The sequence below is a fragment of the Amphiprion ocellaris genome, chromosome 9 (genome assembly GCF_022539595.1).
Source record: "Amphiprion ocellaris isolate individual 3 ecotype Okinawa chromosome 9, ASM2253959v1, whole genome shotgun sequence".
In the NCBI taxonomy this organism is placed as follows: domain Eukaryota; kingdom Metazoa; phylum Chordata; class Actinopteri; family Pomacentridae; genus Amphiprion; species Amphiprion ocellaris.
Window position 1 is genome coordinate 25456047 of NC_072774.1, and position 576716 is coordinate 26032762.

The 576716-nt window shown below is 39.5% G+C and overlaps 12 protein-coding genes and 1 non-coding gene across 34 annotated transcripts in view; 8 read left to right on the forward strand and 5 right to left on the reverse strand.

The window, feature by feature from the left end:
- The first annotated feature begins 14538 nt into the window (after positions 1–14538).
- On the forward strand, positions 14539–68355 carry LOC111573421 (A disintegrin and metalloproteinase with thrombospondin motifs 16). Its single transcript, XM_023277567.3, has 24 exons — positions 14539–15071; positions 15237–15327; positions 18108–18460; positions 29631–30054; positions 32396–32598; positions 35286–35369; positions 36377–36536; positions 38164–38269; positions 39017–39154; positions 42595–42748; positions 45893–45988; positions 48869–49017; positions 50015–50187; positions 50292–50422; positions 50738–50861; positions 51069–51313; positions 51439–51580; positions 52994–53120; positions 63896–64100; positions 65253–65441; positions 65576–65632; positions 65814–66029; positions 66182–66329; positions 66429–68355. Exons 1-24 carry the CDS (start codon positions 14979–14981, stop codon positions 66542–66544), a joined length of 3924 nt encoding a protein of 1307 aa, XP_023133335.2. The 5' UTR covers positions 14539–14978; the 3' UTR covers positions 66545–68355.
- Positions 68356–70768: 2413 nt separating this feature from the next.
- On the reverse strand, positions 70769–70840 carry trnae-cuc (transfer RNA glutamic acid (anticodon CUC)). The gene has a single exon. It is a non-coding gene; the product is annotated as a tRNA-Glu (tRNA).
- A 1121-nt stretch (positions 70841–71961) lies between these two features.
- Positions 71962–82332, forward strand: ice1 (KIAA0947-like (H. sapiens)). Its single transcript, XM_023277591.3, has 20 exons — positions 71962–72177; positions 72349–72407; positions 73110–73221; positions 73408–73484; positions 73575–73612; positions 73739–73821; positions 73944–74020; positions 74261–74298; positions 74422–74504; positions 74604–74640; positions 74894–74950; positions 75072–75155; positions 75297–75649; positions 76014–78404; positions 79133–79301; positions 79603–79763; positions 80111–80301; positions 80422–80522; positions 80609–80707; positions 81570–82332. The coding sequence occupies exons 1-20, from the start codon at positions 72088–72090 to the stop codon at positions 81806–81808; spliced, it is 4539 nt and encodes a 1512-aa protein (XP_023133359.2). The 5' UTR covers positions 71962–72087; the 3' UTR covers positions 81809–82332.
- Positions 82333–83481: 1149 nt separating this feature from the next.
- On the forward strand, positions 83482–94317 carry LOC111573426 (terminal nucleotidyltransferase 4A-like). Its single transcript, XM_023277581.3, has 12 exons — positions 83482–84400; positions 84596–84719; positions 87521–87567; positions 88852–88972; positions 89111–89218; positions 89306–89434; positions 89976–90189; positions 90536–90662; positions 90855–90958; positions 91114–91292; positions 91507–91644; positions 91788–94317. The coding sequence occupies exons 1-12, from the start codon at positions 83706–83708 to the stop codon at positions 92220–92222; spliced, it is 2421 nt and encodes an 806-aa protein (XP_023133349.2). The 5' UTR covers positions 83482–83705; the 3' UTR covers positions 92223–94317.
- A 16703-nt stretch (positions 94318–111020) lies between these two features.
- adcy2a (adenylate cyclase 2a) lies at positions 111021–179049 on the forward strand. The gene is made up of 26 exons (XM_023277568.2): positions 111021–111117; positions 115156–115796; positions 119600–119797; positions 137510–137671; positions 149643–149792; positions 151880–152028; positions 152153–152264; positions 154406–154533; positions 154785–154943; positions 155819–155951; positions 156034–156210; positions 156290–156333; positions 156525–156605; positions 156902–156971; positions 157225–157322; positions 157507–157591; positions 160411–160548; positions 161693–161803; positions 161907–162094; positions 167466–167550; positions 169989–170147; positions 171177–171323; positions 171679–171789; positions 171938–172052; positions 174649–174773; positions 177250–179049. Exons 2-26 carry the CDS (start codon positions 115281–115283, stop codon positions 177400–177402), a joined length of 3594 nt encoding a protein of 1197 aa, XP_023133336.1. The 5' UTR covers positions 111021–111117; positions 115156–115280; the 3' UTR covers positions 177403–179049.
- dnah5 (dynein, axonemal, heavy chain 5) lies at positions 178104–282935 on the reverse strand. The gene is made up of 88 exons (XM_055013727.1): positions 282628–282935; positions 275057–275191; positions 274738–274822; positions 274350–274522; positions 273497–273709; positions 272800–272937; positions 272158–272334; positions 271851–271964; positions 271625–271732; positions 271106–271228; positions 270567–270782; positions 269873–269899; positions 268244–268351; positions 267382–267467; positions 266845–267052; positions 266614–266727; positions 266159–266365; positions 265833–265913; positions 265001–265091; positions 264593–264738; positions 264185–264362; positions 263669–263923; positions 263241–263437; positions 262969–263062; positions 262300–262442; positions 262072–262148; positions 261857–261981; positions 261537–261772; positions 260966–261184; positions 260705–260767; positions 260278–260516; positions 258763–258910; positions 258533–258625; positions 257578–257777; positions 257313–257466; positions 256702–256865; positions 256351–256507; positions 255959–256171; positions 255548–255772; positions 254426–254598; positions 253103–253173; positions 252499–252606; positions 252165–252352; positions 251177–251371; positions 250712–250846; positions 250435–250542; positions 249410–249563; positions 248269–248415; positions 244598–244839; positions 244066–244242; positions 243225–243429; positions 242902–243044; positions 240382–240516; positions 239926–240048; positions 239450–239663; positions 238845–239068; positions 235237–235435; positions 234966–235138; positions 234408–234538; positions 230506–230659; positions 227833–228100; positions 226908–227031; positions 226626–226733; positions 225800–225914; positions 225046–225222; positions 221471–221674; positions 220671–220850; positions 218164–218301; positions 216144–216279; positions 215693–215874; positions 215330–215464; positions 214236–214391; positions 210566–210748; positions 209039–209143; positions 208679–208817; positions 208332–208446; positions 206812–207002; positions 205479–205600; positions 193556–193705; positions 191305–191550; positions 190912–191131; positions 189723–189928; positions 188704–188907; positions 186249–186464; positions 184822–185034; positions 183844–183996; positions 181774–182005; positions 178104–180814 (listed from the first exon to the last, which is right to left on the reverse strand). Exons 1-88 carry the CDS (start codon positions 282715–282717, stop codon positions 180663–180665), a joined length of 13989 nt encoding a protein of 4662 aa, XP_054869702.1. The 5' UTR covers positions 282718–282935; the 3' UTR covers positions 178104–180662.
- A 7234-nt stretch (positions 282936–290169) lies between these two features.
- triob (trio Rho guanine nucleotide exchange factor b) lies at positions 290170–396318 on the forward strand. 9 transcript variants are annotated; one of them, XM_023277584.3, is made up of 61 exons: positions 290179–290471; positions 300705–300758; positions 327314–327388; positions 329278–329392; positions 332182–332374; positions 333582–333686; positions 333889–334353; positions 335448–335570; positions 340390–340581; positions 342159–342290; positions 342675–342905; positions 344429–344551; positions 344879–345070; positions 347715–347884; positions 348244–348418; positions 353403–353598; positions 354856–355022; positions 358405–358524; positions 359578–359676; positions 359780–359872; positions 360153–360302; positions 360407–360521; positions 360634–360749; positions 362070–362192; positions 362563–362757; positions 363212–363327; positions 364578–364644; positions 365424–365533; positions 365663–365732; positions 365990–366079; positions 366414–366506; positions 366658–366769; positions 367022–367212; positions 368144–368245; positions 369414–369553; positions 369764–369863; positions 372600–372852; positions 382359–382645; positions 382735–382905; positions 384138–384233; positions 384575–384723; positions 384886–384952; positions 385077–385180; positions 386035–386104; positions 386255–386344; positions 386452–386544; positions 386672–386722; positions 386892–386969; positions 387247–387438; positions 387618–387795; positions 388000–388868; positions 389865–390115; positions 390278–390407; positions 390524–390551; positions 390796–390958; positions 391274–391395; positions 391497–391575; positions 391768–391968; positions 392059–392197; positions 392634–392820; positions 393457–396318. In XM_023277584.3, the coding sequence occupies exons 1-61, from the start codon at positions 290402–290404 to the stop codon at positions 393882–393884; spliced, it is 9456 nt and encodes a 3151-aa protein (XP_023133352.2). In that variant the 5' UTR covers positions 290179–290401; the 3' UTR covers positions 393885–396318. The 9 variants fall into 9 exon arrangements, 8 of the variants coding, with proteins under 8 accessions (XP_035807442.2, XP_054869525.1, XP_023133357.2 ...); XM_023277585.3 differs by lacking the exon at positions 300705–300758; XM_023277587.3 differs by lacking the exons at positions 290179–290471; positions 300705–300758 and adding an exon at positions 307717–308383.
- A 3587-nt stretch (positions 396319–399905) lies between these two features.
- Positions 399906–405900, reverse strand: cabz01093075.1. Of its 2 annotated transcripts, none has more exons than XM_023277582.3 (2): positions 405743–405900; positions 399906–402835 (listed from the first exon to the last, which is right to left on the reverse strand). In XM_023277582.3, the coding sequence occupies exons 1-2, from the start codon at positions 405775–405777 to the stop codon at positions 401764–401766; spliced, it is 1107 nt and encodes a 368-aa protein (XP_023133350.1). In that variant the 5' UTR covers positions 405778–405900; the 3' UTR covers positions 399906–401763. The 2 variants fall into 2 exon arrangements, with proteins under 2 accessions (XP_023133350.1, XP_035807439.1); XM_035951546.2 differs by lacking the exon at positions 405743–405900 and adding an exon at positions 403415–404565.
- An 878-nt stretch (positions 405901–406778) lies between these two features.
- Positions 406779–412080, reverse strand: si:cabz01093077.1 (C-C chemokine receptor type 4). The gene is made up of 4 exons (XM_023277590.3): positions 411936–412080; positions 410152–410303; positions 409140–409312; positions 406779–408837 (listed from the first exon to the last, which is right to left on the reverse strand). Exons 2-4 carry the CDS (start codon positions 410297–410299, stop codon positions 408130–408132), a joined length of 1029 nt encoding a protein of 342 aa, XP_023133358.1. The 5' UTR covers positions 410300–410303; positions 411936–412080; the 3' UTR covers positions 406779–408129.
- Positions 412081–412666: 586 nt separating this feature from the next.
- LOC111573428 (C-C chemokine receptor type 5-like) lies at positions 412667–417275 on the reverse strand. The gene is made up of 3 exons (XM_023277583.2): positions 417140–417275; positions 415248–415406; positions 412667–415125 (listed from the first exon to the last, which is right to left on the reverse strand). The coding sequence occupies exons 1-3, from the start codon at positions 417144–417146 to the stop codon at positions 414230–414232; spliced, it is 1062 nt and encodes a 353-aa protein (XP_023133351.1). The 5' UTR covers positions 417147–417275; the 3' UTR covers positions 412667–414229.
- A 9028-nt stretch (positions 417276–426303) lies between these two features.
- On the forward strand, positions 426304–483884 carry cobl (cordon-bleu WH2 repeat protein). Of its 8 annotated transcripts, XM_023277571.3 has the most exons (19): positions 426304–426422; positions 426640–426763; positions 439824–440018; positions 442437–442647; positions 445187–445415; positions 447129–447173; positions 447995–448086; positions 448428–448499; positions 453969–454151; positions 465658–466267; positions 470078–470227; positions 473558–473879; positions 475237–475355; positions 475737–475928; positions 476039–477624; positions 477725–477958; positions 478177–478281; positions 480727–481023; positions 481968–483884. In XM_023277571.3, the coding sequence occupies exons 2-19, from the start codon at positions 426735–426737 to the stop codon at positions 482049–482051; spliced, it is 4755 nt and encodes a 1584-aa protein (XP_023133339.2). In that variant the 5' UTR covers positions 426304–426422; positions 426640–426734; the 3' UTR covers positions 482052–483884. The 8 variants fall into 8 exon arrangements, with proteins under 8 accessions (XP_023133339.2, XP_054869628.1, XP_054869625.1 ...); XM_035951553.2 differs by lacking the exons at positions 426304–426422; positions 426640–426763 and adding an exon at positions 431873–431985; XM_035951554.2 differs by lacking the exons at positions 426304–426422; positions 426640–426763 and adding an exon at positions 438704–438879.
- A 4043-nt stretch (positions 483885–487927) lies between these two features.
- Positions 487928–555105, forward strand: grb10b (growth factor receptor-bound protein 10b). 6 transcript variants are annotated; one of them, XM_055013551.1, is made up of 18 exons: positions 487928–488163; positions 489508–489571; positions 501852–501972; positions 510930–511026; positions 518433–518733; positions 520275–520419; positions 538875–539031; positions 543616–543731; positions 544123–544197; positions 545894–546031; positions 546212–546322; positions 546662–546760; positions 547700–547777; positions 548031–548147; positions 548463–548529; positions 548637–548724; positions 548849–548942; positions 549416–555105. In XM_055013551.1, exons 3-18 carry the CDS (start codon positions 501922–501924, stop codon positions 549560–549562), a joined length of 1881 nt encoding a protein of 626 aa, XP_054869526.1. In that variant the 5' UTR covers positions 487928–488163; positions 489508–489571; positions 501852–501921; the 3' UTR covers positions 549563–555105. The 6 variants fall into 6 exon arrangements, with proteins under 6 accessions (XP_054869526.1, XP_054869527.1, XP_023133330.2 ...); XM_055013552.1 differs by having other exon boundaries at positions 510933–511026; XM_023277562.3 differs by lacking the exon at positions 489508–489571.
- A 4167-nt stretch (positions 555106–559272) lies between these two features.
- Positions 559273–576716, forward strand: part of ddc (dopa decarboxylase) — a 19536-nt gene continuing 2092 nt past the window's right edge. Inside the window, exons 1-13 of the mRNA XM_023277579.3 lie at positions 559273–559533; positions 561882–562089; positions 562803–562916; positions 563028–563147; positions 567228–567362; positions 568294–568437; positions 568885–568951; positions 569295–569389; positions 570873–570940; positions 572925–573001; positions 574394–574413; positions 574511–574609; positions 576125–576226. Of these exons, the coding sequence (XP_023133347.2) occupies positions 561889–562089; positions 562803–562916; positions 563028–563147; positions 567228–567362; positions 568294–568437; positions 568885–568951; positions 569295–569389; positions 570873–570940; positions 572925–573001; positions 574394–574413; positions 574511–574609; positions 576125–576226 (1242 nt within the window). The 5' untranslated portion in view covers positions 559273–559533; positions 561882–561888. The remainder of the gene's footprint in view (positions 559534–561881; positions 562090–562802; positions 562917–563027; positions 563148–567227; positions 567363–568293; positions 568438–568884; positions 568952–569294; positions 569390–570872; positions 570941–572924; positions 573002–574393; positions 574414–574510; positions 574610–576124; positions 576227–576716) is intronic.

Sequence of the window (576716 nt, forward strand, 5' to 3'; positions counted from 1 at the left end):
AACAAGTCACTGTATGTTGACTGACAGACCACAGTTTAACTAGTGCCAGAAAAAAATGGAAAAAGTGTTGACATTTTAAAAGTTTAGTATGTTTGAGACCTGGAAGGTTACACACTGCTTCCAGAATACAACCATAGCCTGCAACTCTGACATAAATCTTACTGTCATCCACTTTCTCTACATTTCTAACCAAGTAAAATGCCAATGGATAAAACACAACTATGCCAGTTTACAGAACCACAGAGTTTGCACTGACTTTTTCGAGCAAGTTTAACTTTAAAAATTTCAACAATCATTTGCAGAAATGGATAGACAACGATGGCACGGCGGCCATTGTGGCTCGATGAACAGCTGGACAGACAGGCATATAGCTGCCGAGACAAAGCACATACATGGCACGGCGACCAAACAAGAACAATACCAAGACTTAAAAAGACAAACAGTGATGGCACAGTGGTCATTGTGGCTCAATGACCAGATATCAGCCAACGTACAGACATGGCACAGCGGCCAAGCAAAAACACGACAGGCTTAGATAGATGGAAGGCACGGCGGCCAAGACAAAGATCAAACGTGAAGGTGTATCAAAAATTACCTGTTACTGTAGTTGATCTACTTGAAAAACCCAAGGCAAGCAGGGCTGTTTTCAGGATAGCCAAGATATGCGGATGCCACAGGTGCCATCAGCTGGTTAGAAAAACAAAAGGGGTAAATAATCTCTGAAAATTACATTCATCAATATTTACTTTTGTCACAGTGACATCCAATACATTCCTTGCTTTAAAAAAAAAGTCTCACTGGATAAACAGCTGATGATGTGTAGGGGTTGAAGAACATGGTCTTTCAGTGTCAGAGCAAGAATTTTTGAAGTTATCCCTCTGCCCTGATGTAAATAATATCTTCTGGTTTGTAGATTTGCTATTTATTCAGCTTTATCCTCTCTGTGCTCTGTTTTTTTTTTCTTTTCTGTTTAACAGAATTACAAACTACTTTGATTTTATACAACCTGGTGTTACTTTCAAACATTATATCATGTTAAATAACAATAAAACTCACTCTGTTCAGTCAGGGTGTTGCAGATGACATGAAGACATGCAGTTTATGACTAAAGCGACTAATGGATGGGTTTAGTTTGGGGAAAAGGGAAATACACCCTGACTGGGAAGCAAAGGCCACTATGCAAAAGACACACAACTATTATGTGGGCCTTGCTGTAATTGCATTTTGAACACAAAATCTGAAAATATAGAAGCTTCATAAAAGTAGAAACTATGGCAGAGCTGTTGTACTGGAGTGCATTCAATTTTATACTTGTATATAATAAAGAGGCCATATATTTCCACAATAAAGGCCCAATCCTGACATGGCAACAACGGCAAAGTGGTCAGAAAGCACAAACATCACTCAAAAGAAAAATAGATATATACTGTGTATAGGTTGTGGGCTTATGACCAAACACCTTGGTAGTTTCACAGGTTTTCTCATCAAGCACAAACACCAACAAGACACAATTCACACTACAAATAGGAATAACTTGTACTTACTCATGATAGTTGCTTGAGAGAATCCTGTGGGTCTTCTCAACCTTCTCGTCCTCCAGCTTTGTCAAACACTTGATGTCCAACTCAATCTGTGTATTTTTACCATCTTAGCAATTTAACTTTGCAGCTGTGTTTTATCCACACATGTTGCCTGCAAACATGGAATCATTGGCTTCCCTTATTTGATGGAGATGTAACAAACATTTGACTTCCCTCCTTCTTCCATTTTCTTTAACATTCACTACAGCAGTTTTTCAGCACCTGGGAGCCTGCAAACTACTCTAAAATCACTATAGAGGCAGTGAACTGAATCTAGACACTCATTGTTTTGGATTTTGAATGAAAGACTGCATCTCTGGAGTTTTGTAAGTTCCCAGAAAAAATTACTTCCTGAAATATTGTCAGGTAAAATGGTGCACAAGTGGGCGGGGCTAAAAAATCTGACCAATGAGACCACCACAGAGGTTTTGAATGGAATCCCACAGCTTTCATTGGTTAACTAAGGTGCCACACCTCAACTGCTGTTTCAACAGAGACTTTTGTAAGAAGGAAGTGAGCACAGAATCTTCAGGTTCTTGAAGTATGGTCTTATGGGTGTTCTGGTTGCTTTAGGTGTTAAAAGAAATGATTAAAAATGAGGTTTCTGCAATAAATGTACTAAGTACACTGCAATAAGACTGACTGAGAAACAAACCAAGCAGCTACAGCAGACTGAGTTGTGTTCGTTGAGATTCAGCCATTAACCCCATGTGTTATATGGAATCATGAAGCATCATCTAGGAATCTAAAGGCATCATCTAAAGGTAAGCTACTTAATGAAAATATGAAATAATAATATAGAAAGCCAGATAGACAAATGTAAGATCTTTTGTTTAGTGTCTGACTCAGAAACACAGTAGATTTATGTTTAGAGATATGCAGATATTTGAGATATAGATGCCAATAAACATAGCACCATAACAATAGAGTACTAAGCTGACTGATAGCAACTAACCTGCAAACCGAGACAATATAAATCCAAAACAATTCAAGTTCAGTCATGAATGCAATGAGAGCACGTGCAGTGCAATCCAATATTGCTGCTGAAACAACTAAGATGTGTTTCTACCAGAATAAGCAATGTTTTCATTTTTATCCCAAGCCACTCATTTCAGACTTCCAGGTCTGTGTATTTTTCCACAGTAGGTTAAATTACCTGATGGGTCTGTTTACTGTCTCGGTCTGATGTACAACTTTCACATGACATTTCCAAGGAAAAATACTTCTGTCAGTTTGCCTATTGCCTATTAAATTAGTTTAAACACTGGTGGATATATTTGTAAAAGGTAATGTAATTATACCTGATTGATTAGGAGTATTATGTTTAATTGTGAACTGGAAATACAACCAACATTGTCATTTCTGTAGAGAAATAAATCTTTTTGCTATGTTAAATCAACAGTAAAATTTGAGGAAATGTTGTATATTCTACATTGTTAATAGTCAGTGGATTATTATCATTGCTATTGTAAAAACTGAGTGTACTGACTGAAAATGAATGGGGAGTTTTTTCTGACATTCAACAACTTCACTTCTTATGAGAGTTTGATGATGTTGCTGCTGTTGAATGCATACAATTGCATTCAAAACATAATATTCTTACATTTTGCAGGCAGCTACATTGACAGTTGCACTTTAGTTAGCACTTTTGTTCATGCAAGCTTTCCCAAATAAAGGCAGAGCTGTGCATTTTCTATTTCATGGCGTTGTAGACGGCAACAATCAGCTTTATCAATACGTTCAAGTATTGCAAATGGAACTGTAGTTCAACAGAAGGCTATGCAGTGATGGTTGGAAGCTAACAAGAGGCTCCATTATTAAGGGAAGACTAGTTCTAGGAAGCACAGATGAAGAGTCAGTGCAATAACTTACTTGACATCTGTATGTCATAATGTGTGGCTATATTTTATTATACAGGTTTTTTGTGTCAGTCTTCCACAAAAAACTTTGTCTCTGAATGTCAGATCTGTCTCGCTTGCCAACATCAGATCTCTGACATCTTTTATCTTTGACCCAGATCGAAGGTAGGAATGTGGTTTTTACTAGTGGAGACATGGATATGTAAACTCCCTGCACTATGGGGTCAGAGGCCACAGTACATTCCAAAGGAGGTTCTTTTTTTAAAGTCATAATAGTGACAGCAGAAATATATTCATAGAGAATTTATGGGTGATGGTTTTATTGCTCATTGTCATACTGTACAAATTAAATACTGATACATTCCAACAACAGACGTTTCCATCATATAATGCATTGTGCTAATGCAAAACAAACTTTTTTTTTTGTTTTCATTTATGTGGGTTTGCAGTTTGATACTCATCATGTATGAGAGGGAGAAAGACATGCAGCATCATGATGTGCAACAAAATGATTTAGGAAGGGATAGAAAATCAAGTTATGATCTCCAAATAAACCAATTCAGTGCAGCCAAATTTAGTATTTACCCCCAAAATAACAATTTTCTGAAGGGAGCAAGTAGTGTGAGCCAATCCATGTTTTCAGTTGCTTTCATTCTACAGCCATAGTTTACCAACTCTGGGTCTCTGTCAGTGTTTGATGCTTCCAAATGGATATTTTCAGGTTCACTGGCATTACCACTGAGGCAGCCATGACAGCGTCTGTCAACTTGTGTCTCAGGACCTTTGAACATCTCAACCAAAATAAAGCTTAGCACTTTAAAACGGACAGTCACCTATTCTATCACTGATGGGGACATGTGCTGACAGAGGTGGTGACCTGTGATGATTGTCCGTTGCACAGAGTCTTGTTGTTGTCTCTCTATGTGAGTGTGTGTGTGTTTCCCAGAGGAGGGTGTTGTTAGAATTGAGATAAACCACTGGGGAATAAAATGAGTGAAACCTAGTGCTGTAAACTTATCATTTCACATTTTTACTGTTAGTATAGGAAAAAGCAGGATAGTCTTTCATTTTGTGCAGATCCAAATCTGGAAATTGTCCAGTTGAACTTGTAGAATTTGCTCAAAGGAATCAATTTAGACAATCCTAATGATTTCTAAGCAGGTAGAATCTCAGTTGTGACATATTTTGATATTGGATGAGTCTAAATTTAAGGCTATTAAATGCATTTATTACACTACTGCAGCATTGACCAATGTGTAATGTTCTCTTTTTATGACAGGTTCTGTCAGTGATGCTGAGCTACATTTTTCACCTTACCTCTACAATTTTAGTTAACTGTTGTGCACTACAGTATTTAAAATCACAACTGAATTCTTACATATAAGTTGTTCGGACTATTCAGTCGTGATACCTTGACAAACACTTCACGTACTGTACTTTAAACTATAAAAGTGTGTACCCTAAAGTATACAATATAAACTAAATTGAATTATTTTATGAACTAATTTGCTCTGTTTCTGTCACACTATAGCACAGTAGTGGAGGAAAACATCTTTCTTGTTTTATCTATTTTGAGTTCTCTAAAATCTTCCCAGTTCCTCCTCCATGGCCTGATACTCCACCTCTCACAGGTTCACTCATGGACACTAATTCATTGCTGTGAGTAAACCTTGAATGCCCATTAGTATAATGCTTTTCAGCTTGTCTGCACTTTGAAGAAATTAAGCATTACTAAAAGAACAAAGCAGGCCCTCCATAGTGGAAGGTGGAGGGTTCCTGCAACCACACGAGGCATTCTCTTCAGCCCTGACTGAAAATTTGTTGTGGATGGAGAGCCATGTCAGGAGAGTTCAAAGATACAGAGTCTTCAGTCTTCCAAGAGTAATTTCTTTGTCAGTTATGCTACTGTGCCACCTAGCAAGACTTCTATGCATGTACAGTGTGTGTGCATGTGTTAAAAGTGCGATGAAACTAACACAACCGCCAGCATTACTGTGATATTTCAATAGTAAGCTTCTGCTAATTTCACAGGACTTTGTGGAAAAATCCAACTTCACTTTCAGTGGGGCAATGATTTCTGAGCTGTGTGTGTGTGTGTGTGTGTGTGTGTGTGTGTGTGTGTGTGTGTGTGTGTGTGTGTGTGTGTGTGTGTGTGTGTGTGTGTGTGTGTGTGTGTGTGTGTGTGTGTGTGTGTGTGTGTGTGTGTGTGTATTCCTGGGTGGTCTGTGAACTTTCAATACTTTGACTATTCTGGAGGGAGTTGGGTTGTTGGTTCGGTGACTGGTGGCGAATTTAAATTAGAATTATGTGCCACTGAAGGACCTTTTAATCCATATGGGCAACATAACAAAGTGCAACTTTGGTGTGACTCATTTGTTTGAATTTATGGTGCGCAAGTACTGAAATCAGGTGAGGAACAGGTGTGGCACAAAGCAGTTAGCATCTCAAATGTGATTTTCTGCAAGAGTTGAGCAGCTGCACTGAACTAGTGAGAATCATCTGTCTCTTACATGAAAGACCATCATTCACTGACTTATCCTCACTCTGCTATTTCGTTCGCTGATGTTGAAAGTTAGTCATTAGTTCTTTTCATAGTTTGGCTGACCCACATGGGCACCTGGAAACTTCTGAGGTTCAGTGGAAGTTACTGTGGAAGCTACTGTATGAGGCCACACACTCTGCATGAATGCTGTATTACAGTAGTAGAATGTGCAGCACAGTGTCTGGATGAACTATAAATAATGTAAAAATAGTTACCAGTTTTAATATTTAATTGATCCCAACATGGAGATCCAAGTCAAGGTAAGTTAATCATTAAAGCCCCAAATAATAAATCTCTATATGTAAGCTAGAATGTAAAAACCTGGCATGCTTTACCTTATTTTATGACAAGTATCTTATGTGGTCTTACACTGTATCATAAAGAAATTATTCTAGATTATGTTGTGGTGTTCAAATAATGAAGCTACATAAGTAAAAGTAATCCCTTCAAGCAGGCATAAATGGTCCAGTACAGGAAGTATAACTCTAAAACACTGGTGCTTCAGGTGGACCAGTCAGAAGAAAGTGGACTTACAGGTAGAGGGACTTGACGAGACAGAAACCAAAGTTGTTTGTTTCAGATAAATGTTGAATATTGCCCAATATAAGATAAATTAGGAACATTTTGAAATGCCAATCATGCAACACTTCTTAATGGATTCCAAGAATAAAGATATAGAGCTGGAAATGAATACAATAGGTCCCCTTTAAACCTCTTATAAAACAATTCATTGCATTATCTACATTATATGAAGTGGTACATTGGCTGGTTTTGTGAGTTCTACTCCACTCAGCAAGATTTTTGCATGCATGGAGTTTGAGCTAAATGAGGAGGTTTGTTCTCTCCCTCATCTTCCTGCCAGCAGGTTCAGTTCCACACTTACAGCATGGACACTGGTGGGTTGTGTGGCCCAGAGACTAATTCCCAGACCTCAGTTTCCACGGAGTGAAACTCAGCCACTACTCTGCAGACATGCAAATGTTTGAGAGCAGAGAGAGAGACCCAGACTTTCCTTTGGGTCTGGCACTGTAATATAGAGCTACTGTACAGTGCAGAAGGTGAGACCAGCAGGGCCCAAAACTGGCTTCACAGTTCATTGTCGTTTGTGTAAAACTTGAGCAAAGATTCTGGAGATAAAGGTTTTCAAGGCAGGAATATTTTAATACTCATCAAATTAAGATTTGCTGCAAATAGGCTAGTTTTCATCTGACATCTCTGATAAAAGTTTTACAGGCTCTCTCCAGCCCAAGATGAAGGCAGTTTCATATAACAGGGCTGCTTACACAATACAGAGGTGGTGAACTTTAGCAGGCTCTCACCCCTGCAGAGTGTCATAAGACTGGCTACTTTGTTTTTAGGTTTCACCCCTCCAGAGATGCTCTTTCTGCCCCAGTGATCACATACAGCTGACTACCAATAATTAGCGCAATTCTTCAGCCCTTCATTTTCATCTTGGGCTCTCAAACCCACAGAGAGAGAAGTGTTGTGTTAACAAGTTAATGGTGCTCCTTTATAGCATGAGGGGAATATAGAGATGTAGGTTAGCAACAAGAAAGGTCAGTTACAGTAAAACCCAGCTGTGTTTTGTTGAAAACACTGAACTTTACTGTTAAAAATAAACTGAACTTCATCAGTGAGTTGGTAATATTGCTTTAAAACAGTAGAAATGAAAACAAATTAATCAATGTACAGTTGCTATTGTGGGCTACTGATGTTTATCTCTTAAAATAAATGTAAATACATCTTGATTACTTACATCCTCACGTAGGAATCTGTGACTCAAACCATTAACTCTGCTAAAGTCGTAATTACAGTATTTTGCATGCTCAAAGCGTAACCATTGTTTGCATAGGACACTGGCTCCTGATTGGATTATTAGCCTAAACCACTGCTTGGATAGCTATAGATCAACATGATGATTGCTCCTATAAATCAGATTAATCAAGAATATGTCAGCTCAACGCAGCATTGTGTCCCAGTGTGAACTACAACTGCTCACATGATCAAACAGGGTCAGAACAAGACCTCCCATGCTGCAACATTTCCCCGGCCAACTGATGTGGAGCACTTGACATCAGCACAACAACTGCACTAATCAGCGGTCATTATGAAGACTAATACTTGAGTCACTCAGCCATGTCCAATGCATTATCTAGTACAGTGGACAGTTTTGAAAAGGAGGGGTGAAGCAGTGCAGTAAGAAAGTGCAGCTTTCCACTGTAGTGCTGGTTAGATCTAACAATCAGTTATAGTGTCTCAGAAGACTTAAAATCAGCTTATTTATTACTTAAGCGAGACAGATGGTGTGGTAGCCATGTTTTTCTACACCAATTACATGCAAAACAATGTACTGGGTGTAGACTGATGTGCACTGACTTAGTGTGGTCATTGTCCATCCTTTACAGACTCACAAATCTGCTGCAGTTCCTGCTGAAGAGAAAGCAGCAAGAAGTCACTGCTTTGCTTGGATAGTGCATCTGGTAGCAAACGCTGCGTATCTTTGCTGTTGGTTGATAGTAGCTGATGTTGCTCGTGTGAAGATTTTAAAATTGTAACTGGTGGGAAGTAAATTAAATATTAGCCAGGTGAACTGATGATAATTCATGACTTTTTATTCTTAAACTGACTCAGATTTGAAATAAGGTAATGCAGGACAATCACAAACATTGACCTTCACTTAGAATCTTAGAATATGTTTAACCATTACAAATGCATTTAAACACCATAAAAGTGCTACACAACACAGCCAAACTGGCATCACTCCAGCTTCTCTTTCCTCTAATTTATATGTGTCTACTTTCCTCCTCACTAGCTTTTATCTGTGTCTCAAAGTGTGACTTAACATAAAATAAAATAACAATTTATCTTCTAAAATATAAAATGATCCATGAATTACTGGGAACAGGTCCAGCAGTGAACCTGTGGCTAAAGCTCAACTTCAGCACCATCTGCAAATATTTAGGGTGAAACAGTGTTTCACTCTGAGCTGATGCATCCAAGGTGTATGGCTTACACCAGATAAGGTCAGGACAAAAGCAGTAAAGGCATCAGTATTCTTCGACAGCGGTGCAAAATCTTTGCAAAGCCTGACTAAACCTTCAATCATGGAGCTAGCTGGCAACCATCTCCCTGTGCTCCACTCTCACCTTCATCTTCCTTCCCCACCTCCCTTCACTCTTGCTCCATGTCAGCTCCCATCAGCCTCCCCTCTGTGATGCTCAGAGAGGAATTTTACAGCTGCTGTCAGCTTACTGTGTACGCACACACACACACACACGCACGCGCGCACGCACGCACGCGCGCACGCACACACACACACACACACACACACACACACACGCACGCACACACACACAAAGACCAAAACACAGTACATGCATACGTGTGTGAACGCACCAACAGAGACACACATGCACATAAATCACAGCATGTACACACACTCACATATGCTTACCACAAGCATGGACTCTCATGTTCACTCACACATGTTGCCACGATGACAGTTTTCGACAGCTAATTAAATGAGTCCATGAACTACCTGCTGAAACCAAAGCAGAAAAGCATTGTTACTGTCTCAATAGAAATTACATTCATACTCAAGTCTTTCGCACCAGCGCACACAGTGGGAACAAGAGTATGTTTTTTATTACCATAATGAGGAAATGTTGTTAGTTAACATACTTTCTGCATGGCAAAAACGCTGACACTGAGCTTATCACTGAAATTTACATATTCTGTTTGTTTGATTTTGAATATATCTGCTTGGAGTGAATAGAACATTATTATTTTTTATGTTTATGTTTTCCTACCATTCAGCATCTCATGAGATGAGAGTCAGCACCTCCATGTCTAAAGCCATGGTTCTCTGTTGGAGACTGGCGCTTCATCTGGGTTGGAGGTGAGATGCTTCCTCAAGCGAAGGAGTTTGAGTATTTCAGAATTTTGGGCATGAGATGGACAGATGGATTTGAGCAGCACTGGCAGTAATGCAGGTACTGTTCCAGACCGGCTTGATAAATAGGGAGCTGAATGAGAAGGTGAAATTCTTGCTTCAGTCTTTGTATCAACCTTCATCTATGGTCATGAGCTCTGGTTTGTGATCTGAAAGAATGAGGTTGCAGATACAAATGGTCAAAACGGGTGTCCTCTGTAGAGTGGCTGGGCTCAGCTTTATAGATCCTGTGAGGAGCTCCCACATCAGGAGAGAGCTTAGAGTGGAGTCGCTGCTCCTTCGTGTTGAATGATCCAGCTAAGGTGGTTTGGGTACCTGATTAGGATGGCTCCTGGGTGTCTTTAGATGTTTCCCGGGTATGCCCGACTGGGAGGAGACCCTAGGGTAGACTCAGAACTCACTGGAAGGATTGCATATCTCATCTGGTCTGGGATCACCTTGAGATCCTCCACAAGGACCTCAGGGGAGAGGGAGAAACTGTTGTTCAGTACAAAAGTTTACAGTAACTCAAGACACAGTGTGCCTCACCTAATCACAGATGGGAGTCACATTGCAACACTAAGTTCTGATATCAAGAACTAGAGCCGCTGAACATAATCTAGCTAGTGGTGTAGTACCAACTGGCAGTGAGGTTGGAGACTTTAGCCAGCTTTTTCAGAAGAGATCATAAAATAGATAAAGTAGACCTAGTGCCATCAGCCTGCTAACCTGAAGACTGGAAGCACAGGAATATTTCTAACCCGGCTCTGTCCAAAGGTAACAAAATCTACAACACAGAATAATACAGTCCTGAATGAACACATTCTGTTAACAGATGGCTGATGTAACTCAAGACAGCGAGTATACATGCTTCTCAAAATGCCAGCCTTTTCCTTAAAATGTCCTTCTCTTCACAGCTGTAGTCATGCATTTCTTTCTTTCTTTTATTTCAGACCAGTGTATTGATCAGATTATTCCTGTACAACAAACCAGTAAGAATGTCTGGGAGGTCTGGGCTTTTACTACGCCTTTCAATAATCCTTTACATCTTCCCTTTGAGCGATTTTCAGTTCAGTTTCAGCTTCTAGACAGATGGCCTCACATTATGTGAAGCCCTCCTTGATTTGATACAGAATCCATAGTTGAATCAATGACTGCAAGCTGTCCCAGTCCCTGAGACAGCAAAACAACCCCAAACCACGACACTTCCAACACCAGGCTTCATTGTTGCTATGAGGTTCTTTGCTTGAAAACATGTCTTTGGTGGGCACCAAACATGTTACTGTGGGCCAGCAACTCTATCCATGATCTGTTTGTCCCAAGCACAATATTCCGGAAGTCTTTGCCTGTACATTCATTGGCAAATTGTACCTTTGTATGAATGTTTTTGTAGAGTCAAAGTTGTTTTCTGGCATTCCTCCCATGCAGCTCAGATTTATGCAATCTCTTTCTGGTTGCGTACACAAGCACTTTGAAACCAACATTTGCAATGGCTGCCTGTCGATTAAATTTTGGAGTTGTTGGACACTTCTTTTTGCATCAAACACTCTGTTGTTGGGCAGAATTCACTGGGGCAGCCAGTCTGTTTAAATCTGCACCATTTCTACATGATTTTACTCACCGTGGAATGACATATTTCCAAAAATTTGGAGATCTTTTCAAATCCCTTGCCAGACACACAGAGCCACAACCTTTTTTTCTGAAGGCATTAAAGAGCTCTTGAGATCTTGGCATGATGATCCTACAGACATTAAAAGAGAAGAGAAAAGCAAGTTCTACATGTCAGAGGTTTAAATAGGAAAAGTTCCACCTGTCAGTGCCTAGGGAGATTCCAAAGTATGGAACCTAATCTAGAACTCCTGATTTTACTCACTGGAAAAAATGCCCCTCTCAAAACAAGTAAAAAAAAAAATACTTCAAGGAACTTTTACCTTGAAATAAGTGAAAAAAATCTGCCAATAGAACAAGTGAAAAATGGCTTGGTAAGATTTATTGAAATAAGATATGATATTTAGAATATTGAGATCTTAAAATTAGCTGGGAAAACTTATTTTAAGTTATATTTTACCAGGATTGTCAAGCTTAGGTGTCTTAAAATAAGCCAAACATGCTTTAAAAATAGCAGTTTTCACTCAAAAATAGATTTTTGCTTTCATGTAACCTCCTAATTTGACATGGTTTAAAATTATTTTGAGTTTTTTTTGTAAAATGCAACTCAAAATAAGATCATTTCAAGATTGTTTGACTTAACAAGATATTTAAGATGTATTGTCTTAAAACAAGTCCCTCCATCTCACTGAAATGTCACTTGTTAAGTGAATTTATCTTAAATCAAGTGGGATGAGACATTTTGACTAAAAATAAGACAAATACACTTGGTACGATTTTGAGTTTTTGCAGTGCTTCTGTGGATTTGAGGGACTGTTTAAAAGATGAACAAGAGTTTGCTTGCTAAAATATGTTGTAAAAATTCAACCATTTGGGTGGGATGAACTTATTTTTTGACACGACTCTTTGTGTCAGATGACATTCATTAATGTGACTGAAAATACACATGGTGGGATGAGTTCCCTTTATGTTTCAGCTCTCTGCTTTTGTACATCCCCAGATGATATTGAAGACAGACAGTCAGGCAAGCAGCCAAGATCACAGAGAGACAGACAGCCACAGGAACAAGCAGTCAGACAGTCGGGCAGACTGAGAGACATACAGGAGCTCAGAGGTTCAGAGGTCAAAACACTCACGGCAACCAGCTTAGTTCAGTCTGCAGGAGGTTTCTTTATGTTCAGGCCCTTCAAACAATACAGCATCTTCTTTTTATTTCTCAGTCTGCTGGTTTGATCTGCCCACACACCTCCCACAGTGAGGCATCCTGTTGTACATCCCTGCACAATGATTCAGTGTTCAAAGGTTTGGCAACTTTCCTATCAGCTGTAAACATTTGCATTCACTGAACAAACATAAAGAAACATGTCACACAGAAATATGTGATGCCGGATATTCTCCGTATATGCACGTGATAGCAGCCATGTCAATGCAGAGCCAGTATTGTATTGCAAAGAGTGCACATATGTGTCTGAGAAGGGGGAATGTGTATTAATGTAGGAGGAGGAGGAGGGGGCTTTAGTGTCAGCTGCTGCTGACACTGTAAAGCACAAATTTCCAGAGCCTCCAGACATATGGTAAGCATTGTATCCATGATGGCATTTTATCACTGATTAAATCCAGGATCAGCAAACTTAGGCAGAAATCTGGAAACCAGCTTCATAGATGTATACATTTTATAGACTTACAACATATTACTCTCAGGATGACAATGCCCTTGCATTAACTTAGCCCACTTTTTTAATCAGAAGGAAGTTTCATTCAGGGGAAAAGTTAGTCATTTGGCTCTGATGCGACCATATTGTCTCATTTATTCTCTTACTGTCTTTCAAAACAAATAAATCCTCCATGTGTGATACTGTCACTAATCTAACATGACACAGACCATCTGGAAGATGCATCCAACACCTTGCATTCCAGTGGGAAACAAACCCGAGTGTCACTGAGAGCTCAAGTCCTGTCCCACTTTTGGGTTAGCTTCTGTTCCTGCAGCTTTCATTTCTGACTATAATTTTTCACAGAGGTCTTCTCTTGTCACTCTTTCTGAAATGTTGAAACACTAAACTGAGGTTTTGTTTCCAGATCGCAGGCTGAATAGTTTTGTGTTTCCTGTTCTGGGTAAGTAAACATATGCATTTTTAGCTGTCAGTCTTTCTGTTACTATAAGAATACATACATGTTGCTGAATTTAATGCTGACATTTCTTTTGCCTAAATGCTCACTTTTAATCCCATTGATCTTAAAAAACCTTGAAGATCTGCATGTTTTTGGCTATGTAGAAATTAAAGAACCCATATGTAAATAGACAGTTGAGTACTGTTGTTGTACAGACTATAGGTAGAAAGAAAAGTGAGGTGGAATTTCATCTCGCCTGTGATCACCTCTGACTTAGTGCTAGAAAGATCACGCTGTAAACCTTCACACATTTATTTCTTCTGCCGCACAGCAAAAATCTCATCTGGTTTTCTTTTGGGAGGATGAAATGCTCCAGAATATGAAACAAGCACTCCTGATCCTTTGGCTCCCACACTCCTAAGCACTTCTATGAATGATTGTTAGGAGATGAGAAATGTTGGCACGTTGCCTATCAGTACAGCTGCGGAATACGGGAGAGATGGGAGCGAGACAAGGGGATTAAACAGGGTCACAGGTTAAATTTTAGGCTGTAAACCATTACAAACTACTGATTACCTGCTGCAGGGTGTAGTCTCTGGATCACGTTTGGGTTGCAAAATCCAAAATAGCATTCCAGCTATCCTTTGAAAACATAACAAATATGTTACAGCAGGAATAACTGCATAACCTCCCTGCAAGAAATAAAAGATTTTCCTTTTTTTAAAATCCCACGCTGACACTGTTCCTCTGACATTCATCTGCTGCAAGTTGAGAAATGGATACAAACCCCATCTCTCAGCACAGGTGTCAAATGTGATTGGCTACAGGCTGAAACCTACTTTCCACCACCCCCCTACAACACCCACTCCTCAAAACACTCACACCCGCAGCCCTGTGCTCAGTGCTCCCTCGGCCTGCTCCCTGGAGGAACGTATTCGGACTCAGTGCGACTTTCATAGAAGTCTGCCGTTGCCAAGACGAGACGCAACCTATTTAAGACAATCACATGATTTCATTGGGAGTCAAAATGGTCCGCGGGGGTCACTGGGTAAAGAGAGAGAGAGAGGCAGAGTGAGAGAGAGAGAGGGAGAGGGGGAACTTGGATTCTAGTCGGGCTGTCTGAGTGGGGAAAAAAAGGAAAATGACTTGCCGGGAGAGAGGACTTAAGTTGAAGCAATTTAACGCCTCTGGATACTGGAGATGAATGGAGACCAAAGTGGTTTACCTGAAGAAGGCTGCATGTGAAACTTGTTGATGCTTCATTCATCACGAGCAGAAACGCTGCTGTTGGCTGGTTTATTTATTTATACGGCGGCTGTGTCATTTAGACTCTGTGATCCACGGACATGGCTTTCCTGCGCCTTTCTCCTGCAGAGTGGAAGAACTGGACGCGGTGGTTGCTCTTTTTGCACCTCTTTTGTTTTTTCACGATGACCAAAGTAAGTCTGTTGCATTGTCTCCGATGCGCTTTTACGCACATATTTTTACGCGCACGCATGCAGAGCTCATGCAGTTGTCAACACTTCAGGTGGCAAAGTGAGATCATTTTCCGTGATTTTGCAGGATGCGCAAACCAAATCACATGTGCACTTCCTTCCCTACAGAGCGTACTTTTGAATGATGGTGCTGACAGTCTGGGATATCACCCACGAGCATCGGATCTGCTCCGATCTCTCAACTTGCCTCAATACACGGGTATGTTGAGTGTTGCACAAAAATGTCATCAGAGGGGGTTGAATTGTTTTGTGTGTGTGTGTGTGTGTGTGTGTGTGTGTGTGTGTGTGTGTGTGTGTGTGTGTGTGTGTGTGTGTGTGTGTGTGTGTGTGTGTGTGTGTGGTGGAGTGCAGGCATGGTTTCCAGGGTTATTCTGTGCTTTTCGACACAAGAAGCTGAAACGTGTAGCTACGGTCTGCATCCTTCAGACTACCAGCAGCATCAAACAGCGCTCACCTGCGCGGTGTGTTTCCTCTCTTCACCGCTAGGGGGCGACCTGCACCCTGACACAGTCACCACTGTGCTGTAGCTGTGGAGCCCAAGCAAAAATTAGAACACTTTAATTTTGCAAAACTCATTGTCCTTGTTTGAGGCACCCATATTAAATTATCGATTTGTAAAGCCTTTCAACAAGATGCAAAGAATATTTGATTATTCATCCAACTGCTTAAGAGTACAATGAAAATGCCACCAAAAACATAAGTGCACTGAGTGACAAACTTCTTGAATGAGGATGCAATGATCCAATTATTATTGCAAGCATTTAAATGCAAGGCCTGCATCTGTTCTTTGTTTTGTGGAACTAACAACCCCATGGGGTGTGCTGAGTCAGAAACTTCTTTGGCTGTGCATTGTAGTCCAGATCTCTTTTTTCCCCTTGTAGTTGTTGTTGTTGTTACCATGAAAAGCATCCATAAATGACACAAAAAAAAAGTCTTTTCCCTGGGAACATGTGGTGATGATGTGAAACAGAAGTGAAGGGGAAACCCTGTCATCTCACAGCCAGGCCTTCAACAATGACTGTCCAGTTTTAATTTGTCCAACATTCATATAGTTGAATTAGAACTGGTGAGGGCGGAATTCTTATGTGCAATCTTTTGTTAATTTTAAGCTGAGGTACCACTGCCTAAAGCCCCTATCAGTACTAATGGCACTCAGGAGCCACTAAACCAACAAACTAACAACTGCAGGATCTTGTCTCAGTCCAGCAGACAAGATGTGTGTGAGTGTGCTCTGTTCCCGCAGACTCTTTGTTTATTCACTGTCAGACATGGGTCATTGCAGCTGTTTTTTGACTTAGGGTGGGACAGTTAACTAGATGTAAGTGTGTGTGTGGGGGTTGGGGGAAGGTGGACAAAGTGGCAAGGATAGAGAGGACCATTTTCTGCTCTGGTGTCTGCACAGAAAATGCTTGAGACTTGAGGTATGTGTTTGCTCTTTGCAGTGCTGCAGCTTTCAAATAGATCACACCAGTAGCTTCCCACTGTCGCCACCCATTACTGTGACTGCGTGATAAAAAGCAATCATAGTAAAGCAAGCTGCATTAAATAAGTGCATCTGGTAATGAGCATGTTGTGTTGTGTGTGGGGGCTGGAAGTCAGCCCTAAGATGCACCAAATAACCAGGCTGAAACCTCAGGCATTCACACTGCCAGTGATGACACACTGTCTGCCACCCTGCATGTTTTTCCCACTGCCACAACATGTCTGTCTCTGTGCTATATTTACTCATTATTAAGGCTTGCCAAAGCAGGTCATACTGTACAGTAACTGACACTGTCTTGTTGACTGTACGTCCAAGGTTACTGTTATTTCTGTGCACTTTAACCTGAAAAAGTGACAGTGTATAACTTTCCCCATGATAGATTTAGCATATATGTCGTGGTCATTACAGCAGTTTAGCAGTTCAACAGTACTGCTGCTTTGTTTGTTTGCTTCCTGGTTACTCATAGACCCAAATGTATCAAGAGTTAATGGTTTAAAGGTGCGTGATGGCTCACAATAGCAGGCATCCTATCGTTCTAAAATCCCACCACAGTACCAGTTATTGCAAAACACAGAGGAAATAATGCACATTTTGACACATTTTATACATGCTGTGGCCATGCAAAAAGCCTGATCTCTAAAATACTGCAATTTATCAAACATTTTAAAGACTTGATATGCTTCATTCGTCACACATGATGGTCTCCTTTACTAGGTCAGGCCATTCTTACTCAGGATGAACATGAGTGGTGTTTTCTGTCACGATGTCCCTGGAAAAGCAATTTTGGTACAACTCTAGGAGTCAGCAAGGAGTCAGCTACTTTGGATTTGACCTTTTGAGGAAGAACCCATTAGTTTCTGCAGCCACAGACATTTAACTGGACTTAAAGGCCAGGCCTGTGACCTGCCCCCATCACCCCTTTATTACCTGCAGTTATCCAGGTCGAGCTGTAGTAAAAACTGTAGTAAAACACCAGGTCAAACATGATCCACTCTCCACTGAAAAGCCTGGCGTGGATTTGTCTAGAACCCTTCCTTTTCTTGTAACTCTTGCTTGACCCTGCAAGCAAAAGTATATGAGGCAGGTCAAGGAGGACTTACAAAGGACAGGAAAAGGTTGTAGTTTTACTCCGTGCATGATGCAACCAGGGAAGCAGCTGACATGAGGTGTAACATATTGCAGTAGATGATGCTGACACATCAGATTCCTACAGAGTGACCTCAAAGACAATGTGTTCTGTTGTTGTGAAGTTGCATCTGCAAAATGTAATCTCCCACATTTAGTATTACAGCTTTCTCTTAACCAGCTCTCATTTCTGTAGTTTGAGCCCATGAGATCTATTTATGGTTAACGCTTCATATCAGTATAATAGATTTCTGCGTGTGTTCTGATTGCATTTCAACGCCGTGTTTCACTTTTTTTAAAATTTTGCAAACACACAATAATAATTTTTTTCCCATTTTGTTCCATTCTTGTTGTCTTTTATGTCTTACCAGAATATGAGATTGTGTCTCCATATGAGGTCAACCACCAAGGTCTCTACATCTCTCATGAAGTTGCCCACCATCAGCGCAGAAGGCGACGCAGATCTCTGACTCCAGATGCAGGATCATCAATCAATGGCAGTGAAACCGTCCACTTCCGGCTCAGTGGCTTGGGGCAGGACTTCCACATGGAGCTGAGGGAGGCCTCGGAGAGCCTGATTGCACCTGGCTTCACCATCCAGGTCCTGGGAAAGAACGGCACCAAGAGCCTGAGGGCCTACTACCAGAACGACCTCTGCTTTTACCAGGGGTCGCTGAGGTCAGGGGTCAACTCCTCGGTGGCACTGTCCACATGCATGGGGATGGTGAGTCTGAACATGCACAGAGTCAGGTTGCAGGAGGGTTTGGATGAGAAGGATTGAGCAGATAAGCCAAATCTGGGTTGGTGTGTGTGTTTGTAATAGCCAAAAAAGACTCCAGGCTCAGTTTATTTGAAAGTTTGTCTCCTGGACGCTTTTATTTCGGTTTTAGATTTGGCTGTATTTGGATTGATCTGTAATTGTACTCACTGATTTTGAAGACATAGCGAGTCTGAGAGCCAAAGAAAGTTGGCTGATCCTGGAAACCCTGATAATATAAACAAAGAGTGTCAGAGTCCAGGGAGAGTGAGAGAGATAGGGCTGTGACCCTTTCTGGATTTCAACTTAACATTTATAAAACAAAAACAAATTAACACTCACACTGACAAAATGACTGAAAGCTTTAAAACACAGCACACTATAATTTTGGGTTACAAGCTCTTACAGCCCAGATGCCAATCAGACGCTGAGCGAAAGGAAAAATTGAGAAGAAAAAGAAGAATGGAAGGAGAAAAAAATGCAGATTAAAGCCGGCCAGTAAATCTAGATAAAACTACAATTCTTTCATTGTGAGAAACTGTCCTTCTCTTTGACACATCAGAACTGTAATCAGTTACTTCTTTCAGTCTGCTACACTGAGGCTGCCTTTCACACAGCACTTGAATCAATGCATTGTCTGTCTACTGTGGGCAGAAAATTGACTTATATTTGACTTGAGTTGACTTAAAAACCCACTGACAAAGTTGGCCAGTCATGCACCGGAGTTTCTTCCTCCAGCCTGCCGTGCATCAGTAGTTCTAACTCATTCCATGCATGTTGCTCTTTTGTCCGAGTCAGCTAATGAATAACTAATGAATGGAAAAGTCGGGCCTGTGAACATCGCATCATGTTTGCTCTATAAGCCAGGAAAATCCAAATGGAAGCCAAATATGCCAAAATAATGTTTTGGTGGTACTTCATCTTTTCGTTTAGCACCAAAAATACTGTTTGCACAACTTTCACGGCTGACACAAGAAGTTCAGCACGCAGATATAAAAATGTGCTTAATATTCCATGACACTGACTGGCATTTTTTGCTCGAGTTCAACCAGCGAGTAATAACGTCTGCAAATTAGCTACTGGAACAGCAAAAAAGTGAAATGACTGAATGCAAATTGCAAAAATACTGCTAAATTAATTCAAGTGAATTGTCTCATTAGGAAGGGCCAGGCGCTAGCATGCGAATGGATGGTAACTGTGCAGCAAGCTGCTTTGGCACTAGATGTGATGTTAATATTAGCCTAATATATACAACACACTAAAAGCCGCACAGTTAGTAAGCTGATATCTACATCCAAAACTGAGCAGATTTATTGGTGTTGACATGATCAGCAGTGCAGGTTGTGTTTGTGTTAGATCAGACTCAAGCGTCTGGGCCAAAGACTTGCTCTGAGTTTGTTCTGGAAGTGTTCGAGGGAAGTTTTGTTTTTCTTTCTACTTCTTCTTGTGTGATACATCCATCTTGTCCTGGATAAAAGTCATCATTACTTTTACCCTTCATATTTTTTTATTACTTAAGCTAATATTGCTGAGTGGGCAATTTCTAATTATGTCCCCCAGACTTTATTGTTGTCTGTGAAAAATGCTGGCTGACTTTCAGCAGCTCTTGCCTTGGTGGTCTTTCTCTGCTGCATGAACATAAAGGAAACATGACTGTAAGAATGACATTAAGTAAGCTGGAGTGAGGCAGCTCCACCATAAGACCCCAAGTGTTATACTGGCCCTCTTAGTAGTCTGGATTGGAGAACAAAGGGTTTTATGAATGCACATGTAATCCTCTCAGCCTTAAACTCACATACACATACACCCATTTAGAACCACTGGAGTTGGAATGAAACAATTTGCTAGTAAGCAGAGAAAAAAGTGCAGTGTTCCTTATTTGTTCTTAAATAATATACTAGGTTCATTTAGACCAATAGTCATATATCTGAATAAAAAACATTCTTTCAGATTTCCTGTCTTTTCATAGTTTTAACAAAACAACCACTTTAAAAACTAGCATGACCGCATTTCATTTTAGCTTTTTAGTGTGTTTAATTCTAATAAATTCCAGGCCCATTTTTGCGGGTTTCCTATTTATACTTTCAGAGGACCACTGCTGTGTCTGAGAATTGCCCTCTAAAACTACACACGGAGAATGGCACATCTCCGGGGATGCTTCTTCTCCTTCTTCTTCTGTCTTTGTGTGCTTGTGTGTGTGTGTGTGCCTGCATTTCAGACCAGATTCCAATAAAAGATTCAGCCAAAAGGTCCAGGGCTGCAGAGACTGTAAATGTGGTTCTCACGGCTAAGGCTGGCTAGGACGGTCTAGGTCAGTGCATCAATGGGAATTTGACTTTTTCTGATGTGAATTGGGGAACTGCAAAGCAAAGTCAGCAGACAAAGGTATTTAGACTCCTGGGGAAAGATAAAGATAGCTACCATTTTTCAGAAATCCACAATGACTTCATAGACAGCCAACAACTGGATAGAAGAGAGTTTTTTGCTTTTGTTTAAACATTTAGTTAAAATCTTATTTAAACTAACATAGGATAGTAATATTGCAAATCATTTATATACTGTGCCAACCTGGTTTTGTATTTGGAGAGGCTTTCTGGGATCATTGTCAGTAACTATGGGTCAGTGAATCAGTTTCCACAGTGACATTATGTGAACAGAAACGCAAATCCCCCTAGTACACATCATTAAACGTTTTAAATTAGAAAAAATTTAGGTTTTTGTTTGAAAATATGGCAAGTGGTGGTTAGGAGTAAATTTCTATGAAAATGTAAGTCACTGTGATGTCCTCTGAAGTGAAGGATGACTGTGGTGTTATACGACTGGTCAAAATTTGGTAACTAGGCCATCGGAAAGCTTACAGGAGACCTTGCACTTTGACCAGTTTCCTATTTGACTGGCAACAGGTAAATATTGACCAGAGAAACACAACACCTGGCCTCCAAACTGCAGCATGGTACAACTTAGATGAGAGCATTTCATCACCTTTGTTTGCTCTGTCATTGTTTTGAGAAATTGGCATTATCCATCTGCATTCAGAGTGATTTCCAGAGCCTGTATGATATGGTTTCTCATGACTGACAGACACAAAGAGAAGATAAAGTAAGATCAGAGAGAAAGAGAAAGATGTAGAGATAAAGTTTGTAAGGGTCATTGTTCCTTTGCTGGCATTTTGAAGTGCCAGAAAACCCCTTGTAGGAAGTGTGATGTTGTAAAGACTGCCTTTTCAACTCTCCTCTTCTGGCAGCCCATATAGTGGTTTGCCCTGCTTTGATGACAGTAGGGAGATCAACCATAAAAATCTCTTACTTACAAGCAAGGAATTGGGGGAATAAAAGTAGCAGGCCAGCCCCACTGACTGCACTGTTCACCTGCCAAGTGCTTTCATTCTCTGCATAGTCACACACATGTGCAAGGGGAGACCATAAAACAGTTCCTCTTCTGTGTCGACTTTATGCTGCAGCATAATACGCTTTAGTCTGGCTTTTATGGGGGTAAGGGCGGTGAGCAGAGTGCTGTGCAGACATTGTTTCAGTGTGGTACCATGAATAATTATATTTTCTCCCCCATATATGGCATCTTGTATGATTTTCAGCCATAGCATGGCGCAGGATATGGGCCAACTGATTTTAATGATCCCTTTAATTCTCAGTGCAATCGTCAGGTCAAAATTTCAGATTTTGCAGAGATTCTCATAATTCTCAGCTATTTGTTCATCCATCCATCCATCCATCCATCCATCTGTCTGTCCATCAGTCCTTCCATCCATCCATCCATCCATCCATCCATCCATCCATCCATCCATCCATCCATCAATCATCCATCTGTCTGTTCATCCATTTTTTGCTGGTTATCGGGGGTCAGGTCACAATGGCAACAGGCCAAGTGGGGCATTCCAGACGTCCCCCTCCTCAAGAAAGCTTTCCAGTTCCTCCTGGGGGATCCCAAGATGTTCTCAGGCCAAATATGTGACCCCTCCAGTGAGTTCTGGGTCTATCCCGAGGTCTTGTCCCAGTTTCATGTGTCTGGAGAAGTTCCAAAGGAAGGCACCCTGGAGGGATTCTAATCAGATGCCCAAAACACTTCAGCGGGCTCCCTTGAATGCAAAGGAGCAGCAGCAGTACTTCGACCTCTCTCCAAAAGACCGAGCCCCTCACTTTATCTTAAATGGATAAAACTCAGTTCAGCTGCTTGGATCCACTGGTAAATTGAGAGCTTTGCCGTCTGACACAGCTCCCTCTGCAAGTTGAAAAGTTTTGTACGGACTATAGATTAATGCTGACATTGCACCATCTGATGCTCCATTTTCACGCCACTTCTGAATAAGATCCTGAGATACCTAAATTCTTTACTTTGCGGTGCAACCTATTACCAACCCAGAGGTAGCAAACCATTGGTTTTATGGCAAATAGCCATGGTTTGGAGGTATTGACTCTCATCGTGTTATGTTCAGCTGCAAACCGTCCCAGTGCGCGATGAAAATCACAACCTGATGGATCCAACAGAACCACATCATCTGCAAAAAACAAATGCCGAGGTTCCTAAACTGCATACCCTCCTTTCACAAACAGAATTATCTGTTTGTGTGCAGTTAGGATGCTAAGATGGAGAACACATCACTCATTAACTTGAGTATGTTAGCATTGTGAAATTTAGCTCAAAATACCACTGATCCTATAAGGAAGGCCTCAAAAAGCTGCTAGCATGAAAGTAGATTCTTAGTTCTGCAAGTGGAGAGACTTGGAGGAGTCTATCTATAAACCACAAACCTACTTCAATGACATGTTTCACAAAGCATTTTTACGTACACATAAATATGATAGATTGTGCCCATGATAATAATGATTTGGTTTTATGAAGGTTTTTCCCAAAGGAATTAGTGTCAGACACATCTTGAACCTTTAATGTCTCATAAATTTGCCTCTGTAAATATTAGCAGACACTTGTCAAGCTCTCTAACTGTCTATTTTTGGTCCTGGATCTACCTCATTATCCTTGGGCTTCATATACATCTGTTGGTCTCATCCAATTTCACTCAAACTTGTGAAGAACACCTTCCTTTTGTATCAAAGGGAAATACTAAATGTCCTGCCACTACAAATCACTTGGAGGGCATGTGTTTTCCTCTTGTAAAAGGACGGGTGTGTTTCTTGCCTCTAGGCTAGTAGTAGTGGTAATAATAGAATGCTGCACACTCGTCCCACCTCTGGGATTTCCAAGGATATAAGAGGGATGGTCTACTTATGTGATGAAGCTTTGAAAAGCATACAGTGTGGTCTTGGCATCAGTTTTCAATATTAGATACATAAAATGATCTGAAAGGACTGTTACCAGTTTCATCATCTGCTCACATCACGTCGTAGAAAGTAGATTAGGTTTGAGCCATGCACAGATGAGATGGACTTGAGTCCCTTTAGAATAGTTTCCCAAATTAATCGACCTCCAGTTCGTGTAATGTGCTCTGGATAATATGGAAATCCCTAATTGATTCAGAAATGGTGACTTGATGGTGTGATGTCAGGGTATCATTCCCAATTTTTCAATAAACTCTGTCAACGCAAAGTCAGAGTTTGAATCGCTGCCATCGGCTGCTTGAAATGTAATTTTTATGAGATCAGTTTTCATGCAACAAACACAGTAAATCATCAGAGCATAAATCATTGCTGCACTTTGGTCTGTCAAAAGCGGGATAGTTGGGAAATTTTAAGCTATTTGTTGGAATGCTGTTCAAGAATAAATCTGAGATGGAAAATATCCACTTGTTCTTTTTTTTTTTTAGCTTAAATTCATGGATTGCTGTTGCTGTTTATCTGATTATTATTTTTAGATGCTGAATTAAAGCTCACGCATACGGTACTTCTTATAGACTGGAGTTTAATTGAAAAACATGCTTAGATTGAAATCATTAGTACTAAATATGAAGTATAATTATAGTTCTTTTGTCTCCATCCCAGAGGTAGTGAGAAAAGAAAAAAAAAAGTCGAGAGAACCATATACTGCTCACAGTCAGGTGCACCTTGTAATGCACTGAATGCTTCCCCCCTCATTTCCGTTTTCCTACCGTTTCTTACCTGCCAACCCCCATTCCTGTCGCTGCTTGTCTGGATGAGTCTGACTCCAGAGAGTCCAGCTGTTTGCGCCCTCCCAAGAAGTGTTTCAGCATTTTATGACTGCTATTTGCACCTCGTAGAGCGCAGTGTGTAATCTGATGACTTTGGCTATTTACGAAAGGCACTAGTGTGACCTAATCTCCTAAAATAGTGGCCTGCATACATACACTCACACCTAAAGAAAGTGCAGATGTATGTTGTTTTTTTTGTAAGGCAACGCTCAAACTGAAAGGCTGAGCAGCATTTACGGACTGAGGACATTATGAAAAGATTTACTGTAGGGGTTTGTTGGAAGACAAAGGGGATGCATGCTGCTTTGTTTACGACAAACATTTTGAATTCATTGGACATGTAGTACACTGCTATTACATCTGGTCTTTTATACAATTTCTAAGTCTGGTTTCTGTCCACAAATAAAAACTTAGTATATATATATATATATATACTACATATATTTTAAAAACTTGTTTTATATATATATATATATATATATATATATATATATATATATATATATATATATATATATATATATATATATATATATATATATATATATATATATATACATATATATACATATATATATTAAATTACCTTATTTTAAAAGATCATAGAATCTGCCAGTGCAATTTAAATTATGCAACATCAGCATCTGGATTGAACGAATTCAACGCAGGACACCATCCATAAAGACAGCATTCATTAAACAATTAGAGGCATTGATGTGTCTCGAGGAGAAACAGTCCATTCATTCAGACGTAGATGAGAGGAAACAGGAGGATGTGTGGAAAGTGACTCATGGTTCTTGTTATGATGGAGCTGCAGACACAAGCATACCAGTGGCTCATCATTAACTCGGCTTTGCAACAAATCACTTCTGAAAGGATTTTTATGCGAAGACCTTGCAAAAAAAGCACAGATGAAGTTATGAAAATGCTCAATTTGACAACAACTTGTGCAGATAGAAATAGAAGGTCTACTAGATTTCACCACAGTATACATCTCTACAGTGTGTAGAGAGAGTTGGCAATGTATAGTTGACAATAAGTTCACATAGTTATCTCCATGAGGGACTTTTTTTTGCTAGAAGACCATCAAATTGGAGCCTCATCAAGGATCCTTGGAGACCCACATTTATTCCCACTATCTGGGAATAATTGTGTCTCCTGTAACAAACTTCAGTGCTGAAAAGACAGATGAGTCTTTACACAGACAATAGATTATAAGACATAGATGTGGTGCTGAAAGGGAAGAGACAGACGTGGCAGTCAAACAGGGAACTCTGTCAATTTGAAGCTTTGGGTTGTTTGTGCTTGTTCACATGTCTCAAATGGAATTGTTGAATTGGTTTTGACTCATGTTGCAGCTTTGAAATTAAAAGCTTTGCTTCCCCTTTTGAATTGTTTGCTGCATACATATCTGCATGCTGTTCTAAAGTGGTGTCTTATGCAGATATGAGCAACAATGAAAGTAAAGCCATGTTTTGAAATTTCTAACCGTATGAGTTAGAGAGAGCTGGCAGTTCATGCAGCTGAAAACAAGCTTACTGCAAGTAGTTCAGCTCTGCAGATATGCTCAGTGAGTTCTGTTTAAGACTGAATGTCAGCCAGATGCACTGTGCACTCCAGACTGCTCTTTAATATGTATCAGAACATGACAGTTTCTATAACAACTTCCAACTAAACAGTGCGGTCCATGGTGCTGCAGGTGTGAGCCCAGTGATTGTCTCTTTCCATCATGGATTTCCTCTTTTTTTATCTGTCCCATCTCATTTGACTGCCATTGGAATAAGCGGACCAAAAATAACCACTCACAACAAAAACAAAGTATGAAGAAAGATTTTTGTCTTATTTCCTTCCACCAAAAGCATCCACCCATGGCACCGGTTTTCCCCGGAGAGCCGCTTTCCTGCATCTCCACACTAATGCCTCAGCCCTGTAGCCGCCCACCCAGACAGAATAAATACTTATCGTGTGAAGTTCTGGAGGTTGACAGCAGCGCAGTTCAGGTCAGAGGCCTCACCGTGACTTGGAACCAAATGTTGACAATTGTCTGTGATTACACATTGCTGGGGCGGGTGCCATGTGGAATCACGCACCGGCTGTCACATGTGATTGTGAGCAACGATCCTGGCCGCGGTATTTCTTGACCGTTGGCAAGCGAGCAACAGTTGAAGGTGGTAATGCATCTTAAGCCTCTTTCCAGTTCCTCTCTGTTCTCTTTTTGTCAAGAACCGGCCCCCCCCTTTGCCATCTTTCTTTTTTCCCGAAGCTAACTGGAGTCAATCACCCATAGTCACTGCCGTCTCTTTGTAGTAGGTACAGCATTGTCTTGGATTGTGGTGGAAAACTGCAGCTGTAGTATTTCATAGGATTTTAACACAGACAATAGACATGACAGTGCTGGTAAGCTGCTGATGTAGCAAAACATGCACACTGTCTGAGGACTATAGTATGAACCATCATTGGTTTCTTGTGTTTTTTAAAGGGCCTAAAAGATTGTAATCATGTCAGTAAGTAGTGAGTACGAGTGTGTTTCCGGCTGTAAATATGTCTCCAAATATGTTTCTGTGTCGTTGTTTGTGGTTTTCTTTTGTCTGTGAAACACCAGTTACGATACGGTGGGAAATGATCATTATCCAGCACAGAAACACCTGCAAACAACAACTGCTGTCCGCTGACTTGTGGTGAGGGCATGAAACCAGTATTACCAGTATTCATGTGACCATGAACTTTACACTTCAGGGGTCATGTAAAGTCGAGCAATGTGCGTATGGTTTTTATATCAAGATAACTGAATGTGTAAAAAGTATATTTTTATATAATTTCAGAGAAAAAATCTCAATAATGCAACATAAATGCATTATTCTGTACTTTTTTTTCTCACAGTGCACGATGAAAGCTGTAAACTGTGCGGTCATTGCGGTCATGGATGACACATCTGTATTGGCTCATATTCATCTGTACTGAGTTCATCCTTTTTACATTTGCTGCTTAATGCGGCCACACTATTTTCCGAGGACTTTGCTCCACTAGTTTTCTGTTCTGTGACAGAGGTACAGACTTAGGTTAGTGTTGTTAGAAGTTTGAATCTGCAAGACTGACTTATTGCAACTAGAGATTCTTTTACTTTAATGCAAAAACATACATGTGCAAATCTGTGCAAATTCATATGCAGGCATTCAGTTGTACATTTATATTCTCTGTTTTTCCAGCTGTCTTTCATCCATTTTTTTGTCTCAAACGTCCACATTGTATTGTGATAAGACACACACATATACATTCTGCCACTGTGTCAGTCTGTTTCTGTCAGCCAGCGAACTGGCTGCAGTGACGAAGGACCTCACACTCCACTCGCAGTGAGAAAAAAAAAAAAAAAACGGAGACTGTAGTCAATTAAATGTATTTTAGGGAAATCACTGTTACTGCCAAGTGCAGTTAAAGTCCAAGCAGTTCGTGCCAGCTGACTGTCAGCGCAGATGTGGTGCGTGTTTCGAGAGACCGAGAGAGACAAAGAGAGAGGCAGAGAGCAGAAGAAAGTATCTCCAAGTGTCTGAACCTGCCGTGTTGATGGAAGTTTATTGAAAATGGAATATGAAAGCTGAAAATGTCTCAGTCTCCAAAGAGAGTGAAAAAGACGGAGAGAGAAAAAGGTCAACTGAAGAAATATTTTGCTAAACATTTACAGATTTAAAATGGGCTTTCCCATAGTGTAGCCCCTAACATTAAAAGCCTTTTTAGCAAGTCACTCATAATAAAACTGTCTCCATAACAACGGCTTCAACGAGAAAGAAATATTGATAACGTCAAAGATTGAGTTTTAAAAACAATTTGTTACGTACTGTAGTCAAAGTATTTTTGTTTGTTAGATTTATAAAACATATACACTGTAAAATATCTTTGACTTGAATGTTTTTAGCTGAAATTATTTGTGCAATTTACTGAATTTTCACTCTTTTGTTAGATTATAGATCCTAAAATTGCATTAAAAAACATTAATTAGTATGTTTAAAAAAAAAAAAAAAAAAAACAGGCCAAAGCTGTTAATAATGTGTACATCAAAGATCGGTATTTTTACAAATGGCAAGCAGTTTTTTTTTTGTTTGTTTGTTTTTAACAAAGTTTGTCTGTAAAAAAATTTTTTAAAAAAGGTATCTGGTTAAATCACAGGGGAAAAAAATACATGCTGATTGTTAAAAAATATGGTCAAAACTGCAGTTGAAAAAGTATAGTAACTTTGACAAGTAGTAACCCTTTATTTTACATTCTTGTGACCATAAAATTGCACAGTTTTACAGTATTTAAATCAGTAAATTATTATCAATAATTTTACAGATGTTTGCTGTTATTAATTTATTTATTTTTACCATTTATACAGTTTTGTGAACATTGAAATTCAAACTGTTTTTGTTTTGTTTTTTTGTTGCTCTTTTGCTGTCAAGTTTTCACAATTTTATAAACAGTTAATTTTTTGTAATTTATCTTGTACTTTTTAAACTTTTTTTTACAGTGTAGCATATAAAGTGTTTACAGGAGAGCTGCCCTCTGCCTTTCTGTTTGAAAATCACTCTATCTGAAACAAGTCTTATTCAGATTTTGCTGAGATAACAGTTGACCTCGAACAGCAAAACAGATGTTGAACACGAAGAAACATGGCTGGTAATTGAGCTGCACTTAGGTTTGGAGGGTCAGGTTGCAGTGAACAAGAGTCATATCTTGACTAATTGCTGACAGATATAGATCGGGCAGCTGAATGAATACCTGGAGAAAGTAATTGTTCTAAAGTTATTTTTGTAATATCCGACCCCTGCCCTTTAGGCTACTTTCAGTGGAAGAGAATATATTAACTTTTAAGGTGTTGGACATCAAGAATAATAACTCCAGGGGTCATTTTTTGAGTCCAGCTTTCTTTCTTTAAAGTGTGATATATAACTTGAATGTTGACAAGTGAACATGATGGAAACAGAAGATTAGCCTAAATAAATCTAAATGCTGTGAAGCTAATAAGATCTTCTGTTTTGCCTCTAGTCAGGTTTGATCCGAACACAAGATGCAGACTATTTCCTGAGACCGGTGCCAAGAAGCCTTGCCCAGAGAGAAAACTTCTCAGCACCCTTCAGTCACCAACCTCACATCCTCTACAAGAGACAAAGGGAGTCTGGAACGGAGCAGAAAGGCCGTCGGGTGCTTCAGAAAAGATCCACAGATTCATCTCCTCGCAGTCACTTCGTAACAAACACAGAAACCACCTTCAACACTCTTTCTGAGGATCAACACAGGGGTCTGCAGAAACAGCAAAGTGGCATCAGTCCTCATCATCGCGACAACAACAGCAGCGACAGTCACGGCGAGCATACGATGCATCACCATCACCACGGTAGCCATCGCCATGACAACGACTACAGACATGGGGAGAAGCAGAGGCAACACTTCTGTGGGAGAAGGAAGAAATGTATGTAAGGGCAATTTCTCCTTCTAGTCCCCATGTAACCTGCACACTCATATTTCACTACATGTTTAGATGTATTCAATATTTTTGCAGCTGCTTCTTATGCAGACATTAATTAAATAAGGAAACAGAGGACACAGAGAGAAGAAAAAGGGAAAAGCACTGCATGAACCTTTTCCGCACTGGTGATGTTGCAAATCGTTTTAAATACTCACCATAAGATTTAATTATGAGATTAACCTCAGACATCTATGTTCTCCCACTAAGGGGACATTTGCCATTGGTCCTTTTTTGGTGCTTTAATTAAATCAGATTATGTAACTGTATATTCTATCCTGAAAAGTGCTGTGCACTAATTTTTGCCCAACATGTGAAAATGGATAACATTTGACATGTATATGAAAATGTTCCCACGGAGACATATGACTCACATTGTATAGTTTCGGCTCTGTTATATTACTCTTAAATTTCTACACATAACTAAATTATTGGTTTGAACTTAAGTTAAAGTTAAGCCACATTTGATAGGGATTATTGCACCACTTACAGTCTCAGAAAGAAAAGAAAAACACATGTAATATGGTAATAAATCTATTTGTTGACATTTTTGGTTAACTCTGTTAGCAGTTAACCTCACACAGTTGTGGTTGGTTGGTGTAATGGGAACATCCACTGGTAGAATATGTTCCCATATTCATTTTGTTCCTATTAAATAATGCTGATATCACCATATGCATTCACCAAACATTCAAAAACACTACAGATTTCATCATCCTCTTTGGTGTTAAATAGAAAGAAAAGCTGTTCCAATGCAGGTTTTTAGATTGGCGAGAGATCGTTTCTTTATTATAGATTTTATTTAAGACAAAATGCCACTCAGACCACAATAACACAGCTCATATTTGGATGAATTTTCCTTATAAAACAACCCCAGCCATGGAAGATTGGAAGGTAGATTTTTTTATAAACCATGTATTTGTTATGATATCAAAGCTTTCCTCAATTCACATAGACATTTCTGCTTGACGTAATTAGTGATTTAACCTATGAAAGGTCAAAAGGCATGTTTAAATTCACTTTGCAGTGTGACAAATGTTTGTTCTCAAGAAATTACCACAAGATCAGTTAACATTGCTGGTGTCACAGGGGTCACTGGAACAGCGAGCAGGCAGGGATTGAAGCGGTACCACCAGCACCACCCTGCAGAACTCCAGCTGTCTGTCCCCTGTGAAAACACACCATGTTTACATTTTCATACCATGACTTCACTGAACACCTGTGCTGTGTTTTAGTCAGAAAGGCACTTTGGTCATTCACCTGCCTTCCGCCTATATAAGCAAACTTTCTAGCCTTTGTAGTTTATCTGAGGCAGGCAGTGATAGGTGAAAGCTGTGATAACCTGAAAACATGGAAGTGAAGATCGGAGGCGATAATGTCAAATGCCACAGTGGTGTTAGGCTGAGCTTTTTCACTGACAGGTATACAATTAATCTTATGTCACAGTAAAAATATGAATGTGATGTGAACGTGAGAAAGTGTGTGTGTGTTTCTGAGTCACAAATAATAACTGATAATACAGCGCTTTCCTATAAATAAGCATCTTATCTATGTCAGACTGACATCATTTTGGGCACTATTCAAAATCATCTTTATTACCTTTAGCTTGCAGAGGTGATTAAAACAGATACACGAATTGGTTTGACTTCTCTGTGCTGGTTATTGTCTAACATTGTCTGCAGAATAAGAAACTGCTCAGGCATCTCTTTGATAACTACACTGACAGGAAAATGGACGCTTTAGCTTGTAAAATCTTACATACACATTTTGGTGCATATATTGTGACTTTCTGTAGCTGCAGCTAAAGCACAGCCACATCCTGTGGTTTCACACTTTACTTAATGGTAGCATAACACTGGGACTGCCAGAGTCAACAAGAGAAACAATCTCAGCCTGCACTTTATCCATGACATCAGGTCACAAATGTAAGAGTACAGTTAATCATCTAGAGTGGTTGTCAGCTGCTTGCCAGCATCACCGTTTAAAGGTAGCCATTTGGCTAGTGAAGGTAATTTCAAAACTTTTCAAAACATACAGTCTAATCAGCTGTGGGAAATAAAGCTTGCACCTATTTGTAATGGCCATTATAACTGCATTTAAATTGCTATAATATACATACTTTTTTTTCATCAATCACTTAAGTCTCTCTACAGTGGTTTATTCCTTCCTGATTATGTTGACTCTGCAGCCTAAGTGCACTGCAGGTTGTTTCCACTTGTTTTACTTAAAACACTGAATTGCTTAATGAATTCTAACTCCTTTTATGTTCCACCATCTGTTGTTACAGATATGCCCAAACCTCCAGAAGAAGATGTTTTTATCCTCCCAGACGAGTACAAGTTTGTCCCAAGGAACAAAAGGGCAGCGCTGATGAAGAATCAGGCCAATCAGAAGCTCAATGTGGAGACTCTGGTGGTGGTGGACAGAAAGATGATGGACAACCACGGCCATGAGAACATAACCACATATGTTCTTACTGTGCTGAACATGGTGAGAGATTTTCAATTCTGCAGTGTTGGACAGAATAAAACAGTATGCCACTATATAGATATATCAGCATGCTGATGTGGACTCATCTGTAGATGTCTGCATTTAGCTCAAAAACAGTGGTTGTGCAGACTGCAACCATTGCGATTGCATCAGGAAAACAGTTACTTGTTTTATGCGCTGATGCTGAATGAGGAAACTCTCCATCATCAGCAGCAATGGTTATAATTGAAGTAGCTACCAGACTTTCAGGGTGTTTTGATTTGTGCATGCTTTCCATCAACAGTACCCAAACTCAGCAAGAAGTCCTAATTTCTCCAGTAATCCTGTGTTAAGTCCATCCACTGCAGCTGGCATTGCTTGGGAATAATCACATCGACACAGTGCTACAGGCCAATCTCTTACCAGCTGCTATATCCAGCAAAAGGTGCAAAGTTATCAGCAACATCTCAGAAACGTTCACAGGAGACTTCTCAGTATTTCTGTGTTCAGTGTCGGAAGCAATGTGAGCAAAGTCTACTGAAGTATGAATGGAACAGCCTGTATATCTACTGTCCAATTTCAAATTCTGCATCCAAAATCAAATTTTTCATGATCCATGAATTGGCCTTTATGCTTTTATACATTTTTACATCTCCTGAAATGTGCAAGAGTTTACGTTGACCCCGACATGAATGTCTGCGTGCTGTCCAAAATTCACATCTAATCTGCAAAGACAGTAGTGTGCATGCACAGAATGCATACATGTTCGAACCATTGAGCATGTAGGAAAAATAGAATTTATAATCTATAATAGCAACAACTGTCTGTGTGTATGTACACAAGGGAGTATAGTCAAGGCTTTACACTGGCTTACTAGCCAGTCTGCTTAGTTTTTATAAATAGCCAATATGATACAGGATGTCTACTTCCTTTATCACTTCTTCCATTTTTCTGGGCAGTCCTGCACACTCTCAGCATATATAAAATCTTTACAAGAGACTTAACAATAGTACAGCATCTAATGTGACTGACAGCGACATGTAGCAGTGGCTTATTTCCACGCATCAAACAAAGTTTTGGCATCAACAATAAGACTTCTTATGATCTGCCATCATACAGCATGTAGCATCAGCTGACACTGGTTGGAAGCCATACCGTTTATTTGAGGTTTGCAAATACTAAGGGCTTGGTGACTTGACACACCTGTCTTCCAGACTAACTTATCAGACAGAAGACATCTAAAAACATGAAACTGATATTTGGGTGAGATCATCGCCGCGACGCTCACAGTGTCCCCCCTCATTCGTCTCAGTTGATCTGCAAGCAAATTCCGTCACGTTCGTTTTGCTACTTAATGACTGACTGACAAATCCAAAGATAATCCGTCTATTTTGAAAACATGGTTCCTTCGAGTAGAATCCGACTTGGAGCAGTCGCAGACTGCCTCAGAGGAGTCACCTAAATAGAGTATGGAGTTTCACAGAAAACACCCAACCCTCCACCCCAGCTGCACCACTCCCAGGGGTTTTAAAAAGGTTCTTTAAATGTTTGGTGAAAATTAAATCTCGTCAGCCTTTCCAGCATTCACTCAGATTTATGTTTTCTCTGTGCTACAGTTAAAAGACTTCAAAAGCATTTTTATTTACCAATTTAAAAAAAGCATGCTGTCCATTATGTACCACAAAAAACTGAAGCTCTATGGGAACTGGTGTGACTGTTTCTTCTATCTGGCCGTGAAAACATAGCGATTCACAATCATCTGATCTGATCAGATCAGGCTGTGCAAATCTGACATTCTGTCAAACACCAGTGTTTCGGGACATCTCACTTTATGTAAGTGGCTTTGATTGCCTCTTTGACTTTGGCATTTTCTCGTGAGTTTGGTAACAAACTGCTGCCATGTGTCTTCTCATGAGTCAGTGCAAAGGAAGACCAAACATGAGGAACATAAGGAGTGAATGAAAGTCTTCCCGGGGAAACAAAAAGACTTTATGAGTGGCACCTTATGGATTCACAGGGAGAAAGACAGATAGCGAACATGAACAAAAGATTAAGAGTCTCCTTTTAAAGCCCGAACTGTTATGACTGATCGTATGTCTGTACAAGAAACTGAATTGGAAACAGCAGTTGTGGTTGTCAGACGTCAGCAATGTCGATTGTGCTTTGTGTGTTATTTCCACAAGAATGTCAAGGTGTGTTGTCTCACATTTGAAACAGGCCTCTTCGTTGCATTTGCAACGGTATTATTATCAAGGCCTAATAAGCTTGACTAAATGATTAAAATATCCAGAATAGTCACATGATTCACATTGAACTTTTGATTTATAGCAGAGACAGAGATATGCATGTGGTGCTTAGTTTTCAGGATGAAGTCAGGGAAGTTTTTGAGACAGTAAGCAACATGTTCTTTGAGTTGTGTGAGTCAGATTGTTTTTTTAAGATAAGATGCTAAAATTTCAGCAGCTAGATAAAGATCAGCACTTAACCCCACCACCTTTATCAAGCCATTTGCAAATGTCAATTATGCTCCAAACTACATTAGATTTAACTAGACCACAGTGTCCGTATTGATTAAAGTTATTTTTGGTAGTGTTTTACGTAAATAACAATCTGCAAACTGAATTTCATGAGGAAGTTTTAGACAAATGAAGGTGTAAATTGCAGTAATAATATTGATGGATAATAATGTTTGCTTGTGCATCCTTCAGGTCTCCAGTCTGTTCAAAGATGGTACGATAGGAGGGAATATCAACATCGTGATAGTGGGCCTCGTCCTCCTGGATGAAGAGCAGGTGAGCATCTCCAAAACAGTGTTAGGGGAAATCTTCAAATGTCCCCACAAGTCAGTGTTGTACACTAATAACTTTGTGTGTTATTTTGTGTTAGCTGCACACATTATGCAGCTTCAAACAAAGAGAGAATTCAGAAAGACAGATCATTTGCTTGTTTATTTGTTGTCATGCCTGAAGGTCCAGGGCTCTGAGGTGTCTCAGAAGATTTTCCCGGGGTTGTCCTAACTACTAAGGACATTTACGGTGGTTAATTATAGGGTTTATGTTTCCTTGAATCTTTGCCAGATTTAGGGGGGAAATTCTCGTGGAATGAAGGAGTTGGAAACAGAGCAGGAGCTAAAAAGAAAGAGAAAAGCAGGAAAAACAGAAAAACTGTCAGGCAATTTGAGGACAATAGCTTCTGCTTTCCATCCACCTATGATGTTCATAGATTTCAATCTTCCTTAAGAGGAACTAATTATCAGCAGGAGGAATGCCAAAAATGCAGAAATCTCTGAGACATTTGATGTCCCAGCAGCAACACTGATTTTCTCTCAGATCTTCATGTTGCCTTTAAAATCTGAAAGATATTGAAAGATCTTGAAGATTAGGCAAAGAACCAAAGATTACTGTATTCGAGATTCAAGAAGTTTATTGTCATATCCACAGAAAACTAGACTGTTACACTGTGCAATGAAATTCTTACTTTGCTGATCCTCTTTAACTAAATTATTAATTATTACTTCTAAATCAATAAGCTTACTTAAACTGACAGCAGCAGTGGTGATAAAATGCAATGTGCATTTGTAAACTTTGGTTTGAATAAAGTGACTTAAAATGACAGTATTAAAGTGATTACAGTAATGATTATAAAGTGCATACTGCATCAAGGTAAACCATTTGTGTGTGCATTGAGTTCAGTGAGATAGTCCAGTCCGCTTACTAATAAATATAAAAGCAATGCCTGTTCTTACACAAACACAACACTGTCTGTCTTTGTGCCTCTTTTGATCTGTTTTATCTCACAGGACGGTTTAGTGATCAACCACCATGCAGACCACACACTGAACAGCTTCTGCCACTGGCAGTCCACTCTGGGAGGCAGAGAAGGCCGACACCACGACCACGCCATCCTCCTCACAGGACTCGACATCTGCTCCTGGAAGAATGAACCCTGTGATACTCTTGGTACATATTTATTGCTTTGTTTATCGGTATAAAAATCACAGAGAAGCAGCAACCAAATGCAGAAATATGTGATCTGACAGTAAATAAAGGATTCCTGCGAATGCACTGATCCACTGCCATGCAAAGACAATGAAATAATGAGAAGTCAGACAGTAAGAGTGTTTTTCCTCATTAAACAAAGTCACATAAATAGCATCTGTTCCTATTTATGGTTTATTTGTTGCTCTTGCTGGAAATATGTCATTTTGTCTCTCTGACATTCTCTGGGAAGATGTTCCTGTCCTCTGTCACACTGTGTGACCCACGATCACAGCAGCCAAACCAGATGTTCACAAGATGGGCAGTTTTTCTGTGTAACACTGTCACATGCTGTATTTTGTGTAGTAATATGGAAAAATGTTAAACAGCAGATAGAAAGCAAGAGTGAAACTGAAGCATACTGTGCATTAAATACAGACCTCCAGAATATAATACACAATCTCGCAAAAGCAGTAGTTCAAAAAATAGTCACACTAATCATGTTTTCACATCACAGAACATTCAAAACAGTGCTCTTTTAACTGTTATCTGTAGAAAGCAAACTCGTTTGCTTCAAACCCACAGTTAGCCTTTGTGAACGCACAACATCTAACAAACTAACAACAGCCTGTTTGTGGTAATGACAATGCCAACACATTGTTGTCGTCCACACTGTGAGAAAAAACGTCCATTTTGTGTCCCAGAGAAACACAAAGTGATGCACACTCCAAACACACACACGCACACATACATGAGCAAACCCACACTACCTTCGAACCCCAGACCTTAGGTTTAACTTCAAAGTGTTGAGGCTCTAATCATTGCTATGAAGGCCTAGTTCAAAGGTGTGTGTGTGTCTGTGTGTATGTGTGTGTGTTTGTGTGTGTGTGCGCAGTCAAAATAAGAGTTAGCACTGACTAATTCCCAAAGGTGTGAGCTAAAATGGCCATTAGTGCTCACTGTATAACAGTTTATTTGCATTACAGTTACAGCCCTATTCCTCAGTGTTTTCACCCATATTTCAAAACCAGTATATAATATCAACGTCCTACCTCTGTCCTGACATAAAAAGGAACTAAATGGTAGTTCTCACAATCAATCTGCCTCGTTATGTTTAATTTCATTACTCACATTAGTTATGTACATGAGAACATTGCTTTAGGGGTTTTGCTCTCTATGGCAAATGACTTGGAGCCATAATTAAACAAAACATGAGGCTAAATTCTCCATGAGATGCTGAGACAGAAACGTAAAAGGAGCCCCCCCCCCATGTGTATTATCCTTCTGATTCAGCGCCAGGGGTGCCGTGAGTACGTTTTTCAGAAGGAAAGTGGACAGAGGGAGGAATATAGGGAGCCGCATAGTAAAAGGGAGTTTAGTAGAAAATCGGAGATATGAAAAAGAAGTGAAGACAGAGGAAGAATCTTTAAAGCAAGGTGAAAGGTAGCACGGGGATCCGGGAATGTTCCCACAGAGTCCTATATTCTAACATATGGAGGGGTTTTAACTCAGATATGACGTGTTTGATATTTCTTACACATGCAGCCAGTTCAGACTGAAAATCATACTCATGAAATAACTTTGTAAAATTCTCTCACTGGTTTTCCAGGGTTTGCTCCTATTAGCGGGATGTGCAGCAAATACCGGAGCTGCACCGTTAATGAGGACACCGGTCTGGGTCTGGCTTTCACCATCGCACATGAATCTGGACACAAGTAAGACTTTCTATTCACTCTCATGTTCACAAGTTGGAAAGAAATGCAAAAATGTGCCCACATTAACAACTGTGGTAAATTTGCACATCAAATGCACCAACCTGATGACAAATAAGTTGAAAAATGAAGCTGAATGTGTTGTAATTAGTAAATAAATGAACCAGTAGAATTACAGCTGTGCATGTAGGAAGTACACTACCGTTCAAAAGTTTGTAGTCAACCAGACAATTTCATGTTTTCCATGAAAACTCACACTTTTGTTCACATGCTAACATAATTGCACAAGGGTTTTCTAATCATCAATTAGCCTTCAACACCATTAGCTAACACAATGTAGCATTAGAACACAGGAGTGATGGTTGCTGGAAATGTTCCTCTGTACCTCTATGGAGATATTCCATTAAAAATCAGCCGTTTCCAGATAGAATAGTCATTTACCACATTAACAATGTCTAGACTGGATTTCTGATTCATTTAATGTTATTTTCATTGGGAAAAAAATGCTTTTCTTTCAAAAATAAGGACATTTCTAAATGACCCCAAACTTTTGAACGGTAGTATATATCAACATCAAAATGTTATAAAACATATTTCATCTCTGTGTGTAAAAGTTCACAAACTGATATTCAAGTTGCTAAACTAAAGCAGCGCTGTGCTCATTCACCCATTCTAATAACACACTTCCATGATACAGCCCCTTGTCTTCTACTGTTAGATCACTGTAACTTCTATTTTTTCATTCTCCAGTTTTGGAATGGTCCATGACGGTGAAGGGAACATTTGTAAAAAGTCAGAGGGCAACATAATGTCTCCCACATTAGCCGGCCACAATGGAATCTTCTCCTGGTCTGCCTGCAGTCGCCAGTACCTCAGCCGCTTCCTCAAGTAAGCAGCCATATATCCCTTCACTGTTATGGTTTTGTTCTGGTGAACAAAGCAAACAAAATGATTTAACAAGCACTTTCTCATTAATACTGACATTTATGGCTAACTTTCCCTCTAGAGTCTTATTAAGTTTTCAGAACATTAGAGCTGCATCACATGTTTATGGCAGACTGATGAGTAAGGCCTCATGCAAGTCCCTTGTTAAGTGCTCATGCAACAAAGACATAAAGCACAGTGATGGTTTATAAAGCAAAATTATTCTGACTGGAAATAGCCACTTTTAAAGTGCATTGTGTTTATATATTTCAACATGTGTTACTGATAGATGAACATGTGTTGCAGAAAAACGTGTCAGCAGCAGATATATCAGTTACTGATGTTGCTGTGATCCAAAGTGCCACATGAAAAACTGTACTTGTGTTGGAACTGTTGCACACTTTATTTTGCTTTCAAAAAATAAAAGCAAGCAACAAAAAGGGCTGTTGTGAGAGAGAGAGTTGACTTTGTAACTATGATATGTGGTGTTGCTTTTTTCTGTAAATGGTGTTTTACATATTGCAAATTTATTGTGTGTTAAGCTGCGTGTTAGCAACAGTTTTGGGAGTATTGTTTGGGTGTGCAATAGTTGAATTTTCATGCATACAGGCTGCTCATCCAAACGAGAAAACAACCATCACTGACGCAGCGTCCATATGTCTGGCTGTGCTTTTGTGTGTCTCTGTGTGTGCTTGAAACTAGATAGCCCAGAGTCAGTGCCCTCCACTAAATTTACCAGTGTGTTAACTGAACTGTCAGGCCTCCCCTCTCAGAGTGGTGGAGACAGACAGTGTATTTCCTCGCTGAGTTATTAGAGCTGGGATGACCTCAACCTTGTTAGGCCTGTCAGCCTTATATTAAACTCCCATCACCCCCTGGGGCCACGTGGAGGGGATCTCTGCACCACCGAACCAACCAGGGCTCGTCTTCCTGTACAATTACTGAATGATAAAATTGCTGTATGTTTTCCTAATTGCAATCAGCAGAATGTTGTGATATATAAATGTTCTGTGCTAAATGTGTCTCACTGAGTTAAATGAGACTCCTAAGTGTCGCCTTCGTCTGCTGTGGGGAGCCAGCAGAGTTTACATCACGCTCACTCTAAATATGCCTCGCCTCAGTCTGCTGCAGAGCTCTGTGCCAATGCTGTATGTATGTTCAGATGCTTATTTGAAATCTTTGTTGTGCCTAAAATGGATGGACAACTTTCATGGCAAGTGAAGCAATGTCCCTAAAAGCAACTTAGATTTGTTTTTGTTTGTATGAACTCTCGTGAAATCAATCAAATCGTCAGTGGCACATGTGGTCTCATTTCTTTCCTCAAAATCTTCTTTTTCTGAAACTTTTGTCTTGACATATTTTGGGAAATCTGATCATTTGTTTCCAGAGGTCTCTATGATGAGATATTAGCCAGATTTTATACCTTCATAATGTACCAGGCTACCAGCTGTTTCCCCTGGTCTCCAAGCTAACTAATTTTGGTTTCCTGCAATTAAACTGACTGACTACAATATAGATTTTTAAAATTATTGTTTCACTAAAAGCAGCACAATGTAGTTAAAATCACTTGGTTTCATCATTCAATATGGTACAGTAACTTCATGAGGAGACTAGAAGCTTCTCAGTGCATAGTCGCTTAGCTAGCCTCTGCTGCAGTTTGCATGTGATGTGTTTAGGCAACACTGATAGATTGTAATGTATTTTTGATTAGCAAATTTGGAGTAGAAAATTATTACATTTTTCCTCTAGAACATGCACTGAATTCAGGTGAAGAAGAACCTTCTTTAAGTCTCATTTTGATTGAAAGACTAGCAGGAATGTTGCAGAGAATATTTTATCAATAAAATCAATGATAATCATGATAAAAAAAAACATTATCTCAGTAAGAATGACATAAAATGTGAAATATTGCTTTAAATGCCATTTTGGTGAAGCTCAGAATGTTTGGTTTTCATTGACACAGAAGTGTTGATTGACTGCATCAAGCTTGAAGCTGTAGATTTAGTGTTCAGTCAGTGACACATCTTGTAAAGTAGAAGTGTTTTTTTTCTTCTCAGTCAAACATAAATTATCAGGATGTTTGAGATTTTTTTTACTCGCAACATAACAAGCTTAGCTTTTAGCTGTGACGTACCAACAAACCATGGTGAATATAAAAAGCCTGGAAGTTTGTCTGGAAGAGATGAGTCAGGAGATCTGCAGCAGAATGGGTGCTTTTCTCTCATTTTTTTTTTTTGTCTCCAGCTGATGATAATCTCGTGTACAGTGCCTACAGCAAACATTTAGGGGAAAAACATTTTGTCCTAACCCTCTTGCACTTCCTACTATAAAAAGCTGCTCTGAAGAGAATTTGTCAAGCGATGCTGCAAATAAACTACATAGGATTTGTAATTGTCTGTTAGCCAGTTGCATGAGTGACTTCCACAGGCCTTACCTATGCGTCTGCTGATGTGTGTGATCCCGCTATAAATGTAATGTATTTTTCAGGAACCTTATTAAGTGAATAATGTAGAATATCAGAATGTTGCACTTGCACCACAGCCATTGTTCTCTGTGGACACACAGGACCCATAAAGCAAGCGAAGATCTTATATACACACACATACACTCTGCTAAAGCAATCAGGACCACTCACTAACACGATGAACCATTCCAACATATTCTGCCTCTTCATGCTCTTTCCACCATATTTCTGCATTATATTCCCCCGACTGCAGTGTTTAAGCTGTAAAACATCTCAGTGTAGTAACCAGTGATATCAGCTAACACTGGAAACCCCCCGTCGGTGTTAGGATATGAGCGATATGGGCAAGGACTCTTTATGTCTGTCATAATTGAGTGTCTGATGCATTAAAAGCATTGCTGTCAGGTCTGGAGTTTTGGCAATGTGTTATGTTACTATGGCGACACTTTATGGGTGTCCCAGCGTTGGGAAGAAGGAACATGTGGAGTGATGCTCGCTGTTGTGGAATCTCTTTGTGCATTGCAGGGAGTCTTTTATACCAGCTACTTTAGTTAGTTTAATATCTGTTTGGATAGATAGATAGATAGATAGATAGATAGATAGATAGATAGATAGATAGATAGATAGATAGATAGATAGATAGATAGATAGATAGATAGATAGATAGATAGATAGATAGATAGATAGATAGATAGATAGATAGATAGATAGATAGATAGATAGACTGTATAACAGAGTAAATATTTAAAGATCAATGATTAATACCAATGTCCTCCACTGATTTATTTACTTCCACTCCTCTCTCCTCGTTACTATCTTCATTCCCACTCTGCATCTTGTCTTCCTCCTTATTCTTCTTTGTCTTGCATCCTCTCTTTTCCCCTCATCTCTCCTTTTCCTGACTTACTTTCTTCTCCTATCCCACTCTCCCATCCCCCAGTTCTGCCCAGGCTTTGTGCCTATCAGATGAACCCAGAGCAGTCAAGGAGTATCGCTACCCTGAGAAGCTGCCTGGCGAGCTGTACGATGCCGACACACAGTGCAAATGGCAGTTTGGGGAGAAGGCCAAACTCTGTACCCTCGACTTCAAGAAGGTAAAATTGATTTTGACTCCATTATGCGAACTCATGCAAATTAAAAAATGAATTTAAAAATCCCCACTCCGTGTCATGACTCTCTCAGGGGTTTCATCAGCACAGCCGCTGGAACCTGAAGTTAGCTTTTAAAAATCTGATGCATTGCTTCCCAGGAAAAACAGAGAAATAACTTGAGAGTGAGATGGGATGAATGAGGTAGAGGAAAAAAGGAAGAAAAAAGGAAAGAGGAAGGAAAAGAGAAGCTGATTCGGGTTACATGCCCTCATGTGCATGTATCTCTAACACACACATGCAAAGCAAACAGTGAGTTAAAATGCAGCCCATGAAATACTCACTGGGACTGATGACTAAATATACACTGGAGCGTTGCCAATGGGAATCTCTCCTTGTCACTCTCCCATTGTCTCATTACTGCTGAAGTTGCTGTTTGAAATACCCTGCCAGATTGTCCAGATAGGATTTAGATCATTTTGGTGTTAAATGATACTAAGATGTTTTAGATTTTTGGTGTTCTTGCTGCTGAATTAGAAATCTCCATGCATTCAAAAACAGAGCCAAAGTGTCCTTCCCCCCCAAAAAGACTCAGTGGATATTTACTTATTTTTCTTCAGATACTGGCAATTGAATTTATGTTGAGGCAATTCCTGCAAAGAGTTCATGTACTGTATAAAAGAATATAAGGACTCTATTAAGTGGACATCTACCCTAAGAACCCAGACTCTTCAACCGGTTACTAAACAAAACAAGTACAAAACACAGTGTTTCACAAAAGACATTCCCAGTAAAGTACACAATTTGAATTCATTATTAAAATTCAACAATATCCCACATAAGCATTTACATTACTCTCGATTGTGGACAAGTGTATCTGTCTGCATGCGAGTAATTTAATCTGTACACCACTTTATTGCTTATTATTTCAACAATGGTTTGACCAGTTTTCTTCCTGTAGTTTTATTTGCTGTTATGTCTTCAAGTGGGGCTGCACAGTGGCGTAGTGGTTAGCACTTTCGCCTTGCAGCGAGAAGATCCCTGGTTCGCGTCCCGGCTTTCCCGGGATCTTTCTGCATGGAGTTTGCATGTTCTCCCTGTGCATGCGTGGGTTCTCTCCGGGTACTCCGGCTTCCTCCCACAGTCCAAAAATATGCTGAGGTTAATTGATTACTCTAAATTGCCCGTAGGTGTGAATGTGTGAGTGATTGTTTGTCTATATATGTAGCCCTGCGACAGACTGGCGACCTGTCCAGGGTGTCCCCTGCCTTCGCCCGAGTCAGCTGGGATAGGCTCCAGCACCCCCCGCGACCCTAGTGAGGAATAAGCGGTGTATAGATAATGGATGGATGGATGGATGTCTTCAAGTGTAAGACATCATTGCAAAAAATGTCACAACTTAAACAGGATGTAGGTTTAATGTTTTCTAATACAGTAAATGCATTATTTGTTAAGTCTCCCTTTGCAGAAACTGGTTATATGAGATTTTAAGCAAGCATTTCTGGATTTTATTGTTCTTCAAGATAACCTTTGAGGGCTTTATTGAAGAGGATGGTGTAGTATGAAAACATACCTAATAAAGGGTCTGCACTTATACGGATACATAGCACCTTTTAACCCTAACAACAGGTTCTACCAAGCATTTCTCATTCACACACATACACACACACACACACACACACACACACACACACACACACACACACACACACACACACACACACACACACACACACACACACACACACCAATGGCAGCAGAGCTCTCATGCAAGGTGCTCACTTGCCATGGAAGACACAAGAAATAAACCACCAACCTTCCAGTTAGTTAACAATCTGCTCTACATCCTGGTAGCCATGGGTGAGGAACTGAGGTTCTATTTGGGTAATAAAATTTCACATTCCAGTGCCACAATTAGCTGGATTTGAACCTTTAATATCAGTACATGGTCTCCTCCTTTGCTCGGTTATCCAAACAGCTAAACTTACATGTATTGTTCAAACTTCAACACATGCTCATGCATCTGGTAGCAGCAAGGTGCACAGGACCCAGAACTCCCCAAGCAATCGTCATACTCACCGTCTGTCCAGGCACTTGTTGCTCATAAAAAGCACCAAAAGAATCAGTCTCAGCGGTGCAGCTCGTTGTGTAATGAATTCATATTTCATGTAACTTTTGGCAGGCGCTGTCAAGATAAGGTACCACTGGAGGAGACAGATGATACTCTCCGTGGTGTGTGGGGTTACAGAGAGATGGGTTACACTAAGAACAAGCTATGTTTTTCTTTCTACCTCAGATTCTATGGCACTCTGTCCATCATTTATCCATGTCTCTCTCTATATATATATACATATATATCTACTCCTGCTCTCTCTCTTCCATGTTAACTGCTACAAAAGGCCTGAGTTAGCAAAACAGCTGGACAAATAGGACTTGGGATAAAGTCCATGGTGGCTCTTGGCAGCAACAAGCTGATGCTGAGGAGTCTGTCAGCAACTGCGCTGAGTTGTCAAAATCTGATATAGTCATTTAGATAGTAACAGAGCAGACATGTTAAAAAGTAGCAGACCATGTTTCTCAGGCGATGTGTGCAGAGAAACCACCCGGTGTTCCCATCTGAGAAACAAAGCCATGACATCATGTAAGTTTAGTGAGGCAATTGTGCGCTGTTAGTGCTTTGTCTTTATGTTCTGTGGGTTTTTCACTTTTTCTAACCTGAAGAAGTGTTAGGTGAAGAAAATGCATAAAAAAGTACCCGTTCTTTTGTCATTCTGCAGCAGAGACAGTGCAGCAGCTGGACCAGATTCATGGATTTTTCCTCTTCTTTTTCTAAAAGTTGTTATCATAGCTACTGAAGCATGAATGTTTTGGAGATACGCGATTGCTGTGCAGTGATAGCCTGCCAGGAGATCATTATTCAGACTATCTCTATTCCAGCAAGTTTCCATCAGTACGTTTTTATAGCTCTCAAGAGACAAAATAACAATAAAATAACAATGCTATCATAATTTATTGTTCCTCCCACTGCTTGTTTTGTTTACAGCTGTTGTGAGCAGGATCCTGATCATCTCATTTTTGAAATGTGGAGCAAGAAAGCATATTCAGAGTATCATTTAAAATACCCTTTGCCGTCTTCTGATGTTGTTCCAGGATATCTGCAAGGCTCTGTGGTGCCACCGTGTTGGGAGGAAATGTGAGACCAAATTCATGCCAGCTGCTGAAGGTTCAGCCTGTGGTCCTGACATGGTGACTTAACATGTGTTTTATGTTTGTGTGTGTGTGTGCATGTGCGTATGCGTGTGTTTCTCTTTGCCACCTTAAGAATGGCATCACATGAGTGACATGGGAACCACTAACATCTATTGGACTGATTTATCCATCGCCTTTGAGGCAATTCAAGTGGTCATACCAAAGAGCAGCCAGCAGGAACATGTAGCAAGATACCTCCTTCTGCAGAATGTCATTAATCATGTTTTTGGGAAAAAAAACTAAACAAAACTTGCACATCTATTCAGGGGGTAGAGTTACCCTTTAATCATGCCATGAATGAGATAACCTTTGTTCCAATTTAGCTGAAGGAGCTAAAATGATGTTGTTGATACGCCTTGTTTTGTCGATTCAGGAGGGTTTTTTGTTTTGTTGGACTTTTGCCAGCACACTGTTCCATGGCAACATCACACCAAATAAATCCACAAATAAAAGGCAACAAACAAAACCCTCGAACAAAAACTTCTTTGCAGTTTAGTTGGAAAAAAAGACCTCCAAAATAGTAACACACCTCAAACAGGAACATTAAAAAGTGTCAGTTCTCAGATTCTGCTGTGCGAAGCCAATGAAATAATTGGATGTATTCTCAGTAATGTAAAGTTGGCCCAGCATTTTTTTGCTGTGTAACATTATCAACTGTGTATGTTATAAGAGGACAAGAGTTTGGAAAAAGAGACACACACCATACATTCCTCCTCCAAGGGATACTACAAACCTCTGAGCCAAGAAGCTGCAGCAGACAAAGAGCAATAGTAATTTATACAGGCCAGATTGATGTGGATACCATTATAAAAGTAGCATTTATTAAGTGTTATATAGTGCAAATACTTCAAGACAAAAGACTTGAACTGAGTGACACTGTACTTCCTTTAACTGTGTCTTTTTACACAACACTGTCCTTGTGTCCCAGCGTGCACTATTAAATTCACTTAGAAGCTAAGTGAAGAATCTGGAGCAGCTTTACCGTGTTTTAGATTTGAGTTCAGTTGAGTATAGTGTGAATAAAATCCCTCTTTTTGACAGAGGTACCACACTCCCCTTCCATTATTTTACCTCAAGGAACAGCTGCAACGGGTTTGTTGCTGATGTGGCAGAAATATACCATTGGGGATGTGGCCAAAAAGCAATCTTTGCTCTTTATTTATTCTTTGTTTCTTTCGAGATGACTCCCCCACAAAGGCTCTCGCTCTCTCTCTCTTACCCGGACTCCCCTGACAGCCCCTCATCGACATTTGCTTCTCAATATATTGAACTTGATGGTTTAATCTCGCCCTCTCTCCCTCCACGGGACAATTAGCTGAACACAAACAATGACAGGCTCACATAGGAATCTGTGGCACTCAGCCGCAGGGGGAAAACTGAGGGGAAATCAGCTGTTCTAGTTCTTAGTCAAGGACCATGAGATTATTTGGAGAGGTGTGTGCGTGTGTGCGTGTGTGCGTGTGTGTGTGTGTGTGAGTGCAGGCACAGTGAGAGCAATAACAGCTGAACATATGTCCCCTCTATCAGCACTCATGAATGCATGAATGATTGGATTGTTTGCATACTGTGTGTGTTTATGCGTCTACTCCAAGGTGTTCAGTTGCGCGTATTTTGACTGATGTCTTTTTGACATGTACAAATCCTGCTGAACACTGTACCAGGAAGCAGCTTGTGACATAATGTTGCTATAAGTAAGTCTAGATCACAGAACATTTAGAGATGATGAGTGAAGCACGTCTCATTTTGGAACTTGCAATTGGTTTGTTGGATAATGGTGCAGTCTTTTTGAGGTACATACAGCAAATTTACTTGATTCAGGAGCATGAGACACGCTTGCCCTGTAGGATGTTCCATGATCTCATGCAGCACAGTCTAAAAAAAACAGTATTTACATGATTTAGTTTAATATTCCTCCTCTGTTTTTCCCGGTTGCCTCATGGAACACGTTTGACAGTGTTCATCATCAGAAAGCTGCTTTGTTAGTGTGGCTCTGATGCAGAGGGGTGTGGATTCTGTGGAGGTAATTGTGCACCACAGTGAAGTCCCTCTCTGCAGGGTGAAAAGAAGCAACTGGTGGCATTGTGTGCACACGGCTCTCTGCACACTAATCAGCCCAAAAGAATGAGAGGGAAATTCTCAATTTGGAAGAACATGGGAAGAACTTTGAAACACGGGTAGTAAAAACCCGGCTCCAGGTTTAGGTTTAATCCAAACATTAATACAAATAAATAAGTCACAAAAGGAAAATGCTCCACCCTTACAGTTAATTTGCACTGGAAAGGAATCAAATTATCTCAGTCCTTTGGCAGATATTTATTCTTTTGTCTCATGTTATTTTGTTTTGATCAGGAAAAAATTACTACTTTATCAGTTTGTTGATTTTTGGCAACAGTATTTCAGTCTGTTTAGTGCTTTTTTGTTCCTTTTAAAAATGTTTTTGCTGCTTTTATGAACAAAATATGGTAATGGGGGAAAGCAATGGTGTATATAGTACATGGCAAGATGAAATGCAGAGGTGACAGTACAGCACAATGTTACATATACAGTATTATTTCACTGCAGGAGAGGAGACAGACATGAGACATTTTTTCCACATTTCAGCCATGTTTGGCATAGTGCTGTTAATTGTAGCTGATGACAGTTAAAGGTAGAAAACGTCCAAAACGCACCACAACCGGAGTTTCACTGATAGACTGAAAGCATGTAACAAGGAATGGACCACAGCCTATTGGCTCCTCTGTGATCAGTCAAGAAGATAAAAGGCTGAGTTCATTGGAAAGTCTGTATGATGTATGACACTTTTATGTGTGTTTGGGCCTCCAGTCTTCTCTGCATCCTTTTCTTTCCCTCTTATTGTTCCTCTTTCTTTCTGTTCAGTGGTGTCGTAGGGGCCAATGTGTGAAGCAGGGCGACGAGGGTCCGAGGCCTCAGCATGGACACTGGTCCGACTGGTCATCCTGGTCCAGCTGCTCTCGAAGCTGCGAAAGTGGAGTTACCTATCGGGAGAGGCAGTGCAACAACCCCAGGTGCAGAAACACACAATCACACAACTGATTACCAAAACAGAACTATTGAGATCACATCAAATATATCATCGTTTGACACTTCTGACTACAATTTAGAGAGATTTATTAAGTGATGATGTTTGGTGCAGAGTTGGTCTGTAGTGTCTGTGATGGCTGGAAGAGAGGCCAAGAGTATATTAAGACGTGATTAAAATAGTGACGATCACTCACATGAGTCTGTCGCTTCATCGCTTATCTGCTCACTTAGTCCACTACTCATCAGTCACTCAGGATTATTTGCACTGTCAGTCAGTCAAGGGGCCTCCATCCCAAAAGACCTCCTCTTTATCATGTCATGCCAAGATCCTGACAAGTGGTGGGCTAAATTAGACAGAGAGTGATGAGGAGAGAGAGGGGGGAGAGGAAAAATCGTGGTGGACAAAGACAGCAAAGGGGAATGAAGCAGGAAAGAGAGAGAGGAGGGGGGAGTGAGGAGAGATGAGAGAAGAGGGATTAAAAAAACGAAAAGATGAAATGCAGAGATATGAAAGGAGAGAACCTGAGAGCGAGAGAGAGATAAGTGACAATGTGATTGGAGGGCTTATAGAAGGTCTAATTGTCCCGTGGAAGGGATTTTTAGGAACTTAGCCTGAGGATATACACCTGCGATTGGAGAAGCGTTCACAAAGGCACACTCAGACTCACATATAGAGGGAAGCATATTCATGCATTAGTCATGAGCGGACAATGACATACAGTGTTCTTTGTAATGGAGAACTTTTGCTCACTATGCAGATCAAAAGCAACTTAAGTGTTTTCCTCCTCATGAAATGAATTATGTCAGTACTTTGCACTTCATTAATGTGTTTGCTGTGTGTCAACACATCTGAGCGCACATTGAAAAAGAAACCAGGATTTTAACATCAAGGAAAGTCAAGGAAGTACTGAAGATTATCATGAGTATGATGCAACAAATGGAAAACTGTTACATGACTTGTGTTTCCATCCATCTTTGCAGGCCTATGTATGGAGGGAAGTTCTGTGAAGGCTCCTCCAGGTCGTACAAACTTTGTAATACTGTGGATTGTCCCTCCGACACCGTTGACTACAGAGCGCAGCAGTGTGCTGAATATAACAGTAAACAATTCAGAGGGTGGTTCTACACCTGGAGACCATACACTCGTGTGGACGGTGAGACACATGTTGATTTTATAAATTGTCAAAAGAGAAATTTAGGGTTGCTTTTTCCAGATAACAATGCAATGGCCTCTGCCGTTATTTTTCTTTTATTCCAGATCAAGATGTGTGTAAGCTGTACTGCTTCGCTGAAGGTTATGATTTTTTCTTTGCCTTGGCCAGCAAAGTTAAGGATGGGACACTTTGCTCACAGGACAGCTCCAATGTCTGCATTGATGGACTGTGTGAGGTAATGTTGAGTACTGATTGAACATTTATTTTATAGTGTATGTACTTAGTTCTACATTTTTTGTGTAATGATTTTGAGTGTGAAGTCTTTGAAGTTGAGAATGGATTTAAGAGTAGGAACACCAACCTTTGTTGCCCTGCTGTGTCAATACTTCTTAAACTGTCATGAAAAATAAAATGCCAGCCTGTCACCACTTACAGAATAAATGTTGGTAGTTTTCAGCTGCTGTCATCTGTTCCGTAGTGTGATGTAATCTTGCATGTTATGCATATAATCTACCTTGTCGTCAAAAGCAATGATGCTTTTCCTCCACAGAGAGTGGGCTGTGACCGTGTTTTAGGCTCCACAGCTGTGCCTGATGCTTGTGGGGTGTGTAAAGGAGATAATTCCACCTGCAAGATCTACAAAGGGCAGTACACAAAGCAGCATTTTACAAACCGTGAGTCATACTGTCTAAACTATTAATGTCACTGGTTGTGGTGAAACATTTTTAAAAAGAAGGAATTTGTTCCTTTGTCCCAAATATTGATTGCATTTTCCTGCTCATGCACATAACCCTAACATTGCTATTAATATGCTTTCCTTTAGCATTATTAGAATTTTTCCAGCATTTAATGCTTGTTTAAAGTTTGTCTCTCTTTGTCAGAGTACTATGGGGTGGTAACCATCCCACCTGGAGCTCAGAGTATCCGTGTGGTGGAACTAAATACATCCAGCTCCTACTTGGCAATCAGGGACACCCAGAGACACTATTACCTTAACGGCCACTGGACAGTTGATTGGCCGGGACGACACGCCATTGCTGGAACTATCTTTGAGTACAAGAGACCTTATAACAGACCAGAGAGCCTGATATCAGCCGGACCCACCAATGAGACACTGATCATAGAGGTGAGCAATTGATATCTTTGCCCAATTTGGTTCTTTTTAAATATATTGCATAAGATCTCCCTCTCCTTTGTTGTTCCTTTATGATCTACTTCATTCATAGTTGCCTACTGAGATTTTTCTTTTAGATATTGTTACAGGGCTGGAATCCAGGCGTGCGTTGGGAATATACTCTCAAGAGAACTGATGACAAAGTGATGAAGAATTACATCAAACACAGTTATACATGGGCCATCATACGCTCCCAGTGCTCAGCGACGTGTGCCGGAGGTACGAGCAAACATGCAGACAATGAAATTCAAATATATGCATCTCTTTGTTAAGAAAAACTTGAGTTTACTGCCAAAGATAAGATCCAGTTCTGAAATTAAGATATTTCACAGTTGGGTGGACTGATGAAAAAGGACCTTAATCTGGGCCAGACTGTAGATTAAGAGGGCAGTTTGTAGATCAATAGACAAGCATCTGAAGCTCAGTCTGGCCTCTCTGACCTATAATAAGGCTTTTAGCTGCAGGTTAAATGGAGAGAAGAGCATTCCCATCATTACTGAGAGGACATTAGAGGCTCTTGTTTGGAACTGGTGGGTCCTCTTCTTGTTCTACTGGACACCTGCTATTACACTCACACTTGCACAGCAAGAATACACATGCATGTCTGCAACCGACAGCCTTTGCCCCAGCAGAGGCCTGGTATTAAACCAGTACACACACACACACACACACACACACACACACACGTACTCACACACACACTCACACACATGCACACACACTCACACACATGCACACGCACACAAAGGCAGGTAATTTGTGGCCAGAAGTTACGGCACAAAGGTGTGTATGTGTGCATGTCTATTCACGTGTATTCACTCGTGCACATTTCTCTTTGTGAGTGTACACATGGGTGGACTTGTGCATGTGCGCTTGCTTTGCCTCATGAGTGTGAACAAAGCCCCCAGTGTAGAATTCCTATTGATTGACCCTGCAGGTTAAAGTTCCCCACCCTGGTCTGCTGTGGCCCACCCTATCCACCTCCACCTTTCTTGTGTCCTGATTGTAGGTCATGATGGGTTGGGGGGGGGGGGTTGTTTGCTTTATTAAAGAGTGTGACCGACTGACTGACCTGCATGAGCTGAGATGTGCAGGTTGGCCATGCTTAAGGCCAAATAACAGCCAAAGGATCTGTTAACCTGGCATTCAAGTTTCACATAAATCAAACAACACAGATCAGCATTTGTGCAAGATGTTTGTTTTTGTTTTTTTAATTCAACAAACAAATGAATTCAACCATCTGTTAAAGTGTGACTGAGTCAAAATCATTTCTTTGCACGTGCAGATGGAGGTGTGGCAAAAAAAAGCACGTTTAAACACCCATCAACCTTCCTTTCCACTCTCCTCAAGGGTGTTTTAGTGTCAGCGTGGAACATATTGCCTTCACGTTATTAAAAAAAGTGTCACATAATCACATACATCCACATGCATGTTAAGTGCAAACATTTCACTCAGCATTCTGACTTAAATTCCAGATTGTTTTCGTCAAAGTGCTGCTTCCAAGATATGCAGAAGGAAGAACTGCATGAACCTGCAGTTTTGTTTTACTGTTATTTTAGTCAACTCAGAATGAAGAGTGTGTTCTTCTTTATAGATGATATACCTGAATTTGTTTACTTATAACCCTCGCAGGCCAAATGAACACAAAGACAGCGTGTTACAGAGACTTGAGAGTTCAGGTGAACATGTCATTCTGCAACCCCAGATCAAGACCAGCTACTGGACTGATACCCTGCAACACCCAACCATGTCCTGCCAGGTCAGACCCTCCTCACTTTTACATGTCAGTGGTGTGTTTGCTTGTCATCAAGTCGAGTTATCTAGAAATGTTAGTGCAGTTACTCGATTGTTTTGAGACAGATTTTTACCACCACATTCCTTTTTAGCCAGACTAGTGGCGTAGCTCTACCTAAACCAATATCTGGTGGTCAATCAGCCTATGATTTTGATCTAGAGTGAAAAATCTCAACAACTGATGGATGGATTGCTGATAAATTTTGTACAGACAATCATGGTGTCCAGACAGTGAATCCTATTGACTTTGGCCCATGAAGTTGACATTTAGTTGTAGTTCTGATCTGTAGTTTTCAGCTAGTAGAAAAACAGCTTTGGACCATTAAAACCAGCTCAGATATTCACATTCCCCTCAGAATGAATTGTAAATACGTTGGTTATTCCTTGACTTTTCATCTAGCGCCACTATCAGATTAAATTCTATGTTGAAAAATGGTCTTTTCTTGGGGTTTATGATTAAATACCTGCAAAAGTTGTTGACATACACCGTCTCGACTGTGCTTTGTGTATGGTGGTACTTTATTAGATACTTTATTAGCCTGCTAACACACTAAACTTAGATGGCCAGTGTGGTAAATATTACACCTGCTTAATGTTAGAATTTTCAGGATAAGCATACTAACAGTTCTATAGCCTGACCTCATACTGGATTTTTGGGGCAAATCCCAATTTTAGGGAGTCAGGAATTCTGATATTGATATATTGGTCGATGCTGCTTTTATATATGCATTTCCTATCTTAAAGTTATGATGGGGTCATTGTTTAGTAACTATCTATTTTGCAAAGTAGTTAGCAATGTACTGTGTTCACAAAACTTGATTCTGTACCACCATCTGCTCAACTGTGATGCTACACGTGCTGCAGACAGTGCTGAGGGTATTATATTGTTTCTAAATGACCCCAAACATCTTTTTTCTGTATTATGCTCTGTAAAAGAAAGTTTTCATATTTGCATGTTTTGACAGCATATATGCCAATATTGATTTATTTACGAAGGGTCATTATCAGCCAATAATGTGGGCTGACCTCAAGACATTTAGCTCAAAGTCTATACAGTCTCACAGAGCAGCTAGCACGGCTGTGGATTCTTGCTAAGATGAGTTTATGTGCTTAAACCTCACAGCTCATGAACTGAAACCTCAGCGCAGTCAGTAATAGTTTGTGAATGACCCCATCAATATATCTCCACTCTGCTTTTAACAGGCTCTCAGTATGGACATCATTAAAAATGGTATTTGAACTGTGCAGACATTTCCTCATAATTTCCTAATACATACTTTGGATGGAAAACGACACAATGTTTGGCCCTTTTAGGCTGCCAGACTTCAGGGTATGTCTGTTATTCAATTGTTCAATCGACATATCTTGGAAGGGCTATACAGCGCACTGAAGGCTATGCAACAGCCAAAAATGTTGTTGGCTCTCACAGCTCAACATTTTGTACATGTATGGTAACGTATTGAACTTAGGGAGGCAGATGATCAGTTTCAGAACCACCAGGCAAATAGATTTATATCTGTTCAGGCTCAGTATGTGAGTGAAGAGATTATCTTGTGGACAGCGTTCTTCTCTGCTCTGTTTTCCCGTGTGTCTCCCATTAACACTTCTCAGGTGAAGTCTTTTGTCTTTCTGCCTTCTGTCCTTTTCACCTTCTTCCTTTTTCACTCCTCCTGACTGCCATGTGTTTTTGGTCTGCAGCACCTACACATCTGTTCTGTAATTTCTTGACATGCAGTGTCAAAAGAGCTGTTTATTGGTTGAGTCAACTCTGTCGAACTTCCCACACTATCTCCTCATAATAAGGCGAATGAAGGGTGTCAGGCAGCGCTGGCTCTAGTCTCCACCCAGCCCACTAAAGCACCTGTTCTGTGATGATGACATTTTTCTATCATGAAAAATAACTTACATTTTAGCTAAAAAATGTGTGAGACACGGGGAAGTAAGGGAAGTTCCACTGGACATTCTGTTCATGTCTTCGTCCAGTTCAGCAGGATACCTCACCGACTGTCAGGAATGGTTAGTTGCTGTGTTTGCTAAATACAGCAGGCCAAGGGCTTATAAAGTTCTTCACATGGAGCATCACTGTGGGACCCCAGCTCATGAGAAAGCACTCTGGTCCGCTCCGGTCATATCAGGACCCACCTATAACATTTTTGTTTGTACATGTGTACTGCACTGGTGTATGCAAAATACACAGCCAGTTTATTTGGTTGGACATGTTGTTTCACATCAAAGCTCTGATGATCAAAACATATTTTCCCACAAGGTTGCACTAGATACAGGCCCAAGACTAATTTGTATTTGAGAAGTAGGAAACGTTATCATATGTTGAAGATCACTTCCAGATTGCTGTGTGCAAGCCGGCGTTTCCAGATGTTGTAAAATGTCACCCGTGTCACCTTGAGTGGCAAGAACATTTTGCTATGATGTATGACAATAACATGCAGCGAGAGTAGAAGCAAGATCCAGTAATGATTGCGTGGTTTCAGGGTGTGGCTCTGTGGGACCTTCACTGAGCTCAATTGGTTTGGTCACTGTCTGTTGCCCTGGCACTCAGGAGCAAGGCAGAGGATCAAAGATCAGTCAGTGTGGTCTGATGCTGGACATCATTGGGAGTGGTTTGCCTGTTGACAAGCAGAACATGTATGAACACACACAAGGGAAATGTCCCTCCCTTGTCTTGTGCTGCTCTGGACACTGTCATGTAGGGTGAAGCCCAGGCCAGAAAACATATCAGTAAAAGACACTCCAGGGATAACAGTGGTTTTTATGGAGAGGGAGTCTGAGGTTTAGTTGATAAGGATAAGGTTTTGTTAAAAAAAAAAAAAAAAAAAAGCATTTTGTCTTTAAAGCTAGGAATTTGCATCTAATACTCTAAAAATATGTACACAACGGGGTAATGGAGACAAATCATTACAACAGGTTAGAGGCTACAGGATTTCTAAGTACCAGTCAAAGCTGTGCAGTAACTAAATGAGATCCAGTTTGTCATTCCTACGACAGCTGCTGCTGAGGTATTACTTCCCCTGAGCACATTAGTAGTTGGAGTATTAATTTCTGGGATATCATACAGACGTGATCTCTTGGGCCTTCAGTACTCCGGTAACTGAAGAAGATTACCAGAGCAGCATATAGCGAAGATAAATGATGGTTTCCTCTCTAATATCTACCAATTCTGAACCAAAACAGAGGCTAGGTCTGGTTGTCAGTGGTGAGGAACCTTCTCCCATTCAGTATAGTCCACAATTACTATAGAATGCATGAGTAAGATTCACAGAAAATGAAAGGTTGAGTTGCCTTTTCTGCCTAAACTGTGTTTAAACAATAGAATTTATCACCTCTTCTAAGTGCTATTCACTTCCTCTGTGCTTTTGTTGTTCATTCAGTTATTACCCAAGAACAAAACAGTCCAATCTGTAGTATCAATTCAATGCCACATTTACCGTTGACATTTTTTTTATAGACACTATGGACAGCCTCAAACCAAATGGAGGATCTTTCTTGCACATGAAAACCGCTGCTAAACACTTCTTTGCAGACAAGAACATTTACAACTGGGAGCTTCTGCCACTACACAGATAATGCAGGACAGTTACAGAGTTGAGTAGATGCTTGTCTTTCTAGGAACAACAAGAGACTTTGTTTAGAGGCTTTTGACAGCTGCTGTTGAGGCATCAGTTCCTCTGTGCCTCTATTCTAAGTATTCCCATGTACACTCTTAGCAATGGTCTGAAATATCAGCCAAATACTTGCAAATGAATGGGACACTGCTGACAAGTTGGACTTTGATTTATGAGCAGAGAGTGGGTTTAGCTGAGATACTGACCTCATCTCGGTAAGTGTTGCATGTACATGTTCAACGTTTTTGGGCATTAGAAATACTTTGATCACTCTTATTCAGACAGACTACAGCCTAGTTGCATCGTTGTTTCTGGAGATTAGTGTTCAGACATTTTAAATGTTTAGGAATAAATGAAATACAACAGTGTCGGAGACCACCAAGTGATGTATCAGGAACACTACGAAAAATCTGCGGTTCATGTAGTGATGTACAGGTTTTTCTGTGCTTGTTTGCATAAAATATAATGTAGCATATACACTGAGTCATGGTGTATGATGGTTGTGTTGATGCCAAGAGCAAAATGAATAGCCATCAGCTGCTGTCTGGCAAACACACACATTCACACTCAGGGAGAAGACAGGGCAGGGCAGCAGAGAAAGAGTCGCAGTGTCAAGTTACTCTGAAGCTCACTTCCATCCAAACTTTCTCACCCTCTCATTAGGACAATTTCAAGTGTCCCTACTGGACCCCACCCCAAAATCAGTGCAGGCTAAAACCACAATAATCTACAAGCGCTAATGCATGTAGAATTATCCATTATTCTGTGTCTGTCACTCTTCTGCTCAGTGCTTTTCTTTGGAATCCCCCCTTTTGCTTATGAGACAATCTCTCAATCTTTATTGCATTGGTGGTGTCCCAACACCAGCAAAGAAACCCCACATTTCAAAAAGATTTTCTCAGGGATACAGTATTATACAGGGCACCAACATTATGTAATCTGCTCTGAAATCATGGAATCCTGATTACATTACCATCTATCTCATGTTTTATAGTGACCAACAGCTGTTCAAAAGGGGATTTTTCCTCTGCATAGTCGTGTCACTGCCTGAATATTTCCTTCTTGCTCAGTTTGTCTCCATTTTGGAACAGGTATCATTGGAAAATGCTGCATGATGACCACAGAGCTGTCTCATATTCACTGACATAAAGTAGTGATCGCGTTGACAGGAAATATATAAATAAAGGTCCTCAGAAGAGGGGGCCATATCCTCCAGAGCTTTGTTAGGTCAGACGTTTTAAGTAATCATGTCATGTTTGTGGTTCATTGTGTCATCATGTGTGGCAATATGTTGTATATTATGCAGTCATACCCACTTTGTTTTCACTATTATATTCAAGAGAAACTGGGGCTGTGAGCTCAGACACCACTGCCAACTGTACAGATGATTCCCACCCAGGCAAAAAAAAAACCACTGTGAGCAGTTTGGATAAAAAGGTTCACCAAATGTTATGTTAGGAACGCTACCACTGCACTCCACCTGCTGTCTACATTATTAACTGTAGGACACTATTTGTGTAATTACTGTTACCAAGGATTTTTAAAAATACAACACAAAGTTTTAGTTACTTTATGATGTTGAATTAAAGCTCACATTTTAACAAAGAAGCTTCCACACTAGCTGTCAAATGACACGATGACGTAAGGGTAGTGAAAAGCTCTCAACAGAGTCCAACTTACTTGTTTTTTCCAAAGCTTTCAAGCACATCTTGTGGCTTTCCTCAACAGATGGAGATGCTTACTTTTGTGTGGATGGTTTAATTGCTATTGCATGGTTGGAATGTCAAATTATCACCATCTGACAACAGACAACAAAATAAGAGAAACAGTAGAAAAAATGCTTTACAACTTACAATGTGCCACAAATGCTGGTAAAAAAAATAAATGTTTTCTTGTTCTTGTTTTTTTTCCCCAAGCTAATCTGCAGCTTCCACTATGTGTTGAGGTGACAAATGTGACAAATCACAAATAAGTTTCAAATCGATGCATATTTGCCATTATTTTTTACTATTAGTCAATCCATCATATATTACATGGGGCAGGACTTGTAACCTTAGCAACTTAGAAAATGGAGAAGCTTCAGACATGTTGTGAAAAGATCATATTTTAACCACAGACTTTCTATAAAAGACAGAAGGAGCCACCATGATGTCAGCCATTGGTGTGGTGACTGGTGTGCAGCCTCTAATTTTGTACTTGGCTGTCTACACATTGGTCTTTTGACAACAGATGCAACAAGTAATTGGTGGATCTGAATAGCAAACCTGAGGACGCAGTAGTGACCTGTCAATCACAAGGTAGCCCTGCCCAAAAACATACCCTGTTTTATCATCTATTTTACTCAAAATGAGATGAAAATCATGCCATATCCAAAAAGTCTCGAGACCAAGGCCATTGACTCATTTGGAAAAAAATTAGTAAGGTAGCAGATCAAGGGAGAAATATAAGGTAATTTTCTTATAGACTTCTATACAATCCATATTATTTTTTATAACCAGAGGAGTTGCCCCCTGCTGGTCATTAGAAAGAATGCAGGCACTTCCTCTTATCAGACAAAGAGATTCTATCTATCTTCGATATACAGTCATATACAGAAGTCATGCTATTTTCCAACTATAACCATATAATTTTGGTCCTTAAACTTAGCCAAATTTCTAGAATGTAGTTATCATTCTGAAAATGTCAACCAAAGCACAACATTTCCATAACCCTAATCACAGTTTTGGTGCTGATACCTAACCAAACAATGAGCCAATGAAACTGAAAGTCAATGAGTATCACGGATGTCTCAATCTTTCCTTTCTTTCTTTCAAAACCAACTTAAATTTACTGTGAACTGTACATGAGAATGTAGTTTAGATGTAGAAGAATGTGATTTTTGAGAGATAGGGTTGTCTAATTACTATGCATTGAATAGACTTTTCTAGCAACAGGCATGTTGACCTGTCAGGTAGAATTAATAACATTTTTAATGCTGCATTGAATTGCAGCATTAGCTGTGTACACATGAGAAACCAACGAGAAACATGCATGGAAAGAAGTATGTATGTTATTGATACTGTAAGTTCAATGGAATTTAACTTGGCTCTATGTGTTACTAGTTTCCCCAGCTAATGAAAATGCATTTACTTGCCAAGGGGGAGCATGAAGTTTCTTTGGGTATCCAAACAAGACATGGTAGAAAATGGCAGAATAAGCTTAATAAAAGTTTTGTGACTTATTTTAGGACTGAGATTTAATAACAAATTTAATGCACTTATTAAATGTCCGTTGTCTATCAAAACAAGATTTAATAAATGGCCTAAACAAATCTGTTTTTGTCAGTTACGTTCTTTTAAAAATCAGATAACACAAATTGACATTACTACATATGAATACTGTATGTTATGAACCATAATGTAGTGTATTATGTTTCTATGCCACGCTTACAGTGGAAAATTCAATTGTGCTTCTATTGGTAAATGGATCATTGTGGAGTCAGGAAACTAAACATTTCAGGAGAAATAAGGGCATTTATCCAGGTTCTACCCTCAGTTTCTGTCTGTCTGTCAGTCTGTCACACACAGAGTCATCAGGTGAAACCTTAGAGGTCATCGCTGAGACCTTTCTGTCCAACCTCTCACCCGTCCACGTACACTCAGTGCTGTAAGACCCCCAGCTGCAGTGTCCATTACCTGGGTGGCTTCAGGCTCGGCTGTAAACATACATCTAATGGCCTCCACACTTTGATGTGGTGTTTTTTTCTCCTTCTTCTGTGTGACCTGTCCAACCATGTCTAACCCTGCACACACACTCACACAGAGACACACACACTGGTACCACCAAGAAGCCAGCCAAGGATAGCTGTCAGTCAGTCTAAGTTGTGCGCTTCCAATCTCTCAACAGAGATTTGTGAGGCTGTGGCTGTATGACAAACACTCTCTGCACGCTCTGTCTGCATCTCTGTCTGTCTCACTGTCTGCATCTTTAAAAAGTCATTTATAAATGTGTTCACATTCACAGTCTGCCTCTCTCTGATAAACACCAGCACAGCTACTCCTCTGCTCACTCGTGGTTATCTCAGGAAGTGGATGTTCCTCTCTGATATTTCTTTCCACTTTCTTTCCACACCATTGTCCTATCAGCATTTTAGTCACTAATGGATTTGTGTGTTTATACTGAGCTGAAGAAGCGGTGTTAGTAGTGGCTGTAAAGTAATCTCACAACAGTTTACACTCTTGTCTGGGCCCTATCTCCTTCATTATCTACAGCTGGACTGGCTTAGATGTGCATGTTCAGGCGTGTGTCTTTATATATGTGCATTAGAGGAACCCTGTATTTTCAAGAGTGTTTTGATAGATAATTTAGATTATGTAAGAATTTGGACAAAGCAACACTTGCATAAATCACCAGTGTTCAGAGTCAAAAGTAAACACTAGAAGCGATAGTTCTAGTTTGACAGCAGAATATCTGAAATCATACTAATAATATTTTAATCAATATTTTCCCCATTGTATTCAGTGTAAACCTCCAGGCTGCTTTCCTTTCTCCACTACAATGCACAGTGTTGTGAGTTCCCATGTTCACAAAGCGCCTCTGTTCATAACATGCATGTAATAAGTGCAACATATTGGTCATTATGTGTGGCTTCATGCATAACCTGTGAGCTGAGACAAAACACGTGTTGCATCGACCAAAACATTCACACTGGACTAGACTTGCTGGCTGTGGTCATCAGTCCATCTCTGCATGTCATACTATTCTGAGGCCACGTAGTTATTTCATTTTGCTGCGTCTGCACCTAGCGAGTTGGACCAAACATGCATTACATCATGGAAAAAGGTTTCCGATGCCCACTACATTTAGAGCATGATATCATTCTGTCTTGGAGTGAGCGTACACTGATATAGGCAAAAAAAAAACAACTCACACACACTGACATATACATGTGAAAGTTCAAGCACACACATGCAGTGGCAAAGCCGTAAACACTGGTCAGAGGTTATTTAATGCTCCCAGTGTGCATCCAGACAGCGTCATTTAAACCACAAAGGCCATCTGACATACTGTCCACTGGATACCTGATCCTTGTGCTTCTGTCCAGACAGAGCAATGCTGACTCATCTGTCAACCAAACGTACTGATAGATCTCAAGATGGTCTAAACTTGATACGACATTAATCAGCATATTAAGTCAATGGTCATTCCTGTGAAGTCATTACTTTGCACGTAAATACGCTTCGGTATTATTTAAGCCCTAATGCATCATCTTTTTAATCCACCATATTAAATTCAATAAATCATTTGCCCACTGTAGGTCATGTGGCTATATTTTACTTTTCTGTGCAGAAATTGATATCTGAGCTGTAACTAAATGGTGTAAGAGAGCCAAAACAATATGTCATTAGGTATACTAATATGAACGTAGACATACTTCCATTTCAGTTAACCTAGACAAAATCATATATATCACTTCATAGAAATCTTGCACAGTATATTAGGTGGAATATTTATGGATATACATATAATAAAAATACATAATATATTGAATTTCCTGCCTCTTGAAACCTACAATGTGAACGTAGTGCACTCAAATATATCTCACAATGTTTCTCTGAATATTTCTGTGATTTGAGTCGGTCGTCTGCTTGCATTTATCTCTGTATTTAATGACACCATGAAGGTGCAGCTCCTATTTCTTTGCCAAATGCTAATAAATATCATGTCGGCATGTTAAATACGTTGCATGTATATGTTGGTTAGCAGTTTGAACTAAACAGCCGAATAGAAACTTTCATCTCTACATTTCCCTTATCCAAATCATCCTCTGATGACACTAGAGTGTGTATCTTCCCTCTGACAAGTCATGACATATATCAGACCAGATGGATTTTCTCCCTCTATATTTATTTAGATTCAACAGTGCATGTATAATGCCCTTTAGAGCTTCACTCTCCTCATTCACCTTATACAACATTCCAAGCAAGTGATGCACCCAAATTACTGCAAATAAAGTTTAGACTGCTAATATACACAACTCAGTGTGCTGACAGCAACATTTTTGGGTGTTTGGGGTAGATCTTAGGAGGCTGGGTGGGTACACTGGGGTGAAGTTAGGGAGAAGAAGACAAAGTGTGTGATGAGAGATTGAGCTGCCTGCACCGAGAGATTGGGGTCACTTGGAATAGATGCAACAAGGTTTTTAGGAAGAGAGAAAACTTAGGGATTAGGCAACTTAAGACATCAGGGTGAGGTGTTTAAAAAAAAAACACTATAAAGTAATATCAACTAACAGTCCTGAAATGTGGCGCAATATCATAAAGGTTGCTTGATATATATCTCAAACAATACAAGTTTTTTGTTTTTTGTTTTTTGTTTTTTTGCAATTTCCAACATATTTCTTTGGAATGTTCAGTGCAAATGGAGGTAATTATTTAAAGAAATATGTGGTGATGTTTAGTTTTAGTAGTGATGAGGGTTGAGTTTGGGCAAGCAGAGGGTTTTAAGTTCTTGCAGTGGGGTTTAAGTTACAGTTTAAAAGCCTGGTGTTTCGGGATTTGCTCTGAAGTCAGTCATCCATGAACCAAAGTTGAACAGTTTTGCAATGCTTCAATGTGCCTGATGTCAACAATTTACGCAGACTTTATTTAGAGTGTATGACAAATCTACAGGATTCAATGGTGCCTTTTTCACTTTCTGGTTTGCAAAGCACTGCAATATTTGCCTATTTTACCAATTTACTCTGATACTTACACACCAATGGTGGATTCGCTGTTGTGCTTAAGGACACAAGGGGACAGGAAGACACTGGGATTGAATCACCAGCCTTGCAACTAGTGGACAAGCTGCTCTACCAGCTATTGGCCATCAGTTGATAGAGCAACCACTCTCATGCAGCCTAAAAGCACATTGTGTCAGCTATGTAAACCACAACAATAAATAGCAATACCTAAAGGATAAAAAGCTACATTTATTAAGTTTACAGTCACTTTCATTTTGAAATGTCTGCAGAGGCCACTGCACATCTGTTATCATACACTTATAATGTTATCATCCATGAATTCCTGCACACTTCTTGTCGGAATAAGTGATTAAGTTGCCATGCATGTTGACTCAGCAGGCTTGTGTTGTGTTGTCCCAGCTGGTCTGTAGGAGAGTGGGGGGTTTGCAGCCGGAGCTGTGGAGGAGGGGAGCAGACACGGCAGGTCCTGTGTGTCCGGAGAAGCAGCCAGACCGACGTAGACGCTCTGGCTGACTCTCGGTGTGCCCAGGCCGCCCCAGCCAGGAGACAGGCCTGCAACCCTCACAGCTGTCCTCCAGTCTGGAGCACTGGGCCGTGGTCTCAGGTAAGCATGTAACAGAGCAGCTGGTATTTCAGTGTGTTGACACCGATGTAAGCAAGTGAGGGCATATTGCACTTTTCTTACAAAGCCTTAATCCACAGCTGGAAAAAAAACACTCGCCATTCAGCCTGAAGAGCCGTGCACATTGCGTTGTTAAGTGGAACCTGGCTTCGATGGCTTCACCATGTTTTATGACGGTGATCTCAGTGGCTTTAAACTATGAATGTGCCTACCGAGACTGGTGTTTTTGTTCTCACTCCAATTCCTGTACATTGTGTGTGGTGACTTGTCTCGCTGTTAAACCTTTTTAACAGCCATTTTACCCCAAATATCCTGAGCTACATGGCACAAATGGTGTCCAGTTTACTTCCTCCCTGGTTCTCTGTGGCACGGTGCAGTGCGTCACACCTCCATGTTTATTGGATGTAGTGAAACACATTCAGGATTACGATTTAGGCTGCGCCATTAGATGTGTGCCTAGAATCAAAATGAATATTGAGGGAACTGTTGGACTGTCTCAAAGGAATTATGAAAGAAGTAAAGCACAGTAAGTCATTGTGTGGAGTATTGGATATGCTGTATTTTAGATATTCTAAAATATTTTGTGTGCATAGTTGGCTTGTTAAAATCTTTGGCTTGTGACTTTTTTCTACTTTTACATCATGCAGTAATTTTATTTTATGTCAAATCTTGAGTTAATTTTCATAAATACTTCCTTGGCTACCTCTAAAATGGTTAAAACAGTAGTACAAATGTGCTTGAAGAATTGAAAATAATCAGCCAAAATGTTCCTAACAATGTGAACTTGATGTTGGAAAATGTTGAAGCATTTAAATTCATAATGGCCCAGTACACTGTAAAAAAAAGTTTGTTTTTTTTTTTTTTTAACAGTTTTAACTGTAATTTTTAAAAAATCATTTACTCCAATGATTTTTTAAAAATTCTAAAGCATTGTAAAGCATTTTACATAACACATTTTGCCTCCATGTCACCTGACAAAACCCAAACAGGTCCCTGGTCATTTTTGCAGATATTGGAAATAATATTGTAACTCAGCAGTATTTGAACCAGCTAATCCCCCACTGGCAAGGAGAGTTTAGCTTAAAGCATTAAACATCATCAAATGTCAGGATATTGTTTCCTTTTATTTGGCAGTGCTCTCGTAAGTGTGGCAACGGTTTGAAGAAGAGGACAGTGCTGTGTACAAGCACCAACCCAGGTGCCCAGACACTTCCTGACAATGTGTGTGCAGGCCTGCCGAAACCTGCCAGTCAAGAATCCTGCTTCATCAAACGCTGCCAGAAGCAACGCAAGGTCCAGTGGTTCGTCTCCACATGGCAAGAGGTGATTCAACAGCAGCTACTGGCAAAAAATAGGAAAACTTAAATGAAGAAAGCAGTAGTTGTGCACTGCACAAATAGATTTTCAGCTAATGTAAATAACTTCTCTTGCTTTCTTTCCCTTTTTTCCATGTTCAGTGTTCGGTAACGTGTGGTCGGGGCTATCAAACGCGCTTCATCAAGTGTGCAGAGAAAGTATGTTTCCTCGAATACAATAAAATGTCAACTCCTAATTATTATAGGTTCCATATGTTGAAAATCCATTTTCAATCACTGACTTTAATTATGTTTGCATGAAATACATACACTGCTATAGCTTGTGTTAGGTGCTGTGTCATAGTTTTTATGCATTTTTAAAATGTTTTTTATGATAAAGGACACTGCAGGAAAATACAGAGAACTTGCTGCCAAGAAGTGCCACCATGTTCCCAAACCCACCGTGGAGCTCCAGAAGCCCTGCATCCTGGCCGAATGTCCCGTCCGCACAACCCCACCGGTCCACCGATGGAGGACGCATCAACGCACACATCCAACTCAGCCCCAACCTCATCCTCCGCCTCGACCAGGGTGGCACTCGTCTCCGTGGTCTCAGGTATGTTCACAAACACAAGATTACACAGCTGACCTGTTCAAGAAGTGCCGCATCACATTTTGCAGAGGCACTTTGTAAATTGTGATATACAGTATGTGTTGTATGAGAGTTATGGTGTCCATCATTAGTCTTTGTTTCTGCATACTCCACAGTGCACAGTGACATGTGGAGGAGGAGTTCAGGCCAGGACGGTCCAGTGTCTCCTCCAGGGGAAACCATCTCCTGGCTGTTCCCTCAATCTTAAACCTCCCATGTCTCAGGCCTGCAACACCAACTTTTGTCCACAACCTGAGAAGAAAGGTACCGACGCTCTACACAATGTAGTCTGAACACAACTCTCATAAAATCATTTGTCAGAATTTAAACAAGCTTTCATTTATTGCCTATTTTCTTCCACAGACCTTGCATGTAGGGATTATTTCAACTGGTGCTACCTGGTGCCTCAGCACGGAGTCTGCAACCACAAGTTCTACGGCAAGCAGTGCTGCCAGTCTTGCTCAAATTCAAACCTATAATTTTATGAAGTGACTAAGTCTGGAATACAGACAGATAGGTGGCTAGATAGTCAACAGACTGTATTTGATGTCCATGCTTGAAAAGACGTGTTTTTGTTTGAAGCGTGTGGCAAGCACTGAAAAACAAAGTACGTTTCAATGGAAGTGCAAGAGAGTTGCCGTGCCCTTTGTTCTCCCTGCGATGCCGGACATCTGGATACAAGAACTTGATGCTGACGGCATCACACAGGAATGTGATCAGGACAGAATAAATAAAGAAGAGAATAATGAGGAGGAACTAGCAAAATTGGAATCTTGATTAAAGCCAATAGGACTGACATGTCTGAAAGAAACTGAAAGCCTGAAAAAGCCCAGCTTTGTTTATATACTGTAAGTGAACAGATCTATACCCAGGACACCAGCATCTCCAGCCAGCCAAAGGCCACTGATGGCAAACCAACAGAGAGAAACTGTTGATGAGGTTTCAAGCACAACATGTGATACACCCTGGTCTGTGTTGCAGCTCTTCATGAATTGCTAATCTGGGGACTGGTTATGAAAAGGGATGTTTCAAAGAAGTAATTACGTAGATATAATTTTACCCAGAGCTCGATTAAAAACGGGTCACTCAGAATGGATTTCCTCAATAGCTGGACAAGAGCAGCTGGCTCTGTCCTGTCATTTAAGAGACAAAAAGGAAAGAAATTATTCATACACGAGAGAACTATTCAGAGATGAAGCTGTCTGTGTGAACCGGCCTTCATACTCACTGGTGCTACAACTTTGTCACACTGATTTCACCAAATCAATGTGAAGTCCTCAAGTTTCAGGAATGAACAAATTAATTATGTGACCCATGTACAGTATTGTTTGTTTTATTTATTGGCTTTAGAATACAGCGTTGCTGGAAGACTGTATTAATAAGCATTACAAATATGTCCTTTTATTACTCCACCCTAAACCCATTACTTTGATATTTTGTATTATGTTTCATTACATCCTGACAAACTGCACCTTTTAATGCAAAAGAGTTATTTGACTTTGAAAAACAGAAGTCTGAAAAAAACTTGTCAAGTTGAAATCTTTATCAGTAACAATCCATATGAGCATGTTGTTTAAAAAAGTCACTGGTCCACATTTTATTACTTTACATTATCATAAAAGACAGTCATGCATTGCATTCATCGATGTGGCACAAAAATGCATTACATATCAATTATGGTTTGAAAGCACTGATGGATAATGGCTAATACTATTACAATGTTTTTTATATATATATGTCGTGACAGCAACTCAGTTGTAGCATGAGTCTGGTTTGAGTCCTTTTAGCTGTAAGTCTGACTTAATTTCATCTTCCAGGTGGTAGAAACTTTTAAACTCTCTATGGATTCTTGTGAAGTGGAAAAAGGCTCGGGAAGGAAACTTGATCACCTCCGTCATATTTTTTGGCTGAAGTCTACAACCGGGCATGTTGCTGTCATCGTGCCCTGACAAAAGATTTGCCTTTCAGCATATTATTAACATCACTATTGTCATTGTTGCCCGTTTTCACCTCCACAACAGCAGGGACTCGACTGTTCTTTTGTATTTCTGTGGCTTTGTAACTTTCACATGTAACAGCTGTAATGTATGTTTGTAAATTTAAACATACCTCCATAAGTACAGTGTTTCCTTCTATTTATTGTCTTTCTTTCCAGTATATGCACAATTATACAGTTTATCTCTATTTAACGTACATTAACCCCCACCCCCCTATATTCCTTTGTTTGCTTTAAGATCTCACCAAGCCAGGTTACTAATTACCCTATGAATTAAAACAAAATTCTCAAGCAGTGCTATTGTTTCGTTTGGAATAAACTCCGAAATACTCTGAAGGAATCCACTGATGAGACAGAATCAAAACAGTTAAGTCATGAGCCATAAAACTAAATATTGAGCTAAAAAGACTAAAACATTGAGGGGAGAGTGTGCAGTTCCACCACCTTTCACCTAATATGAAAAGCATTTAGCAGTCACAGTCATCTGATATGATTTTCCTGCTAATGGTGTTTTGTTTTTTTTTATGTGTCTGAACCCAGCTCAAATGCACCAGGGTTCAAGATAGATACATAGATAGATAGATAGACAGATAGACAGAACCTTTATTGATCCCACAGTTCTTTCACTGTGCACATTATATGTCGTATCACAACATAATTCATAAGACAGCAGGCCTATTGCTAAGATCTGGGTTTCTGCATGCAACGGAGAGGAGCACATATGCCATGTAGGATCCTGGCTAACGGTAATGCCAATGTGGTATTAGCCATTTCAACACCTATGACATATGGTGTCTGGGCTTTCCTCTTTAGTCATTTCTCAACAAGTCAAGGAGACACAGATTCCCAAAACAAAATAACCATTGTCATATTCTGGGGCACAGCCCTACGGACTACAGATGAAGAGCGAGGGAGGAAAGAAGAAGAGTGTGAGAAGAAATATGGGAGACTATTGGTGGTGTCACAGAAAAATGCTGTGAGAAAGAGGGCGAATAAGCCAGAGGGAGAGGTGGGTATAAAGAGAAAAAAGGGGTTTTCATCCTTGTCAGCCACCTCTCTGTAGTCGATTTATAGCTTTACTAGAGAGCCAGCTCTGGGCACTGCTCTACTCTGTCTGTGTAGACACTGAGCTACTGAGTAAATGTAGGCCACAGCTACGGCGGGGTTTTTTCACAAGCAAATGTCTGCAAGATTTTCAAAGATTTAAAAACTGTTTTATTAATCAATGACAGTTTGCTGACAAAAGCAACACCACACACAATCAGACACATACGCTCCCTCTAAGTCTGTGGAATGCACTGTCATCAGCCACTTTGCACCCCAGTGAAGTCTCAGAGGAGGAGAGAAAAGTCGCATTTCTGTGATCAAAATGTTGAAATCATGTAACCACATCCTCAAAAATGACTGGTAATATTAAATACCAGCAGTGGTTTAGCAAGACACTTCTAGAGGACCTTCAAAACAATCATTTACTGGTTTAGTGGGATGTAGTTTGACTTACATTAAGCAGTAAATTAATTTCTCGGCTTAACAGAAAAAAAATAGGAGAAAATCCAACCATTCAAGAAGAAAGGGATAAAGAGGATGAAGCATTTTGTTTACATAATGATAGTGATCCGACAAAGGCTTCTTGTAGATAACAAAAGGTGATGGAGACAATTGGAAATGTAACCTCACTCATGTCAGGTAACAGAGGAGATTATCTGTCAATGACAGGCAGGAAGAGAGGGAGCTTGCACAATGTTGCCCTTTCCACTTTAAAAAAACTATGCTATCTCTGACTGCATCTGTTTGCAGAGAGTTGGCTCTTTAGCCTCAAGGCTATGCTCCGAAGGTTCATCTGAAGTTACAGGGTTATTATCTTTCCATCAGGATGCACCTACAGCAATCCCAGCACCTTTAGTTATTTCCTTTCAGCCACTGGAATTAAAACTGATACAGTATTGAGAAGAATTGTTTAGCACAACCTTTTATTTGAAAATATTTAAAATAAGGAATGGCAAATGAATTACTGAGTCTATCCAGTTGTTTTTATGAGCACTGAAGTGCAATAAACCAAGTCTAGTGCAGTTATACAGCTGGTTAGAGGCAAAACCACCTCAGTTTGTCCTTGATCTCAAACACAATGTCAAGAATCTGCATGGATATTCCATGCAACAAGGGCTCAGTGTGAAAGCACAAAAACACAGCTCAGCTCATGACAGTGTTACTAAGACAGGTTACACCATACAAGTGGAAAATGGACATTCTACACACACGCACATATATATATGTATACTACTATTAGGTGACTGTGTATTTTGTTTTTGTTGTGTTTGCATATCTAACTTAATGGTTTTAGTCATTCATTACTGTACTCAACAGAAGTAGTTGTACAGAAATGTGTGTGTGCATATGCGTGTGTGCGGAGACTGTGTAAGAGCAAAAAGGACATTGAAACTGTTACTAGTACAACAGCACCCTCTTCTGACAAAACACAGATGTTTAAAAATGTAAAAAGTAATTGTACACGTTGGGCCAAAAAACAAAAGCAGGCCACAGATTACTTTCTACATTTTTCTACATTTTTACAAGAATCATTTTGGAGTTTGCTGCTCATGCAAAGCGCATGATTACGAGCTATAATTAGTAACTGGATGAAGGCAAACAGCAACGTCAGCTTCGTTTAAATAAAAGTACAATTGTTGTAAAGATAACGCAAAAGGAGTTCCCTGACCGGGAATCGAACCCGGGCCGCGGCGGTGAGAGCGCCGAATCCTAACCACTAGACCACCAGGGAGTCGTATGGGTTACAGCATCACATCTACACCTAAAGGAATCACAACGACACAGGAAGAGCACAATTAGTCATGTCATCTCTTAACTATCCCAAACCAAACTTTGTTACGTTCATTCCTCAACAAGTTTAAGCACCAATTGTTCTAGTCAGTTTGTCTAATTAAAGACAGATATTTAAAGACGGGCTGCACAGTGGAGTAGTGGTTAGCACTTTGGCCTTGCAGCGAGAAGATCCCTGGTTCGCGTCCCGGCTTTCCCGGGATCTTTCTGCATGGAGTTTGCATGTTCTCCCTGTGCATGCGTGGGTTTTCTCCGGGTTCTCCGGCTTCCTCCCACAGTCCAAAAATATGCTGAGGTTAATTGATTATTCTAAATTGCCTGTAGGTGTGAATGTGAGAGTGCTTGTTTGTCTGTATATGTAGCCCTGCGACAGACTGGTGACCTGTCTAGGGTGTCCCCTGCCTTCGCCCGAGTCAGCTGGGATAGGCTCCAGCTCCCCCCCGCGACCCTAGTGAGGATTAAGCGGTGTATAGATAATGGATGGATGGATGGATGGATATTTAAAAACTGTCTAAAATCGCTCTATTTCTTCATAATGCATGCACTACTGAACACTATAATGGAGAAAAGCAGAAAGAATACTTCTGTTTCATTCGTTCCACCGTGCTGACGCGTTTAGCCCATTTGTCCAGCAGGTGTCGCCATTTTTGACTCAAAACGTCTCGATACTAAGGACGATTTCTACTACATCGCAATAATTCCTCCAGAAATCTTCGTTACCACTGTTAGCAAACTATCAGCAAAGTTTAGTGGATTATCTCTAAACGAAACGGTTGTAAGGGCCTGGTTGGACACACGCTGGAGCGCATGCGCATTAGCAGTGCACCACAATGAAATGCCTGAAGGAAAATCCGACTGCGTGCGAAAATTATATCCAGGCCTAAAAGAAAATTATTGTTTGTTTGAACGGATGGGTCATTCATATCCAATTACATACATATACGAATCTGAATATATTCGAATAATAAATATTGTATTAATAATTGTTTGATTTCAGATTTACCGGCATTTCGCAGACCTCCCTATGGGGGGAGGCGGGTCCTGACTGGGGTCCTTGATCAACGTGGGAGACGCGAAAATGTGAAGTTGTTTTGAACTTGCCTGGAATTTGTGACACTGAGACACGGTTGTTTCTGTACAAGATAAATAACGGCTGTGTGGGTTTATTTCGGTGGAATTGGTCTTACCATGATGCCAGGAGACAGTCAGGCCAAAACGGTTGCAATCGCCGCAGACGCGACGGTTGGAAACTGTCAAAACTGTTCTGTTTTGCACCAGGTCAGACGATATTTATGGCAATGAAAACATTAGGTTTCATATTTAAAGACTGGGTATAAATAGTGTGCAGTGATTGCGACACTATGGCTTGTTGTGTTATTATCTTATTGGTTCAAGTTAACGACTTGGTCATTATGTGTTAATGTTTGTTTTGTTTTTGTCTGAACGCAGAGCCTGACAGAATATGTGTCGTCATTTCTGGCACTGAAACAGAAGATAACGGTTTCGGAGTGAGTATAAACGAATAATAATTTCCATGGTAACGCGTCTCAACATAGAGAAACTGCTGTTATCCAGTTGTGAAAATAGTCGGATACTATTAACGCTTTACTTTGAAACATTCAAGACGCTAACAGAGCTACAGCATTTGGATTTGCACTGAGATTGGTACAGATATCAACTGTAAGCGAACTTGATAAATGTATAATTTATAATCATTGTGCATCCGAATTAGGAATTTATTCCCAAACGTGTCTTAATGTGCTTTCTGTGTCCTAGCCAAACACTTCCGGCTAATGGGTAAACATTAGTTTTATTCTTTTTCACTGTGTAATTTAGATTTAGTTTTTCACTAAATATAGTAATAAATTGAATACAGTGACTGATTAAATGTTACATTATGTGAAAGATTCTGTAGCTGTTTCCCCATTTAGATGCCATGATAAACGGTTGGAGTATTAATGTACCTGAATATGTTAAAACATAATCTAAACTGGTTCACATTTCTGAAAACTGTCAACTGACAGCATGTGTGCATCGTACTTGTCTAGACCTTGTTTACTTACGAGAATTAGCTGTGCACAGACTAAACAGCTATAATATGTCTATGATCTGTAAACCTAGGTAATAATAATAATAATACATATAATACAATTTTTAATTTTGCATGCAGCCGGATTAACTCATTCACGTTCTCAACATCTTTCATGCAGTGACACAATCAGGCTTCAACAACAGCTGGAAGAGCTGCAGATCCGGTTGGTTACTTTGGAGAAAAAGACTGCCGATTATGAATCTGTGCAAGCAGAACTGGAGGAAAAGAGGGTAGGTTGTTTCTCTGTGGAATCCAGTTTGAATAATATTATTATGACAAATTATAATAGGGATCTGCATCTTAATATAATTCCCATACATAAACCCCACTTATCTCTTTATTCCTTTGCCTAAACTTTGCTATTTTTTGTGATGCTATGCTGATATTCTGAGTGTGTTTGTGTTTATGTTTATTAGGGTGCTCTTAAGGCCTATGGGCAGCTGTCTGAAGAGATGGAGAAACTGAAACAGGAAAACAACAAGACAATAGCAGAGTAAGTGATGGTTCCAATCATAATCCTGACAGTGCAGATAATTGTGGGGTTTGTGGTTAAATGTTAAATAACATTTTCTGTGTCTTTCAGGAATAAGAAGCTTGAAGAGCAGCTGAAAAATGTGAAAGGTACTTTGCATTCTCACGCTCTACATTTTAATTGGGAAGACTTGGATATTTGTGAATCATAATGTGTTGAAAGGTGTTAGAAGCTTATCTCATTTTGTTTTGTAATTATCTGTAAAACAATCTTAGATGTGACAGAAACACAGTCACTTGAAAATGCACAGCTGAAGAGGGAAAAGACTGATGTGGAGAATGATCTGCTAAAAACACAGGTAAGCAACTTAATGTACAATACTCTCACAATTGACCAAAAAAGAAGATTATTCTGAAGAGCTTGTCTAACCTGCTAACATTCAGGTTAGTAAATTGTACGTTATTATTTTCACCTCTTCAGGCGTCTTTGAAGAAGTCCCAGGCACAAGCAGATCAAGTTGAAAAGTTGTTGGAGGAGAATGCCAACCTAACAAGCATGTAAGAATTTGCACTTGCTTTAAAAATATGTATTTATGCATATTAACATATATATTATAGTTTTTTCGTGTTGCTTTTTTAATTGGGTAGTAAAGGTTGGAATGTGCTTCTATCTTGTTGTAGCTTTGTTTCATGCAATGTTATTGCTGTTTCATGATTACTCATAGTTTGTTCTCTCTTTTAAGAAAGTCTTCTAAGCAAATTGTGCTAAAAGGTTCCATGTTGTTTTCTCATCAACAGAAAAGACAACCTTGAAAATAAAGTGAGAGTGCTTGAAGGTTAGTGTTAAAAACAGATTTTACTCAATATGAAGCTTGATATGTTCATATGGATGTGTTCAATCTGTGTTATGTCAATGCTTGTTTGATGGCTTAATTGTGTTTTCTTTGATCTCATTACAGAATCAGTTTGCAAACAGAATTATCAAATATCTCAACTGGCCAAAGAGAAGACCCTGCTAGAGAGAAATATTAATGATCTCCAGGTGCAGTAATGTTCTACATGAACAGCAAATTGACCAATGTTTTTTTTAACACCATTGAACTGACTTTCCCCTGTGTGTAATGTCAATTCTTGTTTTTAGGTGCGACTGATGAGACTGGAAAGAGAAAGGAGTAAAGGTAAAAATTAAAAAAAAGTTTATTTCCTGTTAAAGTTTATCTTGTTTCTCGAAGAAGCCTGAAATAGCTAAAATTCTTCAAAATTATCATTTTAAAATCCATTTGATTACATAATTTTAAGAGTATAAGTGGAAAAACATTTACCCATATAATCCAGTTAATTTGACCTATTCAATGTCTTTCTCAACAACAGATTCTGCTCCTGACTTAAAATATAATTTGCATTTTAACAATGTCTATATTATTTCTCAAGAATGTAGGAGCACAACAACTCAAACAAGTGCACCCGCAGAGCCTAAAGTTGACAAAGGTATGCAGCTCATTTCACCTCTTATTTACATTAATTTGACAAGCTAAACACATGCATTAAAAGTAAAAGCAGATCGATTTTTACTTTTTCATTGTACGAATGCTTTGTTTGTGTTTTTCAGAAAAGGTGCGGATGCTGCTAGAAAATTTATGGGCATGTGTGGAACCAGAGCAGGAACAGTCGGCAAACCTGTTGCACATTCCAGGTAAGGCCACATTAGCCCTCGTGTGTATTTGTGGATTGCTGTCGACATAACACCAGCGAATTTTGATCTTTCAGTTTGTATTTTTTGTCAGTTTTACATATTTTACATGTATGAAATTGTCTTTTATTCTTTTAATTTCAGAGTCCAGTTGCAAGCAAGTTCTTCCTTCCTCTCCACAAAACAGACTGAAATCTCATATTAGTAAAACGTCCCCATCTGCTTCTCACAAGCTCAGTGGTTACCATAGTGACCACATACAGCCGAAACCCACTTACACACAGGTAAAACCAATTCCTGCCATCAGAAACCAAGAATCTCCTCAGTGCTCAAGTGACAAGAAGCAAAAAGCCAGTTTGAAAAAGGGCAAGCAGTCGTCCAAAGAACACATAACAGATGATTCATCTTCTGACATGAGCAGCCCTGAAATATCTATTGAAGAGATAATGGAATTCTTTAAACCCCCGCTTCCCTGCATATCACCACTACCAGATTCGGTGAGAATTATATATATTTGATAATGTGTTTTTGTTGTTGACTACGTGCAGCTTTACTTGTGTATATTTGTAATGTTAAGCCAGTGCTTTGCATTTATGCAGCATATCTATGCTGCCAGAATTGTAACAAATAGTTGAATGAAAAGTCATTGAAGATATAATGAGAAAATCACTTTCCAAAAAGTGTGTTCGTGTCGCCCACTAATCAAATCCAAAGTCCAAATGTTCCATGTATCATTCGCTATTTTATTGTGTTTTTGAAGAATATTTTTATTAAGGCAGGAGTTTGGTTAACCTAGTCATTCTCACACCATAGTGCAGTGATTTTTCAGAACTTTGATTCTTGCTTTCTCATTTCTTTCAGGACACCGACATGGAGATGGAATCTTTTGAGGTGGGTGATGGAAAAACGGAAAATCATCCTAAACTCTCTGAGGATTCTCCTGTTAAACAAGAGGAGTCCGTACACATCATGTCAGTGTTGAGCCAAGACAGTCCAAAATCTTCTGTTCTTGAGACGGAGAAGAATTTGGACTTGCCAGTGGTCATAACACAGGAAAGGGGACTTGGGTCTAAAGAAATAGACTCCAATGGATTAAGTGACAGTGCTAAAATTCAGGACAAATCCAATGCGGATAATGCAAAAATAGATCATCAAGAAGATCAGCTAACTCAGCCGCAGTCAGCATTTATGCATTTAGCATCTGCATCAGCATCATTGTCTTCATGTTCTTCTCCATCAGTTATAGCAGTTTCGGTTGAAATTGCTTCATTAACTACTGAAAGTCCGGAAAAGGTAAACAAAGATCAGGAGACTACAATAATGATGGATGTTGACACAAACCCCAGTGATGTTCCTGATGCCAAAACAGTCGCTCCTAATGGTGCAGAGTCACCCAGAGGAGAGGATGCTACTGTCACATTAGAAGAAGGAGGAGATATGCAGCCTGTTCCTTCCTCAACATTTGTTGAACCTGTGAAAGAAGCTACGTTTGCAAATCCTGAAAACAGCTCAGAAGCTGAAAACAGTACTCAGGTTTCATGTTGTTTAGGACAAGGCAGTCAGGATGCAATTGCATTTAAACTCCAGGAGAACACAGAGTCTCCCTGCAAGGACTCAGAAATGCAAGAAAGTACCCAAAGTAGCAGTGACAACAACACTAGTGTTTCCAATAAAACCCATAAAGAGAGGCTTGAAATTGATGCGCCCATTGAGCTTCTTAAGAAGGAAGATGGGAACGCAGCACAAGTTAAAGGAGGAATTGATGAAGCGACTTCACCACTGAAGACAAATGGTGACAGTAAACCTCTGCCTCCTGAGAAGTCTCCAGTGTTAAAGAACCAACATGACGAGTTACAAGACGACCAGAATTATGGTCAGCCATGTGTTGACATAGAGACAATAAACAGCGAAATACTGGATGATAGCAGGCATTCCCTTTCAGACTCTGAAGTAACAAATACTGTCAACTGTCAGGCTTTTGAAGAAAACGTACATTCTCTTTGCAGGCAGTTGAGTCCTGCATGTCTGCTACCTACTGTAAAACTGCGGTCTATGGAAAGTTCCCGAAACCCAGGAAAACTGAGTCCTAATGTAAACACAGAACAGATTTCAACGAACAAAAAAGCTCCTGTTTCCAATTTATTGGAAGAAGAAAAGGCTGTCGTCAGCGACTTCCCTCAAGACAGAATAGACACAGGTAACACTACCTCATTCATTCAGAATGCTGCTGCCACAAAAGATACTGTGCCTTGTACAGAAGTGTCTGAAGAACTAAGTCCAGATATGATCAGAGAGGCAAAATCTAGATCCGCACCTAGTTCAGCTGCAAGTCAAAACCCAGAGTGTTTAGGCCATGTTCTCTCTGAAATGGGTCCTCCCCTTCCTCCTGTCCTCACCCCTCTGAACACACCTCCAAAGACAGGAAAATCGATCAGCCCAAGGCAGGCTATTGGGAAAATCTTGTTTCCCTCACCCATGGACAGACTGGCTTCCCCTGCCACTCCTGTTGAGTCCCACAGCAGTCAGAAGTTGAGTTCATTATCCCTCAACAGCCCAGTTCCTCCAAATGGAGTCCCATCATCTCCACTTCAGTTCGGCTCTGCTACTCCAAAACATGCTGTCCCAGTCCCCGGTCGTCTGCCTGTGACAGCAATGAATTCTTCACCGTCATCATCTACCAGTCCATCTCAGGAGAACTCCATGAGGATTCTTGACACCATGTACCCAGAACTCTCTGCCCGTGCCCGGACTCTGAGCATTCTCAGAGGCAACGTCAGTCTCAGCATTTGTTCATCAGAGACTGGAGCATTACCCACAACGACAGACAGTCAGAAGTCAAGCTTTAAAACTATCAACTCCACCTCAACAGCCTTCACAAAGACCGATACAAGGGGAGAAAAAAGACCAGCTGCAGGTTTGTCGCAGCCAAAGAGCAGCAAATGTCTCAGGCTTGATAGCAGCTCTCCCGCTGTTACTCGCAAGCAGGTTTTATCCTTTTCCTCAAGCAGTGGAGACGAGACCACTCCACTGCAGACTGTGAGGCTTGAAAATACGACACCATCTCCATCCATGAGAGCTGAAGAACCTGCAGAGCAAAATCTCATCGTTAACGCTTTAAAGAAAATTGAAAAACAATGCTTTGATCTGCTGCCGGTGGTCCAGAGCCACCTGTATGTCGGAAACATGCCCAAAAAGCCTGTCCTGAGAGATGAGGAGAAGGAGGTCATCTCTGAGATTTGCCACAGCAGCTTGGTTAGTATAATTTTATAATGAATTTTATTGTGTGTGTATATATGGGAGAGAAACTGACATTTCTAGGTGATGTTGGTTGAGTTATTTGCTACAAGTTGAAAAGACATTAGTCTCACATGCATTATTAAACCAAACTAAAGGAGTAAACATGCCTAATCATGTTGTATTAATGACAAGGTTGAACTTCAAGACTTAAGGCACTAACTTGCAAAACTACTTGCCTTTAATATAATATGAATTTCCAGAATATTATTTAACATCTCATAGTGCTGTTCATTTTCTATTCATCTGTGAAAATTACTGGAAATTCTCTGTCTCCATGTCTTTTCATGACCAGATAAATTGTCCACGGAAACCAATGAGTGAGAGAATCTATTTAGTACATTTCATTAGGCCTGCACTGTTCTGCTGCAACCAAAAAAGTGTGTTCACATAGACAGAATTGGCTTATTTCCATTTGTGCATTGTACCAAACTGAGTATCTTTCATCTTTGTTAACTTTCTGCTCTGGTATAGCTAAAAATAATAGAAGTATGTCAGGAGGAAAAGTCTTTGTATTGAGACAGTAGTGTGTGAATGAAACAGCACTGGTTCAGTTCAGGTAAAGAAGTGATTCTCATGTATATTATCATTATTATAAGTACAAATCACTGTCAATGGTTGGTTGTTTTTTAGTGTGAAAATGGTTTTATGCACATGTGTTCATGTTTTCTCTCTTTTCTCTTCAGTACAATGCAGATGACATGATTTCAGCCATCCAGCACAAACTGAAAGTTGAAAGAAAGGAGCTGAGCAGAAACTACATGCAGGCCCTCTGCAGAGTCTACACAGGGATCTGCAGACAGAAGAGGGACCGGGACAAGGTTCACATTCTGGCCTACAGCATTCTCACAGAAGGTTAGCACATTATCTCATACTGTCTTCCTCAAAAGACTTTGCATACCTTTGTTACCCCGACTTGACAGTTATTTTTTTGGTTTTCTCTTTCACCTGAAAGTAGAAAAACAGTGCAAGTTTTACTGAGATGGACCAAGACCCATAATATTGCATAGTTAGTAGTTATTGAACAATCAAATTGAAATTAGCGAAATTATCAAAGCACCTTCTCCCATGTTACCACCTCACACCTTGTCATTATCACTAGAGCTTAGTCATATTAATCTCTGTTGTTGTTTTATCTCTGCCTTCCTGTCTGCAGATTTTCCAGATGCTGCTAAACTAGTTTTGTTCATGGTGACAACATGGCCGACAGTTCTGTCACACAGCAGCTCTCTGTGTCGGGCCATTCACACCGTCACCAAACTGAAAGCAGAGGAAGGGATTCTCAGCTGCCTTTCCATGTTCCTGGACTGGGAAAAGGTATTTTTATAAGTTCTACAGTTGTCACAGTATTTAACTGCATAATAATAATCTTGGGCTCAAACTGCAATATCCTCGATTCATTTCCTTTTATCTCTCCACAGTGTGCTATCTAAGCACATAAAGGCATGAATATCAATTGATAATGTACTTAAAAATGTGTTTTATAAATGTTTATGGGCCTTTTCGCTTTGAGCACCAGTTAATTTCTAACCTGTGTGACCATAGGCCTGAGTCAGTTAAATGTTTTTATCCCATCATCTCCTCCTGCCCATCTTTCCTATCAATGTTTGCTCAGATTAAGCAGAGTGCACCCTCTAATACCTCATCTTCCTGTATCGCTGCAGAGTCCTCCCCATGACATTGACCAGCTGATCTCCAGAACTCTGTCTGAGATCCGCTCAGGGTCAAATCTCTCCTTCACAAAACACAGTCGGTATGGCGACGACTTGGGAGGTGCATCCTGGGAACACGTCTTCACGCTGCAATTACTTTGTTCACACAAGAAGTGGAAATGGACCTATGAAAATGTGATGGGGTATGTTATTTTGTAAGACATGAATCTGCAGTGATTAATGCTGTAATTTAACTCGTTGTCTTCCAAATATATAAATATCAATGTGAAACGTGTAACCAAGAGGTCTGTGTGTCTTTGCAGCAAGGAGTTGTGGCCTTTAATGAATTCTTGGGTAGCACAGCCAAGAAGTCAACAAGAACCCATCTCTGATGTGACAGTCGCCACTGTGCTCCGACTCATCGGTCAGTTGTTTTGTTATTTTATTCAGATTTTTAAAAAGCCTGACGTGTAAGTTGTGGAGAATTAATAGTCTTTTTGTTTTAAATAGGACGCCTCGGTCAAGTGGGGTTTAAAGAGAGATGTGTCTCCTCTGTGTTGACTGTTGCCAACGTCATCAACACGTTTGGTCAACAGGGACACACTGAAGGTATGAGATGTGATTGATTCGGTTTGGCTGTAACTAGTAACCAGCATCTGTTTTGTGCTGAGAGGGCTGCCAGTTTTCAACACACATGCCTTTCACTGAACACAGCTGTTTAAACATATGTTATCTTTTTAATGTATATGCACGCTTTTATTTACCTGTGTGCATTCAGACCAGATCCATATCTCACACAAGCCACATTTGTGTTTATTCATAATCAGAATTGTCTTTATTGACAGTAAGAAGAAGTAAGATACCAAATACAGGAAATTTGTTGGTATTTTGCTGCACAACAATGACATCGCAAGAGAAAGCTAAACCAAGTACTGCAATTCAGCAAATATATATTTATACCATACCATGCATGCATACAAATTATAGGGTCTAAGAATGCTCTAGAACATGGTGAAATCACTGGGACCATTTGAAATGTAAAGATTTGTGAAAATTTCAAGGGGTATGAACTATTTTCATTGTGGCTTTTTTATTGAAAATGTTAAAGAAATGTGGAAAAATATTTGTTATAATTATTATTATCATCGCTTGCACAGTGTCTTACCATATTTGATCACGTGTGTGTAATTTTCAGCCTGAAAGAACTTTTTGATCAAATAGAAACTGATTGTAAATCCAAATTTGGCGTGGCTGTGAAGAATCTGGGCTTCATTGTAAGGAAAATATATAATATACCCAAGGAATATGTAAAATGTCTGGTTGTTTTTTGGTTTTTTTTTTGTTTTTTAAAGGAGTTGTACATTAAAGAAAAGCACATTTAATGTTTTGACTCCAGACGTCAAAGAGAGGTGGCCCACCTGCAGATGGATTTGCATTAAGAATATTGATCATATTGTGTCTCTGACTGCAGGTCTGCCATGGGAGGTCCAGTTAGCAGCCATCTACTGCATCCACGATCTCTCTCCCTGCGACCCCAAGCAAGCCCTGGCTGCCCTGGCAGCTTGGAGAGGAGACATGTCTCACAGCGTCCCTCCTGCTGTCACCAGCTGCATTAACCAGTTAGCCTCCGTCTGCAGGCAGGTCAAAGCTGAAAATGTGCAAACTGACACAAAACAGGTACATACACCATCAGGTACCTATTTTAAATGAAATACAAGTACCTTAATGTTGATTTTAACTTGCAGACTTACAGCCTATGATCAAGTAGTTCAACATTTAAGCTCTTAAACAAACGCAAATAAGCTCCTGCTTAGTATTATGGGGTGTTTGGAGGTTCATTTTAACTGAATTAACTGAATTATTGAAGTCTACATCAGGGTTAATAAATGTCTGATTTTTGTCTTCTTATGTGCACTTCTGAATCTGAAATGTTCTCCAATTTTGCAGCAAACAATACCTCAATTTTTAATGAAGAAAAATAAAATTTGGTTTCTTAGTATTTGAGTCCACAGCACCCTGTAATAAACTAAACCTGTTGCCTCTCTGCTGGGCTCATGAAATGCTGTAAATACTGTAAAATGTGTACATGTGCTGCTGTAAATATGTGGTATCAATGTTTGCATTCATGAAAAATAAGCTGCCAAATGTTTGGTTGTAAATGTTTTGTACAGTTCAAAACTTAAGAGGTTCTAGTTTTTTTTCTAATTAAAATATCCACATGTTGAGTGAAATCATGTGTGTTGTGTTGTAGTTTCTGTCTCCTTTTACAAAACCATGAATTGCCTTAGGGAATGTTGTGTTTTGATATAATATTAGTATGTTTTGTTTTTAATTAAAACTGAAAGACTTCTGACAGAAACAGACGCTGCTTGTACCCACAGACTGAATGTTTGCTTGTTCGGTGAACATTAAGGCTCATTTAGCTCTACATCAAAAGTCACTAATAATCCTGCTAATTTACTATAACCATCACGTTTCAATCCTGCCTGGGTTTCATTTGTCAAGTGAGGAAATAACTATGAGCTGCCATTTCCGGGTCTACCTGCCAAAATAAAAGCATTGCCCATTTTTACATGCCAATGAGTAAATGTAAAATTACACAATTTAGACATAGCTTTGACACCATAAACCAAGATTTTTTTTAAAGAAATCCTACATAAGATAACAATGTATGGGTACGTATGTCTATATTTATGTAGAAATTGTAAAACACTACAAGTCATTTTGGCAAAGTGGATATTTTCTACATATAACAATAATGTTATTAGTTTCAAGGGTGTATTAGTCCCTTCACAAATAAATGTGGTATCTCCACTAGAGCTTTTGTTTTTTAAATGAATGCTTGAAAACTTGTTTTAAATTAATAATCAAGCCAAAAAAAATATCTTGTTTTAAATGACCTTAATTATTAATAAAGAAAATAAACTTTTGTTGCCACCTATTCATAATGTGAAGCTTGGAAATACTTTCTAGCGACACATTTTTCAAATATTTTTACTTAATTATGATTATGCAAGAGAAGTTGACATGGATGTTTGCATTAAATGATACAGTATTCAATCATAGACTGTACAGTCTATGTATTCAATTGAAATTTGTATTTTTTGTTATCAATAGTGGGAACATGTAAGCAAGTGTGTTTACTACTTTAAAAAATATGCAATAATTAACACACAATGACAGAAAATATCCAACTAAGTTTAAACATTTGTGTATTTTCTTATTTGTATACTCGTTCATAAAATTGGAATTGGTGTGTTCATGATTTTTTTAACTAAATAGCTCAACTGCCGCTTTGTCCGCTCTGTATGTATCCAGCTTGATGCGTGTCTCGGCGTCGAGGGGCGTGTTCAAAGATTTAAATCCCTCGGACATGCGCAGACGCTGATCCGTGCTGCTGGGTGCGCCATATTGGCTGGCTTACATGGGGAGTGGAGTTGGCCAAGCCGCTTGAAAAACCGAACCAGTTTCCTGACATGAAGCGCTTCGAGGATAACAAGTAAATCAGCGCGGTAGGATTTATCGGTTTGCTTCGGTGCAAAGTGTCTAATTTGTCAGATTTGCTTGCATTTTGCCCGTGAAGAGGTTCTCGGCCAACTCGAGTCCAATGGATCCCCGGACCGCTTGGATCCAGCCGGAGCAGAAGGGACCTGCCAATTCCCAGTGGATGCACATTTGGGAAACGTCTCAGGGATTTGGAGCGAACTCCGGCGTCGACAACCACCTTCACCACCGGCTCAACTTTGTGGTGCAAAATGCAAACTCCACGGACTCACAGGGCGAGTATTGCAGAAATGTAGCACCGCCGCCGGGGGTTGTGTTCAGGAAACTGCCGAAGCGAGACGGAGGCGGCGGCGGCGGCGGCGGAGGAGAGAGGGGGAGCGTCCGGAGGAAAGGCTCGCTGTCTCCGTCCTCCTCCTCCCTGGACTCGGAGGCCGAGAGCTCGTCGCCATCCGGCTCCTGTCTGCAGATCGACAACCTGAACGTCGCAGAAGAGGCCAAGCAGTTTCTACACTACGGCGAGCTGAACGAGAACCGACAGCCTCCTGCGCCGGTTCACACCGTTCACTGTCGCAGCATGCAACAGTCCGGCGGCCACACCCCCAACGGGACGAAGAGCCAGCACGGCAGCAAGCACCACCACCACCACCAGTCACATCCGTCCGGCCGCAGGAGGCAGCTGAACAGAGCCAACACTTTCCCCGGAGTCGACCCGCTGCTGCCCTACGAGTACAACGGACAGTACGTGGATTCATCCTGCAGCCTGTGGAAGACCAGGAGGTACAGCCCGGGCATCAATGGGTAAGAACGCTATTTTATTCAGAGTCATGATATGCATCTGAAAGTGAAGAATTTTAGCCGGTTAATGCATACATTGCGATGCAAATGCAAGGACATGTGTGCAATATTGGTGCAAAACATGCAGAATTTTTGCTTTTTCTCTTCCTGCATGTGCATCTACCAGTATTTCAGTTCATTTCCCTTTGTTTTTTGCAGCCTCCACGAAGAGATAGTGGACTTTTTTAGCTTCATGTCACCACGACCTGAAGAGGAGGCCATGAGGAGGGACGTCGTGAACAGAATAGAGAGTGTCATCAAGGACTTGTGGCCCACAGCAAGGGTGAGTTCTAGTAGCATAGATACTTACCGGTGTACTCCACTCTGGCCTACACTGTATGTAAATCTGACCTGTGCTCAGGTTTCAATGCTTGATTACTTGTGGTTCAAGTTCTTGAGGCCGTGCTGTTCGTCACATTTTCTCTCCTGCTGCTAATCATCCTCATGGGTCTCAGTAAGTGGACGCTTCCTACTGCATCCAGTGTTGGATTCTTTTGCTAAAGTTGCAGAAATTTGTGTCTTTAAACAAAGTTGACTCTGTCACAGTACTTCAAAATGCAACTTGCAGGTTTGCGACCCCACTGGATGAAGTGGTAGGAAAATGAAGCTGGATTTTGGTTAGATATAATCACTACAATAACATTTAGAGAAGTTTTGTGCTCCCTTGAAAGAACACAACCTGTTCATGGTGTCATGAACTGAATCTACCTTGACTGCTCTCTTCTTAACAATGTCAAATATGCATCCTTGCTATAGATTTGACACTAAATAGGTTGAAAATGTATATTCATGAGCATATGGCGGCTGCAGATTTATACCTTGGAGTCTTATGGGTTTCAGAGACCAGGAACAAACAAGGATTAAGAGAAAAACTAATGTGTGAGGAGAACCAGAGACAGACTTCGGTTAATGCTGGCTAAGTTTCTGTCACATCTCAATTCAGTAAAGTTTGTGTCATACATCAGGACTCAATACAATTAGTATTGGCGATTTAAAACTGGGATGTTGATACTGATCCATAACAGGAAGTGATGCGTGAGGATCATAGCTAGTGTCAGTCATATCTGGCTTGTCAAACATAAATCAACACATGAAGTTTACAAAAGTAAAGCTGTCAGTGCAAAGTTCTGTTTCCTTTGTGTTGAATCTCTGACTAATCCATAGCCAGTGCAGCATCTGGGGCCGCTAATGATGGACCTGAAACCGCTGTGTGGACCAAAAGAGCCGAACAAGCTACCTGTCTCACACAGGCCATGCAAAACTCTGTCATATATCCATGGACACAATCCTCTTGTCTAAAATGAGCTCTACATATGACCTTGACAGCTTTCCGAATCATAAACTGCTTCTTTATGCTTTAACTGTTTCATGCACACATCTTGGTCACAATAATGCACCTCAGACTTGCACAAGACACCATGAGCTGTATGAGCTATGTGATGCAACTGTGCAGAGGATAGTGGGTCAGAATGGCCAGAAAAGCATGCCGACTCGCGTACTTTGCAGTCTAACCGGGCGTATTAGGACATGCAGGTATTTTTGGAACACTACATTTGACATTCTGTGCATAGGGACATACCAAATCTTTTTCTGGCTCACTATATAGTATAGTGTATAGTATGTAGTATGGATGTTGGAACACACCCAGTGTTTTTCTTCACAGATGCAGCTGTGAAGTCTTGACTCTTTACCATCCCACCCAGGCACGCCAAAGTTAGCTCTATAGTGGGGAAAAGTATAAGTCGCCTTGATGGAAATGTAGTGAAATGCTTTTTAAAATTTCTAAAAATCGACCAACAATTGTACAGTTTGCAGAGGTAGGAAGACTCCCTGGAACTGTTTTAAGATGGCTAATCAAAATGCCTACTTTGTCATCAGAATTTTTGCCTTTATGTCTCATAAAATGGTTAAAATAATGCACTTTTTCAGTCATTTCAGAGAAATACTAGTTGTAAATTTAGAGTGCAACTTGCTCTTTAAATTCTTGATGATTTAGTGCAACCGCAGCTGTCTGAGTAAAGCTACAATATATGATTTAGATATTTTTGACAGCACAACTTTGCAGATGATGGCAGACTTTGAATTACTTCCTGTTCATGAAGCTAGTAACGTTATAACCTAATCAGTTTCAAGATGCAGTCAGAGAGGTAAGAATTTAACCGCAGCCACTTTTAAAGCCAAGATTATACCAAGACAATACACAGCTGAGCAGTTTCTACTTCCTCTGACTTCACCAGGACTCTTTTTTTTTTTCCTCCCCACACTTCAGCAGGATTTTTAATCGAATTTTATTTGCTATTGAAATATTCAATGTGCTGGTTTTATCATTGTGTAACCCTGGTTTTTAATACGATGTTTTATTTCTTGCGTTGACTTTTGTTTATTGCTTTGCAAATGACATTGCACAGCTGTAATGTACCATGTAAATCAGCGTTATTGTGTTATATGCTCGGCTTTACTGCGCTTACGTGTCCTGTTTTGCGACATGGCAACCAGTCAACAGCCCAGTTTACACTATATGTCCAAACAGAGTGGAGCAGATGTAATCATTTATTCATGTCACATTCCTGAAGTAACATTAGTGAATTATTTTCCACTGGATGCTGCCAACAGAGTGTACTTTGTAACAACCAGCTTTTTTTTCTGGGTTAATATTGTAAACATTTTGGACTAATCCTGGCCCACAGAAATCCCATTGGGCCTCACTGTGAATTACATTCTTCCTTTTTTCTCTCTAAATATCATTTTGTGCAACTTTTCCAAGCTGTCCTGCTGTTTTCACTGAGCTCCACATAAATGAGGACTAATAGACATACTTTAATAGCTTAAAAATTAGCTTTTACTTGTCAGTTATATTTATTTGTACAGCTCAAAGTCACGGCTTCACTTGTAGTTTTTTTTTTTAACACCTTTTAATATTTCCTGACCTGATGTTTTTGCGATGGTATGAGTAAGCCCAGACACAGTACACTGGAGGTAACACTTTATTAAGTTGGAGTATGATGTCTTTCTATTTTAGGGGGAAAGGATGGAGCAGTGAAACTTGTAACCAGACTTGTATTAATTTGTTCTTGTTCTCTGCAGGTGGAGATATTTGGCAGCTTCAGTACAGGACTTTATCTTCCAACAAGGTAACATTTGCTTTGCTACCGTTCCTGTACAGTCTGACCTTACATAGGCTTCTGTTAAAATGTCTCAGTGTGCTAGTTTTTAGGTAGTAGAAGCACTTTGTGAAAGGTATGCTTGTCAGAATTTTATTGTCAGCGCCGCTGTCCACGCTGCTGGAAACACAGATTTTGCCTCTGGTTTTCAGTCATATGCTTTCCACTTTGTTGTCACATTTTAAGTTAAATAAATCCAGCAGCCTCATTTGCAGCCAGTGTGTCACAATATTAATTGGGGTGATTTTTGGAGTGGAAACAAGTCGACTGTTCAGTGTAATGCTCAGCAACATCACACTGCTGTATTCACAACTCCAGTAACAACAACATATTAGTTATGAAATGGGACTGAGGCTCTAACATGACCATATCTTGAACTAATTTCTTGAAATATTTGCTGCTTTTTTTAAAATATTATTTCATCTTTGTATAATTAGGCAATCTTTTGGAAGGGATTGTGCTTTGAGAGGTGGTTAACAGCATTTTGTTCAGTTGAAGTTACCATTTGTTCTTTGATTTCTTGCTGTACTTCCAATAGTCTTCATTTCTCAAACTGTCATGTTGTTCTTTCACCCTGATGGTATGATTTTTTTGTAACTTGTACATCAGTATGGACTGCACAGAGATGCACTATGAAGCAAGGTGCATGGGTTAGTGAGGTACGTTGGGATTAAAGCCAGTTTGGTTGCTCTGGAGGAGATTCTGTTCAGAGTTTTGGATTTAGATCAACTTTAAGAAGCGACACACTTTCACCAATTAATTTCCTGACTATTGTCTGAGTTATACAGAGTCTCAGCTAAGGGAATATCTGCAAACCTGTTGAGGTGTTTTATAGTAATTCCGCTAAACAAAGCTGTGCAGTTACAGTATCGCACACCCTAAGTGTTGCCATGTATTCAGTTGGTGATGCAGACAACACATGATTTTATACTTGTACATAAATAGCATAATTTTTACTTATGTGATAATGTCAGGCCTAAGTAATCTAATGTGGAACTGTCACCTTAGAAATAAGCGTCTGCATTGAGAGTGCATTGCTGGTAAAATACATACACAGTTAATAGTTTTCTTCTAGCATTCCTCTGCTTTTTCCATAATAAATGTTTATATTTTCCTGAGGTTTTAGGTTTTGTCGAGCCAGCTTACACAAAGAAAGTCTGGCTTTGTCTAACTTGCTTCATGATACAACTCTCTGGTGTGGACTTGAGGGAACAAGTTTGTGAGATACAGAATATTTTTTGGCTTTGTTCTCAGTGACATCGACCTGGTGGTGTTTGGAAAATGGGATCATCCCCCACTGCAGGAACTAGAGCAAGCCCTGAAAAAACAGAACATAGCTGGTCCTTGTCCCATCAAAGTCCTGGACAAAGCTACAGTAAGTCACCGAAACATGTCGGTTTACTTTTCACAGCTGAGCTTACAACCTAAAAGTAAAAAAGAAATGTTTTCGCCATTATGAAACCTTGGGAACCCTTTGAAATTAATCCCATTGAAATTTCTGACCTGTCCTCAGGTGCCAATCATCAAGCTCACTGATCACGAAACACAGGTGAAAGTGGACATCAGCTTTAATGTGGAGACGGCAGTCAAAGCAGCACAGTTCATCAAGAGCTACCTGAAGGTGAGCCCTGTAGCCTTTTTAAATGAAGCTAACATGAATGTATTTATTTGGCTGTAGTCAACAGTGTTTTTCCCCGTTGTTTTGTAGAAGTACACCGTCCTGCCACCTTTGATCTTTGTCCTGAAGCAGTTCCTCCTGCAGAGGGATCTGAATGAAGTCTTCACTGGAGGCATCAGCTCATACAGCCTCATACTCATGGCCATCAGCTTCCTGCAGGTAAACAAACATTCATGGTCCTCATCACAGCCCTCAGCTCCAGATTATACAAATACATCTACAGTACATACTCTGCAGTCTTCTCAAAACACTACAGATTTTGTAATATAAAATAAAATGGATAAGTCTCTCGTATAGTAACTGAGTTGTGATTTCAAATAAGGTGATGATGGCTTTTGTGTTTGCTGTATTATCGAACCGTAGCACATAATTAAGTTTGTGTTGTACTTCTATAAAGCAATACAAGTTTTCAAATAAGAGTTTAAATCTAAATTGTTAAATTTAGAATCACTATGAGCTCAACCAAAGTTTTGAAATGTATTTCTATATGGAAGCGTTCACAGAATTAGATCTTAGTGGTACTCTGTATAATTTGTTGCAGTTTATTTAATGTTTTTGTGTTTGTATTTATTTGAAATACTGGGGGAAAAAAGGTGTAAAATATCACAACAAGAAAACAGATTTTTTTTTAAAGTGGATTTGGTTACAAAATTGGTGACAAAGTGAAGATAATGAGTTCTTCCTGCGCCGTTAATATCAGTTACACCCTCGGATCGACACGAGACGCTCCAACATTAACCTGGGCATCCTGCTGATTGAGTTCTTTGAGCTTTACGGCCGAGATTTCAACTACATGAAGATGGGCATCCGGGTGAAGAACGGAGGAGCCTACCTGTCCAAGGAGGAGATGGCCAAAGCCATGGAGAACGGGAACAGGCCATCCATGCTCTGCATCGAGGACCCGCTCCAGCCAGGTGAGCCTGGAATTTAAAATGATGATCAGATATGACGTATTTAAGTTCAGCTGTGTAATACACTCAGATTTATAATTGTTTTTGTATATCAGCAAGATAGTTGATTTATGGTTGCTGAAAAGAAATATGTAGTTACATTGTGACATTTTTGGCCTTTCAGTCACTAGATCTTCATTTCCTTTTAATTGTCCTCTGAAGTACATGCGATTTAGATTTTTGCGCACAGATCCTCCTTTTAGATTAGATCAGAAGTGTTACATGGCATTTTTTTCTTGGCAGTTTTGTATTGTGGTTGCATTTTCCACAACTTATCAAGTGTCTGATGTAGATATTATATTTTTCACAGGGAACGATGTGGGCAGGAGTTCATATGGAGTCCTGCAGGTAAAGCAGGTGTTTGACTTTGCCTACATGGTGCTGAGTCATGGTGTCTCTCCTCTAGCTCGAGCATATCCCAACAAAGATTACGACAGGTTGGTTTGTTTAACTCTGCAGCTGTCCTCCAAGAGGTTCTTTATTGTCCTTGTTAACAAATTAAAGCATGCCTGAAGGGTTAATTTTTAATTTTTTTTTTTTTTTTTTTATGGAAGCAATTTAGCTTTTCTTATCACTTTTGTATTGTTTTCCTCAGCACTGGTGTTTGACTGTAATGTTTTGTGCTGCAGTACTTTAGGACGGATCATCAAAGTCAGTCCAGAGGTCCTGTCCTACAGAGATTGGACAATCAAGAAGTGGGGAGCCAAGCAGTATGCCAAGCTGGAGAACCATGGTAACTTTATGTTCATCTCTGGGTTGGCATTTTCTCTCTGGAACTTTTATCCTGCTGCTCGACACAGCGACACTCAAAGAGACGATTATGTCATCACTTGATGCTGTCAGATCATCTCAGACTTCTTTCAAGTGTAGTTTTCTGTTTGCTTCCAGATGTAGAGGCCTGCGAACAGGATTTTGGCAGGCTGATGCTGGTGGAGGATCAAAGAGACTCTTCCTCCCCCCTCAGTGCCGACTCCCCCTCACCCTCTCCCGTCTTCCTCCCCAGCCCTCTGCACCATTCATCATCTTCATCTGCCTGCTCACTCTCCTCCTCCTCTGGAAGTGACATAGTAAGGTTTTTTTTTTTGTTGAAACATTTACTAAATAATTAGCTTGCAACCACTTTGGCAACACATGCAATAAACCCCTAAATATGTATTGAATTTGTAGTCATAATTGTATACAGATCACAGCAGCTGGGATGCCACAATTTGACTGTAATCCAGCTGCTAAAGCTTTGAACCTTCAGTGCAACGTTGTTACCTTGTGGATGCATTTTTCCAGGAGTCTGATTCTCCTCAAAGCAGTCATGGTGCTGTCCAGCTCCACTCCCTCACCCTGGCCCCGATCCACTCAGTGATCCAGATGACTCCTGACCTGAGGGCCACACATCCAGCAAACTTTATCCACCCTACTTGTCAGGTTGGTCACCTCAGATTTATCTTTGGAACAAAAAATAAATTGACATGGTGAATATTTTTTATTGGTATAGTCTACTGTATTATAGCAATGCAAAGCTCACTTTATTACCAGACTTTTCATTGCATTTTCTTCCCTCTCTCTAGGTCCGGATGCCCCTCCCAGAAAGTGTCACCATGCCCTCCCTCTCTGATTGCCAGTTCTACCATGAGAACCCTCCTCCCATCAGTGTTGTGCACCATCACACGTCACAAGCTGCACAAGTCTCCCAGCACACCAACTCCACCAGCCCCCTCCACCAGCTCCACCACCCCCACCACCCCCATGTCGGAGGCCAGCAGAGCCACAGTTACAGCATGAGAGCCAACTCCCATGGCTCAGTCGAGCCACACAAGTTCGTCTTCAAGCACAACCAAGGTGGGAACCTCCACGGCCACGGTCACCCTCAAGCTAGCTTCAGTCCTCAGCGCAGGTTTGTTGTCCAGACGGCACCGGGTGTGAGGTACCAGCAGCAGTACAGCCGAAACACCTGGCGACGCAGAAAGAGGGACAATGTTCCTGCTCTCAACCAGAGCAGATGAAAGAAGGAAACTGCAGAATAACTTGTACTGATTGTTGAAGACCTCTCTGCCCGTCATGAGGGGATTATGATGGTGATTTTTTTTTTTTTCTTTTTGAGGCTCTCAGATGCACCCGTGTTGTGCTACAATTCACAAGTCAATTCAAGTTGTCTCCCATTTTCTTGGAGATTTGTGAACGTCTGAAGTCTTTGTGCATATTTAATTCCATCAGTCAGAAGTCAGAAGCTTTTCCTCAGAGTTTGATGCACACCAGCACAGACTTGACTTGACTGAGGAATCACTGATTCCCAGACTAGGTCTCCTCAGCAGTGCTACTTCCTGGTTTGTTGGCAGTCAAGTGTTTCCATGCAACTCGAACATCATGTGCCATAGTACTGAACTGGTTCATCAACCTGACATCGCTTGAAGTTTTGACTCGTACTGGGCCTTATCAGGATTTGGGCTCATCGGTCTTTTGAATGCAACTCACTATTAGCTCGACTCTTGATCCGGAGCTCTAAGCCTGAATTATCATCTACAAATTGTAGTCTGGACTGAAGCGAAGCACTACCTTTCTACCTATGCAGCGCAACGCTGACAATGTTTTTGGTGTGACGGCACAAATGGACCTTGTCTCAAGAGCATAAACTGTGATGACTTGTGTGAATGTATCAGTCGTTCCGTATTTGTTGGTCATTGTCTTTTGTTCTGTTGTTTTCGTCACAGAGGGATTTTTTTCACATTGGCACTACTATGTTTTGTTCTGTACTGTAAACATTGCCACCTTATTTTATGTTTGTTGCATTCATGTGCAATAATGACTTGCTTTTATTTAATTTATTTCACATTTTAGTTTAATTTTAGGGGTTCTCCCGACTATAGGTTTGCTTTTTTGTTTTATTTCTAGACTATATTGATCTGTGCAATAGATGGATTTAAGGGCCTAGAAGGAATGTGTGTGTGTGTGTGTGTGTGTGTGTGTGTGTAAAGCTTTCCAACAGAAGGGGGAGCTGTGGTATAACATGAGAAATGTGCCAAAAATTCCATGATGCCAACATTTTACTCATGTTTAGTTTACCATTGTTTTGTGGTCACTTGAAATTTTGCCAACTGATTGTCCAAGTACTTCTCCACCACTAGTTCTCATTTGAAACATATCATCCGGTATTTAGTTGTTTTATTTAGGTGTATTTCCAAGAACCTGTACGCTATATTTGAGGAAATGCACCTTCAGCTGTGGTTGCTTTTGTCTTTTCAAAAATAGTTGGTGCTACTTATTACCAGCAAAGTGCTTGTTTTCTGCCTTATATCTCCTTTGATTCTGTTGAAGCAACAGGTTGACTGCCTTCTTAAATGACCAAATCTTCCCTTTTTCCTGTAGCCAGAGCTTTCCGTATTTGTTTCAGTAAGCACTGCCAGGGTCACTTGGCTTTTATTTTTACATACAGCTTCTGAGTGTCTGCTCCAGGAGCAGATGCCAAATGATGATTGTTAGCATCATGTCACAGCTTTTCTTTTTTTTTTTTTTTTTTTTTTAAAGAAAAAAAAACATTTTTTGGACGTTGTTTTCTCTTGAATTTTTTTTCTCTTGAATTTTTTTTCTTTTGAATTTTTTTTTAAAATTTTTCTTGTTTTGAATTTTTTTTTCATTCAATGAGAATAATTAGAGATCAGTTGAGAGGTCCTTATATTCCACAGAGGTTTTTCTTCTGCCATATTTAAAGTCAGTATTTGTATGACAAGGTTTCAAAGCTACAGAGTTTACACAGCAATCCACGAGAGGACTTGAGCTTGGGACCCCATAGATGCACCGTCACAGGAGTTATGGTTGAGCCAAAAGCAGTCTGGTGAACTGTCAACTGTAACACCTTGTGAATCAGACTGATGGACTGAACATCATGCCGTTGGCATTACCCTTTCGTTTTAAGTGCAGCTTTTCAGCAAGTTGTCTTGAGGATAATCAGCAGGTCGTTATCCTATTGCCATGAACCAAATCCCCAGCTCATTTCCCTGTAGTTAAGGATGGGTTGTAATGTGTAAACGACTGACAAATAGATGCATACCTTGTTTTTTATGTAAGTTTTCTATTTTTTTTAATAAACATTTTAAAACTCCATTTCCAGTTGAGTGCGCACAGTTTTATTTTTGTTCTTGTGCCTGCAAGTTAATGTGACTTTACAACAGAGGTAAGTAATTCCTTATTCGGCTACCTGTCTTTCAGCATCTGCATGAGGTTTGCATATTGCCTGATCTTGGCTGAAGTGTGTAAAGGTTTCATTCATGTGGTTTCCAGTTGGTTGTCTTTGTTATTGCACTGCCATGAGTTGTGGAGTTGCAGCACATGGATGCCCACATTTTGAGCAAAAAAACCCACACTTTTCTGAGTCTGTACTTTTAGTTGAACAAATTCAGAGATACTGAGGAGCATCTTCACTGTACTGTAATCCCTCCTGGTCTCTGATGGGGGCACTGCTGGATCACTGCTTGGCTCAGTTGCATCACATCCGTTAGCTTTCAGATTGTCAGCAGGGTGCAGGGAGGCAGAATATGACAAGGGAAGGGCTTCACTAAAAATCACTCCTGAAAGTTTAGTCGCTGGAGGGTTAGTAGCTTAAAAACTGTGGCCGTTTTATTTCAATTGAGAGAAATGGAAAAGAGCATCTGCCCTGAGGCCCTTTTTTTACCCCCTTTTTCTTTCATTCAGATTAGCTTACTCAGGCTCTCAGAAATTAGACCCTAAATCCATGTCATCCACTTTCTCAGAACTGATTTCATTGATTACACAGCGGTGATACTCTGGCACAGCTATAGTCCATGATATAGTTAAAAGCTGGCTCTTTGTTCCTTATGGATTTATTAACCAGATTAGATGATGGCATCGATCATGTGTTGGTAATCTGCACACACCGACATGGGGGTCAATCTTATTGGTGTGCTGATGTGAAATTGAGTCGCCGTTACACATAGTAGTTGTATGCACAATTAGTGTCGCAACATGGTTTGTGTGTGTATTTAAATGCATGTTCGCCTCTAAAGGATGAAGCACACACAGTCCTCAGGGGAGAAAGAAGCAGCATCCAGTACGCATACTCCTGCTTAGATCTGCACTTCCTCAAGAGGACACTTGTCCGCACAAAACGCTTACAAGAGGGCAGAGTTGGCACTTCACAAGAGCACATCACTGTGAAAGACTTGCTGTTTAAGAAGAGAGTGAAACCAAGTGTTAAAAATCAGAACTTTACTGTGTGGTGAAGTACGTCCTCCTGAACAAGTCAAGAAAGTTCTCCGCAGCTCACTTTTCTGCTGACCTTGCTTCACAGGGACCAGATACAAGCTTTTACAGACTTCCTTCCCATGCAAATCAATACAGTATGAAGCCAGATGTACAGAAATAAACTGTGAAATTTGTTTAAAAGACTCGCCTTCCAATTCCCTCTGGCATTAAAAATGAAGTTCCTCTAAGGAAAGGTCAGCAGTTATACCTTCAGGCTGTTTGTGGCTTTCAGTGTCTTGACAGTAGAAAATCTGCATCTCTCTGGATTCAAGTCCCACGCAGAGGCCCTCGACAATGTGATGGGAATCGGTATGTGGATGTAATTAGTGTTTGCAAACAACATTGTTCAGATGACAGTCAGCGAATGCAGGACAAAGGAGATGTCAGTTAAATCTGAAATGTTATGTTGTCAAGAAATTCCACTAGTGTATTCAAGCTGACAGAAACTCTTAAAAATAATAATAAATGCCACTTCTTAGAGTCCTCGGTTTCTTCCTCGGGGCACGACAGGATGGAATATTTTATCCTGCAGTAATTTATATCCAAGTATTTCTGGACGTATATGTAGTCCAGGGAAATATCAGAACTTTTAACTTGGGTGATCAGATCAAAGTCAGATGTCCCAAATGTGCATGACAATCATCATTTCATGACAGTTAAAAATGTTTTTGAAATGTTGATTTACATCACAAGACTGTACGAAATTACCAGCTGCTCAGTAAATCTCAGAAGTGGAGTTTAGTTTTTCCCACTTTAGAGCTACCCAACAAGCTGTCGATTGATTTATCAACCAAAGTAATGTTTATATATATATATACTAGTATGTAAGCTATATTGTATTAAGTTTCAATATATTGTATTATATGTATGAGTTAAAAGGGAAAATGATGAAATCATTGCTTATGGACTTAACAAACTCATTAGCAGTTTACCATGAAGACACTGTTTCACTCCGCACTGCCGACTGCTCAGCTTCAATGTGTCTCTGCTACATGTGCTGCAGGCAGGATTAAGAGGATATAAACTATGGACTCAGGGCTGCTCTGCTGGATAAACTATGTCATGATACAATTTCTAAATTATCCAAGCACTTTATTTCTCTATTATGTTCTGTTAAAGCAAATTCATACTGTATCATTTACACAGTACACGTCACAGACATGTTTATTCTCTCTAATGTTAGCTCTGTTTAAGTCTTTTCTAACTCCTGAGTGAAAAATGAAACATTATAGCAGGTAGACCCACTTATGTTCACAACTGCTAGTGCCGATTGCTTTTTTTGCAACTAAAGAAAGTCACCTCAAAATGTAAAATTAGCTTAAACAGTAAGATGACAGACAAAAAAAACAAAACAAGGGGCTGAAAGATGCTAAAACGTAAAAAAAAAACAAAAAACAACAAAATATCAAGAGAACTGCTGAATGGAGTGATACGTCACTGCAGGTTTGTCATTACTAATCACCTCATTCACATCGTATAATCATGACTCAGCAAATATCACCTCTCAAGGGAGGAAGGTTGTGCTGCCATGACAACAGCGAGGAATTATACGAGCAGCTTAATGAGCCTGGACAACATGTTTGACATTCTGCTGGAGGATCAAACTAAAATCCTGAAAGACTCTATTGATCATGAGCCATTAAAAATGAAGTCCAAGCCAAGCTAAGTGTAGATAAAAATGAGTTAAAGGTGAGGCTACTTATATGGATGCCAAATCAGGTAGTTTCAAGTGCACCTCCCATTCTATATGTACAGTATGCAGACAAACTTTCCTGCATTTAAAGATTAGGCTATCAAACATATGTTAGTTTGTGTTTTTCCCCATTTTTTTCCATGAAGCACATTTGCTATATAGGTTTTGGCATACGTGGAATGTATTTCCCCTTTAAGTCGCCAACTTAGGAAGTTTTTGGAAAGTATCATTGGCAGGCTTTTCCTCTGTGTTTCTGCCAATTATTCTTCAGGTCTGCCCATCTCTCAGGCTCCTTTGGCTGTTTCTGGAAGACAGAGAGAAATGCGATCAAAGCCTCAGCCTTTAAATGCTGACAGGCTGTTTGCTGAGCTCTCAGGATACACATTATGTATGTATAATGTGCATCCTGAGACACATTATGCTATCTACAGGATGAAACCACCTAGATGATGAGACCACAAAGTGTACAAAATAGTGATGATAAAAGGCCTACTGCTATTTCAAAGGAAGAAGGAGGGGGTAAAAAATCAATGATATAAAAGGAATCAGTGCTGCAGAAGAACACACCTGGCACACATGCTACTTGTCATGTCAGTGTTATCTCTGATTTCCTGCATGTCCATCAATCTATCAATAATGTTTAAGACACTCCTCTTCATGCATATTATGCAGCACCACTTGTACATTAGTAACAAGAATTATTTTAATCTGTCCTCTGATTGGTACAATTTTTGACATGTTCATATGTCATTGTATGTAGATAAGGTTGATTTTGCACCATTTTAATAAATCCATTCTGCCTTAACATATTGCCACTGCATTATCACCATAAGCCTTTAATCTTGGTCAGTGTACCGTAGACCATCAGAGACATGCCAGCAATCCTGCTTGGTTCTAAAAGTAAAGATACAGATCTACATAACAAGAGATAGCTATCAGAATTCGTCTGAAATTAGAGTCTGTTAATTATGGACCTATGTGCCGCCCAAAGCACCATCCATTTATGCTTCATTTACGCTGAAATTACTGAACATCGTCTCTCCATTATTCATTTCTAAAGACAGAGTATGTCCAAATCCATATCCTCTTGGTCTAAATATGTTCGCTAACCTTGATTTCGTGCCCGTTTACAGTCCAGTCCGGTGTGCACACTTGAGATATCCTTTTTTCTCTGGCTCAAAGAGGCCTGATGGATTCTGCATTCTTGCTGGTAAAATATCTCCATTCAGCCTCTCTCTGGTATAAAGATCAGTAATGACCCATAGACACCAGCATTCAGGTACTTCACAAAAAACCCATTATCTATGAATAGCGGACCTTTTTTCTGCTGCTTTAAGATACATACTTTTCATCTAAAGCACCTCATAGCAGGAAGAAAGAGAGCCTGGCTGCATATGTAGTTGCAGATCATTGCTTCCATGTTTGGACCCTTTTCTGATAGCTTGTCTTCAGTTTTCATGTTTTACGGTGAAGTTTCGATAAATATTGAATGAACATTAACAGTCGTGATCTTTATCAACCAACCAGAACATTTCTAAAGGTGTTTGTGGCATTAAAAGGTGACATTTATTCAGTTTAAAGCATCAGTTGGGGGTCACGTATTTTATTTTCCAGTAAGATATTTGTAATTGCTCAGTTGCACAAAAAAAATTTTCTATCTTATACTGCACACAATAAATTAGTCACAGAGAGAGAAACCTTGAATACTTGTTCAAGTCTCTGAATGTTCCACAGTCTTCGTGAGCTGGTCGCTTACTTAGTTGCTTCATTCTGGACAGGTTTGGCACAGTGGATTTATCAGAGATGTTTTGCTGAGAAATGGATTGAAGGGAGACAGAATGCAAACTGTCTCTGGTTGGAAAAGCAAAACAATGAGGTGAAAGATGCTTGCAGTGTGGGCTGATCACTACAAGATGATCTTCTCATGTCACACATGCTAATTTGATATGCTGTTTTTGAAAGAAAGGCTTCTTCACACAAGCTTCTGATTCTTCTGTTTGGTGCTTATGTCGGCTTTTGAACATCAGATGTGTAGCTATTTTCCATTTGTGCATCCCAGCTGTCTTTCTTTTCCTCACTTCATGCGATGTTTTTGTCATCAATATGCATCACACGAACTGCTGCTAAGGCCAACTTGTGGCGTGCAGGTATTTCATATGCAGTGTCTCTCTCCATTCATTTCAGAATGTCTCACACCCAAACAGCCTGCAGGGCTTGACAAAACTGCAGGGGATCTGTTTGTGCGAATGAACCTTTATTGATTTTTCTTTTCTCATTCACTCAGAAAGATGTGTTTTCTCAAAGTGGGGTTCTTTTAAAGTGAACACTGAAAAAATTAGAAAGTGCATGTTTCAGAAAAGATGAACTCCTAAGTGCATCCTTGTTATCAATGTATTTCATTTAAAGACTGCGACTAAACAGCAGCACAGACTTACAAAACCTTCAAACACTGTCTACACTCAACACTCTGGATTAGTGCTGTTCGTTTTCCAAAATCATTATCAGATCATCTGGATGACTCAGCCGGTGACTGCATGTGTTTCTTCACACAGAGATACTTCGCCTGTTCAGCTTTATACAGCAGAGCAGAGTAGAAAGTGATTCTATTCACTTCGGTTTCATCTTTGCCTTTTTAGTGCTCATATGAAATCAAACAGAAAATAGGTCAAAGAAAAATGCAGCACTGTGAAATGTATTACTTTTTCCTTTGGGTCAGACATTAGAGGGGACTGAAAATGAAATTGGCAACTCTGGTAGTTATTGCCAAAAGTAAGATTATTGCATGAATTTTAGATTTGTTCTGGTCTTTGTAGTAGGCACGCCCTACAGTTGAACCTATGCAATTGGCACTTCTATGTATATGTGCACTTCTGTATAAATAATCCCTTAGAATATAAATACCTAATATTAATATTAATATTAATAGCTAATAATAGCTAATAATACTTTTTTATCAATTGATTTCAAATTAAGAAATGTGTTATTTAATATAATTTTTATTTAAAACATTTAAATCTACTCTCTAAAGTTAAATATAAATGGAAAATGTGAAAAGCCGATTTGTATTTTTCTGTTCATACAATGTTATGTGATGATAAATGAATAAGCAAAGCACAGCTGCACTTCTGGAATTGAAGTAGATGCATGAAACAAACCAAAGTTTACATCTTACACTAACACTGTAGTTGGTTGGATGCAGTCAGATTTGAAGTGATCAGCGTAGTCCTTCAACTGTTACTGCAACCGTTTTCAACAACAGCCACACTTAAAAATAAGTGTAATAAAAGGACCAAAGATCTAACTACAACACATTGATGTCCATTTCATGTACGTCTCTACCAACGTGGCTCGTTGTTTGCAACAACATTGTCAAACAAGACAAGCTTGAAAATGTGGATTTGCAAGGAGCAACATAGGAGATTTAAAAGCGAAGATCACACCTCAACAACTGCAGTATTTATGCAGCTACATTAAACCGGATGCAGTGTTAGTGGGTTGGGGGTTGGAGACTCCTGTAATAGGCTTTAGTGAAAGTTAATCAGTTTTATAGTGATGGGCTAGTTGTTTGGATTGGGGATTATTCTGTCTTGTTCTGGTGCCAGAACATGCGATAATTTAGCATTTCAAGTGTATTTCACCTCATACCAAAAACTGCAAATGCATCAGACAAAATGTGAAATGCACCATACACAGTATTAAGCTGTATGTTTGTGTTTGGGCATATAATGTATAAATGATGATAATTTGATGATGAATACAGTTTTTAAAATTAAATTCAACTTTCCAATTCTCTGTTATTCATTTTCTGTATAGAAAATTGAATCTTTCAATTGACCTTTTGCAAACAGAAGCAATAAATTTAATTGCCTCAATGACGGCAGCATCCATGAACACTGAGTAAACAATTGCCCCTTCTGCAATCCTGCCGTCTGTTTCTCTCAGATCTCTTCACAGCTCTCAACAGGGTCTGAAGTGCTGCTTGACAAAAGTGCAGCAGAAAGGGCCTTGTTTAAAAGCCCTGTTGCATCCCCTCCATGTAAACATGTATGTGTGTTTGTGTTTGTGCATCTGCTTACATGACACTTTACTCTTCTCTGAAACACGTATTTTTGGTGGAATGAAATGTGCTACACAAACAAAGCTTTCATAAGCCAGAAGTGATAAAAAGCAAACCATATAACCACAAAAATGTGATTGTAGCAGATTAGCAAGTGCACAGATACGCAAATGCGCAAAACTGAGCACAGTATTTCGAATTGGCAGACATACGTCAACTGGCATCAGCCGAGTGACAGCTCACACTGACAACACATGGCAGATACTCTGTTCTGGAGTGACTTAAAATGCTGCTCAGCGTTCATGATTAAAACATTGGAGCCATCAGATCCGCTAAAGTCAGACATCTGACATCAATCAAGTGATGCAGAGACGTGCTTCTTGTGGCAGTCGTCAGTGTTTTTTAAGAAACAAAGCTTTAACTGTGGCTCTGGAACAGACTTCCACTGACACTCACCTTGTCTGTCTACTTTCATACATATTAGTGACACTGAAGCATCAGCATATTAGATCAGAATTACACAAAAGTAAAACAATTTACAACTGATATCAAACAAGTTTGTATACAAGAATGAACAACCCAATCAATATCTCTTTTTACTACATCTCTACAAAAACTGTCCCTGATAACTGTCATGCCACTCATGCTTAAATGGCATTAGTGTGCTATGTTTGCAAGGCAGCTAGCGGTCAATAGTTTGTCAATAAAGTCAGTATCTAGCAGATTGAAAGGCTAAAGATAAAATTTAAAATTTAGATGTTTATCGCAGATGCGCTATTGATGCCTTAATCCGCAGTAGTCAATATGTGAATATAGCAATACAAATATATATATAATCCTGCCTTCATTACATATTTTTGTCACAAATTTTTGATCACCAAATTTGATGTATCATTACAAAAAAATATGTGTGTATATTCATTTGGAGACTTATTGGGGGGACCCAGATAATATATATATTTTTACTGCCAGAGCCAATTGGCATTGGCACCAAATTGCAGTATTGGTCAAGATGGTCTGTCATGTATATATGAATGGGATCACCTGTGGAAACATCACTCATTATGGCAACTCTGCAGTACATTCCAGCATCTCTTAACTTATTGTTCTAGTTAAGGCTTCCAACAATATTGTTTTGATCCATTTTTATTCTACTCTTGTCTTTCATTTGCAGCACCGACCAGCTGAGAATTCACAGCCAAACAGCCAAACATTTTCTTTAGGAGTTAGGACAGACTGAAAATATTTATTCATGCGGCCCGAAACGAGACACCAAATGTTAATGATGATCTGTTCAGCTTATAAGTGCCAGTGCTGTGTTTACAGCTTTTTGAATTGCCCGCAAGTGATCAGAAATCAATTAGCATTGGTTTAGATTATGTCACAATAAATAGGATTTACTTGAACATTACCATACAATGCAATGAAATGATGCCATGTGTTGGCACCAAATGAACAAATTCAGGTTCCACGAGCAGTGAGGATTCCTATACTGAGGAGAGGATATAATAAACACTTCATATGCAGTGTATTCCAGTGATATACTGGAACATTTATGATCTTATATACCAACACAAGCATTGTATACAACAGCAGCAAATACGTATATACAGTAGACGATGATTTGTTAACTGCATTTATCTCTAACTTGATCTAAACACAAGGTCTTGGAAATGGTCTTGAAATTAAAGGTATCACAGTGTGAAATAGAATTTCTGAGACAATATTTCAGTTTGACAACTGGGTTGAAAATAGCCTGCAGTGTTGGGATAGTGGAGGAGAGTGACAGGTAAATTGTCTGTGGGATGATTAATTTTTCCTGGCAAAGATCCAGATCTTCCTCAAGTGTCACTGCAAAAAAAAAAAAAAAAAATCTTTATGGCAGCAGTTAATGTCTTTTAATTACTTAATTTTCATCTCTGCCCATCTCACCACGAGGCAGAAGATTAAGAGATAAAGCTAATATATGGAAATGCTCATCAAACTTCTGACTGTGGATGATAAGAGAGGGCAGCTGTTAATATCTGGCAGATATCGCGAGCAAAGTTAATAATCCTTTCTGCATGTGTAGCCACAAAGCTCCACTTTTTTTGTTTTTGTTATTCATTTTTACTTTTTTTCAGTTAACGGTGTGCAGAGCAACAGAGTCGTCATTCACTGCAATTTTGACACATAAGATGAAACATTTTATTAACAAAATCATAAAATAAATTGGTAACTGCTTATTTCTGTGACTGGGCATGGATGTAAAGTTAAAATGGAAGTGTCACGCTGCTGTCAGTTATTTAAAATGTATCAAAACTTCCTCCACACTTCTATCACCTTTTGCAAAACTTCACTTTTAAGTTTTCCGGTACAATAGTTGCAATTTAGTAGGAGGATTGACTGTGTCACCAAGGTTATTGCAACTGCAAAATCAGATGTATTTTCCATTACTAGCGGTTCTTTGAATGAGTTGTAGACACATAGTGATTGCAATGAATGTGACTGATTAAAAAAAAAAAAGAATTCTCAGAGTATTTTTGAACTGCGAGATTAGATGGAAGCATGAAAAGTTAGATGACTTCAGCTTCACCTAAACTCAACTTTTCTCCCACTTCACTCTGCTTACAAGCTGTCATGAAGGTTGCAGGCTTTTTTTTTACCTGAACGCTGTCTGACATCTCAGCCTGGTTGTCACATGTCTCACCAGCAGCTGGGCTCCTTTAATGGTGACAAGGCTTTAATTGCTAACTCTGTTCATTAACGCATCCGGCTTCACATGCTAGCCAGTCAGCTGTGCACGGTATTTTAGGATACGTCAAGTTGTGTGTGTGTGTGTGTGTGTGTGTGTGTGTGTGTGTGTGTGTGTGTGTGTGTGTGTGTGCCCTTTCACACTCTTTATCCGATGCGATCCAGGTGTGACAGGTGTGTGTAACTAATTTCTAAAATTTTTTGATCGACTTTTATGTGTTATGCTGAGAATATTTAGTTTAAAAGCTGCTCTACAAATTAATTTGCTTTGTTCTCCTGCTAAAGTAAGCTTATGTCTCCAAACAATTCAATGACAGAAAGACATCAAGAGCCAAATTCAAAATACTCACTATATGGCTTGCTATATAGTCTATATTATGGCTCAAAGAGATTTATTCCAAGAATCTACAGTTTCTCTTCAAAGCCTTCTATAATGCGACTCCCGCATACCTTTCAGATCTTCTCCATCCTTACAGTCACGTGGTTTAAGAAGATCATAAAACTGCTATGCTGTCCATAGGTTTTAGGCTCAGTGCTGAAGGTGCCAGAGACTTTAGCTTCATCTGCACCATCAATCTGCACCTTTCTGCCTCTTTACGGCCATCCGTTTGACAGCTCAAACCACATTTGTTTAGTTTAGCATATCTATTAAAACTCAGTGGTAATGCAGCCATGTCAAGTCCAATTTGATTTTAACTTACTGTTAATTACTGGTGTTATTCTGTTTGATGTATTATATCCGAACTCAGAGTGGCAGAAAAATGGCTTGTGTTACAATTTTTTTTAGATAGTTTTTGTCTGAGTGGTGTGCTTCTACAGGACACTGATAAGAATGAACACACAAGGACATGTGATCTGCTCTCATCCGCTAATTTATTATCTCTCAAGTTTATTCTCAGTGCAGAGGATATCTGGACAATAGCGCAAGATAACTGCACCCAATATCAACTCTTCTGTGTGTTTGTATTTGTTTAATACATCATTTAGAGGTCATTCTTTCTATATGCTTTACTAATTTAGGAATGACTTAAAAGGTGTTCCGTAAATACCCTTAATCAATGCTGTTTTTCTTTTCATTCACTTACTGCCAAACTGCCATTGACAGAAAAGGTGGGTTGAGGTGATTGTAGGAAAACTATCCTGCTATTGTGCTACACCTGTGTGTAGTTATCTGTTATTTTCTTTTGTCTTATACAATACAATATTGTAAAAGTCTATTGTTGCATTCTTGGGAAATATTAATAGATCATAGTCTTTCCTGGCTGCGGAATTTTATACGCAGCTAATGCAGGTGACTCATAAATTGAGATCTTCTAATCATATTATAATGTTTTAATATGTTATGCCTTTAAAGCTGCTCTAATCAAAATCTTTCTAATGGATCAAATCAGTCTGTGCAATGGGAAAAAAGGGGGTCATGGGTAGCTAGGAACCCACTGAAAATCACCCGTCTCTGCAGTTCTTCTTAGATCTTAGTGTTTTCAGTCATAACAACCTGGTGTTTTTTGTTTCGTTTTTGTTTTTTTTTTTTGCAAAAAAAAAAGCCTTCATAACCCCCACATGTGCTATCTCCACCAAAATCAGATGGACAAAGTAAGTGAAAAGCTAGCAGGTGAGCATAGGGGAACCTTTGGGCTACATCCACACTAACACATTTTAATTTTAATAATAAGTACAGAAAGCGTTTAAGGGCCACTAAACATTGTGAAATCCTGCTGTTTTAGCTTCAAAATAAATGATTATGGTTCGGAATTATTTGAAAGCTTTATTTTAAAATGAAAACATATTTATGTGGCAGACAGATAAATCTATGAGGCGCTGGTGGAGGCCAGAAGAGAGCTTAAAGGAGAGTGAATGTTGCAGCAACTAATAAATGTATGCTAATGTTGCTAATGTTGCTTCCCACCTGTCAAGTGTGTTAATGGTCAGCTGTCTGGAAACAGGTCCGTCACATCAACTTTAGGAGGTTATGATAGTCAGTGATGCATTCAGACTTTTTGTTCAAAAACAAAGGTTAAACATGTATCAATTTCCATGTCATTAATTTAGTAAAATACATTAATACTTTGTTTAACCTTCAGTGTGGAAAATATTACTGATGGAAGCCTGTTTATGCACCATAACGGTTTTTAAGTTGAGACTGATTTTCAATTCAAACATGGGTGTAAGTCAGTGAGGGAGCTTTGCATGCCCTCAGGTTCACTGCAGAATATTGTAGAGAATATACGGTGAAGTTTAGTCACATATTTCAAAAGACTAAAAAATCCAACATGCATTCCTTGATAGAAAATAGCTGAAAAAACAACAACAAAATTCTTCTAATTGTTGTAAAACAGTGATAAAGTGTCCACTTTGTGTTCGCGGGTGAGGTTAGCATCTAAATTATGTCAAATAGTGCAGTTAATGTACAAATGCAGGTGTTTGTAATTGAGCTGCTAATTTTTGCACAGCTTAATGGTCCATTGTTTTTTCAGTCTATAAACTTTAAATGCAAATATTATCACTCTAATTAGGTGCTCAATTAAATACACTTGTGCCTGCAGCCTTCCTGCTCGCTGGGGGAAGCTTTGTTTTCACATTTGTATTTAGTTTTTTGTCCGTATTCCAAATAAATCATAATCATAAAATAAATCAACGTTTTTCAAGTACGTTGGGAAGTAGATTCCCCCAAGCCTTTATGGATGTAGACAATTTCAATAATATCCATTTCTGTAATCCCATGTTTTGAAAAATCTGTACATGAAACAACAACATACTGGTTTTCTACCATATATTCTGTCTGAGCAGAATATCATAAGATATGTGCAGAATCACAAGTAAATATACTCAAGAAAACACATTCATTGGAAAAGAAGAGCACTTGAGAGGAGCATCCCTTATAAAAGACAACTACAATTAAACCTAGAATTAATTATACCCACTGCCAAATTTCAATTAATTGTGAATTTTACCATTTAGAGGAGGGTCAGTAGGTGTCCTCTGGCTGGAAATGGGATTAACAAGTCACAAAGAACAGTGAGGTGAATTGTAACCATTTTACAGTATTGATATTGCAATATAAATTCAGAACAGCTGATGCTGTAGTTGTCTAATCATTCACCAATTCATTCCAAATCATGGTTAAAGCCACATAACTCACTGAGCTTGCTAATAATAAATAAATTGATTACTAATTATGCTAATAGGGTGATTCACCTAGAGAGAAAGAAGCATGTCGTGAGTGCTCACAAGATAGAGAGAAGGTTAAAACCAGGGGCCACAGTGCAAAGTACAAAGAGTTCCATGCTGTGAATATTTCAAAGGTCATAGATGTCAAAAGTGACTCCTGCACCGGCAATAATAGAGTCAGAGGCCAAGAACAATCCAAGGATCACTGGCAAGGGCATCCTGATGAATATGAGGCTGGACTACTTTTTCAAGAGAAGTACACAAAAGCTCAGCTAGTATTTGTAAAAGCTCCCCTTGACAGAGCTTTTGGTCAGTTCTGATGTTGGATGAGATGGAGTTGTTTAGACTCAAGGACGTAACTTTTGCTTGGAGAGAGAAAAGAGAAGAATTTAACCAGAAGAAAACCATCCCCACAGTCAAGTACACAGTAAAAGTCAAGGGCCCCAAAAGAAAACTTGATTTGGGCCACAGCCGAGCCTCCAACATGACAATGATGATCTGAAACATACAGCCAAAGTGTTCAAAATGTACTTTAAGCAAAAATAATATCAGTATTTTTGAGTGACTCAACTTATATGTACTTCAAAAATGTATAGTATTTAAACAGTCTGGTTCTCTTTAAATAGGCAGTCTTGTCTAAAAATGCCCTAACACCAATACCAATTGAGGTGTGTCATGTGGTCTTTTTTTATTTCCAGGCAACACACCTGCATCAGCCATCAGGATGTGACCAAAGGAGGCCACTTAAGTGAAAATTAGAAAAAGAGAAGAGCAGGAGAATGATTAAACTGAAAGGCAGTGAGAAAAAAAGGTGAGAAGAGGGATGAAGAGGCAGAACGAGGATGGATACTACAAATTAAATAACTGTTGACACTAAAGGAAGAAGACGGCTACTACAAAATAGTGGTTGAGCTGGTAAATTCTGTAAAGTGTTGAAGTGTCATTGGTTCCTCTCTCTTTGTGCAAACAGGAGATGATGTGAGTGACAGAGAAAGTCTCACGATCACACTCCAGCTGTTGTCACGCTCAAACGTAGTCTGTCATGTCAGCTTCATCTCAAAGAGTGACAGCGACTACAAAGGACTCCCATCCATCACATGTCACATATTTATGCTTTGTTTTCATTTAAATTTCACCATTTTGCAATTAATGTCAGTGGTAACTCGGCCAAAGGCAATGAACTGGACGGACTGGAAGAAAATAGAGCCTGTGATCAGTGTTAAGGGTAAATTTGAGAATAAAAAGTGGATCGGAATATATCACACGTTATGAACATGGAATGAAGGATGTTTTCACTGCTGATGCTATGAAAAACTGAGAATATTTGAAGTCTTTTTCAAACAGAAGTTGTGTTAAAATTATGGCAGCAGGGAAAAAAAATTAAAAACCTTCACCCTTCATGTGAGCTTTTTCTTTGCGTCTTTCTTCCTCTTGGTCTGAATTGAAATGCTTGCACCTTGCATATCTTTTTCAGAGTGAAGCTCTTCTCCTGTCTTCGAGACAAAACAAGAAACTGGTTTGATTCTATCAGGAAACCAATAACTCGGTGGTCTGTGGTTTATGAAGGTCAACAGGTAAATGATTTAAAATCTAATCAAATTATAATGAAAGACTGAGCAACTTTATTGGCTGTTTGCTTCACAGATTTAGTAGATAAGGCAGGCCAGTTAGTGTTGTGATTGTTGTTGCATGATGGTGTTCTGTGCTCTCCTTTAGGTAAATACATTTAGACTTGGAATTAGGATGTTTTTTTTGTTTGTTTGTTTTTTTTTAAAACGGGGACATTTAAGACTGCACATAAGAGGAATTTCTCTCAAACAGAAATCTACAAATTTGTGAATCTGCTCTGCAATATAAGCAGAGTTGGCTCTGTGCACAAAACTAAAACTCCCTTGCTTTGACACTGCTTTTCAAAGGTGCTGCATTAAAGAGACCAGCAGGTGGGTATGTGTGTGCATACATGAATTTGTACTTTGTGTTTGTGCATGTGCAAGTATATACAGCACCAGTCAAAAGTTTGGACACACTTTCTCATTTAGTGGCTTTTCTTTATTTTCATGACTATTTACATTGTAGATTCTCACTGAAGGCATCAAAGCTATGAATGAACACATATGGAATTATGTAGTAAACAAAAAAGTGTGACATAAGTCAAAACATGTTTTATATTTTAGATTCTTCAAAATAGCCACCCTTTGCATTGATTACTGCTTTGCACACTCTTGGCATTCTCTCCATGAGCTTCATGAGGTAGTCACCTGACATGGTTTTCCAACAGTCTTGAAGGAGTTCCCAGAGATGCTGAGCACTTGTTGGCCCTTTTGTCTTCACTCTGTGGTCCATCTCATCCAAACCATCTCAATTGGGTTTAGGTCAGGTGGCTGTGGAGGCCAGGTCATCTGAAGCAGCACTCCATCACTCTCCTTCTTGGTCAGATAGTCCTTACACAGCCTGGAGGTGTGTTTGGGGTCATTGTCTTGTTGAAAAATAAATGATGGTCCAACTAAACACAAATCGGATGGGATGGCATGTCGCTGCAGGATGCTGTGGTAGCCATGCTGGTTCAGTGTGCCTTCAGTTTTGGATAAATCCCCAACAGTGTCAACAGCAAAGCACCTGCACACCATCACACCTCCTCCTCCATGCTTCACGATTGGAAAAAAACTCACTGTGCAGTTCCCAGTGAGACACACTGATAGGTCAGACAGCACATTGCTTTACATCAATAATGAAAGTTAGAATTATATACTGTCTGAAAACATCCAATTCTGCTTTAAGACAGATAAGAACTGGAGGCAGCCAGAAGGAGAGACAGAAGGTGAAAATTATTATTAGTTTTTCTCTTCAAAATGCCTTTTTTTTATTACATTTATGCTTAGGATTCTGAGGATAAGGCAGAAATGCGATGCAGATGGAATAACAATAGCACACGTATAGGAGTTTGCCTAACCAATAAAAGTTGGTAAATCCCACTTTTAATAAAACCTGTGTGAGGTGTAGTTCTTCCACCGTTTTCTCGCTTGTTAATGGTATATTCAATGGATATCTTTTGAGATACACTGGTTCACAGATGGTATGCTGTATACTTCAAATTATGACTACAGAAATAAAATCTATTCTGTGATGTGTGTACATGTGCATGGCTACCTGTTACACATATACACATAAATACCTTATGTGCATTCAATATTTATAAAATAAAAGCTAAAGTCAGTCTTTACTTTTTTCACACTTATGTTTTGATCTTAAATGTTTAAATTAGCAAAAACATCAGTTTCACTCTGATGTCAACACATTTTTGGAGGGCACTGCTGTATAAAAAGCTATTAAGATGCTGGAATAAATTAGAATTGCATTTAAAAGTGCATTATAAAGAAAGCTCATGCTTATGAAAAACGTTCAAATAAAACAATGATGCTGCTTGGGTTTCTAGTCAACAGTGTTCTCAAAATGATCAATAAAAGATTAAGATCCCCACTGGGCATGCTCCAAGGTGTATTAAAAAAGTCTGCTTTGAATAATAATGTGTGTGCTGGATATGTTTTGTTTTTTTAAAAAATTTTTTGCAAGAAAAATCTGAAATAACCAGACTTTATGGGAAGTATTAATAACACTCTGGCATCATAATATGTTGTTCTTTCGGGCCTTTAAAATGTATATTGAAACTGTAATCTCCATTGTTTGGAAATATATCAGTAAATTATGTTTATTTTATATCTTTAAAGGAATACAGTTACCTTTTTTGTGTCCTCATTAATTAATGCTCCCTAAACCTGGAGTCCAATCTATGTCCATTTAATTTAATTTAATCTTTTTTATTTATTATTTTTTTTTTATTTAACTTAATCATCTGGTGGCGCTTTAGTTCAGAGGCCAACCAATCGCTGGCTTTGTTCAGAGCATGTGCCCTCTGTTGGACCGTTGTGGAAAAAGAGGAAGCGGTCAGAAAGAGGAGGAAACCACACGCGGTAGAGTTTGGCGTCTTCATCAGGTAAGACTGTGAACAAATAATACTTAAAATAAACAAGACACGGTTTAAAGGTTACGCGCTCCTTGACTGAACAGTCCGAGGTGTGAGGTTTGGTTTTAACGTGAAAGAAATATTTTTATTGTAAACTCTGCCCAGACTGACTCAACAGCTACGACACCTAATTATTGGAATTGTTTCCACCTGCGAGTGATGAAATTGATTTAGAGCTTGAAGCATTCTTCTAAATTTGGGTCCTGAAAATCTTTAAAGTTCCCAAAACATTTCTTGCTCGTATATAACAGCTTAAATGTATTTTAGTCTTAGTCAGTTAACTACTACAAATCAAAATTGCTCTATCTGAGCCTCATTTATAAGCATGGGATTTCTTTATAATACACTTTAACATGCGATTTAATTAATTCCAGCATTTAATATATACGCAGTGCCCTCCAAAGGGGTGTTAACACTGGGCTGAAATTGATGCTTTAGCTACGTCAGGCATTTGGATTTGAGATCAGAATAGTACATAAACACACACATGCATTATATATATGCATATATCATTCTCAGCGGATGCAGCTGTCATAATAGAGATGTACTGTATGAAGAGAAGGGACACACCAGTGAAAGTGGTGCGGAACAGCATAACTAAGGTCCTTCGGGACTTTAAGTTCCAGACTGACGAGCAGCTGCTGGTTCACCCATCAGACATAGTGGTGGTCCACAAGGAGCAGGGGAGGGCAGTTCTGATAGATGTGGCAATCCCAGATGACAGTAACACCAGGAAGAAGGAGCATGAGAAGATCGAAAAGTACCAGTGGCTGAAGAAACAACAGGAACAGATGCGGAGGGTCAAGTGGTCCCAGTGGTAATAGGAATATCAGAGAATGTAGCCCTCAAACTGAAAGAAAGATTCTAGCAGATTACAGGTACAACTTCTGAGGTCTCTGTCCAAGTTTTGTCCAGTTCTGTAACATCTTTAAACACATCAGGGTAATTAGAAACAGTGCAATACGTGTATTTATGTCTAGACTGCAGCATGCATGTTGTATATTTAATAATGCAAGTCCCTGCAACCCGCAGTAACAAAAGGATAAACTGCCAGACACCACAGGACACCAAAAGATTTGCAAGGTGATACTGTTGCAGCAGATTGCTGTCTGGCAATTTGGCTGAACTTTGGAGCTAGCTTTATAAAATTTTTGATTCTGCTTCACCATTGATCCATTCGAACATCATTTATTTAGGTGCAGAATTAAACTTGGACTGAAAGTCAGGATTCTTAAAATGTTTTTGCAAGCCTGCACAGGCTTCAAAGATATTTTCTGGAAAATAAGAAAATATTCAAAACAAACAGCTCATATATTTAGTTTGTCATTAATTGCATTTTAAAGGACATAGTAACATCAACAAAAAAAAAAGCCCTAAGTTGAAGGTCTGAGTGAAGGACAGGAATTTAGAAGAGAGAAAGTGTCGTATGAGGGGTTTTGGGGAAGATGGGAACAGAATTAGGAGAAAGGATCAGACAGGAACTGGTGGAAAATCACAGGAAAGTAAGTGAGGATGAAATAAGAGTAGAAGAAAAAGATCAAAGATAGGAGAGAGGAAGTGAATGAAAAGGTGCGATGATGTCCAGGAAGTGATGAGGATGAGAAAAGTAGAAGCTGCGTGGTGCAGGAAAGAATAGATGCATGTTTTTAACTGATGCCTACAAATGTAGATAAATGAAACCATCATTGCTGCCATTATCAACATCAACTGCACTTGGAAGGAATTAATATCATCATGCTTTGACTTTTTGCTCTATTGAATGGATGATGCAGAGCTTTAATTTTAGAAAACATTTGGCTGCAGTTCCAAATTGGTAATAAAATCCACAAAATAGATAAGCATACTAATTAAATCGATTCGATAAAGCTGTAATGATCCCCATGGGGAAATTAGGTCTTTGTAGTAGCAAAGAGAAAGGATATAGATAAGACCAAAGTCAATGGAGAGTATAAAAGATAACAATAATTACAAGAGAATGCACCGAGACAACAATTGATTGAAAATGTGTTTATTACAGGCTAGATTTATTTTCAAGTTTTTTTTTTTTCTTCATTTTCTGAGAACAGAACATTTTTTCTACTCATGCCAAATGTTTCATTAGGACAACAATACAGGAGACATTTCACTCGTGTTTTTCTGAGAACTGTCTTACACATCTGACGGTCACATAACGGCTTTTGTTTTACTTACTGAAAACTCTTAATTGTATTTTACTTCAGGTTGATTGTCCTCGTTTATGTTGTGTTTGACCTACAAGTCACTGTGATGAGACACGGTGTTCTTCTTGCTGGTGGGGAGTCGCAGTATTTGTTCTGTTGGATTGGTTTAGCTTGTGTCTCTGCTTGTGTTTCAGTTTGGGTCTGTTTTATGTCCTGAGGTTTACAGTAGTGCTGAACAGTTATTCAAAATATCAAAATCGCAATATGGCAACTGACATTAGTTATCAGTCGATATATCAAATTGATTTTTAGTAACTGATATTTTGAGCTGCAGTAAAATTGGAAATCTTTGTGTTGAACTTGAGAAAGACATCAACTCCAACATTTGTTTTACATATTTTGTAAGAGGACTTTTCAACATCTTTTCTTGAATCTTGCAAGCAGGTGAATACTTGACGTGTAACCAATTGACACTACAGAATGTGGAGTACAGTGTCATCAGGTATCTGTTCACTCAACCAGTAATTTACATGCATTCTGAATGCTATGTGTAGTAATTTTAACACAAGCCAAAATATTTAAAGCACATCACTAAAATCTTCTCCTTGTCCAGATGTGTTCATTGTGATATAGGTTGCAATAGAAAAACAGTGCAGTCACATGCTTTAAAGATTAATTTTATTTGTTTTGACAAATAATATTACTGACAATAATTGTTTTGTACTGAAGTAATTCTCCAGTTGAAGTTCAGCACACAAATGAGATATTTTATGTTGTGTGGGGCATTAGACAAATCTGGAAGTCATCATTTATTCATTGTTATAAAAGCTGCACTTTGGTCAGCAGCACTTTCATCAGGTTTTGGCTATTTCCTGTTTGTGCAGACTGTGTGTATTTGTTTGCAAATGCGTGAAAAAGCTAAACTAAATGCAAGCAAAGAGTCATCTTTCAGAAGTTACGCCTGAGATAATTTAATTTAGTTCTTGATATAGTTCTTGAAGCTCATGATATGTTGTAGTATACCTTCATGTCAACTTCACTGCTTCTGGTAATTAATTCATTTTTAGTCTATATTTTTGTTCATCTGCTGCCACTTCACAATTGACTAGTAAGAGCTGTTTTGACAAATGTGGCATTTAAACAAATTGCTGTCTGGCTGTAGAGGAGTAGAGACAGAAATGGGGTTAATCCGACTCTTCCCTGGGCCAAATCTGCTCAACCTTTCCTTTATCACAGCGCTCAATTTGAAAGAGCTACAGAACCTGACAAAACTGCTTTTGACACATACAGGCAAGGCAATATATATATATATATATATATATATTTAGAATTGTGTTTTGGAAGCGGTTGCAGGCGATAAAAATGTGGTTTAAAGCAATCAGAAACCTTTCATGCTGAAATTGTAGCTCTACTTGCTAATGTGAATTTGTATGTGTAGCCAAAGTATGTGTTTTCAAACTTAAGAAAATATGCAAAAAGCATGTAAAAATTTCAGTAGGAGGGGACAGTCAGGTGTTACATATGTTGGAAAAGCAAGCCGTACAATCACATCTAGCCAAATTGCTGTTTATGTGTTAGGGTCAGAGTGCAGAAGAGAGAGAAGGCGATGGCTGAATGAAATAAGATGAAAGTCGTCATCGCCTGTGGGGCTGAGCTGTTAAACAGAGCTCCGGTGTCGAGTTCAAACCTCTTCCCTGCCCTCTTAGGTCACATTATTGTGCAATATTACTCATAATGCATTCTCCATAAATGTTAACATAAGAATTTCTCCTGTCTTTTTCCTCTCTCCCTTTCACTCGGACTTCTCCCTGCTGCTGCACCTTCTTTTTCTTCCTCCCCTCCCCCTTAGCCCTCTCTCCCTCCCCTCTCCCTTCACTTCCCTCCCACTTTCCTCTCTCACTCTAAAGAGGACTCAGTGTCTGCGCTTCCCTTCATTTTCCACCCCAACATGTTGGCAGGGGGAGAAAGAGGAGGATGCTGCGCTCTACCCTTGGTGCGTTCTTGCCACCTCTCCAGCCGGCGCTCGCTGCCTCTGAGTCAGACTCGGCTCTCAGTTGTCTCCGCCTGAAGGACTTAAGGGAGGAGGTGGAGGAGGATCCGAAGAATAAGCTGGAGCTCAGGAGCTCTCACTCCAGGGTCCTCAACAGAAACAACAACAGCAGGAGAACAGAATCTGTGGTGGAAACTACTAATACCTCAGCAGTGACCACCTCCTCCGGCTTCCCTCCCTCCTTTTCCTCCCTTTCGGCTCCAAGATCCATGTGGCAAGAGGCAATAAGGAGGAAGCGCTATCTCCTTGGGGCAGGAGAGTCTGGTAAAGTGGATAAAGGAGGAGGAGGAGGTGGTCAGGAGAAGAGGAACAGGTCCCCGGACTGGTTATATGAATCCTACTACTGTATGAGCCAGCAGCATCCCCTGATTGTGTTTTTGCTCCTCATAGTGATGGGAGCCTGCCTGGCGCTGCTGACTGTGTTCTTTGCTTCGGGACTGGTAAGATGCTCATTCACAACAAAGATAAACTCACACAAATGCATAAATTATGCAATTACAAAATGTACAAATAAGCAAAAATCCAGGATTATACAAGCATATAGAAGAGATTATACAGATGCGTAGAAAATTCCCATCGAGCTTAAGCTCTTTAAATGCTGTAGACAATCATGTCTGGATTGGCCATACTGTTTATTCTATAAGCATGCATAGAAATAGCGTCGCACAAACTTGCATATGTACACAGACGCACACACACACTTGTGCAATACATATATGCATGCACATGTAGACTCTCCCAGCATGTGGTCTTCATTGTAGCACTAATGTGAAGAGAAGGGTGAGATAAAAGTGAGGGGGGAATAAGGGGCTTAGTTATTGTCTGTGCTCATGGTTGACTGAACTACAGAAAGGAGATCTGTTTCCCTCTGCCACTATTTTGACAGTGTTATCTTTTCTCTGAAAACCTGAAAAATTCAAAGCACGGAAGGCGAGGCAAAGAAAAACAGTGTTTTTAGGTGTGCAGTTTGATTGGCTCTGCTTTAACTTTGCTTTTTCTTTTAAAAAACCGATTGTATAGATTTTTAGAACAATCTGATATATCGCCACAATTGAATGATACATTTTTAGTGCATTTACTAATAATACTAGCTCACATTTTTGCATTAGAGGTAGTTATTTTCCCATTCTTACCTCTGCTGTTAATGATGTATAGCAACAACTTTACCATACAAGGAAAGTTTCTATTCTGTTTTCATTCGGTTTTGTATGTGTAGCCACATTACATAAGAGTTCCCATTGATCAGTTGTGCTCTGGTGATTTTACTGTCTCCTTCAATATATGCAATCAGGACAAGCAGTGAAGTCAAAACAGCATCATTCATCCATTCTTATTAAAAATGACTAGAAGAGTCTTTTGATAAAGTCATTTTCAATTTGGGATCTTTCCTGATTGTTGATTACGTTTCTATCCCCGACACTGCCACACTTGTGCAATAATTGTTATATTCAGGTTTGCATAGCAATTATTTTTGTAATAATGTTTGGTACTCAACTAAGAAGGCAGAATAAAAAACCTTGATGGTGTGCAGGGCTCACATACTGGAATTAGTGTGTTGATGATTTTCCAAAAATATGTTTGGACAGTTTTCATTTTGGATTGAATGATTTTGAGATGAAGGTGAAGTACTCTGTGAATATCCGAGACCTTTTACCAGGCAGAACGTTAACAGATCACCAAGCTTCATTAGCTGAGACACTTCATAAAACTTCAACCTGCTCTGGAGGGGAAAAGATGTTAACTCTGCTTGTAATGTATTTCATTTGAAAAGACTTGTGTCCATACAGAGTTCTGGTTTTTCCTGTGTGAGTTGCAACAGAGAGGCTATTATTCACTGCTGGCAATAGAACATTAACAACAACAAAGAAGCACTCTGTTTATTTTTTTCCCATTTGCTCCAGTGCAAACACTATTCTTTTTACAATTAAAAAAGAAAAAAAAATTAAAATAAAAAAAAAATACTATTTTTTTTTTACACAGGATAAGGACAGAAGTCAGAGCTTTGACATCTGCTGTTCTTTTTATTCAGTCAATAATTATTTTTGAATTTCTAATCAATTCTGTAGCAAATTATGCGAAGTGTGGTAGTGCAGACAGGGATATGCTTAAGTGGTTAATCATTATCCATCATTACTCCAATTACAACATAATGAATTTGATCTAGCTGACAGAATTTGAGTTAAAAGCTGAGATAAAGTTAAGAATCAGCACAAGCAATGAGAATGAATCTAGAGATATATACACGGGTGATCCAGAATTAAGCAGATGGCCTTTAAAATGTTTTGTTATGAGGATAATATTTTCCTACAATCAGCCAGGAAAAACTCTAATTTTCCCTGTTCTGCTTACAGTGTTTTTATGGGCACACGGTGAACCAGAATGTCAGATCATCTTTCTCTGTTGGGCCACTGCTCAGACTCTCTGTCTCAACATCCTTCTTCTTTTCGTTGGCTCTCTGTGCTGGATAGACATGAATTGAGCTGCTCCCTTGATTTTTATTTATTTATTTTTTTGTCTCCATCATTCTCTATTTCCTCCCGTTCTCATGCCATCGCTCACCTCTTCACATTTCTGTCTCTCTTTCATTTGTATCCCATCATCCCTCCATCCTGCTGGCTGGCTGGCTGACCTAAATCCTGAGCTGTTTTGGAGCTCTGCTCTGGGCGAGACAAACTCTATGTGGCTCTCTGCAGGCACACACATCCTCCCCTGTCCCAGTGCATCGGCTGTGCATGAGGAAAAGACAGAGGATAGGTGGGGGTGGGGGGATAAAGGCGGAGAATGAGAGCTAGAAAGATGTCAAGTGCATAAAGAGACGTTGAACGTTGGGTTGGCATAAAAACATGGATACATAAAAGCATAATGGAAAGACCAAATATGTGTTGAGATTTTAGGAAAAAAAAACAAAAAAAAAACAAGCACATTATCAAGATGCATCACTCTATTTTGACCCTAGTTCAAAACAGAACTGAAATGCGTCCGTCCATTAATTTAGATTATGTGGTATAATTTACAGTTGTTTTTTTTTAGAAGATCAGAAATGACCAAGTAGTCCGCATGGATGGGGAAGCTGTGCTGCAGAGCACTGAGGTCTTTTTAATGAGCAAGAGTCATTAAATTACTCACCCTGATGTTGAACTAAATTAGCTTTTGGAGCCAGTGTGGACCCAGCAGAAGTGGTTGATTTGTAGATGTCGGTGTTTTTACAGATTTGCTTGCCTGCACAGCCGAATGTGGCGGTGAAGATGTGACACATCTGTCTCCGTGGCCCTGTCTTCACTACTTCTCCATCCCCCATCACACCACTGTGAAAAGCAGTGATGGGATGAAATCTGGCAAAGGCAGGCAGCACAAACATCTCATTTCCCTTCGCCAGCCTCCTATGTGCACCTTAAAGAAACTCTTGAAATTTTTATCAGAACTTTCATATCTAAGTGTGTTTCAGTACGGCAGCAGCAGCAAATCAATTATGGATGTGACTTCAACTTACTGCTGGTTCAGACTGAGGTCTTTTTAGGTTTTTTTTTCCTCTCACTTCATCAGTTCACTCAGTATGAAGATTTTTATTTATTTTTTACAGCTGTATTTTTCAAAGAGGGAATACACAGGTTACAGAATAGAGACTTCATGAATTTGGTATCTGATTAGTCTAAAATAGAAAAAAATGATGCAGGTCATTTAAATATAGTTGTTCTTTTTTATCCTTTTACCTTTTTATTGTTTAGTTTGTCTGTTTCCTCGATCCTACGCCTGCCAAAACATAATTTTATGGAAATGATTAGTTTAATATGTACAATTCATAACTGGCAGCTTCATTTTTAAAAAGTATACTAAATACATTTTTTTTAAAGAAGACAACACAGAACAGCAAGCAGAGTAATTGCAGATTAGAACACATAATCAACTGGAATAGTGCATTTACTGTTTAGATTTAGTGTCATGTTTGGATTACATTTTCATCCACTACTTTCTCCATTTTACGTCTCGTTTAATTTCGTCGTAGTGATATTTTTACATTTTATAAATGTAAAGAGGACAGAGCTGGAGGAGCTTTTTCTGTGCCTTCTCACAAAGTCTGACCTCTAAATTTGTTTCTTAACTTTAATTAGCTCTCGTAGGCTAAAACCTAGTTTTCTCTAATTAATTCTCATTTCTATGATGAATCATGTCTGTCTTCAATTCTCTCCACATGTCTTCCTGTCTGTCTCTTATGCTTCTATCTTTTATCCTGTCTGTTTTTCAGAACGTTGCAGACCATGTGGCCTTTGTAATCACTGTACCCACGGCGTTGGCTATATTCCTGGCTGTGTTTGTACTAGTCTGCATTGAGTCCATCTTCAAGAAGCTTTTACGTGTTTTCTCCCTTGTCATCTGGGCTTGCTTGGTTGCCATGGGCTACCTTTTTATGTTTTCTGGCGGGATCGTCTGCCCATGGGATCAGGTAAGACATTGAGATGAATTCTGTGGTGAATTTATTTGTTGAAGAAGAATATGAGATGCACTGTGAGTGATTTATTTGATGTGTACCTCCTGTTTTATTGGCAGTTTCATTGGAGATTTATGGGCTTGGGGAAAAGATAATAGACTGGCATGAAAAAGGTGTTTTAACCCTTTGGAATCTCTTTGAAACCTGGCCTCTTGCTATAGCTGGTCATAAAGTGTGTTTTGATCTCTAGTATAAACAACACAAAGAGTTTGCTTAAGCTATGAACACATTATAAATTGTAATATTTTGTGTCTTTGTTGAACACAACCATCCAAACATTCAGCTTGTGAAATAGTGAACACTTGCAACAGGTTGAACCAAGTTTTGCAACAAGAAAAAAGTGCAACAGCTCTGATCAAACTTTCAGAACATTCAGGTGAAATCTTGGTCCATTATTTCCCACAGAACTGCTACAGCTCAGCCTGGGGTTTTCTGCTGTGAATGAGTTTTTAAAGATTATTCTAAAGCATCTCTGATGGGTTTGTTTTTTGCACTGTGATTCACTTTTGAGCCAAAGTTTTTATGTTGTTGTCCCTTTTTGACATACACACATTGTGCGTTCTTCCCTGAAAATCTCTGATCATTCTTCATTGTACTTTGGTCTTATCTCAGTGGGACGCTTACTCCTAGTAAGAATTGGTGCAGTTCTAAATTGTCTCTATTTATAGACAATTTATCTGTGCATTGATCAATATCTCCTTCATATTACTTTGTGCAGCTTCATGCACAGCACTAATTTGTGATTGTAGATCTGTGCATAAAGAAATCATTTCAGCTACATAGTACGTTTCACAGTTAAGCTCCTGTTGTGATCAATCGAGCCATCTACACGAGTGATGTAAGGATGTAGCACATTTTCGTCACGGTAAATGTCCATAAATACAACCTGTCTATTTGTAAGTCTGTTCTCTGGTCTTTTGCTGCAGTAATTGTTCTCTGATTGAGCTCTGAGTGCTTCCAAAATGCATGTGACCTGCAGTTCAGTGCTGTGCCTGAATGCATCTTGAGGAGAGACAGACGCAGCTGCAGCTGCTTCTCCAACAACGTGCTGCTCATGCTGCTTTTTCTGTGCAAGTCTTCTGAGATCTCTTTTTTTTGTGAGGTTCACATCAGCAGATGCTTCTTGAGAATAGTCAACTCAAAATAATTGATTTATATTGCACTGATTGGATGCCAGGTGCGCCAATTCCAGACTCCAATTAGCTGTTGTTGATGTCACTAGCCTTGGGCTTCACACGCTGTTTCCAACTCACTCTGTGAATGTGTGAATGAAATATTCAATATGGACCAGAAAAATAGAAAAATGTGTGCATTTTTTATTTGAAGTAGATTGTTTTTGACCGTATTTTATAATGTAGACCTGTCCCTGTTAAAGGAAAATTTATACATAAAAGCAGATAATTCTGAAGGGTTAAAGTTTTTTTTCTCTTGCTACTTTGAAAGACAGTTGCTATTTGATTGTAAAAAACAAACCTTGAATGTAAAGTATAGTGCATGGTTGTTGCCAAAGACAGAAATCTGGAACAGTTGTTTCTTGATGTTGCCGAATCCTGTTTTTTCCATGGTTCCCTTAAAAGCAGTGTTCTCCTGTGGTAAATGATGATGTTTGTGGTGATTTTGTGCAGTTCAGTGTGTATAGTTACCAGCTAACATAGAGCTTCACTTGATTATTTTTGCCTGTCAGACATTTTCCCTGATTGCCAGAAAACAATGCAGAATCTTGTAAATGAAATCACTAGAGATTTGACTTGGCTTTTATTTACTTACTTCTGCTGTGCTTCACATGGCCTCAGCCTGATACCTAAACATTTACAGCTGCTCTCCAGTCTAAATACGATGTTTAAGTCTATGATATGAGAGTGTGGTGTGTAGACTATCTTGTCTACTTAATTAGAATGAACATGAATAATTGTGGGGCTTCGGTTGGCCTGGATACAAAAAAAAAAAATCTTCTTAAGCTTTTATGTCATCTCTTGTGATTTCTGACCTACATTCTTCAACAGGCTGCCTTTAGTCCTTGATTGCTAAATGACATGTTGCCACTATTTTTACTTTGTGTCTCATTGAAGCCTAATTAATGGCGGAAAAAAATATTAAATTTGTCTGCCTGAAAAACCCTGGAAATTACATCAGATAAATTATAATAAAATGTGTATTCTTGAGGTCTGGCCATCTGTTACTCAAAACGCAATAAAATCCGAATTACAGTTGACTCTGATCCTCCCCCACTAACAACACTGATTGACATGGGCCTTGTTTAATCATTTATTTATCAAATTAAAAAGAATAATTAATTGTTGTTGTAAGCGTTACTTACACAGTCACCAGAATTGCTTTATTTGCAGCTACCAGGAATATTACCTAGTGTTTGACTGGAACTAGACACAGCAGATCGTGTGTCAGTGTCACATTGCAGTTAAAAAAAACTAAACAACACAGCAGAGTCAGCTGGCATAAAGAAAACCTGGAGGATATATGATCCTGCAGTAAATTAACTTGTCTAAATCAATACATCATTTTTGTTATTTTGTTTATCAGGCACAAGTCTGCAGGCATGCTGACTGTATCTAATGGAGTCCTCTGAATATCATAGGCTATATAATATTCAGAGACTGTATGATATTCAGAGGACTCCATTAGATACAGTCAGCATCCTCTGAATATCGTGCAGTCTCATAGCAGTCAGAATGCATTCAAACAGTGTTTATCTGAGAGCAATTCCTATTGTGTGGACTGTTTTTGTGTGATGCAGCAGTAGCACAGGTGAAATGATAAATAAATGAATGAATAAATAAACTTTTAGTCTTTTGAGTAGATTAAAACTCATTTCCAGGAGCTGTGTACTATATACAGGTGGATGACTGATTAAAGGAAAAACCTACATACGATACCAATTTCCCAGACACAGTCCTGAGCTAAACTGACTTTTATATGAACATTTTTCATTTTAAAAAATCTGTTTAATCCAGATCTAGACCTAATCTCTGTCTAAGAAGAGGTCCTGAAGTGTCTCGGTGTTTGGCTCTGTTGGGACAAATGGATCTAAACCATCTCAGCAACAGCATAATGGAGCCACTGTATGGACCAAAGGTTCCATCTCTGTTTAATTTGTACTCTGTACATATCCACTGTCTACACTGTGTAGCCGCATATGCAGTTAAATGTGTGAAGACGGACAAGCAGCAGTTTTCATTTCTTCATTGCTACCAGCATGTGCATACTGTAAGAGAGCTCTATAAAAACAGCCCAGTACATTAGGTTTTCATCATTGAAAGCTGTACTCATTTAACATTGCACAGCTAGACATATGTCTAGTGTGGATCTGTCTGTCACAAAAAGGAAGCTGAAGATGCTCTGATTCACACACACCTCTCCATTCATCCCTTTCTTGTGCTCACTGAAAATGTCAGGCCATTATGCCATTACTGCTCTCTGACTGCTGCATCTAACCATGTTAATTAACACTTATTTGTAGAGACATTGTTGTTGGCAGCCACTGAAGTCTGCAATTTTAGGGGCTTGCTGCCATTTTATAGATTAAGGAAATGACTCATTAGCATTCTTACAGTGCTCCATCTCAGGAGACGGTCCTCAGGGTACTCATTTACCACCAGGAGAAAGGAAAACTTACTTCATACGTCATTGAAATCAGAGCGAGTCACATCTCTTCATGCAGTCAGTCATGTGAAGCTTTAAATAGTAAATATGCACTGTTTGCCAATAACCCAGACTCATTTTTAGGTTTCCTCTGCAACATACTAGTCCGCATAATGAAAGCAGCATTCTTTATATCCCTCTAAGAGCACAGGGCCGATCAACATACCTGATAACTGAATTTCCTTGATGAAATTCCATTGCCATTTAGCTTTTTTTCATTTATAACCCAATTATACAGACTCACATAATCATTTCTTTATTTTTTTGCCATTAGGCCGAGTAAATCTGTTCCCTTATTTCACCTAAGGAACAAGTTAATGTTATGAATTAAAACAATGCATTTCTAAGAGTCTCAGTCATATAGTATAATAGCTGACCATCCTACTCAAACAAGAGGTCAGTATAGTGAAAAGTAGCCACCCCTTTAAGCACATCTTGTATTGTGAAGATTTGTACCTTTAAAAAACAGGCTGTTATGGAAAAAAGTATGGATGCGATGAAAAGCTGGTACATGCCAATAATCCCTGAGAGTGGACAGAGTTGACAATTACACGTCGGATATTTGAGTGTTGGATAATGTGACATCACGATAATCTTCATGATTATTGCAGTAAAAGATCACACTGGATTATAATTGTGAATTGGCAGAGAGAAAAACAAAGGACAGTTTTGTCTATGGTAAATTTGCAAAAATTAGTCCCTTACTGCCATCTTTACTGATACTGTCAGTGTTAACAACAGTTTGTGCATGTCAGCTGCATTTGATGCTACAATGAAGCTAGAGAGGCAAGAAGTGTGCAGGTATTAGAGCCTGCATTGAGGTGCCTTCTAAATAATCCCCTAATAAGAAACAGCAACAAGTCCTTGTATTTTCTATATGTTAGCAAGACCAAAATCAGATTCTGTTTGTTGTGAACTGTACTGTATTTAATATATTCTACATTATCACTGAACATTTCATAAGGAACTAATGCTGGATAAGGTCTCCCTTTGCTTGTACAGTAGCCTCAGTTCATCATAATATGGGCTCCATAAGATAATGGAAAGATTCCTTTGAGATTCTGGCCCATGTTGACATTACATAGTTAATACAGATTTAGCATTTGCTTTACCAGTGCTGTGATCTGCCATTTCACCACATCCACACATATGTATGGATTCAGATTCAGTCACAACACTTTGAATATCAATGCACTTATAGTCCTGTTTTTTAAACCAGTTTTAGATTATTTTGTGACACAGTGCATAATCATACTAAAACTGGCCAGTAGAAGATTGTAGGGAGATAATTGAGATTCTGAATCAGATAGACTGTGACATTCAAACAATGATTAATTGGTATTAAGGGGCTCAAAGTGTGCCAAGAAAACACTCCCCACACAATTACCCCAACACCAGTCTGAACTGTTGGCACGAGGCAGGTTGGGCTCATGGATTCATGTTGCCGAAGCCAAATTTAGTCTTCAACTGTCTGGTTTTTGTGAGTCTGTGCTCATTGATTTCTGTTCTTGGCTGACGGTACTGGAACTTAACGTGGGCTTTTGCAGCTGAAGCCCATCTGCCCTTAAGGTTCAACATGTGCATTCAGAGAAGCTTTTCTGTTCATAGCGGTTGTAAGGAGTGGTTATCTATGTATCTTTTCTCTGACCATTCGTCTGTCAGGCATTTCCATTTGCAGATCTGCGGCTCACTGGGTACTTTTTTAAATAGGTTTTTGCACCTTTCTAAGTAAAGTCTAGAAACTGTTGCGTGAAAATCCCAGGAGATCAGTCGCCAGTCTGTCTGGTACCAGCAGAGTCTCTGAGATCACATTTTTCCCTATTCAGATGTTTAATGTGAACATAAACTGGAGCTTCTGACCTCTACCTGTGTGATTTTACACATTGCAGTGCTTTGGTGAGCCTAATAAAGTGTACAGTGAGTATATCTTCAAAAATATCTAGAGGTGATCATTAAGATGGAGGTTATTGCTGCATATGTGTTACTCTCCTTTCTTGCTGTTTAAGTTCTTCTTTAAACCCTGGATTTTCAGCCTGCTGTGCAATTGTTCCTCAGCCAATTATATTAATAACCCATTTTTGAATCTGTGGTCACCCTGGTGTGCTGTTGCTAAGAGGATATCTGCTGCAGAAAAAAAACTAAGTGATTCAAAGTAAAAGTCGGAGTTAATTAAATGCATTCTGTTGTGTAGCGAGGAGATAGGCATGAGGAGCAGGGGAATGTAGCTGTGATTAGAGAGAACGCTCTTCGCCTCACCTGTCATATATAGTCCTAAGCTCATTAGCAGTGATGGCTTTTTCACTTGTCTTTCATGCAATGTTTGCTGTTGCTAGTCAGCAGATGAAAGTGTTGCTATCCATAGTCACATTTTGTAAATCAATATGTAGAAAGAGCAAAAAAAAAATAAGGAAAATAAGTTAAATGTGAATACAATTTTTACAGGTTTCTAAGATGCCAGTGTGTGCAGTGATGTGCTTTAATTGATCAACTTAATTTCGCAATATTCAATTGCACCATTGTTGGTTTTCTATAATTTTCCTTTTGTCAATGAATCTCATGAAAAACCTAAAACCAACAATGAGTTTGTCCAACTAACAAGTATTGATTGTGTCTAAAGCACAAGTCGGCTTATTCCTCTGTGCCAAAGAGCTCCATTGTTGTCCAAGAACTATTAAAGGGGATCTATTAGTCTAATTTCTGGCTCTATTTTTTATTATGGGACTTCACTAGAATAGATTTTCATGATTCACAGTTAAAAATAAACCCGTATTTGTCGTTCTCATTAGGAATATGAGAGCTGACAGCAGCAACATCTGTACCAACAAAGGTTACAGCAGGATGACTTTGGTTTATTGTGACTTTACAGGGGATTTAGTCTTCCAGTTTCCGGCCATATATAGCATTTTTTGAATATATGCCACTGCTAATAGGTGTATATGTAGGAAATGTGTAAAAATGCAGAAGTTTTACGTCTGCTGTCAAAAAATACCAAAGTTAACAGCCAGTAAAATGTTATTCTGCTAGTGTCTCCTTGCATTACAATATAGTTAATTAAAATATATTAAACGTCTATAATTCTACTCAAGTAGACTGTTTTGCAAAAACAGTCTACTTGAGTAGTCAACATACATTTAAAAAGAAGACAGTAGTTTGACTTCATGGTAATACTGTGCCTGGGGCAGATGACCTTAAAAAGAAATCTGTGATGAGCTGACCTCAATTTGGCATGAAAGTAGATGAATCCATTGGAAACCCAATGCCAGTGAAGCCTGAACTGTTTTCTCACAGGGATTATTTTAGCATACTTTTAGCTTATTATTTGAAAACACATCACTGAGGCACACCTTTGCAGCGGTGGGTACTAGAGTTTATCTAGAAACAGCTCCACAGCCCAAAAAGGGCAATCATTTTGAAAATCTTCGGAGAGTAATTCCAGCAGAAATCCATAAATGAAGATCCCTTTGACATTTTCTGTCTTTGTGCTTCCAAAACTTCATCCAAATCTGTTATTACGTTTTTGAGTAATGTTGCACACAGAAAGATGAACAGATGGACAAATGTATGCCAATCATCACATAACTCCACCGTGTTCCTTGGCGGAGTAATAAGATGGAACTCTTGTTAATTCCGAAGGAAATTCTGGATTCGCGGAGAGTCCCACTATCGGAAACTTTGTAGAGGATATTTGTGCTGCTGCCCAGTCATACAAGTAAACTGTCTTGAAATGGGAACTTCAAAATGGAGCATGCATTGATATCAAATCTGTCATAATGGCTAATTTTATTTCACGATTCAAAGAAATGATGTTTAGTTTATAGTGTGTTGTGAACAGAACTAGGTGCTAAGTTTTGGTATCCGGACCATTAATATCTGGACATGTTTTGTTCTTCAGTCTCCGAGTTTCATTATATTTAATTTGGAATGAAGTAATGGACTCTTCATTTAAGTGCCAAGTCTCAGCTTGAATTTGAGTAGGTTTACTTCAAAACTAAAAGTGCTGTGTGCTAGACTTAGTGCTTTTAACACTAAGTGCCCTAACTGCAATGGTTCAAAACTAATTGAACACTCGGATATTAAATGTTTCCTGTACAGCTGCTCCTGTCATTGCAACATTATTCATGCAGTAAAATGGTGACAACTAAATCAGCACACTGGAAGCTAGTGATGATTCGAAGCCACAGGATGAATTCAGAGAATTAAACAAGATTTGGGTTTGTCTGTAGTCTGCCAAATCCATCAAAACTCAATGGATGACATTTAATGAGACTTTACAGTAGGACAACAGCCTTAAACACAAAGCAACCAAACACTTTTTCATGGTAAAGAGGTGGAATACCTCTGACTGGTTGAGTAAATCGCCTGATTTCAGTCTGCAAAAGCTGTATAAAGGGGTAGCTGTATCTCCCTGAAATGTTGTAACAGATTGAAGTAAACCTACTCTAATTAAAGTTGAGACTAAACGCTTCAATGCAGTATCCTTTATTTTATTTCACATTTAAACCTTAATTGTCCAATTATTGATGGTGTAGTTATGAAAATCCTGTAAATTCTTTGTTTAGATGTCCTTCAGGGGCTCTTCAGATGAACCATTTCTGCCAAACTAGAAGGAGTGTAATGTAACATTTCTGTGTGAAGTTTGTGAAGAAATGCATTGAGATTGCTAAAACTTGTTGTCAGATGCTGTGAGATTAACAGAATATGTTCAAGGATGTTACATTGCTGGATGTCCGTGAATCCTATATGCTGGTCCTTCAGTGTTTTGCTTTTGATTTCGTTTGGGTGCCAATATTTATTTTTTGAATACAGAATGAAATGGCATATCACACAGTTGTGTGTAATATTTGATATCATTCTTTCATCCTGCCTTTACTTGCATTTATAAATCAATGCTTTCAATACCAGAAAAAACAAGAAATTATGCTATAAATAAATCAAAACTTAACTAAAACTAGTCAATTCCTCAAAACTGACATACTCATAGACTTAAAACTACATAAAACTAAACTGAAATCAAGAACAAAATAAATTGAAACTAAAATAAATAACTAGTAAAATTTTAGAAACTATAACAACTCAGGTTATTTAAAATCTTCTGAAGGTGAATCTAATGTTATGGGACTTTAATGGCTTTGAGGAAAAGGTAAGCTGAGATCTGTAATGTGGAGGCTCTGTATTGTCATAAACTCTACTGCCCTTTTCTTTCCTCCATAACAAACCGCTGAAGTTGATCATGTTTGACAGGCTAATGTCCATTCTTTATGGATGTGCTTGAATATATTTTATGTTGTTGGTTGCCATTGCAATAGCACCGGAGTGGTTTTTGCATAAAAGCTATTATTGTACTCTGTAGAAGGCATGGAAACTGTGGCTGAAAACAAGTAGTGGACAACAATCGGCTTTTACTTTTGAAAAAATCTAGTTATACTGCAGCACCATTCTATTGGAAGTATACCTTTAGCCCATTTGTTCTATTTATGTCAGTAGACATCAGTTTCTACAAATACCCTAGATAAATGAACTTGTTCAGTGTAGGAAATAACAGGATTTTGGTACAGGTGTCCCTCACATGGTAATATCTTTCTGCTGTATTTCTGCTCGAGCACCAGTTGATTTTCCAATTATATTGCCATTTTTTACTCCTGTAGCACGAGGAAACACTTCCACCCAAGGAACACAGTTAGCTGTTGGAAAATAACTATACTTTTTGTGTTGACATTCTCAGAGAGACACAGCAGGAAAATAAGAGGTAGTTAGATTACAAACTCAACAGTCCGTTCTGTCAGGTAAAGAAACACTGAGGTGTGGATGGGCCAAATATCCCCTCAATGCTGCTGTGCTCACCCTCCCTACTCCTTCAGGGTCAGTTTGTATAGAGTACACTTTCCATTTCCAAACCTATAATCAATTGGATGCTTATCCTCTCTCCACAAAGCCCTTTCTGTTTGCTGATGGGGTGAAGGGCTTATCTGTGTGGTCCAGCCTCTGGCCCTCACTGAGAGATGTCTGGACCATCTCCTCTATTCCTTCTCTCTGTCTCTCACACATATGCCTGATCCAAATTCACTCAGTACAGAGCCAGCGTCATTAGGTTTTAAGGCCGAGGAGTTGGGGAAAGGGCAGTTTGGATGAAGAAAAACCCCTATCAGGTTTGAAAAGTAAAGAAGAGGGTAGATGGCGATGGGAGAGGAGCAACTGATGGAAAAGACAGGCAAATAAAGAGGGTTATATAATGGAGGGAGGGAAAGAAACATTTTAGTGTAAAGAGGAGGAGTATAATCTTTTTTTAATTTGTCGTAGTGATCCAGGTTGACATGCCCAGGCTGACTGCGGAAATTACAAACCAAGCACTTTAGCTGATTGTTTCTCATCCATTCCCTGTAATTCTGCATCTTCACCATAACTCAATAAATCTGTCTTTTTGCTCAGATTTAGTGAGAGCAGCTTCAAATGAAATGAGCATCTGTCTTTTTTTTTTTTTCTTTTTTTGGCGTTAAATGGCAGGCGGACACACACAGCTCATGCTCACATGGACGACCACATACACATTCCACACAGTAAATGTAACCCGTAAGCTAATCTCAGCCACAGACAGTAGACTAAAAGCCTGATGTAATCTGACACTCCATCTCTATAATTTGCTTTACAAACCCTCCTTAGTGTCATTATCGAGAAATTGATTCGTGGGTCAGAAGCAGAGTTGACCATACCATGATAGACCACAAAAAAGCCTGTCTTCTTTATTGTCAGAGTCCTTATATGCTTCTCATCACCAGACTGAAGGAAGCGCTTCACTGTTTTATTACTGCATCATGCATTAACTATGCAGGAGAACTCAGCAGGTGTCTTTCCCCCTGCAGCCTCTCCATTATCTTGGGTACAGTTTCGTGATTGAGTTAGCAGCATTGGATTTCAGAGCATTAATTTAGGAATTGGCTTTCTGGACTCTAAGCAAATTATGCTGCTGTGCTAGATGATAGTTGGCAGCAATTAGCAGCTCTCTCCTGTATTAGAAAGTAAGTTAATACTGTCTCATTGCGCTTCTGACATAGTGAATGAATACCACTTTTCTGGGCATCTGGTGGCCTAATATTTAAAGACTCCCTCTGGTGAAAATCCATTTTTTTGCCTTGTTACCATGTCCATATGGTGCTTCGTTCAGTATTAAGGAAGATATATTATGAGAGAAATGTGCAGTGAATGCCATAGCCGAACATTTCCACCTTGGAAAAGCAGTGTTGCATTTGCTGACTCAAAAACACAGATTCAGCCTTCCAGTGCTTTGAATCTAAGGAACCAGTTCCATCAGTTTGCGAGGTGCATGATTCTGTTTCATTCTCCTTCTTTAGAATGAATTTCCAGTCTGAACATGTATGGCTTAATAACTCATTATTAGAACATGCCTTTGTATGGCATAGACCAGTTTTACAGTGTTTTGAGCAGAGTTGTAGTGAGCTGTTCTGCTTAAGCTGCAGTTAGTGGTTCATGGAAAAAGAGGTGGAGGCTTCATGCATCCACACATTCTAAAGGGAACATTGATGTAGAGTTACATCTAAGCCAATTCAAGGCATCTAGGTGTCCACACTATATAACTCTGATACTAATGATAGAATGATTATTGGTCTGGATGGTTACTGTGGCTGATATTTGGCATTTTCTGGGTATTGTAAATTATTGACTGATTATTGATTAATTAAATGCTTTACTTCAGGTCCGATGCAGCCTCCTCTCTGTCTGTCATCACTCTGTGTTCTGAGATATGTCAGCAAAAACTGAACAAGAAACACAAATCAGTAAATTATCTTCTCACACAGTGGCTAAGACTTAGACTGAGACTGACTTTATTAATCCTCAGAGGGAAACTCAGTTGTTACAGCAACGTGGGGTAAACAATAAGACAACACAGAATATTAGGGTAGGGTATAAAGTGAAGGTAAAATAATATAAAAAATATAGGAAAAAAAATCTAAATATACAAGAATATATGAGTGATACAGAAATGTGCAATTGAGAATGTGCTTAGATGTGCAAATGACATAAGTAGGTGCAGAAAAGTTTACAGATATAATGAATGACGTTAGAATGTAAAGTGGTTTCACGAGGAGGAAAAGTGATATAGTCCTTTTAGTGATCTGCCAGACGCAGATGTATTGAAAAGTCTTATTGTTGTGGGGAGAAATGGCCTCCTGTACCGTTCTTTGGAGCAGTGGGGTTGTATCAGTTTGTTGCTGCAGCTGCTTCTCAGATTGTCCACAGTTTTATGGAGGGGGTGGGAGGTGTTGTCCATGATGGCCAGCAATTTGGTCAGCATCCTCTGCTCCACCACCTCCTCCAGGATGACCAACTGAAGGACCTGAGCCTTGTGAAGAAGTCGAGCCAGCTCAGACCACTCTTGTACACAGACTCTGTGTTTGTAGACCACTCCAGCTTATTGTCCAGACTCACTCCCTGGTACTTGTAAGTCTGGACAATCTCCACATCAGTCCCGTTGATGCATACAGGAGAAAATGGCAACTTGTGCCCCCTGAAGTCCACCACCATCTCCTTGGTCTTTGTCACCTTCCGCTGCAGGTGGTTCTCGCTGCATCATCGCACTAATCGGCCCACCAGGTTCCTGTTCTACACAGCCTATTATGCCCATGTCATCTGAGGATTTCTGCTGGTGACACGACTTGGTGCTGTACTGGAAGTCCGAAGTGTAGGTGGTGAAGAGGAAGGGGGACAGCACAGTTCCCTGGGGGGCCCTGGTGTTGGAGGTCAGACGTTGAGACACACAGCTTTGTAACTTCACAAACTGCCATCTGCCCATCAGACAGTCTGTAGTTCATGCAATAAGGGAGCATCCATCTGCATGTCCTCCAAGTTCTCCTTCAGCAGTCTGGGCTGGATGATATTGAAGGCGCTGGAGAAGTCAAAGGATGTGATGCGGACAGTGGTGTTGGGTCTGTCCAGCAGCAGACAGATGAACTTGACTTGTGAAGTTCTCCAAGTGAAGTTGCCTCTTATTTTGGAAATTTATTGTTTTGGGAATTTATACTTCCTGTTTTGTTTAGGTGTTTTTGCTTGACTCCAAGACAGCCCAGCACAAGAATTACAATGTGCCTAGACTGTCTGTTTGCGCACAAATGGCAAATAAAAATCTTGAATAATGAATCTTGATTACCAGTTATCAACATCAGTATCTGCCCTAAAAAAAACAAAAAAAAAACCAACAAAAAACATTCTGGTTGATCTTTATCTGATACGCATAGATTAGGTTTTATGGGTTTAATTGATGATTCTACTATGTAGCTACTTTGAGCTGCATGCTTTAAACTCTAGCATCCGCTTGCAGTTATTGAAATTATTATTCCATAGATACAAATTTGATTCCCACCTGGTGGACCTATTTATGAATGTTATACTGCTTCCTCTTCACAAATCCCCCCATTGAGATGTCTCACCTTTGCTCTTCAACTGGCATGCTTCTCCACTTCATCATTTCCTCCACAGTATAAAGGTCACCGTTCGCCTGCCTCTTTTGACAGTTAATGATGGTACATGACAATTGCATTCCTGCCATTGCAGCCGACTTTCCTGTTTCTGCACCACTTTCCAATAAATGGCCTCCAAAAGTTTTCAGCTCTGCCTTTATGTTTGCATTTGGGTCCCAGCTATTATTGCCAGCATTACTGAACCATGACATTGTAAGAATAAAATAAAACTGCACCCAATTAAAGCTCAGTCAGGCAGTGGTACAGAGATTAGAAACAGTTCTCTCCTAGGTTGCTGGAATGCAACTGCAAATCTGAAGAAATCCAAAACACAGAAAAAACAAAGCGTTCAAATTAACAAAACGTTATTAACTTTTTCTTTCAGAGACCTCATCCATTAAAGACGCTTATGTTATTTTGCAGTGTTCTTCTAGTTTCTCCTAAAGTATTAGCACAGTTGGTTGCCTTTAGCCTCCCAGCATTGTCATTTTTTTGGTCTTCTGCACTTCCTGTCTTAAAAGCTTCAACACACCAGGTTCTTTCAATATACTATGCAGTTATATAAACGGCTTAAATAGAATAGAAAATGGAAATGCCACTGCATATCGATAAGGATAAGCTCAACTGATTGTGGAAAAGGAAATGGTTATTGCAAATTTTAAACAACTGTGTTTGTTGGTAATAGTTCTATCATGACCAGTAAAAGAAATTGCAGCACAGGATTTTCTTCTTTCTTTTTGAGTTCTGGGTGCTGGCAGTGATTTGAAAATAAACCGTATCAAATAACATGTTGCAACTGTTTTGTGCATGTCTTTTGAAATGGATGAAACATTTTTATGTGTATTGGCGTGATGTATTTCCTAGTAGGAGACTGAGTAGTTTCATGCTGAGTGTTAATCATGTATTATACTGGAACATTAGGTTGAACAGTATTTCATGGTCTTCTAGTGGTTTATATGTGCACTTTTCCATTTAAGTGACTTGTTTATATACACTCCCCTCCAAAAGTATTGGAACAGTGAGGCCAATTCCTTTACTTTTGCTGACTGAAAACATTTGGGTTTGACATCAAATAATGAATATGAGATAGGAGATCAGCACTTCAGCTTTTATTCCCAGGTATTTACATCTGGATCCGATACATAACGTAGAAGATAGCACCTTTTGTTTGAACCCACCCATTTTTCGTGTGAGCAAAGGTACTGGAACATGTGACTGACAGGTGTGTTTTGTTGCCCCGATGTGTCCTATTAGATGGATTATTCAAACAATGAATTGTCTACATTCAGTTTCAGATTTAGGTTTTTCCTGTGCGGACTGCATCTATATTTAGAGGTGTAACTAACATGAAAACCAGAGAGCTGTCTATGGGTGATAAACAAGCTATTATGAAGCTGAGGGAAGATGGAAAATCAATCAGAGCCATTGCACAAACATTGGCCATAGTCAGTACAACCATTTGGAAGAAAGAAACCACTGATGTACTCAGTAACAGACGTCAAACAGGTAGACCAAGGACAACAACAGCAGCTGACGACAGAAACATTGTGAGAGCTGTAAAGACCCTGACACAATTGTTAGTGACATCAGCAACAACCTCCAGAGGGCAGGAGTGAAGGTATCACAATCTACTGTTCACAGAAGACTTCATGAACAAAAGTACAGAGGCTACACCAGAAGATGCAAACCACTCACGAGCAAGAAGAATATGAAGGCCAGGATGGAATTTCCCAAAAGTAGAGATGAGCCTCAAAAATTCCAGGACAAAGTTTTATGGACAGATGAGACAAAGATGAACCTTTACCAAAATGATGGAAAGGCTAAAGTTTGGAGAAAGAAAGGATCTGCCCATGTTTCCAGACATACAAGCCCATTTGTGAAACACAGTGGAGATACTGTCATGGCTTGGGCTCGCATGGCTTCTTCTGGGACGGGCTCATTAATCTTCACTGAAGAAGTAAAACATGATGGCAGCAGCTAAATAAACTCAGAAGTCTACAGAAACATTTTATCTGCCAATTTAAAGAAAGATGTAACCAAACTGATTGGAAGATCAAGATAGGTACCCAAAACACACTGCCAAAACAACAAAGGAGTTCATCAGAGGCAAGAAGTGGAAGGTTTTAGACTGGCCAAGTCAATCTCCAGACTTAAACCCTGTAGATCTGCATTTTACCTGCTAAAGAGGAGACTGAAAGGAGTAACCCCTCAAAACAAACAACAACTGAAAGAGGCTGGGGTGAAAGCCTGGAAAAGCATCACAAAAGAAGAGTGCAAAAGTTTGGTAACGTCAGTGGGTAACAGGCTTGATGCAGTTATTGCAAGGAAAGGATTTGCAACTAAATCTTATTCACTTTATTCTGTTTTAAGTCTATCTGTTCCAATGCTTTTGCTCACCTAAAAATTTGGTGTTCTGATACAGATAATGCTATCTTCTAAGTTGTGCATCAGACCCAGATATAAATGCCTGAAAATGAAAACTGAAATGTTGATCTTTTGTCTCATATTCATCATTTGGTGTCAAACAAAATATTTTTAGTCTACAGCAGAAATAAAGGAATTGGCTTCACTGTTCCAATACTTTTGGAGGGAAGTGTATTTAAACATTTGCACTGTAATTGGTGTCCCTGTCTCATACCTGTATGTGAGTTTCTTAGTGCACTAAGATCGAACATGTTTTTCCTTCCAATTTAAGACGTTCAGCATGATTTATTGGATCCAGGTTACAGTCTGGCTCTATATTGACTAAGCTCTGTTGTCTCTGAGTCCTAATTAGTAGCTTGCTGGGGCTTTAAGACTTTGTAAAGTTAAAGCTCTCACATCTTCGGTGCGGACTGCTGCAAACACTTAGTTCAGTTAATGAAGCATGTATAGAAGTTGTAGTTATATGGTCTGCATTAGAGAACGGCGCACCTGTATAGACGTGCATCTTTCCTAATTATATCCATCGCATTGTGCAATAATAGTACATACATTTGTTTTGCCATTTTGTATAGAATTATTATTATTATTATTATTATTATTATTATTATTATTATTATTATTATTATTATTATTATTATTATTATTATTATTATTATTATTATTTTATTATTATTTTATTATTATTATTTTATTATTATTATTATTATTATTATTGTTATTATTATTATTATTATTATTATTATTATTATTATTATTATTATTATTATTAGTAGTAGTAGTAGTAGTAGTAGTAGTAGTAGTAGTAGTATTATTATTGTTGTTGTTATTATTATTTATTCTGGTATTCCACATTATTGTGTTGAAGCACAATGACCCCAAATATGTTAAAAATTGGCAGTTGAAAAATTCAGGGCAAAACACCTCCATGCTTGACTAATCACGTTTAGCACTACAAGGTGGGTAAAATAGTCTTCCTGAAACTTCATTTAGATCCTGGTTCCTCTGTTGGAAATGCAGGTGGAGTTCCTCAAAAGGCTCTTAGTCTCCAGGGAAAGTTCCTGCGGTGGAAATGTGACAAGAAAAGAGCCATTCATGAATCAAAAACTAGTCTTGCACTTAAGCTGCAGTATGCTCACTCTGTTAGTGGTGTGTTGCTTTGTCAGATGTAGAAAAAAGAAACTGCAGAATGTCATGGTGTTGGTTTTAAGTTTTGAATTTTGTTTGTTTTGTTTGCTTCACAGTTTGAGAAAATGAGTCTTCAACAAGGCAGTTTTGATTCCATAAAGAATTTATATATTCTCATGAATGCATTGTCTTTAAGGAAACAGACAATCTTTGAGTTTTGATAGTCTTTTTTACATTTACAGCCACAGATATCTATTAACAGAAGTAGCAGTTATGTTCACCTAAGCTTAAACAGAGGAGGTACTGTTCTCACTCTCTATTCCATCTCACTGCCTCCTATCCCCCAACCTAGCTTTCCCACTCGCCCTGCAAATAAACCAAGAAAGGTTAACTGGCACCTGGCTGCAGCCTATGAGAACACTGGCCTCTTTCTATCAATGCACGGCGACAGATGAGTAACTCTGCCGCAGAAGGTGTATTAATGAAGTATTTGTGTGTGCAGAGCTGGGATATAAAGGGAAGCTTGCCACATGCTGCATTAGAGTCTGAAGTGTAGGAGCTGATTGTTCTGCAATCAATGGAGCTTAGGTAAACTTCAGACACTAAGGATGCTGAAATGTGTTGGCTGTTTATTTCAGAACATTAAAACATGCTTAATGGCACAACAGTGTGTTCTTTTTTTTTTTTTTTTTTTTACTGCTGTCATTGAGAGTGTTGGTATTAAATACTTCCCAGAATGAACTGTATCCTTTTAGTATTTTTATTTTTTGTCACCGATGTAGCTGTGCATAAATAAACCTTTAGCATGCAGCGTTGGTGGTGTTTAGACCTCCAAGGTCATGCTCTTTCTTTCCCCACAGGACTGTCAACACTAATATTTTATTTGCATCTGTATTTTCTCCTCTGCCAGCATCTCTTTTGCATGCGCTCTCATTTTCTCCTTTCAGCTACCCTCTGCAGGCGTGTTATAAATCTTTCTCTTTCTCCACAGGTTTCCTTTTTCCTCTTCATTGTGTTTGTGGTATACACAATGCTGCCGTTCTGTATGCGGGACGCCATCATCGCCAGCGTTCTGACGTCTGCCTCACACACCATTGTGTTGAGTGTCTGCTTGTCCACCACAGCTGATCGCATGGGGCCAGTAGTGTGGCAGGTAAGGTCATCAAACATAAGATTGTGTTCATGGTAGTGAATCCATCCTTACACAAACCCCCAAATGAGTCAGTGCACTTAAATGCAATTCAATTATCACATGTAATTAGTGATTTGACTAGTATATTTTTGCACTGCAAAAAAACAACAGCAGTTGAGCAGCGGTCCAAAATTTTTGGAGACATTCACTTTTCACTTATGTCTATGTAAAGCTATTGATAGCACCCATGCAACTTTGGTTTGTGTCAAGACTGGAGGCAGGGAAACTTCCTGTTTGGCTGTTTGATAAAGAAACTAATTCCAGCAACCAGCATTTTCTGAAGATCAGTTGTTGACATTTATTTATCTTGTTTGTTTAAGTTGTCCAAAAGCCAATGGAAAAAATGACAAACCACAATTTTATGGAGATTTCGGCTGGAACCAATTGCCAACTCTAGGAATTTACTAATCCCAGCCAAAAAAGGGGAGTTGCTGTCTTTGTTTCACTCAGGAACATTCATTGCCCTAGCTATTAACTTTTAATAAACCAACAAATTAATAATGTTTAATTAGTCATTTTAAATGTTTTATCAGTTTTGCAAAGCTAGGTTTACAGTCAGTGTTTTGCAAAGCTGCTGGGCAGAAATTGATTCCCACTAGCTCACAGTTACTCATAGATACTTCCAGTTTGTGTCGGTCTTTTCAGACGACTGAATACTGAAGGTGATGGTGATATAAAGAAACTGCTTCACTGAGTCAGCACCTTCAACCCTGTATCAGACCAACAAAAGCACAGAGACTATAAGATTCTAGCTCTGTTGCTGGCCCATATTGTCCCTTTTTAAATGAAACACTTGTCAAACCCCACACCTCTAATATGCACAGTTGATGTTACCTCAAGCCAATATTCACACTTATGAAGCTGTTTTATTCTGCAAAATGACATACTGCTGCCAGCAATGATTATTGTCAGGCATTACTATTCTATATCCTACCCTTATCATATTTTCATGGGGAACATTATCTAGATGGAATTGTTATAGAATTATTTCCTTTTCCAGACATTCAGTGCTTCCCCATCTTGCTGACAATATTAGCGTTTCTGGTCATTTTAACCACACAGTCTGTATTTTTAGCAAACAAGCAAATGTGACCTTTAAACTAAAACTAATTTAGCATAGCAGGTAAGATCGAAATTCTCATGCGATTTTTTTTTTAAAAAATTATTATTATTCATTAAAAGGTCACCCTCTTCCCAGCAGTATTGCTGTTTGTGTACAAAATATTCAGTCAGTTGGCATATGCTGATAGAGACGAAGAAAAAACAGTATTAAGAAACAAATTGTCTAGTTAATGCATTCTTCAGTTAAATTAAGCTTGTTCAAACCTGAGGTCAGTGGGTTGCCAATACACTGAAGACTGATGTTAAAGAAGTCCTAAAGTAAACAGCATGAATTTAACATGTATGTTAGAGAAGCCACGCCTCACTGATAATCATAGATTGTACTTGTACCATACAAAAAGACCTTCTTAATTTCAACATCTTTGTGTTATAGACTTTTTAAAATGAATTTTAAAATGATAAAAGCTATAATTTTCCCACTATATAATCAATAAACAATAGTGACAATGTGCAAAAGAAAACAAGTTCTCAGTATTCAGGCCCTTTGCTTTGGCACAAATTGTGTTCAGGGCTCTTTCTCAGTGACATGGTCAGCAGTCAGAATTGATTGAAGGATGAATGCACTCAAATATAGAAATCCCTATTTAAAAGTGAACCTGTTTACAATGCATGCAACTTTAGACTGGGCAAGACAACTTGGCCTCACCGATTGGCACAACAGTGACCCAAAGCTTACAGTCAGGACAGCACTGCAGTGCTTCAGGGCACTTATCTGTCTGTTGTTGAATGATCCAGTCAAAACTCAGACTTAAACCCCACAAACACATGTGGAAGAACTTAAAGACGGCAGTTTGGACTCTTCCAGTCTGTTGTTGTTTCAAAGAACCTGACAGGCAGAAAATGGATGAACTTGTTAAATCTATAAACTTGTAGAAACTTGCCCTAGAAGAACTGAAGCAGTAGTTACTGCTGCCGTGCTGAAGCAACTGTCTGAATCCTTTTTTTTAAATGAGAGATTTCAGTTTTGCAAAAAATTAAAAACATGTTATCATTTTATCGCCACTATCTGAAGCAACTGTGAATTGCTTTTCTCTTATTTTTTATTTATTTTTTGCTGTTTGACCACTATATTGCACTGTCACAGTCTGATTGAGTTAAAGCTGTACAATACATAAATGATCATTGGTGGTTATTAATCGTACAGTTTTGTTTCCGAAAGTATAATCACTTAGATTGTTTGTAGGCATCGGTAAAGGATGAAGAGAAACTTATGAATTACCGGTAAATAGTTTTTAAAGCGTCTCTCGGCATGATGACAGCAAGAACTTAAGTCTCAGAAAAAAAAGAAAGCATTTCATGTGCACATTTTAAAATATCTGACCATAAATCCTCAAAGGAATACAAATAATTGCAATAAAAAAAGACTTGTCTGGCTAGGCCTCTATCCTGCTATTGGATACTAATTCTTTCTTTAATCACTAATCTTAAGCCTTCCAAATGTAAAGATCTTTAAATTTTAGAATGCCTGCTTGTTCCTTTATATGGCCTCCAATTATTTATACTAGAATGCATTCCTCAAAAAATGTACTTTAATTTTTAATGCAGTCTTCATAGAATGTGCAACATTTTAAGATCACAAAAAGCCAAAACAACACCAAATTGAGCAAACCAACTGGTATTACAAAAATAATCTGTTTGCTCAGCATGTTTCTTCTTTATTTATAAACAACAAACTCTATTTTCCTTTCGGAGCTCCACGGACTAATAACAGCAATCACAGCAGAAATTGTCAGAGACAGTAAATCCCGAGAACTGTACTTGTACGACTTCAAGAATAGAACATGTAATTATGCCAACCAAGGTAAAGTGTAGATACTGGAATGAGTAGGGTGTCGACATCAAGCTTGCGACAAGTAGCCCAACAAGCTAGCCAAGCAGTATAAACAGCACCGAGATGTCCACAATGGACGATGACATTAGGAGGAAAGAAAAAGGCAGACTGAGACACCAGTTAAACTTAAATGTTAAGTCATCAAAGGGGAAAAAGCTTCATTTGTATTCAAATAAAGTCCTCTGTCCCGTTCAAACAGGTAATACATGTAATATTCAACAGCTGCTATCCTGTCAGATAAAGCTTAAATAGAGTGAGAGTGCAGTGATGAATTATTGATGATTTTAGCACTCAACAATGATTAGCAAAGTATGCGACTGAAGGTTTTTTCTGATTTGAGAGGAGAGGTTGCGATACAAAAACATGGAGGGCAGCTGACATGAATAATTCTTTGTATTGCTGTGAAGCTCATTACATCACTACTGCCAGTTTCGATAAAAAGTATATCCTAAAGTTCTACAAGTACATTCATTAAAAACAGTTTCTAACTTGGAAATAAGAGAGCTTTGTTGCATACTTCATGTTTTATCATTTATTACCTTTGAAAAGATCTAGTGCCCGATTCAGATGAAGCAGTATATTTGTCCAATAAAACAGAGTATTGAGGTATTACGCTATGTAAAATATTACAAAAAAATGTAAATTTTTACACTGAGTTGCCATTTCATTCTTTGCTCCTTCTAGAAACATATGGTAAACGAAAAAACAGTTTAGAAAAATACAATAATGTTGTCGTATGTACTGCATGCATGAAAAAGTAGAATTTAATACCTCTAAATGTCACATGCTCATAAATCTGGACCCAACGGGTTTTTCATGTCTTCAGTAAATAAGCTGCTTCATTAAAACTCCAATGAACCTGCACTGTAAAGTTTAATGGACTTGACAAAGTGGAGATGTCAGCATGGTTCCCTCTCACTTAATACCCCCCACACAGTTTGTGTGCATACTTGAACAATGCATGAGATTGTAGACATTTAATGGTTGACATTTACAAGTTTCTGGACAGATGGACTGTTTTTTTTTTCAATAAAATTGAGTGAATCAAAAACATTCCCATTATCTGAAAATACAATAAATAAAAAACACCCAATGAACTGCTAATGCATGCATGTTGAATGTGAACATCATTAGTTTGTGTATGGTTGTAAGTTTGCAAGTGTGCAGGATTAATTTTGTGTTGTGCAAGTGCCTATTCACTTCCTGTCAGAGAATTACATGAGAATATTAATAATACTCATGTTTACGCAGAACCACAGCCAGTTAGCTTAGCTTAACATAAAGACTGGGAACAGTTTGCTTCCGGTTTCCAGGTCGATTCGTCTAGTTCTGTCCTAAGATAACAAAATTCACATACCAGCAACTCTGCAGATTCCTAATTAACGCCAACGAAAGTGTACATGCGGTGTGTTGTGGATTTTTTGCCAGACATGGTCATTTCCTGGAGTCTTGTTGTCATTGAGAGGTTGCCAGGATACTAGTGACACCCCGACTGTTAGCAGTATCTTTATTTTTATAGTACAGACGTGGGAGTGGAGCACATTTTTTTCAACAATTTCTGAATGAAATTTTAAAAAAGCTTTTAATGAAAAGTTAGTGATAAAGATGCCAATTTGTAAACAGAAAAAAAAAACCTAAAACTGATAAGAAATTGACATACTTTATACCAGGGAACTTGCGATATTGTTTATAAACTGTGTGTTTAGATCCACATTTTTATTCCAGGCCTTGTAGGAATAGGTTTACTGAAAACCTACCCAGAACCTTTGCATGCCTTTAGTTTGATCTTCATTTTAGATCCAGCTACTGTGGGCAAATGTCATTCTATAATAAGAACCAGCACCCGACTACTGAAAGTGTTGAAATCAGTTAGAATCAGGTTATTGGATGCACTATCTCCCTGAAGGAAGAGCAAGCCACTTAGAATGCTGTTTCCATGCCACGCTAAATGTGCTTCCATGTCACAGCAAACACAGTGATGAGAGTTACATTGCACATTGCATCATTTCATAATTGTACCTTTAAATATCCTGTATCAAAGGAAGATCAGCAATCACAGCTGTCAAATGCAGAAAAAGCAACTTGTTGAGCTTCAAATATTTGACAGACATCTGAAACTGGTGTTTAAATCTCTTGGTAGCTGTATTTATGCTATATGCTGGGAGTTCAACTTAAACCTACATCTCATTTTCCATAAAATGCATTGGACTGGGTACCAGGGACTAGGAACTTTTTCATGATAGTGTTTGTTTTTTTTTTTTTGTGATATATTTTTTGAACATACGATAAGATAAATGAGTACTGTTCCACTTTTCTTTACATGCTGAGACAGACTTGGCATTCAACACAGTCAACATACATTCCTTGGCTATGTCACATCCAGCCCAGTGTGCCATCATGACTTCCAGTTGAGCAGCAATCTGTCTCCTTCCAGCGATGCCTTTGCAACTTGATTTAGCCCCTCTTCTCTGAAAACATGAGTGTGGGGTTTCACTATGGGGAATGCTCTATCAGCTTTATCCTCATAAGCCACAGTATCATTATTCCAGCCAGCACTGCATGGTGGTTAAGATACTCGCGTCAAACTGGCGCCACCCTGCTTCCCCATCAGAGGAGTAGATGCACTGTTACTTGTCATTCGAATAATATTTCCTTTTTCCTCACTATGAGCAGGGCGAGTATTCTGCTGAGGCATCCTACTCTTGTTATCAGAAAACCGGGGTTACGGGACAAGTAACTTCATGTTCTCTCTCAAAATTCATCTTCGATTCTCACTGAGTATACACAGACTCCTGTATTGCCAGATAAGCTTATCTTTATGACTGACTGCCAGGCTAGGAGCTCTGAGTTGTTGGAATGTATGTTTCAATAAGTGAGTCTTCAGAGATTCTGCAGTTCCGGTTGGCTGGAGGCAGTAACCTGGGAATCTGGATGCCAAGAGTTTCTTAACATTGGCACACTGTTGTCGCATGGTGCCCAGGACCATTAAAAAGATGAAATATGTATCTTTTTTAAAGCATTTTTTTCCTTCTCTTTTTGAGACGCCTGACACATTCTGCCTTTTTTGCCTTCTTCTTCGGAATAGTTATGGTTACTAGCACAGAAGTGCTCCTATCCCTCAGTAGTGTACAAGGGTAATGAGGTTTTTAAGGTAATCAATTTGTATGTCTTGTCAGTCTGAGAAGACTAGGAATATATTGAAGCTGAATATATTGCTCAGTTATTTATTTGTCATACATACTCAGCAGTGGAGTCATATGCCCTAGAAACCGCATTTTCTGTTTGTTTCTCATAATCGCTTCTCAGATATTGGGTATATTTGTATAATTTTAAGTTACTGGTGCTCATTTGTGTTTGTGGTCATTTCTAATGGGGAGATCATGAAACCACATCTTTTTGTCTGTCATTACTGTTCGTAAAAAATGGGTTTGGATGCTCACTGATGTTGGTTGTCTTCCTCTACACATAGTAGTAACATAGCAGCAACAATAGCCATCACAGGGCAAAGCTCTCTGATTTAAATTATGCCCGAATCCATCAGCAGAACTCAAAGCCCTTGAGAGGTCACTGACACCTAACCCTGCTGTTATCTGTAATTGGGAATCAGCGAGGTACGAATGATGCACCACCAGCCTGTTCACACATCTGACCTTTGGGATTATCTGGAGGCTGTCAGTGTCTTGTCCAACAGATGTCCGCTAATAGAGTAGCACCCATGTTTAACTGAATGGAAGCTGTTGAACACTTGGTAAAATATCAAACTGCAGATTTGCGGTCTAAAAAAAGAATGAGTCCATCATTGTATTTTGGTGTGATGTGTGGTTGAAGAAGGAAACAGCAAATTAAACTTTACTGACGTTGCTGTGAAAAACAATGTGAGTTTAGATTCCTTTTGACTTCTTCCACTCTAACTATCCACAAGATGTAGTAATTTGCATCTTGTGTCACACAAAGGTTTCCAGAACATCTGCTGTTTTGGGTAATCTAGGCATATAAAAGTATTTTTTATTGACAGCGACATAAAGAGAGAATGAATGGGTGGCTCAGTATATTCTCAAAAAATATGATGATGGCTTGAAATTATTTAACATGAAATTGTAAAATATTGTATGCTATATACAGACTGTTGAAAACCTTGACAAAGCTCTTCACAAAAGGCCCGAGTCCATCTTTTTGGTGCTGCTTTCAGTCACTCCATGTACATCTCTGAACCTTGTGCTCTGAACACTGTTGTGCAGCTCAAAGTTTCAATTTTTTGTCAGTCTTTTTATGGGAAATAGATGACCATGAACAAAACCAGGCTTGTTACACCTTTTAGAAAAAAACATCCAGTTTTGTGTCTTCTTTCAGTGTTAGGAAATGTGCAGGGGAGAGATAATACATTCATTGGACATCAAGAGGGACGTCTGTCCCAGATACACTGAATAGATGTGAACATAAACCCAGCCAGCAGACCACACTCATGTACTTGGTCTCTGCCCCTGATGTTTGCTTTTGTCAAATATAAAGGAGAGTTGGGCAGATTGTTGCTGTAGTGTTTGATATTTTATTCTCAGTTATAAAATAGGCTTATCAGTGAAGATCTGTATGGGTGCATTATATATTGTGACTTGTTTTATAGGTACTGCATGTTCTAGGTCCTGGTTATGAAAGAAGTGTCATTGTGTTTTTATTGAATATATAAAAGTAGAAAGTATTTATGAGTAGTATAGTTACATACAGGGTTTACAAGCAAAATATTCACCCTCATTGAAAGTTTTCCCCTTTTTTGGTTTATCTACATTTAATTATGATAAATATAATTTGGCTTTTTTGACAAAAATGTATATAGAAAAAGGCAAAATAATCTCAAAGTGAAAAAAAAAAACATTTCTATAAAATAATGCCATTAAAAATATCAAACCTAAAATAAGTGATTGCACAAGTATTGATCCCCTGTCAGTATTTAGTAGATGCAACTTTCACCTAAATTACAACACTGGGAATTTACAAAAAAGACTTTAAATCAAGACAACAGAACACTCCAAGCAACTCTATGAAAAGACTGTTAAATGGAAGGAATATGGCAATGCATAAAGCTGTCTAGAACAAGAAATCCTCAAAAACTGAGCGACTGTGCAAAAGACGCTAACGAGGGAGGCCACCAAGACACTTATGACTCCTCTGAAGGAGCTAAAAGCTTTAGCAGCAAAAATGAGAGAGAATGTGCATACAACAGCTGTTACCCAGGTTCTTATATATAGATAAATCCTGGACTGTAACCTGATGCTGTCAGCAAGAAAACTGTGACTTGGGAGAAGATGTGTTTTTTAGCAAGACAATTGCCCAAAGCGACCAGTCAAAGCCACACAGAAATGGTTTAAAGACAGCAAGTGAATGTTCTGGAGCGGCTGAGTCAGAGCCCAGACCTCAATCAAATAGAAAATTTGTGACCTGAAAAAAAAAAAGCTGCTCATTCATGATCCCTGTGCAGCCTGATAGTTCAATCAATCAAACTTTATTTATAGAGCACTTTACAACACTCAAGGTGACCAAAGTGCTTTCCAGTTAAAATCAAACAGTAAAATTTGAATAAAAGGAAATTAAAAGAAGGCAACAATAGAACACATGTCAAGAAAATAAAATCAAATAAAATAAGTTAAAATGTCACCACGTTACAGAGTATTAAAAGCCAGTCTGACAAAATAAGTTTTGAGTGGGGCTTTGAAAAGGCCAAAGTCAGTGATGGTGCGCATGTCGGGGGCAGTTTGTTCCAAAGTCTGGGCCCAGCAACTGAAAAGGCTCGATCACCCCAGTGTTTGTACCTGGCCCTAGGGACTTCCAGAAACACCTGATCTGTGGACCTTAATGCCCTGTTAGGGTTTCAGACAGAAAGAAGTTCAGTCAAATAAATACGCGCAAGGCCGTTGAGGGCTTTAAAAACAAAAAAGCAAAATTTTAAAATCAATCCTAAAAGAAACTGGAAGCCAGTGGAGGGAAAAGGGGACTGGGGTGATGTGCTGATGCCATGAAGTGATAGTCAGGAAACGGACTGCCGCATTTTGCACCAACTGGAGGCGGCTCAGGGCCGACTGAGAAACACCAACATAATAGTTTTGCAAAGAAGAATGAAACTGCAGTTGCTAGATGTGCAAGGCTGATTGAGACCAACACAGGCTCAATGCTGCAGTTGTGGCCAAAGGTGCATCTACTAAATACTGACAGGAGCTGAATACTTGTGCAATCAGTGTTTTGGGTTTTATTTTTTTAAGGACATTATTTTGTAGAAATCTGTTTTCACTAATGCGTGAAATACATTTTTTTTTGTGTAAATTCTTGTCAAAACCATGGTATGTCTATGATTTAATGTTGAAAATAATATAAGGGTAAACTTACTATACACTGCCTATAAAGTGTGTGTTTGTGTCTGCAGTTTCTCTGGTTTACTGTTCCAGGATAAAACAAAATAGTTGTCCAATATAAAACAGAGATCCAATGAGCTTTTTTGTTTGTTTGCTTAAAAAAAAAAAAAAAAGTATGTCAGTGCCGTTTACAACTACCCTTGTTAAAGGGCAGTAGATGCCGTAAATATCCGTGAGCTGACACAAACGTGACGCAGGCAGTTTTGTACTTCAGTGTTTAGCTTTGTCTAAGTATTGTTGCTGAAATAAAATGTTTGCTCTTTCTGCAAAGGTCACTGAATTGTGTTGGTGTTGTGATGTAAATCTATTGGGCACATTTTTGTCAGGAAAGAGAGAGCAATGGTTAGTGTGACAATAAGGTCACCATTATGCTGGAGAGAAAGGGCAGAAAGACAAAGACTGGAAGTGAATGGAAAATTGGTGAGAATAAGATAAGGCCTGCAACTGGAATAGGACTGTATATAAAGAGCGAGAGGGAGTGGCTGAAAATCATTTTAAACTGCAATGGGAGAGAACCGTTAAATTGTCCATTTGCTTTAAAGTTGCAAAATATCGAAGTCAAGGTTATCAGGGCTCCAGGGTCTTTATGCATTCATCTGTCATCACTGGGCCACATCCAAGCATAATTGTTCCCCTAATGGAGCTTCCTGGATGGCGCTGCCATGAGTTATGAATGAGATGTCTGAGAAATAAAGGGCACTTTTGAAATGAAAATAAACAAAATAGCCTGAACTCCCCACAGATTGGAATTTGCACTCTGTTGGTACAGCAGAGAGCCTTGCCTGGTATTAGCATTTATCCTTATGTGTCATATTTGTTAACATGATACTTTGCTGTTTTGTATTGTCTGCTTTTATAGTGGGATATTAACTGGAAAAAAAAAAGAGTACAATACAATTGGAGTTTTTGTTGTAATTGTCTTTGGATATCTTTTTTTTAATCTCTCTATTTATAGTATCTGTTTGTTGTGGTAATTTCCCTGAATACAATCCAACATGACTTGTTTGTAAGGATTACTTACACCAGCGGTTCCCAACCTGTTTGGCTTGGAGCCCCCCTATAATCCCCCCCCCCCCCCCCCCCCCCCAAAAAAAAAAAAAACACCCCATAAGTACACTACACAGCATAAGAGGGAAGTTATTGAATTGTATTACTAATAGAAAATTCCCTAAAATTATGAAAAAATAAAATTATATCAAACCAAGAGTTGCACTATGACGAGAAGGAGAGAGTTTATGGCTGCAGTAAATTTGGTGACACTACAGAGCATAAGAGTTAAGTTATTGATTTTTTTTTTTTTTACTATAAAAAAATCCTTAAAATTATGAAAAAACAGTCACTGTTCACTCGTAGCACAGCCGGCTGCTCATAGACACCAATGTTATTTCTGCAGCTCGAAAGACAGCTACTTTTGATTAAACTGGGCTTGTAGTACATTGTCTACCTTACAACGATGGGAAAGAGGGATCGTTTATGTTTTGACAACGTATATTTAATGAGTTATTGATGCCGGAAGTCCGAATTTGTGAATATCTTTCTGACTTTACCAAACTATGCTTTGTTTCCTGACGTCGCCATAATTCGCTGGCTTCATGCTGTCATTTGCGAGCATTTCACTACAAATAACATAATTCTGTCTTGTCCTTTAATAAAACCAAATTTAAGGTAACTCTGGAGGTATAGCCGGAGTTTTTAGGTACTGATGAATCTTCACCCGTTTTGCGTTTTTCAGACACCGTTTCCATCAGTAATTTTGTAACTGCACACAAACTAATGAATCAGGATGAACTAGGAGCCAACCTGAAGAAAGCTTGGAGAGAAGTTGAAAGGTCAAGGAGGTGTGGCCATCGAAGTAGCATAGGATACTGAGCACTGCAGACCAGGAACACACCACAAAAGCTGCAGTCATGAAGATGCTCTGATCCAGTCGTCTAGCCATCACAATCTGGCCTATGTCAAAGTTAATCCAATCTTTACGCTTGCCCATTTTTCCTGCTTCTAACATCAACTTTGAGAACAAAATGTTCATTTTCTGTGTAATATATCTAACCCACTAACAGGTGCCATGATGAAGAGATAATCATTGTTATTCACTTCCCCTGTCAGTGGTCATAATGTTAAGCCTGATCGGTGTATATGCCTCATTATACTCAAATACAGCGTGTTGCTGCATGTTGTTCCAGATATCGGTATCTTTGAGAAAAAGATTCTGTAATATTTTTGACTCAAGTAGTTTCTCTTAAGCCTTGGATCCACTTCAGATAAAGCCAATTCCTCTGCAGGGCTAGGTGACAAAAGCATATCACTGGTTTCTTATTGAGCATGAGAGAACAGTTGTTTGATGGTGTGATAATTGGTTTGAAGTGCATAATTCACTTAAATTGTAACCAGTGTGTATAAAATGCCTTTTTCTGATTCTGCCTCTTTACTTCATATCGATGACTTACTAACAAATAGCTTTGATTGTGGTCTTTCAAATATTCACATTCAGCCTTAAATATTTTTTGATTACTTAACTTTTATCTATTATGTATTTATCTTTAGCTATAGCTTTGTTTTTTTCTTTCTTTCTCTACAGATTTTGGCCAATATCATCATTTTTATGTGTGGCAACATGGCTGGGGCATACCACAAGCATCTGATGGAGCTGGCACTTAAACAAACTTACCAGGACACTTGCAATTGCATCAAGTCCCCAATTAAACTGGAGTTTGAGAAGAGACAGCAGGTAAAGTGGTCAATAAGTGCTTGTTTCCAGAGTGTCTGTGGTAATGCTGGTGGGATGATGGTGATGTTAAATACAGTAATAGGTGTCCAGTTTCAAACATTAGCTCTGATATTATTTGCCAATTGGATTTGCTCATACAGTTTAGTACACTGAGTTGTGAAATGTTAGGCCCTTATTAGAGTTTTTTTTTTTTGCACATTCCAGTTTCTGTCTGAGTATTTTTCTGTTAATGCTTCACTGGTGCATTTGCAGAATTCACCCTTAAACTTGAGGTACAACACTCATCAGCTCTGCATATACGGATTTTGGAAAGGACAGAAATCCAAAAGACGTGTCAGGTTTGCATTTTAGAGAATGTGATGATTGTTAATGTCATCAGTTATTGTGTTCCTGAGCCTACATGTGTTAAATTATCTGTATTAAAAACTTTTCTCTGACTACTGACTGTTTTCAGTTGAATAACAAGATTAGATACAAGAATATCTGCTACTTTATTTTCCTCTACAGCTAATTAGTGCTTTTACACTCTGTGGACTGTCTGTTATGCTCAACACCATCTGCATATAGTACAGTTTGTATTTTTGTATGTGTGATTTCTACATCCACTACAGCAATAAGTTCTTCTTTTCATGACCTTTGTATGCATGTGTGCACCTTTGGGTTTTCTCTACATGCTTTACATAAACAGATTACTTCAATTTTGGTGGTCCCACTTTCAACCAATGAGATCTTAGCAAGGTGTTGATAAAGGCTTAATGATGTGAGAGTCTTGGCTGTAGTTGTTGTTTCACTCCAGCTGTTGTAGTTGTAGCTTTTAGGGAGCTGTTGAGTCAGATGAGGGGGAATCCAGCTGCTGTTGTGAAAGCTCCAGCTTTGGGGTGGAGCTGGTTTTCCCCATGGTGAATTCAGCTAGTGTTGTTAGAAGTGCCACGAGTGAAGATGAAAATGTCTTGGGTGGAGTGTTTCGCAGTAGCCCTGGAGTGCTGCTGCTGCCTGTGACAGATGGTAGTAACTGTGCAGAGACACATTTCTCTCGGGCGCTCAGTGCTCTCATAATATATGCTGTTTGCTGCATGCTTTTATTCAAAGTGCTCTGCAGTACAGCGAGTGCATACATTTTTGGTTTGAGTGGTCCAAACGGGATTATGCGAATTCATCATAAACCCAAATCTCTGGCAGCGCTTTTTTAGCGCCACAATGAATGTCTCTTTCACAAAGAACCTCTGAGCTCCAGCAGCGGTGCAGTGAGATGATCAGTGGTTATTAAGCTGGAGGTGACATTGGCTTAATTTAAGCATTTCTTCTATTTAAAACTTCTCCTCAGCCAAAGAGGGGATAGTTGCTAAGTTCTGAGCAGGTTGATGTTAGAGTAAAACCCACAGTAGTGTTGGGAAAAACATAGAGAAGTGGTTAAGCTACCTGTGACTACGAAAGGAAATAACACAAATGAGGACTGTATTTCACTTCTGCTGGGTGGCAATAAAATGATGTAACAGCAATTGTTTCTTGGTATTGCTAGTATTGAATTGACCTTCACTCAGCACTTGAAGCTTCAATGGTGGCTGATGACATGATGGTGACAGCTTTTTGTATTTGTTGTCTCTATAGATCTGTACTCCTAAATAACATTGACTGAATGCAGTTACACACTCGTGCTGAAAATTTGAAAGATTTTAATTAGCAAGTCACGGTTCCTGGTGATTATAATTTGATAATATAAATAAATCTGTATCTTAAAGATATTTTGTTGCTAAAATCTAAACTGTGGGAAAATTGCATAAGTTCCTATGAGAGCTCTGTATACTCCAAAGCAATTCATCTAATTGTTGTGCATGCTTTTACCTATGTTGTGCGGTATGTGTAATGTTGTAATTAAACCAGCTAATTGAGCCAGAACTTTATCACACATAATTAAGTGGTTGTTAATTAAACATTGCAAACATTACGTGGTGTCCTAAATTAACCCTTGGAGTAGTTATTTCAGATGCGGATTGTTTTGAAGTGTAATTATGGATCTGTTTTTTTCCTTGACTTTCCTGACCATCCCTGTACTAGTACTACTGATTTCTTTGTGTTTCTGCCATTAGGAGCGTCTGCTGTTGTCTCTGCTGCCAGCTCATATCGCCCGTGTGATGAAAGCTGAAATCATCCAGAGACTTAAGGGTCCCAACTTTGGTCAGATTGAGAACACAAATAATTTTCACAACCTCTATGTCCAGAGACACACTAATGTCAGGCATGTAATCTTTATTCAGATTTACTACTTATATGTATAAGTAGCCCTTATCTGTTTCTTATCTTGTAAGTTTTTTCCTGGAAAGTGTATAAAACTCTTAAACTTATGTTTTTTCCATCTCTAGTATACTTTATGCTGATATCGTAGGATTCACGCGACTGGCCAGTGACTGCTCACCTGGAGAGCTTGTTCACATGCTGAACGAGCTGTTTGGCAAATTTGACCAAATTGCCAAGGTAAACATTTTATTATTGGATTATTTTCACTAATTAATACATCCTAACAAGTAACAATTTTGCTTCTTCACTGGAGAATACATAATAGAACTCACATGTGATACCTAGCTAAGCTGTAAGTTACAGCACAACATTTTCAGACCCTTTCAGGTTTTCCACATTTTGTTTTCTTTCAGATGCATCCTGAAATTAATTCAGTTAATTTTTTCTATGATCAATCTACTCACTGTACTCCACATTGACAAAATAAAAAGAGGTTTTTGGAGTTTTTAAAAAAAATAAAAGACTGGACTATCTCGGTCAAAGCACCTTGGGGAATCATCCTACATGCTTCGCACACCATTATTTTGGAAGTTCCCATTCTTCTTGGTAGAATCAATGACGCTCAACAAGGATGGATAGGGAGCACTGGTGCACAGGTTTAGATTGGACTCTGAGAGATCCTCTCCAGGATATCCACAGATAATTACTTAAGCTTTGGGTCATTGTCTTGTTAAAACATTAAACTTTGCCCCATCCTGTGATCCTGAACACTCTGGAAAAGGTTTTTCACAGGTTTTTGTAGATTTTTTTTGCATCCATCTTTCTTTCTACCCTGACCAGTGTCCCATTCCTTGTTTCAAAAAAAGCATGATGCTGCCACCACCATGTTTGACTGTAGGGATGGTATTAATGAGGGGATGCTCCGTGCCTGATTTTCTTCACATATTCCATTGTGACAGTCTGACAGTCGCTCTTTGGCAAGTACAAGCGGCCGTCACGTACCTTTTAGTTAAGCATGGCTTCCATTTTACTTAAAACATTAATGCCTGATTGGTGGAGTGCTACACTGATGGCTGTTGTTCTGGTTGGTCTGTCAAGAAACACTGGATTTTATTCATAGTGATCACTGGATTCTTGATTACCTATTTCATCCCTGATTGCTCAGTTTGGTTGGGTGACCACATCATCCCCACATCTGTGCCTTGATACAGTCCTGTCTCACAGGTCTATGGATAATTCTCTTCGCATCATTGGTTGCTTTTTCCCTGTGACATATACCATCAGCTGTGAGACCTTATGTAGACAGATCTGTGCCTTTTCTAATTATGTTTAATAAATTCAATTAGGAAAAGGTTAACATCAATCAAGTTGTACAAGCATCTCGAGGGCCATTAATTGAAGAGAGATGTTCCAGAGTTCAATTGCAAGTGTCAAACAAAGGTTCTTAATACTTGTGTGTAGATTCATAAGAAAACAATAAAATAAATCCATTTAAGATGAGTCAGAATTAAAGCAAAATGTGGGAAACTTAAGAGTGTCTGAAAACTTTGTGAATGTAATGTATGGTATGTCTCACTCACTGTTACATCTTTAAAGGGTAAAAACTTCCTTACATGCTTAAACATCCTCTCCAGACATGTTGAAAAATAAAAACCAATATTCTGCTTTGAATGATAATGTGTGTCTGAAATGCTGGTTTTACCAAAAGTAACTAAAAAAGATAAAATTTTTTAAAAATGTTTATGCACTTGATTATACATTTTAGAAATGGCATCTGTGCCTCTAGCACATCTTCTCCATTCATGCACAAACACAAACACTGAGAGTTCATTCTCAGTGTAATGCAGACTTCAGGTTTTCTCATCACACCTAATCATTGGACCTTGATTGGCTCCCAAACTAGTTTTAATGTCACACATCCTGCTCACATTTAAACTCCCTAAAGTCAGGTTTTATGTGAGTTGAGGTAAAACTTTCAGGACACGAATGAAAACAGCGTTCCAGTATCATTCATTAAATTTATAATACAGTTTATGTAGCAGATGTCTTAACAAAAAGCTACTTTTCTCCCAGCAGTATTTTTTTTTCTATCAGGTTTTGATATTAACCTTTCAAAATCAAAGAGCACAAGCTTATTTCTAAGCTAAGATGTCCGCTGATGTTCATCATACATGGAAAGACCAATGATAGAAAATACAAATTACAATTTTTCCACTTGCCAAAGTTGATATATCAATAGAGGATACGACAGCAAAGCTCACATGGCGTGTTGAATATGGAGAGGTGATTAAAGTAAATGACATGCCTGTAGTTTCTGTTAATGGGACTTTTACCTAGCCCTGTGTATCAGAGCTAATGTTCCACCTTTTTGTTTGCAGGAAAATGAATGTATGCGAATCAAGATCCTGGGTGACTGTTACTACTGTGTGTCCGGCCTGCCAGAGTCACTGCCAAACCACGCTAAAAACTGCGTGAAAATGGGTCTGGATATGTGTGAGGCCATCAAGTAAGCATCAGTTATCAGATCCAATCCAATAATTAGAAGTTGAAAGTAAGCATTAGCATATATGCATACACACACTTGGTTTACTCTGACAAGGAACAGACTTGAAGTGTTATTGCTGTGGCAGGTTTCCATTTTATTTAGGTAGTTTGGAAAGTGAAGCATTTGTTCTTGTTTTCTTACAAGATAGATGTTATGAGTGATGGTTTTTCAACTTTCAGTTTTAACAACGGCTCATTTTTAATTCATGACAGGAAGGTGCGAGATGCCACAGGGGTCGACATCAACATGCGTGTTGGCGTGCATTCTGGGAATGTGCTGTGTGGAGTTATTGGACTTCAGAAATGGCAATATGATGTCTGGTCACATGATGTCACGCTGGCCAATCATATGGAGGCAGGAGGGGTACCAGGGTGAGTTGAGAGGAAATAAAACAGAAATACAGAGAATCTATGTAATACCCTTCATATCAAATTATATCTACAGCAGTTTTCTCTGGTTGGTTACCCCCTAACCTCAATAAAGGATCCCAGAAGAATATCTAAAAGCTAGTAATAGAACAAAAAATTCATAGTTTCATTAATCTTTTATACAGCAGAGAAAATAAGACATAAACATACATTTTCCTTTTAATTGAAGTGTCTAATTGGCCACATTTCTTACTGTAGCACGTAAATCAAATAAAGGCTACATACTGTCAACAAGAAAATATTGCAAAATAAGTTTATAAAAGTCCACTAAGACAAGTGCACCTATTCAGGAAGAAATAAAATAACCAATTAAGCCAGCTGTGCAATTCAGCTTTAGAACTGCATAAAGTAACACAACTTCTTTCTCTTTTTGTCAGCACTGAGTTTGCAGCTATTTAGTTTGACAAAACTTTATTGGGATTATGGAACGTAATTTTGATCCTTGGTATGTCATGTACATATAGAAGAATTGACAATAAAGCTGACTTTGACAGACAAAACTGACCAATGTTTGCTCAGATTTTGAGGCTATCCAACTAGTATGCTCAGAGTAGTGGACAACAAACTGGTGCACTACCAAAATACTCCAGTTTGTTCTCAGACATTTTCAATTCAAGAGCAAAAATATATTGATGTCTACAAACGTTTGATAGTAATTGTTTGACTCTGAGGGATGTGCCAATGAAATCTCAGCCTGCAAAGTTATTACTCATGCTATTACTATGAAAGCCGTGTCCCAAACATTACCAAGGCGTTCCAACAAGATCTACTGTTTATAATAAATAATATTAATACAGTAAATAACTGTTCATTACCAGGAGAGTCCACATCACCTCAGTGACACTGGAGCACTTGAATGGTGCCTATAAGGTGGAAGAAGGAGAAGGACAAGAAAGAGATCCCTATCTGAAGGAACATGGAGTCATCACCTATTTGGTCATCAACCCAAAGGTACAACTGTTACATTCAGTAAACAAAATACTGGACGTTGAAGGAAATATGAGAAAATGACAGTACTTCCATGTTTGTCCAGGTGGAGCGTCGGAGCCCACAGCATCATTACCGACCCAGACACACTCTGGATGGAGCGAAGATGAGAGCCTCAGTGAGGATGACCCGCTACCTGGAGTCGTGGGGAGCAGCCAAGCCCTTTGCCAACCTGCACCACAGAGACAGCATGACTAATGAGAACGGCAAGATCAACACTGCTGTGAGTAATTGTTTTCCACACATATGTTATCATTTACGTGATGGGAAGTTCGTCTGCTAAGCGTCTCGTCTGTCTGTAGGATGTGCCAATGGGCCAGTATCACTTCCGGAGGAGATCAGAAAGGCAAGCAGCTCATTTTACAGCTTCAGCACAATTTTCTTTGACAGGATTATCCTCTTCTCTTTCCATTACAGAGTCAGCGATAAGATGTTTAATACAACCAGATTTTAGCTGGAGGCTTTGATATGTGTGACTAATACTGTGTGAACTTAAAAGATTTTTGGCCTCCTTTACTTTTTTGTTACTTATTAAAGGACAAAGTCTCAGAAGAAACGATTTGAAGAGGAACTCAACGAGAGGATGATCAGGACCATTGATGGAATAAACGCACAAAAGTAAGAAGAGGTCATATTTCTATTTTTGATATGTTTGGCAAAGAAGAAGAATATGTAGAAAACTCATCCCAGTACCGATAAGATGCTGATTTCTAATATTGCACCTAATTAAACATGGCAATGTTCAAACTAAGTATGGCAAATATTATTTTATTATCATGGATTTTATATTGAATGCTTGCCTCTTCATATACTAGTTGAACCTTCTGCTTAAACTTTAATCAAAACCTTATATTTAAATAGTGCTGGTATTCTCCTTTTTTTTCTGGTCTAAAACAATGTCTTTACTCTTCCAGACAGTGGCTCAAGTCCGAGGACATCCAGAGAATATCGTTATTCTTTCACAACAAATCCTTAGAAAAGGAGGTATGAGGCTGCACAAAGAAACTGTCTCTATTCAGTCCTCTGTGGATATATTTTTGTAGGTCTTTCAACGAGAATAACAGAACATATTTCCACAGAACATATTTTTTACTGCGTACACTTCTGCCTACACTTATCTTGTAAATAGCAGAGACTTGTGATGTCTGAGTGTGCAGTTAAGAAGCTTTTGAAGTAGCTTTAATATCAGTTTTAAAAGCCTTTTGTTGCCTCCTAACCTCCTTCTTTTTCTTTTTAGTACAGAGCAACAACCTTGCCGGCCTTCAAATACTACGTCACCTGCGCCTGTCTGATCTTTTTCTGCATTTTTATTGTGCAGATTCTCGTCCTGCCAAAGTATGTGATTTCTTTCAATTGATCTAGTCCAGGAATAAAACTGTTACCTTTTTTTTTTTTTGCGTGAAACAACAGCATGTGAATTTATACCTTTGCATTATGCAGTGCATTACTAAACTAAACTTGTCTCAAATCACGGTGGCTCTGTTGCACATGTCTTAATCATACGTGGATTTTTCTGTAGGACAACTGTTTTGGGAATATCCTTTGGAATGGCTTTTCTTGTTCTCTCCTTGACCCTCTTCATATGTTTCATTGGACACTTCCTGGTGAGTCGTGTTAAATTACAGCAAACATTGTGTTATATTTAAACCTGTATTTAAAAGGTCCACTCTAATGGAGCTCTTGTGTCCTTAATGTTAATCCTAACGTGATACCAACAGCACATGAGTGATCTAAGTGTCCCTCTGGTCAGCTTACCGGTCCATTAAGTGACCCTCAGGTTAACACTAGTGCCTCTCTGGTGTGACCTCCGGACTAAAATTGGTCCTTAAACTGTAACTTGGGGGTCCTGTACACACCAGTGCTGTGAATCTTAATCTCTGTAGTGGCATAATTTATTTCTACACCATACAAACAGATAATTATGCAGCAGGACTTGGTGATGATTGGGTTTACATATCATATTGGCATCTCTGAAACATTTAATTAGGGTTAGTGTCCTTAAAATAGCCTGAACAGTCATATTGCTAGTAGTGCTTTTACATGTCCTTTGGAAAGAGCATTCAGTCATTTTAGTAGCTACTATCAGTGCAGTCACATCCAAACTCTGGAAAATGGTGTAAGATTACAAACACAACTCCAGCTGTCTTCTGTGATTCCCTCTGTCGCAAAAATAATACAAGACCCAAAAAGGAAAAGAGAATGAAAAGAAAAGAAATGACTATTAAAACATTAAAGGTACTATAAAATTCCATAAGCCGGAGGCGTATACAACCCATTCTACTGATCTTTCATTCTTTGCAAGTGAGAATCTGCTGCTTGGCTCTTTATTCTGCTCCCTGTGGGTGATTCCTAAAACTCAAAAACAAAATACAATACTCAATAGCTGAAGCTGAGAAGCCTCCTGCTGACTTTTGTCAATGCTGTTTGGCATTGCTGGGTCTTTGCTTTCGTGCATGTTGTGTTATGTATTATTTTCTCTTTGTGGAATTTGTAGACTCACATAAAAGCATATTCTCTGGGCTTGTGTGTAGTAATTCTGAATGAACTTGGAGTTATTCTTTCCTTTTTAAAGAGAAACATTTGGCTCCATAATTTTGCACATTCAGACTCTTTGTCTCAGTCTCATGTCACAAGTGGAGCTCATCAATAAAATGATTCCCTTATCTCCAATGTAGCATTTGAAGATGAGCTATCTATTCAAATGATATATCAACTATCCAGTTTGACTCAAAGCTTTGATTTTTTTTTGTTTTTAAATAAGGGCTGTATCTTTAATATTAATCATATGGCACCTGTTTGAATAGGACACTGCTGGCTGAAAATGGTACGATTTGAAATTCAATTAATAGTCTTTCACACACATTTTTTTTCCTCCTCATTTGGAAGTGTTTGAAATTTTGACAGCTGTAAGCAGCCAAGCAGTTGTGCTGCATGTTTTCCAGCCCCAGTCACATAATACCGGCATGGATCTACACAGAAAATGTAACACTTTTCAGAAGAAGGAATGCTAGCAGTACCTTGGAACGATCACATATAGTTGTTAAGAAAAGAACTCGCTTCTTCAGAATAAGATAAGAACAGGAAACCAAAAAGTTACACAAGGTTGCTTCAGATGTTGCTGATTCTATCCAGACGTGTGAAGAGAAAGAAAGAGCTTTGGAACTCTCTTCTGACATTGTTTCTTCTTTATTAAAGTTAAAAACAAATCAGGTCGTCTGCTCTGTGTTCAACTTGGACACTCAGTTGTTGAAATGTGAATTAAGAGCTTTATAAAGATTAGTTACTTGAACTGATTTGTATCTTCTATTGTTACCTTGAATGTTCAACCTCACATCTTTCACCCAAATCAGTGGTGGCAGTTTCTGTTTGCATTTTGATTCACATTTCAATGTTTAATGTAAGTCCTATACATTATTTTTTAACTGATGCTCTAGAGAAAAATATGAAAAGTTTCATGCAAATGCTTTGTTTTCAGAACAAAATAAGATGTTTACTAGTAGCTCTACAATTTCCAGTGTTCCTTCTGGTACACAATACAGCCTGCTAGCTGTTGTATGTTGTGTTATAATGAACATCCCTGAGCTACTCAAATGTCACATCCACTCAGCCATAGCGATGCTTAGATACTGCTCTGAGATGATCAAGAAAATGGTTTTCACTCTCATTGTTTCCTATGAAACACATTGAGCTGAAGGCAGTGCTGCAAACAGGAAAACCAGCTGATGGCAGCTGACCTTGCTATGATTTTCCGAGGTGCTACAAGATGTGATACTTGCATCAATAGACACCCAGTAATATTATAGAGCATATAAAAATATTAAAATGATATTGGCTATATTGTGCAGTAATTGAGCAATATTATTTATCTCGTTGAAACAGGAGGCGGAAACTCACTGACAACCTCTTTGCAGTTTGCCTTGATTCTAATGAAAGCGCAAATGGAAATAATTTTTGCATTCAAATCAAAGAGTTTCTTAATAACTATGTTTACTGAATTCTTGCATACATATATAAATGATAGTCACTTGTCATGGTGGTTTTGTTGTCGTTATTGCAAGCATTTTGAAATATAATGCAGCATACCGTAAATTTATATAACTGTTTGGCTCTTGAACTTGTTGATTGTCACTGTTGAGGCAATTAGAGGTTATCAGTAACATATGTTTCATTGTGCCAACTTGTTATGTAGCGTTTAATTAATTCCACAGTTATTTTTTCTTACCAAAAAGAATGAATGTAGTAGTGTGCATCTGTCTGCTTATATGCATATATGTCAATTTTACTTATTTTACATCGCTCACATGCGTTTCCTCTGCTTTTTCAGAGCGTGATGTTTTCAACCTTCTTTCTCAGCTCTCAAGTCCTCCTGCAGATTCATACATTCTTATTTGTGTGTTGTTGTTGTGTGTATTTGTGCCTGCAGCACTGCAGTAAAAGCGCCTCCTCTTCTTGGACGTGGCTGCTGAGGTCATCAGTCATTATTGCCAACAAACCATGGCCCCGCATCACTCTCACCATGACAACCACAGCTCTAATACTAATAATGGCAGTCTTCAACATGGTAAGCTTTTATGTGCAGGTAGTGCACTAAGAAAGGGGTAGCATCTGTTAGGTTCACAAGGAATATAATCCTTTAGAGACCACTCCTGTAATTTGTAAGTGCAGTGTAATTCGAGTGTAGTGGAATGCAACATAATGTCATGTAACCAAATAAATACATCTGCTTCTAGTGATATAAATGAATAGGAATCAGGGATATTCATATTTTTTGCAAAAGCATAATCATATTCTTGAAACAATCTTAGAATATGTCTCAGAGAGTTTTCTTAATATAAAATAATCTCTTTTTTCTTACTGCAAAAGATGATGCTTTGCCCCAGTAGTAAATATGACTCATTCATCATAGTCAGAAGCTGCAAAAGCACAAACATGTTAATGTTGTATTTATTAGTCTGCTTTCCATTGAAGCATATTGGCTATTTCAGCACACAATCAGCCACAGAGCATTTTAGTCCCGGTATTATTCTCTTTTGTCATGCACCCGGCAGTTGACTCTTTGAAACATAAAGATTGTCGTTTCCCTGCATTGCCAAAAAATGGCAATGCGGTGTACATGTTTGATAAAAAAATATTGTATATAACATTTTTGTTGTTATTTTGCTTCTCTCTATTAATATTCAGATTTATCTGGTTGAGGTTTATTCCTGTAGAGAAAAAAGAAAAAATACACAAAGGCTCAGATAAAGGTGGAATAGTAGCCTGAGGCTTGAGAGGAAGCTGCGTGATAAAGCACGGTGTAAAGACCCTGGTTTAGATCTTCACACAAATCGATTCCAGAGATTATAATCGTGTTTTGCGACTGACGTGGGTCAGTCGCTCAGGGCGGATGAACCAAATTAGCTTGGCTTTGCTCAGTGGGGCAGCCAATCCTCATCTTATCCTGCAGGTTCACTTTAAAGGACATTATTGAATGGTTGTCACTATTGCCCTCTTATCTAACAAGATTCTATTTTCCTGCTGCAAGTCGAATGCAGACTAGTCCATCTTTTCACATGCTGACGTGGAAAGCAAGAAAACGCAGAGACAGTGTCTTTATAATATTCATGAGAATTCTGTGGTTTGTTTTCTGTGGATAAATGGATTTTTTTTTCACACTTCTCATGACGCAAACCTTAAATTTCTTTAAACTTTGTTTTTCCTTCCAGTTCTTTTTGGAAGACAATGTGTTGCCTTTAGTTCCTGTTTACAATTCCTCCAATGAAACACTGTTTTACACAAATGGGCCCTTCACTGGCAAAAACTATTTCTACCTTCCTGTAAGTGAAGACAAACATCATTATAATCATGATTCCTTATAAACTAATTACTGTCTGTGTTTTTTAACTTTAAAATGAATCAATCTGTCTATTTTCTGTCTAGTATTTAATCTACAGCTGCATCCTGGGCCTGATTTCTTGCTCAGTTTTCCTGAGGATAAACTACGAACTGAAGATGATCATCATGTTAACAGCGGTGGTCGTCTACAATGTCATTATTCTACAAACGCATGCCTCTCTGCTGGATGAATACAGCAGAGAGGTTCTGTACAAGACGGAAAGCTTAGATAGGTAAGTGCACAGTGAGAAGGGAGAATGGGAGGGGTATAAAGTGAGTCGGTCCTTACTGAATTTGCCCTACTGTGGAAACTAATGCGGGGTTCTAGTGAATGAAGATTTGAAGAGACTCAAACAGTGGCCAAGAACTTCCACTGCTTGTTACAAAACCAACTCCTTGCTGGCCTGACTGTAAGGTGTAATCTAGTCATTGTAGTTCAAGACAGTTCTTTGAAATGCAAGATTTGTTCTAGAGGCTTGTAATATAAAAGGCTGCAATGGTAGCTCTGCAAAAACTTATTTCTGCCTACTTAGCTGGATTAAACACGTCATCTCTACTTTCACAATGCACAAATTGAAACTGTACTATGGAAAATTTATACTTCACTCCTTGGAAAAAAATACATGAAGGTTTGATTGTGATGCTTTGATTACTTAATTACAACCAATGTACTAGATGAAAATTAGAGGTCATATAGGTTATTTAATCTTAGAGGTAAAACACACAGACTGAAACGTGCATTACTTACCTAATCAGTGCTTTGTGACTATAGCCACTATTTAACAACCTGATACATCAAAGATAAGTTAAATGTTATACTGACTAATAATGATAATACTTGTGGGGTAAATATGCAATAAATGTAAGCCATTGAGTACTGCTTGGTTTGGGGGATTTTGTGTGACTAAACATAACTAGTTTGTACAGTTAATACAGAAATTAATAGACTTTGCCTGATCCTCCTAACATGGTGCTTCATCATATAATTTTTCAGGGCTCTCATTTGTACCTTAAATAGAAAGAGGTCATTATACTCTTAGTTTTTATCAAATACTAGAAAACCACAATAAAATCTGAATACATACTAAGCAAACACTTGAGTCTTCATCAGTAAATAGGCAGCATAAATACAGCATTTGGTCAGTAATCAAGTACAATTTGCCAACTCTCACCTATAATTTAAATAAGAAATAGTTCCTATATGTACCTCACACTTTGTCATTCACCCACATTTATCAAACTGTTCTCTCCTTCTTAATGAATTCCCTTCATTTTATAGTCCACATTCTCACAGCCTTTTCTGTTCCCAACAGGTCGGGAAATTGGCTGCTTAATAAGGATGAATAGTATAATGAGCAAATAGGGAATGAAACCAGCTATTTTGAGTAAGTGTAAGAGAGAAGCCGTGAACATGGACTTGTTATACATTATAAGCCATGTGGAGGAAAGTAAGGCCAAACAGTGACACATGCTTGATAGGAAGCTGTCGTCGGGGCCTTTTTTAGCTAACACGGTTCATGGTTTCATCAAGTGATTTGACAGTGATGTACCATGGACAGGCGGTCTGCAAGAAAGCTACTGTGGGGAGGTTTTATGAACCAAGATGTGGGTGTAAAGCTGGAATTTTGATGTCATATAAAGTTGCCTTACATTTCTTCATATTAGCCTTAGTTATTACCACAACCACTCGTTTTTCCTTTATTACAAAATGGACTACTCTGTGTCAGTGTATGGTTGATGCTCACAGATACCAAAGTGGATTACATTGTCTCAAATTTCTACACTTTAGTACAATGTACTATAAATGAAGTGTATAGCTTATCTGTGATATTTACTGGAAAGGAAATTATTAGTCTTGGTACTTTATTGCAAGTAAATCCTGTGGTCAAATTAATTTATCATATTATGTAGCACACTTGGAGGTAGTCCTACATTTTGGAAAATATGTATGTTTTTTTTGTTTGGTTTTTTTGTGCATACAAAAAAGCCATGGACATTTTTGTTTGTTTTCTTTCATCATAAACACTACAAATAAGTGAACCTTTGTCCTGAATCATCTAAAAACAAAATAAGCTGCTTTCCAGTAGCAGCCTCTTAAATCCCTTTTGCATCCTCTTAGCTAGCAATCTAATCACTGCTATGTCCAGAACCACCACAGTTTTTGTGACTGTGGAATTCCATCATCACTGTGCAAACCTGGCATCCCTGTTATCAGGATGAAACCGAATGAGATGCTGCATGCTGTTATTGCACTCAGAACAAACAGCTCCTGAACCAAAGTCCTCTTTAAGCTAAATGTCTCATTTTTCCATCTCGGTGTCTGCACATTTGTGTGAGTGCGTGTAGCTTGTAGGATGATGTGATGTTACTACTACAATGGTTAGAGGGAAAACGCATGCTTGTTTCCCGCCTGGTTTCCATTCTCTTGCTTCAAGCTGCTCACTGCTCACTAACCTCGGCGGTGAGGAGACAAGCAGCCCTGTGGCAGGCCTCCCCATGGGTGCAGAATAATTTTGGTCATTGATTTTGAAGCTGCAGTAGTCCCCAGAGTTTGTTTATGGTCCACCTTCCCTGCTGCCTTGTGAGTGATAGGGACTGTGCACTTGTTGAAGCACTCTTAAAACCCCTCTACATGCATATTCACTCTTACCTACAGTCTACAATATCTGGCCTTACATTCAGTGGAGGTCTGGTGATGATGTGGTGTCTGGTGACAGGAGGAAGGAAGAATAAACCAGCAGCTCCTACTTAGAGCCCTGGATGTGACTAGCACAGGTTATATAGTCGCCTGCTGCTCAAGTTGAGTGGTAGTTGCTTTTGGAAGACTCCCATGCGACTGGGAGGAACCTATTCAGGATTGCATTGTTTACCTTGAAAGGGGAAGAACTTGATAAAGGTTGCCTAAAATTTTCCTGCTCTACCATCTCCTGGATAGGTTACTGCATTCCATCCTGTTAACACAAAGAGAAAATGATGCTTTTCAATCTGGCAATATGAAATGTCAGGAGTCTCCTGGATGGCAAAGGCAATAGACTTACTGAAGGACTGCTCTGATTATTGAGGAACATCACTGGTCTTAGAGAGACAGACCTCCAAAGTTAAGGCTCTCGGAAGAAAGAGGAAGGATTGTACACCTTCCGGAAAGGCTGCCATCCAGGTAACATCAGTGTGGCATGTGACCGGATGTCAAGAACAGCCTTCTACCCAGTCTCACTGCAATGCCCATTGGACTAAGAGGCTGATGACCCTCAATAATCCGCTAGCAAAGGCAAGCTATGCTACTAAGTGCATATTCACCAGTACTGCCATCAGACAAGTGTGAAAGAGAGTTTCTAACAGTCACCACATGACACTATTCATTTTATCCCTCGGAATTACAGGATTTGGGGTTGGAAGACACAGTGATATATGAGTAATGGGTAGGCCTCGCATTGGGCAGATTAGCGCGAATTTAGTAATGGCTACTAAATTTTTGCAAAAAGTTACCCATGAGAGGTGCAGAATGCTCAAGAGATTACTACTTAAATATGACTGAGCTCCACATTCACGTCCCCCATAGCATCTCTGGAAATCTACTGAAAAGTAGATGAATTGTGCTAAGTTCAAATTAGTCCCAACAAGGAGCTAGTTCCATCAGTCTGTAGGTACAAAGGTCCCAGAGTTTAGGATCATTCTGTGCTCAGATACCACCATGGCCCTCCTCCATTAGCTTGATGCTACACAAAGCTGTTGTCAACTTCACAGGCCTTGGTTCCATGAGAAAACCATCTGGGACCATGCACAGAGCACACAGGGTGACTCTCAACTGTCCTGCACCTACAACATTTCAGCAGCAGTAGCAAACAGCAATATGAACACACAAAACACTTGGAGGATGAACAAAGCTCTTGAAATCCAATCATGTGCTGACAGAAGAGGTTTGCACAAAGTACCTACAGTAGATCTGGGTAAGGTGGACTGAATGTTGTGAATTCCTCGTCAGCCGACACTTAGTGACTGATCGCTTGATCCTTGAAGAGCTCGCAGGATGCTATGATTTTAGATTATGTATTATACTAGTAGGACACTCTCCATGGCATCATTTCATCAAGACTGCCACTGCGGCTCTGATTAATGACAATATGGTTTTTGGAATAAACCGGAATACAATTTGTTTTCACCTTTTAAAGAGTGAGGTGGCTAAATAGGGTGTCCAACAGTATCTAAATAAGGCAGGGCAACCAACCAAAATACCAACATACTGAAGATAATTTTGCTCTGCACTGCATCCTGGAACTGAGAAGCAAAGTGAAACCATAGAGAAGATACCATGAACAAAGAAATGCAGAAGCTCCTATGGGGATGGTGAATAATGGAATAAGGCTTTGAAAATCCTGACAGCATCCATAGTGGTTTTACTGGAAAATGTGGGTTTTTTTTGTGATTTATAGCTGGAAGCTCTACTTGCCAATAAAACCCTCTCAAAAAAATTCTTGGTGCCCTCAGGATCCATCACTAATTCACTGTGAGAAGGCAAATGCCAAACAATGTTACTAGATGACATTGAAATAGCATAATGTGATCCCTACTGCGAAGTCAAGAAATGTCACATGGCTTTGGCCACCTGTCATACAAAATGGGGAATTGCGAGGTATTAAACTGACAAACTGAAAAGCTTTGGCCATTTCTGTAGTTGCTACACTCGTAGCTATTACCTTTTACGTTAGGGGGAAAAAATACAGTTTCTGTGTGTTTCCATCTCTGATTTGTCTTCAAATCAACCCACAGTCTGTTTTCAAACATTGGCATTGCTTCTGTGTAGAGAATTGATTAGATGAACCAAGCGAGTGCAGAACTTGCATGCTGTTTTCTGAGTTGTCGGCTGAGCTCTGCCCTAGATAAGAGTAAAAGTCCATTAATATGCAAAATATGCTTGCTTAAATTAGGATGCAAGAGTCCTGCATGAGTCTTATCACACAACCAGAACTTGATTAGGGAAGGCCACACTTCGCTGCTATACAGAAAAATCAGTTTCATTGTTGATTTTAATTACTTAATTAGAAGATTTTTAATCTTTTTGTCAACATCAGCTCTTGCATAGTATGTTTTGGGCTTTGAGTGTGTAAGTCTGTGTGAGCATTCACAGTACAATACATAGACACACAATGACTGTAGTCTGAATTGTTGCCCAATTCTGGCCTCAGCGGGAGTCCTATTTTAGGGTTCTGGTTGTGGAAACACTGGCGCTTTAGGTATGTTTACAGTGCGGAGTCTTTTTCAGATCATGAATACTTGCTTATTACTTCTTGAAAGATGTTCCTAGTGAACGCATCCTGCCAGCAAAGCTCAGCCACACAAATTGTAAACAAGCTCTTGTCACAGCAAAGCAGAAGTGACAGTCTGAGCTGAGTGACAGCTTGGAATAAAATGGTCTGCTAACCAATCATGTGACACATGTCCGTACTGATTGCAATCTGAATTTTAATTAAATGTTCTTACTCTCATGTCAGTCTTTTACTTTTTCTCCCCTTTATTGCTTTTAACTTTTTAGTTTTCTCACTATTTATCTGTCTTTATCTTTTTCTTATCTTACACATTCTTGTCTTTTCTACTCTGCCCTTCAAGACCAGGAGTTCTCAAAGACCTGAAGACTATGGGCTCTATCTCCCTCTTTATCTTCTTCATCACTCTGCTTGTGCTTGCCAGACAGGTAAGTCTACGCTGTAATAGTTTGAATGACGTTATCGTCTGTCTTCTGCTCCACATTTCACCTCCACAGCTCTGAAGGGAAAGTAATTGTTTGCCTTGTTTATCATCATTGAATTTTCTTTTCACCATGTATTTACTGCTGTACCTTTTTGATTCAAAGTTGTTTATTGTTTCACATTTTCTCCCATTTCCTCTCAATTTAGACTGGCAATTATCCTATGTGATCTGGTGTTTGCCGCTGCTAACTTAGTCCGTTAGCCTGTAGAGCCTTTCAACATAATAGTATGAAGCTAAAGCTATTTTTTTTTACATGTCTCTTCTTGAATCTTGTGGTCTCTTTAACCCTGAATGGGCTCACAGTCTGAATTACATGTAGTGCCTGGCTGTGCTAGAAATAGTGCTACTGAAATTTCACTGGGTCAGTGGAGTAATGTGCTTTCTTCTGTGCTGCCATAGTGAGCTTTAGATGTAAAAGTAGATATAAATTATACCTCTGACACTCTGGTTCTCTGTATATTCATGTATTGTCTCAGAGCTTGTTGGAAAATAGCAGTTCTCAGTTGTTTTCTATATGAAAATCAATGACTGAACTCAGTCGAGGTTGTAAAGCCTTTTAGCTCCTGTGCCATAATACCAGAGGGGCATCTTGAGACCGCTTTATCTGACCTCCCTGAAGTCACTCAGAGCTGCGGATTTCCCTCCACAAGTCTGCAGCTACTTAGATCTATTTTAAGAGTCACTGGTCAGGACATACAGAGCAGAGACTGGCCATATTTTTGGCTTATGCTACATTGCAGAGTACTTAATGTACTTGAAATCTCCAGAATTGGATCATCACTGTACTCTGGAGTTGCGGTACAGTCTTGACATCAACATTAAATTTATGTATTTAAAGAGCAATCAACCAAATCTAAGATTCTTTACATTTGGATCACCCTGGTATTTATATTTTACTCTTAGCTAATAGTAACATGCACACCATAAGCACAATTTATTATTTTATTTCTAGAATAGACTTGAATACAGTCACAGAACTCTGTCAGTAAGAGAAGAGTCAGGCTAAGTAATATTGCTGTTTTATATCAATTTATGATAAAATGGGACGTATCTGATCCCCTGGGCTCTGCTGTGTACCAACAGCATGGCAGCTGCACACTGGCTTTTCACTGGGACAAGAACCAAAAAGCATATTGACTGCTTGAGTGAATACAGAGCTGTAATCAGAAGCACCACCTTTTATTACATGTGTCCTCTAAACCACTAAACTACACCCACCCATTGTTTAACTTGACATTTCAAGTGGGATGACATTGTGAGGACATTTGTTTAGCATGACACTACACTGAAAATGTGTGCTCTTCCAATTAGTTAATGTGACATAAATATATAAAGCATCATTTGTTTAGCACCTAATGTTGACGTGCATGTTAAACAGACTGAGTTTGGGTGGATAGTAAATGTATTTGCAGAAAACAAATTACTTAAGTTCCCAGATCAGTGAACACACACCAGGTGCAACTATCTATACACTGAAAAGAACAGATGTGATTTATTAATATCTGCTCAGTTTCACTGCTCTCATGTGTGTTCATACACAGTTTGTCTTTGCACCAACCCCCTCGCTTTGTCTCTAGCTGTAACAAGTAATTATCTTTCCAATATCCAATCATATCACTTACTCTGCTTGATAATTTTTCTGTCATCCTACAAACACGTTTCTCCTTGGTTCGGTGCATCGTCTTTATCGAATCAGTTCACCGTGTGCAGCTGAGGAACAGTAATAAATAGAGTTGTTGTCAGAGAACACCTAAGCTGTGAGCGTTTCAAATGTGGGAAAAAAATGATGAATTGTCACTTTATTAATTGTATCCTTCATTCCCACCAGAGAATTTCATTTCTCCCCTGTCCTTTAACATTTTACTGTACTTGTTTTTGTGTTTTTCAAAATGTCTTGTTAATGTTGTCATTCAAAGACATCTTTAGGTAACTATTACATTTTTTTACCTCATTAAAGTCTCCATATGTTTTTTTTGTTTGTTTTTATTGCTTGAAGACATAATTTCTAGCAAAATAAGCAGTCAACACCATGGCTAAGCATTTTCAGCTTGAAAATGCAGTGTACTAATGTCATTGTCACAAACATTATTTGAGACAGCCAATAGTTTCGTACATTGCAAACATAAGGAATCAGTCACGTCAACATGTAGGATAGAGCCATTTCTTATTGGAGAAAAAAGTAATGGACTGCCGTTTCAGTATTCACATTTTGTAAATGTGACAAAATTTTGTCTCATTGTTTTTGATGTTGCATTATCTTTTGTCTTTAGCCTTCATGGTGCTCATATTTGTGGCGCTCTCTGTTTTTCTCTGTGACTTGATGGAAGCAACGCTGTACAGGTGTACCTTCAGTCTCTTCACCTCTGTGTCCTCTTGTAACAGAATGAATATTACTGTAGGTTAGACTTTCTCTGGAAGAACAAGTTCAAGAAGGAGTGCGAGGAGATTGAAACCATGGAGAACCTCAACCGGGTTCTCCTTGAGAATGTCCTGCCTGCACATGTTGCAGAACACTTCTTGGCACGCAACTGGAAGAATGAGGTTGGCACTGATTATGTTTTCCTGTCATTACAGCATGTAATTTGTGTGTAAAATTATGCGCATTCTGTTTTGAGAAATGGCTGAAAAAAACGATGTACAGTAGTTACATAGAGGTCTTTTAGTACCTGTGGCTATGCCAAGGTCTGTTCCATTCATTATCTTGAATAACGCATAGTAAAAAGAGCATACCTCGAGCATGTATAATTCAGAAATGTATGCAGAGAAATGCACAGTATGCAAATGCACAATGTAAAGGTACATAAAGCACTTCATGGTACGAGTAACCAGAGACATTTTTGGCTGTTTTTAATGTATCTGGGACTAAAATTAATGTTGTAATTTCCTGGAAATTACACTTTTTAAATGCAACTGACACTGGGAGTATTTAAGTGATTAATTTTGATGAGAAAACAGTGGGAGAGTTTGCTAACTCGCTTGTGTGACTCATTTATCAATTATGCCGTTCATAACTCTCAATCCTGTTATATTACTTTTCACCATGCCAGCTGTGAAAAGTAAAGTTTCACATCTGTGGAAGTTTAGATGATGTTGTTTCCTGGGGATCATGTGAGTTTAAATGGGGATGCAGAAAATAGGGATGCTTCAAAAATTCTCAACGACGAGTCAGCAAATGACTCTATTACTGCTGTTGAACAGAATCCAAGAACAAGTTGCTGGTCTAATGGATTTTAGAGCAACCGTTATTTGGATGGTGGTTTGGATGATTTGCCTCCTTCCATTTTCTGTCATGTTTATCACTCCTGTTATGTCTGCCTGTGCAGTGTGAAGCTGTTTTCACTGAACAGTAGTGTCAAGTATACATAAGGCTGTCTATATGCAGAAAACTTGCATTTAATCTAGATCTAACGTTTGTCTATCAGAATTATATTGTCTGTTTCCTCGGTGTAAAAATCTGTGGTTTCTCAAATTTTTTTTGTCAATTTTTAAACGGCAGTTTAAAACTTTTTTTTTTCGCAGCTGTCCAAGCTAACATTTGTATTTTGTCTACTGCTGTCTTTTGTCATGCAGGATCTTTACCACCAGTCCTATGACCTGGTTTGTGTCATGTTTGCCTCCATCCCAGACTTTAAAGAGTTCTACACTGAGTCTGACGTCAACAAAGAAGGATTAGAGTGCCTCAGGCTCCTCAATGAAATCATTGCTGACTTTGATGAGGTGAATAATCCTCTGTCTTGGAACTGTCAAAACATCCTACATGTGCAACACAAATATTAGACACAAACTGTGAGATTTTATCAGTAGGCTGCAGCTTTCCTCATAGCTTATGATTGAACACTGTGCTTTATGCAAGCCACAACCTCTTGTAATGATAATGGGAAATTCGGAGAGGCTTTTACTGGCAGACAAATGGCAGAGGAAAATAGTAATGCTTTTACAGATAAATACAATTAGGTAGAAGAAAATGGATGTATATGCATCTTCTAAAAATGAAAGCATGAAGTTTTACATTTTGCCTTAAATTCTGTATTATTTGTTTTAGCTGTTGTGTGGATTGTGTTTCTGTGTGTAGTTGCTTTCAAAACCTAAATTCAGTGGTGTGGAAAAGATCAAGACCATTGGCAGCACTTACATGGCTGCTACTGGGCTAAACGTATCTCCTGGGCCTGAATACACATCTCAGGTGGGTTCATTGCACACAAAGACGGATCTTTATTTTAATTTTTTTTTAAGACATTGAAGCACTTAAATTTATATTCATTATGTATGCGTAACATCAACAACATTTTCTGGAAATGAATGTGCTACTTGTTGTGTTCTTATTCTTTCAGGAGCATGACAGGCAGTACATGCACATAGGGACCATGGTAGAGTTTGCATTTGCCTTAGTGGGGAAGCTGGATGTCATCAACAAACACTCCTTCAATGACTTCAAACTCCGAGTTGGTAAGTTGCGTAGAAAAGTATGTATCCCTGAGCATTCACCCCCATTTTTACTAAAAAGAAAAATAGTGTGCAGCACATAGTAAGTCAACAATTATGTGCCTGCACAGAAGACAGAACAGGCAAGAAGCTACCATTTATTTTTGTAGCTGTGGTATTTTTATCTGAAAATCATTTACATGGTTTGAACTCTAAGGCTTTAAGCTTTCAAAAGATGCATCATTGAAACAATGCTCCCAAGATACAGTAGAAGAATTTTCACTCTTTTTTACTTCTTTAACCCCTAAACACTGATGAGTGTTTAGGGGTTAAAGGAAAAACCTGAATATATGTGTGGAGAAACAAATAACAAATGCAGATTCTATCACACAGGTGCACTGCATGGTGCAATCAAGCAGTTAACAGTTAAAGCAGTTAATTAATAATTTAGCAGTTAAATTATGCTCTGGTATGCTTAGAAGTGCTGGACAATCTTAAGCCATAAAAAGTGAAAAATTCACTCCAGGGCCTCCTGTCAAGAAGCATCACCACATTATGATGCTGCCACCACCATGCTTCACTGGGGGGGTGGTGTGTTTGTGATGATGTGCAGTATTTGATGTTGGCAAAACATAGCATCTAGTCTGATTACCAAAGAGCTCAATTTTGGTCGCCTTAGGCCAAAGAACCTTCTTCCAGTTGACTTTAGTTGCCCACAAGCCTTCTGGTGAACTCTAGTGTAGATTTAATATGAGCTTTCTGTTTACCACTCTCCTATAAAGAACATGCAGCAATTGTTGTATGCACACTCTGTCCAAGCTCAGCTGCTAAAGCTTGTAACTTCTTTCAGAGGAGTCGTAGGTGTCTTGGTCGCTTCCCTCACTTTCTTGTCTCTTTCTTGTACAGTCATTATTTGGCGGTGTGCTTGAGGCAGATTTAACATGCACCGCATCCCTTCTTAATAATGGATTTATCTGTATTCTAAGGGATATTTTGTGACTTGGGAAATTTTCTTGTATCTATCCTCAGACCCGTGTTTTTTTTAAAGACCTGTTTATGGAGTTGCATGGAGTGTCTTCTTAGTGTAGTTATATCCAGGATTAGTGATCCACCAGTGACTGGAACACCAGATGCAGGTGTCTTTAAGCCCACATGTGTGCACATTTTATTTTTGTATTTGAATGCAATTTTTAAAAGTTATGCACTTTGAATTCATCATTCACCTGTCTGCCTTTACCGATCACATGTGAGAATGGAAATTAAGTGCTCTAAATAAACCACTCAGCAGAGGGGAATTAACTTCGTTCTTATCTGTCTGACATTAAAATGCAGTAGACAACAATATTCCTACTTTTGGATGAGAGTTTTCAGCCCCTCTTGATTTGTTCTGTTTTGCCAGAAATAATATATTGTTCTGTTTACAATCACATAACCTGAATTTTTGCACATACCAGGATTTATTTGAAAGAAGTATTTGAATATAAATGTTATCCTTCATTGTACAAACATAGACTGGTGGCCTTTTATGCATCTATTCTTTTTTCTTTTTTGGGTGCGCCAGTGTAGTATTTTTGTTTTGTTTTGTTTTGACGATGACATTAGCATAGAGAAATGCACAGAAGTCTAAATAACAAGAAAATAACATTCATGTATGCAGAAAGACATACGTAGGAAAGCAGGCATGCAGGTCCCAGCTCCCTGCGTGAAGTAAGAGCCAGAGTTCGTTACCTTCAACCTGTCTATGAAGATCTCAGCATGGGATGCTCCATTAACTCAGCAGTGTGCATGTGTGCAACTGTACATCCCTGCTGTTTACAGACGGGGCCTAAAATGCTCCATCAGACAGGGATACGAGTTCCCCCCCACTGGGACTGGACAGAAGCAGTGGCTGTGTGCCTGTGTGTGCTTCCCGTGCACTTGTGCAGATTGCAATTTCCAACAATCTGGAGATTGGCTCAGAAGCTCGAGCGAAGAGCAGCCCAGTGTCATTTCAGTGCTGTGAAAAGCTCCAGAGCCTGCTTAGCAGAGGTGCTGAGAGTATTGGGGATTAAGAGTTCAGCCGCATTTAGCTTCCACTTCATCTCATGTTCTGATGAAATCTTGTGAAAAGCTCTGTTTATTTTGAAAGCAGCAGGTTTCCTGCTGAAGGTTTTTCTGAGCTGCACTCAATAATTAATCAGTAACATCAAAAATTGATTTGAATACATCACTAACAAGTGTGACATCAGAAATGGTAACAAAATAACAGTTTTATTATATGCTTGTTGTCTGGTGTGGTTTTGCCTTATTTAGAATTGTGATATAGGTTATTACATATACATTTGACCATACTTGTGCATCACTTATAACTAAGATATAGAATTCTTGTTCTTTAAATTCTGGTAAATTTATTTATATACTTATTTATTCTATTTTAGATTTCTTTTTATACTTGAGTCCGGCAAAACCTCCATAATTTCATTTTAATGCTGGCAACAGTCATACAATGACAATAAAACCTCTCATGTCATTTGTCTAACAAACTGCAATTTTGTCAGAAAATGTCTCCATGTTCATATTGAAGAAATAATGCAGTAACAGATTCTGGAACATTTACTAATGATTTGTTTTCCTTTGTCAGGTATTAACCACGGTCCAGTCATAGCTGGAGTCATTGGGGCCCAGAAACCACAGTATGATATCTGGGGAAACACAGTGAATGTAGCCAGCAGGATGGACAGCACTGGGGTCCTGGGGAAAATACAGGTAAACAAAGGGTGATTTATGGGGATTGTTTACTTAGTTTTTACCAAATCCCATGAAAAGACATTGTCTGGGGAGCTTTTTTCCTTGTTTTACACACAAGCACTCACTAGAACACCAGATGTATTAAACAGCCGACACAAATTCAACAAATGCCTGACTAATCACCATTTCCAAAAAAACAAAACTAACAAAAAAATTCTAGCTATTTTCAGAAAGGCCCTTTTTTAAACCAGACACTTGGACTTGTAACAGGTAAAGCACAGGTTAAACTAATCTTGTCCTTTAAGTAACACTGCACATGACTCTTGTCGATTACGCAGACATTCAAGAAAAAAAAATGTTTGCACAGTTTTAAAGAATTATATCTTCCGAAAAAATGAATGGGGTTTGAGTGAGGAGACGGAGAAGGAACATGAGACAAGGATGAAACATTGTTGGTTCTGTTTGGATTTTTTTGTTGACAGTAACCTAAATGAAGAGCAACTCTAACACTGATTATTTCCAGTGATGAATTAAAAAACAAGCCCGTTGAATTCTGTGCATGGCTAAAACATCACATCACATTTCTTTCCGCGGACCAGCACGGCTCCTTCGTCATTGGTAGATATTTTAAATGCCAGTGCAGATCCAGAACTCTTATTCTTTCTGCATGTGCCTTTCATGGCAGTAAGGACATCTTATCATGTCAATATGATATGACATCTTCAGATCTTACATTGGCATCCTGTCTGAGCGCTGATAAGGTATAATGGCTTTTCACCTGCCTGGCGTGTCGCCGTGGCAATCATTGGGTCTTCAGAGGCCTGTATTACACTTCACAGCCTGGACACATTTGATGCAGCCATCTGCTATGCGGTGCGGCACAACTGCAGTGCTCTCAATTGCATTCCAAGATTGCTTGTTGATATTTTAAGATATATAGAAGGCAACATAAGAAATACAGAGTTCTTCCAAGGTAGCACAGATATTTCCCACCCTCTATTATTTTCACTCATATTTATTTCAGTGTTGTTTATATGTACGGCTTGTTTTTTTTTTTTAACTAGTCATCATATGCTTCTGTGTTCTCTGGAAGCTGCAGTGCTCTTTTGGTTTACAGCTCTCAGTTTACACATTGAAGTTTATGCATGAGCTGTGATGACTCACGGCCTTTTATTCTTACAATCCTTTAAGAAAAGATAAAGCAGAGGCATTGTTCGTTGCAGCTCCAGCTGACACACATATTTTGCTGTCATGTTGATAAAGGTTTGTTTTTTGTTGTGTTTTTAAAAATGTACATGCGTTTATAAAATAGTTCAAATTTGAAGAACTAAATTGAACATTTGTGCATGAGATACCTCCTCTGCATGATCAGCCACAATATTAAAACAAGTGAAGTGAATAACACTGAAATTCTCGTTCCAGTGCTGCCTGTCAAGGCAGAAAATGAACAGTCATTTCTTGAAGTTGATGCGTTGGAAGCAGGAAAAATAGGCGAGCATTAGAATCTGAAAGTCTATGCCATGGACCAAACTGTGGTGTCTAGATGAATGGTTTGTGGATTGTTCCCAGTATGCAGTGGCTCGTATCCAGCTAAAGCTGCTCCAGCGAAGGACGACCAGTGGCCTCATCAGCAGGATAATGAACCAGCTACACTGCTAATATTATTCAGGAATGGTTTGAGAAACATGACAAAGAGTTCAAGGTGTCGACTCAGCCTCCAGATTTCCCAAATCTCAGTCCTTTCAAAGAACTGTGGCGATGTGCTGGGAAAAACAAATCCAATCCATTACAGTACTTACAGGGCATCTTGATGCCTGATTAGCCTCTCAGATCAGGTCAGAGCTATTTTGGCAGCATTATGGTGGGAGAGCTGCACTATATTAGGCAGGCGGTTTTAGTGTTGTGGCTTAGACTACATATTTAATTAAAGTTTAGTCCAAGCAGTAATACAACACTAAAATCTCAAAAGTGCTGTAAATCTTTACTCTTCAGATGTTTTTAGAATAAAGCTAACACATTTTTAAATGAGGCCAATGCCAAGAGCTTGATTTAGAGAAGTCTGACAATACAGATGATGACCTAAAATGCATCTTGTTGAATATGAGTGAATGTCTGAGGAAAACATTCTGAAAAGCATCAGGCAAGTCACAGGTTAAGTGTACATATTTCTATTTATAGTTGAATAAACAAGTCTAGTATATGTTCCCATTAGAAATTAATACAAGTTTATATTTTCTGTAAAGAGAAGGAGAGTTGGGTGCTTTAGCAGAGCTTATTATTCTCAAAAATTAATTTCAAATTTGGAAATTGTTATCCAGTTTAAATCCTGATTTTTTTTTTTTTTTTTTTGCAAATATACAACAAAAGACTGCAGCAACATAGCAGGAAGTCTGTTCTCCCCCCCACGGATGGCTCAATATCTATGCCTGCAAGGACTTACTCCAGTCATGTAAGATAAGCAAAATGGGCATTACCTGTCTTGTTCTCCCTGCAGGTGACGGAGGAGACGAGTCGCATCCTTCTGACTCTGGGCTACATGTGCTCCTGTAGAGGAATCATCAATGTCAAGGGCAAAGGAGAGCTCAAGACCTTCTTTGTGCACACAGAGATGACTCGCTCGCTGTCCCAAGGGAATGTAATGCCGTAAGAGTCTTTGGGAATCTTCTGAATTTACACAGGCATGAAGAACAGACTTTCATTTCAGATGGAGGAGGTTTGATCTTCTCAGTTTTGATGTAACAGAAATGATGTGAGACAAGAAAGAATCTGGGCTGCAAGGAGGAGAAAATCTGAGTTTAGTGTTTCATTGCAAATTACCTATGCCACAGCTGTAGTATACATTTTGTCACTTATGTAATTGTAAGTGTAGCATGTACAGCAAGTAGGCAGTAACCCCTGAAAATATATTGTAATTTGAATGTTAGAGCTGGAAAATCCATAGTGGCACAAGTCAGCCAGATGTAATAACGAACAAGTTCAGTCAGAGAGAATCTCAAATGATCCAGATCGGTTTTCTGACTCTGCTTCGGGCGGTTTCTGGCAGTCACCTTAACATAGAAACACCGGCTTCAGCCAGGTGCACCCAAACAAATTTGACTCACTTTACAGGACACGGTACATTTTGGATTGCAAATAATGTGCAGCAAGAAGTAGAAAAACAGATTGCATGGCAACAGTTTTCATCAGAGCGTCCAAAAGATAATTTCAGCTGGTGCTATGAATAAAATGAAGTTTGCGTCCCTCCAACTCAACCAAATGTTTAGAGAAATACAAAAGACCACAGATTAAAGATCTGATATGAAAATTAAAGCAGGGGATGGTACAATAGAGAGGAAAACATGACCACTGTTGCAAAGGTGAGATGTGTCTTTATTAGAATAACACACAACTGGTGTACATAACTCCATCAACCTTGTTAGAAGCACGAAGTCTTGGATGTATTTTACAGGTGGTCTAGGACTATAAAAGGAAAAACACTAAAGAATCTATGAATATATTCTGATATTCATGCAGGGCCAGGTTTTCCAAAACTGTCTTTACACTTTTATCATCTTTCCTATTGTTTATGACGAAGATAAAGATTAGTCAGAAGTCAGCGGTCAGATGCATAGATAATCTATGTTTGTCATTTTCTGATATCTATCAAATGATTTGTGGTGAAAATGTGCACACTTTAGACACTTTACACTGGGCATACAGAGTTTCTAGAGCTGCAGGGTAAATAAGGAGATGAAATTTAGGACAATGCACCAAATCTTTTTCAAAACATTTGTTCTTTTTTCTGTGATTGAGGTATTTTTTACATCTACATAGTTATCTGCAAAAGCTAATTTAGTTTAATCTGGAATTGATGTTTGAATGATTAACATTATCCTCAACTGTGGAATATGTGCAAAGTGCCACGATCATCTCTCTTTTGTAAAGATGAGTGAGTGATCACTGTACCTAAGCCTAGCTCCACAGTGACTGAGATTTATAAAACAAAACCAGGCATATATATGGATATATAAATCTGAAAAAGTGGGCATACACTGTTTTCTGCATCTGATCCCTGGTGTACAGATTTAGAAAACATGTTTTAGTAAAACAACTGGATACAAAGGAATGAAAGATGATGTGAGTGTCAAGATTTTGGGAAATCCAGACCTGATCAGTGTACAGGGTAGCTTTAGAGTGCATATGGTACTGTGGTTTTGTAAAAAAGAAAATACTACCAAAAAAGTGTTTTGATGTTTTGATGATGCCATTGTTTTTTGTAAAAACTCAATTAAAATTTATATGTATTTAAATTCTACAGACTTTTATTTACTTGCATCATTCTTTAAAAAAATGATAAAGTCAGGGCGTATTAACATGACGGGATGGCAGGACAATGAAAATATACTGATACACTGTACAAGGTGTGAGGAAAAAGCTCTGGGACTGTTCATGGAACACATGCATAAAACAGGTAACTCACAATTAAGCAAGATGCAATAAGTCTCATGTGTTAGGAGTTACAATGTAACTGTGTTATATGTTTTTTGACAATTGATAGGTTGACATTTATGAATTCTCCATGGTCTGCAAACTGGAGCAGAGAAGAAAACAGCAAGTTGTATGCCAGTCTGTGGTCCAGGATGAGGAAACCACCAAGTTGAGCATCATCACTGGTATTGAGAGGTGGGTCTGCGGTTACCATGGATGGAAGAAATATCAAGCATGAGGTCAGGAGTGCAGGAGGAGCTTGTTGTTTTCTATCAGGAATCATCTGCCAATACAGAGTTCTACTTTAACATCCTGACATGAGGGACAACAGTCAATGCATACAACTTCAGCTCCACAATCATGGCTCCGTATCCACTCAACTCGCTACGTTTTGGTCCTTGAAACTACTGCTTCCCCAAAATAAAATTAATTTTGATGGCTCATTCTGACAAAGTTTGGGAGATTCGGCGGTGTTCACAGATGGTGTTTGACATGTTCACACAGAGATCTCTCCAAGGATCAAACAAGTATTACAGATGGACAGGAAATTATATAGGCACAGTCTCAAAACGTTTCCAACACACCTTGTATTTATACTGTTCGGTCAACTTTAACGGAGCTGTGTGGAGCTTGTAAATTATACCAATCAAATAGGCTGATGATCAACATAATACAAACCCCACAACTACAATCTAGATCATAGTAAACATTTTCATTGCTCATTGCCCCCCTGGTGAGCAGATGCAATATGTCTGGACTTATCAAGGTCAGAGTTGAATCAGTCAGTGAAGCAGCACAAAATGGAGTTCAATTAAATCTCAATTTTAAATTTAAAGTACAAATGAATAAAATATGAGGATAGGCTCATTCAGGATGGTGATTAAATGACTGATGAACCCACTACTTTGATGTAAAATGAGAAATTCTGAAATAAACTGAGGGATTCTTTAATAATTTCAGAAATACTGTAGCTACTGCACAGTATTTCTGAAATTATTTCTGAGTCTGAGGACATTTACATGTGACCTTTAGCTGTCACAGTGCAGCTGTCTCTGCTTCGTCTGACCTCAAGCCAAACAAAAAACAGAGATGTTGTTTTCAAATGTGTTAAGTCCAGTTTAGACCTTGAGCTGACTGCACTAAATGCATTACTTGGCCTCAGCTCCTGACATTTACTGCACAGAAGTGTGTTATTCAGTCACTTGAACTGCTAAAGTGTGTCTCCTCTACACAGTTCTGTCAACAATTTATGAAATAAGACGTAACACCTTATCATTGTATGGAGCTGGATGTTTGACTTTCACTCTTTCTCTCCATGTAGAAATGCATGTTTAAAATACATACAGCCAGGGTGGCAGCTGTTTATCCTGCATGTGTCAGAACACTGCATGTGAGTGATAATAATCACTATATGTATCAGTGTTTGTCCACCTAAAGCAATCATTTGACATCACAGAGGAGTGCGACGCCTCGTAGGATCCAGTATTCTGGAGGAAGGGAGGTCTTCAGGTCTACAGCCGCAATACAATTCACATCTGTTCTGACGGGCTTCTTGTAGATTGGACAGGAATAGAGGCGGGAATCCTTCACACCTGCAGTGTAGAAAAGCGAAAAAATTCACTAAGCAGAGGGAGAAAATCTACACCAGAAACTGAACATTTTGGACGAAAACTGCTAGAAAACAGAGCAGCAGCTGGCAGAACTGTGTCTTAATTAAACATCCTTGTTAACTACACTATTTCAAATCACTGAAATATTTACGAGTGCCACTGGGACGCCCAGCTGTGTTCAACAAAACATCTGTTTTTATGAAGTCAAACTGCTCTAATCAGGCAAATAGCATGGGCTAGGTCCTTGTACTCTCTCTGTATCATTTTATTGCACTTTGATTTTTAGGCAGCCTGGTTAGCTATTAACCTGTCAGTCAGTTTCTTGAATGGTCCACATCAGCACAAAAAATCTTTTTCTCAGGCAAGCAAACACACCTCTTCACAGATGATACACAGAGGGTTGAAACTAATAGTTTGATGAGTGACAGTTAAGTAGAGCAGTTTCCTGAGGACTTGTGTCCCTCATTTGTATCTACATGCATTCACACACTCACAGATGCTCCTGCAACTACAGCACTTGTCTAGAGAAACATCCCTCCTCTGCACTCACACACAATCAAACCCAGCAGGATGCCTACTTGTGGGAAAAGCTGGGAGGGGAAATGGTTTAAATAAACCACATTAAGCGTATCAGTGGATCATTAATTCATTTCCCATGCAGCCTCGCTCGCAGGCGTCCATCCGAGCCTGTCTGTCTGCTGCCTGCCTGAATGTACTCTGGCCTCATCAAGTACAAACACTGTGCCACATACTGCTGCTCATCTATTCCCAGACAAAATAAATAGCACTTAGTCTGCTTGACATTTAAATGTTACATCCATCCAGGGATTGCGTGGGATGCGAATGTTGAGGAGGAGGAGCGAAGAGAGACTGACAGATCCTCTTAAGACAGAGATTGGAGATTTGAATCTTCTTGATTGTTCTTGAAGAATAAAGCTCACCATTATTCTCGGCGTACATCCTGATCACAGGCATCATTTCGAAGAGGACTTTGGGTTTGGAATCAATGAGTTTGCAGTTGCGGCGCTCCCATCCAGCTCCCTCCAGGTAGAGGCCATAGACGTACACTCCCTCTGTGGGCGGCTGGTTGATGTCATCCTTCATCCACTTGGTCACCTCGTTGCAGAGCACCATGCGGTCCAGAGCCCAGCCTTTGTTGGCCCGAGTGCTCTCCTACATTTACAATTCCACAGATTAAAGCAGCGATGAGAGCACGATGACACAGCAGCACTCATGGCCGACAGAGCCGAGATTTAGCAACTGTTTTATCAATACAATACAAAATCAATTTCGATAAAAGGGCCGTAATAACGGAACAGCAAAAGCAGTGTTGGCCAGATAAGTGCACTCCATCTAAGGTATTGTTTTGTGAGATGCTGTGACAACAGAAAGAAAATAAATCCAATTAAAAAAAAGCGAGGAGTGGGAGCAGAAAACATAATAAATAAGTGAAATGCTAGCTCTGTTTTGAAAGAGACAAAAACAACAGACAAAACCTTATTGGGCGAAATTGGACAGATAGGGATTAATAACAAATGACAAAGGCAGACACACAACAGATCCGCTAAAACAAGCCAGCTATACAGAATCAAAGAGCTGTGCACATAGTTTGTGATGTTGGTGGGCTGATAAAAGAGGTGGAGTGTTTCCTGAGAAGCAGCTTAGTGGTAGGTATGAAAGCTGTATTTGAGAACAGCAGGCAAACAAATCCCAGTAAAATACAGACATGTGCATCCTCAATGTTTTGTCTGCCTCTGAGGAACTGGGAATACAATAAAAATAATTATTAATCTGTCAGACACCTGATATCAATGCTAAACTATTCCCTCTTTCTATTACAACTTAAAGTGATTTGTTGGACCTGGAAAAATAATTCAGCCCTCAGGTCTCCATTTCAGTTCTTTTGAATAGGTATTGTATATTCGAATTGCCACAAAATTTGGTTAAATGACATTATTCAAAGCCATGGAAGTACTGTTTTGTTTGAGCAGAATATTTCTTTTAGGTGAATCATCATGACATATAACAGAAATATACATATGTATCGTCTTCACTACAGGAGTGATAATACAAACTTACAGCACATATGAATGCCTGCCATGTATGAAACAGCTCTGAATTCTCTTTACTCAAGTTCATGTTATTGAGTTTATCAGACATCTGTCATGCTTAGTGTAACAATCAGTTTGCACTTAGCTTAGACAACAACTAAAATATCGGAGGCATGTAAACTCTTTGTTTAGCCAAATGGAGGGATTTTATTTAGTTATTTTGCTGTTATTCATCCACCTTCCATCTGCAATGTCTTGGGTTGAGTCTGTTGACCAGTCAGGTGTTTTTGTGACATGTTTGTGTCGCAGCTCTAAATTTTAAATTCACTGAGTGAAATGAACAAGAGACTGTCTTGTTTTTTCCTAAAAATGTTCCCCTAACCACCTTTAATTGGCAGAGTTTCAGGCTATGTTTGTTTATCTCAAATTTCTTTCAAGGGTCAGAGATTGTTCAGTTTGGCCATACAGTTGTAGATATATACAGTTGTAGAGATTGAAGTTGGGGATGTTTTCACCTGATATTGAAATGTTGTCACATTTCCTGCTGCAAAAACATGCTTTTATTGAAAGAGAGAAAAAAGCCTGTTAAATACAAGACAATCTAGAAACCTTTTCTGGATTTTATATTACATGATGTAGAATAATAATATGAATGCACAGTTATAATGAATAATGTAGAGCTGTAATAACAGGAACTGGGACTTAGATCTCGATAAAGCAGGGTTAAAAGTAAAGATTGTATTTCTATTTACTCCTTCCACATTAATATAAATGGGAATTCATTAGAAAACAAAGGGAAATGTGTGTCTCCTTGTTGTCACCATGTCTGTGTGTGTGTGCATGCATGCATGTGTGTTTGCGTGCATGCATGTGGCTGTGTGCCTGCTTCTCCCTCTGCGTGCCATCTGCTCTCGTCCCCGGCGGTGGGTAAATAGCTAGGTAGCCTGATGCCGTGTGTACCTGTCTCATGGCTGTCAGGAAGCCCTGCGGGTTGAAGAAGCCTGTCATCCAGAAGCAGTTGGGCCGCCCTTCAAAGATCCAAGCCTGGAACTGCCGGTTCCGCTCAAGCAACTCTGTGAACCAGAACCCCAGGGTACTGGATGCCCATGATGCCTGAAAAACAAAAACAAAGACAAGCAACAACATGAACAAAACATTAGGATGACACTGAAAACTGTCATCCAGGGGGATCAGAGGAGGAGACAAAAGGAGGCAAACAAAATGGACTGTGAGTCATCGAGTGGCAAGAAAAAACATTTACAAAAGTATGAAAGAAAAAAAATTAGAATACAACTGAACACTACAAAGGGGAGGCAAAAAGAAGAAGACGCAGGTAGAAAAACTCTGAATCCCAGCCAGGAAGCTATTTGAATTATTCTAATGATGTAATGTTTGTTAGAGCACTACCTGAATGCCAACACAATGACTCGAGTGTTAGATGCATGAAAAGTCATGTCTGTTGTTTGTTCCCTCTGTGTCATTATTAATATTTGAGTAATTTCTTCAGCTAAGTTTGTTATGAGTAATTCTCTTCATTTTTATTCATTATGGAAATGGGTTTGCGCACTGTGCATAAAATTCTAAAATAAAGTACATAAATAAAAAGGTGAGGAGATCAGTGTCAGCAAAACAAGACGCTAGACTGTTAATGATGACGTGCCTCCTTGTAGTGAACAAATTATCTGTTGTTCTCAGAACCAAAACAAAGTAGAGAAATTATACCGGCATAGCAGGAAAAAGATCTAAAATGTTAATGTGTGTCTGGGGGCTCCCTACAAATGGCTTGTCAGTTTTCTTTATTTTTTGTAATGTGCAACTGAAATTGAATTATAAATATTTTAAGTACACAAATTATTTGCAATCATTAACTACTGTGAGCAATGCTGCATGAAGCATAGTTTAATGTTTTTAATTCAAGTCGGTATTTTCTTGACTGACCTTCTTCCAGCGTGCAGGAATGCGTGCGTCATACATGCAGTCGAGAGCATCTCGAAGGTTCTCGCTCATGATGATGGTTCCATCGATGGCCAACTTGAGATCCGTCAGAGTGTTTCGGACCAGAACTATGACTCTCTGCATCCGATCGATCTCCTGACGCAGGAAGATGTTCATGGGTTTGAAAGGACCCATCTTCTGCAGATGCTCTTTTACCTAGTTTTATGAAATTAAAAAAAGACGAAAATGTATTTGTGATCAGGCTTTGAGAATAATAGGACACGTTGAACAGCATTATGTTATTAGGATACCAAAAAGGGGGGAATGTATTTGGTTAAAGTAAGTAACAAAAAGACATAATTACAGAATAAACTTAAGTAAAAGTCAGCACATTCATGTTTTTTCTTTTGTCTTTACTTGGCAATCAAAAAGTAACAGAAAATAATCAAGTTACATTGCCATAATATTGTGATGCTTGGATTAGGTTATGGATTACATTTTTTAAATTAGTTATTAATTCAATTCAATTTTATTCATATAGCCCCAATTACAGATCAAATTGTCTCAAGATGCTTTACAGAACCCATATGCCTGATGTTAGTAGTAACAGTATTAGACTACATTTTTAAAGTAACCTTCTCAACCCTGTTTAGAATACATAGAATGAATATAAACCTACTCAAGTAAAGATTTGTTTGAGTCATTCTAAACTTCTGCAGTGGTGTTTCTCTTTATCATCTGGATGATACCAGTTTTTCAGGGACAAACTGAACAAAATGTCAGATTTCTGTAGCTACTGTTTGTAAGGAAGGAAGACAAAAGAACAGAAACAATGGAGTCAACAACATCCATGGTTGTTTCATTGAAAATTCATACCAGGACGGAGATCTCATCAGAAATGCACACATTCTTGTTAACACTTCTGCATTTCTGCTTATTCTCTGGGGTCTCTTGCTCTACATGTAATTGCCTCTAATTTTAAAACATCATTTGGAGCTCGCCAACATGTGACATCAGCTCTCTATTTTTTGGTGCTTTTATACACTGTGTAAACAAACAGACAAGCAGACAGAGGGAAGTGAAAGTGGCAGACACTGGGTGTGTAGTGCACTGACAGTTTTCCATGATGAGCTTTGCACCTCGCCTCAGAAAAAGCCACATTCTCACCTCCCTTTTTTCTTTAGTGACAAAACAGATGAAGAACCCTGAAATAAAACGCAGCTTCGCAGGATTCAGCTGCATTCACACCCTCCGTCTATTTCTGGTCTTCTTTACACTCCATCTCTGTCTCAAACACACACACCTCTCTGCTCGTACCACAGCAGCACCTCTGCGCAGCTCACATTGAGCAGCATTGCACATGTTGCTTCAAACAGACGCCTCGGGCTGTTTATGGAGCTCCCATACATTGAATCTACACACAGGCTTACTTCAAAAGGTACGTAGTCGGGAGGCAGTTTCTCCAACATGTCGTCAGCCAGCCTGGACACTGCAGCTTCTCTGGTTTCGCCTCCACCTGATGAGCTATCTTTGGGTTGAATACTGAGGATGGTGTCCAGTACATCTTTAGCCAGTTTGCTCTGGAAGGTGATGTCTGCATTTGGGTGGAGACCAAACACCTCTGGAGTGTCATAGGCTGGAAGACCCTGTGAAAGAGGAACAGCTACTGAAACAGAGATCACTTATTCAGATCGCAGAATATCTATCTACTCTCACAATGAGTGCAGTGAAATGATGGGTTCCAGTGTCCCAGTGGAGCAGCTCATTGCCTGAACTTGAGTCAGCAGATCTCCAACAATGTGGACTATATTGTCATGGGGGTTAGCAGTTCGCAGTACCGCCCCAGTTTCAAACACTTATTTCCCTGCGCTGCGGGTTTTGTCACTGCTAAGCCTGCTGTCGGCTGGGGGGGAAGTGCAGACAGAGAGCGTCTCCTTTGATGCACATGGTGTCACCAGCTGCTTCTTTTCACCGTCCAGTGAGAGGAATCATTGTGGGGGTGTAACACATGGGAGATTCACGCTATCCCTCCCAGCGAAATGGTGCACATCTCGGACCAACTAGTCTGAAGTGCTGGTGCAGTGACAACATCAAGTTTCCTACAAGCACAGCCAAATGTGTTGAATGGCCATCCAGCTGAGCCAGACGTTTTACTGCTGAGAGCTCCACAGCTGTAGTTATGGGGAGCTGTGCTGTCTGTGCAGCTGAATATGGACTAAGTGAAGCCATCAGTCCTTTGTTGTGCTTTTATCTGAAGCTGTGTCTTGGCTGCACCAACTACCAGGGACCTTTGTTGCATCCATTGCCTCATTTTCTCTCAACCATCTATTAAAAGCATTAAATGTTTATGATATGTTAATGCTTTTCAGTTCTGAGCCCAACAGTTGAAGTAACTGTGCTCTCTGATTGGAACTCTGTAGCAGTCAATACCAATTTGCTGTCTGGCCTTAAAGGTTAAATAACTCAGCAGTGTGGAAGTAAGATGCTCCTGCTGATAAGATGATTAGTCAGGTGGCTTAAAGAAATCTTATTTTACTGCACAACTGCTGACCTAAAGTGGGTTTCATGACTTTTGCTGGTGACATTTAAACTGGGGTAAGATCTAGGTTTTTGGGACAAAGTTGTTCTAATAAAAATCTAGCCCAAAGCACAAAGTTGGAGCTGTGATGTTTTAATTGGTCTGGAGATATCGAGCAGCGAGAGTCTTTCTAAGCGATGACAGGAAGATGGACCATCTGTTACTGCAGTGAGACTAATGAGGTGGAAATTTCTGAACAAATGTACTTTGTGGCGACAGCACAAAGCTTTATTATGGTGAATAATGTCACGTTAACAACACCAATTAAAAGCAATGATACACTTAATAATTTGTGTTTTAAGCAGAGCCCTAATCTATTTCAGAGTTTGATCTTTGCTTTGGTTCAAACTTCCCGAGTAGGCAGTGAGATGACCATGTGTCTGTAAATGTGTTTCCCACAGATGTAAATGGCTCATGCATTCTCCATTACGAGAACATTTTGTTGCATCCAACACACATGCATCACACTGTGCATTCAAACAGGAGAGAGCCTGGCTAATACGCCAAGAAAAATAGGAAGTGATGGGGGACAAAAAAAGAGTCGCACTTGATTCTAAGCAGAATAGCCTCTGTCCCTCGCTGTGGTCATTTATTTCCTCTTAGGGAATTTTACCTTTATTCCTGTCTGTCTGCATTTCATTTAAACACACACACATAGACACATTCACAGCGACACGTTGTGCTCCGTTATGCATTTTGTCTCTTTGGATAAAGTGTGAACACGTGTGTATTTGTGTCCGTGACAGAAAGGGAAAGAAGGGTTGTTAGCAAATTTGAGTGTACATAGCATGTGTGTGAGTGTGTGTGTTTACATCTGTATGTGTGTGTCCTCCAAGGCTGTGTTTGTCATTCTCTGTTTGAGAGGTAGAGCAGAGGAATAAGCTTGCTGAGTCTGGCAGCCCTAAGCATCCATCATAATGAAAGTAGCTTTAATGAAACAAGCTCAGAAACTGCCCCCAGACATAGAGACACTCACAGAGGCGCAAACACACCAGTTAAGCACACAAGCGCACTAATAAATCATATATAATCTGTAATAAAATGAGCAGGCTTGCATTTTTATCTGGAATCACACATAGCAGCCTGCATTCAAATGTGACAAGAACCCAGTGCATGAGCATCCTTTAAAAAACTCCCATCTCGTGTCACTTTTTTCATCGATGTCACTGAAAGCTGATAGGTGAAATCTTTTAGACATCAGCCCTCATCAGAGACTGAACATTTTTGCATTTTTGCCTAGACATAGACATTCACTTGCATCCTTCCAGATAAAAGTGTGTAAAATCCAACAGTGTTGGATGACTGACCTGGACGTATGTCAGATACTGATCAACACTAGAGCATTTGGGGATGCTGTAGCCTCTGTAGAAGGTGAAGGCAGCTCCAAACATGTCCTCACTAAACCACACCTTGGCAAAGGTGTTCAGGAGCCGCTTGTCGTAGTCATCAGTCACACGGCCGCCGTACTGAATCTCTCCGATCATATATCTCACGGTGTTCCATGACACACCCTGAGGAGATATGAAATAATGATGGAGAACGACAGCAAATAAATATGTGAAACTGTTGTTCACAAAAATTTGGGCAGAAGACATTGACGAATGTGTAGTTTTGTTGTAAAAGTTGACTCAGAACAGCATAAAAAAGTTAGACCGTACTTTTTCATTCTACACACATCAGTAATAGTGTGGTTGTTATTTCTGTTTGACATTTTCATCAACATAAATCATTTTCAGAAACATAGATCAAGTCCTTAGGAAAGAATTTACATATTTGTGTGATAGAACTTTGAAGATAAGGCGAGCTTATTTGTTGATTGTAGTTCTTTTCTCTGGTCTTTTTAGCAACTTGAAACATACAATTACATTACAAGCTTACATTGCAATATTTTTTAAATATATAAGTGGAATTCCTATGTGGGTAAAGAGATGAAAAACACATTACATTGCATTTATAATGATGTATTTATTAAACTTTCTTAAGATGCTGCATGTACAAGATTCCTGCATCTGTAAAGTACACTGCATCAGACGAATTACTTATTTTTTAGTTTTTCTAATGTATAATTTATGCTATTGCACGCATATTTTTTTCTGCTTAATAAAAACTTTGTTGAAGAGACAATAATCACACTCTGCTGCAGTAAAAGGCTATCAAACAGTATTTTAAACGACTGTAACATAGAAACTCCACACTTTGAATTATTTAAACTGAATCGCAGCGTTGTTGGCAGCGGTGCTTGTTCATCTTAACCCACCTTCTGGACCAACAAACATTTATCTGCAGTATAATTTGTTCTGCATACAACATGTATCACTTCACGCACCTTTTTAATGTCCATATCATCAAGATGGTTCTGAACAAACTGGACGGTAGCATTGAAGTCGGCCTGGTTGAACTCGTAGGGGATGTTCCATCCCAGAGGGCCGTATTTCCTCCTTTCCTGCACTGTGCTGTGGAGAAACGCTACTCCATAGAGCATTGGCTTCCACTGCAACATGTTACTGACATCCAAAAGGTCCTGGTTTATACCTGGATAGGGACATGTAGTTGAACACATCAGCAGTCTGTCCAATAGGAGACAAGTAAAACAGTAAAACCTGCAGAATATCATTGTGGTTTTGTGAGCTTTTGAGGTCAACATTTGGAGCTATAATTCAAAGCCTTCCAGCCAAAGAAAGTTAGGTAATTTTCAAAAAGCAGTGGTAAAAAGCTTCATAAACATTAATACAATAGGAACAAATATTCAGCATATTCCTTTTTTAGCGTCCGTTTATGATTTGTGACATTAAGGTGTAAAGATGTACTTGACATAATGAATGCACTGCTCAAAACAAGTGTGATTCCTTCTAATCTGATTATGAAATGCAACTTTTAATTGCAGCCAGGATTGAAAACCAGAAGATAGGATTATATGCAGACTCTCGAGACTCTCAGTTGCCCTTCAGGAACAAAACATATTCCTTTTTCCAGAGGAGCCAGGGAAAGACAGCTGGTTTATACATAATAAATATTCTTCTCCTTCATCCTCAAGTTTTGAATAAAAACAGAAAGTACGCATTTCAGCTTATTTAAAAATTCACAAACCTTCCCTAAGGCTTTTGATACTTGGGTGTAAAATGCAGTAAATTGAGCAGGAAGCAGGCGTTTCTCCTGCATCTCCATCTTTTCACCTGCGCACTTTTCCCCAGGACAAGACAGGATGATCAAGGTCTAACTGTAAGTCTGCATCCACAAATGAGCTGTTTACACACATACACATTGAGAATAACAACACACCTTATCCTGCAGGCTCATCATTTGCTATATCCTCTTTCTCACTCACATAGACACATATCTGATCCCCTTTTAGCAATACGACACACATTTTACCTCATTTCCAGCAACATTGTCAGGATAGAATGTGTGCATCTTTATTCCTAAAGCGGCCTCACCAAGCTAACCTAGCTCAGTAAAATGGCATTTTAAGAATTGTGGACTTGATTATGCTCTTCAGTACTTTAACCAAACCTCACCTCCATAGGTCCTCTTCAGCCCCGCCTTGAGACCTTGTGGCGGTTCATTGGTGAACTTGATGGACATCTGCAGAAGTGTGATGGGGAAGTGTCTGTGGACTTCTGTAGTCATCCAGAGGCGGAAGCTGTCATTAACAAAGTCCGTCTCTGTGACTGTGTCCATCAGCTCGTCCATGAAGTCCAGACCGAGGTGGCAGTTCTGGAGTAAAGCCCAGCCACCCTGAGGATAATGACAGTAGTAATGAAGTAATCAAGGTTTGAGGTGATGAGACTAAAAAAAAAAAGTTAAATAATACATTAATACAGACAGAGCGTCTTGGTCACCATATTGCATGAAACTAATGTTTCTGCTGCTGTATTAAATGACGTGGTGACCTCACACATGTGACTCACGTTAGCCATCAACTGCTGCAGAAGCTTCCGAGCATGAACCTCCTGTCCTTGTCCCATTGAGACGTATCGGGTCTCAATCTTCAGCTTTTTTCCCAGTGCAATAATGGAGTCGGTTGGGTCTGAGCCCATCGAGAGGAAGCAGATGAGAGGCGTCCGTGGATCGGATTCCTCCCACATCTTCTCCAAGTCCAGAATCACCCCTTCAGTGTATTTCTCCCCCATTGCATCCGTTATGTATTTACGGGCCTGGAGGAGAAACAGAAGAAAACGAGGTTAAGAAGCTGTGTTTGTTTACTGCTTCATGATGCAAAAATGCTATCACAATAGGGGACATATTTGTTCAGCACTTCAGGCCATGTTCAAGTTAATACTGGAATAAATTTATTTTCTGGAAGGTTGAGATCTGAGGGAACAGTTCAAAGTATTTTTACAGACTGAGTCTTTTCAGGCAACAGTAAAAACTGGTTGAATGTCCATTAGAAAAATTCAGGCTGTTTTACTAAAAGTATATCCATTCTTTATTGAAGTAGAGCTTTGACCAAGGGAGATATCATTGTAGATTCAGACTATAAGACACTCTTGTTTTATGGTCCCTGTCTCAATAATATAGTCTGACTTTTTAAGTCAACATCTCATTCCCAGCTGAAACCCATCAAATAATTAAGGATATGCAGCCTAAAGCTTCTCTGATGTCTTTTTTCGTAGTAATTTATTTATTTTAAGTTTACTGTATACTGTTGAAAATGCATTATGATTCAAGTAAAGAAAATGTACCTATACCATTTACTATCAATAAGGGAACAAATGTACTGTAGTAAAAGCTAGTAAGACAAGCAGTGGTTGGTTTAAAGTTACTGAATCCTTGTACAATACACAACAAAAGTGTGTACACCTCATGTGCAATACCACCTAAATGTTGAATGAATCAAAACTGTATCAGCTCTAAATAACTACATTATTTGTTATTTAAATTAAACAAGAAGAAAGGAAAGACTGTGTTGCTAATATGGGCTTAAGTCAATGCAACAAAAGCGAATATGCCTGTAACCACTGACAAAAATGTTAGAAAACCTTTTATAGTTTAAACTAAATTGAGTACATCTGTGACTTCCAATCAGCTAAACTAACACAATGTGGCTAAACTGACTGTGACTATCTACATTATGGCTCCAAGTGGAAACGAAGGCAATTAAAAATCTGACTGGCTTCACATAGATATAAAAGAATACCGGATGATTGCTGACTGACTTCAAATCAGTCCTACCACAGTTGCAGCAGTAATCAGGAGGTACAGGTTAAACCATTTAACCTATAATCAGAGCTGCAGTGACCTTCCTCCTGAAATGATGCCACAGGAACAATCTTGCGGTGAAAAACTGACAGACAAGTGCTTCAGATTTCACACACATCAGTGGAAATCAGGATTTCTATGACAACTTAGACCAGGCAAAAGACATTGCATAATGCCAACATCTATGAGCAATGTCTAAGAAAAAACAAGCCAGGCTTGCTGTTCAGCACAAAAATTAAAGATTCAAGTTTTCCGAAGTACATGACAGCACACCTAATGAATCTTGGGAGCACATTTATTGGTCAGACGAGAACTAAATAAAGTTATTTTGCCCAGATTGTGTTCCAATGGTCGGCATGAATCTGATTGTGACTACTGCAGTGACTGCATAGTCCCAACCAGTGAAGCACGGAGGTGGCAGTATCATGACATGAGGCTGTATGAGTGCAAAAGTTGTTAGTGGAGACGACATTTATGGATAGAAATATTAATGCTTGAGGATATACAAAATACTGGCTGACAAGATGATTCTGGGTGTGCAGAGGCTTGATAGAAGAGGAATATTTCAGCATAAAAACAATCCAAAGCATACAGCCAAAATTACTTAAATTATGTCACCTGATTTAAATCTAATAGAACACCTCTGGGCACAACATAACATCTTCAGCAAAGAGCAGCTGACAAAAAAAACTGTCACCACAAAATGGCAGAGATGTACTGACTTTTGTTGAGTTCCTACTGTGGAGCCTGTATAGTTAATAAAGTAAAATACAACAGCTGGTATTTAATTTTATATCAGAGCAAATATTCTACTGTTCAACACTGACGTAGTGCAATTACTGTAAGGTGATACAAGTTTGAACCATTTGACATCTCAGTGATATTGCACAGGGGTGTATTTATATATGCTATACACTTTATCTGGATATCATAACAATACAGAGGGGAGTCTTTGTTAACCTGTGCAATGGTTCTGTCAGGACACCAGCATCGTATGAGGAGCAGCCGTCTGAAACAGTCGAGAGCCTGATCGTAGGAGTTTGGAACCACCTCCTCCTCTGGAGCCTCCTTATCGAACCAGGATTTCCACTGCTTCTCATTACGACTTATCTGGAAAAAAATTATAAATAGGTAAAAATGATCTAACCTGTCATTGCATCACATAACATAACATCTGGACAAACGAAGAGGAAAGTAGAAAACATTCAATACATTCTGGAAGCAAATGAACTGAGAAACACACACTGATGGTCAAAGTGGCCCTAGAATTAAATCTAACATGAGCAAAGCAGACAAAAACAAGGATTAAATGTACCCTATGTTTCTGTTAAACATCACAATGTATTCACTCTGTTCCCTCCTGGATGCACCACAAATTGTCCAAATTGTCTTAATGTGCCTAAGGACCACGATGAACATGTGCCTCTCTGTACCTGCACAACATGTTTGGGTCCTAATCATTACCAGTATTTCTGTCCCATCTTTTCTTATTTGCAAAAACATAGCCAATAACCATCACAATTAAACAAACACACAAACAAACAACAAAAAACAACAACACAACAAGAATATTTTTATTCAGACATTGTCCTCTATGTCAAATAACTGACATACTGTAAAGTTCAGGTCATAAATATAGAAGATTATCTAATCGTGTCAAAACAGGCACAGACAAAACATGTCATGTAACACAAGACGTAAGAGACGATTATACAATAAAATGACTTCCTGAATTGACATTCACGGGGCTGTATTAAGCGCTAACTGTCAGAAAAGCAGTTTCTATTGAATTTTTGTAAACACAATGTGCTTCCAAGATGTGATGTGAATGTATAAAAGCACACAATTTCCTGAGACGTCACATAGACTGTTAAACACTCTGTTTACATGGGCACAGGAAACCAGGTTAGTGGGAGAAATCAGCATGTTTTCAGTACAATAATGTTCGTACATGCTGCTGGACCACGTTTCTTAAACTCTTCACCAATGTTCCCTCTAATTTTTCCTGAGTCTGAGCAAACACACAAACTCCCTGAGCGTCCCTTGGACCACTGTGAGCAACATCAGACGTGTGCACTGTGGTCACACCAGCATCACATCCATTCAAGTTACATGGTTCATTAAAAGAATCAAATTACAGCATTTACATTTCTGTTAAAACACTTTGTCAACAGGAGCCAGTTGAAGGCTGCAGTGATTTTAGTGACATTACAATGTATAAGAGTGAAGTTATTGAATATTTGTCTCTCTTTACTGTTGCAGCGGTTTTGCAAATTGCAGACGGACCCTGTTCACTCCATAGACACCAATGTTATTCCTGTAGCTTGAAAGACAGCTACTTTTGATCAAACTGGGCTTGTAGCACATTGTCTGCCTTGCAACAATGGGAAAGAGGCACCGTTTATGTTTTGACAACCTATATCTAACGAGTTATTGATACTGGAAGTCCGAATCTGTGAATATCTTTCCAACTTTACTGAACTTGGGGCCACTACCACCTAAGGAGTGATATATTTAATTTTTGAAAAAAGCATTTAGCCATACTTAAAGCTTTAAGTGCTTTATTAACACGGAGCTAAAAAATTTGTATTGTTTTATTATCACAGGTTCTGTCTGAAAAGAGGTGACATCATTTTAAACAGTGAAATCAAACTAATAAAATGTAATGACCAACCAGTGAGCAATACTGGATTCTGCAAAAACATAAACAACTTTTTTTTAAAATCTAAATCTTATCTTAACACAGTTAATGTATTAACTTTTTTATGTGTGTATGCATGTATTTATTGATTTATTTAGTACTGTTAACATATCAGAGTTCTGAGTGAATTTTTCTTAAGATAGGCAAAGGCCATTTATTGATTACATATAGGCTCTTAAATGTTTATTAAAAACTAAAAAGCATTTAAAAAAAAAAAACTTAGGCATTTATTGAGTCACTAAAATACTGTAGAGTACAGACCACATCAGCATGATTCTAAGCATCCTCTTGTAAATTAACAACCAGATACTGATGTCTCTCACCATATGGACTTCAGGAGATGATTAGATGATGATAAACTGTGACCTACTGGTTGGGTTCTCTCTGTTCTCATGTTTCTTACATGTTTGTCCCCTGACAGCCGGGTCCTAATGTTTTTTGAGCAACACACCATACTATGACGTTTTTACAATGATGGTTCTACTATGGAACCAGTTTGACATGTTCAGGTGTTCTTTGTGTGAAAACTCAGAGATTTCAGGGATCAGAAGGTGGTTTTCAACTTTCTTTGTTAACTTTCTGCTTCAACTTTAAATTAAATTTCCTTCACTAACCCAGCCCTCTGGACTCCCAGTAAGCTGTGTTCCTATTGGCTGTCCAGGTGGCTGATTGGTGTTATCAGGAACACCTGAGCAGCTTGGTGTTACCAGGAACACCTGAGCAGCTCAGTGTCTTCCTGCTTCATGTGGCTGCAGCCAAACATTTCCTCTGCTTCTCTTCACCACTGAGGCGGGTTTGGCTCTGTTGCTTTAGTTTCTTCTTTAGGCTTTGGCTTGCAGCTTCCAGCAGTAAAATCGTCTTTAATGTGTTCTTGGTGTGTTTTAGGGCTTTGGACTGGATAGTTGTCTTGGTAAAGGTGGTTGTTTAGCCACAGTTAGCACATGGTGCTAATGTGTGCAGTGATTAGTGGATTTGGTGCAGCTGAGTTGTGTCTTTATCTTGGCTGTAGTGAGTCTTTAGAGGTTTTTGGTCAGACACATTCTGTATTCTTGTTTGAGAACCAGCATTGGTTGTCCAGAAGGTAAGAGTTCCTGTCCTGATTCTCTGTTCTCAGAGGTTCTCTGGTAGGCTGCAGCAGACTTTAGTGTTTGGGTTGTGCTAGTTTGGTTTTTGTACGGTTTCATTTGGACGACTATCTTGAGGCCCTTCCATGTGGTTTAGTGAGGTTTTCTGCAACAGTTCTACAAAGCAACCTGCAGCACAAGAGACTTTGAGAGTTTTTAGGAAGTTCTGGAGACCAGACTTTAGAGCAGCAGAAACATTTATCAGCAGTTTGAGCAGGAGAAGGTGAGCTTCAGAGTAGAAATGAGACGGAAACCTTCTTGACCCGTGTGGTGAGGTCCTATACCAAGAGTTTGAGCAGGTTGTGAAGAGTCTGTAGTTCTTTGGTCTGAAAGCACAAGAAGCGTCGACTCATTAAAGGAGAAAACAGGAGATATTGTTGGTTCTTCTGTCACTCTGCAGTTTCCTTAGACTGAATATCAAGTTTATATTTTAAATGATTTACCATGTGAGCCCAAGAAGACTTCAATAAACTCCCTCCATCCCCTGGACATAACATATTTTATTACGATGTTGGATCTTTTTTTTTGTTTGTTTTAGAGTTTTAATCATAGTTTTAGCATAGTTTTTTCTCTTTGCTTGTTTAGTTTTGTCATCTGTGTAAAAGGTGCTAAACAAATAAAGCTGAATTGATAAACTGAATAATTGACTAACTCATGATTGTGACAACAGAAGTATTTTCATTGTGATTTAAGGGTTTATTTCATTTTTAAGGTTGGGGTTAAAATCTTGACAGAAAAAGAAGATTAAAGAAATAAACTGCATAACAAAAAGCAATTAACTCAAAGGAACAAAAATGCAATAAAACTTATAAAAAGTTTTATTATTAAAAAGATTTAAGAAATTTAAGATGTAATTTTCTAATTAAACATTTAATTTTTTAATTAAATGTTTTGTCTTTTTAAAGGTTTAATAATTTAATTAAATGTTTTGCATTTTTAAATATGTTTAATATTCTTCTTGTTTAATTGTATTTTTTAAATGTTTAATTATGGAAAATATTTTATCTGTAATTTTTAATATTTGTACTTTAAAAATTTTGTTTAATTTCATAATGACATGTATTGTATCTTGTTGAATTATCTAATTCAATATTTTGTCTATTTAATAGAGTTAAACATTAAATACAATTAAATTATATTAAATAGACAAAATATTGAATTAGATAATTCAACAAGATACAATACATGTCATTATGAAATTAAACAAAATTTTTAAAATACAAATATTAAAAATTACAGATAAAATATTTTCCATAATTAAACATTTAAAAAATACAATTAAACAAGAAGAATATTAAACATTTTAAAAAATGCAAAACATTTAATTAAATTATTAAACCTTTAAAAAGACAAAACATTTAATTAAAAAAATTAAATGTTTAATTAGAAAATTACATCTTAAAGACAATAAAACTTCAAATAGGAATTAAACAGAAAATACAATGAAGCATTTAAAAAGAAAATTAAACATTAAAAGGTGGTAAAACATTTAAAAAGAAAAACCTTAAAGATTTAATCGAAAAATTAAATATTGGGAAAGAAAAAAAACTCAAACAAGCCGATAAAACATTTGAAAAAACAATTAAACATTAAAAAGACAAAACATTTCGAAATCAAATCAGACATTAGAAAAGAATAAAAGGTGAGAAAAGAGCAAAACTAAACATTTAAGAAGAATCAAACTAAAGACAAAACATTTGAAAAGACACCAGTTAGACTTTAGAAGATCAAATTAAACAGAAGAAACAAAACGATCAAAAGAGCAAAAACGGATAAAGGTCTGAAAGAGTTTTCTAGTCTGAAATGAAAACATCAAGTTGTTTCTTCAAACATTTCCTCTTTCTATGTTCTTGGTTTGATTGTGGACAGATTTACTAAGAACTCATTTCAGAAAACTGCTTTCCAGATAAAGTCTACTAGTAGTTGAAGGCATTTATCAAACTAATGTTACCTTCTGATCTCCACAAACTTTACTGTTCAGTGAAGAGAATCAAAGTTTGTTGAGGATTTCTAAAAAACCCACAGGTGAAGGTCTGAGAAGAACTCAGATGGATGATCTAAATGTGAAATCAAGACTCATGGTCACAAGTTTTAAGGCTTCTGTTAACCAGAAAGTGCAAACTAACAGAGAAGTACTGAGAAACTTTTAAGATTTCAGTCCTCAGAATGTCTGAAGGTTCAAACTAACAGAGAACTACTCAAGAACTTCTAAGATTTCAGTCCTCAGACTGTCTGAAGGTTCAAACTAACAGAGAAGTACTGTGGGACTTAGACGATATCAGTCCTTGGACTGTCTGAAAGTTCAATCTAACAGAGAACTACTGTGGGACTTAGACAATTTCAGCCCTCACACTGTCTGAAAGCTCAGGTCCTGAGGACTCGGGAGGTGTGGAGGCTTTGGAAAGTCTTGGAACTGAGGGTTCCACCCTCCAGCACAAAGGCTGAAGTCCAACCTCCTGAGAAAAACGGTCGACTCGAGACTCGAGTTAAAAAAAAAACTCGAAAACGAAAAAAAATAGATGATAAATGCGCAAAAAAAAGAAGAATTAGTATCTGAGCGAGTAGCTCAGGAGGATAAGAAGAGGACTACCAAGCGGATGGTCGCAGGTTCAAGACCCACCACTGGCAATTTTCTTTCTTTGTCTTTGTCAGGATTTTGATGAAAATTTAAGAAGTGTCTGGTCTTGAACCAGCGACCTGCAGCTCCATAGGCAAATCCTTAACTCACTGAGCTACAGATCAGATAAAAAGAAATAAATTCGTCGTCCCTTTGTCATCGTAGTTCGTGAAGTGACCACATGGGCAGAGCCAAGGCGGAGTCTGGGTGGAGTCAGGGCGGAGAGTAGGCGGGGAGGTGGGTGGCGGCCTCCCCCCTCTACTCCCCCACCTCCCCCCACCACCCACCACACCTTCCCCCGCCCGACGAGTTCTTCGAGTCTCCACGAGTTTTTCGAGTCTCCACGGGTTTTCCCGAGTTTCTGGAGTTTCCACCAGGTCGGAGGCAGAACAAGCTGTCATGAAGAGGTGTTGAAGTCTGTCAGGATGGACTGACTTTTTACAGCGACGAGAAGGAAGACGACTAGAAGAGCAGGTCTTAAACCACCATCCATAAAATCCATGGAGTCGCTCCAGAGAAATTAAAGAAGGTCAACTTTTATCAACCTCCATCCAGATGTTCAACTTGATATCTTTACTTTGACATTTTTAGCACCACAAACCTTTAGTATCACACTTTATTATCATTTATTAGGACTTTAATGGAATCCACCAGCAGATTTAGTTTTTGTTGACAAACTTTATTCTTGTCATCATGGGACTGCAGTATTTAAAACTGTTCCTTCTATTTGACCTCATGTTTATTAGTTTTAGTGGAGAAAGTTATTTTAGTTGTCGATTAGTCTCTTAAAAACCAAGTAATAAATTGGATTAGTCAAGAGGTTTAAATTTCTTACTTTGTCATATTTTAAATATGACAAAAAATATAAAAATAAGCGTCTTGAGACAATTTGACCTGTATTTGGCGTTATATAAATAAAATTGAATTCAAATTGTATGTATCTTGTAATGTTGGAGTAATTCAGCCATATATGTTGGAAAACACATTTTCTTTGTCCATTAATCTGTTGATTGTTTTCTCCAGTAATTCATTTCTTGTTTTGGTTTATAAAATGTCAAACCCAAATATATTCAGTTTACTGTCATAAAAACCAAAAAGATTTACATTCATGATGCAGGAATCAGGCAGTTTTTCACTTTTTATCTTAGTTTAGTCAGAAAGATAGTTGATAATGTGCGAATTATTGCAGCTTGTGAGCCGTAGAAGGTTTTAATCTTTGGGGCTGAGTGTCAGAAAACATTTAGAAACCAACATCAACAAAACACTCAACAAAGATTTGAACATCATTAAAGGGAAATCCAACTTTTGCATGACAATGTCTAATTAAAGGACATTTATTTCCAACGTAAATGTGTGATATTCATCCTCTGGAGCTTTCTCTTCACATCGTCTTCCACCTGGACTGGTTTGGTCGGGAGCATGTGCAACAAACATTTGAAAAACTGCACTTTAACATCAATGAATGACACTGAAGTTTAATCTCTACATAAACGAGACTGAGTCTGGATGTGCTGCTCTGTCATTAACTCCTAAGTTTAGGGAAAGTTCAAACAAAAGAGGACAGTTCAGATCAGACTTGAGAATGAGCTTATTTTGAACAAACATCTCAGACTTTCTGAGCTTCAGCACCTCTAGCAAGATATTTTAACAAGCAACTCAAGAGATCCAGAAGTTGGAGAGAGTTAGCTTTAGCTGAGCCAAAGAACATGTGGGACGCTAACCTAGCAAACATTTCAGACTTTTCTCTGTGAATTCAGAGAAATAATTTACTATTTAATGACAGCAACACATCTTAACTCAGTCTCATGAAAACAGACTCTAATTCAGTGTCATCCATCCATATTAAAGTGCAGTTACCCAAAATGTTTGCTGCATGAACTCCAACAAAACCTGTCCAGGTAGAAGGCCACTTTGACAAACAGGAAGTGGACGATTCCAATCAGATTTATAGAAGGGGGAACCGGACTGTACTAAGTGTGGTCGAGTATAGAGGGGTGTTTTGTGGGTTTTTAAGGCTGATAATGATTATTAGTGAGACATTTGGAGTAGATATTCATTTGCAGTAAATGAAAGTATTTAAAATCTTGGAGTTAAACTTAGAAGAACACAAACTCTAACAGAAAACTTTGTTGATACGTTTTTGTTTTGTTTACAGATGTTAAGTTAAAGGAGTTGTATTCGTGACATATAACCAATCAAATCACTCCAGAAGACAGAGCGACCACAGGTAGATAAAGGTTCAGAGCCAAAGTAGCACCATTTTCAAATGTATTTATTACCATAAATCAGTAAAAAATAAAATACTGATAATCAGTAAATCAGTCAGCCCACAATTACTATAATTCTACAATGTATGTCTCTTTCCTTTGACTTGTTATTTGTACAATATACGATGTATATGATGGTGTTTTTTCATACCAGAGGCTATACTATGATGTTTTCTAAGAGACATATGATGCTACTCTGGTTGTTCTGGCTCTGGGCCACTGCACTCCTCCTCTGTTGTTTTCTGGATTGTACTCAGCTGCATGCCTTCGTCCACCCGGCCTCCGTTGACTCGTAACCGGCTGCCGTCTCTGGAGCTGAAGCTGGATTGGAACAGACCAAAGTACAGTCCAATCACGATGCCAGCTGCCTCTCAAAAGGCTTCTTCATCTGGCAGGTGGCAGCACTTCTTCTGAGGGGAAGCTGAGCTGGCCCGGCAGAACTTTGGAGATGTGTTCCAGTGGCTGGTGGATGTGTAGGGAGATAGAGAGGGACCTTTGAATTGTTCAGAAAGGAAAACAGGGAACCCATTGGTAGTTTTAGTTTAGGGTGCTACTGCGGTGTGTTTTTGGGTTTTAAGAGGTGAACAGGAAGAGTTTTTTTTCGCATTGATTATCTTTTACTTTGTTCCTGGTTGGAATGCCCATCAATGTCAACATTAAGTTCACTTTTAGTTCTGTTTATTTATTTTTATTTTACTAACACCCATTTGCTTTTAACCCCCTCACATGTTGTATTGTTGTAAACTTACTCTTTCAAATAAATTCTCATCTAACCCTCTGCAAACCAGCGTTTGGACTGTTTTTGTGTTGCTCCTCACCTACTGACAGCTGTGGACTAAAGGCTATACTGTGACGTTTTTAGAGCGACATTCTATACTATGATGTTTGTTGGGTGACACGCTATACTATAGGCTTTTTAAATTGACATATTACTGTGACGTTTTTTTTTGTTTTAGTTTTTTTTGTCTTTTTTAGCAACATATAAGAATTCGAACAGTTTTAAAAGTTACTATACTTTTACTTGTGCAATGAAATTATTATTCTATGGCATTTTTTAGATGACATATTATACTCTGATGTTTTCTTGAATTACATACTATTTTGACAATATACTGCACTATGACATTTTTTGAACCACATATCATACATGACAATTTTAGGCAACATCCTATCATTTTGCGCTTTTTGAACCACATAATAATATAGGTTTTGGTTTTTTTTTTCTTGCCAACATGCTGTACTATGAACTACAGGCCATACTATGTTTTTTTGAAGGGATTACCACAGACCTGACCGTGAACACCGCTGACACCCACCTCAGGGAGACGCTGTCTAAGATCTCAAGGCTGCTTGGTTGTGGTCTTTCTGGCACGTACTCTTCCAAGATGAGCCGGGAAGTTTAACACTGATGGAATGACAACAGGTCTAAGCCGACAAACTTCCAATTCCTCCTCAACCCATAGTCTCTGGGAAACCTACATGGAGTAAGAAAAGTAGACAGAGAAGTAATTAAGTCTGTATACAACATATTAAAAAGAAATCATGCTAATAAATTAAGTACAAATAACCAAATTCGCCAATATACTGGAGACCAGAGCTATTTAATTTGATAAGTATAACCTTGTTTAGTAACATTTCAATTATTTGAGAGCAGTCCTAAAGAACTGCCTGTAATCCCAATCATAAAATGGGTTTGGAGGAAGAACATAGATGGTAATCTGGATATACATGAGTTAGGCTTTATAACTACTATTGGTAGTATTGGTGGTAGTAATAGCAATGTGACTACTACTAGTAGTAGTGGTAGTACAGTAACTACTGCTGCTGATACTGGCACTGCTACTACAACTTGTAATACTATTACAAATGCTGATACTACTTCTACGACTCTAACAGCTGTTTATACTACTACTACTGCTTGTACAACTATACTACAGCTACTATTAATCGTCTGGTATTTGCTTGTCAAGCTGCTAGCTCGCCTTAGCGTTTTGCTAGTGGCTAACTAGTTAGCTCTCATAGACTGGAAGCCCTCAACAAGATTTCATAATGAAAAAAGAGTCAAAAACTATTCTTACCTGTGAAAAGTCATTCCAAGTTTCCTTGTCTCAATCTTACGACATAGTGTGTAACGGTATGCAGCACAGTGAGACGGCATACTTGTTGTTTCCGTTTTCACGCTGTCTACATCAACGGAATGCACTGAAACTTTGCCCCCACTAGCTTAGCCTCGCCGTAGCCCGCAGCTCAAAGGGGCGTGTCCTATCTACTCATTCATATCTATGAGAACAACAGTGGCTGCACATAAGGACGCCTGACGTTGATTAGCTGCGTAAATACCATTATATACAGTCTATGATAAATACGTATGTGAATCGCATCATTGGCTGCAGCAACCAGTCACCGGTCATTCACTGACTCACATTGAAAAATAGCACAGAATGAATTGTTACGTGTTTATTTTATTTACAATTTCGGTTGGATTTTTTTTTTTGTGCGCAGCGCAGATTTTCTGTGCGTGGAGAGCGTGTCAGCAGTGCGCAATTGCGCACGCGTGCATCTTAGAGGGAACAGTGCTCTTCACCCTGCAATATTTTAAGCATTTTACATTTGGACCTTAGACAGGCTTTGTGGGGAAGTTAGTAGGTTTTTGGGTCTCATTCCTCACATTTAATATCCCTCTTCAGTTTTTTTTTTCCATCTAAAAGGCAAAATTTGAAAGAAAAAAAAACTTTCCAACTTCGCCAGTGGAAATAAAGCTGTATTAACCAGGTTTATCCTAATCCTTTGCTAAATAAACTAGGCTTCCTATTTACATGGTGTTTAGGAAATCGAATTACTACAGAAAACTGACGGTTTCTCAAGTAATTCCTTCTTTTAAGGGGTATGAGATCCACTTTAGCTCACAGTGGGTTGACTGGCAATATGAAGCATTTTGAAACAGACCGTGTTCCTTAACGAGCGTTTCTATGGAAAGTGAAACAGCTGCTTGCTTTTTATGTTCATATAGTTGAACACATTTGAACCACAGCTGTTTGTTTTCAAGAGGTTTAATGGTTTGCTGAGGAAACCACTAACTGTAGTTGTTGATAGAGAGAGTTACATATCTGAAAAACCACAATCCTGTCCTCGCCTTGTTCTATATGGAATTCTAATTTGATTAAACAAAGAGCTGTTCCTCCACCTGTCCCTGTTAATCTTGCACACCAAAATACACGTGTATGTGCAAGTACACACATATTGTGCATGTCTGTATATACGCACAAGCTCATTCATAAATAAGTGATTGGAAGTTTCTCCAAACTAAACTCATTTCACAGAGCACTGAGTTTTTCTCTCCACGGGAACCACCAGACTGTCAGTCACCCACAAGGGTGTGTGTGTTTGTGTGTGTGAGTGACAGTCCATATGATGAGCGTCTATGTATAAATGAGAGAAATGAAGTGAGCCATGCTGAAACTGATACTGACATGCTTACTAGAGCAAAGAAGAGCAGTGAAAAATATTTAATAAGCACCTCGAGACCACTGCAGTGTCTGCATGTGTGTGTGTGTAACAGATGAGAACTGCTATCTGCAGACTTAATAGATGAAAGTCCTTGTGGGTAAAATCTCTCTCAGCAGAAGAAAGGTTTCATACACCTGTCAAGGCTTGTCTGAATTGATCAAGCTGTGCATGTTTTGGTGTTTTTTTTTATTCATATTTATTATTCCAGGTGGGTACCTAGCAGTACACTAACCCAGGAGGGACCCGTGTCATTGTGACGACAAAAACAAAGTTTAATATAGCTGACTTTTATTTATATAGGGCCAATTCATAAACTAACTAGCAATATCAAAAGTTACCTCTGGATTCCCTTTAAGCAAACACCTGACAACAGCAGGAAGAAAAAAAAACTTTTACCAAATGAGGTTCCCATAAGTAGAGAATGCTTTTTTAGTGTTAAGATTTAGTTTAAAGACAAAGGTTAGAATTAAATTTAGGTTAGAATTGAGGTTAGGTACTTAGTTGTGATGATTGAGGGAAAGGTAAGAGGCTAGGGAAGGAATGAATATGTTGGCATACACGTGTGTGTGTGTGTGTGTGTGTGTGTGTGTGTGTGTGTGTGTGTGTGCGTGCGCGCGCGCGCGTGCGTGCGTGCGTGCGTGCGTGTGTGTGCGCGCGCGTGTTGTACCTGATCCAATATATCAGAGAATTGCCACAGTTTGCTGAGCTCTACCAGGTTGAGCCAGGTCATGTCGAGGATCCATTTAGCTGGTTTCTGGGGGCAAGCCTTCAGGTCCAGAGATGCACCTCCTGGATGATACAAACACCAACATCAATACCCAGCTGCATGTACACATGCACATAAAAACCCACGGTGCTTACAATAATTATGTAAAAATGCAGAAATGTGCAACGGCAAATGCTTTTCACATTCATGCAAACATGTAAACAGAATCTTCAAAAATATACACATAAGCAGTGAGTATTATGATTCCGTGGTCAGCAGGCCGGAGCTGACAGATGGCGAAGCTGCATGAAGGCAGCAGACTGTCTCTGTTCTGGTTTTGCCAGTTGCCATTGCTGGCTTTTATCCCTGCAGTGAAGAGCACTTTATATCTCTGATTCAATGAACTGCTACAGTAGCAATATGTGTGTCTGACGAGCTTAAAAGAATCTGCTCTGCAAAGTAAATAACAAATGCAGCAAAGAAAAATACACAAACCGGAAAAAGATGTCAAACTTTCTCAACAGATCTGTTCTGAGGGAAATGAATAATTCTTAACAACCAAACTTGTAGCTTCTCTTCTTTTATGTTTAGTTATGAATAAAGACTGTGTGAAACAAGGTTTCTCTGCCACTGTAGAACAGCCTTTGTTTGACTGCAAGGTCACATCATAATTTATATATATTCTAAGTACTAACACAACAAAGCAGTCTCTAACAGACTGGAACACAGAAACACTGTAGTCCTGGAAACTTCTGCTTTAACTTAACATTAGCTCCACTAGTAAACACTAAAATCTGAAATATAAAGTCTTCAGTTATGTCATAGCACCTAATGATTCCCTAAAAATCAGAAATTTCTTCATTGTAGATGTTTTGAAGCTTCAGAGAAACTTTAAGGCATTTTGGGGTTTGATCAAAAAAAAAAAACAGTTTAACTTAAAAAAAACAATATAATGCATTGCACTGACTTCTTAAATAAAAATGTTCCTTTCTTTGTAGACAGTCAATAGGCTCTGTTAAGTTTATTTGAAAAAAATGAAAATTAACCTCCAGCGTTTGCCAACTAATTCCTCACAAAGAACATCATACTTGGTTTAACTAAATAAAATGTGGTGTTATTCTATTTATTGATGCAAGAAGCTGTTAAATTGATCATATTTCCAGATATTCACATGCCGTTTTCTAGGTTAGACTTTCTGTTAGCATAAGTCACAACCACATCTAACCCAGGCTTTCATGTGAGAAACAAGGACATTTCACATAAAACTTGCACAGTATCCACATTTGCATCTTACCTTTAATGAGCGTGAGAAACTCCTCGTGTTTGACTCTGTTGCTTTGCATGTCGATCTTCAGCGTCAGCAGCAAAGTGAAGAGGAACTTGTGCTCCTCGTACAGGCCTCTTGCTGCATATTTATACACCACGAAGGTCATGAACTCGATGATGCTGGCGATCCGTTTGCTGGTGATGGGGCTTTTGGATGACCTGTTAATTAAGCAGTAAATCATGGTACAAATCTTAGTTAAAGTTTGGTCATTTTGCGGCTCCTTCAATAATACTGCAAAATTCTGCTCAGGACACTTGTATTTGGTAACAATGATGACATCAATACTATTCGGGATTATGGAAATCACATTTTGTAGGTTTTGACAAGAAATTGTTATATAATTTTGTATAAATAAAACAAAACAAAAAAATGCAAACACAAAACATCACAATTTAGGTTTCAGTGGTCAACCTCTAATTTCTGTAGTTTAATACAACATCTAAATCTCTGCAGTAAAAAATTCTCAGCTCAGTCCAAATGAACACATAATTCATCTTATACACATATTCTTGATATTTGCAAAAGACATAAGAATGGAGCAACACTGTATTGTGATATAAAATGACAGAGAAAAACTTTTTGAGATGAAAAAAAAACTGTCATTTATGATGGAGAGTAAACTATTATTGCTGAATTTTGTACCTTTATTGATATAGTTACATTGACATTGTGATGTTCCAGGAATTCCAATTGACTATTTGCTCTTTCAGAATTATAAAATAAATAATAATTAACAAAGTTTGTATTTACCTCATTATCTCCCACTTTTTCTTTACAGTGCTCTATGTATGCTACAGAGATCGAGTACAAAAGCCACCTGAACGTTCCAAATTATAAATGCTACAAGTGTCACATATTTAAACAACATAAAAAAACTAAATAAAGCCAGCAACAACAGCAGTTTTCTTTTTCTAACTCCGGAGGTAAATTGCACGAAGCTTCTATTTATTCAAAGGGATAATGAAGAGAATTACATTATATTGTAATTGAAAACAAACAAACAAACAAAAAAAGAATGTCCTGACATTTTGGCAATTATGTGCAATACCTTTTTGTGTTATCAACCCTAAGATTTAATTCTTTCTGCAGTTACTATGTGGAAATGTGGACCAAGTACAAAGATACAGAGTGACAATAAGGGTGGTTTGGGGGCACAGATAGGACCTGTCTCTGTAAATATAATATCAGCTTGCCCTTTTTGAAAATCAGTGTTTTGGGAAAGGCTAATATTGCAGCATGGCAGTCTGCAGCTCGGCAACTGGCAGGCCAATAACTAAAAGAAATCTCCCACTGAGGCTGTGAAAAACACCATGAGAAGAGCAATATTTGCCGGTTTTGCATTACAAAGGCTGACATGGAGCTGCCAAGGACCACTTGCTAAAAGGCATAAAAGTGTCACAATAAAAATGAATTTATTTTTTGCTAGAAAGGGCAAACTAATCCAGTCACAAAAAGCAGAAAATACTGACTGCTAGAGTGTTTCTTACCTGGCCAGGGAAAGGTCAAACAGTCCCAGGAACTGTCTGAGGGACGTCTGATACATGACGTTCACCATACTCATCTCTGTGATCAGGAAGTACAGGATGCTGCCCCTGGTGGCCACTGAAAACAACAACACATCTGTGAATAAGTTCCTGCTTTCTGTGGACTGTGGCTTCTTTTTATGAATTATTATGAATCATGAAGAGCCCTTTTCTACACTTGAGAGAGAAAGTATAAGACTCAAAATGTCCTGAAAGCTTGGCAGGAACACTTTACCTATCAGAGTAAATTACCAAAATAATTAAAAAAAAAAAAAAAAAAAACAACCTCTAAGCCATTTGCGATGACATACCTGGTCGGTACTCTTCTCTGGCAGCATTGATCTGGATCTCTGTCTCAGCAGCAATCTGCAGTTTCTGAGTAACCTCTTCAGCTGTTCGCTTTGTGCTGCTAAGCACCAGAATCAGACTCTCATCATCCACCAGTGAACCCTGAAAAACACATATGTATAGGAGAAAGTCAAAAAAAAAAAGAAAATCGTAACACTACTGTGGTGATTGAATTGCAGAATCACACATATGACTGGAAAAGCTGAGGCAAGAAAGTACAAGGAATGGGATTAACTGGTTTTAGAATAACAAAAGAAGGTCCAAAAATTAGTCCCAACGCTGCTTCAGTGGCATTTCTAAATGTTTGAGATGTCTTCCCTCACCTGAGTGCTGGTCAGCCGGTAGAGGAGGTTGTCTTCTAGCTCCTTCATCTTTCTCTTGTTAGACGTCACATCTTCTAAGAGGTCCGTCCTCTCCTTCTCCAGTTCCTAGAGTCGTAAAAATACAAACACACATACAGGTGATGAAGCTGCAGGATGGTGTTGGGGGAAAGGTTTTAATGCCTGGTAGAGCAGAAATTTGACCACCAAGTTAAACTCTTTTTTAAAATCTTGTTACCCAAACCAAATTTCATGGCTTCGGTCATACGTAGCCATTAACACGGTGAAAACAGTCACCAGTTACCACTGTCACCAGACCAACAGGAGTGTTTTAAATGAATTATTTTGCTGCTGTGCCAGTGGATTATAAGCATATTTTTGTTAAAAACTACACTGCCAGATTTTGTGAGCCTGAGGACAAACTCTTCATAATAATGTTGTGAAAAAAAAACTTCATGTCCTGACAAAACCCACCAAGAGTGAATAAATACTAAGAGTGATCAAAGAAGATATTCTATCTTGCTTCAGCACTCAGACGGCAAAGTAAAACATCACAGTGCTAAGTGCCACACCCTGAATGTGAATCTGACACTCCATGAATTAAACTGTAAATGTAAGCCATGAAACACTGCTGAATTTAAACCTTCTAGGACATTTTTACTGTTCTGGTTAATATGGTCAAGGAAACAGATTTGGTTTGAAACTAGAGATACTGACAGGACTCTATACGTACTCCTTCTATACATAACAAGAAAGGAATTATTTTGAAAGCTTAAAAGGAAAGATCTAAAAGTGATATTTGTAGCTGAAAGTTGTGAGCTCACAGGAGCTGGGGCAAAACGTAAAAGCAAATGACTCAATGATTCTGGGTTTGTAAAAGCTGCATGAGCAGCAAAGAGAAGGAGCAGATTTTATAGTAGCTTCACCTCCCATTACGACTAAATCCATATTTAGTACACAGATAACAAGCTACTCTTCTCATCTGGCATAAATCTTTCATTTGATGATCAGCCATTATTGGAGAGAAAATTACTTTTCTGCAGCAGGACCAGTCTTTTCAGAACGACAATCAATGAGTCCTCTGCATTGGTGCATTTACAATCCACTATTCTGTTCCTGAGTATGAATGACTCAACACTTCAGACGTGTGTGTCTCTGTGAGTATATGTGGTATTGATGCATGTGAACATGATTTTTGGGTGACTGGTTGTTTTTTCACCACCGTCTGTATCCAAGGACACAAAGATCGTCACGTTCAACACACAGAAGCTAATAACAACTTCAGAGTAATATTGTTACAGAGTTCATGCTTGCTAGAGAGAGAAAATTAGGTGCAAAGTAGGGAGAGGTGTTGAAAGCCTGCATTTAAATGGTCTCCAGGAGCTGTCTGAGGAACTACAAGGATGTATGCAAATACTGTTAGGTCAAAGGTACATCTTTTCTGTGGAGATGTAGTTAAACTTTCATTCTAAGGATGTAATAATACATTATTACTTAATTTAAAAGTCACTAAATTATGTATAACTCCACCTGTTTTTCAGTCAGGATGACTCTTCCCAGCAGCTGGTCCTCCAGTCCTCTCATGGTGACAGTGAAGTCAATGATGGAGGAGCGAGCACTGATTTCAGGAGTGTAAGCCGGGTTGGGCAGTTTGGTGGTCATATACAGCCTGAAGCCCTTCATCACATCCACCTCTTTGTCTCCAACTTTCACCTGCAAAAGGAAGACGTTCATTTTTTATCAGTTAGAACATTATCTATACACACAATACCAACGCAAAGAGCTCAAAGATGGTGTTTGATGCACATGCATATGCAGGAAAAGTACATGTACAGTAGACAGCGATGAGTGGAGGGAGGTTTGTTTTCTGGTTGACTCATTTTTCTTGATCATCAATCCAAATCCTCCCTGAACCAGTTCAAGTAAACAATATTACATACAACAATGGTGACTTAATTGTAAAGAAAGTCATGAATGTAAGTACATACGAAAGGGTTTTGAAAATGTCAGGATGATCAGGTTATCGTGGCATTTTGCAGATGCACGTTTCCTGTGTGTGCATTTGTGTGGATGTGTGCTTACGTTTGCTCTGATCAGCCTTTAATTACTCATGGCAGTATAACTTCTAATTATCTATCTGCTGGTTCTTCCCCGGAGCTGTCGACCCCAGGCACCTTCACTTCTTCTTTGCACCAGATTATTAATAGAAATTAAAGCTTTTCAGGGGAGGGAGAATCACAGGAGAGAGTACGCACACCTCTATCCAGGTTGCTCATTAGTTAGCCGAGAAACCATGGTTGAATGTGTTGTCTGTGTGACACATGCTTACTTGCAATAACCAGAAGAAGCGTGCATGTTGTCCCGTAGTGGTATTTAGTGTTTCATGAGTGTGTGAATGTTTGCATGGTAGTTTGTTTGATGCATGTGTGAAACACAGAGGGGGCAGCTTCAATGTCAGCTGCTGAAAATCCAGCAGCAGCCAGAATCAGAAGTTTAGAGACCGTAATGAGAGACACAGATGCCTGCAAAAAGACCTGCAATGGCAAAGTTGCAAAAGAAAAAAAAAAAAAAAACAACTTCTTGTGACATATAGGATGTGTTCACAAACTGAATGCATTTCCACTGACCTCTCAATTGCGTTTTATTCAAATCTTCATCAGCAACATAGAAAAACACTTTCATGTGTGCAATAAAAATGCTTTTTCAAAAGTTCACACCAATGTACCTGCAAAGAGATACCAATTTCAAAGTGTTTCTTCATCATGCACAATTCTACATTTTCTGTAATACCCAAAATCCACTTCCAAAGCTTGATTCAGGCCTATTTTGGTTAATCGATTGCAGACAAAACAAGAACTATTTAAACCCTGACCTGCAATTTTCCAAATTAAAAACATCTTACTTGAACATTTCACAAAATTAGGATGCCGAGATAGAAGGCAATCTATATTTCACAGTCTAGCCACAAATGACAGGAGAAAAGAAAATGACATTCAGCAGAGAAGAGGCACAAAACTAGATTTCCCTCAACGCAAAATCTCTTTTCAAAGCCAGTAAGAATAATTCTGCAATTTCAGCCTTCACTCTTTATGAAGTCATTCATTAAATATGTCATGGTAGAAATTCTTTTGAGTGTGGTTAGATATTAAATGCAAAAACATCTTGTTTGTGAATCAGATTTCATTGGAAATTCCTTTCAATACTAATCAATTTACCTGACTGATGGGGACAATTAAGTTTTGACATTTTTACAGGGAAATTAAAATGTTCTCCTCATTTCACACTTGGAACACAGCTACAAAGCACAAAAATAAACTGTGTTCTTCTATTACATGACATGAAAAACTACCTTTAACACTTCATTAGTAATTTAATTTGTGTAATGCACGTAACATGTTTAATATTAGCAAAAAGGACACATGGAAATGAAAAGCAAGTTCTCATTTTTTAAATACACTACAGCAGTATTTCTGAACCCTGGGGGGGCACAGAGGCATGTCTGGGGGGAACAGGTCCGTCTACACGGAACTAATTAGCTGAACTATTGTTTTAACATCGGCCTGTTTTTCGCAGTGTACAACTACTGAAATTGTGCTGGCCCATAGACTGTAAGTGCACTGGCCGTTCGGATTCGGAAGTACAGACTCCTGAGAACGGACGCATTGTTAATATGCAGTCGGAACACCAGCGTACTTGATCACATCACGTACTCGGCTCATCTACTCCGATTATTTTTACCAGCGATGTCAAACATACGGCCCGAGGGCTAAAACTGGCCCGCCAAACGGTCCCTTTCGGCCCGCCGGACGACTTTACAAAGGACAAAAATTACAACGACATTAACTGTAAATTGTAAATTTGCAAAACTGTAAATTTAAAATAATTTCTAGACAATGACAAGTTGTTTTGATCATAAAATAAAATACTAGATTGTTCAGTTGCAGATACCTGTAACTGAATGTTTTGTGTTTTTGTCAATAAACTGTGACCTGGCAGTTACAATGCATGTGTAAATGATGAACTGAGGCATAATAGGCTACTGTTGAAATTGAACTTGTTTTCCATAAGAAATTTCAGGTTCATAATGTTTTGTAAAAAGATATTTCATTAAATGTGAACATTTTCAGAATGTACTTTTGTTGAACTAAAACAAAGGGGAAAAGTTGGAGTTCTGGTTATTTATTGGTTATTATGCTGTGATTTTGCTGGTGGGGCCCACTGGAGATCAGATTGGGCTTTGTGTGGTTTGACACCCCTGATCTTTACTGTGAAAAACAACAAAATGGAATCAGATAAAATAACACAGCCCTGCATATTCATGTTTTCACAGTTTATATGTATCTCTCTCTCTCTCTCTCTCTCTCTCTCTCTCTCTCTCTCTCTCTATATATATATATATATATATATATATATATATATATACACACACACATATATATATATATATATATACACATATATATATATATATATATATATATATATATATATATATATATATATATATATATATATATATATATGTATATATACATACATACATACATACATATATATATATATGTATATATGTATACATATTAGCAATCACTAAGAAGTATCTAAACTTGGTCCAAGTTTTGATTTATGTTTGTTGGCTAATGGGGGGTATTCAAAACGACTTAAGTAGTACATATTTGTTAATGCAGCTCTGATAAATGGACACATACTGAAGGAGTCAAAAGAGGCCACAATTTGCAAAAGCATTTTTCAGAAGAGATGGTGATGCTGAACATCGATCCCAAAGAATAAAATAAATGTGTAAAAAGTAGAAATCAGATGCGATACAGACCCAAACAGGAATTAATCTCCTGCACACAACCAGTAAAATATTTTCTGTGAGTGACCATGCTCAACGAGTGCATTTTAATCCGTCCCAAAACAATTAATATGATTTATGTGCTCCAGCTGGCAAAGCACAATCTGGACAGTCTCCTCCTGCAGCCAGCGCTGCTCATGAGAAGCTTGTTTTCTCCTGTCTGAGCTGATCAACCTGTGTCAATACAGGTGTGATGCTTGGCTTAGCCAGAAGGACCTGGCAGACTCCCATCAAGCCTCACAGCAGCGCTCCAAACACACCTGCCCATTCACACTCCTTTAACTGAGGAAATAGGAAATCTGGTGCATCAGAGTCACAGCAGGGTTATTTCTGCCTTTTTACCTTGTAAGTGGAGCCAGTTTTGATGAAGTTTTTCTCCAGGATGTTGTCGAGTGCAGGGTCCAGCTCCTCCCCAACATCCTCAATCAGAAGGGGACGGCCGAGAGACAAACTGTCCTCCAGGTGGTTCCTGAAGTACTTATGGTTCAGTGAGGTGATCTGAGAGCACAAAAGCCAATGTAATCAAAAGATAGTGATTGAATTATTTCATTTTATAATGCAATTGGAATCTGGAACCTCCACCTTTTGATCTAATCAATGCTATATAACCATACTGGAGTTTAGATAATCTTTTATTAATAATAATGATAATATTAATGGTAAAAGGATAAAAAAAAATTATTGATTTTCTCATACAATCATCTCGTTACCTAACCTCAGCAACAACAGCATTTGTGTACTTCAGGCTGATGCTAAATTGGTGCGCAAATCATTCATCTATAAACCATAAAGGCGAGACTAAATTTGATTTTTCTCTGATTCCTCCAATGCTAACCTCTGTCAGGGCATGTGACTTGCCAAACTAATAACACATCACATTTTAAGCGAGCCATTTTTAGAAAACTTTATTAAAATAAATACAGTTTGTCTGAAGACATCACTTGCAGAAAGAATTGAAACCTGCTGCTTGTGGAAATGTGTCTCCAGGACACTCCTAATAGGATTGCAGAATGCATTCACTCAGCTCAGAGATTGGCCCTTAACAGGGCCACTGACCTTGGCTGAGCTCATTATGCCTGCAGAATTTTGCAGTATTTTTTCCCAGTGTGCTGTGCATGTTGGACAATAGAAAGGAACAAGGGCAAACAGAACACTGCAGAAACTAAGAATGTGGGACTGTTATTGCTATCAAGCAATATGAAGATTTTAGAGGTCACTAATAATGTGATCTGACACAGAAGGTTAAGGAGAGCAAAGGAAACGCTGAGACAAGGATTTTAGAAAATGAAGCATATAAAAGCAATGACACACAGCTCTGCAGTAATACAGATGAAAGGTGGGTATGGTTCTTGTATTATGTTAATTAATATACGGTATGCATTCATCCAGCCAACACAGGTCACATATTTTGTGTGCAGATGGAAAAAATCCCAAACCTGCAACTCATTCCTGGCCTCTTTGTTTTTGATCCATATTTTTCCTTGAGTCTGAGGGTCAATGAGAAGAGGGAAGCGAGCGGCTTTGGTCACAATGATACCATTGTGAATGGAGAGGTCATCATTAGGGAGCCCCTGTAAGACAGCAGGAATGACTGGTGAGGCTCAGTCCTGATGTTTATGCAAATACAAGCTAATTAATATTCATATACAGGCAACTACAGTGTGTATAAGTAATACAAATAAACAAAATGTGAAGGGACACTATGTCTCACAGAGAAAAGATCAGCATTCTTAAACTGCAGACTTCCAGAGAGACCAACAACCTACTGTTTAGTTACCAGTTAGCAACCAATCACTGACCTGTAGGTTCCACTCACTAACAGTCGGAGCGTCGATGAGCAGCTCGGTCAGGTTGAGGTTGTTGCCAAATGGGATGCAACGCTGCTTCAGCTCTCGTTGCCAATCGCTCAGGAGGAGACTCCGAAACTCCTGATTGAAGGGTCCAGAGTATGAGAGGAAAGCTGTGGCCAGAAGAACATCACCTGGTTCAGGAAGACAAAGGTGTTGTTACGAGGTCACATTTAGACACTGCCTAATGTAAGAGAACAAAAGAAAAGAAAGCATGACACGTTGCAGGATATGTTGATATACTGAAAAGTAAAAATGCTTAAAACTAAGTGACTGATTTTGACAATGTGAGCAAATCAAACGATAACATCTTGACAACACTGGTACATACAATACAGAGACATCCCTCTGATACAACAGGTTTTATGAACAGCTGCTTTTTGAAACTTGCAGTGAAACCCACCAACAAGGCGTTTGGTTTGAGCAGCGAACTCTTTGCTCTGCTCCGTCCATCTCTCCTTCTCGCCAGCGAGGCCGCTGATGAGGCTGGACGCCGTCTGCATCTTGTGTCTGCAGCGCTCAGCGTCCTCCAGCAGTGTCTGATGGGAAAGAGGCCATCCAAGTCTTATTTAATCATTTATTCTCTGTACATCTGTGCATGTTTAAACCAGCCTTGTGAGTATGGAGAGAGTATTGATTAAATGTGCACAGAGAGTGGATGTTCGATCAGTTCCTTCACGACTTTAAGGCGGTCTCTAATCCCAGGATAACAGGACATACATGGAACTGCTGGCATGAAGCTAACAGCAAACCTACTTTCATGTTCTCTTTATCACAGTGCCTTCATCCAAACACATTGAGCATGGGTTAATTTAAACTCTGAACTGCTCTTAGTTGTGAATCTTGTCTGTATTCATTGCCCCACTGACAGGCATCTGCTATCCAATCAGTGTATGCTGGGTGTTTCTTGCATTTACTCTGGACAGAGATTATTATTTTGCTTTGTGAATCCCCAAATTACCATTCCTTTTCAGAAATATAACGAACAGCTGCTCATATTGAGGTTGTATTCCTGATAACAATAATGACTGTTTCATCAATAGGCCTGGTTTAGACTTTCTCTTTAATAAAAGATAAATATTACTGATCCAACACTAGGGAAATTCACATTTATTACGAAGCATATGAAGATCAACCATCACTGCAGTGAGCCCGTTGAAGACGCCTCTGGGTCTTAATCACAAATCACAAAATTCGACGGGTTCAAGTCAACTTGAACTGTTCAGGTTTCCTAATCAGGGAGTCTTGATGCACATACTGCTCTGTTCTCATGCTGTTATTTGTCATGGAACAGAGAGTACTGATAATGGAAACCACACACGGTAAAGACTCAGTTTATAAGCTTGTCGCCTTTAATGTTAATTTTATTGAGGTTATTGATTTTTGCGATATTTTCTTAAGAAAAACAAATGCAGCTTGATGTCAAAACATCAATAGCAAGCTAAAACTCTGAGAAACCTTTCTATCCCGCTTTCAATACGCAAAATACGGTCAGAAATAGAATCTGTGGCAACTGTTGTGGTGACAACATAGCTGAGAAAATTACCTTTTTATAGCAAAAACATTGCTGTGCAAATGTTTTAGGCACTTTAGATATTTATAAGCTATATAAATTCATTCTTTTTCAACCTCAAATATACAGCCAGAGTCAAAAAGACACATTTTAAGCTACAAGGGGGAAAAATCTTCAACAAATATATGGCTACCACTACAAACTGGACTTAGTTTACTCAGAGAAAGCCATTTAATGCCCTTTCTTTTTAACATCTCCTCACTACTGGACATGAACAAACCTGCTGTTATGAAAGAACAAGAGTGAGCAGCGACTGAGAAATCTCATTGTTCGAGGAATTTGAACTTATCATACAGCACAGCAGGTGAATTATGAAGGAAATGGGATTAGACATTTGCATCCAGGGTTAAAAGGTCAAATTATGTGCTATTAAAGGAACAAAATTAATATTGCAGTTCCATATTACATTATGATGTAGTTATAGACTCCAACAGGGCAGACAAACACGTATAATAATAATATTATAATGTTGCCTGTGCTGTTTTTATTGGTGTTGTTGATCCTCTGACTACTTTTCCTGAAAAGCCCAACCAGGTATGGGAGTTGAAAATTAGCTTAATGCTATACACTCTATATGTAATACATCGGATGTGTTCTATGTTAATTGCATGGTCCCTGATCAAATAAATGAATGAATGAATAAATGAATAAATAACTAAATAAATAAATGAATGAATGAATAAGTAAATAAATGAAGAAATAAAGAAATAAATAAGAAATGTCACCATTTTATGCACGGCAGCTCTTGCCTTTAGAATTTTGCTGTGCAGTTGTAAAAGCAGCAGTTTTTAGTATTAATGTCACAAGTGTATGCACATTTGTTTTTAAAGTGTTCAGTAAAGCTGTAGACCTGTTTCTCCATCATGGCCTTCTCATATTCCCCCTGTACCACATCCAGCTCTGCCTGTTTGGCATCCAGTTCAGCCTGGGCTTTCTGGAGGTCCACATTAGCTATGGCCAGACGATTCTGCTGCACTGCCAAGTTAGCCTGAGAAAGAAAGGGAGGAAGACAATGCGAGACAGATCTGTGATGCCTTCATTGCACATAAAAAGCCTGCCGGGGTCATGGTCAGTTCTCTGGGGAGGGGGCTGAGAAAAAGATGAAAGACCACAGGGTGATGTGGTGAAAATGGGAAGGATTTCACAGAAAAGAGATGAGTGGTGGGAGTGAATGTTTTATTGGGAAGAAGAACATGAACAATCCTCCCTATGCGGAGAGCAGAACTGATGAAATAATTAAATAAGAGTGTGTTTTATCTCAGGTCTAGATGGCTATGCCCTGCGGGCAACATGGTTGAGGGCTCTTGCTGCACTTTGTTTATCCCTTTCTCAATCAAACTCATTAATAAGCAGTTAAGTGTAGCTACCTAAAGGAGGTAGTTAAATGATGGGTACATAGAGATGCATGTATGAATGTATGGGAGTATGTGTGTATTTTTGTTTTTTTTATATATTATTGTAAATTATTTATATGCTTAAGATTACATGTTATGTATTTTATGTGTTTTTAGTAGTATGTGTTCTGCTTTATGTGTTGCAGTGCAGCTGCTTTTTGCCTGTGTCCAAGACAAATGTCTCCCACGGGAGAGAATACATCTGAATTTGAACTTGAGGTCATGACATGAAATAAGGGAAAGGTAGAAAGTATATCTTTTAAAAAAGATTTTAGAAGTGTAAGACATATCACAAGTGCAGAGATGTGCAGCTCCAAGAGTCAAACTGGAGATGCAAGAATAAATTTGCAAGAGGAATGGAGGGCGGTAGAAAGAAACTGGAAATAAACACTGACAAAGAAGTGAGAGAAAGGGCAGGAGAGGAAGAAAGAGTGGAGATGATATTTTCTGGGTAGAGCTCAGGCTTTGGAAAAAGCATTGCAAGAGGTTTAAAGGCAGAGATTTAGAGGAAACTTGAGAGGTTGTCTAAGTGTGGCTGCATGTGAGTGTTTGGGTGGCTTGGGGAAAAGGGAGTCTGGTGCTTTCATTTAATATTAATTGACATCTGAGAGGACCATCCCTGCTTGTCTTTCTGCTGGTCTGTCTGTCCAACTGTATCGCTGTCTGGCAGTCTAGCTGGCCAGTTTAAAGAGAAGCCACCACTGAGCTGGAAACTAGAAAATCAATTTGCCAGGCTGTGTTCCCTGCTTAAGCAAAAGGTCAAGATCAAAGAAGAGAGGCAAGGGGTTCTCATGGAGGTTGTAGAGAATATGAGAAAAACAGCATCTGTGTGTTTGTGTGTGGAAGAGAGAATGTGAAAGAAGCAGAAGGGAGGCTGAGGAAGCCAGTGGGAGATGGGATAAAGGAAATGAAACATGGACAGGGACAGATAGATGTGTGGGGTTAGCAGACACATGGAGGTCCAGAGAAAATGGAGAAAATGAGACCTACAACCGAGGAGGAGGAGTGAAAATGTGAAATTAGAGGTCTACATCAGGCAACGGTTTCAGTCAACACAATCCAAAAGTATAATTGCACCTTGTCAAAGCTTTTAAATACTTCAGCCATCCACAGACTGCAAGTCCAAGGAGACAAACTAAAGTATTTTTTTTTTTATTGAGTGGGGGATTCTACCTTCTTCAATCACATTTGAGCTTTTATAGAAACCTCTGTGATATAAAGAACAATCATAAGAGTTTTACTGACCTTGACAGTTGTAACTCCTCTTTTCCTGCTTTCACTTTATGTTAAGCATTTTATTTTATCTGTCCATTCTGTTTCTGTCAGAATATGAGAAAATGCAGGGCTGAAAAGGATTTGGGGCATTTGCATGACATCACAAGGTTAAGTTGGAAGGTGAAGTTGTGGTTTGGCTGGTTGCAGGACTGACTGTTCAATCTGTCTCCTCTTGTCCACTTGCTAAAACCTCCTTGGGCAAAACAAGAAGGCCCAAGTTGCTTGCAATGGCCAGTGAGCACATTGGTGTGTGGGTGAGGCAAAAATTGTAAAGCTCCTTTGTAAACCACTAAGGTAAAAGCCGCTACATCAGTGCAGTCCATTTACCATATGAATAAATCCTTTTCATATCAGACACAGTCTGTGCTGTTTCTGTAGCCTGGAGCTTTTTTCTGCAGAAAAACAACCACTCTCCTCCAACATAAGTGTTTCGTATTCATCAGAGTGGAAAAGTGGGAGGCCGTGGACTTTGCTGAGGGAGTGTGCGCACAAGTGTGTGTGTTTGTGTGCACGACCAATTGTTAAATGTTTACTGAGGTGATGATGGGTGTAACACAATGCCTGTGGTTGTAAAAGGGAATTTAGCTGGTTGATATATGGAAAGGTTCATCATATTATAAATGTACTCAGCCAGAGAGAATTCATTAATTTTTTGTGTGTGTCACATGCTGTCTACTATATCTGTTACCTTCAAGGGCAAGACCTCTTTGTTGATGGAGAAGAAGGAAGCCATAGCTTTGGTCCAGGATGCGAGGCCGGCCACGTTGCCACACACCCTCTTGGCCGTTTCGATGTTGTAGTCAGGCATTTCAAAATAAGGCTGCAGTAGCTCCACCATTTCCTCGTTAATGGAGTCTTTGGGGAATTGCTTCAAGAGAAAGAAAGAGAAAGAAGGGCTGTGGGGTGGTCTAAATTGATACAACTGGGACTTACTTCAGTGTGTACACAAAGAATTTACACATTAGTCACTCATGTAACTACTGAAAACAGAATGTAAAGCCATGTGAAATTAGAGTAAAACAGTAAAAAGCAGAAAATTGACAATGGCGTGCACTGAGAGAGACAAAGGCAGAAAATAGACCAGATATTAAAAGGTGCAGAGGGAGATAGGAAAGGAACTTTACATTATGGTATTACTGAATAGTCGTTAATTTTGATTTTTCTGTAATAATTTAATTTTGCTGAATATCCTTTGATATAATATTATGGTACAACATTTTCTAACTTAATTTTTCAATTTAAAAAAACCAAAAGAAACAAAAAAACGGTAACTTACTATGATGGAAAAGCATTTCACTAATGCATGCACAATGCATTTTTACATGTTCAATGTGGTAAAAAAAAAAAAAAAAAAAAAAAAATTTACATCCCAATATACCAATGATACCTCCTAAGTCATGCATTTTACAGTGCGTGTGAGCAAGTTTTCTGCAGAAATTATACCTTACTTCAATTTCAACTGGATTAATATCATACTGGCAAATTCACCTGCAGGCTGCCCAGGAAGTTTCCAGCCGTCATGAGTTTTAGCGACTCCTGCCAGGACGGAGTGTTGCAGTTCTTCTCCGGGTCGATCTTCACACTGTTGACTCGCCTCTGGAAGAGCAGCAGCACGCAATCCATGATCCGCATGATGAGATGAGGAGGCCGACCAAGTGTTCGGACTGTGGCAATATCTGACGGCTTGATGGTCTGTGTGGGCAAACACGGGAAACAGAATAATTTCCAGGATATCAGAATTTTTAATGATGTCTGAGTGGTTATTGTGAATTGGGCAATGTGGGCTAATAATAGTCATGTTTTGAACGCATTCAGCAGCAAACAAGGAACACTATTATCAGTACAACACAAAATGCAATCACACTGGCCTTTCACTAAAAATCAAATGTTATGGGGCTATTTAAGATACGGCATTTGTCACTTTGTCTTATCTTTCCTTCTACACAAAGGTGCACATGGGAGAACAGGAAATAAAGTACAGAAGTAAACAGAAATAGCGGATATTGGTATGCCAACAAATTGAATATACACAGGGAACATTACAGGAAGATTACAGAGAAAATGACTGAGATGAGAATCTATAGGCCTCTTAAATGAAGTAGCATCAACAGCTCTCCTTCCATAAAGGGATATATATGGTAAAGAATTCTGCGGTTTGAGATAATAGAAAAAGTCTACAGAGGAAATACAACCAGAGGCATTGACAAGAAGAGACAAAGGGAAGTAAACATAAAGATTTTCAGTATAAGTTCCAACAGAATGGGAATAGTTCTGCAGGGGGGGACATAGAATTACCTCAAGAGACTGATTAAAATGAGAGACAGCAGAAGAGTAAAGAAAATGTCCCAGTGAGATTTGTGTGGCTGCTTCATCAGCCTCCCTGCCTGTCCATCTCATCTTTCCTCCTCTTTGCACTTCTCATTTCTTCTCCCTGCTCCATTTCCACTCAGTTCACATCGAGTGTGGAGCTCCTCCTAGAGAGTCAGCCAGCAGAGTCTGCTTTATCATTTCCTTCCACTTTCACCAGCCCCATCTCCTGAGCTTTTTATAAAAGTCTCTCAACACGGTCGCCATTCTAATTTTGCAACATTCTAGAGAAACAGTGTGTTTCATTGTGGGTATTCCTCCTTTCTAACTATGAACCAATCAGCCGTGGATCCTGTGCATGACAGCTACTACTAAAATGTTACAGAATGAGAGTGCTACCCTGAATTTACATATTGCACGCATCAATCTACTGGTCACAGTGTTTAACCATGGAAGCAAAGCATCTAATAGGCCTCTGCGACCAATATGGTAATTATATTACTTCCATTTGTGCATCAGTGGTAATGGCTGCTGCCGCAAAGCAAGATCTCCATTGTGCAACACATTTTCCTTCGTCTTGTTAACAGAAAGTTTGTGCAAATGTCCACATTAAATCAAATACTGGAAACAGATTTGACAGTGTAAATCTCATTAATTTTTGCACAGTCAAGAAATGCAGAATCCATTTACATTTTCTAGCCATGAACAAAGACATGCAAGCACTTGACTGATTAGAAAAATGAGCGCTGCATAGTAAATGCCTTACACTAAAACTGAAGAAATGTCATGAATGAATGACATCTTCAATTTACTTGTGCTCCTGTTCATCAGAGCGCATTAGTTGATAACTTCTTTTTTTGTTTAATTATCTCTTGCACTTAACAATACATAATTAAAATACATAGTCATCAATCAGAACACTTTGCCAGGGTTGTCTGTTTGGAAATCCAAGGTTTCACTGTGCAGCAGCAAGACAAAAATTCTAATGAGGGACCTGCCATAGGAGATCTGTATGCAACCATCTACTGAGGAGGACAGCTTTAATTACAGAGCAACTCCAGGCCCCAAACCACCAGACTAACTTTAAACATACTGGGATGGGAAATGGCTGTAGGCAAAACCTTCATGCAGCTTCACACAGCAAGTCTCAGAGGGCTCTAAGTGGCACCCTGAAGCAACAAAATGTAAGAGAGCATAGAAAACTATCAGCAGGGTAAGAATGGAGATACACACCGGAGGACAACAAACTGCTGCATCACACAGTTTACTGACAACCCTCGAGCTATCTCGTAGGGCAAAATTATACAGGCAACAAAACCATGCAAAAATAGATGAGAATGAAGGAGTGGCACTGCATCATAGGCTTGAATGAAGTGTAAACATATAATGAACATATAAGCACAAATATAGAAACATTATCTGTCAATCACTGTCATAATGGTGATGATGATGATGATCATGATTTGGCTTATATCAATTAGACAGCCCTGATTACTGTGGAAAAACATGGATAGGAAAAGAAAATTGAATATAATTCAAATCCAGTGACTTAAAGAGTGTTTAAAAGTTGCCTCTTAAAGGTATCAATAGGATGAGATAATAATGATGATGATGATGATGATGAGAAGCAGAACAAACAGCTGAACCTTAAAATGTGTGTGAGGGTTATATCTGTCTTTTATATACTCAAATTAAAGCTATGAATTGGCACTTTAATATCACATGAGCCTGAAGAACAAGATGTGTAACTGCCTCTCAAAAACTAGACTGAGATGGATTGAAATGAATTGTACAAAAATGACAAAAACATTATTGGTCCCCAGAGCGTACATCCCACTGGACTGATCTTGGGACTTTGCTCTAGCGCCAAAAGCAGACTGACATTTTCAGCTTTTACTGAAAGTTAAATGCATCACCAAGAAATTAGGTACAGATATCCAAAGTGCCAAGACAATGAATTATACTTTTGTGTATTTTGGTGATCGTCTGACACCTTTGTCTAGCATCACCAACAGATCAGTGACTTCATCTAGTGAAATATCTCAACACCTGTGAGATGGACTGGAACACATTCTGTACAATCAGTCATGATTCTCAGAGGATGAATCTGCTGGTAATCCCCTGACTTTTCTCTAGCACCACAATGAGGCTGACATTTGCGGTCATTAATAAAAAATCTCAGCAACGACGAGATGTTGTACCATGTAATTTGGCGCAGTCCTTCATATCCTCCTCAATATGAATTTTAACACTTTGCTGATGCTGTCACTCTACATCTAATATAATTACATCATTTTAAGGTATATAATTATCTGTTTTATGACCAAACAACTACAAAACTAATGACATCCTCAGCTGTAGTTTGAGTTCGGTGCTAATTAGCTCATGTTAGCATGCTCACTGGAAATTGCAATGGTCTCAGGGAAATCTCCCAAAGGAATAATTTAATAAATGCAGAAAGAAGTGTGCCTGTGGCCCCCTTTCTGAATTGGGTACAGCTGAAACAATCTGTTTTAACAGAGCTAAAACTAGGGGGGATTAAAGACATGGTAGAATTAATGATCGGTACAGTATTTCATGCTAAAATTTAAAATACACACTCTGGAAAATAGCAAGACTTTAATGAATTGCAGCAATTGTAACTCTTTTTCCATTCAGAGCAAGTTTTGAGTCAAATCTCTCCACCTGAGGTAAGATAAAGATGAGGGGAATCCTGGAAGCTACAGGTTTCAGTCTGCTGTCTGTAAATCTCATACCTGCAGTGCAGCCTCTGCCTCCTCCAGAGCTGGTCGGGCAGCTTCAAGTTTCTCCTCAGCGATGGCCTTGTCAGCTGAAATGCTGTCTACAATAGCCTGAGCCTTGTCCTTCACTTTCTGCACTTCTACCTTCACTTTCTCTGCTGCCTGGGCTTTTACCGTCACCTCCTTCAACACCTGAAAACAAGAAATAAACACAGCATGAATGAATGCAATCTACAAGTTTACCTTCAACAGAAACAACAACAAGATGTAGTCTGGTATCACTGGTGTATAAAATGTTGGAGTTGCTCATTGTACAAAGCAACCATATATTCAGTTAAGACATACTGTATGTCCAACATAGACATGGACGACAATAGTAGTTGAGATTAAAATTTATTTTTTCACATACTTTAGGAGCTTTATTTAGTGCACTGCAATATAATAGATGCCAAAGCAGTCACTTGAAAGCCAACAAATTCAAGCAGTAGACATAATGAAACCTTTCCTCTCTTTATTCTTTCACTGATTTATTTCAATCGCATGAAACACTACAGGACTACCTGACTAATACAGATTTCTTCTTATTTATTCATTCATAGTGAGAACATCAATCTAAATTTTCCTTGGACTGATTTTTTATTTTTTTTTTTTATTATTATTATTATTTAAAATGCCTAGAAATAAAAGTCAACTTTTGGAAAGTATAGTGTCTGTATATCCACAGACATCACACAAAGGAAACTGAATCCTTCCCTATCTCCAAACCCACCATATCAGCCTTGTCATTGGCCACCTGCAGCTCCTTTTCCTTCACCTCCAGCTCCTTACTCAGAGCTGCTACAGACTCAGATGCCTCCTTCAGCTTTTTGAGACCAGTATTCATCCTAAGCAGGAGAAACATTTAGCAAATTCAGTCAGCCCACAAATAATTACAGCATTACATACACCTTAATAGTACTAGTCATATTAGACCATCTGGGACGCCGCTGCAAGTATGCACCTGAGGTCCTGTTTGTTGTAAATGTAAGTAGAGCAACACAACATTCTGTTTGAGTGTTTAGTCTGCTGGGCACCAGGTGGTGAAAATACTTGAGCATTATTGGAGAGGCTTTTCATCTTTGGCTGGCTTGTGGCATCTGTCTGGTCAAAATGGTTAATTTCACGACTGATATCCCATCAACAACTAAAAATAAACGTCAGGAGGATTCAGGAGAGTAAACATGAATTTAACAATTATGAAAAAAAAGAAGCACAGCAAATTTATGTTTTTCTCAGATCTGGGATGTTATTTCATGATAAAATATAACTTGTGAGTGATGGTTCTGGATTTATCTTTATTACAACACGCAACATCTAATTTCATCAGGCTGCATCCTGATCATTTGTCACAGCCGACATCATTTTCAAGTTGATAACTATTCCTGATTTTTATTTTAATTGCTACCTTGTAAAAACGTTTTGCCAAAACTACATCACTAATAAAAAGGAAATGGAAAATTTAATGCTAAGCTAGAATAAAAGCCACCTTAAATTCTTAAAATAATAACAAAAGTGCCATATGTTATCAGCGTAACAAATGTTTGACATATTTCTACCTGTTGGCCAGAGTCTGGACTTCAGACCTCTTCTCCTGATAGATGGACTTGTAGCCCTGAATGAAGGACAGGTAGGACTTGGGTGTGACGTGGGTGGAGCGTCGGTACCTACATTTAAATGACATTGAATCAGGTTCATTTCATGGCATGGGGTTAAGAAACAGGACAGCCATCTTCACAGCATCTTGATATTCCTCTGATTTGCCTGCAGGCCTACAATTACTACTTAAACATTTACAATATTCAGACAAACACTCTTTAATCTTAAATACAATACTGTACCTCTGGAAGTAGTCCACACACTTTTCAGCCACACCGTCCTGGAAGGAGCCCATACACTGCACCACCTCACTCTTCACCTGGGTTGAGCAGTCGATGTCATAGACTGACAAGAAGTGCTCCGAAACTGAAGGACAGGAAATCAGGAAATGAAAAAGAAGATAATTAACTGGAGAAACACACAAAGAGTGAAGAGGGGAAATTTTTTCTGATAACCAAACTGTCAACTTTAAACACAAATATATCTGAGATACTCTCTTACATTGGTCAAAAATTCTGACCTGTTTTCCCAGCAGGAAGGACTAACTGCTTAGAACATCAGGGATTATTTTCTGCATCTGTTGTTATAACATCTGAGTTATACTCATAATTGAGTCAACGAAACACAGAACAGACAATCACAAATGAAAGGACATGATTGGAAAATATTGAGATTGTCACAATTCATTTTCTCAAATAAAGGTAACAGGCTAAAAGACAAGAGGTGTGCAGAAAGAGTTAGTTTTTTCATCCAGGATAAAGACACAACTTTGCAATAACTGAAAAGAAATAAAGACTTGTCGTAGTCTTTTGTGTATGTAATGTACAAGTATATATCAGTGTAGTGAAAGGAAAGCATTTTAAACAACACCCTGAAGCAGGCCCTGTAGGAAAAGAAACAAAAATGACAGACAACAATAGTCTTGCTACTGGGATTTACTGAAACAAAGACAACTTGGAAAGTCCTAAATTTAAAGTGACATTCAGTAATAAGAAGTCACTACAGAAACATTCTTAATGAGCTCACTGTGTAATAACTAAATGTTTAATCCCATATCCCTGAGCTCTGAGAAAAATAACACCTGCCAATCTAAATGGAATCTTCTCAATGAAACAGCATAAGACAGAATCAGACCAAAAATGAATGAGCAATGTCTGTTAAATGTACCTGCAACAAGCGCGTCTTTGGGCCAGCGACTGAACCAGTCCATGGTGCATCCAGAAATCAGTGCTGGAAACTTCAGCGCTCGGTTGCGGAACTTTTCCCCAACAGGCGAAAAGCACAGAACAACGTGGAGGTTATGTCGGACTCGTGACATGAAGTACTCGTACAGGTTCTCATTGGTCGGTGGTCGTCTGGGAAACTCCCGCTTCATGGTGGGGATGAGATCGCTGAGAATCTCGTCAATCTCATCACGAGCAAACAAGTTAGACACCTGAAGACAGAAACACACACCCACTAATGTCAACAATATTATAACAATAGTAGAAAGTAATATCTATTTGTATTAGCATGCGTGAATATGTGTATTTTAAAGCTTGAATGCTAATAAAGTGTAAAATTTGGGTTGATCCAGAGAATTATGGTTGAACACCCTTTAACCTTTTTGGAAAATGTACACTAAATCATTGTACGTTTACTACTGGCTGATTTATATCAACTTTTGGCCATGGTTCAACACTTTTGAGCATCTTATTGTGCAGTATTATATCTGCAGTAGGCTTACCCAATGGCATTCTTTCACATTGCTTTTGCGCCATTTTGTTAAATCTCTAGTTAGCAAGAAAGAGCTCATGTAACTGAAATGGGACTGACCGTGTGACTTGGGGGAATATGTGGTGAAGTAATCAGCAGCAGCATGCCTCCAAACCATCTGCTGGGTTTCTTTCACATAAACAACAACGTCATACTAACAGCTCGCTCTTCCTCTTTGTTTCTTATCTTTGTCACCTCTGTGACTGTCATTCTAACACTACTGCACCAAAACATCTCTCTCCAACACACACAAACACGACACACAAGTCTCTCACCTGCAGACTAATAACACCCAAACATCAACACCACTCTTCCCTGGTCCCTGCTTCAATTTACCTCCCCTGGTAAAGCAGCTGCTGCTTAAATTGTCATCTTGCAATCGAGGTAGAGGAAAGGTGAAAGAGGAGCAGACAGACATAAGGATGACTAGGAGGATAGTAATGCCACCATGATGGGGAGACGGAGCAATGGGACACAAAAAGTTTAGAAAAGAGGAGCTGAGCATAGGAACGACAGATGAGGAAAAAGGACAGTGGAAAGACAGGAAAAGCGGTTACAGGTGTAAAGAAAAAAGGCTTTAAAAAGCAAATTAATTGTTAACATCAGCTGCTCATAGTGTTAAAATGTTAACTGTGATTGTTCTGTTTGAGGGCTGTGCTTATACTTAAAAAAAAAGTAAGCATAATGAAACAACCAAGGAAAAAAGAGTGAGAGGACAATAAAATGTCAAAAAACATGAGTCCAGGTGTGTTCTATTGAAGTACATACTGCATAGTTTTACTACAGCTAGAAGTACAATACAGTAATAATATGAAATTTGTGTGGTAAATTTGCAAATTAGTGCTTCAGTATATGTGCTTCTTCAATAACAGAAGGATTAACAACTCATGCAGGTGTTATCACTCTTACTATTAACTTCACATCAGCAATAAGGAATAAAAAAAGAAATAACTACATACCCAAACCAGAAAAGCAGAAAAAAAACAAAGGAAAAACCTCGGCATCAGATTGAATTTATGTAATACTGGATAAAGCAGAAACAAAGGACATCCTGAAAAACAAGAGAAAATGTATTACATTCGAAGTCCATGTTACATACTATGCTATTCTCTGGTTCGTTTATTTTTTACTATAATGGCATTTGTGATGATAAGGTAATTAATATGAACTAAAGCAGTAGGAATGAGAAGAAAAGCACAAGCAGAAGAAGAGAAAACACGAGATAGGAGGATAAGAAGAAGCAGGAAGGTGGAACCAGATTATCTAAAGATGAGATGTAAAGGAAAAATGAATAAGGATGATAAATAACCAAGGGAAAAACAAAGTGTGGATGGTCACAGGAACAGACACTGAAAATGAGAATGGAACCACTATAGTAATAGCACTCACAGAAGAAGACAAATGGGGAAAATGAGGAAAAATGGAGAACGAACAACACAGGGGAGAAAACAGGAAAAGATGAGTGGTAATGGTAAGAGACAGCACAAAAAAAGGAAGGAGAGAGTAGGAAAATATGTGAGAGTAGGAGGAGAAGAGGTAGAAGACAAGGGCAGAGAGCTTGGTAAATAAAAGAGCAAAGAAAATTGCTGAAGAAATGACTTTTTGCCTTGGTAACACCACAGCCACCAGATCCAGTACAGTGGATTATTCTGGGTCTGCAGCAGAGAAATGTGCAAACAGTGGCACTTGACCTTGAAGCTGCCGAGTGTTATGGAATAAAACAGGAAAAAGGGACTCTGCAGCTGTAATGCAGAGAGTTACAGTTCAGAGACTCTATCTGATCATGACAGTTTCTTTTAATTACATCTAAATCGACGAGAAAATAATTATGCAAGCAACCGTATTGGCAAGTAAAATGCAATTAGCTTTTTAATTTGACTGAATGGATATAAACTGAACTGTTTATAACTGAGGTAGAAGACCTGATGGTTTTCTCTTCTCGGGATTCTTTGCTGTCAATGTTTTGATATGACAGCCATGAAATGTTTGTTTCACTCAAAGACTGTGAGAGCTTTTGGTAATTTCAGTTTAATTCCTTCATGCATGTGTGTTTTAGGGTTTCTTTTCCATGTGTGAGCTTCTGACCTCTCCAGACGACAGCACGTTGTTCATGTACTCCAGGAATGACTCATCTTTGATTTCATTATCAGTAAAGATGAAACTAACGCCTTTTCCCTGCTGACCGGCTGTTCTGTACAAACCCTTCAGGTCATCCATCAGGTTGGCTGTGTTGTATGAGCTGGAAAAAAACAAAAAAATATGAAGTGAAGTAAATATGGACACAGATTCTCTCCTCTAAACACAATTCTCTGAGAGATAAATGGCTTCTACAATATTTCTAAGATTAAACTATTTTGAAGAGTAATCTAAAAACTTTTAATATGAATATACAGTCTGGTGTAACACAATAAAATCCTCAAACAGCAAAACCTGTATTACTTAAATAGAGCTGTGTGTGTATACATTTAAAAGTATCACATTTTCAAGTTAAAAGTGCTGATTCATTTCTGGCCTTAACAGCTGACAGAGAAAAATTTCCTACATTTTGTGTCCATCTGGGTCTTTGTGTGTGAACTAGAATGAATTATAGAAAAGGAGATGAAAAATAAATTACAGTGAAAGTGGAAGAATAATTGGTGAGATTAGTTGCATGAAAACATGAGAGAAACCTCGGGTTACTTTCATCATCTTGTTTCTCTGATGAACATCAGTCGGATGTCTCACGATGATATATGATCTTTGCGTATTCGAATAAAAACGTGTAACATGACATGAACCCTGAGTGTCTGACAGCTATGAGATCTGTGTGAGATGAGATACAGCGGCGCTCGTTATTCAAAACAAACTCACATTTTCTCACCCAGCAACTAGAAAGTCTGTCTGGGGACATATTTCACTTCTGCTTCTCAGAAACGGGGTTAAGCAAGGAGGCTGGAGCTCAGAGCACTGAATGTGATGTCTCGCAATGGTACATGTATTGCCAGACAGAACATCCAACTTTGAAAATCTTACAAACATGAGGGAGGATGACAGACATCCTGGCCAGAGATCCCTCTAAACTTCCTGGTAAAAAAAATACCAACGATCCAGATGGAAGCTGAAGGAATGAGATGTAGAAGGCTAATGTAATAGCAATGTCTGTTTGGTTTGTGCCTGTAAGAACAAAAAACAAATACCCCACTTCACTGAAACAAATTGTTCTCTCCAAATAACTGTGCAAAGCATGAATTGGGTTCATATTCAGCCACTGCTTTTATAGTGCCAAAGAATGGGATTTCCCACTGAGCTAATTTCTTCCTCCTAGCAGGAACAAGAAGCCTCCACTGGGACAGTACATGACAGTATTTTAGCCTCTCTGCTGTCCTTTCGCACATGTTGTGCATGTATTGGCTGGATCGATGTGGTGGAGCCTCCTACCAGCACAAAGACAATTAGAAATCTGGGCAAGGAAAAGATCATCTTCATCATGCCCACCTGACAAAGACAAGTAATCATCAACTTACTCCTATTTCTCATCATAACACAAAATGAAAGCATCTCGGCCAGCCTATTTAGCTTTGAGCCCTGGTACTGAACCTCCCATTGGGGATTATTCTCAAGGTTGCTGGTCTGAGATGCTGGTCTGCTTAGTGTTTGAAGGAGGCTCTGCACAGTAAACTGAGCACAGTGACTGTATGAGCCAGGCTTTTTATTGCAGCTTAATTGGGTCCTAGCCTCAGACACATACGGCAACCTTTGCATGTATATTTTTATTGAAAGTTTTGTTCCCACAGGAGGACGATGGGAGGCCGCTTGGGATCCATTTAGTGCTAAAAGTAGGGAAAGTATTATATAGAGAGCTCTGATGGAGGGTATGCAGGGAGGAGACACCAGGCTGGTGGTGTCATGAACTTATCTGGATTAGCCAAAATAATGAGTTAACTAGCTTGTAAAAGTCAGCTGTGAGACAGCATTCATCAGGATATTTTGCTGATACAAATACCACTATACCCAAATCTCTTGTTATTGGACATGTGCCCAACTAACTTTAACATTGGAAAAAGACAATTGTTTTCAGAGTTAAGCTTGTTATTGACTAAAAGAGTCAAAGTTCTATTGTGGAAAAAGGGTGGAAGGCTAAGCCTTGAAAGATGGATTTCACAGTAAACCAGGACTTTGCCATTACAAAAAAATATTACATATTTCATCACTCTTTCAAAATATCTGGGGCCCCTCCATAGCCTATATAAAGAGAATAGACGTGGCACAGATGGTGGAAACATCTGGGAAAATAAAAGTGGCCCTCTGCAGGGTACTAATTTAAGAGCCACCCAGCTGTACTCTGACCTGGAATATACCTGTATCCCAACTAATATGTCCATTAATTTAATAAAATGTCCTCATTTATCTTTTCCTGTCCTTTAAAAAAAAAAAGTGTATTATTTAATTTTGGGAGGGTAGGAGGTAGCCTTGTTAACTTTTCAGACCTGGGTTTTAAGTGTAATCTACTTCTAAGTGCTCCTTTCTAGATGTTCATGGAAACAAATGATTATTTGTTCTGGGTAAAATCAGTAAAGATAATGGGGAAAAGGTCCCCATTAGGTGGACAGGTCAGAGTACAGAGAAACCTGCCAATGGTGAAGGAAGACTGACTGGTAGCATCTGCAAACCATGTCAGCCTGAAGACAGTTACGATGGTTTCCACACTTGATGCAAGAAAAAGGCAGCTTGGTCTGTCATGTGAGAAAAGCTGACAGAACGACAAGTGATGTGTTAGACAAGCCTTTACACAGACATTATGACTGCTAACCACTCAGGGCTGCTGCAACGGTGAGTGCTTCTGTGAATACACAAAAGAGTGTATCGCATAGGAAAACATTTAAATGAAAAATAACTCAATGCATGAAAAAGATAAATATCTAGTAAGAGCATAGCAGTGTTAAGATGGCAAAGTTTCAAGCAGACTGTTTGCATGAAAACAATGAGAAGGTTTACGATGCAGAGAATGAGAACAGAACTGAGTCTGCATGAAAAGAAGACGTGAGTGGAAAAGTCAGCTGTTTGTGTTTGTGTGTTGGAGAGAAGACAAGATGAAAAAGATGGAAGGAGACGCACAATGGAAGTGCAGTTTTCTCCAGAGATCTCTGTGAAACCAAGAAGAGAAACACGAGGTTCATTCATATTAATAGCAAACACGTAAACCTGCCGATGGGAAATACGATGGTGAGAAAAGCACTGGGGGATTGAGGGAAAAAAAAAAACATTTGCCATATTGGGAGAGTGAGATAGAGGCCACAATGAGGCAGAACAATGAAGAAGACAAAGTGCAGGACAGAGCAGGCAGAGAAAAATGACACAGTTAACGCAAAGCAGAGCTTTTTTTTTTTTTTTTTTTTTTTTTTTACAATTTCACTGCAAAGAGTCTCCCAGGAAGCAGAGATATTGTTTCACAGAGAAGAATCAGATGAAGAGGGGGCAGAGCTGCCAAGATATCACACAATTAATATCAATCTGATTCAATTTCTTTTACAATGTATCATGGAACAGCAATTAATTCATGCTGCCTGCTGCTCCAGAATGATGAATAATGAATCTCTCTCAAATGGCAGCGATACCATACAATATTCATACTCAATATTCATACTGTACAAAAAAAGCATGTTGGCTTAAATTTTAAATTTACAGGGTGGACCTGCTTATTTTTAGTTATTCTATGGGGATTCATATTTGCATTAATAAATGTAACAATTAACAGCCTCTGATTTGTCATTATTCATGGACCATAAAAAAATTACATCCTGAAGATATAGTTGGGGTGGATAGTTAATGATAAATGAGACTTTTCCAAAGGACCTAGGAAATTGTTTTTTAGGTCCAAAATGACAGTACTCACTGTCCACAATCTGTGTGTTTCACAGCTTACAACACTGATCATAATAGATATTTGGTATCATCATGAGGTTATAATTAAGCATGTAAACATTGTAATTATCGTGTGTGAACGTTACCGTGTGAGAGTGATCTGGAAGATCTTGTGTCCAGCTATGAATGAGGCCAGTCTGGTCAGACTCTGTTTGCCAGAACCTCCAACACCCACCAACAAGGCGTTACCTCCAGGAGTTCGTATTATCCTTGAGACCTACACACATAAAGCCGAACACAGACGCAAAACTTGGATAAAATAAGCAAAATCCTCTATTAGTTTAAAAGCTACACAAGTTACATGTTATGTAATCTAAAATTTAAACATTTTTGGGGACTTGAAGGTTGTCTGAGCATATCTGAAATCTTTGAAGAAAGGGAAAAAAGCTCAGTTATTTAACAAAAAAAAGGACCACATCATTTTTGCAAGTGGCCAGAAGCATGACTGAAATGTTTGTGCTTGTTGAATGTGAGGCCATTTTATTGGTAACACCTGAGCCATGATGCCTTGAGTACATGCTTACCCTTTAATAATATTTTATGTTCTACTCTGTAAAACATAAAACTTTCTAAATCTATTCTTCCTATTTTTGCCATTTCTTTGATCACACTTGTATAAAAATGATAAAACATCTGCACAGTACCTTGACCAGATGTATCATAGCATCCTGAAAGAAGACCATGTCCATGGCAGTACCCCTGATGCTCTCATTGTAGTGGCTCAGGAACATGTTCAGACGCTCTTTTAAACTCTCAAATGACTCAATAGGCTCGTACACTTTTGGCAAATCAAAGTCGGAATCTTCTGGCTCTTCCCCTGTGAAGGAAGAAGATTTTACATTAAAATTTTCCCATTACAAATCAAAGAGAAAACTACAACACTGAAGATTTTTCTTATTTTTGATTCCCTGCTACCTGTAGCCTCAGGAGCATCTCGTAAGAAGTCAACAAAGTATCTTTCTACTCCATAGTCCACTATATTCTTGTGCTCCTCGCCAAATTCTTCTCCCACCAGCTTTGCCATAGCTTGGTTGAACCATTCCACGTCATCAGGGATGGTGAATCGATCTGCTATCACACGTTGGCACTCGTGCTTCCAAAGTGCCAGCAACACCTGGAAAATGGTGTTTTTGGGTCAATGTTTTAATACAAGAATATTTTTTTTGTAGAAGGGTATGTAACAAATAGTATTGAAGGGAAGAAACTGTTTTGTTATTTAATGGAATTACGGTGCAATATTGATGAGGATGTTTAAAGAAACAGATTGATACAAATAAAAAAAACTCATTGAGCAGCAACACAATGGATTATTTTCTTAGGCTGTAATTCCTCTTCATAAATGTATGTTGTTTATCCTTGTATTCCGGTTGAGCGGTTTAATCGATTGATTCTGGTTTTGCCTTACATAGTCTAAAGTCGTCTGAGTTGTGTTGGCAGCCTCGGCAGGGATGTTCAGCATGCTTGCCTACATTCTGGACAGCCTGAGGTAGAAGATGCATTTCACTGTATTGAATTATTCAGTGCAAACCAGTGGGGAATTGGTCACCTCAGCAAGAAATGAGCTTACAATGCCAGATTTTCAAATGTTGACCTGTTTCTCTTTTATTCTTCCCTCATTTGAATCTCTCTCCAATACTGCATATACACTGCACCATAATATATAATGGAGTCATACAATAACATAACCAATACAATAACGGTCTTTGTTATCAGTATACTTGTTTTTTTGTTTTTGTAACCTTTTATCTTCTACTGAGTCTAAACTGCCCAAGAACAAGGGACAAACTAACTCTGTACCCAGCCAAATGGAGTCAGCACATTCTATTTGCTAAAGTACTAGACGATGGCAATGCCAAGCCGCCCGCAGGTAAACATGAACAGTCTGTCATAACCAGACCATACTTGGGAACTCTTAATCTCCTACTGATCAGCAGTGTGTCACTGACAACTGTAGTGCATTTATGACTGTAATTCAAAAAACAGTGTCTAAGTTTATTAAAAAAACTAAAGTAAAACCATCAAAAAAGAATCACCTACCCTGGTTAAATGATAGCATACGATTGTTGATGAAACATAGAGATCTTGCTCTAAAAAAATGGCTCAAGACAAAACTATGTAATGACAGACAGATCTTTACCTCTCTTAGAAACAAAGTTGTGAAGGAAATTAGAGCCGCAAAGGCAAATTTTTTTATTGCTATAATAGATACTGCAAGAGGAAATGCAAAAGAAATCTGGACAAATATTAAAAAATTGACAGGACATCATGCAGAAAGCAGAGAAATTAGGGAGTTACAGCTGGGGGACATAGTAATACAGGACCCGTGAGATATTGCGACAGTTCTGAACAATTACTTTATCGACTCTGTTCAAGACTTGGTGCATAACCCTGGGCCACTATCACACCACAGTGGATCTGGATGTACAGCCCTTCAGGTTGATGGTGTCCTACATCCGGACATAGTTAGCACAAGAACGGCTCACCCAGCGGGACCTTGCCAAGGGTTTATAGCCCAGCAGCGGCAAGTTAACAACTTGTTACTTCTGGTTATGGGTAGTGCAGCTACGGAGCATCCAACACTGCCACACCAACTCTGGCCAGTTCCTCTGAACACGGCCGCACCAATTTTTAATCTTTGCACAGTAACACAGTCTCAGATCAATAAGATAATTAGAGGACTCAGAAGCTCTATGGCCAAAGACGCATTTGGTTTGGACACAATGTTTATTAAAAACCTAAGCAATCTCTTACAGCACCATTAGCAATTATCTGTAATAACTCTATACTTGAAGGGGTTTTTCCAGAGCCATGGAAGAGCTCTGTTGTCACACCGGTCCTCAAATCTGGTGACCCAGCAACAATCGCGAACTACAGACCTATAACTATACTTCCTGCAGTTTCCAAGATAATGGAAAAAATAGTGGCTGACCAGATTGTAAAACACCTAAATAACAGTCCATACAACTTGCACCAAATGCAATTTGGTTTTAGAAAACATCATTCCCCTGAGACGGCTGTTTGTTATTTTCTGGAAAATTTAAAATCCAGGTTGGACACAGGGGGCATTATTGAGGCTGTTTTTATTGATCTTAGGAAAGCATTTGATACTGTGAACCATCAGATATTGTTGACCAAACTATCCTATTTTAACTTTTCAGTGAATGCCCTGAACTGGATTAACTCCTATATTTCTTCAAGGACTCAGTGTGTTAGAGTACAGATTATAAAATCATTACACTGTGATAACTATCTTGGAGTTGTAAAGTGCTCTATAAATAAATCTTGATTGATTGATTGATTGATTGATTGATTGATTGATTGATTGATTGATTGATTGATTGATTGATTGATTGATTGATTGATTGATTGATTGATTGATTGATTGATTGATTGATTGATTGATTGATTGATCATAATACTGTGTAAATTTGTTTGCCATTGATTGGGCTCGTCCCTGAAGACTCTGTGTAATTTGTTTTAAATGTGTAGACGTGGGCTTCGGCAATATAGCCATATGTAATAGTGTTTAAGGATTATGAGCGATGGTGATAATGGGATATGTGCAATAATGTTAGATGGGATATGTATAGGGTAATTATATGTTATGTAGACGGGGATATGTGCAATAGTGATTAAGAGAAATGTGCAATATCATTATGTGCAATAGTGACAATGGGATATGTGCAATACAATTAAATGTAATCGTGTCAGAGGGATACATGTAGTGGACCCTTATGTTATAGTGACAGAGGGATAAGTGTAGTATGACAATGTGCAATAATGTAGAGGGATATGTGCAATAGCAACAAAGAGATATTTGCAATATAATCATGTGCAAATGTAAATTAATTATTGCTCGGTAGCTGCCTTGATATCTCAGCTTTTGTCTGTTATGTCCACTGTTATCGTTTGTTGTTGTACATTAATACGAATTGTCCCATTTTAAACATAAATGAATGAATGAATGAATGAATGAATATGAGCAGGGTTTTTATCACCTTGCCAAGCTTTCTGCACCAGCCCAACACACAGTTCTGCACCACACTTTGCTGTGTTACTCTGTGCCACTTTGCTGTGCTTCTCGCTATGCTCTATTTACATGCACAAAACCTAATTACTGATAGAAATCAGATTAAAGCACTGGAGTAACTTGGTTACTGTAAAAGTATGGTTGGCATATTTGGAGTGTATAATTAAATAAGACTGGGGTTTTTTTTGCATTTTGATTGATGAAGCAGTTCGAAACATGGTTCAAGACTTACGTAGGCTGATTTAATATAGACTCCTTGTCAGCTGAATGTTTGATTAAATTATTTTAGATTCAAGGAAGCACCTTGCTATAGTTTTGTCATCCTGTTTCACTGCTGCCACTTCCACTGTCTGAATTCTTTGACATGTACAATCTACCTTGTTAAAGCCCTTCAGCCCTGTTGTTTCTTCAGCAGAAAACTTGACATATTCTCCATTTTTCCTAATAACATATCATTTCAGAAATCAGGTTAATATAAAACATTAAAACTCACCTGGACAGAGTCGACCACCTCAGCACTGGTGCTGAGCATGCCCTGCCAGACCCTGGACAGATCCCTCAGGTTGAAGATGTAGTGGAATTTTGCAGGAGTTGGAAGCATCTTGACCTTTGTCAGCTGCCAGAGGTGGCGGGTCAGAGACACCAAGCGAGCTACGGTGATCTGAACCTCCTCAGTAAAACCACGACGTGCACAGAAGTGGCCCTCACCGATCACACCTGATAAGGTCGATACAGGATTAGTTATAAATTTTGATCGAATGTATAATATTTTATATTGGGTGATTTATCAGTTTGTCACTGCAGCAGAAACATATAAGGGAGTAGTAGTTTTCATTATTATTGTCCTTGTCTCACTTCAGCATTCATGGTGTTTTACCAAATTGGCACTGAATAATCATGAATATTGGAAAACACACATTTACCATCTACTTTTTGACACAGCATTTAACATACACCCATGAAGTGCACACATTTTTTTTGTTTGTTTTTTTAAACACATTAATTCACTTAAGCCTTTGGGTTCATTATGTAAATGTTCCAGATTTAGCTGTACAGGCTCAGGTTCCTGACACATGATATTGACTCTGTATTACTCACCAAATATCTTGTCTATGGAAGCATTGGAGGGCAGAGTGCAGTTAAAGATGGAGAACTGCCTCTTCAGCCTCTGAGGAATGTCATTACGGCCTCCTCCTGGATGAATCATAGCTGCCAGGAACTGAACATCCACAATATTGGTGAACTCTCCTGGTTTCTCCAGATTGAAGAACCCATTCTGTTCCATCAGCTGTCTGACTATCTCATTAGTCACCTATGAGGAAGACAAAAAAGTGAATCAAGAAGAGGTTTGTTTGTGGATGGATTTCTCTGTTGCTATCATCATATTATTTAACTGCATGATTTAATTAACCCTTTGATGCACAACATGGATCAAGAGATACCCATTTTCCATTTTGTGCATCAAATGGTTAAGGTTGTTAATCGAACAGATAAATTAAAAATATCCAAAATAAATATTTCTGAAATGATCTTTTTGTGGATATTTGGACAAAAGACAACTAGAGACATCAAACCTGGTCTCCCCACTCATTGATTACAGGCATGTTGATATCATCTATAAAAATGGACATTTTCTTCCCAGCAGGAGGTCCATAAGTGGTTCCCATCCTCTTGTCCACGTAGCTCTCGACCGACCTCTAAAAGAAAATAACAGCGAGAAATTACATATGGTGCTGCAAAAGACAACAGACACGAGGGAGAAAGAACACACGTGTTATGTTTCACCAAGATGTAATCACGTGTGACAGCCTGATCAATGTGGAGCTTAGCCGTGTACAGGCAGAAGGCAGCGGCCCTCCCTCTGACCTGAACATGTTTAATCAATCATCAGTATTACACGAGGTCATGAAAAGGTAACACACACACAATCTGTAGAGGATCCAACATCAGACAAAAATGCAGAAAGTGAGCACCGAGGTGTAACATCTGAATTGATTAAGAGAAAAAAAAAGCTGGTTTTCTTGCTCTACCTGGAACATGAGTGGTGTGGTAGCAGAGGAGAAGTTGAGACTCTTTCCTACGTGGGTCTCAGGGTCGTACTTTGACATGTAGCCTTTGATGATGACTGTTTTTGCTGTTCCTTGTTCTCCGATGAGCAAAACCGCCTTTAACAAAATATATAGATTTCTCATTAGCTGAGTACACTTAAAGAGAAAAATCTGTATGCAAAGATAATACTGTATAGCTTCCTGTTATATGTTAGCATGACGAATAAAGTGACATCAACCTGAGATGGACATTAGTTATTCTGCTGAGCTTGACTGTTAACCTAAAATGTGTTTGTTGTGTCCTTATCCTCAGTTTTAATAAGCATTGTATAATTTTTAGGACACAGACAAAAGAGAGGGAGATAGGATAAGAAAGAGACATTTGTGAGTAGCCTTGAGACTTTTGTCTTATATATAAATGCTAAAATATGATAGCAATGAGTAATTACTTCAAATTATTTATTATCCTAACCAGTTAAAGATCAATTTATTAAATCATAACCTCAACTTATGGCATAGGCTTGTACTTGCAACAGCAAAATCTTCACAAAAAAGTTTGGTAAGAAGTGACATATGAGTCCATAATGTGCAGCGCTTTAATCTAACAACATAGTCTTTTAATGGGAGCATCACATGGCATCACCTGCACAAATAATAAAGCCTGTGGGAGGTAATTAATAATATTGCCGCTTGGGTTTAATACAACTATTTGAGTACAGAATAGGTTTGTCCAAAGAGCATTGATTCTCAGTTTAGTATGGTACAGTTTGCAGCATGGCGGCCCCGCCTCTTCAGGTCAACTGCAATAAAAACTCAAATTCCTCCCAAAATATCTTTAAAATATTAATACTGCTTGGGCTGCCTGGCTTGTCTGTCCACCATAATTAAGTCAGGACATTTTAGTTTAGAATTTATATCCATCAGCTTGTAGAAAAAGCTAATCAAATTGAGCCACTAACAGTAAATGGAATTAAAGCAGCTACTACAATAAATGGAACTAACCAGAATCTCACCCCGCCTGTGTACAGACACACCTACTTCCTCTTATTGTGGGATTATGATCCAAACAGACAGCAAAACATACACACAGAAATACACTCAAACACACTGTGATGAATACTAGATGGTGGAGCATTAGATGGACTTCTAAAGAGAAAACTGAGCACTGCATCTTAATCTAATTTCTAAATAGAGTCATGCTGTGTCCACCCCTGCTGCTGTGTTATTGAACTGAAGTGTTTGCATGTGTGTCTACTCAGCTGTATTCAGGAAGCATCATACATTGAGTTTAGAAGTGATTAAATGGCTGCAAGCTCTTTAAACCTTTAAAATAAGTCTTAAAAAAGCTATGAAGAGGGAAGTGTATATACTGAATGATCCTGTTTACAGCTTAATTTTGGTTAAGTGTTACTTGAAGCATGAGGTAGTCTGTCATCAAATAAAAACATCCCGTATATCAAAACTACAGCCAGAGACATGAAACTATGGCATTTCTTTTCTGAATGTAGCATCTATATACAGACAGGTGACAAATTAAGGGGCAAACCTGAATAAATGAGAAACACAACGGATGCAGAAGTCTCCTGACAGGTGCTTTGCTTAAGGAATTCACACTGAGTAATGCTCTGTGGCATGGATAAACACCCAGTTGATTCTAATATTTCATCTAAATGACATAAAGAAAAGATGGACGTGACTCAGAGAGAGGGTTCATTGTTGGGGCACAGGTGGCAGGAGCTTCAGTCACAAAGACTTAAAAAAAAAAAGACTTAGAATGTCTTTTGCATTTAGATCTATGGGAAAGGTATGAGTAAATAGGGTTATGGCCGGCATTTGATGGCTGTGATGTTTGTGCATTAGTGTGATATTTGAGAAATAAACAGAAGAGCAACTCTTCCTAAGGTGACTGTAAATGTTACAGCAAGAACAGCTCTCTGAATATAAAAAAAAGACAGTTATTATAGTAGGGCTGCAGTACGCAAACCCTTCATTATAAAGACTAACATGCATTTAAGCATATGCATTCTCTACAGAGACATGGAAAAACACAGCCTGTTCAAATGATTCATCCTTCATCCCATTTCTCAACAAGTGGACAAGTGCAAATGTGGCCTTAATCGGGAGAAGGTTGCAGGCCTGAATGTTTGACCCCTACAGTGAAGCGATCCGGTGCTGTGGGGGGTTTAATGAGTATGAAAAAGATTGCAATCATAGGCTATGGTCTTAGCAATCAAGAAATCTCAAACCAGCTGAACACCTAAGGGACAATTTCTTCACTATAATCATCCAATCCAACATCAAATAAGGGAAGGTCTGTCAGAAGCAAAGTGTTCCAACCTCCCAGTACAGATTCAGAGACTTTGAAAATCACTAACAAAGTGTCCAACAGATTTGTAGTGGATTTTTCCATTCCATTTTCCATACATATACTTTATACAATATGATATATATTGTATACAAAGGCATCACACAAACATACACCACTAATGCTGGTAACTTCACCTTGCCCTGCTTGGCGATGGTTTGAATTAAGAAGTCTGTTCTAACATTGTCCACATTAGGGACCAGGATGGAGCTATATTCTGGGGTGATTTCAGACGGGTAAACGTATTCCTCCACTCTGGTGCTCCAGTGGACCCAATGACCTGGAAGATAATGTGCATACATTAAAAAAGAAAAAGCACAAAAACATGACAGCGATGCTTCCATGTAATCTTTCAATGCGAGAGACGTTTCTGCATATCACTGCGTGATTTGATCAGAGTACATATGATTCTAAAACAAAGTGCACCTTGTCCTGTATCTGTTTATAATTGCACATTTACCATCTGATGTGACATGGTAATCAAACATAGTGTCCTCGCTGTGAGGTGCGATGTCTGGCAGGTTTAGACAGATACTGTCGTTTCCTCTGACCCAGATCTCCATCTTCCTCCGGTCTTCAAGTTCTAGTAAAGCTCCAGTGCTCCACATGAGGGCGAAGACGTAGAGCCGCTCCAGGTGCTCTCTGGACAATTCACCACAATGCTCCTGTAGAGGGAAAAATATTTTACATGAAGAAGTGATCCAAAACCAAACTTGAAAGCGAAGATGAACACATCAAGAGTTAGAAAAATGTAGGAAAATAAACACGTTAGAGTTATCACTTTTTAATCAAGGCAAAAGACTGGCTTAAACACAAAAATAACATAGATGGCTTCCAGTTTATGCAGCACAAATAAACACAAATAACATCTCATAAGGTTTTAGAAAAAGATGTCTACAAGGGAACCTCCATAAGTGCGGGTATAGTTTCATGGGCCCTGCATCAAATAAGCTGGGTTTCTTCTAAAATAGAGATATTCAATTATTGAGTTCTGCTTTAACTAAATACTACTAATTAGAATAACTGCTGTTATAATGACGGATTCACCTATAATGACCTTAGAAAGGAGCAACACTTCCTGTTCTTACTGTTCCTGCCAGAAGAATGTTTTCTCAAGTCGCTTGCAGCCGTTTGGAACAGAAGAAAAATTTAAATGCTTTCAATCAATATAGATTTCTCCTTTCACCTCCGCAGCTACTCTTTCTTGGCAGTATGATTGTACAACTTTATCAATAAAATATACAACATATTCTGTGGAGTCAGTAAATGTGGATAGAAATCCAGACCAGCTGTACTCTCACCTTGGGTGGTATGAGTCCCTGCAGCATGTTTATGCACTGCATGATAACAAAGGCCTCCAGCATGTCCATCTTGAACTCCAATGACTGCACACTGAAGCGGTAGAGGTCAGAGAAGGAGGAGGAGAAGAGCTCCCTCAGAATTTCTGCCTCCTGGGGAGAGCATTTCTTCAACCAGCCCTGAGAGCAGCATGTCACCGCCGTTAGTTGTGATTACATGAATTGCATTAGTGTCAGATAACATGGTGTGTATGTGCTCTTAACAAGGCCACAGCCCAGTTATGTGATGTTTATTTTTAGCTTCTTCCAGGATCTTGTAGGAATGACTAGCTTCACCCGAATCTTAAGCGTGAATTATTTGTCCTTTTCCAGCATTTTTAATGTAGATAGAATAAAGTGTCCGTGTTTATTGCCATTGCTAAGCAGCTCCATGTATTGTTATCTGTGTTATTTTCAGGTGCATACTGTCAAACTATACCATGAACACTGCAAATTTAAATATCAGTATAGGGAATAAGATATGTAGCTCATTCACCTCCAGTATGGGGCTCCAGTTGAGCACAGAGGAGCTCATGAACACCATGCCGTTGCGAGAGACGGTGGCTGGAGAGGCGTTGTCAATGTTATGTGGCTCAAAAACCACCTTGCAGTTGGGAGCCATTGGTATCCGGTCTCCATTAGCCAGCGTAAGAGTTCTGTTGTCATCCAAAACCGAGTTCAGATTTTCAATCCAGATGGCATCAACAGGTCCATCCAGGACTATCCAGATGTGCTCTCCTGAGGGAAAAAAAACAGTAACAGTTTATTACAAGCAGTGGGTGATTTGAGTGGACATGCTACCCCTTGTTAGCAAAATAACAAAACAGAATCCACCTTGTTAGCCTGTCATCCAACCCGTCCATATCCTAATAAAAGAGAGCGTGCAGGGCAGAGGGGTGGTTTAGTTCAACACGCTAGTCTTGTCTGCCTGAATCACTGAGCCTTCACTTGACTGAGGTCTGTGCAAGATAAATTCTCATCTATAAGTCTGAAACATTAGTAACTGTGGTGTGTATTAATAAATCCATGGTACTGTCCATGGTGCTGAAGCAGCAGACAGATTTGTAATTGCGTCTTCTTTCTCTCAGTCCTGCCTTCTGTCAGACTCTGTCTGACTGATGCATGAAACAAGCTATTCAGCAGTTGTGTGTCCCAAAGATAAAGAGCTCTGTAGCTGATTATTCAAAAAACTAAAGGAGGAGAAAGAGGAGAAGGCTGGTGTAGAGAAAGAGGTCAGACTTCCTATAATAAGGAGTGCAAGAGCAGGCAGGGAGACACCAACTGACCCAGTGAAGAAGAAAAAGCAACACATTTAATTGCAATAGCTAACACAGTATTGGGGCTGCAAAAATAAATGAAAACTGGTCACAATCATGACTTTGGTTTCCAAAACTCTGTAAACAGGATCGACTATGGTACTGATATGTAAATTGTGCTCCGATCATAGAAAACTCCCCTAAGTGAAAAAGAGTCCATCTACCTTATCTGACCTTAGAAGTCCTTATTTCATTCTTTTCAATTCAATTTTTGGTCACACGTCTGAGTACACTGCAGCAGTCTACAATATGAGGCATTTAAGAACCAATGGTAAATAGATGCGTATTGATTCACAGACGTTCAGCAACTGAAGTGGTCTGCCTGTGCCTAGGTTATAGGAGAGATATTAGATAACCTAAAAGAAAGGATTGGTGTCAAAATTATTATACTTTCTGATTAAAATATTTTGTACATATCAAGTCAATCAATGCAACACTGTGATTAGCAAATTATTATTCATCAGCATGCCATGGTAATTAACACCATTCTGGACCAAATAAAGGGGTGGGGAGGTGCAACTACATCATGTCTTTATGTGTGTGCAGACTGAAATACATTCTCATTTTTTTCTTTCCTCTTTCCTTTTCCTCTCCTCCTCCTCCCTTTGACATTTTAAAGGCACAGCCCTATCTAAAGTTAGATTCCAGTTGCATTGTTTGATGGTTACTCTGTGATGAGATGATGGACATATTTTCAAAGCAGGCTGAATAAGTTTCAGATACATTTCTTTAATGTTGTTCTCTCAAATAACTTACTACAGAAGCAAAAAAAACAAGCCTCATCAAATATTTCCAGGGACACACATGAGGGGATTCCCAGTATATTTTCTGCCTCATACAGATCCGTAGTGAAAAACAGTGTCACCTTCATGATTAAAGCAACATGTAGCAATGAGTAGTTGCTGAAAAGCAAACATTTTCAGTTTTTAATTATTACTCTAATACACAGTCACAAAACAACAACTGCAGTAGGTAGAGCTACTGTCTTCCAATGCAAATTAGGCAATATTACTGGAAAACACTGCATACATTTCCATTGCTATGGAGATAACACCCACCTATGTTTATCTATGAAGATGGAACTTGCTTTCTACTTCTAAATTCAGGCAAAGCATCTCAGAAATACATTACTGAACCATATAGTCACTGTAGATGCCACTGCGTTTGCATCGAGCCCTCCTGTGATGAACCTTTATGTTATTTTTGACCAGTATATATCCTTCAACTCACTTATAAAACAAGTCTATTCACATGTGCAATGTTGTCAAAATGAGAACATCTTGTCTCAGAGTGATGCTGAGAAAACAGTCTATGTATTTCATATTACTAGGCTGGACTATTGTAACCCCTTATTATCAGGATATCCCAGTAACTCCCAGGAAAGCCTCCTTAATCCAAAATGCTGCAGAGAGAATCCTAACAGGAACTGGCAAGAGAGATCACATTCCTCCCATAGCCCCTTCACTGGATTGGCTCGCTCTAAAGAATTCGAAATCTTCCTCCTTACACACAAATCCAGTAACGACTGACCTCCATCACATCTTAACGGCCTCATAGCACCATATTATCCCAACAGAGCACTTCAGTCTCAGACTGAAGACTCACTTGTGGTTCTGAGAGTTTCTAAAAGTAGCATGAGAGCCAGAGCCAGCAGCTATCAGGTTCCTCTCTTATGGAACCAGCTCCTAGTTTGGGATCAGGAGACAGACACCCTCTTTACCTTTGAGATTAGACTAAAAACGTTCCTACTTTGTAAAGCCTTTAGTTCAACCCTGACCTTGAACCATCCCTTAGTTATGCTGCATTAGGCCTCATCTGCTGGGGGACCTCCCAAGATGCTCTAAGCACCTCTCCTTTACTCCCATGTATTTATATGCCACTATTGCATGGTTTCCTCCTCTTAAAGGGAGTTTTCCATTCCCACTGTGTCCATGTGCTTCGCTCAATGGAAAATTGATGGGTATCTCTCTTTAAGTCTTGACCCTACTAGTGCTTTGAGTTCACATATGTTGTGATTTGGCACCATACAATTTAAAAATGTAATTAGCGTTTTACTAAAATGAATAAGTCACATATAATGCTGGTTCTGCATCAGTTGAATCACAGCATATGTTTCTGTAGAGCATTTAATTCAAAAGCAACTATTTAAAGCAACAAGCTGCAAAGATAAACAGAAAGCAAAAGCACAAACGCAAACATACGGAGCTCATCCGTCTCAAAGATATGCACAGCAGTATTAGAACATATACCTAATACATCTGATGCATATTTTGACACATAAAAGCAAACACTTGTAATGTATATTCATATAATTGCACCCATGCATTTTTAATGAGCATCAGCTTAGGACTGAGTAGAAAGATAAAGCAGCTATTGGTTCGGCTTTGAACTAAGGATGTTCCAAGACATTTGTATTTCTCTGTAACATAATGACATACTTGAACTGGTATTCTTAATGTTCTCAATGTTCCCAAAGAAAAATGGAACATGAGAAATCTCAGATTACCAGCACAACTCATTTGAGAAGTCGTTTTTGTCTGAACAAGGATCATCCCTCTCAGATTTCCCTCTTCATTTGATGTTGAGAGGGTGCCGTTGTGAAACCAAGAATCCTCAGTTGCTACTTAATCAGCCATTATATCTTTTGTTTATTTTCCTGTGGACCAGTATTGTTTTATAATGTAGAAACTAATAAAAATAAGGATTGAAAATTACTGTTTTATCATGTTTAAGTGGCGTAATTTTCTGGATAACTGGGTGATTACAGAGTGAACTGCACTTATCCATTACGGACTTTAAGCATAATTGTGTCCAAGTACAAAACTAACGCTGAGTATGAAACTTCTCTGACCTTTCTTTGCTCTCAGGGTTTTTCTCCAAAGCGTGGAAAAGATGCCATCAGTCCAGTCGTTTGTTGCCACATCCAGCCGACCAAACATCTGAGGTGCTGTGATGGCTTTAGGGTTCATGCGTAACTCTCTGTGAGGTTGACCACACTCTGCGAGAAGAAGACACCGACAGGCATTTTATGCATTTGCAAAGTAAGTATATCTTATATCACGTCAATATATCCATACAAAAATATGCACGCAACAAGAGGCACTTGGATTGCCTCATGTTCTGCCAGGATTTTCATGACAAAGATCATGAACGCTGAGAGAGCCAGCAGATTGTCACCAAGGATGCTAACAGAAGTATAAAAAATTATCTATTATACCTCAGTAATATACAGATTTATGCAGCAAAGCACACAAAAAATCGAATCAGATATCTATTTAGTAGGATACCTATGGTTGAAGTATAAAGTTTCTGTTGTTTTGATCTCGAGTTTTCATACCAACCATCCTTTTTACACCAACATGTCTTGTCTTTGTATATTGCATATATTCTACCAATTTGAACTCATCTTAAAGTGACAAGAAGCTTTAGAAATCATTGTTCCTGACTCCCACGTCCACCTCTCCTGTTTCCAATCAGCTTGCTGCTTCATTCTCGCTCCTGATGTTGTTCTGCTCCTCTGTCTGCTAACCTGTTTGTTCCTGATATTGATCATCTGTATTTGCTGGCCTGCTTTCCACACTGTATTTTCGGTTTAAGAAAAGTATTGAACAAGTTTCTGTCTTCACTGGAGTCATGTGAAGGCAGAATCAATGTGGCAATTTCTGGGAAACCAGTCTTTCCTTATTATCCAGTATGCAAATTTATGCAAAGATCTATTCCACTTATCTACATAATATGATTTAAGCATGGTGGTAAGAAATTTTTATCATGTATTGTTCTGGAGTTTTGTTCACAAATTTGCATCTACTGAGTAACAGATGAAAGCATTATGACATCAAACACTACTTTCTTGATTTGTGAAGTGTCACATTTAATTCCCATTTTCATCTCTTTGTGAACACGGACACCCAACATTCAACATTGGTCAAATTATTGGAAATTTTATCTCTCTTTTTCAGAGCTTACATCTTAAAACATGTAACAAATCCCACCTGTCATCGCTTTCATCAGAGTGTGTATACAGGTTGTCTTTCCAGCCCCACTGGGTCCCAGTGCCATCATACCGTGTCGAACCCTCTGGGTCTCAAACAGCTGGATGACCTTTAGCTTCCAGGGAGGGTGAATGATCAGACCGGCGTCCTCAACCTGAGGGAGCAGGAGTAGGAACAGGTATTTGGAGTTCCAACTAAAAGAAATTCATCATATTGGTTTTTAACTAAAACTGCTGTACCGATATTTGCAACTCTTTTAGGTAGACTGCAGATGTCGATATATTAACTCGATTATTATCCCTACTCTTACTGTGAAAACCCACTGTCAGATGTAGACATAACAAACAGAAAATGTTTTTCAATTATATACATATAAAAAAATAGAAACTGTCAGATTACAGCGATATTTCACCATAAAGCCTTGACAAACCCACACTAATGACATCCAGATATCACTGAGAATCCCTACCAGCTATATTTACTGTAACTACTATTTTTATACTATACTGAGTACAATGTTGTGTTCTTGATAATACCATTAGCACAGTATGACATACTATACTGACAGAATCACACACAGGTTCATACATATTTAACGAAGGTGCATGCAGAGACACAAAGACAGGCATACTGCAGGAGTATAGCCATATAATGCTATACAGGCACAAAAAGCTGTAATTTACAGATCTAACATTTTAGTGCATGTCTTACTTTCTATATCCATTGTTCTGTGTTTTCCACAGACTCTTAAGTTCGGTCCTTCACAAATGTTAAATGACACCATCTGTATCCCTTTGGGTGTTATATCTTGAGGCTCTTAAGAGTGACACAATAGATACAGCGGTCTCACAGTCCATTAGGCTTTTGGCTGATTTTACTCAGCCTCTTTCACCCTCTGTTTATTGTTTCCTCTGTCCTTGTTCACGCTCTCTCTCCTTCTAATCATCCATCACTGAATTCTACTGGATTTCTCAGAAATTTCACTCTTCCTTGCAAACACAAAATCATCCTTCACTCCCTCCCACCTGTTTGTCGATGGCAGCCTCTAGTTCAGGGTAGCCAGCTTTATCAAGCTGGATGCCTGGGAAGAGGTCTTCAATCAAGCTCAGGAAGAGAGGCTCGTCCTCATCGATCTAACCAACACACATGCACACACATTTGAAAAAATCCAGCAAACTTTATTATTTGTCTGAAATCTACCACTGATATTCTGCTCTATGTGTAATGATTTATTCTTTCCTCATGGCAACATCTTAAAAAATCTCGTCTATTTGATGCTCTACTGTTTCCTACTAGACCAACCAGTTTGGAGAGGTTCATATCTCTCAGAACCCTCATGACGATGGTGGACTCTGTGTCGCTGGGGTTTGCTCGCTTGGCTGCTCCCAGTGTTCTCAGAACCGACAGAATGTTCCTCAGGCCAAAATCATAGTGAACCTGGACAATCACAGGTAACATTTTAGATTAATTAAAATTTACAGAGAGCCGTGTAAAACCTGGTGATGTAAACCAAAGACTTAAAAATCTTTAAGTAATTTCCACAACACACATGTTGATAAATCTACAGCACTGGAGATTAGAGTGTTTATTGTCATTAAATCATGTTGAAATGACAGACAAACTTACTCAGTACAGTTCTACATGCAACACACTGATCTGTTATGACTCAGTATCTTATCCACATTTCATGCACCCAAGTTCTACCACTTTGCACTTGTCACTGCATTTGCAAGGTTAAAATTGGGCCCTTAGAATTCTCTTTTTTACCTGCTTGGAGAGTTGCTCTTCGCACAGCTTGTAAAGAGTGAAGAACTTGCGAGCCAGCTCCATGTTGTCTATAAACCCACAGCTAGCCAGTTTCACTCTAATAATGATTTGACGGTCAGGAACCATCATGGCCACAGAGCGGAAGTTGATCTTCAAGTTCTCAGGAAGCTCCTGACGACCTGCATAACCTGGGTTCTAATTATACATAAAAACAAAAGCAGGATCTGTAAATTTATAGTAAACCTGAAAAACATTTTAAAATGTGTAGAATTTGCAACATTCACACTCGCAGCAGAGTCTCTTTGTTTTTATATAAGATGATTGTGGATGAAGTTAATACTGGAGTGTTATTAAAGCTAAAAGCAAACTCTATCCTTCAGTAAGTTAGATCCCTGTGGACTAAGACCCTCTGTTCCACAGAGCCTGCCTTTGATTATTGTGTTTACATGCATACGTGTACACACACACACACATTGTAAAAAAAAAAAAAAAAAAGTTTTCACCTCTCAGCGAATTATTCAGCTGTTCTCTGTTTAATTACTTGCCTTGGGACATCAACTGAGCCAAGGAGATAAAGTGATCTAACTATGCTGAACGCAGGCTAATACTATTAATAAGAAGCAGACCCTTGTGTTTAATATTGTGAAAACTGACTTGTAAAATAAGATGTGGTTCAGGTCAATTCCTTTTATGTGCACTCATTAAATATTAAAAAATTTTGAGATGTATGGCATGTTCTTTATATAAAAAGAACAATGTTTTTGCTTGTAATAAATAAATAAAAAAAACTAAGTAAAGGTTCTTGTTATGTTTATGCACATGGATGTATATATGCAGGTGTACCACCCAGAAACTTTATACAACAGATTTAGCAGTTGACACATATTTCATTCTCCCCTGCATCCCCTTTGATCGATCAAATAAATAATTAAGTGATGGCACTTTCTACACATGAATCTTTAGATATTAGTCTTGTTGTGTCACTGACCATGGTAAGAAAGATGCCAAACTCTGGGTTCATATCCACATTGTCTCCATCGGTGAAGATAAAGTTTTTACGACGTTCCTTCTTGCAGGTGAGAACAATTGCAATCTGTTGGGCTGCCACGGACAGAACTGGGAGGTCGATGCGATTGAACTCGTCGAAACAGCCCCAAGAACCAGATTGAGCCAGACCTGAAATCACACATGCAGCTTTATGGTCATTGTGTTTCAATTTACCTTTTCAATCAAAAAATTTCATAAAAATTGAACATATGTTTTTGTTTGTGCCACTTTTTTGGCAAGAATGTCACAGCATCATTTTTCTTTGCGATCCTTACCTTTGAATATTCTTCCCAGCCCTCTGAAGTCCATCTGGTCAGAACAGTTGAAGACCACAACATACTTTCCCAAACAGCGACCCATGTCCTTTGTGGTCTCAGTCTTTCCTAACAACAAAAGGTATATTTCTCACATCCTAAACGGAGATGCAGCAACTTTTATGCCAACAGAAAACGTGATAACATTTTGGCCTTTAAGCTTGGAGAGCTGCCTGAGCTGTCAAATACTATGACATCTGGAAGGTAAAACTATATATATATATATATATATATATATATATATATATATATATATATATATATATTTTTTTTTTTTTTTTTTTTTTTTTTTTTTTTTTTTTTAAAAACCAGATTTATGAAAATTAAAAAATAAATAAAATGATGTACCAGGATTTTTTTTCTTGTTCCACTTCAACCCATTAATTATTTGGCAACCATTGACTTTAATCTTGGAACAGCTTGATAATTTCATGATGCCATGCTGCTGCCACGTTGGTGACATGTTGTTCAGGCACGATCCAGGTGTTTAGTTCCTTTATTTATAAAACGCTACGGTGTGATTACCATAGTGCCAAAAAATAAAGGAGAGATTTTTCAGTCTTACCCGTTCCTGCTGGACCAGCGGGAGCTCCACCCATACTCATACCGAGAGCCTGGGCTAAGGTGATGTAGCACCTGAGCAAATGTGGACACACACAAATATATAAATGTAATTTCGTAGGCATAAATAAGGTTTCCATTCATATTCGATTTATCACACTATAAAACAAATGTGAGAGGATTCTGCACATGAAGGTTAGAAATCAGGAATTTGCTTTTTCAGAGCATTTCAGCAGGGAGGAGGACTAACACTTGGACCTGACCCTCTTGCTGAACACTGGTTTCCCTTTTCATTGCATGGCTGACCTCAATTAAAAAAATCATGGTGTAGCTGTGCATCAGACCACTATTATAGAGAAAAATTTCCAGAACAGGTCGGTTTTTTATCAGCATCCTCTTGCTGCCATGTGGTAAAAAACACACCTTTACATATTTTTAAACCTGATGAAGCAGCAGAGACAATGAAGGACAGAAAAAAACGGCAAATCCACACTAACTGAAGGGAAAGAATCAGATCGTGTTTCAGACAGGCAGTGATGGCAGAGAGAAAGTCAGGCCTGTCTCTGCACCTACGGCCATAAAGCCATCCTGCCATGTCTTTGGAGAGCTGCCGTCTGATGTCTGCTGTAACTCCCTCCCTGCTGCTGTCCCTTCACATTCCCCTCTGTCTGTCTGTTCTCATATTTCCATCTCTGTATCTGTTAGTCTGACAGTGGTTGCTGGTGAACTTCTTCCTCCCTCTGCCTGTCTGATTCTCTTTCCGTCTGTCTGTCAGTCATATCTTCTGTCAGCGACAGAGGTGATGATAACTGTGAACTCTGAGTGCCTCCTCCCCCTCTCTGATTTATTCTCTTCCCAATCCCACTGCTCTCTCTGGAACTCTGCTACTCAAATCCACTCATTAGTCAGTCTTAGGAACTGTAATGCAATTGATGTTATAGTGAACATTTACCTGGTACACAGTTAACAGTATGTATCTGGTGTATCCGTTTCATGAAACAGCTTTTTGCTGTTGCATTTTCTTCTGATGTATGAAAATCTCTAATGACTAGTGTGCACAAAGAATATGCCACGAAATTCTTGTCACTCACTCTGAATGGTTGCTATGATGAGGTACAAAATCAAGGCATTATAAAATTGCTGGTTACTTACAAACGGTAACATCTTATTTTCTGTGAAATTGCTCTCAGGTTGTGCTGTTCTCATATAAACCTTGCAACATAAATGATCTTGTGTTGTGCTTCCTAAAAATTTTTTGGTCTTACCATTTGAATTCTGCCTTTATGAGAATGTGCATGAGTGTTTGCTTTAATAGAGGGTTCTTTACCTGTCAGTCAAAGGTGTAATGACAAGCCTTTCAGTGCAGCCCAGAAATTCATTCTGGTACACGAAACCCACATCTGTGATGTTGATGATCATCTTGTCTGAGTCCTCGTTGAAGTAGAAGCGACACTGTTTCAGCCACTCGAAGTCATTTGGGCTTTTGACGTGCAACCGACACTAGAGGAGTAAAGAAGAGGCATAAAGAGAAGACGGGAGGAAGATGAGAAGATGGAGAGAAGTGGGAGACAAGAGACAGCAAGGGACAAAAAAGGAATTGAAGGGCAGCGTTTATGAGATGATGCAAGATGTGAGATAAAAGAAGGGAAAAAAAATAGGGGGCAGTGGGAGGCAGGAAGGTTACATTAAAAAGGCAGGATGAAAGAAAAGAGGTGAGAGGCCATGAAATAAAAATGGGATGGAGACAAGTTAAAGGACAGCAGAGAAAGACATCAGGAGAGATATGAGACGAGGAGGAGGTGATAAAATAGGTATATGATGTATCGCAAGAACAGGCATGAGAAGCAGAAGGGTGATGAGAACAGATGTATTGAATAGTAATTTATAAGGAAGGGAAGGAAAAAATCGAATAGAAGAGGAGCAATATGTAGGGAATATTAAAACAGAGGAAATGAGGTGAATGTTACAACAAAAGATATTTAGAAAAATTGGAGGGGACAATGGCAAGAGAGTGAAGTCAGGAGGAGAATATATTAATATATGTATGATAATAAGAAATAAAAATAATCTAAATAAAGCTGCTTTACACCCGTTCTAGTCACCGTGGAGACAAGCAACAATTTCCTGTGCATACAGAGGAGATTCAAAAACAGCCCTTTCTCTGAGTCTAAATATTACTCGGATGCCATTAAGAAAAGCATTAAAAGTACTAGACAGAATTTACTCCTTGCAGTAACAACTATTTATTCTGCTGGCATCACAGCCCAAACACACTTAATAAGTGGCAGTTAATTAGGAGATTACGATTAGCTCTAAATGTGAGAAGAAAAAATCTAAAAAGCCTGGGTGTGTGATTCAACATACTTAAGTCCACCGTATTGTTATGTCTAGTGTTAATTTTTTCTGACTGTTCCGATGCACTGTCTCTTTGCTTTTTTTATTGACTCACCAGGTCATCAAATATGTCCCTCTGATGGACGTGGATGGTGATGAGTGTCTCGTATTTTGTCCTCTCGACAGCCTCCAGGTCTCTTGTTGTCATGTCAATCAGAGTGTTCAGTAGGTCCAGGAAGAGCTGGTTGGTTTTAGACATAATGCGGCGATCATATCGAGCATTAGTCAGTGCCTCCTCAGAGTCCCTCGTCCAGATCATCTGGATACCAAGCAAGCCCACCTGCATCGAGGAAATTTGGAAATTACATTATGGCATGATGGTTAAATATACTGAGACCTTCAAAATGCTTTTGCTGAAGTAAAACTACAGCAATTTAGTGTTGCACTTCCAATCCAATTTAGGGTTGGATAATAAAGTTTTCTACATCTGTTCCTGTACTACTCTTTGAATACATCTGTGATGTACCTGAGCAGGGAAGGAGTTGAGGAAGTCGATGAGCTGGAAGCCAGAGTCCTGGATGGTGAGAGCAGCCTGTCGGATCACGTTATGCAAAGACCTCTGGGACTCTTTCAGCAGAGCGTTGAGCCAAACCTCCACATTCCCTTCTGCTGTGACGGAACGTTCCAGCTCCACTGTTTCCCCTTCACGGGATGACACCGCGAGAATACGGTCATACACCTGAGAAACAGCAAATATTTCATTTGTTAGAATCGCAGATCGCTTATTTTTTTTATCTTATGGTGAATTATTTGTGTGTAGGCCTCTTCTGAAGGTCTGAATGATTCCAATGTTCTTTGACAATGACCTACCAGAAGGTCAACACTCAAGGCAGTTCCTTTAAATCTTTAAATACTCACTTTGTCATGGAATCGGACACATTTGATGTTGTCGAAGACATTGAGAAGATGGGCCTGGATGGTGTGGGAGTCTGAGGCCTGGCCCAGGATCTCCAGCAGGGCAGGGTCTGACACGAAGAAGAAACGAGGAAACAGCAGACGCTTCTTCTCCAAATAGCTGTTTGACCACATGACCAAAAATAAAATAATATTCTTCAGCAGTCCTAGAGCAGCTCACAAGCAATACAACCAACCAGATAGCTAGCATGAAAAAAATTAACAGTCTCCTCATTTTTAATAACTGGAATATTCATTGTTAAACTTTCACTATGTTTCGAGGTGTGATTACGATTGTGGTCCTTGTGTCCTCACCCTGTCAGTGACTTCTGGCAGATCTCCAGCTGTTCCAGCAGGTGAGGAAGCAGCTGTCCCATAGTTTCATCTCCAACACACGACTGGACCACGTTAGGCATTTCATGGGCTCGCATCATGATCTTCACCCAGGACTTATCAATGTTGGAGAAACGCTTCGCTTCCTAGATAAATTGAGTTAGTTAGTCAACAAATTATCAGAGGTTAATTATCTACATATATAACATCTATTTTCTGTGCAGAAAAATCCATTTGGTGTTCTGTTTTAAATGCTAAATGAACTTTCAGGTATTTGTTTTGTACAAAAAGGACATGACATTGTATGTGAAAAAGGAAACTATCTCTGGCACTAATGCCATAAACATTGACAGTAATTTCTAATTCTGGCAGTTATATTCTACATGTAAAAATGTTGCTTATGTACATGATATTACGAATTACAAAAAAGGAAATTCAGATAAGATGTCTGCCTTTATAAAAGTAAGAAGTAAAGAGAGCAAACATGAGTTTGAAGTTATGTTGAAGCCTGATAATGATATGATTTCAGTTGTCCCACAAAATGAAATGCTTTGTAGATTAAAAATGCAATATTTCACTGTGATATCATTTACTTTAGGCAGCTGTTTGGCAATGTCACCAGCCACGAACACGGCCTCCAGATAGATCCAGAGGTTCTGCACGGTCATCCAGTGTTCGATGATATCAGTGGTGTTGGAAAGATTCTGTACCCACTTCTGAATCTGGGCTTTAAACGGGGTGTTGTACCTGAGAGACAAGATATATCAGTACTTAAGCTTTACAGCAGTGTGTCTACATAGCAATCCAGCTACAATTAGCAGAACATTTGAATTTCATGGCCCTCATCTAATTACATACCTGTTGCTCATGAGAGAGCCCAGAATCATGAGGCTGTCCTCCATGCTGGCGATGATCTCCGATGTGCTGTCTCCTCTCAGCAGCAGCTCTCCACGGGTCTTAAAGCTGGCGAATGTAAAAGTCTTGTTGTCCCACTCAGCAATCACCTGCTTCAGCTTTTGCTCAATGTCCCGTTCTTTCACCGCACTGATACAGATGTCCTGTGGAAGTACCCCCAAATTTGGTAGAACATGACAAAAATAAGATTTTTATTGGTGAACAAATGTATAAAGAACCCTGGCTAAATTGTTACAAAAATGCATCCAGCGCCATTTTTCATAAAGCTGCCACATTCACTTACAGGCTTTCTGTTACTACTGTGACAAAAATGCATGTAGAATTTGTGTTGCTTCATTTATGTTGAATTAAATTTGTTAGAGCTGCAGTTGAGAATGTTTTTAATGGATACAACAACATCAGTGTTCACTAATGCATTGTTGTACACCTGTAAATTATTCTCTAATTTAGTCTTGATTAGGCACAAGTAAAAATGTAAACTTGTGCTGAAGTTTTTAAAATCTGACTCACTGATAATGATGACGAGATTTTTATATTTCACTATTTTCATGCGTAGAGTCATAGCTTATTCATTTTGGCCTTAACATCTGAAACGTTGAAAGTCAACTTCATATATTGCACATAATCCATAAAAAACAACAGAAAATAACATTTGAATGAATAACTGTACATACATATAATTTGTACTGAATGGAATCTGTGCACATTACTGATCGCAAACTGATAAGTTATAAAGCTTCTCTACTTCCTCCAAACAATGTTGAGTCATTGAGAGGCCATAAATTATTTCAATGTGACAGTAAGATCTTTGTTTTGTGTTGTTTTGTCATTTACTACATGGAATAAAAAAATACACTTTTGCATTTTTCTTGGCAGACATATGAGTCTAGCATCTTACCTCAATGTCCTCTTTATTCTTGAGCAGAGGAGCCTCCATAATGTTCCGCAGTTTAAACGTATCAGTTTCCACCTCGAAAGTATGACCAGTCACCTGGGAGCAAAATCAGGTAAATTACACCTATTATTGTCTCAGTGTAAAGGTTCAACAGCAGGGGTTCATGATGACTCTATTTTAATTGACTGTAACATGCAGCTGCAGTGATCTGCTGGTGATCATCATTCACTGACCTCCGTGATTCTCTTCCAGTGGCGAGTCATCATTGCTTTGTTAGTCATTAGTTCCAGCAGGGGGCAGCACTCACTGAACTCATCAATGGTTTTCTTCAAGTCCAGGTAGGCCTGCCACTCCTTCAGAGCATGAGGCAGCTTTCGACACCTTGTAGTTCAGAGGATGCAATAGTTTAAGTCAAAGCTAGCACCTGTCTTACTAACTAGAGATTTGCGGGTGGTTTTAATTTTGTGCTTAATGTAAATTAACCTCTGCTAATCATACAGTTTAGTGGCACTATACTAAAGATTGCATCAACATTCTCAGTTCTTCACATTGACTTTCACATCACAATCAGTGAATCTGTTTTTTTTTCCTTTGGTTTATTTTAGCATTGTTAGGATGAATAAAGCCAGACTTTTACAAATAAGTTAACATCCTGCATTAATTCAATGTCTGTGGCAACACTCCTGCACTACTGGCCCAGTAGCAACGTTTTACATCTACCAACAATGGTTGGGTTTCCAGGCACGAAGAAGGAAGCAACTTTAGCGACAGAGATAAAATTGGCTGTAGTTTTTGCTATATTTTGACAACAATAGGAGCAAAAACCCAGAAAGCATCATCAGTGTTTGTGTGATTATTTTGTGTGCCGTGCAAACAGCTTCCCTTTTGGCCACATTGCCTAGCAACACAAACAACTGAAATTCGAATGCTCAAGAGTTATATTTTACAATATTAAAAATAGAAAAGTAGAATCCAAATAACTGTGTGCGTAAATTACAAATGGATATTTCTATTTTGATCAAGATGACATTTTGTTTGCTCACATGTCATAAAGGACAATCACAGAGTGTGCAACTTGTCTGACACTATCCCTTTAATAAAACACTGTTCTCAAGTCCATGCACCACAACTGCTGCATAGTTGAACAGTCTATATAATATAAAGCAGCAGCCTTAAAACTGATTCCTGCCTGATGAAATATTTGTTCCTTCTTTTCAACTCTTGCATCAACACATTATCTCCTGGTCACTACTAACTGCTTCCAGCTTTTAACTAGTGTAGGTCACGAAGACAAGATAAAACATTAATTAATTTTGTCCTCAAGATTATTATTTTGTATGCTCTCCTTTGTAGAGGACTGAGTGTAAAGATGAGCATGGACTGGAATTCTAAAGCTGAAATCCTCATGCAATACTTATTTTTTGTGCAAATACAAGGGACAAGGACAGACTTATGAAAACAGGACAAATTAGATTTTTCTTCTTTTCCTCTTGGTTTTGATGTTATATTTTACTTGCTATAGTCAGACTTTCTGTAGCAACCCAACAGCTCGATCAATGTGTGAAAAGTCACTTTCCTAGTTTGTTTTGAATGACACCTTTTTTGTGTATTTCTGGTTCAGTGGGGGTTATATAATCTTTCCTGGAAGTCTCTTGCTGTCCATTGCACTTAGAGTTTAAATTCAGGTCAACTTTGGTTAGGACAGCTCAATACTGAACAGTTTAAAGAGAAATAACAATCAATCTAACCTGGTCTGAAAGTCTAGAAGTTCATTATTGATCTTCTCGATATGGATGTCAGCCCAGAGGATATCGTAGTAACCATTGACTGTTTCGATAACGTTGTTGTAAAGGCCATACAACTTCTGCAACAGAGTCAGCTGCTTCTTAATCTCCAAAAGCTGAGGATGCTGGGTAACAGGAAGTCCAAACAGCTCCTCTCCACTTGTGTAAGTGATGTACTTCCTGAACAGGTTGTCAAATCGATTCTGAAGGACAGAGCGAAAACAAAAATCAGTTCAGGAACTCCGTGGTTGCACAAATTAATAATGTTTGGAATATATCTAATTTAGCTGCTATGACTTTCAGCCATTGTATTGGAGAAACATCTATACAATTCTGCAAGTATAAATATTATACACAGAAAACAGAGACGCTCACGTAACCAATAACAAACCTGGAACATGATCAGTCTGTCACTGGCATCCTGAGGTGCTAATCCCACCACCATGGGACCATCCTGAAGCAGAGAAGAAAAAGTGAGTTTTTGTCAGCTGTTGTCAAATTTAATCAATTACTTCCATTACATGTTATAATTTAAACAAATAGCTTGACTAGAAGTTGACACTATGGCTACAAGGGCTGTCTGAGACAGTTTGTGCAGAATTTTGAACATGAATCTTGCAATGTCTCTCTGTTTTTTTGTTTGTTTTTTTACCTTCTCATACTCCTGGTAAAAGTGTTGGCAGTCCTCCAGGAAGATCTCCACATTGATGACCAGCTCTCCTCTGAAGTTTGGCTGCAAGGACACCAGCTCATTCTGTACCTCTGTGCTCCTGGACAGGAGCTTTTCCCAGGTGTATCGCAGAGTATCGACCTTATCGGCCTCCTCTTTGGCCACTGACAGTTCATATTTATGAAGCATGGCATAGGACTCCTGTAAGGGGAGAAAAACATCTGCTGCCAGGCCTGCACAGTGCAAATATTAACACGTACATAATAATTTTTGCAATTATTAAAGAAATGTAAAAAGTAAGAAATACCCCTCTGCTGCACTGGCATTGAACTTCTCATACAGGATTTGATGTAAACACTCCAAAACACTAATTTAGTGCTTTTGCTCAGTACTACATCCTTGTATGTTCTATTGCTGCCATTCTCACTATTCACACTGCAGAAACATTCAAGCACTGCTGAGATTCTTTCATGCACACTACTTACAACACTTTCCTGCTGAGTGCATTATGTCGTTCATTACATGGCATAAAAGACGTAATGCTGTGATTCACCTCTATGGGTCCAACTTGAAAATCAATAGATATTTGGCGCTCCCTGATCTCCTTGAGTGCAGCCATGCCAATGCGAATGTCATCCAGGTCTTTTATCTGTCGATTCAATTTCTTTCCTGCTTCATCTACAAAAGCAAAGATCTGTTCCATTTCTGAGCGATATTTCCTGTTACAGTAGAGTCCGTAGTCCACCATCCAGTTCTTGGTTTCAGCAGTAAGAGACATCTTTAAGGATGCTGGTACACAGAAAAAGAGATCAGCAACTGATGGGCTGTTGAAGTCAATTTCATGTTAGTGTCAAATTTACAACTTAATCTAACCTGTGAATAAAGCCAACGCGCCAACAATGATGTACTCTGGTTCAGAGTTTATTTCCAGCTCCAGATCTCGATAGAAAATAATGTGACTTTCAAACTCCGACAGCAAGGGACTCCCCTGGATGAATCTGTAAAAAAAAAAAACAGAAACTATTGTATGATTGCTTTTTTGGTTTATAAGAGTCAGACCTAAATATCAGTCATTTAGCTAAACATACTTCTGCATGGTGTCTTCACGGTCCTTTCTCCAGATGTGGTGGTAACGGCTGAAACGATCCAAAGCAGTCACGACCTCCTGCAAAATAATATAAAAGAGGAGTTGTGCAGGAAATGGAAGGCACCAGAAATGAAAAATGTAGATTCTGGATTCTTTTTATTACAAGAAAAAATTGTATCGTTTGGATTCATTCTGTGCATATTCTATACTTTAATTAATCATCATGTACCTTTTTGGTGGAGGTGATGGAGGTGCTAAGAACAGACACCAGCTTGACTATCTCCTTGTTCTCAGAAACACTCTTGTAGTAGTTTCTGGCCTGGAATGGGATTGCCTGGATCACAGACGCTGAAATGTCTGAGGTGCTGCCGTCTGGAACATACATAGTTTGGAGAACAGAAGAGTGTTTGTTGTGATAGAATACACAAAGAGTGGGTGGACAAGATGCTTCTAAATGCTAAAATCTGTGGGGTTTTGTTTGGAATCCTTCATTTCTGATCATACATCAATACAAGACTGTTCAAGGGGATCTTGTAAAAAGCTTATGATGAGGCTTGATTCTTATCCAAATGTAAAAAAAAAGCAATTTATTATCCATGAAAGTGCAGTTCTCAAGTAAGTGGATGCAACATACACACATCTAAGTAAAGGTCTTCTTGTCTGAAACTTTATAATTCATTAAATATGCAGTTTCACTTGATTACTTCCATGTTAGCCTCTGTAGAATGTGACCAAAACTGCTGTTCTAAAATGTCTTCCTTCCAAAATCAAGTTATGTCATTTTGGTCTACTAATAGTAAAATGTGGCTTTGATTTGCTGAGTTGTGACATAATGAGATCGGATTGGATTTTCGAAATGATATGGATGATTCGCAGAAAGTCTCATGTCCTTTCATACCAGCCAGACTCCTGTACGTTGTTGCTCCATCCTCCGATTCACTCTCAGAGCTGTCTTGTTTCAGCGCCGCCATCCGTCTTTCATTCATTTTTCTCTGCAAAAATGGAAGTCAAATGTGAGAAAAGTCCTCAGGGGTTGTTTGGTAGGCTACAAAATGAAAATACAATCAGTCCAGATAAATAATCAGTCACAGTTCTTGGAGGTTGCTTTGTCAGTAGTATAACTTCATTGCTTGTCACAAATGACTGCTTCCTTCAAGCCATCAAACCCACCTTAGAGATCCTCTCTTTGCTCCACTGGCCGACACCTTTGCTGACACTGACCACACACTCTATGACTCGGTTCAGAGCCTGCTGGACCTCCTCCAGAGTCGGGATCATGGCAAGGTTAGGGATGGAGAGGGTCACACTGACTCTAAAGATCGCCTGCTGACCACTGCTTTTACCATGGCTGGTTGAGTCGCTGTCAGCTGCAGGGAGAGAGAAGAGCGGCTCTGATACAACATGATGGGATTCAAAGATGGGTATTTTATAGCCTAAAGAGAACATGCAAAAACAAAGTCAGAATTGATGGTAGCTGACATAGCTGATATGGTGTTTGTGGTCAAAATACTCACTTTAAGTACAGTTTTATGGCTTTAATTTGAGATGTTTGAATGGTTTTACATTTTAAGAGCAACAAATATTTACACATGACCAACCTGAGAAATGTATGAGTGAGGAAGTATGTATGCATTTGCGTAGCGTCTCCAGAGTGTTGCGTGTTACTCTGAGCAAGGCATCCACGTTACGGTGGTTGAAGTAGGACAGCAGCTCATGGGCTTCCTCCTCCATCACCTCCATCAGATCCCTCTTCTTCTTCTTCCTCATCAAGGGAGAGGACGGACCGACGCTGGAAGGGGGGACCAACGTGTTTCGACTGAAGAGACGACCCTCTGAGCGGCGCTCATCTTCAGCTACGTGAACATGAACAATCTTAACGGTTCCCCTCAAATAGTCTGATATTTCATAAACTGTAGGTATAAACTCATCAATATTCATTTTATTAATCAAAGTAAAAAAACTAAAAAGGTTATAAGAAACTGTGTCCTTTTTAGTCCTGTCCTGTATTTTCTGTTATTTGATGCATCTGGACTTATGCTCTATTTTACATTAACCTTGTCTCTGCACCTTATTATATCCTATTATGTGGCCTTAATAGGAACATATTAATATACCTTCACTGTCAATGTGGTCCATAGTTTTGCTCTCAGTGCAGCTTTCTTCCTCAACCTTCTCCACCTCCTCTCTCTGATAGTGGTCAAAATCCAGCAGCATGTTGATCAGTTCATTAGCAGCCTCCTCCACCAGGGAGCTCTTGATGTGGAGATTCTGGGCTTGTCTTATGCACAGGTCCTAAACACAAATGTAAATACAGTAGAATATATTGTGCAAGAGTAACTATTCAGATAAATAATGTTGAGTAGTGGGGAAAAGAGGCCAAATGTACTTTAAAAGTGTCGGAAAAGACAAGAAATATCAAAGGCTCTGCAGATATCTAATATGTAATCACAGCATCTTTCAAATTATGACAAAGGGTTGGGGTCTATATTTAAAGAGGTGAAACAAGTGATATTTGTTTTTACCCTGGTGGTTTGAACAAACTCCTCACAGGTGACTGGTTCGTCCTCTGGCAGAACACACAGCGTAGAAACACTCATCTCCTGCAGTACTGCATCTATTCTGAACTCCACCAAGTCATTCACTCTGTCCATCAACAGCTCCAGGTCGACTGGACGCACAAAAGCATAAGACAGAGAGTTAAAGAGACTGACAGAAATGGACTAAAAGAAGGCAAGAACAAGAGGAAGATGGTAAGCATTAAAAAGGTTGGTGTAAATAAAGTGTGGAGTTTAGAGATGGAGACTTGTGAGAACAGAGAGTGTACAATAAATCCATTAATGTAAATTTGATGACATGCTGCCAGTGCTGAGTTGCAGGATGTTTGATGTGTCAGCATGTGAGACATTGATGCTGTGGGATTTTTTGCTTACCCAAAGCCTTGTCAATGCGGCTGAGATACTTGTCTATGTTCAGAGACGTCCAGTTGAGGGAGGTCAAACCTGGCTGTATAGCCTCATCCACCTGTCAAGAAAGTGATGTATGGCACGATGATGCACTTTGTACAGTACAGTAGTAGTTGCACAGTCAGGATTATTCTGTCAGAGATTCATGTGTTACAAGAATAACACTGGAAAAACAATTGTATTCCTTTACAATGAGTATTGCATCACATGAAAATTCCATTGCTACTGATACAAGTCTAAAGTCATATGCAATTAATAAATAAGTTAAAATCATATCACTCTTTATTTGGATCACAAATATTCTGGCATTACTTTATATGGTTTATACCGATGTGGCATGTAGAGAAGTGGGCAATAAGTGGTATTTCTTTTTTTTTTCAGTTGAGACATTACAAATCATTCTAATGACTACCGTTACTTCTACTTTGGGGCGTTGGAGGCTTTATTAACAGTGGGGGAAGGCTAAATATACACACCTGTGCTTCAGAGAGAAAAAAAGTAGAATAAAACATGTCAGGAAAGAAAAACTATAAACCTTTGTTGCATCGTAAATATAAAAACACACTAGCTACAATTAAATGGAGCCTAAAATATTTTATATTTAGTAAATTATTTGAATTCTAAGACATTATTAAATATTTGCTAACATATTATTAATATAGAAATTTACCAATTCACTGTAAAATAAATTTCTTTCTGATGTTATATACTATATTATTAGATCCCAAATGTATTAATATCACTACAAAATAAATAAAAAACATGTAAGATATGAATTAAACCTTGAATTAAATCTTACCTGAGCTACATGCGGCATGGCCAGCTGTTCAAAAGCGCTCTGAATCTTTGCCCGCACTCTGATGTTCTCACTCAGCATTAACTGAAATGAGACAGATGTTATTACATTTGATATATTCATTCTCAAAAGGGAAATTACCTTCTTTGCATGACAATACTTTTCACAATATTCTGATGTTCTGCTCTTAATTTCAGCCTTACATTTTATAGCCTATAACTTTGAGTGGATTTCTAACACAACACGACTATATAAATAATTTTTCTTTTCTTATCTTGCATCTTGAAGTTATATGCATTTCCAGGTGTTTGAAACTGTGCAATATTCACCTGTAATTTATTGTAGTTCTTTGTGAAGATGTCCTGTTTCTGCTGCAGCAGAGCAGCAAAGGGAGGGATCTCCAGATTCATCCTGATCATGCAGTTTACCTCCCTAATCTGGGTCAGAACCTCTGGGTCGAGGTTCACAAACAGCTCCCCTGTTTCTGGAGACCGGACCAACAGAGAGGCCTGCAAGCCAACCCTCGCATCCTCCATCTGGGCATCAAGGAGGATCAGAGGGTTACGTGGGGGTTGTGAGAAAGATGGGAATGGAGAGGTGGAAGGAAGACAGGAAATAATGGATAAAGAAACAGTAAAATTATAAGAAAAAAATGAAAGAAAGCAACAGGTGGGAAAAAGAAGATAGAAAACACACCATACATGTGGTAAATCCATAAATATCCATTGTTTCTATGCATGCTCCTAATGCAAATGTGCTATTTTCTTTTCGTTTCTCCCTTTACCTTTGTCATCCAGTTGTTATGGTAGAGTATCTCAAACTCCAACAGAACTCTTGCTACTCTGTTAAAGTTCCTGATGATCCTCTTCGCCTCAGGTGTGGAAAGAACTCCTGGATGCTGCACGGGGATAGAATGAAACTGAATAAGGAATAAGAGAAATGCATTGACTATAGTATTCTAGATCAAATCTAAACCAGCCAAATTAAATGGGGAGAGTTAGAAATTCAAAATTACCTGTTGAAAGAGATCCATGGGAACCTGGATCCGGTTGTATAGCTGCCGAGCCCACATGATCCGACCAGCTACAGGGGGCAAGTCCTTGCCGATGGGGGGGTCCAGCTTCTGCTTCATGTACATCTTGGAAATCATTTCAATGTCCCGACCATAATTCAGCAGGATACGTTGATACTTCTCATCAATGCCAAGATCTGGGATGCCCAGTCTGTTTTGAGTGAGTCCAAAAATACAGTCAGATTTGGTGAGAGTTCTAAAATAGACAAACTAATATTACATTCCTAAATAGTCGTAACAATGGCTTCATTTTGTTTTAGACATACTAGTACATAAGGTGAGCTGAAATGTGCAAAAAGAAAACTAGAATTAATGTATTAGAATGCACCTGTGTTTGATTGGTTTAGAAGAGAATGCAAGGTAAAGGTACCTACAGCTGAGTAATCTGGCGGGACAGTGAAGCCAATGACTCAGGATTGACATATTTTGCAAAGTTAGTTCAATAATTTATATGTTAAGAAGGTGGTAGTGTTGCACTACCTTTCAAATTTCTTCAGCACATCTAGTGCCCTTTCTGTGTTTTGAATTTTTTCAAAGGTGATATCCATGAACCTCTTCAGCTGGTTCTGGAAACACAAACAACAGCATTTTTTAAAAGGGCCAGAGGAGGTGAAACTGTTTATATGAATAAATCCAAACCTCCCTACACCCCCTTACCTCCCAGCATGGTATAATGAGGGGTTGGCCACAGATGTTTTCATGTTTTTACAGCACATCAAGTGCAAATTCAGCTTCATTAACATGTCGGAATTCTGTTGTACTTGTAAGGCACAACTTACGCCTTGGACTTTAGTGACCTCATGTTGGGATTAGTAGCATTTACTGAAGATATTAAGCCATTAAAGGCAATGCAGGCAGTATTTTCTGGCCTTATTGTGACAGAATTATTTAATAAAGTTTCATGATATTGCAATTCAAGCGCTCTGAGAGAGAGGCAACTAGACTTCTACAGCTCCATTGACTCCATTTTCAGGTTTTAGAACATCTAGTCTGTGACAGGAAACTTTCATCAATCGCAGGTCTTTTTACCCAGAGCAGAAAGTATAGCATAAAGAGCCACATTTAGAGTGGAATGTAGGGTTGCACTGGGTCAGATGGAGGACTTCCACTCAGAAGAGCATGATTTGAATCTTGCTGTGAAGTCACAAGTGAATGTTGATTTTTAGCTTGAGTATTGTTGAAGCCTGTATATATTCCAGCGTTCATCTGGAATGAGGCTTAGAATAGAGAGGGGAGAGCTGCAGGGTTCAGGCTGTATTTCTGTCTTTTTTCTTCTTCTTTTTCTTCAACTGTATTGTGTGTGCAATGTAGAGGAAAATGAGTTGTGTTTGCAGTGACTTACATGGAGCTCCGAGGTGCTTTTGCAGAATTCCTCATAGTCCACATCGAAGTCAGTTCTTCTCTGATCGAGAAAACTGTAGTGTTTTTTCTTCATGTTAAGCACAATAGCCTATAATGCACACAGACATTTAGACATACAAACACACATGCATGCATACGTTAGTTTTTAATAGCCTTACTATTAGGTTCTCACACGATCTGCTGTTAAAGCCCAACAATGCAAACTTGAGTCACTCTTTTGTTCTATTTTCAACAATTTCTTTCCATGTGTCAGAACTAAAGGATGGAGACATCATCTGGGAGATAATCAGGGTTCTGAAACAAGACTGAATGTAGAATAACAACTGAAATGTAACACCACATCCTGAAGCTTAACAGTAATTTTGGATGTACTGCAAACCTAACTTTCAATTTCTACAAGCGCAGAAGTCTGCAATCTTGTTTAATCCGGCTCTGATTGGGCACTCTTATCATGAAAGGACTGGGCAGCATGTAACTAAACATTTAGTCAGTTTATTGAGCTTTAATCTGTTCAGGGAGTCTCAATGAGATCAAGATCCGAGAACAAATTACGTATGCGCAGGACCACAGCATTGAATCATTCATTTAAAACTGCCATCACACACACACACACACACACGTAACCACACTAATTAAAACAGCTCTGAATAGTGTTAGAAATATATGCATGTGAAGTTAAAGTCCCTCAGAGGAACGAGCGTCTATAACTTCAAGCTGTGTTGTAGCTCATTACTGTAGTAAGGTGCATTCTTGTGGAAACCAAGAAGTTTCAAAGCCAGTCTCTCCTGTGATCTGTGGTTATGGTTATTAACTCTGAACTCTAGTGAAGATGTTAAATAGGTCGGACGTTCAGATAGCAAGGCTTTACGAATGAAGACACAGAGCTGCTGAAGCCTTCCAGGTGCCACTGATGACCATCCAATCTTTTCACATATCCAGCAGTGGTGAGTGACGATGATGTCTGTCTGCAGCATAAAAGGCAGAGGAAGAATGTAGAAGATACCTCCATAATCTAATGTAGTTTATATGGAGGACTGCAAATTTTTGTATTATAAAAAATTATAAAATGAGAATGAATAGCTCTGTTATTGTATAAGAATCCAGTTAGATTCTCAGCAAGATGTTTAACAAGTTCTATAGGACACCATGCAAGCAATTAAAATCCCGAAATAATTAGAATGCTGGACTGTATAGGTTGGGACTTTCAAGCACAATAGTATTGGGAACATCAGTGGCACAAATCTTTATGAAAGGCTTCTAGTTTGTATTTTTTAGTGTTTAGAGCAAGTTTTAAATTGAAACAGGGAAGTGTGTAGGCCTGTAACTCTGCAGAATCAAGGCCTGGTTTGCACTGACATACAAGATGGTGTCAGAAATGTAATGAAAAACAGTTATTATACAGGTAAATAGCACTTAGGCTACCAATAACAACATGAATGCTGCATGAATCTGAAACAAACAGAGGTTAAACTGCTGCTTCTCTGTTCATGTCCCATGCAGTTAGTATTGTCATAATGGTATTTGTAAAGTCATTCTTCATGCTTCAACAATAAAAATAGGCCATGCACTGCTAAAAACTGAAGACCTGTGAGACCAGTGGATACATTACCTTCCATTTCTCCTGCATTTCTATAGTCTGTGCATCCAAGGAAGCAGAAACACACAGATAGAACACATCAATATACTCTCAAGGGCAAATGCCTGCACACCAATTACAGACAGTGTACTGCCTATTGAAGAAGCTCTTTTTTCTATAACCCAAGGCGGTACAATGTGAAATAACTATCCTACACTGCAGGAAACCAGGAAAAAATATAATAATCTTCCACCATCATCTCTTATTATCAAGCCTGCACTGACATTGTTACTGTCAATGCATTCAATATCTCATAAAGTGTCTTTTTCTTCTGATTTCCTGATTACATCACAGACTTTTAGGAAATTCAGTAATTGTAATTAATAAACGTCATTTTAGCACATCAGTACAGGTCTATTTGAAATAAACTTTTTTTCATTTTCTATTTAGAGAAATATTTCAAATATTTTCATACTGAAGTCATTTTCAAAGGACCACTACAATACATTATTATTTTTCATATTTCATGTATGCATTAGTTATAAAGGAGATGTGTAACTTGATGTCTTCATTGTAGCCTGCTGCAGAAGCTTGTATTTGCAGATAACACATTTGAGATCAATAGATGGCGTGGGAAACACTGGCTCAGCTGGCTAATATCAGCATTTTATCCGTTAATGCAATGTCTCACTGTTTTGACAACAATCTGATTTAACCGTATACCCACCTGATATCTGGTTGCCATGGTCTCCAGTCCCTCGATCTTGGAGTCCTGGAGGGCAGAGTAGGTGGAAATGGTGCTGAACATCTCCAGGATCTTGTTGAGTCGTCGCTGAAGTGTGTCAAACTTCCCAAAGATGTACATTTCACTGAAGTCAAACTGTCTCTCTGAGGGAGTCTCTTCCAGTTTCTTTTTGGTTTTATGGAAACACCTTTGATACTCCTGGACAACACAGTTCAACACAAACCAAAACTTTCATTATTACACATCTATCATGTTGAGGTGGTAACGATTTCTGGTTGAAGAGTAATTTTACATCCTGGGTGACATCATGGAAATAGCAAAGTCTATATTCAATAAGAGCAACAAATATCTTAGAATACGCACATAAAGTTTTAAAAAACTATATATGCATACAGTTGTTTGGTTGGCATATGTTTATTGATTAACTAAATTAATACAGCTACACTGCTGCAAAGAAAGCACATTTATTAACAAGGTAAACACATAAACAGCATATTATTCCAATAAGCAGTAAATATTACCTGGTTTAGGTGGATTGCAGCTTTGATTTTCTCAGCAACACCTTCCTGAGGTTGGTCCCATATTGAATTAGAGCCATTATTGGTGATGTAGGCTTTGCAAGCTGTGATCATCTGGTTTGTCACCTGGAGAAATAGATGGTGAAATGAAGATATGCATTTGAATTTTTGAGACGATACATGCAGCCAAAAAATATCAGTGCACGCATTTTCATCGGCACTTGTGTGATAAAGTCAAAGGAGCAATTTGTCTGAGTGCTGACATTCATTTTCTGTTCCCATTTGTTAATAAATAAACAAATAAATAAATAAATAAATAAATAAATAAACTCTTTAATTTGTACCAATTAAATGGAAATGTTTGTGCTTAAAAGTGGGCAATAATTTACTGTTCCAATGCTTCTTTTTATTCATCCACAAAAAGCCTGAAAATGACAGATCTCAAAAACACCTTATCTGAATCTCTTTGCTGATTAAAAGACAATCCACTTTATCTTTGGTTCATTTTTCATCCGTCCCTACCTTGACAAAAAGTGATGTAATCTTTTCTGATGTGTTGTAGTGACGAGAAATGCTGTGAATCATCCTGATGGCGTGAATCAGACCTGGGATTGCGTCCACCATTGACACCTGGAGTGAAACAGAAATCACACAAAGTTACAGATCTCTCTTACATGTGCAGTTAGATGTACTTGCATACTGAGTTTGTGACCACTCAGCTTTGAAAAACATAGAAGCGTTTTCTCACAGGGTCGCTGTTATAGAGAGGGTCACAGAACTTCTCCAGGCTGTAGAGGTACTTGACATTGTCTTTGGCCTCATTGGCTGCATCTGTGATCCTAATGTCCAACTCCCGCCACGACTGGATCAAACACACCCTTATATTTAATGTAGGACTACACTCTAAACATTATCATCTTGAACACTTTACACGGAATATTTTTGTAAAAACATCAGCTTAAAGGAAAACAAGAATGAAACACTGAAATGAAGGATAGAGAACATTTTGTCAGAATCAAAACTAGCAAAGTAAAGAAGAAGAAATGTGCACAGACCTTTATTAGTTTAGATTTGGCCATCAACAGCACACCCAGCACAGCCTTGACATCGGGGCTCTTCAGCTGGTCCAGGAGGTAGTTGAAACGAGACATTCGTTTCTTCCAGTGGTCCAGTTCAGCCCGAGGGCCCAGATCATCAGCCTCCTTCCTCAGCTGGTCGCTCTCAGCTAGAACCTGGAGAATAAAGTTGCTTTACTTGATATTTACTCAGTGTTTAAGCATCTTTTCTACAGTTCATCCTTTGCTTTTTCTGGATTTCACATATTCCATTTATTTAATTTATTGTGGCAGATTTGCACCCCTCCCTAATGATACTTGAATAAATTACCTATATGGCAAAAAATACATACTTTGCATCTGCACTGTTTGATAGTGCTGCTTCCTTTCAAGATGAACATGCATTTTAAGCATTTGTTCTTCCAGCTTTATGAAATATTTAGCACATATCCCATCACATTTTTGTCTCACACTGGAGCTGTAGAGTTTCACCTGCTGCACATTCAAAGCACATTCAAAGAGAATCAAGCAAACCTGGATCTGGGAATAAATTCTCTTTTAAAATCGGGCCATAAGCTGCAGAAGAACACAACATCACAGCAAGTCTCAAGATAAATGGAATGCTTGGAACTAACTTCTTACCTGCTCTATTTGTTTGATCCATACTTTCATGCAGGCTTCTATCTTCTCGATGGTCTCTGTGCTGTTGGCTGCTGCCACGTAGTCTGATGGGCCTTTCAACACCCGCAAATCAAATGTGTCGCATTCTTTCAAGGTAACCTGGAGGCAAGACATGACAAGATTCATGTTTTTTTCTTCAGTCTGTGATGTCTATAATTTATTTGTCTCTGAAAGTGGCTGTTTGCTCCCAAACAAATTTTGGCACAAATGTTGTATTATAGGGAATACACTATTGGAACTGAAAGTGATTCAAAGATGATCAAACAGCTTTAATTGGCCATACAAGTAGCTCAACTGGTTGAGCGGATGACCCATAAACAGGGGCTATAATCCCCAAAGCATTGGCCTGGGTTCGAGTCCAGCTCTCGGCCCTTTGCTGCAGGTCTTCCCCCCATTCTTCTCCCTACTTTCCTGTCTGACACTCAACTTACCTGTCAAATAAAGCCAAAAATGGCCAAAAAAATTAACTTAAAAAAAAGACAGCTTCAATTAATCCATATTATTATTTGTAAAGCAGCTTATAGATTCCTAGGCACTGGCACAGGTGTCATATCTGCACAAATACTGAAAGTAGCTTGTGGTGATGTCCTGCTTTGGTCATGTGGTCAGTTTGGTTACATACTGCTTTGGTTGGTTTATGTCAGAGTGCGTTTCTTACCTTTTCTTGCAGACTCTCCTCTGCTCCAGCCAGAACAGACACAAAGCTTTCTAGTGAGGATATGAAGTCCTGTTTGACAGCCTGGGCCTGGGCCAGCTCTCCCCAGCCGTGGTTCATCTTCCTCAGCGTAGGGATGAAAATCTCAGAGAGCAACTGCTCCACGCTTTTTAACAGACCCACATCTGTTGTGTCCAACATGTTGAAATTCACATCCTGAAAAGAGACAATAATCTAATATAATAATGTATATAAACATCCCTGAAAAAAAATCCATGAAACATTACACAAGTGTAACAGTAAAATACTCCTCATTTAATTAAGTCAACATGATTATTATTATTTGTTTTAATATCAAATCTTATATAAATTATTTGCTAGTACAGTAAGTCTTGCACAGTAGCAGTCATGGACACAAGCTCCATCTCTTTCTCTGTTACAGACACAAACACTACCACACTGTCCTCTCTGCCCTTTCTGCTGTGAGCGTCTTGTAGCAGACATGACCTGTTATCAGTGGTGGTGATTAGCTTTGCTGCTGACAGCAGGTGATCAGAAAGAATCAATAGCCAGAACTGCCTGTACTGCTGCAGAAGCCCCCCAGTAGCTCAGTATCTCTGGATGAAAGAGGCTTTCTTAGTTAATGCTCATCATTTATCAGACAAACAGGAAATGACTGTAAAATAGATGGCAGATGTCCCTGTAGAAATTAATGTTTTTCTTAATTTATTCTGATTTTTTTGATTGTGTAATGTTGGTGGGCAATCAGGCAAAGTGAGCAATCAACCTTCACTTAGCTTGAGCAGACATAATGATTTTCCACTTAGAATTTCCACAACAGTACAAAGTGACCCACTCTATGTATGTTCTCAGAGGTGATTGTCTTCAAAGTGTTGGCTCTGGTGAAGAAGACACACACTCCGGTCAGAGCCACATCCCTCCCGTCTGTTACAAACACTTTGGACTTCTTGCTGTGACCAGGCTGCTGGGAAACAAGCTGTGAAGCTGCAGATGCTGCAGACGTGGCTGCTGAAAGAAAGACGTGGACACAGAAACAACCAAACGTAACACAGCAACCATGCATCTTTGACTTCCTAATGTGATCTTAGTACTATGGAATTTAGCATCACTGACAAAGATAAATTGATACAGGACAAAACCTAAAACTGATGCATTGCAATCAATTAGACATAATGAACTCTTTTCATGCATTTTTGACGCAATAAGTGCTATTTTCAAGTTACCTGCTTCGTTTTGCTCAGTGGCTTGGTAGTAGAACATGAGGTGTGGAAGACCATTAGCTACAAAGAACTGCTCCATACGGTCAATCTGAGAACAATGAAAAGACAACATTGACATCATTTAGGCATTTAGCACTAGATGAACAGCGCAGTTATGGTTAAAGTCTTAATCCAGAATAAACTGCAGTAGTTTTTTGTCAATAAAAACACAAATTCAAAATGTCTTGCAAAGACTACCACAATTGTGTGTTTTAGCGTTTCAGGCTACTGTGGTTTTCCTTTTTCTAAAAAATTAAATAAATAGGAATTGGGTGTAAAGTACCTGATTTCCCTCCAGTATGGCATCTTCCACATCAGCCTTTTCCAGTCCTAGACATGAGGCCACAATACTAAGGATGTAGTCATGTCTTCCATCCAGCTGAGCCCGCTTAGCTTCACGCTCCTCTTTCAACTTTTGCTAAACAGAAGGTACAGACAATTTGAATTAATATTAGCATAGCCTGTCATACTGTAAGTCAACTTGGTGTTGAAGTGAATGGCTTTCTGAACTTCATTCTAAACTGTATGATATTAAGCCTTCACGGAACAGCATACAGTCTTTAAGTTATACTTCACATACTTGGAATGATTGCAGCTCTCCTGAGGCCCTACATTTTAACTCAGACATCACCTAAATCACAGTTCATTCAAAGAATCGCAGTATCCTTCTATACTTTTGATCATAGCTCCACAAAATATCAAAAACAGGTGTTAGGATCCCCCAGGAATTTCAATACACAGCTCAATTTTCATCCTTTTACATCCTTCCATGTCTCCCTTGTGACTCTCTTTGCATTCACTCAGACAGAAAAACAACCTGAGGATTTTGTTAGAATGGGTTAAAACCAGTTTACAACAGGCAATGGCTTAAATTTAGGATGGTGGAACAGCAAAATCAACCACAAAGGGTTGCCAGGTTCTGCTGCTTAGTAACACAGGAACAAGGTCAGCCAATAAATTACATGAAGCCTGGTGGTACATGGTGTGTTGGCTGCGGGGTGCATTTAAATTCTCTCATTTACTCTTCATTTTGTCTGTCTGGAATTTAAACAGGAGATGACAGCAATAGTCCTTTGTGGCTTAAAATACTTTTTTGCATTGACGTCACATGGCCAGACTATCTTTTAACAGGCCCTCTTTCATTCTACTCTGACTGGCTGCCAAAAACACTTACAAGCCAGCTCTTTTATGCACCAGTTCTTTTTAGACAATTGTTAACAACTGGGTTAAACTTTAACACCAAGAATCACACAATACATTTCTTGTCATGTTTTCTCTTCTCTTCTCCTTGTGTGGTGACTACACACCCATGTGGTTGTAGGCTACATTATAAAGCATTGATTTTACCATCATGCAGCCTTATCCTAAAATGTTTTTTTCACACCAACTGAAGCAGATTGATAAAATCTGTATGTGCACTGCTGCACAGGACAGACTGTACATGTAAGAATCATATTGAAAAGAACAGATGTGACAGGTTTTGAAGGACAGACCGGATAGAACCTTGCAAGACATGATAATGAACAAAAAAGCGAATAAAAGACGTCACCTCTAACAGATGGCAAAGGATGATTAGACAGACATGAGGCAATGGAAGTAGAAAGAAGTGGAAAAACAGATAAAAGACATGTAGATGAGAAAGCAAGAGCTGAGAAAAAGGATTGATCTTACTGAATATCAAAAGGATAAAGGGACACAGTTTGGATTATATGGTGAGTAGATATGCACAATAAGAGGAAAAAGTAAGAGGAGGAAGACAAGAGAGCAATAAAAATGGAAAAAGGTGGAAAATGAAAGGAAGAAGAAATAAAGGGAGAAAAAAGTGAGCCATAACTAAAAAGGGAGAGTTCTATATACATTGTGAGTTAGAGTGGTGAAGAGTCAAGGAATTAGTTCTTGTTAGAGCCTGGGGGTTTGGCCATGTGAAGCCGAGGTGAGGAGGAACAATCTCACAAGCTCTGGGTGTCAACATAGTTAGTGAGAGCAGCGACACATTAGCCCATTATCAGCTTTAAAAAAAGACCAGGCAATGCCCAGAGTGACATGCAATGTTATGTTGCAAAACAAGACAGACAACACAACTTCTAAGGAGTCCCAATAGTGTCGACCTGCAATAAACTTGCATCACCCACAAAATCTTTTGAAATATTGACTTTTCTTAAAATATCATTATGGATCAGGTTGAAAATGACAGGTGACTTCAAGAGATAGCAGGGTTATTGCAAAGCACAACTTATAAGTTTATGTTGATATCAAGGCTCTGCTACAGAAAGAATAATAGCGAAGAATATGCTGCATAGCCATGGGAACAGAAAAGATCTTTTGTAACCACCATGTTAAACACAACAACCCAGAGTTCATATGTGTATGACCACTGCTGCTTCTTCATTTATAGACTGGCGGTCTTATTTCAAGGCTAGTAAATATTCATATGTGACTCTTGAAAGGAAAAATATTCTGCAAGAGGGGAAAAGGTACTAAACAGATATATTTTTTAGTTCACCTAATCTGACATCACAAAATATATAAGTACAAATTTATTCAAGTATTTAAAAAAAAAAATTAAACAAATCACCACAGAACTGTGCAAGTGAACCACACCAGCCTTGTTAAAGTCTCTGGAGACACACACAAGCACTTGCATCATAAGTCGAGCATAAAAGAAGCATGGCAAGCCAACAGTTGCTGGGCGATCAACCATTTCACACCTTTTCTGACTTTTTTCCAAATTGTATGTACATCCAACTCAGTCTTCAGGGCAGACATAAACAATACGGACACAATGTAGTGTGGTGCAGATTATTCAGACACTAAATCAGCACTGAATGCAATACACAAACACACAAAATGCCCCAGCCAACAATAGCACCCTCCAACAATGACAGACACTCACATCCACATTTTGTTATTCCCATAACACAGACGCAGAAGTCAGCACTAGCAGGCCCATGTAATGCCAGCTACAACATTAATAGCTTTCCGAAGCAAACAAAGCTCCATCCTGAGATAAGCTACGGCGAGACTGACAATCCCTGTAATAAACAAACTGTGGCTATTGGAATTAAAGAGAAAACAGTTGTGATAAAAAATGTACAAAGGGACAATTTGGCATCGATGATGAATTTAGTCATTTTTAATCCAAATCTTGTGGGGAACAGATAAAGCACACACTGTCCAAGTCAACACAGTAGCTGTGCATAAAATTTTACAGCTGGTCTTATCCATGTTTTTTCAAATCACACGTTAGCAAATTAAAAATGCCAGCAGAGCCAGCGCTTTGCATAATACATGAGAATTATGTGGATGGATACACTGAAATGGGAGAGAAACCTCAAAGGGCACAGTAAAATACGAAACAGTAACAGTGCTGCAGGATGATTCTTACCTGAAGGACCTTGAACACTATTTGTTTCCAGAGCTGCTTTCTAAACACCTGCGACATGACAGCTCCTCGCCTCCCCAACTCGAGCCGTCTATATCTTCTCTACAGCCTGCTATCACATCCCCATGTACATGTACACGGGGGAGCCGTATACTCTCACCCTTGAAGGGTTCGCCCTATCAGGTTGTCAGTGCTGACCACTCAGCCAGCTGAGCTGAAGCTATGCCTGCTTTATGTTTAATGGCCTGTGAGTTCTTGCAGCACAGCTGTGGCCTGGACAGACATGATCCCCTATGAACAGGGTAAATAAATGGGAAAAACTCAGGCAATGTGTGAGCCATACATGGTGTTACTCCATGTGATCACCTTTAAAATAAACCACCATAGAAGTAGGTGTAGAAAGGAAGATTCACTGCTCTGTTGGCATGTTTGCTGTATAGTGTAGTCTCAGGAATTAACACACAGACACACAAGAGGCAAACAATTCAGGTTTCACTGTCGTTTAAATGTGTGTAAGTGGCAATCATGCAAACGAGTGCTTAAGAGCGGGTTCTGCATTAAGCTCACAGGAACCCAGTTCGTCGCTTATATAGATGATTAATTGCTCATTAAAGATCCTGAGCTGTGTTTCACATTTTGCAATTATAGTAGTCATAATACAGGAACCACTCATCAAGTAAATGTTTCCATTAACAAAAATAGCAGCAAAAAGTCTAAATTCCACATTTAGATCCTTCCCACCAATTTTTTCTTTTTTTTGTAAATTATTGAAAACCTTCTGGAACTTTTACTTATAAACATTTGCCCCAGCAGCTGTCTCACAGTTCTTTGCTATAACTTTTTTCCTTTTTGATGACAATCTAACAAGTGCAAAACCCCAAAAAGTCAGAAAAGCAGTAAATGATGTGCTGTCGTCTCTACTTACTATTTAGTGCACAAATTATCTTATCGGTGTTTATTCACTCACTTGTTTTGTGTGTTAAAATTTGCTTTGGATACTAAAAGAGATGTTAAAATTCTGATTTACACCAGCAGTATCAACACTCGCATTCTGAATACACTAAATGTGTCAGATTTATAATTCATGGACGTGGGCTTGTTCAGAGATGCATTAACTACAAAATGCAAAAACAGCTCTGATGATGTAAAATAAACCAGACTGAGGCTACTGGGAGATAAAGTGCTCCATATGGGAGGTCTGCACAACCTGCAGCACATTAAAACATTTTAAAATAAGCTTCCACGCATGAATTAAACATTTTTTCCTGCGTTGTTTAGCTTTCCACATGACACAAACACATCAGCTGTTTACTGAATCCTGACACATTAAAGATGAATTACATCTGGCCGAAGGAGATCGCCAAGTAGCCAAGTCATCTGTAACTTCAGAACTCTTGGGTCACCTTACCTTGTTTTGATAGTCGGGTTTAAAATGCAGCATCGTCGACGGCAGCCCTTTACACTGACACTTCTTTTCAAGTCATTCCACCCTCTTAATTGGCTTTGCTTTTCGTGACATCAGAGAATTACAGCTTCTAACAATGCAGACAAGGCAGAGAACAAGCGGCTTTGCTACAGCATGTGAGCAATCAGCCTTCTTATTTGCCATGTGAGAAAGGTTACTGCCCTGAAATTATGAGAGTGTTGCTCCTAAAAAGGGGGCTGCTAACTAGATAATGTGGTGTTGGGTGACCTCCTGTCGGCAAGGTAATTATCAAACTCCTGCTCTCAACTTACAAGTCTATCACAACAAAAGAACTGAGCGACAGCACGAAGGCTGGGGGTGGAGAGGAGGTTGAATGCAGCAGAGGAAGGAAACATTCTTGGATACAACTTCTTAGAATGTACGGATACAGCAAATAAAAGCAGATGAAATATAGAATGCGAAGATGTAGTTTAAATTGAAATGATCCAAAACAAGAAATGTGTCACCCTGTTAAAAGACAGAAGGTTTCACGCACTAAACACATCTTTTATGCATTACCATTGTATGCTTACTGAAAGTAGCAATAGTCGCTATTGTAAGAGCTTCTTCAGAAAGCTATAGAGAAAGAATATAACTGGCTTTTTAATTTATCCTCCATTTTTAGCCTTAAGAAAAACTTACTAATGGGGACAAAAAACTACTTTAAGCAAGAATAAACCTTTATGCTTATTGCAAAAACAGCTGAGAAAAGCATGTAACACTTGTGCAGCATATAGGCTGTTAGGAGCAGAGTTCAAACAACTGTTCAATTATACAGCTAGCCAGTGAATGTACCATTTGCAGAAATACGAATGCTACTTATGTAATATGATTCTGTTTTGGATGAAGGAAGCAATTTGTAAATGCCACCTTGGGCAGTAATTTTTGTGGCATTGTATCGATTTAATGAATAACCAGGGGGGAAAAGATCAGTAGATTAGATTGTAATGAATTGAAGCATTAGCTGCAACTCTCATGGGGTAACCCTTATCATTTACCAGAACACACACACACACAGACCTCCCACCAATTAATATTAAATTCCATTAGCGCTCACTGTGGCATCAAGCAGAGAAGCACAGCTCTCTCCACAAGCATCTGATCGGCTGTTTGATATTGAAGATATGATTGTGAAGCTTTGCATTAAAAAGTGGCTCAGTCATCAATTTTTCACTATGCCATGACTGATTTTCGGAGTTGAACTGTCTGCTTGTGAGCTGCCATGAAACAGGCTGTCTGTAAATAATAAATGAGGGGGAGGAGAGATCTGAAAGAGAATACACAGACAGAAAGAGAGGTCCACTGTTTTCCAAGAGAATACACCGATACAGACACAGACAGCTTAAACAAATATGTTAAAAGGTCACAAGGATGCTGTTTCAACTTAGATGATTTCCCTTTTCATGGACTTTGATGTCTAAGTTCTCTAAAATTGGTTTTAAAATCTCTTGAGTGCAATTCCAAAATGAAATCCAATAAACTGCCTGTGCTTTATAATGCGTAGTGACTTCATTTTTAGCTAAAGTGTCATACGAGACTAACATAGATGGAGACAAACAGATATTGTAGAAACTGTCCAATGCTCTGTTGACCCACGCAGGGTGAGAAGAGCTTTTCAAATCTTTTCCATTTTCAACACTGCACAAAAACAAGCATGAAACTGAATCAATTTGTCTGTAGTCTGAGGAGCAGATCCACAGTCAGAGTCTCATTTACTGCAGTGTTAGATGCTTTCTCAGCCATAATTGAACATGTATCAGCCTACATACATGCCCTTAAGTGGTAATTAAGCAATGCAGTTTAACGAAGGAATGCTTCTTACATAACCTGTGTGCAAGGTTGTGCTTTCCGGAAATGCAGAAAATGCCATAAGCACCAAAAAGAGAAACGCACAAATTAAATTGATTAAAGATTAAAAGACAGCATAACTAACAAAACCATAACCATGATTAATCAGAAGTGATCAGAGAAACACCTAAACGTCAAAGGTTCATAAGTCTGGACTATTCATTTTGATTATGATAAATTTAGATGAAAAACCTTAGCTGATTCAGAGTTGACTGTCCAGCATCTTCTTAGTATTTGTGCAACATCATCCAGCTTGCCCACGCTGATCTGACAGCGCAGCATCTACACTGAGAACATCCCACCATCTAGTGGACTGAAGCTCATAATACAACCAACACGCATTACAGGAGGCTGTTCCACAGCTATTTTTAACTACAGCTGAGAGGCCAGGGAGTCCACTCCAGCAGTGTAGTTATTCTCAGAGCAATTATCAGAACAGCTGAGGGAGTTTCTGAGTTAAAAATGAAGAGCAGATTAATTCCAGCATTGTCTTTTTATCACATAATAGTAAAGGGAATTCTGATGTAAGGTTTTCACCTCATACCATACTACTGTTAACTGCATTTACTGCACCTCTGCTAAATAGATAACTGTGGTAATTAATTTGAGGCTGAAGTCAAATTATTAAATGATTTAATTGAAAATATGTTTTGAAAAGCTTCTGAACTGAGTTTTGATCACCTGCCTGGTATGTTAATATGAATACAATGCATTAATTCTATCTAAAATGTTGACAAAGATAAAATGCAAAAAAGTGAAAATTGGTTGCAGTCAGTATTTTTGCAAGCTGCATTATTACAGTTGGAGAAAATGCACAGAAAAATATATATTTTTAGATGTACATGTGCATAATCAATGACAAAACAAAATTACAGCTGAGTTTAAATTAACTTCGAAAGATTTTTGCATGATACCCAACTGCAAACTGGCTGACTGAATAAATGCAAAATGTGCACATCTAAATAAATGGAAATTATAGACACCAGAAAAATCGCAGTAATATTTGCATTGATTTTACAAAGTAAGACATTAAAGTTTTGGGGACTTTTTTCCCAATTTCATCAGCAACTGAGCTTCGCGGTTGATGTTGACATTTCCATCACATTCTAAATAAAAGTAACACATGAGTATGATTGTTTTTCATCTTTTCGGTTCAAACCTGCATCTCCTTGAGTGTCTCCGCGGGCACCGAGGGCTGGCTGGGTCTGTTCCTGTAGCTCACTTTAGCGATCCGGGAGCTGAGGGACATGATTCCAACATTCCTTCACAGAAAATCCTCCTCGACAGCCAGATTTTGCTGATTTTTATTTACAGCTTCATCCGCCTCCAGCAACAGTGTTCTTCTCCGATATTCGGTGTCCAGTTTGCCGAGATTTGGCGGAAGCTCTGACTTTCCTCGAAACACTTTGTTGTTGTGGGTAGTTTCCAAGGTAACGAGGCATTTGTGAGGGGACACAGGGCAGAGGGCTGGTCCTGAAAGAAAGAAAGAAGTTAACCATTTGGTTATTTCCTTAAAGGTGTTATAGAATACAGAGAAACACTACGGTTGCATGCGAGTAAAACGGACAAGCAAATCAAATGTTTTTGTTTTTCCAAGTCAATGTTTGCTGGTTCATATTTCAAGAACTCTGCAATCACGCTGTAAATGCTACACAAAATATTTATAGAAGTCGTTTACAAAATTAATAGCATTTGCTGGAGATATTTGAAGTTGTGCGCAACGTTGGATGAACATGCAAACGGGTCACTAAAATAAACAAAGCACCTTAGTAATATGTTTGCTTCAGTGCGCCTTGTAGGCTAATTCAGAATTTTGCAAGAATATGAATACATCTACTTAAATCATGTTTTTATCCATGACTGTTTTCCCGTGACTTATAAATACCTGCAGCCTCCCACAGCAGCAAAAACGTTAAGCTTGTTTCTTTAAAATTGAGAGCGACGTGCGCATTTACGCACGTGGCACTGCAGCGGTAACTTTATTAACACAGGCTCTGATGGTAAATTACAGTCGTGTCCCGCTTAAAGTGGACAGGTGAGCTGGTCTATACATACAGACCCTTTCAAAAAAATTAGAATGCTATGGAAAAGTTTATTCATTTCCATAATTCTATTCAAAAAGTTAAACTGTCATAGATTATAGATTCAGGGCCCACAATTCAAACGAGTTCAAGTATTTATTTGTTTATTTTTACATAATTTGGGCTTCCAGTTCATAAAACCCACGAAAACAGGAATGCAAAAAAAATAGAATACTGTGAAGAAATCAGCCCAAATTTTGCAGGGCATGAATGTTTTAAACTGAGTGTCACACACTAATCATCTACTAAACTCAGAGCACCTGCACAGGTTTCCCCAGGTGTCATTACATTGCTTCAGTTTGGTTCAATTGTCTCAGTACAGTTCAATATATGGAAGACTGCAGACTTGACAACTGGCCAGAAGACCATCATTGATACCCTCCATAGGATGGGGAAGCCACAAAAGTTCATAGCTAAAGAGGCTGGCTGTTCACAGAGTGCTGTGTCCAAAGCATATCAATGTAAAGTCTAGTGGAAGGGCAAAATGTGGCAGGAGAAGATGCACCAGCAAAAGAGATGACTGTGGGCTTCAGCGGATTATCAAACAGAGAAGATTCAAGAATCTGGCAGAGATCCAGAGAGAGTGGAATGAGGCAGGAGTCACAGCTTCAAAAACCACCACATTCAGACGCATCCGGGAGATGGGCTACTACTGTCGGGTTCCTCGGGTCAAGCCACTTCTGAGCCTGAGCCAACGTAGGCAGCGTCTCAACTGGGCCAAGTAGAAGAAGGACTGGACTGTTGGCCAGTGCTCCAAGGTCCTCTTTTCCGATGAAAGTAAAGTGTGCCTTTCATTCGGGATATCAAGGTCCAAGGGCTTGGAGGAAGACGGATGAGGAACAGAACCCAAGCTGCTTGAGGTCAAGTGTGAAATATCCAGTCAGTCATGATTTGGGGTGCAATGTCCGGTGCAGGTGTTGGTAAACTCTGCTTTCTTCAATCCAAGGTCACCGCAACAGTCTGCCAGAATGTTTTAGAGGACTTCATGATTCCTTCTGCTGAGGATCTGTATGGAGATGCAGATTTCATCTTCCAGCAGGACCTGGCCCCTGCCCATACTGCCAGAAGCACCAAAACCTGTTTTGATGCCCATGCCATCACAGTGCTTGACTGGCCAGCCAACTCGCCACACCTAAACCCCATTGAGAATCTATGGGGTATTATCAAGAGGAAAATGAGGGGCACCAGACCCAAAAACAAAGAAGAGCTGACAGCAAGCATCAAGGAAATCTGGGCATCCACAACTCCCAGGCAATGCCACGGTGCATCAAGGCAGTGATTAAGGCAAAGGGATTCCCAACCAAGTATTGAAGATTGACATATCGTTTTGAAAGTACCATATTTTGATTTGAGGTGATCCTAATTTCTTTTTTTTCTGGAAAAACTGAGAAGTAAATGGTGATTTCTTCAGAGTATTCTAATTTTTTGAATTCCTGTTTTCATGGATTTTATGAACTGGAAGCCCAAATTATGTAAAAATAAACAAATAAATACTTGAAACCATTTAAATTGTGGGCCCTGAATCTATAATTTATGAAAGTTTAACTTTTTGAATGGAATTATGGAAACAAAAAAACTTTTCCATGATATTCTAATTTTTTGGAAAGAGTCTGTGTATGGTGGAACTACTTATATTAAAGCTGAACTTTAGAGCTGTTGGGACCTTTATATTAAGTGCCAGGGAACTTGTTGGTAGCTGCGAGCCATTCCCATATGCAAATTGCCCACGTTTTCTTAACGGGTCACTTGTGTGCCCCTTAAGTCTGAGTTGTCCACACTCCATTCACGTGAATGCAGCTTTGCACAGCTAACTTCTAGAAGAAGGAGCGTGAGGGAGTCTGACTGGAGAGGAGCCACATTTACCGCTTTATCAGGGAGGAGGAGATATTAGCAACGAAAAATAAACATAAAATGAACCAGAGCCAAAGGAAACTTAGCAGCATTTGTATGCACTTTTCTGGGGAGGACACGCAAGGTAGAATAGAATGTAATATTTGTCAAAAAAACATCTCTTTCAAGTCCAGGTCAACAAACAACTTATGCATGTATATATATATATATATATATATAGAGAGAGAGAGAGAGAGAAAATTTTGTCTTTGTCACAAATACGTTACAGTGCTGTGAAATGTTGCTTTTCACATATCCCAATCAGGATCAGAGCACAGGGTCAGCCATAGTACAGCACCCCTGGAGCAGGAAGGGTTCAGGGCCTTGCTCAAGGCTCGACAGTGGCCGCATTAGGGTTTGAACTGCTAACTTTTTGACCAGTATTCCAGAGACTGAACCGTTGCACCACCACCACCCCATCTATCCATCTATCTATCTATCTATCTATCTATCCACACACACATACATATATGCATATACATATATACACATACACACACACACACACACACACACAATAACAAAAACAATGTAAACCACACAAGAACATTTTAACAATACAGAAAATTCAAAAAATAATAAGAATAAAATGTATAGAAAAATAGAAATTAAACTCGATAGAGTATGTATTGGTGGGATGTGTAAATTTTAATTATTCTGATCCATAGCTTCTCTTATAACTGCTACCAGTGATTGTTTCCTTGATAAAAACGAGTTACCTCTTGTTGACTTCTAAAATAAATGAATATAACGAGTCTTTTGAACGGCTCTTTGAAAGAAATGGCTCCTCAAAATCCGGCTCCCTTCAAAGAACCATAAAGCTCATCTCTATAACGTAACTGAAGAAAATTTACTCAAAACTTTAAGGCTAACAAAGGCAGGAGAGCAGCCAAAAGGAGATTGAAAACACTGGAACAAGCTAATCCAGGAAAACTGAGTTCAGAAAACAGAAGAACAAATCAAACGCTCATTAGGCGTGGAACACGAGGTAAACAAAACTGCAGGTGAACTGGTTAAGGATTCAGAACACTAAAACACAAACCGGAATCAGATGAGAACGAGATAAGAACCAAGCATATAGATAGAACGAACTGAAAGAAGACACAGGACAAAGAGAGCTGATTAGGGAGACGCGACAGGTGACTCACAGTACGCAGGTGAAATTAATGACTGCAATCAAACAGGGAGGGAAAAACAGATGAATGAGGAACTAGCTATATAAACAACACACAAGGGAAGGCGATTTCAAAATAAAACAGGATGTAACAGAAAATGGACAAGAAATAGGAAAATACAGAGGAAGGAATCTAACAAAACGCAATGGCCTTGACAAGTCTATAATGAAATGTATTTATAAAACACATTTAAAATCAACAGGAGCAGAACCAAAGTGTTGTACAGTTAAAATAATAAAACACATGGAAAAAAGAGAAATAAAATTAATAAAATAAGAATAGTAAAGAACACAACCCAATAATAGATTAAGTCTGGGTGTCAGGTTCTCCCTGAATTAAAGGAAAGAGGTGGGTCTTAAGCAGCAATTTTAAAGTTTGTAATCCTGAGCCGTTCTCACAGGGAAAGATACACTGTTTCAGAAATTAGGAGCAACTATTGGCTTGGTTGCTTCTGTTTGAGCCTGGATCTTGGACTATCCAGGGACATCTGGGTCAGTGCTCCAACTGGGGTGTGTTGGTGCAGGAGTTCTGCTGAGTAAGTTGGTGCCCAGCCATTTAAATCTGTAAAACAACAACAACAACACAATTAAATCTTAGAATCAACCTTGAAGCAAGCAGGAGGCCAGTGGAATGAGGCCAGGACTGGAGTTATGTGATCAGGAAGGGGCAACTAATTGTGAACAATTTGCAGACGCTGAAAGGACAACTTCTCTATAGAGAATTCAGAATAGAAAGTTTCATGAGAGGACAACAGAACAACTTTGTAGTGATTTGCAATGGACAAAAAAAAACGTCTCCACCATTACAGAGATCCACTAAGTCTCCTCATTAGAGAGGACATAGGTTCATGTTTTTCCTTTAATTCAGACCTGGGCATCCTACGGCCCGCGGGCCACATCCTGCCCGCCGGATGGCCCTGACTGGCCCGTATGAGGTCACTGGAAAATATTAAAAGTCAATGCAAATATATATCATCGCAATACATGCAAGCAATACACCTGCACTGCTTTTACTTTGAAAGATCAGCTAAGTTAACGTTTTTTCGCGCGTGCTTTCCGTACTTCGCATAAGGTTTATGCGCTGATTGGTTTGTTTGTTAGGTTCAGCTCGGGAAGATGTCAGCTAACTGCAAAAAAAGAAAGATTGATTCCCAATGCAGAGTTTTTAACAAAGCATGGACTTCCAAGTATTTCTTCACTGAAGTCAGAGGTAAAGTTGTGGGCTAGTTTGTGGAGAACAGATCGCGGTGCTCAAGGATTATAATCTGAATGGACATTAAGAGACCAAACATGCGGAGAAGTACAAACATTTGACTGATGCAGAGCAGCGAAGATATCTGAAGGTTTGCTAGCTAAACTGCTAAAGCAGCAATGACTTTGTTTTACCAAAGCTCACATCAAGGGATGCAGCAGTCAAGACGAGTTTTCTAATATCCTACAAAATCGCCAAAAACAGTAAGCCATTCTCTGATGGAGAGTTTATAAAAGAATGTCTGGTGGACTCTGCAGTTTATATGCCCGGAGAAGAAAGGAGCGTTCGTTAATGTGGCCCTTTGGAGGCGAACCGTAACGAGGCGGGCGGAGAGCATCGCCGAGAATCTGGAGCTTCAGCTGCACAACAAAGTGGACGATTTTGACGTTTTGTCCTTGGCTCTGGGCGAGAGCTGTGATGTCCGTGACACAGCCCAGTTACTCATCTTTGTACGTGGACTAACAAAAAACCTTTGAGATGACGGAGGAGCTGGCAGCTGTGCAGCCAATGAAGGAACCACGACGGTTCACTGAGGTAAATACATTCATGAACAAACTGGGACTAAAATGGGAGAATTTGGTTGGTGTTACAACTGATGGCTGTCCAAATTAGACAGGGAAAAATGTTGGACTTTTGAAACGGATGCAAGATAAAGTGACTGAAATAAACCCAGAACAGAAACTGATATTTTTGCATTGTATTATACATCAGGAGGTGCTGTGTAAGTCAGTGCTAAAAATCAACCACGTGACTGATGTTGTAGCTAAAGTAGTTAACTTCATCAGGGCAGGAGCATTGAATTACAGACAGTTTGTTGTCTTTTTGGAGGAGATGATAGTGAACATGGTGACCTTGGTTACCAGACAGCTGTCAGATGGATCAGCCTGGACAAGGTGCTTAAACGAGTTTGGGATCTGAGAGCAGAGATTCAAGAGTTGGACATTGTACATCATTGTGTTGTGTAATTTACTGTTTTTATTGAGATATATTGAACATTGCTCTAAGTGTAGTGGGGAGCTGTTGTCTTTCTTTATGCTTCACAGTCATCTTAATGTAGATTTAGAAAAACTGACAACACCTCATAGCGTTCATGATGAGCAAAAACTGACATGATAAGGCAAGTTTCAAATCTCTGCCAGCTGATGGTCATATTGTTTTAGAATAAATTCTGAGTGATGGCTTACTTACTTTGTTTGTAAAAACAGTGACTGCTGAAAAGTAATTAAAGCACTTGGAAAATCAGTTTCACATTTTAAGTATGTCTTTATGATAGTAAATATCTACAACTCAATAGGCAGCAATCATAGTTTGAATCAAAAAACAAAATCTTTCATTAAATAGTTTTCTGTGTTCCACATTTTCATTATATCATTGTATTGTTTCATTTACTGTTTTTGTTGAGATATATATTGAGCAGAGCTTTTAGGTGTACTGGTCCGGCCCTTATCAACCGTCAAAGTTTCTCATGTGGCCCCGTATGAAAATTAATTGCCCACCCCTGCTTTAATTTGTCACTCGTCGTCAGAGACTACGCCTGCTGACTTTCTCGGAGCATTTAGTGAAGAGGACCGCTAGATGGCAGCAGCGTAGTGTTCCCCCTCTTTTTCTTTAAACGCTGAGCTGCAGCTGTTAGAGAGAACTGGGTTACATTTGTGGGGCAAATGACCTCATACCGTAGCATCATCATCATCATCACCACTAGGAGATGAAGAGAGAATGAAATCATCCTCCTCTCGTCGTCATTTCTCTCCCTCTAAAACATGATTTGGCATTCCTGATTAAAGCTGCGCCACCCTGGTGCGCAGCTGGCAAAACATGCAGGTCAGGACTGTTAGGAAACCAAATGATGCAGAGGCAGAACTCATTGACCCCGTGGGAATATTAAAACGTGCTTCTGCAGGAGTTTCGCTGTAAGAGCCTCTATTGATGAGGTTTAAATATGAGAAATACAACTCTGGGCTGCTGCTACTATGAGGGGGAAAAAACGCAGGGATCTCCGTCGTTGTGGCATCTCCTGTAACATCTGTGGCAGCGTAATTAAGGCATAAAATGCTTAAGAATGACACCCACGCAGCCCGCATCAGCACCGCAGCGAGTGGCGCTGGGGGACTGCTGATGTGCTGTGGCGCACACTGAATTCGGGTGGCGCACAATGCACCAAAAAACCCCCCGAAAACGGAATCCCAGGATATCCCACCCCCCACCCACCCCTCGAATCGGAATAGCCCTCCTCCCTCCGTCCTCCTACACCCCTCCCTCTTTTACCTCCGCCTTCTGTCATTATCACCCCTTTCCTCCTCCTCCACCTCCTCCTCACGTCCCAACTCGGGAGCGCCGCCGATCGGTCGCCAGGATTTTCCCTTCTCGGCCAAAATGGAGGAGAAGGTCTCTCGCTTGATGAAGGGAGGGCAGATTATATGACCGGATCTGCTTCAATGAAAGGCGTCAGGACCCGCTTTTGTTGAGAAAGAGTTAACGGCAGCAGCAAAGCCCTTTGAGGATATCTATCGCTATTTCCGCACAAGCGACCGCAACCATGAGCGCAGGAGAGGGACTAGATGAGGCTGCGAAGGACGCGGCAGACATAGCGGCGTTTTTCAAATCCGGTAAGTCGGGAAGGGGCGAGTCTCTCTACCGTGGAGCTGTCGGTGTGATCACCGGCGGTCTGACACCAAATAGGACACACGCTAAAAAATATCACTGATGGGTTTCATGGGCGAGATGCGTAATCTAGCGTGCGTCGGACGTGCAGGAGAGATGCTCCCGGTTGGTAGTTATTGCCAACATTTCAGCTGATTTCCTCTGAGCTGTCACACCTTTAATGACAACAATAAAAGCTGCTGAAATATGCGCCCTGATCACCGGCCGCTGACCCCATTTTTGGGTTGGACCACGTCGGCTCCAAGGTGTGGATGGTTCCAGCTCGACCACGGGCTGTTCAGACTATAGGAGTGTTTTCACGGTATCCATCACGAACCCTCCCACTGGATGTCGGTCGTGCAATTTTTTTTTTTTTTGAATCATGAATTTCAGATAGATTGAATAATCTTGTGCACGGACGTGGGCTCATGCACGACCAAGGTGCTCTCAGATGTTCTGCACGCACAGGATAGGCCGTGGGCGCATGTATGGCCAATAGGTTGCACTTACGTATTGGGCCTGTCTAATGTGGTGGCATCATCATAACAAATAAAGAGGTCTGCCTTGCTTATCACTGAGCATCCACAGCATGATTTTAGAAGTCTTGGAGGGCTGCACTGGTGCCCGATATCAGCCATGAATCAACACAAGGGGGCTTCAGCTGCAGGCTTTGTTGTGGTGCTTGTGACAAACAAGATTTATTATAAACCCAGTAGTTGTTGATGCAGTTTAGATTAAAGGAGCATTCTCGCTTTAATGATTAGTTACCAGGTATATTCAGATACTGTCTTTGTCATATTATGGTGTGTATCCCGGAAGGTTTTTCTGTACTGTGACATTTCACAGAATGTTTCCTTGACAACACATGCCTTATTTTGGCCTTTTAAATTGTGCAAAACGGTCATTTCTATGAGTGTGACAACATTGTGTGGCAAGTTTTAGAGCTTAAGAGTTCATCGTAGACATTGTGTACTTGTTCTAGTGAAAACCCTCTTAGAAATAAGACTTGCAATCAAGCTCAAACTCTAGAAACTGCCTCTAACGCAGGCATTCTGAGGACAGGAGACGGCTTTTGGAAGTTGCATTCGTTTAAAGTCCGAGACCACCTCTGATATACAGCAGAAGAAGCAGCTGTCGCTCTCTCAGCTGTTTCCTTCTGTGACACCTGGTGCCTTTGGGTCTGCTGTTCACCGTCTCCACTGACTGCACACATGCAGGAACACACAACATTTGCACACGTCCACATAGAAGTTAATATAAATCCCTTAATGCAGCAGAAAAGCACACACTTTTTAAAAAATGTATTTTGTGCTTCTTATACAGTCCATAAACCGCATACTTTCTGCTATGGTAAAAATTGCCTCTGCCAGTCAGACAGTTAGGAATGTTGTCAAAATGGATTGTATTCAAATGCTTTCTTACGGTTGGTTGGACGCCTGCCAATGTATTTTCCTATAGCCGTTTTGTATCAGGCTGGAAAGTTGGCTCACAGCGAAGTTGGGCTGCTTGAATGTTTATATAGCAGCAAATGCAGTTCATACAGTATTCATGATGGAGACAGAAATAGGTTATGCCCTCAGGAAACTTTTATAAGAGACTATTATGAAGTGAAAGTATGGAAAAAGAAGTTTCTGTGAGAATAGCACAGAATGCTCAGTGAATATTGTCAAATAGTTGTGTGAGATTAAAACTGGTAGGCCTGAAAGTTCAGGTTGTTCAACCTTGGCACACATTTTGTGAAAGATAAGTGTAACACCAAATACAGATGTCTTGTACTATCACTTCATTTGAATCATTTAAACAGATGATCGATCCCTTTTAGTAACGTTGCAAACTATCCATCAATGGCATTTAGAAAGAGCTTTATACTTGTAACCTACAGGTTTCATTTATTTCTAGTCGTTGCTCCTTTGTGGACAGTTTAGAGTTGATTCGTCCATTTCATTGGCCTTTTAGCTGTTTAGTTCTATCCTTCATTTTATGCTTTTGCTCTGTATTATCATTCATCTATATGTGCAATTTTTTCAAACATGATGGATCAATTTTTTTGTTTGTTTATACATGCCTACTATGTATCTCAACCACCATACCTTTTCCAGCATGCTCTCTAACAGCTGTCAGCTTGTTGGATGTTGAAGTTTTTGGCACACAGCTGCTCATCAAAGTCGATTCCTAGCTTTTTTTTTTTTTTTTTTTATTTCTGGGGCTCTGTGCATGTGAGTGTGTTTTGTTTTTCTGGGGCCCTGGATGCACTTTGATGCCCTATAGTGAGGCAGTGAACTCTAAAATGTGGTGAACACTTCTACTAAAATGATTGACTGGCCGTCTGAACAGCTGGATCACTGGCTAAGAGTCTTGACTTGGTGAGGAAGGAACTTCTTCACTGGCTTGAAAACCAAATAGAAGCTTGCATATTAGCTGCATAGCTGATTGTTTGGATGATTAAACTGAGATTTCCCTCAAAACCTAAAGTGTCTCAAAGTCCAAGCTTTTGATCCTTCCCTGGTGTTGAATTTGTTCCACCTGAATGGATGATATTATCGCCGGCCCTTGAACACACTTGATGTTCCTTTCTGCTTGATTATTTTCAGTGAGCAGATGGTGCTCCATCTCTGAGTCCCACACTGTTGCTGTGGATCACAGCTCAGCCACTGAGTCACCCTCCTAGGTTGCTCATGCCATGACTTGAAGTGCAATCCCAAAATTCCTGCAACTGGTCAATGATGAGAAATATTCAGCTTCTCATATTCAGCTGCTCAGTGATCCAGGCATCACTCCAGCTTTGCAACTATTTTCAGATAAACCCTGTTAAGGCATGGGAAATGCAATTACGCTCTTCATAACCATATCTAGCTGTTCACTACCCTTCTATGAATAGCATAATCAGTTGACTATTATGCCAAAAATAAGTATCCATGTTTGTTTTCAGCGCAGATGATAATGGAGCCCCTTTGTGTCCCGGTTGTTGATTACTGATAGCGTAGTCTGACTCACCAAATGCAGACTGAGGGTATAAGCCTGACATTGACTGCACAGTAATTTCGCTGTGTGGAAACAATGACAATAAAGATTCTTGATTCTTGATTTCACGTGGTTTTCTCCTCCACTTCCACTATTAATATGTTTCTGTTTTCAAAATCCACTTCACTATGGGAGACAACAACAACAACCTCCGGGAAGGAACTTGCCGCACTGAATATTTTAAGCTCTACCAAAGATGTGGATCATGAAGTTCACTTTTTTTTTCAGTGACTTCAGCCATTTTAGTGATAATGCTTGCCTCCTTGCATATAAATTTTTCACCAAAACAATTCTCCTGTTGCTATTTTAAGGTGACACAGTTGGCTGAGCTTCATCTGATATGATTGTGATTGGTTTTAAGAAGTACAAACAAGCTTGTTAATTTTTTAGTTAATAATAATGAAATGCGAGGCAACTGAGAGAGGCACCCTGTGAACCTTATATACTGTGTAATTTGTAATCAGAATGAGTCTGGAACTCTGTTGCTGTCAAGTAGCACCACCTTGAGCTAGGGCTGAACGCTATGCAGAAAAAAATCGATATTGTTTTTGCAACATGAGTCACAATTTTTATGGGAATGGTAATTTTTGCATTTATTTTTCACTGAAAGGAATATAAAAATAATGACGGCATTTTGAAGCAGCTATGCTCCCTAAAGTCTGGAGAATGAAAAAAAAAAATGCATGCATGACCAAGAAATATTCTGTTATCCTGATCTGGGTCTGTCCCATGTAGGAACTTAATACACAGCACCCAGTGCTGTCAATTCCCAATGTCATCGAAAGCATGAAAACCTGAACAACACTGTTCTGTGTTTATTATGGCCATTTATGTTACGCTTGCTGTATGAATTAATAAGTTTAAATCAAATGGACTAAAATTTGATTATATTCTAATGCATTACCTCTTAAGATTAAGCTCTGCCAAATAAATGGTAGCACTATGGGATGAGCTTTCCTGGCAAACTCAAAAATAACATTTGCACTGTAGTATATTTTAAAAGGTATTAATTCATATATAGTCTCCTGAGTGGCATTTAATGAAGTTACGGGCTCAGTGTAATGCTATTATGGTACACAACTGCACTGTGAAACTCAATTGACATAAAAGCAACCAGATGTATGTTGGAATTAGATTAAATAACAGCTTGCGAGAGAACCATATTCCCAGTCATAACTGCAGCAGTCATAAGACAGGGGTCATCACTCACAACGCCCCTGTGGTGTATTGCTTAGAGTCGAAGCAAAGATCTACTGTTTACTGCGTGAAACTGGCTTCTGTTCATTAACCAATGCAGACAGGCTTTCAGCTGTACATGTGTGAGAGTCTTGGTGTCTTGTCTGTGCTGTTAAATAATAGATTTTCTTTTATAGCAGGAGAATAATTGATGGGGAGGTGCAGAAGTTCTAACCTCTACTTTGTTACAGCACTTGCAATGAGAATAATAATGAAAGACTCGTATGCACAGAAAGACTGGAAAACCCCTTCTGCAAAAAAAACCCCAACAACTACATAAACACCAATAATGTTTGCTGTGACTCTTTGGTCATGCTGTAGTCAGTCAATAGCTTGTCTTTCAGTGGCTGTCGCATTGAGGCTAGAATCAAGATATCAGCATCATTAATGGCTGTGCCAGTATTGACATCGCAGCGAGCCATTTCCCTCAGTGGCCAAAGTGAACTCAGTGACCTGTGCCAGTGCAGGCAGCAATGAGAGCCAAACCACTGACCGGTGATTCTTCATTTTCCTCTTGCACAGTCAAAATCGATGGACGCATAATGACCTAACGTTATCCTGCATACTTAAGCATACATTTCATTTAATCATGTAGATAAAGAAGAGGAGCTCAAAAGGCCGTGCAGGTTGCAGTGAGAGGGCCGGTGAATGTCTGAATATGCTAAATATCAACAGTATTTCTCCAGAAGCACAAACTCCACCTTTAAAACTTAGAATATATTGAAAAGCGTAAGATAGATAAAGATAAATACAGGAGTTGAAGGCAAAGATGAATGTTTACTGAAAATAGAGGCAGTCCTAGTAAAGGCACAGAGGAGCAGAGTCAAGAAAGCAAATGAAATATAAGAGGAATGAGAGTGAAATCCTGAAAGAGAGGACATGACATACTTAGAGGGACAAACAAGCCTTCACTCATCAAATTATAGATCTGAGGCTTGGGTGGAGTACACCCTGCAAAATGTAGGCTAGTCTGCTCTCCATGAGGCTGAAACCTTACGGTTACATCCAGGGGCAGCCTAATTGGCAGTTGGTCAGAGTTAAAGACTATAAGCTTAGATTGGCATTGCCTGCTCTGCTAAATCGCCTGGGCCCGCTTGAATAGTCAACTGTCGCACTTTTTTAACCCCAGGAGAAAGCGAGGACTAGATATTTGTGTAGAAAGGCCACGATATCTGTGTAGTTTTTGTAAAATGAGTAAACAACAGTAGCTTCTGAGCTAAAAACTTTGTGCTGTTTTTTGAGTAATACAAATTTTTTTTGCAATAAATGTGAGTGCTTGTTCTACAATCCGTTATACCAGTGGATTTCAATATCACAAAATCACGAGAATAAGCAGTGACATTGTTTATGTGTGGAAAAAATATTCTAAAGCAAACAGCTCAAAATCTTTGCAAAGAAATACCCAGATGTCATCATATTCTCAGTGGCCACAACTTAGAGCCAGGAAGTGGTTTCAGTGCGCTTGCTGCAAAAATACACTGATACAAAATAAGCAAAAATGACTCTTACGTACTGCAGGTCTTTGTAGCTGCAGACTGTGCTACTGTGCTATTAATTTTTGTTCGGTGAATTATGGAAACATGCATTCAAGCTCAGGCCCTGTTTATGTTTTCGCTCACTTATGCTTGTTAATCAGCAGCTGAACTTCATGAACGCTGCAAAATGGTTAAATTCAATCTAATCTGACCTTCCGCTATTAACAACCACATCAAATGCAATTACAGACTTAATCACGTTTCTCAATTAATGTAAGCAGTAACACATTCTGTGTATACAAGCCAATTAACTGGGCCAATAAACAGTGCTGAACTTACCAATTAAAGAAAGAAAGAACCCAGCGTTTTCCTACTGTTAATAAGCAGCTGACAGCCCGACAAAAACAGCTAGTGTACTGTATGTGAGGAATAAGGGGCAGTTTTTTATGTCCCTATATAAAAAGCCAACTGTATCCCCCCAACATTTGGTTGCTTGCTGTTTCCCATTCATCTCTTAGTGTTCATTGGAGAGTTTTATGGCAAAGGCGAATCAGGAAGGTAGCATGGCGAGGCAATTACCTGTTTTACAGCCCGACCGTGCTGATCGATCTCATCAAAGACTCTCGACCTTTTTGAAAGAGTCGTAATACACTTTATAGACATGTAACCACCCCCCATCTCACCAGCTTATTGATTGCTGTAAAATGTCATGTACATCTATGGGGTCACTTTGAAGACACAAAGACAAGGGCCGGGTCATTCGTTTAGTCCTGCAAATATATTTATTTCAGTTCCAGTGAAGCTGATCAATCATTTCAGTTTGCCATTCATTTTCTGCTAAATGTCAGTGAGATTCAAAGTAATGTCTTAAGTGGAAAACACTACTGCCATCCTCCGAAGAGATCATTCCTCATCCATTAATGTAGAGTGATAAAATCGCTGCATGCTGGGAATCGGTTGAGTTCTCTCCTCCATATACATGACTGATAAAGGTTGGTAGCTTCATGTCAATATTGAGGAATTCCAATAGGTTGGTAATGTGTTGGTTGGATGCTAAGTGTAGCCTGTGGGACAACTTCATTACCTCACACACACACACACGACGCACACACATGCACAAAGGTATAAATCACTACATCCCACCCACGTCGCCCGGGGCCCTGGAAGCAAGCAAGAGGGGAGGGGGATGGAGGGATGAAGAAGCGATGGAGGCATCGGAGGATTGCGGGTCATAAAAATAGGCTGTGGGTTGGTCTGAGTGTCTCCTGCAAGTCGCCCATCTGATAAGAGAGAAACCTCTATCAGTCAACTGCAGACTCCCACTCATTCTATCCTTTTTTCATTCCTTTCATCGCCTCCTCCACTTGTCTCCCACACAGCCCCCCATCATTACCTCATACCTTGCCTCTGCTCAGCGTTGTCATATATCCAAATAATGATCTTGTTTTGTAATATCTGCTCGCCTGTTTGTGGTCACAACACCACACATGCCTTCCTTTTCTTATAACTTCACTAAATTTGACATCTGAGCAAAGGTTATTAAATTTGAGTGACAGATTGACAAACAGATTTGGGTCATATTAAGGGGGCGGGGGGGTGTCTTTATACACAAGCCACCACAACACTTTGTCATTAGTTCTAAAAAAAGAGTTCCCCATAAATAAGCAAGGTCTTTTTCAGATTTTGGAGCCAAACGATATTTTATTCTTTCAATAAATGAAGCTCGGAGCAGCGAAGGCAGATTATGATTCATTCATAAAATGTAATTCCTCCTTCCTCATCCTTTCTGTTTAGTACTCAGCTGACATCCAGCCCATCTCCTCTGTTTCCCCACAGCTTTAACCAAGGAAGCATCTGGATGTGGTATCTGCAGTCACAAGCCTCCCGCAATGCTTTGTGCCTTTTTTTTTTCCCTTTGTTCAAGAATAGCACTTTGAAAAAGCAGCCGAGGAGTCATGAGGCTGCGCTCCCCTTGAGCTCTGAGACACAGTTGTTTAAAGAACTTCCTCTTGAGAGAGAGGTGCTGTGTTACTATGTCAGGTGTCAAGTGCTGTGCCATTTTTCCATTCATAAAGTTGGTTGGTGAGTGAGCCAGTTACTGTTCCTGTGTAGAGTGAGGAAGATAACTGGCCTTCTTTCTCAGCTGTGCAATGCTTTATTCTTTTTCAGTTTTCTGTAGGGTGATTTGCTCTTAAATGTTGTATGAGGCTGATAGTGTAGCAATAACTTTAAATTATTCATGTTCTGTCACACACAGAAGCACACTTGCACACGTCCAGCTGCATATTTGCAATTTCACATACCGAATCCTTATGCATTACTGCTTTTCTCTGCAGCGGGGGACATGCTTTACTTCTGTTAGCAGGTAAGCCAAGGTCTTACTTCAGTTAGTATGAAAACAAAACAAAAAAAATGTGAATAAAGCAGAACATGGAGTCAACTTTGGTAAGAATCAAAGCACAGCTTGCAGTATGTGTTTGCATACATGTGTGAGCTTGTGTGCTGCCTGAGACTGCTTGTCTTCTGTCAACAGCTGTGCTCAGTCTGTCCAACAGGAACTGTGGAGTCTCTCTTTCGCTCACAAACAGACTCACAGTGCATCATGCCGTCTTGCTTTGAAGACAGCAGCAGGCTCTGATCTGTGTTGCGTGAACGGTGCCAACCCAGTGCTCCTCCGACTTAGGAGGGCTAAACTGTCGCTTGGCCTCGCTGGCTTCGGATAAAATAGGTTGAGGATCAAACCTAACATCCCATTCTACTGTACAGGCTTGCCGAGCCACTTACTGTTGGTAAATTGCTATTGTTCTACAAGAAATGCTGCCAGATTTTTTGTTGCTGCTCGCTGTTGTGAGCCAAGCTAAAAATTGTTGCCAGAAAATCTAATATATTCTAATTTCACATTAAACTAATGTAAGATGAATCTATGAAACAAAGTGCTCAGTTTCACTTTATTTTCAGGAAGTAGTAGTCCCTATTTCTTTTATTCAAACTGGCCCATAGTTTCAAAGTTTTCCTCTTACGAACATTAAATTCATCATGTCAATCCTGTTTTGAAGCTGCAGCTTAGATGGAGTTCAGATGAGGAGATTTTGCAAAAAGCCTAATTTCCTATAATGGCTAGATCTTCATGGCAGCTACAGTGTGAACGTTCCCTCACTTGTCCTTAACCCCTGTGGTCGGTAGACTGTTGCCTTCTGTCTTTCACTGACTCACCTTGTGAACAAAAAATCAATGCCAAGCATATATATATAAGCTGTCGAAAATTCTGCACTTTTCACCGGACCAAACACTTTATCCACACTGTATGAAATGTAACATAGAGTGTGTGAACAGGTGCTTACTGTAATCCTCGCTAGGCAGCAGCATATGCCAGGCTGTTCTCCTCAGAAAGGCAGCCAGGGGAAGTCAGAGTGAGGAACTAAGCTGCCCCGTCCCTCATCCCCCACCTCTCCTCTCTGTTATCTGCTGCCACTACAGTGTCCTACTGCTGACTGACCCAGAAAAAGTTGCTCAGTCTTCTGCTAGAAACAAGGTGCATGCTGACCCAAGTAAGAATTAAAAATAATAATAATTGACAACATTTGGTCTGACATTTGGGAAATTTTAATTTAAAGTTCAGAGTTCAGGAGTAATTATTATTTATTTAATGTCATCCACACAGATCTGTCATCAGTAGTCTCTTTCAAGTCATTTTGTCCCTTTTTATTTATGTATGATTTTTTTTTTTAGCTGAGATGAGATTTGAGTTGTGGATATGTGGATTAGGACTGCATCCATAATGAATCAGTCGTTATTGATTAATCCATTCCGAATTGATTTTGGTGCCAAAACTGACGTCACGGACTTGAGATCAGCAGACCAAATTTGTCTCCACTCTAATGCTACAAGCTCAGAATACCAAACACCAGACACACGGCTCTGCTTCTCCACAAATCTGGTGGAATAATTTTTAACATTTCATCTCCCTAAAGACGATCCCTCAAGCATTAGAGATACTGATATCGGCCATGCTTTTTAAACGATTCCTTCTTTTATCAGCTCTGTGCCGAGAGTCATGCATTTGTCTGTGTGTGACAAACTGTAAGAGCACATGGTAAAGCAGAGATAAGGAGCAGAAGGACCTATATTCTAAATCTATATACATGCTGCAGCCTGTACTGTTTGTGTATGAGAGTTCACATGTAGATTGTGCGTGTGTGCGCTTGTGAATCTGCGTGCAAAATGTTTAATGTGTTTAATCTCAGGAAGGGACTATCCAGATATCCAGATCAAAGAGCTGCTTCACAATTGCTCACTCGCTCTCTCATTTGAACCCTGTAATCGCACAGCTTTAATTTTTGACACTAAAATGTGGTAATGGTTTTGCTGGCATGTTACTGGGTCACAGGAAGATCATTTGCATCTTTATTTCTTTCATTTAACTTTCTTTCTCTCATTTTTTTGTTATCTCTCTCTGTCTCTTTTTAGATTGCTCTCTTCCAAAATGTGAATCCAAACTGGATGGCCCTGGTCAAACCTCAGGTAGGTCTGAGTGTTTGTTACACAGCCATGGGGAACTAATCAGGAATTTCCTCTCGGAGCAAGACCTATGCACATGATCTGTTTATTTCCTGTGAATGTCCCTGTCTTGTCAGTCATGGTGGTGATTAGGAAATGAGTTGCATTTGATCTTGTTTGTCCAGCATCAAAAAGAGCTCCTATTTTAAGTGGAAATTATTGATTTGCATGTTCAGGGAGGCTTCGGGGCTCTCTGAAATGCATATTTGTGTTTAGCAAGAAGAGAACTTCTGTAACAGATAAAGCAGATGTTTAATATGCTCTCCAATTCATTATGGATGGGACAGCTTGGCTTATATGCTACATATATTTAGATGTACATAAGTAAGAAGGAGACATTATTGAAACATCAAGAACACAATGTACTTTGCCCATTTCAAGTAAAATACTGTGTTCCATCAAAGCCCTGCGTCGAATCCCCTTAGACTCAAGCTCCTCTGTGGCATCAGCTAGCAACCATGACCTTGTGGGTTCTCATCCCTAATACCCCTTGGACCTGCATACTAAAAATGCACCAAGTCATTCTCTCCAGGGTGGCTTGTTTTTAGGGTCTAAACAGGGCAGCCAAGTGGCCCATATTAGGATGTGCACACAGATTATCCCACATAAACGTGAGCCTGATTCCCTGACCATAGTGTGTTCAGCTTAATCTCTCTTGGACTAAAACGCATTGTAAGTGTTTGGAGCTTTTCCATAGAAAGTCTGATTTAAATGGAAAGGGTTGGTGTAATCCGTAGCAGGAAAGCTGACACACAGTGGCAGAAAGTGCATTTGAGTTTTCCTGCTAAGACCGAACATAAAAACTGTTTTTAAGATTGTTTGTGCATGTCATGTGGGATTTACAGTATTAGATTGTGGCTAGAGGAGTGTCATCATAAGTAGATTGTGTTCAGTGTAGCTCAGAGTCTGTGTTAGACACAGTTTTTACCTGTTTTTTTCCAATTGGGTCATCCAGGGATGAAAAGACAGTTTGTTTTTTTTAATCGACAGCTTGGCCTGATATTCCCAGTTGCCAGAATCTGAATGGGCATTAATGTGAAATGATTGGGACTTGCCAGCCAAATCCTGTGCACAGGCCTTTTGCTCAGAAACCCTTCAACTTCATTCCCAGGGCTGAGTCACAAAAACTGAGAGCTGCATCAGTGTCTTTGTATGCTTTCTTTTTTTTTTTTTTAAATCGGGCAGAAATTCATGAGCTGCTCACTGCGAATCAGAGGTAATCAGGTTGTATTGACCATTTATGGCTGATTGTTCATTGTTCATTTTCAATTACTGTGAACAAAATTAACTTGCTGTAGAATTAAGTATCAAATTAGCAAATTGCCTGAAGCATTCTGTTGCAATGAAATTGCAGGTGTCCTCTCAGTAAACTCAAATCTAAAAAATACAGTGTCCTTCAGTTACTTCTGAGCTGATGTGACACATGCTAAATATGGAGTGAACATTCTTTGACTGTCCTCATGTGTGAGTTTTGCCTGAGTGTGTGTCTGTGATGGGTGAATGTAATCCCTCAGCAAAATCTGACCAAACAGTAAAATATAGAGACACATTTTCTGGCTATTTTCTCCCTGGTTAAGTGGGAGTATTTGTTTTCTTATTCCCAACCATTATACAGTCAATTGCCTTTTTAAGAGTTTTCCTGTTTCTGCAGTAGCTGCATATGCTCATCCATATTGTTTGGAAATTTGGTCTTGCTTTCATGAGATGTGCCAGTTTTAGATTCTTTGTTACTTCCTTCCAAAAGGACTTGACATAACCTCAACTGGGTGTTTCCACTTGTTTAATCTAAACTTGGCTTCGTTGGCCAACGTGCTTTGTGAAACATTGGCCTTTTCAGAGAATTGTGTGGTTCTGAACTCCATGATCTCTGTTATATGTGCTGTGTATAGGAGGACAAGACAATGCCAGAGTTGACAGAGTAGCATTCCCTTGTCAATCAATTAGTTCAAGCCTTAACATAGTATAAAGCATCGTTATTACTTCTGCAGATCCTTGCAGCCTCATACAAGCCGAGCAATGGTTTAAACCAGTGATTATACTGTCAGATTAAAATTTTTAGCCAAAACCGAAGCAGTAGGCAGTATTAGATAACATGCACAGAGATGACACAATACATCAATTCTTGTTGCTGATATAATGGCAACAAAGCTGTATGTTCAGCCTTTTTTCTTTCATTAGAGAAACGCTGTCTATAACTCAAAGAAAGGAAGATGGATTAATCATTAGTCCCAAATTAATGGTGCAGGTTTCCTATGAATAGGTTTCATGCAGGGAACTGGTAGCCTGTAGGCCTTCTTTTAGTGCTTAGTGATGTCTGTGGGTCCCCAGACTCATGCCAAGTTCAACCTTTCTACCAACATCAACCCGCCTCTTCTGTCTGATCTGTCAGCATTCATCTGTTCTGCTCATATCACATAGTGCCACACAGGGGCCTGGACTCATCCTGCATCCAAACATTGATGCTTTCATTCCACTCTGGAGGTTCACTTACTGCCTCACATGTTCACTGCTCACTGTTTGGTTTGAATTATTATCATATTGATGCAGCGATGCTTCTCGGGTCATCAAAGCTCTGCATTATTTACAAACTGTTTAAAGTGTGATAATTATGAATTAATTTGAAGTTGCCCTAGTTCACATCACCACAACTATAACTGCTCAAACACACTTTAAACAGTACATGCTGGTGATAGGGAGAAGAGGGGTTGTAAGAAACTAACTACCTAAAATCTGGAAGTGCTTTGTAGAAGACAGAAGTGTCCCAAAACCACTGTTGGCCTGCATATGGATTTATAGGCTAAGCATGCTTAGAGTAAATAGTTGGACTGCTCTCCAGATATGCTCCGACTCTCAGTCCAAGATAATCTGCTACAGTAGCCAACTGCCTGTTTAGTCGGGATGATTCTGATCTCTTGCTGGACTAATAATATCCAGAACACAGTGAATTAGATGATTTGCAGTCCTTGTCTTGCTGGATGAAAAAAAGAGATAAATATCTGAACATGAAGAGAAAGATGAGAAGCTTCTCCTCTCCTCTCCTCTCCTCTCCTCTCCTCTCCTCTCCTCTCCTCTCCTCTCCTCTCCTCTCCTCTCCTCTCCTCTCCTCTCCTCTCCTCTCCTCCCCTCCCCTCCCCTCTCCTCCCCTCTTTTGTCCATATGTTTCAGTTCAGTTTAATTCAGCTGTGAACTCCAGCTCTCATCCCTGCCCATACTGAGCTCACTGTGTGGTTCCTATTGAACTGGGCTTTGAATGCTAACCATGTGCACCGCGGGTAGACTGGCAGACACACACACACACACACGCACGCACACACGCACACACGCACACAAGCGTGCACACGTGCTTCTAAGCAGTGGAGGAAGTGGTTTTCTCTGGAGTTCATTGGATTTTTTTTTTTTTTAATTCTCCCCTGCAGAGGCCAGGATGGGGAAGACTAAACTCCAAAGAGTGTGTTTGTCGATGTGGTCGTGTGTGTGTTTGAGTGAATTTTGTTTACTCACTCTCAGATTACCCACTTTCCTTGTGTGTCTCTTTCTCTTATCTGTTTTTTTTTTCTCCTGCTTTGTTGCTCTTCTTTTGTCTGGTGATATCTCTCAAAATAGTAGCAGTTACACATCCATTTTTTGTTAGTGCTGCATTTGTTGTTAACATCAATCCTAATGTACAGGCAAAGTAAAATGAGTCAGATCAGTGCAACCAGAGGTCAGAGGCACACTAACAAACAGGCAGTAGATTGAGGGAACAAATAGGTTGACTGCTATATATATTTACTGTATGCAGGACTGCAGACTAACTTAGTAAATTAGTTGCACTGGTGCACTTAACTTTTTCATTTAGGTGCACCCAAAATTTTTCACTGCATCTTTTGATTCCAAGGACATACTTTATGCATTGACTTTTTTTGTAAATTCCCATACATAGTGAATTTCCTGACACACTGTAAATGGAAATACAGGTGCAAATGAGATAATCTGGGACTTAAAGTTAGTAAAACGTAGTTCATCTTTGGTTGTTTTATGAGCAGTGTTCGATTTTATGACCATTTCTGACTCCTCACTGCTTCACTTTCCCTCTGCCTGGTGCTGAATCGCTGCATGGAGGCTGGCTGTGCTCCGAGTTTCTTGGGGACATTGTGCTTTTTACCATTTAAATTTGGAATGCTGATGCCTTGGCAGCAGAAGCCCTCTTCCCAGCCGTGCCTTCTCTGCCCTCTTTTCAATTTCAATAAATGCAATGCATAATGTTGGTCATTTTATCATATCTCAATGTTTCCCACCAGTTGAGAATTTGCTACTGGTCGTGGGGGGCGCAAGTGTGACCGAAGTACTTGCGGAGACTCATGCAGTTTAGAGGGGGAAAGTGTTAGCCAGGTGGTTTCTAACGGCTACAATTGACAGGTGTTCCCTAAATGCCTCACATGCAGGTAAAGACTATAGACAGCTCTGCACAGAGAAGCTTTATGGCCCCGATAATTTACTCCAGTGAATGCAAGTAGGACAGGCTAGTAGATTTCACAGTTATGAGGCAAACACATACAGACTTCTAAATTCTAGGTGCACTGATGCAAACAATGAAACTTTGTAGTTGCACGCGACAGAATTTTGCTTGTATGTACAACAAAAATTATCATGCACAGATTTAGATTCCAGTTCCTGAGCTTGATATCACGATTTAACAAAGGAGTCGACTGACTTCATTTCATCTTGGCTTGCATAAAAGCACACACGCAGACAAGGAGCTCAACCTAATTTGCATTTCGACATGCACAATGTCCATACATCTAGTGTCTACAGAAGTGTGTCATCACGGTTGACAGCTGATAGCTCTCATGAAGCTCTGTGTGAAAAATGAGAGTTTGCATAGCAGTCTATAGTTGGCATCAGATCTTATATCAGGGCAAGTCACAGCACGGTTCAAGTTTAGGATAGTAGCTAAACCTGCAGACTTCACTGTGTGTTTACGGCTATGGAGCATGGATGAGTGTCCACTGGAATGTATGATTAAATGACAGACTCTCAGTCAAAATATTTTTGATGTTTCATTTATAATTGATTGCTTTCAATCTGGGAAACTATTAGTGTTTAAAAAAGACCAAATTCGTCATGACAACTTAATTTATTTTTGTTCTTTGTGTACAGCTGCTGGGAGACTCTTCATCTTTCCTTCTAATGCTGTAATTCTCAGGAGACGGGATGAAAGAGAGGAAAGCCAGTTAGACTCCCTGTGGTGTTGAATGCAGAGACAGCTGGACTCTGCACCGACTGTTTGTGTCATTTCTGTGTGCACCTTTGTGTGTGCAGCTCATTCCGATGTGCATGTGGATGTGTGCCTCCTGACCATGTGCCTTGTTTGTTTTTGTGTGTGTGTGTGTGTGTGTGTGTATGTGTGTTTGTGCAGACGACCCTAATTGGATCATGCTGTAGAACACTGGCTGTGTTGGTTTTAAAAAGAGCACAGCTTGCATCCTCTTGTCAAAGGATATCAACATAATCATATCTGTTTGGCCGTAGCAGCAAATATAAGACAATCAACTCCAGAAAGTATTGCTGGAAAAGAATTTTCTGTTTCCACACTGCGCATTAGTTAACTTATTAATAAAATTTATTCACATACTTATTTAAAACATGCACGTTACGGAAAGAGTGTTTTACGTCACAGAATAATGATCGTTAAGCACAGCTTTAAATTTCTATTTTACTGCATATGAAAAGATTAGGACTGCTTTATTAGAGTTGGTAATTACTGAATAAAATGCTGTGTAATTGAAATATTCTGATTGAAATTAAACAGATGATGTGAAATGGGTTTTCTTACAATTTCAATAGGTTGGGGACGAAGTTCAATCTCCACCATATTACTGATAATGACTGCAAAAAGGAAGCACTCTCATCCACTCTTATCAACTCTCATGAAAGAAATATTTTAATTTTATACCATCATTCAAAGGCATCAAGTAGCTAAAGGTTGTTATATGAAAACAAACTAATAAAACAAATATGGAATTGCAGCATCTTGCCATTTATTTTTTATGTAGCCAGTTACCTCATAGACTTGGATTGGTTGCTGTAAGGGATTTCATATGACTCTTCTCTGTTTATGACATGCTGCTCTTTCATGATCAGCGCTTGTAATGTTGTGCTGCTCATCAAAAACGCTTATGCAATGTGTGTGTTTTTCTGTGTGAGAGAAATGTTTGAGACACGTGAACTAGAATAATGCTTGAGGCGCAAAGTAATACACACATTACACACAGACACGCACCTTCAGCTGCAATATCAGCACAAACATTAAGTCATTGATAAGATTCAACGATAATGACTTTCCTTATTATCATGCATAGCGACTCCCCGCATGCTCCACACACACATTAAATACATAAATACACCACCATGCTGCCTGCTAATAGGCTCCATCTGTTATAAGCTGCATGTTCCCTGAAGTCAAGGCACTGAGTTCCTCTGCACTGTTCACATCACAGTCACTCTCTTCATCCGAGTCTTCTCTCTCACTTAGATGTTGTAGTCATAATCTCGTACAGATGTTATACAGACAGCATTTTGATCAAATATAGGTAAGCGGCGTGATGGAGCTCATTGCCAGCCGCCCAGCCCCCCACCGCCTCAGATCAGTCCCATTTCCCACATCGCCATCATCATCATCTTTGTCCTCTGTCTCTCAGACCCTGGTCTTTTCCTGGAGAGCACTGATGCATAGGAAAGCAAGGTTCCGCTCTCTCACCCCTCCAATCGCCGTCAGCCTCTCCCCCGTATGCCGGCCAATCGCCTGCTGCAGATGGCCAGCGAGGGAGGGGCTGAATGCGAAGGGTGGGCCGGGGGATGTGGTGTGTGCGTGTGCTCGCTGGTCGCTCCTTGACTCGAGGGATATAAAGGATGCTTGGCTGCTCTGGGGACGGGGGGGAATATCACCATAACGCCGCTCCATCCTCCACAGCGGATGTATTTGCGGTTTTTGATGGCTGTGCTGCTGCAGGAGCAGTGCTAATTTATGCCAAACATCTAAATGCTCCTCATTCTTTCATTCAAATGAGCAATAGGGCCTGATGTTGGACTTCTTGATAGGAGTGTCGTATCCGTGCAGATATCGATTTAGATCGTTTTCGTGCTTAAATATTAGGTTTGATTCATAGCAGCAATGTGGCATTTGGACGTTTGCAGTGATGCCACAGGCCAGTTTAGAAATTTATGCACGTGGAGTGGAACTAACAGTTTTACCTTTTGTTTCTCAAGATTTTGATTGATTTCTACCCGGAGGGGATTATGTTGCAGTGCAGATAGTGTCAGAGAATGACTGCTGTTGATAAAAGTGATGTCCAATGAAGGCGCTTATTTGAGGCGGTGGCGATAATGGAGAGAAACGCGAGGAGCAAAAGCTGTGATTCTTGAAAGCTGCAAGCATTTTTCTTAAAAGGGAAGTTTACACCAGCTTTCATCCCGTGGAAGCTCTTCTGGATGGATCCCCTCCTGTGCTGTCATGCTGCTAGCTTTATTGGTCAGTTGACTGGTTTGAGTACAGAAGGACCAGAGACAAGCTGAAGACATGTCCATCCAGATCCTGTCTGCAGGACCCTGTAAGTATGATGTGATTGTACAAGGTTTGACTGAATTATTTAGAATTAGTAGGAGAGCAAAGAGCCACAACTCAGCAGCCTGGATTTTTTGATGTAGATTATGTTTTGTGTCTGTTTTAAAGGCTTATAGTTGGTGCCCGGTTAAAAGTGCATTCATCACTTCGATATCAGCATTTGGCGTCCTCTAAACTCTGCTCTATACTTAGAACTACTTCTCCACAGCATCACAACGATCTATTTTTGGTCTGCTAGCTAACTAATGAATGCATGTGAGTCATGTGGTCTCACTTCTCCTGCAAAGGTTTGTGTTTACATGGAAGGGGATGTAACCACCAGAGAACTATACGGAGGATCTGTGGACGGGTTGGGTTGCACCATATTGCCAGCAGTTCTCAACATAAAAGACAAATAATTGACATATGTTGCTGTGTTCCTGACCCCCGCCAGAGCCACAGATCACAGAGGGAAGCTCTATACCTTTGATGATCCAGATGGAGTCTTGAGTTGTGCTGCAGAGAATTTATTGGGTACCACTGCAGTGAAGCTAGCCTATGTCCAAACACAGAACAGTCCTGAAGTCTGTTAAATGACTCACTTACACTAAAGTAGCTGGGTGAAGTTGAAGTGCAATTGCCACCAAAGCCTGCACAGTATGTAACCAAATTACTTTGTCCTTCCCGCTGACAACCCTGAATGGACAATGAGACATGAGCCTGTTGGCCATGAGAAAAAGCTCAGTGACCTGTAAGCATTTAATATTTAAGCAGCTCGTCAATATGGATTCATCTGCAGCTGGATGATGGAAGTATGAGGGTCAAGAATGATGGTGATGTTCCATTCCTTTTAGATGCTTTTCATCTTTACCATTTAGAATGAAGACTTGTGTTGTGGTAACTGTACAGTCAACTGTCTGATTCTTAAAGCAAAAAGCCACATAACATAATGATGTATCCCTTTTTATTTTCCCTCTCAACTGACATGGCTGCTGATACAAATAAAATGTGACAGAATAATAAGATGTCAGTGTTCTCAACCTGATTTGCTGAGCCTGATGGGATTTAATTTATGAATGAAAAACCCATTTTTCAGTTTTAAATAAAAATGTGTTTTTTGAGTGATGTCCAAGAAGCAGCCCCTACAGCTGAATGCTAAAGCTAATCCAGAAACATCAGAAATTGCTGCTCCTCGCTGTTTATTCCTGCGATACTTTTTTTCTCTAAATTGCTAGTTTTATGTACCATAAGGTGGTGATTTGAAAAACTTTAAAACATAGACTTCTGTGACCAACGTTTTATGAGTTTGCTTATATTGAGGCATTTGGATACAAAAGGCATCGAGTTTAGAAAAGGAGAAGAAAACACCATAAAAGAGACCCAGAATATAGAAAAGTAAACATGGAAATAAAGAATGACCAACTTGACCACCAAAACTTTTAGCTTTAGGTGGCCCTATTCTAAGTTCTGCCTCATCAGTTCAACTATTGATATTTTCCATTTGGACAACTTTGAAAAGATGTCGGCTTAGAGTCTGATATATTTGGATGTTTTTGCTGGAATCTCAGTCTATCAAATATAGTTTATATATGGTGCATATGTTGTTTTGTACAGAGAATGGTTTTATCCGGCCTTGAATGACTGTTTTACTGATGAATGTATGTAGTGACCCCTACTGTGTGAGACAAAGAGTGCAATGAATGTAGTATTGGAGGTTCTTCTCTTACTATCTCTTTGTTTGTTTTTCCTCGCAATAGAGGAGTATTGTAATTCTATGCATTATCTGTATGCAATTTTGTTATTTGCGTTTTTAGATATTTGTATCACATGTAATATCTTTTCAAAGAGAAATCCTGCAGATAAAAGCAAATTATATAGCATGTATGGCATCCTATCTATATGCAGTCAGGGTGGAGCCCGGATTCAGATGTGGGTCCTTAGTTGTTTGCATAGATTTGAGGCCCCAGAGTCATAAAAGGCCCACAATTAAATTACTTAAATTGACAGCAGACACAAACTACTCTGAAGCAGTGTTTGTTTCTCGCTTTTTCTCTGTGTCTGCCCCTGCTTTTCTCACCTCTATCTGCTTTCCTGTGTCTCTCAGCTCCCCTTTTGCTCTTGGAGGATGGTTAGAAACTGAGACACTCAGGAGCCTGAAGAAAATATGAAAACAACTAGATGAGATTAGACTTGGAACTGCTCGACTGTCTAAATTGGTGTGAAAAATTTCCCTCTGCAGAAACACTGTTGTAAATCAACTGGCAAGCTCCAAACAGACTCCCACCAGCACACGCAGCTTATTTGTTTCTTTATGTTGTTATTTTGGCACAGCAAATGATCATTTTTGGGTTCATGCACATGAGTGTTTTACATTAGCCGTTTCCCCCCAAGCTACACAGCAAACGCGTAACCTTCCTGCTCCTCTTAGACCGCTCTGTTGGGGTGTTTGTGCACAGATGCATGAGGGTATCCATGCATGTAAGTCAGATATTCCATCAGATAGTCCTGTGGCTCCCTGTTTTTTTAAGGCAGTTGTTTTCAGGGCTGTAATAACAGTGGATAGCCATGGGAGCCACTTGCCGCCTCCTGGCATGGAGACAGGCTATGGAGCTACAGCCTGTAGTTCCCTGTCTGCTGTGTAATCAACAGGACATTGGTCTTTGTTGAGGACAAGTCTAGTGAAAATCTATTCACAAAGCAGCAGAGTGACAGGGAGGCAGGCAGAGAGGCGAGATGAGGAGAGGAGGGCAGGACTGGAAAAGGCTAGAGAGGAGCATTTAGGAGTAGAGAAGGCAGGGAAGGGAAATAAATAAATGCACATGGATGAGGATGTGATGGACGGTGGACGATAACAGGAGAAAGTCATGCATATGTACACAAGCAGACCAGAAACAATCCACACAAACTCTCTCTGGACACATACGGAGACATACGTTACAAAACAATAATGTCAGCTCCAGAACTAGCTAAGGTTTGTGCACGTGTCTTGGTGTGTCTTCCTCTGGGAATACACTCTGACTGCTGAGCTGGTAAACAGGAACTATTCTGCTCTCAGCAAGCTGGCAGCCCTGCAGGTGCACACAAATACACACTGTCACACTAAAAGAGCTGGATTCACTTATGATAGTTCTGGTCTGTTTGTTGGATTTGTTGAGACAGAAACCACAGAACTTGATTCTCTGTTTATCATTCAACACTGCGTTCGAGGGATACATTACAGGTACTGTTTATAAAAAAGGAATCACCATTTGGCGAGGTTCCTCAGCAGCATTTTTGCAGCACTGAATGAGTTTATTTTTTTTCTTTTCCTCACACTGTTTATTTTAGGTTTTGTTGGGTTTTTCTTTATTTTATTCCAAACAGAAGCTGGCTAAGGAAAGGCAGACACTAAATCACTGCTGGATTATTTTAAGCGTCTCTTATATTCTTCTGTTTATTTACCGCTGAATGTTTCTCAAAGCTTCTTGTTTGCTACCAAATCTCACTTAAGTGTTTCAGGTGCAGACTCCGGCTTCATCACATCGCGTGTGTTAATGACAGCTTTTTAAGGTAATCACGTGCTGCTTGTTAGTTCTGTCCCTGACGTTTGTGGGAGTAATTAAGCGGGTTATCACAGCTCAGCTGTCGCTCTGCTCGTGCTGCCGTCAACTGGGGTCATGGTTGGGCTGAACTGATAGCTCTAGTGTGAAACGGGGGGGAACTTCCTTTGTGTTGTGTCCTGTGAAAGAATGCACTCATTGGATGCCGTGTGTATGTAGTGTTTCTTACTCTTTTGATGTGCAATGTTTAGCAAAAAACAAGCAGGATGCATTCGTTTCAATAAGTTTCTAGTAGTACCTTCAAATGTTGCTCAGCTTTTAATTGGAATAATCACTATATGTTTCAAAAGCTGTGTTTGTGTGGACAAAAACAGTTTCTGTGACAGGATTGCTGTTTAATTGAGCACCAATAACAATTAAAAGATCATTGGATTTCGTTCCTGCTTGCCACTTATACAGGCATGTGTCACATGTATATGCTGTATTTATATCAGCCACCGGTTTGACAGCCAGGATATGACATGATGCCAAGGTTTATTTGAAAAACTGGTTTCCATTAGCATGTAGAACATCTTCTTTTTTCATCTCAGACACATAAAGACTTTCAAAGATTATGTTAGTCGTCACTTTGCTGTCTTTATGTGCAAAATGGAATCCGCTTCTCAAACTAAGTGGATGGGATTACAGCTGTCCGTCATGAATGAAGGACAGCTGACATGGTCTCAGCATTATTTCCTTTCTCTCCTTCCTCTTTCTGTCCTCCTTTTCTTCAGAGGTATTTAGTAACACAGTGGACCACCGAGGCTCACAGTCTCCTCTCTCTCTGCACCCTTGTCAAGTGTTATTTGGTCTGCTGTGGTTTATTGGCTTGGTTTTGTTGTACAGCAGGACAATCGGGTGGTTTGGTTAGAGGAAGCTGATGAATGGCGTTCCCTGAGCCGTACAAAGCGTCCTCCTCTCTACTTCATTGATGTGTTGATGCAGCTCAGCTGGCTGCCCAGTGAGTTTGTACTGTATACTGTTGCGGGCTTGTAAGCAGACAGATGCACATGGGCGCTCAGCACTGAAAAGGACTTTTCTTCCTCTTTTATAGTCGCAGTCCTCCTCACAGTCACTGCTTCTCTTGTGGTCTTTCTGCTCTCTTTCTCCCCCAGTCTGTCTCTGCTGCAGCAGCACAGTAACATGGAAGATGGAGACAGTGTTTGGAGGTCACAGAAATGCAGTCAGAAGGCTGCAGAAAGACAAACTGTCAAAGTGAAAGTCACAGTTCTTTTGGTGAATACATTTCCATTAATCCTCTAAACATTGAGCAGTTCCTGGATGTTTTTTGCCCCTGTAACATGTACAACTGTCGAAGTGTCTATAGATGTTACCAGTACTGAAAAAAAAATTGTGACTCCATATAATATTGATAATTTTCTACTAACATTTTGAATGTGTTCCCTGAAAGTTGCAGAATTTTTGTTGCATGACTATTGGTCACTCCTGAGTCAGTTATGGCTTCATGATTATACTGAGAAGTGCAGAATTTATTTATTTATTTTTTCACTGGATCTACTTAGCTCAAATTATTTATTTTGGATTTTTTTTTTTTTATGAGATATGTTGAATGAAGTGATTTTGTTGAAAATCACAGTTTTAAGTTTAGTTTTGGTCAAGTTTTCCAGCAGAAAAGCATGACACAAAATCCTGCTGGCAGATTTTGGGCTTCAGAGGGTTAATGAATTTCAGTGCGGAAGGTAATTTGTGTACAGATTTACCCATGCACATTTTGGCTCATTTTTTTCATCACATTTCTGGAGCATAGTGACGCTGTCCGTGTCTATGGAATTTATTATACCACAGATATTATGCTGCACATCTGCATCTACTCCAAAGTCCTGACCTCTGATTCACTCATCATCAGCTGACTCCCTCGCTGCCCGTCGTTCTTTCTGAGAGGTGACAATCCCTCTCAGTTATTTATTCCAACAGGATCAGTCAGATATGTGCCCTCTTGCATAAACATGCAGCCGGACTGACTTCACTTTCAGCTCACAGAGACAAGAGGTTGTCAACTCTCACGCACTGAGAGTCCATGAAGACCACCACTGAAGCACAGTTCGCTGTCATCTTCTGCGCACTTGAATATATTACTTAATAATTTGATTCACTTTGTAAAACCCAGAGAACATACTCCAAACCTCAGGGGATTTAATTTCTTTTTGAAGCTCCTGCGAGCCGCCGTGACACTGAACATGGCTGGTTTGACCATTTTTTTCCACTACATGGGCTTTCTCAGGGACAGGAAAGCTCGACTGACTGCTGAACCAAACCAGACAGCTAACAGAGTTGGTAGGTGGTCCCAGAGAGTGCTATAGAGGAATACTAATAATATAAACATTTAGGTATTTTTTTGGGATTTGTATCAGAAAAAAAAAATGTCTGCACGTGCTGCATTACAGTCTATCTGTTGCATCAAAAATAACGTTCTCTCTGCAGCTTGCATGCTGACACATGCTCATCACAGTTTTATTTGCTTGATCATGACTTGTTTTTGAGCTGTATGTCATGTAAACCAATTAAAGAGCTCATCAGAGTTTTCTTCATAATAAGTAAAAAATAATGGTAATCCCCTTGACTTCTTTTTCCTTCAGAGACAAGAAAGGAGCTTAATTTTTCTCTTAGTGTAAACAGTGAATGAGCTCTTTATTTGGTTTCCTCACTGAAAAGATGTTGGCTCCCAGTCAAGCTTCTCTCTGGATGGATGTGCACGAGTATCTGAATCCAATTTGGGCTCAAAGTGGGGAAATGTTGAGATAATTTAGTCAAAGTGAATTTATGCACAGATAAAGATGCTGTTTTGGCATTTAATGACGTCAAGAAAGCTTTTCACATGATTGTAAATGAAAGGAGTGATTATTCGTGTATTCCTGCTTTAGTAAATGGGTTGTTTGATATTATGTTTGCAGCAGACCCACCACTTTTAGATGGCTTTAAAAATGCTCTTCCAGATGACATTCAGACATTCAGTCTCATAATGTGTGTAAATGCACTTAAAAGATGGTAAGAAAGGCATTATTTACATTAAGGGTCCGTAGTTGGCCCAGTGTGGAAGCTCACAGTGACCAACAGAGTATTAGTCAGAGAGAAGATTACAACCAATCATTATTAAAGCCTATTTCACCCGCAAATCCACCAGCGACAACTGTTTGGCTGGCTTAACTTTTTTTCCCTGTGAGTAGCTAACCGGGCGCACGGGGAGGGAGAAACTGTTTAATGCAAAGCAGCACTTGTTCCTAAATCTTGTTTTGGGGAGGGGTTGGTGACATGGGGGGACACGGCGAAGAAAAGCCAGTTGGTGAAGGCAACAAGGAGCTGGCAGTGCCTTTGGCTTTCTGCTGCTCGGTGGGTGGCGGGGCGTTGACCAGTATGGCACGGCTGCTGTTCAGTCGCCTCGTCGCCACAAACAATGGTCCAGTTAAAAAGCTAGAGCTGGTAGAGCGATAACCGCTGTAAGGTGTAGTTTAGGCCCAGATTGATCGGAATGGCTCGTTGCTGATTTTTGGTTCACAATGGCGGTGCTGGATAACCACAGCTGGCAGTACGCCCAGGCTGGGAAAACTCTGATCAGACTGTCAGGTACAGTATTTTCTACTGTAAATGTGCTCTGTGCTGTTTCTCCAAAACCCTGTTGTCATTTTTAGCAGTAGAAGTAAAGAGGCCAGATCCCATCAAGTGTGATGCTGAAATTAATTTATGTTTTAACAACTTTGGTTGAGGAATATTTAAGAAAACTCCTTTAAATCTGCATTATTATTTTTTTCATAATGTTTTCTCTGTTGTGATATTTAAGATATGTCCATGTTGCTTTTTTTTTTTAACACTTTTGCAATACTATACAGTGCTATCTTCATCACCTTGCATTGTACAGCTGGCTATTGCGATTTTGTTTTTGCCTTCTTGATGTTTAATAATTGCCTTTAATGTGTTTGCTCAAAAAAATTGAACAGTGAAGGAGAAACCTTGTTTTTGCATAATAGTATGTTATTGCTTGTTATCCATTTGTAGAAAACAGTCTTTTGGATTCTTACTTGTTTTAAGGGGAATGATTATACTGCTGCTGTTTTCTTTTGAGATTGTTTCGTCGATTTTATTAGCGGTCCGTGTCGGGAAACCGACGCTACAGCTGTAGATCATAAGTCTAGTAGAGAAGAACTAGCAGAGTGAATCATTAGTAGACTAATAACAAACTGCACACAGACCTGCATATACTTGTTATTTCCTGAACAATATGTACTATTCAGAACTTGTACATACTATTACAAAAAGTTCTGCAGTGCTGCTACATTATAGCAGCTCTCGAGAGGACAAAATAACAGTACAGAGCAAACTCATCCAGAAGCCTTTCACTGAATATTGCTGATGTGAGGAATATAATGTTGAGTTTTAATTGAAGCTGAGTTAGTGAGATTGATGTTTTTGACTTTTGTCAGTCAGTGTTACTGAGGCTGAGCGGAGCCAGTGTGGTTTGTCTGAATAATTCTGCCACATAATTAAGTTTTTTCCAGTGTTTGCAGCATATTTTCTTCAGACATTTACTACGCATTTGCTTTTATTTATGTGTTGTTTTGTTTTATGGTGGAATAAAAGATTACTGTAATGTTTAGATCTCTATAGGAGCTGACACTTTGTGCTCTGTCTGTGTTTATGGGAAGTAAAGGGGACACTGATAGCTACTGTCTGTGCACACTGATGTCTTTTTATATACTTTACTGCCACTGCTTAAGGTGTCCTCTTTTCAGTTTACTATGTGGGTCATTCTGCTCAGTTTGTGCTATGCTGCAACGCCTTTAGTTACCGTGGCGTATAAATAGAAGGAAAAGTTAGTCAGGGGATACTGTACATCCTTTGTTTACTGCATGTTAAGGGCAGCTACTGTTGTAATTCAACATCATGCTTTGACAGTTTGTCAGTCTGCTAGCCACAGCAGATCAGTGCCAGGTGCCAAGACAGAGTGAGCAGGACAGCTGGCCTGAATCTTAAGCACAGGTGGGACTAAAAGTGGCTGTAACGAAGGTAAACTACAAGGCAAGTATTGTCCATAACATCACGCTGGGTTTAACTTCCTGAAATACTCTTATCAGGTAGCTGGGAGATTCAATAGCCCTCACTTTCAGTCTTCCTTTCTGTGCCCTCTTTCTCAGTTTTAAGACTTGGAGCCTGCAGTGATAATGAATGCAGGTGTCTGAGGAGATGACTGCTCCATGGCGATTAGGAGAAGTGCTGCTATTTGTCACGAGAGCTCTGCAGAATGAGATCACAACAAGGCCAGCTGAGGGGGGACTTATCAGGCCTCTGGCGTAGTTTCATTTAAGATACATATGCCAAGACCAGGGATGAAACCTGAAGTCATAGGTCCAAGTCATTGCTTGACTGTGCAATCATTCAATCAGTCTTTTCACCTGGGACATTGTTCTGATACACTACAGCACATTAGCGTGACTTCTTCGCTTTCATCGTAAGATCAATAGAAACGTTCTTTGTCAGATCCAGTAAAGGCTGAAGTATCAGTTCACTATGCTGTCATTGTGTCCTAAGAGATGCTGTTCAGGGGAACCATCAAACTTTGCTGCAGACTTTCAAACTTCTAAGACTCGTCTGATGTACTGGAACTGTAGGTGACTCATTTTTACGCCACCCTGGGGGAATTATCATGGAGCTCCTGCTATATAAAAGCTGAGTATAAACAGAATGAAGTTGATGATGGCAAGACAAGTGCAAAAAAGGGATGCTGCCATCTTTCTTGACACGGTGACAATACCAAAAGACGTTTCTTGATTGTTGGTGTAGAATTTATTCACATTTTTTTCTCCCCTTTTTTGGCTTCTAAAAAGGGGCATGAGGAAACAAATCTGAGAACACTGTTGTAGTGTGTGGAAAACTATAAAAAAGACAACATTAAGTACTGGGAAATGATACAGTGGGTTGCCAATAGTGAAGCCTAGGGGAACACTAAGTATGTCAGAAGCCAATAGAGTCAGCGGAGGGAGGGGAGAGTGGAGATAGAGGAACAGACGAAGTGGTGGGACATCACACCAGAGATGAGAAACAAAGTGTGAAAAGGAAAAAAATAAGGAGATTTGTAAATCAGACACGGAGGTAAGGTTGTTGTTCAGGCTCAGTGAGGTGTGAAAGGAACGGAGAAACAGCTGTAGCATCATAATAACAGCACATAGAGTCCTTCTAATCTCTCAAGGTGTGTTCTAACCTCAACCAGATTACAAGTCAAACAAGTACACGCACAAAACAGGCCGTCACACACATTTTCTTATTTGTGCATTATTATTCCCTCCCTGGGCTTCAGGTTTGGGTGTACGTTTGGATGTGTGTATTTGTCATCTTTTTGTTAGTGGATCTCCTTTTACAAAACTTGCAAGATATTTTCACGAGTGTGTGCGTTTTGTTCAGCAGTGCATTAACATGAGAGCACATATGTGACCGTTGTAGTTCATTATACAGCACTGAAACTTCGTTTGTGTCTGTCACTGGTCTCGCAGTGAAACAGCTCACTCACATGCACGATTATCAGGCTTGTATAAGGCTGCTGACCTTCACTTATCTTTGTACTGCTTTGCACACTCCTAAACAAGAGATATATTTAGACTATGAGGTAGATTTGTCATACTGTATGTTGTGGTTACAAATGGCAGAGATATGCTTATGTTGCTCTTTCATTGCAAAGGTTTTATTGTGTTGCACACCTTTATGAATTATATATACGTGTTCCATTGTGGACCTCCATCCCCATGACCTACATGCATAGATGGATGTCAGATTGCGGTCAAGGGGTTAGATAGGTAGGGTTATTTGTTTTGAGTATGGCACTATTTCTCAAAACATTCAGAAACATTACTTCAAGTTTGTGCTATGATAATGGCTAGTACTGAAATGACTGGATGATAAAATGATGTAAATAGACAAAAAAAGTATCAAATTTTAAGTCAAATGACAACAAACCCATACAATCATCAAAAGTAAAGATTTGTTTGTACATTGTATAGAAAAATGATCAATAAAAGAATTGACAAATTATTTAGCTAAAAAGAGGCTAAATAACCGTCAATAGGGCCACCAGAAGAAATATGTGCTGTAAAAACAGGTGAAATCAACATCAGATATCTGTAAAATAAAGACATTTTTCATGGAAAACAGGGCAATTTCATAGTCACACATTGTAGAAGGGTTTAAAGTCTAATTACTATTTGTAGACGTTTAACTTTAATGTGGACATAATTTACAGTTTTCTTTTTTTGTGTGTTTTTGTATTTTATGATGGTTTTACTAAATACTATCAGTAATTTACCAAAACAGGGAAATGTATAAAATACCAGTTTAAATTTTTATTTTCTGGTTTGACCTGAATTTATGGCTTTTATACATTTTTTTTTTTTTTTTTTTTACTGAACAGAAAGTTAAAGTAAAAACAATAAAGCAGAAACTGTCCTGATACAGGTTTTTTTCTTCAGATATCGACAAATATCTGCAGAGTAATGATGTTTTTTTGCTGACAGAAGTAGTCTAACTTTATGGTCAATAAAGGAAGTAATTGTCATTAATAGAAATACAGATTTTTGATATGGACGTTAAAAGCTTTTTTTGCCTGTTTTTTGTGGTTAAGTAATAATTAACATGTTTTTCTGTGGTTTTATTTGTTATTTAATAAAATGATAATAATAATGATAATAATGATAAATCATTTAGAATTACAGCTGCAAGATTTTAAAAAAAATTCATTATTTCCAGTGTCAGCAGTGTTTTTATCTGAAGGTTTCATGCTACAGATTACAGTTTAAGCAATGCGTGCCATGATATTACTGTTTTGTCCCAGTCTTCCCATTTGTTATTACTTATTCATCAACGTTTTGCTGTGCTCAGAGGTTAGATCCAGGTCGAGGGGTTGTGGTGGGAGCAAAGTGTTATTTTTGCTGTAAGCCACACTGTAACAACAGTATGAGAAACCCTGATGAAAGCTGAGCTCACCACAGTCCCCAGGTCCCCTGCCAGCTCTAGATGAAGGTCACAGAATGGGAGCAGAGGTTTCTAGAAGTGGCTTTTCGTGTGTTTGTGTGAGAGAGGAAGAGAAAGACCCAGAGTTAAAGAGAGGAATATAAATAAATTAAAGGGATATGCAGGAGAGTTTGGTAGAGAGGCAGAGCCAGCGAGGGTTCGAGCTCTCAGCTGTTTATCTTATCGCCCTGTTGCACCGCGGCAACACACTTTCCGTTGTTCTAGTCGAGGTTGTCACACGAGGGACGCAGCAACTGCCCTGCCAGATTCAGTATTTGCACTGGTCACAACAACATCTAGGGAAAAGGCAGATTGATGTCCACACACTAGGGAGATTTAAGCAGAAATAATACACAAGGTATTTTCATATTGCAGATGAATGCAGAATAGCACTAAAAGTAGATTTTGTCAAAGCCACAGCAGTAGATCAACATTACATTGTGTAAATCAGCACTTGATTGAGTTTAGGTTGAATCTTCTATACAATTGTGGTGTTTCTTTGTTTAACCCTTAGATGCTCGAGTGATTGAACCCTACACTCTTCCATAGGTGCGTAAGAAATCACCTGTATAAGAATACAGGTGATTAAATGTGTTTTTCTATAATTTTTTTTTGTCATTTTGGTTAAAAAAATAATCATTTGTATTATTGTTTGTATTAAATCTTTGTAGACACAAGACTGATTTCATGCTTAATATATGTTTATTTTTCACTTCAGAACAGATTTTAAACATTTTGATAATTGAAAAAGAAGAATTTGACATAGAACAGCAAAAGAAGAATGTCAATGTCCATTTTGTAGTAATTTTTTTTAACTCTTCTCTTCCAGCTCTTGCTACTCTCTGTCCCTCCAAGTTTGTGTACTTCATCACCTCTTGTATGATATTATCAGTGATAGAGAGCTTGGGGTAGTAATACTATTATTACAGTTTCCTTAAAAGTATAAAAGGCAGCTTAAAATTTTAAATGGAATGATATTAAACACAATTTTTTGAGGAATACCTGGAATATGCAATAATTAAAAACTTTTTGTTCCAAAGATATTCCAAGAAAACAACCTCACCGAGTCATTTATGATCTACTTATGCATCTAAGAGTTAAATATCTTGTTTCTGAATATTTGTAAGAGAACTAACTTGATTCCGCTCAACCTCTAAGGGCAGGACCTAGAATGTCTTACTACATCTGTGCAACAAAACTGAAAGATCCAAACACAAATCTGAACGAAATACCACCAACAGAATACTGGCTGGTTTCACTCTGAACACTACAACTGCAGTGCTGCCTAAAAAAACCTGGCGGTAGACAGTCGGGGATAGAAGATTCCAGGGGGACTCTGATGTTTCCTTTCTCAGTGTGAAATATCGATTTTGTGTTGTGCCGAAGTGAATTCCCTCGAGGATCGGCTGTGGCTCGTGCCCTGCTTTTTGTCTGGGGGTCTGTAGGTTTTACTCAAAAAGCTCACACAGTGGCACATCCCTCTCTCGAAGGGATTCTGAGAGGTTGTTGGTCACACTGCTGCACACTGAAGCACAGGTCAGAATGGCAGCACGTATACACAAACAAGTTTGCGTACACATATAAAGTAAGATAAGTTTCTAGTAATCCCACAGTGGGGAATTTTGCATTGTTACAACAGCAGAGGGGAAGCATGTAAGGAATATCAGTTGAAAAAATAAATCAAAATATATGTATATTTTGAAGTAATAGTTCTGATTGTCCAAGTTCAATGGTTTTGCACAAATTCTTTCAGAGAGAAGTATTAATACTGCACAGATTTGTCCATAAATAGAAAAGTAAAGATATTGTACAGATTCTAGTATATGTAGAAAAACTGAGGTTGCATTGGGTTTTTAAGTGAACAAAATATTCAGAATTCACAGCTATGAATGTGTTGATTTTGCTCCAAAAAGAAGTCTGCAAATTTTTCGGTGAGCGGTCTACTGGGAGCAGGGCTGGTTGGAAAGCCTGACAGAAATTCTAAGTTACAAATTTATACCTGCAAAGACACATGCATAGACTCACAGGGGTAGAAATACAGACATGCATGTACGGTAAGGCCCGGGTAAGACATGGAAGTTGCAGAAGCGGTTGACACAGACGTCTGGCGTTTGGAGGTTCTGGTGAGAGGGGGTTTCCAGAAGCTATCAGACGGTTCTGTCGGGAGTATGCTGACCCCATAAACAGATCTGCTCCCACACTTCCTCTATTTCTGCACCGTTCACCAAAAGCTCCCCACATCCTAAGCTCATCCAAGTCAGGACAAAGTGAGCCAAACCATGCTGAGCGGTGTGACAAATGCCTCCCAGTTCTCCCGTTTCACACAAACTCCTAGTAAGGTTCACTTACTGGGCTCAGGCCCAGAGCTGAAGTAAGAAAGAGCCATCTGAAATCCGTCACTGTAAATCTGCTTATATCGCAGACACTAAATTCGAAAAAGACTTTCATTTATACAAAGGATGAGCGCGCATTTGTTGCATTTGGACTCTGAAATGTTGATGAATGGTGAAGTGCTGGGTGCACATTATCGACATTAAACGCTTCTCCATAGTGGCTGAATCTCTGGATCTCGCCACAGCTGTCCTCGCTGGCAGCTGGAATGTGTGTTATCAAGACGGTCCGGACAACAGCCAGGAGAATTGTCCTGTCGTATTTCTGCAGTATTATCCAGCAAGCCTGCTCTGTCACACTGCACTACACACACACTGCCTCCCTTATAATTGGTCTGCGTTTGAGGTTACGAGGTTATGAGCCAGAGGATTGGCATCATGTGGCGTGCCAGGCTGCCCAGATGCACCATGCACAGTCTAGCCTGTGGTCTAAAAGATTGGAATCAAAAGGATTGGCTCTGTGCACTGAGGCTTTGTGTTCCACTGCCCCGTGGAAAGACGACATAGCTTATTTTGGATTATGAGTTGGGGCTGCAGTGCTTGTAAGTGAAGGAATTGGTTGTATTTATCCCTGCATGTGTTCCGGTTTTGGTTGGTGCATTATCTCAATTCTTACCTAAACTCAGCGCATTCATTCCCCATTACATCTCATTAAAATAAGTTAAGAGAGTAATTAAACAAGCCTGCAACCCAGTTTGGATCCTAAGGGTTGATGTTTTCAGTTTGTGGTGTGTAGAATAGGTATAGCACCAAAAAGAAAGCGTTCTGTAGTAGTGCATTCTGATCAGTATGTGAATGTTTCCACGCTAAAGTTGGGAGCGCAAAAAGGAAATGGATTGGCACGCCTCTGTTATGTGAATTGACGGATTTAGGGCGCAATCTTCGTAGCGTTATAAAGATAAAAAGAAGGGCTGAGCATAGGGAATCTGTGCCGCTACCTCTCGCTTTCTAAAATCACACAGAGCAACAGGAGTGAAATGTACTCGTACCTGCATGGGAAATATTTGTTTTTCACAGTGATTTTAGAATCGAGCTTTGCAAAAACACACACAAATAAATGACTTTAAAACCAAGCATCAAACTGCTCGCTCCCACGTTAAGGCACAGTCATTCTGGGCCTTTCAAAGTTAAATGTAAGCTACAATTTTGCATCTTCACCTCTGTATTCTGTGGTTCTGAGTTGTTTTACTACAATATGACTGCTCAACTGAAAGGGCTGGCTGACCTTTCAGCTGCATGAAAACACACTGACAATTTGCTGCCAGCACTGTGCACAGAAAACGGTTTGCGTTAGTGCATCATTGGGCAAACCGTCATCTTAATGAATGATAGCACATAGTGGGCAATTTACAGAATTACAGCAAAACATAGTGCCATTTGTGTCAATGTTTTAGCAAGACAAGAAAAAAAACGTACTTTTGACCTTTTCCGTTATTTTTATCTGTTATTGCATGTCTACTAGATGAAAATAACATTACAAATGGGAAACATCAATGCAAATTGTCACAAAGAAAAATAGCACCACACATGCATTTTAAGGTACAAACCTGACAAGCAGGAACATTATCATACATCATGTTATATGTCCCAATGATGGATGTCTGCACAAGATGTCTCTATCACTACATGTGCACAGAGAGAGTGTAAGTGCACATATGAATTCCCATATGTGTGTGTGTGTGTGTGTGTGTGTGTGTGTGTTTGTACCTGCTTGCATGTGTGTCCTGATTGACAGACCAGCATGCATTACTGATGTCTAAATGATTCACTACCTGTCATGTGTGCAGCTGATCTTCTCATCTCGCAGTCATCACCTTGTATTTCTAACATGCTACATATATGAAATATGATGTAAGGACACATATGTCGCTATGGGCTCTGCCTCTTGCCCTCATTTACTGCTATGAATTAATAATTGCAACAGAGCTCCCTGTAAAAACCTTATTTAGTGGACGAACACTTTGCCTTTCACCTCATTTTACAGGACACTGAGTGCACACTGCCAGTAAAATGGATTGCTCTCATTATGAGCGCGTTATGAACAAGCAGTTTGTGATTGAAAAGCTTTATTTCATGCTCAGCAGACTTGTAAATGGAGGGTTGTGTGTAGTGAAGAGAGGAGAAGTGTGCTAGTGTGTGTAGCAAGAGGTGATCACTGTATGTAAGGTGATACTTTATTTCTTTGGGATATTGTGTAGGTTATTTCTGCATGTAAACAGGATTAAAATTACTTGCAGAACTGTGTCTGTTGTACTGTTTCGACATCACAAGTAACGGGCCTTGATGCTGCAGAAGCAAGTTGCTCTTCACCAACTGTTTGGTTGGTTTTTTTTCTAGTCATGCAACACTGATATGGAATTTCCAAACCTCATTTTCAAAAGCAGTGTTCCGGCATTAAGATGCACGACAGCCACGCCTGTTTCAAACTCACCGCAGTCCTCCGTATAAACCCAGAGTGCACGTATGTCCAGCTTTGTGCCAGACGTGGTGTTCAGAAGAGGTGCAGAGCTCCACTTTTAGCAGGGCTGCGGCAGTATAACGGAGGTCAGTGCTGGCTGTGTGCCAGGGCCAGTATCTTACATAAACCGCCACAGTGAGGAATGTGTCAGGGCACACTTCACAGGAAACACACACATGTGCCAGCACACACCGAGTGTTGCTGCCCTGGAGCGCTGATTTTCAGTACCTTGAAGCACTGTTTTTGAAGACACGCAAAGAAGTCTGTGTTTGGACCCTAACTGTTAGCATGCTCGTGTTCTTTATGTGTGTGTGTGTGTGTGTGTGTGTGTGTGTGTGTGTGTGTGTGTGTGTGTGTGTGTGTGAGGTAGAGGGGAAGGGAACTGGATGAAAAACAGGTGCAGCAGGTTAAAAAGAGACAGACGGTAACAGAGAGGCAGATTATAAAAACCACGAGTGTGAGCGGTGAGAGAGGCACTCAGCTCTTTGGCTCTTTCTCTCCTCTCACCAGCCGTGGAAAGAGAATGAAACCATTACTGCTACGTCAGTCCCATCTTATCTGTGTTGGTATCGACATTATTCGTGAGTCAGGTAATGTCCAGTCTTCCTACAGCGAGCTGATGTGCTGTCACCCAGGCCTGACTGCTGCTGCTAACTCCCTCAGACCGTGGCCGAAATCGATACTACATGAGCCATTAAAACCCGGAGGAGTTATTTAGCCGTCTCTCTGTCTTTTCTGCAGTCTCCTCTGTCTGCATTATTATATTCGCTGTGCTCTGCTGATCGTTCCGTCCCCATATTGTTCCTCGCTTGTGTCATTATTGGCCTGTGCTTCTCTGTTCCCATCTTTTCATAGCGCACACTTCAAAAGACTGTCCCCTCCAATTCCATCTGCCATTTGTGTCTATCAATCTGTCTCTTTCTCTTTTTTTCCCTTCAATTCCTCAGGTTGTACCTCATTTGCAACCAGAAAGAAGCAGTCATAGGTTTACTGATACCTTCTCAGTTTATTTCACTGCTTGCATCAAGCTGCAAATACTACTCCAGCTGGAGATAATGGCTCATACTGTAGTTTAAAGTGAAATTAGAATCATGACTGACTTTTATCGGAGGGCATTTGGTTTGTGTGTGAGTGCATGATTCAGCACTCAGCAGTCTAGCCGCTATCTAATTAGCTAATTTCTATTCGTAGTCCGTGTGATTAAATATTTATATTATAACTGTCAGAGCAGCGCTGTGTTTGTGTAAAGTTGTTAGCTCTTAACTCTGAAAGTATTTGTCTCCCTTTATGACCCCTCAGCTCTGTTTACCAACACAGAGGCTCCAAACAGCAGCTTATTGGAGCTTTTTATGAGATACTGTGTGTTATTTTTAAGCGGCGTTCTCAGCGTGCAAGTCTGTGCCACCAGTCAGAAATAAGATTTCTGCTCTGATAGGATGTAAGATGATTAACCAGATACCTTACATTGCCTGTGTGTTTATGCATGGAAGTGTATCTTGTGTCTATGTGTGTAAATGTGAGAGCGATGACTCACAGCTAGATGAGGAATATGTGATGACATCAACTGCATCTGCAGAGAGCTCAGCCACCTCCTCACTCACATGCATATATCCACCGGTCAGTATCTTCATGGATGATGTGCTTTTACTATTTTACTGATTATTGCATTATAGCTCGGAGCTGTACATGATTGTGAAATTGTTCTGAATAATAGATACGCTTGTCACGAACCATCGGATCCATTTAACTGTGGCAAGTAAGAAAATCTGGATTGATATTTAACCATATCAGTAACTGTACATTATTCTGTTCAGTGGACTGTGTGAATCAGTTGTCTTCATGACTGATGACTGTTCTGACAAATCCAATAGATAAAAGTCAGCTAGTGTGCATATATGTGTGTGTATGTGTGTGTGGCATTACCCAGCATGCCATCTGTTGAGGAGGCGAGGCAAAGGGGATGACATCTGAGGAACATATCATACAGACTAGGCAAGACCATGGTGGAAAATACTAAAATACCAAAAAAAACACAGGTTTTTTTATATTCTGTAACTTTATGGAAGCTACTAAATGTTTAGTAATTAATCTGACATACAGACGGTCTAATTACTTCTGAGCTACCAGTAATAACAACCCAGTCGCTTGACTTGCTGTAAGTTAATCATGTTGTTCAACTGTAACCAACTCATTTAATTCATATGCGCTTTGGTCCCCTGATATCAGCATTCTAGTGGAGCATTTTTATGTCACGAACTGTACTGTCCAAGTGTTTGACAATGCTTATTGCACCGTTCCTTTGATTTTTATTCAGTATGTCTAAGAAAGTGAAATGTTTTGCCTCTCACAGGCTGTAGACAATGTGTCATAGACTTGGTTGAGGTGTGTGTTGGGTCAGTTAAGCTCCACACCAGTGTGAAAGTTAAAACAACTGTAACTTTTGTCAAAAGATTGATTATGAGTCTCCTGTCTTAACTGTTCTATGTTTTCCTGTGTTTCAGGGTTTCATCGGAATGAGGACATGAAAGCCATCGATGTGCTTCCCATCCTCAAGGAGAAGGTCGCCTTTCTCTCAGGTCAGACACAATCCCAGCTTATTGTTATTATGACACTGATACTGTTTTTATTAAAACTACCAATCAGCATCCTTTATATGAAGTTTATAATCAAATCTAGTTGTCCTTCAGCTAGTCATTTTAAATTCTACTCCTTGTTTGACAAAGCCGCTCTTTGTTTGTATTGCTGTAGAGTACTTGGGTACCGAACCATTTGTCAAAATTAAAATTTGTAAAAAGAAAAAAGCTTCTGATTTTCGAATTCCGAGAGGTCCTTGAACTAATCATGTGTAATGTGCAATTCCATAGGAGAAGTTATTTAAATCTAAGTTGCAGTTGTGATATGTTAACAAAGTTAGCGTAGTCTACATATCTCAATTAAACATCTGGCAAAAGTGGCACCCAAATAACCAAATGATCAGCTGACTGAGCAGGCAACACATAAACAAAGGCTATAATCTCCAACGCAGCAGTTATGGGTTCAAATCCAGCCCATGGCCATTTACTGCATGTCATTCCTCTACTCTTCTACCCGTGTTTCATATGTCACTATGCTTTCCTACACATATTAAAGGCAAAAAGGAACAAAAAAAAAAAAGAAAAAATCTGGCCGAAGTAAACCACTTGCATGCACCAGATTCTGTTAAAAACTGAAAATACTGCACTCTCCAGTGCAGCTTAAAAACTATGAATTACTCAGCTGCAGCGAACAATCTTGAAACAAAAACTGAGTTTTCAGGGGAACTCTGAGCTCTGCTTTAGAGAGATAAAGAAAAAATGGAAGCAAATTAGAGAGAGTGAGAGCAAAGTTATGCAGACCTGAGCAATGAAATGAAAACATTGTGGATTGAAGACTTTACAAAGAGGAGCAAGTTGTTGAAAGATACATGCAGCATGGTGAAATATCTCTCTAGTGGTAATGTGCAGGGTAGCATGGAAAAAAACTTTAACAAAGTGAAAACTGGCATATCCATTTTTTTCAGTTTTTGTAAAATAAATAATCACAATAATTGTACTTTGATTTTTTTTTTTTTCAATGATTTGATATGACTTTTTGAGTTCTCTCTACTTCTACCTATCACTGTGCTATTTCCTGTTATAATATACTTATATTTGCACTGGAAAATGAGCCCACAGTGAATAAAAAGGTGACAGGAGCCCAAAATACCCAGAATTGGCTTCAGGCTCAGAGGGTAAAAAGAAGATAGTAGCTATAGTACCTAAATGTCACAACATGTCAGCTTTGGTAAAATGTTGTTGAGAATTCCAGTGTCTTTCATCATAATTGATCCTTGGAGGGTGTTGTATCTGCATTACTTATTTCTCTGAACTCTATCTGACTCATCGTGGTTCGACCTGACCTTTTCCTCACTGTTGTTAACTGCAGAGGAACTGACATAATTGTGAGGTATTTTGAGAGTATTTTTCTCTGTTCATTAGCAGTCAGGGCTGTTTGCTACTGCAGTGTGACTGAAAGGCTATTACCAGTCTTGTCATCGTGAGACTAATTTGACCCCTTCAGTTTGACCCACTATAGTCATGACTAACTGCAGATGGTATCCATACAAATTAGCTGCTGTCATCTCAGAACGCTGCTGTGCTCAGATCTTTTGCATGTCTGCTTCAACTCAGTAGCAAGAAATAAACTGCTTTTGAAGTTTTAGTTGGTTAATCTATCTTAATGCGTTGGGGGAAAGTCTTTGTTAAATTAAAATCCCCCCCTTTGCTCCAGATGTCTTCAATAATCCAAATAAATGCAGTTTAACTGAACCTAAAACAGAGGATTACCATGAATTTCAGGCTGGTTGCTGGTCAGAGAATGCTGCAAAGAAAGAAAAATAGTTGAATTCACTTTAGAACAGCTGTCCTGCTGCATAAAAGTCTTATTGTCATCTAATTTCTATCCACAGGTGGCAGAGACAGACGTGGAGGTCCTGTTCTCACCTTTCCAGCTCGGAGCAACCATGACAGAATACGACCCGAAGACCTGCGCAGGCTAATAGCGTACCTGGCTACTATTCCCAGGTAGGGAGTGAACCCACGAACACACACACACACACACACACACACACACACACACACACACACACACACACACACACACACACACACACACACACACACACACACACACACAGAGTATAGACATCCCAGCAAACTTTGAAGATGCATCAACAGTCGTGCACATGAGCTGATTTTCCGTTGTTATTCTTAACCTGGGTTAATTTGAAACAGACTCCTCCACTAGATTTCTATACAGACGCTCTGCACACATCTCATCTCTTGATTTGTGTCAAACTTTCTCACCTTGCTGGGATGTTAAAAAAAAAATTTAAAAAGCACTGAAACAAAACCTCAGGCTAATGAACTGGGGTGGTTTTATTTTGGATTCTCTTTGGAGATTCAACCCCACCCTCACACCCCTTCATCTTTTTTCTCCTTCTCATTTCCTCTTTGCTTTCTATAAAAAGCCACAGCTCCTTTAGGTAACCGCTCACACTCTTTAGCAACTCGCAGTCTGGTATTGATAATGTCTGTTGCTAATTCAACAAAGTGTCACGTACACTGTCATTTCTTTTTTTCTCTCACTCTTTTAAAATCTGTCAGCTTGTCGCTCCTGCTTTGCTGGGTTGTACTGTGTTGCACCGTGTCGCTCTGTGCAGGCTGAGCTTCAAATCTAAAAGCACCTTTAATACACAGCTGCAGGGTGTTCTGTTTGGAGTCGGTTGTGATTAGCTTAGAGGGAAGCTTGCACTCCTCTGTTCTGCTGCTTCTCATCTCCCCTGTGCTGTACTTTCTTGTCCTTCGCAGGTCTAGTGCTTTAAAGTCTTTTTCACAGCAGAGGTTGGAGATTTGTCTTGAGGCCAGAGGTGGCTCAGATCAGTTACTGCAAAGAATTGGGTCCAGATTTGCTGCTCTTTTAGGTGATTCTGGGATGTCAGAGGCAAAATCAGCAACGCTCACTTTCTGTAGCTATGGTCGGGAATGACTGTTGGATTCACAAATTTTCTCATATAATGTTGGTAGTTTTCAGTCATCTATTAACCGAAAAGAGCCAATTATGAAGTTTGATCTTTCATACCTTTTCAGAGGCGCACAAAAACTCAAAAAGGACCCAGATTAAGTCTGAAATATGTACTTGAAAAGGTTGCTATAATGTTCATTCTTACATGTCATATTTATGCTACAGTTTATGTTATCCTATTGCTTGGTTTTAAGTTTGGTGTAGAGCTGCACAATATTGGAAAAAAAATGCAATATGATATTTATATTTTCTCTAATACATATTACTATGAAAAAAAAATACATTTTCCACAGATGGCTTGAATAATTCTATTTGGAAAGAATTGCTCATTCAAGAGGGAATGGTGTGATGTTATGCATCTGCATAGAAAACAAAAAGATTTTTCAAATAAAAGCCATTTGGAACTGCTCTCCTACACTATATCACTTCCAGCGGCACCCGAAATAATGTTTAATAATGGAATTCATATCTAATTTGAACTCATCATGCAGAGCTTTGTGATGATGATGTAAATGGTCAAACTAATGGATTTTTCATGGTGTGGTTGCAACAACTGCAAGACACTGCCGACAGAATACCTGTTTTTTGTCACCCTTTCTGTAGCTCTAAAATTTCCATGCAACTGACAGATCTTCAATTTTATTGTTTCTCTCCTGTCCTTTGCGCGTTTTGCTGTTCACATGCAAAGTCTGCATGTCAACAAAATCTGTCTTAAACCCTTAAATCAGAGTAAATTATGTTATATGACGCAGACTTAACTTGTGGATTAGTCATGAAAAATAAGAACTGTGCAAGTTTTTCTTTTTATCAAGCAGAAATAAAATGATATAGCGTGATGTGTTTGAGTTGATTCACTTTACTTTACATCTCACTTTGTGCAGTGGGACTATTGTGCCTGTCACGATTTAGTTGTTTTTTTTCTCTGCAGACATGAGTAGCTAGCTCTGAATCAGAACATAGAAGTTGATGCAGTGAGTGTACAAAGACATCCAGGCTTCCTAAAGGCGCAGCTCTTTTGGAAGAGGTAAAACTAGAGAGGATGAAAGATTCGTCAGAGGTGACCAGTCATCCAGTTTGACACCGGAAAGTGTCATAGCTCAGAGGGAGGCCAGTTTCTTCTCCACATCTTTTCCTTCTGTCTAAATATTTCTGCTGTCCTATGTCTTTTCTACCCCCTTTTTTTCTTTCTCTCTCTGCCTCCCTCTCTTCTGCTCACTTGCTCTCCTCTCTCTCTCTCTACTCGCTCTGTTTCCACCCATTTGGCTGCCGGTCTGTTTTCAGAGTGAGGTCAGAGTGAGATAGAGCAGGAGGGCCTGCGTCTGTTTCTGTGTCCTGAGCTAGACACGTTCAGATTAAAGACTTTAATACTGAGAAACAACCTTTTATGGACTTGTACAGCAGCAGGACTCCTGGTAAGTAGCAGTGGAAATGTCAGCAGTTGAATGTTTTAACTGCTTTTTCCTCTCTAGATGCTATGGAGCACAGGATCTTTTGATTTAAATCTTTTTTTCTTCTTTAAAATGTTGGCATATTTACAGTTCTAACACAGCCTTTAGAAAACGGCTTTTTCTGCAGCTTTGTGGTGTCTCTGTTTCTGTTATGAGGGCAGTGAGAGTCTCAAAATAACCACATCTGATTGATTTTGTCCTTCTGTTGTCATGCGTCGCTTTAAGCTGGCCCTAATGCTTTCATGTTAGCATTGTAAAATCATTTAAAAGCAACATGCTTTTTCCTGTGTTAATTCGCTCTTTTTCCTGGGATCTGACCTCTTTATTTATGTGTTCTGCAGCGAGGAGGTGGCCAGACATGGCTTCACAGTCATCGTGGACATGCGCGGTTCAAAGTGGGACAGCATTAAACCTCTCCTGAAGATCCTTCAGGAATCTTTCCCTTCTTGCATCCACGTTGCGCTCATCATCAAGCCAGACAACTTCTGGCAGAAGCAGAGGACCAACTTCGGCAGCTCCAAGTTTGAATTTGAGGTGAGTAAAGCTCTGTATGATTTTGTAGGCTGAGTTTTGTTGTTATTGTTGTGATGTTGCACAATGAGCTATTATTATAATATAATTATAATCTATTTTGAGCTTTGTGATGACTGTATTTTGTTGTTTTACACAACAAACGGAGGTACTTGTACTGCTTATTACATCTGTGTACTATATTTTCAGATAAATTATCTGTTTGCTGTTCGATTTGTGGTTGGTTTAGCATCGCCACTGGCCTCACATTATCAGCTCTAATTGGACTGCTGCTCTGTGACAGTGGCACTATTCTGTCCCGTGTGGGCAAGTGGAGCCGGTATATTTAGTTCTGACCCAGTTACTATGGAAACAGGATATATAGGACATGGCAAAGATTTTCTTCCTAATTGAATTGAGTTGAGTTTTGGACAAGACACCTGTTGTGTTTTTACAGTGTTGAACATGTACTTTCTATGAGTAGCACACAGTGATAATCAGAATATCACTTGCTGCAAAGTTCTAGATAGAAGGAGGTGATCGAGATGTTTTGTCTTCTTCTGTTGAGTTTTCACAACTGCTAATGATTATCCACAAGTAAAAGATAATGTTTACACTGCGCAGGTCCCTGCTGATAATGCAAATCTTCACAGCTTCACCAGTTTACTCAGCATTAATAAGAAGCTTAAGCAAACTCTGTTTTTTTGCCACAATCAGTGGGATTATTCATATTTTACATAATGTTATTTCCATTTTTAAAGAAATTTTCATCTATATTTACCTCCACTCTTAAAATGTCCATTTATATTGTGTTTCTACTGCGTTCTCTTCCCTCTGGCGACCCTAAGCCCTTTCTGTTTTTACTCCCTAAGAGTTTATATTCCTGTATTTCCATCTTATTAATGATAACATGAATCCTGTTGGGTTTTTCATTCACCACACCTATATAAACAGCAGACATGCAGAGCTGCTGACTGGCCACATCCTTTTAATAATCTAGACTTAGTGATGGGAAATATTTTGAAAAATTCTTTATGATTAGGTTGGAACATGATGATGATAATGGCTGTGTGAATTCTGGTGTTATTTTCTTCCTTTCCTTTCTTTCCCTCTTAACCTGCTTTTGTTTATTCTCAACCTTTCTTTTCTCTGCTCATGTCTCTTTCACTCTTTCTGTCTCTCTCTTGTCTCCTCCTATTTCGGGTGTCCCACATTCACCTCCTGGCACCAGACGGTAATGGTCTCCTTAGAGGGTTTAACCAAGATTGTGGACCCGTCCCAGCTGACAGCTGACTTCGAGGGCAGCTTAGAGTACAACCATGATGACTGGATTGAGGTTGGGATGCGTTCTTTTTTTTCCCCTTTTTATTTCCGTCTGGTTTTTAGAAGTCACGCAGAAGGTCTTTGGCTTTAGGCTTTTGTGTGTTTACATAAGAAAACAGACTTCATGAACAGCTCTAATGTGTTAATAGTGCTTAATTTAATTCAATAGAATTCCTACTTTTGAAAATTCATGTCACTTTTAACTGTCCCTACAGGTGCGGCTCTCATTTGAGACCTTCGCCAGCGACGCTGCGCGATCTCTGGCACGCCTCGAGGAACTCCAGGAGACCTTGTCCCAGCGTGATCTTCCACGAGACCTGGAGGGGGCTCGCCGGTTAATGGAAGAACATGCTGCACTAAAGAAAAGAGCCACCAAGGCGTCGGTGGAGGAGCTGGACACGCAGGGACGAAGGCTCCTCCAAAGGCTACAGTCACAGACTGCAGGGGGTGGGAGCAGCGGTGAGGGCGGGTATGGAAACCGTGGAGCTAGTGGAGATTCCAACGACCATCATCACGGGTTCCATGCACATGCAGACGCACACAACCTCGTGGCTAAAGTGACAGGTTTGTTGGATAAGCTGCACGGGACGCGCCAGAATCTGCAGCAGCTGTGGCACATGAGGAAGCTGAAGCTGGACCAGTGTTTCCAGCTGCGGCTGTTTGAACAGGATGCTGAGAAGGTCAGAGTGCTTTTCTGTTCTATTCTGTTTCAACATGATTCATGTCTGCTTTACATCACGTGTTACTGGATCCTGACAGTCTCTTCCTCTGTTTTCCACTTGGCACCTCTATGTTAATATGTTTTGATGCTTTTGCTTAGCTCGAGATACATGAAGTTATTTCAGGTTGCACATGAGTTAATCTGGTGCATTTATGCTAATTTTAGCCCACTTCATGAAAAGATTACAATAATCCAGACATGCAAGTCTTCTGATCAACTTTTAACCCCGGATCAGCAAGGCTGTGTGAATATGTTGTGGTAAAAGCTTAACAAACAAGAACTCCTCACCAAGGCATTAGTCTGCTTTTGGATGATTTGTGATTTTCCAACACAAACCAGGTCTGCACTAAACCTTAACAGGTTCTTGTTGTGAACATGCTCCCCCTCCTTACCAAGTATTATGAAAATCAGCTCAGTAGTTTTTGCATGATCCTGCTGGCAAACTAACCAACAAACAAATGTAGATGAAAATAATCTTCTTGATGAAAGTAATGAGGTGCATTAGTTGCCAGTGTTGACAGAGTGTTGGGTCCAGTAGCCTCTGTCTGTGTGTTCATGTGTGCTCAAACCTTTTATTTTTTTTAATCTTTGTCAATTTTTATTTGAGTTCCTGGAAACAAAGGAAATTTATGTGTGTATACAAATGGAAAATGTAGCTGTATGGACTGTTTAGAGCTACTGACGTATACAGAAGTGTGTTCATTGTCATTGTTATAACCTAATACACCTTTTGCATACACCAAGCAAATAGAGCACACATGGACACATAAAAAAGGGTTACAATGTACATGATACACACACACACACACACACACACTTACAGAACTTGTCCTTTTGTTTGTTCTCATAACAAAGTGGGCTTGAAGACGTCTTGCCTCCAGCAATCAGCACAGTGATGAGTGATGAAAGGTTTTGGTTAATTACAAACACAGAGCAGCAGGCCCTCTTATTGTCACTGCTGTTGCAATGAGTAAACACAAGATGGAGAGGCTTTTCATTTGAAGAGCATTCTATATGACTAACCATATTTTCTCCTCCCCTTTCACTGTGTAGATGTTCGACTGGATCATGCACAACAAGGGGCTTTTCCTGACCAGTTACACAGAGATTGGAGGGAACCACCAGCATGCCGTGGAGCTGCAGACGCAGCACAACCACTTTGCCATGAACTGCATGGTAAGACGGCGTCTTTGTCTCAGTCGTGCACAGAAACACGCACAGAGGCGAAGCAGTCTCTCACTATCATCATTACTGTCACTCACAGTAACAGGCTCAGCCCTCCCATCCCTTTAACACCACACTAGCTTGTACCTTTTCTTTTTTTTTTAGCCTTTTTCACTTGTTCTTTGTTGGACAGTAGACTGATATTTTCTGTCCTGCTTCTGCTTTCTAATATTATTCAGTTGTTTTTCTCCTCTGCCCCGCTCTGTCACATCTTGTCACGGTGCTGAGCCCATAATTGACCCATATTGCCTTTGTGCCCTCTGCTGCTCTGCTCCACACCACTCCCTGCCCTCTTCTACCTTCCTGTGGTCTGCAGAGCTCAGCTGCTGACTAATGTATGTTGCTGAGGACGTTATATTGTATTGACTGTATTGACTGTGCAGCCTTACTGTGTTCTTCTCTGCCAGTTCCTATCAAAACCCTTCATGATGTTAGTTATTTCAAACACAGTACATCTGCCTCCGATCCTTTTCTTCATCTTCGTTGTCAATCTTCCACAAACTTTCTTATGTTGTCACAGCTTTGTTGCATAGATGCTGCAAGGCCTTTATATCATCTAATGTTCAGTGTCTTTACTTTTCACCTCCTCCTAACATGTAACGGTATATTAACCCTGTCTGGCATTTACTGTATAATTAAGCCGTTAAGCCAAGCTTGAACGAGGCTGTACATAATGGATTTGTGTCAGCAGATTTGTTTTGAAATCTAAACTGGGAAAATAAACAACCCGTTACCTCTGAATTGAGCAAAAGCAGTCCAACCATAACAGGCAAAGGTGTTGAACCATTGAATCATTGTCACTGCCTAACAGTAACTATTGTTAGTGTGGGGAAACTGTAGCCAAGGGAGAGCAGGGCCTGTGGCCTAAATTCCCTCAAAGTATCAGTGGTGTTATAAGCTATTTGCAGCAAGCAGTGTCACTGTTAGCGCCCAGAGGCAGCCTCAGTGACGACCCACAGCCGGTTGTATCAAAAGCACCAGTGGAGAAGAACCAATAACACCTGAGACATCAGCAGTAGAACTGACAGATGGAACTGAACCATTCTCACTTGTATATTCACACACAGATTCGTGTCAACTCTGACTGACCACCGCCCCCTCCACCCATTCTTCCACAGGAAGCTGCGTTTCCCCTTCCTGTTTGAATGGAAATACACGGTGTGATCGTTTGTTCATGTAGAGTCACTGACTGTGTGCTCTTATTTCTGTGCCTGTTCCCAAACATTTTAATGAGACTGAAAACAAGGTGAAACAACACAATTACATATTTACCAGTTTCCACTGACTAAATATTGGCACCACAGATATAAAACAAAAGCGTATCAGCATTGCCCTTCCAGTATTAAATCAGCATCGTTGATAGACATTGAAATACATACATCATCTGTTAGTGAAGGTTTAGACCAAATGCTAATGGTGGCTGTGTGTTGTTATGTAAGAGATAATGTGTAATTAGTTGTGTATGTTGCTGTTATGCCCTCTATGGGAGGAACTTGATGATCAGCAGTTTAATTATACACAATTTATTTTAACCAACTTTAAAAACTAATCAGTTATAGAGTACTTTTCTTAGCCTTTATTATTACTTTTTCCTCTGGTATTCTTTTGCTTACTTTTTGCACTTTTGCACTACATTTCCAGCTGTTAGCACAAATCATATTTTCATGGACTATGTACCTAATTTGTCCATTAGGTTTTGCTCTCCTCATGTAGTTTTATTTTTTTCAGCCACTTCATATAAATCCCAGCTAATCTGCCATCCTTTATAAAGGAAATGGTAAATAAATGTTCCTCAGTTTCTAACGGAGGTCAAGATTTTATTGTCACATACACAAGACATTCCTGACATAAATTGTTTAACAGTTTACCAAACAATCACTCAGTAGAACCATCACAGACTGATTGTACTTGGAAACGTCACAGGAATATGATCATTTGACCACATGACCTTTATATTTTGGATATATATGCAAATGCATGCACATTAATTGAGACAGAGCCCAATTTGTATATTCAGATATTAAGATTTCTTAAAACATGTCATACAAAAAATGATTTTAATGTAATAAATCAACTGACGAAGTTCCTTGGTGTTATCTATTAGTTGTCTATTGGCCATTTTAACCATTAATAGCAGTTTTTTAAAAAAAATAGTAATAATAATATTTTACAATAATAAATTTCATCACCCCACTTTCTTTGTGTGGAATAAAAATGAAAAACACTGGGACATTCCTGAAGACATGGAGATTATTTGGCTTTAATTTGTAAACAAGGATATGTTTTATAGAGATTAGGAATTGTTCCACTGAAAATGAAGAACTGTGAGTTGTGAAATTGATATGTGAGATGGAGGTCTACTGTGACAAATATTCAGAGCTGCAGTTTTCATTGTTTGTCTGACTTCTCCTTGCTAAGGACAAAAATGGAAGAAAATATCTTCAACAAAAGACTGAGCTGGAAAAAAAACATGTTGAAAACTTAAACATTAATTAGTTCAGTGCTGTTTCGTTAATGTCAGAGCACATGGTAAGTTAGGCTCGTGTTTTGTTGTTTTTTTGGGGGGGTTCGCTTTTTAATGTTGTGTCTCTGCATTTTGCAGTTTATTCAAAAGTATGTGCAGTTAAGCGCACTCTGTTCATCAGACGTTTTTGTGGGAAAATCCAGCTTGTGTCTCAGCAACAGCATGTTTTCTCAGTAGTCAAATCTCTGAGTTCAGTTTAGTTTAATCTGTGCACTGAAATACCTTTTGCTGCTCCAAAGAACTCTAGAAACTGCTTGTTTTAATGGTGTTGAAAAAATCTGACCATTTTTGGAAAATAAGTCTGAATAAGTTCATATCAAAACACAGAAGTGAGCAAAGGAAACTCCCTGTTATGGCATGTTATTTAGCTATTCATTCATATACTGCATGCACTCTTTAAGCAGTACTCTTCTAACTGGCTTGTTCATTCATTCATAAGTGGAACACTACACAGAGTTAGTTAACACAGAGCAGTAAATTCTAAATTCAGAAATCACCAACATGTTGGCCCCCTGCTTATGTGTGCAGCACAGTAGGTAAAAATGGACAAAAACTGTGAGAAGAGTGATTCTGAAGCCCGGTGTACGCACTTGGTAGTGACCAGCTCCTCCTAATTTCCAGCCAATGCAAAAATGTGCAGGAGTAGAACTGAGGCATGTCATGACCCTTATTTATGCACAACTGAACCAAAACTTTTTTTTTTTTTTTAAACTATGCTGTAAACGTGTTTTGTCCTGCTGTAAAGTTGCCCATTATAACATGGGGGTCTGTGGGAATTTTCAACTTTTGGAGCTTGCCTCAAGTGGCCATTCAATGAGCTCCATGTTATTGGATCTTACATGATGACTTCACTTTTCAGTCTCTGCTTGATGCACTGTCACATTACATTAATGTGGACATCTTGCAAAGATAGTCTGTTGAAGAATTTATTTAGCCAAAAGCACTGTTCACTTTATGTACATTTTCATTCATTGCCGGAATTTTTTTGAAGAGCCCTATATGATGCCTGAATTTCACACTTACAATTAGGTAAACATTGTGCAAAAGGTATAAATAGGTAGATTTTAATCTCTGAGGTTGAGGGCTGTTTTTACTCTTGTTCGGTACTTCATTCACAACTACTACTGTATCCTTACTTGTTATACTGCCTGTATTTCTATGTTTTGTCCCTCTCGTTATAGTCTTTCCTCATGCCAGCATCAGGTTTAAATTAGGACTACCATTTCCCTATATTTGTCCAGCTCATCTTCCCTCCCCCTTCCATCCATCAGTTTTGGATTAAGTCTTTCCCGCCCAGTGTGTTCAGCCCCTCCTCCCCTGTATGTGAGCAGCAGTGTGTGTCTGGGACGTCGATTTTCTTTCTTTTCACTATGGCCATAGTTTTCTGTAGTATAATATCACAGCAAAGCTATGGTAGCTTAGACACTGTTCATCCGGTGATATTTCATATGTGCCTTTAGATTGTCACAGGATTATAGTAGTTCTGCTGCCCGCTGCTGTGCTTTTGTGTATGACAACTTAGACAACTTTAAACAAATCACTAATCCAGCATCCGCAGCTTTCATGAAAACTCCTAATTTATGTTTCAAGAATCAGTTTTCGATACTATGTCTCTTTTTGAGGACCGTAGCTGATGTTTGGTTCATCTTTCCTTCCCATTGTGATTGAAACAAGCAAACTAAAAGCCATAATAGGCTCCAGGAGCAGTAATTGAATAGAATAATAACAGGCTGTTAACACACTTGTTAATTAGCATTTGCTGATCCGTGCCTATCTACACAAAACAGCTTGGAGCCCATATATTAAAAAAAGACTGAAAGATTAGCAGGCAAATGGGCTTTTTTTTTATTATTCACAAGGGGGTAAGTCTCCCAAGTGAATGGCCCACAACGTGTGCGTGTGTGTTTAGGTAACTTATGGCAAAAGTACATGCATTTACTTGTATTCTCTTTAACCTTAGTTTCTGTCTACTTAAATGCGATTGTGGCAGCTATATTTCACAAACACTTTAATTACTTTACAGAAACGCAGCCAATTTAAAGACATTGTTGTAGTTTCATGCATCATTATGCATAAACGCTTTGCCCTGCAGCCTGTTCATTTACCTAGCTAGGACGTCCAAACATCCACATCGAATGGAAAAACACCATTTATATGAGTCTTTTTTAAAAGTAGAATTAAAACTGTTTATTTTTGGTATGATTTTTAAATCTGTGCTTTTGCTTTTCTGTCTCTCTAACGACACAGAACGTGTATGTGAACATCAATCGCATCATGTCAGTGGGAAACCGACTCCTGGAATCCGGCCACTACGCCTCCCAGCAGATCCAGCAGATCTCAGGCCAGCTGGAGCAAGAGTGGAAGGCCTTTGCTGCAGCACTGGACGAACGCAGCACCCTGCTGGAGATGTCTGCCAGCTTCCATCAGAAAGCAGATCAGGTATTGACACACAATGCTGCACGAACACACAAAAACAAGTCCAGTTTTGATGGGGTTGAGACGGTACCTACATACACACGCGTGCGTAATAAATGCATATTCATTGTTTGATTATATGAGCAAAAACACGACAGCATATCCACAAATAAACAGTCATCCTGCACACATGCAAACATTTTTGACTGAACTAAACATGCTGTTGGCAGCTCCACTGGAACATGAAGTATCTGCGTGTATTTATGAACTTCTTACTTGCATACAGTGCATATTGTTTAAACAATAAGAGGAATGGAGCACGTAAGATGTATTACTGAATGTTAGGCGCTGACAAGTTTCTCTCTCGTTTCTGCTCGTTTGAATAATTTAGTATCCACACTGTAATAACATTTTATGTAATTTTAAAGACACGCATATTTAAAGAGAGACAAAAGGAAAAAAAATAGCACTGCTTTAGTAGACCTGAAAGACCATTTAAATGATCAATACTGTTTCCCTTGTTTTGCTTACGGCTGCAGTATCAGTGCATTAGTTAGTTGTTGACATGTATTGTTTGCTGAGTGGCTCCTTTTCTGTGCCTCCTTTCATGTTCAAGACTTCCTTGTAAGATGATATTCTTTTGTTTTCAGTATACCTGGACAGATGAGAGTTACAGAAATGATGTATGTTCATGGCAAAATAGTTGCAATTCTTGGTTCACAGGGCTCCAGAAATAGAGATTTACCTTTGCCCTTTCTATGTACAGAATAATTACTTGTAACAATCATTAGTTGCTGTAATTTATCAGAGTTTTCTACGTAAATCTCTGAATTCCTGTGTCTATTCTCTCTTTAAGAATCTTGCTTGAATCTGTCCATAAGCGTTATCTTTTCCAACCATAACAATGCAGATGCCAAACTTTTGTGTAGATCTCGTTTCGCTGACAGACTCTTGTTCAGAGTCATTGTTTTCCTTTGTTTTCATTGGCTTATGGTTTTAAAAGGGGATTAAAACTATGTGTAAACTGTGCATGCATAACATGGATTGTGCTAGTGTCAGTATGCAAGTTGCGTGTGGAAAAATACAAGCATATTGCTAAATCGCAGTCAGTTGTTTCTACACAGTCCAAGCTTTGCCATGATTATTGTCATTATCTTGATTTCATAGAACCAAACTGATCCCTTGAGACTTTTAGGATTATAAGATTGCTTTAAGCTATACAGTTCACACCACTGTGGAAGAAAAACACAGGCTTGATAAGAAATGCTGCTTTTTTTGTTTGAGTTTTTTTTTATTCTATACAAGTCCCATTATAGTTACACACGGCTAGTAGTATGCTGCAAATCACTTGTACTTTACAATACAATAAAATAAAAGTTTGAATAAAGACAGCCCAGGTTTCGCAGTAAACAACTGAAGAGTTGGATCGGGTAAATCAAACACTTGGATAAGGCATTAAAATCATTGTAAACTTGTATGGTTTCAGTGCTTGCTGACATTTCACTTTATTGTGTGCACCACATCGTTGATATATATGATACAGTGTTTGAGTCTTCATATTAGTGCTAATGCAATGTGTGTGTTGTGTATTTTCTCCCCAGTACATGAGCAAAGTGGAGCCATGGTGTAAAGCTTGTGGAGAAGGAGAGCTGCCCTCTGAACTCCAGGATCTGGAAGATACAATCCACCATCACCAGGGACTGTATGAGCACATCACCACGGCTTACTCTGAGGTCAGTGTACAAAGTCACACAAATGCACTCGCACACATACATGGATGCTGTAACAAGTGAGCATAAAAAATATAGAGCTGCATATATGAATACTGAGGCCAACAACAGTAGGACTGATAGTTATCTAAATCCTGTAATCAAAATATGCACACATCCCTTCAATAGCAATGTAATATTCCCCCACTGATTATACATTTGTATTTTGGTTTTTAATTGGTTATACACTTTAAGATCAAACAAACAACAGTTATGGGCGTTGATGTATGTGGAAAAGCTCAAAATCACCATATTCGCCGCCTCCCAAAAAATGTATCTAAATCAATGTTCATGCTGTCAAATGTATGTGACATGAAAAAAATGAAAACTATATATTGACCTTTACAGGTGAGCCAGGATGGCAAGTCTCTGTTGGACAAACTGCAGCGACCTTTGACCCCAGGCAGCGCTGATTCACTGATGGCGTCAGCGAACTACTCCAAGGCTGTGCACCACGTCCTGGACATCATCCACGAGGTGCTGCATCACCAGAGACAGCTGGAAAACATCTGGCAGCATCGCAAAGTGCGCCTGCACCAGCGTCTGCAGCTGTGCGTCTTTCAGCAGGATGTGCAGCAGGTGAAGATGCATGCATACAAACACAGTAAAGAAAAAACTCTGCTTTGGTGAGAGCTGCACCTTCAAGTTGCACACATGTGCAATTACACATATACCTACAGGAGAATACAGTGGCGAGTCGAGCAAGTACTGCCCCACCTTGGCCTTACATCTCATTTAGCTGCCCCCTCAGACCCAACCTTCAAACATGTGGGAGTTTTACGAATCTAATTTTGATGCTACAGAATCTTTAAATGATAATTTCATACAGGAGTAAGGCTGGTCTTGCTATTAAAAAAGAAAGAAAAAATATTACTACAGCACGAATGCATACTGTATCCATGGTTAAAACATTAAAAATAGAAAAATCTTCTGTTATACAAACAGCAAGTTGCTGTCGTACTATATTTTAATGTGTATAAAGATCCAAGAACTCTTTGTTGTTTTGCAGAAGGAAGAATTTATTGCTAGGTACCAGAGGATGTGATATTAAGGATATACGATAACCATCTCCAGCTTTTTCAAAGCCTTTTTTCCACTTCCTCCTGGGTTTTTCCTGTGAGAGTCTCCCTCTCGGTCCCGATGGCAGAACGTTTGCATCAAAACTACTGAGTTGATGTATAGTGTCGTCTCTGCATTTCTACCCTTTGGGTATAAACTCCCCTCTCCCCTCTCCCTACTCTCCCTACTCTCTGTCTTGCTGTATGTCTGTGCTTCTGTCTTTCCTCACTTCCATTCGCTCTTTCATCACCCTTTTCTCTTGGTAGTGGTTTCCATGGTGATGCAATTTACTGTCACACAAAGTGTCAAGGGCATTGTGCATGTGTTCATATGTGTTTGTCCCATCAAAATATCCTCTCAGAGACCTTGAAAATCTCTTTCATTACCCCACATAGAAACAGATGGAGAACGGCCATCTGTTTAATAGATAATAAGGCAATTAAGTACAAAGATTTATAGCTAATCACACCCACAGTGGAAATGTTGACATTTTGCACTGCTTTTAGTTTTCCTTTCAAGTGAAACCCAATTGTCCATGCTTGTGTAGTTTAAACATGACAAACTGCAGATAGAGGAATAGAGTAAAGAAGAAGGGGGTGGGGTTGGGGTGAGAGTTGGAAAGACAGAGAAGAGGAAGAGAGAGATGACATCTACAGACTGCTGTAGCTAATGGGATGTGAATACTGTTGCCCCCCCTACTGCTTGAAAACACGTACTGCATTCTCAACTTCTTGTTACCTGTGTGCAAATACTAGGAGCTTCAGTAAATGCAACTAGACTTCCCTTTGACATTCTTGTAGAACATGAGGACTTCCAGGGGTACTTTGTAAATCTGGAACTCCCCATCAGTCAGTTAGAACTGAAGAAGCCCCTTGGATGAGAAGTGATGCAGCTTCGAGAACCTAAAAGAGAATTCTAGTTTCTTTTTACTGAAGCTCCTACAATTACCATGAACTGCATGACTAAGAATCTACACAGGCATAGTAGCTGTGTGCGTTTTTGAAAATACGTAATGTACTAAACATAACTGTGTGTGTTTCAAGGTCTTGGACTGGATAGAAAACCACGGGGAGGCGTTCCTCAGTAAACACACTGGTGTTGGAAAGTCTTTGCACAGAGCCAGAGCTCTACAAAAGAGACACGAGGACTTTGAAGAAGTTGCACAGGTTAGATTTTATAGTAATGCAGTTGAAAAGTACCAAAGTAAAGCCACAAATCTCTGTTGTTTTTTTTTTTCCCTCTGAGGCATCAAGCCCACATTTTTTTGCAAAAGCATACAAGTCTAAAAGTTGCATTTCTTTGTGCATCAAATAAAATGTCAACTAAGTCATTCCAGTGCACATTTGTTCAATGGAATATGTAGATTTGACGCTGCTGGGTTGCCCTAAAGCAGTCAAAAAGCCACAAGGTTTCAGTACAGCTCTCTGAGACTAAAGCTCAGTGCAGGAGATGCTGTACTCCCATCGTAAATGTGCTTAATGTTCATGTTTCAGAACACCTACACCAATGCTGACAAGTTGCTCGAGGCAGCAGAGCAGCTGGCCCAGACCGGAGAGTGTGACCCAGAGGAAATTTACCAGGCTGCCCACCAGCTAGAAGATCGCATCCAGGACTTTGTGCGACGTGTCGAGCAGCGTAAAGTCCTGCTGGACATGTCTGTCGCCTTCCACACGCATGTCAAAGAGGTGAGCTTTCTCTGTCCTCTCGCTCGAACTCCAATTAGCCCTGACTGCCACACTGATTGCACTGTTTTACCTAATGCTGAAATCTGAAACAACTAAGTATGAAAACAGAATGAAAAAGGTAGAGAGTTATCAATTGATTAAACACGTTCCAGCTTAATATCTTTATGGTGATTAAAAAATTCAGAGACCGTGCCTCTCAAATGAATAAACTGTACCTGATTTAAATTTTGCCACCATCTATGTGGGAGAAGTCTCCTTGTGCAATATCACACCCCCTCATGTGTTTGTTTTAACTCCACTGTAATAAACATATCACCAGCACCATCTGAATCCTCTGAATTTCCTTAACTGTTTTAAAGTGATGAACTTTCAACCACAGTTCAGGTCATTTGCGTTGAAAGTTCTCCCTCAGACACCTCAGGATGTTGCAGTAGATGTCTGCCTTGAGGAACATGCCCATGATGCATATACTGTGGCTTCTTCCGGTGTGAAAAATATCGTTTCTTCTCTCAGTGGTAGCTGCAGGCCCATTTTTTTCACCAGTGACAATCCTCGACTTGAAGGTTGATGTGAAAACAGAATGTGATGTTTTTTTTCCATTGAGCTCCATGGAGAAATCACAAATATGCATCTACCGGCAGTGGTCACAATAACGTGTAACTCAGGTCCTGCTGTTGATAACAGGGTGTCACACAGCGTCCTGACTCATTATAGTTTCTGCTTGTAGGTGTTGCATGCATGTGACCATAACACACTCTGAACTTTCTGATCACCCCTCGTATTTAGGAAATCAAAAACTGGAAAGTAAAAACTTGTGCCATGTCTTTCTCCACCACTGACAATGGGATTATTATTTATTTTTGCTGTTGTCTGTCATACCATACCCCAGCAGCAAGATGAAAAGACAGGAAATTCCTCTCTTGTGACTGCCTTTAGATTATGTTTGCTTTGTAAATCTGTAGACGAGCGCAGCTACATTTTCACACAGCTGCTGTATCACTGTGAACTAACAATATATTTAACTTGGAATGAGAGATCACTTACCTCCACCAGTTCTGTGTGATCCTTTATTTAGAAATGCTTAACCTGCTCTCTGTCAATGCAGCAATATTCAGTTAACAGCTACAGACAATTTCAACTGAGTTGCTGTCATGTCCACATTATTTATTATATATCACTCATACCATTCATTAAAATGTAACATGAAATTAAACATCTGCTGCAAAAATTATCAAGAGTTTAACTACTAAGTGATTGCTTTCAGGGTTCAAGAGACATCCGTGTGTGTAAATGTGCATCATTCCTCAAAATTCTCCTAAATATGTTCCTGCCAAAGCCATTACATTCCCTCTATGCAACCTTCAGAGCTTTCCTTAGCCTCTGTAGGGCACTAATGTTTACATAAACTGAAGGCAGTCTGACTTCACCTGCCCTCTCTTTGACTTTGATAATGACAAGCATAGCTTTTATTTTTCCTTATTATACTTTACCTTATTCCTCTGGGGGGAAGCTTTCTGTGTTGTGAGGATGCTGTGTTAATCACTGCTCCACTCCTTGAATTCATTTCAAGGTGTTATGTTATTATGAAAGTCATGCATTGCACATCTTCGGCTGTCAAACTTAACCTCTCCAGGCAGACAAACCGCTGTGCTCTGCACGTGTTAACACTACATCCTGTTTACATCGACTCACAGAGGCAGTCAGAGTCACAGTGTTATTAATGAAGCCAGTCTTTAATGTCCATATGGACTAATCTCCTTCATCCCATCTGTCAGCTCACAGCGGCTGCAGCTCACCATGTGTGTTCATGCATGTGTGTGTGTGTGTGTGTGTGAACCTTCATGTGTGCCACTTTGTATGTTTTCTTCTGTGTATGTATGTTTGTACAAGGGAAGGTTTCCAGCTCTCCTGCCCATCATTTCTTCTAATTTAGCAGAAGCCTTTGGATGCAGTCCAGCATGTTAAAAGGGAACCATTTACTGTGTAAACGGAACATGAACTACATTGTACGAGAAAGGATTCATCTGCACAGATTTTCACGGAGCTGGACGATTAAAGCCAGTCTAAGAAGAATTCCTCGTCTCGCATAATCTGAAATTTCCTCCCAGAAACCTCAAGGAAAAGCATTTGTGTTGTGAAAAACAAGTCACAGAGTTGATTTCACTTAAATATTTTCTCGTTTCAGTGTCTATACAGATTCCTGGTGATATGTACCACACCCTATGTCACAAAGTAAATGATGTCCACCAAAAGTAGATCTCCTTTGTGTCGGCAGTGTGGGTGTTAGACGAACAATGGGTGCCAGGGCCTCTCTCCTGCAGCCTGGACCGTGTGCCAGGGCCTCGGTACGCCGAGCCAATTCACCCAGATGGCTAATCTGTTACAAAGATGACCATTCACAAAACACCAGCTTTGAGCGGAACTGGTTGGAGTCAATTTCTGTCTCCTGTCTTGGGTCTATCCGTTTGGCAGCTTGTCTATTGACTCTTACATCTGTATTTAGCTCACAGCGTTTTATGAATCCACCCCACCCGCTTCCAACATGTGTCTGCTGATTACCAACACAATGGTTTAGTGGCTGCTTTCTTTTTTGTCTTCTCTTTCACACTTCAACTGGCTTACTTTCTCACCCTTACACCTTTAGCTGTGGACGTGGTTGGAGGAGCTTCAGAAGGAGCTGTTGGATGATGTTTACGCCGAGTCGGTGGAAGCCGTGCAGGACCTCATCAAGCGATTCGGCCAGCAGCAGCAAACCACCCTGCAGGCAACTGTCAATGTTATCAAGGAGGGAGAGGATCTCATTCAGCAGCTCAGGTGACCATTAATATTACATGCTTTTCCATACGGTAATATTTATTATTCACTAGGGCAGCTACATGCATGTACATCCTTGAATATGTGATTATAGAGGGAACAATAATGAATTCCTGTATCACAGAACATAACAACATACCATAATTAAGGAATGGAAAGCCCAAGAGCATGGTGATTTGACCTTTTCACTGTAATTATTGGATAATCATGTGATAGTGAGGTGAAAGATAAAGATATAATCCATCTAAGGAGAAGTATAAAAGGGATTTTTAGATATACTAAGTAAAGTGAGCAAATAACAGAAGCAGAATTTGTCAGAGATTCTCTAAAAGCACTGTGGATGTCACCTCTGTTCACAGAGACTCAGCCATCTCGAGCAACAAGACTCCCCACAACAGCTCCATGGCCCACATCGAGAGCGTGCTGCAGCAGCTGGACGAGGCCCAGGGCCAGATGGAGGAGCTGTTCCAGGAGAGGAAGATCAAGCTGGAGCTCTTCCTCCAGCTCCGGATCTTTGAGAGAGACGCAATTGATGTGAGTAGGCGACAAATGGAGGCTCGTTGTGTGATGACTTCTCTTTGCTTTAGAGAAAGACAGAGATAGAAGAGGGAAATGAGACAAGAATATATGATATCTGATGGGAAAATCAACGGGACCAATGAGCACTAAAAATCAGAAGTGGCCAGAATCTTTAAAACTTCCAGACAGGAGGAAGTTGTTGGATGAAAGGGAGAAAATGAAATGACAGAATATATCATACTAACCAATTTTAGCTTTGTTTTCTCTTATTGACAGCTCTTTAAATATAAAAAGATCAATTACATGTGGTAGGGGGCTTGCTGGTATAAGCTTAAATGACTGTGACTCTGAGCTGATGGACCGTGACACTGTAAAAGGGAGATTCGGCACTGCAGCAAGGATTCCAACTGGTTTAAAGCTCAGCTGAATTCACAACGATACTCTTGCATGTGCAACATTAAAAAAGTATTTAGTTCCACTTGATGCATCTCGTTCCAGTTTTGTTTCCACGTCCCTTACCAGCGGTTTGCTCTATTCTATCTGCTAATTCCTCAGGATCCAGCTGTGACACTGAATGCTTTTTCTCGGCTGGAGCTCAGATATGATGACTGCTTTATTCATATATTTTTTTTTCATGTTTCTTCGGAAGTTTATCATGGCCATCATATCGGATTTGTTGAGCCATACCATGTTGACGGTTGAATTATATGCAGAGATGCAGGGCTTACATGAATGTAGTGTAAGTAAAAAGAAGGATTGCGGACAGTTACAGTGGCAGACATGATGCATGAAGATGTCTGTGGATAATCCCATCACTAGAGTGGCTCTATGGATAGCAGGAGGGTTTGTCGCTTAGTTGGGTTGCTCCTTTTGTCCAAACTGAAATATCTCAGCAGCTATTAGATGGAATGCAGTGAAGTTCACATTATTAATTTCTGGCGACAAATCAAGGCCTTTGGTGGATCATTTGCAAATAGAGGTCAACTGATTATCAACCTGCCCAATTAGCAAATCTGATATTCACCTTTTTTATTTTGAAAGCTGATTCCCAATAACATAAATTAATTTAAAAATGCGTTCCTTTAGCTCTGTTGCAGCCACCTCCCTCTGTCTGGAGTTAAGAATCTTCTTGAGCAATGTCCTACTTATCATGGAGTAGGATAAATGCTGAAAAGCTTACTTTTGATTAAATTCATATAAAACATAAATTGACAAAAGAATTTGACTAAAGTTTTGTGATGGATTTTGGGTTATTCTCAATTTTGACACCATGATTTTTCATTTCCCCTCAAATATAGGCCATATTGTTTTCAAATATTAGTCTGCCTGATTATTAATAATCCATGACTGTTAAAGCCCAGAGGATGACTCATAATAACTCTGTTGATCTCTTGACTTTTCTTGTCTGTGTAATTATCAGCCAACTTCCATTGATTAAATAGTTATTACTGTGTTTCTAAGAAAACCCAGAACATTGGCGTTACATTTTTTGTCATGTCAGCTGGACACAAATATAGTTGGGAAGCAACTAAATTCTTTAAAGTTCTTGCACATGCTGTGGAAGTATATATTGCTTTACTCCACACCTATGAATGAATTAATCCCCACTATGTGCTAATAGAAGCTCTGTGGGTGGCTTCATGCTGTTGTGTCTGTATTGTTGAGTTCAGAGCAGCAGATAAATCTCACATCAGCTCTGCGTGTCGGGTCAGGGAATGGTGGTGAATCTGCTAATTACCCCTGTCAAACACCGAAGTACACCCACACCTACACACACATAGACGTAGGATTAATATGACACAATGCTTGAGTATGAAGATGGGCGGAGGAGGCATTTTTTCCCTCCACTCCCTGAGCCCCCCCACTATGACACTCCTTCCTGGCTTTGCTGAGTGTGAGGTGAGGGCAGGGGTGAGGTGAGACTCATCTCAGTGTTTTCTTCTCTGACGATCAGCTCTGCATCACTGCACACCAACAGGAAAAAAAATCCTGCAAAGGGGAGCTTCATGTCCTCCATTAGTTGATTTTTAGTCCTGGTTGATGAAGGAAATGGTCTTTTTGCACACAGAAGGCATTTTACTCAACTGTAAGAGGAGAGGAGAGCAGAGTGCAAATGAGTGTTTGGTAAGTTTGTTTAAGCTTGTAACAAGATTTGTAAAATGCTTATGTTGGTTAGAAGGGAGTATTGTATATTTTTCTGCTGTGAAATGGTTTGGTAAGATTACTTTGTGAGCCATCCAGGCGATTTTACAGCAGGGGAATTTCTGTAAATCCGAATTCCTGCAGCACAGTGTCATAACGCATGTTCATGTTGCGATGTGGGGATAGAATTAAGTTCTTTGTTTCTAAAGAGGTTTATCTTATTTTCTTTAAGATCGTATCCAGTGGCAAAGTATGTGAGGACTTTCATGTATTGTGTCATCTGTTTGGTTTTGAGTATCAGGTTTAACAACTTCAACAGATTTTTAATACTAGTTGCTTTCTCTGTGGTGCAGATCTGGTGCCATCATTCAGAAGGTGAAAGAGGATCTGAATACTGGCATAAACTTACTGAAATATTTTGCAGTTAATATGCGATCTCCATTTTACTGGTTTGTGTGTTTTGGGAAAGCATTTTCACCATTTCAACATTAGTTACCAGCAGTTAAGTTTTTATCAAATTACATCATGAAACCACATCAACCGATACAGTACATCGCTTGACAAAAGACATGTTGAGTTATTGAAATACCCAGAAGACAAATAATCTCTTGTTCCTGGAGTTTTTCCTTTCATAGCTTCATTCCTGTATCTTTGAGGAAAGTCTGAGGTCCACCGTTGTCACTCAAGCCTTGTTTGTGCTCTTTATAGTGAAACTTACTGAAGCTCAGTGATTTCTGGTTTCTTGACAAGATGTTTCCTGGTAGAGCTGCAACTAGAGGCTATTTTCAGCATTGATACTTCTGCTGTTTATTTTCTTACTTAGTGTGTTGGATGTTTGGTCTATAAAATAACAGAAAATAGTAAAAACAATGTTGATCAGTGCTTCCCTAAAGCTATTCAGTTTAATCCTATGCAGGAGTAAAGACACCAAAAACATAGTCAATATTAAGCAGCTGGAATCAGAAAATTTGATTTTTTTTTTCTTTTTTTGTTGAAAAAATGACTCAAACCAATTAATCAGTTATCAAACTAGCCTGCAATTATATTTAATAGCTGAAAACTAGTCATTTAATTGCTGCACCTCTATTCCTGATGGTCCCTTAATGTTGCATATCAAAAAATAATGCCATTGTACACTATTATATGCTGAGGCTGCAATAAATTGTTATTGCTAATGTTTGATAACTTTTGAAAATTTTATGACTACACAGTGTAGGTGTTTTATGAATGAAATATTTGTCTCTTGCCCTCTTGTTTTATAGCATAGCTGGACGGGATCAGCTGTAGCCAGTGGCAGTACATGAGAGATAGAGCAATTAAACATGGCATCGGCTGACAAAATCACATTCTTGATATTTAGTTTCTCTTTAGGAATCCTTGTACTTACATTGTTTTTCTGTTCTAGTGCAGTTACATATGATTGCACTAATGCAACCACAGATGTTCCTGTCTTCCATTCGATGTCTTTTTGACATTGTGCATCGCAGTTTCTGTCTCACACTGAATCTCTCTGGACTGTTTGGTCTCTCGGCTTCATTTTCCTCGTTGTTGGAGATCTTGTGAGACACAGGAGAGCGGTTTATGAAGTGAAGAGGACAGCTGGCAGAGCATCTCATTTTCATTTTCATTTATGCTCAGATTGAATTTTACCGCTGTAAGGAGCTACTGCATGACATATTTTTACAACTTGCATCGACGTCGGTTTGTCACTGGATGGTAACTCTAGTAACTAATTGACGCATTCTTTAGATGCGTTTGTAAGGATACGAACAGCTGAACCAGAGTCAAACCTTTGGAGAGGCTTCAATCCTGTCACTGAAGTCACCGAGAGTTGAAATGTGATCATTCTGTCTTCATGGATCATGTTATGGCTACAGTACTGTAAATGTCACTCTGAAAGTTATAAATATGAGGGGTCTGAGGTTGTAATTTCACACCATAACTGGTCCCAAATATTAAGTTCAGGATGATTTAATCAAAATATACTTACACAAAATGGGGAAATTGTCCTTACAAATCTGTGTCTAATAACAGGCTGCCTAAGGGCATTCTTCTCTCCTCAGTTACGATAAATAAAGGCCACTTTTTGACATTTCAGCTCCTCCATATATCCCAGAGCAAGAGGTGGATATGTTCTGAAACAAAGTGTAGACGAGACCTCATTGTAAAAAACAAATAAACGAAGAGCTGACAGACAGAGCTGAATGGTGCCAGGATCAAGGTGCCCCTGGTATCATGATTCAGTCTGTGTGGGCTGCAAGAGACAAGTGCTGACATCTCAGTACATCTGCTCTGCCAGCCATGCATTACCACTGTAATATGTTCCGTTATTGTACCGGTCGGTAAGGTGTTGGGTTGCAGCCGTTAAACTGTCTGAGCTGAGAGTATTCAAAAATGCTCTTAATCACAGTATTATATGGACAATGAAACCGCTGTGCTTTGAGTGTTTATGCTGGTAAAAGTATTCTTTGTCAGGCATCATCCTTTGTCTTGATGTCCTGGGTTAAAAATTCAGTCAGAGACTGTCCTTCCCTTTTACTGTCAAATGAACTAAAATATTCATGCAGAGTAATTTCAAACAGCAGCTGTGGCTCAGGAGCAAATTGCTCCCGATGGTCAACCCGGCACATTGAACAGTAGCTCAGTGCAATCGGTGTGACTGTGTGAAAATGGATGAATTAGAGGCTAATTGTACTTTTATCTGAGGTGCAAAAGAAATGCAGCCATTTATATTCACAGTTATTTCAATTTGTTTCTGTAATTATGTTCATGGTAATTTGTTCTCCCTTTTCACATATGACTTGAAACCTTTTCCCGGCTCATCTTCTCTCTGCCTCGACCTCTTTCCCCCTCTCAGATCATCTCAGACCTGGAGTCATGGAACGAGGAACTGTCCCAGCAGATGAGTGACTTTGATACCGAGGATCTAACGCTGGCTGAGCAGAGGCTCCAGCATCATGCAGACAAAGCGCTCACTATGAACAACCTCACCTTCGACGTCATCCATCAGGGACAAGAGCTGCTGCAGTATGTCACAGAGGTCCAGGCATCCGGTGAGTGAGAGATAAGAAATTCAGTTAGAAGTATTTACTAAAGGGGGGGCGACCCGGGGCCCGAGAGGTTAGGATTCCTACCATATGAGCTAAAATGTTTTGACCTCTGGCCAGCTGAACCTTCCTGTTCTATCAACACTGCAATAAAGGCAAAAATCCCCCCTCATAAAGTAATCTTAAAAAAATCTATGTCTGTTCAGGCGCAGACTAATTAATGGGAAACTGTTTCCATTTGTAAAAATCACACATTAAGTTTTAAAGCTACATTCATTTTAACTTCATTATCAGAGGCCTGTGTGCTGATTGGATTAAATGCGTGAGAAAGAAATTGTGGGTAAAGTCTGAGAATAAAGGAACTCAAGTGTAGTTAAAATAAGAAATGCAGAGGAACAAGATTGCTGGCCAGATGTGAGAAGATCAACGGTAACCTTAATAATATCATGTGTGCCAGAACTAACTCTGCCTCGGGACAATAATTATGTAACAGGGCCGGCTATGCAACTAGCATCTCAACTGGCAAACAGAGCTGCTGTGGACTAAATATGAGTCAAGGTTATGATTAAAGTTCATTGCAGAAATTGTGCAAATATAGTCAGCTTTTGCAAGATCAGTTGGCTTTAACAAAAATCAAACCTGGTCATGACACACATGAATCATTTTTACAATATAGAATCTGTAGCTGTGGTTGCTGCTTTTCTGCAGGTAAATCTAACAAAAGGTGCATCCATGATTTTATACCTGTGTGAGGGTGTGGATTTAGGAGGAGACTAAGCCAGAGGATTTATCAGAGGTGATGTTTGTTTATCAAAGGAATATTTTTGGAAGAAGAAAGCAAAACCCAACAAATACTGGACTTTTGCGGCCCAATGCCAACACCGATGTTTAGAGTGTGAAAAATTCTGAAACTGATTTTTCAGCCAAAGACACTGCATGACTCCAAACCACCATCTGCTTAGCTGTGATACGTACTCTGCTACATGTGCTGCAGACAGTGCTGTGACTATTGCAGAGTCAAAGTACAGTCTGCTGGACAAACTGTGTAGTGACACATAAATTACCCCAAGCATCTTTTTCTGCATTACGTTGACGTCGGCACATGTCCAACATATATGCTGACACCGACTTATCTGCCATCGATATCAATAAGCTGATATATCAGTCAGACTTTCAATAAAAGAACATAAACAGATATAATAATACGACGATTGTTAATGGTAACATGCTGAAACATCTTAATGTTTCGCTGTTTTTCTGCAGGTGTGGAGCTGTTGTGCGACAGAGATGTGGACATGGCCACACGGGTTCAGGACCTGCTGGAGTTTCTCCACGAGAAGCAGCAGGAGCTGGATCTGGCAGCAGAGCAGCACCGGAGACACTTGGAGCAATGCGTCCAGTTAAGGCATCTACAGGCTGAAGTCAAACAGGTACGTACCTGAGAAAGGAAAAGACACAAAAGAATGAAACAAAAAGACAATGATACAGCATTGAAGCAGTGATTGGAAGGTGTGGGTGGGATTTTGAAAGCACTTTTAAAACATGGTACAAAGGAAAAGAAAGAGAAATACCTGCATTATACTCACAAAATCTAAGCACGACTGCTGACATTCAGAGACTTGTCTCAGAAGTATGAGTTTTTTTGTGGTGTTAAGTGAAAATAGACCTCATACATTTCAGAACTAAACACATCTAGTGCTACCTGCAATGTTTTCCCCCAAGATGGAGGTGAGATTGATGAGTCAAAAAAGCCATTCTGGAAATTTGTTGCTGCAGCATACCGTGATGTTATAGCAGAATGGGTTCATGTGTGCAAAAGGCTGCAGTATGTTCTGTCTGTACATGACCATGGCTGGATGACTCATCCTGTGTCAACAATCTCTCCCTCCTTTTCCTTTATTTCTCTGTAGTCGTCTTACTGTATTCTCTCAAATGTTCAGCCAAATTATGAAGAGAGACATACAGTCCAGACCATAAGTATTAAGTATAAGTACTGTTATGTTTGTTTTTTTTTCCTTCAGGCTCCATGCATAAGAACATTTGGTTTAAAATAAGATGATTGGTACTGCATTAAAATGGAGTTTTATCACTACTGAAAGAACTGTGTGGGAGATCTAGACCTTTTGGACTTTGGAGGAGTTGTCCATCATTATTAGGGGTAAAGAGGTGATCATGCAAGTGCACAAGATAATAATTCGACTCTGAAAAACAAAAAGGATAAAGTTGGTTTCCCAAATTCAGCACTTGGGTATATTCTTAAAGGAACCTGCATTACAAGAACTTCAGAGGATTCACCACAAGATGCTAGCTTCTTGTAAGCCTCAAGCTAGATTGTAGTTTGGAAAAAAACATAGAAAAAGAAACTGGTGGAGTTGTAGAACAAAGTTTTGTGGGCTGATGAAACAAAAATGAACCTCTGTCAAAATGATGGAAAGAGGAAAGTGTGGCGAGAAAAGGAAGTGCTCATAACCCAAAGCACAGTGCTTCATCATGGCTGCCAATGGGACCCACATACTGGCATTTATTTCAGTGCTGACGGAAACAGCAAGATAAATGTGGGGGGCGGGGGAGCGTTCTGCAAATATTCAGTCAAATGCATCAAAAAGGAACAGGTGACGTTTCATCATCCAGCAGGACAACAACCCTAAACCTCCAGCCAAAGCAAGCAGGGAGAGTTTCAGAGTGCAGATATGGAATATCCTTGACTGGCTGAGTCAATCACCTGGTCTCAGTCTGACTTAGCTGCATTCCACTTTGTCTGAAGACCAGACTAAAGGCTGAGCTCAAGGTGTTGCAGTGAAAGCCTGAAAAAACGTGACAAGAGATGATACAGTCTGCTGATGTTGACGTCTTCAGGCAGTCATTGATTGCAAAGGATTTTCCACAAAGTATTAAATATGATTCTGTTTGACTCGATGTGAATCTGTCCAATTACCTTTACAACTTTTGAAACCGTGTATGAAAAGTCTAAATCTCCCACACAGATCTTTGTGTATTCATGTAAAAGTACAGAACCTAAGGTGCAAAAATGGGAAACTGTCCAAATACTTGTGGTCTGGAGTGTAAAAGGAAAATCTGAGCAACAAACAAACAAACAGACTGCAGAAAATCCTACTTGATATGGAGAGAAAGACATAGAATTTCTTTGCGTTGCTTATTGTTGTATCAGTGAAGAGCATGTCAACTAATGGTTCCTTCCCAGCATTCATTCACTAGTTGAATACAATTACAGCAAGATAACTGTGTGGAACAATGATGCCTGCTGATATTTCAGAGCCAAACAAAAACAAACATAGCAGCAATTTTCACCACAAGGGCTCTTATAGCAGCGGCGCAGCCAAATAACTACAGGCTTCCTGCTTCAGCTTGGGATAGAATTAATCAAAAATGGTACAAAAATTGTAGAAAATTGTACAAATGTAGCAGCAGAAATAAAACTGAAACAAAAATATCCAAAATTTGACCTGAAGAGCACCATGGCAAAGCATTTCAGAATGATGCTATGGTGTTATTTTTACTCAACTATCCAGAGGATGCTTTGTATGCAGTTGTGGACATTAACATAAACTGATCCTTTCCCTAGTAGCTGAAAAATTTTAAAATATCTGAATTGCCCCAAGAGATGGTTTTTAAATAGTATAGTTTGACCTTCAGCTCACTTTATACTCTACATTTTGCACTCTCTGCTCTGAATTTTGTGAATGTAACTGCACCCTTTTAAAACAAAAGTTGGACACAACCATAATCTGGTAATTATAGACTGTGTATTTATGCTTCTGATTTATGTATAAATATCACTGCCTTTCAACTCCTGGCCAGACATTACCACTGCACTGAATCAGCTATTGTTAGTGGGTTTTCTGTTTGTTTTTTCCCATCCCAAACCCAGAGATGGTTGTTTATTAGAACCACTTTCCAGATGTAATTATGGCCCAGCTTACGAAAAGAATTTAGAATATAGCAAAAGTTCTGACAAAGATAAAAGCATCGTAATTACAGTAAATTGGTGTCAGTTGGAGTGGTATGATATAATTTTGAAATATGAGCCATAGAGGTATGTCATTCTGGAAGAAGGAATCGCATAATTTACACATTATTGCTTGTGTTGCTGCTGTTTGTTCACACAAGTTTTTTATTAGAGTTGTGTCACGTGTGCATGAAGCTCGTCAGAAATACATTTGCAATAAAACATGCATACCTGTCTCGCCGCAAGACATTGCAATGGAAACATCGGCCCTGTTGAAGTTGACGCTCACAAAAAGAGGAGTCAGTGATGCGTTGCATCATCAGTTTTATAACCAAAGCATCAGTTGCAGTCCTGCCCTTCACCCACACAGCAGGTGTGCTTGCTGAGTCATGGAGAGAGGGAAGGAGGTGTCTGTCAGACTACCCTTTGGCTAGAAGTAAGCCAACAAAAGTATGAGCAAATGTGATTTTGTGTGTAGCTGGCAGCAAGCGTGTGTTTGTGTGAGTCGGGGAGTGTGGTACAGTGGATGAGAAGATGAGGTGCATAGTTGAGAGTAGAGTCGGGAGGTTGGGAAAGTGAGAGTTCGACGAGAGATCAGGGATTGGAATAGGAGCAGTGAGGATTCATATGAAAGCGTTGGCATCATGGTTGGAGAAGCAGTAAAGAAAACGGATGAAAAGCAGCTGAAAGAGGTGAAGAGGAAAGCTGTGGGAAACAGCTCACACCTTTTTGCAAATTACTTGTCCATTTTTGATTTTATGTCTTTCAGTGGGTTTCCTTAATGGCAGTAAAATTAATGAATATTTGAATAATAAAACTGATAAACTTTTCTTAATGTGCTGCAGGTGCTGGGTTGGATCCGTAATGGCGAATCCATGCTGAACGCTGGTCTGATCACAGCCAGTTCATTACAAGAAGCCGAACAGCTGCAAAAGGAGCATGAACAGTTTCAACATGCAATAGAGGTAAAGCCGATTTTTATTTTTGCTTTCCATTTTGCTCTTCTATACCAATGGAATCCAGAGCAGTATGTTCATGGTCACGTTTACTTTCCTTTGCATGTGTCTTTCCTCACACATATCCTAATCCCCGTTATTAATATCCATTCTTCCATTTCCCTTTTTCCCCACTTCTCCTTCTCCATTGCTTTGTTGCCCTTCATCCATCAACCTTTTGCCTTTCTAAAACTCTTCTCAGGTACACATCTGTCTGCTCCTCCTCTCCTTTTCGTCGCAAGTCACACATGAAATGGAATTATGAATAACTAATATCTCCTCCTCTCTCTTCTCTCACTGCTTACCTTTCTTCTATATTTCCTGCTTCTCTTTATCACTGATTATGCAGGGTGCATTTCTTTGAACTCTATCGGGCCTGGCTCATTTTAATGCAGGCCTGCACCTGACCTACTTCTGCTGCGCTCACATACGCACAACGATTCACACTCAGGAGAAGGCTGTGTTTATGATTATTGCTTACTTGAGACTGGAATTTGAACACAGATGCCATAACCATAGTCACTGACACCTACAATGGTTCCTAGAGGGCGAGAAAAGAGAAAGTGATATTGGATGTCCTCCTTGACTGTACCCAGCAGGGGCTGCAGACATTAAAAATAATATGCCACGCTAACATTATCAAAGGTGGGAGGAAATCCTTCATTTTTCTCTTATCTTCTTTTTTCCTTCCCTCCAGTGCTCCAACAGAGTCCAACAAGGAGCAGAAGTCTTCCTCTCAGGCTAACTGCTCTGACACAAACCCCCAGATACTGTCTTCTCTTTACCCCTATCTCATTTCCTCTCCAGAATGCTCACTTTAGGACAATCTTTATGACCCAGCTGTAATCAGACACTGCTTTTATTTATTTAGCTTTTACTCTGTGGCTCCCCAGTCCTCACATCTCTACCAAACTGTCCTGCGGGGGCGACATGAAGCTGAGGCTGTGTTTTCAAAGTGATGTAGAGTTTCATATAGTTGTTGAAATTCATTATTTTTTCATCTCACCCTTATCCTCCATGCAGAAAACCCATCAGAGTGCGCTGCAGGTACAGCAGAAGGCCGAGGCTCTGCTCCAGGCTAACCACTATGACATGGATATGATCCGAGACTGTGCGGAAAAGGTATTGTTCACTTACTCGTCTCTGAGGGAAAATTTAGAAAATCAGTGCAGGCAGTGCAGTAGTGGTATAAGTGGAAAACTGATTTGTTTTGTCTGGCTTGAAGGTGGCAGATCACTGGCAGCAGCTGATGCTGAAGATGGAGGACAGACTGAAGCTGGTTAATGCTTCTGTGGCCTTCTACAAGACCTCTGAACAGGTTTGTTTATATGCATCTATGTGTGGAACTCAAACAGGTGCTAAAGTGTGTTCAGTATGATCATGAATCCAAGTGAGTTTCAGTAAAAATACCTAAAAATGGATTATAGAAATTACACTTTTCTTTTTCAGTGTCAATTTGGCTACAGGATCAGATTCTGATTAGACAGTTGCTCTGAGGGATTTGCAGACTCAGGTTGCATAAAATTCTGGACCAGAAGATGATTACTGCTTCATCACAGAGCAGTTTTATGAACTGTACTATGTGATCTGTGTCTCAGGTGTGCAGTGTGTTAGAAAGCCTGGAGCAGGAGTATAAGAGAGAAGAAGACTGGTGTGGTGGAGCTGATAAACTGGGCCCCAACAGCGAGTCGGACCACGTCACTCCTATGATCAGCAAGCATCTGGAGCAGAAAGAGGCGTTCCTCAAGGTGAGAAAGATAAAGCTATTTCAGAATGTCAAACCGCTGTATTTCAGTATTATATTTCAAGAAAATGATTCTGAGACATCTGTTGTGTTTCTGCACCCTTACAGGCCTGTACATTAGCCAGGCGTAACGCTGATGTTTTCTTGAAGTACCTGCACAGAAACAGTGTCAACATGCCCGGCATGTTGTCCCACGTCAAAGCTCCAGAGACTCAGGTTAAGAGTAAGTAAACAACCCAATAATGCCCACAATTTCTGTCTTATCAGGACAGAGATATTCACAAGGTGACGTCCAGTAATTCTGAACAAACAAAGTGCTTGTGTTGTTTTGCCAGATATCTTGAATGAGTTGCTACAGAGAGAGAACAGAGTGCTGCACTTCTGGACCATGAGGAAACGAAGACTGGACCAGTGCCAGCAATACGTAGTGTTTGAACGCAGTGCCAAACAGGTGTGTGCTTGTGTCGTGTACGTATATATGTGCACAGTGTGATGATAAGGCTCAGCAGGTCGGTACGTCGTGGCATTCGATTCGCTACAGACAGTAGATAAATGATGGACTTTTTCTGCATCAACATGTTGACTTTGCTCAGCTAACAATCAGCTGCAACATCTGTCTTGTTTTGTCTCTTCTTTTTGAAAGAAACATGCAGTCAGTGTTTCTTCATAATGATACATTTGAGATACTTTGGAAGTGATGTAAGCAGGCAGACATTTGCAGAAATGACAGTGTTAAAGATGGCTGTCATTATGTGGCCCAGTACATTTAAAGACTGCGCTCACTACAAAGCATTTCCTAAAATACGTGTCCAACCACTCATTTTCCTCCTCAGGCACTGCTAAACATGTCACAACCTCTGGGGTTTTTGCTTGCAAAACCTTTCAAGTTTTTCTGAAGAATAAGTGATCTGTGCTGGGATGGCAGGTGAAGCCACAAAAACATCCAATATTTCTCCATCTGATTAGTTATTGTTTTAAGATTCACAGATCTGCAAGAGGAGTTTGGATAGTTCTGTTTTACAGCAGCCATGATGTCTTCATGCTCCACAGACTGCACTGACATTTGAAGTGCTTTATTCCAGCAGGACTTTGAATGATGGAAAATCTTTATATTCAAAAAGCCAAAGCGAGGGAGAATCTGTGGCACTTAAACTCTTAACTCTCTTTTTGTGCACCAAAGTACCTAAGGCTGTTTTAATACCAGGCACTTGGCTCCCTCTTGTGGTGTTTTTACAGAACAGCACATACACAGAGTTATTTGCTTGGCCAATAAAATCAGATGACATCATACCTGTTTCTAGGACATGGCTATTCTAGGGCTAACCAGGTTTTATCCCTGGGGCCAAAATGCTTTTTGGTGTCACAGTTTGACTGGACCAGTTCTGCCACTGTTGTCAGGCCCAGTTTTAAAGTACACAAACCATAGAAACAATACAAACTAAGGAAGGCTTTTCAAAAATGTATGAATAAGTTATTTTTCTCATAATCAATTGCATATTAAACAGACGATGTGTCATTTGTCCTAATCCTGAATAATAAAGTTATCCTTAGATGTAAACACAACAAACCCTAATCAGGTGAAATTCAAACAAGATGCTAGATGTAAATTAAGTGGATGATTGTGACATTAGTTGCAACCTTGGCCTTATTTTATTGTGGATCCAACAGTTTCAGGTCTGCTCGCTAAATGGTTCATAGAGTCTGTGTCACATTGTGTGACTAAAATCCCTGCAGTGTCTATGTGCTCACTTGTGATTGGTTGTTTCCTCAGGCCCTGGAGTGGATCCACGACACTGGGGAGTTTTACCTGTCCACACACACCTCCACTGGGTCCAGCATTCACCACACGCAAGAGCTGCTGAAGGAGCACGAAGACTTCCAGATCACAGCGAAGGTATGTGTGCTTATGTCTGTTCACTATATATATATATATATATATATATATATATATATATATATATATATATATATATATATATATATATATATAATATATATGTGTGTGTGTATGAAATGTTTTTCTGTGTGTTCCTCTGCTGGATGTGTTTGTTTGCGCTGTCCTACACTCTGCTGTGAGGCCCATTCCCAGGGCAGCATATTGTCCTGTTTCCTCTTTGCTGTGTCACTGTTATTGTGTTAGAGAACAAGCTATTGTGTCCATCAAGCAGCACTGATTCCTAACTCTCTCTCTCTCTCTGTCATCTACCTTTCCTCTGCTGCCATCTCTCCCTCTGTCCCTCCCCTAAATGTCTCTCTATTGACAGCAAACCAAAGAGCGGGTAAAGCTGTTGATCCAGCTGGCGGATGGGTTTTGTGACAAGGGCCACGCCCATGCCCTGGAGATAAAGAAATGGGTGTCCTCGGTGGACAAGCGCTACAGGGACTTTTCTCTCCGCATGGACAAATACCGAACCTGCCTGGAAACGGCGCTCGGCATTTCTTCTGACTCAAACAAGGCTGTGAGTTCTCGCCATTAATAATATCAGATCTGGGTTTCCACATGTTTTGACAGATTAACTGCATTTGTGTAATTTGAGGAGTCCTTTGGTTTATTCTGTGATTAGACTGCAAAACAACATACATATACCTAGCACAGGTTGTTGAAATAAGGATATAACTATAGATTTTAGCGTCTGGCTTTTCCAAAATCATATAATGCTTTATGAGATCAATGTAATGATATGACCTAACTCTGGATTTATTTTATTAATTGTTTCAAATGTAGACCCTAGATGGTCAGATAGCTCAAAAATCCAATTTTCTGTCACTGTATGTTCGTGTGGACTCCATCTTCCAATTTCACAAACTGCTGCTAAGAGAAAGCAAATACATAACACACTGGTGTGTCGACTACTGAATGACCACTGTGCCTGTTATACACCAAACAATAGCCACGGTCTCCTGTGTTTTCAGAGCAAAGAGCTGCAACTGGACATCATCCCAGCCAGTGCTCCGGGATCAGAGGTCAAGTTGAGGGATGCTGCTCATGAACTCAACGAGGAGAAGAGGAAATCAGCGCGAAGGAAAGAGTGAGAACATCAGATATTTCCCCTGATCACACCTGACTTTCAGGGTCCCAGACATTTCCTTCGTGGCCTGGGATGAGTCATTCAGTCATTCCTGGCAAGCGTATGAAAAACATATTATTTCTCAGTCAGATTAGCATTTTAAAGCTTCAGCCAGGCCTTCACTTCGTATTGTTCGGGTTGGTGATAATGTGGAGTTTAATGTCAAATTACCCAGAGAACACAAGGGCATGACAGTGAACGCTGGAATCTTCAAATCCAATCAAGTGTGTAAACAAATGGTGATGGAGTTTATGGTGCGTGACAAATCCGAGTGCTAATTTGCCTTATGAGCTCTTATCACAAAATGCTCAATGTTCATGATGCTGCACAGAAGTGGTTTTAAATGCTTTACTGGCTTATGGGGGAAATTCATACAGCAGAGAGCGAATGAACAGCCGGTAAATGGCAGTACATATGTTCACCACCAATAAGTTAGCCGTAAGGCAGTTGTAATGCATCCACCTGCAGCAGCATGGCTATATCTATCTTACCGATGTATCTTGGAGGCATGCTATATAGAATAGATGCTGTCTGTAAATATTAATGCAGACATTTTTCTGTTTTTTGGATTGACTAGTTTAACATGGTCCTTGGTGACTTCATAAAGTTAGAGTTTAGAAACAATAAGAATTGGTTAATTATAGGCACATTCAACCAGCAACAACTAATTTTAAAGACCCCTTCTGATGAATATCAAGTTTTTTACCTTGTTACTTTGAGGGTTGGGCTTTCCACTTCATTATTCTTCTTTGAACATCTATGGCTAATGTACTCAAATACTGCAACTTGCCGTTGTGTAGTGTAGTTTTACAGTGTTTGAGTAGAGTAATAGTAAGCTGGTGACATCTAAGGCATTTTAAGGCAAGAAGGGGATATTTTTGTAGAAGAAAAAACTATCTAAATATTTATCTTTTATGCAAAGAGATGCATTTTGAGTGATTTATTCAGTGACTGAAGAGGTATGTTCTTCAAAAGCCTGGTAATCACACCATTCTGTATTTGTGTGTAACATTTACCATGTTAGCCACAAACAATAGAAACAGACAAGTGAGTGAAATCTTTTAACTTCTTCATGTTTCATTTTATTTTGTAGATACTAGACTTCAGCTTCATCTGAGGAGTTTTTTTTTTGTTGCCTTCTAGGATAGTTTTACTTTAAACACAAAACCTTACAATGTCCCTCAATGTCTCCTCTGCTAATGTCCTTTCAGATTTATAATGGCTGAGCTGATCCAAACAGAGAAAGCGTATGTCAGAGACCTACGAGAGTGTATGGATGTAAGTATTGTGGAATTCACACACAGAGAAACTCATTTAAGTGAAAAATCATTTGCATTATCCTTCATCCTGAACCCGTGGACCTCTAAACCTGTTAACAGGTTTGAAAGGCCAGTTTTATTTTCAAAAAATGCAAAAATTGCACAATTTATCAGAGCCAAAAACTGTAATAACAGAGTATATCATAAGATTATCAACTTTCCAATGGTCCGTGAACTCCTCACGTGTGAGTCTATCAGGAAGTCCTATCAGGAAGATTATTCAAATCTAAAATGTGAAATCGTGATATTTCATCCAAAACCGCTGTATTCCACATGTCAAAAAGTAATCAGTTTGCTTTGGCTGGATTTTGTGAAAATCCTAAATTCTTTTTGGTCCCTGGTGCGACAATGAAACCATGAGCGACTCAACTGCAACTAACAGTAACATCACAAAAACTCTGAAACTTTTTGGCTGAACTGTAGGTTGTGGTCACAGAGGGACTGGAGAAATGTATTAAAGTAAATTTTAAAAATTAAGTCGGTAAATACATATATTTGTTTTGTTCTTTTTATGATCTATGGCATTTTGTCCTACTGTACAAAAGCTAAATGTTGTCTCCATAGTGTTGCAGGACTTGAGCCCACACTGAGTAAAAATGTGACAGAAGCAAAAAATTGCCCAGAGACTTAAGTAATTGCAACTTATTTCTTTAGATTGGTTAGATTTGTCTTTTCTGACATTTCAGGGATATTTCCAGGCATTTCATTGATTTTGCTTTGCTATGTGTGTTTGTTCAGACCTACCTGTGGGAAATGACCAGCGGCGTGGAGGAGATTCCTCCTGGTATCGTCAACAAGGAACACATCATCTTTGGGAACATGCAAGACCTCTATGAGTTTCATCACAAGTCAGTAATGCCATGATTCAAGTCATTCTCTATTCTTTGATATCAGATTTTACACTTCGAGTAGAAATGTTTTTGCAAGGCTAGTGAATAAGTCCAATTTGCATTCTAAATCTTTCTGTTACTTTACAGTATCTTCTTGAAGGAGCTGGAGAAGTACGAGCAGCTTCCAGAAGATGTCGGCCACTGTTTTGTTACCTGGGTGAGAAATATTCTGTACATGTTAGGTTTATCATATTTGAGTATGTTTTTGTTGTGCTTAAACTTTTGCAAATTTGTTTGACTTGTTTTTTTTTTCATTGACATTTCATTCAATTTGATTGTATTGTGTTTAAATAAAAAAGCGTATAAAGCACAGTAGGCTTAAGGAAAGTTACACGTTTTTTCCTTCCATTTGTGTTTAGCATCCAAGATTTGGTGTCTTGTGAGTAAAATATTGATGTTATTTCTCCTGCAAAGGCTGATAAGTTCCAGATGTATGTGAACTACTGCAAGAACAAGCCAGACTCTACTCAGCTGATCCTGGAACATGCTGGACCCTACTTTGATGTACGTAAAACCTAGTGTATAATAACTTGTGATATTAGAGTTAGGAGGAGTTCACATTTTTCATTCTGTGGTTTTAATGCATCTGCAGTGTGATATATGAGATTCATTCTATTAAAAAATAATAATATATGTTATTATATAGATACACTACCAGACAAAAGTTTGGACACACTTTCTCGTTCAAATGAATGAGAAAGTGTGTCCAAACTTTTGACTGGTAGTATATATGTATAGTTTGACTCTTATTGTTTGTCTCTACAGTGCATGAATCAGAATAATGACAAATATGAATATGAATGAAGGGATGATATCTGTTTTGCCTTTTGATTTACAGGAAATCCAGCAAAGGCATCGTCTTGCAAACTCCATCTCCTCTTACCTGATCAAGCCAGTCCAAAGAATCACAAAATACCAGCTGCTTCTTAAGGTACAGTGCAAGTTTAAATGAGTCCAAAAGAAAGAATATCTGCTCCAACAGTAATCATTCTGGGTGTAAGAAAAAATATGCATAGAGGCAGAATGTAATCTTTACTTCCTTTAAATGCCACTCTGTTCGTGTCTGTGTGTTTCTGTTGTAGGAGTTGTTGACTTGCTGTGAGGAGGGAAAAGGTGAGATCAAGGATGGTCTCGAAGTGATGCTGAGTGTCCCCAAGAAAGCCAACGACGCCATGCACCTCTCTATGCTGGATGGTAATAAACACGCACACACACACTGTTAATGGAATCACATGCATCACTTCTGCTAACTGCTCTTTGCTCTTTTTGAATGGAATAATGTCGCTCACTTTAATGTTCATTGAACACAAATTACTCAGCTGTGAGTCAGAAATAACTTAATTCAACTTGCCTCCATTTACCACCCACAGACACTTTTGTATGTACTGTACAAACATGCAAATGCCACAAAACGGCTCATTTCCTCCTGTCCTTTTGCTGCCTCAGGGTTTGATGGAAACATCGACTCCCAGGGAGAGCTGATACTGCAGGAGTCCTTCCAGGTTTGGGATCCAAAGACTCTGATCCGGAAGGGTCGAGACCGACACCTCTTCCTCTTTGAGATGTCGCTGGTCTTCAGCAAAGAAGTGAAAGACTCCAACGGACGCAGCAAATACCTCTACAAGAGCAAGCTCTTTGTAAGAAATGCTCTGCTTTACCAGGTTTTATTCGCTGGAATGTGCATGTTTGGTCCTCTAAAGCCCTTTTCAGTCAGTCAATATGTGATATTGCTGGCTTCGTAAATCTGTTAAGTCACTTTTATATTAATATCCCTCACAGCTTCATCCAGATACGGCCTTTGACAGTCAGAGAGAGAAATGGTGCACGTGTAATATTTGTCATACATATCAGAAGTTCACAGTTCGACTTCCTGTTAGATTCTGACCAGTCCTGTCTCCATGTCAGGGATATTTTACAATTAAAAGTACTTGATAAAGTTTCTGCTTTTGTTTTATATATACACTACCGTTCAAAAAGTTGGGGTCATTTAGAAATGTCCTTATTTTTGAAAAAAACACTTTTTTTTCAATGAAGATAACATGAAATTAATCAGACATCCAGCTATACATTGTTAATGTGGTAAATGACTATTCTAGCTGGAAACAGCTGATTTTGAATGGAATATCTCCATAGAGGTACAGAGGAACATTTCCAGCAACCATCACTCCTTTGTTCTAATGCTACATTGTGTTAGTTAATGGTGTTCAAAGGCTAATTGATGATTCGAAAACCATTGTGCAATTATGTTTGCACATGAAGGAAAATGTGAGTTTTCATGGAAAACATGAAATTGTGTGTGTATATATATATATATATATATATATATATATATATATATATATATATAGAGAGAGAGAGAGAGAGAGAGAGAGAGAGGAATAGCTGGAAACTGTGAATGAGAAAATGTTGTTTTTAGTTTGAAATCATCTTTTCACTATGCTCATTCACACAGTGCATGTCTGAAATGGGGTTTAGGACACATGTTCTTTTTATCTCGGTTATACAATCTTGTCTTCTGTCTTTTGTTTATGTATTATATAAATTTGCTCACGTTTTTCCTCCAATCAGACGTCAGAGCTTGGAGTGACTGAACATGTGGAGGGAGATCCCTGTAAGTTTGCCCTCTGGGTGGGCAGGACCCCGACGTCAGACAACAAGATTGTTCTCAAGGTATCTAGATGTTTATTTTAATAGTGAAGATGACATGGCAATGTTTGGCCACTGCATTTATATTTCTGTTATCAATATTTTACATAGCAGTAACAATTGTGCTTTAAAACTTTGTTCCTTTTTATATATTTTACAGTAGTATCTGAAATAAAATGATCAAGTTAGAATTGAGAACTGAAGCATTTCTGCTTCATCACTTCCGCTATTGGCACTGTACTAAGTATAAAAAAAGCTCCATATGATTCCGCTTGTGCAGGAGTGGTCAAGGTGTTCACGTGTAAAGAAGAGTCACTCCATGTCTGTGGTCCGCCCCCACTAAATCCTACATAGTTCCTTTTGTTCTGCCAAGAAAGTTCAGTCCCTGTTGGGGAGTGTAGTGTTACTTTCTGCTACTTACTCACTCATCACACAGAAAGATTCGCATAGCAGTTGATGGCTCACAATCCAAACTCACAGGCAGCTTGGTAGTTCTGCTGCAGTGAGTCAGAAGCAATGTTTTTTCATGGCATGTGTGTAGAAATGTGTTTGTCTGGAGATTGACAGGGAGAAAGAATCCCAGTGTTACGATTTGGGCATGTGTGCTGTACAGCTCTCTGTCATATTACATAATTTCTAATGAGCATCTTAAACTGTATCTTATATAACTCAGCTGCATGACAGCCTTGGTGCTGGTTGCTAAGTGAAAGAGGGAGAGAAGACTCAGAAGAGGGTAGTTATAAAAAAAAACTGAACACGGTGTCTACGCATTTGCTCAGTGACGTAAATAAGCACAAAGACATACCCATAGTAGCTCTGTGGAACCCTTGGAGAAGCTCAGAACATACCGCTGTTGTCAATTCATGTTGTGTCTCAATGTAAACATGTGAGACAAGTGCGCCATTGCCAGGATCAAACACTCATGTGGGATCAGGCTGAACAATAATTGCTAAATTAGATGTAATTCATTATACTGCAGAGCTGTACATTGTGTTACAGGTCAAAAATTCCTTCATTTATTCGAGCCACGTGAACAGGGCAGCTGCTATTATTTGCTGTTAACACTGATGTTCCTGTGTCTGCCCCTGTTTCAAAAAGAAGATTAAAGGACCGAACTGCTGATGAAAGAGCTGCACATGCTACAGCTTTTGAATTTAACATTTATCTGACCAACAAGTGTGTTTTATTCCAGGCTTCAAGCATTGAGAACAAGCAGGACTGGATCAAGCACATTCGAGAGGTCATCCAGGAGCGAACTGTGCACCTGCGTGGAGCTCTGAAGGAGCCCATTCACATCCCTAAAGCCACCACAACCAAACATAAAGGCAGACGGTAAGCTGCAAGCATACTGACACAGTTGTAAATATAAGCAGTAGCAGTGAAATCATTTCAGTCAGTCATATAATAATGACCATTAAACACTACAGCTTGAGTCAACCATCGCAACTGTACTGGTGAAAAACAGAGGTGACACTATAGAGCAGATGTAATGGTTAGTCATATTAATAATGGAATAACTGTGATGATAATCTGTGGCTACAGGGACGGAGAGGAGCTGGACAGCCAGGGAGACGCCAGCAGCCAACCGGACACCATCTCTATTGCCTCACGTACATCCCAAAACACACTGGACAGTGACAAGGTAGGAACACACGCACCATATCCACAATATGTTGGCAGCACTTCAGCAATACACAAAATCGACAGTTTTTCAGGTTATTCCATCAGTATGTGGCTAATGCTGTCACATCGGCAGGTTTGTCAAAAGATGCAGACCGTTGAGATGCAGTCCTGAAGTTGCTTCCTGTGAAAGTATTTAATTGCATTATGAGGGAGAAACGGTCCATCTGACGGAGCTTTAAAACAGAGTGTGTGGTGTGTTGTGTGTGTGTTTGTGTGCATGAGAGAGAGAAAGTCTTAGCTCACTAGGATGGTCGACTGCGGTTATATCTGGTAATAGCACCACAGAAGGCTTGTCCTCCTACGCTCAGTATGATCAACTGTAAAGCGAACACACACACAGCACACGCAGATTTTTTTTTTAAAAATTCTTTTAATGCTTTTATGTCACACTAATTATAAACTGGAGCGGTGAACATTTACACAGGGTTTCACACTTTAATTGGACTTTCCCCAGCTGAGCCTCGCGGACGGGTGCTGCAATCAGGGAAGTAACTAAATTAGCATGTTCACTGTCGCTGTTTATTAAACTGTTGTGGCAGAAACTCTGTGGCTACAACGTGAAATTAAATCCTAAAGGTGAGGAGTGTCTGTGTGTGCACCTGTCCGCTTGAGTCAAAACAATCACTGGCACTAATTAATTAGGCATTGATCGCTGGGTTGAGGGCACACGTACATGCATAAACATTCAAGACACACAGTAACACGTGCAGATATAAATTAGCATCTCATTTTCACTTTTTGAAAGCCGCTCTCTGTCTCTTTCTCTGTGTGAGGACTCTATGAGGCTGTTCATTCAAAAGGCAATGACAGTGGCGTGTTTGTGTTACCACGTGTGTGTGTGCGCGCGCTCTTGTTCCTGTGTGTGTTTCTGCTTTAGTGACTGACTTGTGTGTCAGCCGCTTCAGCCTCCCACGCTCTCTTCGCAGAGGATGTTCGTCTGTATGCCAGACAGGAGAGTACAGTCCTAAGTCCTCACGGCTATCGATCTTACACTTTGCTTCAAAACCGTAGTGTTTTTCCACTCATTTTCTGGTGTGTTTTTCTCAACATTAGTGAGGTAAACTGTTGTTAAGAGGCAAGGATGGATTCATTCTTCTGCTCCAGGGAAGGGAGGGAGCTTCAATAATCTGATTGTAAGGACCCACAGAGCACTGCTGTTGACTATCATTGTGGACAGCAACAACTTTTCTCTGGGCTTTGGAACGATTTAACGGATCAGGAATTTATTACTTGAGGCTGTTTTTCCAGGAAAAAAAAACTCCACGAGAACATGAGTAAATGCTACTGTTTTCCAGATAACTTGTGCTTATCTAGTGAACATCTTCTCAGTGTGATTTAGGAGCGTGTTAGTGGATTGCTGTAGAAATCCGACCACTCTGTAGAGTTTTCCTGCTATTTGGAGCAATGAGGGAGTGGAAAGCGATGGACAGACTCGCGGAGAGGAGCTCGCATCCTGTTTCTCAGCTCCTTAGCTCTCTGGCTTTACCACACTACCAAAGGGTATGTTGCAAATAATGGGCTTTTGTTTGCTTTGCTTTGATGATTAATGTAATCATTTAGGGTAAAAAGAAAATGTACATTTCAATAATATCAGTAAGAAGCATAGCAACAGCTGTCATCCTTGAAAAGCAAGACATGTGTAAGTGTTTGTAGTGGACAGGTATGTAGCTATTATTCATTTTATGACTTATGTTATGACATTATTTTAAAGACTTTTCTACTGTAAGATGAATGTTTTTAATATAAATTGTCACAAGATAATTTAAATCATCTAAAGTTTTCTCACTCAGAATTATTTAATATAAACTTTATTACTTACATTGAAATAAATGAACTGACAAAGATTTTTTAATGATAAAAAATAACATTACAAGTTACCAACTACTGATGAGTCCTGAAAAGTTAAGAATCTAAATATTGAATTTATATTGAATTATACATTATTATTATAAATCACTATATTAGGAATTTTTTGTGTTCAGTAAAGCCATTCAACTTTACACATCTCCCAGACAATCAGAAATTTTACATGCTTTTATATTTGCACAATATCAATATTAGAACACCCTCTGGTGCACTTCCATTAGAAATAAAAGTACCAAAGGCAACAAGCAACTGTGTTTGAAGTCACACATAGACCGGAAATATCTTTTAGAACAATTCCACCTTGTTCTCCTTGTGTTTATTTCTGCCTTTCTTTTCCTAGACGCTCGTTTGATCAGAGTCAAATCGTCAGAGTGACGTTTTGTTTGGTTGTGCTGGAATGAGTCACTAATCGTCAGCGCATGTACATTTGTACAGTGCTGTTCGAGCACCCATGTCATTACCACAGGATATTGTGTGGGAATATTCGCCTTTTGTTCTCCATTAATTCCATTAAGTGTTGCCGGAAGAAATTTAATTGCAGGATGAAGCTTTATGACATCAGTTTATAGTGCATTGTGCGTACAGCATCTGTGGCAAGATTATTAAAATGTGGAACAATAATCGGAAATTCCATTTGTCTGTCTTTAAAATTAATAATTCCCTGTGCTGGTGATCAGCACTTTCTGTGGATGAATAGCTGTTAAATAGATATATATTTACTGTTTTAATCTCGAATATGACTACATGCAGGCTGCAAATCTACTAGTGGTTGTGTTTGAAAGGAATACACAAAAGAAACGTTTCACAGATATCTTTGTTTTCCTTCCAGCTCTCTGGGGGCTGTGAGCTGACAGTGGTGATCCATGACTTTGTGGCCAGTAATGGCGGCAGTAATGGTGAGCTGACGGTACGCCGAGGCCAGACTGTGGAGGTTCTGGAGCGACTCCACGACAAGCCGGACTGGTGCCTGGTCCGGACCACAGACCGCTCTCCGGCCCAGGAGGGCATCGTTCCCTGCTCCATGCTCTGCATCGCTCACTCCAGGTCCTCCATGGAGATGGAGGGGCTCTTCAACCACAAAGGTAGGAAGACAAGGATTTTTATACCCACATTAGCAGATATTTTCTCATACTGAGGCACATTTAACACTTGAAAAGCAAATTTCATGCTTTTCAATTTCAGAAGCAGCAAAGGTGATCTGCAGAACCTTCACCTGTCATTGAACAGCTGCTTGCCACATTCATGCACTTATAGACACTTGAAATAAGAGGGAAAGCTAAAAGGATGTGTTTCTTGTTTGCAAACATAGCATCATGACCTGCAGAACCCTCACTTCTCATTAAACAGTTGCTTGGGGAAGCACGAACATGTATTTCTAGGTGTTGCTATGCAACTGTGGAAAAGCCCGTTTGAATCGCAGCTCTCTTTTAATTATCTTTAAATCATTTCAACCTTCAAATTCCCCGCACTGTTAACAACCACAGATCTTATTACTGTCAGAAACCTTCATTTTGGTTTAAATGCTCAGCAGCAGGCCCGTTCGCTGTAACAAACATCAAGTATTTGGTGGCGTTGGTAGCGTGCAATCCAGGAGGAAATGATGTCAGAATGTGCATCTGTTGTTGTGCTCAAAGGGTCTCATTATGAGGAGTTAATAATGTGGTTCTCATGGTGTGTGTGTGAGTGTGCGTGCATGTGTGTGTATATGTGGATGGGAAGGATGAGAGTCTGTTAGTTCTTACTGTCCAATATAAAATACTTTTTTCACAATAACCTCATGCTTTGCAGTGCTGGATCTCCATCATGTCCTTAAAGATGATCCTGCAGAATGAAACAGTATTTTTTGTATTTCAGTAAAGCAACAAGACGCCCCAAAAGAAGTGCATAAAACGTACTTAAGTTACTAATGTCAAACAAGTATCACTGATCAGAGATGGCCACTATCTGAATTACATATGCCTTATTATAAGAGTTTATTATTCATGCCATATTGTATGAGAATCACTTCACCCTCACCTTGGTGACTCAAGAATATACTAATATAAGCGAAAAAGATTGTATAAAATTTTTATTTATTTTTTCTCATAACAGCAACAGCTTCATAAATATTGTTTTAGGAAAGATATTTCAAGTTAACAACACAGAGTTTGTTTATTCTTGATCTGTTTGCCGTCTATGCCCAAAAATCCAACACTGATGTAATCAAAAACTACATAGATAGATATATAGAAATGTATGTTATTCTAGATTTATTACATCCAAACACATCTTGGAGCTCTGAGAGACAAACCAAACCACCTCAAATATTTTTTCTTGCACACTGTTTCTCATCCCTTCCCTCTGCAGTCTCAAAAAGGATACATTTGTGCTTTTTCCCATATTGAAACCATGTTTTGATCATTTTCTGGCTGCATGTCAGGGATATGGATGACACATTATTTTAGTTTTAACATTTAATTGAATTGTCAGAAAATATTTTATTATGCAATTAAGATTGTATTGAAAGAGCAGAATTTTGAGCACATGAGGAATTCGTTGTGTTTCTCCTTCAAAATGACAGAATGACAGTTAAATAAATCTTGCCTGATAGTGTGTGGTAGCCAACCTCAAAAGCTCAAAAATGACTCCATTTATTAAATTACTTAGGCAGCATTGGGTACTTTTGATTGAGGTCCTTCAAGACCCCAGAACATTAGTGTTTTTTTAAAAAAAGCTCTAATTAAAGCAGAAACAGAAACATTGATATGAAGTCATTTGAAGTAAAATAACTGACGAAGTCATGAAAAATTGTAATGACGATAAGCCTTTGTTAATCCTACAGTGGGGAGATTTGTATTGTTACAGCAGCAAATGGTACAGTGCAAACGTTTAAGAAATATTAGTCAAAAAATAAAATGATAAACCAAAAAATGCATAAGTACTTGTTTACATTGTCCAAATTCCTCTGGGTGGAAACATTGCAGATTCATAGATTCTTTCATGAGCTGAAATACTGATAGAGGAGTGTTAATATTGCACAGAGTTTATCTATATTACACAGAGAAGATGCGACAGAAAGTATAGCTCTGGGGGTTCTGCAGGTACCACACTTGGTAGGATGAGTGGTAAATAAAGCTGATGTTTTTATGTTTGGATAAAATGAATCTGCAGAGTCACAAGTAACTAAAATTGTACAACAGTACAATTAGTCTTGAACGTAGTGAAGAAGTTTAAACTAGCATGAAATGTAAGTACCCAAGCAAAGTATAAATACAAAAACACTGCTGTAAACCTGCAGAGCATGCATTTAGTTTCTCTTCTCACACAATGACTAGTAGTGGGCCCAGGTAGATGACGTCTATATCCACTGATTGTGGATCATGTCGTACATTGGGGCTGTGCTGTTAGATTCTTATGAACTGTTAGTAAATCTGCAATGTTTCCTCTGCTGTATGAACTGATGTCAGATAACCACAGAACATTTCACTGAACCTAGAAGGCCCAGGCTGATAGTTTAGAGTATATATTTTCATATTTTTGTTGTGACCACGACACATGGAAATGATCTAAGTGGTGGTAAATCAAAGAATAAAAACAGAATGGAATGGGTGAAATGGGCTTCAGTATATTAGCTGACCATCGTTTGGCACATAGTTGGTTGGAGATACGAGCTGCTGTCATCACGTCTTGACAGAAGTTTCTGCTGGTGCTTCTCTCTTTAAATCTGGAAGTGTGGGTGTGAGCTGCTTGTTTCTATGGCGATATAACATACAAATGTTTTGCTGGCAGCCTCTTTGTAGTCAGTGTGAGAGAGGCTTGCATTTTGTAAAATTACAAGATGTGCATATGACAGCTTACATCATTTTGGCACCAGATGGAAGATTTACTGACAAGCACAGGAAGAAAGGTAGAATTACCCAACTTTTTATTTTACACATTCAACTCCAGCGTTGAGGTTTTTCCTGTCTATTTTGGTTACCGCAGCGCTTATTTCTGTCGGTCTTCCCTCTTGGTTCCTTGGTTGGACCTAACTAGCTGGTGTGTTTCTGTGTGTTTGTGTGGCCAGAGGAAGTGATGAAAAGGAGTCCCTCACTGCAGGGGTTGCTTGAATCAAAGAGGCTGTTGCTGAGGAGGAGGTAGAAAGGGATGACAAAAGACATGTCTTTGCTATTGTGCCTGCCATTTATGTTTACCAACCAACCACGGAGGCCACTTTGTCCAAACCTGTGGAAGGGTAACGGTGTAGGGGATTAGGGTGTTGTCCCGGAAATCTCCCCTTTCCCTGCTGTGTCTCACTACAAGGGATAATTGGCTGTTTCTGTCAGAGTCTGTTTCTAGATTAAGAGAACAGAATAGACTAGAAAGGGACACATACAAATTAATTAGCTGGTAGAGTGGATACCTGATGTAGAGCTGGTTCTCTGTTGGGGTTATAGGATGTTTCAGTGTTTGTTTTCTGAATGTAGTCCTGCAAACCTACACATTCCTGTTGAGTCAGGCTTAGATCACTTTCATCAACTGAAAAATCGCATTTTCAGTTTGAACACTGGAATTTCCCCATTCACCAAACATGCAGGTTGACTCTTAGACTCTAAATAAATAGGAAAGCACCCACTTATCCAGAGCGTTGTAGATAAAGGACTCTCTGTGGAGCGGAGAATAAGTGCAGGCTAGTTAATGTGCATCTGTCCTTACAGGAGAGTGTGTGTTTAGACAGTTAGACAGGGAGATCTTTGTGCATCTAGTCTGCACCGTTACCTAAGGCTGCACAGTGCACACAAGGACATGGTCAGTTGAAGATGCTGGGAAACAGAGTCAGGTGTTGGATGTGCGGTATTTATTCCTGAGCCCCCCCAGTGAAGATGTGAAATGTGTGTGTGATCTATAAACAGCCACTGAATTTGACACAGATCTTTCTGCGGTTCATTTTTGCGAGGTTTCATAACCAAAGCTATATTTGTTCCAAGCATACTGTCCAACTTGTATGCATCCTAATGCCTGCAAAATATGCACCCGCCCACACAAACTGTGTGGGTGCTTCTACAAAGAGTAATACGGTAGATGTGTTGCATGTTTCCAGACGTCCCCTCGGAAAAGGAGAGGCACAGTGGAGGTTTGCCCAATATCCTCACAGCAGCCCACTCATGAGAGAGGGAGGGAGGGAAGGAAGGAGATACAAAGAAAGAGAGAGAAAACATCCTACTCTCTAATGCTGCATTTGACTTTTTCTTCTTCCTCTCGCTGGACTTCACACTTTCTGTCTCTGGAATTTCAGCGACGTAGCTGCAGCAGAACTATTTTTATTTCTAACTGCAAATCATTTCTGAAGCAGTTTTGCGGTTTTGCCCAGGATTTTAAAGCTGGCTGTGGTACCGGCGGAGATGCTGTAAGGGGATATTTCAAGTCAGACTTCAAGAGGCTTGATATTTGACTGACATGGCACGTGGAATCGAGTCCTTAGTGTCTTTAAACCCGTTTTGCTCAATGGGTTCAGCACAGGGAGAACATTCGGACAACTGCAAGTTCTGGCTGCTGGATCTGGGTAGGTGCTGTGGTCCTGCGTAACACGAGTAACAACATAATGTGCTTCTCTTTTGCTTTTGAATCCTACTTTTGCTTCTTTGCTGTTATAAAAATATGAGGGATATTGCTCTAGTTTGTCTGTTTCTATTGTTAGTTCATTTATCATATTCAACCAACAAAGAAAGCTAGAAGATAGAATGTATGATTGTGATTGTAGGACATAAAGATGCAAGTTTTTGCTCTCACAAAGTTGCATTGACAGTTTCAGATTTGACAATGACTCCACTATTGTGCGAGAAACATCTTCAGTTCTGACTGTTTTTGCATTTCGACAGCTTGTCCTCATTTGTGGGTTTTTACATCAGCTATTTTGCTTTGGGCTTTGTGCACTATTTTCGCTGTTGAACTGCGGATTATGTTAAGGCATTATGGCAGCGCAAGTAATTTGGTGAATGCACCGTTATGTGATGAGATATTAAATCTACTGAAATCACATTGACAAGATTATGTGTCTGTGCCTGTCTGTGTGCTGGGTCAGGCTGGTGCTGCACAGATGGGCACAGGGTGTTATCGCGGACCCTGGGGAGAAAAGAAAATAATGCTTCCAAACTCGGTAGAATAAGAAAACGAGGAGCTTTTCACAATGCCAGACCTCTTCGGTTTAATGTTTTCACAGTTGTGTAGTGTATGTAGTCTAAAAAAAGCACTAGAAAACACCAAATATTGGACCAGTTTCACCAGAATGCATAGCAGGTGGTCTCTAAGCCTTGTATCTTCCATCCCATCACCACTCCCTCTCTAACTACGGCTGTCGGTGGCTCCAGTATTGTCTACATTTGTACAGATCAGCTAGCCAAATCCCCTGGAGCTCTCCCACAAGCTGCGCCTCCACCCCTAAAAGCACATCTCCAGTCGCACTGACTGATGTTTATGCGTCTGTGAGTTTGTGTCGCTTCTCTCAGGTCAAGATAAGACCACACGAAAGATGCTCCCCTGGGTGACACCTCTGGAATCTCAGGCATCCTTCTGTGGAGCTGAGCAGACTTCCAGGAACACAACAGACCCACCCCTCCTATTCTGAGACACACACACACACGGAGTTGTAAATCTAGCATGTTCTTTGCAACGGCATGAATGAGCAGTGACGGAATTATGATTTCATGTCAGTAGCTTGCAGATAAATTAGCAAACGTCTGAATATGCAGTTGGAGAACATCTGCCGGACTCTTGTCGGTCGGTCCTCGGGGATATCAGCCCACGGAGTTAAACTGAGAGGATGGCATTATCAGGAGGTCAAACACAAATGATTTATCCGTGCAGATGAGCGCTGACTGGAACGGTGGAGAGCAGAGGAGATATTTTGAAGCTGGAATGTCCGCACATGTACATTTACTATATATACACATGTACTGATGTAGCAGCACTGCTACATGAAGACATATTGTACAAGTGATCATCACAGTAAGACATACCACAACAGAATGATTCTCTAATTAGTCTGCTGATGAATTAATCAGGAAACAAACCTTTGATCTGAACTTGCTCCAGATATGGAAGCAACACTTTACTAATAGAATCACTTTAGCAACAATTAACAAGCACATTATAATATGTTTTAAATCCTGTTGCAGGAAAATATGATTTTTGTCTGAGTGATCTAAACATTGTGAGAAAGTAAAGTTGAATAGTCATTTACAGACCTTTCAGATGAGCAGTAAAGCATCTATATGTCCTCACCTACTTATCGCTGCAGGATTAAAGGATCTGTGAGGGCAATGTGTCAATATAAAAACAAATGATTGCATGAGAAGCTAATTTTCTGTCGCCTCTGTTTGTTCCCATGAGTGAGAACTTGACCAGCTGTTCTTGATGTGTCTCCACAATGAAAAACACCCTGCAGGGCGAAGGTTAGCGGTCATGCCCTCTGTGTTCGTGTGTGTCTCTAGAGTTATTTTCCACTGAAGAGGAATGTGTCAAGGCTGCTGACCCCATGTTTTACCCATTTACACCCGTTAGCACAACCTCTTCACTCTAATTAGAGCATAGAAATGCTACTAAATGCTTCAGGGTGAACCAAACTTATCACTTAGAGCTATATTTTTTGCATTTATCCACAATTCAGCCACAATGCATCTCTAGCAGATGTTTTGTTTACTAATTAATTTGCTACTATTTCAAGTTATGTGCATTCAAATGCAGTTTTAGAGGCAGTACTCCATTATTTTTAGAGTAATTCAGTGATAGTCCAAAAACATACAGTGAAGCTTCCTGATGAGATGCACAACAGTCAGATCAGATTCACTAATCTTTCCCTGCAGCCTCTATGTAATAGCTGGGATGTACTCGCTAACAGCATGGCCACATGTTAGGTTGTGACCCCAGCGTGTCTGCAGGAAACACGGTGTGTTTACTTTACATGAGAAGTCCTGACTTCTGTTGACTTCCCTGTGCAAAAGTGCAAAAGGATGTGTGCAGGTCAGCGAGCGGTGTAGGTCATCAGTGTGGTCCGTAAGTTAAAACTAAAGGAAAACAACGGGGCTCTGGTTTATATTAGAGGAAAAATGTGCCACTTACCCAAACTATTTTAAACACTAATAATAAGTAATTAGCACCTGTATTTTCTGCTTTTAGTATGAGTAATGGAGAAAGTGTTCACATCATCCACATGTACGCTTTATCTATTATTCCTACTAAGAATACAGAACTCAAACTAAAGATTTGATAGTCCTTGGAGACCAACAACAGTAAAAGCAAAGGTATTCTGAGTCATCAGCCTTAAACAGGATCCATGAATGCAGCCATGACTAAAACATTCCAGGGCAGCAGCATCATAACCAACAGTTGTGACTCTGGTTTTCATTTAGCTCTGCAGAGGGAGATGTTGGAGGCAGGTATATCACACAGCCTTCCTCAAATCGATTCTAAACTGTGAGGCTGTATGTAAACATTTGGGCGAACAAAAGGGATAATCTTCCATCAAGTTGCCCTTGAGCAAGACAGACAAACTTTTTGCACCTTTTATCTGTGTTTCTTTAAATAAATCCTTTTGGATGGATTTATAGATTTGCAGAGCTGTCTAAGTTTCTTCTTCCCTAAGACAGTGTCCATGTGGTTTGGTCTGATAAAAAAAAATAGTTTTAAGATGAAACCAGGATATTATGGCTAATAAATTCATAACTAAGCTTATGTATGGCAAAATCATTGATGGATTATGACTTCCATCAGAGAGATTTTGCTGACGATTTCACTGAATGACCTGGGTTTTGTTGGAGGGAGATGGTGAGAGGAGTCTCAGAGAACATGGCTTTAGAGTCTTTATGGTGCCTGATGTGGGAGAAGCTTTGTTATTCTGGGAACTGTACTGTTTTATTCCCTCGCATGCGATGTGAAAACACATGCTTCGTATAAGCACAGCGCAGTAAAAAATAAGAAGTCTCCCAGAGGCTGAATGACTGACACGCACGTTCACATGCAGATGTATTAATTCAGGCTGTGTGAAAGTGTCCAATAAGAGATGGCAGAATTTCCACACCTACCATTCATAAGAGCCATTCAGCTCAGCCGCATGGTTTAATCTTTAGCAGCTGCACCCTTTTAAGCACTTTAACGGAGATGCTGGAGCCTGAATCTATCAGACCTTCTGCTCTTCAGTCAAAATGCTGCACAAGATACAGATCATTTGTCCTGTGTTCAGACTAAAATGATTATTTCTTAAAGAGAATAAAAACATTGTTTTCTTTTCCACAGCTCAACATGTTTTGATGCAAACAGTTCAAAGTGGACTAATGTAGGAGGAGAGCTTTTTCCTTGACTCAGCTCCAGCCCCCATACAGATGCACTTGTTTTTTTGAAATCATTTCCATTCTGGAAATCATGTGCGAATGTCCACAATGAGAACATCTTCCTGCACCAAGAAAACAAACCTCTAGTTCTGATCAGCTGTGAGTTATCAGTGTATCCAGAGGCTTTGATGGGCTTTGTGGCACTTGGATTGTGAGCGATATTCTCCTCATCTTTCAGTGATCGCTGAAATACTTTGTCAAGTCTAAGAATTTTTTTTTTTTTAACTTGCTCTCTTGTGTAGGCAGCAGAGTGAAGGATGTTCTTAAGTCAGGCCTTTTGTTGAACTGTGTAGTCTTAGAGAAGGTGAAAGGTTTTGCCTGAGGAGTGCTGCATGGTGCAAGAACTGGGATCACGTTGCGTAATGAGACAGAAAGCACAAAAAAGCAAAAAAATCCAAGCTCAACATTAACATCCCAAGACGACTTGGTCAGATTGCTTGCTGAGCCAGTCGAGAGGTTTTGTGCAGCTGGTGATGGCGAAGAAAACGAAAAGAGGGAATATTAATGCAATGGAGGGGAAGCAGGGTTAGGATAAAGAAAGGAAGGGGGAGATGGAGCAAATGAGCAGAGACAGGTGAGACAAACTGGTGGACGTATCTGTGAAGTATGCAGACAAAGCCTCCAGCATCCCTTTATCCTGTATTATTTTCTCACCGCTCCATTTCTGGTTGAAGCCGAACTTGTCCTCCTACAGATTCCCCGAGGAGCTGTCATCACTGTGAGGAGGAGGCCAATCTGCCTACTGCACATAACACATGCAAACCCTGTACAAACAAACAAACACAATCTTTATCATATACTGACTCTGTTTTTTATTTTTTTCATTTTTCATTTTCTGTGACTCACTGTAATCTCACATATGCATAGAGAGTGCACACAATGTGGGTTTTTTATGCAGAAAAAGGTCAGTTGCTGCCAGTAAATTTGAGATTAATTGATTAACACAAATGACAAATATGAGTTGGAGAACTTCCTGTTTTTTGTTTTTTCTTTCCAGGACTGTTTTGCTTCTGTGTTTGCATGCATTAGTGATATAAACAATCTATGATTAGCCAGCACTGAATTAATGAATCAGTTTTTCAGCATTGGTCCTTGAATTAAAAGACCTGTCAATCACTCAAAGACAAATAGCAGTTTCTCATCTCGTGTTTTGATTTTGATTGAGATGACACTACGTTCGGATCACAAATTGTGCTTTCATGGTTCTATCATTGCTGACCTCCTCTCTCCTTCCTCGCCTTTAGACACCTTGTCTGTATCCAGTAATGACGCCCTGCAGCCCGGCTCCAGTCAGACTCTGGGTCCTCACAGCTCACCGGGTCCCAAACGTCCTGGAAACACTTTGAGGAAGTGGCTGACGAGCCCCGTGCGGCGGCTCAGCTCCGGCAAAGCTGACGGCCACGTCAAGAAGCTCGCCCACAAGCACAAGAAGAACCGTGACGGCACCAGGAAGAACATGGACACGATTCCCGGCTCGCAGAAGGACTCCGACGACAGCGCCGCCACACCACAGGACGAGACCCTGGAGGAGGTAAGAACACGCGCTGTATAACTGTGGATAACCCAGACCCTGTCCGAACAAGCAGACCCAGTTTTGATGCTTGCCTGCTTTCTCTCCAGCGTATGCGTAATGAGGGCCTGAGCAGTGGTACTCTGTCCAAGTCTTCCTCATCAGGCATGCAGAGCTGTGGTGAGGAAGAAGGAGAGGAAGGAGCTGATGCTGTTCCTCTACCTCCCCCGATGGCCATCCAGCAGCACAGTCTGCTGCAGCCCGACTCCCAGGACGACAAGGTGGGTCGCACAGCGCAATTTAAATACATGTATACACTTAAAGTATATAACTATATATGGTGACAGATGGTGGTATACAGAAAAACCAATGCACAGTATCACAACAACATATAAATGTTGTGAATTTAAGCTTGTCTATTACAGAACAGATGATTTATAAAGTGATTTAAATGAACCCCACATAGTTTTGGGCTCATGTGGATAATGATGGCACACAAAAACAGATGCATTATTTAGGGAGACACTTGCTCATGTAAAAAATAATAATAATAAAATAGATAAATTTGGGCACATACAAGAAAAATTCTTCTTCATAAGACTTTAAGATTTGCTTTTATACATCTAAAAAACATCAATATATTTGTTCTTTCAAAAATTGCTCATTTCTTAAATGTTTTGTCTACATTAATTATTAAATAATGCAGCCAGACTTGCATTAGGATCTTTAGAGAGGTGTATGTACATCAGTTACACAAATAAATCTTTATTTTGGCACTAACAGCTCTTCTTTTCTTCTCTTATTATTTCAATGATTGCATGTTCCTTCCTTCAGCATTATGTTGATTTCTGTTCTGCCTCTCTTCTGTCCCAGTTTCCCTATCTCTCCATGTAAAACCACTTCATCATCTTCACTGTGGATCCTTCTTCATTTTGCTTTTTTTCTTTTTGTTCCTATTACTAAATGTCATTCCCTTGGAATGTTATTGTTTTCCTGTTGCTGAAGTGAATACTCCATTCTCACGTCTCTGTAGTAATGAGGTGTTTGTGGGACTGAATGGTTACGTACAGAGGATCCTGTTAAATCTGTCCCTGCCACTGTGCCTTAGCGTTGATGCAAACATTTCTGTCCAATGGAGTATTAAGCAACACTGTTTGCTGTATAAAAGTTGTTTGACCAATCATGGTGCAGGTGCTTGAAGAGCACTCCAGTCCCAGAGTTTGCCCTTGACCTGAACCTGCCTCATAACCCCTGCTTACCCGAAACCAGCCTGTGATTGGCTCCAACTTGGCCCCTAATTAACCCTTTTATCAGGGAGATCACAGGCACCAAGTTCTTATTGGGACATGTGGAATATTGGGGTCCAAACACAACAATGGTGAGCCTGATGACATACACAGTAGCAGTCACTGAGAATATATGACTCCTGTACGCATGCAGCTCGCCAACTTTTACATCTGCCACGTTTTGCACATCAGCAATTCATTTTCTTTCTCTTCTCTCTGTTTTTCAGTCGGCGTCTCGCCTGTCGGCTCGTCCCAATAGCTCAGAGACACCCAGTGCTGCTGAACTGGTCAGCGCCATCGAGGAGCTGGTGAAGAGCAAGATGGTGAGATGGAAATCATAAACAACACTCGCATGTACTTGCAAATGTGCCACACTTGTACACAAAGCAGTTCTGATAGATGTCCGTAGAAGCACACACACATTTTTTTTCTGGTGTTGGTGACAGAGAATGACATAATGGCCAACTAGTCATCTGTCAGAACTGTGACTAACTGAGCCAGCTGTCTCAACAAATGGGCCAATATCCCCGACATACTAATGCCCACTGGCCTACATACATGCGTTATAAAGATAAATAAACAAAACACACTGTTTTGGGACAGTTATTTTTTCGACTTCATTCATTCTTAACCCCTTCTCTGGTCTGTACTCGTCTTTCCACAGTCCCTGGAGGATCGTCCCAGTTCTCTCTCAGTGGAACAAGGCGACAGCAGCTCTCCTTCCCTCAACCCCTCCGATAACTCCCTCCTCTCCTCCTCCTCACCCATCGACGAGCTGGATGAACGCAAATCTGGCTTCTTCAAGAGAAGACAGTGAGTTACAAGCCTGTGTCTTGTTAGCAATTTGATAAACAAAAGCTGTTTGAGCACAGTCAGTTAATCATGTGTGCTTATATGGAGCATTTCTGATGTTCATCCACCGCTAAGCATTACATTTGAATTACACAGTGACAATTTCTGTTTTCTGTCTCTCAGTTATGTACTTCTGGAGCTGGTGGAGACTGAGAGGGACTATGTCAGAGACCTGGGATCAGTGGTGGAGGTAAAAAAAAAATATATATATATATATGATCAAGCTATTAAATTATCTTGAAATAACTTTTTACACATAGTTTGGCAATGTCACTGTGTGTTTTTTCAAATTAGTCTACTTTCCTTTCTTTTAGGGCTACATGAGCAGGATGAAAGAGGAAGGCGTTCCAGATGACATGAGAGGAAAAGACAAGATCGTCTTTGGAAACATCCATCAGATCTATGACTGGCACAAAGAGTATGCAAGAGTCTTCTTTGGTTTACATATCCTGGAAATTCTACTACAAACAGAAAAATGCAATTAACCCTCTGAACCCCAAACTGCCTCAGACTGGTTAGACAGGAACACTATCGTTAAAAAAAAAAAAAAAAAAAAAAGCAGAAATTACAGTTTTTGTCTGACCCACAAACAGTAAAAGATAGAAATAATCTGATTTTCTAATTTCTTAGAATTCTTGAACTAATCATCTGTGACATGTTGTTCTATTGAAAGTCTTAGCCAAATTTAAGCTTTAAATCATAATATTTTATCAAAATATTTTAAAAATCATCAACCTACTCTAACCAGATTCTATAAAAAAATAAACTAAGAATTCTGCACTCCTCAGTGCAACCATGAAGTCATTAGTGACTCAGCTGCTACCAACAGTCATTTAACAAAAATTCATGGACTTTTCAGCTGAATTGCTCTAAACTGTAGGCTGTGTTTACATAGAGCAGATAAGAGACAAATATGGAAACAAAATAAGAATTTAAGTCGTAAAATTTACAAGGCATATAGAGCTCGTTTTCTCCAACATTGATAGCACTTGGAACAATTAAGGTGAGGCCTTTTTTTTTTTTTTTTTTCAATTTTGCAAAATGTATAGTCAAAGAAATGTAACGGGAGCAAAAAACACATAGAAACTGCTTTGGGTTCAATGGGTTAATGTTATCTGTCCAAGCGTAAACTAAATATATTAAAAAAACAACATACTAATAATTTAAAAACTAGTCTAGTTAAAAAAATAGTCTACATCATGTTCTTTGGCCGGCAAATATAATGTTCTTTGGAAGGTTAAAGCATGTCTTTCTGTCTTTATCCGTTCACAGTTTTTTCCTGGGAGAACTTGAAAAGTGTTTGGAGGATCCTGACAGGCTGGCTCCTCTATTTGTCAAACAGGTAGAAACTGTTAACATTTGTTTTGTTTCGTGGCTGTATCTTCATTTAATTGGATTTCAACAAGAGCAAAGAAATCATATCTTGTATCTTGTCACATTTTTTTCTGAAAATAAAAATGACCCTTGTTTTCTGGTTTTGTTCTGTTCACAGGAGCGGAGGCTGCACATGTATATTGTGTACTGCCAGAACAAGCCGAAATCTGAGCACATTGTGTCAGAGTATATTGACACCTACTTTGAAGTAAGATTTGAAATCATTTCCCTGCTTCCACTAACAACATAATGTCTGTATCATGTCTTAATATGATAAGTATTCCCTGAAGATAACATGGTTTTATCTTTCATCAGGACCTGAAGCAGCGATTGGGACACAGATTGCAGATCACCGACCTGCTAATCAAACCTGTCCAACGCATAATGAAGTACCAGCTACTCCTGAAGGTACATTCTGCAGTGTGTGTTAATCTGCAGGGTGCACTCAGGGAAAACTAAAAGTGCTCTTCCTATTGAACATATAGGGTGAATCAGCACAGTCAACATTTGTCTGAGCATTTTCATTTCTTCATAGGATCTTCTCAAAATTTCCAAGAAGGCTACAGTGGATACGGCAGAGCTGGAGGTACAGTAACACAAACTACCCAGGCTCCAGCGCAAACTTTGTCAAAATGATGGCAGTGTCTTGTGTGTGCCTCTATCTGAGCTTGATTATAACACTTGATTACTTTCTACTTGACTTTCATGCAAGCACTTTGTCTTAAAGTTTGTTTTGCTCTGATGTTCCTTTGCAGAAAGCAGTAGAGGTGATGTGTGTCGTCCCCAAGCGCTGCAATGACATGATGAATGTTGGACGTCTCCAAGGCTTCGATGTGAGTCTGTGATTGTCTGTAGAATAAGATGTTAATGTAAAGATTTTGTCCTGCAGAAATGAATTTCAAGTTTCAGTTATCTGCCACCAGGTGTCAGTGTGCACTCATTTTTGAAGATATGAGTAGCGTAGGTAGCTTGTTAGACACTTTTGTCCCTTTTTTTTCTTGTCTGCTTCAAGGTGAAGTTATGAAAACTACTTATTAAAGCTGAAAAGTCCATGCTGTCCTCCACTGTTGTACCTTTCTTCTGATTCCTCTGCTCTTCTTCTCTGTTCAGGGTAAAATTGTGGCTCAGGGCAGATTGCTTCTCCAAGACACCTTCATGGTTTCAGACCAGGATGGAGGACTCTTGTCAAGGATGAAAGAGAGGAGAGTCTTTCTGTTTGAGCAGATAGTTATCTTCAGTGAGCCCCTGGACAAAAAGAAGGGCTTCTCTACTCCTGGCTACCTCTTTAAGAACAGCATCAAGGTGAGTGCAGCTCAGTTAAATCCGCTGATAGCCACTGTTAGAGCTAAATGTAAGCCTGCTAATGTTAACTAACATAATTGGATTCTGTGCTCATTTAATGTGAAGTCTACTTCTTTCATCAAGACACTCAAAATCCTTCTCTTCTCCTCTATTGCTCCTTTTCTGTCCCATCACCCCAGGTGAGCTGGTTGGGTTTAGAAGAAAATGCAGAGGACCCCTGTAAGTTCACATTGACCTCCAGATCATCTAGTGGTAATATGGAGAGATACACGCTCCATTCAACCAGCCCCGGAGTCAGTCAAGTCTGGATCCATCAGGTCAGCCAGATACTGGAGAACCAGCGCAATTTCCTCAATGGTAAGAGAATGTTATGCTCATTTATGTGCACACAAAATGAATAGCTTACAGTATATTGTTGCTGGAGTTAGTTCTTTGGTGTAAGAGGAGTGTTAGTTTTGAGTTTGCAGGAGTGCCTTTGAACTTTTTCAACCCCTGTGACAGGAAATAATTTCACTTTGGAAATATGAATTGGAAACTCTTACCCGTTGTGCTCTCCCACAGCTTTGACATCGCCCATTGAGTACCAGAGGAACCATGTGGGTGGTGGCGGGCCCAGTGGTCCACCCAGCAGTAGCAGCAGTAGTACTGCAGGCCTCCCAGGAGGCAGCAGCTCCAACAGTACCTCCAACATGGGAGGAGGAGGTGGCGGCGGCTCTGGAGGATCAGGGGGAAGCTCCTCCTCCTTGTGCGGCCCTCGCTCCCGACCCTCCCGCATCCCCCAGCCATCCTCACGTCTCCCCCAGCCTGTCCACCACCACCATCCCCCGGGCCCTGAGGGGCCCGACAGATCAGCAGGTATGTGGTCACCCTGCCACCCCCAGTCCCTCCCTTCTAACCCCTATTCAGACAGCACAGCAAATGGAGAGCTTTTAGCCTCGGAGGTCCCTAAAATGAGGATGCTGGACAGTCCTCATGGAAGTAACAGTAACAACAGTAACAGGCCAGCAGGTAACAGGGACAGCAGACAAGCTCTTGGAGGCTACGAAGAGACACAGAAGCATCCTGTAGCTGGTATTCTACAGATGCCAGTGGCTCCTCTGAATTTTCCTCTTAAAAGCCCTCGAGTTGGGACAGTTTCTCCACTGATTTCACCTCAGACTCCTGGAGGAAAGGAAGCATGTGTACCCTCCAGCCCCGCTCATAAAGGCAACGCTCTCTGGGCTATAGTCCCTGCAGTCCCTCCCTCTCCTGCCAGCAGGCCTGGCTCCTTCTCTTACCCCAGTGACAATGGTGGTGGAGGTGATTCTTTGGGCAGAGGAAACCACGGGACATCCTCTCATCACCGCCACTCCAACAGTAAGGACATAGACCGCATGAGCACCTGCTCCTCCACCAGTGAACAGTCCATACACTCCACCCAGAGCAACGGGGTAAGATGCCAAGTCGAGGCCCAGGCTTCCCGAGGCCTACAGCTTCTCACTAGTCACTAACCCTCACTGACCGGCTGTCAGTCAGTCAACCAGCCGCTGGCTCTGAGAATGGCTTGTACATGCAACGATTACTACTGCTGAAACACTGACTGACTGAAGATTAACGCCTATCTGAGTGCACTAACTTCACCAACAGTGTGCAAGACTTTCCTGGCTCTCCCAGAATGTACTAACAGTGTGGATCTGACCCATAGAGCAGCTGAAGTATCTGCCTTTTAAGAATCTCTCTAGGCTTCAGTATTTGTTTGCTTTTTAACTGTAGCTACTAGGCACTAACCGCTACCGAATGGTTATAAAAACACCATTTCTCCTTTTTCCATTCATTCTTCTGCTGGAACATTCTCAAGCGGAAATAACTGACCTCTGCTCAGAATATATGAGGAGCTCTTTCACATCTTAACACCTTTCTTGTTTTTTTTCCTGTAAGATGACTTTGACTCTACAAATGTTAATCATGACTTCACCGTCTACTGTTTGTTTCCTGCGGCCCACTCTCTTTCTCTGACAGTGTCTTCTATATGTCTTCTTGAAAATAGCTTTTTGCTTCAGCTTCACTCTGTCCATAGAAACATAAAACTCTGTATTTCAGCATCTCTGGCCTGAGGATTATAACATCTGCTTTAAAACTTCTCACTTTTGTCAGTCACCTATCTAGACATGAACAAGTGTTTTTCATACTTATGCAAAGCTAAAAAAAAATAAAAAGGCATTTGCAATGCTTCCATTGCTGCATGCATTTAGCATATTAGCAATGTCATTTTTATGTGTGTGTTCCTGTCAGCCAAATCAACACATTTGATTGGTGGGAAGTAACACTTCTATACTTCCTTTTTCGTGTTGAATGTGTTGGTTGGTGTGTATGCATGCAATGTTATGTTGTGCTGTGTTTTGAATAGTGTTGCGTGACTAAAGTTTTCCAACTTCCCTCCCTGACAGAGTGAAAGCAGTAGCAGCAGCAGCATGTCCACCATGTTGGTGACCCAGGACTATGTGGCAGTGAAGGAAGATGAGATCAGTGTGGTGCAGGGTGAGGTGGTCCAGATGCTAGCCAGCAATCAGCAGAACATGTTCCTGGTGTACCGGGCGGCTAACGAGCATTGCCCTGCCGCTGAGGGCTGGATCCCTGGCTACGTATTAGGACACACCTCATCCTGCATCACACCCGAGCTCCCTGAAGGCACCATCAAGTAAGAATAAGTGACAAAAAAACACTCCTTTATCCCAAAAATAGAGTAATAAAACCAAGCAGTTGCAAATATAATGATTTAGAATGCAACACACGACAGCTGTGATTATGCAAAGCTTGAATTAAAAGTGAAACTTCTCCCTTTTGGTCTCGTTTGGTTCAGAAAATCCTTATCATGGCACACAGCGCTTCGTATCCGCCGTAAGTCTGAGAAAAGAGACAAGGAGGGCAGGAAACTGGAGAATGGCTACCGCAAGTCTCAGGACAGCCTGGCCAACAAAGTCTCTGTCAAGGTAGAAAGTGTCAAGAGAACATTTTCCTGAGCTAAAGTCCATTTGTCGTCTGTCCATTTATTTTACATTTTAATTTGTGCAAGAAGTGTGATTTTGTCCTTAAAATTTCATTTCAGCTTCTGAATCCCAACTTCATCTATGATGGTATGTGAATTTTGTTTATTACTGTTATTGTTGTCAACCACAGAGTAAATGTGCGAGCCTGTGTGTATGAAAGATAAAGGAAGTGAAAAAAAGAAGTGACTCATAAACTGTACAAATGCATTCATCTATTTGAATGAACTCAATATATTTCTTTTCATAATTCCCCACATTATCACCTTTATGTCAACTTGAAAACTTTTGATGTGGGATTAAGATGCCAAACTTTACCCTCCACTTTGTGCAGCTCCTCCAGAGTTCCTTATTCCTGTTACTGATGCAGCATGTGAGAGAGATGAGAATGTCACTCTGAGGTGTAAAGTGTGTGGTCGACCTCGAGCATCCATCACTTGGCGTGGACCAGACAGCAACACTCTGAGCAACAACGGACACTACAACATCACGTACAGGTGACAGGATGTGTACTGAGTTACTATTTGTTTACCAGCATTGCAACAATAACAGTGTTTTTTTTTTTTTTTTTAAGAATAAACCAGTCGATCCCTATTAAACTATTGTTGCTACACTCACCCAAACTTTACATCTGCCTGCCTGGTGATAATGCAAATGTGCTGTTAAAAGACGCATTTAAAGACACAGCAGGGATGTAGTGGGAGCTCAAGGGGTTCATAGATATGCAGCCATAATTCTGAGAAATATACTGTACATTTGGCATCTTGTGTCATCATTACACTGTCTCATTGGTTAATTTTTTGCTTCTACAGTGAGACAGGAGAGGCTTCCCTGCGTATCCTGGCAGCGTCTATGGAGGACAGTGGCGTCTACACCTGCGTTGCCACAAACATTGCAGGAACAGTCACCTCCTCTGCCAGCCTGCGAGTGTCAGGTGAGAATCCTGTCATTTTAAAAAATAAACATTAACTATTTGTTTGCGTTTTTGTGTGAGTTCTAGGCCTTACTTATTGTGAATACAATATATGTTTTCAGGAAGCCCTGATGATGGTAGTGAAGTCCTCTGGAAAAGCAACTTTGAGTCCCACTACACTGAAATTTCAGAGCTAGGAAGGTAATAATAAGCAATAATAAATTGTAAGTCTGTTACATGGTGCTCCTTGACCACATCAGAGCTAATATATTCTGATATTACTACTTGTGATGACAGTTGCACTAAAGTTATATTTGGATAATTAAGGATTTTCATTTCTTACCTTCACTACATGAGGTATGTATTGTGGTAAGCCTGATTTCTGCTCCACAGGGGTCGCTTCTCCGTGACTAAGCGGTGCGACCAGAGGGGGAGTAAACGCACAGTTGCAGCAAAACACGTTAACAAGAAGCTGTTGCGCCGAGAACAGGTTCTGCAGGAGATCCGACTCCTGCAGACTCTGGATCATCCCAACTTGGTCAAACTGCTGGACACATATGAGACGGCCAATAGCTACGTACTTGTACTAGAGTTGTAAGTACAGTGGTGTTTATTGATGAGTTATTTATTTTAATTGTTAGAGCACTGATACCATGCAAATTCATTGTTTGTTTGTGTTTGCAGGGCAGACCAGGGACGTTTCCTGGACTACATAGTGAGCTGGGGCAACCTGACTGAGGAGAAGGTGGCTTTATACCTCAGAGATATTCTTGAAGCTCTCCATTACCTGCACAGCTGGAGGATAGCTCACCTTGATCTCAAAGTAAACAGGCATTCTTGCATCGGTGTAGAACCAAAGGAATTATATTATTATTTTCACTATTTTGAACATGTCATTTGTTGCCTTGGTATTTGTAGGCATAAATAGCGAATGTTTTCTCAAATGTTAATATTTTGTGGGTTTTTTTTGAGGGGGTTGTATGAAAGTTAACCTTCTTAGCAAAACCAACTGTTCCAGATATCATCATGGGTTCTAGAAACTGAGTTAGCAAATGGAATGTAAACAAGTTTTCAAGTCTTCCTTTACCACCAAGCTCAACTGCTTCTTTCATTTTTCGTCTTCACAAAAATTTTCCACAATTGAAATATCGCAAGACTCAGCAAACCGCTTCAGAGATTGTAAACTGGATCTCAGTTTGGCCTCGTGGTTGTTGATAATGCTTCTCTGAGTCTGAAGTTTCCATTTCCTGTTCCTGCAGCCTGAGAACATTATGGTGGAACACGCATCTTCCCAGCCGGTTATCAAGCTGACAGACTTTGGTGATGCTGTTCAGCTGAGCCCTCCCTCCTCCTACATCCATCCTCTCCTGGGGAGTCCAGAGTTCTCTGCTCCTGAACTGGTCCTGGGTCAGCCTGCCTCACTGATGTCTGACCTCTGGAGCTTAGGTCTGTAGAGAAACCCCACATACAGCATTTGAAATGTCATACATTGGATCCTAATCTTTGGTATTTATACAGTATAGGAATAATTTAGCAGTAAGTGGTTAAATTTTATAGCAATTCAAAATTTTTGAGGCATCAGATGAGATTCTTCTGTGGCAGATTATATGTTTCCTCATTAACGTACCTAAAAGAGAACACAATCAAGAAAAGTTTGAAGTGAATTATCTGGTGAAGGCTTGTTTTAGCAGTTTCAGTGTCATATAGAAGATAGAATAGAAATGCTGTATTGATCCCCAAGGGGAAATTCTGTTGTTACAGCAGCAAGCAGAAAGAATAAAGTGACCACCACCACAAATACAAATAAGTAAGCAGATATATCTGGTAAAGTCAGGCAAAAAAAAAAAAAAAGAAATAAGAAACATATACAGTACAAAATGCACAATTCAGTGCAAAATGTAAAATAAAAATTTAAAATATTGTATAATATATATAATACACCAGCTCTTTGTATGACTATATAATATAAATGTCTGTTAATTAAAACAATTCATATCCCATCTTGCCTGTAACTAATTGGCTCAGTGACCAGCTGATTAATGATTAATTTACTAGTATATTCATGGCCTGTATGACTTTCAGGGGTCGTGACTTACGTTGTTCTGAGCGGCGCTTCTCCCTTCCTTGATGAGAGTCTGGAGGAGACTTGTCTGAACATCTGTCGCCTGGACTTCAGCTTCCCTGAGGACTACTTCCAGGGTGTGAGCCCAGCTGCCAAGGACTTTGTTGGCCTGCTGCTCCAGGGCGAGCCGGAGCGTCGTCCCTCTGCGGTGTCCTGCCTGCAGGAGCCTTGGCTCCAGCCTCGAGATGTGCTGAGCAGAGACAATGGACACGACACCTTAAATCACTCGCAGCCACCAGCAATGTCACCGTCTCCGAATCATTACAGCACACACCTGGACACCTCCAGGCTCATTTCCTTCATCGAGAGGCGGAAACACCAGAACGACGTTCGACCCATAGGCACCATTAAAGCCTTCCTTCACAGCCGCCTGCTCAACCACATTTGACAAAATGGTCACCGGGTAGACCAGGAGGAATTCCTGCCGATGCTGCTCTTGGTTCAGTTGATCCTTGTTGAAAACCTACTGAGAGGACCACCAGCGACATGTCCACTATGATCCCTTCTTCCCGCACTACGCCACAGAAGTCCTGCTGCTGCTGCTGACTGACTGACCTCTGCCCATAAACCCTTTGACTCTCCCCTCCTTAACCCTGGCATATTGTCATTATGCCTGCACAACAATGAATTGTTGGAATCTGTTTGAGATTTCAAACCTTGACTCAGCAGGGAGAAAACCGAGCTTTCTCAACAAGCTAACGTGAGCAAGTCTTGCGTTTTGGACAGTGTTAAACAAAGAAAATAGAATACTGTATAATAAGAATAATTCAGGCTGCTTTCGGTTGAACACAAGAAAATGTTTTTTTGTAACGAGAGATTACTTTTTGTAAATGAAACCATGTACAGTGAGGAAACAGAGAACTGTCTTTATTCATACCTTTTGGAAAACAAAGGGTAGTTAGTGAGTAGAACGAACACAAGAGAAACAAGATGTGTGGATAAAGTGGCGCCCGTCAGCAGGGTCCACTGATTCTGGAACAAGACGTGACTACCAAAACCATGTTTTCCAGAAACACACTAAGGTTACACTCAGTGCAATAGTTTGCTTATCTTTATTCACCCACTTCAGTTTTAACGGTTAAATAATTTCAGTTTGTGACACTAAGAAAACTAACTTGAACAAGCGTTAAAGCCATTTGGCAAAAAGCGTATTCGGCAAAGCTTCTCAGATTTCTGCCTGCGTCCGCCTTATTTGTAAATAATGTTTTCCTGCATTTCCTTCTCATTTTGAAGAATTTATCTCAAACGAACAAAAGCTATTTCATTTGCCGAGTATTAGTGAGTTCATGCAGTACGGTGAGTCACTCCCTGCAGACCCTCAGCGGCTGGATTCCCACTATGAACAAACCGCTACTAGAAATGCACTCGTATTTTGCATCAGTTCTCATGTGCAATGTTGCAGCTTTAACATTTATGCAACTATTTATGAAGACTTGTGTTGTAGCCGTATTCTTAAAAAGGCATGTACGTACCTGGTACTGCAATAGATGTCTGTATTGTGTTAACTCTTATGTATTAAGTTCAGTATTAATATCTGCAAAACCCCGAGACAAAGGAGGGTTTTTTGGAAATAATGTATAAAAATGTGTATCTATAAAGTATAGGCACTTATGCTTTCATTTTGTCCTTGTTATGTTACTTATTTTCTGTAACAATACCAAAGTTGGCTATGCTTTCTTTTCCTGCTAATATGTGTTTTGTTTTTTGTTTTTTTAATGATTTTTTTCATGTTAAGTTATAGCAGAACACACTGAGCCCAGACATACGAGTGTTTACAAAAGTTCAGTGTGGCTTTATTTATTCTTATTGTAATAAGAAACTTTTTGGTGGTTTATTGCTGAAAAAAAATAATATTTCACTTGTCTTTTTTCAATCTGTGCACAAAGTGGTTTGCTGTGTGAGTTTGTTTGGCTTTTGTAGGTAGATACTGGTGTATGTTGCTAGATTTTTTAGCATCTCAGTTTGACATCATAAGACAGAATTGGTTGACATCTTCACCAAGGAATTGGGTTGGGAAAAATGCTGATTTAAGGCCAGTTCACCGTGGACTGCACTGGAGAATACATTAAAGCTGTTGGGAGACGACCAAATCTGGTGCTCCAACACTTCAAATATATCCCCTCGATAAACATCCATCAGCATTAACAGATATCTGCCATGAAAGAGGTCTCTGCCACTTATTTTTATTTCAATGAGTTGATGTCTTTAGGTTAAGAAGTTGTTGAAAGCTTCTTTTTTTTTTTTAAGTGCCAGTTGAGTGAGTCGACCTAGTGAGGTGGGTGAAACTAAAAAACGTGCATTTTTTCTTCTATTATTTGAAGGTTGTAAGAGTTACCGTCAGACAATATGATTTATCGTTGAAGAAGTCGATAACATGTTGAGTTTATGACTCTTGTTCGTCTGTACAGTCCTTTGTCTCTCATTCTGTGTCATTTTTATTTATTAGTGTTGGTTTCCCAAAATCATGATGTTAATCGCTCTGTCGAGTTTTTCTGAAAGCGTACTCGTGGCAGAATATGATAAAAGTGATTAACTGCCTTTGGGAAACCCGGCTTAGTCATGATGTAAACATGTACAGAGAGGGTCGGGCAGCTCGCCCCCACCCAGGATGTAAACCTCATAACTGTCACATTTTAAATACACCTACAACAAGACTGCAGCAATGTCATCTTGAATGTCTTATTATGACTTATTTTTACTTTTGCATGTATATTTCTTTGTACAGAGAATTGTGTTTACATGTTACTATGTGTTGTAAATAATTTATTTTGTCCTCTGTTATTTTGCCATTAAACGTACAAGGAACAAGTGGTATTACTGAGGCTTTGTCTAAAGTCATGTATGTGTGTGCGTAAAGTATTTTCAAATACACCCACATATGAAACTGTAGTTTGCCTTGAAACTATTATTATTCATTTATTGTTTCCTATAACCTAAGAGAGGTGGAAGCCAAAACAATGCTCCATTCCCGGCATGAGCAGAAAGCAGGAAAAACCCTTGAAAAAAATAAAAATAAGACAATGAAAAACCATTCCTAGTGAATAAAAACAGCAATAGTAAACAACTTCAAACTGTCACATAGAGCCTTTCTGGTTTTCATTTCAAACTAAGGCCTGTGGGAGAAACATCTTCACAATGTGGTTTTAATACGTAAAGGTGAACATGATGAATCTGATATTGAGAACAACAAGGGAAAGTCCTTTGTATTTAACAATGAAAACCAAGATGAGAAGATAAATACTAAGATGTGTACAGTAATACAATGTGAATGTATTTACTCTGATGAAGATCTGTGCATGTGATAACCTATAAAAAGGAACCAGAACAGGGGTGTTGCTGATCTTATCAGTTCCCGGCGGATGCTGCTGCTACTGCTGCTGCTGCTGCGCATGAACCAGAGTGTGCAATGACTGTTATGTCAGTTTCCCCACCTCCTTATTCTGCTTCTAATGTTAGTCACTTATGGTTTCTTAGAACAAAAACAGAAGTTTCCATAAAGACCTTTTTTTTTTTTTTTTGCACTGATGTACATAAGATGATTTTCTTCCTCACGCATTTGTCATTTGTAGAAACCATAAAAAATGTTTAAGTAGAGGTAAATTACTGTGCAGCTGCAGTCTTGGGGACTGAACAGCTTCAAATACTGATAAAATGGAAGCTTTGTTGTTTATGTTGGCACGACTAACGACTAATTTGACCGCTCACCTGCATGTCTGTAAAGGATGAAACTGGGAACTGTTTTTCACACGATGTGCAAAAGAAATGCTCTTATCAGGTGTGAAATCCATTTAGATTCTCATAGAAAAGCAGTAGCAACAATCTTGCATGAAACCACAGAGGACATATCTGTGCAATCACTACAGACAATCTTGTGATCAACATCTCACGCAAGAGCTGTGAAGTGTAAAGGTGTTGCATGCTGGCATAGTGTTCTTTTCTTTTCATATTTGCATCTTCTGTTTTGTCTTGTGAATTTGGTTGAACAAGGCCTCTGTTTTAGGTAACAGCAAAGTTGCCTTGTGCACATTCACAAGTGGATGGGACTTTATAATAGATATTAAGTGTCACTATAGCAATAATATAATGCATTATAATGTATTAATAAGAAAACTATTAAAATGCCCACACATCTGCTTACAAACTACCTCACAAACCATTTGGCACAGGTTTTTGTATACTAAAGAAAATGCTAAAGCGGGAGACTTTAAAACATTAACGCTGAGTTATTTCTTTGACTGTTCCTAGAAATCTGACACTATTTCCCCGTTCGTGAAATCTCACCTTCATTAGCTTCTGGGCAGCCATCCGTCTCCTTCGCCCACAGAATTCAGCATTCACTCATACCCAGACATCCATGTCTGACTGTGTTTTAAAACTATGAGAAAGACCGTGAAAGGGATTTTCTCGGTACCTTTTGAAAAATACCTAGAAAGTTAACCTCCGTGCAAAAAAAAATGATGTGATAGAAACAGATACACCAACAGATCGCATGGTCATACAACAAGACTGTTATCAATAATGGACTTACAGTAGAGGAGAAAAAAAAAATCTGGTTGCACAGTAAAACCACTAGATGGCAGTATAGAACTTATATTGTAGGCAAGAGTTTGATGACCACATGTATGAAACAACTGTCAGTGCACCAAGTCACATTCTACATTAAAGTAGTACCAGCATGTCTAATTGTACAAAGTAAGGAAAGAATCTCCCACAATATGAAACCTGGTGATTAAGAAGGAGAATAACATTCACACCTTTAAGACGTTTCCTTCTAAGTATAGTATGATATTGCCCTGCATCAAACCTGTCAGCCTGTCTGTGTAAAGGGATTTACCGAGCAGAGTTTCAGGAGCATTTTCACAGTGCAAAAAAAACAGTTCAAATTCAAATTAAGTTAGGTTTCTTACTTTCTATTATCAAACACAACATTTTTCAGTTAGTTAAGCAAGGCTGTTATTATCAGACATATAATTATGCAACAAGACCAAGTTCAACTAATTTTATTTTCATGCACAAGTGCAGTTTAGGCACATCTGCAGTCCTCTGAGCCAAAAGTCAGTCCGAAACTGGTATATTTGTTTTTTTTTTCTATATTTTTTTACCCTGTCATGCCTTTTAACTTTTTTTGTGTTGTTGCAGTCTTTATATTTCTCATTTCTGAAACCCAATTATTTACATGCAGCATGTATTCAGCTACACAGTATTGACTGCACTGTGGGGCACAACCCGTTCACGCCTCAGCAGTTTGACAGGCACACCATGCAAATTTATCTGCCATTTTTTGATGCTCATTTAAATTGCATGCAGCCATGTTGCAGCTTCAGGCGCCTCTGAAACTTGAAAACTTGAAATGGCGCTGTGTTGATGTCTAGTAGCGCTCTACAACTCTTAAACTTCTTCGAGAGGCTGCATCTTCCACGCTCCTCCTCCCACTGCTGCTGTAGATCACATTATACAATGTAAGCCTGGTTCTTTCAAGTACAATAGCTCCTATACATGGCAATGCCTCTAATTTACCTGAAAATAATCACCACAGTTGCTGAACATGGGGTTCAGATCTAGGCTTTAATTAGGCCATTCCATAGCCCCTAATTTCTTCTTTTTCATCAATTTCTTCGCAGATTTGATACCATTGTCTTATTTAAAGATTTGCTAGATGGCCTTACATCATTTATAAACTCTCTTTGATATAATATGGAATTCCTTGTTGAGACTGTGAGCTGCCCAGCAAAGTAACCCCAAACCATAACACTTCCACCACCATTCGTCAAAGCTGGTTTGAGGTTTTTCTCCTCAAAATGTGTCTTTGATCTGCATCAAATATGTCAACTGTAACTGTGCCAAGCAGTTCTATCTTTGGTTCATCCATCTTTGCTTATATATTGGTCAGCAATATGTGCAACCTGTGCTACCTTGTTCTGATTGTAGACACAAACAGTTGCAGAGTTACATGCAGACGATGTGATGAAACTTTGACATTGTGACCCTGAGGTATACACAATCTTTTAGTTTATCTGACAGCCCTTTAGTATGATGTTACCACAAACTTCGACAGCAAAGACAACACTAGAACCAAGATGTCAGAGGTTTAAATGTGACAGGTTTTCAAGGTTGCTAAGTTCATAGCAGTTCTGTGGAAGTGGCTTTCTGTGGCTTCGTGACATGCTCTTAAGAGATATAAATAACTGCTTGTGCAATCGAGGAGCCCTATCACTTGTCTTTTCTCTTTCTATGTTTTTCGTGATAAGCACATCTTTATGAATGAGACTTCACTCCACAGACCTAGGTGTCGCAAGATTAGAGCCGCTGTTCCTTTCTGACCGAGTGCCAGGCTAAGATAAACAAAATGTCGATAAGCAAGTTCCAAATAGGAAAAAAAATATAATGAACAAAGAACCAGGGAGAATAATACCGTAATATAAGGATCCAAATTTATTGAAAATGCCAATAACATGCATAAAGACAGTTGGTATGCTTAGAACATAATACAATGAAATAAAATACATAACAGCATTTAAAAAAAATTTTTTTTTTTTTTTTTTTTTTAATCATTAAAAACACCCTGATATAATTGCTGGAAATTCTGTACATGATTCAGCAGATGAAAATGTTGGCTAAAGCAATTAGGTACCTAAAGCTATTCATTTGCGGCCACAGATTTTAAAGTCAGTTTACTTGTCAATGTAGCTTGTCCTCGTTGTGTGGGAGCAGTTGTAGAATGTCAGTGACTCTGTTTTTATTTTACAGGATATTTTGACAATGTTCACATTTTGTCTGTATTTGATAGCAGCAGACAGGGAATGCAGGGCTGCAGAAGGGACAGTGGGATTATATGAAATAAATCATTGTTACGTGACTGCTACACACTATTCTGAAGTAACTAAACTGAATATAAGGTAATGATGTAATATCGTTTTAGAGCACTAGTTTCAGTGGTGTGGTGTACTGGTTTACATGCTCCACTTTTCTTCTAAATGTGTCATGCAGTGTGCAACTCACAGCTGTCTGGTCTACACTGGTCCCTTTAAAGTGTTGGTCTTGTTTTGATCTTGGTCGTGACTCATGGCTTTGATAAGACTATAATGATAAAACAGTGCATCCAGGCTGTCTGCATTTCTAATCTGAAGTATATTGCTTAATTTATGTCTTACTTTTTTCTTTGAAATCTACAGGAAGTTGTTGTTTTTTTAAATGGCCTATTTTGTGTGATGCTGATTAATTTCTTAAGAAATATTGCAAAAACATAAATTCATTCTACAGTGTCTTTACTCGGATGTGCACAGAGACTGCAAAGGGTAAACTGACTACTTGGTTACATACTTCCTCTTTCAGGTTGTGGTTTTCTTTGGGCTGAGGTAAAGTGCAAATTGTCTGCTAAACATGCTATGAAACTTGTACCACTAATGCTGCCTGCTGCACTTTTTGCTGTGCAAGTGACTGTTGCACACAAAGTGGTTGCAACTGTGAAAGTGGCCATCACATTGAAATAAAACTTAATTTTTGCTTTTCTTTCATAGCGGTGTTTACACCATTTGAAGACAAAGAAATAGTTGGTATCTCAGTAGGCCTCTGGCTTGTTGCAGTGAACCTGCTGTTTCTTTTCACAGCTGATGATTAAATGAGGTTGCTGAAGCTGCTGATGTTAGTGCTGTGGACACCTGTTGCAGTTGACACAGTTTCACACTGACTTTCAGCCAGTAACGTGTGATTTTAAAAGGAAAACAAAATATAATTCAAAATAATTTGTGCCCCATCATTGCTGCAGGTGCAGAGACAATCTGTCTCCTTGTCACTTCTACGAATAAACTAGAGTATTCTAAATCATATTTACAGTGCAGTTACATTAATCTTATACAATGTGAAGTGCTTAATGAAGTATATAGTAGAAAAAATACATGGTTGAAACAAAGGAATATTGTAAGCAATAAGGCATATTAAATTATTTAGGGTTTGCTTTTATGTTGTATATATTTTAGGGTGTGTTATATAGTCTATTTTCAATGCTGCTTTTTGGAGAGTACCAAACTGATTTTCATTGTTTTCTGTAACAGTCACAACAAAGATCTATTCTATTCTAAATATGTACATGTACTTAATTCACATTCTCTTAACCTTGTGCAAAAACATAAAACTTACACCATCATTAACCTAAACCTAAATCTAACTCCTAAAATAACCTGTAAGAAGTGAGAATTAGCTAGAATTGCCTCTTTAAGTCGTAAATCAAAGGAAAACACAGAACCAAAGCGACACCTCATAGTCCCAGTTTACACAGCGGTGCTCCTCTCGTACACACTGCTGGTCTGGGAGTAGACTGATGCTAAGCTTCTGTCCTGTGGTATGTAGACCTTGATTATCTGGCACAGTGTGCAAGGAGCTCTGTTCACCAACCTCAGCAGCTGTCTCCTGAACTTCTCCCCAACAAACACATACAGGATGGGATTGAGGCAGCTGTGAGAGTAGGCAATGGCTTCTGTGACTTGTAAAGCCAATTTGATGGCTTTGCTGCTTTCGCATCCTGAGTGGATGCCCAGTAGCTCCAGAGCTTTGAAGAACGATGCAATGTTGTAGGGAATCCAGCAGCAGAAGAAAACAGCTACCACCGTGAGAACTAAGCGGATAGCCTGCTTCTTGGATGACTGACTGTACAGCAGCTTCCAGATGATCTGTGAATAGCAGAAGCCCATGATGAAAAATGGGACAAATAAGCCCAAAATGTTCATTTTAAAAAGGCTGAAGATTCTCCAGAAGTGAATGTTGTAAGAAGTCGTTTTGGGATATTCAGGGAAGCAATACTGAGACATGTTGGTGGTAGTCTGCTGCTTGAGATAAAGCAGGTCAGGAAAAGAGGCCAAAAATCCAGCCACCCATGTAACAGTGGCTGCAACCATTCCAAAGGTCCTAGTGCGGGCTCTCATGGCGTAAACAGCGTGCACTATAGCCAGGTACCGGTCGATGCTCATGAGACTGATGAAAAAGATCCCACAGTAGAAGACAATGTGATATATGCCCAGGACCACCTTGCACATAGCATCCCCAAACAACCACTGGTCCCGGGCTTGGTGGGCCAGGAAGGGAAGGGAACAAACCAAGAGAAGGTCAGCGAAGGCCAGGTTCAAAAGGCACACGTCAGTCATGCTGCGGAGTCGTACGCCACAAACGATGACCCAGATGACCAGGGAGTTACCCAGAAGGCCCAGGAGAAAGAAAATGGAGTAGAGGACTGGAAGGAAATGGGCCCCATGTTTGTCATATTCACATATCCCAAAGTCCCCTTCCAGATAGTATTCCTCATACTCATAGGTGGTGCTGTCATCATAGAGGGATGTTGTAGTATACCTGGTAGGAAACGAACCCAAATGATTAGATGTTTAGTGGCCTGTATACAGTAGAAGCACTTAAATCTATGAACAAAAGTTGGAATAACACCAGGAGCACTGAGACGTAGCATCCAAAGTTGTTCTCACCAGAAGACCTTGTTATGTAAATATATTAGTGCAATACATAATAAACCTCTAAATATGTGACAGGTCTCAAAATAAACAGAGAATTACAATTTGTAAAGCTGCAGCCTTGCGTTTGATTTTGTTATAAAGGTGGAGACACAATTCCACAGCCTCTACCAGTCAGTGTTTCAGGCAGGAACTCTCACAGTGGACCAAAGTTTGTGGATCAGTGTGAGAGACTTATTCTTTAGAGTGATAGATATCATAGAGGATGCTGTCAGTCAGAAAATTAGACACTGAAAAACAAAACTGAAATGCTCCCCCAGCTGCCAGTAAAAACCGCTAGAAGTAAAGAAGTGATATGAGGAAGGCAAGGCTGACAGAGACGCACACCAGACTTAGTGACAGACTGAGAATAAACAGAACAGCAAATGAACAAAACGTGGATGGTCAGCCATAGGTTTGGTCTCACCTTAGTAAGATTTCTTTAGATAGATTCACAGCCATGTTCAGCCTCATAAAAAAAAGACAAGAATTTGGAGGGGGGGCGGGGGCTTAAGGAGATACATCCCCTTCTTTAAGCCCATGCATTTATTCCCACTAACAAAAACATTCATGTCCAGCAGACTTTATTTTGAAAAACCACAGTGTCTCCTCCTCTCCTATGACATCCACCGTTTTTACAGCTTGGAGGAGCCAAAAGAGAAAAGGAAGAGGAGGAGGTTCAGTATTTTCAAGACATTTTTCCGCAAGAAATTTCAAAATCAAGCTAATTCTGAGTGTCTAGGTAATGTTTTTCACGTTTACTGACTGGAGTGTTGTCTCCTGTTATTCAGAATTATTGATGCTTTTAACAAAGTTCCTTCTCTAGTACATTTGATCAATGTTTTATCATTTATGGCTATAATGTGTTGAATTCTTGCTTTCAGTCAATATCAGTAACATGATAGAGAAAAACATGTTTTGTTTCATATATGCAGAAAGTTTTTAACCAGCTATTTAGTGTTTCTCACCAAATGACAAAATGAAACTTACACCCACACACCCTGTAAACTCACATTAAAGACGTCTTTCATGTACCACTAGATGTATGTGCTTCATTTGAATTGCACATTACTGTACAAACTTTGCAAAGTGCACCATTTTACAGAAGGATATTGGTGTCTTATGCACAAATCTTCTTGTGGATCAACTGGATATTGCTCAAGCTTCAGTCCAGGTACCACAGACAATATAGTCACATTGCAGACAAGAGTAGTAGTAGTATTTAGGTTTGACATCAAATGATGACGATGAGACAAGAGATCAACATTTCAGCTATTATTTCCGGGTATTTGCATTCTTCTTTTGTGATGCTTTCACCGCAGCCTCTTTCAGTTGTTTGTTTTCAGGGCTTACTCCCTTCAGTCTCCTCTTGAGCAGGTAAAATGCACCTTGATAGGGTTTAAGTCTGGAGATTGACTTGGCCAGTCTAAAACCTTTCACTTCTTGCCTTTTGTTTTTTGGCAGTGTGTTTGGGTCATTATCTTGCTGCAGGATGAAGGATCTCCCAGTTAGTTTGGTTGCATCTTTCTATTGACAGACAAAATATTTCTGTAGACTTCTGAGTTCATTTTGCAGCTGCCATCATGTTTTACATCATCAGTGAAGATTAATGAGCCCGTCCTCCGCCTTGTCTCATATTCATCGTTTGATGTCAAATCCCAAATTTTTTCAATTTACAGCGAAAATAAAGGAATTGACCTCACTGTTTCAGTACTTTTGAAGGCAAGCGCGCCATTAATATTTGAGTGTATATTAAAGAGTTGAGTTCAGATACACATGGGATGCATTATGTTCAATCTATTTTGCCAATATTCATTATACCATGCTTGATGATTTGTGCACATTTATTATAACAGCACAGCTTATTATAGTATGTTTTTGCCAGCACATTTGTGCATAAAGAGATATTACATTGTGCACAGAAATCTGCAGGCTGAGTTGACAATCCGACATATTTCAGACTAAATCGGTCCACAATTCTACAATTTCATTTAACAGATGCATTTATCCAAAGTGGCATACATCTAAGAGTAGGTACAACATAAATAAGGATGTAGTCAGGAGAAAACTATTTAATCTTTGCCCATCTGTCTGATTGAGTTCCTTTAAAAAGTCTGTCTTAAAGGAAAAGTTTCCACAATATAAAAATATTTGGCAGCACAGAAGTCCCTGAGAAGCAACCTTCATATATTTATACATATTCAAACGGGAGAGTTTTAGAAAGATAACGAGTAGTAAGAGCCTGCCTTACCTAAGTTATGCTGTGTTTTTATTTAGTTTTACTGTACATGTTAATTTTATCCTTATTCTATACAAAAGAAAATCAACATTTAGCAATATGTACATTTATTTTGGGCTCAATATGAAAATATTTAAAACACTGTAGTCATCACTGTCATTAGTACAATAAAATGCATTCTGCCCCTTATGTCCTTATACTTTAATCATATTGTGTAGTAAACCTCATAACTTCAGCCTCTTGTAATAGATGAACTAATAATAATTCTTTGTCAGAATGACCCAGCGCTAAAGTGATGGTATGGCTTTAATCTGGTCATTTCAGAACATACTGAGATGATTATCCTGACTGACTCTAATAAAGACACATTAGAAGTGACCTGTTAATTAGTATGTTAGTCTTGTCTCCCCAATTACAGAACTAAGCATGTCAAGTGTGTAAAAAAAAAAACTTTTGATGTGTTAGATACGTTACGTCACCTAAGACAACAGGATATAAGGTGAAAAAAAATGTTACCTGCTGCTATTAAAATAGCTGATTGTGGTGTTCATTCTGGATCTTAATCTGTAGAGGAAGATGAACAAATTGAAGAAATTTTCAGCGCTGCCTCCAGTTGATTATTCACGACAAACAAGACGTGAGAAATGCTTTGCCCATCAAGAAAGAGACAGGGTTAAAGTTTGAGTATCTTTTTAAGCATACTCCCATCCCCAAACCCGTTACCAAGTAACAAGTGGGCTTGTGGGCTTGGGTATGGTTTGGTTTGTAACATCCTGTTAATGCTTTTGAAACCAACATTCAAGCGAAAGAACATGCTGAGCCTCAGAACCACAAGTCCATATGTGCAATCTTTAACATGTTTTGGCCAGACCTGCAGGCGCACAGAGCTTGAGACTTGCAGAACTCTGCATGTGGTTTTGTGCATGAAAGAAGTGATACTACTGATACTGTCATCAGTGCAGTCTATACTAAGTGTGTATAGGAAGTAAAATACTTTCTCTCAGAAGGGAAAACTTCACACTAATGCCTAAATCTCAAGCTGAGATGTCACTATTGCATTTGATGGATCTTAATGTTTTTATGAATCATTTTGATTCAGTCTGTAGCTGAATTTTGGGCCTGTATGACTAAACGCTGGCTTTGCGAGTCAAATGGGTTGTTTTTATTTGATACGACTCTGCTCTGCAAACTTTTTGTCAAACAGTCAAACAATGATACGTTTCCAAGAATGACAGCGAGCATGACAATGGCTTTGTCACTTGAAGGGCTATGCCACAAAACACACACACACACACACACACACACACACACACACACACACACACACACACACACACACACACACACACACACACACACACACACACACACACACACACACACACACACACAAAAGAACAGGTAGAAATCAATCATCAATTAAAAGAAGTGAGAAAGAGCACATGAGTTTGATATTTTTTTATTTTGCTTGAACTAAGTATAGTTGGACGTTATGTACATGATTACATGATTTGAATAAATGTTTTATAAATTTGTTTTATTCTATGCACTCTCTAAATGAATCGCTCCCTTGTTACTGGGAATAGTCTATGCATAATTTTACAGCTCTCAGAATCACGAGTCACAAGCAATACACCACATTTGCACACACAGAGAAACACAATTTGTCCTCTATGTAGTTTCTAAGCTTCATTAAAAATAAACAAAAAACTGCAAGCACACATGCAACCACCACTATGCAGATGACACCTTTCCAATAGTCAGATTTGACAGGTGTTTTGGACATCTCTGTTGACACACACACACACACACACACACACACACACACACACACACAGAGAGAGAGAGAGAGAGAGAGAGAGAGAGAGAGAGAGAGAGAAACACATTTTGTCCTCTTTGTAGTTAAAAAACAACAACAAAAAAACAGCACTGCAGGCACATGTGCAACCACCATCACCACAGATGACGTAGAAGCTCAGATGTCACTATGGCATTTGATAGATCTTAATGTTTTTATGCATCATTTTGATTCAGTCAGCAGCTGAATTTTGGGCCTGTATGACTAAACACTGGCTTTGCGAGTCAAATGGATTGTTTTTATATGATACAACGACTCTGCTCTGCAAACTTCTTGTCAAACACTAATAAGTTTCCAAGAATGACAGCGTGACAATAGTTTTGTCACTTCAAGGGCTATGCGCTGTTGTATGACTATTTTTACTTTCACATATGTAGCACGCCCACACACACACACACACACACACACACACACACACACACACACACACACAGACACACACACACACACACACACACACACACACATACACACACACACACACACACACACACGCACACACGCACAAAAGAACAGGTAGAAATCAATCATTCAATTAAAAGAAGTAAGAAAGAGCACGTGCCTTTGATATTTTTTTATTTTGCTTGAACTAAGTATAGTTGGACGTTATGTACATGATTACATGATTTGAATAAATCTTTTAGAAATTAGTTTTATTCTATGCACTCTCTAAATGAATCACTCCCTTGTTACTGTGAATAGTCTACGCACAATTTTACAGCTCTCAGAAGCACAAATCAGAAGCAGTACACCACACTTGCACACACAGAGAAACACAATTTGTCCTGTATGTACTTTCTAAGCTTCATTAAAAATAAACAAAAAACATGGCAAGCACACATACAACCACCACCATGATGCAGATGACACCTTTCCAATAGTCAGATTTGACAGGTGTTTCGGACATCTCTGTTGACACACACACACACACACACACAGAGAGAAACATATTTTGTCCTCTTTGTAGTTAAAAAACAACAAAAAAAAAAACAGCATTGCGAGCACATGTGCAACCACCACCACCATCACCACAGATGACGGCTTTCTAATAGTCTGATCTAACAGGTGTGTGGGAGGTCTCTTTCTCTGTCGTGTCTCCTTCACTCAAAGCACTTCTAGTCAGGTAACTCAGGGATGAGTATTTAGACAGCACCCTGGCCAGTGACTTCCTGAACTTCTCCCCTACAAATGCATAAACTACTGGATTTATACAGCAGTGAGACAGTGCAATAATCTCAGCAAAGCTCATGGCAGAGTCGATAGCGTTTGAAACATGACAATTGTTCAGAACTCTAAGCTGCTCCAGGGACTGAAGGAAAACCAGGACATTGTACGGAACCCAACACACCACAAACACACACACAATGGTGAAAATCAGCTTCACAGCTCTGTTCTTTTTGGAGTTCCTGCACTTTGAGAGCACAACAAGGATTTTCACATAGCAGAAAACTATGATGGGAAGGCACACAAAAAGGCCCACTGTGTTCTCACTGAAGTTTCGCCGCATCTTCCAGAAGTCCTTGCTGTCCTCTGGGTAGATTGGGTGGCAGGGGGTGCCATCTTCATCTATGTCCAAGGTGGCAAATATCACCTGAGGGGTTGCCATGATGACAGATATGACCCAGGTGATGACACTGGCTGTGATTCCATAACGAAGCGTCCGCGCTTGAATGGCCGCCACGGCATGGACGATGGCCAGGTAGCGGTCCACGCTCATTAGGGTCACAAACAAAGTCCCACTGTAGAAACCTAACTGTTTTAAAGGAGCAGAGGAGGAAGGTGGGTAAGAACAGGATGTGACATGACATGAGGTTACACTTCACCGGCCTCAGTGAGGTTCATTGCTCAGCCGACATTACGTGGCAGCTGTTTCACACGTGACATGAGGAATGTTGTCACCAGAGAAAACATCTGATGTAATCTTTAGAATTCAGCTTTGTGAATAACACATGGTCTATTTGAATATGTCTTATATGTGAGAATCTGAGTAATTTGTTCTAATGTGTAAGTTAAATAGTAAACATAATATCAATTTTAAGAATGTAAAAGCCCCACCTGATAGACTCCCGTAATTAGCTTGCATGATACAAGGTTCTGTGAACTGTAGGCCCAGAGTGGCAGAGACACCGTCAGTAAAAGGTCAGACAGAGCCAGGTTCAGCAGACAGACATCGGTCATTGTTTTCACTTTTATGTGCCGCAGGAGAACCCAGAGAACTGTGCTGTTGCCTGTAAAATCAATTCAAAGCATTCATTAAGTTCAATCCAATGATGTTGATATGGCACTGACTCACAGCATAGGTCATCTCAGGTTAAGACCTAATGATAATATATTAGACTCAAAAATCCCAAATTTCCCTTTGAGCAAGAATTTGGACACAGTGGGAAGAGAAAAACTCTTTTTGAACAGACACAAATGAAGTCAGTTATTCATTTTGCTGTTATTTCTGGTGGAAAACCTGTGGAATTTGTTGCATGTGTCAGATAAGAGTGTAGGTTTATGCATGAATGTTGTAATCTTTTTGCTGTTTGTTGTTCCTCACTCATCTTTTCTTGCTCTGTTCTTCTCTCACTTCAGCTGGAGGTGTTTTACTGATAGAAACTGCTGCCGCCAAAGGAATCATTGGTTTTCGCTGTATAATATTGTAAGGTCTTTACCTTTACACCTCTTGCCTTTAGATTCTATTATACGTTACTTCCTTTAATCATGTAAATTTGCACTGTCAGTGTGTCTTAAATTTAATGCAGAAATTAAAACATCTATTTGAAATTGTCTTGCAGTACCTACTTCTGGCTGAATGTGAATGAAAATGACATATCATAACACCCCAGACTTTACACTGTATATTTTTTCTCACTTACAAGAACAAATAATTTCCTAAGCTTTTCTTTTTGCCTTTTTTTTTTATCTGTGACTGTGTATAGTTTTAATCTCTCTTTCCTGACTACATTGAACAGTCCTTTCTTTCATTAGTTTTGCATTAGACATTGTTGCACATATGTATACAGGCCCAGAGGCTGCAGGTGGGTGGGCAAATGGGGGCAAATTCAGCCTTCTGTAAACACACCTAGTAGACCGAGACAAAACAGCACATAGTAAAGCACCAGCATAACCATGTGTTTGTTGGGGAAATCTGTATTGGTGTCCTCATCACAGCCGGATCCGTAGTCATACCCGTCCGAGTATATCAGTGACTCGTTGTCTGACATGTTCATGTTGCTGTGTGAGACAAAACAGAACATTTAGTCAATAATTCACTGCAACAGTAGCACAAAATTAAAACAAAACAACAAAAATGACACACTGAAGTCCAAAATATATTTCTCTCAGAGTCCTTGATGTGAAGATAGAAAATATACAGAATCAGAGTGACAACTAACTATTAATAGACCGAATAATAGCAGCAATATAGCTGTTAGACTTTAAACTTCACATTTAAAAATTATATCATACTGAAATGCATTCAGGTCTGACACTGTCCCAGAAAACAGGATATGCTTCTTCCAGCTGATTTAAATCCACAACCTTGAACAGAACCTGACTCAGACCAGATTAACTCTCCAGCATCAGTTACCATCGTGATCTAGCAGGTCAAAAGAGAGCACCCTGTGTTTTGATGAAAACTCTGACTTTAAGCTCCACATATCTCGCTAGCCCACTAATCCAGCTTTGTTGTACTGCCCTCTGGTCAGCCAATTAACACTGAATTATGTATATTACAACCAAGAAATACCACTGATCTCACATTTTTTTCCACATTTCCACATCCTTGAATGTGACCACTTCTGGTGACAACTTCTTTCAGCATGTAAAGTAACTTATTCTGGTTCCACTCTTCACTTATCTTGCCGCCTAACAGACGCTACATAGACCTAAAGGAGGGTTCAGCAGAGGAACATGACCATCTACAACATTAACAAGTTTTTAAATTAGGAAAATTAGTTTTTTTGCCACAATTATTCAATTCCTAACACAAGATTAACTTAAATGTGTTCTCATTTACTGAATTAAGATATCAAAAGTTTTGCATCTACTTACTTTACAATGCGATCTTTAGAGTTCTGGTTCAATTTTTTTCGAATATAGAAAAAAATGTCTCTTCAGTGTTTATGAAAAAATTGCCTCTACTCATAAATTTTCAACATACAAAAAAAGATATTTCTCCTCTTTATTAGGCATAATCTTGCTCCCCACCATGATGACTGAATGTCGCATGTTCCACACTGAATACTTTTCAGAGAAAGAGAAGACTTAAAAGAATACATCATTTGAAACTGTGATGAATGTCGGGATATTACTGGACTTTCCTGCCCTTTAAGTTGAACCTTTCAGAAACATGGAGTGAGTCACGTCTGAAAGGCCTGAGTAACAAATCAGTTGAAGTTCAACTGCTGTTTTGTCAAACCTAAAATCCAGTTTAACAAAACAATTACTCTACAATCACTGTAATATTAGTGGATCATTGGAAGTAACCGCTCATTGCTGACTTTCCGTGGTCTGAATGAACGTAAGTTCAAAGGTAGAGGCAATCTTTTCAAACATCTTCATCCTAGATGTAGATTAGTCGCACGTTTGTCTATGAATATCACAAACTTCCTGCTATTCTGACCATAATCAAATTCATGTCATCTCTTAAACCACAACTCTAACATATTTTCTTTCACTATCAATGTGCAGAGAACCACCAGCTCTGACACCCATGCCGACCCTCATTTCCTGTGGCTGACATCATTTACGCACACATACACACACACAGACACACACAGCCCCACAAAACTCTCAACTACACACAGTGTTTGTAGGTGTAGGACTTAGCTAAATATTTAGAAACTGAAATGCTGAAGTGCTTACCTCGTTCTCTGCCAAAATCACTGCTCCTAAACCTGTATGTTCCTGTGTTGCTCATCAAGCTTAGATGTCGTCGTGTCAACTTGCATTGCTCGCTTTTTGTGTCAAATCCTGCTGCGGAGCTCATTTCTGGTAAGGTGAGCTCTGGGTTTTGTTGTTTCCTCCGCATTGTGTTAAACCTGCAGAGATGTGTCAATGCGGTTTTCTGAGAAATGTCCCTTCATGCATTGACACCAGGCAAGAAAAAAGCATGGGGAAAACGTATTCTAATGAGAAGCTTTTCTCTGTTTCTTAGTCTTTTTTCAGATTCACTTCCAGAGTCCCACTTGCTTAAAATGACTATGCACTTAAATGTGCTCACATTTAAAGAAATGTACTGTATAAGGTAGTTCAACTAATGGTCAACCTGGATTTGTTATGTGATAATACAACATCAATAAATAACTGAGTACCTAATAATCTCTTTCTGTGAACCTTTTTAGCTAACTTAAACTGAAACCAAAGTGTTTAATTTGCTATAAAGAAGCAACCTTGTCATTAGCAACTGTCATTTCAGTGACACAAACAAAAAGTGTGAACTGCAAACTACTCTTCACAGCACAAGCAATTTACTGCAACTACTCTCTCCAACATGGCAAAGAAGTTAAACAACCCACTATATGACAATGATTTCTAATATGTGCAAGATTTATTTTAAGAACAGTATCACACAAATTCTTCTATAGGAGACGAGATGGTAAAAGAATGTAAAACTTTAATAATTTCCGGTGGCAAAGTACAGATACAAACTCTATTTACATGATACAACAAACAAACCACAACAACAGAAAGGAGTATAACCTAGAATATCTGCAAATGAGTCATAGAGCATTAAGCAAGAATATGGGAATAAATGCAAGGCATTGTACAGATGTTGTGCAAATCACATCTGAAATAGCAGTATAATTAACTGAGGCAAAAATGTACAAGAATGTAATCAGCATTAAAATCAGACACCTAAACACACACCCACTCTCCCTCTCTGTATATATATATACACACACACACACACACACACACACACACACACACACACACACACACACACACACACACACACACACACACACACACACAAAAAGGTGAAGCATAAAACAATACTGGCAAATTTGTTCGCCATCAACAAATTATCAACTAATGATAAAAGATGGCATATCAATGTGCAAAATGTGCCAGATGAAAATAGTTCCACTGTTGTCGCTTTCAGTTATCTTTTGGTGAAGAATTTTTTCCACATGAAAGTAAAGACTAATTCATTCCATGTTATGAAAGAGATTTCTTCTTTTAGCTTTTAGATATTTTATTATTTTCCGCCAAGTTGCAGGCTAAACAAAATGTGTGAAAAGAAACCTACTAAAGCAGGAAGGTTTTCAGATACAGGCGCAGGCAAACAAACTTTGTGGTTACAGGTTTGAAACACTGTTTAGTTTCCTCTCAGCGTCAGCAGGGGAGGGAGGGGCATTTCATGGAGTTTAGAAAATGCATATAAAAGGTAGAAAGGCATGTATGAGACTCTGAAGTCTACTGAAGAAGATTCCTTGGTCTGATGAGACCACAATTAAGCTTTCTGTTCAGCAGACTAGGCACCATGCTTGGCAGACACCGAACACTGCATATCATCACAAACACACCGCCCCCACTGTGAAGCATGGTGATAGCAGCACCATGATGTGAGGAACAGCAGGTCCTGGAAGGCTTGTAAAGGTAGAGGGTAAAATGAATGCAGCAAAATATATGATGAAGTCTCCAACTGATCCACAACTTTGAAGATATTTTTTCCAGCAAGGTAATGACTCTAAACATACAGCGAAAGCTACACAGAAATGGTTTACAGACAACAAAGTGAATGTTGTAGAGTGGCCAACTTGGAGTCTCAAACCTCAGTTCAACTGAGAATTTGTGGGTAGACTTGAAAAATTGCAGTTCACTCACAGTCCGTACGCAACCTGACAGTTTTGCAGAATAACTGGGTAAAATTACAGCGTCCAGACCTGTGCATATGGGAGCTTATAGTCAAAACAAGATTCTCCACTGCAAATACAAAAGGCAAATGATGCCAAAGGTGTTTAAGGATGCATATGAAGCTTCTAACAATAAAACACTGATTAATACAACTGTCATAGGTGGAAAGTAGAAAACAAACAAAACAAAACATTGTAAAGTGAAGAACGCATGATCTACAGGAATAACGAGGCTACCTGGATGAAAGCTGTCAAACCCTGCTGATGATAAAAACATATTTCAGTCATCCATTCTGCCTACATTATAACAGTGGAGGTGACATCAGAGGACCTGGACAGAATTGAGCTTTTCCTGAATGAGCTTTCTGGCAAATTTCTGCAGATTCCAGGTACCCACTTTTTCAGCATCTGCAAGACTCGTTTCATGAACTTCTGCCCCACAAAGGCATATATGACGGGGTTCAGGCAGCAGTGAGTGTAAGCAAAGGCCTCAGTCACTGCTATTGCCAGTGTTATGTTTTGGTCCCAGGTGCAATCGGATGATATCATATTTTTAGACTGCAGAAACTTCAAAAAACGGGAGATGTTATATGGGGCCCAGAACAAGAAGAAGACAACCATGATAGCGATGATCAGCTTGACAACACGGTGCCTCTTTGCAGTCCTCATGTTCACCAGCGTGGGGATGATCCTGGAGTAGCAAACTACCATCACCAGCAAGGGAATCACAAGACCCAGTACATTTGTTGTGAACAGGTCGTAATTTGTCCAGTACTCGTTATCTGGGGAGTCGGTACATCCGTACCCATAAGACTCATCTGTCACCTTTGTGAAGATGAAGGCAGGCAGAGAGACACACAAGCTCAGAATCCAAACCAACACAGTCAGAATAAGGCCTGCCCTCTTCGTGCGATATCCCGCCATCTTGTGAGCGTGCATGATGACCATGTAGCGGTCCAGCGTCATGACGACCATGAAGAAGGTGCTGCTGAAGAAGCCAGCGGTGTGGGAGCCAGTGGTGAGGCGGCACATAAAATCTCCGAAGGTCCACTGGCCGACCACCATGTAGTGAGAGAAGAAAGGCAGCACGATGACGAAGAGGAGGTCAGAGAGAGCCAGGTTGAAGAGGCAGATGTCTGTCAAGTTGGTCTGGTTGCGATGCTTCACCAGGACACACACCACAAGGCCATTACCTGAGGAGAGAGAAATAAAACATTAGTAGGTCTGTCTGTCAGACTGTAGCACTACATGGAAAGACGTGGAAGGACTGACTCTGTCTCTCACTTTCTGTAGCTGTGTTGACAGTTGTACCTACCTATGAAGCCAAGGATGGAAACCAGACTGTAGAGAATGGCCACAAACAACCTGCTGAAGTATTTCATACTGACGGAGCTGCAGGGAGCGACGCCCTGATAGTCATAGTAATGTGAATAGTCATACTCCGGGGTGGTGAAGGTGATGTTCGCCCCATCATCTGCAGACAGAGAATTTTCTTTTAAAATCAACATGTACATCATCATACCTTCACATGATCTACATCTCCTTTACATCAGGATACAATTTACCTAATAGGTTCAAAGAAAATGGTCAAATTGAACGTAAACAAGTATCTTTGTATCGTGGATTTGAATTTTGTTTTATGGGCTCACAGCATTAAAAGTTTAGGTTACATTTAAAAATACACCATCTCAGTTTTTGTTTTTTTTTTTTTGTTTTTTTAAAAAGTATCAATTCAGACAGAGCTGTTGTTTATGGAAAGACATGTTGCTGCTTTTCAAGGTCATCTTTCTGTGGTGTAAGCACCATGGAGGTCACTCCTTTCAACTTCACTATTTAAGTGTAAAGGCAGAAACATCAAGTCACTGAGGTTAAATTGAATAACATTAACCAAAGCTATGTGCAAATTAAAGCAAAACTCTCCGCTTGTACCACTGTGAGTGGAAAAAGTACAACAATTTGCATATCTGGGTGAAGATGGTTGATCGTGATGGTTATTGTGCCACCTGCTGGTTGTGAGATCTGTTCGCACTGGAGGACTATTTACTCTTCACATTTAAAGATGGAGTCTGGGATTCTGGAGTAAGACTGTTGACGCTTAAATTCATATTCAGATAGTTATAGCTATGTTAGTTATATAGTGCTGTGCAGGTTGGTGCCAGTGACCTTGTTTGCTTTCCATTTACAGAACCAGGACCAAGCAGATAGTGGACTGTAAGGAGGTATTCACCCAATTAGACTATGCTGGATGATAATCATTAATTTGACCTTTATTTTATAAGAATGTCAATGCTTTATGGTAAAGTTTTAAGTTATATCATCACTATTTTAAATATTGATTTCAAAATGGGTTATATGAAGCTGCGAGCCCAGTCTCGTGATTTGTTCAATAGATAGATAGATAGATAGATAGATAGATAGATAGATAGATAGATAGGTAGGTAGGTAGGTAGGTAGGTAGGTAGGTAGGTAGGTAGGTAGGTAGGTAGGTAGGTAGGTAGGTAGGTAGGTAGGTAGGTAGGTAGGTAGGTAGGTAGATAGATAGATAGATAGATAGATAGATAGATAGATAGATAGATAGATAGATAGATAGATAGGTAGGTAGGTAGGTAGGTAGGTAGGTAGGTAGGTAGGTAGGTAGGTAGGTAGATAGATAGATAGATAGATAGATAGATAGATAGATAGATAGATAGATAGATAGATAGATAGATAGATAGATAGATAGATAGATAGATAGATAGATAGATAGATAGATAGATAGATAGACAGATCTGGTAACCCTTTGATGCACATTGCGGGTCAGGAGATACCCATTTTCCATTGGATTTGGGTAATTTTGGACTCATGTAGCTCATCAAAGGGTTAAGTTAGACAGTATATGTACAGTCTAACCTAACAGATACACATGTAATGATTGCAGATTGTGCATTTGATGGCAAAAAAATCTAATAAATAAAGGACAGTTTTCAAGACATGGTAAAAAAAGTATTTTAGTCTAACCAATGCTTAAATATAATGAGCTCAAAAACAGGAACAAATGAACAAATACACAAATAGTCAACAGTAATGAGTAAGTATGCCAGATTATAGTATTTGAATTTCAATAGTGACTATGTGTTAAACCTTAAATATTACATATCATAACGCAAATATGATAAACATGCATCAAATATGTATTCAGAATTTGTATAAGCATTAAAATGTACTCACCTGACATGGTGCTATCTCAGTGATGCCTTCTCCAATCAAGTAAAATCACAATGTCCACTTCTGTTTTTTCTGTTTTGTTTCTGTCTGGATCTTTATAGATGTGATGTCTTGACATGAACTAACTCCTAAAGTCTGCAGTCCCCCAATAATAAGGAGCACAGAAACAGAAGTGCAGATGTCGTTTCCTGTACGTCCCTTTGTGAGATCGTTATCAGGACAAGTTCACACTATAAAAAGTTAAAATAACATGATGTTCACACCTACGAAAGAGTCACTGCCTAATTAGTTTAAATGTCAAACATATTTTTTAACCAGATTTACCCAGAGTACAACTGGCTATAGTTGTAAATATAGATCAGTTGTGTTATTTTATTATGAAAAAAGCACAAAATACACAAATTTAAGCAAATACATTACAGAAAATGAATGATAAGTTAGATTTCCCCAGTTTATAATTCTTAAAATAACTGAGTGACAGCATATTTTATTTAATTGTGGTTTAATTGTATTTGTTTTAATTACAACACTCACATCGCTGGTAGTACCTTTAAGTAAACAGTAATAATAGTTCAGTGAACATTTCTATTTTGTGTTAATTAGATGTGTTACAGCAAAGAAACTATTATTATTATTATTATTATTATTATTATTATTATTATTATTATTATTATTATTATTATTATTATTATTATTATTATTATATCCAGAAGCTGTCATTTTAAAAAGGATTTTGACATTGCTGTTACACTGTGTCTTATCTTGGTCTCCATATCTTGTCATGTCTTATTAGTTTTCCTGTTGCTATAAAGACACTTGCTTCGTGTTTATCGTCTGCATCTACTTTGTGGCTTAATTTCTGAGCAGATTATCTCTGCTGACTATCAAATATCAAACCATAAACTATGCAGACTTGATGTTAAATCTTGTCCTGTGGTCTATGGTGACCTCTTGTGGTGAAACTTTACATCTTATCTGTGCGAGGGGGGAAGGCAGCACAAAGCATGCCGGGAGAAAAGTTTTGAATTCTCATCATAGAATATTAATAAGGTATTATGCATAACGCTTTGTTCATATTGTTGACTGTGTAACATACAACGCAACTTCAATGAAACAACAACGGCAGCAATAATATAGGCTAAAAATAATAATATTAATAATACATTAGTCATGTTCTGCTTTTCTGAGCATCTCTCTGTGTTTTCGTGTCTTCGCTCTCCAGCTGGCGCTCATGAACTACCGATGAGGATGATTGACGTGAGATCTGCTGAAGAAGGCGGGCTTTGGAGAGCGACGTCAAGTTGGAAGCACGCAGCCGCAAAAATACACGATGCCCTGCAGGATTCCCTTCTAAATAAAAGCACTGCAATTCTTCAACTGTAATCCAGTGAAGGCAACCATATGCAAAACGTATGAAACTAAGGAAATGGTCTCTATATATCACACTTAGGTAGTGCACGCATGTTGGCTTCTCAACAACGTAAAAATAGATAAATGGGAACAAAACAAAGGCAGTTTAGTTTTTAATAGTGAAACTAAAATTTGTCATTGAAGAAGAAAAAGAAGAAATATTTGTAAAAAGGTAACTTTTATTGAGATTTAAAAAAAATGTTAAAAAAAAATTCCAAATGAAAAATAAAACACAGATATTCAAAATGGTTAGTTCTTGTTTTTACACACACGCGCACACACACACGTACATTTATTCGTTTTTCAATCACAAATTTTCAACATTTTCAAATGTTTTAATAGAATTATTGTTTTTCATTCTTGTTACAATATTTATGTATTATTTTGTTATTTTTTTTACGCCAGCATTTTGTTTTTAATTTTCAATTTTATCTGTGTTCGGTTACATTTTCTCTCTGAGGACGAAAGGAGGGTGTGATTTGCATATATACATATAAGTACTGAGGCAATTTATTTTTTATTTATTTTATTAGGGTCCGAGCACCACGAAGTGGTGCGAGGAACCTATTGAAACCCTAGGAATTATTAGGGTCCGAGCACCACGAAGTGGTGCGAGGAACCTATTGAAACCCTAGGAATTATTAGGGTCCGAGCACCACGAAGTGGTGCGAGGAACCTATTGAAACCCTAGGAATTATTATTAGGGTCCGAGCACCACGAAGTGGTGCGAGGAACCTATTGAAACCCTAGGAATTATTATTATTATTATTATTATTATTATTATTATTATACTTTTTTCTACGGATGGGGAAAACGCATTTTTGACGCCCTAAACATACACGAAAACGCATGAAAATCGCCACACACATCAGGAAATTTGATATTTTAGGGGAATGGCACGCGTGCGTGCCAAAATGGCTCAATAGCGCCCCCTAGAAAATTACGAAAATTCAGCCCCCGGACAACGTTCGACCTAGACTTCTGAAATTCGGCACACATATGTAACTCATCAAGACGCACAAAAAAGCCTCTTGCATCATTACCCATAATGCAACAGGAAGTCGGCCATTTTGAATTATGAGTCATGTTTTGGACAATTTTGTGTCATTTTTGGACATTTTTAAAAATCTATAAACTCAAACAGTGTAACTCCAAGAGAGCTGAAATTTGGCCAGGATGTACTCCAATCACGGGTGATCAAAAGTTATCAAAACGCTCCGCAAAAGTCTGAAGGCGTGGAAATGGCGAGCCACGGAATGCGGCCATTTTGAAATATGATTCATATTTTGGACATTTTGTCATTTTTGGACATTTTAAAAAGCTATTAACTCAAACACCGTAACCATGAGAGAGCTCAAATTTGGTCAGGATGGACACCAGTCATGGTTGATCAAAGGTTATCAAAATACTCTGCAACAGTCTGACGGTGTGGCCATGGTGACCAGCAGAATGCGGCCATTTTGGATGTCTCGCCATGAAACAGGAAGTGCTGTCTAACTAGCCTGGACATGCATCAATCTGCCTCAAACTTTACATGTGTGATCAGAGTCCAGCCCTAATCACATCCATAGGTCGATATAGACTCACTGTCATAGCACCACCTGGCGGCCATTTTGAATTTCTCGCCATGAAACAGGAAGTCATGTCTAACTAGCCTGTACATGCTCCAATTTGTCTGAAATTTTACATGTATGATCAGAGTCCGGCCCTAATCACATCTTTGTGGCACTTGGTGGCCATTTTGGATTCCTCGCCATTAAACAGGAAGTGCTGTCTTACTAGCCTGTACATGCTCCAATTTGCCTGAAATTTTACATGTATGATCAGAATCCAGCCCTAATCAGATCTTTGCACCACTTGGCGGCCATTTTGGATTTCTCGCCATGAAACAGGAAGTGCTGTGTAAGTAGCCTGTACATGCTCCAATCTGCCTGAAACTTTACTCTCTCAGTTGCAGTGCCTCCTGGTGGATATGCGTGGGCCAGTCGGGCCGCTCGGATGCGAGGACCCGTCCAACGCTGCTTGCAGCTTTTATTGGTTTAGTGGTTGGAAGTCAATAAAACATTAGCGTCAGTCAAATTGAATGCGTCAGTGGATGGAAGTGGTGGTTGCCTTGTGCTGCTCTTCACTTCACTGCAGCTCCATGGCTCCATCTGCTGGACGGACAGAAGTGCAGCAGCTGATGGCAGCTTCTTTGACCTCACGCTGCTGTCAGACCCCAGATTAGGGTTTATTTCAGATATATATAATAGAAAATAGTAATTAAAAAATAAGCTGATGTTGTATTTTTGCAGCAGTGAGTTTTACAGGGTTAAAAGCAACCAGTCAAAGGTTATTACTGAGGATTTTAAACAAAAACATTCAGGCAAACAGTTAACATCATAGGGTGCCTGACATGTTTGTTTTTTTTCCGGGTCGATACAGATTTTTTTTGTAATCAAGGAGATCAATAACCAAGATTTGGAATTGCTACACATTTGCAGAAAAAATAAAGTTTTTGAACAGCACATAAAGTTAAGTTAAAATTAAAATAATCACGAGTTGCAGCCTTTGCTTATTTATGTTTTACATGCTGAAGTTGTCCTTCAGTGTTTCACTGATCAGATTGTGCTGTGGGCAGGAACAAGATCAGAGGGAGGCAGCTGTAGCAGACCCAAAGTAGTTTCACATTCATTTATCTGATCAGATTTCAGGGGGCTTTTTTTTTTTTAAGAAATGGGACCAATAATTGAAAACATGCTAAATATCAGATGGGATCATTGGTGTCACAGGACATCTGCAGACACAGGTCAAAGATTACAAGGAGTTTATTTAACGAATGAAACTAAAACCAACACAGAAAGGATAACTAAACCAAGGTGAAAACAAAAAGGGGAAACCAGACTAATTGCAGGAGAAAGGTTCTGGTTTCAAAGTCTCTGGTCTGGCAGAGAGCGGAAGAATGAAGAACCGGGCCTTCGTGGATTAAGGTGATTGAGAACAGGTGAATCAACCCCCACACCTGTGAGAGAGATGGATGGATGGATGGATGGATGGATGGATGGATAGATAGGTAGGGAGGTAGATGGACCATAGATAGATGGATGGATAGGTAGATTCTGCAGTGGGGAAATTTTCAGTGTGGCAGTAGCAGATAGGAAAAAAAGTAAAAAGAAAAGCAGCACTCAGTGCACAGATATAAATAGATGCTTTCTCCTTAGAGAAGAAATAGAAATGCTTGTAAAAAAAAAAAAAAAAACCTTGTGAAATTGCACATATTGACTTATTTACATTTTATTGCAGTTACTTCATGGGTGATCTGAACTACTGGGAGCAGGCTTGATTGAACACAGTCTGACTGCTGCAGGAAGGAAGGACCTCCTTCAAACATCGTGGGTGAAGCAGTCTGTCCCTGAAGGAGCTGCCGGTGATGGTCCTGTTTCCTGCAGGGGGTGGGAGATGTCCTCCATGATAGACAACAGCTTTGTCATCATCCTCCTGTCTAACACCAGCCCAGGACAGAGCTTGCTTTCTTAACCAGTTTCTTTAGTCTCTTCCTGTCTGCAGCCGTGATGCTGCTGCTCCAGCAGACCACTCCATACAGGATGGCTGATACCACCACACAACCATAAAAGGTTCTCAGAATTGCTCCCTGCACCCCGAAGGACCTCAGTTTCCTGAGCAGGTGAAGTCTGTTCTGACCTTTCTTACACCGTGCGTTGGTGTTCTATCTCTAGACATGTTTGAATGTCTTTATCAATAAATGGTCAAACACATGTTGAGTGTCAGCTCAGCTCTTTGTTCCACACATGTATATGTTCCTATGTGATTGGTGTCTTGCAGTCAGAGTGTAAAGAATTGAAGCTGTCAGAGGCTTTCTGTGGTGAAGAGGCTGCAGGACATCAGCTGCTCCAACAGGTGACGCCTTTGTTCTTTGGCTCCAACCAGAACCAGCAATAAATCAGCATGAGCTGCAGCTTATCCACCTCATAGAGTGTATAATAAAGAAACCAAGAGGTTTTAGTTGATAGCTGTCTCTAGTGAATGACCAGCAGTGTCTTGTTCAGGTTGTGAGGAGAAGTAAAAAGCTTACAGCAGCTGGTATTCCCAGGTAGTCTCCCATCCAAATACTAACGAGGCCCAACCCTGCTTAGCTTTGCAGATCAGATGAGATTGGGTGTATTCAGTCTCAGAAACAAACCTACAATGTAAGTTCTGTACCTCACATGATTCAAATCTCCACTCACACCTTTTATTTGTCCTTTGATTGCTCCAGTACTGATTGATGCCATCATTTAAGCCAATTTACAACAACACCTTGTAGGAAATGTGGTGCAGAGGTAAGTTCTGTGCCTCACATGTTGAAGGTCCATGGTTCAAATCCCCACTCACACTTTTTATGTGTCCTTTGGATGCTCCAGTACTAACTGCTAGCATCAATTAAGCAAAGTTAGAGCAGCATCTTGTAGGACAGGTGGTGTAGAGGTAAGTTTTTTGCCTGGCATGTTGAAGGTCCCCGGTTGAAATCCACCTTAGTACCTTTATTATCTTCACCTCCTTAATAGTTTTGTGTACCATCATTTACGAAAACTAACAGTTACATGTAGTAGGAAGGATAGTGCAGTGGTAAGTTATCTGCCTCTCATCCAGGAGGTTTTTGGTTCGAATCCAGCCCAGGGCTCTTTTGACACTTTTTAAGATAAGATAAGATAAGATAAAGTTCTTTATTTCTCCCCACTCCAGGGGAAATTTACATTGTTACAGCAGCTTTATTTACAATATATACATACTTTGGCTGTATGACAACCTCTTTCAACCATCATTACAACAAAGTCCACGAAGGACCTTGTGTGAAAGATAGCTCACACATAGGTTGTGTGTCTGTCATGTGGAGGGTCACGGTTCGAATCCCCACTGGGAACCTTGTGGAGGATGATAGTGGAGTGGAAAGGTTGTGGTTTGTGGTGTGGAGTGTCAGTGGATTGGAGTTGAAGGGTGGTTCCTGGCAAAGAGCGCAAAGAGCGCAAAGCTTTTATTTTTTTTTTTGGTTTTCACGGCCACAGTTCAGGGACATAAAGGAGTTTTGTAGAGAAAGATGGATGACCCGTCCAATGCTGCTTGCAGCTTTAATTTTTAACTTGAGTTTGGACTCGACAGTTTTTGTGAGGAGGTTGGACTTTAGGCTTTGTGCTGGAGGGTTGAACCCTGATTTCCAAGATGTTCTAAGTGTACAGACCTCTTGAGTCCTGAGGAGATGAGCTTTCACACAGTGTGAGGGCTGAAATTTTCAAAGTTTCACAGTAGCTGTCTGTAAACTAGAACCTTGAGATAGTCCAAGGACTCGTGTCTTCTATGTCCATGTGTAGTTGTCTGTTAGTTTGAAATGTCAGATAGTGTGAGGACTGAAATGTGCAAAGTGTCTTAGTACTTCTCTGTTAGTTAGAAATTTCTGTTTAATCGAAGCCTTAAAAGTTGTGAACATGAGTCTTGATTTCACATTTAGAGTATCCATTTGAGTTTTGGTGAGATGTTCACCTGTGTGCTATTTAGAAATGGTCCAGAAACTTTGATTGTATTCACTGAAAAGTATAGTTAGTGGTGATCAGAAGGTAACATTAGTTTGATCAATGATTTCAACTATTAGTAGACTTTATGAGGGAAGCAGTTTTGAGAAAAGAGTTATTAGTAAATCAATTCATAGTGCAACCCAGAACATTGAAAGAGGAACTGTTTGAAGAAACAACCAGATGTTTTTGTTTCAGAATAGAAAACGTTTTAAGATATGTAAATTTATTTGTTTTTTTGGATTTTGTTATTGTGTCTTCAGTGTAATTAGATATTCAAAAGTGTCACTGGTGTTTTTCAAATTTTTTGTCTGTATTTAGATTCATCTTAAAAGTGTAGTCTTGGTCTTTTGTCATTCTGTATGATTTTATAATATTAGATTAGATGTCCAAATGTTCTGTCTTTTTAATGTGTAATTGTTGAGTCAAAAGTATTATTGGATGTGATGAGTTAAAATATTATTTTCAATATTAAATGTTTAGATAAACTGTTGTAGTTTGTAATTTTAAGAACTTGTAGTAGATTTTAATGTGTAATTGTATATTTAAAGTTTTCATAGTAAATTGTGTTTAATTCCTAGTAAAAGTGTTATTGTCTTTAAGGTGTTTATTTGTAAATAAACATTTAACTATTTAAATAAGTGTAGTAGTCTCTTTCACTTTTTGTTTGGATAGGCGTAGTGAGAGACAGCCAGACAACGGGGTTAGAAATAAGAGGTAGGCCAGCGCATACAGCATGGGGTGTACAAGCGGGAGTCGAACCCGGGCCTCAGCGGCGGGGACCAAGTACATAAGTCAGAGGCGTAACCCGTAGAGCTACATGAGCACATATGTTCTCGCCTTGTAAACGTGTATAAATCCAATAGAAAGTCTAGGGATAGAGTTAGGGTTACAGAGCAAGGTCCTTACAGCATTAATGAAAAATAAGGTAAATTTAATATGACACATAAATATTTTTAATATTAATACTAAGCAACAGAATAATCCGAGAAATTAATCCACGGTTTTCCCTTCAGCATTGTGGGTCTAAATATCCTCTATCGGAGACGTGCAACCACAATGCTGAAGGGAAAACCCCAACTTTATTTTATAAATTTTTTGGGTTGAGTGGCTTAATATTAAATTATGAAAAAATTTTTAATTTATATATCAATTTTTTATGATACATTACAACTGTCAGGACCTACCTCTCCAACCCTAACCCTTCCCCTGGACTTCTATTGGGTTGGTACACCTTTGCTGACATGCAACATGTGTGATTATATAGCGCTGCGGGTTAAGCCACTGACGCATGTAGTAGGTCCTCAACGCTGAGGCCCTGGTTCGATTCCCGCTCGCGACCCCGTGCTGTATGAATTGTTCTCATTCTTATTTCTACCCCATTGTCTGGCTGTCTCTCACTACGCCTATCCATCAATTAACTGCAAAAGACTACAACACTTTTTTACAAATTTCCTGTTTCTTTATTAAATACAATTCTTTAATTTCTTACATCTTTTTTCCCCCCCATACTTTATAAAAGTTTAATTGTCTTAACTTTTTCCCATTTATTTAATTGCTTCTTTTTTATGTATTTTCTTTCTTTAATCTTCTTCTTCTTTCTAGAATTTTACACCAACCTTAAATTTTGGGTCATTTTTTGACATTTTGAAAAGCTATCAACTCAAACAGGGTAACACCGACAGATATGAAATTCAGCCAGGATGTACTCCAGGCATGGGTGATCAAAAGTTATCAAAATGCTCACCTTAAGTCTGAGGGCGTGGCCATGGCGGCCTCGTGAATTCTGATGCTTCGCCATGAAACATCAACTGCTGTGTAACTGCCCTAAACATGCTCCAATCTGCCTCAAACTTTACATGTGTGATCAGAGTCCAGTCCTGATCACATCCATAGGCCGACATGCATTCTCGGTCGCAGCGCCACCTGGTGGACGTGCGCGGATTCGCCGACCAGCAAGGATGCGAGGACCCGTCCAACGCTGCTTGCAGCTTTAATTTAGTTTTATTTTTCAGTGGAATTTCTCACAAAGCCCATTCTCCCTGTGACAGTAAAAGTTGTTTAATCACAAATATCTCAATTCCAGTGTCTTCTTTTTCAATTTTAAATTATCTGGAACTTTTTCAATTACACCTTTTCTTTTCGGTGTCATACATTGTCTCGCTTAGGAACTCTTATTTTGAAACACGTTACTAGGTAATTTGTTTAGAAATCTTTTGGACTTGATGGTGTATCCAGGGAAATTCAGCCGGGGGGTACGCGAAGATTATTTCAAGTGGAATTAACAAGTATCTCATGCTCGAGAATGAATCAGAAAGACAGTTTCTACTGATGTAAGTTTGACTTTTACAGGTCCTTGAATGCGCCAGTCCGGTGTCGCAGTTCGCCTCCTCGGACACTTTGCGGCCGCTTTGCTTCAAGTCACTGTCATCTCTGCGCACTGTCACTTGTTGAGCTGCACATTATTCAGTGTTTTTCCTCTTTCTAACCTGCCCAGGTGAATAGTACAGGTGTGACTAAGTGATTTCATGTCGCTGTGCTGAATCGCAGGTGACGCAATGATGGATAAACTCCGCCGAGTTTAGGAGCAACAGCGGATTTTTGGGAGCTCCGCTTATCTGACGCTGGATATCTGAATCTCTGCAATGACTGAGTCCTCCAAACCGCCTTCAGGGTGAGTCTGAGAATGTTTTGCTGGGAAAATAGGTGTATTTACTTGTTTTTGACTGTTTTCTGGGTAATAACATTAATTTAACCCGTCAAGTGTAACACCCTGTTATTTCTAACTTTCTATCCACACTGATGAACTTATTTCTAATTTTCTCGTGATATTGTGACATATTCTAACATATTATAACTCTGGCTCTGTGGTTGTTATTTTCATTCCCATGTTTTTCTTGTTAACTCTTGGTTAACAAAGAAACTGAGGACTTATTTGGGTCAGTTGCCTCCATTGAAAAGCCTGTGCAGCCTATAGACAGGCTGACAACAGAGAGTTTTCCAGCAGCACTCTGTCAGAATAGACATGAGAGCTGTTGGTCGGACAACATCACCTGCAGACTGTGCTTTTTATTTTTCCTTTTTTTGAGGCTTGTAGCTGGAATTTGGTCCACATTATCTGAAAGATGTCACATCAGGAAACCATATGCATGCTAATATGTTTAATAAAAGGTCTGCTCTATAAATGAGATTATGTGTGAGAGCAATGTGGCGCAATAGGGCTGTTTTTTTCTAGTTATTATATTCTGTGAGACCCTATGTATGACTAAACATCTCCTGTTCATCACTGATTGTAAATTTAAATGCCAAGATATGACACTGTTGGCATGTTGTATTTGAAGTAACAGTTAAATTTGCTTTTTTTCTCTCCTGGATAGAAAATCAACTGATAAAAGTTCAAATTTTAGTAGTCAGTTGCTACATTTTTTAATGATTTGCGGGGAAAAAAATATTAGCAAAGTTTAGCCCATTGTCTAAATGGTTCTGACTTAACAGAAAATGAATATATGATGTGTTTTTGAGTATCACTGGGCAGGTGTGGCTCGACCTCAGCATCATTATTTGGTGCTTGGGTGCTAATTATGGGAGTAGCTGGAGAGCCGGTGTTGCTGACCTCATCAATTCTGAGCTCAGCACTGAAATTAGATGTGCTACACCTTTTATTTAGCATATATTAACTCATTTTGTAGGTGTGGTAGTATTGAAACAGCGGATGTGCAGTAGTACTTGTGTGTTCTTCGGTGTCGGTACCAGGAGGGTTTGATTCGGTCCTGATGAGGTGAATATAAAGCTTTGGTCTTTTTCTCCTCTGATCTTTAAAGTAAAGGTCCCTTTAACCAGATACTCTTAATTACAGTGATTTCAGACACTCAAGAGCTTTTTGGCCAAATTACAAAGCAGACCGGTCGCAGAGTCTGGCAGCGGAACCAAAATGCCTTTTTATCGGGTCGGTGTGTGACATTTTTCTCCATATAAATCGCCATGACAACTCCTTTTGTGTCGGGATCCCTCTTTCGTCATCGCGTAGGGAGCAGCTACTTTACTACACTGCGCGGTTCTAATGAAACGCAGCTCGTAAAAACTACATTAAGACACCCATTAGACAAACTGGGAAGGAAGGAGGGAGAGGACTGCTCTTTTCAGGGAAGTGGACTACCTGGCCGTTGAAACCTGAGCAGTGGGTGTGAATGGGTGTCCAGAAAGGCTGAGGGAGTCTGTTAGAAGTGGTGGAAAGAAGAAGCCCCAGTTCTGAGCTTTAAAAACCTGCAATGAAGCAAAAGACAGCTGAAACAACTTGATTTTTTTGTCTGATGAGATCAAGATTTGTCCAAAATCTAGCAACTTGCCTACCGATTTCAGGCAAACATAATTTCCCTTGACCCCTTTCTTTGGAATCTATCAGTGATCACAGTGAACCAACTCCCAATTCGCTCCTTTGTATGAGTCGGAGCTCCGTTAATTGCATTTATACTGAAGTAGTCTTCTCTCTTTAAGTCTGCAGCATCCACAACAGTCTTAATTAGCACGCTGGTGTTTTCCTCTGCATGTCTGGACCTGGTGTGTTTGTGTGTGTCTGTGAGTTTTAGCCCAGAAGCTTCTGATTAATGTGGTTTTGTTACTCTGTCTTAATTTTGGTATCCATGCCCACGGAGGCAATAAGGAAGCAGCAGATGAACCACCTAAATAAATTCTGAATCCACAGCATTCCTCACTTGTGTTTCCCTCAGTCTTCAAAGTGTTTTACTGAGCCATTGGTTTAATAGATTTTTTTTTCTGTGTGTTTTTCTAAAGACACAAACATGTGTGACGTCAGAACCTTGTGAGTTTACTTTGGTCACATGGTTGATGATCATCCACACTTTTTTTCCTTTTTCTACTTTGTGCCTCATGAGGTGCAAAGAAGAGGATAAAAAAAAAGAGTCTCACCACCATCATCATCCTGACTGGTGCTGCCATCTGCTTCTCTCTTTTATTTAAAGTGCATCTGTTGTTTGTGGTTTGCTTGTTTTTGTTTGTTTGTGTATTCGGGTTTAAAACACAGATTTTACAGTTAAGTGCAGTATGGGATTACAAATAACTGTCCATTCATCCTCAGCACACGCCCAGGGATAATTACTGGCTGTCAAACTGTCCCGTGTCTATATACGTGCACACTCTCGTGCACTCCCGAACACTGTATATGGAGGAAGATGCAGATTCAGAGTAAATGTTTGTTGATTAATTTGAAGCTGTGGACTGAAATGCTAATGTCACTGCATTTTATTTGAGGCTACGTGTGTCTCCGAGTTCATACAGATACTTAAAACACTCAGGCATAGACTGAATATCATAAGATAAAGTTACCTGTCGTTGCTGTGTCTTTTTCTTTGCTATGATTCTTTAGACGGATGCAGACGCAGCCTTTCCAGCCTCCACACCCTCCACAAACCTGCTCTAAGATTAAGGTTCATGTGGTCAGCCGCTCGCTCAGCACTGCTGACTCAGGAAACTCCCTCTTTTTTTCTCTTTTGCTACAAAGCTATACTGTATGTACCAAGGGGAAACCGTGCATATGGCCACATCTGGATATTTTAGGTTATTTTTATGCCGGGTTCTATTTCACTCTAGTGAAAGTCGAGCTAGACGAGAGAGAGCGTATTAGAGGCTATGCGTTATTGGCAGTGGTACGGTATGTATCTGGTAATATCTGCATCCATTCGCAGGCTGTCCTGTTTTTAAATAGAGAGGGTGTGGATGCACTGCTGCCACCAGCTTCTTCTGTAACTATAAAAGCTTCACCAACGCACGCACTCACTGAACGTACTAGATCAGAAGCATACAGTATGATTATTGCTTAATTTAATACGGACTCTATCTATATTAGAAATATAACACATATTATGATTGTTAAACAAATATTTAGTCTGTTAATTAAATGCTTAATGTGCGACCCTTTTCATTAACAGTTACAGTAATGTCTGTTGTGGTTCCAAGTAGCAGTTTATTATAAGGAAAGGCACAGTAGGGTGTAATTAACAGGTCCTTGGTCTCTGTACAATCAAAGCAACACCAGTGCTCTGATTCTGTTTACTCCAAAGCCATGATGATACATGGGAAGCATCTGAGATATCTACACTGGCTGTATTTATAGACTGTTGTGCTCCTTAGGCCCACTTCACTGTCCACTTCTGCTTTTTACCAGCCTCGGTGCACTGGTGGGCAAAACCACTGGCAGACAGCTTTTACAACCAAGTTCTGCCTGTTTATTCAACAGTGTCAAGCATCTACCATAGGCCATATCTGTCTGCAATATGCAGCTGCTACGGGCGGCTCACATTTATTTCTGGAAGCCTGCTGTCATATGTTAGTCACTGTGGTATGTGTGTTTGTCAGAGAGGAAGACAGACAGACTGCACGTTGTGCAAGTACAGATTGGACAGATTCCTCTAACACCAGCTGAAGGTCTGTAGCAGTGGGATTGAGTGATAAAGCAGAGGGGTGGTAGAGTGGACAAGCTGCAATGGTTTTGCCACCATTTAATGTTGCTGCTTTGCTCTATCTCGATTTCAAAACTAAAAAGTACCCACTGTGTCGGTAATTTAGCAACAGTAATTTGTGACCTTTACACAAAATTATTACGAAACCAGTTGAGTGTGACAATAGGGAGCACATGCACATTCCTTGTCTGTGGTGGCATTGCTGCCTTTAGGCCTTTTTTTAAAAAATATATTATTAAAAAGGCAGCACTAAATGCAAGAAATACACTTTTCACTTGTCGTCTTTTTCTACAAAACTTTAATTTAGCATTGAAAGCCTTATATTAATATATGCTGTATTTCAAAGGAACCCTGGGGTCTTCCAGTGCCAACAGTATCTGTAACTTAAGTGTTTTTCTTCTTTCCAGCAGGACCTCTCTAATTGAACCAGCAGCTTGGGGAATAGAGAACAGACTAATTATTATTTCCTGCTGTTCTGCTTCTACATTCCAGCTCTCCTTCCTTTCTTCTCTCCTGTTGGGCTCCACCCATCTACTCTTTCTATTCCCTTTCTTCTCATTCTCCATCCATGTGAGGTTTGGTGCCTCCTGAGATTCCCTCTTCCCTCCCTCTCAACCTTTATTATTCCCGCTTCCCTTCTTCCTCTCCTGTGGGCCTGTTTGCCACCCAGGAGCTTCACCTTTACTGGAGAATGAAAACAGTGAAAATAGCTTATGTGCCCCTCTAAATACTTATTTATCTCCATGTTTTTGATTAATGGATAAATGTATGTATCACCTTTGAAGACTAAATACTGACATTGGAGTCCTGCAATGGATTTTAAATGTTAGAGGAGGTCAAAGTTGATGCAAAGCAAATTGTCTTCTTGTTTGAGCGTACAGATGTCAGATTTTTGCACGGAAAGCAATTAATGCCAGTATGTCCATTAATAAATGGGTGAAAAAATGATAGTCTTCTATCGATACATTCACCTCAGTCATTAACAGAGTGCTGGTATTGACTGGGAGGAAAAAGACTAAATGGCTTGAAGCTACAAAATCTATTTCCAAGAAGCATTTCCACATGTACAGAAATACTCTCTGGCCAAAGTGTCCTCATTTGTTGAATTTTGTTCCCTGAATGGAAGATAGACATGTTTTTTCCAGCTGTGCAGACAGTGGGGTGGGTCAGCTTCCTGCTCCTATTTTTGGAGAATTATTGTTGTCTTGGAACATGATTTGTGTTAAGTGTTACCGCATGGCTCTTTGTCAGTGGTCACAAGTGGACTAAGATGACTGCATGTGTGAGGAGAGCAGCAGATAGGAAAGAGCAGGAGAGGACTGATGCAGTGGAGTGATGTTACAGTAAGTGGATTTCACTCCTTTAGGTGTGAAACAGATACTCCTGGATTGCTGGTCGCTGACTCACCATTCAACATGAGGTAACTGCAGCACATGTAAAACCTGAGAATAACTGTTAGAGAGTGTAAGAAATCTAATTGATCCCAATGAGTAACAAATCATTTAGCACCTGAGGCATCATGTGTCTTTTTATTCTCCCTGGGGTTATTGTATTATTGTTACTGATGCTGTGAGTGTGCAGAGCTCTAACTTGATTCTTTTAGAGAAGTTCCCGCTTGATATTCAGATTAATCAAGTTGCATACAACTGATGAACCATTTCAAGAGTAATATATCCTTATTTCAAATGCAGGAAATTTAACAATCGTGATTCAAGTTGAATACAGTTTGTATTAGAGCTACAGTTTGTGTACAAAATTAGTAAAACTATTGCATGTAAGGCAAATCAGTTCCAGTAGAATGTAATTTAATAATTTAAATCAGAGAACACCTCATGATTATAGGCTGAATGCAACCACAGACTGTTACCATGGCATCATGTTTGGTTGACTGCAGGGGAGCCACTTTTTTTTTTTTTAATTTTAGTACATCCTAATAAACTTACATATTGTGCTCATATGGATTTATTATTGTTATTATTATTATTATTGTTGGTTTATAGAGGAAAAAAACATTACATTCATTAGCTACACCAGTATCCTATACTTATGAATGGATTATGGGGGTTTTCAGACAGTTCATTCAGAATTTTCAAACCAAGATGAAAGCACTAAGATGTGAAATGAGGTATTTTAATTGCCCCTGGGTTTGTGACATTTGTTCTGTTTTATTGAGTGAAGGAAAACAAAGCTCTATGAAGCGATATTTTTTTTTCTAAGTGGTAAATAAGGCATCAGGTCCAACAGCTGTAGCTTGTATAATTAAGAACACTGCTGATATCCGGCAGTTGTGATTAATTATATCAAAACCACTATTGGTTGAGGGTGTTTTATTGTCAGACAAATATGTTTTGCATCTATTAGTTTTAGATTAGTGGTATTAGCACCTGTCACTCCCACCTTTTTCTGAGTTATTGGGCTCTCCTTTTTTGTTTTTCCAAACCAATAGGTGACCACAGAGGTGCTGCGGCTCACGGCTTTGCAGCTGAATCCATGATCTTAATGTCAATAGATGGATATCAAAATGCAAATATTAAAAGTTAAGTGCCTTAAGATAAACAGTTGGCGCCATTAAACTTGCAGAGGCAGAGAATGCAAACAGTGGAAAATGACATTTCTTTTGGTTTCATTCAGCTGCTTTTATACAGGGGAATAGAAACAAATGAGAAAATATGAAACCAAGTATTAGAAATCAGACAATTATGTAAAAATTATGCACTCTGTGTATACACACTTCCAGTATTGTTAAAGATGCATCCTAGATTACTTCTGTGCACCCTAAACAAATTAGAGATGCATCGAAATGATTCAGGGTTGGCCAGTATGGTTTTTCTAGAGCTAATGCTAATTATTAGTAATCAAGGAGACTGATAGCCAGTAGGTGGAATCAACATATGTTTAAAATAATTTAGCTGTGTTTGTTTACTTAACTTTTTAGTTGTGTTTAATTAAAAGAGAACTTCTCAACTTTTATCCTTCGGTGTTGACGGGATATTACTTGAGACGTGTAACCAATCCTGTAATTCTGTGACCAGGACATCGCTTACAGAGTGAAAAGAGGCAACTTCATTAGAGCCAAAGTGGTGCATTTTTAAATGTATTTATTTCATCTTTTAAAAAACAATGATACCAGTAATTGTAAAAATGCTAAACATTGGATCTGATATTCAGACTGGCTGGTAATGAGTTGACCCCCAAAAGATCATAGTAAATTTGACGTTAGAACATCTGATATTTAAGAATAAATTGGTAACTTTACTATGCTGTAGTCATTTTTTAAATTTTGTAGTTGGTTGTGCCAGCAGGGACAGTAATGAGGCTTTGAATTCAGAGTGTTCAGCTGGCATTATCAGAGTCCTTTCACTTGGCATTGCAGTGGGGTGGGGTTTTTAAGCACACTGCCAGTAATATGAGCATCAAGACATATGCTGAATTAGGAGATTGTGTTCCTAGCAACCACAAACAAATGCTTTGCTGGGGTCATATGTCTCCAGATGCTTACTTACAACAAGGAAAATCTTTCGCACTCTCCCTCTGTCTTTTCTTTCCTTCTGTCCTTGTTCATTACGACCACTTGCTCTTTGTGCACATGCATTCAAAATCCACAGCTGCTACTAAACCGAGGTCTGCTTTCTTCTGCCGTCAAGTGGTATAAATATAGGTTGCCATAGGGACGCCATGACACCCAAGGGGTATGCTGGCTAGGTTGCGGGAGAGTGTGTGTTTGGACTGTGAGTGGAGGAGCTGAGTGTCCGGGATTCATGTCATTCACAGTGTCCACAGCACAATAGGAGGTGAAAGCTCAAGTGTGGCAATGACAAGTGTGTTTTCAGCTCCAGTGTGCATGTGTTTATGCTTGCATGTGAGTGGGTGGCGTGTTATGAATCAAATCTATTTTTAGAAATGGATTTTTTTGGACTTTTGGACTTCTGAGTGAGCAATAATAAAGGAATGAGGTAATCTTTTTTTAATTGAGTTTATATTGCAGTATTTGAATTATTGTTGCTCTGTGACTAATGTTTTTTTATGGTACCACCTCTTTACCTTATATAGTACTTTAGGTTTTAGTGTCTTGCTCAAGGATTGGTGGAGCTCAAGGTTAAAGGTGAGGGATGAGCCACAATCACTGTGATCACAACACCACCCTTGCAATAGATATCCAAACCCTTTTCCCAACTAAACTTCTACATTTTGTCATTGTTGTTGTTATAAAACTATTTAAAAGTTATTGATTGGAAATGAAAGATTCCTATAAACAACATGATTGTGTCCTTCAGATGAAATCTGATGCTGGTATTGTTACTGCTCAGTAGGTTTTTAAAACACTAACTTGAGTTTTTTAGAAACACAAGCATTCTCTAATTTTTAGAAAATTTTAGGTAATGCCAGTAGCTATAACATTACAGTCAAAGTCTTGCAATACAGCTGAAATCCTTTTTTAAAAGAGTGTTACTCAAGTAAACAAGTTAACTGGTGACGTACTTTTTTGTGTAAATCTTTATTAATGGCTGCTTGTCTTTTTTTTCTCCCTTTGTTTATATTCTCAGAATGCATAAAGTGTGTCAGTGAATGTAGGTCAGTTGGCAGTGTATTTTGGCCTAATAATCATCTCCATTCCCAGTTGGCTGTTTTCATTAGAGGATAGTAATTCATTGTTTCAGTGATCCTGTTGTGGCACACAGCACTGACATCAGGATGTCTGTCTGTCTGTCCGTCTGTTCTGGCTGCCGTGTCACATTTTCATTTGCGTACATCCACAGCAGACGTTGTTGTTTATAGTCTGTGTCTGTTTCTTTGTCACTGTCATTATTGTAACTCCAACATCTTTAATATGTATCTCTGTGCCCTTGTATTGTCGGTATCTATAGTTTCAAAGCACGAAACTGCTGTACAATAGTGAAAAAACACCCAACAACACGTTAGTTCATAGAAATTGTTTTGGTGAGGGTGGTGCTGACAGAGCACACACTAACATATTCCAATATTTTTATTAGGCTTCAAGAGTGGGAACGTTATACTGAGTTTCCATGGCTGAGATAAATACAGTCTGACTTCTTTCCCCAGCAAGAAAATTAAAAAAAAAATTTAAGGTAGTCTCCAGTGTGTCTGAGCAGTATTTCTGCAAACAACAGTATTGTGACTGTGACGTAGGTGGATTTGCATTTACATGCATCGGCACCGTGGTGTGGCCAAAACTGTAATTTTAAGAGCGTTTGCTTTGTGTTTATTATGTCTTGAAATCTTCAAACACCTGCCGTGTCTCTCTATAGGACAGTTTGGAATGTAGTTTTTCATTGTGTCCTGATTTGTATCTCTCAGCCGTGCCTCTACATCCAGACATGATTTATCCTGACTGCCTTAGTCAAGAGTGAGCACCGCCGTATTTGGGTCACAGAGGAGGTAGCTGGATGTGCACGCACACACTGCATGCACAGTACACACACATGCACGCAACCCCGTAGACACTGAGACTAATCTGTTAAAGAGACTAGCGTGCAGACAGCAAAATATAGTGACTGTAGGCGGTGGGTTGGACTGCAGACCATTACAGGTGCTACTGTTCACTGAGATGCAAGTGAAGTTAGACTTGTATCTCAGTCCAAGACACACGTATTCAACAGATTTTGTGTTCTATGGCTGTCACAAAAGCCATGTTTACATTCTGTGCAAAGTGTTTGCACTGAACTCCTTCTCACGCTCTTGTTTAGCATTAATTCCTCAGTAATAAAATATTGCCTCTGCTTTTAAAGAAGTCTGATTAATTGGATGAACTTATATCAAGGACACAAACGTTCATAGCAGTGCATCATTTACACGTGATTGTTAAATGAAACCCATCAAGTATAGGAATGTACAATAACAAAACAGAGAACACATTAAAAGCACCTACCTCTTGCTGCCAAAACAGCTTTGACCAATCAAGACATGGACTTGACAAGACCTTCTGAAGGTGTCCTGTGGTATAAAATTCTTCAAAACCTGTAAATTGCAAGGTTTGGATCTGACTTGTTTTAGATGATTATTTAGACTGTAATTTGCAATATTTGGAGATCAAGTCAACACCTTTTGTCAGGTTCGTCTAACCAGTCCTGAACTTTTTTTGTTGTGTGGCAGTGCATATTATGCTGCAGTATTTAGGAGGCTGGCATTTGTCAAAGCAACATCAACATTAGTAACATGAGCTAAACGTTCTCAGCAGAATATTGCCCAGAACCTCACATTGCCTATGACTATTAGCCTTTTCCCACAGTGCATCTTGCTTGCATCTCTTCTGCAGCTAAATAATGCACATGCACTTGGTTGTCCACATGATATGAAAGAAATGTGATTCATCAGACCAAGCTACCTTCTTTCATTGCTCCATGGTCCAGTTCTGATGCTCATGTGCACATTGTAGACCCTTTGAGTTTGAACGTTCTCACCAGTCTGCAGTAAAACACTCCCATACGCAGGAAGTTGTCATGCACGTTGTGTTCTAACACCTTTCTGTCATAGTCAGCATTCAGGTTATCAGCAGTTCGTGCAACAGTAGCTCTTCTTTGTGTTCAGATCTCATGGGTCAGACTATATTCCCCTCATTCATCAGTAAATATTGGGTGCCCATAAACTTGGTTTCACCAGCTGTCTTTCCTTGGACCTCTTTTGTGTTGGTACTAACCTGCGTATTGGGAGCACCCCATAATACCTGCTCTGAATCGGTCATCTCACCCATTTTTTCTTGCTACCCACCTATTATAATTACCAGCATTACTTTTAGCTGTTCTATTCTAGCCTGAATTTAGCTACTTATTTCAATTCAGGATTGCATCGTACTTATGTTATTGCTTTTCTGTGTTTTAGTCACTGCATTTCTTATATTATGTCATTTTGTTCTTTTCTGAGCAGTATCGGGAGCAAGAATTTCCTTCATTATCCTTATTAAATCTTATCTTCTTAATATATCCCATCACTGGTGCCATTGTAACGCCTTAATCAGTGTTCTTCACTTTATCTGTCAGTGGTTTTTTAATGATGTTGGTCATCAGTGCACGAATGCAAATGCGGTATAACTGAGTTCAAATATTGCAAAAAGGGACCATAAGATTCTTTCCATTTATGATGATATTTTAAAATATTAGGTCCTAATTCACTCAACCATTTTCTAAAGCGTGGCTCGAGGTGATTGTATTGCAATACACACATCTGTATGCATGTAAATAAACTGAAATAAGTTCAGCATCTATTTGCATTGCATTCTTATGGAATGTATTCATACATTTATGTCAGTGTTTGTATTATTTAGAGTGATTAAAAACTATGGAAGTTCTTCTAATCTGGGAAATCTGGTAAGTTGAGTGACATAAGAGGCTACAAAGAGCAATATATCCTTGTTAATGCTGTTTAGTCAAGTGAAAGGAACCGGGTGATTCTGAAAGGTCCATTAGTAACCTTCTCTGTGTGTGCATGTGTGTGAGCCCATTTGTAACTCAGTCCCTGTAACAGCTCAGCACTTACTGCCCCCCTGTGCCGGAGCAGAGTTTCCTGCTTTTCCTTCCCCACCTCTCCTTTACTTTCCCACTCTTTCTCTCTGTGTTTACGCTCATTCTAACTCTGTGGGAGACAAGGCCTTTCCTAAAGGAGTCTTTGTGCATGTCCGAGAGAGGGGAAGAGAGGGAGAGGGAGAGTGAAATGCTACGGTGAGACAAACCGTAAGCGAGAGGGAGAGGAGGATACTAGCCGACTGTGTTCAGCTGGCCGGAGCCCAGTCCCACAGTCCCACAGAGCCCGGTTCTGTTTACTTCCAAACACACAGACTCACCAGGAAAATACAAAAATCTCTCACATTAACAAGTCTGAACGCTGCTCATGAAAACATTTACTTTCCAGTGAGTAAAGCACGTTTTTAAATGCACTTTGCAGTTAATAATTACATGATCTGCACTGTGATTTGACTAACTAGATCATGATCAGTGCCGTCGCCCGCTTTAAGTATAGTCTGTAATTCTCATGATGCATCCATTGAAAACCACCTTCTGCATTGCATAAGGAGTCAATGACTCTGTGGCTCCTCTGGGTGAGAGTTAGTTGATATGCAACGTAGCTGTTAATGGTTAACATAAGGCAGGTTAGAGTCCTCTGACTCTGCTATGCTCGTGCATTTTTTCTTTGCTATGCTGTTTGCACTGAGCAGGAGGATCTCGAAGAACGCTGGATTAGACAATTGGAGGCACACACACACATTCTTGGAGGTTGTGTGAAACTCTTGGAAGAGGATTTATAAACACTCTGATATACAAGACTTTCCAAACATTTAATCAACACACGGACTGATTTTGACGTGAGTGGCACTTTTTCTTCTGTTATCTAAGGCTAATATTTGAGAGTGTGTGTGTCTGAATTGTGTGGTATAGAAAAACTATTTGTCATTGTTGAGAGAAAAATAAAGCGTTTATTATCTGTCTAATCAGCTGTCGGCCTGAGTAGGCTTTATACTGAGCTGGCATGTCATTGACATCTGTCACATGCCAAATGATAGTAGCTGCTGTTTGGGTGTGGTTTGCATTCCTGTCAGCTTTTAATGGTTTTTGAAGAACACCTCAAAAGATGAATATTCTGCACCTGAGCCAAGCTAATTCTGTAAATGTTGTTGCTTTTGATGTTGTCTGTGCTGTAAAAAATGCTGTATGAAATCCTGAATTTGTCATTTTAGTTGTATTATGTTATAAGTTCCCTTGGGTGGAATAAGATTTGATGAGGAGTGTTGTTTCTGTCAAGAAGAGTTGTTTATTTCACTTTAGAGTGTTATTTTAAAATAGAAATTGATTATGTGTCACTATAGTAGCTTTATAAATATTTGAGCTAGAGGGCATAGGAGTGATTTAAGGAGAGCATTTTTAGAGTAAAAAAAATATTCAAAGGAGTCTTCCTACAGATGAAATAAACAACTGGATCATCTTGACAAACAAAATGATCTTCTCTGCATATCTGGACTCTTGTGTCACAAACAGAAGTGGAAAAACAGAAAAAAAAATCATCGTTCATTAGCCTGTTATGTTGTGTAACTAAGACCAAATTTAAGAAAAACAGAAATGACTCACAGAAAATCAACATGTGACACACTGTTTTATTAGTGGCTAAAAACACCATAAATTCTTGACTGATTGATCCATATTCATGTGCAAATCAGTCTTGTTTTTTTCTAAGATACTGTACTATACATGTCCTCTTCCAACACCTGAATGTTCATAGTATTTCTTTTTGTGTATCTTCATTATCGCTCAGGAGGAGAATGAAGGCTCATGCCCCACCTCCACCTTCGGCCCCGCAACCGGCTCCCCGTCGCATCTTCAGAAACCCTGCACCTGATGGGGGAGGGACGTCGGGCCTGGATGCCAAGGAAAACATGCTGAGGCCCACTGTGGATGTTCTGTTAACCCTACCACAGGGACAGCAGATCCATGTAACCGAGGACGGAAGGTGAGAGGGAAAAAGTACTTTTTATGAGTGTATTTAGTTTTTTTCCGTTGTATTTGTGTGTAAAATAAGTCGCAATCAATTTACATCTTTATGTCTCTAAATATAAAGATCTGAACAATAGGATTCTACGGGTCGACCTTCATTGTCACCAAACAGCGTGAGATGCGTTTGTTGCTCCTGGTGCTGTTTTGGTTGCTGTTCCAGTGAGGCCTTTTAAAGGGGTCCAATTCCCATCCTCAGCACAAGCTTTGTCCCAGAGAGTCGCCAGCTGACCTGCTGACGCTCCGTGTCCCTAATGAGGATCTCCTCTGGGGCAGAAAATTGGGGACAAAATAACAAGATGCTCTTTTAATATCCATGGAGAAGATTTTGGCCAGCAGGTGTCTCTGTGATACTTCTCACAGGTGTAGAAAAGTAAAATGTTTTTTCAGTGTAAAGCTTTCTATACTTAAACATGCAGAGCTACTTTAACATTACATAAAACCATTTCAAAAGTTCTTGAAGCATATGTGTGCACAGGACTCCCTTTTAGAAATATTTAGCATTATTCGCTTTTCTGATAGAATCATATTGTTGTCACCTATTTGGTTTATAAATTCCACCGTAAGAGCCCGATACTGTGATAATTCATTGGAGACGCGACAGTTAATCAGTTAGTTGTCTATTAATAAGTTCATTCCCAAGTGCTCTGAGAACCAATTATTGGTTTGAGTAATTTATTAAGGAAAAAAAGCCAACTTCTGTTACTCCAGCTTTTAAAATTTTCATGTTCTAGTTTCTTTAGTCAGCTATGACAGTAAACCGAATATCTTTGGGTTGTAAACAAAGCACAGCATTTCAGATCAATATTTTTCATATTTCTTTGACATTTTGTTGACCAAAATAGTCAGTCAATTAAACAATAATTAACAATGAAAATCATTACTTGCGGTTCTATAGTCACTTAAAAGATAAGACTTAGGTGTCATAAACACGCGAGTATCATAAATCGCTGATACTATATGTTCATACCACTCTGGACTCATAAATTCATCGTATGAACACAGTTAATGAGAAACATTAGGTGCTACTATAGACACTGTAACAACTAAAACTAGAGCAACTTGTATTTACTTATGCAAGAAAGGATTTAAACAAAATACATACATTTAAATCATGAACCAATTTATACTTTTATGACTTCAACCTTCCATGTCCTCCAACCAATTGTGAACTTTCTACGCTAGATAATGCTTCTTTCCACTCCTCTATGTGATCTTTTTCTATTGGTGTGTATTCTTTGTACTAATATCAAGCGTCTCTTTACATTTCTATGAGTTATTTAAAATCCTTATGCATGCACCTAGTGTAATTTGTTGTATTTGGTGTGTTTATGACTTGGACTACAGCTTAAACTACAATTCAGTGGCCATACTAGACCACAACATTTACAAAACAGGATGTTAACAGGTTAAGATACATCGTGTATTTAGTTCTAAATTGGATCATTCCTTTCAGATTGTGATTGTGTCATGACTTGTTTTGAATGAACAGAATGATCTTAAGCAGTCCGGACAGTAGATCTATTTCATTCAGACGTGCAGATTTTCATTTTAGTCATAGACTGCGTCCACGTGTTAGTGATTGTCAATGGTGTCCTTTGTAGTCGTATCTCTCTCTCAGTTCTGTCACCTGATCTGGCTGTTCCCAGAAAACATTGGAGACTGTCTCTGGGCTTCTTTATCTGAGGATTGACAGGTAGTACTATAGGCCTCCCCATCAGCCCCCTGCCAAACGCTAACACAAAGCGATGGCCATAAGAAGATGTCATTATTTCTCTGCACCACTTCGTTGTGTTGCAGCCGTTTTATTGCAGGAGACTCTTAGGAGTTTTTGTCTGGATACTTGTATTTGATAAATGCCTGGTGTTGAGTTTTGTTTTTGAATTTGAATGCAAAAGTTAGAATTAGAGCAGATAATACTACATTTTAGAGCACTAACTAAACACAACTTAACACTCATGTTCAAGATTGTAGTCCCACTTTACACACGGTTTGTCATTTTTCAGTTGATGTCAGTATAATGTCACATCTAGGTTTATTTATTATCAGTTTTCACAATAGTTAGTGAGATTGCCAGGTCATAAAATGTGTGCTCTTATAATACAGTCAGTTCCAAAATGACCCTGACCTGTTGATCTTAATGTTAAAATCAGTGCCAGTACTGTTAAAGTCATAGTTTATGCATCGATCAATTGCAAGTGCATCAGGTGAGAGTATGTCTTTGTTTTGATCTGTTCTCTTCACTGCAGCTAAAGCTAAATTGGCTTTGTAACTCTATCTTCTGTTCTTCCTACCTCTCTTCCTCCCTCTGCTTCTACACCCCCCCACCACACTTTCCCTCTCACCCCTCTGCTCTCTCTTCCTCTGCCTCCCTCAGTAAAGCACTGATGGACCTGCTGGTCGAGCTCTGCAGTCGCTACCACCTGAATCCGGCCCTGCACACCCTGGAGCTCCTGTCACCCGACGGCCACAGTCTGGGCTTCAAGCCCAACACTCTGCTGGGCTCCCTCAACGTGGCCTGCGTCTTCATCAAGGAGAAAGTCTGGGAGGAGAAAGTGGTGCGCAGACCGGCGCCCAAAGTGCCAGAGGTGAGTTGCGGTGCAGCCTGACACTCTGATCTGTATCTTGTGATTGCATGTTAGAGTTTTATATCACTATATCACTGCTGCAGCATGTTTAGAACCTGCAACCTTTAAAACCTGTTATGTCAAACTTGGGTTATTGTGTGTTTTGCAATGTGCAGAGATGTTTATCTTGTATGTAAGCAAATGAAATACAATGATAGAACATTTAAGGAAAAATACCTCAAGGTTGTTCATTTATTATAATGTCCTGGATGTAGATTAATGCAGTCCAAAGTGCCACAGACAGACTTTATCCCAGGTATAATAAAGTTTTGCAGTGTGCACATACTGTAACTCTTACCTTGAAGCTTTATGTATGTAATGCCTGTCCCTCCCCTCTCTATCTTTACAATTGGCCACTGGCAGAAGGCAGTGAAACCTGTAAGGGCCAATGCCAAGGTAGGAGCTGGTTGGTATTTAACTGGCCGGCATATTGGAGTCAGCTTTTAATAAAGCACTTTTTCATTCTAGTTGTGAATTTTCGGTGTATCTGCCGTATTTCCTCTTCTTGTCATCTGTTTTTAAAGCTCACGAGCCTGTCTGATTTATTTGTTTATTTATTTTTTTTCTATCAGCATCTGTCTTGTTCTGTCTTCCTTTTTCTCTGCTTCTCCTTCACTCTCCTCCTACAGTTTGAATATTTGATGAGTGCCTTACCTTTAGTTACCATGCATTATTTCTCTGCTCTTCTCAGGGCTCACTGGCTGCTCTCCCTCCCTTTGACCCCACATGGCCTCAGGCCAGAAGCCGACACAGTTTCAGGCACTGCTGTCAGTCATTCCTCTTCTCTGTTAAATCTCATTGTACCGACAGTCCCAGCAGTTATACTGAAATTGTTACCTGATGTTGGTTAAAATGTTCAGGTTTAGAATGCTTTGTTTGGAGGAGGTGTTATTTCAGCTTTATCATAATTTTACAGGCTGTATTTTGTGGTGCTGTTGAACTATATTTTGTGATATTTAGAGGTATTTCTAATGTGTAATCTACCTCACTGTTATGAATCGGGTGAACAAAATACTATAAACCCATTTCAGTAATATGCAAAAAAGTATATAATCAGTCCAACATTTTTAGAAGTAACTATACAGATTGAAAGCAAAGGAAATTTAAGAAAAATTAAACATAACAGGAATAGCAACAAGTAGCAAAGTAAACAGGTGGCTTTGTTAAACAATTTAGTATTATATTACAGTGTTTATTTTAAGATTTTAAATTTGATGCAGTTTTCCTTACAACCTTGATGCTTGACAATGGTACCAGCTTTTTCTTGATTTTAGTAAATTACTTTTTCAAAATGGGACATTAAGCCTCCATATGTCAGCCTATTCACTGTTTTGATTATCTGTCTGGAACATTTCACCCATCTTTATCCAACATACCTGCCAGATTGGCTGAAACTTTTAGGACAAACCATTAAAAACAAACCTGTCGAATTTGGAAAACCCATGATCTTCAACTTACCTGTCTTTTACATGTACAGTGCATTTCTACTGATCTGTAAATTGGTAGTTTGATCTTTGCTGTGCTTATATATGCCTCTGAAAGTGTGCAACCAAAATGGGTGGTTTAGAATGTTACTGTTTTTTGAAGTCTGGCAGGTTACAAAATTATATCCATTGAAATTTACGTAGAATTGTTGGGATTCATTTCTGTTGCAAATTGCAATTGCAAATTTGGACGAGTTGCAGTTGACTTTTTTTTTTTGTCACTGACTTGTTGTAAGGCGGTTACTTACTCCTTCATTTGCAGTTTTGATTAAGCAGATGTAAAAATGTTAGTTTTTGCTGGAGTTTTAAAAATTTCTCTCTGGTCCAGTGTTTGGGCCTCAGAGTCTCAGTCTTTAAAAATTCTCCCAAGTGGCTTTCATCCATAGAACCCAGGCTTGTTCACTTTGGTCTTGCAGCTGTGCAGCTGATTGAATTTGGAGATGTTTTTTCAGGTGGAGATTTTTAAAATAGTCCAGAGCTGTTAAGGAGTTAAATACACCCATACCTCCATGATCACATGCCTATCCCCAGACACATGTACACACAGACATGCTCATCTTCAGTCAATTAAATGCTCTTTTTTCTGTCAGCAACCAAAGTCTAACCTTGAGTTACTCATTACTGAAGTGTCTGCATGTTTGCATGTCTTTGTCTTTTTCTCTCTGTTCTCTTCTCACGTTTCACATTTGACATGTTTTGTTCTTACTTTATGTGAACATAAGAAACTAAAGAAAGCATAATGACAGAAATATAGGAATTGACAAGTGAATTGCAGATTTTAAAAAAGTTTAGTAAATATGTTTGTACAGTCTTTCATTTAGTAGTTATTTTAGCTTAATTGATATTATGATTTTTTTGCCATTGAAGTGCTTCAGTCTGTCACAGCTGTATTAGTACAGTTAATGAACTTTTCTATGTTTTATGTCTTTCATCAACAGCAACCTCTCCTGTCTGCTCACCATTTTTTTGAGCTTCAGTGTCTAATTTTCCTCTCTATTCTCTCCTGTGTGTGTCAGAAAACAGTGCGTTTGATGGTGAACTACCACGGCAACCAGAAAGCTGTGGTCCGGGTCAACCCTTTGGTACCCCTCCAGGTTCTGATACCGGTCATCTGTGACAAGTGTGACTTTGATCCTGCACATGTTCTGCTCCTGAAGGACAGCATCAACCGCCACGAGCTCCAGCTGGACAAATCTCTGTCAGATCTGGGCATCAAGGAGCTCTACGTACATGACCAGAGTCTAGGTAAGCCTCAACCACATGATCCTGTCTATGACATTTTCTGTTTCTTTAAAGGACTAGTGTGTAGAAGTTACTGGCATCTAGCAGTGAGCTTATGGGGGGCATTTAAGAAATTACAAAAAAAAAAAACACCCTCTCTGGAGGATACAGAATATAAAGCAGCATTAAGAGATTTGTAATTACAGATGATTCTACAGAAGTGAAAACTACGCTCCATTTCTGTCAATAGATTCTGCTAAATCTTAAAAACTAGTCCTATAAGTGTTGGGGTTCAGTCATTTATAAATTGCACAGTGTAAAATGGATATTAAAGAAGGAAGTTTCCATAATTGTGAGAGATTTTTAAATGATAAAATAATTTATTTTATAGTTTCAGTCTACGTAAAAAGATTTTTTTTTCCTGATCAGTAAATAAAAATAAATAGAGTTCAACCTTTAGCGTATGCCGTGTTAAAGTGCTGGCTTGTGTTAAGCGACCTAATTAAAGCAGATAAAGGACGTCATCTTGGATACTGATGCTGGTACTTTGGCCAGTCCAGCCATTATGTCAGATTACCAGCTGTTGGCCTGCAAATATCAAGCCTTGTAAGTTCTTTCTAAACATGTATAAATGCATAAATAAACAAATTGAAACATACAGGAGTCAAATCCTGTAAACAAGCAGATTTTCCCTTTTTGTAACTTTTAACTATACTACAAATTCAACAATTTCATGTAAAGGCATTATAAAACAGCAGTGTAGGGAAATTGCAGCAAAGGTTTATTTGATTAAAATAACAAAGTTGCAGAACAGAACTTACAAAATGCTTCTTTATTCTCTGTTGTATGTCTGCGTTTAGAGATAGAAAGTTGGCATAAAAGGCTCACTTTTTATTATTCAACTTGAATATCATTCAAGACAGCATACTGTCCTCCAACCTATTTGTTGATGAGTACAAAATACAGACAAAGAAAGAGAATCTACCTAAAGGAACATAAAATTAGACATTTGCTCACTTTCCTTCTGCACAGTGTGGATTCAGCAGAAAACATAGATAAGATACATGGTTCCTGAGCAGGAGGCTGAACAAAGTATGGAGTCAGTCAGCAGTAGTTCATGAGAATGTTTCCATTGCAAAGACCCACAATCCAGCATTATGTTGTATTTGGCAGCATAGCATGACCAGCTGTTTGTTCATATGAAGTTTAAAGCGTCAATGTTTGTTCAACCAGCGACAGGTTTGACAGATTTAAAACACAAAGCTCGTGTTGAGTTTATTACATAATGCTCAGCTAAATCAACCTTGAAAACATAATTTGTCCTCGAGGTGTGATAATCAAATAAATACTTTATCTGGTAGGAAGTTAAATTATAATCTTTGATCTGATATTATGGTTCATTTCCAGGTGACGGTCCGGACCCACATATATACTTTATAGTCAGTGTTCTTGTATAAGATTTTTTTATAAGCAGGAACTTTAGAACATTATGTAATTTAATTTGTTTACTGTTTGGATGTTGGTAACCGGGTGATACAAATAACATCAGTGTTGAACAGAAAATCTATAAACTGCTTTGTGTCATAACTAGTTGAAATGCACAAAGTTTTTCCTCCTCTGATTAAACACTAGTAGCCGCTGACATCATGTAAATAAAAAGATTATAAATTATTTGTGATGTACGTCAGTTACACAATATTAAATGTATGTCTTTTCAAACCTTGTCATGTTTTACAGCTTTCCAGCCTAAAATGGCTTCTGCTCCCGCTCTTAACTCCTCAGGTATCAGTCTGAAGTCTCGTCTGTGTTAGTGCTGCTGATGTCATTAAAGTCCCTGTAGCTGTTTAACCCAAAGTTCTGCTGCTTGCTCATTAACCCCTGTTTGTTACAGCACACGCGTGTGAGCTTGTTAGGCATCCGTCTTCACCGAAATATTTTTATTTTTTTTGGTATCTGTGTGAACATCATCACTGCCTGTCATTTTGAAGTGATTTGTCATTAATTTAGTTGACTTTTACTCTATTTAGAACCTAAATAACTAAGCAGTAAAGCTTTTAAACTTTTTTTAGTGTTAGGTTACCTTCCGTAGCTGTCCTCTACCCAACAATGTTATCCTGGCTCATTCTTATTTACTGCTTTGTAGACTGTGAAGGTTACATAGAGGTGAGCTGTGAGAAAAATAATGCTACAGCGCCCTCTGCTGGACAAAATCAGCAACTTACTCTGTTCAGTTCTTGGAAATGAAATGTTGAATATTGAGACTGCTCCAAAATGTTTTAAAATGATCACTAAAATGCATTTAAAGCTGTTTATCAAGTATCAAATAGAGCAATTAAAGTTAAATTAAAAGGAATCTAACTAAATTGCTATTGGACAGAGTGCTTTAAGTTCCAAATATTAACTGCAATGGAAAAAAAACCCTGCAGAATTTTGTTGTTAACCCAATTAAATTGTGCATGCAGGTATAATTTCTCACTCACTTCTACTTAATTTCTCAAAAGCTGCTTCCCAGTCTGACCAAGATCTCCTTCCTATAAATATGAGGTGTTAACAGAATCAAACCAACTGCTCTTCTACTGCTTCTCATTTTTTAAATTTTCCAGACTCCATTTGCTCCAGTACAACCAGTCTGGGAAAAGCAGAGAAGAAAGGCCTCCTGGGAATCTTCCAGTTCAGCAACAGAAGGAAATCCAAAGTAAGAGTCAAGATTACAGTTACCGCTTTTTGGCGATAAAAAGTGTATTTATATCACACTGAGTTTTCTGAGTGTAAGTATGTTTTATTATCACATTTTATATTGGTTATATGCACACAATGTTATTTTGGAATTACTGAATGAAGAGTTGCGTTACTGTCATTATAACTGACCGCAACATTTTGCAGTGTCTCGTTCTCACAAGTATCATGAGAAACATAACATTGTGGAATAATAATTTACAAACTAACCTCTGGAAGTGCATGCTGTTTGTACTGAGGCAACCTAATGCATGGCTGTACAGTTGAATGCTGCATGTTTGCTGTGTGTTCTGTTTGCAGACAGAGACAAGATCTATGGACATGGATGACTTTGATGAAACAATAATCCAATATACAGACACACAATCTAATGTAAGTATTCCTAATGGATCTCACAATGTCCTGAAGTGAAGTCAGATTGGGTTTATTGGATATTGAAGCATTCTAATCATGAGTGTTCAGAATAACAGGAAAAAAAACAGGAACAACTATAAAAACTACCAACAACCAGGGAACCTTTTTGTACTTGTTGCAAGTCAGTAGTGTTAGAATTCACCGCATGCTTCAGGGGTTCCTGTTGTTACATCCATTTCCTGTCCATTTGTTGCATGGCTGCTGATCATATGATGTATATAAGGATGCAGCTAGATATCCCTTAAAATAGGGACTTGTGGAAGTATTTGGTGGAACATCAGAGGGCTGTTACTAACATGGCTCATTCGCTGACAATTGCAGTAGGGTAGAGTGTGGTGGGTCGTTGCCTCTGGAGATGGTTGTTGTTGTTTCTCTTAGTGAAATGCATTTGGAAAATGGTAACACGTTAATAGTGGTAGCAGAAGAGAAAGCTGTGTAAAATGCGCCATCAAGTGTAAGATTATACTCAAAACCGACATCCTGTAAGTCAGACCAGTGAGTTTGAGGAAAAGATGTTAATTTCAAATAACACATATACAGGGGCTGTCTATAAAGAGTGTTGAGTGGGTGTGTCAGATTGCACCACTGCTTGTTGACAATACATGTCATAAAGCCTTTGGTGAATTACATATTCATTTTATTAATATATTATTCATTATTTTTGAAGTTATTTGGCTGGTTCTATTTTTCAATGCATACTACTAAAAAAGCCAATCAACTCCCTGTGATGACCCGGAGAGCTGCTGTAGTTCAGTTCAGGATGTCAGCTTTAAATGCACTAATTCTGCAACATCTGTTTAAACTATGATTAGTGGACTAACAAAACGGTCCAACAGTTAACTAATTAAAATACCAAAAGTATATTTTTTGGTTGTCAGTCATTACAACTCATTTTCTTCTCATCATTTTCTGACATTTTATAGAGTAAATAATCCATTACAATTAGTCAGGTCAACTTTATTTATATAGCACATTTATACAAAACAACCAAGGTTGACCAAAGTGCTTTACAGTTCAAAATAGAAAACAAGACATAATCTGTAAAGAAATACACAGAGCCAGATAAACAATGCCATATATCAAGGTGTCAGCACTCAACTACAATAAAAAGCCAAAGAGAACATATGTTTATTAAGAGTACATATGTTAATTAATTGTAATTATTTATGTAGTAAGGTCAAGGTTGGAAATCTGCCTTCATTTTTGTGTCAAATACACACCAATAAAGTTGTGAGACTATTTTGCACATTTGTGACACAAGTGCAATGATAAAATCTGTCACATAGACAGACAGATATTTAAACTCCTGCTAAAGGACTTAAAACTAAGCTACAGTAGGTGTCTCTTGAACTTTTTTCCTTTTTCACAAAAGTCTTTGTGTTTCTGAACAAAAGTTGAGTCAAAGTCACAAAGTGGCCATCTTAATGTGAAATGTGCATCTCTGGGTTGTAGTTGTGTTCATGTGTGCTGATGTCCTCCAGAGGGCAGCAACTGTCTCCAAACAGTTTGTCAGCAGGCGTTTGATGCTTCACAGTTACAAAGAAGAAAACTCATTAAAAGGTTGTATGGGATACTGTTAAATATTTCTACCAAACACTCCGTAGCATCCTTATGTGACTGGTGGTAACCAGCTTGGAGGAGATTCACAACAAACTGGAGGTTGTCTGGTTGGAGGATCTGAACATTGCATTTGTAAACGGCTTTAAAGATTGTTTATGATCATGATAAAGACTGACAGCAGAGGGTTTTATTCCAGGATAACACTCCTCACAGCCACTCCAGTGTAAACCAGATGCACATTTAGCTGCTGCATTAAGCTGCGCTCTACCTATTATAGACGTAACTCAATCAGTGTAGCATTTGATTGTATTACCTTGAGAAACACTGCCTGGTTCACTTCACTGCTCCATCAAGCTTCTGGTTGGACTCCACCCTTCTACCCCTTTGTTCTCTGTGTTTCTCTTATCGTTGAGCTTTGTTGCCATTATCTTCTTCTTCTCTCAGGCCTGAACTGTCATCTTCATTTTCTTGCCTTCATCGGATGCTTCTCACTCCATATTTTTCATCTAACATTTCTTCGGGGTTTGAAAGAAAAAGCAACAAGGAAGAGGAAAGGAGAAAAAAAAAAACCGTCAGCAGAGAATTAGACATTAAAGCTATTACAGGCATTTTGTTTGATGTGAACATTTAAAGTGTATTTAAAACACTGAAATGAATCCAAGACATTTGTGCTGAATTAGATTTATTCAGTTTTCAGTCATATCACCCCGTACAGTAGGTTCTGATGCAGCTGGGCTTTTTCTGTCTGATATGATTGTTTCTCAGCCAGGGACTGTTATCAGACCACACATATGCATTTGTGCACACAAGAAAACACATAAACCACGCATGCACGCACACACACACACACACACACACACACACACACACACACACACACACACACACACACACACACAGTGTTATCAGCCTGAAGGCATCAGATTACCTACCTTAGCTACATTAGCACTAAAAGCCCAGCTTCTTATCTCTAATTGTTCATTAGGAGCTAAACTAGCGTGTGTGTCGGTGTCAGTGTGTGTGTGGTCTTGGAACACCGACATGGTCAGAGGGCATCATGTTAGGGCAGCGCTGATTCTAAAGCAAACTTATTTCAACCAAGGAAAATATGCTTTTCAGTCCTGTTATGCATAAGAAAGCAAACATTTTATCTACATAACTTTGTTGGCTTTGGCAGGAACCATAACAATGACATGCAGTCACAAAGACAGTAACGTCAAAGCTTCTGCATCATCCGTACTGAATAGTTTGCTCACACTTAAATATGACTACGCACGGAAGGGTTTCACACAAGCTGATGTGTAGTTAACCCCAAAGCCCAGTATTTACTTCATCTCCTCTTCCACATCGCTCCAAAATATGGCAATATTCTCATTCTATGATATTTCAACTGCCACATCTGCCCCCACTTTGACTTAATAATACCAATATTAAAGTAATACGGAGAGCGCTCAGGTGGAAATGGAAATTTCAGGTCTCATTTCAATTTCTGAAAGATCTCTGGGGTGAAAAGCAGCTGGCTGTCAAACATGCCAGAGCACATTACTACTTTGATCTCATCATCGAAAAGTGTCCAAATCTTCAGGAACTTTTTATTGAGGTAAATTCTGTCATCTCCTCCACTTCCAGCTCTTGCTCTGAATCTTCCACGACTAAACTTGTGGATTTTCTTAATTTTTGTTCAGAGATAAAGTGCTTGACATCAGAGTTTCTGTGAACAGTCTATCCATCTCCTCTGGAAACACTTCAGCTCCAAATTCCCTTAACTCCATCGTCTGCCTTAGCTTTATCACTTTATATCTCCTCTGAAGACATCTGTCTGCTCCCTCGACATGATTCCAAAAACTATAATAACGTCTTTAAAGAACTTTTTGACATTTTATTTATATATCTATATCTATATCTATCTATCTATCTATCTATCTATCTATATCTGAAATATATATATATATATATATATATATATATATATATATAGTAGTAAAACAATGTCCTTGAAGCCCTGAAAGGCATTCCCAGGACATAAAGTATATAAGCCATGATCCTTGTTATGCAGAGATTTAATAGTTTCCTTTTATGTTACTCACTTTGTGATTATGAATGCACTGTGAGCTCGGGTTCCCCCCCAAGTGCTGGAGTACATTTTGTTCTATTTTCCTCTCACACATTTCAGATTGTTTACCGGGGCGAAGAAGAAGTAGAAGAGAGCAGGTGAAAAAGTCAGACAGAGTTCATGCGAATTTTCCGCTTTGAACATTCTATATTTCTGCTGAGGTGAAAACATGCTGCTTTTTTGAGGATTTCAAATGGAAATCGCATCAGTCCTCTCTTCCAGCCTTTCTTTTTTGATCTGTCAGCCTCCATCTGCTATCTGCTCCACCTCCCCTCCTTCCCCTGCTCTTACTCCTATCAATCCATGAATGTGTCAGTCACAGATGTCAGAACAGATTTGCGCTAAATATTTTAGATTGTTGTTTTTTTCTGCTGTAGTTTTAAGTTTATACTGTGTTAATGTGCTCGTTTTTGTCTTGCATGAATCACAGACATCCTAGGTGTTGCTTTGGCTATAGATAGAGTAAGTGAGCCGTTGTATTCCACAACCTATATTGTAGCGTTTGGAGATGTTGTTTGTGGTGTTTTGGGATGAAATGTATGTAAATGATCAGTGGTAGTCCTAGTGAATAATATTTCCATGCTCAAAAGTGCAAGAATTACAAATTTATTCTGCAAATCTGTTTCTCTCTGTTCCTTTTACCTCTGTGGAAGCATCTGCTTCAAAAAATATTATTCTGCATGCAGTAAAAATCTAAATAGCAGCATTTAAAACATATTTCTAATGTGCAAAAACTGCAGGCATTGCTAGACTTCTCTCTTTTTTCAGACGTAGCGTTTTTTTTTCCCATCCCTCCCCACTGTGAGATGTTCTAACCTTGTGCCCAATTAATTCTAATGATCTGAACTTTTTGCTCGCTTTTATGTTGTATCCAGGCATTGTCTGAACTCATCAATTAATCTGCTTTAAAACACTTTTCTTCTCTTGGACTATGGGGGCGTGAGCCGTGGTTTGGTTCCCCTGTTGTGCCAAGGCTCGGTACCAAGCTGAGCCACGGGAAGGTTCAGATTTTCAGGAGCACTTTAGGCTCTCTTTGATCAGATATTGAAAACCATTTTTCTTTCAATACTTCAGTCAGGAGCAGCCACCCTTTGAAAATGTGGTTACACTTTCACCTTGATCAAATTAATGTTGCTGTAATTGTCATGACTTCAGAATGGACTCTATCTGCAGAAATCTGCCTGTCCACTGCACATGTAGTACATGCATGTTTTTAAAGTTAATCTAGACATGAATGCTTAAAAACGCAGTTTTTCTGCTTCTACCCAAAACTTAACCCTTAATGTCAAGTCAACACTGCCTGTGATATTAGTCCTGTAAATGCTTTTGTTTGAGGGTTAGAATACCCCATAGTGTAACAGTTTTCAGTTAAATTTCATTAGAGTTATGGCATAAGTCAAGAAGCAGGTGATGTTTTTATGATTCTTTATTTTAAGTTAAGTCTAATATATGCAAGCAGATTTTTCAACTTTAAACATGTTTTTCAACTCTTCTTATTCAAGTTTCACCCAGTCCTCTCTAAATTGAATACTCCGCATATTGGACAAACTCAGAATAAATTAAATTTTTGATAGTCAGCTTCTAGCATTTTAGCACAGCACGAACATGGGGCATTTATATGCCTGACGTGCATGCAACTGATTGCAAAATGTACTGTACGCTCTTATACATTTACACATTTTATTCATATTTATTCTTGCGTATATTTGTGTCCATTTGATTTCACCCCGGTGTTTTCTTCTTGTTACATGCAGGCTCTGTCCACAGTGTCGGGGCTCCACAGCTTAGAGGATCGACCTGGCACCTTGGGTCAGTCTCAGTCTGTCATGAATATCACCAGGATGTCTCCTAAGGCAGACGCCAAGAAGAGGAGGGCCCCAGCACCACCAGGGGCCCCGACACCGAGCATGGGACACACCAGCTTCGAAAGCTACCAGGTGAGGGGATAAAAGGATATGATGTCATCATTTACATACATTTGTGTGTACATCCAGCGTGTCAGAATGTAAACACAGACAGACTGATTATTGTTTGCAGATACACTGTACACAGATATACACTCTGAAAAGACAATGTGTTACTGGGATTGTAATGATGATGCATCTTAGTTTTTGCATTCAGTAAAGTTTTTGAATCCCTCAGCACTTGCATGCTTGTCTTGAAAGGAGTCCATCTAAAAGCTACAGTCTGTCTGCTACAGCCTTTCCTTTGGGTGTTCTGGGCTCAAAGTCACAGTGACCTGTAGCGCCTACATTAGAACAGTTCCCTGCAGTCTCATTATAGTGTTATGGCAGCATGCTGGGAAATGTTGTTTAGCAACCAACATCCTTCCTTTGTCCCTCTGATCATATGTTTTGTTTATTGGAAGGCACCGGTGTTCTTGATTAACGTTATCGGCATAACATGAAACGTGGCGTCATCCTCCTCAGCTTCATTACCTGAAATGAACGGAGAACATTTCTGAGAAATGTTGTGATTCACAATGTCTCTTGTTCCTAAAATAATTAGAGTTGAGCAGGATACTAAAAACAGTCATGACACAAAAATACGAGGATTATTATTCATTTTAGTCCATGTGTGTCCCTGCAGAGTTTGTAGTGACCACAGAACAGTAAGTTCAGCAGTTACTTAGCTTCCAGTGGACCATTTGAAAACGTATGAATTTGTAATGATTTTTAGATAAAATTGCATTAATGTCTTCTTCTCTAATAAGGCACTCCTTATAGCTGCTTCGGTTATTTTTAGTAGGGCAAATTGTTGTTGTGCAGACGGAGACAGTAATTTATCTGTCCACCTGCCAGATTAAGAGGTATAACAGTCACCAGAGCTGCAGCACTGAGACACCATCGGGACTCAAAGGGCAGCGAGACAGAGCCTGAGTTGGGAAGGTTATCCGAGGACTTGATGACTGGTCTAATAATAGATTTATCCATCTCGCTCTTATGCCTTCTCTGAACTGTTACCATGTCTGAGCACAATGTCTCATGTATATTTATGCATGTCCACAAATTGCAAGGTCATACTGTGGTGCGGGACACCTCTCATGTTTCACCTCTCTGCTTCCTGCTGCTGCTTGTTGAGCAGAGAGATTGAGGACAGGCGATCGCTGCATCCAGCTGGTCTTTTCAACAGTTCAGCCTCAGGTCAACAAGTGACAGAGTTTCCCTGGCATATATGTTAATAACAGAATAAGCGTCTGTAAAAAGTGCACCCTCTATACTAACTTTATGCGCATTTCCATATATTCACATGCATATTGATTGTTAAATGAATGGAACGATGGAAAGTTTAAACTACTGACTGATTTTTGATTTAAAAAGGTATATGTGATTAGCTTGTGTGAGAGGTTCAGTGATTAGCAGCATGGCCGGCATGCATTTGTTGTGTGAATGTGATTAACAGGGATTTCGTTTCCTGACAGTGAGGAGTGCCATAGCAGCCAGGTCTCATCAGGACAGTTTCTCAGGGGCATTGGCATTAAAGAGCTCTGCCTGACTTGAATCTGTGGAACAACTGTACATGCCAAGCCAAATCACATCAAAATCAAAAGTTGTACTTTCCAATTTACATGAATTTTTGCATTGTTGCTGCTGGAGGCAGTACAGAGGCTACGTTAGGGGAATAAAAAGGGCACACTTTGCTTATCAGCGGAGGAGCACATCGTCTCCTAAAATTTCAAGCTCCAGTGAAAACAAATGTCACGCCTTAACTTTTATTTGGTGAGTGTCCCAGCTCACCTTACAGGTAAAATAAACAGATGTCCAATGTGGTGATTGTTTTTGCTGGATTTGTTGGATTTTGCTGACTCATACTTTTCATGCCCTGAAATAACTTTCTAGTTCCTGTAGCTTTGTCCTGGAACCTCCTCCACCTTTAGTTTCTGTTGATACAGTATGACAGCATGTATGAGTGTCTGTGTGTGTTTGAGCAGAAGGAGGATTAGGTCCATGATAGCGAGTCATCTGAGGACAGCTCTCTGTGATGACTGTCCTCATTATAGGCCTCCCTCTATGCTGAACAAGCTTAGATAGTCAACTAATTATGACTTACGAGACACGGTAATGGACACAGACATCGCAATATAAGCTATAAGAATGATGAGATTGTTATAACGAAGCTAAATGGCTTTAAATAGCCATTTGCAAGGCAGAGGTCACAGAGGGCGGCCATTTAAATCATAGTTGGAACATAGTTAGATTAACATCACTGACAACATTAAGAGGATCTGAGTGTCTTTATAGTTGACTGTGGAAATATTGGGCAAATTCTGGGCTACATTTTAGGGCAAGATGACAAACCAGCAGTTATTTACAAACTCTGTCTGTCACAGGTGATCATTGTAGGATAAGAGGAATTTTTGCTGTATGTAATATATCACGTCAACCCTCTCCCTTGCATGGCAACCCTCTTGGCAGGCAGATTTTTGTTCAGCTATCTTAGCATCCTAACTAATTTTAATCCAGAATAGATTAAAGTTATCAACTGATTGCTTTTTATTGCACCCTTAAAGCCTTATGATACTTTCTGAAAGCTTTACCTGAAAAAAAATCCTCAAATCAGTAACAATCTGTACAAACTGTACGCATAAAATGAACTTGGCTTGTATGGAGACGGTTGGAGGAGTTTTGAAACACAGGGAATCTTTTTGTCCTCAACACCAAGCAAGAATGAGCTCTGAAGAGCTCAAAGAAATATTGCCATTTTTATTTCTGCCTTATCAAATCTGTAAATTAAAAAGTAAATAACAGCCTTATAACAATACATGAGTAACATTAATGTTATTGAACCTTCAACCTTAACAAATATGATGTTAGGTATAAATGAAAACCCTCATAATGCTGTCTGCATGGTTTCAACTTTGTTTTTTTGTTTTAACGAAAATATTTTGTATGATACAAAATGAACCAACTATTAGAGCTCACTCTGGTTGCAATAAGAACTTCACCATCTCTTTTTACGATCCTGTTTTATTTATAGAAATCAATGTAGAATGCTGACCTTTTTGAGGTCTGCAGGACAGGGTGCATGACACAGCAGTGAGAATGGGAATAGCAAGGCCATGAAAAACAAATTGCAATAAACAGTCGACGATGACTGCAGGAGATTCAGACGCTCCATGAGGACTCTGTATTCTGGCGTCAACCTGGAGTTAGAGAAGTTTACCGTTCTGTTTCGTCAGCTCACCAACAACATGTCTTTATGAGAGCAGCGTTTAATTAAATTATGTTTTGGAACACTGAGTTCAGAGAAACACAACCTTGTTGTTTTTCCAGCAGCGATAGCCAATCTGTTATTGTGGTTCTGAAAGGAGGCCATGTCTGCACTGCCTCTTGTGACAAAGGAACTGAGATAAATTCTGAGCTTTCTGCTTCACTGCAGAGTAAAATAAGGCGCATCTCGAGTAAACATATTTATGCTCTTGTGCGTTATTGTGTGGACATGAAGAGTTAAACCTGAAGATGGAACAACTCGAGCAGAGAATGAGAAACAGGATTAAGAGCCGAAGAGAGAGGTTGAGTGACACACAGTCAAAATAAGGTAACACGTGACTCATGAGGGTTTTAGATGTGTGTATTTGGGTTGTGCAACATTAACAATGCATTAGCTTTTGGGTCATATTTCCAAAATGCAGTACAGCATGAAATCTGGTTGGCATGCCCTTAGCACCGCGCTCACCTTGCAGGAGAAAGACGCGACAGGGTAAGGGTTCACCGGAGGACAAGCAGCATTAAAGAGCAAAGGTGAAGGAGTAAGAAGATCAGTGGCGTTAAGGGTGTCTTTAAGTCTGCAAAAAAAAGTGCAAATCTTCTAGGTTACCAACGGCTAAGTATAGTTTTTATGGCACTTTTGCTGCTCCCATATTTCATATCAACTGACGTTTTTGGACTCCTTCCCCAAATGACAAAGCAAATTCCTGTCTAAATTACTAAGTGGACTAATAACATATTAGTGTCCCAGAAGCTGAATGACTGGCAGCATTGTGTGCATGCACCTTTCTTATTTTATGCAGCAGAGTTTCTTTCAAAACTGAAAAACAGGGCGATGTGAGCCAAAAGTTGGAGGGAAGACATTTGAGAAAGTATGTTCATGTCACTCATCACTGATCATCTGTCTGGACCCAAGTGTGCAAATGTGTTTGCATGTGTGTCTATGTGAGTATGTTGTTATGGCAGTTTTTTTCCCCAAATTGTCAGTTTTCTGTGTTTCAAGTATTAGCTTAAAAGCATGCTATTGCCTTGGTCTTTTGCTCTCCTTAATCAGTCGAACTGGCTGAGTTGTTGTTTTTGGTGATCTGTGACTCTCGAAAATAGAAAGTTGGCAGCAGAAGGAGGCTTGATTTTTACATCCTTCCCGCAATTATCTAGAACGGTAGCTAACTAATTTGCTCTCATGCTTTGGTTCAATCAGCCAGACAAAACACAAGTTGTGCTTGGATCTGTGTGGAGTACTGTTGAGTTTCTTTACGGGTGCAGGTTTGTAAGAATGTAGAAAAGGATGTTTACCCATTGACCACATGGCTCTAATAAATTGCTGCACATATTTTACAGAAACAAAACTTATTTTCTTTATCAGTTGAGAGCACCGGAAAAAATATAAAAAATAAAATATTGATGCCATAGCAAGCAAGCAGTCTTTCCTCTGTACATTTCTCACACTCATCTAATTTCTCAGTTTAGAGCTGATGTTTCTGTTGATTTGGGCTCCAGCTGAAAACAGCAGGTGCTCTGACCCTGTTAAAGCAATGTACATTTTACATCCAAAAGGGCTTTGAACTGACAAAAGCTTGCAATGCAACACATACTGTGTGCTGATATCAGTCTGAATAGATTTAAGATCTGCAGTGTCGATAACACTGTCATGCGTATGTCGGTCAGTCAAACCAGAGCTGTTGTATGTCATTGTTAAATTTGTTGCCTTCGTGCATCCTCTTAATTGTGGGATGGAAAGCTGAATTCTGTAATGCAGTGGCAAAGATAGTTTTTGACACAAAGCACAGTAAGGAACTGTTTGCTCTTATGCAGTTATATAGCATTATTTGTGTTAAGCTGGGACTCTTATCATGTGTGTTGTGTATCTACTTGGTGTTGTGGTGACTTGGAGAGACTGTAAGAAGTCACTACAAGGTTTCTAGTCTTACGCACTGACCTTGAAGATTGTGAAAGTGTGAGTTTGGGGCCAGTATCAGGGAAACTTGTCCCCCTGCCACGCGGCTCATGTACGACAGGATCTGTTTGCACTTCAGGCTGTCAAAACATCTTACGTATGAAACCAGGCAGCACAGATTAGACGAGCAAATGAAATGTATATTTGTGTCAGTCTGAGACCATTAGTGGCTGAATCTGACTGACCTCTAAACATGTGTGGCAAACAGATCATCATGATGTATTGATCTGTTGTGTATTATAATTACGAAGCAATCAGTGAATGCCACTTGTTGTATATACAGCATGTGAATGTTATCTGATCACCTTTTGTGAGTAAATGCCATAAGGCTGTAACCGTGTCATCTCAGTAGAAGAGTATTAACCTCTTGTTTGGCTATTTCTAAAATTTTCAACATTATTAACTTATTTTTGCGTTACCTTATTCTGATTGATCCCTATCCCAGTATTTGCTGGCATTGAATGTAATATTTAAGGTACCTGCAATACAATGTGGTGCATTTGGAAATGTGGTGCAGAAAGAACACATAATAGATTTTATGTAGGAGTTTAAAATTTATGATAATCAGAATTATATGTTGCTGGAAATGTTGTCACAGATTATGTCTTTTTGTTACAGGACCTAGTTTCTGTGTGCAGCACAGCAAGATTTTATTTGTCATACAGGTGATCTATAACTATATGCAGGTAGATACCATGATAGTGTCTTAGACTGAGAGAAAAATGAAATATCTGGTCAAGGTTTCTCATGTTATATGTCTTCATTTCTGAAAGGATTTAATGAAAACCAGTCATATAATCCTGGTAAAAATCTGTTTAGGATTACAGTGGCATGTTTACCTGTACAGTAAATTAAAATGTGAAGCTCCAGGTGTGATTTCGGTCCAACTCACTGAAAGAGTATGGAGTGTGCAGCCGTCATCCACAATTACCAGGTGTTTTGGATGAAGACATCAGGGGTGGACTGGAGGACTGTATATAACACACCTGATGTGGTGCTGTCCAGCCTCACGTGTGTTGCAAATATCGTGCACATTAATTAAGAAGTGACCTTTGACTAAATGACATGATGCTGCCACTTTAAGAGATCGATTAAGCCAACAGTGTTACTTATCCTATGTCTTGAAGAACTTTTGTCTGTGTGGAGTCACTCTCTGGGCTGGTGAGGGTCCTAATTAAGTTGTAGGGTGTAAAAACACCTGCAGGATTGGGAAGGCCTCACCTTTCTCTGATGAAAACAGCACCTTCCAATTAGCATCTCACCCTTCATCTGCTGGAAGACATGTCATTTCAAGTTTATTGGAAACTTCGACAAAGCATTTACCAAAATGCTCCCACTTGTCTTTGTTGTTGTCTTCTTTTTTGAAAACTGTTAGGACCGAGCCCACCTGCCAGGTAGCTACAGGGGCCCTTTATCGAGGTTTCCAACAGAGATGTCTCTTCAAATCCATCCAGTGGCTGTTTATGAAGTAGGGGGTTGGGGTCCCTACAGTTGCCACATTCTGAGACATTTCTGTTCAGTATAGACTGTCAGCCCTCGGGGCCCCTCGCCAGCTTGTGGCCCCATGTAGCTGCCTGGCTCGCCTGAGCGTCTAAGCTGAGCGTCTGTTGTGAAAGCGTATCAGAAAACATTTTTTGTATGAGGACTGCTAATCCAAACTACTTCAAGCTTGACACTGTACTTCAGAGGGAGCTCGTTAATGCAGCTGCCAAGCGTGATGTACATCATCTGATCGATTATTGAGAAAAGCGAAGAGCAGATACACATACACACAAAGATTCCTTCATTTATTAGTGTCACTTCTGTAAAGCAAACATGTTTTGTCTGCCTGATCACATGTCATCTAGTTAACAAAAATGGAAAAGTGTGAAGACAAGCAAAGGGGGTTGTATGATTATTGTTTAGGTTAGTGTAACCTTCATGCATTGGAGGAAAATACCAGTTACCATGTTCAAAACTGTATTCTGTGCCTTGTGCAAGCATAAATATAGACCTCATATTCATTTCTATTACATATATTAGGATGAAATATGATTACATTATGTAATTAGGAGAGAATTAACAATTAACACTTTTGATGCTCATTTAAACTTTTAGGTCATTTGACAAGGACATTAATAAACATTTACTGTTATTTTTCTTCTTTGCTACTTACAGACATTACACATTCTAAGACAAAATACTTTGATTATATATAGTTATATCTAAATATTTTGCAGCATTGGCTAAATTTTAATTCATAAAAGCAAAGTGTTTAATTATTCTAGTTAAATTACTCCTCATATTTTTGTTACTACTACGCTGCCACATTGTCGCTCCGCTTAGAGTTTTCCAACTGCCACCAAGAACACTGTGCCTATGAGCATCACTGTAATTATAGGAAGAGGGTGAAGAAAACATTTAACTTCAGTGGGTTAGTGGGACAAAGTAGACGACAATGAAACTGGGTCAGCATGTGTCTCTTCGTCCTCTTCTACAAACCGGGCCTCCCGCCCCCCTGCTCACATACATTGTTAAGGCTTTTAACATAAAACTGTTTTCATCAAACATTCAACAGCCACACGTTCATTTTAACATAAACACAATAACCTTAAAACATGCAAACTGTCCTCCAACCTACTGCTGGGATGTTTTTGACCTCGCTGCCCTCCCAGTGTTGAGACGGTTCAGCTGCTGTTACCATCTCCGACCTGCATGCACGTACACATGCGTTTGCACACACACATATGTATTTGTGAATGTACTCATGCGTGCTGACATGTCCAAGCGCACATATACACTGTAACCCCCTCTCCTGCATGCACATACTTCATTTCACATTCCACATTAGCGCTGTAATGTTACTGTTACAAAGCCCCTCACCCATCAAGAATCCTTCCAAACAACTGATGAATGGTCACGCCACCAGGTTGAAGCCTCCATGGGTGGCCCTATCTAATCAACGTGCTCCAACATGGGGCCCTTTGCTTCTCAAACCATAGAGTGGAAAATTTAATGGACACACCATACTGTCCTGGTATGGCCTTCTATATGTGTTTGTGTAAAGGTGCATTCCCCTGAAAGTAGTCCAACCCATACTGTATATTTGTGCTGATACTGGTGGTGATTTTGTCAACTAAAAGAAGTTTGATATTGATGTGTCGGCTGATATTCTTTATAGATATATATGTTAGAGTGATACTGAAAGGTGAAAATGATGGAGTCATTGTTTAGTGACTTTCTAGGGGTGTATTTTCGCTAACTAACAACAAACTAGTTAGCAGCTTATCACAAAGACATTTGACTGCTCCTCACCATCTGCTCCCCAGTGATGCTGCATGTGCTACAGACAGTATTGTAAACAAAAAAGTTGCTCTGCTAAGCAAACTATGTGGTGAGAACAACTGTAAATTACCCCAAGCATTTTTTTTGGTTTTCATATTGCCGCATATCAGACAACATATACACAAATACCAAAATAATATCTATGACAAGCTAATATCTAAGACTGATATATATGCATGTCCACATATATATGTCAGGTTACTTCCCAAAAAAAATCTTTAATGGGACAATCAAAGTTTAAATAATATGGAAAATTCATCATGAAACATGCAAGTTGGCTATAATGGTTTGCTCAAATTGTGCACATTGTGATTAGTGTTTTCCTCTGACCTGACCAGCTGTGATTAGCATGTGAAATTCTGGCTTCTGGTTAAGTTTTGACCATAAAAGTGAGCAGGTTTTCTGTTTTATTCTCCAAAATAAAAGTACATCATTGTTACTACAGGGCTTCTCTCCCTCAGTAATAAAATACCAGTCTTTAGTCCAAATACTGTTTATGAGACAAGAACATTGCAGAGAACAGGAAAGCTTTTAATGGCTTTTCTACTTTGCTCATGTTTGTGAAGTAAAACAAACAAAATCACACCAGTGCAGTAGCAAGGAAGTTAGATAATCAGCTGGTGGCTGGTACATCCTTTCTTAATCACGAGGAATTCGTGGAAATGGATGGAAAGATAAGCTTAATTTATTAGCCTGTCATTAATGCCTTCATGATATATAATTTATATGAAAATGACCCATCACCATACATCAGGCTCTTCTTAATGTTTATTCTGTTTAAAATCTTCTATAGAAATAATCAGTAAATATGAATTGAAAAAAATAAAATGTTTTGCTTCTCTCTGTATTCACATACAATATTTATCTTTCCGACATCTTAAATTATTAGATGTCATCCTTCACAGTATAATGTAAAAGATGTTCTCTACACTGAACTCATCATGCACTTCTAAAACTTCAAATTGATTTAATTTTATAGTAATTTCGGCATGCATACTTGCAAAAAATACCCAGCTTGTTTTTCTCAGATACTGAAAAGACCATGGTAACAGCTGATAGCCAACTTTTCCTTCCTGTGTAACCTAAATTTGATAAAAGCTGCACATGCTGCAACTGAAAATTTGAAAAGAAATCTGTAAACAACACACATAAACATAGTTTATACATAATCATATTACAAGTCAGCTTAACTTAAAGTATAGTGTGACCTTGAATGTGGTATAATATAGAGTCTTGAGTCTTAGCTACAGTCTCTAACAATCTTAAGTACATACTGCGTTCCCAGTCATGGCGCCAATAAGCTCATGAGAGCAACACGCATTTAACCCTACAACCCTCAACAACCCCCTAATCTATACACCCCAGCTCAGCCTGAGGTATGAGATATACTGTTCCTTCTAATGTGTGCGTGTGTCTGTGTGTGTGCCCTTGTGTGCATGTGTCGGTGTGTATGTGCTTATACAGTGACACAGAAAAGTGTGTGTTCTTACGCTTGTGCGTTGAGGCCACTGCTCTTTTGCTTTCATAGCAAGGCTTGGCTGCAGTCTTATGTTTCACTTTGCAGGGAGCACACACACAAACATGCTCGCATACATGCATGCACACACATCACATACGCAGACACACATCCATCATCACAGGGTAGTCAGTCATCCATTGCTGCTTCAACTTTGGCCCACTTCCACTGGTATGTCTGTATTCATGTATATATGAATGGCAGAGAGGGAGAGAAGCGAGACTAAGGGGGAGAGAGACAACCAGTTGGGGGGCCATTTGGATTTCCATAGCAGGCCATGCAGTGAGTTCACTGAGTTCGCATGTGTGAACCCAGTTTGCCTGCAGAAACGCAAGGTGGCCTGATCTCTTTCTTGTCCTGCTGCATGATGCAACACTGCATGCAGCTCTGGGCATGTTCTCTGTTGAGTTTCAGAGTGAAGAAAAGTTGAAAGCAGGAGCAGAAAATAAGGACATCTATACTGTTGAAGCATGCCCGTAGCACTTTTAAATTGATTCTTCGAAAACTGACTTCATACTGAGTGAGATTAACTTGCAGAGGAGTGTGTGGATGGACTCATTTCTCTGTGGAATAGAACAGATGGTTTCACACTCGGTTTGTCAGTGATTCACAGTTTTGTTGTATCATTCTGGTTTTTATTTCTTTCTCTCTCTTTTCTACTCTAGACTTCTTTCCTGCATGCTTCTTTATAGAAGTTCTGTTCCAACCAGTTTAGTTTAGTTAGTTTCTTCTTCTATCACAGTCATTATGGAAAGCCCAAAACAATGTCAATAATTGAAATAAGTATTCATGTAATAATTAAACGTCCAAGGTCATACTTCTTCTGAACCACTGAGCTGAATGCCACTTCTTTTTACTTTTCTCCTTTCTTGAGTTCTTTATAGTGGCATACCTGTCGAAGTGTTTGAACTGAGCTGAAATGGGAAAATCTTGACAGGACAGAGTTACTGAATCTGCTTTGTCTTTGCATGCAAAAAGAAAAAATATTACATCATTTTGCTAATAACTGAGCTGTCAGTGGGTTGTCACATCACCCCTTGAAGTCACCACTGATCTGGCATTTGGTAAATCAGTGCAGCAGTATTACATCTGAGTAATAGTTGAAGTCCCCATTCTGTAGTTTTCAGAAATACCACAGTAAAAGCACATATCAGTGTCCTATTGCAGTGACACTGCATCATATTAACTGTATTGCCAAGCCTTATATGTCTTTGCATAATTTAAAAGGAATGTTGGCACTCTGATGGATTTAAAGACTCAGACGCCTGCCAGAACTCCACTTGATTTAATTACTCAGTAGTAACCGTTACTTCAATCCTGGCAGACTGAATTTACAGGCTAATTTATGGTTAAACCACACACACACATGCACACACACACACCAACACAAGGTGCTCACATAAATTAACTTTCTACTGTCTGCCTCCTTTTCCTATCAGATGGGCCTTGGTTCAGAGAGCCAGCAGAGGAAAAGAAAGGCTCCAGCTCCTCCTCCCACTCCGACTTCCTTCACCCAGGGATCCGATGATGCTTCCACCTCTGCTGCTCCGTCTCCTGATAGCCAAGCTACTGAGATACCAACACCAGCTTTCCGCACCCAGGTGGTTCAGTCAACCTCAGTCTCTGCTGCTACTGTGGTGATAGAAACAGAAAAACCAGGCCCCATAGAAGTGGAGGCACAACCTCCACCTGAGTTCAGTGCCACCCCGACCCCCAGTTCTCCAACCCCAAGCAGCAGCACCACTGACAGCCTGGCTGTGCAGGATTCCAGCTCTGAGCTCAGCCACAGCCTGGACGACTCAGACGCTGACCTGGACCAGGCTGGTTCTGGCTCTCGCTGCAGCACCCTCAGCAGCAGCACCGCCAGCGGCTCTGTGCCGGTAAAGGCCACTACGAAAACCTCCAGCAGCAAGATGCAGAAATCAGCCACCATCATTACTGTCAAACTAAAGGAAGAGACGGCCTCAGACAGCAGCTCCAGGTCGGAGACTGAGTCAGCCCTAAACCTGAAGCTGGATGAAGTTGAGAACAACAGACACAGTGCAATGGGTAAATATCTATAAGATGGCATCAGAACACAATCGTGAACAGTCGACATTTAAGGAATTCTGTTTTTAAATACAAACACTTATACAATTTTGAAATGTATTTTAAAATTTCCTAAACTGATGGTTTCAGAAACATGCAATAATTGCAAAGTAATTGGCAAAGAAGAAGTCTGCCAACTGAGAGATATTTTGTAGCGTCATCATTATCAAGGCAGAACAAAGATAGAAACGGCAACACCAGCAGGCTTTTATCACCTTAAATGGTGGATTAGCAGCAGGTATAATAGAAAATAACAGCACAGAGTATTTATATATGATACTTGTGTGAAACTTTAGTGTCCCCCCCCCTTGTTTTCATGTATAATGATGTCATTCTTTGTGTTAGTATCTTCCATCAGTCATCTGTGAATCAACGTTTGATTCATGGAACAGGACTTTCCTGATTCCACTGGAATATCATCAAGGAAAATGAACTTGGCTGTTGATCACGCGATTCGTGACAGTGATGATAAACACAGTGTCTGTGTGTTGAAGAAGTGAGACAGTCAGAAGTTGCTTGTAGAGGTTTTTCTAACTGTTAGAAAGTGACTGAATGTCTGCCCTGGAGAGCTGAGCTGTCACACCGCAGCAACATCTGAAACTTAAAACTGTCAAGAGTGGCATGTATAACCTGCTGGAAGAAAGTGTGTGTGTGTGTGTGTGTGTGTGTGTATGTGTGTTTGTGTGCGTGTGCGTGTGCACCCACGTTACGGCTGAGCGACAGGAACTTGTGGAGCTGGTTTTCATCATATCTCATGAGACAATACAGACCTTGTCTCTCTCTCACGCTTATCAATCCTTAACGTTTCTCTATCTTCCTTCAGTTTTTCTTTTTACCTCCTTTCTCTTTTTCAGTCCCCTCATTTCTTTCTCTCTTTCTGTCTCATATGCATGCAGTCACTCACACAAACCTTCAAAGCTGGCAGATACAAAGGCAGACGGATCCATCACAGATTTAAACAGGATCTACTTGAACTTTAGTTGGCCTCATATTGATCTTTATATAACCCAGATCTTTCTCCGTAGCAAAGTGAGATTGCAGCAGAGGGGTGTCGTGTCTGACAAGGGCACAGATGAGAGAGCCGAAGACCTCAAAAGGGATGAGAAAGGTGAGAGTAGCAGAATGAAGTTGAGAGAACGGAGCATGGGAAGGTTTTGACAGAGGGATGACAGGGTAGCGAGGTAGAAACAGGGGGACTGGAGGGCTTTATGGAGAGAAGGGTGATGGACAGGCAGATGAAAGCAGGAGAAAGGATGAAGTATGAGGAGGTTCGTGCATTAGACAGGATAGAAGAGACAGCACGGAGGTCATTAATAAATTTATAGACCTAGCTACTCCTCGTTTTCTACATCCTGACACTCTGCTGACAAGGCACCACCTTCTCGCTTCTCCTTTGCTTTGACTTTCTCCCCATTTTCAGTCTTTCCTCTTCCCCTTAATAGTGTGTAGGAAAGTCTTCACTAAGTTAAAATATGTGTTTGTGCTAACGTAGTTATACTCTAAAAGCCACATTCCCTCCAACAGTTCTTTTTTTGTCCTACATACAACCTCAACATCAACTTTTAAACTTTTCACAGGCAGTAGCTGTAAACACTTCTTCAGCGAAGCCCGACAGCTGCACCGTATGAACAATGAATAGCTTATTTACATGTGAGACCTACATCCTGCATGTACAGTATGGGGTAGTTTCCTCATGCGGGTAAAGGCAGAGATAAAAATGTGTACCATAAATGAATTATTTCATCTTGTTTTTAGTAAGTCTTTAATTTATGTTGGCCCAAATTAATCATTTCTTTAGGCAAAACTTCTATGTATCAATCAGACATAGCTTTAAAGTAAATCTTTTTTTTTTACATCAGGATTAATACCATTGTTCTTTCTTCTTGTACTTTATATCAGGCATTTACTTTAGTTCTTCAAACTCCATCGTTCTGTTAAAATATCTGTGCGTTTGCTTTTTCAGTCTGGATGTGTTTGTGTACTATGTGTTTGGCATGTAGGATCTGGATTAGCTTGGTTGAAACCAGGACAAGGATTTTTCTTTGGATTTGTACAATAATTAAGAGCAAGCAGAATGTGTAAATACTCTATTCACTTCTGTTTCAGATTAAAACAGCAGAGAGGTCACAATAAATTGTAAACTAGTGTTCCTTTAAATCTCGTCGACACTGATTGGTATTTACAAAGTGACCTACTGTTCATGAGACTGCGTGAGGTTATTATCTAATGCAGGGCCTACAGTAAGGCGTCAATGCAGCGTGTGTGCTCTTCTCTGCCCTTATTTATGAAAAACAAATACGGCAGGAATGCTATGAGGGAGAAAAGACTTTAAACTGTTAAAGGATTAGCATCAGGGTAACCTTGAGCATATGTGGTTGTGTGCATGCACAAATGACAGTCAAGGTTATGACAGAGTAGTTTGTCATATCAACCCTGCATGCTGTTTCAGTTGCTTCCAATTGTCAGAATAAATAGATAAAGCAGCATATTGATGGTACCTGCTGACTAAAGCACAGCACGCTGATGAGCCACAAGCCTTTTAATGAAATTTTGGTGTCTGTATGGACGGCGCTGCTTTCCACTAATTGTGCTTTCGTCCAAATTATGCAGCATGTTATCCAGACTGATTTTGCCACATTTGTCATACTGCTCCTGTGTTTGCATCAACCTTCTAACACTTGACAGATTTGAAAATGTATGGATATATAATGTCCTCTGGTTACTAGAAATGTACAACATTTAGCAGATATTTGTAAGAAGTGGTTAGACAGAAGTACTAAAAGTCCCAGTGGTACAGTCTGCCACATTCTAATTTTTAAAAGTTTTTATAGAACACCAAATTTTGTAAACGGAGATGAATTGAAGCCTGCTGCTGTCACGTTTCATAAAACGTCCGCCAGAACTCTTCAAACCTTTGTTGCCAAGGCTGAGCCTCCACCAAATTGTTAAGATCGGTGTGTGAATATTTTGATGCTTTTCTTACCTTTTATTTCTGCATCTGTGTGGAATTTTACTGGTGCAAAGGTAGGAAGCACAAGACAGATGTGAGGTTCATTCAAACGAGGCCGTACAAAGAAGGTATTTTGATGGAAACTGAGCCGCAGAACCACAATCGCTGCCAATCTGAAGACTTTGTCAGCAAGAACAAATTAACTACTTGGCGCAAATGTGCAGTAATAATGCAACAATGCTTAAAACATTTATTTAATCGTCTCCAGCTAGTACAATGACAAATGTCTCGTGTGTTAATCAAAAAATAACATTGTGGTGAAGACACAAATGCTGATAAATGAGACACATATTTATGTATAAATTTATTCTTACAACATCTGGATCCTGCAGGTATGAAACGTTTCTCCTTCAGTTTATTAAATCCCTGCGGCCCTGAAGGCAGCGGGGCAGGTATGCTGATAAATCATCACTAGTTGAGCTGCCGTGCTGCACGTAGCTCTACACTGTTTGTCTTCATTATCTCGAATGCAGATTCTGCTACAAAACATCCTCACTCACCTTTACACTCATCAAACTGATCTGTTAAACTTGGAATTCTGTCTGTAATGCAGGAGACGCTGGGTCACCGGTGCTCATTAATCCTTCTGTCATAGCAGTCTGTGGTGTTTGTTGCACATTTGAAGCTATGACTGGCAAATTACAGCATAGAATGTGGTGGAATTAAAACTCAGATGAAGTTGCAGGGTGTATAACATGTTTTGTCGCATTCTTGGTTTCACAAGAATGACCGTCCGTGTCTGCATGCCGTTTTTCCTCCAGGAAACGCTGATCGACAAGTACCACCCAAACCTCGACGCTGTCCGGCCCGGGAGTCACCGCAGCTTGTCTTCCCCTCTACCCTCACTACTCCTCCTATTGAGTCCACAGAAAGCAACCCCATGGTGGAGGAGGAGGAAGCAGCTCCCCAGTGTAGGTTCCAGATGGACTGCCTCTCACTCTCCTTGATTCTTCTTTTTTCCTTTCTTTCCTAGAAGCCGCTCTCCTGGTTTTCCAGTTCTTAATTAATTTTTCCCAGTCTGTACCAAACCCTGTATGCATGTGTGTCTATATGAACTCTGTCCTCGCTTGCTTTCCGTCTCTCCATCAGCGACCTGGGCAGCTGAGTTAAGTGACACCGGCTCCATATGAGGTCAAGGTGCTTCGTATCTATAAATGTCAATCTCTAAGTACTGTTATTTCTTCTGAGTCCAAAAGGTCAGGGCTGGGGTCAACACCAATCAACTGGAGTGCCTTTTACGTTGCATTTAAACAATATATGGGAATACATCAGATGTATAACGAATGATGACCTTCGGTTTCTTTATGTGCTAGATGGCTGGATGCTGTTGTTTTTCTTTTCACTGTTTGTTCTAAATTTCTCTCTTTACTCTTTGGTTTTTCACCATACTCACCAAACACAATTATAATGTTCTGTCCTCCTCAGATCTCATTTGTTCTTGTCTCTGCTCCCTCCTCTGTAGTGTACTGCTGTGGGCCTGTGCGTCTGCGGTCCAAACACTCCTGAGGTCTCTCTCTCTCTGGCCTGAGCCTTCCTTCATCCCAACAATCCTTTTTCATCAGCTCCCTTTGCTTCTTCAAGGCCCTTCTTATCTCTGCTGGACTTTCCTTTGATAATCGCCATCCTCTTCTCATTCCTTTGAGAATTTGTTTCTGCTGTTTATTCTCCACTCTTGTATTTGGTTCTGCAGTCTTATTTACGTCATAATTTTAATAATTTCATCTATAACTGGCTTTGGTATCGAAAGCTTCTGCCGTTTGACTTTGTGGTTGAAGAAAAAGCAAGTCTTGCTCTCCAGTTTCACTCTTAAAGAACTGTTTCTTCTGTCTTTTTTTTTACAAGTGTATGTACATACTGTGCACGGTTTTGCATTTCAGATTTACCCACTGGTTGTCATTGATTATGCATGAGATCAGAGCTGAGTTAAAAGTGGACACACAGAATGTGGTCAGAGGACTATGAGGCAAGGCCATGCGATATCTATCAGCCAATATTTTGGTTATGTGATAGCTGTAGATTGATGGCTGGAAAGTGTATGTTTCTCCGTCTGTGCCTGGTGTTGTGGTTTGGTTTAGAAACCTGAATCCTCAATGCATGCTGACTTTGGCAATAGTATGGATAGGGCGATCTATCAATGACATGCTACTTTGAGGTGGTAATGGCTCGTGTATTTTCTAAAGACAACTATATGAAATACAAGACCCATTCTCAAAGAAAGCTTTTAACAGTCTGCTGTGAGAAGAGAATGACACTGCAGAGTGGTTTGTTGTAGTTATTATTATTTTGGATTCTTACAGATGCATCACTGCTTTTTAGCTTGTTTATCAAAGAATTGGTAGAAATCCAACATTAAAACATCACATTTGAAAAAAGCTCAGTGAGCTGAAAAACTGCAAGAACTCAAATCTTAAAAAAGAATGTCACAGAAACGACATGTTAGCAGTTGTGAACACTGTATTATGAGACATATGTTAGAAAAGCAACTTGCGTTTTTTGTGTGGTAACTGTGTTAAGTCAGCGGAGCCCTTGTTTTAAGCATATGACTTGTTCTGTACCCTATAAATGTATTGCTGTATCACTGAATCTAAACGGGTTAGGCGGAATTTTTGAGACCACAAGAGTTTATTTTAGGCTCTTATTACAGCAACATACAAGAAGGATCTGGTTACATTTTTATTGCACAGTAATCCAATTTTATGTCAAATGCAATTTTTAGAGCTCTTCAAGTCTATCATTGGTCTGGTGCAAATGCAGAGCACAGTAAGGGGATGTGTATCTGAAGCCTGAAGGGATGGATTAGTGGATCTTTTGAATATGTGATGAATTATGTTGTTTTTTCAATTAAATAATTAAAGACTGGACCAGAATCTCAGGAGTCTGATTTGGCATTGTGCATGGATTGCCGTGGTTAGAGTTTGACAAGTAGCATGTCCCAGTTTTGACAGCTTGGGAATGGAGACACCTTTTATTTGGCTTCAACAGAAGCATGTGCCCAAGGTCATGCTGAGTTGGAGGTTTGGGAACTTTGTGTGGGCGTTTACTTGTGTGCAAGCATATATGAGAGCATAAGATAGTGCGTGTGTGTGTGTGTGTATATGTCCACTTGTCTTTGCACGTGTGTGTGAATGTGTGCTGATTGTGGCTGTAGCTGGCATGACTAAGCTGTTGCTGGGAAGGAGCTGGGAGGACAGCCCTGTGAGTCATCACCACATATCCTGGAACTGACTGTTCTCTCCACACCATTAGGACCAGACCCAAAACTGACAGGCCCAGTACGCACACACACGCACGCACACACACACACAGGCATGCACACATACAAGATATATTGGAGCACAATGCATGTCCAAATGCATGCACACTCCCCCTGACACCTGGTATTACAAACCAGGTCACTCACTGTTAACTCATTTTAAAGATTCCCAAGTTGAATTCCCGCTGCTATGCATGCTGGCTGGGCTGCTGAAAACCTAACAAATGGTACATTGATTTTTATTTTCTTGGCCTGGAGTTCAGTGAGATCAGTGACAGACTAAATACGTTCAACCAAACCCACATGACTGACCAGAGCATGAGTGTACCAAAAAGATGAGAGGGTATGAAGCAATACTATCTTCCCCTGGAACCTAAAACAGTACGGTAAAAATCTAATTAAAAGGGTTTGTTTACAGTAAGTCCACCCACACATCATTAAAGATGTTTTATCAAGCCACAAGTGGTTGTGCTCCAGCCTTGTGTTTGGTATATTTGGCTTGTGTTTTCTGGTTTATGTGTGTGTGTGGTGTCAAAATGAATGTTGAAACTAACGTAAATACTTCCTCTGTTTCTTTTCTCTCTTCTTCCATCTCTTGATCTTCTCTCTGCAATCCTTTGCTTCTTTTTAAACTAATTTGTTTTCCTCAGCTTTACTTTTCTCAATCATGTGTTTGCAAGGTGTCAAAAGTCTGAGAAAAACAAAATGAGGCCTACAAGTTTCGTTGGTTTTTTTTGTTGTTTTTTTTTTTTGGAAAGAATGCATTGCATAAGTAAAATACCTGTGGCCTCTATGATGTCTGTTTGTGATGAATGCCCTTTCTACCACAATGCAAGCCCTTTTTTGAATGCTTTCCTTTCACTAAACGAAACCTAAAGCCACTGGAGACCCTTTGATTTGGATGTTTAGTTTGCTAACAGTTGCTAACGCTTTTAAATTGCAATAATACCCAATACTGACGCTCAGACTTTCTTCAATCCTCTCGCAGCTTGGCTCCATTCTGCACGGAGCTCTGCAGCAAGTGACCAGAAACCAGAAAACGAAATTGCTGAGGATGAAACTGTGTCGTTGGGCGGCAGCAGCAGTGGCAGCAGCCTGCCTGACCAGGGTTACGCAGCTTCTGAGGGAATGTTAGAGGGCGAGGACTCAGGGATGGTCAGCTCTCCATCTGACACCCAACCCACGTCCCCAGATGGGAGTTTGTCTCTGGACGGAAGTGGCCGAGGCAGAGGAGAGAAACTGCTGCGACCAGTGAGGGACAGTTCCAGCGACAGCGATGAGGGATGTGCCACCTGGGGATCAATTCACAGGTAGACAGGAAGTCATAGAATTCATAGGGTAGGGCAAGAGTGAAGGAGGAAAGTCAAACGTAGCAGACAAGCAACTGCTGTTATTTATATTCACTTAAGTGACCTAATTTATCACATTTGTCCATCAACATGATTCAAGTCAGTTTCAAGATGGTGAGACACACTAAGACATCTGTACTGGGCTCAGGAGAATAAAAATGACTCACAGTGTCTGCCTTAGTCATTCATCTATCTCATGTTATTCTTCCCAGTACTTATTCATCTTTTTGTAATTTCTTACCCATCTGCTGCTGCTAATCTTTCCACTTAGTGTTAATTCCATTTTAATAGATCCTGGTTTCCTGCCAGGCAAGATAATGCATGTGCCCTTCACCTGCTGTCCAGTCCAGTCTGACCATTAGTAGCCAACACCTGCATTAAAATTTGAGTTAGTTTCTTGCATTTGGCAAAGTTTTGTTTCCCACCTGTAGTTTCACATGGAGAGTGAACCTTCACCGTTTCAGCCAACTTTAGTCTGTCCACATTTTTTACTGTGCCAGCAGTAATAACTGAGAGCAGTTCCCACCATATTCCATTTGAGTTGTGGCCAAAGCTGGCACCCTCAACTTTTTGTGCTGGGCTTTCATAGTTAATGGTTCTAGGCTGTTAATCAAAGGCCTTTGTGGAAATGCATGCTGCTCCAGATCACTTTTCACCTTTCAAGTTGTTGTGAAATGTATATGGTAATGTGCCCAGAGCAGGGATCTCACTCAGAGAAACTTTATGAATCCAGCGTCTGGCCTGTTGCTGCTGGCTTCTCAGTATTCCAGGAAAGCACTATAACCCTGTTTTCTCCGAATCGTTGAGGAAAAGAGGACCAGTCCAAGTCTCTGTGAAGATAAATTCTATTTGGTTTGGCTTCCTTGTTGCAATTTGTTATGGCTAATATGCCACTAACTCATGAGAATGCTCTGCTGAACCCTCGAAGAGAGTGAAGGAAGTTTAAACTGTGGCAATAATATCTTTACAGCTGCATGTTTCAAAGCCAGCAGACTCCAATAAAAATACAATTCAGCTTTGAACAAGCACAGAATATTTAAAACTAGCACATTTTTTTTCTCACTATAACTACTGAACTGCATTTACCCTTTTTGATTTCTAATGGCAGATTGGTAAATGGAATGTGACATTATTAAATGAGCATTTCATAATATCTGTTTAGTGGTAGCTGGGTGACAATTAAAATCAAGCTGTACTATGTCGCTGCGCAGCAATCTCTTGTCTGCATTATTAATAATATAGCACTGTGCATGTGTCTTTTTTAATGTGTATGTGTGCAGATGTGTTTTTGACACATATTTTTATGTACCATTCTCAGGCACAGTGACATAAACTCGCAGACACAGTCAGTCAGATTAAAAAACTGCTTTGAAGAGGACCCAGAGATCACAGCCCAACTCCATCAGACTCTGGCAGATTTTGAAGCAGACCTTGCAGGTGAGCCGGCACACCAGAAGTCAATAGTGAAGCTAAACTGGATTTATATGTCTTGAATGAGGCAGGCTGGCAGTCTAACCACATATACCTCCAACATAGAAATTGATATATAGTTTATTAAAGGATCAAACCACTGTAACAGCACTGCAGAACTAGATGGCTGTGTCGTATCAAGTTGAAGTAATCCTGTAAATCTGCTCTTGATGTAAAATAGCTTTAAAGGTGGAGTATCTGATTCTAATCATATACAGCTTGTGTGTAATTCAGTGAATGGTCTGCTGGCTGTTTGTTCTGTTTGTGTGCTGAAGAAGAATCTGATGTTCCTGCACAGAAAAAGCTTTGTGTCAAGTGTTAACCCCTTAATCTGTTCCTCTTTTCCAGATCATGAGGTTTTAGTCTCAGCAAGAGAGACTCCTGATACCATGTCCACTGACAGTAATGAGGTGCCGGTGTCTGTCGTGGACATGGATGTGCCAGTCACAGCCATAGATGAAGTAATGGAGGTCTATGAGCACAATACAGTAAAACATGAGGTGAAAGCACTCACCAGGACTGAGTCAACTGGCAGCAAAGGTACGGCAGGTAGAAATGACAACCTACTGTACTTTCAGTAACAAGGCAACACTTGTTATATATGTTTCTTTAATATTAAATTGTCTTTTTCTCACCACATCTTGTCACAGGTTCAGAGTTTTATCAGAAATCAATTATGGAGCCACAGAACAAAAACAACAATGCATATACAGCTGCTGTCAGTACGAAAAAGCAAAAGGAAAAAATCAAAAAACAGCACAGTAAACCAGTGGAGAACAAATCTAGAGGTGATAGAAAGGAAGAAGAGATGGTAGAAACAAAAATTATAAAAGTGAGTGCTACTGATACCAAACGTGTGAAAGAAGACAAACAAACACTGGTGAAGTCCAGTGCTGAAATGCAGAAAAACAGCAAGAAGACAGAAAAGAGCCCTGAATCTGTAAAAAAGAACTTGCAAGCTTTTCAGCAGAAGAAACCAGATCCTTCAACGAGTCAGAGATCAGTGTCCACAGAAAAAGATGAAGAGAACCATAGAGTTTACCAAATTAAGTCCAGTTCTAGCACTTCACAGGGTAAAATCACGCACAACGTCACATCACGCTTTGGTATGAGAACATTCACTGTGGTTCCTCCCAAACCTGCTGTCACTCACACTGCTAACAAACAGTCAGATGTCCCATTTACCATTGGTGCCATTAAGATTGATGATCAAGGAAATATGGTGTCATCGGGTGTCTTCCGGAATAAAGTTGGAGGGTCATCAGAGTCAGAGATTAATCATGACAAAAGTTCTCCTCTTCTTGAGAAAGCCAAAGCTTTTTGGAGCTCAAATGAGAAGCAAGAAAGTCCTGTCATTCCCAGCAAAAGTCTGGTTGATAAGGCTAAGGAGAGCACAAACGGCGAGAAAAGTGCTTCCTTTGCATTCTTTGAAACCATGTTGAAGACCAGCAACACAGAGTACCTGAAAACAACACAAAGCACAATTTCAAAACCTGCAGAGAAAGTCCAACTCAAAGAAGTGGTGAAAGAAGAAACTAAAGAACTTGAGAAAGATGTCCAAGCTGTAAATGAGGAGAAGGTGGAGATCAAGATCTCAGTGTCCAAAAACATCCAGCAGCCAAGTAATAAACCCGTCCTTCTTCCTCCACAACTTGCAGACATGAGAAGAGACCTGTCCTTCCTCAAACCATCCAGGCGAACCTCTAGCCAATACGTGGCATCTGCCATCTCTAAATACACCCCAGTGGCCTCAGCTAAAGCCATCAGCACCCTTAAATCACATGACTACTCTGCTTCTTCACAAACGCAGACACCTGCCTTCCAGAGGTTGGGTCGGTCCATGCAAGTGAATCCACACCAATCGTCCATGTCATCGTTATCAGAAAATAAGGAGTACATCTCTACTTCCACATCCTCTCCTGGTCCTAAGAGGTCTATGAGCTTCCCAGAGCCTGTGTCAGATAGTCAGAGAGGTTTTGAAGAGGTTGACAGGGGAGAATTTAAATATTCTGTGGTGTCCACCAAAGAACGTTTGGATTTGCTGGAGACAAAAACAGCCAAGAATAATCACATTCACTCTAGTGGCCCCACCCAAATAAAAGTGACCGCCAATAATGATAGAGATTACATTAAACACATTCGACCGAGAAGCCCCAGCCCAGTGAAAATCAACGCTGTGCACTCATCTGCCAAACCACCCACAGCCCCCAAGACTATATCTCCAAACCAGACCAGTGTAAGTAAAACCTGGGCGATAGATATTGCATAATATTAGAGTCTTTGAAAATAAATACTATGCAGAATTTTTACAATATAATTGTTTTTATGAATTACAGGACTCGACAGTCATAATCAAGACAGTAACTCATCTAACCCAGAATGCAAAACCGCAACCTTCTGTCACAGTGACAGACAGCGGTGTGATCCCTCCCCCTCCGTCAGTGACGGTGTTTGGACCGATTGCAAAGTTCAAACCAGTGATCCATAAATCTGTTGAGAAAGAAACATCTCTGCACAGCAGCCTGATGGAGGCGATCCAGTCAGGTGGAGGCAGGGACAGACTCAAGAAGGTAAGATCAGGAGATGGATGGATGGATGGATGGATGGATGGATGGATGGATGGATGGATGGATGGATGGATGGATGGATGGATGGATATGCACTTCTACCAGTTATAGCAATACACTATGCTCTTAATTCCACAGAGACATCTGAGAGTGCTAAGTCATGTCGCTGGCTGGAAGACAAGGAAGTAATTTAGATTTTCTTCCCTTTATTGTATTATTAGGTATCCACTTCTGGCACCAAGAAAGAACCTTATATTGAAGAGGAGAATGAGAGATCTGCTCTTCTGGCTGCCATTAGAGCCCAGAGCACTGGCAGACTGAGGAAGGTAAAATATTCTCCTATTTCTGTGGTAACACTGCACTATGTCTGTCAGTATCCAGGGGGATAGTTGGGAGATGAGGACCTCGCCTTTAAAAGTCACAGTATGATTAAATATTTAAACAATTAGGATGCAATCCACTTGGCATCCCCTTTGAATGACTCCCTCGGTGTATTCACTTTTGTCCTCGAGTAAATGCTAATTCAGTTCTTTTTATACATCAACACTCTTCTTTTTTAGGTAGAAATGGCAGTGCTGGTTGGGCATTTGGTCCACCACTTCGATACAGACTGAAACGGCTCAATTTTAGGACGAATTTCACCCAAAAAACTACAGATATTTAGATCTCCAGAGTGTGATTGAATACCTTTTTGTCTCGGGCCTCCAGCAGGTCAAAAGTTTGTGTTGTCTACTGAGATATCTCAACTAGGTTGGATCAAAATTTGGTGAAATCTTTAATGGTCTGACTTTTCCTCAAGTTTCACAAACATATAGCACTAACATCAGCGTGTCAACAGCGTCATTGTCAGCATCTTGCTGTGTTGACTGTAGCATTCAGTAAAGCTTTTAGCGTTGCTTTATACAGTACAAACACATGTATATTACTATTGCATTAATATTTGAAAGAGATTTTGAATGCTAAACACTTTTTCTGTGTTGTTAGCTCATTAGCAACTCACACAGCCATACATATACATGAAGCAGGTTATGCAAGCATGGTTGTCTATTTTCATCTCTCTGTGTGGACTTGGAGCTGTGGTTTGTCTGTCATGTAAGGACCCATGTGGAATGAAAGAGGCAGAAAATGTGCTGCTGTAGCCGAAACATCTGCGGTTCTATTCTGGAGATTCCGCACCAGAAAAGAAATCTTTGGAATGCTCCATGACTACATAAGACTCCAAAATGTAGTGTGCCTTACAAAACTATATAACTATATACAATGGAGTTAGCAAAAGTAATTAAGATAAAGTGCTATAAATGTGAATGTGTTGATCAAAAAACAGAAAAGAAAAAAGTAAAATTGTTTCATTATCTGTAGTTAAGGGTTCCTTCTAGCTGGAAATGGCATCAATAAGTTAAAAAAAAGACAGTAAGACATTGTGTTAGACATGTTATAAATATATTTGAACTATTTCTCTGATGTTGTTTTTTAAATTTTTTGCTAAAAATGCCAGGTCCAAAATCATCCCTCAAATGAAATGTTTGAAAAAAATGCAACTTCTGTACCATTGCAAATGGTGCTGGTAATTTCTACCATGTTCCAGAGAATTCTAATGCAGTATAAATTTAGAACAGTTCTCTCATCAGCTACAAGTCAATTGCTGGCCGTGGCTAAAAACAAAAAGCTCAGCGAGCTTGTTTTTATGGTCCATCACTTAGAAAGTTTTGCATTGTGGCTGCTCACAAGACAGGGGGAAGGCTAGAAAGCCATATCCAAGTGTTTTCAAGTGCCAGTGACCGCAGAGGAAAGCATAATCAAAAAGTACAAGGAGTTCCACACTGAAAAAATGTCAAAGGGTGTGGTGGGAAGCCGAAAGTGACTCCTTTGCTGGCAAGAATGGTAGCAGAAGAGGCCAAGAAGAATCCCAGGATTCTAAGGCCTTGAAGAATCTGGAGCAATTGTGGTACCAGCATCTCAAGGCCATAAACACTGCAAGAGGCTCGTCTCCATGAATGCTGCCCAACGACAACACTCTCCCCACTCTCCATTACACACAGAAGCCCCCTTAGACTATGCCAAAGCTCACCTGGGCAAAGAAAAATACTGGCGCGCATCAATTCTGTGGTCTGATGAGATGAAAATGGAGCTGTTTTGACACAGACATGATTTCTGAAAGCATGGTGGTGGGAATGTCATGCTTCAGGGGTTTATTTCAGCCAATAAGCCAGGAAACCCTGTCAAAGTAAACGGCATTATTAGAAGAGAACATTATGAAGAAAACCTCAGGCAATCTGCAGAAAAGCTAGAACCTGCCAACCAGACAATGATTTGGAAAAAAAAAAACATTCAAAAGGGTCAAGAAATTGTTAAAAGAAAATTGTCTCAGCACTTTGGAGTCTGAATGCCATCGAGAATCTGTGGAGGGAACTTAGGCCAGAGTGATGGCAAAGAAGTCTTCAACCTCACAGACCTGGAGATTATTGGAAAAGAGGGGCAGAACAAAAAGAGACGCAACAAGCTTGGTAGTAATTAGAAGGACTGTTTGATCGATGTGGTGTCAAAGAAAGGCTTTGTCTGTATGAATAACAGTTTTGGCATTTTTGGTAAAAATTGTAAAACAAACAAAAGAGCAATAGTAAGAGGGTATCATTAACATTTTCAACACCAATGTCTTACCATTGCTTTTACTTGTTTAAGTCATTTCTAACTGTATGTATGTGTCAGAGCAACTGACCATATACATGTGAATGTCTAGAATTACAACTAACGTCCTCCTTTATGTCCTACAGACTAAATCTCTGGCTGCTCATGAGCTTGAGAAGTTGAGGAAAGTGGCTGCTGAGGAGGAGAAAAGTGCAGCCTCCTCCTCCTCCTTTTCCTATTCTTCTTCTGTCTTTACCCCACCACCTCCACCTCCGCCAGCACCCACGGCTGCACCTCCTCCTCCTCCTCCCCCTGTCCTGCCCCAGGCTAAACCGAGCTCTGTGGCACATCCAAATGCTGACGCCCTCAAGAACGCCGCCTTGGCCAGGGAGGTGATGCTGGAGGCGATTCGCTCTGGATCTGCTGCTGAGAGGCTAAAAAAGGTACAAATACAGAAAAAACGCACAATCCATTTGCACCACAGAGTGTAATCTCTACAATGTTTATCTACTTTGCGGTAATACTGCTGGATTCCACAGTAACTTCATGAAAATACAGTGATGATAATAAAGTAACAATTAAACATCACACACCTCCCATTGGGTCAGAATGATGTCAGTAGCTACTGGTTTTCTAAATATCTGTCTCTCCTGTTTGATCTACGTAACTAAGAACAACATTCATATTAATTAATGAAAAACAAAGTTAGGTAGAGAAAACTGAAAAGTAACAGCACAGCAAGTCATGAGTATTGATGCTCAAGACAGCATAATTCTGCACAAAGAGACTCACAAAGAGGGAGGAGAAAGAAGAAAGATAGACATGAAAGTAGGCAGAAAACAGACTGGGGCAAGAAAACAAGCAACAGAAAAACATTTGAACCGAACCACTGTCCTCTTTCTTCGCACATCTTTGGTCTGGTTTCATACATCTTGCTTTGCTGGAAGTCATCGTTGGCAGGACAACGATCTCCTACGGCCCAGCAGCCAGGAAACTGAAAATGAACTGCAGACTGTAACACATGCAGAGATTAATCTGACAGTTATGCTCTAATGTCGCATGAACATTTTCAGGAAGATGAAGTTCAACTTTTGGCCAACAGCTGTGTAAAATTAGAGTTGCCAGAAACGTGAAGCATTTTAAAATTATTATTTTTGCACCACTTAACCCAGACAGGAACAATAGCAACTTCAGGAAGGCAAAAAAACTGTGGACCACATCTAATTTAATTTAAAATGAACTAATGAAATCTTTTCACTCTTTTTTCCCTTTGTAAACATACTCCACATAACCCAGTATTTTCTCTGAAGCCTGCCACAGACTGTTGTTTCAGACTTTACCAGAGTGGAGGAATACAAACATGACATGCTGTATTTCTTTTAACCAGATTGCTGTGCCCAGAAACACAGTCCAAGTGAATGGCAGACTGGGAACCATCCATGCATCCTCCTCAACAATCCCTCAACAATAAGAGGGGGGAACCCCACAGCACCGCAACGAGGAGTAATTTGTCACATGTAATTTTTGTTTTTGTGTTTTGCCACTGTGCTTTTGCAACAGGAGTTTGGAAAACTGGTTTAGTGAATGCTGTTTGGACGTTATAGGAGTTTTGCACTCCAGAAATTACAAAACAAAAATTAAGAAGAAAGATTTCTTCATGCTGCCTAGAAAGTCTAGATCGCTAAAAGACGCTTCACATGTTTCACTACCAATCAGCTGCATTATCCACTAAAAGGTTTTGGAGAATATTTCTTTTTACTCTGTTAGTAGCCAAACTTCCGTAACATCTATCTGATGAAGGTGTTTCATAATATCAGTTCACTCAGCTTCTAAAAATAACTTGGTGGAGAATGTTTGCGTCCATCATTATCACAAATTGTTGTTCTTAAACATATATCTTGCTGTCTGACTTGAATTCAATAGTTTAAACTGCAACGGTGTACAAAATGTGTGCCAATGAGAGCAAATTTAAATGGTTTATGAGACTTTCAGATCATTTTTGTTGTGATCTTTTTTTATTATTATTATTATTTGCCTTTACCAATAATAAGTTATGGATGCCTTAAACTGTTGCTCAGTCAGTGTTATGTATATTATGTTTAATAAAAAAAATTCTATATAGGGTGCAATAAGTTGGATCTGCTGATATTTCCAGATTTGAGCTACTTAATATTTTATTTTCACAAATTAATGCTATTTAAAACATGCACACTTAAGAAAACAATGGATAGACCCATGTACGTTGCTGCAAGTGTATTATTTTATCCAGATCTGGTCCATATTGCCAACCTCCGCAGTTCTTGGCTCTGGGGAGGACTAAAATGGTGATGACTGGCTAGTGCCTGTTAGCTAATAATGCTCTTGTTGTACTTTTGAAGCCTAATTTATGCTGCTGTTTATAATTTAAGGAAATTGTCACGCCTGGTCAGAGCCCTGCAGAAATGTTCTAGTGCATTTCATTTGTTGTTTCTGCTCTACAGTGGCAAAATGGTTGACCATGCCCTTAATGTTGCATATATATCATATAGTATATAGCTAGGAGCTAAGAGGAACCTTTTATTTTCATTTCAACTTTTTGAAGCACTGTTATTGAAATATACCAATGGTGAATACCACCATGAGCAAAGAGATTAGTTTACTGATGAATAAGTCATTACCAGAATGTGATAGAAACCAGCAGATGTAGTAAAGCAGTAATATAGGTTGTATATGGCCTTGATTTAAGCATTATTGAAGTTATTTCTGCTTCTCTGTAGGTAAAGTGTCGTTTAGAGATGAGGTAAAGTGGACGCTGCCATTAAATGGTAAACAATAGTATAAGTAGGATGTTCATGCTGAATCATCTTTAGAATTAAGAAGAATTTAGATAATCCATATTCAGGTATCAATGTTTGCTGCTTTGTATTTTGAGATAAATTTGACTAAATGGAGTTGATTTAATAGTTTTCTAGAGATTTATTTCACTTAATGTTCACTTTTAACCCTCAAAAATACTTTAAAGTGTAATGTTATTCCTTGAAAATTGCATCCTTAAGAGCTTTTGTGTTTCTTTTTTATTTTATTCTAAAACTGGAAATGTTTCATTTACACACAAAAGCCTACAGCACAGTGTAGCATTGTATATTTTGTAAACTAAAGAAATCGTGGTGATAGAGTTGATTTATTCGACCGATAGTGTGAACCTTTTATAAGCTGTTGCTTTTTAAGTTTTACGTGCACATGGGGTTTTTTTTTTTGTTAAGGTTGCACAGGTATTTTGTTTACCTAATTTTTGATTCAATAAATAATTTTGTAATCAAGCAAACCCTAGCGTGCAGCTGATTTCTTCATGTCGTTCTGTGCAATTAAATAAGTCAAAAAGTGTAATATTGCCCTGCAAACAGTAGTTACACCGATGCTGGATGCAGCAGATGGTAGTATGAACTTTGCCCTGGAAAGCTCTGTGCCATTCCCAGCACTGTGGTCGCCTGAAGACTGTGGCCATCCTGTTGTCCTTATGAAATATATTGTAACCTCGCTGCCACACCACAGATGAGCTACTATTCCAGGCAGCAGCTCATGGCCTTGACTCATCACTATGTGGTCACTCAAAATTACTCTCAAAGAACTTGAACCTACCCTGCATTCCTGGACCCTGAAACATTCGTCAGTATGCCGCTCCACCTTCCCTCAGATGCAAATGAATGAGGCAAATGTGCACATTAGTTGCAAAATCAAATGGAAATACACTGTGTACATGCACATCTTGTTATGATATTAATCTGCTGTAAACACTATGTATGCAAGATCTGACAACTTTCTGTCAACACACTCATCACAAACAAATACACATTCTTCTTTTTTTAAGTGCCAAGCTGTTCCCAGATAAAGTAAGAAGTGCAACTTTGAAGATTTTTTTTTTTTTTTTGGCGGGAGGGGGGTTCACCGTCCGTTGCAGGATGATGTTAGGTCAATTCCAGCAGTGGAGTAAGTGCAGAAGGCCAATCTTGGCTGCGTTGGCCAGAGAGGGCTGTAAATTCCTGCAGAGACCACAGGCTCTTTTGTGGGTTAAAATTCATGCTCAATCTGCAGCCATTCTAATCTGCCTTACAAACATGTGAAGGGTGTGTGTGTGTGTGCGGGTGGGTGGATGTGTGTGTGTGTGTGGGGGTGGGTGGATGTGTGTGTGTGTGTGGGGGTGGGTGTGAGGGATGTTTTCATTGGGGAGTATGTACGTGTGTTGGGGCTTGTGCCTGCGTTACAGTTCCAAACAATTTTAACCATCTTACCAACGTAAACAACCACCGAATCAAGAATTACCAGAAGGTCACACCACATAATACAACAGAAATATATTCATTCAGGTTTGGCTTTGGTTACGCCTTTGCTGACCTCCCTGGTTGGTTTATATTTGTTGCCATAACAGTTTCACATGTAGGCCTGAGCCAGTCCAGGGTGAGATTACAGATGCCAGCCATCATGTTGACTAATAAAATGTATAATTTAGCCACTTTGTATAGGTTGCTTAGATGTGGGTTTGGTTGGGAATAGATTCAAAGTTTTGTGAGATTTTTTTTCTTTTTTTCACTCAACAGTAAGCATTGAACAATACAAGTCTTGGGGTCTGTCTGTGGCAGCTTTTAATGAAATATATTCATCCACTGTTCTTTAATGAAAGCCATTCAGTGACTGACTGCTCTTATATTGCTCAGCTTTGTTAGTTTTGACTGGTGAACTTATGAGTGATGGACACAGTGACATCAGCCATCAGCAGGGGTTAAACCCACTTTGTTTTCTGATGTTGACTACTCTATGTATGTATCTGATCAATCAATTTGAACAAAAGGCCTGTGTGATGCTGAATGTCTGATGAGGTGGAATCAAGACAATGTGTGTTTACTTTATGTCCCAGTGCCAGTCATAAAACAAACGCTTTGTTGTGTGGTGGAACCTCAGATATGAGTGACATGATGTGTGCTTGTATGTGACTTTTGTGCGTCTCTGGCTGCACGACGTCTGTTCTTTGAGTCTCTGTATCTACACAGCGTGAGGCCTTTGTTGTCCTGATCCAGACACATACAAACACAACTCAAGACTGATGACCTTTTGCACTTTAGACTCCTGTGGAGTTTTCCCATCGTTTCAGCTTATCCGAGTCTGAAGTATCGCAGGCAGTATGAAAAATGAAGCAAATTCCGGGTTATCCCTGGTGTCCCTGCAGCCAGAGGCACAACTTTATCTGACAGAACTGTGGGGTTCAGTTCAGGTCATTCCCTCTGGTGTATCTCACCCTTCTCTGCATTCATCTGTATTGTATACATTTTCAACTAACCGGTAGCGTAAATTACAAAAACATACGAGCTGGAAGTGCACCTCTGACGCTGCTCTGAGTCATATAAACATCAGAGGATCTTATGCAATACAGCCGGGCACAGAGGGATAAAAACACGGCAGTGCTGAGAGGTAACTCTGGTGCAATGTGATTTGACCCCCAGTTGTGCAATTTACATACCTTAAAGCTACTGGTGTTTTTATTTCAGATTGTGCTTGTCAGAGCAGGATTTTAATTAAAAGTGGACCGTTGTCCTTATCTTTAGGCTGCTGGTTTATCATAACGCGATTCTTTAGATGCAGTCACCTTGGTTTGCTATACTAATCCTAAAATGTATTTAATGGTAATAATCTGTACCACTGTCATGTATGTAAATAGTTAACAGTTAACACACAGCAGTTGAACCCATTTGTTAAATCTTTTATATGACATGTTGTTTTAACTGTGACATGTGGGTCTTAACAAGCAGAATCCTGAAACAGAAATGAAGGAAACTTCTCTACTGAGACCATTAAGTTTAGAGAAAACTACTTTTAGTGTTTGTACAATAACAGAATATGATATCTTTCAGGAAAAGAGCAACTTATTAAATGTCCACGAAGTTGGGATTATAATCAGATAATTGTCCATAATAATATTGAAATACAACTAAAGTTAAGTAATGCTTGAACTGATTTTATTTGTATTCATTTGGTTTGCAGTATTTCAGTATTCAGATCTATATGGAACACCAAATACAGGTTTATGGGATGATCTGCATAATATTTCATCTCTTACTTTTAAATTCCTTTTGATCAAGTAAGTGAGAGGAAACAAGTAGGGCAGGAACTTCCTAATGATGTACTTTAGACTCTTGTTGCTTCGTTAAAATAAAGCTTTTGAAGGGCAAGCAAAACCTGCACAAAGCAATGAAGTCGGGTCAGTAAGTGCAGGATGCCCTTACATTGAGAGTTTAACTCTTTTATGTAAATTATATTTGAATATCTTGTACCTTAAAACTGCAAAGGATGGATAACAGAACAGATTAGTACATATTCAAGGTGGTTCGAAGATTCTTTCACTTGCAGCACTTAACTTTTTGTTAAATTCTATCCAATATAGAGGAATAACTCTAGAGGCCATGAAACAACCAAGTACACACTACACCGGAGATGATAATGAGCAGATCGTGAACCTGAAATCACAAACGGTAACAGTTGCATCCATTTGAATCGTGTAGTGCCACATATCTGCGATTCACAGACTTGAGAAGGTTGTCGATGCCGACTTGTGAAGTGTTGTCCCATTTTTCCTGAACTGCTTGGCGAATTTGCCAGACATTTTAAAGGGATAAGATCACGTCTTCGGACACGTTCATCTGCACGTCTGGAACAATTTCTTTGACCACACATGGGGAAGTTGTAGACAATCAGGTGTCCAGTGTGTCTGTGGCATTGTGCCTTTTGAATGAAGCTGCATTTTAAAGTGTCATTTAACAGCTGCAGGTCAAAGGGGTGTGTCTGATCATGTCCTTTAAATCCACTTGCCTAGGGTGTGGATTAACTCAACTGCAAGAGAATTTCTCAGCAGTTTCAAAAGCTCCAAAACTTTCAGGTGCACTGCTGGCTAAATTTAACCAAAATCTCACAAGAACAACAGAAATAAGACTTTTAGCTTTTGTCTAAGTCAGAAATTATGTATAATATGGAGGATGGTAGAAAGCTAGCACTATTCACATGGCATGAGTCAGATCTACTGAGTCAGTGTCTTTGTTTTCATTAAAAAGTAAAGTTAAATGACTTTTTTTAAAGCAATCTAACACATTGGCTATATAACCCGAGTGTTTGCACACACCGAGAGTCTCTTTATCATTCTGTTTCCACACAAATTAGTGTTTACTACTGAGACAGCTGCTGAAAAAAAACAACAGAATCCTTTGAACACGCCCTTCTCCCCAGAAGACCTTAACGCCGCATTAATCAGCCCTCAGTGTGGGCGTGACCTCCTCTAGAAGTGGGAGGAGTTGTTTGCGCGCGTGTATGTCTGTGTGCGTGTCCGTGTGTGTCCTCCCGGCCGCATGAGATGAGCTGCCTGCAGTCTTTGCAACCACTGTTTTCGCCTCCTCCTCCTGCTGTTCTCCTCCTCGCCTCCGTCTCTCTGTCCGGTCCGGGAATACTGACCCACGGCGGCCTGATCCGGCGCTGCCAGAGTCTCCCTCCACATCCACGGCTGCCACTCTCCCGGTTTTGTCTCTGAGGGGTCGGAGCCTGCCTGCGTTGATCTTGCCTGGAAGGTGAGTGCATGTTACCGGATGAAGCTCTCATGCTCCTTGTGTGTGTTTGTGGAGGGGAGGAGGGGAGGTTTTTTAAAAAAGAAGTGGGCTCAGAGTGGCCAGAGAGCAGGACACATACAGTAAAAGTTGAATGCGCTGCTGGGATGACTGACACACGCTGCTTAGGAACACATGTGCGCACCGTGCGTAACCGCTTAGCGGGGACCTGCCTCCCTTTCTGACAACGGCCGGTCATTGAACTTTGAAAACAAGTTGATTCATCGGTCTGGGCTGTTGCATTCAGCTGTATGTGCCTCCCTGTGCATCTACCGGGGTAGGCTTCCTGCTGGAGACACCCTCGCCCGTTCCGGGGTCTGTAGGACGCCGATAAGCTGCCTGAATCCTGTGCGCTCTGCTACACCTTTTGACTGCTTATTCTAGTGTCTCCTTTTGGAAGCGGTGTTTTGATCCCAGCAGCCCTGCCTTGTTTACAGTTGTTTCTCAGTAACCTACAATGGCTCCTAGCCTACTTTCTATCCAGTAGGACTCCAGCTCCCCGTGTTGCGCCCCCTCCTCCTCCTCAGCTCAATTCTGTGAGAGTTTCGCCAGTCTCGCCTTATCGCCTTATCCTTTTGGCAGCATTTGCTTTGGGGGTGGGGAGGGAGGGGGAAGGAAGCGTTTTCCCAGGGATACTCGTGTAGCCCTACTGCAGTGGTTCCCAAAGTGGGCTCTGGGGACCCCCAGGGGCACCTTTGGGTGGGTTCCAGGCGGTCCCAAGGAAGTTCGGGAGCCACCACAGAAGAGGCGTTTTTAATCACTCACTGGGGAAAAAAAAGTGTTAAACAGAATCAGGACAAAAATACACTTGAGAGGCTGTGACTGTAAGTTTTATCAAACTGGGTTCCATAATATGTGTTAGTTGATGTGAAAATCTTTAGGAATCTTTCACTAAATCTGCCTGTTACCCCAAATATTGTAAATACATCCTACAGATGCATCACTCTGTTGTAGGCTTATCGGTACTGCACGCTGCTCTATTATTCAGCTTATTGCGGCACATATCATCAGGTTATAGTGCAATGTTTTGTCTGTTAACCAACACTTTGAGAGACTGTGTTTAATACCAGCAACACTAACAGACAGAGGAATGATAAGGCAATGAGAGATCATTATCTGATCTGACACTACGTGCACACGTCTCAGCAAAGCACCTTTTCATAGATAGTCTAATCTGCCCTGTCATTTGGGCGCTGTTCCAAATCAATTTCTTTATTGGCGGCATGTGGTCTCTGCAGAAAGTTGCATAACCACACAAATTTATGATTCTGTGAACTATCGATGTTGGTCTGTGTGCTCTGAATGCAGATCAGTGTTCTCATTGGGAATGTGGACCGAGACTGGAAGGAGACACTTGGGACCCATGCCCATGGTGAGATTTTAGAGTTAATCTGCTCCTGACAGTGTCTGCTTTCAAGGAAATACTTGATGGTGCCTCTCCTGAGTGTTGAAGAATTTAGGATTCCCATTCCACTAAACTCAAATTGATTCACTGATATTCTGTTTCCTGAGGTGACTCCTCAGTGATTAGCTTAATGTTGGATAAAAGCAAGCAGTGAGCATGAATTAACACTGTGTCTAGTTGCTTTAAATGCTCAGTCTGACTTTGTTTTTCAGCTCTTACTTGATATAAGACTGCTAGGTGAATTAAATCAACATTTTCTTAGTGTATCGTAGTCTTAATCTCAGGAGAAAAGTAAGCAAATCACACTCATCACCCTTCCTGGAGTGAAGTGAAACATGCAGCCTGGCCAGTCCTTCATATCTCACTGCCTGTCAGCCTTCACTCGAGCACTTATGCATGTACTTCTGTATGTTCTGAATATGAAGCAGTTTGCTCATGCGGTTGCTGCTACACACCGTCCAAAGCATGCTGCAGTGTCTTTTCAAGCATGTGATTTTGTTGACACTCTCCTATTCCTAACCAAAGAGGATTTCTCTTTTCCTTGCGCCTGCCAATTATTTCCTGCTTTCTTTCATTTAATTATGTTGTGGTCACATCACTGTGCACATGGCAACTGCTCGAGCTGCGGTTCCTTTCTACCCCCCCAGCACCAGTCCTGCTATTTCAAATACATGCTAAGTAAGCACAGGCATGACGGGGCATGAACTCTGCAAGACTACAGGCTGCCAAACGGCTGCTGACTGCACATATTGCAAAGAATTATACAATAAGCTACACTCAGCTCGCTCTAGGATCCAGACTCGTATTCTTCTTGAGAATCTAAAACGCATCAGGTTTCTGATGCACTTTGGTTGAAACACTGTATGCTTGGCAGTGATCATTCCAGTTTTGTTGCATAGCTAAAACTTGAGCCTTTTTTAACTGAAGTAGTTTTCTTGGTGTACATATATATATATATATATATATATATATATATATATATATATATATATATATATATATATATATATATATACACACACATATATGGGCACTCCCATTGCCTTTGCTTGTATGCATATGGTTTCAGCTGTTATCCAAGGGGAAAAGTGGTAGAGATATCCTATTAGCTGGCATTGGTGGTATAAGAGCTTGTGGTCGTGCTCTAGGCAGCATTCCATCAGGTCTTGCGTCAGCCAGCAGTCATTCAGCACTGGTTAGTCTAGGCTTATACACTGTTAATACCCTCTCCCTGATGTCATGACACCATTAACCCAAGCCTGCTGGGGGACCACAGCATAGTTCATGTCATTCCACTGACTGCCTGAGCCTAAAAGCAGAGCAACTTCACCTTGTGTATCGAATCGTTCAGCTGTGCTGTCAGTGGTCACAAAGACACAATCCAGTCATGTTAGGGGCAGCTATTTGTAAAAGGTTAATTTCAGATACAGTTGTATAAGTGGGCGTAGTTTCACTCTCTCTTCTCTTCTGTTAAAATGGGTTTCATTTCCACATACTTGGCCTTAAAGCATACCCCTACATGTTGTGTTTGAACTGGTACTTGTGGTACCAGAAGTTAACATCTCATAAGACTAATTTGACGACTTACTGTTGACATTACAGCTCAATTAATGTTTTATGTTCTTGGTACTGCAGCTATAACCGCTGAGTAATCATGTTTTGCTTTGTGAAAAGTCATTTCTAAGAACCTAAACTCTTGCCAGAGGAAAAACTTTGTGGTATTATTCTTCCCCCTCCTCCTCCATACTGTAAATATGGACCTGTACAAACCTAATTCTCACCACTTTCCACTTGTGACCTCAGGTGATGCAATACTTGTTTGTCTAAGTACAGTGGATTGAGTTTCTCAGTGTCTGGTGTTGATCCAAATGTGGCTGAAAGCCTGCGTGAGAGGCAAGAATGTTGCCTTTATTCTGTAGGTAACTGAACACCTGAGGGACCAAAGGCTCGGGTGGATACAGGTAATGTGGTGTGGATGCATGGTGATGATGAAATGATCTCTCTAATGCATAAGTGCACTATTTTTTTCCTTTCACATCTTTCAGTTTATCTTTGTCTCTTTGTTCATCTGTCGATCCCACCGTCTTTTTCTTTAGGTAGTGTCTCACTGTCCCAGATGGAATCTACAATGCAAAATCTAAACAAACCGTGGTCATTTGGCTTTGCTAGATGCACCATGTGATTTTAAGAAAAGGGTTTTTTCAGAAACTTTTCCCACAAGGACATCTTGGAACAATACAGGTATTTTTCAGTTCCTGAACTTTCCCGCTGCTGTAAACCTCGTCATTATTCACTCTCTTGCATAGCACTTTTGGCCACATACGCATGTATGTTGTTGTACTTTACTAGTTTTTCTGCCTCCTAGTTTTCTAGTATTATTCCCATACTTGGAGGTGATTAGGGCTTAATGTGGTGTACTTTGGTACTTATGAATAGGACTTATGCTAAGTCCTTGTTAATGTGATTTTTTTTCAGCCAGCCAAGTTTGTTAGCATTCCTAAGAGTAAGTAAGTAAAACAAATCCTTTTCCCCTTTCCCCTAAAGTGGTAACATGGAACTTTCTGATATGAGTTAAATGTTTTAGGTACAAGGTCACTGTTATTTGGGCTTGATGTGTTGTTTTGGTGTGAGGATGATGCCGTGCCACTCGCACAGACTCAATTTGGTTTTATCAGCTTTATGTTTTTGACCGAAAGGAGTTGTAATGTAACAGCTCTGTGAATGTAACAGCATCAGTTATTTAGATATGCTATGCACCACCATATAGCTTATTGTAAAGATGGTGTCATGTGAAGGCGAATCCATCTAATGTAGCCCCCTGGGCCACCGTTATGGCCAACTTGTGCACAACCATCATTGCTCCCAAGCCTTGTCCATTCATCTATGCCATTGCATAAGACCAGTTCTCCCAAGCAGCCAAATGAAATCCTCATCCAATTAGGCACTGTCCACGTTTCCAAAAGGCCTTTCTCTCATAGACTGGTGCTATTCAGCCTTCCTCGGCATGACATCAGGCCCTCTCTTATAGCCCCACTTTACGCTGCTGCTCACAAATAATGAAAGCTTCCAATTAATGACTAATCAACATGTGCAACAAGCACATCCAGTGAGGAGTGACTACCATCTAATCTGCTGATTAAAACAGAAGACAGAGATGCTCTGTTCAGCTCTCTCCTCCCTTCTTTCAGTGTTGCAGCACTGCAGAAACAGCAGCCAGCTCTGACAATCTTATAGGAGAGGCTTGAAAGTTGACTGGAATTATTAGTTTGAGTGATTTGGAATACTCAGATTTTTGAACAGTAGGCAGACTTGTTTGCTACTTTAAGAGCATGCAGTTTTAACCATTGTCAAACTATTTATTTAGTATTAAAAAAATGCTCACAGGACTCAGAGGGGGAATCTTCCGCTCACCCCAACACAATACAGTAGCGCAGACAACTAAGCACCACTCCCGTCTGACATGTGGCACATTTCTACAAGTCGTCCCGCCATAGGAAGTTTTGATAACTCACAGCGTCAGGCTAAATATTATCACTTAAGGTGTCTGGCTACTTTAAACATATACAGTAGAATAATTGACCTCCCCTCTCTCGGGGTTGGGTTACGGTCAGTACATTCACTTCAATGGGCTCTCCACAAGTCCCCAGACACTGAGTTGGAGCTGTGCCATTTCTTGAATTAAGACGCTGTTTATGTTCTGGACTGGAGCACAGCAGGATGAGGGGAGGGCTGAGAGTGAGGGGCTGGGACTCGGGCTGGGTGAGGGTCTGCAGAAGGGGGAGGTGGCTGGTGCTTTACAGTGCAGCACCGGTTAACAGTGGGAACCACTGTGGTAGCTCGGCTTGGCTCAGATTGGTGGGTGTGGTGCTAGAGACAGGGGTGTGGCTGGGGTCGGATTAAAAAAGCTGGATGTTAAGGATCTCTGACATTTCTTTACTTCACCAATTTGTACATAGAAATCTAGGCTTAATAGGGTTGAAAATGAATATTATTTCAAGAAATAAGATTGTAAAAACATCTTACACCTGCAGTAGCTGATTTTGTGGCCACTTGGGGGCAGTGGAAACAAGATGTACACAACATTGTCATATACAGTAGTCACTTTATGTAGTCGATATAGTGAGCTTTGTTTGTGTCTAAGTCAGATATTCTCTCTATTTTAGCTCTATTGCTCTAGTATGTTTGTTAAGTTTGTCCTTTTGCTGTTTAGTGTGAGAAATATACACTGAGACTTTAGAGGTTTTCTCAATAAAAGCAGCTGCCTGCTCTGTGAGAGAGAGTCCACTGAGATTTAATCAAATCAGTAAAGCTGTGTGCTGTAAAACTAAAGCAGTTATGTGGAAGATGCTATGTAAAGAGCTGGGGGCTGGCTGCTGTCAGAAAATGATTCTCTGTGGGTTTGTCTCTTCGAGCCTTTTCACATTACACATGGTCAAATGAGTCTTTGGTGCATGAATTATTGATCAGAGAAGCTTTATTTATTCTTAGAAACAAGACAACTAACTGGAGAGCGGGAGCGCTGCCATGTACTGTTCTGGTCTGTCACACGACTATCCTTCACATCTCATTTCAGCTGAGATTACAGGACAGGCTTCAGCCTACTTTCTATTGGTTTGTGGGACTTAAAATTAATGTTATTTGAAGCACATAGTTATCTGCTTAGTTGAGATACGGATCGGATCAACTTTCTCTTTCAAGTAGTGCTGCTCTTGTGTTTGAACTCAGCAGTTAGCATCTAATAAAGCTGTTTCTTCTTGTTCTTTCTGTTCAACTCTTCTTACTGCTGCAAACATTCCTCAACTGTCTACTTTTCTTTTCTAACTTGGATGCAGCAGTGTCTCTCTTCGGGCCTTTGACTTCTATCTGAAGATAAGTGATGTCAAGCTTGTTCCAGCTGCACTGTCTGTCTCAGTGATGCCCCGAGGCTGTAGTGGGACTCCACAGATCACATGGGACCCGGTACAAGAGCTGAGGGAGTGTGATGTAGTCAGCATCATAATCACAGAGTTGCATGTCATATATGAAAATATAAGAGGCAGATTTTTAATTAACCTTGCATATCAATGCACCGTCATCCAGAAAACCACATGCAACCTTCAAGCATGTTAGTACATGAAAGTGAGGTGACACGGATTGTAACTTTAGATTGAAAAGCAAAGTTTTTACAGCATCTTTTATTTTGCTCTCATCTGAAAATTATGTTAAAAAGACCTTATCCATACTGTTCAATTCCCTTTTTCTTTACCCTGCCTTTAGCTGAAGTTGTGTTTTTTTTAGATCACAGCTTATAGTTGAGTATCTGTATCGGCATTTGTTATGTATATTTTAACTGCTCAGTTCGGCCAGTCACACCTATAACGGTATTGTGTACATGTCTGATATATGCTGGTATGAAGACTTTTTTTTACAGAACATAATGCAGAAATATATGCTAAGCCTTGCTCTGAAGTTGCTTTGCAGTTTAAACAGTCTGCACCACATGTAGCAGAGTATGCATCACAACTGAGCAGACGGTGGTGCAGAGTCAAACAGTGCCTTTACAGTAAGTTTCTGACTAGTTTTGGAAATAGACTGGTGGAAAGTTAATACACAGTGACCCCATCTTTTTCCATGCTAAAATATATGTAGAAATATCAGCAGCCACATTGATTTGATATGTTTTACTTCATAAAATTGGTGTCGGCTTTAAAAAAAATCCAGTTTATGTAAAGGAGCGACACATGTTTTCCCAGTGGAGTGGTGCTGACAGAATTGGAAAACAACACAAGTGATCAGTGAGTGTGATCAGTGAGTGATTGGAATCCCTACAGGAGCTGCTGGGATTAGCGCATCCTGCAGGAGTTGGTGGTAATGGCTGGATATCCTGCAGGAGCAGTTTAGTGTGAAATAGAAAAAACAGTCCTTTGCAGACCCTTTCACCAGGGTGTTGAAGATAAAACACCCCGCTGCCTGATGCCACCTGACCCTAAGGGGCATAAAAAGTTGCCTTTTGACCTCATGATACCCAAGTAGGAAGCTTACAGTCTCTGCATGTGTGTGTTATGTATACAGACACACACACTCACACATTCTTGGCTTTCTCTCATGGCTGTCCACTCTGTCCCCAACTGGCCCACAAATCGCTGTGTGCCATTTCATGAGGTTGGAGTGTTGCATGTGTTTTTTCATTCAGTAGCCTATATGGAAAGAATGTGCTCTCTGCGTTCCAAAGATGACTGAGCAGAGCAGAACAGCCTCCTGTTAAGCTGTGTCCAGTCTAATCAGCTGAAGTCAAGCTGACTGAGGTGAACACATTTTACAATTATATACACAAGGAGGGTAGTTGATGCAGCTGAGCTCTACTCATCTTCCACTGAGGCACTGTGTGGTGGTGGTTTATGATTTCTAAACTCAGCAATGAAGTCCGTTCATGAAAGAGGCTGAACTGATTCCAAATGTAGCCACAAAGGCTGTTTGTTGGAGGTTTTACATGTTTGGACAATGAAAATCTGCGTCCGGAATTGTCTGATTTCACAATGAATGACTTTTACTTGAGCTATTTTTGCCAAAAGGTCCAGACTAGGGACAGTGACAACAGTATCCACATAAGTAAAACCACATTTTAGGCAGATTTATGTTTCTACCAATTACTGCTTGCATTTGTACTGTAACATAGCATGCTAAATTTTTGATGCCCTGCTTGATTAAGTACTTTTACTTATGGTCCAATGGCATAATGCTGATGCTGTAATCCAGCTTTTCTATTGTTACAAAGAAATACTTTGTGTTTACTCAAATGAATGTAATCCCTCTATACGGAAGCCACAGGTCATAGATTTGATTTCACTTAGTAACTCTTAATGATCTTCTTTTCTATGATTTTATGCCAAAGTGTGTTTCCAGATGCCCTGCTATAAACAACACCACTATTTAGGGAATATATGTATATCTATCTATCTGTCTGTCTGTCTGTCTGTCTGTCTGTCTGTCTGTCTGTCTGTCTGTCTGTCTGTGTGTGTGTGTGTGTGTGTGTGTGTGTGTGTGTGTGTGTGTGTGTGTGTGTGTGTGTGTGTGTGTGTGTGTGTGTGTGTGTGTGTGTGTGTGTGTGTGTGTGTGTGTGTGTGTGTGTGTGTATGTGTATACATATATGTGTATGTTAGAGATCAGTGAACGCCTCATAGAAATGTACAGGTGCTGATGAACAGGTAGGCTTTGATTAGACCAGTAGATACACAGATCAGCTGGCAGACAGACCGAAAAATCTAAAGCCAAGCAGGAAGACAGACAGAAAGGCAGAAATCACAACTGAACAGACAGACAAGTTGACAGTTAATACAGACAAACCAGACCGATAGGCAGGAAGGCAGACAGGGAAAAAGAAAAGAAAAGCAAACTGATTTCTTAAGTCTACAAGGCATGTTTGGTTGTGTAGCTCACTAGACACTCATTTATTTCAGCTTTAGCTAAAGTACAGTATGTGAGGTGAAAAGTTTTCTATTTCCCACTCAGTGTTTTTATTAGACTCTTCATAAAGGTAAAAAGAAGACAAAATTGTACCGTTATGCAATATTGTGGCCTAAATAAGTAATGACGATTTAAAACAATAAAGAAAGTTGATCTAGATTATTTAAAATGTATATTCATCATTTAAAGAGAGATATATTGAAAAAGTTTGTCTGAAAGTTTGTGTTTTTAACTTTGCGGTCCCTAATTCCCTCAAAAAACTGTACATAAGCTTTGCATGTCGTATTCACACTAATAATCTTTGCTCAACAGAGAGACCTCTAAAGTTTTCTTAACATCCATGTTTGGTGTTTCGAGCTGCTCAGTCACTGATCTGCCACCATGCAAAGGAGGAGATCTGTTCAGGGAAATGTTTCTACTGTTTCAATTAGGCTTTACTTTAAATAGCCGTGGTTTTCTGGTGATCCCAACCTCACTTTTGGCTTCTCTGAAGGGCTTATCACCCTGGGATGTTAAAGCTGGACCCTTGGAGTGTAAGCACATATCAGCAAATTAACCCCCACTCTGACTAAGCATGCCAGCCTTCTCCTTGTCCAGAGCACCAACAACATCTTGCTGCATTTGTCAATTGCAGTTTCAGATATGTGTGTTAACGCCGACATCAAATGCTGTTCTTTTTCTTGAAAGTTGGGTATCAACGTGGTGTATTTGTTTTAACACCCAGTACAGCACACAACACTTAAAGGTGAAAATGTTTCATTTCAACGGCAGGAGTGGAGTTTAGCCACGGTGATGTTTTTTTTTTTTTTTTTTAAACATATATTTTACATAATGGCTATAGGGACATACACTGACACTATTCCAACTAAATTAAATTGACTTTCAAGTCAAGCAATGCCCTAACTAAATAACTGGCTCAAGAACACTGTCGTATAGCATTGTGCATTCTAGCTCATTAAGTGCAAATCACATACATGCCACATTCCCACTGACTGTTTTTTAAAGGATACACCGCAGTAATAGATTTCGAGTGACAGCAGAACCAACTGGAACCATCACATTAAACGTTAAAGTTGTGTTTTGGTACATCATCATCACGCGGTGAAGCTGCAATATTTGGAAAAACTTTCATTTAGTGTGAAAGTCAAATCTGTCATGTGGAGCTTTAAGCCTTCCTTTTTTCACAAAAGACCATTGGTTTTACTTCACACTCAGTTTCTAACTTAAATATTCAACATTTTCCAGAACATCACGTGGATGTAATGAAGTATTAGAGCAGAACACCTTCAGCTGACTGTGATGCATTTTGCAGGTCTCACACAGGACAGATTTATGATTCACGATTAGCATTATAAGACTCACTGCGTTTGAAGTCCACCAGCTAACACTCTCCCTCATGCAGGTTTGAGCAAAAATCACTTTAATTAATCCAGATACAGTAACCTCACTGCTGGGTACTGCCACCGCACCCCAAAGTCCCCCATTCTACTGTGACGATAATTGCACTGTCAAGGTCAGAGATGGTTAGGTTTCAGTACACTGTTCAAGTGGAAGGAATTGAATCAAAGGGCTCTGAGAGGGTCTAATCCCTGCACTGGAATGGCTTTGATTGTGTCAGGGAGCAATTAAGCATAGGTGCGTGTATGTTTGGTCAATATATCAGTCACCGAGAGCCACTGTGGCACATATGAGCACTTTGAAACTTGGGTTGCAAGGTATTTTAATGCCACATGGAACGCCTGAGCTTTTTCCCATGTTTTATCACGCACAGCCGAAACGGAATTCACCATTTACACCTGTGATGTTCAAAAGGCCGAGTGTAGCTTTAATTCACTGGGATTACATGGTCAAATTTAATCCTCACAAAATGAAAGCGGTTGTTTTGATAAGGAGTTAAGCGTCAATGAAGCACAGCAATGCTGTTTAGCATCTGATGCAGTTAGTATGAGCTTACTTCTGTCCTTCTTGCACAACCTCCTGACTCCTGGAAAAAAATAATCAACGCACAGTTCGGCCACAGATAGTCAGCAAGTTTGTGGCGCTTAATGAGGGGCTGCTCGGAGGGTTTAGGCTGATGTTAATTTGTTTTGTTTTTGTTGTAAACTGTGTGTCTGTAAATAATGTGTAAATGACAAGTAGTCCTTCCATGCCAGGCGGGCCGGGCCAGGCCACACACACGGACTGATACAGTAACACACACACACTCAAATATACACACTCATTACAAGCAGGCCCTTTCAGCGGTCCCAGTGATCGCGTTGCCAAGCTCTTTGTTTAGAATGCATTCATGGTTTGGCCATTATTTGCAAGCCCAATTTTGGAGGTATAAAAAAAGAAAAAGAAAACTCCTTTCATTTTTAGTTCTTCAAAAAAAAATGTGGACAGGGAGATCTTCGAGTGACAGCTTTGTTATATCTCATCAACTTACCCACCTTGTTAAAGATATAACAAGACAACAGAAGAACTTCAACCATGATAGAAACATAACAAAAAGGAGAATATGCAGTTTTCATGGGATTGTTGACCAGCATCAGCGATTTCATACTTTCCTGTTTGTCATTAGAAAATTATTTAACTGACAGTTAAAATGCAGCATCAGAATTTTTTTTTGTAATTTTCAGAAACTGCTTATCTGACATTTAGGACCACCTCGTACTTTAACTGGCCAGATGGGTTGATGTGAGAGCAGGTTTGATCCCCTCTCTCAAGCTGCTCTTTAACTCTTTACAGAACTGTTCTTCCACTTATGGTGTGAACAGCTTGCAAGACTGTAAATGTCTCCTAGAAGACTGTGTTCTTCTAATATCTTAACAATTATTGCATCTCATTCCTTGTATGGTTCACTTCAGCTTTTGGAGCAACGATAAACACGCTTTTGAGCTTGAAAGATCATAAAAAGTACTTCTTTTCTACCATAACTCAGCCTTGACGGTTGATGCAGTTAAATTATTTTGCCTTTCGAAGAATCTTGTTTCACCGTACATCCTCGATTACAAACGGTTGCATAAACTTTGCTCGTTTTGCAGTTTAGCAGTGAGACTGATGGCTACTGGAGCCAGAGTGGTCATTTCACTGTACAGCAAGTTACACAACTCTCTAAACACAACTACAGCTTCTCAAAGAACCTGAAAACTCAGAAAAAATGGAGCCTACACACCTCTGCACAGCCACACATGTGCAGCGTACTGTATGTAAACATCCACACACACCCACTCGTTTGCCTGCAGAAGCACATGTACAAGCAGAAACGCACACGTACAAACACTGTACGGCCGCAAGGGCAGCCCGCTCACAACCGCTAATGCAAACATGAGTTAATATTAGCTGTCTATAAAATGGCAGGTCATATTTTTAAAACACGGAGCGAGGGTCATGAACTGCTGCATAAAAGACCATCATAGTTGTGAGCTCGAGCTGCTTGGCTCCAAATATACCCAGGAGTCTAAGTTCAGACCTGGATACGTGCCTGCAGGGTATTTTTGGGTCGGTGTTTACAGGTGTTTGTGTAGTGGCAGCAGTGCCAAGAGGTTAGTAGGATACCCACTTTAAGAAGTTCAAATACACTAAAGTCCATGTTGTTGAATTTATGCTTATTTTAATCGAGGACGGCCGGGAGCGAGGCTTCTTAGAACAGAAGAACGTATTTAAGTCCCCTAAAGTGCAACATCTATTGCAGTTATTTTAACAAAGACCACACCTCAGAAAATTGTTCATTCATGTAAAACTGAAGAATGATTGAGTATGATGAGATTGTTGGTTGGCACAGATGCAGAACGGTGAAATAAATCAAGAGACCCAAGATGACAAGACTCGCAGAGAGTGGGGGTGTCCTATTTTTAGAATCTTCAGACTCCATACCAGAGACTTTTAGAATACATGGTGCAACATTTCTTTATGGTAAATCTGCATCTACTGTAGAATTATAGAGCAATGATGGTGCACAGTTTAACAAGCTCTTTTATAATCTAAATAAAAGAGACAATTCTTATCTCGGTTTTAGTGAATGCACTTTGCCCTCAGCCATAAACACCTCAAATTACTGCAGCCTTTCGATGTTTTGTTTTTTTTTGTAACTTTGATAACATGTTTGTCAACATGTTTTTATTTTCAAGAAGAGTGAAATAAGCAGCCGTGGCTGAGCATTTTCTCCTTAAAACTGCAGTAGAACAATGACAGCCTCAAAAACACAGTTTCGTATGAAACAAACCTAAAGAACCAATCCTGTCATTGTGCAGGGTTGGAGTTCCATGTCACTGTTGATCTCCTGAATCGGTTTCCGGTTTGAACACGTGTGGCTAAACTGCTCCAGTATTATACCTTGTCATTATGTAGTATAGAGAAGGAGAACAGTGTTTCAGTAGAGTTCTAAGTCAGCTGGTGCACACGAGTTATAGCAAATAACATAGGGCTTTGGTGTAAAGTAAGATCCATGTTTCCTAAAGGATGCACTGGTGCAGAGTCACACTGAAGTAATTTGAAGGCCTGAAAGGATTATTTTCGTGGACAATAAACTTGTAAATACATACAAATGGATATATGTAAGTAGGTTTGTGAATTAAGGGCAAGTTTTTTTTGCTTGTCCTTCAGATTTTTTTTAACCAACTACTGTCCTTCCTTGTTGATGTTGTTTACTGTGGGCCTATGTGGGTTAAGAAGTGCTCTGCGCTATATCTGTCTTCTCAGAACTTAGACCTCATCTTCCTTTCCTTCGGTCATCCTTCCTTTCTTGGACCTTCTCTCCCTCCCCCTTCTTCCTTTGTAGCTTTCCACTAACCTCCATTTGTCTGCTCTTCTTCCTCTACAGGTTCTCCTCTGTCCGTCTTGAAACTGATCCAAGCAGACAAATTGCAAAAAATATCTGAGAAACACAAACCATGGCTGTGGCCGGATGTCCGGATTATTTCCTGCATCATCCAAATTATCAGGTAAATCTCAATTTCCAGGGTGTGATTTTCTTGAAAAAAAAACAAAAACAAAGGTAAACTCTTACTTTTATTGGCATTATTTTGCTATCCTAACAGCTAAAGTGGTGTTTGTCGAGATAAAATGTTGCCATTGTTGACCAAAAAATTTAAAACCTCAAGTAACCTCTAAAAATACAAAATTCGACGAAAGGCAGCTTCTTGGAAATGTTAAGCTGGATGTGATTGTGAAATTTGAACTCTGTGTCTGTGCAATCTAAGAACATGAACAATTTGTTTTTAACATGGGATTCTAGTAGTATTCCATCCAATAACTATGCAAGGTTTTGTAGATTTACTTCCAAGATTTCTAAGAAATAGGGAGGTCTGGAATCAGGTCACACCAGTTTGTGTTAACAGTCCTGCCATTGTTAGCCTTTATTCATCAGCTCTTTAGATGCTTTTAGCAATGCATTCGACTCAGTAGCTTTTACACATTGTGGGTAATGGAAGGATGGTCTGTGGTTGTAGTTTGTCCTGTTTAGTCTAGTCCTGACTAAAGAGAGTCAGTGAATGGTAATGACTTGGCGACAAGATTGTACTGAACTCACAGAGAGCTGCAAGGAAATGCATTTACTGTTTGTCCAACTAAGGTACAAAATTGTCTTCTTTTGGCAGAAACAGCCCCCAGTAATGGCTGCTCTTTTTACTCAGATTCCATTAGGTCCTACACACAAACACAGAAACAAGGACTTTTTGAATTGTGTTGTATTTTGTTTTGTAATCAGTGCGTTTTCCTTGTGTAGTACTAATCATAGTTCAGGTTTTTTGGCAATCATGATGATCAACAGCACCTGTGAGCTTAACGGTGTTGCATAAACATAAACAAACAAAACCAAGCAAATCACACTGGAGCTAAAATACAGATCAGGCAAAACATTAAAACTACCTGCCTTAATATTGTGCAAGTTCCCCTCGTGCTGCCAAAACAGCTCTGATCTACTGAGGCAAAAGCTCCTCAAGACTTTGAAAGTGTCCTGTGATATCAGGCATCTTCTAATTTGCAGAGTGAGACCAATATGGATCACACGGTTTTTGATCACGTTCCACAGATGCTCGATCAGATTGAGATCTTGGCAATTTACACCTTGAACACTTTGGCATGTTCCTCAAACCTGCTAAAAGAGCCCACTGGCATAAGGGAATAGTGTTTTCATGAAGGGATGTACATGCTTGGGAAGGATGTTTAAGTAGGAAGTACGAATCAAAGTAGCATCCTGCCACGCACTGAGGCTTCCTACCAGAACACTGCCCACAGCATCACACTGCAAAACAGCTGTAAAAGAAAACGCAATTCTCCAAACCTTCAGTTGTTTCATGGTCGAGCTCTGATGCTCACCTCCCCTTTGTAGGCTCTTTTGGCAGTGGACGTGGGTCGGCTTGGGGACTCTGACCAGCCTTAAGGTTTTCAGCAGTTTATGCTGCAGTGCTATTGAACCACACAGGCCAGCATTTGCTCCAACATGTGCAGTGAGCCTCGGATGCCCAATGACCCTGTCGCTGGTTCACCAGTTGTCCTTCTTTGGACCTCATTTGCTAAATACTAACCATTGTGTGCCGGGAACAAAGCACACAAGACCTGCAGTTTTGGAGAAGCTCTGACCCAGTGATTTAGCCATCATGGTTTGACCCTTGTTAGAGACGCTCATGTTCTTATAGTTTCCTTTGTTTACTGCTTACAACACGTCATCTTCAACAACTGACTGTTGGTTTACTGCCTAATATATTCTGAAGCTTCAAGAAGCTTGATTCATTACTTTACAAACTGAGACCTCTAAACATCAGCTTGCATCCTGATGTGCTCATTTGTTGTTGAGTGACAGACTTGACGTGTGGATGTCTGAGGTTTTAGGTTCAGTGGATTTATTCATACCAGCCTCCACAGAGCAAAGGGCTTCCAAACATTTGGATTAGAGCAGTAGCACTATTAACCCAATCAGAAGCTAGTCTGTTGTTTGCTCGTCATCTGGGCCATGGCTTTATCTGTGACTTTTGAACCCAGAGTGAGAGGATAGACTTCAGTCTGCCTGAATCTTCTAGATCTCCACAAACTAAAGATTTGCTTGAGGCACTGTTTGTATTTGTATGTGCTTACATATGGGGTGGAGTAGTGTTGGACACTAGTGTATATAGTTTCTGTGTATCTGCTTTTTGTAATGAGGGATACATTTAATAACAGAGCATTATTTGAATAGCTCAGACAACCCGACCAAAAGCAGAATCAATATATATCCTGTCCAAAGACAGTCCAAATAGAGAGCAATGTAAATATATGCAGACTAGTCTTCTTTCTGCTTTTCCACAGATCCTTGCAGCTCCCATTTTCTCAGACACGCAAAGCCAACTTTAAGCATAACATTTGTCTTGTCATTTGGATTAATTTAATGGAAATCAATTGAGGATTTTTTTTTTTTGGACAAAGACTACCCTAACGCTGGAGGCTGCAAAGCTTTATTATCTTAATGGAGTGAGGCATCATTTAGTTCTTTCATCTTTGCCAGTGGTTTGGGTGGGTGCTGCTGGAGCTACAATATATGGAGGTTAATGTACACACTCGAGTGTACACTGACACACACACACACACACACACACCCACACACACCCACACATGCTCAGACACACTCACTCGACTGTTCGCAAAGCATTCAGCTATAACAGATGTACCTTGACTTGCTGAATGAGAAAACCCATTCACTGTGAAATTCCTGGGTTATGGAAGATTTTCTCTGATAAAACTGCTGCAGTGATGCAAAACAGATTCAACTGAAGATAACATTCATGCTAAACTCCAGGGATTATATCACCACTTTAACCTTGTTCCACCATGAGTGGTGAATAATGATGTGTGTGTGTACAGCAAGACCAGTCTGATGAGGTAAAAGAAATTAGCTAGCGGCAGAAGGAATAATCCAGAAACTACACTTCCTACAGTACACTTTATTAAAGCTATGTAGCAGCTGGGCCTTCATCTCATGTAAACCTGACTAAACCACATACTAGAATGTAATGCAAGCAGAAATCTGTGTTGGATCACTGGACAGACGAGCATATTCACTGTGAGTGAGATATCTATAACCTGTTGCATCTCAGGCTGCATATTAACAATACTGTGTGGTGATTCTCAAAGCCTAGCTGTAACTGTAAGTATTGTAAATATATTTTATTTGTTTTGTATGTATTTGCAGAAAGAAGATTTCACATGTCACATGATCAGTGATGTTTGCCCACACTGGCTGATCTGATGTAAAATAAAATGTAACATTGTGAAGTAGGCCACCTTCTTCCATTCCTCCATGGTCCAGGTCTCACACTCATCTGCACATTGTGGGTATTTTGGCAGAGGACAGGGGTATGCATATGCACCCCGACTCTTTATTTACATTTGAGCTATTACTATCCTGTTAGTCTGACTCAATGGATGTAAATCGTGGGTGTAAGTCTACCATTGTCGCACAATTCGCACAGCTCTCCTTCCACTAGCTATGTGTTACTGTTTTAAAAATCTGGTTCTGTATAGGGAACAACAACCTCCAGGCAGCAACCTACATGCTGTAAATTTCAGGTTTTGCGAAAGACTTGGATTATGCAATGAAGCAGCCCTGCTAGTTTTTCCAGTGAATTATCAATTGTAGCGACAGTGCTCACGTCCCTGCATGCAGAACAATTCCCCATCACTATTTTCAGTGAGTACTGTTGGTGCCTCCTGTTCTTAGCCCCACTTAAGATGACAGGGATTGCTTTAAAGAAATACAAATAGGGCTTTTTCTCCCCTATAGCAGGATGACAGTAAGGTGCAGCCAGACCATTCTACACAGTGATAGAAAATCATGTGGTAGAGGCTTCATCTCTTTCAATGATTTTTTTTGTCATTGCTCCTAAATAGCGAAACGCTCCTGTTTCAGTATCCTTATGCTCATTCATTTTCCTGCTTCCAATACATCAATATCAGAAACTGACTGTTCATTTGCTCTATAATATTTCTAACCCCTTGACAGGTTAGTATAGTTTATCACTGTTACTCACCTGCCATTGATATTTTTAAACATTTTTATTTGTGATTTTGAGATCATGATGGTAAACAGAAGCCTGACTTTTGTTTTTTTTACCTCATTCTGAAATAGGTGCATTATTAGTTTTGCAGAGGGACCAGCTGAAAAAGTGGCATAGTAGCTTTTTGCTGATCATTTACAATGGAAGGTATACAGTTTTCATAAATATTGCCATTTTCCTGCTTTCTTCTTTTTGTGTTTTTAGGCTTTTAAATGTTACCTGGTCAATATATTTTCAACATAGGTACTCATTGTATAAAGTCTGCATCTTTACTATGGATCTATACGAACAACTTACTGTATGTCACAGTGTGTGGTTTTTTTTTTTTCCATAACAGTCCTGGAAATAGCCAGTGAATATTTCAATAAGTAGACCTACTTATTATGCAAATACATTTGAGAAAATTTGTTCTGCTGACACCCTATTGAGCTTTTCAGGAATCTGGCAAAATGGCATAATAAAGGCACTGCGAACAGTAGTTTATCTTCTATGTTTTAATAGATTGATTTAAATTAGAACTCGTCAGACCAAAGAACATTATAAAACAAAAACAGCCCATATTGTGTGATTATATGTCATATCCCAGCTTGTCTATAACTCACCTGACTTTGATTACAGCTACAGCTGAGTTTCCACAGTATAAGCAAGTAGTTAAGCAAAACACTGGAGCAGACATTGGCGTGACCTCCTGATCTCATTCTGGTTAATTATGTAAGAAGGGATTTCCACTTGCTGCTGACTGTTCATGTGCTGTCTGTTGGACTGGACTATCCAGGTTCGTGCCGTTGCTGTTAGTAGGAATTTTTGGCCTGAAGCAAGCCTTGGACATGTGTGTCAGATTTCCACATCTTTAAGCTTTCTTAGAATATTCAGTTCCAGGTAAAACTGTGATGGTAACATTATACAGTTAAACTTGGAAGGACAGATTGCAGCCAAGTGTGTCCTGCTCTGGAATGTACCGAGTGCACTTTTGGTATTCTCATAACCAGACTCAGCTGATGCACCTGTGACACATTTATAGTATACTAGGAGGGATTAGAAACTATGCATTATCAAACATTATAGGGGAACAGCTGTTTTGCCTCAGGAAACACCACAATAAATCAAATTTGGAACGATCTCTATCAGTTAGTGTTGCTTTTCGCATCTACAGGTGTATGCTTATAGTAATTAAATATTTGGACTTCCTGGCTAAAAAAACTAAACTATATAGCAGTTCCCTGGTTACTTGCAGTTTAAATAATTAATAGATGTGTGATTTTTCACTAAAGTTAACATGTCCATCTTCAACATGTCTGTTGTGGACAATTTGCAGGGTGACTGGTGGTTTATAATTTAAAATTTACAACATTATTCCACTTAGAGACTCCAAAGATGGCTGTAAAGAGAGACAGCAGAGTAAAGGAGAGGCTTTCAGTATCAACAGGTAGCTGCTGTGGATTACAAAATGGGTAGGACCTACTCATTCTTCACCTTTATTCTCTCCAGCTGGCACTAATACCACAATGAGAATGCTTTCATTTCTGTGTGATCACATGTCAGCTGTTGTTAACCGTGGAAAATGAGTGAAAAGATGAAGAAAACTTGCATAAAGCAGTTTACAGTAGGGCTGGTCTGAATAGCAGTTTCTGGGCTCTGGATATTCGGGCCCAAATAATGACGAATATCTGAATATTCGGCTCGAGGGGAGGGGGGTATTCCGAGTATTCAGATCTCAAAATTAATATTCGGATATCAACACAACAACTGAATATTCGGATATTCGGACATGCGGATATGCGGATATTTGGGTCCGGCCCTAGTTTACAGGATGTTATATGAGTGTAACTTCATCAAATACAGCAACAAACATATTCTGGAACACAAGATTGCTGAGCAGTTTTCTGGTGGAAGACGCACTCTTTCTTGAACACTAGTGGTGTTCAGCACATAAATGACAAAGTAAAATAAGTGCATAAATCATCATTGTAATTGTCCGAATGAGGAGCTTTCCGCTGACCTTCCTCTCTGGTAGCTCTGCTGTCAGCTCCACTGTTTAGTACTTCTTTGTTAAACGAACCAAGAAAAGCACTGCAACAGTTAATCTCGAATTAAGTTGAATGAAGTGATTTGCATCAGCAAAGGGAGCACCGATTTGCACCTTTACATCTACACACCTTCTACTGCACCTCCCAATGGGGGGCCATCCTGGAGTACACTGGAGGAAAATACATATGCGATCCCTGTTCTGAGCCAGTGTTGCAATAGAGTCTGACGTATTGTTATGGATCTGTTTCAGCTGTTCCTTCTTAGTCCCTTTGTAAGTCTAGTCTGTTAATTAGTCTGACCTCCTCTAAAGATGTGGCTTTGACATGCGTCTCAGACTTTTCTCTCCTGTTTGAGGCCCAACCTCCAGACCTTTGTGTCCATCCTGCTTTCCTTAACCTTGTCTCTTGCCTTCCACTGACCCCTTTTAAAAAGCTCAGCACTCAACCCTTTGACTCCTGTTTGGAGTTCCTTTCAACTTCATCAATATGAAAGGGCTCTTATATGCTCCTTGTCAAAACTTGGTCTCTTAGACTCATAGACCTTCTTTGACCCCTCTTAAAGAACTTAAGCAACAAGTGTGTACATCTGTGTGTATGTGCTTTTGTGTCTGTGGAAACGAAAGAGTGTGAGAGAGGCAGGACGAGAAAATGCAAGAACAAAGATAAAAGAGAAACATTGGCGTGCTTTTTTTCTTTTCTTCAGCAGACAAAAAAAGTCCGCTTTTATATATTACCTTATTGTGTCTCAGCTCTTTGTAGTCTCGGCCTTATAGGATCCAATAAAATGTATGCAGAACTAGTCAGTGGAATGGCTGAGGGTTATGCTAAATATTCTCTCTATTGGATTAAATCCCCAAGTTAACATTCTGTCAATTGTCTATAGACGAATCAAAAGCTGTCAGTTCCTTTTTTTCTTTCTTTTGGATAAGATCACAAAAGAGTTCAAGGTGTGTGTGTGTTAACTCATTTGCTCCCAGATAGTCATGCAAAGCAGCATTCAAGACCAATATACGGTGTGAAAGAGTCACAGTGGAGCTCAACCATGACCATCCAGTCATGTACCATCCCACTAACCAAACAGTGTCCCAGTGCTGTTTGGGTGACTGGGCAGGGATCAGTCACAGTCTGGTAGCTGGACCCCCAGACGGTGCGTGTCGATGATGGGGTGTGCTGTGTCACAGGAACAAATGGAGTGACACGGTGGTTATTTCATTTACTTTTTTATATCCAAAACCAGGTTAGTCCCATTAAGAGCCAAAATCTCCTTTTCGGTCCACAAAGACAGCTGGAATTCAAGACAATACAGAGACGGAACAATGCAACATAATGATTGGATGCGGTTGGGTTAGTTGGTATAGAAGAGGGGTTGGGGGCGGTGGTGGCGGACAGCCATATACCGGCGTCGTGCATCCAGTTCTACTCAGTTTGGTCAGAACCAGGGTACCAGTATACACCGGAGAAGAACACAAAGTTCTTTTCCAGTATAATTCTAACTAAAATTTGCAGGCAAATTGACGATCATTCATTTCCAGTCTTTTTAGTCGAACCTTTATTTTGAGGAATGGAGACATCAGGGTGGAATTCTACTTCAAGCTTTATTCTCACAGTGAGTCGATTCTTTTTGAAGTGCTCATTAAGCCTTGTTAGCAGTTAATTTAATTAATTGATAATTGAAGCGTTAAGAAAAAGAAATATCTCTGTCGTCTAACTTCTGCTTGGCAGCAAGATTGTAATGAAGCAGTGTGTAGCAAGGAGACACAGATCTGACAAAAGTCTTCTAAACTTTTTCCAAATTCAACTGGAAATAAGGTGTTATTTGCAGTGTTTTTGCCTTGTTTTATTATTTGGGAAAAAAGAAATTTGTGTGTAAAACACTCAACAAGCCAAACAAGCCTTAGTGTGAAGAGTAGTTGTTTAAACTGTGTGGCAACTTCACATATTTCCAGATACAAGGTACCTTTACAGAATAAGACGATGAGCACTAGTATATCATCATTTAGTCATTGTAGTCTGGAGAAAGCAAACATAAATCTGACATTCAGTAAAAAGCATTAATTGTAGAAATTGGGCAGAATTATATCTAGAGAGAGAGAGGGAAAAAAAAACTTGTGTGAAGAATCCAGTTCTGCCTGCATTGTCTGTCAGTGCTCTAAATGAGGCAGAACAAGCAACCACAGCAGCTTTTATTACAGCATCAGAGGAGGTCTGCTGTGTACGATACACACACACACACACACACACACACACACACACACACACACACACACACACACACACACACACACACACACACACACACACACACACACACACACACACACGTCAGTTGTGGTGTTTTTCTGAACACAGTAGTCGGTCCTAGTACGTCCTGTTCCCTCTCTCGCTGTTAGATCCTGAGTGGGACAGTAAATGCCAGAAACAAATCAAAATCACATATGTTTATACATAAATAAACATGATTGCTCCTTTTTTGTGAGATTTTTTTTCCCATTATGGAACAGTTTTGCAGTAACTGGAACATTTTGTGTCTAACAAAACGTTGTGATTAAACTGATATCTGAACTGCTTTTTGCATGCGCGTTGTTCCGCATCTGATCATGTTCACACATGCAGTGTAGAAAAAGAAAAGTTCATGCTAACAGAACCTTTTTGAATTTGTTGTAATTTATGTACAGTTTCAGAAAGTCATGTTTGTTTAGTTGTGTTTAGGTTTCTGATCCACTGATTTTTAACTGTTTAAACATTTTTTTGACACTTGTTTGACTCCTTTAACAAACTTTCCCGTTTGGTGACACGATTTTTGCATAATTTTTTCCTTTTTTTTGTTCTTTTTTCTCTCCTCAGCAGGATAATATCGACCGATCTTCCAGTCACAGACAGGCTGACCTCATTGGTCCAAGCTTCCAGCAATCAGCCAATCAGAGTTCTCCTAACCATCAAGGTTCGTCTCAGCTGCCACTTGATATTGCTGTGTATTATTGTGCCCAAGTGTGTGTGTGTGTGTGTGTGTGTGTGTGTGTGTGTGTGTGTGTGTGTGTGTGTGTGTGCGTGCGTGCGTGCGTGCGTGCGTGCGTGCGTGCGTGCGTGCGTGCGTGCGTGCGTGCGTGTGCGTGTGCGTGTGTGCTAATGCTTTTGCGTCAGACATGTTCAATAATCTCTGGTTAGAGTCGTGTTGTATGACATAGATACTCTGACATCAAGTTACCTTTGATTTCTCATATGTAGTGTCATATGATCTTTGATGCTACTGGGACTTACGGTTTTGTACATGAGCTCACTGCATTTCTCATTTACTTTCATACATCAGAGAAGAATGAAAGGCCATAGAAATTCTTCCCTTCAGTACAGTGTGGAGGACAGCTTGTGTTCATTATCCTCCACTCGGCCAGGGGAGGGTCGAGGGTATAATATATATTTGTGTCTCTTCCGCTGTAAACATTTCTGCTGTTCAAAGGGTGATCTGCATGGACACAGGGGGCCATTATAATTACGCTGTCTATCTAATTGTGCCATACAGGGTTCATCCATGACAATCGGAGCATGAGATTTAAGCACAATATTGGCTCAGCATGGGAGGTAAGGGTGGGGAGTCTGTGAGGACTCAACCAGTGAATTAGAACGCTTGGTGCTGGCATGGGAAATAAATGGAGCAGAAATTACATTGTCATTTTTCAGGATCAGCCAGGATGGAGGGAACTCCAAAAGGAGCAGAGAGGCAGATGAATTAGGATGACTTTTAACTAAGCAACATTTTTGTTTACACTAACCACATAATGATAATTTGAATGGATACCCAGATTTTTTGGACAGTACATTGTGTCAGACATGCCAGATTAAAGGGTTCTGGTTCTGTAGAATATTTAGATTTGTGACAGATATTCTTCACCTGTGTCTCGTTCTTTATTTTTTTGAAGCATATCAAACAGCTAGTTGCAAATTATGGCCAAGATGCCAGCATTAATCAGAACTTTTGTGTATCTCTCAGGCCATTTTATGTGTTCTGCTTAAAGTCTGTGTCTATTTACTAATATCTCTGATGTTCTTATCGGTATGATTATCCTTGCTGAGCTTGTTTTCCACTTGTTCATGCTAAAATGGCCTTAATGGAGCCACTGCCTGCATGTTCTGTTTGCTATAAAACCATAAACAATCATTTGCAAGCCAGTATTTGTTGTCAAGAAATAGAAATTGCTTCATGTGATATTGCAAACAGCTGAGCTATGTCTGTGATGTTACGCTATGAATTTACTGTGAAGTGTTTGGCGAAGTTTAAGCTACATAACTAGAAAAATGACAAGGCTGCGTTGTCCTGTGTCTTACATGACACGTGAGTTCTCTCTGTCACAGATGCGATGTCACAGGCTTGCACAATGCCAATGCTTTCTCCTCTGTTGTTTCTCCCAGATATATGCACACGTCAGAGGGATTTCTGTTGTGTAGCTGGACTCATAGAACTTGCTTTGTGTACCACATATATAGGCCACATATCAAATTTGGAAATCGGTGCAATTACCTCTGTCTTGTTTCCAAATGTCTGGTGTCAATAAATAAGATAAGACAAGTAGTTTATGTAGCTCCGTTGGTATTAAAGATCTGTTAGATATGAGTTCCAGAACTTTATCTTGTACTTTGGAATGATATTTTGTCTGGACATTGTTCTGTCCTTATGGAGCACAAAAAAACTTGTGGTGAGGTGTTTAGATGTGCTTTGCTTCTTGAACTGTAATCAAGATGAGCTGCCAATGTAGTCAGTGATTAGTTTATTGTAGTAAAGAAAAAACTTGGTCAACGACAAGAAGACATAATATGACCATGTGAAGGTTGTTTAGCAGTTTAATTGGCCCGTATCTCTGAACGTCATGTACTGAGATTTCTGAGGTGAGGAAGATACGTCCTGTTCCAGTTCCGCTGATGATATCAAAGTAGGGTAGGTGTAGACCATATAAGTTTTTATCTGTGAATTTTGTTCATGTTGAGAGATAATTCCATGACACTGTGCTGCAACGCTTGTTAGCAAAATGTCAACTACCACTGCAGCTAATGTTACAATGCCCGATTAAAAAGAGATTCACTCGTCATGGGAGGTTTAATGTATGTGCAGGACAGAGGGGAACTCCAGCAACATGCCCCAGACCTTCACTGGTAACATGGATGTGACCATTGTTCCTGGGGAGGCAGGGATAGTTGGGAGTGGGGAGGGAGGGGGGGGTGTCTCAGATGGGTATGCAGCTGCTAGGCAACAAATCCCATCAATGGTACCAATGCAGTGCAGTAATCGGATGGCGTGGCTGTGGAGGGGTTAACCAGTCAAGATCTCAGGCCTGGAAATGAAGCTCCCACCTTCTCCAGTTATTCCAGTTATGCCTTTATAGTGGGAGAATGACATGCCGTGGACACGCACACAAACACACACACTCACAAACAGCAAGTCACAGCTTTGTCAGCCAGCTCATGTGAATTAAGTTATTATGTAAATGTAGAATATTTACAGCATCGATTTTAAAGTTGGATGTCTGTGCTCTGACCTTGTCGCTCCCCATAAAGAAACATCAAGCTTCACTCTGCAGAATTTGGGGAGACATAGTTCTCGCTCACGAATAGAATCAGAACCTATGAGTGGACGTTGGGTTAGAAGGGAGGCTGAAATTCTTTCTGCAGCGGCATAGCTTTCAGGTGAGCGGCAGGAAAAAAATGAACAACACGCTGATTGTGTAAGTGCATCACTGTGATTAAAAGGTTGTGTTGGATATATGTTGCAGACCTAAAACCCACACTTAAAAATCTTTACTAAAATCAGTAGCAATTCAATGCACCAAAGTGGTTAACAAACCAGCTGAAAAATCAGCATCACTACATCCAAACCTGTGCTGCAATCAGGCCGAACGGTTTATTTTTTTGATTTAAAATGATACAATTAAGAGTTTTTTCCTCCCGCAAGCGTGTGAATTGAAATTCAACACACCGTTTGAGGCCCTCTCCCTTCCACACGTCCCCTTTAAGTAAGTTTCTGTCCTTCCGTTTGCTCCCGTCTTTCCTTTCTGTTCTCGTTGGTTCGCCCTGTTTCCCTCTGATCGCCCCACAGCCTCCCTCCCCATGAGGAGGCTCGGCCCTCGGTGGGTGTGTGTGCTGTCATCAAAGGTATTGTACTCCCCAGTGCAGAGCCACGCTTTACAGTTTAGACTTGCTCTGTCTGTACTCCCACTGATGCCTTTCAATGGAAGCCCCTCGTATTCAGAGGCAGTTTATGCCCCTCGTGTGTCTCCTGTGTGTTGATGAACTGTATATGTAAACCCTTTGCATTCCCCTTTCCTGCAGGAGTGTCGCGCCCCTCCTTTTTGTTTTTAACTAGCAGGAATGAATGAAAAATGTGCAGACTACATTCCTGGGCTGAGGAGAGCCATATGGATCCGCTGTCAATACAATAGTCTTGTTTTGGTCGTGTCTCGCTCGCAATGATCAGAAATATTCAAAACAGCTTTTATGCAGATTCTAACCAGACTTCTGTGTACAGTCTGTTATTACTGGATTTAGCGTGGCTCAAACAATGGAAGAAGCTTTGGCTATTTCTACCCGTAATTTAACCGGTTATAGGTTCTTAGAGGACGGAGGGGGGCTGTTCACGTCAGAGAGCAGAGGAGTAAATTGATTCTACCCATGGGAGACATAAAACAATGAGGAAATGAGAACAATAAAGCCAGTGTTGTTCTATGATCCCATCAGGGTTTTATATTTGGAACTGTCTTCTACAGTGAAGTTTAGGCTGCATTCTAAAAAAAGACTTTTTTCATGCTATAGATGGAATAGTGGTTACAAAACAACCGATTATTTACTTAATGCAGATCATTATTGAAATTACATATAAAATAACTGTCTCCAATATAAACTAAGGAATGATCAGGAAATGAATTGTCAAATGAATTAAAAGCACAGTGGAAACCAGACATTCAACCACCTCCACATGGATGCAGTCTTTAAGATGATAGGATTCAGGATAATCACACTTCTTAAAGTGACGGATTTATTTAGAGGAAGGATTTGCTAATGAGGTGTTTGTTTCCTGTGCTTATATCCATATATTACAGTGTATTAGTAGTGCATTTAACTTGTGGATGTGTTAACACACCGTTTTACCCCCATTTTATTCAATTATTCCTGCAGCGTTTTTCATCAGATTCTCAATTCTTTCAGGTGGAAACAGGTTTAAATGCTACCTGTCAGATATTCTTGTCTGTTCTTGATACGTCTCTGATTTGTCATGGAAACCTATTTACATTTCACGTTAATTTCAGTGAACTCTGAACTTTCTTTCACCCTAGTTTTCATATCTGTGCTACGTACCGCAGTTATGCTCATAACATCTTTGCAGTGTACTCGCTGTACTGTTTGGTAACATCAAGCAACTGCATCACATCTGCTAATTTTACATCTGTAGCTCTGTGTGCGCCCTGCTGCCTGAACTACTCTGATATTTTGAGAGGATCTAATTAATGGCTGTAATATTGTAAGAACAGGCGTGCTGTGGCCGTTGTGCGTCTTGTGAGCATAAATGAAGTTGTTTACGTCATCTCGTGCACAGCCACAGCCAAGAATCTGTCATAACTCCTGTTGTCTGAACTCCCCGTCAAAAAAAGAGCAACGGTAGATTTCCCCCCTGCTCCAGATCTTCATGGGGTTTAAATCTTGTGCGTGCCTGCATGCTGTCTGTGTCATCAATCTGTCTGCCGTATGCCAGCGTGCATGACGCATACCTTTGTTTGTCCGATTGTGACATGCATTTGTGATTGCGATCGAATGACTGATAGTGACGCACAAATCCTACATCGATGCGTGAGTTTAAGGGCTGTGTTCCTTTGTAATGCAAACAGCTCCGGAGGCCAAACTAGGTCAGATTTATGAGGAAACGTATTTTCTGTCAGCAGCTTCAGGGTACGTCTCACCTAGTGAGAATGATGGATGATAAACAGTTGATGTTTTCAAGGTAGAAGTAATTTTGGGAATTTTGCTCACTTTTAATGTAGTTTCTGGTTTTTCCTCTCAGCGTTCATTAAGTATTTCTTTGCTTATACTTTTTTGAAAAAATACAAAAAGTCTTGTGTTTATAAATGCAGTTTTTTAATAACTGCTGCTGCATGCAGTTTATTCTCTCTCTTCTGTGCTACAGGTGTCCTGCTCGGTCCTTAGCCTTATGTCTGGCCTCATATGCACCCTGTGTCCTGTGGTATATAGCTCTTTAGCTCTTCAGTCTATTTATAAATAGCTGCTCCAGCTTACCTGTCACTATTAATACCTACAGATTAACCACCTGCGATTCAAAGGCACCTGTGATACAGCTACCTGACACGTTTTCAGGAAAAGCTCCTCAAAGACGACTCTTAAGTTTTAGCTGGTGGCTGTAGCTGCAGAGAGAGCAATGCTGCTACATGCAGAGAGGAGGATATTTATCCACCTGCGAACCTCTAATCCTGTTGTTACTATTATTATTTCCAATGTTTTTTTTTGTTTGTTGTTTTTGTAATGGGAGAGAAAAGAAAAAAAAAACTTCTGCACCTCCACAGGAAACTGATTCCTTGTTTGGCTGAGAGGCTCACTTGGAAGCTGGTGCTATTAAAACTTTACATTAAGCACATTGCTGGCTTCCAGTGTCAGCTCTCTGCTGAGCACTGGGACTTTTAGCTGCTTTAGAGCAGCATGACGCTCACATCACCTCATATGATCCAGCTGTCAGCTGTCTGCACCCTGAGCTGTTAGGATGCTGTGTGAAGTACATGTTGCACATTTAAAACCCTAAAATTCTGACAGCTGACCTGCATAATAAAAGTTGAAACACAGTTTGCAATTGGTTTTCATTCAGTAATTTCTACAGCATTCCCTATGAGCTATTAGATGAGACCTAACATACCTCTATTTCTTCTCATTCAGACATCAAGAATGACACTTTCCTATTTTGGGTTGGTATTTTTAAAGTAATAATTTAAATAGTGCATTGTTGTTATCATAATAGTGATAAAATAAAAGAAAAAAATACTGAATTATAATGTTATTGTTGTAAAAGGCTGATGTCATTGGTCTGTTGCAATTATTTTACATGGATTGCAATGTAGAACCTCCAAGAGAGAATACACAGTTAAATTAAAAATAGAAATCAACTGAACTGACATAACATGACCACAATATACATTGTACATATTTAATAGTTTTTCCAGTGGCGATAAGTCCTGTTTAATCACAGAAGTCTTCTTTATTGGGCTCTATTGTGCCAATAACTAAGTCAGTCACATCCTAATATTTATTTATTTTGGTTCCATCAGGCGAGAACCTCTTCATACAATTAGAGCTTGTCTCCCCCTAGTGGCTCACTTGAGCACAACAGTACACTTGTGAGATCTGGATCCAGGGATTTGATGATGAATTCATGATATGGAGAGATTTGGTTTTCATATTGAAGAATTATTAATCATAAGATGAGTCACCGCTGCAGATTGTGATTTAAAAAGAGCAAAGTTAGGCACCCAGTTTACCCAGATGGTCAAACTTTCACAGCATGAAGCCATTAGATGAGAGTTTCCCTTCAGCTGAGCTCACTTCAAACTTGGATACAACGAGCTCCTGGAGTCAGTTGAAAAATTTATTTCATGAATTTAAATGTGCCTAGAGGTTTTCACAAGGGCTTTGTGCATGGATTCCTTCTCTGAGAAGAATTCCACGTCTTGCTTTTGGAGACATTTAAAAGTTGAATGTTTGAAACGCGTCGTGAATTTCGAGCAGATGCTTACAATGAGATGCCTTTGCTCTGAACCCCAGTGGTAAGAGTTGAAAAGTGTTCGGGGCAGGTTTGTGCTTGTACCTGATATCCTGGAGATCTGGCTCACAGCGCAGAACAATGTGCATCGTCAAGATAGTCTTGCTGATTGAGCATTCTGGCAAAACTGGTTACCAGTCTGTGCGTATGTCTGTGTGCTGTGCATGCCGTTGTTTTTCTTTCTCTCTCTTTTTTTTGTATTTCTTAGAATTAAGGTGGTGCAAAATGAGGTCACGGGTTCAAATCCTGGCCACAATGAAATGTTACAGAAACTGAAATAGACGGGGGAAAGTCCCTCAATATCCAGGGACTTTACCTCTTGTTCCTGTGCCTCAACTATCTGCAACCAAAGCAGCAGCTTATATGACTTTCATTCTTGATTTGTATTTTATTGCATTTTAAATTCGATATTCTGTCCACCTTTTTTCAGTTCTACTTGAAGCCTCTTTATCATTTATTTCATAGGAACACGGTCTACGCTTCTCAGAGGAGGGATTCCAGCTTGTTTCTGCCTTCACTCACGAATGTGTTCTGCTTTTGTCTTTCAGAGGATGACGTTGACTTAGAGGCCCTGGTGAATGATATGAACTCGTCGCTGGAGAGCCTGTACTCCTCCTGCAGTGGTCAGCAGACAGAGTCGACCCCGCTGCTGCACAACGGACAGACCTCTTCCTCGCACCACCATCACCATCATCACCACCACTCACAGCACAACCAGCCTCGCCAGGGTCAGCACTCAAATGTGTTAAGCCACGTCTCCCCGGAGCCGCCGTCCTCTTCTTCCTCGTCCGCCGATTCACCCCAAACTAGCCTCCGACGGTCGCAGCCCATGCACATCCTTGCCGTCAGGTGGGTTTTCAACTTTGCCTTGTTTTATCCTCTCAGTGGCGAGCATTTAGTGTTTGTCTTATGTGACTGGAAACCAAGTTCTAGGGTCATTTTATTTATTTTTTAATATATTTTAAATTTGTTTTTTCTTATATTTCAAATTAAAAATTTAACTGATGATGAAAATTATCATTCAACGACAACCCATTTGACTAAACTGTTCCTCAGTAAAATGTGTACATTCATGATTCATTTCATGCCAAAAAAAATGCAAATCACTATTGACAAACAATGCCAGTAGAGAAAACAATCCAAATCATACTGCAATTGCATCTGTGTATGCACACAGAAACAACAAAAATATGGCACTAAACTTTCAGCTTGAACACTTTTCACCCTTAACCGTCCACACTCATTGCAACACACTCATGCACAGCGGAAACCCTTTTTTTCTCCCCACAATTGAAAAGAAACCTTTCACTGTACAGCATAATCCCTCCACACCCTCCAGATAATTAGGCATAACGTTTCCTCCCTGCTCCCATTCTGTAGCCCTTGGATGACCCTCTCCTCCTGCTTTGCCTCCGACTGCACCAGAAGGGGGAGAGAAGTAAAAATTCTCATTTATTTGAGAGCCAAGTGCATATTTCACTCTCAATCTAAAGCCCATGTCATCCTTAAGGCTGCATTCAAAATGCTCTCTCACACATACACACTGAGACAACATGTATAGCTGCAACACTTTCAAAGCAGAGCTGGTGTCAGCTCCCATTATTCGCCCTTGGACTATATGACAGAAACGGAGGAGGGATGATAAGGTAGGGGAGTATTCTCTCTTATTAGCTCTCAAACACACACAGACACAGGCCCTGAAGTTCATATTATTCAGGACTGACCTCTGGATAACCCTGTTCTCAAGCTCAGATGGGACGACATCAAAAGGCCCGTTCCCTTTTGAACTCACTTCTACACAGAGATGGAGTCTGACAGAGAAAGAGAAAGAGAGAAAGAGTCTTATACATGGATTTTTTTTTTTTTTTTTGGAGCTAGCTCTTGAGCTAGAGTTTCAAAAACAGACCTGCGTATTTTTTAAAAATGATTGAATCCTGAAGGGTTTATGATCAGCTGTCAGATTATCATTTGAAGCTCACACTGTATGTGTTTAATTAAAAAAAAACTGCTTTAAAGTGATGTCTTGCTTCAATATTGATGCGCAATAAATATTGCAAGAAATTAGCTAGCAGGCTGCGAGGCTCTGTGATTTCCACTTGGTGGGAGACTGTTCATTATGGGGAGATCAGACAGAAACAGACATGAGCCTGATGCTGTACAGCAGCGCTTTATTAATTCTTACTGTCTCCGCTGCACATGTCAGCAGCTTTCATTTCAAACTTCTCCCATTTCACTTTTTAAAAGCCGGTTCCAGGTCACGATGTTAGACTTACTGTAAGTTCACGTTTTTACCCGAATGACTAGCAAATACAGCTAGTATCACAAGCAACGTTCAGTGCCATCAAACCGCAGTTATCAAGGAATGCCTTGGTTCTGTTTCCATTGTTCAGGAGGTTGCAGGAGGAGGAGCAGCAGCTGAGGACGTCGTCTCTCCCGGCCATCCCCAACCCGTTCCCCGAGCTCTGCAGTCCAGCCAGCTCACCTGTCCTCAGTCCTGGGTCTCTACCTCCTGGAGAACCCTCTTCAGGCAAATATGTAAGTGAACCCCCCCACATAGACGCACCATTTTCTTGAAACTGTGACCTTTCCGGAAGAAAGAAAAACATTTTTTTCTTTACTCTACATTGTAATTTGGTGTGGTTGCATGGGATAAAAAACATTGTCCTCATATGGTATGGGTGACCATGTAGGAGGATTTTCCCTCTAAAAAACAGGATATGAGACATTTGCAGATTTAGATTTATTTACATGTTGATAACTGAGACATGTGTAATGTAGCGTTGTTTTGAAGGATGCAGACTTTTCGTGTCGTAAATCAGCTGTATTTAGTGTTGGACAGTCAGGAATGTTTCCCATCTGCGCCATGTTTTGCTCATCTGAGGCATGTTGATTGCGTGCATGTGATGGTACTGTGCTGTACTGTACATGTGCGTCTTCAAGAGGGTTTGCGGCTTCATTTGAGAAAAAAGGAATGAGGTGAAGAGTGCATGAGCAGGCAGTGTGTGTGTGTGTGTGTGTGTGTGTGTGTGTGTGTGTGTGTGTGTGGGTGGGTGTGTGTGTGTGTACCTGCACACATGACTGCATTTCTTTGAGCCTGTTTGCATTTGTGTGTTTATGTGCTGACAGAGATTTAGAGACGGGTCTGTCTGTTCCTGGAAGTCGTACTCCCTTCATCATCAGTGTTAATGGTCTTCATATGGAACCAGCCAATACTACCAGTTTACAGTAATATGAGGGCGGACTATTTCTCATAAATACCCCGCCTGGCTAGAATCCTGCCTGTTCTGGTTATGGCTCTTATGGTACGAGATCATTGGCTACAGTTTCAGTTACAGGTTAAGTCGATTCGAGCCAAAACACAAGTCTGAGTTTAATACGAGCTGCTCTGCTTCCTCAAACTCATAAATCACCTGTTGAATTGATAAACCTGTGGCATCCAGTAAACGCTGAAAAAGTTTGGCTTTTGAATTACCAGCTGTGACATAAATAAAGCTCTAAATGGTTAATGTTGGAATATGTTTTGAAAGCTTGAGTTTCTTTCTGTTCTCCATGAGTGGGAAAGTTGTTTCTCTCTCTGTGGGAAGGTTGGAGGCTCATATTACTAGCTGTGGCTTAAATTCAGCACTGGATGGTACATGTTAGCTCATATGGTAAATAGGTCAAAGATTCATGTCTTGCTAAGTGGTTGTGAGTTTTTCCATGAATTACTAGCTCTGCCATAACTTTGGCTCTTTAAATAAAGCAGGTTGGCCTGATAAATATTCAGAAACCAATTTATTAGAGTGGGTGACTTGCTCGGGATGGGAATGTTGTTGGTTTTTGGATTCCCAGATGGCTTATTAAGAGTTCAGTGAAGACCGGGAAGTGGAGTGCGGGGGGTTGGAGGAGAGGCCGGGAAACTAGAGATGAATGGCTGTGGTGAATTACTTTTATGATCTTACTGTAATCTCACAATCTGTCAAAGTCTGATTAGGTGATCCATGAAAACTGACACTAGTAACTTTGTCCCACTAACCCTCATATTACAACACTCCTCTTTCTGATTTCTGTTTATACCAAGACCTTTGAAGAGCAGGAAGGCACTGGATGTTTGACCTAACACACCATAAATCGTTTCTAGTTTTTACAGCATAGAAACAAAAGAAAGCTCCTCTGTTGTCTAAAGACATAAGTTAACTGCATTTAATATGAAAATTATCTTCAAAGTCATCTTGTGAGTTGTAAAACTGTAAAACTAGCTGAGTTAAATTAACAGAACTTGAGACAACAGGTTTGGTGACATTATTAAGTTATATCAACTAGTCACATAGACGGTGGTTACAGGCAGACTTGCTTTCCTTTTATTGGGCATTTTCTAAGTTTAAGAGTTACTTCTTCATTTGACATTTAGAACTTACAGCCTCGTCTGTTCAAACCATTTTGACTGCAAGGCTCCTATTGGTTACACAGAGGTGAATGATAAGTCTGTGGATGTAGAGACTGATATCTTTTAACGATGCCTACCAAGTTTCAAGCATATCTGTTTTCTCAAACTAGGGGAAAAAAAAACATCACCATCCAGTTCGTGGAGAGTTTTAATTCTCTAACAGTGCATTCCGGAAAGTGTGCTCATATTCTAGGTTGGTTTCTAATGAACTTAATTTATTGAGTTGAGTGAACTTTAATCTCTTCATTCTTTTAGTGCCTCATTTTAAGTCAAAATGCCTCAAGTTGTAATACCTTGTTTTCAAGTTTTCAAGTTGTCTCAACATAAAAAAATTAGACATTTAACTTTGATTAGCTTGAAATTAGCATAACTCATATTTACATTAAAATACTAGAAAAGATGAGTAGAACTGACTCTATGATGCTTCACAGTGTAGGAAAGTATCCGCACACTTACATTTCACAAAATAAGTTCAAAAATATAGTTCTACATAGTATGTTTCCAGTCATATGAAGAACCAAGAATTGAAGTGGTGCATGAAGAAGGTTAACAACACCTGTTGAAGCGTTGCCATGTGTCTGCTCAGAATGTATTAAACCTCAAACATGCCTGTAAACTGTTGCTAGATATATGAAAAACAAAGTATGTTTTTTTCCTGGTTTTGCTTTGAATGGATCAGCAAACTTTCGTATAGAAGCAATGGAAAAATGAATTCCTCGTGTGTGTTTACAGTGCACACACTGTGTACACACTCGTGTAAACTTGTGTGAGTGTACTGTGCATCCATCCATGCTTATGGGCGTTTTTTTTTCTTCCTATTTTGTAGATGCTTGTGTGTTTGCGCTTGTGTCTGCCTGTTTTGTCTTTGTGAGTTCTGTAAACTATTTACGGCATTGGCAGTGTCTATCCATTGTTGATGGCAATGGAAAATATGTCTCATTGTAGCTGTTCTTCAGTGGAAATTCAATTCAGCACCTTTCCACAGAAAAACTCTCCCATGGAGCCATCACATCGCACATGTGCCTCTGGGCTGCAGCTTTGGAGGCATAAGACAGCAATAACACTGCTTTCTTGCAAACATGTTCTGCTGTTGAGTGGTTCAGATCAATAACAAACGTTGGTGATTTGCTTAGGGTTTGATGCTGAGCAGGAAAATTCTTTCACTCATTGTCTGAAACCTCTCACCTTAATCATTTGAACCATATGTGCCCTGCTTTGTGCCATATTTTCCCTCCGCCTTTATCTCAGTTTCAGTCAGTCTGTCTCTATCGTCCCGTCTGTCTGCCCTGCACATATCCAGCTCAGGCAGCCAGCCTGCTGTTGAGAAGTTTCTCTGTTTAGTTTACTGAATTTTCCAACCTCCAGGCGCTTTCTGACAGAGTCTCATACTTGTGTCCCTCTGCTCCTCCTTACCTCACTGCTTGGCCTCTGTGCAGGAGGCATGAGGATGCAGTGCAGAGCTGTCAGGAATCACTGGGCAAGCTGTTTGACATGGCCATATGATTCCCAATGACCTCACTTTCCTCCACCGTCCCCCTCCCTCCTCCGTCTTCCTCCATTTCTTCACTCTCAACCGTCCTCGCTCCAGCTCGTCTTCTCAGCTGTACACCTTTCAAAGGGGAGGGAATCTAAAACAGATGCTTGTTTTGTTATTTGAAATTACTAGTGTCTTTGCTTGATGCTGTATAGAATTTCAGAGGTTTATGTGCTAAATTTGTCATCTGGTCCTGATTTGTAGGTGTAGAATTGATGAAATACAACAGAATGAGTACATGTATTTGGTTGGACAGCTACAGGATGATAAAGAATATCAAGCTAAGAATGTGTGAATATGTTCACAGGTGGACACGCAATTTTAAAAATATGGACTTTTTTTGCCTGCTCAGGATTCTAAAACTCCATACATCTTCCCATATCCAGCCATGCTTCACTTATAGGAACTTGGCCTGTCTGACCCATGTTGTGCAATGGAAAAAAGAATTTTTATTTTTTCAGTCCAGGTTCTTGACAGTCTGTCCTCGGTAGGGCAGTACAGCGTGATATTATTTGCTTTCTTGGACACTGTGTTCCCATAGCTGCCCCACTCGTTCTAGTGTGGGAACACCAGTTTGATCACTGGGTTGCCAGATTTTGTTGGATTTAGTGTACTCGGACTGGATGTCCTGCAGCTCACTTTGCTCTATAGTATGGCAGGATCCCCACGCCCTGTCTCTGCCCCTCCCGTCTGGGTTTCATTATCGACCTAATGGTCGCTCTATTTCTGTGTGTCTTGGACTGTATATCAGAGTTTATCTTCATGTGTCTCTCTGTCGTAGCGCCACTTTTTGGTCCTCTTCTCCAAACTTTGAGTTTAGTGGGAATTCCTGTTGAGCGAGGCCGGATCACCGTGGGTAGAGTCCTGTAACAATTTAGTTCTCTAGATGAATGCTTATTTGCACGTGATGAAGTAGGCTAAGAGATCTAAAATAGTGCCTGGTGCCAGACAAGCTGGGGAGATTAGGTTGGCACTAATAATGTTAGCAAATGGGCTGTTGGTCCTCAGTGCCAGCATCATTGTCCAGTTGAAAAGCCTGACTAGAAGATAGTTCTACTGCTTTCTATATCGAGTAGATTTAAGCAAACTTGCTAGCATTATTTCTCGCATTAACAAAATAAAGGCTTGTTTTTATTCGTCACTCGGAGGCTGCTATGTACAGTATATAAATATGTTCAGGGTTGTGCAAATACTGCACCTGATCTTGTCACGTGTTTTCCGATAGTTGCAACAGCATGTGAAAGTGAATACAGCTATGTATGTAAATACGGGTTATGCAAATGTTGCACCTATTTATAGTATTAGATTATAAAATGGAGACAGCATGTACAGTATGAGAGCTATGTGCAGCCCATAACCAGGACACAGAATTTAACAATGCGTAGAGCCATTTCTTACGTATCTTTGAACAGGATAAAAATATCGTTGCACGTTTGCAGTGTCAGGCTGTCATTTCAGTTTAGCATGAGGTCACTCGCGTTCCGTTTCCTTAGCATCACTTTCTGTCTGTTTCTTGTCTGGATTGTATTCTTGGCAATTTCTGTGCCACAGTGTCCCCGAAGGGATCATTAGCATTTGCTCTAATGATGGTGCTGCTGATCACTTTTCCATCTCATCTCACTTTTCCTCACCTCTTTCTCTCCCTGTCTGCATGACTTTGCCTCCAGTTGAGTCAGCCAGACTTCAAAGCAGTGACATCTACTTATCAAAAAAAGTATTTTGCTAACCAGCTGCCAGTATCAAGTGTGCTGTTCTGAGATATAATTTAAATGATGAGCTCATGACACCCGAGGCCTCCAAGTTGTAGAAATCATGTGATTTAAATCAATCTAAATTAAAAAAAAAAAAATCACTCTGAAGATTGTGCAAGACTGAAAATAAAGCAAGTCCACTATGTTAGCTTGTTGCACTTTTTCTCATTCTATTGACTTTCTTTACTCAATTTAATAGTCCTTTTTTCCCTTTTAATTTCAATTAAATTCATTCCAGAAAAGCTTACTGAATTGCATGTCATCTTTTTTGACCTGTGATATGCTGCAAAATACAATTGTTTTATGTGCTCACTATTAATTGCAGTCTGGCCAAGTAGTTGAAAGGAATCTGTAAAGTAATTGGCAGCCAATGGTAAAACTTCAAATTTAAACTAGAATTTCTTAATATTTCACTGACCTATTATCTTCTTACAAAGTAACACATCAGATGATACAAGCAGAGGGCAACATTAAAGTCAGGTACACAAGTATGCAAGGATCTGTTAGGGTCTGAATGACATACGTAAATTTCAAGGTCTACATTAGTGCGCATGTTTGGAAGTTGTATATATTTACATAATACACAAATATGACCTACTGTGCGTGTAAGAAACGATGTAAGTGGACTTCTGTAGATTAGAAAAATGTTATAATGGGATGTGTCCATAGGGGTGTTTTTGGATGCAAGCGGTCAAGCTGCCTTGACTGTAAGCTGTTTAACTCGGCAGAGTTATGATACAATATTAATATGAGCTCTCCAACAGGAAACCATTATAGGCTGCACCCTCCTACAACACTGCAAACACTGGCCTAATTGGAAGAACTCTTCATTCATTTTGTTTGAAAACGTTCTTTTACAATTTGCAAAAACGGTTCACCAAAATAGCTTTCTGAAAACATTTCATGCAGGATATTTGCATAAAATAGCCAAGACCTTAGCTTTATGCAAAAGAGGAGCAGCCAACAAGATACATCGTCTTTCGAACGACATCGCAGCGGAACCAGAATGCGTAGCGTTCCAGCTTGTATAGACAATGAATGGAAAGTACTGTAATGATGGATCCTGTGAAAGTGTTGCATAAGAATAATAACTACGCAGCTGTCTGTGTGCACCTTCACAAGGGAGTATAATCAAAGTTTAGAAGTTCAGTTTATGCTTTCTGCATGTCTGCAAGGGAAAGTGTCATTTGACTTTCATCATCTCCTCAAGTCTGAGATTGTTTGCGCAGACATCCGTGTGAAGTCTGCGTGGACTGTGCCGACACGTGTCCCAGAAAAACCAATGGTGCTTAAAACAAATGCTCGTCGTGAGGAGATACTGTACAAGTAGATCCTCGGTCATCCACACCTTTTTAATTCATCATTTACAAACAAACATTTAATAAAGTAGCTGCTGTCAGACTTTGGAGGTGCTTTGATTTGTAGAAATGAAATTTCCATTGACGGAACCCAAATACAGTGGAAAGTTCAGGTCAATCTGTAACCAGCTGCTGTATGAGAAGTGCAGTGTCACATCAAACATCCACAGGAGCTCCGTATAGTGTCTGTATTCGATATTAGGGGTAACGCAACTGTAGTTATGTGGTATGAATAGAACAGTGTGCAGAAGCCTGTCGTCATGTCTGTGCTGACCTGATTAATGTAGTTTAGCTTAACTACAAACAAATGCACAAGCAGATCTAGAAGAATGAAGTACTTCAAAGCCAAGTGGTGTCTGCAAATTGTTGATCTTTATCACCTAAGTCGGAATGGATTATCAATTTAACGAAACAAGCTTGGCACGTTGAATACTTGCCTAACATCTATTCTAGCTGCTGCAAAGAAAGCAGCCGCATTTAACTAGAAACACTTGACATATAAATAACGGGCATCGATCCATTCCTCCTCCCGCTCTCTCGGCGCTGAAACACAGCATTCCCTGGCTGCTGCCTTCCTGAATGTTGGAAATACTCTGTGTCAAAGGGCAGATTTTTCCACTGTAAAAGCAGAATGGAATGCTGTCGATGCCCAAACTGTTGGCCTCAACGTGTGGGAACGTTGGTGGCCGTGTGCAGGAGTGTGTGTATTTAAAAGTCGGGGTGTGTTTGTGATGAGGCTCTGTTTTGTGTATTGTGTGCGTACTTTTCGCGTGCGTTCAGCGTATGTATGTTTGCCTTTACGAGCGGGGATACTGTGCATCTGTGAGGGCGTTCGACAGTATGTTTATGTGCGGCTCTGCTTCTCATTGTAGTGCTGATGTGTTCTGCAAGCCGCAGTGTGCAGAGATCAAAGGTGACACAGCGCCAGAAATCTGCTGGCTCACTCTTCCAGCAGCCCGTCCGCTTTTAAATGGATCTTAAAGTGAAACGTAGAACACACACATACAGGCACTTGTTGTATTGTGTAATCGTCGGATAGTCACGTTTATGTTTGCGGTGGACATGTGTGTGATTTGTACTGTTTATGCCACTTGGATTGTTTATGTCTTTGTGATTATTTGTAACCGATGTGAATATAAATTACGCAGTCGTTCTGGATGTTTTATTGAGCTTGTGCATGCTCGCGTCCATGTGTGTATATTTGATGCATGCCTGCCTGTTGGCCTCATTATTCCTGACATTACATCTAGTCTCAGAGCCCAAGGCACACACACACACACACACACACACACACACACACACACACACACACACACACACACACACACACACACACACACACACACACACACACACACACACACACACACACACACACACACACAGTGCATTGTGAGTGACTGAGTAGATTTGCAGCATTCAGTTGCTGTGAAATACAAATTGTTTGGCTGCTGTTGAACAAATGCAACCTGGAGGAGAGCCAGGCAGGTTGCGGTTAAGTCTGGAACATCTCATGTGTCAGCGCCATATTTATCCCAAGCTGCTAAATGGAAACATGCCTCGACCTGCGAGCTAGACATGCTACTGCCACACTGCCACAGAAACACTCACTCACACACACACACACACACACACACACACACACACACACACACACGGCCTGTTTAATAACACGGTGGGCTGGGATGATTAGTCTGAGTAATGGTTTAGTTTAAATAAATAAGTCTTCAAAATTGGCACTGGGAAAAGCCAACTGGGAACAGAGCAGCATCTCATAGCTTGTGCAATGACCATTGTGATTATGTAAAAAACTGTTTGTGCATTAGAATAATATCTCTGGGATTTGCTTAGAAAACACACCTTGAGCTGGACCAGTCACAAATATCAAAGCCCCCACTGAAATTAAGACCTTCTGAGAGGAGCTTATTGTGTGAGAAGTGTATTTATGACACAAAATACTGGATTAGAATTATCCTGCTGCTCACTAAATAATGAACACACTTCCAGTAAAAACAGATAAGTCAACATCATCGCCGCCACCAAGTTACCTGCAGCTACAAGAAGCTTTGATTCCACTGTAGCATAAAAATGCATGTAAGTACCTGAAAAAATAGAAGTCAGCTGAACTTAAATGAGTTTATTCAATTTAAACATGCAATTGAATTAAGTTTATTCAAATTAGTTAACAAGTTAGATGTCCTTAAATCATTTGATTCCTCTCAAATGACCATTCCTGCAATTTTAAGAACATGAAGTTTCCAATTTCTACAAATGAAGAATTTGCTTTACCCACACAGAAAAGGTGAAACATGATTTTGTCGCTAGGCTTAGTATTCTTTCCTTTTTTTCTGTAATTCTGCTTGAAGAAAACAATACAATTTTAAGAAACATGCATGTGCAATGCTAAAGGAGCAATAAAGCAAATTTTTGCACTTTTGCCAAAATCGTACAATCAGTTTAAATGTACAAAATGTAATTTCAACTTGATGGAATCCACATAAGTAAACTGCCAGGGGGGACAGGCAGGCAACAGTACTTTACTTCAAATACAGTTTTTATGGTGTAGTGCTGCAAGAAAACAGTACAAATGAGTTTATAAAACACAATCATGACATTTTTGAACAGTTTCAAAATAGTGCAATATTTACATGCAACATTTCTGATCTCAACTGTTTTGTCTTTGTGCTTGGAGCACTTTCAACTATATTTTAATGTACTATTATGTTGAAGCTCACAGGGAAACAAGAAAGAGCAAGTAGAGTCCTGAGCAAGCGTAAATAATGGCAGTAATTAAATTGTACAGGCTGTCAAGTAAATGAATGTGGATCCCTTTGATCTCAGTGTTAAACTGTGTCATTACACTTAATATTTAAGTGATGAATTTATAAGGACTTTTCTATTTAGAGAATTCTTTACTGACTTAGAAAACCACAAGCCTTGCATAATAAATAATAATTAGTATTTAATTGTGTCTTCAGTTCCTCCCTGCATTAAACTGAACTAAATAAGTGTGTTTCCATGGGAGCCTGAGTGGACCACCCAGGCGCTCGGGGATGATGCACCTTTAATGGTCCATCCTTCACTCCTTGTCCCAGAAGGCGGCCAGTGTAAGATTAGAAGCTACAAATTTCTCCCAGCTAAAAGGGCGAGATCCCATTACTCCTGCAACTAATGGGAATCCCTGATAGTGTTTGCTCTCTGCCCCCCGCTGCCGTCTCTATATTTGATGGAGTATCGAGTGTGTGTGCAAATACATGACGACACAGTTTCAAGGTATAATTCTGTTGGACGCACGTGACCTTTAAAGCAGCAGATCTTGTTCCAGCGCACAGCCACATGTGTGTGAATACAGGTGTGTTTATGCTCGCGTCTGGGTTTGTTTGGGTCCATATGTTGCACAAAGAGAGCTATGTGTTGCTGCCTGTATGCGTTTCGTTTGGCCGAAGCTGAACAGAGCTGTTGCACTCATGTAGGTCATGGAGACTGCATTTCCCTCTCTCTTTGCCTTCCCCCTGTCCTCGCCCTCTCTCCCTCTCTATGTCTCTGTCTGGGGAAAGTAGGACAGCTCAGATTTCTGAAGCTGCTGCTGCTGTGAGGAGGCAGAAAAGGAGGGAAGAAATAGGAATAAGCAGAAGGGAGAAATTAACTGCTGCTAAAACAGGGATATTTTAATTAAGCAGTGTTGTGAAAGTTTTTGGAGGCAGTAATCTGTTACATGGAGTCGTTTGATTAGATTATTTGGTTATTATATTAAGCATTCGGTGCAGAGGAAACAGTTTCTTATCTACTCGAGCTGTACCAAGTTAATCAGGTTACTACAGAAATGAGCATATCAGCTAATACTGGATGTCAAATCAAGGAGACGGCTCCAGCTATAAAAAGAGAGTCGTCAAGCAATGAGGAAGAGCAAAGAAATCTTCTCATTTGTGATGTCTGGTTGTTATAAAATGTAAGTTTAAACCACAAATATGTTGAGGGGCAAGCTGACATTAGAAATTAAACTGTGGCCCTCAGCCTTCACGGTTGTTGTTTTTTTTTTTTTTTTAGTTTAAAAAGACTTCCAGCAAAGAAATCTAACAATCACCCCACTCAAAGAGCTGGCAGTGGGAATATATGAGCAGAGAGAGAGTGACAGACAGAAGCCACTGTGATCTTGACATCTCCAGAGAAAGCTCTCCATTACTGGGGACAGTTTGTACAGAACTGAGGCACATACTGTACTGTGATTCCTCTGAATGGGAAGTGATTGTTTGTACTGGCCTGTGATGTGTCCTTCTCTGCACTCATGCCACAGAGGAACCTGTACATCTGTTCTCTCCAGACTGCAATGTTCTTTTTTCTTTTATTAGTTGTATTGTACATATTATTCTGTATTTTTAATTGCACAGTTATCAAAACTGGTCACTTCTGTTTTTAATGTGCTTACAACTCAGTTTTTTTGTTGTTTTTTTTTTAATTTCCTTTGCTGTCTGTTTCAACAGTATTATGAAAGTTTTCTCAAATATATCAAATGTAAACATGCCCACTGGTGGTTTAAACTCTCTCTGATGCTGCTGCTGCTGCTTGCCATACAAGTGGACCATTTCCAGTTTGTTGCCAAACTCATGCCCATGATGTCACCCTTTGTTTGCCCAATTATAATCTCCCTGCCCCCTCCTTCTGCCCTCCCGCTGTAATAAGACAATAGGGTCCAAATCAGCGCTGGTCTGAAAGTACATTTCCTACCCAGGGTTTGCTGGCAATCAGCCCCGGTGCACAATTAGGCATTCGCTTCCACTTTTACCCCTGTTGGTAAAATATTTGACTCCATGCAGGGTGGTGCCCAGCAGGTAGTTCCAGTAAATAGGGGAGAGACTGTTCTTGCATTATCATATCCCCATCAAGATGGCCTTTAATAAGTGTGCTGTAGTAGACTGAACATGTGTAAATCAAATCGAAGTAAACACGGAAAAGGTTTGCCTTTGAGCCGACTGAATTCAAATTCAAACAAAACATTGGCAACCTACCTTTTTTTATTTAAACTGACTGCAAAACATCAGATAAGAACTGAAAAATTGATGTGATTGTGAAAGTGTGGTCACCATGCAGCATTCATCGGGGGCAGAAACCCAGGAACTGAAGAGCTAAAACTGAAAGAGCATTGTAATACTTGTGGGTGTGCAGCTTTGTTTTTTTGTTTGGAGAATTTTGTCTAGTGGAGTTTCTAGCTAAGAAGAAGCATTTGCACTTCAACCATAACTTCACAAGAAAAGAGATTTCACTGTGCTTCTACCTCCAGATTCCTAATGTCTGCCTTTTGTTGGAGATACATCTGTTTAATATTATTTATGGCTCGTCCAAAGGTCTGACCTGAATTTGCGCTACGTGACCTGCATTGCTAATTAAATTTGACTCCTCTCAGTTCCAGCATCTTCCAACCTTCAGGTTTGTGAGTCTGAGTGGGTGTTGAGCCTCCATTGTTGACAGACAGAGCGGCCTCTGTGGGCTAACTAACTGCCCAATATACAGTGTATGGTCTGATGCATGGCGGCGATGGCAGCCTGCCACTGTGCATGACGCTGTATTGTTGGTGTGCACTGGGAGTCTTTCCCTCCTATGTTTCTCTTTATACATTTTCCCTAAATATCACCCCTCCATCTCTCCTCCGTCCTCCCGTTTCCCTCTTTCTGTCCCCTGCCCACTAAATCCCTTTCTGCCTTATTTTGCTTCACCGAGCCCAGATAGGCCTCTATATCTTGGGTCTTAATTTGACACGGTAATTGGATGACAGGGGACAGTTCAGTGTCCCTTCCTCATGAGTCAGCAGAGTTTTCTTGGCTAGTGCCTCCCACTCCTGCTGACTACAGGCGCTGAGCGGGGACGGCCAATTGTCCGAGGCTCATTCAGGTTTTTGTGTCTCCATCTCATCATCCGGACGTCAGTTTCCAGGGGCAGCCCAGACCACACACAGCACCACATTACAGTCAGAGGGGCTTTATAGAGGCTACTTGTTAGTGGGAATATGGAGCATGGGTGGGTGGTGTGAGCCAAATCAGCTTATCAATGGCTGCACTTCTTTCCTGGAAACATGTGGGGCTTTTGTAAAACAGAGACAGCAGATATAGCTAAGTGTTGCATTGGGAAGACTGATGACCTACTAAAAGCCAGAATCTTGCAAGTGGCTTGACAAGTCAATGCTTGTGCAAGAAAACTGAAAAAGCCTCAGTAATGGTGCATTGGAACAGTGGAATTGTAGCTTATTTTTTCACTTGATTTTGCTTTTATAATCACTAATGTAATGTTTTATACTTCAAATGACATAGCTTGCATCTTCACACTGCCCATCTCCCCAGTCATAGTCTCTCATTTGAGATTTCCTTAGTTAAATCTAACAAAATGCCATTTACCATTCTGTTGTTGCTTTTTCTCAGTCTCTCTCTAAAAATGTTATACTAATCCCGATAATAATGAATCATATAGGACTATACTGTATGAGTTCTGAAGATATAGGGGAATGTTTGTGTTTTTTGCTACAAATATCATGTGTTTGTTCTACCAGCAAGCTCGGCCAGCCTGATGTTGGGGTTTCAGACGCTACGGTTCGTTGAAAGTCTGTGGTTAAGGTTGGGTTCGGCCATAATTGCTCGTAGCCTGAAGACTTATCTCTCAAAAAAAAATTCCCCCGTGTGAGTTAACAGAAAAGAATTCCCCTCTCGCTTGAATATTCCAGGAAGTGCTGACGCGGGGGCAGGCATCAGGTTTGACTTTGATGTTGAATTTATGTGATGTGACCAGAGCAGTCTAAAAGTCTCTGATACAGCTGTTGTCCAGGTTGCTGCTTTTTTTTTAACGCTTCACAACCTTGCCCACATGTAATGGATCCTAAAATGTGCGGGCTTGTATACCTAATGGCTAATAGTCTTTTAGTAACTCCTGTCTGATGTAATGGCTTGTAATGTGTATGTAATACCAGAGGAACTATTTATAGACCAGCAGCCAATTCTCTGAGAGATTGATGTGTGAACGCATGTCAGCTGCTGGGCGTGCACACACACGCCTGTGTACCTACTTCAGTTTCTCTTTGTCTAATTGTGCTTGTCTAGTTTCTGTCTTTGTGTGTGTGCGTGTGTGTATATGTGTGTGTCTGTGTGTGTGTCTGTGGGAGGACTGTGTGTGTGTGCAGAAACTGTAATGTATTCAGAATTAACAATATAATGCATATTTGTTCAGTAACGTGGGTGTGTGTGTCTTCGGATATCTGTGGGTGCCTGTGTGTCTGATGGAGTGTGTGCGTACATTTGTGTAAATGTGTGTTGCCCGAAGCTTTCAGTCTCTCCCTGGGGGATTACATCACAGGGCAGTTATCAGACCTGAGTCATCAGAGAGGTTGAGAGGCCTCACTCTGCTCCTCCATCTAAATGAGGACTTGTTTAAAAGCATTAAAAGACTTCTTTCTTTCTGTCTCTCTTCCTTGTATTCTTTCTCACCTATTCATACCTCATTTATCTACGGTTTTCCTTTAAGAAGACGTCTTAAAGTAGAGTAGGTCAGTTGAAAGATATCACTCTGCTGTCAGTTCCACAGCTAATGAACTATCAGCTCCTGCCCAAATTAATATATGTTTAGTCATTTGATTTATTTTTTCTGCTTATGACAGAAAACACAACACAACATGATGTTAGTTCAGGTGCATCTCTCCCAGGCAAAGATGTCTCTAAGGTGGTTTTTATAGTTGTATGTTAAGGACATACTTTACTTACTATTCATGCTCCTCCGCAGCGGCAGGTTATTATTTTTTACTGCTTTTTCCTACCAGCTGCCTTCTGTTTATCCTGATTTCTCCATTCACCAGCCAAGCCTCTTTGTAGTAATTTTGTCCTTTACATTGTGCACTATACTCTGCTGTGGTATTAGATTTTGTGGAGGTAAGTGGCTCTAAATGGAGCACCCTTAGGTTCAGAGCATTTGTTCCAACTAAATTATGCTGATACTACGCTGCTAATGATGCACACAAACCCCAATATCTGACATGAGAACATGTAATTAACCTCCATTTGACATTGGCGTGTAAAGATCTAACTCTGTTTACATTAGATTAGGTTGAAAACTACAGCTAAATACTGAACCATATAATTAAACAGTGCTTAGCTTAATGCTCTGTGTCAAATAGGATTGCAGTGTTTGCTGTTGCAGGCAGTGAGGTTGATTCTTCCCATATTTATGTTTATATTAATATATCTTTGTTTTTTTTAATTATTATTATTTCTATAGTTTCTCCAAATTCAGAATCACCGGCTTCTTTCGCTGGGTATTGTGTCACACCTTGAACAAGATTTGCTTGGACTTGACTGTCAACGCTTCAGTCTCAGCTGTGACAAAACAAAGACCTGACACCACCTCTGCATCATGATAATCCTGTTGTAATTATGTCAAACGGAAAACCCACATTGAACCCGTTGAACCTTTCATGCCAAACCGGGTTCGTGCATCGCGTTTTTCTGGTTTCATGTTCTCCCATGAAATGACTGTGACTGTTTGCTAAAAGCAGATAACATCTCCAGTTGTTTTTTTCAGATAACTCTGCGTCAGTTTGTGAAGTGATTGACCAGAAAACCTCCGTTGCACCATGTGCGATGAGTGCAGCCTTGTTGGGGCTTTCCCCCCTCTGGCTGACACACCGTGACGTAGACATGGGAGTGTGTCTGAGTGTTGGAGCAGTGAGGGGGTTGGTAGCAGAGAGACAGCTGTGCAGGCCAGATATGTAGTTAACAGTAGAAAGCATTCATACTACACATTCTGCTGCAGTGTGTCACCAGACAGTGTCTCTCGCTCGCTCTCTCTCTCTCTCTCGCTTCCCTCAGCTTCCCACTCTTTTTCCTTCGCTTCTCACATCCGTCTGTCTCCTGTTTCTGCCTGTCCCACACACACTCCCACATACATGCTTGTGTGCATGTGCAATCATACACTCGCTTCCCTCTCTCTCTCCTCTCTCTCTCTCCTTTCTCAAAGCCCCAGACTTCCCCTGTCGCCTCCCTCCTTCCTCTCATTCCCCCACAAAGTTCCCCGGTGTAGTAAATTAAGTTGTATCTCCTTGACTGCTACCACTTCTACCAGTATTTCCTGCTTCCTTCTGCCGAACCGTGCTGCTCATTCCTGGATTACACCTCACCCACACATGTACAACCACACACACCCTCACTTCCCCTGAAAAACTAAAGGAAAGAAAGAAGTTTCTTCAGGACAACTTAAAGCTGTTCTCGCCTCTCCCAGACGGGGTGTGTCAAAGCTTTTGTCCATCTGATGCTGTATTAAATATCAGAGTTAAAAAGAGGGGTTGGGGCTGTGTGTGCAAAAGTCTCCAGCTTTCTTTTTTTTTTTTTTTTGTTCTTTGGAGAGAAAGAATGTTGGCACGAAGCGAGCCACCAGGGGAGGAGTAGAAGGTTGGAGCGCTCAAGTGCTGCTCCAGGTTTGTTTCATTTCATTTGCTCTGTAATGAGTCTTGTTACTGCTATAAGAGGCAGCGAGATCTGACTGGGGAGTTCAAGGTTAAGCCACAGGAAGGGAGGATGGGGGGGGAGAGGAAAGAGAGGCAAAGAAGCGGAGAAAAAAACAACAACATACAGGGCAACAAACCCCTCACTTGAAAACTTGGAGGCAAAGAGAAGCAACAAACTTTCCTCCTTTATTTCCTCCTCGCTGCCCCACACCCTTCTCCTGCATCGAGCTCTGAAAAGAAACTGAAGCAGCAGAGAGCTTCGAGAGGTCTGAAAAAGTTGGCTGTGTCTGTGCATGACTGTGCGTCTGTGTGTCTAGTGTAGTGTGTGTGTGTGTGTGTGTGTGTGTGTGTGTGTGTGTGTGTGTGTGTGTGTGTGTGTGTGTGCATGTCTACGTGTGCGCGCCTAGGTCTGTGTGGGAATGATTACATCAGCCCGCTGCAGCTTTATGATTGGTTGGTGAGCGTGTGGTTTGATTCAGTGAGCCTCAGAGCCCGTGGCTGAGGCTATAACCCTTTGTGAGGGGGAGAGAGGGAGAGAGAGAGAGAGAGAGAGAGAGAAAAACGATAGTTGTCAGACTCAGCCGGCACTGGAAGCACTGTACTGTACCTGCTGCCATCCGATCGCTGACTGTTTCTGTGTGCTGTACACATACCGGCTTTAGGTCACACAGGCAGTTCTTTTTCATTATTTTGACAGAGCCGGCGGCCTGCAGACAGACTGAAGGACTAGCTGTGTGACAGGTAGCACAACTGTCAGCTGTCGGCGTTCAAATTTGTATCTTTCTTCCTGGAGGAGACAGGGCGACAGAACGACAAGGTTTTCTGTCTCAGTGACTGTGTGTGAGTGAGTGTGTGTGTTTATGTGAGCGCTCTGGAAGCCGGACTCACTCCAAAAAATGCCTTCGTGTTCCCCGGACTGCTGCCTATTGCGGGCCGTGGAGGTAAGACCGCTGTTTCTGTGCCTCTTATCTCTCCTTGTGTTCGTCTGCCTCTCTATGCCTCCTTTTTTTACAATTTAAGACTGGCTCTCTTTGAAGTACTGCCATGCTTAACCAGAGGCAAGAAATGGAATGTGTAAATACTTGAAAGGGTGAAGACAATTTGTCTTTTTCAAGATGTGAGCAGAGCAATAAAACAGAGTCAGATACGTCAGCAGCTCTGAATGATCGAGGCTCTTTCGTCCTGAGCGTTTTTTGATGGGTACACTGCCTCAGGCCTGATTTGTGAGAGCTGAGATGCTAGAAGCTGGTTCTTTGCTCAGGAAGAGAACAGAATTTCTTTGTCATGATATATTATGTGGGAAGCATGCATAGATTACATGTGAAGGCTTAGTAGGCTGAATTCCTGTGTAGGCTAAATGGGCTGCTCTAGTTTTCTCTGTGGGCCTTTAGATATGGATCCTGTGAATGTGAATGCATGACATCTTCAGAATAACAACCTGTGGACACTTGGTGAAAGTAAATTTAGGACGATTTACCACATTAGGGATGGCAGCTATATTTTCTGGATTACGCGGTGAAAGAAAAGCTTATCTACAGTATACCATACCACGTCAAATGTCTGTATGGAAATGGGTGTCTTTCTCACAAGTTTTATCTGTTGAGCACCTGATTAGACATTATAGTCAAAAAGTACATATATTATACTGATAGATAAATCTGTGGGTCTATGTTTGAGTCAGTGTTATTGCCGGAAACAAAATGAAAGCAGGTGTTTCTCTCAAGTTGGGGAAAAAAATCTGGAGAATTTTAATAGTTGGAATATGTGTTAAATATTTAAATTTAAACATGTATGAAATTTTAATTCAAATTTACAAAGAATTTCGTGTTTCTGAATTTGGGTTTGTAACAACATAAACTATAGTTATGTTTTATATCTGGATAGTTGCATAAATTTATTTGGGGAGCTATAATTTTCAGCTCCAGTACAGTATATACCCATCTGGACTGTGTTCGCAAGAGCAGATGCTTGTTTTTACACTATGTTTGCTTTTATATTACAGCAACAAGTTGCTGAAAGAAAAGCTTGTCTGTGATTTCTAACACCACAATTACTACATAGTCTTGAATCTATGTTCTTCTCTATTGTGTGCTGTAATTACAGGCCTGTTTGTGCTATAGTTCTATATGATAAATACCATGACAGTGTTTGAGGAAAATTGCTGGCTTCACCCATCTATCAGGCAGAATTTTCAAAAATGATTTGAGTTAAAAATGGGGAGATCACAACTTTGTATTCCCTGTGGGGTTACCATGAAAAGTCATATTTAAACCGCCATCCTATTTTATGTACATCCTTTGTATTTGCTGAATTGTCGTATATGAAGGACACTTGTATAACAGTTTTTTTGTTGTTTGTGTCACTGAAAGAGTATTCTTGCGTTTATCAAACTACTTTCATGTGGTCTCTGTTTGTTGTAACCGAATCTTCTGTTTTCTCCCGGCAGATTGTGAAGATCTTCAGTGAAGACGGCATGGGGAAGGTTGTGGAGATCCCAGCCGACATGACAGCCAGGGACCTGTGCCAGCTCCTGGTTTATAAAAGCCATTGTGTGGATGACAACAGTTGGGCACTTGTTGAGCACCACCCGCTGCTAGGGCTAGGTAAGGGGCAGAGCTCTGCAGGCCCGAAACACTGTTCACAGACACACAAACGCACCCACAAACACACATGAACGGACGCTCTCATTTGCCCACATAGAAACTCGTAGGCTTTTGGGTGGGCTGAGACATGCAACACAATCACTGACTTACACAGGTGCATTCACATGTATGCATGCATGCATGCATGCATGCGTGCCCGCATACTTGGGCAGACAGTTGAGGCACATATTCTCACGCAGGCATGTATTCAAGCATGAGTGCATGTGCATACTATACCGCATATGCACGCATAGAGCCATAATGTCCAGTGATCTAATCAAGTACAACACAGTGGCTGTGTGGAAAATTTCTGCAGCAGAGAGCAGAGTTACTTCAGCAGTGACAGGTCGATTATTTTCTCATTCAATAGGGAAGAGACAATTGAAAGAAGATACAATAGGGAGGAGACAATTGAAAGAAGATTCAATAGTGAAGAGACAAATGAATGGAAAGATCTTGTCTGAGCTGCATGTACATCATTTTTATTAAAGATACAGCAGTTGATGCTAAATGACAGATTAAGTGGTAGAGGGGTGATGAATATTTCTGAAATTTGACATTGTTTGAACCTGATGCTTAGTATAGTGGTTTGGGCATTAATAAAATCATTTTTCTGATCTTTTTACAGCTTTAGTGCATATATGTATGCTAGTGTGAAAAGGCGATGTACGTCAGCTAAGGTTATTACATCTGAGTAAACAGCAGATCTACTGTTAGAGGAGACAGTCTGTCTTAGGATTCCTTATTAGAGTTTACCAATACAGGACATCTCAGGAGAACCTACAGAAACTCCCTCCGGCCCCATCTCATAAATTCAACAGACACAAATTATCATACATTTTACTGTCTGAAGTCTACATCTTTGGGCTCCTGTGAGCCTTAGAGAGCAATTTAGTTTGCCGTTGCTTGTTGAGATAAAGGTTTCTGCAGAGGATCGTGACAGCAGCAGATAGTACTGTATTTTAACATCCTGGTATTTTTTCAGGCTCATTTAAGGTCACAGTTCCACTTCACATTATTATGGGCCCTGAGCTACTTGTTAAAAAAGATTGTTAAGTTGATGGTGGATGTCATTTTTTTTCTTCTCTTGTTCCTGAAGAGGAATTACACGAGGGACACATGATGGATGCTAGTAGATGAGACGCTAGAGAAAGAGAAGGTGATAATTGATGGTTATGGATTAGGAGAGCTACTGATGTGACTGATGGACCTTTTTCGACTTTGTCTTCTTAGTATCAGAGGTGGTGTAACATAATAGATCCAGCACTGTAAGTGACATGTCAGGGAGGTGATGGCGATGATTGATGAGGAGTTTAAAAGCCTTTCTTTCGTGTTCGAGGTTCTTTCGTTCGGCAGTGGAGCTACACCAACACTCCTGAAAATAGAAGCACTCAGTGCACCAGACAGGGACCTCTCCACTAATACAGGGTAAAAAGGATGATAGCTGTGCGCACTCAAAATGAGGAATATTGTTCTATGTAGAACGCAGAGTTTGATGTAACAGATTTGATTGAAGTGCATTTTAATTGTCTGGTCATTTATAATCAGAAGCAACATGTCATACAGTAGATTCTTTATAGATTTAGGGGTAAACACAGCTTGAGGTATTTGAAAAAGTGGATTCAAGGTGAACTTGGCACTGACTAGAAGCTACAAAACCAGAACATTCGCTGTTTTGAATTCCACTTAATTGCACCAGACCACCGCTACTAATTCAGTAATCAGGTGACACAATAAAAACTCCGCTCAGTTCCAGGTGCTAATCAAGGTATTTTAACTTGTTGGTGCATTAAGAGGAGCTTTGCATTTTTGCCGGTGCGATTTTTGTGTTAGACTTGGCAGTATAACAGTAGCTTTGGAAAGTTGTGGCCAGCTGAACGTTAAAAAAACCCAAACTCCCCCTGAGGAGAGGGCAATTATAAAGCACTTATGGAAGACAAGTTGAGCCTGTGCTCTCTGCTCATGTCTGTACAGTTAAACAGATGTGGGAGAGAAGGGGGCTGTAATTTTCTATAGAGCTGTGTGTTCGCTAGCGAAAACATTTGATTTCTGCAACGTATGTCAGTGTACTTTTTTATTCTGTTCTGGTTGTTATACTGTCAGCTGAGAGAACTTCCAGGAAATATATTGCATTATTCAAAGTACAGGTTCCATAGCTCTAACCTAATATTTCACCATCCATCATGATCTGCTTACATTTCTCATCAGTGCTGCCAACACGATGCTGCCAAATACAGTTAGCTTGGCTTGTTGTGAATGACATCATTTTTGGCTCGGAGTCGCTCCATTCTATTATAGCCCTTCTTCTATTCTGGCACACCTGTACTGCAACTGTGTTCTTTTCACGTCTGGAATTACTACCTATCGTATTTAATGTTTAGAGGTTTCAGTAAATGAGATGCTGTTTGGTAAAATTGAAAGGTTATGCACTTTCCACCGCAGATACGCAACCATCTGACTGGAGGCGCGTGTGTTTGTAGATGTGGGCACATGTGGATTTGGAACCATAGCAAAATAATGTAAAAATAATCACAATCGCTGCTGTGTTTGTTGGAAATATGTTGGGATGATTCCATTCAGTGGTGTCACATGATTGAGATATTCCAAGTCTTGATTTGCCACGTTTGCAGCTCTGTTAATTGTCTTGTGATGCTTTTCGGAGCATCTTTCTCTCCTGTCGTTAAAAAGTAGGTGGCTAATTGCTTCTCAGTCACAAGCTGAAATGAGTAATAAGATAAGTGTTGATTTTATTTTTACGAGCCCTCTGTGTATCTTTAGTCCTTTTTAAAATAGTTTAACACCCCAAAGCCATTTTGGCTGCTTGCTCATATTTTGCATCATGTCAAGATAAAACAGTTTTATGTCTTTCCATTGCCAAAATGTATTTTTAAACGGACAGAATCTATGTGAAAATACAGCAGTGTTCTTGTCTATGTCAGCTCTGCACATACGTGATCCTTAAGTGTGCGCATGCAGTCGGGTGGGAGACGAGAATAGAAGCTCAGAGAGTGCAGAACAATACAGTGTTTGAATAGAGAAGCCTATTCCTGTACGTCGCTGCCCACTCTCAGGCTGCTGCTGAACGCAATGAAATGCCCCTTTGAGATAAGTGACATTGACCTCTGCTCATCAGCCCCAAAAAGGTTAACAACCGTGGGACTGCTGCCGGGGTGAGTCACCGTCACGAACATGAGTGACTCATCAGACGGGCGACAGGATGAAAGATGAGTCGTGACAGTGTGAAGAGATTGTGACAGAAGGGGAAAAAGAGGAGGGTGGCACATGAAATGAGATAATAATGTGAGATAGAGCCGCGCAGCTGGATTTCTCTGAAGTTCTCTTGTTTTTTTTTTTTTTACATCAAAAAGACATATCAGAGCAACTACAAGTATTGCAAAAGCTAAGTAAGTCACTGAGTTTAATTAGATGGACTCGGGAAGAAGGGATGTCTTTTATTAACAGCATGAATGAACTTGTGAGCCTGTTGGAAGTAACTGACTCACATCCGGGTCCAGTGTCACAATCCAGAAAGATAAATCACCAGGACCTCTGACCACGTTCATACAAGGACACGCTTTTAGATGAATCACAGCTTCTTCTTTTTTTTTAATTTAAATTCACGTTGAAACGCCTGGACCTCATCATCAGTCACCACAGCTGGTTTGATGAGCACTGATGAAACTCAGAATCGTTTTAATTTTAGGTCCCCTCACACGCCTTTTTTTTTTTTTTTTGTGTTCTTGATTCTTATTGTAGTGAAGGGTTGTGTGTGGTGACAGCGTTGATATATGCATCCTATAAACCTTTGTTACGATGTGGTAGTACAGTGCAAATGTGTGCAAGCGAGTGAAAAACAAAGACAAATAGTGCTTACAGAAGTGACCATGGATATGAAATAGTACATGAAATTGGATGGATGAGCAACACAGAGTTTTAAAAAAAAAAAGACAAAACACTGCACTGATTTTAAGAAGATGTTACTTGATTTGGGTAAGAACAGGTGATATAGTCACACAGCACTGATGTGTTTTCTGTTATTTTGAGTAGAATCAGACTTTCAGGCTTAAATTTAAACCAAATGACTTTCGACTGAGTAATTATACTTTTTCTTTCAGTTTTATTATACTGGTTATTTTTTACTTTCTGTTTCTGATTTACAAAAAAATGCTGATAACTGAGCTTTCTCTTTCGCTATATGCAGGTCATTAAACATTTCTGTGCTACTGTGTATGTATGTGTTCTGCTTATGTGACACCTATAATAATAATAATAATAATAATAATAATAATAATAATAATAATAATAATAATAATATAATAATAATAATAATAATAATAATAATAATAATAATAATAATAATAATAATAATAATAATAATAATAATAATAATAATAATAATAATAATAATAATAACAATAATAATAATAGTAATAATAAAACTTGTTTTGCATGTTTGTATTTGTAGGAAAAGTCTGAATTATTTTGTACAAGAAATCCTGACCTCCTGCATTGTTCTCATTCTTCTCTTCACCTGTCTCCTCCCAGAACGCTGTCTTGAAGACCACGAGTTGGTGGTTCAGGTCCAAGCCTCCATGAACAGCGACAGCAGATTCCTCTTCAGGAAGAACTATGCCAAATATGAATTCTTCAGAAACCCCCTGGTGATTTACTTTTCTTCGACATTTCTTCAGTTTGCATGACGCTTCCCTGATGAAACATGTGTTTTAAGCTTTAGTTTTGGATTTTGTTTGTTTTCCATTACACTTTTTTTAAATGTTAAAATGTGTGCACCACAGCTCAGTCAAATGAAAGAGTGTTCTGGTGTAATTATTTACTCTAAAGTGGGACTTTCTGCTGCCATGACAGGCATGTTCCTTGACTAAGTGTCTATCTTCATTTTATGTTCTTGTGAAATATTATGACAGCTGACTGCACTAATGAAATTTGCGTGACGTCTCTGTTTCTGTCACAAATTCCGACCCTGTAATTATTGTCATGGTTGCTGACATTCTCTGCCTGTTTCTCTCCACCTTCCTCTTCTTCCTCCACCAGACATTTTTCCCAGAGCACATGGTTGCATGGTGCCAGGAAACCAATCATACAATTCCACCATCTCAGCTCCTTCAGGTACGTACAGCACACACATTTCCCTCCTGCCTGTGTGTCATATTCTCACTCCTCCTCCTGACACGCACACAGTTTAGTTTACCTCGGAGTCAGCACCTGCTACATAGTGTACAATCAAGCAGGCATACCTCACCTCTGACCCTTAGACAGTGTGTCTCGTCAGAGCCTGCAGTAATAACTACTGTTGATCCTCTGTTGACACACGACTGTCTCGGTACACACAAGCAAGCCCAGCACTTGTGATGGATGGAATTAGGCAAACAGAAATAGAACATACAGTTCCTCACCTATTTGCTGTATGTTTGCTCAGTACAAATTCACACTCGTGTGTCACATGTGGATTTATCTGCCTTACAGACCACGACCAAGTTGTATGGTGTTCCTCACAAAAGATGGGAGGTAAAAAGAAAAAGTCTGGGAGAGACAAAACAAAAAGATTCTCGGTATTTTGAGGAGCTTTGGTCTTAATGGATGGTGGGCTTACATGCAGTCTGGCACTCTCCTGTATCATGTAATGGAGCTGTCAGAGACGGAACCACAAGTGGAATCCTTCCCTTCATCCTTTACACTCACAGAAAGCTTTTAACTCCCGGCTGATCATATAGATGTTATGCTCGGTTATGCTCCACATAGAGGAGTCAATAAATGAATGGGGGAGCGGGTTGAGCTGGAGTCGTGTCAGGAATTCCCGATGTTTGACTTCTTCTAAACACAAGATCTTTGCACTCAATTAGAGTGCTGTCCAAACCGAAGCGCATTCAGCTCATCCAGGTGTTCACAATATTAGGCATTATGCAAGCAGCATATGTCAGCACAAAAGGTGTAGTCCCTCAGAGCGAAAGCTTCTTGTATTAACATTGCGTGTGAACGTGCGCACCGCAAACGCTGGAAAATGTGCGTGCATGAGGCCCATACTACGATGTTTCCAAAACACTGGGAAACATGTGCTTTAAATATTGAAAAGTCCTCTGGAACAGCTTGTCTTTCAGCTGCAGGCTACAGATTCCAAATCAGCTTTAATAACTTAACCTGCCACTTCACGGTGTGATATAGTTGTAAAACATCGAAACCACAACCTCCAAATACTTCTGGCACCCACAAGACAATTTAGGCTTAAAGGGTTTTCCAATAGGAATGTACTCTATGCGTGTAATGTATGTTGACTGAACTGTATTTGTCTTGGTAGGCACATTACATAACATGACACATTGTGTTTATGTCATTTTTCTTTTTTTGTTTCGTAAAAATGTCTTCAGACGCTAATTACAGGCCGAGCACTAAGCATAAAGAAATAACGTGTATACTGTTTATACTTATGTTTATACTTTATGTATAAGTATATATACACTTCACTGTCAGGTTCCCGAAACTCTTTGATTTTTCAAACAGTAGCACAACGTCTAGCTTTTTTTGTGGTTGCTGCTGTAAGAATTTAAGCTGCCGTCCATCTCCGCCACTCGGCTGTGAGTCTCGTACTGATGCAAGAAGCCCAGATGATGCTATTCTTTGACAAAAAGCGATTGCCTCCTGTCTCTAAAGCCTCCACAGATGGTGTCTGGCTGTGGCAGTGACAGAGAGCTTATAGGCTTCAGATGTAATCCAGCGGTGCCCTCCTGAGGCAGAGGGTCACCGACAGGAGACATCATGGAGTGCATAAATTCTACGAATTATTTGTACTTCTTGCTCCCTCTTTTAGAACTTCCTAGCAACCAGTAGCTGTCCAGAAATCCAGGGGCATCTGTATATGAAGGATGTGGGGAGGAAGTCGTGGAAGAAAGTTTACATGTTCCTGCGGCGCTCAGGACTCTACTGTTCTACTAAAGGAACCTCAAAGGTAACAGCAACACAATCTTTTCATCTTGAGGAGACAATATATTCCACTTTAAATGTAATTACCTTCAAAGAAGCTGCCTGTTTTATTGATGGTGGTCTCCCCCGTACACGCCTCTGTCAGTTCACCTCCAGGCAGTTTCTCTCTGTGATGTCCTCACTTATTAATTATTTCTGTCTGCAGGAGCCCAGACATCTACAGTTACTAGCAGACTTGGAAGACAGCAACATCTTTACTGTCATCACAGGCAGAAAGCAGCATGGTGCGCCCACAGACTACGCATTCTGCATCAAGGTGAGTCTTGGATGACAGAATTGAGGTGACATCTCATTATGAATTAGTCAAATGATGAAATATTATGAGCAGTGATTCATATCCTTTGTAGCTCTCTGCCTCAGAAGGACGGTGATGGCTTGTAAATATGAGCACTGAGGTTCTGATTTGTTGCTGCATCTAAATGTTTTATATTTTTTATCTGTTTTTATATGTTTAAAAAATGTTTTGTGTTATTTTTGTCAGGATTAATTCAATCAGTAGCGATGGTTATAATGGTACAGATGACAGTGATGATAAGAATAAAGCAGTATAATGTCATATTAGCGGTTGTGATTCTGTTAAATGTTGATTTTTTAGCCCAATAAAGGCCGAGGGGAGATGAAGGAGTTGAGGATGCTGTGTGCCGAGGATGAACAAAGCAGAACCTGTTGGATGACTGCCTTCCGACTCTTTAAGGTAACACCATGACAAAAATATATGGGTCAATATATAATTGTGGAACTTTTTGTAACATAGTTGACAGGTGTCATAGTTCACATTTTTTGCTGTTTTCAGGCCTAAAATCAACATGACCGCCTATAACCAAACACCACATGGCATTTTTACAGAAAGATTCTTCTAAATATTATATATACAACTGAGTAAAACTAAAAGTGAAAGTTATTTTTAAAGATATTGTAGTAAACCTGTTGACATGCAATAAATCCACACCTAACTCACACACTACTTTATATTAAATAACTCAGAAAGCCTTGGAGTCTTGTCAGTCTTTTCTTCAGGAGGAAATGACATCACGTGGAGCAGGTCATGTGATTTGGAATTAACACACATCCTGGAGAGGTGTTTTTGTAATGGGGAACTTAGTTGAAAGTGATTTCTCGGATACAGATACAATTTGTTATTTTCCATATAAAATGTGATATATTGCCAAAAAAGAAACATCTATCATGATTTTCTCAACTTAATAAAAAGAAAACAATCAAAACAGTTTTTGAATAAGCTCATTTTATTATTGTTTAGCTAATTAGAAGGTGGTTGTTATTAAATTTGGACGGTTATTTAGTTGACATTTTAGTGATATCCAGTCATTTTTTTATTAATAAGTGATTGTTTCCATAATAAATAATTATGGAATTTGTAAGGACATGATCATAATGAACATTAAAAAACATTAGTTTTTTTTTTACATTTAATAAAAATGTATGCAAGATATATCCCATGGACTTCAAAGGTCCCTCAATTATATATTGACTCATATAATTTGATCTGTTTGGTCAAAAAGTTTGGGAACTTCTCAACATCTGACATGACCAGCAAACATTAAAATGTACATTATTCACTCACTGAGAATTAAATAGCTTTAGTTCACCATTGGATATTTTTTCTTCTTTACAGTACGGGATTGTATTGTACCAGAATTACAAGATTCCTCAACAAAGAAAAACCTTACTGTCGCATTTTTCTGCTCCTGTGGTAAGTTTCATTCTTTATCTGGAATTAAGTTTAACAACCTTAAATTACTCCCTTCTGTCAGCAAGCTTAAAGAAATCCCACATCTTTGACATAAGTAAAACCCTGATGGTGCAGAAATACTTTTGTAATGCTTTCATCAGGAACAGCAGTCTGACAGGTTTAGGAGAATGAACAGGCTGTCAGTGCAGCTGCACCTTGTGTTGCCGCTTTTGTGTCCACATTTTGACAGTCGTGTGTCTTCGTCTCCCCCTAGCGGAGTGTATCGGAGAACTCCCTCGTGGCCATGGACTTCTCAGGGAGAATAGGAAGGGTGATCGACAACCCAGTAGAGGCTCAGAGTGCTGCCATGGAGGAGGGGCATGCGTGGAGGGTGAGGCGCAGTTTTTTATGTTATCGCTGTCATGTTAATGTCAAGTTATTCAAAACTGTCAGATTTCACTTGTTTCATCAGGTCAATATACTTATTAGGGCAGGTTTTTGATGGTGTCCAAATGTTGAGGAAACAACTTTTCTGTTATTTATGTTTAAAAAATAATTATATAATACAGTAACTTGAGATGTTTCTTGACTGTAAAGAAATGCAGTGTCATGTTTCAAGAGATACCGCAGTAGAAATGCCTCTTCTGAACTAATCAGATCATGAACTAATCCCCATTCTGTGTTTTCTGTGTGGCGTCTCTCTCAGAAGAGGAGTCAACGAATGAACATATTAGGTTCCCACAGTCCATTACACCACTCCTCACTAAGCTCGGGTAAATGCACAGACACCTAAGCATCCTGCACTTTATATGCTGACAGATTGTCTTTGTGTGTATTTTCATATTTATTAATATATATAATTGTTTCGTTTTGTCTGCAGTCATCCACATAGCTCAGCTGTGGTTCCACGGCAGGATAACCAGAGAAGAATCCCATCGTATCATCCACCAGCAGGGACAAGTAGACGGGTGAGTGAGCTGAGGATTTATGCAGTGTTCATTTTCAGAAAAAAAGGAGCTCATTTTATATTTATAGCAAGTGAACTTTTTGCACACAGTTTCTCATGTCGAACTCTTTTCTCTTGTTTCACAGGTTGTTTCTGCTGAGAGTCAGTCAGAGTAACCCCAAGGCGTTTGTGCTCACATTGTGCCATCACCAGAAAATCAAACATTTCCAGATCCTACCGGTGAGTATGTCTTGCTGTTTCAGTGTCTGTTTTTGATGTGACAGTTCTTTTTACTCAAGACAATTCTTTAAGTTTTCAAAGGCAATAAACCAATCCTAGCCTTTATGGAAATGGCAAAGTCCTGGTGTATTCTTTTACAAATCATAATATTGCATTTTTTAAAACTTTATTTCTGATATCTTCCATTTGTGTTTTGTAATCTGTCAAAAAGCATCATGTTTGTTAGTGATGTCAATCCCGTTGAGACAAAGCATTAAAATGATAAAGTAAATCCAGTCTTGTGTGTGTCTGGAAATGGATGAATGTAGAATATATTGCGAGACAGATTCATGTGAATGTGAACTGTTGCATCTAAACCTGTGAAGCTATTGTTTTATGTTTTGAGTCTGATGTTGTCTTTTTCAACGCTTGTCTTCCGCCGCCTGCCGGCCGTATCCGTGTTCGGTTCTGGCTGTTCGCTCTGATGCTGCCAGTGTGAAGAGGATGGCCAAGTCTTCTTCAGCCTTGATGACGGCGCCACCAAATTCACCGACCTGATCCAGCTGGTGGAGTTCTACCAGCTCAACAGAGGAGTTCTGCCTTGTAAACTCAAACACCCGTGCACCGTCGTGGCCTTATGACACCTTCGGATCATGTGACCCATTTGACACTTGACTTGACTCTGCCTAAAACAAACCGAAACAAAAAGAACCTCCCTGTCAGCGGGTTCTTTTTTGTTTTTATCTTTTTAAGAAGCTGGTGAATTGACTGATGTTCCGTTGTTGTTGTTTTATATTGTTGTGAGTCCGCTGGAGACCGCTGACTTGTTGGATTTCTTTTGATTTGCATGGAGGTTTGAGGACTTGGATGCACAACTCGGTTACTCGTTTTAAGAAAAGAGAAGATAAAGGAAATGAACACTGCCATTTGTGTCAATGCTGTTGCAAAATGTTCCACAGTCTTGCTCCCATAAGTCATTGATAAGCATGGACCCCAGCTCGAGTGTAGACTGTATCTCCCTTCAGCTGGACAATCAGCAGGACAATTCAAGCTCTCGTGTGGACCACTCTGCTCTCGGAGAACAAACAATAGTTTCATTTAAGCTTTTCATCACACGTCCTTGAAGAATATACTGTAGATGGAGAGTTTCTTGTCACTTAGTTTTGTACTCAATGAAGTGGGTGTGGCCTTTGACGGTGCATGACCTCTCCACTGGCGCATTACTTAACTGTGAGACGATGCCACCGCCCTCTAGTGTCATAGACATGTATGGACGTGTCCCGATTCAACATGGATGAGATTTGGAGGCACTAGAAAGATGTTTTTTTTTTTTTTCGTTTTGAGATTTGGAGCTATAAAAATTGAAGAATCTGGAGCTATTAAAACAAAATATTTTGTGGACAGTACAAAATCTGCATTGTCTGCCCTCTCAGAAATGTTTTCCACCATTTCTGGCCACACAGGGTTTCTTTTCTTGATGATGCATCAATTGCAGTTATGTATTGTTAGCAATATTCTCTTATATCATTTTGTTTAAAGTCGACCTTTTGCATTCTGGACGTTTGCAACTCGTCATCATTCACATAAGCTACAACAGAGTCATTGTGTGCTCGTTCTACTATTTACATTCTGTTGCTCACTTCAGCTCCTGAAAGTATTTCCCAGGAAACTTCCACAAAAACAAAAGAATTCTAACCAGACAGGCAGTTTTGGTGATTGTAATGTTAAGTTCAGGTGGCGTGGAGGAAATTGGTAAGTGCAGCTGCATGTAGTGCTTGTATCTATTTTCTGTCACTGCAGGCAAATGCATAACGCTGCCAGTTGCAGAAGATAAAGTGAGCCAAAGGAGAGTATCAGTTTGTTGTCTGAGTTTCCTAGCCACAGCACAGGGAAGGTTAACCACTCGCATTTCCCTCAAAAGTTTTACCCAAATAACTGTCAGCAAGTCAAAGGAAGCAAAATCGATGTTAATCTCCTTCAAACAAAACTGCAGAGAGATGCAGTAGGTCCTGTGGGGAACAATCAGTCCCAGGTCTTCACCCTATTTTCATACATGTTGCACAAATTACCTCCTGTCTGTTGGAAGCCAGCGAGATGCTGTCAAACATGCATGTGGCTAGAAACATGGTTAAGTTTGCTGTGACACCGATAGTAGACTCTGTGCATTACATTCCATATAATGTGGCCTTTTTCTACCTGGAAGTACTTGTAAAAACAAACAGTGTTACAGATAAATTTACTGCCCCAGTGGACACCAACTCTTTGTAGATCCGGATAGAATGTTCACGAAAACGCTAGCTGCTAGTACAGTGTGGGTAGAGACAGAAGTTTGTCACAATATTCTAAACAAACGATGCCTGCGTCTCTTTTGGATCTTCCTCCTCACCTACTCTCATCACACTTTCTTTAGGCTACTGTTAGATAATACTGAAAATACTCAGCGGTGTGTCAACAAAAAAGTGGAAATATTAAGACTTTAACCCGTCAGTTTTCATTTGAGTTGACTGACTTGTACACGATTTGTTTTTGAGTGCAGATAATGAGAGTATCAGCCGGAGAACAGAGACAGACAACTCTGATGGAGTTAGTTTGAGGGCACTGGATTTACTTTGTGTCCCAGACAGTGCAAGTTGATCTTTTTTTGGTTATTATTTGCTAAAACCAGTCAAGGCTCAAAACAAAAAAAGTATTTCACTGGATTTCCCTTTGGCCAAGTCTGCAATGGAGCTCATATAATCAACTAAAATGAACGGAAGAAAAACCATTTTTGTTTTGCTTAGAGTGGGATACTTTTTACTCAGGATGGGACGAATTTGACTTTTCTGGGCAAAACCCAGGACAGACACAGGTAAATACTGGAAGTTCTTGGTTAGATTTTGTTACTTCAAAAAAGCCACAGCCAGTGAATTAGGTTCAGAATTCTCCTTTTTTTAAAAACATCTCACCACAAACAGCATTTAATTTCTTTTGTTTTTCCTTTTGTACACCTGAAATTTCTTGAAAATCTTTAGTCCAATGCTTGGTGGTAGTGTCGTCTAGGCAACCAGCCAGCAGATTATTAGAAATCTATGTGTACTTCTGTACATCAACAGCCATTTTTGTCTTAAGGTATATTTAACATCGGAGATGCAGAATAGCAGCACTATATTGGCACTCTGTGCATGGTCACCGTTATTTATCTAAGATGCAATGACTCTTTTTTTGTTTTGTTTTTATTGTTGCAGGAAAATGTATTTATTTATCTGGATGTGACTGATTACTTGAAAATTTTAGATTGCTTTTCTCAGCGCTGTTCTGTACTGTTTTCTTTTGTCATTACCATGAAATGATTGACCAGTGTGATGATTATTATAATTGTTATGACATAGCCTATATTGATGTATTTTTTCTTCTTTTTTTTTTTAGTTTTGATTATTCAAAAATAATTTTGTCATGATCAACACTTGTTGTGAAGTGATGTTTAAAGCACACTGGCATCCGTAGTGTTACAATGACCATTCCAGTAGTCGACAAGTGGAATGTTGTGAAACTAGTAACAAAAAATACAAGGGTTTCCCAAAGCATTAGCCCCTAAATTACTATTTTTGAACTCCTTTAATTACTGTTCTTATTTCTTCCAAATCTGTTTAAAAAAAAAAAAAAAAAAAAAAAAATTGAATGAAAACAAAAAAGAATTTCAACCCACTAGTGTTTAAAAGCGTCGGATTTTCTTGTTGTCCTGTAGTGACCCAAAATAGAGAAACGTGGATTTAAGTAATGAATCCGCAAATGTTTTGGGAAACTGGGTCAAATAAGCCTCAGCATTCTTATAACTTACTGTTTAAACACCTGCCTCGAGGAAAGAATTTTAAAAGTTTAGATGTAGGGCAAAACTTTACATTAAACATCTTAAAATGCTTAGATTAGATATAATTAAACAAATGGATAATGACAAATACCCTGCAGACACAGTAATGCATTGTCAGAATTTCTTTTTTTATAAGTTTATACCCTCAAAACTGCAACAATAAGCTCCTATTTCATGTAATTCAAACCGTACCAGAGCACCGTTGTTAGATGGTTTACTGCATTGACCTTAGGAAAGTGGAACAAAATGCTTATTTTTATGATTTGCATGAATGTAGATCTCGAGTTTATTCAGTGGGGATCCCGTCGCTGGTGTTTTCCAACTGGATCTTTAAATCCATAAATTCTTTTGTAGTTGCTGAAAGTCATCTTAAGCTATTAAGATTCCACTGACATATTTTAGCTGTCTCAATCTAAGTCTCCTGTGATTCAGTCTGCACTTCTGCACTCATTCCCCAACTCCCCAATATTACTTTTTTTTTCTCTGACTGATGTGAAACGTAGCAGACATTAATATTTGAGGGACAGGTCAGGTAGCCTTGTAAGCTGGAGTTTCTGTTTGCATAAAGGTTCACAGGATTTTTACTCACTCTAAACACAAAAGGCAGATAGTAAATTCAGTTATTGGACATATGGACAAATAAATAGGCAGATTTGGAAATCCACATTTTTACACTTAACAGAAATGAATGTAACTGGGTTGCTCAGGGCTGACTTGGAGCCTGTTAGAAACTACTGGTCCATCAAAAGACTTCAAGTGTGGGATGATGATGATGGACTCCATGTACAGGACAATGAATATTTTAGTTGAATTATCCTGGGATTTGCTAACTTTTCTCCATCATGTACACCGCCCATCTGCTAGCTGTGATTACTTGAAAAATATACTTGCAGAAAATTGAGTAGGTCCTGTACTATTAAAGAATACATTTAGTTTGCATAGTGCTTTTAATATTATTGTTTAAGCTGTTTATTAAAATACTGGCCTGGCTACCTGAGCTGATGTAAGGCTCCATTACCAACATGTTAATTATTCCAACTTTGTATTTTTATGCTATCAACTAGATGGCAGTCTAGAAGAAATTATAATCTAATCTGCTTCATGTTGTCATATCATAATTGTGTCTTACAAATATGTCAAATCAACACTTGGAGGTGTAACTGAAATCAGTGGAGCACGTTGTCAGTTTTGGTAGCCAGGCGTTTGCAACCACAGATGGTGCCTCTGATGACCTCTCTTCCTGTGCACAAACCAGGCCGAATGACAAAGCTACACACTCACAAATAATACACGATTTAATGAGTACTTGACAAGAACAATTCAGAAAACTGCGCTCTGTGAATCTGGCTAAAGCTGTTGGGAATGAATGCTTGTCTTTTCAGCTGCAGTTTCAGTTTACCTTTGGAGCTCACAGTGAATTAGCCCTGATCCTGCAAACATGGATTGATCTATTATACTCGGAGTCTTGTGCATTTTCATAACATTGTCACAATGCAAGACACCATGGCTGTACAAATGACTAAAGTAAAAAATATATATATATCTATATATAAAAAAATATAAACTATTATGTATTTCAGGGAATGCAAAAAAGAAAACAGTAACTTATCTCTTTTTGTAAGAGAGAGCTCCTGTATTCATAATGTGCTTTGCTTCAATCTGTAAATAGTTGAATGGCTTATAAATCTTAATTGTAACCTTTTCAGGTATTTTTGTACAAATAAGGGACTGATATATTCTGTTTATTGTAATTAGAATAAAACATTAATACATTGATATAAAAAAAATACACTGTGTTTGTCTTTATGTAGGGAAACTTCTGCTAACTAAAGGAAGTAAGTACGAACTCTATGACAGATTTATACGATGTTACAAGCCAATCTCATGCACATTGATTGTAATGTGTCAAGTTGTGCCCAGAATCTTAAAGAAAAAAGTAATTCTAGTTCCACTCTTAGGCCAAGCAAACTACTACATATTAAACTCGACAGAAAGGCCAATGCTCGGTTTTGCCACCAGATGGTGCAATACTACAAGAAGTTAAAGGGCTAATAAAATGAAATTGCTCCAAAAGAATCAGATTAATGTAGGAAATATTTTAGTAACAATCCACCGGGAGCCGATTACTCCTGCAAATAAGTCATTATATGGCGTATGCATACTGATAGAAAGAAAATCAGGTTAAGGTGGGGTCTACATTAAAACCACTTGGAACTGACCCTTTGACACCATCTGTGTCACACCCTTTGGATTATCAGTCATGCAAAGTTGTGAGGTTTCAAGGCTTAAAGTTTTGTTGTGTGCAAAGAAAAAGATTAAAGATTAACATGTCTGAAAGCTTTGCAGTCTCTGACCAAAGTAACTTTTACGTAATGTTTCGAACAAACATCCTGAAACAAGGTTAGTTTTGTTTACTTTGATTTTCAATATGTTTTGGTACACATTGGATGGAGAAAATATGAAGAAAATGCAGTCTAATGCAGCGGCCCTGCAAAAACCACTACCCTTGATAAGTTTATGAAGTTCGGAAAAGAAAGAATTCTTGGCTATAGTTTGAATCTCGATTGATTTCTTTATTTATGTTACATATATCTGCTGTACATTTTTAAAAAAAAATGTTTTAGCTCTAAATATAAGAAAAAGTGCTGTATTGCTGCTGTATAGAGTTAAATGGTTCTATGTGAGTATTAATCATTTAGTCTAATTTCACCGTTTCCTGAGCTGCAAATTTCCATGTTTGGAACTATTAGCTAAGAAAACAAGATCAATTCTTCTTTACCAAGTTATGCGAATAAACACCCACTGTGCTTGCATAGCATATATTTTACAGGTGTGTATGGTTGGTTGTAAGAACATATCAAAACAAACAAAAAAACTCTTCCACCAGTAAGTGATGACTGATTCAGTAAAGATCCTTTAAGACCGATAGTTCTGTCAGCAAGGAATAAGGTGAACATATAAATCAGTCAGGAGGAAATACTTTAAAGGGTGACCCAGAAGTTGATCAGTGAAGCGAACATCACCAAACACATGAAGCAAAACTGCCGTACAGTTACAGTTTTGTTGTGAAACTGATGCATTTCTCTGAGATGCTGGTTTTTTTATTTTGAAGTATCTGCTAAAATGCACTGAGAGACTAAACAAGAATCAGTAACTGAACTCATTTCAGCTGGTTTCACCATGAAGACTGTGAGAAGCGGCAGTTTGTTGGAAGAACAACTTTATTAACAAGACTTCTGGTTACTGTTTTGTTTTAAGTGGCATATGAACAGAAGGTTTAATTAGAGCTAGTTATCATGTTGTTCAATCATCAGTGTCTGCTTTGATTTCACTAGCTGACTTGTCAATGAGAAACTTAAGGCCACTGAAGACATGATGAAGCTGGATGGTATCGTTTAGCACAACTAGTCTTGTGTTGTCTCTAACAGAGTGGAGATCCAGCTGCCTGGTGCCATTTTATGAACTTTAGGGCACATAACCCACCACTGTGTTGTGTCTGAATTACTTTCATGTTTTTTTTGTTTTTTGCCCTTTTAATAGTATGACTGGCTGCACAACTTCCCTAGCCAGCAGCCTGTGCTGTTAAGGTTACAGTTTTAGTTGGGTTGAAGTTAAAGTTCTATAATACTGTATGAATTATTTTATTCATGAGAGTTCTCTGCAAAGGGCCAAAAACATATTGGTGCAATGAAAACTTGCTTTGCCACCAGGTGGACTTTGCTTCTTTTATGTTATAAGACTTGACTTGCAATTTTTCAAACAAAACGTCCAGGACAGCCCTCTCGGTTATATTTTCTGCCAGATTACCCACTGAAGGTTTTCTTTTAGTTTGTATGTGTGGATGTAGGTTCCATATGTTATAGGAGACTAGGCTTTACCCTCAGATTACATTAAAAAGTAAGTACTATTTCTCACACCAAGGCTTACATAGTGGAGCTACCATGTAATCATACTGTAGTAAAACAAGGGCAAAGTGCAGTAACTGGCATAAAGCTGCCTAAAGGCACAAAATGTGTGAAAGTCACATCACTCTTATCTAATCATTGTAGTTAAATATATTTTAACTACAATTTGGTTTTATACAATACAGAAAGTGACTCAGCAATGGCTGAAAAGTACAACTGTGACACACGACTGCCTAATAACGGTAGATATCAGCACTGTTATGGTGTTGACTTAAGCTCCATACCGGTGCCTTTTAACAGCTTGTCAGAGGTGTTTTTGAGAGAAAGAAAAAAAATCGTCTAATAGATGACACGGTGCAAAAAAAAAAAAAAAAAAAAAGTGTACTGGATGTGGGTTAAGGTTGCACATTTTGAATCTCTTTTTGATAGGCTTGAATCAAAATAAACATCTAGTAACTAATATTATATTTTTATGAATCTACCTCTGCATTTTCCAAATCAACTCAATACATTAATTTAAAATCAGCTGGCGAGCAAAAGCCCTGTTGCACAATTCTGCTGTAATGGAAAATTATTGAACAGCATAGTCCATTCTGTATAAAGGTTTTTGCAGATGTAACCTTCTGCCTATGCTGCTCAAAGACTTAACAATAGTTGCCACATTCTGCTGTTCTGAGGAGTGATAGGGGTTGCACAGTGGTTTGGTGATTATCACTTTCGCCTTGCAACTAAAAGATCCCTGGTTCACGTCCCGGCTTTCCCGGGATCTTTCTGCATGGAGTTTGCATGTTCTCCCTGTGCATGCGTGGGTTTTCTCTGGGTACTCCGGCTTCCTCCCACAGTCCAAAAATATGCTGAGGTTAATTGGTTACTCCAAATTGCCCGTAGGTGTGAATGTGAGTGTGATTGTTTGTCTCTATATGTAGTCCTATGATAGACTGGTGACCTGTCCAGGTGTCCCCTGCCTTCACTCTAAGTCAGCTGGGATAGACTCCAGCCCCACTGCAACCCTATTGATGATTAAGTGGTATATAGATAATGGATGGATGGATAGTTGCATTCTGTATGAGTTTTTGCAAATGTAACCGATTTGTACACTGCTCAAAGACATAATCATAATTATCACATCCTGCTATTTTAGGTAGTGACAGTTTTGAGGAGATAGCGATGATATCTCACTGCTCCAGCTCACAAAGGTATGTACTAATGGACACCTGCTAGTCCTCAACCCACCACTCCCCTTTTCCTGTTTCCTCTTTTCATTCTTTAAAAGTTCTGTGCACTCATTGACTTTTGTCACTTGCCTTCTCCAGAACTTTATGCTCTGTTGAACTGCTGACCTTTCTTGCAAGAAATAAAATAACTTATTAACAGACAAACTCTGTTGTTGAAGACTATCTTTATTATTTCAGACTATCTTTATTATTTATTGCTCCATTTCATAACACAGATGATCCACTAGATCTTAATATAAATTGGTGAATTTCTACTATTTGCACTTATTTGCAGTTTTACTCCAAGTTTAATTCTCATTTTATTAATATTGCAACTGTCAATCTGTTTCTTTATATTACAATCAATCAGACTATTTAGATTATGTGCTCCATTTCCTACAAACTGTTTTCCAAGTGGGAGTTCACTTAATTCCTTTAAAAACAAGTCACATCTCCAAATACAATATTGATGTTCTAGCAATTCCTGCAAATATCCTCTTGTCATCTGGTGTCACCTTATTCAGCCCTATAGTTTATTTAAGTTTTCAGTGTAGATCTCTTCGGTCTCAGTCTTGGCACAACAGATTTTGTGTGTCCAAACCTCTGTATAATCCCGAGAACTCCTGTGTAAACAGGGCATGCCCCTTAACAAAACACAACCGGACACTTGTGAGATCTGTATCTGACCTTTATTGGGTCATTTTTCTTTGCAGTTTTCATCTGGGGATTTTTATGCATGACTGACTTGTTCTTGTTTTTCATGAACTCATTCATGACAATCCTTTCTTGATTTGAAAAGTGGTTTGCATATGAGACATAAATAAAACAACAGTGCTTGTAATAGTATACCTTCTCGTACTATTACCTCTAGCTTAACAGATGAAATAGTACAAGATGCAAGCTAGGTTTATTATTATTATTTATTTGTATATTTTGGGGCATTCTGTATTTCTTTTTTTTTTTTTTTTTTACATTTTGCATGCACATCTGCTGATTATTGATTTCTGATACCCTGCATCATCAGCAGCAGCAATACTAAACTAAAAGACAGTTTTTTTTAAATAGGGTTTAAAACTCACTTTTAAAGTAACTGCCTTTTTAATGGTATAATCCTGCTATATCAGATGTGCCTCCAAATCATTATCTTGCAATAATTCTCAGAAATAATTTCCACTGAAAATTACAACAGAATCTTCTTAAAAAACAATGCTTACTAATACTTTTTGTAATCAATATGACCATCTTATTATTATTATTATTATTATTATTATTATTATTATTATTATTATTGTTGTTGTTGTTATTACGCATTGTTTCTTGGTGCAGTCAGTCATCTATGTCTACATCTGTGTTGAAATGTCTATTTACATACATACATGTGTGTATAGCGCAGCTTTAGGAACTCCTTGTGATTCCGTGTTCATTGCGTTGGCCATGAGCCCTGTTCCCATTGGCTGGTCTGGTGGGGGTTGGTGGGTTGGGGCGGTAAATGGCAAGATAAAAGGAGCAAATGTCTCTTGTCTCTAAACACACACACAAATACGCTCAACACGTGCCTGGTTGCCTGTCCGTCTGTTTGTGGCCGCTACAGAACAAGGAGAGGATCCAAAATCCAACCACCGCTGCTGAGCCTCACACCTGAAAATGTGAGTATACACACTCACACACACACACACATCCATACAACATGTCTAATCCTATTTGAGATAAGGATAAGGATAAGGGCTCTGCTGCTCAACAAGGGAAAAAGATCTGCAGGGTGAATAATAGGGCACTTGTGTAGTGCAAAGGGAAATGTTCATATGTTGTGTCATTTCAGTGGGCAGTAAGACAATAATTTATATGAGGTTAAAGTTAAAGAATCTGTATTCAGTCTAAGTAATTTGTTGATGTAGTACTGCAAATGATTTAGCCTTAATATATTTGTTCCTGGTTTGCACTTGACATAGTTGTTACTGAATATTTTTCTTATGTTTAATGTTTAATGTGATGAAGATGTGATGAAAGAAATCTAGATGACACTGTTCTAAACAGGTTAATGAAACTACCCTTCGGCTTTCTGTGTTGTTAATAACTGATTAACTACAGTCTTTGGAAACAGACCATAGACTCATGCCACCAAGCTTTTCTGTCCACACTAGACCGTAAAGTGAAAGTAAACTAAGACTGGCTTAAAGTGTAATTGGGTCAGTGGTTCATACATCCATGTAAAGGTCCCACAGTGTTCCCTCTCTTAAGTGAATGAATGAAAGTCTCACATGTCCCCAGAATGTGTCTTTCAGTTTTGCAGCTAAGAATACTGCAAAGACTGTCCGAGTTCTAAACGGGCGACAGAAACAGAAAAATATGTAAACGAGGGGAGCTTAATTGGGAATGCAGCTGAATTATAAATGCAGGATTTGTGAGCACAGAGAGCAGGAGAGAAGCTAACAGGTGTACACACTGGTTGAAACACAAAAGGCAACATTAACACACAGTAACCCACCCAGTCCTTGTGTATGGGTTTCATACTGGTCTTCAATCTACTTCTGATCATCTGTCAGCTTTGCAGTTTCCACAGAGCTCTAACTCATGGTTGCAAAATCAAAGCTAAAGATAACATTAGCCACAATAGCCGCACAAATATGTGCAAACATATGCTAATCTACTGTAAATGAAAATGGAATAGGATTACTGATTAGTTTAAAGCACACACACAGGGCTGCAAATCACTGTAAGATTGTACTGTTATTAAACATGTGTAACCAGCCATTTTGACACTGTCGTTAAGCAAACGGCTCAAACAGTAGCAACTTCTTTTCTGTTGATGTAAGTGGAAATTTCTTGGTTCAAAACTAACAACAAATATGTTTTTCCCCTTTCAATATTTTTAAAGTAATTGCAGCTTTCACAAACAATAGTTTACTCAATTAATTTAATCTCAAATTCTGTGCTGCAAAAGTATTAATGTATGATAGATGTTTTTTATTAGATAACTTTTTGATATGCTTAATATTATCACAGTGTGAGTAAAATGAAATGTTATAAATTTGTTTTATAATGGCTCAATTTTCTAGTTGGCAGTGATGTTGGGACCAGACTACAGATTTGTCAATAAGTCCAGAATATATGCATAATAGTTTAGAAATATAATATTAGATACACTTTAGAAATAATGAGCGATTTGAAAAGATGTAATAGGAATTCAAAATTTGTTTCAAATGAATAAATGAATCAGCTTCTTTATTTTATTTCCATGACATTAGTTCATCCAGGGGCTAGATGGATGGATGGATGGATGGATGGATGGATGGATGGATGGATGGATGGATGGATCGTTCTTTCAGGTTAAAGTCTTGAATAGTTCATATAATTAGTCAGTCAGTCTCTAGCTTAGTTGATCTTCTCTGGTAGCTTTAGGTAATCATTAATTTGGTCATGATCAGATACTCAGGGCCTCACTTGGCAATGTGGTGGTTGAGACTTGGATTTAAAAGAACTACTCAGAGAAGAGATATTATTAAGACCTTTTGCTTAATGAGAAAAGTCTGAGTTAGTCATCTCTACAGAGGAAAGTAACTGAATTTGTTACTGCACACCTAAGTTTTTGTGAAACTGGTAAAGTCTCACTTCTGTCTCCAATGTCCTCCCCTTCAGACTCTTTCTACGAGTTAGAATTCTCCATCTGTGATTGCTGATAGTGTCGGCAGTCCAAGAGATGTTGGAGTGTCTACTGCTGTCTGTGTTAGAGATCAGGGAACTTCTGCTAGAAACCAGATGATGTTTCTGACCGCAAAAGATGATATGACTCCTGGTCAACCTGGATGGTTAAAGCTGGTTAATATTTCAGTGATCCACCCCTACTACCATGAGATCAAAAGTTACTGTTGACTATGTGAACATGTGTGTGTGTTCTTATTATTATTATTTTTTACTCAAGAATTTAAAGACATCATTATTAAGTCACATCCAACCAGTTATGTCAACCAGTGTTGTATTTGTGCCTGTGTTCCAGTCATATCATGGATGCAGCAGAGTTTCGGCGCAGAGGAAAGGAGATGGTGGACTATGTGGCCGACTATCTGGAAAACATAGAAAAGCGACTCGTCTACCCAGATGTAGAACCAGGATATCTTCGTTCCCTCATCCCCACCGAGGCTCCACTGGAGCCAGAGAGCTACGAGGATGTTATAAAAGATGTGGAGAGGGTCATAATGCCAGGGGTAAGCTGATATTTTTTCTGACTCGTTGATGAATGTGATACTGTAGATGTACAGATTCTCTTGTTCAGCTGTGATTCATTTCGTGAAATAGTAGAGAAGACAGCTTTTCTTTTGTCAGCTAATTTCCATAAATTTAGTACATTTATTAAATAATTTGACTACAACAATTTGGGTCAGACATAGACAAAGCAAAACCGTGTTTCACTTCCTAATCACAAAATATTGATGTTAATATGAAGGTGCCCAACAGAGTTCAGAGCATATGCTCAGCTCAGTTTAACTATTTTTTTCACTAATAAGGTGACATTTTCCAGTGACATAAGCAGCTACAATGAACATATGATTTTGATGCATTTAATAATTAATTTAATCTCACATCAGTATGGTCAAGGTGTAATAAAATAGATTTACCAAGATATTAGTGATACATTTAGAGCTGTAAAGATAAAATATGTAATGGTTTTATGAAATGACACGTTCTTCAATCCAAGTTATCTGGAGATAACTGGAGGTACTCAGCTACAAGGTCATTGGACTAGCAATCTGTTGAGCCAAGGACACGAGCAATAATTTCATGCCAGTTAATTACAATTAAATAACAATGACTAGAACCCCAACAAAGTACAGAATAATTCTGGCAACCACTTGTTTCCATTGAAGAATGTTGTTGCTGAATTCCACATTTACTATCTGAATGTTTTGTCTTTTCCCAGATCACCCATTGGCACAGCCCATACTTCTTTGCCTACTTTTCAGCAGCTAGCTCTTACCCTGCCATGCTGGCTGATATGCTTTGTGGAGCCCTCGGCTGTATTGGATTCTCCTGGGTAACAAACACTTTGCTGTGTGACCATATAGTTCAAGACTGTTTGTGTTCTAGTATCTATATGCAAACACAAAACTTTTGACATTTTTGTTTGTATTTGGGATGATTTTAGGCCGCCAGTCCAGCCTGCACAGAGCTGGAGACGGTGATGTTAGATTGGCTTGGGAAGATGCTGCAGCTGCCTGAGTGTTTTATAGCTGGGACACATGGAAGTGGAGGAGGGGTCATCCAGGTGAGTGTCTTTAATGTGTGTTTGCTCTAAGTCTGTGTTAGTAAAAGAACCCTCCAGTTATGTTGGCTTTTGTGTTTGAGATGCACAGAAAAGCACAAAAGTTCTCACGGTTAAGGAATCAAACCAGCCTCTGCTCACATTTATGGTCTTACCTGCTTTGAATGATGCATCATAGGCTTAAACTTGAAACTTTATCTGTTTTTGTATTTCAACAAGTTCTCCAATTCTCATGCATTTTGCCTCTAAAGGTGTTTATATGCACAAACAATTGGGATCTTGCATGCCCATATTTATTGGCAATTTGTGTGTTATTGATTTGTTCCCTCTTTCACTCTCCAGTTCAAACCAGCTGAAAATTGGCAGGAAATTGCCTTTTAATAAGTCATCCGCAGGCAGACAGATGACAGCGATGCTGCTTGGATTGTTTCGTGTGGAAAAAGGCTAACCATTAGTTTAGTGTTCCATTGACAGAAACACAGAAGCTGTAGCAGAGGATGTACTCTATATATGTGTGTGTTTGTGTGTGTGTGTTAATGGGATGGTGAGTGGTGGAGCATGAGAGTGCGCTCTGATGACAGATCATTTCATGCCTCCTTTATTGTGACCTCCTGAGTGAGAGGGCGTGTTTGAGTGTGCTCATCTGGCTCATCGTGTTTTTGTTTCTGTCTTGCCATTGTCCCTTTTTTTTTAAGTGCAGCTTTCCGGTTCACTATGGCAACGAATGGAGCTCTTCTCTCTGCAGCAGGGCTAACTAATGAGTGTTGTGACGGCACATTGCCGACCTATTTTTTCAACCTTATATCAACACATAGGGGAAATGAGATGGCCTAAGCCACCCCTCGGGTGACCTTAGTCCCTATTTACCCCTCTGTGCAGCATCAGATGGGATAAGACATTGGCTATAGTTTAAAGACTAGAGAATTTAAGCCTAAAAGTCAAAAGTTTTGTTAAAATATCAAAGACACAAATACGCAGCTTCTTGTTCATTGCATGCATCATCTTCAGCATAATTCATCCTATGCTGGTGCAGGGACAGTTTGTATCAGGACATGAGTCATAAAATGTCTGTTCAATTACATTTGAAAAAGAGCAGGCTATATTTTAATCTTACTGGAAGAGGATGAACGAAAGCTTGAATTGCAAATACTACAACATTCAGAGGCTGCTGTGTTCTCACAATTGTATCTCAGAGTAGTTCTTTAATGTACTTTGTAAGCAGTAAAAGGGCAGGAAGTACACTTGGATAAGTGTAGCCTGAGGTTTGTTTTTGTTATCAGTTTCACACGGCTCCTCTATTTGGTTCAGTTACTTGGATCTAGCACCTAATGTCCGAAAAGTCTCTCCATTTGTCTTGACACATTTTATTCCTAGTAGTTGGTGTCAGAAACACAAAAAAGCACCAACAGCAAAACAGAAAACCCAATCAAAAGTTAAAGTTAAAAAGAGAAATTTCTCATTTTAATGTAAATTTAAGATTTCATTAAGGATTTGTAAAACTCTTAAATTTGAATGATGTGTTCTTTTCAAGACCAGCTGACTGAGAGTAACTTTGTGAATTAGCCATTTGAATGCCTGCAAACAACTTCCCTATCACTATGTTATAGGAAAACTGTTACATCCTTCTCTTAGCTCCACCCCAAAAGACTGTGATTATTTTCAAGCAAGTCAGAGCTATTTTCCCCTATACCAGAATAATATAGAATCCATTATGTTATATAAAGAGTTGTGTGGAGTGCCTCATTAGTGGAACACAAGAAACTGACTCCCACCTTTTTCCTTCTGTTGGGGAGAAAATGAGAGACAAACTTCCCTTTAACATTGTGACGTAAACTCTAACTGCTCCTCGCTTTATACACAATAGCATTTTTTTAGTCAAGGATATAATACATTCATACCTTTTACAGTTTCAAAATCCCATAAATATTAAAAACTGACACTCATAACCTGAACAAACATAGTATTTGTTTAGGTTCTAGTGTCACAGTTTTTAATATTCATGGGAAAAGCTCAGTCTGCTTGGACTGAAATCCTAGAATCACTGGTACATGGCTTGCTGTAGTTATAATAAATATTTTATAGGAATAGTAGTTAGGCATTAGACCTGATTATAGCACAGAGCAACTGGGGGCAACTGGGGCAATTGCTCCTGTGTTATCTCACCTGATAACAGCAAAGTAACTGGGGCAAATGCTTTTGTGTTTCCTAATATAAACCAACCCAGTGCTGCACTTTTGCAGGCTATTGATACCAGACCGGTCACACTGTTCATTACTAAATACACTGCTTTCTGTTGGTTTTCATGTTTATGCCAGAACTGCTTCAAATTTAATTTGTCTGTCAAGTTTCTAACTGTTGTTACTGATGCGTTAACTCCCTTTATATATAGCCTCTCAAGGGTCAATATTAAGCCCACTGCTTCTTACTCTGGAATATTTATTTTGTAGCATCCATTTTTACGCTGACAACAACATTTTGTGTGTCATCAGCCCCACAGTCAATCAGGCCTTCTTCAGATTACAGGCTGATTTTCATGAGCTGCTGAGCCCAGCTTAATTAAAAATCTGTTCTGTTCCAACTCCATAAAGGCAAAAACGATGCATTTCACATTAGTGTGTGCCACTGACGTTCCCAGTTCTTTCCATGATTTAAACCAAGATCTAACTGATTTAGTCCAAAATGTGGCAAGACCGCAGATTGTCCTCCAAAACTCATTTGGCCATTTTGATCAGAAAGCAATAATTCTATTACTAACATAGCACTTCTCTACATTAAACAATCCACCATATAGTCTACATTGGATTACAGAGATAACCTGAGTGCGTCGTGTCACTGCCTTTAAACCTCCATATTCCATATTCCATATTCAGTTCATTGATTATATTTGAAAGGATGCCCTGAATAAACAAAGCTTAACAACCTATCATACCCTTTATGTATCTGCCTGTCTGGTAATTTGTGCTTATTGATAGAGTGATTTTTGATGTTCACATGCTAATGTCCCCAAATACCTCAGAAACCACGTTTCGCTTCAGTTGTGTATTAAGCTGACTGGTTGACTCATTTTCTGAATAGAGTGATTTTCTGCTCTGCAAAAGAAGTGGAAATGTCACGCAAAGACACAAAGACTGTACTAAGCATACTTTAAAGAATGAATGTGTTAATCAGCCACAACATTAAAACTAAACTGCATAATGTTGTGTAGGTCCCTTTCATGCCACTAAATTAGCTCGGAACTATCGACACATGGACACAGAACCTCTGGAGAAACCAGGATGTAAGCAGTGAATTGTTTGAGTACTGTGGGCTGCAGGGTGCGGACCCTAGGGATTGGGATGTTTGATGACAAAGTCAGTGCTTTGGACCTTTGCCATGCTGCTTTGGTTGTTTCTGAGAGGTTTTTGCAGTGTGATGGGGTGCATCGTTCTGCTTAGAGAGGCTGGAACAATGTTTAGCTAGGTGGTACATCTGCACGAACGGCAAGAACCGAGGTTCCCCTGTCAAGCGTTACATAGTAACAAGATGATCAATGATATTCATTTCACTTGTCAATATTTTGAATGTTGTGGCTGTTTGGTGTCCTCACACAGTCCTGTCTGTAATATATGACTTTATTTCTATCACTAAGCAGACTTTAACGAATGCTGGTCTTTACTGGAACATTCATTCCTGCTTTGGTTGACTGGATTAATCTACAGTTCGACAGACATTTGTAGGGTTAGAAGTTTGGAAATGACAGCATCGTTCTCTGTAAATATTCAAAATAAGCCGAATTATTCACCAAAATTACTTTACAATTATATTTTAGATATGAATAGCCCATGCAGTTACTAAATGATGGTACATTTTTACATATCTAGATCAAGCATTTTCTGATTATATGATTTCATTTCGTTCACTTGTAGCTGAAACACTGTTTGGTTGCAGCTCCCAAAAGTCCATTGTAAACATTGGGGTGAATATCTTCTCTGAAAAATTCCATGTGTTTGATTGTTTCTTCTGAAAATACAAGTAACATTCACATTTGGTATAAAATCTACCATTGCTGAACATTACTTTATAAACCCTTCTGTTCTCCAACAGGGCACAGCCAGTGAGGCGACTCTGATGTCTTTACTTGCTGCTCGCTGTAAGGCGATCAGACGTGTCCAGGCAACCAACTCAAATTATTCTGAGTCTGACGTCCTCGGCAAACTGGTGGCATACACCTCTGAGCAAGTAAGAACAAAAGGTATTTCTTTTTGTATTTGAAGGATAGTTTCTAATTTGCTTGTTTTTACCAGAATTCTTTATGTACGTTTTATTATTCAACTATGTAATTGTAAATAATTTTGACTTTGAAAGGATGCACAGGTAGTCACAATGTTTTCAGGCAGATTTATGTGAAGTTCACGTGTGGTTTCAGCATGTTGACTGAATGTTGACTCAAACCCAAATGAAATACAACTCAACAGTGCATTTGCAAAGTCTCGGTAAACACTTTCCATAAATGTGAAGTCATTTATGGTGAGTGAGAAGAGAAGAGTTTTTCTTGAGTGAGACAGGGGGTCAGTCAGGCAGTAGCTGGGTCTGATCAGGTTTAATACCAGGCTGACTCTGTGATTGGGTTAGGAAGCTGCCTGAGGGCTGCACAGACCTTTACAGGGAAACCAGTTAGTGTTTTCCGACTGTATTTTCAAGAGCAGTGTTCTATTGTCCAGCGTATGCATCCCTTTAGGAAATATTTATTTCTTTAATTAAGTTATTTAGTTCAGTATGATGCAAAAAATCACGAGGAAATCTGCCTCTATAACTTCTCCTTTTAATCTGGACTATTTTTATGGCAGAAATTTAATGCTATTAACTATACTGCAATAGGTATGGCTATTGTTAGTTGATTTAAAGACTTTGACTTTAGTAGAATATTGTTTGATTTTAAACATTATAGTATTTAAAGTGCAGAACAGAGTAAAGGTTGTTCTCAGGTTTGACATGAACACTATCCTTTCTTAATCTCAACAAATAACTATATCACATAACATCATTTAGTATCTCAAATGTGATATCAGCTGTTAAAACAGAAGACTTATGTTCTTCCCAAAGCAGCATGGGATCAAACAACTCGCCTACTTGGTGTTTCTCATTGATGTTGCATCTCTTTCCTCTTGAGGCTCATTCCTCTGTGGAGCGAGCTGCTCTGATTGGAGGAGTGATGATGAAGCAGGTTCCAGCAGACAACTCCTATGCTGTCAGGGTGGACATGCTTAAGAAGATGATGGAGGAGGACAAAGCAGCTGGACTCATCCCTTTCTATGTGAGACAGCACACAAATCAGCTTTAATGTTGTGTGTTATTCCATTAAAATAAACATGTCTGCCACTGGACTGCTTTTGCATCACGTGAAAACCAAACAACCAGTTACACAACCATTCACTGAGCTGACAGCAACAATGATACAATTTGTGCGTGATGCAGCTATACATGGCCTGAGGCTTCTGCTGAGGGATAACGTTGTTTCTGCTGAACCTAATGTATGTCTATCTGGTTATAGACAATAATCTCCGTCTCATCTGGAGCTACAGATCACTATCAGTGAACAATACTGAGGAGGCTGCAGCTCTGAATCACTTTTGTGTAGAAGATGATACCTTAAAAACATATTTAGGTCCAATTGGTTATTGTTGTGGCGGTGAAAATAGAAACTGGTGCAAGAAACAAAGCATGTCAGGGTGTTGATGATTTGTATATGTGTGTTTTGCAGTTCTGTGCGACTCTGGGCACGACTCCATCATGTGCTTTTGATCGCATCGTTGAGCTCGGGCCCTTATGTGAGTCATCAAGTTGCAGCTACAGACACTCATTTTTTATTTATTTTTTTGGTCTCACAAAAGCAACAAGACTGTGGAGCACTACTTGTCTTATTAGGTTTACAACAGACATAGTAATCAATTGCTAGCTTTACAAGTACAGTGTGACAAGGCAAATCCAGATCAGTAGTAAGTTAATGTATAATATATTTCCTGCAACCTAAATTGTTTTATTATCCTCCATTGTATGTGTTTGTAGTAATTCATGTAAGATAGTGTTTATTCCCTAGATTATTTGATATTGTTTGTAAAAGCTGTTTTTTAATCACATATTAATAATCTCTCTGCTTCTGGTCTGTTCCAGGTAATGAGGAAAACATCTGGATGCACATTGATGCAGCGTATGCTGGGAGTGCATTTATCTGTCCTGAATTTAGGCCTTTATTGAATGGAGTTGAGGTATGTGAAAATATCCACACTTTCATGTTCATATAGTGCAGTGACACACTAACATGATTAGTAATTATGTTTTGGTAAAAATATCTTAGTTTCTTGGCACAAATCCTATGATAAGGAAGCCTCATAAGAAAAACAGCGGGGTAGGATTAAAACCTTTATCATCCCGATATCATTGTGGTTTAAAATATGGCCAGAAACTTAAGCTTGGCATCCATCTGCACAGATACACATTGACACTGAGCAAAAAGAGAAGCTATTCCAGTTTATTTGCATGTGAAATATCTCTCATTTCATCTATGAGAGGGAAAACTAACCATGTACTGCTTGGAAAGGGCATAATGCTAATGTCAAGGAGGAAGCATGCAGGACTGAGTAATAGGCTGAACAATCGGTAGAAGACGCCAGAGCATCAATCCGCCTTTTGAGGCTGCCGAGGCAGCTGTTGCTCCCCAAGCTGTGCAGAGACGCAGAGATAAGGACAGAGTAATTTCCTGAGGCAGCGTTAGACCTTTATATATATCACTGTTTATTAGACACACAAGTTCAAACAATGTTGGTGGGCAGACAGAGAAAACAGACTTGACTGTAAAAGGACCAACTGTTGTTTCATCTTTACTGAAAGCTGCAAAAATTAGCCACTGGGTTTGTACAGTAACGCATTTTCTTCCCATAACCTTGAAAATTTCTTCAATATTATTTTAATGCCATGTGAAAATTTAGGTTCATGGTCTTTCTTGAAAGAAATAAATGGAAAGAAAAGGGCCTCAAACTTGTTTTAAGTCATTTTAGAAAATATTTGCTACAATTCATATACTGCACAGTAGTTTTAGTTCATAACTATGAAACATTACAAGGTCAGTTAAATTATTGGATGATGGCCTGAAGGAGAAGGCAGTCTGTTTGGATGAGAGTGCAGCCCTTCTGGATGGTCGGTTGCTAGGATATGAGTGATGGGCAAGGAGGCAACCAGCCCCCTTAGAAACAGTCAGCATGGCAACTGTCAGCCAGGAGTCTGTATCATGTTGTCTCTCTTGGTTGTGTTATTGCATCCGTGGAGGTAGAGGCAAGGATATTACAAAAGATAGCCAACAAAAAGATGAGAGGAGATTAGGGATGGTTTGTCTGTCTTTGAATAAACGGTGCCAGGAAAGGGTTATTTCCAGTGTCCTCTGCAGGCTGTTGGCTGCATGTTCCTCTTTTGCATTTCAAATGAACGGTGCCTGCTTTAGTCTAGATAATACTGTCACATGCAAGATTGCCTCTGTGTCCATAATGGTCAATGAAGATGTATTAAGGTGTGTTTTTGCAAGAAGAAAATTAAATTTTTTTTTTTTTTTTGTCTAGCCAAATTATTAGATCTTTCACTGAGAACAACTGTGATTAATTAGTTAATATTAGTTATTTTATCATTATTAGTTATAGTTCCAGTGAAACATTCAACAGTGTGGCTTCATCACTATATTGTTCATATTCTTTTTTCAAGTTTGCCGACTCTTTCAACTTCAACCCACACAAATGGCTTTTAGTCAACTTTGACTGCTCTGCAATGTGGTAAGTTTTCCCACTAACATCAAATATCGGAGTCAAAATTTTTAACATTAATGCACCTTTATACTACATTTATGGACAAAATCCTGCAATGTGTATTCAAATGACATATTTGCTTTAATAATGAGTACATCAGTAATAACCAAATACCTGTTTACCAAAAGGAGAGGTACCATTTTTACCTTTTTACATTTTACATTTTTTGTATTAACCAGTTTATCTTAGCAGTGACTCGTGGTGCCATAAAGGAACAATGACTACTGATATCCATCTGCGCCTCAGTCATTTGCACAGTAAAAATAGAACTATGCTTTCCACCTGCCCCTTCTGTCAACACCAACAAAACCAGGCGTGCTCTGCACAAGATGGAAACAGTTTCAGATCCTGTTATATGGTGAAGGAAAGGGGTTCTTATAAACATTTCCATCACCTCCTGATATGACTTCTATGATCACTGACTGTTCTGTTGTGCAAAAATGGAAAATCTATTTTATTCACACACAGGTTTTGATTTACTGTGGGGTCTAAATGTCTGTGATCACTTCAAAAACCTCTAATTATTTCATATGAAGCTGGAATTAACCAGTTGTAGGTTTTATGAACATTTAAAAATACAAGGAGTCAGATAAGCAAACAGGGGTTTTCTCAACATCACCTCAAGACGAGACAATAATCAGGCAGACTAAAAGTGACCAACATCATCTGAAGTTCAAAGACAGAGAGAAAGAAAAGCAATTTCATTATACAATTTCCTGAATAAAGAACTCAAGGCTCTTATCAATTTTGTCAAAAGAAGGCTGTCTCTGAGAATAAACGGCATTTCTAAACCATCTCTGTCCTGATTGAATTAAGTCAAACACTGGAAATGACCTATGGCAGTGGCAGTGTTCAAGTCTGGGGCTGTTTTACTGTCTCTGGACTTAGACATCTGCACCGCATGGATCAAAACATCAACAGAGGAGAAGTTGCAGTCCATTCTTCAGTGACAGTCTACACCATATAGGTTTTTTTGAGCCTCCTCAGAACTTTATAAGAACTGCTTAAAAATCAAAGAAGACAAAGGAGTGCGAGCTGTCCACCATAGTGACCTGACTTCACTCTGGAACGTTGTCAGATCATGCTGGGATAATTTGTGCAGTTCATGCTGCTCACCTGCATGTTGTCATTAATGTAAAAGAAATCAAATACTACAGCATTCTGAAATTCATTTGCAGTTTTCTAAAATGTATCTTTTCAGTCAAATAATTAAGCAGATATTATCATTTGTAATTGGAAATATACTTTAAATTCAAGACAACTACAGAAGAGAATCTCTGACTTTTGGATCCTGACGTATTGTAGTTTGTGTTTATAATTTAAAAACTACAGTGCTTCACAAATGCAGCACTGATTTAACGCAGCACTCAGTTACTGTATATTATGTTGAGAGGCATTAAACTTGTATATACACAACATATTGTGCAATATCGTACAAAATATATATTACATGGCCATAATTGTAATCATAAACATTTTACAATCTGTTATTCTGATAGATTTTCGAAGAGTTAAATGACCTTCTTTTTTTTTTTTTTTTTGTCTGCATTTATTCTCATTGTTTAACTCCACAAAAGGGGAGTCAACATTGTATGAGATCGATGCATATTTTAGTCTTGCAGCCAAATATTTTAATATTTAGTGCATGTGTGTGACCATCACCAGCCCTCCCTGAAAGCTAAGCAGACATTCTTTATTAGAATTCCCTATTATAAGCCAGGGAGGGCAGTGCTACACCTCAGTGATGTGTGGGGGAAACAAAGACTGGACAGGACGAACAGGACAAACAGGACGAACAGGGATAGAAATTAACAGGCGGAGCTATTGCAATTAAAGATTGTAAGGTGGTGTGTTATTCCCAACTACTAACTGTCAATCAATTAAAAAAAAAAAAAAAAATTGAAAAAAGAAAAAGTTAAATGACCTTCTAAGATTTTATTTCTACCAACAGGGTGAAGAAGAGAACCGACATCATCGGAGCCTTTAAAATGGAGCCGCTCTACCTGAAACATGAAAACCAGGAGTCAGGTAGAAGCATTACATTCACACACACAGCTCTGTTGAAGCATTGCATCCCAATGTCCTAAAATACAGTGTAGTGAAGTCTAATGTGGGTAAACAGACAAAATGGGGAACGGGGACATTTTGGGATGGTTGAGGATGAAGAGTCTGTTCGGTCTATCTTAAGTATATATATATATATATGGGTGTGGGTGTGTAAATGTTGGCTTCTGAAAGTCAGTTTAATAATTTTACAATCCAATCCTGTCTGAATTTATAGTATGTGTGACTTAATTAATGAATAAACCCCACTGTCATGTCTTGGAAATGTGACTGTGTTTAAAGAGAGACTACAATCATTGAGGATGCCTGTAGGATCAAAATTAAAATAAAAACCATTATGATTTAACCGCTAGAATTCAGTGTCTGTGTGAATGTGTGCTGCTGTATAGTCTCCCAGAATGCAGATGGGCTGAGATTTGCACTATAATTTGCTGGACAGACAAGCAGACAGAGAGAAAGACAGGCAGCTTCCTCCCATCTCACTTAGCCACCTTACAAAAGCTTTTGCTCATTCAATCTGGACTCTTCAATCTAATTAGTGGTTATTAGCACAAGCTAACACCAGACCTTCATTCTGTGGAGATGAGCTACCTGTAGCTGGCGGTCTCTGCGGACTGACAGCTCTGTGATCAGTGAGGTGGAGGTGGGTGGCAGCAACACCTGGACAATGGATCCAAATTAACAGCAAAGAAAAAAAAGTTTTAGAACAGATACTTTACTGGAGACAACAGTATATTTAGTGTTCAAGCTTTATTGAGCAATTTTTCTAATATAGTCTGAGGAAGAATGATCAACAATTACGCTGTTCACTGTAAAGAAAAAAAAGGAATAAAAGATATTATTTCAGCATGTGGGGCACCAAAAAAATACTGTAAAATATTAGGTAGAATTAGGTAGAGAGATATATTCTTTTTCTTTTAATTGTGTACTAAATGATCTAAATGTATAACTATATTTAGTTTCATCTGCTAAATAAAAAAAGCATTCATGAAAATGTGATATATTTGTGAACATATTTTAACAGCATTTTTATGTTAAATAATGGCATTTTTCTTTTAAAAAATTGGACATTTTATGGTTATTCAGTGTTGCATGTTGTTGAGTATTATTTTGACATTATATATCTATTTCTGTAATTTTTACATAATTTTATCTTTTTCAAAAATGTAGACAAACACATCTTGTCTATCTATCTATCTATCTATCTATCTATCTATCTATCTATCTATCTATCTATCTATCTATCTATCTATCTATCTATCTATCTATCTATCTATCTATCTATCTATCTATCTATCTATCTATCTATCTATTATACCATGTAATCAGCAGTTGTATCTGTTTTTCTTTCTACAGGGCTGATCACAGATTACAGGGTAAGATGTTTAATTATAATAATTAACCCTAACACCAACACCTGGTAATATTTTAGCAATAACGACCCTCCTGCACTCATCCTCTTCCACTCCTCAGCACTGGCAGATTCCACTGGGACGGAGATTTCGCTCTCTAAAGTTGTGGTTTGTCTTTCGTCTGTATGGACTCCAAGGCCTGCAAGCTCATATACGCAAGGTAGGCGAACAAATAAATGATCCACCTCAGTATGGCAGGAATATGGCAAACTCAATCTGCGACACTGATCCTTTAAAAGTGATGGCATGCCTGATTAAAATCCAATCAGTACTTTCATTTGTTCAGTAGTGATCCACCGTGGTCCCTTTTCCCACTATTTCTCTGCCTCCACTCTGTTTCTCTCTTCATCTCCATCATTGCTGAGAAAAGTAAACACTTCTGACAGTCACATATACCTTCATGCTAAATGCCACATCCATCCCTCCTCCCTCACCTCACCCCTCCTAATCCTCCTTAAGTCCCTTCTTTGCCGTCTCTCCTTCAGCATCCTGCATCCTGTCATGTTTGACCTCTTTCTCATTTTTAAAGAAACGCTTCCTGCTGCTTTCCCATCTGTTTGCTAGTTGTCTTTTCTTCTTCATGCATGAATGCTCCTCCTCTTCATCCTCCTCCTCCTCCCTCCAGCCTGCTCTGTCAATCAAATGCGTCTGTTTTGTGTTTTCTCTCCATTTTAAATGAAGTGGCAGCAGCAGCATCGATCCCTGCAGCTACAACAGGCACACTACTTAACTGCACGTCTTTTCAATCAGAACAGTTCCCACGTCGTGTTTTTGCTGATTTGCTAAACCTTTTTTGCTGTTTAGATTTTTAAATAGAGCCCCTGTAAAGGAAAACTTCGTCTTTGCTATTTCACCATTTAAATTAACTTCTGCCAGTTATACAGTAAGTTCCAGGACATTATGGAGAAAACTTGCTGGAAATGAAGAAACAAGGGGGTTGTTGTTCATTTAGGCTCAGTGTCTGGCTTCATTTGAAATAACCGAAGCAGGAAAAACTCATAACTGCGACTACGTGCATTAATGCATGTTTCACCATGCATTTTGCGTGTAATTGGGCCCTTGATCTTAAGTAGATAGATTATAATGTAGGGACATGTTTGATCATACAATCACATATAAGAAAAATATTCAAACTGAGGGAAATGACATTTTAAGAAAGCAAACTTTGATAAAAGCTCTTTCACGGTTGTTGGCTGATCAGTGCTCACCAGGAATTGCCTCCTCTGAAGATGTGAATTATCACAAAGCATGCTTGTTTGATCAGATGCTTTTGGCTACTGATGATTACATTTAGTGGATAGTGAGGGTTTGCACCTCTGCTAAGCAAAGGAGAAGCGTTTTCACTTAGAAAAAGTTCTCTGAGCTGTGTGGCTGTAAAGACTGTGATACAACACTGCCATCTAGTGAAAACCGTAAACATGTCAGACAGAGATCCTGCATGAAGGCAACAAGTTGACATGGATGTTTTAATTCCTGCAAGTAATGCAAAATAAACTGCATACCACATAGGAGAAGTGCTCATTGGGCTTTAACTTGCTTGTTGAATTTACTGTGCTGTTATTTCTAGTCCTCTTAGATAACCTTGAACAAGACTAACTACTTTGATTCATGTGTTCACAGTATCTCAACAGTGCAGGTGTCTTTGCACATTATAATCTGTGTCCTCTGCTTACAGCAAGTAGCTCTGGCCAAAGTATTTGAGAGTTTGGTGCGGGCAGACAAGAGGTTTGAGATCTGTGCTGAAGTCATCATGGGGCTGGTCTGCTTCAGGCTCAAGGTAACAACATCCAACATTATGGAGCTGCTGTAACCTGACAGTTCCAGAGGTCTTTTAAGATATTTTCTTATCCTGTTAAGGCCAGTTTACAATAGAATAGAATTCCTTTATTGTCATTGTGCATTGTGCAACAAAATTAATCAGCAATCCTGTATGTGTGTTCACACAATCATCATATATGTCTAAAAGTACAATACAATATATGCAAACATAATGTATAACATCTACTAGAAAAAAAGAATATGTGCAAGTGATTCTATGAAAACAGAGGGATAGCTTATTCTTTGAAAGATAGCTTATTTGGTATATTAGGAATTTTAAAACAATAGTGTAAATAATTGCACTTCTGGATTTTGCACATTGCTGAACATTTAGGAAAAAGCAGAACTTAAGCAGTGCAAAAACAACACACAAAGTGTAGTTGTATGTACAAATATGTAAACGTGTAGTTAAATTTTACTGTGACATACATAGAATTTCTGTACTGACA

Excerpts from the sequence above, each read along its gene's own strand:
- LOC111573421 (XM_023277567.3), top strand. The coding sequence starts at position 14,979 with ATGGCTTTCCTGCGCCTTTCTCCTGCAGAGTGGAAGAACTGGACGCGG. Across the intron at positions 42,749-45,892 it reads GTACCCTCGACTTCAAGAAG|GATATCTGCAAGGCTCTGTG; the intron begins GTAAAATTGATT and ends ATGTTGTTCCAG. Across the intron at positions 66,030-66,181 it reads ACTCGTCTCCGTGGTCTCAG|TGCACAGTGACATGTGGAGG; the intron begins GTATGTTCACAA and ends CATACTCCACAG.
- ice1 (XM_023277591.3), top strand. The coding sequence starts at position 72,088 with ATGATGCCAGGAGACAGTCAGGCCAAAACGGTTGCAATCGCCGCAGAC. Across the intron at positions 74,021-74,260 it reads AATGCCAACCTAACAAGCAT|AAAAGACAACCTTGAAAATA; the intron begins GTAAGAATTTGC and ends TCTCATCAACAG. Across the intron at positions 74,299-74,421 it reads TAAAGTGAGAGTGCTTGAAG|AATCAGTTTGCAAACAGAAT; the intron begins GTTAGTGTTAAA and ends ATCTCATTACAG.
- LOC111573426 (XM_023277581.3), top strand. The coding sequence starts at position 83,706 with ATGGATCCCCGGACCGCTTGGATCCAGCCGGAGCAGAAGGGACCTGCC. Across the intron at positions 88,973-89,110 it reads AAGTCCTGGACAAAGCTACA|GTGCCAATCATCAAGCTCAC; the intron begins GTAAGTCACCGA and ends ACCTGTCCTCAG. Across the intron at positions 90,190-90,535 it reads CGAGGACCCGCTCCAGCCAG|GGAACGATGTGGGCAGGAGT; the intron begins GTGAGCCTGGAA and ends TATTTTTCACAG.
- adcy2a (XM_023277568.2), top strand. The coding sequence starts at position 115,281 with ATGCTGCGCTCTACCCTTGGTGCGTTCTTGCCACCTCTCCAGCCGGCG. Across the intron at positions 149,793-151,879 it reads AGTTTGAGAAGAGACAGCAG|GAGCGTCTGCTGTTGTCTCT; the intron begins GTAAAGTGGTCA and ends TTCTGCCATTAG. Across the intron at positions 157,592-160,410 it reads GTTTCATTGGACACTTCCTG|CACTGCAGTAAAAGCGCCTC; the intron begins GTGAGTCGTGTT and ends TTGTGCCTGCAG.
- dnah5 (XM_055013727.1), bottom strand. The coding sequence starts at position 282,717 with ATGTCCCTCAGCTCCCGGATCGCTAAAGTGAGCTACAGGAACAGACCC. Across the intron at positions 271,229-271,624 it reads TTACATCACTTTTTGTCAAG|GTGACAAACCAGATGATCAC; the intron begins GTAGGGACGGAT and ends CTATTTCTCCAG. Across the intron at positions 258,626-258,762 it reads ACTGGAAGAGAATCACGGAG|GTGACTGGTCATACTTTCGA; the intron begins GTCAGTGAATGA and ends TTTTGCTCCCAG.
- triob (XM_023277584.3), top strand. The coding sequence starts at position 290,402 with ATGAGCGCAGGAGAGGGACTAGATGAGGCTGCGAAGGACGCGGCAGAC. Across the intron at positions 368,246-369,413 it reads ACAACAAGATTGTTCTCAAG|GCTTCAAGCATTGAGAACAA; the intron begins GTATCTAGATGT and ends GTTTTATTCCAG. Across the intron at positions 384,234-384,574 it reads AGCTGGTGAAGAGCAAGATG|TCCCTGGAGGATCGTCCCAG; the intron begins GTGAGATGGAAA and ends GTCTTTCCACAG.
- cabz01093075.1 (XM_035951546.2), bottom strand. The coding sequence starts at position 403,461 with ATGAGGCTGAACATGGCTGTGAATCTATCTAAAGAAATCTTACTAAG. Across the intron at positions 402,836-403,414 it reads TCTAAAGAAATCTTACTAAG|GTATACTACAACATCCCTCT; the intron begins GTGAGACCAAAC and ends GTTTCCTACCAG.
- si:cabz01093077.1 (XM_023277590.3), bottom strand. The coding sequence starts at position 410,299 with ATGAACATGTCAGACAACGAGTCACTGATATACTCGGACGGGTATGAC. Across the intron at positions 409,313-410,151 it reads GTTTTGTCTCGGTCTACTAG|GCAACAGCACAGTTCTCTGG; the intron begins GTGTGTTTACAG and ends TTGATTTTACAG. Across the intron at positions 408,838-409,139 it reads TAATTACGGGAGTCTATCAG|TTAGGTTTCTACAGTGGGAC; the intron begins GTGGGGCTTTTA and ends CCTTTAAAACAG.
- LOC111573428 (XM_023277583.2), bottom strand. Across the intron at positions 415,126-415,247 it reads TTCCATCCTTGGCTTCATAG|GTAATGGCCTTGTGGTGTGT; the intron begins GTAGGTACAACT and ends CTCTCTCCTCAG.
- cobl (XM_035951553.2), top strand. The coding sequence starts at position 431,888 with ATGCAGTGGAGTGATGTTACAGTAAGTGGATTTCACTCCTTTAGGTGT. Across the intron at positions 440,019-442,436 it reads CATGTAACCGAGGACGGAAG|TAAAGCACTGATGGACCTGC; the intron begins GTGAGAGGGAAA and ends TGCCTCCCTCAG. Across the intron at positions 448,087-448,427 it reads GCAACAGAAGGAAATCCAAA|ACAGAGACAAGATCTATGGA; the intron begins GTAAGAGTCAAG and ends TTCTGTTTGCAG.
- grb10b (XM_055013551.1), top strand. The coding sequence starts at position 501,922 with ATGGCTGTGGCCGGATGTCCGGATTATTTCCTGCATCATCCAAATTAT. Across the intron at positions 511,027-518,432 it reads GAGTTCTCCTAACCATCAAG|AGGATGACGTTGACTTAGAG; the intron begins GTTCGTCTCAGC and ends TTTGTCTTTCAG. Across the intron at positions 544,198-545,893 it reads CACCATCTCAGCTCCTTCAG|AACTTCCTAGCAACCAGTAG; the intron begins GTACGTACAGCA and ends TCCCTCTTTTAG.